This window comes from Anarhichas minor, unplaced genomic scaffold (genome assembly GCF_050575085.1).
Source record: "Anarhichas minor isolate MPS153535 unplaced genomic scaffold, ASM5057508v1 ptg000025l, whole genome shotgun sequence".
NCBI lineage: Eukaryota > Metazoa > Chordata > Actinopteri > Perciformes > Anarhichadidae > Anarhichas > Anarhichas minor.
In genome coordinates this window covers 8,669,677-9,165,903 of record NW_027466471.1, presented here as the reverse complement: position 1 = coordinate 9,165,903, position 496,227 = coordinate 8,669,677, and the positions used below count along the sequence as shown (strand labels likewise).

Sequence of the window (496,227 nt, the reverse complement as noted above, 5' to 3'; positions counted from 1 at the left end):
TCCCACCCATCGTGATTTGATTCAATGTCAAATTGGTACGTGTTTAAAAGCTGTGACGTCACACAGACGCGTCTGTCAGCACGGAACATGTCTAAATCAGATGTTTAGTCATAACATACAGACCAATTCAGACACAGATCATTCATCAATAACGTGATTGGTGTCTCCATTTCATTTGATCCCAGTGAGGCAGCATCCACAAGGCCAGAGACGTGGAACATAAACACCCACAGTGGGTTAATTACACCTGTGACGTGTGTCTTATGATACGGCATAATGTCTGCTGAGATTGGTTGAAACATGTGCAGATTTGTGGTGGTTGCTTGTTCTTTGCTCTTATTGTGCTGTATTATGAACGATGAGCTTTAATAGGTCACTTACTTATGACCTATGAGTCGACTAATTGACGAAGAGGGGGTAACCCTATAAAACAATACAAATGTCCTTGTGTGTGTGACAGGACTTTGAATTTTAAAATATTGATATATTTAAAATTTCCTGTCAGACCTGCCTTTCCCCCCCCCATGCTACACCACTGCTGTGGTTTGAAGAATATCAGGTGATTTAACTGAAGTCTCAAGTCCTCCATTAGCCTCATTTAGCATATACTCATACCTTGTCAGCTTACATTTCAATCCACATTATATTGTGAGGTAAAACATAACATGGTGGTGTGAGCGAGCCACAAATGTCTGGAAACTCAACAGTTTTTTGGAGCCGTATTATATACTCAAGTACTGAGGGAGGATAGTAGTAACATAAGCCTGGCCGTATGTAAAGTTAACCACCCAACTCTTGTACCTTTCTTGTTACAACTTGACTACTAGACAGATCAATAACAGTTTTTGAAGCGCTGCCAGACCAATCCGTCAGTCTGTCGCTTCTAGCAGTTGGCTTAGTGTGCTGTGAAAGCCATGCTTCCCTTATGTCTGCAAGCCTGCAGTGCAGGAGCTGGGGGGGTGTTTTTAATGTGTTGGTGTGTGTGTGTGTGTGTGTGTGTCTCAAACTGCTCTCAATTACTTGCCATCTGAATCTACTTCACTATTCTGGCTTAACTTTGGCTTTTAACCATTTTTGTCCCTGTGACACCTGATCATTGATGCCGTGTGTGTGTGTGTGTGTGTGTGTGTGTGTGTGTGTGTGTGTGTTTGTGTCACAGTCATCTCCCTCTGTCACTGCCATTTGTCAAAATCATTGTGGATGTGTTGGATCCATTTAGCTTTGTCCCCCATCTGTCTCTCACCTGCTCTGCTGCTTTTTCTCCCTCTATATCTGTTTCTCTGTCATAGCGCCGCCGCCGCCCCCCCCCCCCCCCCCCCCCGCCCCCCGCCCCCCGCCCCTCCCCTCCCCCCCGTGTATCTCTGAGAAAATCACTCTTATTGTCCCCTCTAACTGTCCAAAGCAGCAAACCATATTATTATACTGCATGGCCAGAAGTCTTTTACATTGCTCACTTTGCAGCAAAGTTGGACCCTCAGCACAGTGTGCTGCCAGTCACTTTTGAAACACAGTCACAACCTTCTCTCTTGCCCGGAGTTACTGAGTTTGCATGCACATAAACACTCCCTGCCAGCCCGAGCCTCCTTATAATCGGGCTCATTTCTTGTCTGTCCGGTTTGCTGCTCTAAAATAAGAGCGTGGCGAAAAGTCATTTAGACTATTTAAACCTTTCTAAAAACCTCCACTTAATAGGAACCTAGAACAGAGAAGCATTTGGCTGGTTGAATGTGTAACATGACAGTCAGTGAGACAATGTGGAGCAGACTTAGCATGTGGTGACACTGATGAGCAACAACAGTGAGGTAGTTAAGAATGCAGGTGAGCTACAGAGGAGGTGGCAAACTGCAGAGGATTTAGACTACTGATACCTCTTTTAGATCAAAGCAAGGATTTCCGAAAAATCTGTGTTTGCCCTCGGTGTGAATAGTTTAGCATGCTGTATCCAACCTGCCTTTTCAGGGTTTGTCCTGCATAGAGAATTATGAGGCGACCGCCTCCGTCAAATGACGTCCCGCTTCCAGCCTTAATGGAAATCAGTTTTTTTCAAACAAGCATTGCACTTGGTAGATTTCCTCGTATCAGCAATTGCGGCATCACGCCAATGTGGTGGTGCTGTATCGTAGTCGGCATGAGAGAAACCGGGAAAAGCACTGTCAAAACTGCCATTTGCCTGGGGAAAAAGTCTGTCACTGACTGACTGTCTGAGTGAAATGTATCAGATATTGTGCTTTCAGAATGAATAAGGGCCACAGTGTTCCCGCTGGTAATGTCTGTGAACCACAGAAATAAAATATATAGATATCAAAGAAAACAAAACATTCCACGTAATTGTGTCCTGCCCTGCCCGACACCCTCTGCTGCTATTATCATTATTATAAGTCACATTTCTATCACTATTACTGCTTGTATTATCATTCTATTCAATCCACTGTTGCTGTTATTATTAGAAATCATTTTTCGATTTTTATTCCTGCTATCATTAGTGCTAATACTGCTATTACTGCTCATTTTATGTATCATTTCTGTCATATGGATTAACTATGTTGTGATTTTATTGTGTTGTTCATTCTGTACACATGACATCTATTGCACTTCCTGGGAGAAGGATTCCTCCTCTGTTGCTCTCCGTGAGGTTTGTTCCTTTTTTTCTCTGTTAAAGGTTTTTTTTTGGGACATTTTCTTCAATCGTTGCAACGGCTCAAAAACAGAGGATGTCGTGTTGTACAGATTGGAAAGCCCCCTGAGGCAAGTTTGTGATATATGATATTTGGCTGTACAAATAAAGTTAATTAAATTGAATTGAATTATATGGAACATTGAAAGCCAATGAGGTCATTATTAGCCTCCTATTCCCTGCCGTTCGATGTTTTAATACAGTTTTGTATCATTAGCTGGTGATGAATACCGCTCTATGCGCCTCCACACGTTTGTCTGACTGCCATCTTGTACTGCAACTATACGTGTGTCTGTTCACACCAGTGAAATGTAAGGAAATAAAGTAATTTTCTTATATTGAATAAACTCTTTTTCCACTTAATCGAAAACAAAAGTTCAGATATCTGTAGGACAGGATATTAGTTGTTTACCATACATGTGAGAACATGACAAACAGGCCTACTGATAAGAGCAAATAGTTTACACGAGGAAGAAATCATCTAAATTTACAAATTTGAAAAAGGACAGGCTATCATTCTAAATCTACCTTTTGTGTCAATATTATTTTGCCAGAAGATTCAAATTGTTTTACAAGATATTTAGTATATTAGTATTTGCGGTCACATTCTCAGTCTCAAACATAGCCTAACCATGTCATGTGATCTACTACTATACACTTTAGGAACAAATATTACTGGAACACTACAGAAAACTGCAGATGAACATTTAATATGCAAGGATTCACATTATAGACGCTATCGCTGACTATCCCTTTTAACAATTTTGCCACAATTTAGCACAACACAGAGACGCCCATTTGCAAGCTCTTGGCCAGGTTTTCTTTCCTCTGTTGCAAGATGTGAATAAGAAGCGAGTGATAATTTTGCCCTGATCATGCCTGTTGTAGAATGAGTGATGACTGCAGTCCTCATGAGTAATGAATAATGTTGGCTGTTTTACACATCAAGACCATCAATCTTGCAAGACAGATAGAAGTGTGCTTCACTGAGCAGATCTCACTGATGGGCAAGAAAGAAGAACGAAAGCTATCGAAACATAAAGTAATTATTGGAACTGTGTACTGTGTTGGGAAGTCATTTTTCGGATTACTCGGATGACACTCTGATGTAGCATTTCAAAATTAAAGCCCTTCAAAATCTCATTAATGAGCTAACTTCAAATCACATTCATGAGACAATTTGTCTAATTTCAGGTGGTTATTACCCCCTCACCCTCTTCCCAAGGTCCTAGTCACTCGGGACTGATAACCTTCAAACCGCAATGACCGCTTTAGTGGGGGTAGAGCCCACTCCCAAGGCTCTAGGACCTTCCTATCACCCTAACCCTAAACCTAACCCTTATCCTGTGCTTGGCCACGCCCCCAGCCCAAAGCAATGGGAGTCTATGACAGCTATACCAAAGGAATAAGCTACAGCCACCACACTTTAAACAAAGGTGCTATGGAGTGCTAGGAATACACACACATAATTTCAGGAGTCTAGCACAAACTTTTTGAAAGTTTGTGCTAGACTCCTCATTCATGAGCTAACTTCAAATCACATTCATGAGACAATTTGTCTAATTTCAGATTAGATTTTAGAGGAAGTGGTGCATTGTTACAAAATAATTTCACAACAGGTTAATAGCAGACCACCTCAAGGTGTCACTCAGGTGTCACTCGGGACTGATACCCATCAAACCGCAATGACCGCTTTAGTGGGGGTAGAGCCCACTCCCAAGGCTCTAAGAATGCAAGCATATGGTATTTTACACTGTATTTTACACTCTGAAATTTAAATTTTTTCGATACTTTAGTTTTCGTCACAAAATCGGACTCCCCTGTTCTGGGTATGGATGCACATGGAGTCACCAGCCGCTTCTTTTCACCTGCCGGTGGGGAGCTTCACCAAAACTGGGTGCTGTATGCTGAGGTTCATGCTACATCCTCACATCCCCCATATGCACATGAGCTCAGACCATCCAGGAGGAGTTATTAGTTCACTGACAAGGACACGATCCCTCATTGGCTTCCCACCATTGAACACTGACAGCTTTTGTTCATTCACACAACCAAGCTGGAGGTACAGCTGCTGGAAACTGAACATGGTGTGTGAACGAGATATTTTTTTAGATTTTGGTAAGATATTAATGACCACTTACAGACTTTTGGTGTTACAACTACACAAAAAATAGTCATGTAAGGTTTGTAGGTACACAGACATTCACAAAAGGACAGTGCTGGAGGCTTCATGCCTTCCTCCAGCAGACTCACCAGCAGTGTAGCTTCCTTAGTAGTCCTCCACCACCCTCGCACTCAGTTCACGAGGGTTTGCATGGTGATTCACGTTTGTTGGACCCGTCAGCCCACACCGAGTATTCTTCCACTCGTGTGCGTGCGTGCGTGCGTGCGTTTTACCAGAGATTTTCCTGATATGGGTCGACGTCTTTACACAGAGTGGCCGTTTGGCTCTCCACTGCTCTGCTGTCTTCCCAAATACAGAGGAACACACAACCAATTTTGGATGACTTTTTAAATAAAGGTTTTGTTTTTTTGTATTTTGAAATCGGCAGTTGGCGTAAATAGTTGGCATAGTTTTTATGTGAACGTACTCTGCGGTGCTCATGTTGCCCACACAGTCTTTCTGCTCTTTGGTACTGGACTACCATGTGTACAACACAAGACACATTTAGCCGGGCTTTTACAGGAAGCAGATGGTAGGGTATTATGTTGACAATACTGTGATACCACTGATGACTCTTCCAGGCGGCCCACTCTGCATCTCTGCTCTTTTCCTCCTCTCATCGAGACTCAAAATATTAATCATAATGTGCCATTTTGGCTCGGAAGAAGAAATATGCACACTGAAACGTGTAATTTCGCCACCATTCTCTTTTCATTTCTTCCTCTCACCCTCTTTTCCCTTCATCCCCCTTGACTCATCTCTTGCTCCTGTAGTCGGTGTAATGTGAACCCAACAGACCTGACTTTTACTGCAGTTATTGTGCTATTTCCACCTGCAGGGGCTTTCTGTAAACAACGGGTTTAGACTGAAGATGAAATTGGTTCGTTGATTTGAGAAAATAACCCCAGTGCAACTCAAATCAACACCACTCTTCCTTTCTTTATTCTCCCCCACCCACCCCGGACAAAGTTTTGAAGAATTTTCAAAACTTCAGAGTAAAAGTCCACCTTTCAGTACATTTTCATATCAGACATACAGTAATCATTCACGACAGCAACCCTTCTGTCCTCTGTCTGTTATCTTTTGAAACAACAAGGTTCTTTATTATTTGAATCAAGAGTTGAGAGCCTGCATACATAGAAATAACATACAAATATGTGGATTTTATGGATTAGGGCATCAAGCAACTGTAAGCCTATAAATGGTCCTACCCACTCTATTGGAAAAATGAATGAAAGAGCAAATTTATAATTGAATTAATTAAATTGTAAATAATTCATTTTATTCTACTCAATAACCATTACATGTTCCCAAATGCAATACAGGGGAATCGTACAGCAGATCGCATGTGCTGTCAGGATTTTCAATATTTTTTATATTACCATTAATTATTATTGCTCAGTATGAGTCTGTTGAGATTGTTACACCATATGTGGAAGGCAGCGTCCACTCGGCACATCACATAACAAAGAAAACATTCTTTAGGACACTGTAGATACCTATGATATACAGTATACTACCATAATTACTGGTATTGATGTCCCTCCATGTTCATTAGATACATTTTTTTTGTGAGTTTAGATTTGCTGCTGAGTCACTGTGCAGTTGAGAACATCACTCTTCTTTACTTGTGTTACTTTTAGCTTTTGTTTAACAAGAAAAATAAACATGTGTGAGTGTTTGTTGCTGCCTGGCAATTACCATTACAGGTTTTAATTCTATGATGACCAAAAGATTTTCTGATCTTTTAAATCCAATATCCATGACCTGCAATTAATCTGTCTCTCCAAAATCTGGAACTGGAAGGGGCGCCCGAATTATACTGTTCACCGACCACATAAAACAGAAACAAAGGTAATTGAAGCAGATCAGAGTGAGTGAGTGTGTGTGTGTGTGTGGGGTGCCTGCAGTCTGTGTATGGTAGTCCGTGTGCTGGTTGTCTGTATGTGTGTGTGTGTGTGTGTGTGTGTGTGTCTGTACGGGCCTGCGGGGCACTCTCCGGCTGCAGCAGCTGTGTTAAGGGACCACAGCAGTGACAGCAGGCTCATTTGCTGCATGATTATCGACGGGGTTATTGCAACTGAGAGGAAAGGCCTCCTACGTGTACACACTCGCACTACACACACTGTTTCTTGTTTAAGCCAATTATGCAGGCCAGTAACCTGCCATATGGCTTCTGCTAGTTCAGAATCTGTATTTGTGTGTGTGTGTGTGTGTGTGTGTTTGAATTGTGTCATAACACAAAGTCAGATGAGCTTGAAGCCACAGAGCAGATGAGAAGGAAAGAGGAATCTTAATCAGTACCAATAGTCCAGTTGTTCAAGATGAATCAACGAAATGTTTTAGTAGGAAGTAGAAATATTAAGAATGAAAACATTAAGATATCAGAGTTCTTATCAGTTATTTCTTTGGTATACATTTACATCTTTGGTTCCTGCACTCTTTCACTTATTCTTCAGGTTTTGTAGATTCCACTTAAAAAATGTGTTTTTCCAAAAACAAGTAGTTTCTTACCTTCTTGAAATAAAATGGATAATAAGAACATCCCAGGAACTCATTTATATTTTTGGCGATTGAATGTTTATTTCCCATTGTAACCTTTACACGGTAGGGCTGGGAGGTATATCGACTTTAATGGTGTATTGATATATTTTCAAATGAGACATAGAAAGAGACAATACTGTTCGATATTGTTCTTCATCGCGTTACACAACTTGTTTCTTCCTTAATGCTGTGCCAGTGTCTGCAGCTCTCCTGCTCCATGTCTTTGGCAAAGCGGAGCCAGCCCTAAAAACTCAAAAGTGTGTCTGAGAGACTGTAACACCATTGGTCAAAGCGAGTGATAACGTTACATAATCGTCCGTTGCTCTTTCAAAATAAATAGCTGCGGCAGAGTTGCTGCTGGTAATGTCGCCTGCGCGATCAATCAGCTCATGTACTTCCTCAATACATACGCAGATTTGTTTTCTTCTTTTCAGTAGAACTAATTAAAAAAACAAACATATTTTCCTATAAAGGTCTTTCAAATGTGGTTGGATCTTGTAGTTGTAGTTTGATGCATATGTTATAAGAGTGATAAGAGTGTATGGGTGTGTCTGTGTGGTTAAATGTGACGGAGAGAGATGTGGATGCACTCAGAGCAGACCGGTGTTGGCTGATTGGAGCGGACTTGAAATTAGCAGTAAAGTGGTAGTAAATGTACAGTGTAAGTTTCAGATTGTATATAAATAAACACTGCAGCTCCTCAAGGGCAACATGTGAGGCTCTGGGCATGTTCGTAATTGTCAAAGGATGCAACCAAGGCTAGGTCTGTTCTCCAAAGTAAAATGAATCGCACAATAACACGTTAGATAAGTAATCTAGAACAGATTGTTGAAAATAGCATGATTATATTGTTGAATCTATTGAATTGAAGCATGAATTATCATCAATTATTTTGTCCCAAACGTAGCTTAACCATGTCTTATAAAATGATATCTGTTTTAATATAAGTGCATGTAGTATGTGGCTTTGACTTACCACTAACGGGTAAATACTATTCATGTTTGAATGTGATATGATTGCTATCACTGTTGTATGGCCCGTCTCATGTTAATCCCTTTGTAAAATATGAACAAATAAATACAGTGAATGAATGCCATAACACTTTCTTGCACTCTTTTCACAGGATGTACTGATCAGGTAGCGAGTGACGTGTGTTTTTGTTGTTCCCGAGTAGTATAAATGAGGTAAAACATGATAGAACATGTTATCAGATCGCTGCATAGACTTCCATGCTCCCTGACACATGATCCAGCATTGTAGGTTGTATTGGAGGCATTTCCTATACTGGTGTTGGTGTCGGAACAACTCGAGCACACTGAGCAAAACGGTAGAGAGGTATTTCTCCTGTGGATGGATGTGGAGTGAGGATTTTGTCAGACGGAGAAGCTGACAGACAGACAGCAACCCAGAATGGCTTGAGCAGAACAGCCTGCTTTCAATCTGTGATGATATCAGTGCTACCACCACAGCAATCCATTATGGGTTATTGGATTGGAAAGTTCACATGGGCCTGCTGCAAAGTCACAGAGATGCACTGTTGCACTGTTGCGTTGAGAGATAACTCAGAAGTTGAATTTGTTGCTAGACAGAGTTAAGATGCAGCTCTCATCTGTGCAAAAAACGATAATAGGAGATTTCAAATGTTAACAGAGGTCAGTACAATGTCTTGTTAAAGTATTGATCAGTTGATTAAAGGTACATGTTTCTAAATAACATGGACACAGTGTCTTTGTTCTCGATTGTGATGCTTCATCAAACACAATATCCAAATCAAATGTATTACACATCCATCCCTATTTCAGTAAAATGGAAATGTATGACTTGTTATTTTGGGCTAATAAATATGACCATATTCTCTGGTAACTAAGGAAAATCCATACCATTTTTGAAGATGATCGACTACCCACCTTTTTTAAAAATCTTTCTTTTTTGAAAAGAGGAACCAGCCTCGGGCTTGAGAGGACCACAGAGATGAGAAAATCCCTCACACCTGCTCAAACCTATTGCGCACACACACACATACACACACACACATGCACATCGATATGCACCAGACTTGCACCAAAGAGGAGGATTATGTTTATTAAAGCAAAGATGACAAGGTTGAACTGCTTTAAAGGATATTACAATTTTTGTTCATCATGTTGCCATTCTCAGTGAAAATTGCTTTTCTTGGCCTCACTGTCTTCTCCCTGTGCTGTAAAGTAGAACCTCTTGTTATCTGAATCGGCTTCTTTATTCCTCATAATGTGTCTTTCATCCAGTCTTATCGAGTTTACAAGAGGAGTCCATACAAACAAGCTACTGCTTTGAAATCGGAGTTTGTGAGTTGTGACGCATAGTGCCATGTTTAAAAAAATATATATTAGTTCTCATTTCCTGTCCTTCAAAATCCTTCACTGTGTGTGAAAAGACAACAAGTAAGGCTCTTTACATGTTGAAAACTCATCCACGCTTCACTCAAAGGCTGCGAAAGACTCGCTAAACTAACTGCAGACTGAATTTGATGGGCCTAAGCCTATTTTACTGCATATCAAATTAATGTCCAAGACGCATCTGATTGCCGAAACAAGACTACAGTCAAACTAATTGTATAATGGTTGATTGTAGATCAATATACTGTAGAATGGATTGATCACTATGATGGCACCGTGAATTTCTTCTTCTGGCAACTAGTTGCAAACTGGTAGTAAATTGGTGACTAGTCGGTAGCGAAATATTGATAAGCTCCTGGAAAAACATTGCTGGTGGTATTTATGTAATGTTAATTCATTCTAACATTGCTGATCTTTTCAAATTCCCCTAATGATGACAAAGCAATTTCTTCCTCCCTGATAATGCTTCATGTGCATATTTGTGTTAAAGACAAACATCTGGTGTATGAGATGTCTCTATCCTCTCTGTGCTGCATTTTTATAAGTTATGATAAACTCGTCTTTCTGGCGTCCAGACAGTCTCTCTTCCTCTCCTCGCAGTTCTCAAACTCATACTATCTGATGAAAAAAGAACAACAATCATTTGTTTATTCCTATAATTTCCGTTCAGGCTACATTTTCAACGTGATTAAAACCATTTAACATCAAACAAGAGTTTAACACGACAACTTTTATTGCGGACCCACTCTAATGACCACCTGTGGGTCCCGGGGACTCACTCCATTGGAAACCTGTCAACATCACTGCAGTAGTATCAATAAGCAGCATCAGTATTGATATCTGGATCAAAAGGATCCTAACAATACCCAATCCTACTGGCTACAATCACGGCTGCCATGATCAACGGCCCTTGATTTCAGTTACCACCAACTCTCTGAAGACGATAATGATTTCACTCCAACTGCGTGTGGCTATTAACGCTGAACCTTGTGAATTGGACTGTTTTTGCAATGAGGCTCATTTGCATAGAAGAGAGACAATTTTGTGCAACATGTATGCATATTATCTCATTAAAATCTTTGAATAGCAGGAGCCACGAGTCACAATTAGCTTGGTTGTGCAGTTAAGGGTGCATTTCGGCCTTTGCAGGTATATTGACAATTACACGGTTTCTTTTTGTATTATTTGTTGAGGTTTAGTGGTCGTAAAAGCTGCGCCATCCTTTGTTAATTCGCACCTGAGACTCCCGATTGCACAAGGGAAATCAAGCATGTGAATGCATGTAGATGAGGTACTTGCTCAGCTGCTAATTTATGACTTGACATACGCCGACATGGGTTCAGATGTCTGAGCCAAAACCTATCTCCAGTATGGCACAAAATAGCAGAGAAAAAATGTTAATGCTCCTTGAACACCTCCACTTCCTGCAGACGAGGCGGGGGATGTAAACGGGTGGAATAAACATGACGAGTATCCAGGACAGCAAATGATTCTCAACATGTTTTAATTAAGACTTCCAGAAATCTGTCGAAGAATTTTATAGTTAAACATCATAAAACATGGGCAGGAACATTTTATACGTATGTACCCAAGTTTGAAACCAGCTTTGATTCAGAAACACATTACCAAAAAATAAAGAATGAAATGTCATGATATCTATCAGAACTCGGATACAGGAGATGCTTTTGGGAGAGAATCTCGTCCGACCCTGCAGTACGCTGTCAGACTGGGAGCTGCTAAAAATTGGAGCAAGATTAAACCACGACGGACACAGTCACAAAAACAGCACTGCCCGTACCACCTCTCATGTCAGTGTACTATTGTTGGTGCTTTAGGCAAGATCATGCAAGCAGTCCCTCCCAATACATACGCACACACACTATTCCACTGCAGCACAAAACATCATGCACGCACAGACCACACTGTGAGCCGTTATAATCAAAGATAAGTTATAAAAATAACATTACAGCGTATTTTATGCAGGGCTGAAGTTCCTGAAGATAAATTTAAGGTGAGTCTCTAGAAGATTGACTATTGGCCGAAGACAGTGCAACAAATTCATGTGTGGCTTCCCACACATCTCCATTTTAGAAGCCAAAATGTTACATAACAGAGTAAAAATATTCAGGAGGACACATTCTGTCTAACTTTTCTCTCAATATTTTCCCTCAATTTTAAAGCTACAGGCGTGTTTTTTTGCGATCACTATAGGCTTTAATACTGTTAATATAACCTTGTCTTTATGTAAACTGGTCATGTTTTTGCAGAGTAAATCAATCACTAACTCTAATCCACACAAACTGCAGTTTGTGTGGATTAGCATTTGCATCAAGAAGCCTCTGGAATGTTTAGTGGCCAGAAGCTGGAGCGCAGCAGCTTCTGGTCCAGAACAACAGAACAAAGCTGTATTGTTTAGTGACGGTATGCCAAAGAGAGGAGCCAGTAGTAAACGGGCCCCCGGCTGAGATTGTTAAAGATCGTATTTAAGGTTGACCCGAATGCTTCGAAGCTGCTACTGTTGCCATGGTAATCAATGTCCAAATCTCCAAATCAGTATTCAAATGCATCGTTTTTATTAGTTTTTTTTATACATGCATCACCCCAAAAATCCTTAATAGCACATGAAATAAGGAATAGTAAAACCCCATTCTTCATTCTGCATCAACCATTAGGCCTGTGAGTTATTCTCAGACGGAGAGCACTCGTTGTATGTGAAGGTTTTTCGTGTCCGTGTGCTGTCCAAGGTGCTGAAATGCAGTGGAGGAGATCGACAGGCCCTCTAAACAAATCCAGGTGTTTTATTTTAGGACGATATGTCGGCATAGGCTATCTTTGTTTGTAGGCCTACATATTAAAACATGTTTTTAGGGGCTATCGTTTGCTAAAATATATATGAAGTGGTTATTGCACATTCTGTAACCGTTTTCCCTTCAATACAAAGGAAAAATCTTTTTGTCTTTGTCTCTCATTAGACAATAATAGCAAAGTAAACTGAAAGTTGGACAGCTTGTTTCATTGTCGTTCCTTTCACTGCTGTTTTAATGCAACTGCTTACCTGTGCGTGTAAAGACACCATGGCATCAGGTTTTTTTAACTTCAACACAAACTGCCACAAGCTCTTTTCCTCTGTATGTGTAAATATCCATATGGTGGCATTTTTTTGTGAGGGAGGCTGATACAATTGACCTATGGTCAAAGCTTCAAATATCGTTAAATAATACTTAGCGAAGCTTCAAAACTCAATTTATGGGATAGTAAATGACATATGTAATTTATTATCACACTTCAGCATCCCCTTTGCGTCAGGGCTAAGCTCCTCCAACTACGCACAGGACTGTACTAAGTGCAAGTAAAAAGCTAATACTTTATGCACCTGTTGTACACCTCTTCATTGGCATGAACATGTTAACATGTAGAAAAGCAATATTTCAATCTGCTCTGTCCGCAGTTTCTCATCCACTGCCGCTATGTTTTACCCAAGTCCAGCGCGCTAGCTTGGCTAATTGCGAAGTGTTATGAACAATCTAAAGCAAAAGTTGACTTTGTACAGTCTAAAGGTTTTGCTTAGTTTGCCACTGACCTCCCTCATCTTTGGCAAATTCTTGTGAACCTTTGTGCGTGCTGAGACAAAGCAGCCACTCCCCTCTCTACCAGCGGCACAATGAATGATTGATACTGACCGATGTCTGCATTCTTCATTCTTTCTAAACTTTTTATTGACAATTTAGATTTGTTCCCAGTGATGTATTACTGTCTTTCTATAATTACGTTACTATTGATGCTCTAGAATCAAGTTTTCTATAAAATTTTAATCCTGTTCTAAATGTATTCTTTTTTTAAAACAATGTATCAAAAAGGTATCAATCAGTATCAATAAACAACCAAACCAATAAGGAGTATCAATACCCATGCCTAAATGAACTTGGCCTGACTGAAACATTCACTCTGTTTTTGTGTATTTACCAGGGCTTTGTTTAAAGCCAGGCTGAACGGCCTCATAAGACGAGCTCTTAACTGTTCCCCATCACCCTCCATTTGCTGCATCTACCCCACCGGCACTGGCTGCAATCAGCGGTGTCGTTCTGGCTGGCCTGATGTACCTGCCGTTTTTCTAATAACCTAAAATTGTCCCCACCTGAAGGCTCACTTGGTACCAAATGATGAGTGAATGTCTCCGTGCCTCTGTTGCTAACACTTCAGTGCCTATACATCTATAACCATAATATCACTTTTTAATGACTAAACTTCTGGTCCCGTTGCTTTTTAATGGTGCAAAAATCTGATTTACTTCTGTGTCTAAATTACTGAACTGTTAACAAACCGTGCCATTTTTACTAATGGCCCTTCTTGTCCACATTCACTCAAATATATTAAATGTCACTTATTCACGGATCATTTTAGAGTCGTAAATAAACTAGTATTGCAGAATACAATAAATATTCATGATTGTCAGCTAATGAACAAACCATGATTTATTTAAATCTTCCCTGATAGGTGTAGGTTCCTTGGCTTTACACCAAGTCATTACTTGCAATCTAATGGTTAACAGCAGTGCCATTTTTGAATCTTGACATTTCTTTTTACTTTCGTCACTCTTTGTTTTCTGTGATTCATGCGTTTCTCTCCCTGAAGGGAATTTAGAAAGTTGGCACCATTATTTTAACTCCACAAAGGACGCCCACACTAAAATGTTTGTTTGATTGCTTATGGATTTTTATGGTTTATTTTGAACTGGCTAGTATTTACAATTGCTGTTTGGTGTAGAGCCCACCTGTTGATATACCCGGCTGGAACTTTGGTTGAGTCCATTAACCGTTCAAGATACATGTTCATGATTGTTGAAGCATGCAGGACCAAAGTAAATATTAGTTTTACTGATATGACGTATGACAATGACCATGTTCTCTAATCACAGTGTTTGTGAATCTGTGGTTGTGGTGCTGCAGTAGCATTCAGAACCAACAGTGTATTAGTATGCATGCAGTCACTTCATTCATTTATACTTATCGCAGCACACTTTTCTTCACTTTGTGACTTTTTGTTTTATGTGTTGGCTAAACTGTGTAAGAGGCAAAAATGGATTTGTGTTGATAAATTATTTGTGAAGGCAATTATTAACTAAAGAGGCCACAGATATTTGTTATGTTCAATAAGTTAATGCAGGCTTATTTGCAATGTTGCCTAGTGCTTGCAATTTAAGTCTTTATTGATTCATGTATGATAAATTGCCACAGCCAGTGGTTCCTTATGCATCGTGGTTGAGTAGGAGATTAATCAAATAATCTAATTCATATAAATGTCTCATTCCTCACTTTCTGACAGTCTGAATGATTCAAGTCGTTTAAAAAGCAGTGGGCGCCATCAAAACAAACCATTTAGAAGTTAGTGTGTTTGAATGAAGCAGAGTTTTGTTCTCACCCTCTTATTGGTCTAACTGGCTTTAGTTGTTTTTGCATTAGTCAAAGAAAGGTTGAGCTTGTATTGCTTCTGTTGATCCCATCTTCTGGTATCCAATCAGATATTATGATGGTGCAGGTTTTTAGTATATGTAAAGAACTTTGTCGAGCTGGCCAAAAGGAATTAGTAAATAATGTAGATCACCATCTTCAGGAAGCACAAATAACATTAGTAAACAAAATAAACACTAGAGACGCACTGGCCAGTTTTCAGCTGATCGGCCATGTAACCGGTTGTATATGAACCCAAATGCAACACACAAGATTCCAGGGATCGTTGGCTTTTATGACAAACTTGCAGGTACAGCAGGTAGAGTTAATCAGAGTCAGGAACAGAAGGCTGGTGGGTTTACCGGGAGTCAGGCGAGACGGGTAGAACAGGGGCAGGCAGGGTCGGTAACAGGAGATCAGTCCGTGATAAGAGTGCTGGAGAGCAAAGAACAATCTGGCAATGTGCGTGTGGGAGGCAGGAGTCTATAGAGGGGCTTGATTAGTGATCAGAGACAGGTGAGTGAACAGGTGAAGGGAGTTAGACTGATGAGGAGGGAGTGGAGCTGAGCTGTGACAGGCCATGACCAACGGCCGGTCGCTCAGGCTCATCTTTCCGATTTTGTTTTGGTGGTCACATTTACACACACGTGCACACGTGGTTTTACAACGGCACAGACACAAATAGGCTGTTGGTGTGGAAGTTCATCAGAGTAAGTGAAGATGACATAAAGCTCGCAATTTGTCACAACTGAAGTCCAAAATAAGCCTTGGAGGAACAACCTTCAAAACATTTGGAACAACTGACTTAATGAGACACTTATATTGTTGTAATTAATTTCCATGCATGCTGCTCAGAGTGTTGCAGTGACCGGCTCGTCTGCCGACAGCAGGGAGAGTCTCCGTAGCACAGTCCTGCTTATAACGAAGCTAACGTTAAGGGAGATTGCATTGACTGGCATTATGATGCTTTCAAGCTATTTAGTAAAAGTGAGTTTGATTGGGCTTGTAAAATTTAGTTTACGGCAATAAACTAGAATAACTTCCTAACACTGGCTCTAAGCAGCTTAAACTAAAGGCTTAGAATAACTTATGGCAATTTCTTTTTTTTTTTTATCAAAACATGTATTTCAATAAGAATACACAATCTTTCATTTTCTAATCATTCTAAGCATATTTTTATGCCAATAACCACTATAGATGACAATAACGAAGTAAAAGGATTACGTTAATAATTTCTGACGGTTTACAACGGCTTCGGGAAGGTTGAAATAACTTTTTTGAACGGTGGTCAAAAAGCAAAAGTGGAGCCTTGCTGTCAATTATAGATACGAATAATAAAATAAATGTTTACTTTTAAATAAACTTAAATATTGTCAAAAGACCATATTAACGTCTGATCAATAGTATATTACACTGTCAAGCTGTATGCCAAGGAAAAATAAAATGTCAAATGAATGATATCAAGATTTGAATCTTTGTTGCGAAAACTCCCAAACAATAATTAGACAAAATGAATCGTCAATATATATACGATAACGGAGTCACCACAATGTGAGGGCCGAGGATGACATGACAGCCCAGCAACAGCCAAGACACAAACGCGCTGCATGCGTACCTTGTATGCATGGTGCAAGGATTAGAATGACTCATGTCTTTGTCCACATGTCTACCTGCCCAACACACAACTTGATGACACAAATGGAGAAAGACTCTCTGGGGTAAAAATTGGAGTACCTACTTCCTTTATGAAAACACTCAATCTATCTCTCTATCGCTCTCTCCCTCTTACCACCCCCCCACTTCACCTTTTTCTCCCCTTAGTCCATCAGAGCCTATCCTATTCTGAGTATAAAGCTTGTGTACTTATTTTGACCTATTTTATGGTTCCCTCGGTACATTGCTGGCATGAGTCTCATTGATAATGGAAAGAAAGTGGAAACAATGGGAGAGAGAATAGATGGGCATAGAAAAAGAGAGGGATAGCGGGTGAGTCGTGCATCTATTTGATAACGATGACCCATTAGTTCAGAAGTGTGTGTAACAATCTCAGTGGCAAAGGGAGGCATTTGACATGCTCAGGACATTCTTTGGTTCCTGCCTGCTTCAATTAAGTTCCTGCTGTTTGTGGCTTTAGAGCCTGTGGCGCCACTAATCTGATGCGTGTCTGTGTGAGTGCATTAGTGTTTGTGTATCTCCCTGTGAGCATATGTGTGTGAGTGATTGGTTATGTCAGACATTGGGTGCGTGTTTTGTGTGTTGGCTAGGCCCTGCTGCTGATGTATTTGGAACTTGTGTGTTTGTTAACCCGTTCTTCTAAAGTTGTGGTCTGTCACTCGCCTCCAATACAAACTTGGTTCATTTTATTCTCCCTGGTCTGACCATTTAGTCCATCACCGAGGTATAAATTACACAGCCACACTAGCTCTGATGCTCATCAAACACCATGAAAAACAGTTTGATGTATGAAATGCATAGAACCAACTCTGCTGTTCTCCAGAGGAAAGTCTGTGTTGTTTATTTAACTTACTAGTTGTATTTACAACAGACGGACCACACCCACTCTGTTTTAGATGCTTGATAAATTATATTCTGGCAAGAGCTGGTGATATATCGATTTATCATAATACTTTTATTATGATAAGACACATTTTTGGTAAATGCTTAAACATAGTGTCGCAAGTAGAAAAGGGCCATTAAGTTAAAGACTCAATAATGTCCATTGTATAGACGGTTGTATTGCCACAACAATGTGCTTCACCCAGATTGCATTCGACAAAGATCATTTAATTATTGAGAGTGATTTTAACCTCTGAGCTGCTACCCTTACATGTAGCAGCTCTGTGTCATTGTATTTTATTAGCAATTGTTGGGAACTTTGCTTGTATTTATTCCTTCTACCTGTAACACTTTGTTCCAGTTTGTCTGTCTTTCATTGATTAACTTTCTCTTACTCCTCTGACATTGATGGCAGGAATCGTCATGTCGAGTCACGTAAGTACCATACGAATTGCATACTTAAATTTAGATAAGATTACAACAATGCGATTATTGATAACTTAATGTATGCATGCATCTCTAATGTATCTCCAAGTCCAACCTGGTTAGACAACTTTATTATCTGCCCATTTGTCCTCTTGGCTGTCATCACTGATGCCCCTATGGCATGACAAATCAATCCAACACTGTATTCAACTGTAAATATTATCATAAGGTACACTTCAGCATGCCTGACTTTGCCTAAGGAGCTCAAGAGCTTGTATTTGTTATCTTTCAGTTTCTTTCCTCACATCTTTATCTTGAGTATGGATTTGTTAAAACAATGCAAAAATATGATATTGTGACCTCGAGCAGTTTGCTGTTCCTATTTGTTCAGTAATCTTTAACAGATGTCTCAACACACTGTTGAAAATAATATTTTCATACAAGCAAGAGTATATGTAAGACTCAAAATGTGCAACATTGGTCAACATTTTGTATGGGTTTTTCACCAATATTTTAAGAGAGCAGAAGAGTTTAATTAACCCCACTTTTACCCTGATATCACCACACACATGCGTACATGTACAGTGCTGCTTAGCTTTTAGCTTTAGCCATTGTAGTTTCTGCCTTTGCTGGATTTTTGTAGCTGAACCTGCCCTCTGGCCTTCAGGTGGAGGTTGATGATTTTTGAAATCGATACTGCAACATGTGTTGAACCTAGTGCCATACCACCTCCATCTCTCATCTTCAGCCACGTCATCGCTCACAATCTCTACAGGAGATGTAGCCTTTATCAATGGAAGGGAATCTAGTCAGTGTGTGTGATTGAGTCCTCCATGACTTGTGCATATCCCATCTGTCCATCTGAACGGGCCCAATAGACCAGGCAGTTGACTTGATTTGTATCTCTCTCTGCTCACCTACTCCTCCTTCTGCCACTCCTTTCTCACTTTTTCTTTAGCTGTCAGGTTCAGCTGTCTAGACAGATAATTAGGCCACCACTCTATCAGCTGAGGAGCATTGGCCCTGTGTACGTATGTGTGTGTGGGTGGGTGTCATTGTCAGTGTGATCAATTGAGGCAGTACACAAGGACACAAGGGGATATTATTTCTAGCCTTCTATAGTCTGTAATAAAGCAGATCTGAACTATGTATAGCTTGCTATCTGTAAGCCTGTAAGCCTGTAAGCATGGGGCTTTTTTTAACGACCAGGGGAGAGGAGAGGGACATGGGCTGCATGAAAAGCCTGATGGCAAAGATATTAATATGGCTTTTGATTCTGTTGCATTGTGGTGGTTTATGTACACAGGCACGCAGACATTTAGGCAGCAACACATACTATTCCCCCTAATATCCAGTCTCTTGTTTCCTCTCAACTCCTCTCCTTAGCCATTAGCTCAGAAAAGAAAAGCTCATCTGATCTGTAAGTAAGGAGAAATAGCAGGGGCAGCCATGAGAATAGTAAATTTAGAGAATGGATCACCTTTCTCCTCCTCACTGGAAGTCATTCAGGAAAACAAACGAGCGATATAGAATACGAGCATAAATGTGAGCGGGAGGATTGATGGGGGGTATTGATAGAATTTACACTCCTGGTTGAATTGACAATTATCCGCTAGATGAAATTGGAATTGGGTTGTCGAAGTGGTGGGGACCTTTTTGCAGTGAAACCCAGATGCAAATATTGGGATAATTTACATGAGTGCTTGATATCCTACCTGCCTCATATATTCAAGGATTTAATAGCCTACTTTCCTCGCAGCTCTTCTCGAAAACAGTGGAAGAAAGGCAGAAAGGCGTCGGGGGAGGGGGGAATGGATAGGCGAAAAGAAAGGAAGGAACAGATGCAGAATAGAGCTAGGAGCAAATTCAGCCCTTAATTTGCAAAGCATAAGCAAATTATTGGTGCACAGTTTCTTACCTCCTGCCAGTAGCTGGTGTTGCAGTTTGTTTTGGCTGGGTTGCATTTCCTCCCTGCGATCCATAAGGTTGGCCAAATACCAAAACCACCTTTCTGACCAGGAGCAAAAAAAGACGAGGGTAAGAATGGAAACGGAGAAGATAAAAACAAGAATGTGAATGACGAGAAACCCGCCAATGAATACAGTATTCAGCAAACTCTGCAACCGTTGCAAACGAATGGCTGGAGATGAAGGAAGATTGACAGACATGATGACTTGAGATTGAAATCTCAATTGCCTATTAATAAATGGAAATGTGACATGTTGTTCTTCTTTCCATCTCAATATATTTCTGTCTTACTCTACTGTTTAACGCTGTAGAACATCACTGCTTGGAAGAGCATCACACTTGTATACGCAAATAGACACGCTCTCACTCCACAGCCACCGGAGTGATTGTGAGGTGGGGAAGCCTCATTAATCACGCCACGCCAATGAGGAGGCAGAAGGCATAGAAACAAGTTAAATAGGAAGTAGGCTCCTTCCCTTGGCTTTGTCACACAATTGCGTTTGTGACTGTAATGGAGTGTGTTTGCCTGCACGCATGTTGGTGGAAAGCGTACCCCCTTTGAGAGACAGCCCCTGATGTATCAGCAAAGTAAGAAGCTATCCTCAAGGTGTATGCCCTTGAAATAATAGCATGCCAAATATTAGCAGAGGGAACATTTCACCAGAGAAACCCAATTTAGGATGCAGCATGTGCGTTTGACAATGTTGCCAGAGGCTTAAGGGCAGCAAATGTTTTCTTCTTGAATAAAACATTTTGCTCTCATCGACATTGACGTTTTAAAAGAGCTGCATTTAACATTCTAAACAATAATATAGCAGCAAACAACTATTTCCTATGTGAAGATATAGTGGAGTAATGTCTACCTGAGCAGAGAATGAAGTCGCTCTCCCTCTTGTGCGTGTTGTCATGAGAACTTTATTTCCATGTAGCAGTTAAAATATTTAGCAGAAGACTATATGCATGTGTGTATGTATATATACATATACATATATATATATATATATATATATAAAGAAAAGAATAGCTCTAACCATCATAGCGTGAAATACACTTTTACTGCTGATCGTTGTCGGACGATATTCAGTTAAGAAATAATAATATATAATCCAACTCCCCTTTTGTCAAAACACTTTGTTCTAACAGTAGGACTAATTACATGGGTTGTGCAAAACCAGGGTGTGCATCTTTGATATTATTTCTTCAATGTGAGTGCGACTTCCTCTCCTTCCTCTGCTTTCGTGGCCAAGGTTTCTGGAGCCCATACAAAACCCTCCTGCTGTCAAATGAAAGTCGGGTACTGTCACATATTGCAGTGATTCTTTTTAGCAATCTTCTAGTTCACTGTGGCCTGAACAAAGGGGGAAATGGATGATGTACTAAGATTTTTTTGCACTTTTTTTTTATGGTCAGCATATTTGGGCTGACCATAAAAAACACGAGAACTTTTTTCTTTAATCAGTTTTATAGGAATCAAATGAAATACCACTGTACATTTACAATAATTGTGTTTTCATGAATTGACTTTAATAGACTTTCAATCAATGGACTTAATATATATTTAAATAGGTTTAATACAAAAAAACAAGCTTATCTTGAGTTATACCACCACCACAGAGGTATTTCTAAGCTGTTTACCAATACTGCTTTGACTATAACGCGTTCTGTTTGTATCATAGGTTTTATTTCTACCCATACAGCCTGGTCTTTACTCTTTACTCTTCATGTGTGATACTTATCTGTATGCAAGTCTTGTAAACTGAAAGTCAATCATTGCTGGCCTTTTTTTTTGTCTTTAGTCACACTTTATATTGGCTTTGAAAAGGCTTAACACTTTCTGCTCTCCTCAGGCGATGCCATTTGGCACACTTTTCTGTCCGCTATATTCTTCTAAAGGGCCAAAGGTTTAGATAATATCAAAAGCCCTCTATTTAAACTCTTGACATGAGAAAATTGAGTTTTTGGTGTCATTGGCTCAAACTGTTTCTATAAATCTTAGTTTGCAGTAGGTTATTTGTTCAGTTTTAACGAATGGAGTAGTACTCAGGCAACTAGTTTTCCTACAGATGCTTTTTTCGAGTTACATGTTGTCTTCGGGTGAAAGCAACAAGGATTGTTGTTGTCAGATTTTAGAGAGGAGTTCCCTGTTCATATCCATACGTCTACTCTAAAATGGTGTAATGACCAGAACCAAGGACATAAGTCAGACAAATAGCAGGGACAGAGTCCTCTGCTGTTGGCTGAAAGTACTGCAGGTTACTGCAGACCTTACCACACAGGTTGTAACAATGTAACAGACAACCACGTCACTGACGTCAGAGAAAAACTCCCCGGCTCCACAGCTACTTCTAATGAGCCAGGTGGGGAAAAGGAAATGTGAAAACTGTGTTCAATGCCAGACTATGATGGATCTTGCAACTGGATATGGTATGAAGACAAAATTGTAATTTCTAGTTGAATTATATGATCAGAACAGAAAGACACTGGTGGAGAAATGAGACCTACAATGACCCAAATACGCCGCCATCATAAGTTCCTCCTACTTGTCACCCATAAGACTTGGCATTTCAGCAGAGGCAGCGTTTTACAACATTTTTAAAAAATATTTTCCACCATACACTCTGGCTGGTCACGTTTGTCGAAATATAAAATGCTGGAAGGGCTAAGGTGATACGAGTTAATGGCTAGCTTTAATATAGATGAATGTAACTAATTGATTAACGAGCTAATGTCGGCAAGAGGTGATGCTATACAGTGTGCATAGGTGACTGTGCTTTGGATTTAACTGTAAATGTACATTTTGAAACTAAAGTAAGAGCACAAGGGGTGAAAAAAATAAAGATCTACCCTGTCATGTCAACTGCCAGTATGCCCACGAACTTGAAGACATTATGCAAAACCATTCAGATAGATAAAAATATATTCACCGCAGTTCAACCTAAACCACTCTTGACTTGAGGTAATATCATGACTTCAACAACTGCATTCTATGTACAATTTTCCATTCCTGACATTTTTTAAAATAGCTTCTCTGACAATATTTCAAGGGTGTTTTGTGTTAACTTGGATTCCCCTTAGCGTCTGAACATATTTCTTGTTCAGTTTTAAGTCGCCACACATTTCACGACAGTCATTATTTCCTTTTGTCCGATGGAATGGAGAGACAGACATGCCGGCCATATCTGCTCCGTCCGCTATTCTGCTGCCAGCGACCTCCTGGGTCTCAGTGCTTTTATACAGCCACCACATTGTGAAAGACAACAACAAGTGTTGTCTCATTGCATGGAGCTCTTGGGTCATATTAAGATATTGATCTATATTAATTGTGTTTATTACTTTTTCAATGTTTTGTGTCAATTTATGTTATTTTGGACATGGCTATATGGAAATAAAGTTGTTTTTTTAACGTAAAACTCCCAGTCAACTTGTAAACAGATAACATGGAAACCACCTGAGTATATCGTTATACATTGTATCATGAATGGTGTATGTTAGTGTATTTTTAATCAAACGTACAGCTCCCGTGGTAGTAAAGAGAAGTAGAAGACATTCAGTTGCAATAAATATGACATCAGCATTCTAGCTATTTGCAATACTGTAACCTCTTTTTTTTTTTTTTTTTTAGCTCTTGCTAACAACCTTGTCTCATAAACATGAAATCAACTAATGGTTCTCTGGTCAGTGGAGGAGAGGGAGAGTAGAGGATTTAGAGAGGGGGTAGATGAGGATAGAGGAATGAATGATGAGATATATATGAAACTGGCGGAGAGAGAGAGAGAGAGAGAGAGAGAGAGTCGGGGAGAGATGGAGGGGTTGCAGAACTGTGTGGCTGAGCAACATGAAAGCTAAAGTGGGCCGCAGCTGGGCTACAGCTGGGCTACAGCTGGGCTACAGCTGGGCTACAGCTGGGGCAGCCTGCTATTAACAGCGTGCAACAGTGTCGAGCAGGGACTGTAAAGTGTGCTTCAATCTATGAGTTCTCTTCCAACCTACGGCCATCATTCCTTACATATCCCACATGTGTTCTTTGCTTTAATGACACCTTTTCATCAGGTCTATGTAATACAAATTATTTTTATTATTTCAAAGACATGTAACTTTCATTATCATTTAACAACAGAGAATATTTGGACGTGCCTCTTCATTTCAAAATGTATTAGTATTTTAAAGTAAACACTTCATACATTGATTTAATTAAGAATTGCCACCTGTGCTTTTCACTTAACTACATCGAGTGGTTTGCTACATTCAAAAGCCTCCTGTCCTAGTAGCCTTGCATTTTAAGACATTTTTAATCAACAACTGGTAACTTACACCTGGCAATTGTCGTAGGCAAGTATAAAGGCAATCCTTAAGAGCAATTATGACCTGTGCGTCTTACTGGGTGAAGGGTGAGAGGCTGAGGTTCTCTCTCTCTCTCTTTCTCTCTCTCTTTCTCTCTTTTCCTCTGTGAGTGAGCCCATATACATGCATCATCTGTGAGAGTTTGCTATTGGCCGGTGTGTATTTTCTGGGGATGCAATGCCAGTTAAGTATAGCTGTCAAGGCTTCGACTATTGTTAAATATTTTTCACTTAAGCTTCAAAGCCCCAAAATGGTATTCAGGACAGCCCAAAAAACAAAACAAAAAACGGTAGCTGATAGCAGCCGGTTGGCAACACAGACCTGCTTGCCTGTGTAATGACATGTTATATGACATATTATAATGGAGCTAACAGCTCATTATGAGCTCTGTCCAGTAAAAAATAGCATTCAGTGAAGGTCAATTATAATGTTCATTGTCATTCAGTTCAAATGTATTCTTGTAAAATGAGTCATCAGGGACTGATAATGCATAACAAAAAAGAAATGATGCAAATGGTTATGAAGGATTGACTGTTCAAGTACATGGGATCACAATTTCTGGTGTGGTGACATCCGTAGTGAGGAGTGTGCTATTTGAAAAATACGTTTAACAAACCTGATTTGTTTTGGGCATGATGACAGGAAATGAGGGAGAGAGGGATGTGACAAAAGTTAGCATCCTTACCCCCAAGGAATGAGGGTGCAACATTTATAGAAAATGCATGGCAGCTATAACGGTACAGTACATCCTTCACACAAATTAAACCTTTGGAAATGTTAAATTTGTGGTTTTGTATGTTCTGCTTTGCCATATGATCCTCTCTATTGTTGTTGCGGTCTTGTGAGCCTAGGGTTGGGCAGGACAAACAATGGACATGCCGTTATTTTCAAAGATTTTCAAATGTATACCAACCAAGTTCCATCCCAGTCTTGTTAAAGGATTTTTGATGACACATTGTCAGAAGCTGGCTGTAGCCAAGTTGCCGCCTTAGGCAAGCTTGGAAACATTTTCAGGATTTGGTCGTGAGTGTGCTGATCTCAAGCTGGGTTCTTCATGAAATCCCTTACAGTAAGCATTAAGTGTTGGAGGGAGTGCAAATCTCGTAATACTTTCATATAAGCCAGTTGACATGGACAATAGAAAGCTCCCCGAGGTTTAAAAATAATTTGTCGGACAATGATTATTTGTACAGAGTGTGCAAGTGCCTCAGCATTAGAGACACCAAGACTTCCAAAGAACTGTTCCCTGCTGTGAAGGAGTTTTTCAGCACCACAGAGAGACTGAACACGTTTTACTGTTGTTTACCACTGGTTCTAAAACTGGATGATATTGTTTTCATCAACATCACAGCGGACAGTTTCCAGCTGTGATTACATTAAACAAAGAAAGAAATGGCATTTTAGTAGCAAAGAGTGAGTGCACAGACGTAAAGGTTAAATAGCGGTCTGTCCAAAATGAATCGATACACACGGTTCTATTCATTATGCGGTCTGAGTTCACTGAACTTGGGAGTTTGATTCCAACATAGAATTTAAATTGCAGTGTCCTGTAAACATTCAGCATGGTTATTTTGGTAACTACCATTATGTATAGAATGGACATAATAATTACAATTGAACAGAGTGAATGTATTTGTAAGGTAAACACACATTGCTTTGTAGTATTTTATATATATTTACGAAAACATTTTTAGGATTAAAATTGAATACAACTAAAGACCATCTTGCAATGGGATCACACCAACCGCCAAAGTGGGCTGGGGGTGTAAAGTGTGTGTGTGTGTGTGTGTGTGTGGGGGGGGGGGGCAACTTCTTACCCCCCTACTTCCTGCATCCTAGCTTTTGATCTCAACTACACACCTGTAAAGTTTCGGGGACTGTATCTTGCACGGTGGTGATACTATCACTTTGACAAAATCCGTCCGCAAATCCGCAGACAGACATATAAACACCTGGCACAGTACTCAAAACCACTTCTGTGGCAGTTCCCGCCACAGTAGGTGTCTCCTTGACTACATTTAGCTGTGATACCAAACACACACCCACACACACACACACACACACACACACACACACACAGACTCAGAAGGTTGAAACAATACCCGTCACATGCTGACCCGGCTGGTAATACGACAAAAACACAAGGATAGACGGCGCTGCGCTTCAGTTCATCCCATATAGTGAGCAGAAGTGAACAGGGCAGTCTGTTCTTCTGGATAGGGCCACTCATGATTCTTTCTATCATGTAAGACGGCTAAACATTGAGAGGTGCTTCTGTCCACATTACACAAGGACGAAACAATTGTTGAATTAAGGCCCACATCTTTTTACATTTTCATATCACACTACATCATCTCTTGGCTTTCTCAGTGTCCTAGTGTCATAGTGCCAGGATACTATGGTAAATTCCATATTCAATAGGGTAGGCATGGACAATACTTACTGCAGGAGGGTATAATAACAAATACCTCCAATAATGTGGTATGATAGGAATGGGTTAAAACAAGGTCGTGTTGGTATTTCTCTTCATATATGAAAGAAAATGGATTTCTGTGCATTTGTTGCTTCATAGTTAGTTACCTAGTAGTTATTACTACTGAGCATGCACTGAGATTTCCGATATAAAGTGTATCTTTATCTCTGTAGGTTCTGTCTGTGTAGTGAGCTGCTTTAATGTGATAATGGTTTTATATCGGATCGTGTTATACAACAGACTCAAGGACTGCAATAGAGCTATGACGGAGAGCAACAGGGGAGGATTTGTAATGCGTCTGTGTGTAGGAGTACTGATATGAAATGGCTTATCAGACAGCACGTCAGTTTCATTGTAGAACTGTTGTTTGGGGATGCATTAGTTTATGCATGCAGTACTAGAATCAGCTGCAGCAATAACCAAAGCCCCAAATGGGTTTTGGCTGAGAACATATTACTTTATTTTTCTTGTTTGTCATATTTGGTATTGTTTAATTATGTTGTTGTTGTTTTAGTTTTGTGTCAAATGTTTTGTCTGATTGTGCTTGTATTGTATAGTTGTCGTTGAGGACCATGGTACATCTAAGGGGTTATTCTTAGTAAATCATTTCCATTATACACTGCAGGTGCAGGCTTGAAGAAGACTAACAATTACCCAAGAAGCTATAAAAAAAATTACATTTGTATTAGCCCTTTTTGAATACATTTTACTTATGAATGCAGAATGTGTGACAGTTGTATCAGAATGTATCATGTAATTCAAAACCAGGTTAAGAAAGTAAACCTTATTCTTTGGTCTCATGAATCAAAGTACTAAAAGTATTTTACAAAACAAAGTTGTTAATAATTGCTTAGTATAGACAAAAAGTCATCACAGCCCAGAGTTACATCTTTACCATACTAAACCCTAAAGTTATATATTCATCATATGTAAATGATAAAACCTGGCTGCTGCCTACAAAATGAAAATGTTGACATTCGATAATAATTTACATAAAAGTAATTTTGATCTTGCTTTTCTATTTTAAACATCACAATATGGTTCTTGAGCCTCAAACGTCCTGGTATTTGAGTTGCTAGCCAACATCTTGCTAAACAGGAAGGGATTTTGAAAGTGAAACATTTTACCTTCACCTTCAGCCTCACCATGTTACTAAAGGTCCCCTCTCTCCTTCCTCTGCAGCCAGTTTGGTTTGCTCATCCAAATTCAAACTTATTGAATGGAATTTGCATGGCTGTTTATGAGAAGTGGTTACACCAACACCTGCCTCATATTGTAGGTGTCCAGTTACAGAAAGTAAACAAATAAACAAGCAAATGCTCATATATGACGCTAATATCTGTCCAGGCTTTATGTTCATTCAAATAGTTATTACTATTCGTTCCAGCACTGATGGATAAGAACAACTTTATTTCTTTATTCTGAGTTATCAGGACAAGACAGAAACATAGTATCTTACAGGATAGCATGTTATATTTAGGGGTTCAGCTCCCATTAGGGGGTCACTCATGCTATAAAAGATCCACACTCATGGAACTATATGCTGCTTAGCATAATAGCATCCACCAAATATCACGTTAATGGCCTATATTACCATATTTCAGCTCCACTGAGTGAGCAGCTCTCTATGCATTTTTTCTGAATGTGGTTTTAAATTTCCACCCTTGGTGGATGGCGACTGGGGTATTTTTTGCAAAAAGCTTCCTCTTGCCAAATTCTCCATTACACGCTATGATAGAAGCTCATCAGTTCACTGAATACACTGAAGCTGAATGTTCGCAGTCACATTTCTCTCTGACATTGTGTGCATATATTGAATGATCCCCGACAGTACCTGATGGACATTTGGTTTGATAGAGAGAATGCAGACAGCCTTCCTGTGGTAGTAACCCCCACAGTCACAGCAAGTCACTGATGCTGTTCAGTGTTGGTTTTCAGTCCCACTGGCCACCATTTGTAAGTCGTTGTGAGTCACTTTAAATGGATGACATGAAGCACTCCGGACTTACACAGCAGCCGCAGTGGAACGTTCCAATGCTGTGGGCTGTCGCAGTCTGATAGAAAGATCCACTTTTGACACTGCAGAGTGAACACCTCTCAGTTTTAACACTATGTTTGGTGTCTCATGCTGTTAACTGTTGGAGCCGAATAAAAGGCTTATGGCAGAGATGACGGCATACAGAGAGAGTATCTATATTGTGTATGTAAGTCCTATATCCAAAAGCCAATCCAGTTTTACCGTTTTCATGCCTTAACTTTTAGCTAACCTCGCAAACAGGATTTAAGATGGACTTTTTTTCTACCAGGCATTTTTAATATCCATACAATAAAACACAATCAACATCCAAATGCTGCACATTGTTTTGATTGATTTACATTCAGCTACACTAATGCTACCGTATTTGTAGAATTGCATTCCAGTGATGACTGTGTGAATTGTTTTTGATTTGTTTTAACCAAACATTTCCAGTACCTCCAGAGCGTTGCAAAGACACGATGGCTGTGGCTCAGAGAGATCGAACAGGCTGGAGAGGTTTCAAGATATTGTCACAGATGAGGTTGGAGTCGAAGATCAATTCATCAGAATTCTTTATTGGACATGAATCATGGGAAGAAACGCACAGTTTGCTGGACTGCCGCTGATGAGCCACACCTGAGACTGCTGGAAGTGCCAGCTATAAAGAGGCACCATCTGAACCAGGAACAGGACTGCCCTCCTCTCTGACTCTCCTGGGCTGACACGGCTGCTGCTTCATTTGATTGATTGTTTGTTTGTTTAGTTTGGTTATTTGTTCGTTAAATAAATGTCAATTTATTACTTTTATCCATCCAAAGCGCTGCCGCCAGATTACTCACCAGGACAAATCGACGGTCTCGCATCACCCCCGTACTCCGATCTCTCCACTGGCTCCCTGGAGCATTTAGGATACACTTTAAAATTCTCACCCTCACTTACAGAGCACTACACGGTCAGGCTCCCACATATGTAGCTGATCTACTTCACCCCTATTCACCCGCCCGCGCTCTCAGGTCAAACATTCTGTCTTCTCAGTCTTCTGTCTGTCCCACGCACACGCCTTAAGACCCGTGGTGACCGAGCCTTTGAGGCAGTAGCACCGAGGTTGTGGAATGCTCTGCCTGCACCTCTACGCCTCGCAGATTCTGTGAACACTTTCAGAAACCAGCTCAAAACGCATCTCTTTAGACTGGCGTTTGGGTAAAACCCATGTCCTAGACCTGCTTTTAAACTACGTTTTAATTTTGTATTTTTCTGTGTGTATGTAAATGATTGGCCCTATGGTCACATTGTGTTTTATATGCTTGTAATTTCTGCCCTGTTAAGCACTTTGTGACTTTTGTCTGTGAAAAGCGCTTTATAAATACATTTTACTTACTTACTTTTACACTCGTCTTGTCTCCCTGATGTTGGAGCCAGGTCGTAATAAGTTGTGTTGAGACTGCTCATAAGCTGCTATAATATTACGTACAATGTTATCAATCCTAACATGTATATACAGGAGATATAAATTATCTCCACAGTATTTAGCAAGTTCTTCAGCACTTTAACAAGAACTCGGAGGATCCAGGCGCTCAGGGCCTCGTGCTACGAAAAGGAGGGGGGGGGGTTACAGTAAAAGGGGGGAAACAGTCTGGAGGAAAGTTGGCCTGAGACGACGAGGGGATGAAGTAAAAAGGGCAGAAGAGCCAAAAGGAGGAAAACAAAGCGAGCAATTCTCCGTTATCGATTCAAATTCACAACAATGCGTCTCAATGTATCGCCTCCTTAGTTTTCTATATTTCTGCACATGGCTACTTTTTCAAGAATGAATACAAGCAGTCGGCTGTATCTGAACTCCCTTTTTATTTCGAAAGTCCTTTAAAAAATCAGATGTATGCTAGAAGTCAAGTATGAACAGCTGCATCTTTTCAATACCAGTATCCGTGTGACCCACCGCAGTACATAAACGTAGATCTTTCTGCAGTGCGTTAGAAGTGTGCGGTACTGTACATATTTAGGCAGGGTATGGTATTGAAGACACAGTTGTGGTATCGTGACAACACAAAGACATGTTGTGATTTTTTTTAATCAGTAAATTGTGTATTAGCAGTGTACACCATTATATTATATGCTATGCTGTATTATATAAGACACTATACTGGGAATGTTGCATATGAAGCGTTTTGTAAATGGTTGTTGATCTGCTTTAGTTTAATTCCAGCACCAGCTTTCTGGAGCCAAACTGAGCGTTTCAGCACCAAAACATGTGGACAGCTCCTCTGAAATGCCTGCTGAAGCTACACCAGTTAATATAATCTCAACCAAAGACAGGGTAGTAAGTGTTTCCCTTTAACCCTTTTACCCTTCTGAAGGCTGGCCTTAACCCTGTCATAATTGTGGTTTTTTGTTGTTTAATTTTACTTGACTGCTGAGTAAAACCACTTAGCTCAGTAACAAGTAAAGGGTAAAATAGGAACAGTCTTTGCCAGTTTTAAGTAGGTTTTTGAGCCAGACAAGATGTCACATAGCCAACTTGTACTGTAAATGTCCTCCATTACATTATAGCCATCAGGAAATATTCCTTTCCTCATTTGCACTCGACAGTCTTGACCATTAGATATACAAGGAAAAGGGGATTGAGTGATTAGAGGGACAGAAAGACGGGGGGTAAAACAAGTGTGTTTCTGTATAATTACCCCTGAGAACCACCTTGAATTAGCTCAATACCTCGGCCGCAGGCTAGGATCTTCCTCTTTCTCTCAGCCTTTCTCATGTATTCCTAATCTATCAATCTCTGCCTGCCAGTACCCATCTCACCCAACCCCCCCACTCTAACACTCCCTGTTCTCCCCACCCTAACCGGTTTCTTTTATCTCCTGGGTTAAGGGGAATATAGGGTATAAAGGGATTTCATTTTATGGCTCACTTCAACAGACTATTTACGTCCAGACATTTGATGGAGAGGTGAATACATTACTAATTAAAGAGTAGTTCAAGAAATGGTGGGGAATCAAGATTCTAGCCAGCTGTTCTGATATATGACTACTACAGACACAATGCACACACAGAAAACAATATGGTCAACGCCTTGATCACTTATCTTCACACAGCACACAAACCCCATCTATAATATTTAAAGAAAATACTCTTTTCACCTTACTGTTTGTTCTGTTTCATTGGTCGTCTCGACTCGTCTGCCCTCTCCTCCGGTCTCTCCACTCTCAGATCAGGGAAACTTTTTGAGTGTATCAATTATTCACTTAAAATGAGTTTAGATCTAGGTTGTGTGTGTGTGTGTGTGGTGAGGGAACATAATGGTGTGTTTGTGTGGAGTGTGTGTGTGTGTGTGATCTTAATGCCACAGTTAGTTTTTTTGAGATCATTTGAGGTAATCTACTGCTATTGGTATCACTTCAAAGGTACTGGTGGTGTTATTTCTTTAAACGATACCCAGTCCTAGTTTTACTGCCCTGTCACTTGATGGCTTCACTGGCAAGACAAAAAGTGTAGTTGTTTTATATAATGTGCAAAACATCTGACATCAACTCACATCCATATCCGTGCACATGAATGTACAGATACAGACCTCCATTTACTTTTAAGTGACAGTGTCCTTGAGAGCTATAGTGACAGCAGTAGGCTTGCATACTAACAAGCCACCCAGCTTCCACCTGAATTACCCTTTGTCTCTCTCAGGCCCATATGCATGCCTGTCTGCTCGTCCTCACCAGTGTGTATGTGTCGCCTCTTAGGTTTGTAAGCTCCTCAAAAGGCTTTTACGTGTATCCTCTATAAAATCTCACTGACACAGCCCTGAACACTAACAAGGTGACTTATCTACCAGCTTACACAAGTAGAGCTGCAGCCATTTAGGAACAAAATGTTAATCTTTATTTTATATATAAACTATATTTTTGTTTTTTTTGTGTCATTCATATTTTTTTCAGTAGATGATAAAAGTAATTGGTTACTACTAATACTATACTACCATACCACTACTCTTAATTTTTGAATTGGTACAATATTTGTCGATACATGTTTTTCTCAGAATTTAAAAACAGACGGACTTTTCTGTCATCTTACTATAAAGAAGAATCCTATGCAAAAATTGGACAATTACTTTTTGCAATGTTTGACAATAAATTCATTTTTTCGCAAAAGTGACAAGAACAAGACAAGACGATGCATGCAAGAAAATGGTGCCTTACCAACAATCAGTTCTGTTCCTTGGTGACCATTTGTCCACAGAACAAGTGAACGTTATGGTTTCCGACCATTGAACATACGTTCAGTGTCTTCTACAACTGCTTCATTCCTACACGGTGGAGATTAGGGTTGTAATGGTATACCTGTAACACTGTATACCGCAGTATTAAAATGTACGGTTATTAAGTGTAAATTTGCTTTTCTACATTATTTTAAAAAACTGAAATAAATGAGTATAGACATACAGAAGCAGGTCATGCACCTACAATACATGTTAATTTTGAATAATAATGGGAGATTATTTAGAAATCTCTCGGCTGTTATTTTTTATTTAGTAGTACATTTTACATGCTATAGTCCTGCTAACGTGTAAACTATTATGCTTTTGTGATGTGGCACTTTAGTTACATGCTATACATGTGTTTTCATTCCTTTAAGGGTCATTGTAATTGATAATAAAAATATTAATGATTATATTGACAAAAGTAATAATAATAATATAGTTATAGTAATAAGAATAGTTAAATAATAAATAATAAATAAATGCTGAAAAACGCCTCAGTGAGTTTAATTTTGGTTTTTGGCGAGATTGCGTGAAGTGTCTTCTACGACGACTTCGAGTCAATTGCTTACACACATCGCCGCTTGTTTCTGAATGAAGTGTGTTTTATGACGCCTTATACATATATAACCTTTAACTAGGAAGTCCCATTTAGACTCTGACTGCTGAGGGCTGAGTGATACAGGGGGTCAAGTTTGGACAAGGTGCCGCGGCAAACCTGTAGATGGTATCACCCTGATCGATCTGGGTCAGAAAAAGGCCAGCATCTCAGTGCTTTCTTGATGCCCTAGATATACAGGACTTCAGCCTGTACAGAAAACCAGTGATACAGTCAATATGGTGTTCATGAAAGTTCAGACTTTTGTTTGCATTTGTTATTGTCAACAGACTGATGGAGACACACCATCAGGAATATTAATGCAAAGGTTAGGAAACAGTGTTAGTCCGGGAGTGAAAAATCATAGTTTACAGCCCATTAGTGTGTCTAGACAGGGGATTAGCCAATTATAGGTTTTATTCATTCAAACACACAGTACAGCAGTAGTCCTTGCAGACACACCTGGCGGAGATCTGCAGTTTACAGAGAGCACCTCATCTCGTTTGCCTTATTCCACGTATACTCATCTTCACCTCTGCCGTTCTCATCCTCCTTTCTCTTCCTCAAGTTTCAGGAGCTTATATATTTGACTTTATTACACATCTCTTTCAATTAATAGTTTTAATGAACAAGGATGTCACATTAATGACACAAAGCCTAGTAGTTAATGTTGCATGATGGGCACAACTGGACCTGTGAGACACTTTATCCTTTGTGTGTGTGTGTGTGTGTGTGTGTGTGTGTGTGTGTGTGCATGTGCTGTATACACTCAATGTGCCTTTGTGTGACTGAAAGTTACCCCGTCTAATTTGGTGTCCATGGCCCTATACTTTTTACAAAGACAATGTTGCCTTTTTAATTTTGTTTACAGTTATCGATAATAAGTGCTGAGAAACACACTCAGTGCTGGTGGGAACAATGGATCCCCAGGGAAGAGAGCAGACTAGGCAGTGAAAAAAGTAAAGCAAAAGTAAAACAGCGCCGCAAGGCATTAACGGAGTGTAAAACTTGTGTTACCCAAATGTTCTTGGATATACTACGCAACATTTCTAAGGGTGAGTGCTCTGGTGAGATCTTATCCTCAAAAGAATAGCTAGTGACGGTAAAAGTCCAAAAGGAGGTAAACAGAGGGGTAAATAATCAAGGGTATTGGCATACAGCAGACAAAAACTGTTGCTGTAATGTGAAAATTGCTCAATTATTTTCAAGTTTGGAGGATTCATAGAGTCAATGATTTTTATAGCCTGAAATTACATTTTTGAGCTTGTAAACTGAAATCAATACCACCCACATATAGTACAGTAATAGCCTATTTACCAGTGCCAGATGCTAGATGTGTTTGTGTATTCATTGCGGGGTCACAACACACACACACACCTACTCATCAGTCCTCAGCTTCCAGCACAGCACTGATGGAGGGGTTACAGCAAAGCATATAGTCAACACACAGGATAGATATGGCGGTCCGTTAGCATTAAGTCCAAGATCTTACTTTACTGGAGGCTTCTCCATGAACAGCACAATCCTCTTTTTCACTGGTTATTTCATGACACTTTGATGAATAAAAGATTGAGCCCCCTCTATTGATTTTCAAGAATTGCTCATATCAAATCATGCAAACCTCCTAAATGGTTTGTGACAAGTTATATTCCTTCCAGAAAATGAATCAAAGTTTTTCATTGCACAATCATTTATATTCAAGAGTTTGGGTATGGATGTCTTGTAGTGGTATACTGTGGGTACGTGTGTTCACCATTTAAGGTATTTAACTCTGCTATATATCTGATTTATAGCTGTTGTGTACACACAAGACTTATGATGATGCCTCTCACACATTTTCATCTCACATCATATCACATATAGATCCACTTTATCATTGGCATTCAAACCGACACAGTTGTTTGTGATTGCGCTAATGAGCCACAGCAATTATATACGATACAAGCCAACTCAAATATCAAATGGAATAAATCAAGCGTTGAGGTTTCGTGATGAAGCTGTGAGCTTGAGATCAGACTGAGGACATGCACTTACAAGATGGGTGAGTATTACTTGCTGTCTTCTGACATTCTTTTAACCTATTTTAAAACAGAAAACATGTGTTTGATATTGTGATATTTACTGGATATTACAATATAGCTAACAACAAGCAGAAAGCTCCATGGCAATCTCCCTCCAGCCAGCTGTCAATTTAGGTTTTTGTTGTGAAATGAGGAGATAACTCCTTGTTTCACCGTCACCAATCAGCTGTTCCTCGTCCATTGCTGTGGTTTTAAGGCCTGTGACAGGAATTACACCCCCCCCCCCCCCCCATGTACTGAATCGAGAATTCGAATTTGAATCGGGAATAGTTTTGAATCGAGAGTCCATTTTAAATCGGTTATCGTTTTTGAATCGGGAATCCAACGAGTCGAACCGATGCCCCAAGAATGGAAAGCGAATCGTGAAACACTGAAAGATTCACAGTGCTCATGCGGATGCTTGATTTGTGCCACCGACGGAGGGTTTTCTAGTAGCTGACTTATTAATGGGTAAGAGTTCTAATTCTGCAATTATTGAAAAGTTCCTCCATATCCATGTGCCGACAATTTCAAGTTGATTTGGCATTGCACATTGGCGGGCATATGCAAGGTTTTATAACTCTTCAATATTGTTTGCCGTACACGTATACATTTCCTCATGTTTATGTACACAAACTTCAGCGTGGAGCCATACGCACTGTTTTGTAGTTTCGACTCCTGCTCTGAATGGGCTACACTGTGGACTCAAATGAGTGACCACAAAGTCATCACTTGTTAATAATGCTCTAAGTAGAGCAAGAACCAAAAACCTCTTTTATGAAAAGCGTCATCAATCCTTTCTTCAGTGATATGCAGACCACATTTTTTACATGTCATTTTGATGCAAGCCCAAACATTGGATATTGAAGTATTTTATCTTGTTTTTATCTTCCATTTTTTTGCGTGTGTTTACGTTCCCTTTGCTGCTTCTTATCTCTGTATTTTCAGCTACAGCTCACTCACTGAACAAGAGATGTTCCCCTTCAACGCGAGTGGTTATATAAACATTTAATAATAAATCAATAGCGTCAAATAGTGAGAGCAGCTTTCACAGCATCCATATCTCTGTCAGTTTAATCTCTCCTTCCTTGAATGCGTACAAAACAGTCAATCCAATGGTAGCCGGAGGCTTCTAACACTCCTAATCCCTAATCCAAAGTCTAGGGCAGATTAAGAGGAACCCAGGGGACTCCAGTCCTCCAGGGAGGCAGGGATGGATAAATGGATGAATGGGGCTGTGGATAGAATAGTTGGACAAAAGGATGGGAGGATAGTTTGAAAGAAGAAGGCTGAATGCATCCTTGCCATTGCTGTGAGTAATTTGAACAATATAATGTATTATCGGGAGAATGATACAGGACTCTCCTCACAAGTTGACATAAATTGATAAAGTAAAACAAACAAACATCTGTACTCAGTCAGTGACCCAGATATCCTTAAATGCTATGAGGGATAACCAACTGGTACCCCTCCACAAGCTCTTGTTGAAGTGAGAGTTATCGGATCGATGGCTGCCTTAGGTGCCCATGACAGGCATGATGGCAGATTACCCCCCTCTTCATCTGTCTGTCTCTCTGTGAGACCCCCCACCCCCCTCTGCATCCCCCGCCCGCCCGGGTAGGCACATCTCGTCTCTTTCTCCAAGGTAAATCCCAGACGGTAGATGCGCGTCCGAGCAGGCAACCGCTGCTGCTCATAGTTGCTGCCTCTTGCTCTCTCTCACTCTCTCTCTCTCTCTCTCTCTCTCCTGGATCTCCTCCCTGTCTCTCATTCCCTCACTTCCACTCTTTCTCTCTCTCCCACAGAGACGCGGCAAACCTCCTCTTCACCAGCCACCTTGCGTGCCGGCGCTGACGCGAGTATCCGCAGACGGAGTGCGGACCGCGGAGTGTCGTTGCGCACATCCTCGGTTCATTTTTCTCCTGATCGCCGAGCCTCATTTTTTTTTTTACCCTCCTGACGCAGAAAGGAAGTGTTGCTTTGGAGCTCTCTTTCATTGTATGCGTTTTAAAGAGCCCTCTCCATCCCAGTCTCTGTCATCTCTACAGGAAACTAGAGACAATTACGGAATATGGTACCTCTCCGTGGTAATGCCATGTGACAAGGCTTTTCGTCATTGGGCATCTCTTTACCCTCCAACAAAAGTCGGTGGCTTCGTCAGTGTCGCTGGCTAAGTGAAAGAAAGATAAAAAATAAATTAAAAAAAGCCTCTGGGCAAAATGGAAGTTTTGGCCGTTGGCTTGGTCCACTGAGGCTGCCGCTGCTGCTGCTGTGGGTTTGGTGATTGGTGCAGCGGGGAAACTGCGTCGCCAAGTCTGAAAGGCTGGGAATCACGGGTCATTACAGCAGGAGCCGCTGTTCAAGATAACGAGGTTTTCCCTCACGCTATCGAATGGTTCCAGATTGATCCACGTAAAATCCAGTTTGCTCTAACGCGACCGACGCTCGGATGCGGGTTGTTTCCTCTGCGGCTCAGCCCACACTATGATTTAATGTTGGGAGGAATTTCAACAGGGTGCCAGTCTGTGACTACCCGGGAATCTCTACTCGTTCTCCTCTTCAGACGAGCATTGTACTCTGACGACAAGATCCAAAATATATCGAGGAAGAGATTAAAGGGAATTTCCTACACCGCCCTACAGATGGACTAAAAGACAGAAGCTTCGGTTCCCGGGATTTTAACTCACTTCGCTCTCACTCAGAGAGCTTTGGTTCTCTCTTGTTTTTGGAGGAGGTAATTCTGGACAACATGAAAGTTATCTCGGCTCTGTTGCTCGTTGCCGTGTGTTGGAGCCAGGAGTGGAAGTCGGCGCTCTCAGATTCAATCATCCACATCGGTGAGTTACTGCGCTTTCTCTCCTCTGACTCGCGGCCACAATAAGGATCTCTGTGCGTCTCTCGGGAAACAGATTGGAGCTTTTACAGCCTCCGCGTGCGCTGCGCCGCTTAAATCACACTGATGGCGATGTCTCTGGCGCCCTGTGCTAGTTAGTTGGCATTTCCATGCATGCAGACCGATAATGCACATTGACTTATTTGCAGGCTACTAGTGAAATAACGATGTTTTGTACCATTACGGGCATCGTTTGAATGAACTTTGAATTTGGGGGGGGGGGCTTGAGCATCAATTGCGTAGACTATGTAAACTATATTATCTCAGGATTGCTTTAAAGTCGCTTATGTGAGGTGGTGAATATCACTAATGGCTGTTTGGGTTGATCAATGAAGGCGGGCGCGCAACGTTTCCCCAGAATTTCCGACAACAATTGCCGTGTGCGCACAGGATGCGCGAAAAACAGGTGGTTTAGGATGGCGTGATGTTGTCCTGCATGGCAGAGGGATTACCCACGATGACAGCGAATTTTCCACTTTGTTTTCTGAAGCACAATGGCATTACCACCTTCTATCGTGAGCTAGCCTACTACAGTGCCAGGGGAGAGGAAAAAAAAAAACGTTTACCGCTTTCCACCGCCACCAGCTTGGTGTGTGGCACTGTTGTGTCGAGTGTGATTTCGACGTCAGGGAGCGTATTCTCTGAGGCGATGTAGCAGCGCCGAGAGGGAGAGAGAGAGAGAGAGAGAGAGAGAGAGAGAGAGAGAGAGAGAGAGAGAGAGAGAGAGAGAGAGAGAGAGAGAGAGAGAGAGAGAGAGAGAGAGAGAGAGAGAGAGAGTCTTGCAGGATGTGATGAGGACGCGAGGTGGTGGTGGGCACACGTAATCGCTGCATAGCTTGGTGGCCTCCAATGGGCGATAGACCAGAAACGGACAGAGAGCGACAGAGAGAGAGAGAGAGAGAGAGAGCAGTGTGTAGGTGCGTGAGTGAGAGTGATGACCTAACACGTGCACACCAGCAGAAAGATAAGCACCTGTCCATGTTGAACTGTTTTTTGACCAGGTCATGCACATGGCCAAGATCCATATTTTAACACACACATCCACACTCAAACACACGTTTACACATTATAAGCCGCCAATTTCAACCACTGCATTATGCTGCCAGGGGGAGAGTACTGGCCTGTTGGATCCATTTAGGGCCTGGCCAGCTGATTTCCAGAGCAGACCCCAGGCCAGTTTACCACCTCAACAGGGTTTGCCAAGCTGGATCAGTTGGAGGTCTTCTCTGGCCTGTAGACCAAGCTGATGCTTCATATCCGACTTCCAACAGCAGCGTGGCCAAATGAGCGAGGTTTCACACAGATCAAGTACAGAGTGACTGTGTATTGTGTCATTTGCAGACCGTGGAAATGCAGGTGGTACCAGGTTGAAACCTCCCGAAACCAAACATTACAGATGATGCCTGTAAATAGTTTTGGCTTCCTGTCATGACGTTTTGTTTTAACATATCCATATTCAGTTATACAGACATTTCAGTGCAGTATAGTAGGAAGGCGGATGGAGTATTAGTAAAGTCATTCGTTTGCAGAAGCCTCCTCTTACATGCAGGATTGTAGGCTGTGGTGCCGGCCCTACAGGGGTGGCAGTATAATCCACTGGTGAGACAGATCACCCTGTGAATGGATGGTTTGATCTCAGCAGTGGCCACGTGTTCTACAAGTGTCTCACAGCAAGACACTTAAACTTAACCAGCTCACGGACTGTTAGTTTCTCTAGATAGGAGTGTTAGCGATTTGGCATTCTAGGCTTACGGAGACTAAGACGGGGATCTTCAGCTATGTAGGCAAACTGCACTGAGGTGCACTGAAGCCATGAGAGCTTCTACAAGAGTAGAAGCTCTCAAATCACGTCACGTTTGCAACATAATCCATACAAACCCCAGATATATGTTTGAGGAACAAATTTAGTGACATGGATAATGAGAAAACTCGACTATTCCTCCTTGACCCTGTAATGCAAACCAGGCCAGTGAGTGGTTTCCAATTAGTAGAAAAGACAGTGAAAGCAGTGTGTAGTTTATTGGTTGACTGAGTTTATTACTGTTTAGTTACAACTCCATGTGAGCAGCTTCTCCCCCTGCCTTAGCAAGCACATGTGCATGTACGTGTGGAGAGGACAAAGGATCGGTGTGGGCTGTTAGTTGGTGTGATTTCAGTCATTTCCTTTTCCCCCTCTCACTCTCTACCTTCCACCTTATTTCTAATCAATAGTTCATTTCCCAGCTAGACACAAGTACTTTGCATCACAACAAAGGGTTACCCCCCCCCCGCCCCGAAACAATACTTATTTTTTTCTCATTCAGCCTCTCTCTCACACTCCATCCCTCCTTATCCTCACTTCTTCAGCCGACCTTGGAAACAGCAGATAAACCTGGGTATGGAGGATGCAGTGGAAACAAGTAGAGGAAGGAGTATTATGATTTGCTCGCATTGTTTTCACACATAAGGTTGTATTGTTTCAAGGAGCAATAAGCCACACTAGTTCCTGCACGTCATCATTTTGCATTTTGCATGAAGAGAATAATGTGTATCCCACTCTTGCAATGCTGAATTGTCCGTCTCTCTCTTTCTTTCTGTGTGTGTGTGTGTGTGTGTGTGCGCACATCATATTGACTTAGGACTGCATGAGAAAGAAAGAAAAAAAATACTATACCCGGCAGGAACATCACATTGACATGTCAGAAGTAATCCTTCTTTAATCTCTTTGTTGTAGCTAAAGATGGAATGATGGGAAAAGGAGAGAAAGAGAGAGAGAGAGTGAGACAGGCGAAGGGAGATGTATATCAAAGGCAGAAAAGATGGAAGACAGAAAGTGAAGAAGAGAAACCAGGGGGAAGAAATGGAGAGAAGGTGGACTTTGTGTCGTCGTCATCTACTCTTTTTAGCTGTCTGTACTGAAAACCTGTGCCTTCCTCTCACTGAGCAGCCTTTATTTTTGCAATATTAAGAGCAGTGACCAGCAGATGTTTTAATCTCGCACTGTGCAGGCATCAGATGTGATTGAGCTGCTGGGTAGCTGGCACCCCCGCCTTGTCCATCTCTCTCTCTCTCGCTCTCTTTCTCCCTTTCTCTCTGTCTGTCTCTCTCATGATCAGCATGCAGAAGGAAGAGGGGAGTCCGCTTGTCTCTCGGCCCTTTCTGCATCGTGTGCTGCATGGCAATGGTCCCTCTGCTTTATGAGGGCCGCTCGTATGGATTCTGCACGTGTGTGTTAAAGAGAGTGTGTGGAAGTACGTGCGGTTGTGTGTGTTCGTGATTAGTTACGCTCAGACAGTTCGCAGTGATTTACGCAGCCAGATTAAGGCCTCACTTCGAGGTTGGTCTGCTTTTTAGCCATGCAGTGTCATAGTGCATCCACTGGCTAACCATGCAGCCTAGATGAGGGGAAGAAGCTAACGAATGAGCCTGGCTCAAATCATGGGTTGTACACTGGCACACTTCTCTCGCGCACTATTCCGACACTAATCACTGAGAAGCAGTATATTTGATTTGTCCTGGCTGTACAGATTAATGACATCGTACTTGTTTACACATTTAAAAATGTAAAGGTCATGAAATATTGAAAAGAATATTAGACGACTACATGTGACACAATGCCTTTAACCTGTACCTACACATATTATAGAAACCTATGTGCTTATGGTCTTTATCTCTTTTTGTTGCTCCTGGCTAGGTCAGTAGAAACACTTGGACGAAGAGGAAGTAGGAGTTCCCCTGATATCTACAGTGTTATACCTGAAGTTATAGGAGACCCAGTGGGCTTCGTTTACCTTGCGATGCATCATCAAATCTGAAAGAGGACACGGTGTGAATAGGCACATTAGACGCTTCATATGTGAATCAGTCATTGCTGGGTTTTTACCATTTTGTAAGTATTTTGAACAAAAGAACGCCGAGCCAAGGTTTTAGTTTGAGTCATTGATGAATTGGATTCTTTACTGTCAACTTGTTTATAAAAGCATCCGTGCAACACAAGTGCAGTACTTCTTGCTGTGGTAATGTAGGAATACCAAGAGCGAAGCAGAGTTTAGAAGAAACCACAGAACAACTCGATTCCCGAGGGATTTGGTCCAACAGACTGTTACCTTTGTGGTCATTAGTGAAATGAGACGCTTTATTCAAGATTATTCAAGCCTTAAAGCTCTGCAGAAAAATAGACAGCGGTGCATATATACTGTGTTTGTGTAGGTCAGAGGTCTTCAACAGGGGGTCCGCGACCCCTAGGGGGTCTGCGGAGGTACTGTTACAACATATTGTAGCGAATGGATAAATGGAGGCAGAAGATGTTATCTTTCAGTCAGAAATGCACACATTCAGCGACACACAGGAGCTCTCTCAAGCTGGGCACCGGTTCCCTCACAGCGCGAGACTAGCCTGGATCTGTCCCTCCAAGCCTCCTGCACACCCTATCGCTGCTGTGCCAATCACGAGGCCGCATGTTACATGCTGGCTCTGTCAGGTTCGCCGTGATTGACCGAGAGCCTATTCAGTCCCCAGCTGACTAAGATCCCAGACACAAGGATGCACGCTGCAATATTATTTGAAAAGAAGATACCGTTGTGAAAAAAAAAAAGAAAAAACAACGACATTTACTTCACCCACGAAACCTTGTGCAATCAATGGACATTGTTATGAGCAAAAAACATGAATCTGTCCATTATTTTAAGAGTTCAGTTTTGTATGCAAGATAACAGGTATCTTTATGCATGGCATTGGCACTAATAGGCCATCACTCATTTTTCGTTTCCACATTTATGTTTAAAATAAAAACATCAATTTGAATAGCTTGTGTGCATGATTATCATGCAATTGACAATGTTGATATTGGCATTGGTATCAGCTGACAAGGTATGTTTATGAATGGCAGTGGCACGGCCACCCTGCTCACTGTACCTTGCACATGTTTAAAATAAAAACATGAATATATGAACCTGTGTATTATATTAGTATTGAATGCACAATAAAGAGGTATGTTTATACATGGCACTAGGCCCAGTTTAATATAAAACACAATTTTATACAATATATATATATAGGGGTCCCTGTTCCATCTCTATCAGTTTGGGGGTCTTTGGCCTGAAAAACGTTGAAGACCCCTGATGTATGTTAACTCGTCAAGACTCATTTGTCTAAGTTTACCACCAAAAACTAGCATACATGGTCCCAAAAGTGGGCCGATTAGTGTAACATCAGATACATGACTGTCTGGTCCACTGAGATCCAATTCATTACAGCTCCAACTGACAACTGCTGTTGTCTAGCATGCACATTGTGACCCACAACTTGGACACTCAGATGATATCGAATTCATTTTGAATGACACAGATTCACATTCCAAACTGTAGATGTTCTTTAGAGTCGAAAGATGTCGTCAGTCTTCAGAGGCCCACGAAACAAGAATGCCCGAGAAAATGCGGTTATCTGCAAAATGTGTCTGTCGACGCACAATTGAATTCTAATATCAACTAATATCAGAGAATAAAAGTTGTTATCCTTTGGACAGCCAGTTCAGTTAAGGTGATGAGGAAGAGAGTGAGGGATGGACAGAGAGATTATTGGATCTATGCAGTGTGTGCACATGTGTGCGTGTGTGAGATCATTTAGATGGAAAGAGTTGAAAGACCGAATGAGAGGTTTCCATTGTTTGTGGGGTGAGGAAATAAGGGGGAGAATGAGAGGGAGATTTGTCCTGGCATGGCCTGGTTTTTCTTTCTCTTTGGTGCTATTCCGGTCTTTTCCATGGAGAAGGATTTCTAAACATCTGTGTGTGTGTGTGTGTGTGTGTGAATGGCTCCTCCTGCCTAGTTTTGTCTACGTGTTTCACAGCTGTCAACACCGCTTCCTCTTCTGAACTATCAACTTCTGTTTGTGTGTGTCTGCGTGCACATGTGTATTTTAATCTGCAGTTATGCACCAATCCAGAAGAGAGGGGGCTAAGCAGTGTGTATTAAATGCTTCACATCTTCTTATGGATATGTGTTGACAGATGTGCTGGTCCACGCTGTCTTTGACTGTGTAAATTTAGCACCTCATGTTTCTGTGTGCATGAACACTGGGGTTTTATGTATATTTTTGTGTGTTGATTCAAAGAGGTGCAAAAACTGTGTGCCTGGTTTGTGTGGTTTCTGGGACGTTAGTGCATTGTCTTGTGAAGGAAAGAGCCAGACAGCAGCTCTGACGTCTGTACCTGGTCACTGAGGCAGAACCCTTCACCAGGCCACAGAGAGAAAGGGGGAATATGTGTGAGTCTGTTTCTGAAGTTGAGGTGGACTGACAGGTAGCGGTGAGAAGAAGTATGATTGCTTGTCTGAGGTCGACTGCAGATGTAGGCCAGGAAAGACAGCCCTGCCCTGCCGAAGGTGCTTCGTCTCACCGCAGCAGTCAGTGATGCAGGTAGAACAGACCAGATGGCCCGGGAAGGACTAGTACAACAGAGCCCTTGTTCCCGGATGATTGTATTGTTTGTGTTTATCCCGTCGACACGCGCCAGAGTCACACATGCTTAATGTCAGCTGAGGACAAGAACCTTTGCTGTTCACCAGAAGACGGGTGTCAGCTTGCTTTTTGTGGAGATTGACTTTAACTGCTTTCTGCATGCATGCACGTGCAATCTACTGTATATGCACGCACACACACACACACATTCTGTAAGGGCACGCTTAAGCTCTGGCTCTGTACTCTGAACATTGTGGTTTAGGGAAGGGAGAACAGCTAGCTGGTTATATAGGTCGTGAAGTGGCTGCTTTCAGTACAACAGTAACCTCTGGAGGCCTGTTTTAGGACACAAGCTTTCTGTATAAATTAACGGATTAAACACAGCATGAATCCAGAAATCCCTTCCGTATGTTGAATATGAGACACGCACGCATGTTGATCTGTATTTAAGATTTTTTTTTCAAAACCAGAGTGGGGACATTTCACGCTACGCACAGCTCTCTAGCTTATCACACTGCCTCACACTGAGGAAGTAATCACACTATTTGGCAATTATTATTCACGAGACGACCAAAATCCAAATACGCCGAACAAACAATGAAACTCAGTAGAATGCTACCATTTGGATGCAGTGAGTGTCTTTCGGGAAGAATGCTCAGTGTGCATTAGGTCAATGTAATCAGGCTTATGTTTAGAGAAAGTTTGAAGGGAAATAGTATTTTCTTGTCAAGGACGAAGGACTAACTTGACTGTCAGCTTTATGCATGTCTTTGTGCATGTGAGCAGATTTCAATGGTGCAGTGGTGTGCATGTATAAGTGATGATGGTGTTTATCCATTCTGTATGTCCTACATTCTTGCAGTAGAGTGAATATTTACATCTACCCTCTTTGATTTTGGTCTTGTCCTCTGTCTCTCTAGTGACACAAATGCTGCTTTAGTCTTCCAGTAATCTTCGCTGTGTCTCACTTGGGCAGTGGGTGCCCTAAATGTGGATACAATGTTTTTTTAAATTTGCGTTAGCATCTCAGGCATGTGTGTGAGCATGTTCATGCATTAAGGAGTGTGCATACTGCCTGCGCTTGCATGCATCCCAGACCGCTGTCTTTAAGGGTGCATGCCAGCGTGGGTGTGTGTCTAAATTGATGTGTGTTTCATCATGCATATACGGTATGTATATGAATCCTTTCCTCTTCAACCAATCATGGGCCGGCTGCTATTCACAGCACTGTAAAACACATAAAGCATAGCATTGGCACAATGTTCTCCAAAGTGCACGCTGCACGTAAACTAAAGCCTGTGCGCTTATATACACACACACACACACACACACACAAAGGTGCACAAGAACTACCCGCACATAGGCTCAAAAAAGAAATCGGCGTACTACCACACACATACGACGGGGCGGCATGGCTCAGAATGTAGAGCGATCATCTAGTAATCAGAAGGTTTAGGTTCCCGGTTCGTTCCCAGAGTGAGTGTCCAAGTGTCTTTGAGCAAGACACTGAACCCCTAACCACCCTTGATGAGCAGGTTGGCACCTTGTATGGCAACCTCTGCCATCAGTGTATGAATGTGTATGTAAATGGCGGAATGTTGGCATGTTGTTAAGGGCTTTGAGTGGCTGGTAGATTATGTGATGTGCCAAATACAAATAGATAAAATATTACAATATAATTATATTTTTGTATTTAAGTATTAAATAATATTATTACATTTTTATATCCCCAAGAGTCCATTTAGTCTATTGTTTTGGTTGTATGGTTTTATTTCATTTATGTTTTAATTATTAAGGATCTTTTGAACACAGCTTCCCTCCTTCATTCCTTCAACCGCCTTCTTGAAAAGGCCGGCGTTGTGATATTTGCACACATCCCAAAACCTGTTGTTATCCAAGTCCTTCATGGTGATTAAAGGTCGGTGTTTCTCCTTCCGACCAGAAATGTGGGCTTTCTTTCGGTGATGCATCTCTACTCCAGCTTTGCAAACTGTAGGCCAGTTCGTTTGTGTTCGGTGCACAGAGGTGGTCGTAAACAGGAAAGAAGCCGTGTGTCGCAAAGAGCCGTAAAAACCCCCTGTTGAGACCCCTATATGTGCAAAGTATGCTCCTAAAATCCAAATACTATCGACATATCCCACATATCTTGATCGGAGAATGCTCCATTCGGAATAAGGCCGAATTCAGAAAACCCAAACAGAATATGATGTTTGCATGAGCCATTTTAAATTCCGAATATTATCATATTCGGAATAATAGTTGAATATGCGTTTGCATGTTAACATATTCAATATTGTTTATCGCAGTTATTTCTGGGACAATATGTTGTCCAATAAAAGTACTTATTGTGGAAGGCCTAACAGCAAGTATGCTATTTGGTTAAACAAAATGACCGACTGAAGATAGAAGATGGAAAATAATTGACCATTATGCCAAAGGCTACTGAGAACGTGTGCATGCATACATAATAACATAATAACACATTTATTTCTGTTATTTGTACAATATCTTCTCCTGTGTTGCATCAAATTGTGAAAGTTTCACTGCCTTCATTCATCACATTATTACATTACATCACAATGTTGCTTACTTAGCACCGCTGAAGTGATAAAGCGTTTTCCAGACTAATTATATCACACCTTTGCTTCTTATTTTCACAAAACTCCCACGGCCCTTCTCATGTAACCAGAAAGAAGAAGTTAATCTTCGAAGCGTGGAAAACATATTCGGTCTTAGATGCATCGCAAAACATTGATGCACAAAACTCTTTGTTTTGAAATGGTGCTTTATAAATCTGTTCTGGTTTTACTGATAAAAATTTACAGTTCAAAACAATTCGGTCTAAAAAAGAGGGACAAATAATTCGTTTTTCTTGAAGGGGTTCTTTGAGATTACCAATCGTAGACAAAACAATTGAAGTGCTAAATTATAAACTCTTTTGAAACCACTTTATCGAGGACCACAAAGGCACGCGGTCGGAGCAAAACAATAACACAAGTCGACATTCTCATAGCTCCAGCTGTATTGCACTGCTGTGGCTAATCTGTAGTTGCTTTGATTGAGCTTTACTTGTTCTGTGCTCACGTCTGTTATTGTAAATCCATGGTGTCTGTATGTGTGCGTATGAGCTTTTGCAACTGTTGAATCTTGGTCATTTCATTTCCTCCCATCACAGTACCAAGTGTATTTCCCAAATACTTCTCTGTGCCTGCTGCGGGTCAAATCTTCTTTTCTCCCGTGCTTTTATTGTTTGATTTTATTCTCTTTTTCACCGTTTCCCTGCCTCACTCCCACTGTATCATTCCTTCTTTCTCTTTTGCATCTGCCTCCAATCTTTTTCTCTCCTTTCTATTCTCTGAAGAGCACTGTTCTGTCTCTGTACCTGTCTCCACCTCCTCCTTGATGTCTGATATGCTGTCAGCGAGTACACAAACAGGCGTCGGGACTAACAGGTGTTAAACATTTTTGTAATCATTCTTTGAATTGTAATGTGCGGTTCGTTTGTTTGTCTGACACACTTGGCAACATGTCTCAAAGCTATCCCTGCATGTGCCCATCTGGATTGCAGCTTTTAATCTCGTGTCCCATTCGGGTCTGAAAAAGAAAATCGACAAATTGAGTGTGAGCGATCAGTAAGAGCAGACATTTGCATACGTTTTGAAAATTCTCTCCAAGGTGAGAGCAACTGACCACTTTTGCTCTTATTAACATTAATAATTACAGGCTGCTACTGCTTTTCATGCCTACAATATAAGATTACTGTGGCTAGTCACGTATGTTAACTTGCATACATTAATATTCAACCTCTTAAATCAGAGATGAAAATATGTGAGAGCTTATTAAATGGTGTATTATGCACAGCCTCTTTCTGTGCTGTTAATCTAATGTCATGAAAGGACCCACTAGTGGTGCAACAGATCACAAAACTCATAGTTCAGATCGTTTCACGTAAGTGTTAAAGACGCCCTGATCAAGTTTTTTGCCGCCGACCGGTAGCAACTCATAAACAATGCTCCAATTTATTTATTTCACCGACGTCCCAAAAATCATTTCAACCAGTCAGGTTGTCTGTGTGAAAAACTACATTTTACAAGATTGCATTTGAACATATCGCGACATTATAATTTACCTTCAGCACAACACTCATTCTTACTCAATCGAGCATGAACGCATCATTATGTAACCGAATGGAGCATCCGCACGTTAGCTCTGGTGCATCGTTACTATCTCTCCTCCCGCCAATTAAAACACAGATTTGTTGTTCCCAGTGTTGCATTATTTCACACTGTGATGGTTCAACTGTGCAATCCGCATCCCGTATGTGTGGCAAACCGTGAGGGGTGATCCGTACCGATCACGGATCACCCCTCGGCTGCTACACCACTATGACCCACTGCAGCATCTGAAACACATTCGCACTTGTTCTTTTTTTGCTGCCTTTATCCCTGTGATGTAAAAAACTAATCCGGAGGGTTCGTAATCGTATGAGCTCACATGCATTTCTCTTATCAGAATGATGTTAAACTGCGGGCATATTAAATGCACAGGGTTAAGTCTTGTGTAATAGACCAGACATCTTACAATCGCCACTAATTGGTAGCACCTGGTTGTCAGCTGTTCAGCTCCTAATTGCTTTATGGAAAGGACCAAAGAGGCGAGGAAGGCTGGCGTCACTGTCCACACATATGTATAGAGTAGATGAGAGATTTTTTTAACTTTGCCGTGTACCAGTATTGATCTGTTAGCTAAACAGATACGTTATAACCTGCAAACATTGTTTTAATGTTGACTACGCTAACGTCCCTCAAAGGTAACGTTTAGTAACGTCAACGTTATCACTAAGTTATTAATATTATCTTAACGTTTGATTGCTAAGCAGCTGATTCTAAGGTAAACAAGCTTGTCTTCATTTCTAAATCCCATTTCATAATATCCCAAGACACAGCAGGCCTTTGTTACATAAGACAAAAAGTGTATCACCTTAAGTAGATAACCGTCTAGCGGGGTAGCGCTACGAGAGCAAAGCAATATACTGCTGTGGACGAGGCAGCAGCCAATCGTTTTTTAGCCACCGAAAAGAAAGACCCGCCTAAAAAAATCAATATCCGTTTAAGTGTAACCTATATTTAGAATATTGCCACCACTTTATCTTGCCATCAGACAGCTCTTTCTGATTGGGAACTGAACTGAAAGTAAACGTTATCTATGTTCTCTTCAAAGTCACAGGACCTTCACTTCAGTTCCATGTCGGAATATATTCTAAATATAAACAGATTAAACAGATTTTAGTTTTTTAGGTGGGTCTTTCTTTTAGGAGTCTAAAATAGGTCTTTCTGCTGCCCATGTCCGCAGCAGTTCATCACTTTGCTCATGTTCTGGTGCTCCTGTCTGCTTCTCCAAACTGTGGGCTTGCTGACCATCTAAAATGGGTAATACACTGTGAGAGTGTGGATAAAAACCTCATACAATCCTACTTCAAAGCACATAAAACCATTACTACATCCTTGACAGCAGCACAAACCAACCACACAATCAGCCAACATTGTTAATCAAGGCAGAGGGGACTCGCTTAACGTTATGCAATCAGTCATCATATATTTACATTACTTCTTGTCAGCCTACCTCGTCCCTTTTACATGATTTTCCTTTCAGTAAAGAAAATGAATAATGATCCATGTCTTGTTCAGTTTAAGTAATCCAGTCAAAGAAAGGAGATTTGTACTGTAGCAGTTCAGGTCAAGCTTGAATTTTGCTAAATTACTGCAATTTTGCTAAATTACTGCAAATTTTGCTAAATTACTGCAATTTTGCTAAATTACTGCAATTTTGCTAAATTACTGCATTTTTTCTGCATCAACATCGTAAAGTTAATGTCCAAAATGTTACCTTTCAATGAGAATCATAACGAGTCCATCAGGAGTTCTGCTGGAGGCATTACAATTTCCAGACAACAAAAGCCTACAGTTTGGAAGGCTCGTCAACCCTCTAATCATCATCAAAACAAACACCAAACCATTTGAAATTACCCCCCCCCCCCCATCCCCCAGCAAAACAGGGAGTGACTCAATTCTTGACATTAATGTTAGTACATCAAAGTGTCTGATTGAAATTGCCTGCCAATAGACCATGAATCTATTTAGGATTTCAGAAGTTCAGGCAAAATTCAAAATCAGTCTTCATCAAAACAGAATCATTGTCTGCAATATAAATGCACAATTATGAAATTATTATAATATATATATATATATATACATTTTTATTGAAAGCATGATTTGTTGTCTTGGATCCATAATAATAAGAAATAAAAAATCTGAATATTTGTTTTATTGCTTCATTAGAATATTTCACATCTACTGTCACGCTGGCCAATGGCCCCTTCACCAGTTCCTGCCCTCCAGTGTTCGACATCCTTGCTCGGACCACACCCATCTTTGAAGTTGGCCTCCATTATGATCTCAACTACGCAACTGTAGAGTCTCATAACTGCATCTTGCATGGTTGTGACAAAATATAGAAATATAAACACCTGGGAGAGTACTCAAACTTCTTCTGTGGTATCTCCAGGACCACAATTTGCCATAATTACTCACAAGGTGAAAACAATACCAGAATTGTGGCTGGAAATAAATCTGTTCGACAGGCAGTGGCGGTAGAGTTGGCTGTGTTGGTAGATAAGAATGTGAATTGCTTTAGAGGCCCCATTGGAGGTTTAGTTCATGCTTGTTTTGCGCTGTCCAAAGTTTGTACAGTGGCATGTCTCAAAAGTGTCATTTACTGCCAAGTTTCTTTAAAAGACAAACATTGTAAAAGTAATGCCAACATTAGCATACAACAGTATTTTACACAAGTTAATTCCTAGTTTCCATACAGAACACGGTATTCTGAGTTGGTGTGTAGCTTTTAATAAATCTACAAGTGCTAGTCTCTCAGCTGCCCCCCATGTGACAGAATTCACAGCTTTATAATAGCTTACAAATTTGTACCCTCAAACAGGTCGAATAAAAACCTCATTGTTATTTACCGCAGTGAATTCCTTCAGGACTGGTTGCAAGGAGGCTGGCATATTGATTAGTCCAGCAATTGTATGCTGATTTCGCCGTTAGTGCAATAGTTACAGCATCCATAGGGGTTGGATGTTGGGTAGCCTGCTGTAGGTATGAACGTCCTGGGAAATGTGAACCTTTTTAATGCGTGATGTGCCTTAACCCTTATTAAACAGCCTTCTGTTCTAGATGTAGTTGTAATGCATTGCTGGGAGTCATCATCATTACTGTGTGCTTTCCAGCTCAGACTATACTGTGTCTTGTTCTTTACATTTCTATCAATGAAATAACATCAACAGGCATTTATGCTGCCATTGACATGACTAAGACATTGTTCTGTATCCAAAAAACTGTTTCCGTATCACACAGAAATGTTTCGTTCATGCTTCTAAACTACGAACCACAAAGAAATGTCTTACTTCAGAGTGCACTCATGCCCAGACATTAAGTCTTGCACGATGAAATCTGTTATTGAGACTCATTAAAACATCTCTGGCTGCGGACAGCCCTCAGTGCTGGTCTTTGCTCTTCACTTTTCCTTTTTCCTTCACTCCAGTGTCTCAGCCTTTCTTCTTTTGCAACCCTCTCCTGCCCGAACACGCACTTTTCTCACGCTAGGCTCTTTAACCGTTGCCGACCTGCAATCAAAGGAACATTCACATCTGCTTTTCTTCTCATCAAGCATATATTCTGCTCCTCTGTTGCTCAATCTTGCTGAAAATCTATAAACTATGAGTGGCTTCGGCTCCTGGATTCTTCTCTCCCCTGTTTCAATCTGCCAATTAAACTGCTTTAACTCGCTGTCGCAGTCCCCTTTCGCCTGTCTGCCTTCATTTGGGTAGAGCGTCAATATGGAGTAAATATAGATGGTTTTGTGTTTTGCCTGCATTGATGTTTCAATACTGACACACTACATTTTGTTCCTTTCCTAACTCATCTTATTTACCTCTTGTCTGTTTGTCAGAACAGATGTTTGTGGGGAAGCAACATCTTTGATGTCTCAGTGGTATTGTTTTGTAAGTTTATAATTTGTTTGGCTGATCAGTGAAGCAGATTATCCACCGCTCATAACTCTAGTGGCAGTACATTGAAATAGAAATGATTAGTAATATTCATAATTTTTCATCTTAAAATATACAGTTCAGGTCACTTGCTTGCATTCTTGAGCTTTACAGATCTCGATAGACATCTTGTCTCGTCATAGCAGGAAAAGCACAGGTGACACTCGTTACACTAACGAGGGCTCAGATTTATTGAAGTGTCCCAGCAGCCCTACCAGTGAGTTATCATGCACGATAACTGTGCTATCAGTGTTATTCATTTAATCTCTGTTCTGTGATCTCTTTTGTCTGCCATGGAACAAACGCAAAATACTGAGAAGTATGTATTTTTTAAGATTATAAGTCTTTGTTCATGCTGATAGGATACCGCTGCACAGTGGTGGCTTGCCTCTGTTTTATAGCTGGAGCACAAGGCGTGAACTTCAGGCAATGTGTCGTCTTCCTTTAAGAAGAGACGGGACCTTTTAAACGTTTACGCTATATGCGCCAAGTAAAATCATCGCCGATGCAGCTGCATCTACTGGAACTGTGATGTCAGTCATAAGACAATGTTTGGACGAGTATGATTGAATTGTCTTTATTTTCTTACTCTCTTCACCCTTCAGTGTGAGTGTCTGCTGACTTTACCTTTGTTATTTATAACCATTATTCACTTGACTGAAAATATCTCTTTGCGGTATTAAATAAAAAGAATTAAAACGGGGTACTGGTAATCCTTATGCAAATGTATTATTCAATTACACTGTGGTCCTGAGCATAAGTCTTGTAGCTAAATCTTAAAAAGTTAAGCTGCAAATCCTCTTTAGCCTGAAGGTCCCAGCTCTAATCGTCAGGATATTGTTGTTTTTGGTCCTATTAATTCCACTGTTTTCCGGTGACCTGTGTGTGTGTGTGTGTGTGTGTGTGTGTGCATAGATGCTTCAAAGGAAATGTCACTCTGATTTGTGTTCCATTCCCAAATCATCTATCTGTCATTATCCATAAACTATAATGCACGTTCTTGCACCAACACACACAGAGGGGAGTCAGCAGAGCTTAGAGCAGGACATACACAATAGGACAATGCTGTAATTTAGGAAAGGTTTAGTGGTAAGAGGGAGCATGGCTGGATTAGTATGATGTGGCTACAAGGCAGCACAAGTCCAAAGTCAACATACAGCATTAAAAGTGGAACTGACTTAAGTCAATAGAGAGCTGTGGAATTAATGCACCTTCACAGTCTTAACTCCTTTTTATCGACGGTCGTACTGTAGTGATAGTTTGAACCTGTTTGTGTACTTTGTCATGGATTTTGTGAATGTTTACTTGCATTTATGTGCATTTGAGAGGGTTGTATGAGGATTACATTCTGTCAACAAAGGTTCAGGTTCATTCAGTGTTACATGAAGGTTATACAATCTAGACTGGAACGATACATCCAGGCTGACTGAGGCATTATGGGAAAATTGGATCTTGATGTAACACAAAGGAAATGTAATGTGGAAATTCCATTATTTAAAATAAATGTGATAACATTTTTCCATCTCTCTATAGTTGCCGAGGGTCATGCACGCTGGACAGCCATCTCACCCCAGCGCATTACTGTGCAGTCGAACCACATTAGACATGCGTGTGTGCTCTCATACTGTACGTGTGATATAAGGATCACCTCACTGCACCGTACAGTATGTTTGACTGTGTGAGTGCTCGCATGTGTTAACATACCGTGAACGTATTATGTAAGTGTGCCCGGGTATGTGTGTGCATGTGTACGATGTCTCTGTGAATAGATGCAGTATGCAGGGTGAAAAGCTGTGTAATGTGTAATGGGCCTTAGTTTCCTAAGGGGAAGAAATTCCAGCGCTGCTGTAATGTAGCCTTACTAGAGAGAAACCGGAGAAGCAAGAGGTTAGACGAAATGGGAAAGGTGAGAAACATTATGCATTCCAGGGGGAAGTGTCTAAACAGCAGCTAATTATGTAGACCGCTCATTTGAAGTAATGTTTAAAAGGTCTGCTAATCCCATCAGGTTTATTTGATTTGCCCTCAGTCACATTTAATCCGAGTTGTCAGAGAGATGTTGATGCAGCGGTTTGACCTCAACAGTCAGTAGAGGGAATGACCTTCACTTTCAGGTTATGCCATAGGCAGGGAATGACTCCATTTTGCCAATGAGTTCAGGGGTTTGGTGTCACTTACATTTTTTTTTAGAGATGCACTGGTCGATCGGTGACCGGCCTGTCGGTAACATTTATTCTCATTTACCTCAAAACCAATGTCTTATTATCCTAACTGTGTTGTGTATAGTTTTTACTGACATTGTCAACTCGGGCCGTTCGTGTCCAGTCAAGCTGGCCATTGCATGCAACCTACAATAGAGGTTTTTAGAATAAAAGCCTGAGGTTATATGTCAACGTAAAGATGTATGTATATTTCTGATGATCCCGTCATCACAGTGCTGCTTCGCTGTGTTTTAGGGGTGTTTTTACCCTATGACAGCAAAAGGCAGGAAATAAATCCCTGAACGATGTTACCACACCTTGTAAAGTGGGGAAAAAAATGTCTAGAATTTAGACTCGGTGCCTTTCTTTGTGAAGTAGTCTACTTTTCTCTTACGATGTGTTGGCCTGTAATGCACACAGTAACAGCTGTCATCTTATAGCAGCAGATTTTGGAAGGCTTTTGTTGGTTTAGTAGTTAGTGCACAGCGGGACAAAGATGAGAAAGATGTCCTTGACGGCCCAAAATGAGTACATGTTATGCACTTTAATTTAAAGAGCAACAGCAGGTTTGTGCTGAGGCCTTAAGACATGTGGTTGGATGTTTCTGGTTTATGTGCATGTCTTTTTAGGTTGTTATGCAATGGATAGCGGCTGTAGTCTGAAGGGAATGCCTTTGGCAGAGTGAGACAGGAACGGTAGAGCAGCACCACTATCTCATGTCGGTTGAGCTGGGCTCCTGCCTCTGCCAGCTGCCTTGGTTGGATCTCCTTAGCGTAGTCACGATAAGCAGACCTTCTTTCACATTATGCCAACTTTTGAGAGGTCCGCACTGCACAAGCTGCTATGCTGAAATATTTTGACTGCTATTGAGGAAACCTACAGGTCATTTTATGGTTCAGCTACGATTTGGTATCTATGTTGGACGAGTAGTTTGATTTCAAAGTTGTTTTTTCCAGAGGGTGCCATGGCCTTTATGAAGGGGAAAAAAATGGTGAAGTACATCCCTCATGTAAAAAAAAAAAAAACATCCTTCTCTCCACCCTCTCAGATAACTCTCCAATTCCTCAAAATATCATGAACTGATGATACGACGAGGGCAACCTAGAACGCAACAGATCACTCCATACAAGATTACTGCATGGCCACAAAGCTTACTATTTCATTATTTCTTTTGTCTGTAGCGCCACATATATTGCAATTCTTCATTATGTATTTTTTCATGTGTACGCTGTCACATTATTTGAGTGAGTATGTTGCACAAAAAGAATAAACAGACCACAGAAAAATAAACGGGGAAGCAGCAGAACAAAGACACAGAAAAGCTCAACACCTTCCACGTTTTTTAACAAGTGTCGGCCGAATAGAGCAGCTTCTCTCCTCTAGGACTAGCAGGAAGGAGCAAAAGAAAGTTGTGAAATCAAATGTTTAGCCAAATGCAACACCTCATCCTCCAGGCTTTGAATGTGAATGCGCTTTGTTTTCTGCTTTTGTTTCTTTTGTTTCTTTTTTCTTTCAGCAACTACAGCTTTTAAATGCCATAGTTTCAGGCATTGATGTCCAGCAGGCACAGGTGCCGAGTTCTTTGGGCTGTCTTCCCAAACCAAACCAAAGCTTCATATTGTACTTTTCAGGACAACCAGATTATTACATTTGAAATTAAAATGTGTTGTTGGTTTATGGAGCTCTTATTAAAGGTAATATTTCCATGGAAGAATCCTCCCAACTGACCTGGAAAGCTGTTCGGTAAATGTCACCAGCAGTAGTATCACCAGTGCCAATGCGTTCTGTGAGGCTGGTGAGTCTCTCCCTTCACCTGTCTTGGCAGCACATTAATGGGACCCAATGAGGTGTTGTCAGCTACCTTTGCCAACATGCAGGCTAGGTGCTGCTGGCGCTTGTCATTGGCATCAAATGTGATGCCATGAAAAGAGCCAGCTTGATCTGCCTGACTTGACTTTTGATGACGAGCGGTACAAGCAGCCCGTGATCGTTTCATCATTTTCAGAAGCCAGAAACTGTCGCTGGCTCACACCGATCACAATCATCGAGCTATCATGTCATTTCAAAAGTATTATTGAGCAATTCAGCTCATTTCAGGACACGAGTCCCCCAGGAAGGAATTCACACGAATCAAATGGAGGAACACATTATACATTATACTTCATATTGAATTTATTTATTTATTTTGTGAAAGGTTAACATTATGTCCATTGATGACACACTAATAAAAGCAAATGCAGAGTCACTTTGTAATTCACTCACAAGCAGTGGTGGAAGAGGTACTCAGATTCTTCACTACAATACAACTACAGTATGTAAAAGTACTTGTTCTTAATTTGAAAGTCTTCTTAAGTAAAATACATACGTATTAACAGCTAAATTACTTTAAAGGGTCAAAAGTAAAAGTACTTGCCTTGCACCTTTGACTGATAATATTATTGTATTTGACATTATTTGATTGTAGAATTTAGCTATTGTAGCTGATCAAGGTGGAGCTACTTACAGTATATCTGAAACCTGTAAAATCTTAATCTGAAGTAAAGTAGTAACTACAGCTGTAAGATAGGTGGAGAAAAAGGTTGAATATTGTCCTCTGAAATGTAATGGAGTAGAAGTATAATGTAGCATAAGATGGACATAAAAAAAATGCAAACACAACACAATTTTCAGCAAATAAAAACAAACCCAAACATCTTTATTATAGCAGATGGTCATATAAATAAAATATAAACTACAACTACAGAATGTGGGAGTGATTTAGTTAGCAAAGGAGAGGGTTAAGGACGTTTTGCCTTCAGCTTTTGTAGAAACCGGCTGCCTTTACTTTTTGTATCTTACCTTATTTTTTATCTCCCTCTTTGTCTTGGGTCTCATAAAATATTAACTTAATACTAAAAGTCCAGCGTGGGGCTTTGCCTTTTATACCCTCTCTTTATTTCAGACCAAAGACATTATGTGAAGCAGAAGCAGCATTTTGAATTATTGAAACTACAGTAGCAATGTCCCCCCTTTCTCCATAAATTTGAAAAAGAAAATGACCCAACAGGGAGACTCATCAGAGGGGGAACAGAGGTTCAAAGAGGAGAGAGGAAATGGAGGAGGAAGAAGAGTTTTTCAGGTATCTCCTGTCCTCTTTGGTTTGTCTGTATATCTTGTAGCCTCTTTGATTGGGTCAATATGAGGTCACTGAAGAACATGAGTAGGAACTGAATCACCTGTCTGCCCGAGTCTTCTTCTCATCTCTCTCTAACAAACATCTCCTCTAGTTCTCTGTGTTTTTCCTGTCCTTTATTTTCCAACCAGACTTTGTGATGAAACACGGCTTTGTTGTAAGTTCTCACACACACACACACAGACAAAAACAAGATTGGCATACGATGCACAGTGCATTGTGTCACTGTTCAGACAGATAAATGCAGAACCTCGGCTCTTTGCATCAGCTTCATCAAAGGAACCGTGTCAGGAGGATAGCTTATTGACGTTGTCCTTCAAATGACGGGCCCGACTCTCTCAAGCATCACGTGCTCCAGTCTGTGAACAGGACACTACAGGGTCTATGAAGGGTCTATTTTGTCAAATTCTGACTCAATGATGAATTATTGCAGCCCATTGGTGGGGCTCAAGGGTTGGGGCGGGTTTAGAAGGAATATGTTAATTATGGCCATTCAAATAACTCCCCTCTGCACTGCATGGACGTTACTGGCACCCGCACCTTTTACTGTAGCACAGCGCCACATCTACTGCAATTCACCAAAGTAGAACATGGGCACAGGCACACACTGTTGTTATACGATTACAACCGGCTCCCACATGCTGTTCCAATGTGGATACTTCAATTGTTCAGGTCCGCATCAAGACAATTGTGTGTGTATGTGTGTTCTCTAACCAGCCCAGAGATATACGTTTTTGCATTTAATTTGACTTACTGCTTTACAATAACATTCTCATGTTCTTTCCTTTATTAAAACGTATGCATATTGCATTTAAAAAAAGACACTGTAGTTTGTCAATTTATAGCACATTTGGCTTTCCAAACCTTATTGCCATCATAATTCAACTAGCCGTGCTGAAGTGGAACAGCGTTGTGGTGTTCTTGACAATACACAGCCATGATTTGCTTCATACAGCCGCATGTGCTCTCTTTTCCTTATGAAGACCTCAGAAATAATTTACCAGCTCCTTCAGTTCTTATTCAGGCTGTGCTGAGATCAGGCAGACGCTCATAAGACATTTATGAGCTCTGTTCTTTATTAAATGAAAAATAAACACTGAGATTTGTACTTTTCATTATCTCTGAAAACTTCCTATTTCCTTTTTTGTTTTTTATTGAACACTTTTCTTTTCTACTTACCCACATCGCTACTTCCACAGACTGATTTCACGGTTACATTGATAATTAAAGCACTTAAACCCAGACTGGAGTATAAAAGAAGAACTTAAACCACAGCTAGGGAGAGGGAACGTTAAAGAGAATGGAGCTGTCATGTTAAATGGCAAAAGCAGCGTTAGACTGGAAACGTGTTCCACTGGCAGAGCTCATCGAGTGAAAACGGCTACAGGGCAGAAGGAGAGAGACGGGGTTTGATCCGTACAACGTTATCAACACTTTAGATTCAAAAGTGGATCTTACGGTTTGAGAAATGTTTTTAATGTCAGACTGAAAAACTGCTTTTCTGGATTTTCAACCAAAGGCGCATTCAAAACTCTCGGCATGTTTGAGGGCATCCATCTGGTGGAATTGAACAAAGGAAGACTTTTCAGCCCACACTTTGAATCAGTGTTTCTTGCTCTCAGGGCACATTGTTAGTGACTGTACAACAACGTAAAGAAACTATGATTATGTCATCATGTCACACACATTTCATCGAACAGTATCCATCACAGAAGCAGATGCTACAGATAATTTCTCAATCTGGTTCCCTCATAAGTAACTAAGCAACAAACAGAAGTGGTGCTTGAAATAACTCGATGAGATGGGAAGAGAAAGAGAGACGGTGAAAGGAAGTAAAAGGAAAGGAGGACAAGAGTTGTTTGCAGAAAAGGTGAAGGCGATAATTAAATAGATGGAGATGGGGAGCTCGGTAAATATGAGTGAGAAAGAAATGCGATCTCAAGTTATGCCAATTAAAAAAAGGAAGAATCCGGGTTGGAGCAAACAGACATTAGAGTCAACGTGAGGAAAGGTGTAAATGGCCCCAGTGGCCTCTCACATTTACTTAAACTTCATCTGTGTGCCATCCCATTTTTCATATAATAAAAGCTTTGATAAATCCACAGATTTTGTAAAATTGTATTTAAAAAAATGATGTTCATATGACAACAGCTAGGCCACTGAATGATGATGCATTTGAGCAGAAAATTGAGAAATTTGTATGGAGGGAAAAATGTAGTTTTGTTTATCACGCTGGCTTTGCTGATTACCCAATGCTTATTAAGCCTATTTGGAGTAAATGATGCTAGCCTCTGGAGTCACTTTGTCCTTTCCTTGTTTACTGCCCGGTGGGGGTAAACAGGTGGAGGTCTCAGAGGGCAAAGTAGTATAAATACCTGGTCATTTATTTAGTCACTTCAAGTCAATTGCAAACTTTTCACAACTCTTTTAGACAACAGTTTGGATTCGGCTCTTTGGCTCTACCCAGAGTTGCCACAGAGGACCAGTTCTGATCTACATTGATTGCAGTGGGAGGAAACAAGAAGGGAGATGAGACGAGTGGCAGCCTGAATATCACGCTATTGTTATGCTGTGTTACTCAACCTCTTGCTCTTTCATTGTTTGTGTTTGTGGGCTTGTTTGTGGCTCTGCATACATTTTGCTTTTGTGCATATGAGACAAGGAGGCCACTGGTGCAGTGCAGTAACTAAAACACAGATCATGTGTTGAACGAACTGACTTTCAGCAAGCTGTTGCAGTGGCTCTTAGATGGAGATGATGTTTGATGGGAATCTGTTTGGGGTTTCAGAGTACTGTACATATTGGCATGTGTGGAGATGGTGAGTGGTTTCAAGTCTATATGACATTTTAAAAGGTTTCATATATATATATATATAGATATATAGATATATAGAAGTAGAAATAAGAGCTGGTATCATAAATCAAGACTACACATATTTAGATTATTTATGAGAAAAGGATGAGACAACAGATCAAGAAGAGCTCAGTATATATACAGGATATTTAGCAGATTAAATACGACTAACAAGCTACATGTAATACATGGTGATGTGTGTATGTCACTAACACATTCAAATGATGCCAGCCTTGGTTCAGATATAGTGGTGGGTAGTGTTATATAACAGTAGTAGTGGAAAATGTGATTAGTGACCAATGACATGTAAACAGTCACCCGGTCATCACAGAGCACGCACATGCATTCTACCTGAACCGGATTTCTCCCCATTACCTGGTTACCTTGTGTGAGCTAGTAGAGCTAATCTCCCGCTTCATCTTCAATCTGAGTTTCTCCCTTTTTCTTCTTCTCTCCTTTCATTTCTCTCTCTTCCTGTCCCTGGCAATCCCCCAACCAGCTCTACACAGTCTTTACGGGATCTCGTTCCTCCTCCAGATTCACTTCTGGCTGCTCTGTTTATGCACGTGTGTGAGCAAACGCGTGTCTTGGTTTAGAATCGAGAGATTCATATTGATAACCGATAGATATTTTTAAATGTATGTACTTTTCTTCATCTAACTGGTGTCTGAGCTTGTCTTTGGTGGGTTTAAGCGGGAGGTTTATATATATATATATATATATATATTCCTTGTGGAACAGTCTTACCCAATTATACACTGTAAAGTGTATACTCAACATGTCAATGTGTTTTGTTTCCCGAAGCCAAATTCAGCACCTCTGTCATGCCCTGGCATCTGTTTTCTGTTCCTTCTCCCTGGTAGTCTGTCTTGTTTACTTTCCAACGATTTTCAACTGCATCATTTTCAAAGCCAAGGTCGCCAGCTTGGGGCAAGAAACAGTGGAAAGCAACATCAAAATCCCTTTTTCTTGCTCTGAATGTGAAAAAAAAGAAGAAATGCTTTACAGGAGGAACTACAAAGCATTAGAGAACACAGTTGATCACTGTGAGAGAATGCCAGAGGTTGATAAATGGAGAGACGGAAATGTAAGCACAACATCAGCTATTTGTTTTCTTTGTTGTGTTTTCCCCTCCTTCGTCCTCATTGTTCTCTTCCTCTCTGCTGTATTTGCCTGCCTTCTCTATTGTATCGCTCTTCTCGCCCTGCTCCTCAGTCTCCGCTGCGTTTCCCCTCGCATACTGTCAGTTCTTCTGTCTTTCTATCTCTCCGTCTTTCTCCCTCTCTCTAAGTGAAATTCTATTTGCGAGGTGTCAGAGGTCCAGGAAAGCTGGGTGTGAGCTGAGAGAAAGTGTCACAACAAACAACACAACACAGAAGAGATTGATTTAATGTTTATCGCAAAAGTGCAGTTGCAGTGGAGACGATTGGTGTAGGACTGCAGAGCTGCTGAATAAGAGAGACGTGTCTAAAGTTTATATCACCATGATCATGTGGTGCTAATACAATACAAGTCGTTTCCCTAAACAATTTTCATCTTCTGAATAGCTGCGGAGAGTCTCGAGTGTTTGTTTATTTTCCATTGCAATGACGTTTGTCAGTAACACAAGCAGTGGTCTCACAGGTCATTTACTTCATCACCAGAAAAAGTGAAGTTATTGACGTACGTGTTATTCTTTGCTGTGTGTGAACAAATGAAGCGGTGCGTCAGAACACCTCAACTGTGTGTGCATGTTTGTGTGTGTGTGTGTGTGTGTGTGTGGCGGAATGGGGGATGAAGTGTTTTATACGGTCTTCAGTGTCCATAGAGAATTGTAGCGACAGCAGATAATTCTTTTAGAGGAGTCCATTTAAAGCGAAGCACAGAGGAATCAGGCCTCGTCACAGCTTGGGGGGGGGCGACTAAATATAGTCCTCCAACAGACACCCTATCACGCTCGCAAAACACTAGCTGGTCTGTTTGAACCTACATATCCCATCAAAATTCACACTCTGTCACTTCTCCACTTCTTTCAATTCATCAATCTTGAAGTTCCACTTTGTGTCGCCTTAGGTGGCTGTAATGCTCTCAAAGAGCTTTAAAGATGATTACCGATCTTTTAACTTTTAAGTTTTTATAGACTAGGCATCCGTTTTATTGAACCATTTTTTTTCCTATTGAGGGTCACAGGAGTCTGGAGCTTATTCTGCTTTTCTCCTACAGTGCAGAGTCACTCGGGAGCAGCAGCTTTGGCAGCATCCACAGTATGATCTGAGCTTGTGCCCCAGACTACAGCTCATCATTCAGTGGGCAGTGTTGTAGCAGTTTGAGAATAGGTCGTGACATATTCAGGTTACAGTTGTTAGTGGAGAATAAGGTATGGAGGGCTGTTCCAGGTACTCGTCAGTTTGTCTGGAGGGAAATGTGATTTTGTACATAGTCACATGTAGGAAACTACTTTCCCACCCACCAGGGAAGATTACACCAATCAGAGACTGTGCTGTTATTAGGACGTTTTTGCGTCTCTATACTTATTACAAAGTGTTTTGTCTCTAGCCATCCACCCAAGACCGGTCCTTGAACAGCACATTGTCTGACAAGTTTGCATCCATCAAACGGTGTCATTCATTTTTGCTCACCCAGGACCACCAGGAGCAAAGTTTCACAGGAGACGGTGGTCACTGTTGTAGATGTGTTCTCCTCCTTTAACCCGCCTCACATACAGTATATTGCTCCCAGGACTTTATGTCACTCAAGTTTTCATATTTTTATTTTATTTTACTTAATCCCCCTCTTTTATTGCGGTCTTTCAATGACAGCTTGTCCATCCGTTGTGACACATTTGGAGTGCACTGCTTTGATTTTCAAGTTGGCAATCTAACTGTCACTGCATCTGTCTTCATCGTGCCACTAGAGTTCACGTTCCAAAAGTTTTGATTTTAACTTCGATGAATGTTGACAGTGAAAAGGCACACATTCTCCCAAACAAAGATGAGTTACAAGCGTGCACATACAGTATACAATATACAAACACAATATAGAGATGAGAGCTACGTAATCCAAGCCAGACAAAGACATTATTTGTGGCTTCATTAATTAGCAGTAAAAATGTAGCCATGTTTTGACAAAAATTGTCAACTCGGAGTGAGCTGTTGAAATGCCTGAATCTTATGTAAATGCCAGGTTACCCTGATGCCCCGACGCTCCCTCAGACTGTGCTGTGTGCAGCCCCAGAGATCCCCACAGGACCAGTATTCTCCTGAAACTGTCACATTAAGATCGTTCCTGCCTGAGATTAGAAGACGTGCTCTGTTCCCCAGCTGTGCTATTGAACTGCCGCTTTGTGTGGACGTGTTTCTCTCTGTAGATGTGTGAGCAAGAATGTGTGTCTTTTCTTTGATGCGTCTGACAAAGCTGGATTTTCAGCCATCTCAACATAAATTTAGTTTTCAACACTTAATTATATATAGTTGCAATGCTCAGTGTGTTTTATTGAAGTCATTATCATAATGTATTCATTTTAGTTTCTGACTTTAAACTACCCATCTCATAAATGAGAGAGACGATACTTGTTTTATCGCAATGATCATCGCACTGGCACAGAGGGAAACAGCTTCTGCTATATCGCATTGCAGAATGATCTCTGAATGGCAAAAATGTTGTGTAATTTAATGTATTGATGTTTTTTTTTTTTTTTCATCCAGCAAAAATACATTGTTGTGTCTGTTGTGCTCATTCACTGTGCGTCTTTGTGTCTGCGTGGTTTCCTGGGTGCATGCCTGCCTGTCTCCCTGCTCATCGGAGCCAGAGGGAGGACCGGAGTTGTTGGCAACATCTCCGTCTTATTACAGGGCTTTTGATTTCACTACAGAAGCCAAATGGGACACGAGATGCAAGAAAATTTGCAAGGCGAAAGAGAGAGTGCATGTAATGTGGCTAGCGGCTAAATGACAAAACGGTTTGACTAACCACTTAAGTCGGTTTCCGTCTCTTTGCCGGAGTCTGGCTCTTTAGCTTGTGTGTGTTTCTGTGACTTGAGAGGGTTTCGGGTTACATCTGCAACACAGATGCAGGTAACCCCGTCTTTTAGCCTCACACACTCCAGACAGCCACACCGAGGAGATATTTATTCAGGTTTCAACTCTCCAGAAAGAAAGACGGGCCTTTTGTTATTGAAATCGGTATGCTTATCAGTTGTCGCTGAATAGGAAGTGATTCTCATATTCTTGACAAAGAAGCACAGATGAAGCCTCGATTTCACCAACACGTCCTGAGACCTAAACGACAGAATACGTTGTTTGCCAATGACTCCTCAAATGGCATACATGACTATTCTAGTGAACGTTTAGAAATGGTTGTAAATGATTTAAATAGAGTGACGGAAAACTTAGATACAGTAAAACCGTTGTTGCACGCCATAGTGCATAGTCCTTTACTGTTTGAATGAAACAGACCACCGATAAGAGAACCTAAACACAACAAAGGCAACATGAGAAGGCAGAATTTAATGCGGCCAATCACAGGAGGATAAAGCAGGCAGAGAAGATGAAACGGTAGACTGAAACGGAGCACCCCAAAGAAAAAAAGAAGAAAGATCAGAAGAAAAGAAAAACCCTTAAACAACGAGAGATAAGACAGAGATGACTACTAAGAAAGAGAACCATACTCTCCAGTGAGGGTCACTGCATTGTGATGCAGATAAAACCAGGCAGGATAGACAGAGCGTAGATGAGCTAAAGATAAAACCAAGGATCAGAGAATGAGGGGGGATGATAAAGTGAAAGAAACAGATGGATAGAAAAAGGATAGACTGGGGGGGTTAAAGAGATAACGACATCAGTAAACAAAAGGAAATGGATACAATTGAACAGGGGGAGGATAGGGATAGAAGAGAAAGAGACAGTGGAAAGGAAACGAGGCGACTTAGCCATAATGATCCTGAGGGATAAAAAGAGAAATCTGTAGATATTGGCTGTAATGGTTGACGTACTTTCTTTAGTCAGCTATAGACGGTGCTATGCTGAGACTGTGTTGTGACTGTGTTGTTGCCTGTGTGTTTGTGTGTGGTCTCTTTATATTGACCGGCCCTTCTTGCAAACCGATAAAGGGTCGACTGTGAGCAATACAAAAGATACAAGTGAGTACTCTTTGAACAGTTTGTGTAAAACCATCTGAAGACCGATATGCTGCCATCGGTACTTCCCAAATGAGGGGTAACCGTTTCAGCTCGATCGTCACGCTACGATAATAACTGTGAGGTATTTATGAAGCAAACTTTTTTTGGTGTTCATTTGTACGTAAAGCAGTGTAAATGACACAAGTTGACAAAGAAGGAGGGATTAAAGTACACACAGTATAGATTAGAGTAGCACTAAACAGTTCAGAGAGGGAACGCCTTTGATTTTAATTAAATGAAATCCAAGCTGATCTCATAATGATTCAAATATTTGTTTTAAACTCTTTCACTGAGACAAAGTCGGGATGAACTCAGACTGGCTTTGTTTCCTGCTGGGTTGCCTGTTGTTTGCGTAAAGGATTTCTGATAGGTCGCTGTTCAGAACCACTTTTATTGCATGAACACCGGAGGTTTACTCAAAGCCTGTGTGGGTCTGTTTACTGGAGAAAACAAGAATTGATGCGGATGAATTGGGACGTTACAAACAAATGGATAGATAGATGTATTTTAATGTAGGCAAAGTACTGCTGGTTTTGGTTGAAGCCCCGTTTTCAATTCTAAATGACTCCTGTGAATATCTGTTGAAGTTCAACAGGCCTGCAGGAACTTGTATTGTTGCTGCAGCTCCCAGCTGTGACCCACAGGTCTTTTTTTTATAAGAGTTAACACGTTTTACAGGAAGTCCCGCTGTTGGGGTCATGGATAAGGCTGCCTTTTGGCACAGATCTAAAGTCAATGTGTCCTCTCTGAACACTGTGAACCCACACTGCAGCCTCTCCCACTTACCTTATGATGTAAGTAATCCTAGCTGTTGATGCTCACATATGACTCATGGTCAGATATTTATACCTCCACACATCCAATCGGCTTTCTATTGGTTGTCTCTAGTGGAAGAGAGGGACATGTTTTGTTTGTCTCCGCTTAGAATCACACTTCATTATCCTTTATCAAAAATACTTTGCTTCATAAGATAGAAAGACCGGCTGTAGCGTAGTCTACGTTTCGCTCGAGCTCTCGGTTGCAGCTGGCTTTGAACAAGTGGGGTTTTCTATTCACGATACAGAAATGTCTCTCATGTAATCAGAGAGAACAGAGTCTGAGCTAATGTGTCAACACTTCCATTTAACATCCATTTGCTCTCTCAAAGTAATATTGATTCACTATCAATGTTCGACGTTGTTTCAATCAGTGTTATTCGAATATGGATTCAAAATCTGACACAATATAAAATCAACACTGCTTTGTATTCAACATGATTCTGTGGTAACCTGCCAGCAAAACATAACGTCAATATCAGCTGTTTTTCAGTCTGATGCGAAGTTGGGCTGCAATTGACATCACTAACAATCACCAAGTCAAGAAAAGAAGTGCAAACCTCTCCAGCACGGGAATAAAATACATTCCTGATTTGCGTAATCAAAACTTAAACGTTAACAGAACGTAGTTTGCCACATGGTTTTGTGAGACTGTGGTGGGGGGTGGCAAAGAAAAGAAAAAATAATTGTACTTTACTACAGTCAGTATAGGTCCAAAGAATGGTCAGTTAGAAGACCGGATCAGAACCTATAGAGTTTGTATGGTATGGGCTCCAAGTACCAAGGTGCTGCCTCCCTCTGTACAGGAACGTGATGGGTATCCTCCTAGCCACTTTTGTCTGTAGAGGTACGGTAGCAGCTTAATCATACACGTCAACAGAGAGAAACATAAGTACTGCTGCCCAGCAACATACCCACTCCGAAGTGAAAGCCAAATAAGATGGAGTGCAGGGGCAAAAGCCCTTTCTCTGGCCATTACTTCCTGTTGTTCACAGCAGCAGAATGAAACCAAGACAGACTGGCCAGGACTGTTGTACGCTGCTAACAACAGCACTATGAGTCCTCCTTTACCCTTTAATCTGCCACAGCACATTATATCAGTACAATATTGTGGATTTGGACTTCATATCTTCAGTCCTGAAAACACTTCATGTGACTTTAATGGTTATTGCCACTCGAGAGAGAGAGAGACAGACCTGGGACCCACTTTGAATTTGTGGTAATATTTAACAAACATTTTGCGATAAATATAATATTATACTATAAATGCGACAGAATAACGTAGCCAGCACAAAATGCTGGGAGAAAATTGTGGCCACTGAGTCTGACCGACAATATATGGACTCTGAAATGAAAAACCAATAGACTTTTTCTATTACGATCCATTAAATGTTTGTCACAATCTTCTAAAAGAACTGCGCATGAATTGTGAGGCGTTACAGATTTTGAGAACCTATATCTTACTTTAAATAAAAGCAACCCTTGCTCTTATACCCCTTAATAGGTGAACACAACAGTGAAACAATACAACAACAAAGCAATGATGGTAAAGTCAGAATAATAATATTTTGGCAGGCTGATTAGTTTAAGTTTTCCACATGGGTATCTGTGGATACAATCACATTTGCAATGTTCATCTTTACCTATTGATAAAGGACAGGCTTTGTTAATTGTTGTCCTACATTTTAGAATGTTTTGTATAAAACAAGACACTTGTATTCTCTGTTTACTATAGTTTATTATGATCTCCTTTGTATAGACTTTACCATGTAGAAATATCAATAGAGTAAACAGAGTTGTGGTATTGTCCACTTAGCAGGAAAAACATTTCTGTGTGTTTGTGTTTGTTTGGGTATGTGTGTGTGTGTGTGTATGTGTGTTTGTTTGTGTGTTTGTTTGTGTGTTTGTTTGTGTGTGTGTTTGGGTGTGGGTCTGTTGGCGTGTGTGCCCTCAAGCTCTCTCTCAAGGGTCGGTGTGACAACGACGAAACAAAGCACAGTAAATCTGTATTGATTGTCAGTAAATTGGTTTGCACTTATGACACCGTATGATTGTGTATGCAGTAATCTCCAAGGAACACACACTCACACACACACACACACACACACACACACACACACATAAACACTCCCACATGCTCCAGAAATTAAGCTTAATGCAAAAAAAAAAACATGGTCAATAAACACGGTGCAGGTGTTTGCTGAAAATGGTTTTCTGTCGTCAGCGTATGCTCCAATAAAGCAAAGGTATCAAGTGAGTATTCAAGCAGACACAATGTAGAGAGTACTAGGCTACAGTGTGTCCCCTATGGAGGAGTCATGGCAAAGATTTCCCCAAGCTAATAACATATAATTGTATCTTCATTTGAAACAGTGGGATGCTTTAATACCTTTTTAAATCTTTCATTGCAAGTGTATGCTGACAGACACCTCGGTTATTATGTAATGAACCTGTTTATAAAGTGCCTCCCTGTAGGGACTTCATACCTCCAGTATGAAATGAGGCAAGACTATAATATTGCACATTAATAATTTGCATTTATTCTTTTGCACTGTGGCAGTAAGAGGTAAATTGCTGTATCAGCGGGAAATACGGGTCTGTATACGGGATTGTATACGTTTCAGACTTGGCTCAGAACCAAACCGAGCACACGTTGACGTTGGTTGATCCTACAACTCAGAAGTTACTCACTGAAGAGACTGGGACGTTTTATTGCTCAGTCAAAGGGAGAGTTGTCTTTCAATATGAAGGAAACTTTCGGTCCGGAACTAACCAATCAAAAGTATTCAGAGCCATCAAGTCAAGTGGAGTTCATATCTGTATAAAAAAAAAAAAGAAGTCATTTAAAAAAATTATGAGGCAATTCACCAAATCTCCTCTTCAAAGGGATGTGATGAATGCTTGAACAGTAGAGAATCTCCCATCTCTCTATGCCAGCCCCAGATTACACAGCTGGGGAGTCTAAACAGAAGTGAGTGGGATTCAGATACTAAGAAGACAGCGGTCCCCTTTTCTCTGTCGTTTGAAATGTATTTAGAGTAGTCACTGCCCAATTCGCTCTTAGTCCCCACGTCCTATTTGAATACAGAGCATGTTGTTCTTTTGTTGTTGTAGCTTCACCAAATCTAAATATGTCAAATCTTGTATTCGCTTTAAACTAATTCAATAAGACCCGGGGCTCTTTGAGAACGGCTTGCCATCCAGAGTGAAGTCGGGTCGGCAGTGTGCGTGTTTGCGTGCCTGTATATGCGTGGCCATGTGCGTGTGTATTGTAAGCCATGCATTGATGGAGCGGGAAGCAGGTTCAGGAATACAAACGTCCAAAAGGGATGTGATGAGTGAGGCCGTGCTGAATGGAACCCACTGACAAATTTCCTTATTTTCTTTTGTCTTTTTTCCCTATTTAATTATTGCTTTGCTCCTACTCACGGAACACTCCCTCCCTTACTCACTTGCTCCCTCCCTCACTCACTCAAAAGTGGATCCTGTATATACACAATAAGAATAATACTGGAGATCCTATTATGCAGTGTTTCCCAATACACATATTATTATAAAGAGGGGATTAGATTCTGAAGTCTATACAACAATGACAAAATTGTCCCCAAATACAAATGCCACTGAGCTGTACGTGTAGTAAAATGGTGTCCGTTCTTGACATTTTGTCTCTTCTAGAGTCAACACAAGGCTCTGCGACCTTTGATCACAGCCTCACTTGATGAGAGCTCTGCGACTTCAATGCTATTTCCATTTACACATACAGAAGCTGTGAGCGTTTTGCCCTCGGACTCACTGAGAATATGAACTGACTCATCGTGTGCTTGGGAATATGCTGCATCTCCAATGTTCGCTTAGCTCGGTTCCCTTTGTGATTATGGTTCGATTAGACTCTTTAATGCTTCAGTAAGCAGATTGCAGCTGATGATGCTTTTAGTGCACACCACCCACAAGTCTGCCTGCTTTGATTTCCACAGGTGGTTTTTCAGTTTGAACCCAGAGATGTTGTAAAAAGGGCAATCAGGTTTCCCTCTCGTTGTAAGTGCATAAATCTAATATTCATAAACCCAGGCCGAATGTGAAATAAATTTAATACAACACTGCCTGTCAACTTAACGATAGAAAAGTCTTCTTACTGGTTTGCAGTGCTGGCATTTTAATTTACCAGGCGTAAGCCCCTAATCACAGGCCAACATTTCATTGTAATTGCTGTGAACGAGTGGGACTGAGGCATAGAAAGTAATAGAGGATTGAGATTGTGTTACGCAATGTGGCATAAGTCTGATGATTTTCGAAACTAGCTGCAGTAAAACGTGACAACTCCTGACATCAAGTAAGTTTACAGTGTCTGTACTATGGTGTACATCTATAGAGCATGCAGTTGATAAGAAGTTGAATTATAGAGGCCAAGATCACAAGTTTGTCCCAGTATGCTTTGCAACGTCTAAATCTTGTGTGTGTTATCTGAAATCTGTATTTATCTGCACAATTGAGCAACTTTCCATTGAGCAGCTTGGCTCTATATGGTCTAATAGCGGTCCAAAATATTGGCCAGCGGCTGTGGATGAGAGCAGTCGTCTCTGGCGAGTCAACAGGGTGTTATGGCAGCATTTCAATCATAAGCCTTTAAAACAAATGGGATTTCTGTTCACACAACGGCACACGTCTCCAGTCTTTTGAACCAGTTAAATCAAATACTGCCATCTGTGATCTCACGACTTCCCGCTCCCCCCCCTTCCCCCTCATATCCATATGGGCAGACTCCATATATATCTCAGACATAGTTAAGCACCATAGGCAGTGCCCATAAAGTTTAATGTTATCTCTAACAAGATGTCAAGGTCACGCTGCTGTAATGTTATAGGAAGCCTGGCTCTCTCAAAATGGGAAGTAATGAAGTTCTATTGGTCATAGTTGAGGAGGCCCAATGTTGGGCTCAGAGAGGGAACATTAATGGAATGGATTATTCACGGCAGCCTGTTGAAAGGTTTATCACTCAGTCAAACTGGGATATATATTGTCCCCTGTTGTACTATCTCTGTATGGTCCAATACAAAAGTGCACACACACACACACACACACACACACACACACACACACACACACACACACCTACACACACTCAACCACACACAACGCATGTGTTCACAAAATGTTTTTTTCTTAGAGGGGGTTGACATTGTCAGTATTTCCTGGACCTTCCATAAAACTCACTTTTGTGTATTGGCCACACTGCATTTTAGAAAAATTGCATAAAATTCCCTGAAAAGGTCATGCATCGCTTTATTACATTTCCCCAAATATATTTGCGTCCACCTAGACATCGAGCCAGCATTAACAATGAACTAATAGCGAAAACAAAAATGGAGCAGCAACATTATCTTTGTTTCCCTTTAAAACGCATGTTATTACATATTTTCTGTACTCGATGGCTCTGCGTCACTCTGATATGTGTTAAATGCTCCTCTAATAAGTTCAGGACCTGTTCAACTCTGGCAAGCACTTAGTGGAGGAAGTTGTCCGAGCATCTCTCTGGGAGATTAGTAGGCTTCGGTAGCCAGCTTCGATTCTTTCTCTTTCTCTTTCTCTCTTCCCCCCTTTCTCTTGTTCTCTCTGCTGCTCTCTGATTGTCTAGGTCAGTAATCTGAATGGATTAATCATCTTTGGTGTGAGAGGGAAAAAACAGAGTAAGAGAGAAGATGAGTTGGAGAGTGAAGGAGATTGAAATGGAGAGAAAGTCTGAGTGTGAGAGCTGCAAAGAGCTTAAGAGCCTTGAACACGTGTTATTTGACACAAGGGGTTGTGGAGCAAGTCCCGAGGGTGTTTTTGGAGAGTATTGGTGCTTGTGCGCCGACTCCTCTCCTCCCTATCATTAAGTACATCTCCTCCCTTTGCCCTTCTATCTCTGCCTCTCTTTTTTTTTCTTCTTTCCCGCTCCTGGTCCCCTCTATCTGTTTCTCCATTCTTCACCATCAACCTCCTATCCTTCATTTACATACGTCGTTCCCCGACATTTCTCCTTATAGAGAGCACATAAAGAAGATGTACAGCTCGGTTGTAAATCACACAATCCCAATCTTCTCTGAAATTAAATTGAAATGAGGAGGAGACCCCAGGCTGCTTCAGCACTTACTCGTGTGCATACAAAACGGCTATACTGCTGTACAAAAGTAAAGTTTTTTGACATCTTGAGTTGTGTAAATGTTGTAGCACGGCTGAAGGCTTCATGTCTGAGCTGTACATTGGGAGGCAGCAGTTTGCTTTATCTGAAGGGATCGAGTGAAGTAGAGAAAAACAATCAAAAGGAAGTTGGAGATATTGTCCATAGGCTTACATGTAAGTTTTAAAAAAGCACAAGAGGATACCAGTCACAACGTTTGTTTTTTAGATTTTGGAAGTAGTGAAGATAAATGTAAATCTGCTGATCAGCAGATATAACCTTCATAGAATGCAGGCAGTTTGGTCTAATTTAATTGACATTACTTTGTATTTATATTCTTAAATGTGAATACATTGTTCCCTTCATGTCACTATGTTTCGACTTTTTTTTAATGTACAGATTCTTTAAGAAATAAATAGATGGTACAGTATACAATGCATTTAATGGCCTCTTTCATGGGGATGAGTAGAATATATAGAAAATAAGAGGAGACATTTATGAATAAATGATAATTAATTTCCTTTTTTTCTTTTCTTGATAGTGTTTGTTCGTGGCTGAACGTGGTTTCAGAGACCACTTTAAGGTCATTGTTTCAAGGTGTTTGGATTTGCTGTCAAATCAAAGGTTAAATGAGTATTTCATTGAAAAGGTCTTACAGTAAGAATGTGATTATTTATCATCAGCCCTTTATGACTATATTGGAGTACAGTGACAAATCATGTTTTTCTTTCCTACTGTTTTCTTGCCATTGTAATTATGTGAACTATGTGGTCAGCTTATTCATCACATAATGGTGATAAATTGCCTTTTGCTTACACTCATGACATTCCTGCCATTTTCTGGCTCGTCTCGAGCCATTTAAAAAGCCGAAGGCTATTTATCTTCCACACAGAAGCACGATATTCAATGCCTAGAAACTTGTCTAAACAAATGCTGTCCAATGTTTTCAATGTACAACTTCAATCTCGGAACAAAGCAATAGTTGTTTGCAAACCTGGTGTCGCTGGCATAACCAAACAATGATTTGTTTGCAGGAAAAAGCATAGAGAGAAATTCATTACTTCCCATTTGTTCTCCTTTTTCTCCCAGCTAGCCCAGATGAGCCACAGGTGTCACCTGTCATACAGAAAAGTGGTCCAAATAGCTACCTTTTTAATTTCAGCCAATCTCGCAAGTTTATTTTTTTTGGGTGGAACATGGATAGTTAGACAAACACAAAAACAAAACGCTTTTCACGAAATCAGAAAACTTACATTAACCACTTTTCCCTTCATCTTGTCAAGAAACAGTAAAAGTACTTTTATTCATTGTAAACACCTACACTATAAAACAAATTATGGAGCTAAGGAATCAAATTATAATTTTTTACTTTTTTGTTGTTGATGTATTCATTTCCAGGCCTAGTGGCTCAGATGTCAATTTCAAGCAATTTAGCCATTTTCCCGAGGTGTACAAGTAAACGGCCCAAAGGCTCGAGCAATATTGTCAGTTTGATACAGATCAGGCAATTACGAGTCGCAGCACATACAAGTTATTACCAGCTGACACCATCAATGCTTCTCCAGTGCAAATTAATTTGTCCTTTATTGCCCACAGGAAAGCCAAAGATAACCTCAGTCTCAACCTCATTTCAACCCAAAGATGATGAGCTCTATTTCAGTTGGCCTGATTAACAGTTTGCGTTTATCTGGGACTCCTATGACCCAATGTGATATCTAGGTCTGTGTGTGTGTGTGTGTGTGTGTGTGTGTGCATATGTGTGAGTTTAGGACTCCCCGGTGATACGTTTATATGTGTTCTGCACCAAGGACAAAGTGTGAGTGTTTATGTGGAAACAGGCATGTGTGCGCATATTTGTATGCATATGAATGGCACTTATTTGTATCACTTGTGTACTGTAAAGAGGACCCCAACAGTCAAGCATCAGATGGTGGGAAAACATCTAATGTGTCACATGCACCACCCCCCCCCCCCCCCCCCCCCCCCCCCTCTCTCTCTGGGTCAGGCGAGGCCAATGTAATGATTGCTGCAGTAAGATTTTTCATTAAAAGCTTTTATGATTGACGAGAGCAACAAATCCATTATCCTATAATTTTAATGAAAACTATCAATACTACTTTTGTATATACTGTATATATATATATATTAGTTAATGATATTAGTTAATGATCCTTTCGGCTTAGTGTTGTGTTGAGTTATGCCCTTACCTATAGCCATAGCTCACTGTTACATTAGATCATTAGTCCAAAATATTTGTCCCCTGCAGGTCGTTTTCTTGTGGTGAAATGATGTAATGTCAACTTCTTATCTTAAGCTATTAGTTATACATCCCAAGATGTCCAACCAAGCTAGACGTTTTCCACATACTTAGTATAGTGTTTTTGTTACTGTTCAGTACAAAGTGTATGTGTATGGATAAGGCTTTTGATTCAGATCTGCCTTACTATTAAATCATTTTTACCTTATAGGTGTTTGGTTAGGAGACTAAAGTACAATTATGACATTATTATTTATGTTCATCTGTTGAATGTTTTACATAATATCATTTAGAACTGGAAATCCACAGGAGTGGCTGCTGTGAAGGTTCTGGGTTCAGTTCTATGTTTCATAGAACAAAAATGTCCCTTCTATCGAGCTGAATGGCATCCTAAAGGCTGTAGGGGTCTTTTGTCCTTTATTTGACTCTCACATTGTGACCTGTGAGCAATAGTTTGAGCCGGTGTGGAGATAAGGATGAACAAAAATGAAGATGCTCAAATCACAGTGCGGAAATAATAAACAATATTTACTTGCATAGACAGATGGAAATGGTGAGAGAATGAAACATGAAGGTAATAAGACAGAGATTTAGAGACCAACAGAGTGAGCGAGAGGAAGAAAACAGAATTGCAGATTGAGCTCAGAGGGGGGTCTAGCTCCTAGCTGGAAGCCTTTCATGATGCAGCAGTATCAAGAGTCAAACTTTTCACCTCTAGCTCTAGGAAGAGAGGAAAGTAGGAAAGACATTAGAAAGGTAGGGATCACTGGAGGCAGAATTGTATGAAAAGGAGTAAAAAGACGAGAGCAGGTTTTCAATGAGGCTGTGAAGAGAGGGTAAGGGGCAAAGAAACTGAAGGGTTTTCAAGTCATGAGGTGTCGGGAAGAAAAGTGGAAGGAAGTGAGCAAAGAGCAGAAGGGAAGGGGATTGGAGCGCTACACCATAGCTGCACTGCATAATGCATGTGGTGTGATTTGGTGCATGTAAACGGTCTGTGAATTTTTTATAGGATCAGGTTGACCAAGTGGTATGTGGGAGAACAAAAAAAAATGGTCAAAGTGGACGGAGCAGAAGGCATGGCTGTGGAGGTAAAGGTGGACATGTTTTATTAAATATCCGTGCGTGCTTGTGTTGTGGTGGTGAGATAGATGGAGAGAAGAAACAGACAAACAGAGGTCTGGGATGTTGTGGTTTAGCTCTGTGTGAATGGAGGCCCTCACTATCTCTGGTAAAAACAGGCCTGTTCACAGTGCTGCAAGCAAGTGAGTTGTAGGATAATACAAAGCCATCTACGGGCCAAGTTTTGGCTTTGAATAAATGATGACTTTTAAACGTTTCATAAAGACAATCTACAGAGGCAAAAATCGGGTTGGTAGTTCAGGTATTGCAGTTCTAGCAGAGTGGGCTATGTGCTTCTTACCTTTTCTAAAATGATTCTATACTCCACCAAACCATTACAATAAGTCAACAGTTACATTTCATTTTCATCAAATATTTGGGTACTCAGGGTTTTGTTCTCTCTTGTGTCTCCCTCTACCTCTTTAAAGGTGCTATCTATTGCCATGGCAATGGCTGAACCAGCGGCTTGCAGCCAACAGTGCTTACAGTGCAAACAATGGCAACAGTGCTGCCAGATAACCTGAGAACCAACTGATGTGGTGAACTATAGACCCATCAGTTTCCTATCCATAGTGTCCAAAATCGCAGGAAAGTGGGAACTGAACAACTAACTGACTTTCTAAGCTCACGACAAGCCTCACACCATCCCATGCAATTCGGGTACAGAATAAACCATTCAACTGAAATGGCTAACTGCTACTTCATTAAAAAAAACCTCTAATTAAAACTAGAAGGTTGGAGTGCTGTAGGAGCTATATTTAGTTATATTTAGCTATATAGTTGTATCTAACTATGAAAAGACAATGCATCAGAGTTGGAGACATCCTATGTTGATTGCTCTTTTGGTGTCCCACAAGGCTCAATTCAAGGACCTCTTCTATTCATTTAATATGTCAAAGCCCTGCCACCTGTATGCCCTAATATTTGCGGATATGAAAAGAAGTTTGAAAGATCTGGATCACCTTTTCAGTTTGAGAGATAAAAAACAGCAGGCACAGTAAAGGGCTGAGCAAGAAGAACAATGGCTAGAGAAAACCACTCCATTGTTTTTTGCTTCATGAGAATTTAAACCACCTTTTAATATTGCTGCATTATAACCAGTGAGTTCAAAAGGTAGTTTAACTTTGAAATTGCAGCGTATCCTTTTAAAAGCTGCTATCAGGATGAAGACATTTAAAGTTTTGACGAGTAAATGCATCCGACTCGGTTGTCTTTCATAGCAAACCTTATTACCCATCAGGGCCTTTGCTGCAGAGAACTAGAGCTCAGCAGTATTTCCTAAAAACTGCAGAATTGTTTGGTTCAATGAATCTTCACAGAGTTCCCCACTGAAAGAGGAAAATAAAGGAGTTGACCTATAATATCTCTAATTATATCTTCAGTTTTGTTGATTATTAAGCACATAAATCATATCATTCATCTAATCGACCAGCACTGAAATATCAACTGATCTAGACCTTGCCAAAAAAGCCCCAGTTCTAGATACAGCAACAGTGTTTAGTACACATCTAATTTAACTGTGGGAGTACATTATACTGACACAAAGACCAGCAAAATAAGAGTTTCTGTCAAATGGAGACCGACGGTGTAATTATGCAGCTAATGTGTTCAACCCTCATAGGTGAGGAGCTTTTGACAGATGATATTCTCCTTAAGAATTGGTAAAATAAATTATCCGGCGGCATCAATGAGAGCTTCAGATGTTATTCACACTGTCTGTCTTATCCTGAGCTGTTGCGAAATCAATTTTACATCAAGCGCGCTTGTAATTTGAAGGCTTCCATATCAAAGCCTTGAACCTCTGAGGGAAAACTCTTGGGTGGGGAAATTGAATGAATGATGCCCTCCTCTGCAGCAGTGGTGCCCTTGAGTAAGTAAGGCACTTAACCCTCAGCAGCTCCGGTGGAGCTCAGTGTCCCACAGTACTGTTGTGTGATCCCAAGCTTAAACGTCTATAACTGACCCTGATGCAGGTGTTGCTGCAGAACGTCAGTTGGCTCATCGAAACATTCAGAGATAAAAAAAAATAAAAATTATTAGCTTCTGAAGCATTTCAGAACATTTCAAATAGCTTGTTTCTTGGTAAATGGGGGGGGGGGGGGGCTTCACGGTGCCACTCAGGTGTTAATTATGTCTTTATTCAGCCAACGCAAGTGAGACACTCAGAATCGACCATGGGCATTAAAACACACATCGGGGTTTGTGTTTGAATGCATTATTACTCAAAGGAATGAACACATGAAGCGGGTCTTTTTTGAGTTGAACACGCAGCCTTGTGGTGGTGGACAATGTTCTTATTAATCTAGAAAAACAACGACACAAGCAAATGTTCATACCGTTGGGGTCTATTCCCTGAAGTGCTTCATGGAAAAGGGAGGCAGAGCGAGAGCAGAGAATAAGAAAACACACAGCTAAACCAGGCGATCACGTGGCACTATTTTACCAGAAATAGGTCAGGTAGGAATACGATGGTAAAGAATGCATGATCTATCCACGAGGAAGCCAAATTCAAGTCGGCATTCATCTCCACGCGTATTCTCTGTGTAATCACCTCAGGTGAAGCAGCTGTAACGAGCTGTGGGGAGGGTTTCTCTGTGTTTTTCAACACTAAACTCCACCGACTGCAGACAGACTATTGGAGATCAAACCACTAATATGTCCCAGTAGTACTTTAACGTAATCAAGCAAACATTTTAATATTTTAGTTTTTAATCCTGTCACTGACACATTCATGACAATAGAACATAGTGAAGACATTGACAGGGAAAAAGGAAGTCTTTGTCTTGTTTTGTAATTGGCACGGTGAATGCATTTGCATATGTCTGTGTTTTTTCTGTGCACAAGCACTCCTCTACTTCTATCTTGTTTGTTTAAATTGACAGTAATATGGAGGAAGGAGGATGTTCAATGTTGAGTCAGAAAACGAGAGGATAAAACTAGGTCTAGAGTGAAGAGAGAGAGAGAGAGAGAGAGAGACAACAGAGAGAATAGGAGGCACAGAGGAATAACAGGGATTTCTGCCATACACCGAGACGAGACCGAGAAGATGGAAACAAAGTATAGGATTGTAAAGCAAGTATGTAGTAAAACAGAGCTAGGTTTGAGTCAGGGATTTGGAAGGAGAAATTGAAAGCAAGGAAGATTTGGAAGGAACAAACAAAGGGGGAAATGATTCTGTGCAGAGTGATGAAGTGCTGATGTATGGAGATGAAGTCTCAACAGTTGGTGGAGGAGGCAGGGAAGTGCGAGGTAGGGGGTGTAATAGATCTCCTGCAGAGGGCTATGTCTCAAAGACTCAAAGTCTTGAAAGAAGTATTGGTCTGAATCACCCACCTCACTCTTCCCTAATCATTTTTTTTTTTCTTAGTCTTTCCCGCTTCTATTTTCTCTCTTCCCTGCAGACCAGGCAAAGAAAAGAGAAGCCTTGCCTTTCTATTCAACAGAACCTTTTACCTCTGTCTGGAGATTGGACATAAAACACAAGTTTGTCTTGCAACCCTGCCATCTCTCCGATGTATTAAAATGATATAATTATATAGGCTGTTAAACAAAAGCTTTTATCGACAGAACCCAAGGTGATACACCAGACACTCTTTAGAGGAAAAAAGAGCGGGCGAGGCTCACGCACATACATACAAAGCATTCCGTTGTCTGTGTACCAGCCACTATATCCCCTCTGTATCATACCGACATCACACATCCCATGTGTAGCATGCTAATGCTGAAATATACACATTCAGTTTCCATTAGTCTGAACATGGCTGAGGTGAGGGATTTAAATAACTTTAAATGTGGTCTGAATTGTAATGCTAGTTTCAGTTACGTAAGAATACATTAGTCTTTCTACTTTTTGCCTGGCAGTTTTTTTATGTGATAAAGAAAGTGGGAAAAACAAAGATATACAGCAGGAGTCTTGTGGGTGATGAACAGCTTGTTGGTGAGAATCACAGACATCGGATGGCGAGGACTGTGCAGCCCAACAGACAGGCCGCAAAAAGGCCAAAATTGGCAGAATATCATAGTACAGAATGCAATTTGTTCTCGTTTCTTCTTGTCGTATGTGAGAAAAAGATTTTCATTACTAAGTGGAAGATATGCTCATCAAGGGCTACATTACGCTCTTGGGCCTCATGTTGGACATAACTAAACTTATTCATTTAGTCCATCTCTGTTCTTTCTTCATTTCTTTCTCTAATATCGGTTGCTTTAAACTATAACTGTCCATTTAAAGCTCTCTTTCTACTTTTCTTGGTCATACCTGTTTTTTATCCTCTTAACGACAGTGCCTTTCAAGCAATTTTCTGTCATCTGTTCTATCTCACAACCTTTTTCTCTCACTTACTCTAACCAGAGGTGCAATTTTATAGTACTTTGTCAGGATGGCCAGAGCCCATGAAGCCTCCATTACCATAACTATTACTCCCACAATAGCTTTATTACATTATTACAGCTACTAGCACTGAACATCATAAGCCGAGCTGCATGGAACATGCGTTCCTGGTAGATTGTATGTCATGAATATACTGGAATATACTATGCTTATGTGTGCTATTCGTGTACATATCAGATATATAATAAGTATACATAAACATACCATGTCTGTAAAGGTGACTCACTGACATCCTAAAACACACACACAGACACACACATACCATGACATGGGTTGGTAGTTTCAAGGACAAACAGTGATGGACACAATAACTAATATTGTAATACTTACAGTACAGCCTGTCAGCCCGCCCTCTGTCTCCTTTAACGTGGCATTACATGGCCAATGGTGTACATGTACATCGGAGAGTGTGGGTGAGTTAGAGTGCACGCCATTCTTTGTAAATGTTGTATGTACGTGTGGTCATGACACGAAATATGATCTTACGCCTCGCTGTAACTCACGTGCCCTAAATGCAAAATTCGCCTCCCATGAAGTGTGCCTCCTGCTCCCTAGTAAGTAATGACAACATAAACCAAATTTACGGCCATGCCACTCATTCGGACGGGAAGCACATTCGCACAGATATGCTGCGATGCTTGTCACCATGCCAGACATCGATCGTGTTGAGCCATTTTTTTTGGTCCGAGGAGGATAGATAGGGGCAGAAGAAATGGGATTGAAGGAGAGGGAAAGAGGACAAGAAAGGGTTCCAGATAAGAAGTTGAACTAAAAGTAGGACAGGGAGAGAAAGAGTGCCAGTGCCAAAGCAGAAAGTATAACGGAGAGAGAATAAAAAAAAAGGGCGAGACAGAGTGAGGCCTGCTGCCTATCTAGCCCTGCATGTAGTTCATAAACTGCCCAAGAGCAAAGCATCATGGTCATCAATCATTCCAAAATGGGAAGTAGGAGAGGTGGAGTGAGGAGGGAGGAGGGATAGGGGAGGGGGCGGGTGAACAGAGTGGAACAGAGGGGAATGGGCCAAGGTCTAGAGGAGGAAGGGAGGAGGAAGGGAGAGAAAATGGACAGTGGATGTTGAAGTGGGGGAAGTAAATGGCCCAGATATTTGCTGACCTCGTCCTCATTCCCCAACCTGCTGGATTGCCTCGTAGATGGCAGAAGAAGTGAGGGACTGGAGGAGACGGAAAGAAAGTAGCAGATGAGGAAGAAAGAAAGTGGATGAAGATATGTGTGAGATACTAATAATGTCTGTGAGGGGGGGGGGGGGGACAAGAGTGTGCTAGTTTAAAGCCAAGCATGTCAGTGTGTTCCGTCTCTATCTTTAACGGCTTCCAGAGAGAACCTAGAAAACGTTGATCCCCACATTCAGACATTGACTCACATTGGCCTCATTACCAACACAGCTCGCTCAATGTCTCACGTGCATGTGCATGTTCATGTGCGCTGTAACATACCCTCCCGTCTCCCTTATACCGTCTTTATGTTCACCTCCCTGACTCACACTAATTGGCTTCTATTAATCTAGGTGGAGTACCAGTTGTCTACGCAATGAGCGGAGTGGAGTGAATGGGTGGAAAATTAGCATTACATTGCACATCATGCTCTCGGTCTCAGTGTATGGCTGCTCACATGGTTTTCTGAATAAGAACAGCATGAGGCACAGATGTTTCATCTCGTTTTGGAAAATATTTCTAATTCCTTTCGTTTTTAATAACAAAGGGCTTCTAAGGACCTTGACTGAACTCCCTGTGGTGTGTATTAGCAACGAACACAATTTATTCATTGACATGCTACGTTTAGATTAGCTGCTGGTTTCTCCAGACATTCTGTCTTGGATTTCCTCATCCTGAGGACGAGGGATTTTATTTATTGCGTCATCATTTGCTTTTGTTTGTTAGAGGTACACGATATGATAGGATTGCATCACTTAAGCTACTATAAAGGCCTTGAACTCTACACCTCGCATGAGTTCATGATTGGAAACTTGAAGAATTTCTCAGTTAAAGACTTAGTTGTCTCGGCCCTTTGAAACAATGTTTTTCTGGTGTGCTCCCCAAAGGTTCTCATTCATTCCGTCAGTTTAATCTAAAAGGACACTAGTCTGTAACCCCAAAGGCTCTCTTTGATACCGAATACCAAATAGTGACGACTCATTGCTATATTTGTCAAATGACACAGGTACATTGCTAAAACGTCAGCCCCATCAGAATGGACATAAATTAAAGGTCACACCAGCAAAAGAACATGTGTAAGATTTTTAATACCATATTCACATATACCTTCATGTTGGTCAGGTTGACAGTTAACAATTCTTAAAGAAAAGCATCCGAAAACAATTCTGGACTGGTTGTTTCTTTTGCTTCTTTTCTTTTTTTTTTTTTTTATTAAAATATTTAGCAAAGATTTCCAGGGATGGGCAAATCTATTCTAACCTGATACGCCAGATGGTTTGTCGCACAGAACCATCTGAGAAGCCGTCATTGGAAACAGTTATGAACAGGACAGGCACCGTCAAGAAATACTTGGCAGGGAATTGGATGAATCATCTGTCAATCAAACTGTGCTAGAACCAGTCAGGAGAAGAGCAAAAACACCGCCAGTTTTGTTTCAAACGAACGGTTGCCTCTCCGTGTCGTGTCGCACACACACACACACACACACACACACACACACACACACACACACACACACACACACACACACACCTACAGTCCTACAGTGAGCCATGCTTGAAGCTGCCAGCAGCTCCTCACTGGACGCTGATTCATCCGTGCACTGGCTTGCCGGACACAGACGCATTACTAGAAGCCTGACAAAATGGATTTTCGTGTGACGTGTGATTCTGCGATTCTCCCGTGATCTTGTAACATTGCAAATACAGCTGTCATGGTAAAATATATTCCACATTGTTCTAAAATATACACCAATATATTATCTTGTAAAGTTTTTGGAAAGCAACTTTTTTGTTACTTTTAAATATCTGCTTCTCTTATTACTGCACAGTGTTGGACAAGTCTGCACTGACTGACCTGATCAATAAATCAATAATTAATACATACAATGGGAAGTTAAAAAGGCATAACATTAGATGTACACACACACACACACACACACACAGGGATGTAATGGCGTTGACAGACAGGTAGAAGCAGCGCTATCAGTTTACCGTGACAATGCAGCATGACAATGATAAGTTAGCTCATAAAACACAAGTGAGCGTATTCTCTCTCGTAGTGATAGACGTCGTTAATACCTTCGACGACTAGAAGGTAGCAACAACTCGCATTCCTACCTGTAAGCTGCACTAGCATGTAGATAAGGGTAGCATTGGTAGGTGCTAGACATTTTAACCTTGGACAAATGGGCCAGTATGAACTACCTTGAATTGCAGTATGCAGTGTCCTGGACGGAGTTAGGATTTGTGTATTGATATGAGGATGGACTCTTATTGCTCAGCAGGTAATGAAGGCCCCAAATCATGTTCCCAAGCTGTATCATGTCGAGAAGTGGACATGAGGGCATGCACATTTGTCTGTACAATGTTTAAAATGCACCTTTAGATAGTGGGTCAACAGGAGGAAATGTGTCAACAGGGTCATTGTCAGGTTCTTCAGGAAAGCATGGTAAAATAGTGCCCACATAGTGTCTGACTTCTAGATATTGAAAGACATGTCTTTTGGGTAAGGCATATTTCTCTGACAGTGGATTAAAAGAGATAAGACTTATCTTTGAATATGTTTTTAAACCTCATGATGCTTTGCTACTGTTAGGTTTAACTCTATCTGTTGGAGATACATAGAATAATTCAATCAGTAAACTACCACCTTAATCAAAATGTTTCCAAAACCGTAAATAAGTCTCTCCATTCTTTGCAAACAACCTTTTTCTTCTCGTCCAAGGATGGGACAAACTCAGGAACTTCTTCAGGTGGTGAATACAATATATCAAAAAGACGCCGAACATTAATAAAGAGTAGCGATTTTTATTAAGCCTGTTAATTGATATTATTTGAGGGAGGACTTCTTCCAATCTGCAGTAGCGGTTCAGTAGCAGTTCTGCAGGGTACCGCAGGGTACCGCCCCTCCTCAGCTGTGAGACTTATACCTGCCTCCTTTAGAGATGGACTGAGTGAACCCAACCGAAGGGATTCTGACAGAACGGTTGGTGATTGTGGAGAGAGGAGAGCAGAAAACCTCCTTAAAGAATCCATCTGACCCTGGAGATTTTTTAAGATTGCATTGATGATATGGCTAGGGCTACTCCGGCTTGGGTTAGAGGGGCTTCTAGAGTCTCCACCAAGTCTGGGGGAATAGCTGGGATGGGTAGGGGATCAAGAAAGGCTTTGATTACGGTTTCATCTGCATTAAAATGGGAGGAATATAGTTGGGAGTAGAAATCTTTAAATGTATTATTGATTTTAATGGGATCTAAAGTGACATCTCTCCGTTCTGTGTGGATACTTTTTCTGCTTAGCCCTCCATCCTTTCAGTTGATTAACTAACACTGCCCTCATATTTTCACCACGTCCATGTCCATAAAGAGTTTGAGCGGAAAAAAAAAGTCAAATGTTGTTATATAGTTCTGGGGATTGGGTTTCTGTTAACATCCAGGGTTTTAGATGACTTTTGAGAGTGTATTTTCTTATATGCAGTGAATGATACCATATTCCCTCTGAGATAGGCTTTGAGAGCATCCCAGACCATAAGAGCAGAGCATCTGAAGTATTAGAAAGTAGGGGTGAGTTGAAACGTTGGAGCCTTTTGGGCTTTGGAGTACCAGGGAGTAACAGTGACATCATAGCAGGGGCAGGATCAGATGCAATGGACTGGTTGGTGAAAATGCAGACATTTGTGCAAGTTGGGTGGGAAAACTTGGCTTAGGGGGAAACAAAACAATTTCATTAGTGTTCCTCTAGGCTTTTTCTCTGGAGCAATGCCTCGAGTTTACTTAGACTGCTCCTCATGGAGGCGTGCTATTTACAGCTCCTTTTACCAGCTTGTGGCCACCAGCCCGCATCATGGAGACAATAAATTAATCACATACCAACTCCTCTTCTCATCTTCAGTCAGAGAAAGAAAAAAAAAAAATCCCCTCATCATCTTCATGTCAGACTTGAGCCCGTCATTCTCCGAATCTCTCCAGATTTCCCTTTTTTTCATGACACAAGAGAAGAGAGAGGTTATTAATACATTTATGAATTGGTGCAGACGTGTCTCTCACTGTTTCGCTCCTCCTGTCTTTCCCTCGTATCCTGTCTCGTCCAACGCTCTGTCGGGGCACCAGTGTTTCTCTCATGGGGGCTAGTTTCTGCCTGCTGGCTCGTTACAGAGCAGGTTGAAGGAAACTAGGAAACCATTAACGCTCAAATGGCTAGAGATGGAAGCTTGGGGGATGGGCCATTGACTCGCTGGGAAATGATTGTAGAATGTGTCTCTCCTCTAGGGAATACTCTTAAGGCAGTTTGTGAGTGCGTGTACATGTGTTTTTGGAGAATTGCCGTGCGTACGTCTACAGTCATTTTTTGCTTCCCAGCTATTTGTGTATAAATCGATCAGTGCAAACACCGGGCATGAAAAGATCACCCATGTGTGTGTGAGCTTTAGTGCCTATGACGTGTGCACACACTGGTGTATGAAACACCATACATGTTTCTTCCCCCTGTCTGCAGATGCTGTATGAGATTGGACAAGCCCAGTCAAAGCCGTGCGGGATAAATTTAGCTCGTGCTAACACCCTTGGAGGCCTCTTAATAATTGAGAAGGCATCTGCTCCAATTAATGTGGCCCTCTAAATGGAATCCCTATTTAAATTTTCTCTAACTGGGTCACTCTCTTTCTCACTCTTCCTCACTCTCTCTCACCCTCTCTCTCTCTCTGCGGTGCAGTAAGGAAGAAAATGAGCTGCCTTCTACTTTTAAATGGTTTTTAGGGTTTCTGAAACATCATCTGGGATGTTTTGCCTGAGGTCTCCCAAGCACATACACACCCACACACATCCACACACTGTACGTACACACATGCTGATATAAAATTTTGACTGATTTTTCATGTAGCTCTCTTTTCAATGAGGAGGAGGAGGGATTTGGAACTTCTTTGAACTCTGATTTAGTTGATAGATTTAGCTTATTAAATCAAGAAGCGGAGGGCGATTTTACCACTTGGGCTTATTATGACTTAGTAAGCAGTGAGTCAGTGTGCCCTGATTGTAGTAACACAAACAGCCTGTTAGAGCTCAAAATTAAATAAAATGTATTGATGTTTCATGATACGTTTTTCAATCAAATTTACTGAATAATATTCAATGTGATGGGAAGGATGGACATGTAGCATGTGGGTGTTCTTCAGCTGATCAAAGAACAAAGTATACATATGTGACCAATCATAAAATGATTGTCATTATTATGGATGGCAAGTAATCACAAGCAGTTTAAACCACTTCATTTTTCATAGATTTAAAATTTTGTTCAATTGTATTGTAGAATAGAGATAAAAAAAAAAAGACCATAGCACAAATATGACAAGTAATAAGCTAGTCAATGGTGGCATTGTGCCAAAATGTTATTGTTTTGAATGCTAAAGGTCAAATATTATTTCCGTATGCTATTCATGGCTGCGGTCCACCATGGTTCACATATTCTCTGACTATCTTGACTATCTTGACCTTATATAAAGGTCTCTTTGAAATTTTCAAACTGAAGTTTATGATTTGTTCAAAGTTCGGCCTTTGGATTTTACTAATATCACAGTTACTGCAGTGGAGTGTCACACGTCTTGTCGTAATGCATTACACCAGCTAATTAGAGCTGTGTTTTATCTCAGTCTGTCACTAAATGAGCTGTTCTTGCCCTCTCCCTGACTCCCTTCCGTCTCTGCTTTCCAGTGTGGTTAAGCACACTGACTAATTATGGCACCCTGCTTCACTTTGCTCAGTCCTTTTACGTGAACAGCAGCCGGATAAAGTTACAACTGTCGTATAATCCCCGAAGGATTTCCTCAATTTGGGCTATCCCCTCCTGAGTCACACACTCACACACTCACACACACACTGTTTGGTCTGTGTCTGTCTCTACAGTAAAGCTTTCATCCCTGACTGTGTTTCCCTTTCTCACTATTTCTCTATCAACCCGCTTGTCCGTCTCAATTTCTGTCTTTGTCTGGCAATCTATGACCTGAATCAGTTTGTCAGAAGCAGGAATGTAGGGTGCCTGATTGCTTGTGTAGAACCGTGTGTGTTGATGCATCTACGTGTGTGTTGATGCATCTATGGGCGTGTGCACGCGCTTGCTGCTTGAGGGTGGATGTGCGATGCTAAAAATAGCTCCGTGGGCCATAGCGACAGGGAGATCCAGTGTGCAGCTGGAAGCTGACTCATATAGGGCTGGACACTTCACTAGACAGATATAACACACTGCTCCTTCAACCTGCCCCACTGTACTCCTTCTCTCCCCATTCACACAGACACACACACACACACACACACACACACACACACACACACACACACACACACACTCTCCATTCATTTCCAAATTTTCTACGTTCTTTCTTTACACCCTTTAAAAGAGCAATGACCTTTTCTTAAGAATTTCCAAGAATATTCAGATATTGGAAATGTCCAAACTAATTAAACCTAAATAAAATAAAACCACACCACCAAAAATAATAAATAGAATGGACTCATCATCATCCTGTTGGCTTGGTAGTTGGCGACATTCTTATGTAGATAAAGCCTCATGTTAACACAAGAACAATATTGAGGTCAACCAAAATGAACGAGGCCAAGTCCACATGTCTTACGATCAGTACATGCCATACAAATACATTCCACAGTAATACTGTTAATATCATCACAAACCATGCAGAGATTATTTGGGCATTTTGCCTTTATCAATTGGGTGACAGAGAGGATGTTTAGTTAAACAAAGATTTCCACGTTATGTGCCCTGTGGGCGACTGTGGCTAAGTGGATAGCAGGGCCGTCTTTCAATCAGAGGGTCGGCGGTTCAATCCCTGGCTCTGGCTCTGCTAGTCGCATGTCGATGTGTCCTTGAGCAAGACACTTAATCCCAAAATTGCTCCCGTAGCTGTGTCTACGGTGTAGAAATGTGATAGACTCTGAATTGTAAGTTGCTTTGGATGAAAGCGTCTGCTAAATGCCTTTACTACCCACGGTTGTGATGTTCACAAGGAGACTTTCTTTACAGCGCAGAGAAGCTGCAGGGTATGATTGGAACGGCAGCCATATTCACTGTGGAATGAAAATGGCTTTTTATATTGACACTGAGGATTATGTATAGATTACAAATGTATTTATTTTTTTTATCAAGTTTCTCTAGAGATATTTGGAATCCTATTTCGCATTACTGAATAGCTTACAGTACAAGTCAGGCATTAGATTCTGAATGGAGACATCTCGGCCTATGAGGCGACAAGCGAAAGGAGGGATTGGAAGAGCAGGTAAAGAGAAAAGCCAAGACAGGGAAGGAGGTGGAGTTAGCTGAAGAGAGAGTGAAGTGAATGAGAATCAGAGTGAGAGAGCATTGAAGGTTGGGGTGGGTGGTATGTGTCTGACATGAATGTGTCTGCTTGTGACTCGTGGGTCAGGTCTCTTTTCACCTCTCCTGTGCCTTGGTGATGCAAATCGAAAAAGAAGTCCTAATCTGAATTTAGCATGCACTCCGACCTGCATCTCGACACAGTTCTGTCTCATCGTCATGCCGAAAACGACACAGCGGAGGACGGTGAGGGAGGAGAGCAAACTAGACACAGAGGGGGAGAGATTGTGAGAGGGAAACTGGCAGAAAGTCAGACTCTATGACTCAGAAGGGGTAAAAAAATAAAAACACTGTCTAAGATAAAGTGGGGGAAGTAGGAAAAGAACGAAGTTCACATTATTGTGAGAAACCAAAGATCCTGATACACTTGTGCCCTGCAGTGAATTATTAATCCACGTCGACACATTTGGTGGCAACATATCAAATCCATTCTGCTGACGCCAGAAGTAATGTATTTTCTAAATGGGAGCAGCAGCTACTGTAGATCATGTAACAGCAGCCCACAGTCATTGGTTACACTGTTAAATGTGGAACCACGGGAGGTTTGAGGTCCAACAAAACGGATCACGGTGCAATAAAGACTTCTGTGTTCCAACACAACAGACCTTGTGTTTACTGTGCCAGTAAAGTGTCAGTGCGCCAAATACTGTACATGATATGGGGGCGCACATGCCTGTTCTCCAGACAATGCGTGGCTGCTTGTACTCCTGTTTAGCTTTAAAGAAGCCCCTGTGTAATGAGAACACTGTCTCCTTTGAACACACACACACACACACACACACACATAGGGGATCTACTAAGAAACTACTTAGCATACATATAGGGTTAACCTCATTCACACACTTTACCTCCCACACCCCTCCCTTGATCATACAAACATGCATGCACACTCACGACCGGGTGTGCGAGCTCAGCACAACACACACACACACACAGAGCTCTACTCAGATCATTACAGCGCTGACAGCACCCTTCCACATGGACACCTTCAGCCATTAAAACACAGGATGGCTGAGAATGAATGTATTGAGCTTGTTCCAGTGGAACACTTCACGCTCAAGTTTCTCACCTGATTCTGTTGAGAACAAAATGTGTGAAAGCACCTCAAAAAAACCTCGTAGTTCCAGAGTAACCTAGCTAGTAGTTGCGTCCCAGATTTTCAACAGAATCAATCTTCCACACCACTTATAATATATGAACTTTTTATATTTTATATTCGATTTTTTTATTCAATGCGCCTCTTTAATAATCAACTGACTCACATGTTCGCCGTGGAAATGAAGTCATCCTCATTCCATTTTAGAAGGGCATATTTTCGGATATTTTAAATGAGCTTCTAGCTGTACAGGACGATTTTCTGTCTCTGCTGAAGTGTCAATTAAGTGCCGGTGCTGCAGGCTAAAGTCAACAGCAGCATGAATAATATCTGTAGTCAGAGCCCTTACATCTTTCTTTAGGATTCTTCATTCTTCTTGGTCTTGCTTACGCCGTTTTTTGGGAATAATAAACCTTTTTGACATTTTTTGGACTCAATGTGGCTGTTGAGCAAAAATGCTGCCACCCAGGGAACTGAGTCGAGTCGGTCTGAGTATTTGCATCTATGTGAGTTTAGACTGACTGAATTCACCAGAGCCTTTCCCTTCCACGTCTCCCTAACTCTTTGTACTTTTCTATTGTCTTAACAAATGTGAACGGAATAGACAAAGACATCTGCAGATTGTCCGGTAAGTGATTAGACACCAGTTTCATCTCGCTTTGATGCTCCCTGATGTGGGACTCAACAGCAAGTCGGCTGCATTATAGGCTGCATTATGGCTTTGCTTCAATTATGTTACTGTTACACATGATTGACATTGACAAATAATGTCTCCCTTTTAAGGATCCAGATATATTTTTTGTTTATTTGATCTACGAGTGTACCATTCATTAAGCACAATGTCAGACTTTTGTCTTTGGTTACTTGATTACTTAAACTAGAGATTAGTGGTAAAGAGCTGGCAATGTGCATCGGTAAAAGATCGTTCAATTGAACAATATCTCAACGATATTTATTGTCAGTTTCCAAATTTAACTGAATGAATTTTAAATGACACATAATCTAATAATAAATAAATGTTCTTCTCTCATTTCAATTACAGTAATAAACTGGATTAAAAAAAGTTACATTACAGAAAGCTTTTGAAAAATGCTTATCTAAAAATAAAGTACTTAATTTTAGAAAAATTAATTTAACTGAATCGTCCTGCAGCTTTATATTCAGTTCATTCAGGTGTTAAGTGGTGTCTCCCCAAAAAAACCATATTATATTCTTCTCATCTTCTAAAAAGAGATATCTGTGTTAGGATTCTGATCATGTTGGGCTCTTAGCTTGTTTATTTTCTGTGCCTTCATTTCAGATGTGAGTGGGAACGTTTGCTCAAACGTGTGCTTCTGTCTCGTAGCGACGCTTCACATTGTCGCTTTTAATCATCGTCACGATCTCTGAATATGTGAGACATACTGGTTTTAAACTGCCCGTGGGATGAATGAAGATATAAGAGTCCGTTCATTCTAAAGACTCTGGTCTCTCTGGTCTCTGGTCTCTCTGGTCTCTCTGGTCTCTCTGTCCGCGTTTCTCTTTTTGGAGAACGCCATGTGAAATAACTTCTCTGACTCACGTACTATTCCGTCTGTTTGGCCTCTCGTCCAGTCTCTCCCGTCTGAGTGTATCCCACTCGAGCCGCGATGCTTATCGGAATACACATATTTGATTGGCTGAGCAGCATCACGTAACATCATTTACAACGCATGTAATTGGTCAGTGTGTTTCCTGGACCGCTGAACGAGTTCCGTAAAGGCTGCAAAAGCTGCACCAGTTAAAATAGAAGAGCTCTGGTAAAACTTTATAATTCTCTAATATCTATCGGTTAGGTCCAGGGTCCGGGTACATCGGCGTCTGGGTCCGGACCCCCCTATTAGTGACCCCTGGGGTAGATCATTGAGCATAGAGGTTGTGAACCTTTCTCAGGAGCATTCGAGAGCCTGGCTACTAATTTCTGCATGGTGACATTTTCTCTGGAGTTGAATCATTTAGGGGTTACAACCAGCCCTGAAGAGGAAATACACAGATCCATTTCCCACTCATGTTCCCTCCAGCAAATGTTCCCTCAAGTGAGTGCTGAAGACATTTCCCCTGTTAACTCTCACTCTCCATGCTCTGCCTTCTTCCTCTTCCTCTCTGCATTTATCCTCCTCCACCTTTTCTCTTTCATATTACAGTATGTCTTTCCTTCTCTTGCCTGTCCCCCCAAGTGCTTCTTGACTTCTCTTGTGTACTTTTGATAAAATCTGATCCTCCTCTTTACCTCCCATTCTCCTTCTCCACCTCGGTGCTTTACCCCCATCACTTGGTCCTTGACAGTTTGTGGAAAAGAGGAAGAACATCAACTTTGCACTATGAGTTGCTTGCATGTGTCATGTGTTTGCTGGATTATGTGTTGTAGTTTGTTGTGTAGTTGTCATCCTTCAGGAGATCAACAGACAAATACATCTCTCCCAGGCTATTGCCCCGTCCTCCCCTCTCTCACATTCATCTCTCACTTCTTCTTTTTATTTTCGTCCTCTCGTTTGATCTCCTCTCTGTTTTCCCTTCTCCATCTTTCTTTCCCTATCTGTTCTCTCCATGTCAGCCAATGCTTTCTCGCCATCATGCATTCTGGAGCCAGTTCAAAGTTGCTGCGCTGGAGCTTTAGCCCGTAAGGAACAAAACTAATCTGTTGTTGGCAAGGAAGAGTGTGTGGGGAGGAATAAGGGAGATGCAGATAAATGGAGACGATGAATTAAGGGACAGTGGGTTTGGACTTCCAGAACTTGTTCCACATTGAACAGAAAATGGTGACTCATTGAGAAGCATTCTGCTTAATAATTCCTGAAACCAAGGTTTGGTCCTACAGTGTGCTACCTTCTACCCAGTTGGTTAAGCATGTGTCGGTGCACTTGTATAGTGTGAATACCATGGCCCAGAAGGTTTACCCAAATCTTCTCTGCACAAGGGGTTTTCCATGCAACAGAAATGGTCAAAGGTGTCACTTAAGCTTGGACCCAAACTTCAGGAAGCGCTCTTAAGTGCACTTCTTTTAATCAATCTCTGGTGATGCTTCTTTTACTGTTAAGGCCTTTAAACCAAGTTTTTTTTTTTTTTTTGTGGGATTAATTTGAACGTTAATGCATTTTTCTGAACTGCTGTTTTTGTCATGAGCACTTTCACACAGAATGTAAATATAATGCACCAAAAAGCAAGTTTTTTCAGAACAAGGTTGATTTTTCTGAGCTTTCACGCCGCAAATAAATGTACAAATAATCTCGTTATGTGGTCTTATTCAATAAGTACTCATATATTGTACAGTACTACAACACAGTCTCCTTGGTCCGAACCAGGATGACAAACATTACTCCTTTCAACCTTGACAAATGCAGCGCCAGCACATACAAGATCCCCTTCTTCCGTTGTAACCTTTCACAATAAAAGCCCCAGAAATATATGCTGCAGAAGTTCTTACCAGAGAGAATCACCCAGAGAATTCCGCTATAAGAAAACTCTACAATAGTTCACGTTTGTTTAAGTTATTCAACAGTTTACCTCAGACAGACTGAGAGTTGTTGGTAATCTGCCTGCGTTGTTTTTGCGGCACTTGTTGTGCAGTCCTGTTAGGAAAATAAATTCCCAAAGCCGAACTCTGCAGTCATTGTCAACATTCAGACTGCAGCCAAATCTGAACTGTTTCTTAAATCAGATGTTGGCAGCATTGTTATTTGCAAGTCCTCAGATAGGATTTGTTTGTCCAGACATCACCATAAAACCATAAGATCTATAAAACATCATCTAAAGTTTGTTCACATTGCATTGGAATTAAAATAATGGATGGATTGGAGAGATAAGGGAGGGATGTGCATCAGGTCATCTTGGTAGACCTTATTAAGAAATGCCTTTCAACTGGTAAATCTAACTTATGATGTGAATTATGTTTTGATCTTTAATTGCTGGCTATAACATAATTTGCAGCTCTGGAGTAATAATATGACACCGAGTCACTGTACTAAAAGAAGGAAGAAGTGAATGCTACAGAGAGAGTGGATGGAACATAAGGCAGAGCAGGTTAATTTCTCGGCTATCCAATCAAATTAAGGGAAACAACAAACGCAAGAAATTGATTTCACAGGAGAGTGTTGTCTGGTATAGATATGAATAAAATTGGATGCTATATACGGGTTCAAACCACTTAAAAGCTTCACATTTAGAGAGCCTAATAGCATCCCAGGCTAATTTGTAAGCAATTAAAATAAAAAGATAATGCACATTGATGGCATTGTTTGATTAGAAAGTCTTTCACAGGTCTGCAATTATCTCACAATTTTCCATATTAAGTTCCCTAACATGACTGCTCCATTCTGAAGTTTTAATGTACAGCAATAGATGTGCGACAGAATTCCAACTCCTACGTTTACTTCCTAGCTTTTTTCCTCCACAGTGTAATTGATTATGAAACACATTAAGAAATGCATAAATTGAATAGACAGTGGACATCCTTATTAGACGGACTAATTCGGAAAACACTGGCAGCAGCAACTTGACTACTTTGCAGTAAGCATTAACACAATCCAATGAAAGTGCTGCGTTCTCCTTTTCTGCCACACAAACATTTATGGCCTTATTGAATATACAAATGAATGAAAAGACATTGTATTAAAAACACGTTCCTCATTAGCATATTCTTGTTTTGTGTTGAACAATGTGCATTTATGTTTCTAGTAAAACAATACATGAACCATAACTGTATAATATCTTGATGAACCTTACAGTATGTCAATAAATAAATACAAAATCAAACACTAATTACACTCTGCATCGGGTCGGCAATATTTAATAAAATGCCAGAGGGCACCAAATTTGGACTTTTACGGCCAAAATTGCCCCCCAGACCGCCTACCCGGCTGCTCCATATTGTTGGGCAAAGCCCTGTGTGAATGTCCTTTGATTCTTCTCTGACTGGCGGATGGTGTTCCCACCTCTGTTGCATGTGACTCCACAGCGCAGAAAGGTCAGAGATTTGAAGGTGTTGAATGGTTTGGTCCTGGCTGTGACTTGAACACTCTGACTAGATATTCTTACAGCCCAGTCATGTAAGAGCCCCACTGGGATGCTGCTGGAAATCGCTATTATTATGTAGTACTGTCTGTACAGGTCTAATCTCAGGTCAGTATTCGGATCAGCTGCTCTGATCAAATGGCTCCAGGCTCCTAAGCTCACACTCGATAAAGAAAGGAATATGGTGTCGTATGAGCAAGATGATTGGTCACTGTAGAACTCCCTGGATTAAAAAAGGCAAGAAATGGGGTATCTTTTCCCGAAAGGTTCAGTTGGACATCACAAGACCAGACAGTTTATGTTTAATGTTTAATTATCGTATTGCAGTTTAAGTTCTAAAAGTGTCCGGCAATACACAACTGTGGTTGTACTGGGCAGCTCCAAGCTATTTATGTGTGTCACTTTATACATTCTAACTAGGGCGCCAGCAGGCAATATTTACCTTTCAGTATATTGCGAACATATTCTTCCCTTTTTTAAATTCTGTACATATTCCACGAAGTCTTAGATTACTGATGCCAAAATATCCCGAAGGACGACCCATCAAAAGTTACCCAATGAATAATGGCAAAAGCATGAAGGCATATGAAATCAGACTAAAAGTGTGGACCTGCAGGTTGTTGGCTCAGAGTCCCATGACCCCAGTGCATTCTGGGTTTAATGGACACAAGGTAAAGAGATTCCACAGCTTCACATTAGCATTTCCAACTCCTCTGACCATCTTTGCCAAGCTCAGATCTCTTTACAAGACAAGTTCAAGAGGGTATCATTTGCACTAAATTTGAATTTCCTTCGGGTAATATGTCAAGGAATTTATCAAAGCCCCCTAAAAAAGACTAAGTCTGAATGTGATAGAAGACTAGGACTCGAAACAGATTGGTAAAGCAGATTGGAATTTCAAATGCAAACCTCCTGGACTAATTTGCATGTGGTGCATAGCAGATTGCTGTGGAAATACACTAATCTCAACATGAATATGCTCCCAACATAATTCTGTCTGTCAATTGTTGCAGAAACAGGGTGCTTATTTTTTCTCTCTGTACCACTTTCAGCAACTATTTATATTCATGGGGCCTAGTTTCAGAAAGACCAATGTGTATCACATGATGATCTCCTAAATTATGAAATGGAGCATTTTAGGATTAGGCTACATTACTCCTCTGTAGCCCCTCCGCGCTCCTCCCTTTCTCTTTCTTTTCCTCTCCCCTTTTCCCATTTTTTCCATCTTGCTCAGGCTTTCAACTTTCTAGTGTGTTTGCATATGTGTGTCCCAATGAGGTAAGAGGAGACTGCATTATTTCCATTTTTATTTTCCAAGGTAGTTGCAACACAACTGGCCTGAATTTGACCTTTTCTCTGAGTGCTCCACTTCATGGCTAATTTGCCTAACTGGATAATGGGGAATCACTTGCCAGGGGATCTTAGAATGAAATCGTATGCTTTCCTTCTGTTGTGTAAGTGTAGAAAATCTCTCCACTGATGCACACACATGAAGCTTATAGAGGAGGTTCAGGCATGAACATGAAGTCATTTGCACCAGCGTATCTCCCACCACTACACAGTTATACATTCGCACAGCAAATCGGTCCATTAAAACCTGCTCAACAATTATCTACTGTTTCTGATGTAGCATTTACCTGAAAGCCTTTACCTGGAAGCTCTTCAATCGGCTTTTGATGCTGTTAACTGGTTTTTTGAAGATGATTCCTGAACAGTTAATTAAATGTATCACTGATTCCATGATGCACTAGGCATTTGAGCATATGTGCACTCAGAAAGCAATGAACAACACTTTAGCTCTGATTTGGTGGCCCTCTGACTCGGCGGGAAAGCTCTTTTGAAAGCAGCCAGTACATCAAGGTCAGTTGTGTTTACCTGAATAATGATGATGCTTCCAATGTTACTGACAGTAGTATGACGCTAGGTGTCAGCTCAGCTATTTTGAATCACTAAACTTAACTTTGGTCTAAATGCCGGTCATCCTGCTGTTTTTGATTAGCCGGGAGTTAGGCTGTGTTGTCACTGCCAAGATGGCGTCACCTACTTTTTTACCCTCTTCAGAAACGTACGGGTGACATCACGTAGACTACGACCATGTTTTCTACAGTCTGTTTTTTTCCCCCTACTCGCCACTAGTTCTGAAAAACGCTGCTGTTAAGATTTACAGCGTGTAGTTAATGCACTATATTCAGTTTGTTCTTGTGACAATTTCAAACAACGTAATATGTGCTTTTCTGCATCTCGTTCCTGAATAAGGCTTGTAAAGGTTTCTAGAAGTCCTTTTTGTTTGCTATACAAGGTTGGTGGGTACTAACAGTCTACAAAGCTGGGGTGAAGCCTGTGGGTTTTTGGAGTATACCTACCGTACTGTTTATTTGCGATGGCTGACTACTTACCAACCTCCCACTGGCTGATCTAGGAGAGAAAAATTACAAAAGAAAGCTTCCATTGTGAGGGATAATGAAGATCAAGAACCTCTCCATGTGAATTTAGACTCAAGGGAAAGCCACAGGTAGCCATAAATTGCAGGGCCATAAAAATAGACAGTTTTCTTAAGCAGGGAAGTGATTGCCGATTGTGTGGAGTGACTCACTCATACACACAGCAAATATATTGCGAAACACACCAAAATAAATTCATGCACTCCGCCACCTATACCTCATGTACGCCGCTCTGTGGGTGTTGGATCCTGAGGGCCACCTGCCTTACTGCAGTGATGAATAAAACAACAGCCACTTGGAGCTGCGTGTGTGTGTGTGTGTGTGGGGAGAGGTTCTGCTGACGTGCTGGCTTTTAAATTAACTCCTCTGTTTGGCTGGCAGTATGGCTGCTTCTGGCCCTGGCTGATGTGAGTGCCTCTGCTTGCAATCCTGTCTGCATGCATACATGATAATCTGCCCCTCCCCCCTGGCATGGTGTCATTAATCTTTCACATACCTTAGCAGAAGGGGTCGGCAACACATTCAGAACACCGTTATTTACCTAATTTAGCGGTAGATTATTGCCTCAAAGGTAGGCAGGTTTTTTTTTGGATTATTTAGCACCATGGTTGTTCCATCCCAGCCTCGATGTATAAACACACAACCTTTGACACGGTTAAAAACAAAAGCTATTGCTTGATTGCCTGGGTTTATGGACTCAGCTCTGAAATGGATTAAATCTCACTCTCCGAACAAAACGTTGTGACGGAAAGCTGCACTTTTTCATCGGCCCTTCTATATGTATTCCACACGAATCAATCCTTGCCACACATTTTCTGTTTAATGCTCCTACTTCACCTTTGTTCTTCTCTTTTTTCTGACTTTGTTCACACGAAGGCCACCTGCAAATGTCACTTCTCATTGTAAAATTGAAAAGGAATCAACCCAATCTTTTTCTCTCCCAATACACAATCCGATACCTTACTGTAACTCAGGGTATCCTCTGAAAGAGCGTGGAATCGTTTTCATATAACACACATTCATCTCGAGGTTTCTCACATCTACATCAGCTGCTTGTTGTTTTTAGAAAGTGTCGGGTGTGTGTCTACACGTCCTTTGTGTGAGTCTTAATGGGAGCAGTCCCTTTCTCCTCTCTGCTACACACAGTTCATCATATATCCGCATCAGTCCATTATAAACTCATCCCCAAGATTTCTCTCACACTGCAGAACATTTCTGTGATCCCAAATGAAAGACCCAAAGCAGGTAATTTGCACTACATTTCTATCTCCTGTGATTTTAATCACTGCTTGAATTTGCACAGCTCAAATCGGAAGGAATTTTGGATTATGATAAATGATTAATCAAATCCTGATGCGGCAAGCTCACAACACTCATCACCTCTCTGCCATCCATCCATTATATACTTATCGAGATGGCTGTCTTGTCTATTTAATGAATATCTACTAATGCGACACTAGCATTAATTAGAAGCCCATTATTACCACCTGACCCCACGTATAAACACGACGTCTGTGTCGCGTTTTGCTCTCTCCTCTTTTGTTCGAGTGTGTGAACAGTGTGTGTACGTGCATGGTTGCATGTGTGAACATGACGGTGTGTTTGTGCTTGCTTGTGTGACCCGTAGGATTGCCCATTGCTAATAGGTTTGCAGATGGAGGAGCTTTATTATGCTCTTTATGACTTTTTAACTGACTTACTGCTCACTGCTGGTAATGAATATGGTGTGTGTGTGCGTGTGGGTGTGTGTGGGTGTGTGTGTTAGTGATGAACAGGAGCGAGGCAGGTTCAGAACAGAAGGTAGTCCATGGGGGTGGTCGTGTACTGAGGAGAGGCCTTTAGTTAGAGGGATCCAGAGGGTGAGAGCGTAGGATAGAGGGGTAGTGAGGGCTGGAGAGAGAGGGAGTGTGTGAGGCTGAAGGAGAGAGAGAGAGAGAGAGAGAGAGATAAATGGAGATAAAGACAAGAGAGAAAAAGTGGAGAAGGGAGAGTGGTACTATCTCTGCTTTACCGTGTGTGGGCGGATGGATTGATTATTAAAAAGACAAAAAACAAATTAGTCAGAGTTAATGAAAGAGAAAGAGGTAGATAAGACACTCACTCGGTGCATTACTGATGATGCATTGGTATTGCTGTATTGATTATAGGTCATCTGTTTAGGGGTTATTTAGAGGCTTTGTATCTCTGCTGGCGTCCAAGTTCAGGGAGGATTATTTATGAGGGATATAAACTGCACCCTTGTGCCCCTGTGTTGGAGCACAGTATGTGTGAGCCAGCGCACAATCCTGGTTGTGTTTCTTCACTTGTAATTGTAAGTTTGCTTGTGTGTATCTGTGTGTGCTCAATAGTTTGTGCACAATAAAACCTGTGGGAAATGCGCTTTTCTTTTTATATCCCTGCTCCAGCAGAGGAGTGAGGCCGCAGTAGCATCACCAAGGACAGGAAACATGACAATTTAGTTGCTTTGACTGCTTGAGTAATGATGAACAGCACACCCACCAGAATCTGTGACGGTTTGTAGGGGGCAAGGAGGATAGGAGGGAAGAGCAAACCGGGGTGGAAATGAGCCAGCGGGCGAGGAGAAGAAAGGGATGAGATAAGATGAAGGAAGCAACAGAAGAGGTTGGTGGGTGGGAGCGAAAGGAGGAAGGGAAAGATACGGGATGAGAGGAGAAGAGTGCCACGGGATAGCAGGTGAGGATGGAGAAAGAAAAAAAAAAGAGGGTTTGTGAGGACAAGTCTGTGATGGAAGGATAAAGATGAGAAGAGGAGGAGATGGAATTAGAGAAAAGTAAGAAGAAGAGCAGTGTGATGGAGGAGACAACGGGGAGGAGAGTTCAGAAGTTTTTGGAGTTATAAACGTAGGAAAGAGGATGGGATTTGATAGCACGGGCTTGAGGAGGGCAACTGAAGGAATACAAACGTCTGAAGATGCCGAAGACATGCAGTTTCCGAGGGGGAAGGAGGGCGAGAGAGCGAGGAAATCCATTCATCCACGCAACATAATATGACATTTATGATGTGTACAAATCTGAAGCCTCTTTCCGGCGCTTCAGGCAAAATCCTCCCAAATGTTCGGCATTAATCAGGAGAGTAGGCTTAAAGACTCAAGGTGCTTAAAAAGACTGGATTCTTGCTTTAAAAGCAGATTTGAGGGTTCATCTCCCTTATGGTATGCATGTTCACACTTTTAAGAAAATGAAAGAGTAATGCTTTTTTGTTGTTGTTGCACTCTTCATCCTCTTTCTCTCTTCCCTTTCCATCCTTCTATCTTTTTCTTTTCTCTCACTTCCTCTCTCAGTTACTATCTCTGTCGTAATTTGCATTTTTCTTCTCTACCCTCTGTGCTTTACATTTTGCCTTACACGATGCTGTATGAGGCACACACATAACTGGTGCTTTTTGCATGTTGAAGCTCGCTTTACATAGCTGCCCAATTTTAGCCCAAGTTTAACATTTCAGTTCGCCTCCCCCACCCAAAGCAAACAAAGCAGTGATCAACCACAGTATAACATACCTTTCCTTGGTTATTTATTGTTGTAATGCAGCTGACAGCACAAGTTTGGATCAGTGTGTTCAAGCACAAGTCAGTATTTGCCTGTTTTACACACCTTGCGGTTTTATTTTCTGACAATATGGCATAAATACAATGCTGTTAAACACCTGACCTTCAGATGTTGGAACTCCACACCACCACTTAAATGTACCCGCACCAAACTGCCTTCAACATAACCTTTCTTTTTTTTAGCTTTTAACTGGATTGCTGCACAATGACAAAGTATTTTTTGCAACAGAAAGTAAAGATGAAAACAAACATGATTGTTGTGATGGATTACATATTTCTGCATGTCAATTTCCATAGCGTTCTGATTTATCTGAAAACTATTGTTGCTCGACAGGTAGAGAAAATGCATTTCTCTGACAAATTGTAAACAACAAAAAAAAAGCTTTGCTTTGAAAAGTGGTCGGCAATATGCGCATGATTTGCATTTAATGCTACAGAAATTGAAATACCTGTATGGTTCGTAAAGCAAATGTCAGCTCATTCTTATTGAGGTACGTCTCTCTCCCTGTCCCTGCACACACACACATGTGTATACACACACAGCGCTCCTCGGAGATATCAAGGCCTTCTAAGCCAAGGCTAGTTTACTTGGATTAAATGTCACACAGGGCGTCACATTGAACAAGGAAGGAGTGAGTTGGAGAGGATGAGGCCAGAGAGCCCATAGAGGGAGCAGAGTGAGGCTTAGGGAGATGGAAGGATGTACAAAAGAGGGGAGGAGAGAAGTGAGGAGCAAAAAGAGAGAATAGAGAGAGATAGCGTGGGTAGAAAAAGAGGTTTAACAGAACTATAAAGCAGAGCAAAGGGAATGAGGTGAGGGTACAGCAGTTCTATTAAAGGGAAGAAGAGAAGAGTGGGATGGAGGAGGAAATCAAAAAGAAAGGTTAAAAGTGAGAGACTGGTTGAAACGTAGAGGATATAATGAGAATGTGAGCCAAAGGCTGACAAAGACAAAGGGATTGCTTAAACAATCAGAGCCGTTTTCATGCAATGTGGTGATATGTAGACGGATTTAGAAGAAGACGCCAACTGCAGCAATCATTGTGCCTGTGCTGTAAAGGGTATACACAGGTACTCTGAATATATAACATCATCATCCTAATGATCATTTACTTATACCTTGGCTCGGACTTGGACGTACTGGAACACCTGGCTCACTGCCACCACTTTTACGGTTTCAAGATCCCATCCTGGCCGGACTGGAGCTGAGTCAGCCGGGGTTTACAAACTAGCCGGACCTGGCCAAAACCGTCCCAAGAGCTGACATGGAGAGAAACACTAGAAGAAAAACGGCATTGTCAATTGTCCGCTCTTTACTTTGCTGGATGCGCGCTCAGGGACTGAATCTTAATGTGCCTTGGATGAATTGGCTATTTCCAAACTGTGTTCAGCTTGCCGGCTAATGAACAGAGACACAAAACAAATCCTCCACCTACTCAAAGTATGTTCACTTGTATGGGAGGAAGCAAAGCACTGGATATCTACAGTAGGTCTCTACAAAGGAGGGGAACAGTCGGGCCGTATTCTGTCTACATAAGGCGAGGCAGGGACAGGGACATGGCAGCGATAGCTACGACCTTGGTACAGCTTTGTGCGACAACGTGGCAAAGCTCTGCAGCGCCGCTGAACTATGACTAGAGATTCTCCTGGCTGCTCGCCTTCTTAACGATGGAACAAATGAATTTACACGCCTATAATGAAAGAAGAGAGGAGAGGGAGGAGGGAGAGAGATGGGGGGGGTTGAAAAATATGGGAGAACGAGAGAAAGATTTCATGTATAAATCAGGTTGCCTGGGAGATTTCTCCATTATACAAAGAACTTTAAACCGAAATCTTAAAGCATCACAACATACAAACATACAGTTTGCTGGTATATCTCGAAGTATGCTCTCAATCACAAAAACCTACAGTATACACAGTAAGTACAAGGTAACAAGGCTATTGGTCTTTGGAGAACAGGTTTCCTGTGGATTGTAACTTTAAGCCCCACATCCAACAAACCATAAGCATTATATCCAAAATATACCAAATGTGTATACTTGAACAGATACAAAATACATAGTCTATGCGTTCATATCTACATCACGCTAAGGTGCTGTATATGAACAGAGATTGTCAGGGTTGACTCAGTATCTTGGGTATATCTACTGTTGCATCAACATTCCCGCTACAGAAAATACACAAGATCCTTCTGCTGAACTGCTGTATTTATTCATAAACACTCACAAAATGAAGTGCTTCCCCCCCACACCAGGAAAACTTGCATGAACAATGTGTGCACGTGTGTCTTGGAAGAGCCTATATGATAAATATTAGAGCCGTTTTCATATCTGTCCCTATGACACGCCACACGCTTGCTCTGCCCTCCTGTGACCATTAATCCTTTGTCCTCCCTCTCTCACACACACACACACACACACACACACACGCACACAAAAACATGCACATTATTTCTCTATCGTCCTCTTAAGTGTAGAAACGCACCCCCCTTTCAGGTCTCACATCACTGCTGTAAATAACAGCCTGTTTGTGTGTTCTTGGATGTGTGTGTGTGTGTGCGCGTTCGTGGGCATGCAGGACGATAACCTCCCCCGTTCATCACCATCATCACTCAGCGCCACCGCCACCTTGCTTTTATCATCACATTGAGACGGTGATTCTTCGGTCCAGCCTTGTCACAAATCAGCAATCCATCACCTGTGTGCGTGTGTGTGTGTGTGTGTTCCTCCATAGTCATTATCACAGTCAGTCTGTCAGTGTTCCTGTCGCATTACTGTCAACAGCTGCAACTTCAACAACAGGTGTGTGTGTGTGAGTGCATTTGAGAGACCCCCGTAGTGTTTCAGAAATCTTCAGAGCCCTCTTCAGAGTCGTCTCTGTGACCGAGAGAGAGGCTGGTTTTGTCACAGCTCTGCCACTACTATCCAGTTTTTTCCACCTCTCACTCACCCAATCAGTTCATTCAGTGCACCTGCTAGTCACTCTCACCTGCTCACTCTGCCTCCTCCACTATTTAAACCCCTGCCTCACACACACACACACACACACTCACTGCCAGATCGTTCTCCGCTTCCATGCAAGACTTTCCTGCGTACCCCCTTGGGCTGAGTCCCCGTTACCGACCCTGCCTGTTTTGGACTACCCCGTCCTTGCCTCTGCCCTGGTAACTCACTCAGCTTTCTGTCCCCGACCACGAGAACCTGCCGCTGTTTTCCTGTAAATATTCCTTCCTGTTGTGTGTGTGCCGAAGAAAATAAAGTTTCGAGTCAAACTATCCCTGGTCTTTGTCGTACTGCTCCTGGGTCCTTACTACACCCGGTACAGGTTTATGTGCAGAGCAGAGGCCAGGAGGCAGGTGTGCACACACCGTCAGATGGAGAGGGATTGGGCGGAGATTATTCGTGTTTCACCTCCAAAAAAAAAAAAAGGCAAACATAACAACATCAAAGCTGTCAGTCGGAATGTATGATTAGAAACTAATTGTGTGTAACATCTATCATTTTTCTTGACCTCTGCACGTGTTGCCCTCCTGCTTTGGTATGAAATCATTCTTAACAATCATTTCGTCACTCATGCTGAATGATTATCTTGAGAGGGAGCTGGCTTAATTACGAGTCTTTATAGAGTGTGGGAACATAATAACTCTGCATTGGATGATGTGCCATCCTAATTTGTTCATTTAATAAGGAAATTAAGCTGTGTTTTGTACTTTCGACAATGCGCCTTTGTCTGCCTGATTGCCATTATCTGATTACGTGTTACTTGGAAGGCTGAGCTATATGAATTGTTTCGTTTTTTGGAAATGTATCCATGCATTACGAAAACAATTCAATGTCTTCAAATTCAAAAGCGGTGTTGATGTTTTGAAGGAGACGGGCTAAACTATTGACGGGGCTCTGTGGATGGCAATGCTAGTTTATCAGTTGGTGCAGACATTGGAATAGATCTTTGGCGATCCCCTGTCTGCATTACTTTGGTCATCTTCTGACTTTTCCTGCAGCTCCACCATATTGTTCACATCTGTGTGTTGTTTTTTGTGGGAAAAATCTCAAGAAATATTGGATGGATTTACTTAAAGATATGTTTTACTTCAATATCAAAAGAGGCTATCATGGTGATGGCACAAGGTAATGTTATGCGTTTCAGCACTTTGGTCAACTGCCTTGTTATTAACTATGCTATAGAAATACAGTTTGATTTGATGTGTTTAGCAACTTTGAAATCAAAAGGAGAAAAAATGTTTTTCTGCATAATTTCTTCATCGGTGCTTTAAGAGTTCAAACGTGTAAGTTGGCAGCTAATGAATGAAGGATTATTGATATTCAAAGCTGATATGGCTACGAGTACGATGACAGATTGTAGAAGAGCATTCTCTTGGCAGGTTTATCTTTTTTCCGTGCTTTCTAGTGACGGCACACTTTACCTCCAGCATCCCTCATCCAACCCTAGAGGTTATTTGGCAGTACAGTAAGTCGACAAACAAGCAATCTATTGCCTCTTTATCAATGTAAACTATGAAGTTAATACCAAAACACTTGACCATTGGAAGACATTTGATTAATACCTCTCAACGAAACAATTGGGATTCTCTACTTGTGGATGCTACATCCATTCAAATGTACCGCTGTTGTTGATGGGGCTGTTTTAATGGAGGGGATGGTTTGGAAATCGGTTGGTGATTTAGTGCTGCTGCCCACACAATCTGTGTGTGTGTGTGGCGTGTTGAGTTTGTGCATGTGCGTGTGTGTGTGTGTGTGCCCGCCCTTGGGGCATCTGTGTAATGCAATATTCAATGCTTTTATTTCCTGGTTGATTTATGTGGTGACGTTTGCCTTTGCGCTCACAATCGCATTACTGGAAAGGAGGAAGAGCCAGGATTCTGTGTGATGTGTGTGTTTTACGTGCGTGTCTGTGTGTGTGTGTGTGTGTGTCGGCGTTTGTAAATCAACATGCAGTGTTCAAAAATAATAAGGCAGAGAACAAAAGACATCCACCCACCCTCCTTCTCGTCTCTCTTCTTTACTTTTCCTCACTCACATTCTATATATATATATATATATATATATATATATATATATATATATATATATATATATATAAATGAGAGTCAGCAAACGCACATTGACAATAAGGATGCCCCGATGCCACTCTTTCAGTCCGATGCCTGGACTTTGACTATCAGCCGTTACAGAGTATCGATCCAATACCAGTGTTTAATCAATGAGGTGTAAGCTCACTGTGTTGCAGGGACTAGGATCATTCTTTTATGTGTAAGGCAACATCAGGCTTGACTTAAACAGTGCTTACCTAACTTTATAAAAAAAAAAGAAAGTTGTTTAGATTCCTGTCTAATTGACACTTTGAAAGCGAAACACATTTAATGATGCGTTTGAATCCGTTTCATCATCAACTTGTCTCTGTGCCTGGATTAAAGAGTGGCAGCGAACAGGTCGCTGATGAACCACGGCCCGGTTTGATATCCTGTTGTGACTGTTGTGCCACTGGACCCGAGCAACACATTGCTGGCGGGATATTTCAAAGAGGAAGAGAGAAAAGGAAAACGCATTTACAAAGAGAGTGGTGTACGGCACAGGGCAGCTTTTAACTTATGTCTGGTAGCATGAGCGAGGTTACTATGGCAACTCCATTGTGGAGGCCCAGATTAAGGCAGCCATTAAAGTGTGTTTTTTTCTCTGCAACTCTTGTTTTCTTTTTTTTTTCAAATTTGAATGTCATCCTGTGGATACTGTGAAGTGCAAAATACACTGATCTCAAGTGTTCATGCACAATAAGTACACGTAACGTCCCCCTTTTGTCTCACTTCTCCCCCGGAGCCTTGGTGTGATGCCATATGGACTGTCCTGTCCTCTCTCAATGCATTTGTCCTCTAGACGTATACGCAACAGAGCTACTTTGAAATGTGTAAAAAATCCTTCCCCAGCATCTTCAAGCTGATTGGAACCCCGTTCATAATTTATCTCTAATGGAATAATGAATGAATCTTTGTTTCACTCTTTATCTCTTTGTCCAGGCCTGTTTGTCTCACCTCATCTATACTGCATGCTTATTGAAGCAGGCGAGCCTCAATCAGTGGGAGGGTATTTACAGTTGTTAAATGCTGATGGATGAAATTATTGCAGGATACATACTTAATGAGGCCTTTCGATTAAGAGGCAGGTAGCGGCCTTCAAACAGCAGTTGCTTCTGCATGTGATGAATGTGTGAAGTGAAACGAAATGTCCTTCGGAAGCTAAATATGATCCACAGGTTATTTGAAATAGGGGGCGAGGAAGTAAGATTCAGGTTTTTAAGATCAATGCTCCCCTCACGTTGTTGCTTTAGTCTTTTTAATTACATTATAGTCACCTACAAAAGGTCATACACTACACCATTTTTAAGCTAATTAAGCATACAATTGGGTTTCTCCGACACATCCCTGGAATGAGAAGACACATCTTCACAGAGGCATATTTTCTTCAGTGAGGATTCAGACCATAGCCTTTGCTGTTTGGCATCGTACTTTACTCATTGAACTGTACAAGACCAAAATAACAGCAACAGTCTCCTAAAAGTGGTACAAAACAGCCCTCAAGCCAATGTAGCCTGCCTCTTTGTTAATTGAATTTGCAACCTGTGTGTGTCTCTCTCTCTCTCGCTCTCTGTCTCACACGCGCGCACACACACACACACACACACACATACACATACACACTATACAGTATGAGGCTTATTTTCTGGTAAGCGAAAAACAGTTTAGCAGAGCTTCACTGCACTAGCACCGGCAAGTAGTGGCCCAATGGGTTCATGGGATACACAGGGTTGAAATGAGAGGCTAAAAGAGACGAAAAAGAGAAATAGATATCACATGGTTAATTGTGTGGAACAGACCAAAGCAATAACCAAATTCGCTCCCAGCCAGCCATCGCCCCATGTTGCTTCATTCTTTAGTCTGAGCAACACTGCAGGTTGACATTTATTTTGATGACTAATTTAGTATTGACTAGTGGGAACTTAATCCGCTTCTGCAGATACTGGGACTCTCCAGTCTTTCTTTGTCACTTTTGTGCACCAACCATTTTGGCTGAGTCAGTTGTTCCTCTGGCAGCATTTGACCCCAGCATGAACCGTGGTGTCGACACATTTCTTCCTCACGCCCCGTCTTTCTGAAGCTGGGTCTCAACTACACACAGTAGCTCCTACTAGTACGAGACTGAGCACAACGTAACAGGAGTTCCTCCAAATGTGGCAGAAAATGCGAAATTTGGAGAACACAACTGGAACACAACTTAGCCTCTGAAGCCCCCAGAATCGCACAGCCTATTGAAAGTAGGTCAGTTTTTAAAAGGAGGTTTTTGACAGTTGTTCTTACGTCCAGAATGTGACCATCTCCTGTTACTATGGTGTTTGTGTTCAGGTGGTCATAAGTCACTTATTTATGATCTCGTTATCAGCTGGAATATGTTGTAATTAGATCAATATTTAATGTTCAGTCAATGTTCATATTGTAAACTTTGGTGTCATGGCACTGACCCCAGTTCTTCACACTTTGTTGGCTGTTTAGCAATGTCTTGGTGATACAATTAGAAGAAGTCGAGGAGCTCTGTAAGGCTTAATTAGACTCAGGATGTTGTGAAGCTAAACCACGCGGGACGGAGTTGGAAAGTTGGTTTTCTGAAGAACTTCCCTTCTGTGGGCTGTATTCTTATGGCTCTACCCTCTTTATCACCATATGTATGTCACTTTCCCTTTTTGTCCATTCCAGAAGTCCTGTAAACACAGAGTAATAACTTCCTCTTTCCCTTTCTGCTTCTTTCCTTGTGAATAGGCGCCATCTTTGACGAGTCAGCACGGAAAGATGACGAGGCGTTTCGCCTCGCCGTGGCAGATCTCAATTTGAACAACGAGATCTTGGAGACCGAGAAGATCACCTTCTCGGTGGAGTTCGTTGACGGGAACAACCCCTTCCAGGCTGTGCAAGAAGGTAGGATGATAACACTACTTGTTGTTGTCTTTGAGTTTAACTTTTGTGGCTGGGAGTAACGAAGCCCAGCAGATGCAGCAGCTTCAAAGTCAAATTGCATAAGGCTCTCACGCAGCCCTGTCTCTATTTTTTTTTTGTTGACCTCTACAATAAATTGGGGCCAGTGAGGCACAGGAAATTCATTCATGTAAAAACACAGCATCAAAGAGTTGGCACAAAGATTCAGTCTCTGTCTTTAATGCTCGCTAGGTTTTCATGCATGGCTTGCGTGCCCTCTGAGTTGACCTACATCACGCAGTGTGCTGATGATGGGGCAACATTTTATTTATTTCCTCGTCCCTTTTTGTTTCGCTTTGTGTTGATGTTGACAGCCATTTTATTTCATGCAAATGTAGTTTGGACAAGGAATCGACTGTGGAATTCTGATTTGTGGTCGTCAAATAGCGGATAGACTTGTCTACTCATTTCCATCCGTGTGAATATAGATTTGTATATGCATATGTATGCCTGTCAAAGATTAGCTGCTGATTTAAAAAAGCAAAACCAAAAAGCTTGAATCTCAGTTGAGCAATTATTTTATGAAAGAATGCGGTGGAACAAAACATCATGATGTCAATAACCTTTTAGTAATGCTCCAAGTGTTCGAATAACATTTTTAATTTGATATCTTTCCCTGACTAATCCAGATAAAGATAATGTCGTAGGAGTGCAACATTAAACAGTTCACATGAGACGCGGTTTTGGTTGCACGCATTTTGATGAATGAGGACTGCAACCTTGTGCTACTTTTCAGTTTGACATTTAACAGAAACATGTGTGAATTTTCACCAGATTTACAGTAAATACCCAGCATCCCTCTGCATTTACACCAGCTACTGCAATACTAGATGTTACAGCAATTTGTGCTGTTTTGCTTTGATGCTAGATGAGGTTTACATCGACAGATTGGGAAAAAGCATTCATATTATATGACTCATGACACTTCACAGCGTCACAAATCAAAGGAGGTGTAAAAGTATTGTTTGTAATACCGTCAACCTTCCATGTCATGAGAACATGTTAGTTTGTAATGCTCTCTACACAACTATGGCACAGCTAGCAGCAGGCTAACTTGCTACCAGCACTTTTATCTGTGTGCATGCTAAATGTGACATTACAGGAATTATGATAAAAAAAACTAGATGGAAAGAAAGAGGATGAGTTTGGGTGGTACTGGGTGGCCCCATGGCATTACAGTGTGTGAAAACATCAACATATAAAGCACCAGTTACACTATACAAAGTCCCCTGCTGGAAGATAACAAGCGTCACAGCAGGCCATTCCTATTCCGCTTCAGATGCTCTGTGCGTCCAGTTACAGACTTCATCGTGTGAATAGTGAATTCCCCTCCCTCGGCTGGACCGAGTCTTTGTTACAACAGTGTGCGTCTGTGACAATGTACGTTAGCATAAATAATACCTGACATTATGTTGTAATGGGCCTTTTCTAATTGACACTTATTTAATGTAGTGTTTGGAAGCTATGATAATTAGCAGGCTCTTAGCTTGACTCACAATGTGCTCAATTTAGTCAATGAGAACCAAGTGTATGTGCGACAACCTGTTACCTTTAATTTGATGCCACTGTGAAGTAATTGTTTCTATTCTGTATTACAGATATTATAAACAACGCTTATATAAAATATACCTACCAGAACATCTGAGATTGCCAACCCCCTCATGTTTAGAGACGCATGCCTGTTTCAAACAAATGCTTCATCTGAAGGAGAGAAGTTGCTGCATTTTCTTTACGTGGAAAATGTGGCCAGTTTTGTCACCCAAGCCGTTGTTTACATCCACTTCTCCAGTCTTATAATATTTGTTGTTCATCATGGAAATATGTGTGGAAGTTGAACATATTTCAAATTGAATGGTGCATCATTTATTATTGGGTCAATCAAAAAACAAACACTTGAAGGCTGTATGAGTCATTGTGAAGTGTTTTGAATTCAAAGATGATAAGAAGCCGATTGGTCAGTCTTGAACAGTGTGAGTACTCCTCACGTATTCCCACATAATCAAACACAGCACACGACAAATATATCTGTCAACTGAGCAACTTTCAATGCCGCCTTTATTTCTAACTATTTTAAATCTGAAACACTAAAAATTGCAAAATGCTGCAATAAATGGGAACAACCCTCGCATTGGCATTGCCTGCATGGCTAATGACTCATCTGAAAACATGGAGGATGTGTCAGTTTTTCCAACTACCGTGTGTCAGTGTGTCACCGTAGAGCATTTGTTTTTGTGTTTGACAGTTCTCCAAAAGCCTTGAAGCAGGTAAAACTCCAAAAACATATTTGCTTCTAGATGCTTTGTGAGAAATATGAATGGTTTTCGTCAGTGTTGACTCATACTTGTCTCCGGTGTAGGAATAAATCCGTTCTGTAGAACATTGATATTCACAAAGTAGCTTGAAATTAACCAATTAATTGATGCACTAATGCAAGGAAAATTATTGAAAGTAGGAATGAGCTCACTGGTCCAACAATCAGGCTGTTTGAGTTACAACTGCTGCCCATATGGACCAGTGTCTATGATCAGATAAACATATTGCAATGAGCGCAAGTTTCTCATGGAGCGGCTAATATGCTGGCACAAAGAATATAGGATGATACACTGATCATATACGGGTTTGTGTGTGAGCCTGACTGGCTGTTTGCCTTTTGGAATCATTGAGCTAATTAATTCAGCAAAAAAGGGAATTAACCAAAATACAGACGCAATGGGCTGAGGCATACACAACGCTTACTTATTGCTGTGATACAGCTGTGTTCATCTTTTGCTTCCTTTAAACTGATGCCACTTTAGAGGGAAACAACACCAAAATCAAAAGTACATTTCATGCATCTAATCTCTAGCATTTCCTGTTCGCTATAAACAAAACCTGTCATGAGTACAACAGTGAAACATGATTTGGCACCATATTTAATCAACCAGTCAAGCAAATTATTATACGCACACTCTCGTAAGCGGCTAGCCTTTGATTTGATTAAGGTTCCAAGAAATCTTGATGAAGCCTACTTCCAAGACACACAATTGCAACCTGCATGATATTTGTGTCATCGCAGGATGAGCAGTGCTTCTTTCAGTACAGGATATCTGAAGTCGATCATTAAGATGAACAGGCAAGGAAATGTCTAATTTTAGAAATGTGACCGAAACGGTTATCTTTCAAAACCGCATTACACTTAATGCAGGAATCAGGTGAAACTAATCATATATTGATCTCACCTCTTCGCAGAATTATCGCATTGATTTCAGATCAACTCCATTATCAACATCCATGTAAACACTGAAATAAGCATGCACACACACACACACACACACACACACACACACACACACACACACACACACACACACACACACACACACACACACACACACACACACACACAAATAAACATTATATAAGCCTTGGCTGAGAACAGAGGTTATTTGCTTTCCAGGTCTCAGACTGCTTTCCTGTAACAAACAACGGTGGCCAATATTTAAGTGTATGTGTGCTTGTGTACCTCTCAGAGCCTTTGATATATGAGCCCTGCAATGTTGTTCGGTACTCAGGCTACATCTCTTTGAAGTCCCATACTGATTCTACTTCAATTGCCTGGACTCTGAAGGATACATGTCTGTGTGTTGTGTCTTCCTTCTTTATGTTGAGGTCAGTGAGCAGCTTGCGTTTCTGGTGCCGTTTATAGGATACCAGCATTATGTGAAACACCGTGAGCAAAGAGTGATGTGACAACACAGCAGGAGGCAGCATTTGAACGCTTGCTCCTTGACAGAGCGGTGTGAGCCAGCAGCAGGTTCCTGAATCCTTTCCTGTCCTCGCATTTCTAGCTTTTCTTTCTTCTTGCCGACAGGATTATTCTCTGACTTCTTGTTTTCACATTTTCCAGTTAAGGGAATTATTTTCTGCTAATTGTGCAAATTCTTTTTCTGCCATCTCAAACATCATATTCATAAATATAGACACAGTTACAACATGGAGCTGCCAGGCACACCACTGTCGGGTGCTGTTGGCTGCCATAGAAAGCTCATGAGGATGATCTGATGTTAGTTTCTCAGGAGCATACACTATCTGTTGGCACTACGGGATTTATTGGGGACAGATGAGTTGCCAAGTGGTCCTTTTTATTGATTGGGACTTCAACCAGCTAGTTTTTATTGACAAACTGGCCTCGCTTCTCATTTTCGCTTCTCTCATCCCTGACTGATTAAACTCCTGCAGGCCTCCAAGCCCCTCAGTCTGTTGACTGGTCTGTCTGAATTTTGTGGGAGGTACAATGAATACTTCCCTGTCTTCCTGTCCGCCTGGTCCTGAACAGGCTGCCTGACTCATTTCCCTGCCACTCTGCCTGCCAGTCTTTCTGTTTGCCCGTCTGGTTGTGTAGTTAGCTGGCTGATAAATGGCTTGCCTGTCTCCCTATCTGCCTGTCTATCTGTGTATTTCTCTCGCTAACTGGTAACCTGGCTGGCAAATCAATTGTCTTTGTCTCTGTCTGTCTCTCGTTTGTTATGGTATCAGATGCTTCGCTTGGTGCCCTTATAAGCAGAAACAAAACACAGTGACTGCTACTTTAACACATTTACTCTCAATATTTGCGCGATACAAAGGATCACGTGGCACAGAGGCAGACACTGATACATGATTATCAGAGGTTAATTTCCAGGTTTCAATTCAGAGGACACTGTTTCAAAGAGGAAGGCCGGTTTGAGAGTCCCATCATCTTTGTCTGAGCCTGCTTCTCTGCTGTACTGAAGTGAGCAATACAAATACGGCACATCACAATAACCATATCTCTAACAATACAGGCCATTTTACAATAAAGTCATCCAACTACATTTTAAAAAGAAATCTCTTTTTAAATGCATTATCAAAATGAGTTATCTGCCCTGTGGGCCGTGTGTGTGTGTGTGTGTGTGTGTACAGAACTGTCTCAGGAGTGTGAGAAGGGGCTTGGATTAAATCACACTCCCTCCCTTTCTTCCTCCTGCGTGGTACTTAATTGTGGATCTGCTCCTGTCACTTATATTCACATTTCACTCCCTACACCCTGTCCCCCCCCATCTCTCCATAGTAACCGGTCCGGACATTACTGAGGGAACAGGGTGTGTGTGTGTGTGTGTGTGTGTGTGTGTGTGTGTGTGTGTGTATGCATGTCAATGTGTGCCCGTTGGTGTCCCCATTGATTAAAGCAATGAGAATCACCTAATTGGATAACAGTCTGTGGAAAGGGGGGGGGCGAGGAGAAGCAGAACAGGAGGAGACCCACAGGAGGGAGAGAACTCAATAGTTGTCTCAGCTTATTTTTCATCTCAGCTTAGTCTTGACACACGGGGCACACCGCCGCATTTATGCACACACTCACAGGTAAGAAAAAGAAGAAGAAAAAAAAAAACCCTCTCACCTTCACTGGAAGGTGTGCAAATAGAACTTAAACGCTTTACAGACTCTGTCGGCATCTATGACTACCTGTTAGTTAGGTGTTTCTATGTTTCGTTTTAGTATTATTTAAAGGATAAAATGCACATGGATGACTCGTCTAAGAATATGATTAATTCCCTCGATGATTACAGCTGAGAAAACAATCTCCGCAATTCATGGGGGTTTTTCCTCACACATTTCTGTGGTGCGTCTCAGATTCTACCCTGCCAATTTATTTAAAAAATAGTAGCAATTTGTTGAAGTTGTTTATCAAACAAAAAATGCCAACCATGTGCTGGTTCCAGCTTTGTTCAGATGTGAGGGTTTGCAGCTTTGCAAATTGAATGTCTTTGTGTTTTGGACTGTTGGTCAACCAAATCAAGCAATTTTACAGACTAAACGATGAATTGATTAATCAAAAGAAAATGATCAACAGATGAAATGGTGATTGAAATAATTGCCCTTCATCAAAACCTTGAGCATTTGTTTACATGTTATGTTGATTATTAGCATAATCATATATTGACTTGCACTATGGCTGCTGAGAAGATTCAGCACCATGGACAGCTCATAACATCACACCGAGTCACAGGACATTGAAAAAATGTGTTTCTAAGCAGATGGTGAGAGACAGTCCCAAAACCTTCCTTTTCATTCTCTATTCTATACATGTATATCTTTTTTTTTATATTTAATTTTTTTAAAATATTTTTTAAATTACTTTTCCCCCTCAAAATTGCTTGTAGTAAAAGCGGTAGGGCTGCTAATGCTAAATGGGATGTGTATGTTGTCAAATTCTTAATTAAAGTTTCAATGGATTAGAGCGACTGAAATTCTGTTCAGAAGACGTGTCGTCTTGTCGATTGATCCATTGTGACACAGTGGAACTCGTTGGGATTCACAGTAGCGATGCGGTATAGTGCTAAAGTCAGCATTGAGCAAAGGCCTTACGGGTGTGAGAAACACTTGACTGCATGAGCGTGATGAGAATAACTTAATCAGACTTTGTCATATTGATGAGTTCACACGTTAAAGAAAATAAGAATGTCATACTAAAAGGGCAGCACTTTTTCAAACTACATTGAACACGCACTCCTCATTCTGAATATCTTCATCGAAAGAATGTTTCTCTCTTTATCACTCTCTATCTTCATCCATCTTTCATGCAGGACTTTCATTCAGAGTGCAAAGAAAGGAACGACTTGAATTTTGTAATCGGGGCATTTTTAATTTTTCCTCAGAATATCGCAAAGTTAGATGATCTTCCCTGATCATCAAACATTAATTAATGTGCCATTTAAAAGATTTAGAAGACCCCCTCCTCTGTGGGATTCTCAGTCTGGAACCCAAATATAAACAAAAGTGTCCGTACCAGTGGAGATGTCAGCGCACTGGATGGAGACACAAATAGCACTGAACATTACTGACAAATAATTTGATTCAGGCAACTTGAAAAAGCAACAGCAGTGTCCTCCAATGAAGTTAACTCAGAGGAAATGGAAAAGTCAACAATTTGAAAGACAAAGTGTCAAAAACAGAGAATCTCTGTTTTCAGCACTTGAGTTTTTCACTTCTGAAAAGCTTGAGGTTTCATTAACATATAAGAGATGTATTATGGGATGAATTAGGTGTTGTTTTATGCTACTTTTTGGTTCATTTGTGGAAACTGTGTCTGCAAGTGTTCCTGTGTTTACACTCACATTTTCACTGCAGTTCAGAATATAGGGTTCAAACACAGTGGACAAAACATAAAACACAATTTGCAGCTACATTGTAGTGTCCTCAGGCTGTCCCAAGAGAATCTGATTGGATTGGGTAAGCCTTCAGAGATTTGGTGCAAAGTATACTTAAGCACACAGATTTACAGTCAGGCAACAACCTTTACCAAGAACTAGCGTCTAGACGCCAGGTGGGTCTTCATCAGAGTCAAAACAGTGCATAGATTCCCTGAAATAACCTCTGCTAATTAGGAACTAATTCAGCACAGGCTGGAAAAATAGAGAGAGAGGGAAAAAAAAGCTACATGTAGGATTAGTATTCTTGGGATCATACAAGACACTCTGAGAACACAGGACAGGCCTTCAAATCTGTGTGAAGCGGTTGAAGCATGTTCTACCTATTCCTACAGTCTGATTAGGCGTGCTTCAGTATTCTCTATATTGTGTAGTCCGTGTTCTGCCTGACTGAAAGCTGGTGAGTCACTTGTGTGCAACGCGAGGCCTTTTGCCCAAACTAAAACACTCGAGAGGCATTGGGAAATGGCAGATCTAAGTCTTCATCTATGGTTGCATTTTAAAACTAGGGTTCATTTTCTGTTCAAACATCTCCAGCCGTGTAGATCTCTCATGACTGTAAACCAACTTGTTCACTCCTTTTCATGCCTCTGTGCCGTGTCTTCGGTTTGTCCGTCGGTTCAGTCCAATATCCATGAATCTAGACTTGTTGTACATCAGCCTTCATCTGCCAATCGACATTGTGCAGTCAGCTGCAACCAGCGTCATCTGTATACTGATCTCATGTTATCTGAAAAAAGCAACACAGCCATCTTTTGAGTCATTCGGCTCTCCTTCCTCTCTGTCCCTCGACCCTCCTCACTTTCTGTTTCCCACAATGCACACACGCACTGAACACGCACTGAAATCTGATGCCATGGAAACCGGGGGCCAAAATCGTGTAGCCTTACGCCCCATTCTCTTCCCTTTGCCTCCCTCTTCAATGTTTCTGTCCATCCTCCGCATCTTTGTGTGTCTTCTCACTGATGTGAATGCACAGAACAGTCTCGTTAGCTGCCATAGAGACCAAAGACGTCTCATTTTCTAAGGTCGTTCCCTCCCTCTGCTGCCATCTTCCCTTCAGTTGCCGATTGATCTCACTGCCTAACAAACAACTGTATACACAGTCAAACACACACACACACACACACACACATGACTAATACTAAGCACACGGTGGCTTCCTTGATGCATTGACCTTCCTCTGCTCATCTCTCTCTCCTGGATGTATCCGTCCTCCTCCCTGCAGTAGTCATGGCTAAATTGTAAAGATGATAAACTCTGTTCTTTTACATTGCCCTCCATTTTTTCCTCATCTGTCTTCTGCGCTTCATCATTTTCTCTTTGTCTCTTTATTCATTCAGTGATAGATTACAATTCAATTAACCTCCCTACTAAATGTGAGAGGGGCGTATCCATGGCAACACTGACATTTTACAAGAGGCAATATGATGCTTTATTTTGTTTGTGCCTGTGTGTTTGTGTGACGGGGTCCAGCAGCTGACAGCTGGGGACAAACAAGATCCAACCAGACTTTTGGAGCTTTGAACAGTGTGTGTGTGTGTGTGTGTGTGTGTGTGTGTGTGTGTGTGTGTGTGTGTGTGTGTGTGTGTGTGTGTGTGTGTGTGTGTGCTCAGTTGGTGGTAGGCCTGTTGATTTGCTAGAAGATAGAAAGTGACATTTGAATAGAAATCCGAAGTGCATCTCTATTGAAAGGTTTTCTTCCTGCCCCTACTGAGCATTGACCAGTGTGCGCTCTCTCTCTCTCTCGCTCTCTCGCTCCCTCGCTCTCTCGCTCTCTCTCTCCCTCTCTCTGTCTTTGTATTCGTCTGTATGGCTGCTTGACAGCCAACTTCCTCTCTCTCAACACACAGAGACAGTTATTCACTGCAGATGGAAAAAGATCACCGTGAAATTATTTTTGTTGTGGCTTTTCTTCTAAACCAGTACTGTCCTTCACTGAAAACCACATTTCTTTTTTCTTTTGCCCTCAAGACTCAATACAAGAAAAGCCTTTAATTCACATTCAGAACTGGTTGGAGCAGGTGAGAGAGCACACAGACCTCCTGGAGTAACCACATTATTTCCCTCCTCCCCTCAATCTGCAGCACGGACAATGAAGAAGACTTTGGTGCCTGCACTGTGCCATGGATATCAATATACCCACATTAGAAGACTGATATCGATTTTACATGCCCAAGTAAAACCGCACCTGTCCCTGCATTGCTGTTTGCTTTCACTGTTTCCCCTCCTTGCTGCGTTGGAAACAATCTACTTAAATACAATAAGCAAGTATTGCTTTTACTTGTACTAGTGTACTAGTTGTACATGTGTACTAGTGTACTAGTTGTACATGTTTGCATTATGCAAATCATATTGACACATGTCTTCATATTACTGCAACGCTGAGCAATACAACAAAGATTTGCCCAGCCTCATGTTGATCTGCACTGCGGTCTGCCTCACCCTGCTGGTTGACTGTGATGGCATGATGACAGCTTTACATGTATAGTTACTGGATAAGCAAAACACAATGTCTTTAATCGTTTCCATTTGGCTCCATACACAGCGTAGTTACAACTGAATTCCAATGGCTCAGAGGTGTATTGCACACCGTGTATTACATGATCTCAAGTGATGTTTGATTTAGCTTGACTGGCTTGTTCATTTTTTGTTGTTGCAACTATTGCCTCCATGCGATCAACTGCCAAGCCACAACACAGAGACGTGAGAACATACACACACACACACACACACACACACACACACACACCCGCACACACACACACACACACACACACACACACACACACTCAACCTAATGGCAAAGTAGAATCAAACAACTTTATTCACTGGAGGATAAAAATTGAAAGTAACTCCCTCTTAAGTGCATTTGGCTTGGTGAAGAGCTATTTGACCAGTGGACAAAACACTCAATAAATTATTAAACAGCACGTATATACTGTTGACCGTGCGAGTGCACACACATACACACAGTGCGGTAGAAGGCTACCCCTCTCTAGTGCTTGTGTTTTATTAGAGTCATAAACTACATAGACAGAGAGCAGCCAAAAAACTTGATTTGATGCGTTTGGGATGTAAAGTGCTCTCTTGTGGTCTCACTGCTTTTATTCAGCACAATTGAATCCAACGTTCTATTGGCAAAATATAAATTGTGTCTATATTATCTACACACGACAGTTACTTCCTGTTCCACAATTGAAGAGACATGCATTGTTTTGTCAACTGCAATACTAGCCCAACCTCAGTCTCTCTCCATTTCTCCTCTTCTCTCTTCACTCACAATTTTAAGCTCCATTGTTGTGAGTTTGGCTTTTCTTTTTTGTTTTTAAAGCCACTTCCCACCTAAATGCAGAGTAACAGAGAGGGTGGGGGTGGGTGATGGAGGAAGGAGGTGAAACAGCAGGTAGGGAGGAGGAACATGATGTCTGGTGGATTTCGTTAAATTTATTATGATGGCGGTAACCCATTTATATTGAAATTCAAACGTAGTCATCTTTGAGTATATCTGCTGCACCATTACAAAAGTCTAGCATAGCAGAAACATTTCTTAGCAACTTCTTCCATTTGTAGGCGTTGCATAAATTAATATATACTGTATGCCACTGACTTCAATCTCACACATCTTTCTCTCTGTATCTCTCCTACGAGTACAACACTGCGCCATCCCATCCATCTCTAGGGAAATGATTACAGGCTTCTCTTTGGCCCGATGGTCGACACCCAAATGACAGGCTGTCAGTCAGGCTACTGAGTTACCATAGCGATAGCTCAAACCACCCGCTCTCCTTGACAAATGGGTAACGTGTGTAAATCACCTGTTGGGGAGGGGGAGAGGGAGAGAGAGAGAGAGAGAGAGAATGCTTCAGGGTCAGGTGAACATGGAGAGGACTGAGCCATGAGAAGCACTTTAATAAATGCTCAGAAGAGCCAATGCGGCGGCACCAGCCTTTGAAGCACATACAGAGATAGATAGGCAGAGTGAGATAGAGATGCACAGAGATTAAGTGGGAGAGAGAGTGAGATACAGAGAGAAAAAGAGGAGAAGAAAATAAGATACGACTTGCCCTCTGTGGTTTGGGGAAGATAATTGGTAGAGGGAAAGGTGAAGAGGGACTGTGGCTGGGGGGAAATGAGCAGTTTGACTGATACATTGTCTCTTCCTGCTGCACTTGGTGCCCTTCTGGGTGAAGATAATGATGAAACGTCTGCAGCACATTCAACACTGTGTACTCACAAAACCCACAATTATTATAATTTAACTTTTATGCTATACAGCTATAATATTACAACACATTTATTTTTCATTTAGTGAAGTCACATTGCTGCATTTATTATGAGCATCCAAGTCTCAAAATCATGGCGTTGTGTTTTATATCCAGCTCCGGCCTTCTTGGCTCCAAAGACCCACAAACAGTTGTTACGATGTCACTCTTTTGTTTATTATTCTTGACTATTTTTTACAGAAATCCTTCAGTTCAAGGTCCAAGCCTTCAGTATGCCTGAAGCAGATCCCAGGAGATCCCCTTAATGTGAAAAAATAGACCATGATATCTTTATACTGTATTTACCGTTGCTGACTATATTTCTTAGTCCTACCCTCCAGCGTCAATCTAGAGCCCAGACATCCTCCGGAAATTGTTACATTTCCGCTGAGAGGTACAAATAACCTTTCAGACTAGTAATATTGTTATAACCGGATTACTTATACAGTGTTGATCCACCCATTTGATTTGTTTGCATAAGAGCAAATCTTTTTGAATGCATGCATGTCTTTTCCAGGCTTAGGATTTCTCAGGTCATCAGTTAAAAAAGATGACACGTTCATTAATTATAACTATGTTTACCGCTTTCGCTTGACTTCACAAGGCCCGGCCAGTCAATATATCTCTGATTAAACTATGTGCTGAAGTGCTTGGTGCTGTCTCTTCATCCGCTGTCAACTATATTCTGTTAGGATTTCTCGTCTCACTGCTCCCTCTTTATTGTTCTCTTCTCAGGTACGCTGCTGGCTATCCTTTCGCTTCACAGGTGGGAAAGAGCGCAAGCAAATCTGAGACAAAGAGATTGAGCAAGAGATAAATCTCTGCAGACGTTTCCCTTCTTTCCCTCCCACAGTCGGGCAGGCCCAGAGCCATGCAGGCATAAAGGACGTTGTTTATAGACAGGAGAAAGCACTTAGTTCCTCCTTCACACCTTTTAGCTGGAAGGTCTTCTGAGAGTCAGAAGAGAATAACAGAGGGTTCAGAGGATATAGGTGAAAGGAAGAGGAAGAGGAGGGTTCTTCTTTCCCCGAGACAAGAAAAGCGGAGACAAAGCGAAAGAAGATGGGCAGATGGGGAGAATAGAGGAAGAGAAAATCAAAGGAAGGAGGCAGGAGGGGAGTATTGATGGGTGCAGAAGAGAGAGGAGGAGAGATGCCAGAAAAGACACAACAAGGAATGAGGAGGGGAAGACAACAAGTGGGGGGAGGTGAGGTCAGGGGGGGTTTAGCTTGACATGTATTGCCAGCTTGTTTTGAAATATGAACTCACGAGTGTTGCCTCATGAATAATGGGACAGGGTATGCTATCATCTCTGTGGCTGGAGCAGTGACAAAAGAGGGCTAAACGGGTCAGGAGAGAGGAGGAGAGGAGGGAAAGAAGGCTGGAGGAAATGTTTACAGTTGACATGAAGTACAATCACATCCTGAAAGCTAAGCGTAGAGGAGAAGATGTGAGCAAGTGGGAGATGAAAAGTTAGTGGAAGTTAAAGTCATAGAAAGAGATGTGAGAGGGCAGTTTGCTTTGAAGGATTGGTTACAGGTAGAGATGCACTGAGTGAAATTCAGGCTGACTGCCGATTCCAATTTTCTTCCTTTCTAAAAAACTATAATTGACAACAAACATAATCATTGTTGTAATTTTCCTTTCATTGGAAATTTAAATTCAATTGTATATTAATAATAAAAATATTTACAGTTACAGGAACTGCTCTCCCTCTAAGGGTTCTCAAAACAGAAGCACCCCAGGTTACTGGACAAATCAAATCCAGCTGAAAATGATTGGCAGTAAGCTCAATCCCACTTTATCGAACATGTTTTCTGTGCCACTGTTTTCAGCATGTAAAACCATCATATGTGTGTAAATTTGACCAGAAATAAAATCAGATTCAGGATGAATATGAGACCGATCAGCCGGTCACTGCTCATCAGCTGACAACCGGCAGGTTTTGGGCGGCGGCCGAACGATCAGCGTCACAGGTGCAAGGAGGGAGAAACAAAGAAGATGGTAAAGAAGGGTGCACAAAAGGTTGGACAGTGATCCCTACTTGTTTTCTTGGTAAGAGGCTCGGGAACTTGAATTAGGAGCGTCGAGGTTGAAAGAAGGCATAATAGCCAAGAGAAGAGGGCTGCTCGCTCTGTAAGAAGTACTCGAAGAAACGACTGGGTGGACAAAGGGACAGACAACTGAAGGGGCACAGATGAGTGGATGATGGAGGAGGAAAGATTGGTGGAGAGGATGAGAGTGACTCTGGAGAAGTGAAGAAAGGAGAAGAGGATGCACAGAGTGTCTGCCGTGAATTATCATGGGACCACAGTGGTTAGAGCATTCTGATGTGTTGAGTCTGTTGAACACTAATGGTTTCTAGTTTCTCAGTGTGTATGCGCATGTTCTTGGCATCCATCAAGCTACGATTTTATCACAATTTTCCTTCGGGAGCATTGTGGCCAGTGTAAACCTTCTTAAAAGGCCACCTGCGACCAATTTGTGTGAAATTCATCATATTTTATCAATGTCCTGCAGAGACCACAAGCACTTAATAGGGGCGGGATTCTTTGCACCCACAGAATGCTTGAGTGTCGCCTGTCCTTAAGGGATGCTAGTCACCTTTACCAGCTGTCCAAATGCAGTTTTCATTTGAGCACCTCCAGATCTTACATCTAGCGGACGTCCTAGACTGTTTATGCTCACAAATTCGCCAAGGCAGACAGAGAAAGAGCGTCACAGTGTGAAACAAGGGAAGCCATGATGAAAACCGTGGCATTTAATAATCGCTAGCTAACAAAAAAGTCCACCCAAACTATTTCTAAGTCTGCCACTTTGATTTCGTTGTTTGATTTGCAAAGAGGTGCAATCCACTGATAACTTTCAATTTACAAAAGTGAACTGCCACTTCAAGGCCAAACATGATGAGTGAGCAAGTGAGCCAGAGTTCTTTCAAGGCTAGAGGAGAGTGCGTTTTTTTTTTTTAAATGGAGGCCTTTTACCCACTTATTTTGATTATTGCAAAGCAAAACATTAGGTTTGCCGGCACTCAAGGGAATTTGTATAATGATGTTGGGAGAGACAATTTAGGGGCCTCCAGCAGTGTTTGTGACCCACTGTATGAACCTAGAACGCCAGAGGAGCTCTGTGATGCCATCAAGAAATATATCTGATCTCGATGCGGATAAAACATTTCTGTTGCATGAACAGTGCAAACACTAGTCTGCTGTCTCGCTGCAGAATCCTGTCCCAGCGTTAAGACAAATGGGAGGGAGTCTTTTAAAATGTGTCCGAACGCATAAGAACATTAAAAACTGTTTTGTTTCAAATATATGAATGTCTGCTTTTGAGGAGAAGCAGGGTCTGTGCTGAACAGAGGAACATGGAGATGTTTCCTACTCTGGCAGCAGGCAGTGTTGTAACTGGTTAGCATGCAACCGAATGGGCTGTGAGAAGTTATTTCACTAAAGGAGGTAAAGACCAGAGGGTTCAACATCTAATCTACTCGGATTAATTGATTTGTTCCTTTTGGTGCTCCCAGGAGATCTGCTGATAGTAAAAAAAGATAAAATAATACCAGCTTTATATTGTATGCCACCATCAATTTTCGCAAGCATGAAGTACGGAAATCTGCGAGCATGAAGCGTGGTAAAACTAGTTAGTTAGTAATTAGTGACTTCAGTTAGTATTTACATCAAGCATGATAATTCATTAGGCATGTTAATAGACTGTTGTTGGGCTGGACTGCAAATGAACTTAGATGCATACACTCGTTATACGTCATTGTATTATTGACATCGGCATTAGATGAAGCTGAAAATGTGCCGATATTGTGATCGTAGCATTGCTTAGAAGAGGGAGGGTACAGTTGTCTGGCCTTTGTCTGAAGAAAAAGAAGCCCCCTGACCCTACATGAGTGACTGAAATGATCGGTCATAAAAGCCACCAGCCCGCTCTCACACTCTGCATAGTTTAATTGAATTACTCCCTGTACACGGCTTTGTGCACTGAGTAAGTCAAAGGAAGATCGACACAGTGAGGGAGAGCTTGTGATTGTGTGCGTGTATCCCTGAGGCAGCAATATGCACAGCATCTGTATACAGAGAGTGTATTAAAATGTTGAAAGTTTCATTAAGATTTGAGCGCAGTGTTTTTGCAATGGGGGGAGTTAACCCGTGTAGCGGCAGTGCAAGTGTGTGCTTGTGAGAGATTAAGGTGTGTGTGTGCAACTATTTTTATTTTGTCTCTTTTTTTTCTCATCCCTTTTCGTTATATTTGGTGCAATGAAAAGCCTCAAGGTTTTCTTTCCCATACGTTCATTGTGATATCATTTTTAACATTTTGACACGATTTGGAGTCTGAACTCCCAGTCTAGGGAACCACTGCAAGACATCTCTTTAATTCCTCCTGAATAGAAAAAATTATCAGCATTTTAATGAATAGCCAAGCTCCTGATGGCTTTTCAGTATGCTAATTTTTGCCTGGCAAACACCACAGTTCCTTAGAGAGATAACTTCATCCCCAGGGTGGGTTTCCTCCTACAGAACATTCACCTTAAAACTAAGTGTGCAACATTTCTCTGACCGTCATCACTTCAACATACAAAATCAACAAGAGCTTTTTGATCATTTTAGGAAAGAAGGGAACGAAATCAACGAAATTGTTGATTTTCAAATAATTACATTTAAAGGACTAGGTATGACCAACTGCAATACAATATCTGCATTTTTCACGTTACTGCTGACAGTTTTCTACAGGATGTCATTGATTTTAGGTGTCTGCGTTGTTCCTTTCTTGCTCTTGGGTGCTGTTATCTAAAGAACCTGTCCTACGTGACGACCAGTGAATCGGCCCACCATTTAGGCGTCAATAGTCTGCCCAATAGATCTTCCCTGGACACTTAACAAATCCCTCTGAAGAGAAATGGTCGTGCAAGTGACACATAGAAGCCGCCTAGAAATGTATTGCTCTCATCATTGTAAGAGTTCATGCAAGTTGTCCTGTTTGCAATTATCAAAACATTGACATTATTCAGAGAGTTAAGACCTCACCCTGCAACATAAGTCTGCCACACTCTGTAGAGAGGGCTGATTAATCGTCCAATAATGTTCTGCCATGGAGAAACTACAATGACTCCGTGGTGAAGTGCTGGAGTCGAACACAAGTCAACGTTTGTCCAGACTGAGGCTCGCCACTGAAGGGTGTCACCTTTGACCTGTTTGATTCTCAACAATCTCTGCGTAGAAATGGATGGAGGGGGTTTGGTTCATGACAACCACAGCTTTTCCCACCTCATTTCTGGACCTGTCTACCACTTGCAATCAAAGTAAACCCAGAGCTGGGGTGTCTCCAGTTTCTACCCAGAGAGTGCTGATTGGACTGATTGGACTGATTGGATCAATTTCACCCTGACCCTGCTGGCATGATGGTGAGTCATGTACAGGGCCAGAGAGACGGTGCTCATGAGAACCATCACCAAATGCAACACCATGAGAGGAGAGCACAGGAAGATATCCCAGCAGTGTTTGCTCTTCAGTGGCTAGAATACCTGTCCAGGCTTGCAGGTGGGTGTTCTGTGCCGACAGCAGCACGCTCAGTGCCGAGACAGATGAAACATGTCCGCTGGTGATTACACAGGAACAGGGGGGCAGCGGCAAGTGGAGTGTGACGAAGCCAATCCTGGCTTTCCTCGTTGTCATTCTGGTAACTAAAGACAAATGGATGAGTCGTGGTCTGCATTTAGCCATTACTAAGGACCAGTTTTCGAATAGATATGAGTGCAAATATTCCATGCCCAGACATGCAAAGATCAGTTTCCCAATTAGAATGCAAAGCCTATGCACAACTTAGTGCTACGTCATTCTTCAGAAAATTGATCATCAAGAAAGCTTTCATAACTTGCAGAACGTGGGATAAAACATGCAAAAACCCCAGGATGGTCCTTCAAACACAGACATGAAGAGCCTTGGCTGAGTAATAAAGGCCAAACGAGAGACCGAAGAGAAAAAGAGCGAAGCCCACGATATATGTCAAGGTTGGGAGAAAGAAACGGATGCCCCTCTCTTGCCCTTGCTGTCTTTCTCTCAATTCCATGCCTCAGCTCTGAAAGATGGTGTGTCCAGCATAGTAATGAATTGGTCACACTCCCCCAAAGCGCCTGGAGAATGGGCCCCATTAAACTGCATTAAAACACAAAAAGGCCTCTGTATGTGTGTGTGTGTGTGTGAGAGAGAGAGCGTGTGTGTGTGTGTGTGCTTGTGCAAGCGCCTCTTGCCCTTTATTTCATTCTCACTCTTGATTTCTCACTCATTGTCCATTTGGCCCCATGGCTCTCTCTCTCTCTCTGTCCCCTCTCTGTCCCCTCACTCCCCCCCCCTTTACCTCCTACCGCCAACCGTCCTTCCTCCCTCTCTCTTCCTTCCACTTCTCCATTCTGTGTCACCAGTTTAGCCCAGCTCTTACATCCTCCCTCTGCCCCCCGCCCGCCCTTTTCTTTACATGTCAGATTAATATTCAGTGAATGTGTTTTTATTTGAATCATTTTGTTGTTGGCCGCATGCAAATCCTAGTGGCTTCTCTGTAATCTGATTGTCTGTAGTATGTGTGCGCTTGTTGTTATGTTAATATATTTCTTTGAATTGCTCTTCTCTGGATATGTCTTTGCGGGTCCATGTGTTAGTCTTTAAATTGGGTATTTGTGAGTGCCTGTCTTTGGTGTGTCTGTGTTAGTTGTCTGCGTGTGTGTGTGTGTGTGTGTGTGTGTGTGCGTGTTTTACTCCACACCCTCTCCATGTATTCAAATGCTTGGGGATTAGGAAGCATGACTTACAATTTCCAGACACTGCCTCTGTGCTGAACAAAAAAAGACCTAACATGGCTCAGCCCAGCACACAGCACAACACAACAAGCCAGACTGTAAAGTGGAATTCACATCACCACAGGAAAGAAACAAACACAAATGCATGAATATAAAAAGCTGATTTCCTCAGATCGCTTCCATCCTCCTCCTGGACAAATCTTTGTTTCCATTTACCATTTTGCCAGTATCATGCATGATGAATACGAACGCTCACAGCAGAATCACATTTAATCCATTCAATCTTTTCATTATGGCTGCATGTCCCATTTAAAGGGCATTCAGTAAATGATGACATTTAATGACCTGGAGCAGCAACCAGTCGCAATTTGAATTAACCAATAAGCCCAATTTTTTCATAAAATACTACCAACAGAAATGTGTGAAGAGGTGGAGGCTCTTTTGGCTTGAGACTTAAATTCAAACATAAATGGGTCATAAGTCTGCTTGAGGTCTGCCGTACAGTATCAAAGAGGCCTCTGCTCTATAGTGCTTCTTTGGGAATCAATGAAACTCACTTATACAGACAAAAACTTTCTTTTTTTCCAGTAGGAGGGAAAGAATGTCTGCAGTGTGGCAATTCTTTGATCTCAGGAAGGCAATGTGCCAACTTGCAGTGCCGAGAGGGAAGTTAGTTTTTTATTTATCATTGAGACCGACTCAAAGGGCATTTCAGTAGGGTAGCCTGCATCTCTCAAAAACAATCATTCTCAATATTTAGTGTAGTGCAGATTAAATACTGTAGACAATGTTTCTTTCATGCAGGAAACAGGAGAGAATTTAGAATGGGCAAATTACAGTCTGCACAAATGAGTGGATCAATGTGAAACATCCCGTGATTATTGATGGATGGCACTGTTCTGGTATGAGTATTGGTCCATGATGTCTCCTCACTGATGTTCAGGTTTAACCGGCAGCTACAGGTTCTTTGATGTCTGTCAGAAGCTTCAGGACAGCTCAAAACGGGGTTTGCTTTAGTCTGGGTTGCAAACATTCTCACACTAAAACTATTGATATTAAATCTCTCTGAAATTCATCAAAAACAATGTTTGATCCACGTGTGAATGCCTTGCCACCTTATATACGACAGCTGAGTCAATAAGTCCTTATTGGAGGCAGCGTTTGCGTGTGTGTACTATTCTGAAGAGAACACGTTCAGGAGCGAATCTTCAGTCTCACCATTCAGCACATCTTCAGTTGGCAATTTCACTTTTATCTTTTTCCATCCACTCGCTCTTTTTCATTTGATTTACACTATTTAGCTATCAGGTATTGCTTATTGTGATGAATCAATAAAAGCCGATGACTGAATATCCAGATTTAATTTTACAAAGGCATTTGTCTTTTTTTTTTGTTGCTCTCTGATTTTATTTTTAACCTGATTATATAGATGACGAGCTAGACCAAATGAAAGAGAACAGAGGGAGAATGGAGGCACATGCAGAACATGTCCTTCTAGACGGCCTAGCTCCAGAGACCTGTGTAATACAGAGTGGAAAGCTATGTTCACAGTCTAACCAGTGCACTAGAGGATTTATGTCAAAGTTGTACCATGACGGGTTTAGGCTCATGTTGCGTACCCTAATGGACGTAGCTGTTAAGCCCCGTGTCTTTTTCAAAATCTCTTCTCTCCAAAGTCTCTGCTTTGGAGTTGATGAATGATCATAACCAACAAAAAATATGACCCGGGTGTTTAATACAAATACATTATTAAAGTACATTAGCATTTTATTTTATGCATTTCGCTATGTTCATATGGTGAGAGTTTGATCAGGAATTATGAACAATATTTAGAAAATGCAGGGAAACAATACTTTAATTTAATTTAACTCACCTTAACAAATGCCACAGCTCATTGTGTTCCAGTAAAACCCAGCGTATTGCCAAATGTCAGATCAACTTTATGGACAATCAGCTGAAGCTATATCCAACACAAAACATATCGGATCAGGTTTAAACAGAAGGCTAATGATTTCTTGTAAATGTGACAAGATGTGATAAATCAATACCTCCCTAGTGTTTGTTTTGGCCACAGTGTAATATTTGATAATCAGGAGACTGAACATTGTCGAGAGTCAACACTTATTTTTTAACAGAATCTGTCGTGCCTCTCTTTCTGTCACCATCTGTCTCCACACGAGGTATGACAATCTCTATCCAATCATAAGTTGCGTTCCTCTATCTTACTCTGTATTCTCCCTCCCTTTTTGTCTTAAAACTGAGAATTGTGCGAAGACGGTAGCCCATTTGTAGTTAACTGTGTGTGGTATTTGCAATTGATGTGTAATGGCCAGTGAAGGCCAGTTTTGGTAGCCTTTAGCTTTCCAATACAGGCAATCATCCTCTCTGTTACTCTCATTTTCTTTTTTGTCTTGGGAGCCAGAAGAAATCAGAGTGAATTCTGATGAGGACACCCCAATCAATCCACCTGTCATACACACACACACACACACACGCCTCACTCTCTTAAGGGGAGCTATCCCAGTCGAACAATGTAACAGTATGGGTGGCGCTTCATTTCTCTCGAGTATTCCCATGAATCAACGGGGGCGTAGACACAGGTGACTCTCATTCTTACCTTGCCTCCATGCATATACATCACACTTCTTCGTTTTTGGCCCCCTTTAACTCACCTACTATTTTCCCCTTTCCTCCTCCTCCCTGCCTTTTTAATCCTTTCTCCCCCTTCTTCCTCTTCCTCATCATCATGCAATGTGCCCTCAGTTTCTCCCCTGTTCCTTTTTGAAGACATGATTCATTTTTACTGTACTTGTTTTCTTTCATCATCTCTTGTCCCATCGCTTCCGCTCACTCTCTCTCTCTCTCCTGCCTGTTCCTCTCCGAGAAGAGGAACTGGTTTTGAGAATTGTTAGAAGCCTTGATGGTGGCCCTGGAGAGCCCCTGAGTACTATACATCTAGTTTAATTATTTATCTAATTTTAAAATCTATATACATCCTTCTGTTTCCTCTTTCGATCGCTCAGTCATTACTGTCCGCTGTCAGCCTGGGTTAAATGGTCCCACAGAGCCCATCAATGTTAACATGGCAAGATTGTCTCTGTGTGTGCGCACGTGTGTAAAAAAGAAAAATGCATGGCCACTCCGTTCCCATAATAGTTTATTGGAATGAGTTACATGAGGGAGCAACCACTGGAGAGCTGCTGTTTGAAGATCCAACACTGAAACACACTTACACAGGAGTGAAGAAAGCCTAGAGGTGCTGAAACATACAGTGTGTGCTAAAGGGTACTCTATGGCCGCTAATATTGAACCATACAGTGTGTTATGCTTTTGCCCAGACAAAATCTTGCATGTTCTTGGTAAAAAAAATATAAAGAAAGCAAGAAACCACAGACCGCATTGACAGTACACTTACAAGGCTGATAAAGGGTGGGTTTCCTTGGTAACAGCAGGTGTATTATGTAGTCATAGACACATGTTATCCCTATTCAAACTGATCTCGTGTCCAGTCCATTATGTTCATATCTAGTTGTAATAGTAACTTGCCTAATATGCCTTAAATTATAGCACTGCCATTATAGAAGAGTTATTGGACCCCCTGCAGCATTTTTCATCTACAGACCGTTGATCAACTGTATGACTGCTATACACCAAGTTTTAGAAAAAAAAAGAAAAATATCTTTCTCAACAATTCTTCATATGAAGAGAGAATAAACAATCTGGCAGAGTTGGGCTCAGAGAACATCCTACTGCTCAAAGTCAGTGAAACCAAGGAGCTGATTGTAGATCTTAGAAATAAGGAGGCAAAGACACACACCCGAGGTGGAGCAAGTGAAACATTTCAAGTTCCCCATCATAAACAACCTGACATGGTCATCACACATCTCCATGCTGGTGAAGAAAAGCATCCTCCTTTCAGTCTCCTGAGTAATAGAGGAGCAATATAATGCCTCCTGAAAGGAAACACTACAAACTGGCATCAGATGTAACAGGAGGGCTCTACAAATAGGGCTATCTGAGTTCTACTCATTAGCCCAGTTTCCACCACGAAACATTAGCCTGCTGTCTGCTACATTTCTGAACAGAGCTTAGCACAAACTCATTGTGTGGCCTAAATAGGGGAAATGCCTCACTGCTTCCATCCCTCTATTGAAAAAAAGTGAACCAAGAGAATGTCAGGTAGAGACCCAAACAAAGATGAAGAGATGAGGAGGCAGCTGGGAGAGCTTGTTTTCTGTTGTTTGTATCCACAATTTCATTCTTTCATTCACTACCCAAAGCTCATGACCAAATAACTGGTAAATGGAGAGATTTGCCTTCAGGCTCAGCTCCCTCCTCACCACAATGGTCCCCCCGTACAATACCTGCCTCACTGCTGACGGCACACTGAACTGAATGTCCATCTCCCACTCCATTTTACCCTCCCTCATGAACAAGACCCCGAGGTATTTGAACTCCCTTCCCCGGGGCACTGGAACACTTCCGATCTGTCCGTGAAAATCAAAAACAGAATTGGTGACAACGCTGGCTACAGGCCAACACCCACTGGCCTCCTTCCTGGTGTCCACCAGCGGGTTCTTAGGTTGTCTCCAGGACAGGCAGCGACAATTTCCGAGCGGCCACTTCCACAATGTAAGTTTTGAAACTGGCCCACTCAGATTCCATGTCTCCAGCCTCCACCAGGATGCGCAAAACATTCTTACAGAGGTGGGAGTTGACATTCCCAGTTCACCCTGACTACATGTTTGGGTTTACTAGGTATGTTCGGCAGTCTTCCAAGCCACCCGATCCAACTCACCACCAGGTGACTGGTCTGTTCCTCTCTTCACCCTAGTGTCCAAGAGTTGATCATTGATCTTTTGGTAGGGTATTCTGATACCAAGTACACTAATGAACTGTCCAATGCTCAAACACGGTGTTTGTTATGGCCAATCCATCATTGCACATCTGAGCTTGAAGTCCCCCAGCATAACTATAGAGTCCCCTGTCGGTGCCTCCTTCCAGGATGCCACCCAGAGACACCAAGAAGGCCAGGTCCTCCAAGCTGCTGTTTGGTGCAGAAGCACAAACAACATGCAGGGACTTCCTCTCAGAAACGCATGTCTCAGACATATTCTAAGTCCTTCTTTGAGTGAGTTATGATGCCATGGCTCAGTAGGGAAAACAACAGTGGTATTGTTTCCAGGGTTAGGAGTTCCATTCCCACTGGGGCATTTGCTAAAGATGTTTATAGTTTTTACACACCCTGATGCTTATAGATATTTGACATAATGGCAAAGTGTGTCTTTGCTTTGTGATCAAAATGGAAATCTTGATATTAAAGTCCCTGTGGCTGTATGGATCTCAGCACAATAACCTGAATAGTTTTGTTTGTAAATGGACCTTTAAAAATGTCCTCCTGATTAGACTCCTGTTTAAACAGCCATAGAGACAGCTGGACAGTGGGATAGATACATGGCCAGTGATAAAGGTGCATCACTTGGCAGGCCACAACACACATTTGCAATCAGACAAACACATTGATGCGTACCAGGATACACACATATATACTGACACTTGTTTGTCTCTGAACTTCCCAGAGATAGAAAATACCAACACACACAACACAAAATCACATATAATGACACAAGCACCTGGTGACACCCGATACACACCGATTTACACTCGCCAGGTTTCCCCCGAGTGGGTCTGATGGATGTGTGACAGCTGGTCACGCTTTGTGCCTCCCCTAATAAATCCTCCATTCCTCATTCAACTCATTAACTAATTCACAAATCAATATCAATGAAACTACCTTTCAGTTACACAATGCCTCCTTTTCTGTTTGTGTGCGTGTGTGTGTGTGTGTGTGTGTGTGTGTGTGTGTGTTGTGTGTGTTAGTCGCCCTGTTCACTTTCCTCCTGACTCCCTCTTGATGCGTATTCCCCACAGCAATAAATCAATATTAGTAAGACCACCTTTGACTTTCACACTGTGGTTTTTGTATGTCCTGCCTTCCTGGACATGTTCCTAGCTTTAAGTTTCTTCTTTACTTATTTTTACTTCCTAAAGACATTGTCCATATTTGTTTCTCTTGTGCTTAAATTGTATGATGATAGGAAGTGTGTTTGTCTCCGTCATGGACATCAGCCATGGTCAATCTCAAGCCTCATTCCATACGATAATTACTGGGCAGTTCATACTGTTTAATCTAGTGACGGTTATACACACACACACACATACGGAAATATCTCTGAGTCTTTCTTTGTCTTTCCCTGACATTCTCCTACAAAGCACATGGCAGTGCATGCTTGTCAGGAAATGTTAAGTGACAGATAGTGTTGGGGGCAGACGGATGTCAGACACCCATGGTGATCAGAGGTCCATATGTGTCTCATTAGCAGGATCTCAGCTTTGTGTGTGTCAGTGTGTGTGTGTGTGTGTGTGTGTGTGAAAGGCTAACGAAGGAAGCCTCTATGAGTCATGGCACTAAGAAAAGTAAGTAAAGTAATTGTAGTGACTTTAACATATATCCATTTTATATCTTAAAGCCACTGGGGGGCGAACGGGGGAACTTGTTCGGACGCGTGTTCCACAAACATTTCACTGTCCAATGCGCTGTCTGGCTTTCGATCCGTTGATCCATTTATTCATATGCATATTGCCACCTTAACAGAGTACCACAGGTTACTTTACAGGATACTATAAGACGTGGAAACTACAAGCTCATATGCCGGCTGACACGCTACATTGACACGATTCCTTGACACGAACGATAACACGGTCAAAAACTGTTAGCTTCTCGTCCACACACACCTGATTCTCATTACCAGGCCCTTACCTATATGCACTTTAGGTTAATGTGCCACCCACTGTTCAATGTCAGAACTGCATGTGTAAACCCACCCCATGTTTCCCTCAAAGACAAAATAAAACAAAACCACATTATGGCTCCAACACACCGGCCCCTAATTGTTAATGGCAGGAGGGCATAAACAATTCAATATATATTTATATAATGGAGCCAATAAATCCATAATAAACTGAATAAACAAAACAAACAAAAACCCAAAATTCCCATAAGGGTAAGAGGTCGCTAATAACTTTGTTATATTTCAGGCTTGAGTTCGTAGAGCTGGACTGCACACAGCTCCACAAGCACTACGGTTGTAGCAGTGTGGACCTTATAGTTGATAAGGGCACCACAGACGCCTTGTTGAGGTCTAAGGAAGGGAAATGGAAGGCCAATCAGGTGCTGAAGCAGTGTTTGAAGGTGTTGCGGAGCTCAGGGTCTCTGCTCCAGTTCTCTGATGAAGACCCTGATGCCAGGCTGCTGTGGCTGGAGACCGAGGCACAGGAGCCGGGGATGATGGCAGCAGATGTTGGGGTGCAGGAGGTTGGGGAGCTAAGAGGAATGACTTACTACTGCTACCAAGTGACTCCTCGCTCTATTGTATAGCAACTTTCTTCATCTGGATGGTGATAATATTAAATGAGTAAACTACTGAACTGATTGTAAAAAGTAATTGATCAGGTACACAGACAGAGTGTGACTTATCCACCAAACTGGACCTCCACAGTCCGACAGCAGAGACAACAAGAGATCTACTACTTATAAAATAACCTGAAGGTAAAGAATGACCTCTTTATGAAATGATAAAAGTTGACAAACCACTTAAACTGTCTGAGAAGTTTGAGGGAGGTCAGAGACTTTCTAGTGGGTTGGTGGTTTTGCCCGTCCTGGCTCTCTGTCCTTCTCTCCAGCCCCTGGTCACTCCCCAGACCTGCCAGTCCTTGTCACATGACATCCCCTCCCACCTACACACCTGTTCCCACTTTCCTCATCAGACCTGTAGTTTCTAGAAAACACACCTAAAAGATTTTACTCTACTATATTTTTGGAGTTTTACAATAAGTAATTGTTCTTTGTATATAAGAAACATTTCACCAACAAAGACCACACTTCTTATGATTGCAAATTAGTTTGAAATAACATAACATACATCACAAAAAACATAATAAATAGGAGAACTGAAGCCACCGGGAGATAATTGACACACTTATACCGGTTGTTAAATCAGGAGAAACTTAATTTACAGTGAACAAATACATTTATTAAATTGTGCAAAGTAAAGTAAAAATTTTGGAGAGTCGACACTGGTGGCAGGCTGAAGATCTAGATGATGGCATGTGGAGTGGGACTGCCCTCAGTGGAAGAAACCTTGAGCACCGGATGTGATGATGAATGGGGAGGAGGGTCACATCGGTTTGTACTGAAATGACAGCTGACTGCACAGAAGAGAACAGGTCTTTAAAGTTTGACGGGAAATATATGATTTACTGAGGGAGGCCGTGGCGAAATCGCCCACTGTCAGCTGATAGAGTAGGAGCCAGAGAGCGAGAGTCAGAGAGATGTGTGAGTGAATGAGAGCATAACAACACTGTCCTAATGTAGGAAGTTAGAGTAAATCCTCAAACTTTACATAGTTAATTATTTTACAACTGTATGATTATAAATACTATATTTCAAAATATCACTCCTCTACGCAAAGCTCTAAGTTGTACTGTACTTTACTCTCAGTAAATAATCAATGCTAACAATTTGATATTCAAGGAGGGATTTGGTAATCCTAAAATCATCATGGTGGCACCAAACATCCTGAGCCAAATTATGAAAAGTGGTAGCAGTCAAAGTCTATTCTGAATCCAAAGTTACAGGTCAGATATGCTGCTGGTTTACACGACAGGAGTTTGGTGCCAGTATCTTACCCCATCATCGTACATCGGACACCGGAAGTACCCTAACGCATGTTGGCACATGATTTGAAGACTGGCCATCCCCTTTTGATACTACTGAAACAGCAGCCCAACACAGCGACATGTCACCGTGCAGGACTCTCGAGCCGACCTTCTCTCTCACGAGAGACAGTCGGGGAGATACAGTCGACTGAGGAGGTACGCGACTGTACATCCCCGAGAGAGAGTGTATTTCCTCGAGAGAGAGAGAGAGTGTCGGCGAGATACGTGACTGTCTCTCCCCGACAGATCACGCTCACTGTCACGATCAAGACAACCAGGGAGATTACTCTTGCATATGTCACAACTACGTTAGAGGTAAGACCAGTGTCCAGATATAACGATGATCCAAAGACACTCTCAGTCAATAATCAATGCTAACAATTTGATATTCAAGGAGGGATTTGGTAATCCTAAAACCATCATGGTGGCACCAAACATCCTGAGCCAAATTATGAAAAGTGGTAGCAGTCAAAGTCTATTCTGAATCCAATGTTACAGGTCAGATATGCTGCTGGTTTACACGACAGGAGTTTGGTGCCAGTATCTTACCACAGCAGCCTACATCGGACACACCGGAAGCCTGAAGTGAGGTTGGAAAGCTTGCAAGTTCATCTGCCAATTTGCCAGATGATAGACCTTCACGTCAACAGGGAGCTCCCCAGGAAGCCTGACCAATAAAATAAAATACTTTACTAGAAATTTTGACGAGTGGTTTTGCCGTGGCTTACCTCAGAGCTGTCCAGCTGTCCTCTGTGGAGCACCCAGCTTCATCCACAAGATCACACCTCAACATTCTAATTTATTCAGAACTCTGCTGTGTTCCAGTTCCAGCCAGCATTCTATTCTATTCTGTTCTATTCTCAAGGGCAGATAATGTCTCCTTTTATGAATTCACTATTTTCTAGTCCAGCGTTCATCATGTTTTCCATGGCACAGTTTTCACAAAACTCCACACATTATGACCCATTAGCAGTAATGATACAACACTGTATATTAAAAAAAATAATTTTGTCTATTGCTTCGCAGATATTTTAAATCATACGTGCAACAAGTCACAACAAAAGTTTAAGCTGTTGCAAGTAACTCCACAAATGATCCTTTTAACATTGTTAAGCTGTCTATGTTTGCAAATTCATATTCAAACGCTAATATGTTCCCGTGTACTGTGGTAATTATAGCCACACCCAAATCTCACCTGCACCTGAGTTTGGGAATTAGGCAATTGATGGATTTAAGACCTTAAAACTGTTCTGAACTGAATTATTTGGTGGATAATAGTTAAGACAAATAATAATAAGTCTTTCTATAAATTATTTTTTTGTTTGGGTGGCACATTTCACTGCTCTGATTGGAAGAAAAGATTACACAATTTACATTTCACTGCTATGACTTTTTTCAACATGTCAGCTATATATTTTGGCTGTGCTGTTGTCCCTCCCCAGACAATCTGCACTGCCAATCGAGGTGCACCTGATACTCTAACCCAGAGGTCCCCAACCTTTTTTGCACCACGGACCGGTTTCATGTAAGACAATATTTTCACGGACCGGCCTTCAAGGTGTGGCGGAAAAACACGACGAAATAAGATGATATGATCGGCATGAAAACAAATATAAAATGCATAAATAAATACAACTCACAATAACGCTGAATCAGTGGGAGCCCTGAGCTTGTTTCTCTGCAACGAGACGGTCCCATCTGGGGGTAATTGGGAGACAATGACACCCGAAGTGTGTTCCTGATGTCCAGTCTACTCCGTTTGGTTTTGATTGCCGTCACTGCAGAACATCCCACTTCACAAAGAGGATGTTGTTAATGGAAGCAGGGCTTTCAGTGCTTTAGTGGCGATCTCAGGATATTCAGCCTTGATTTTAATCCAAAACACCAGCAGAGTTGTTGTCTCAAACATACTTTAATAATAATAATAATAATCAATAAAACGGAAATAATATATGTATTCTTCCTGTGCTGCCCGGTACCAGTCCGCGGCCCGGTGGTTGGGGACCACTGCTCTAAACTAAAGCTAACCTCAGTTACTATAACCAACGATATAATTATCAGTGAGGTTATGTAGGCCATACGATTAACATGCAGTAGATTTAGACTAAATCATCATGATGGGCCTTAATGTTGCCACCTGTCCTGTAAAATGCATTTATCAGAGACTGTTGTATTCATTTTGCTTTTAAGTTAACAAAAAAAGAGAAAACACTCAGTACTTTTCATTTATTGAAGTCACAGGAGTATACAAAAATATACTTGACCATGTGGTTATTTCATAATAAGGTTATTTATGTCTCAAAATGACTTGATTTATTTAATCAGTTATATCAGATGGTAGTCCACCCAGTCCTTTTTACCTGTTGAAATCATTTTAAAATGGGCAATACAAACCGAAAAATGAGAAATCATAAATACAGTCTGGTTTCCAAATATAAACAAGATTATTAGACATGCCAAGCACATATTATCAGAAACTAACATTATTCTTTTGCCTAGAATATGTAAATCCCATACTAATGGACACAGTTGTGATCAGCATAGACGCATACAAGCACACACTGTACATAAGAGGTTACAAGTAACACTTCTCAAAGCCATGTCTTTGACTTTACCACGCGCTCCTACAGTTGTAGTTTTCCAACCAGGACTCCAGGTGCCAGGTGCGTGTCCCTCTCAGAAGCTCTATAACCCAGCCTGGAACAACGGGGGCTTCTGTAGTGAGTTCATAATATTAATAAAGCAATGTCTTAAGTGATTGATTAGTTATCCGCTTTTCCGTATTCAAAGGAGTAGTTGTTGTCGTTAGCCGAAGCATCGAGCTCAGGATGTATAATTGATGCGTTGATTAGTCTTCTTCTTCAGCTGTGTCTTTATTGCATCACAAACCAACCACAACTGCATACCGCCACCTACTGTATGGGAGGGTGTATGTGGTGATATGCTTTATAGCACTGTGTCATCACACTTCTTGGTGTTAATTTGACTGCCATGGAAGGAATCGAGACACACAGAGGATGGACACGACAGCATGATCTTTAGTGCAATTCATTGCTTTTCAAAACTAGAAATATGCTCTCAGGAGAGTGAAGATCTCCACAGGGTGTGTTTGTAACGATCGCTGCTATTGTGTGATTGAAGGAAGCAACCAGTACTTTGATGCAACGTTATACACATAGAGGCAGTATTAAACAGGTAATAAAAGGTGTTTTGAGGAAAAGTCAGTCACACAGCATCTTTTTGTTTAAGTGCTCAATAGCATCTCAAAATTCCCAAAGCTCTTCACAGGTCACAAATGTGCTCCTTTAAATTAAATAACAGCAGCTTGTAGAGCATGACATAGGCCCCTCCTTCTCTGACGACTTATGGGATAACATTCACAAGTAGGCCCACTCGTCTTTTATATGTGCCCGTCACTCTTGAATTCAATTTATAATAGTTTATAGAGGCCATGTTTTTAAAGAGATGTATCTGAAATGTATTGGCTGTGTCCCAGCTGAGAAAAAAATCTGCCGAGATGTATTTCAAACACTCTCTCGCTCTGGCTTTTGCCACCCTTAGCTAGTCGTGCAGTTTAGCTGAGATGTAAATAAACTGTCGCAACATGTTCCTGCACTTTTGCACCTGCTCTTTTGAAGCAGATGTGGGTTTTTTTTTTCCATGATAAGCTGGCTCTCAAAGATCCAGACTGGTCCACCGGTTTCATGCGTTTATACAAGCTGAATGCTTATGAACCACATTGCAAAAGGTTTTGTAGATCTGACCTTGAGTGATTTTAGTTGAAGTCGGATTAAAAGAGAGAGAGACTGAGTAATCTTAGTGCCAAAGTGGAGCTCTCTGACCTTCCCTTCCCACCCGGTCTCTCCTAGCTGCAGTGTTTCGTAGCAGGCTGATAGTGGTTCAGGACCTATTCACGCTCTCTGCCCCAGTTTCAACTCCCTCCATCTTTTACAGATTGGTCAATACATTTTCCCTGTTGTGCCGTGCCCCTACTCATGCCAGGTTGTAGTCACAAGTCGGCTTGTTTTGTCATTTTTCGTCACAGGGCTGGTATCTTCCTAGTTTATTGGCATCTCAGTTGTCCTGTGTCTTGTGTTGAAAAATGCAGTTTCTCTTTTTCTGTTTTTAATCTGGTTTTTCACTGTGGTTAGCATTTCATTATGACACTATTAGGTAATGCATGTAAACACAATGCCTATATGTGCACATTTTGTGTATCTGACTTACTGTTGTGTCGCACAGATTAAATCTTCATCTCAATTATTAAATGGAGTTGTAACATATGTCATTTCTATTTCTTTTTCTCAATTTTTCTTCATACTGCGGCTTTTGTATTGACAGACTCCCAGGGAGAGCTGCACATCATGCTATTGTAATGCCGAATGTCCCTTCGTCCATGCGGTTGGCTGTTCCTCGCAGGAGAAAGGCCAAATCTCAGTGGGAACCCCCTTTATGTTCAGTTCATTGTTCCTTTTGTGATACCATAGTGTTGTGACACTGTAGACACTGTGATGGGCAAATAGCGTGTAAATATGTTGCATTTAATCTGATATTTCACCTCACATTTTGACTCTTACCACTTGACCAGGTTGTAAATATATGAGAATTGTATATTTTAAAATATAATCTCCCAATTTGGACCATGAACACTAGTAAGTAAGGTGTAATCTCAGCCTAAGAGCTTCACAGACCACCAGCTCCCGGGTATGGAAACATATCACAGAAGACCTGGGCCTTTCTCTGGGGCCTGGTCGAGTGGCCAGGGCACAGTGACAGCGGTCAAGCTCCTGGCTGATGTGAGAGTTTGTTCGCCCAAGTCCACAATCAGGAGCTGTGAGAAGAATGTAGCGGGGCGAGGATGCCTCAATGTACTCTGGAAGGCTTTTGATGCGTTAATTGTTTCTGCAACTCTTCCCTTCCAGGTCAGTGATTTTTAGCCCTTAGCTTAGCCTTGTCTTCGGTCAGCATAGCTAATGCTTTTTCAAGGGTTTGCGCGCTCTGACGGGTCGTGTCGGCGTGCGATTCCAGAGATGAGATTCATTGTTGATGGTCCATTATGGTGGTCTGAGTTCTGTCGCCTCAAGCTTTGAGATGTAAATGCTGCCTGCTGTTTCGTCCTTCTTTTGCTCTGCTTTCCTTAACTTGGAAGTCATTTTTCTGTGTTTTTTTTCAGTTATAACAAGTTGTGCCCTCAGAGATGAACGTGGCAATTTAAATAAGATACACAACAAGATTGTGGGAGATTGGAAATATGCAACTTCTCCATGTTGGCATCAACCGGAAGTCCTGCTTTAGAATACGTTTCAATACAAAGCATTGTGACATATCGCAGAAAGTAGTCCCAGATTATCATCTCTGCTTCCGTCCTGCAGCCTCATCTCCCCTGACAGCGCTGTGTTATACCTACAGGGAAACATTGTGAGTATCTCTCTGACAGAGCTTGAGCTGTCTGCCTCATGTCACCTTTACTGTAGCTACAGACAAATGCAGAGAGGTTTTCACCTCCCTGGCATGCATGTCTCCATGCCCTTATCCTGTGTGAGCTTGGCGCACACAGCGGCATCTCCCTGGCAGAGGTTAAGCTGTTTGTACCACATGGAGATACAGCTTCCCTCTTCCTCTGCAATACTGAACCTGCCCTACGCTAGGCTGGCACATGTTGGCCTCGTCTTGGCAGACCTTGTATGATAACTCCTGTCCACTGGGCTTGCTCTGCAAAAAGGTTGGAACGGGCTACACCAGCACATGTCTGTGTTGCTACCTCTCTGGCAGCCACGAGGTAGTTCAACCCCAAAATACGCTGTCAGGGGAAAATCTCCCTTTTACTCTGCAGTTGACCAGAACAATGATGATCAGCTTTGGAATGACTGTGGCGCATATTTTGAGGTTGGATCTTTAACAGCTAGGTGTAAAACAATGTTTTTGGAGCATGTTTTGTAAAATGATTTCACATCTCAAACTACTTATATGCATTTTTATTTCTTTTGTCTAACATACTTTTGGGTGTGTCTGATTATTCTGTTGAGCAGAACTGTAATCATCATATATTGGTATTATTATTTAGCTCACGCTTGTTCACACTGGGGGCAGATAATAATATATTCATTCAGTTTTATGGCTCACGAGCCAAGAAACCTGCTTGGCTGAGTTGGTCTGAGACTCGGTGACCCGGCTGGTGGGGGCTTTGGCCCTACAGCTCAGTGTAGTACAAATGGCATATTCTTGGCTGGGTATCAACAGCCTGTTCTGTCTTATGCTTGGTGGTGCCTCCATGGTTTGCCCTCTGTGTGCCAGGGCGCCCTCTGTTCCAAACAATGCCCTGCAGGTCGGCGGGTCTCTGCCAGTGATTCAGTGGTTTAGCACTGCTTTCGGATGTGTTTGGTTGCCCATCAGGGCCAGTGAGCAGAGAGCTTTTACCTTCAGCTCTTTTGTTTGCTTATTTTCTTTCCGTCTCAGTCTTCACGCTCAATGTGCTTTCCTCCTGTGCTTCTGGCCTCCTTTCTGCATCTTTGCTTTTCTTCTTTTCCTTTTCCTCTGTCCCTTCCCCTCTGTCTTCATCTCCGTTGATTTCTCTCTCCTTCTCATCCGTTGTTCATCTGCTGCCCTGTTTATTCCCTCCCACTCTCTTCCCTGCTGTCATTTCTGTCTTTTGTGCTTTCTGATCTTCTTTTATCTGAGCTGTCTACATGGTGGGCTGACAGACACACATGGGGGCACACACACATACTGCATGTAGAAACACAGTTATTCATACACAAACACACAATCAAACTTTAGAAACTGGGCTCAGAGGAGATTCACAACTATAGTCACCCACACGCACATAAACACATACACAAACGCTGTCATCCTGTGTGGCTTCACCAGGAAGAGGGAGGTTTTCGGGATGAGTCACTTTGTACAGTGTTTATTTCCCTCCCTCCGTTAAGAAACAACAGCCTTCAGAAGCTAAAACCATGGCAACAGCCTCTGCAGCCATTACTATGGGATCTCGGCCACGACATCACTTAAGGAGCCACACATAGGCAGACAGACACTTACAATGACAGGAATGAGACCATCGACACTAACGCATTATGGCAACTGTCTTTCTGTCCATAAAAATGGAATCATCTCTCAAACTCTCAGGAACCTCATGTAGAGGGACTATGTCAGTTCTTGTCAGAGGGCTTGTGTGACATAGATTGTGTGTATTCACTATTGATGAAGCTCTGGATAAATCTAACAAGGGACTGGGCTTCAACAAAGAGGATGTGGTCCCCTCAGAGAAAACTTTAGGCAAAGAGATAAGATGATTTTGAGGGTGTTTTAGCCAGAACTGTTCCAGTGATTGATTTAATTTTGTCCCATGTGTCTCCTTGTCTCTGTCTTTCTCACTCACACATATTCAAAAGTAGACTGTACACGTATGCACAGTTCAGTTTGGCCCGTTTCCTTGGGTGCACGATGATTTGAAGACGTTGTATACATAATCTCTTTCTATTTTTTGCTATTGATTATCGTTTTCTTTTCTTTTGACAGGACATACCTTCATTTATCTTCATTTTGATTGTGCAGATGCTTTTTATCGAAAGCGAGGGACGACATACAACGGCGCTGAATATTTCTAGAGCTGAATTGATTTGTCGATTAACTAATAAGTCAATCCGCATAGAAGAGAGAAAAAAAACCCATCTTCAATGTTGCGCATGCCCTGCGAGATAAGAAAGACATATGCGTTATCAAACAGCAGCGAATCTAGAGAAAGAATACATGAAACAAATACAACAGTACCTCCTTCTTGTGGATTACAAAAACAAGGATTAATCGGTTTTCTTATTTAATAGTTTTATAGACGTTGGGAGGAGAGAAAGCTTGAAGCGGTTGCTTTTACATTTATTGGCTCTGTAACGCCTGCCTGAAGGTAATAGTTTGTATTCAGAGTAGAGAATGTGTGACGGGTCCTTCAGGATTCCTTGTGCATGTCTGACAACTCCCAAATAGAGTGTCGGGACGGATCGTCCTTAGTTCCTGTCACTTTCATTGCTGCTTTCACGACGCTGTTGATTTTGTGGTTTCAACCACACAGTGAGGGTGCTATACCTAGAAGCTGTACCATATCTAATGATGCTTTAGGGCACAGTACTATAGAATGTTAAGATGACCTCTGTATCACAGAGATGACTCTGGGATCTTTTGATGGGCATCTTATGCTATTTGCTGAAGTTCTATTGACCAAATGATTAAATGAGAAAAAAAACAGTTAATTAATCAATAATTGCAGTCCTAATAAATTAAGTTTCTTTGTCCGTCTGAAGTTCAATCAGAGATATAATCAAGGGATTAAAACCAGATGGCTAACCAGCCCACACTACCGCCTGAGCTAAGGCCACTCCATTATTTGAATACTGAAAACATGGCTGACACCATTTTAGTTTTTAGCACCTGTTCACTAACACTGGTTAGTGTTGAAATTATTTTTCCTGGCTATAAAGCTCAAACGCTTCCCACTCAGACAAGCCCCAGTCTATATAACTCACTGACATTGCAGAAGAGTGACTTGATTATCTGCCTACATATGCACATATCAGTTGCAGATTTCAAGGGTCTTTTTCGCGTACTGTAATGTCTGTTTCCTTGTTGGAGAGTCATGGGATCTAAGTTGCAAATGAAGGAAGGTCTTCCACCTGATAATCATAATCTTTAAACAGTTCCACAGTGATTGTATGAGTGCTAGATAATGACATTTAAATACTTAGTCACTTGACATGATGTTCAATATATTATTATTATTATATTGACATTTTTAGATTCACACAGTATAAAATATAACTGAAGTGGAACAAGAGTTGAAACTTGTAGATTGTTGCTGTTTATGCACAGTGTGTCAGTGTTTTAACAAGGTTATCCCTATACTGTGTATATATTATATACATTATGTATAACATAATGTCCATATTTGACAATAAATAAATTACATTTGTCTATATATATTGTCAAATGAGACCTGTCATTAAAACTCAATTTGACTTGAAATCTCTTTTCAAGTTTGACTCATTACCCAAAAGTCGTCTTGTTTTTGTATGAGCCCATTTTGTCAATTTTCCACGGGTTTGAACGATAAGATGTGCGTGCTTTGCGATAGAAGTGAGAGAGAAAAGGGAGGGAGAGAAAGCCGAGCGAGCGGGCGGGCGGGCAATAGAGATGTGATGGCGGTTCTCTAAAGTAAGGGGCCCGATGATTGCTCTCACTGGGTTCTGACCTCATGCATTGGTAAACAGGCGTAGCGTTGGTTCTCCTTAACACACAGACAAAGTAGCACAAGTGCACTCACCCATACACACTATTCCATTTTCACAAGGCACACACACACACACACACACACACACACACACACTGTGAGTCATTTGAATACACCTGCCTAATGTGTTTGCATCTCATTTCATGGAGGAACCATTTAGAAATTAGAGTCCTCTCACTGGTGGGTGAACCGGTCAACAAGGGGATGTGTTGACTTACACGTCTGACAGATGCATTCGCTGAGGTGCACCTTGACATTAGGTACAGGAACACCAATGCAGACACACACCTGAAAGTGTACGTGCAGGGATGGAGACAACACATACATATACACACACACACACACACACACACACACACACACACACACACACACACACACACACACACACTTTTGAGAGTCTTCTAAATTATGTGGCATCTTTACACATTCCTATTTCGGGGCAAAGTAATTTTCGAGCCTATTCCAGCCAGAACAACTCCACTCATAAAACTAATGACACCCCAGAGGTTTTTGGTGGACCAAAGGGTGATTACAAAGCATTACTCTATTAAACAACAGCTTAGTTTTTTTTTGTTTACTATTCAGGGTCTTGAGGCAACTCACAATACACTGCATTGGCCTGAATATAAACCCTTTTTTTGGATATTACACTTGGAAAAAGTGGGGTCATGTTACAAATGACTTGCCATAGGTGTCATTACACATTCAACACTCTCTCTGCTTGACTCTGTTTCTATCTGTGTGACATCCACTTCAAGTATTTCTCTTACCTGGTAAAGTGAAGTGGCAGTTTTGATGGGAAACAATAGTTGGATGTTACCCCACAGTTAATGGTGTTAAACATTTCCTCATGTTTACTTTGTTATTTAAAAGACCTACTTGTTATCTTTAAAGGCATTGCACACTCATGGTAAACCCCACATCCACAGATGATTATAACTCTTCTAAAAAGTCTTCCTTATAACTTTGTTGCACCTGCCAGGGTGGGACAAACTACGCCAATATCGTTATATTTGACCAACCCAGAGGTCCAGCAAGGAAAGGGAGGGAGAGAGGGAGAGAGCTTCATTTTCAGAGTCTCTGGTACTACATTTATATTGAATATAATCATTACTTGTTATAACAAGGAAACTCTCTCACTGTGTACACTGAAGTTGACATAACACCCAACTAAACAAATTAATTTGGTGTAATGATTATGCTGGGGGACGTGTGCAGGATAGTGACAGAGAGTATGTGTCGACGAGATAATGAAAAAGACCTAGCTAATGGGCTGACAGATATGAGTTCCCATGCTCTGTCAGGTGTTGAGATAATTACAAGCTGGCAGGTGGAACTAAACACTGTCACATTCGCCCCACTGGAGTGTCCTTGAGCAAGACATTTAATTTCTACCAGCACCAGAGTCCCTGCTCTTTAGTTGGCCGTGTTCTCTGGCCTCCCTGTCATGAGCATAAAGCACAAACCATTTAAATATGTTGTTATTATTACAAAGGGCACATTTGAAGTTCAACCCAGGTGAGTAACTTTAAGTGCAGCATCTCTCCAACTGTGAGTCGAGACCCAAAATGGATCCCGGGGATGGTTCATGTGACTACCGGTGTGTTTTAATGAGACTTGGTCCTATGTTGAGGCGAGAGTAAACAATTTGCTTACCACACTGAGAACATAGCAGAAAGCCTTTTTTAGAGAACTACCCAGCTCAAAGGCTGTTGAGTTCTGGAACATTTTATACAAGCAATATTCCTTTTTGCTCCATAGTGTTCATTAGAAAAGGACCTTAACCAGCAGTAGGCATGTTTTTTTTAGCAGCTACTATGCTGGCAATGACTGAGGTAATGAGGGGGCCGTGCTGTGCAATTAAGTGCTGCTTTGTGTCTTGCTCGTGCTCGACTGAAACATAATGAACTGTTCTCTAATTTTCAGAAAGTGTCCAATTATTTTAGCTTTTAACATAACACCATAACATGTGCCACAGTTAGGTAGTGATTGGTGTTTTTATACGTCATGATGACATGCAGGGAACATTTTACAGCTGCATACTTAGTCTACTAAGCTGCATACTCATTTCTCTCTTCAGGAAATATGCTAGAATTATGTATTTCTGATATCAAAGTTCGCCCTAAACTCAAAGCTCTCCTTATGAGCTCCCCTTCCTGCTCCCACATATTCCTTTGCCACTTGAGTCATGCCCAGTACCTAGCCTGTGCAGTCGGATCTTTTAAAATGCTAAAAGATGTCAGGGCAGCAAAAACTGACTCTTCGTAGCCTAGAGAAACTTTTTAACATTGCATAGATTGATACCACAGGGTCAGCCTTGAGCACGCTGGCTCCCTTGTCACCTCCTCCCACCAAGCAGCAGCATTTATCTCTTGGACAGCCGCTAAGCGCTGAGTCGTTTTTAATGATTTTTCCACTATCTGATACGCCATAAGAGGATGGGGCTACTTTTGAACCAAAGTCATAAAGCTCAAAGAAAGAGTCAATTAAAAAAGCGTTATCTTTATAATGACAAAGAACCCTGATAGGTAATATGCACACTTTTTGGATTAGCAAATATTTTTTCTTGATTATCCACAATTTGTCTAACGTGACTTTGTTAATTTACAGCCCACTAAGTCTTTAATCTATACCTGATTATATACAACAATTAGAGTTATGATTCATCTTTAAAAACCCTTGGACTCGTATAGTAATTAATAGTTCCCTTTAGCGATCTGGCCATTATTATGTGCATATAACCCATTACTGTATATACTGCCCAACCCCAACCCTACACGTACTTTACATTTAGTATGACATGGCAACTTAGCAGACTTGTACAAATAACTGCTGTCATCTAGTATTCAGGAAAAATTAAGTTTGATATGTGCACTTTTAGCATCTAGAAACCTTTACCATATTAATAGAACACAGAGTTGCAGGGGAACCGTAAGCAATGATTATCCACATGGTGATTTTATTTGCGGAAATTCAATCTGTGATTTTCTGGGGTGTATGTGTGTGTGTGTTTGGGTAACTTCCCAACAAAGGACAATGGGGGAACCAAAAAATAAAAAAAAACGAATTAAATTGTGCGTAAAAGTTCTGCTTTCAAAGGTTTACTTCTGTAAAATTACAGAAGTATTATGAGTGAAATTTCGCTAATTATCAAAAGTAAAAATACAGTACACGCTGGCAGTCGGACGTTATTATATATCAACTACTTGATTAAACTTAGGAGTTTACAATACCATACGTTAACATTTGTGTTGGAGGTGTTCAACCATATATCATATTAATCATTAGATTAAAATAACCACCAGATTTTAAAAACGGTAAGTGAACAAATTGATGACCTTGTGAGTACTACCACTTGCTTATACAGACAGCTTAGAGATTTGATTCAGTTTATATTTTTGTTTATTTTACAAGGATTAAATAACATGAAAAATGGAAGGCCCAGAATAACATGAGACCTGAGGACGGGAGACAAGCATCTATTATTAGAATAACCATGGTGGCACTAGGTCAGAAAGCCAGACAAATAACTCAGACCTGTATGCAACAGGCTGCATGATAACACTTCGCTTGACTTCAGTGGCTGCAATGGCTGAACCAAAGTCAATGATTTTGACTCTGAGGTGCTTTTGACTCGTCAACATGATGTTTTGCGGTTTGATATTAGTGTGAATGACACCGGCAGTCTTCAGAGATTCGAGCGCGGCGAGCAACTGCAGAGGCAGAAGAAGAAATAGAGAAACGGCAGTTGAAAATCTACAGTTCTGGACGTGTTGGTGTTTTTCTCCTGCTTTCATTGATGAGCGTTAGATATGCCAGTCAACGCGTTAGCATTGCTCGTTGCTAGAAGGATCAGATACCTGTTGCGCGATGGGTGTGATTTCCTGAAGAGGGAGCCGGTTGCAGCGTCTCTCCCTGCACTCTCCCTCTCGAAGTCCTCAAAGAACTGAACAATATTTTCTGGTTCGAGACCACGGATCCTTCTCAGCATGGCCAGCTGGAGAGAAAACACAAGATATCAGGCAAGTTGCTACAGCTGAGTGGCAGTTAAGGCTATTAGTAAATGGCATTTTTATGAAACTTGCTACCCAAGGACCCAGATGTTGTACCTCTCTGTTGGGCTCAAGTGACCCGGTGGCCTTCTTCTTGAAGATCTTAATGGCCACGACGTCTTTGGTGTCGACGTATTTGCATTCAGGGACTTTGCTGAAGCAGCCGGTGAACCTGAAGTGCTGTAGCTCGTACTTACTGAGCTTGCTGTGCAGCACGTCCCGGAGTTGTACCTCTGAGTCGCCAGGGCCTGGCATTGGACAGAAAAATAGAGTAAGAACGTGTCAAGCGCCGGGATTCAGTCCACACAGCATGCACGGACATACAATTAAACTACCCAGGCCGTTCTCATTCACCGTTCGTACTTAAAACTACGAAAAGTAAACACTTTAATTTGCATAAAATAATCAAATGGTATAATCCGGCTCACTGATCTCTCGTGTTGCTGGACATTCGTAGAAGTGCACACAAAATGAAAACTAACTTTTTGTATGATACGTTGTACTATCATATACAGTGTTACTGTTTACTAGAGTAACAATCCAGATCATTTAAATGAGGATTATTCAAAAGCATTAAATGGATGACAAAACTCTCCGACCATGTCGTTTGTTGCACTTATTGTATTCGTATTAGTTTGTTGCACTTATTGTATTTGTTTGTTTCTGCACTGTACTTTGGCTCTGGTTTACGCTCGCTTGTTTAAAAAAGGAGATGTACTTACGACTTCTGGTGACTAGTAGTTCTCTTGAATACCTATGAATAACCTTATTGTAAGTCGCTTTGGATAAAAGCGTCTGCTAAATGACTGTAATGTAATGTAAAGTACTTACACACTTCACCACTGCCCATCTAGAAGCAAAATCAATGTAATTAGGCTATAAAGAAAAGTCACTCCCCACTCCCTTCTTTTAAAATACATTAACCAGCAAGAAATAGGCCTTTAATCCTAATTTTTTAGTTGTTATGTTTATTAATAATGAATCACTCATCTAACTATACAGAAAATAATCTCTGTATTAGTGTGGGTATATTGATTATTAAACGTTTGTCTTCAAAATAAATATCTAAATATTTTTATATTTTCATCTTCTCTTAAAAACAAACAAATGTAAAGAGATAAAAGCTCCTATTTGTCTGATACCTGATTAGAAAATTGCTGGACCTCAAATTCAAAAGGATTGATGTGACACATTAACCCATTACTGTAAATATTAAGGTTAAAGTCAGAATTAAGGTGAGGCAGATGTTTTTTTCATATAGTACTGCTTGTAAAGTCAAATGTGTAATAGCTTAAAAAGACTACCTTTAACCTGTGACCTTGATGGGCATTATTGTGGGGAGAGGCTTTAAGGTCAAAATTGTGTGACTCTCCAATTACCAGCCCCCTTCATCCACCATCACATCTGGCCTATCAGTGCAGGGGCAGACTATTGACAGTTCTGATTCAGAGAGAAGCATTTCTCACCCTCATACATCTGATGGGCCAGTGGGACCTCAGACCATGTCTTTGACCTATTTGATAGCCAGCACAGACAAAGTGTGACTGTTTTTAAAATGAAGCTGAGAAAGACAACAAGGTGGAAGACATCCCTAAAGGCCTTCACACATATGTGCCGTGAAGACTAAACAACACAAAAATACAAAATACTCTATTTATACCGGGCAGTGATGTGAATTTGCGAACTTTGCAACACTTTTTTTGTCAAAAGGTTTGATTGTATTTGGAGGACCAGCTACCAGGATGCTATTGACCAAGAGCAGCGTCTGGCAGTCGGTCTGAGGTACATTGTTATACAGCCCAAGCTACTCTAAGCTGTTTTATTGAGTTTCCTTTTAACCAGCTGCTCTGAGTGAATTTGAGTTCCCTCTTGTAAACACGATGTGTATATGTCTAGGGCTTTTATTGTGAAAGGTAAGAATAGAAGGATTGGATTTGGTATGCACTGCTTTGTCAAAGTTGATAGGAGTGGGCCAACAAAGTTCGCCCTCAATAGCGTACCTTTTGAATATCCCTTCCTCACAAAGTGATTGGTTGATGCCTATATTAGCGGAGCAAAAGCTCAGAAAAATCTTCCCCCAATTTTTTTTTTTAGAAATGCACAAAAAAAAGAACCTTGTGTAAAGGCTTGAAGACATAGTGACACGTTTGTTTAAACGAAACAGAATGGTTGAAATGAAGCAAAGCGAGGCGAAAAAATAAAACGAGGGAATTACAGGCAGTGACCTTTCAGAGAATTTCATATACAACATGTCCTCAGCCTCTGTCCCTTCCTCCTCCCACTGCTGAGTTTTCCTCTTGCTTTTTTGAATGCTAAAATAAAACCAGAGGCAGAGTTGAAGACAGACCTTGGCTTATTGTCTCCATCTTTTTCTCTCTCACTGTCTTTCTATTGCTTTCTCTCTCCGTCTCTGCGTTTCCTTTCTCACTCGGGTTTATGACAGGTTCCCACAGTGTCCTTCAGTCATGACTTACGGTTAAAAGGCAATTACCCAGTTAGACTGGAGGAGTCTGAATCAATACATGTGCACACACACACGCATGGACTGACTTTATAGATCTCCTGGGAACACAAGAGTATTATTAAATAGTTACTTTTTGCTGGGCTTTTTGGATTATTGGATTATTAAGAAATAATCACTGTGAGTGTATGTGCATATGTTTGTGTGGGGAGAACATTTTCAATGGCTTCAATGGAGTTGTCGCGTCTGAATTGCGATTGGCGGTTCTTTCCGTCATTTGTTTTCTTTCCTGCAGAGAGAGAGACAGACAGTGGGGCAGAGAGGCAGAGGGAAAAGTTTGAACAGCATTTCCCCTCTAAACAAAAACGCCAGGATGCTTCCTGTGGTTCTCTTCCACTTTGGATACGCTGTTTGTGTGTGTGTGTGTGTGTGTGTGTGTGTATGTGTGTGTGTGTGTGTGTGTGTGTGTGTGTGTGTGTGTGTGTGTGTGTGTGTGCGCGCGTTGTCACGTTTGCTGCCTGTGGTTTTCCTTTTTTGTTTAATATCTGTGGGACATCCTTAGCGAATATGCCACTGCGAAATTACAGAATTTCCACACAGTTCGAAGTCTCAGTCTCAGAAAAACGTGTCAACTGCTCTGGAAATAGCACCCAAATCAGTTTTTCTATTTATACTGGTTTTAATTGTATATGAGATTTTGGTTTATATAATCAACTGTGACTGTAGTAGCAGTAGTAGTAGTAGTTGTCGTAGTCGTACTCAGATTACTCAGTGGACAATGATTGGCCATATAACTGTAAACTATATTAAATGCATAGCTTTTGTTGGTGTGATCTTGGTTTTCATGATTTGGATAGATTGAAAGAATGCAGTGATAGGACCAATCCTAGCAGCATCAGAGGATACTTAATATTGCAGTTCCAGTGGTTATTAAGTTGCTGTTGATTTGGCTGGCTGGCTTCAGCGCTCTCTAATGTGGAAGCTCGGAGACAGAACTGCCACTACAGCCCAGTGCACATGCAGCCGTTTTACTGTAAAATATGGTTAGTAAATTTGATTAAAGAAATAGCCGTGTAATTTCTACAAAGCAGTAAAAATCAATGAGGCGGTCATTTCTCGCTTATATACTGTTAGGGACTAAATTTATCTGCTTGATTTGAGGTAGGGCCTGTCATTGTTTAAAGGCCCCCTTTACGTTCAACGAATGAGTGTCTTCCATTCCCATTATCCTCTGTGTGAATGATGGTACTGGTTTTTACATGGTGTTCCCAGTAACTTAAAACAGTCAACGGCGCAAAACAGAATGGATTCAGAATCGTTCCTGCCCATTAACCCATTTGACACATTCCGGTAATATTTAAACACTTCCAGAGCTGGGATTGCCGGCTCGTCAGCTCCTTCACACCCAGTCGTGAAAATTCAGTATTACATTTTGAACCTACACATACATCATTTAATCAGTCTTTGTGTTTATGAAGATGTACAGAAAAGGTTATCGAAATGGACTAGCGCAGCCCCAAGTGCAATGCTCAGCCAATTTACAGCAAATTTCCTCTTTGCAGTCCAGGTTTCATCTCTTCCTTTTTTATACTGAAATTGATTTGACATATAGTTTACTTTCCTTTATTCTAACATATTATTCAGAATTGAGTTGCCAGTTGCTGATAAAAACTGATCTTGATAAAAAATGTAATTTTCTGTCCATAACACCCCCACCCCACACACACACACAAAAATATGTATATATATATATATATATATATAGCAATACACATGCTTGCGCACAGACAAAAGCTACATCCCCTCCCCCCTTCATTCCAGATTAAATAGGGATTATTATGATGTGCAGTAACCATAGCAATCCAGATTGGGGCCGTTCAGGTCAATCTGTAGAAACACTAGATTTGCTTCACTGCTAAAAACTCCATCTACAAGTCCTACTGGCATGTTTGTGTAGCACTCTGATTTGTTCCCTTTCAGCACGGTTCCCTGTCTGCACACGGCTAACACGCCATTTGTGTGTAGTTCTACAATACCTCTAGATCCAAATATTTTGCATAATATCTTTATCATGACAGTAACTGTATTTGTATGCGCTGGTCAAGGGGTTTATTTGCAATCTCATTCACAAATTACAATAATTCGAAGCTTTTCAGACAATGGATTATATAAAACATGGCATAGGTTTGTTTTGTGCCTGAGAACATAAAAAGCAAAAGAATGAAGCCAAGTTGTGTAGTTGCCATAAGGCTTTCCATTCTAGAGTAATACATTTGGAGAAGGCTTGTGTAGCTAATGTTTGGCATGACAAGCTCACATGGCTCGTAATGAAAGTGGTTAGACAAAAGACAGACACACAGATCAGTTACTGATCAGTTGACGGGTGCTGCACTCACCATGGCACCCTAAAATATACAACATACACATCCCCTAACAAACTGTCCATCTTACCCATGAAATGTTAAACAATGGTACGTGGAGATTGGCAAATGATGAAGACAAAGACAAAGAGCTACCACAGTCAGCACACACTGCACGCCTCCTTAACAGTAATATGAGGCAGATGTGATCATATTTGGATGTCAGGCTCTCCAGCTTTCTGTTTACGACTGTCTGGTGTCATCATCTGCCCACACAGTCTGAAAACTGGTCATTATGATGGTGTGAAAGTCATATGTATTCTATTTAAACTTTATTTATACACACTACAGCACGGCTGAGCATGTCTGTTTACAGTTTCACTGAAATGTATGACATTAAATAAGCACACATAATCACAAACAGACTAACAAATCAACAAAAACAGAGTAGAGTTCAGAGCTAAAGGCTGTTTTGGAAGTTATTAGTTTTAAATAACCGAGAGGTGTAAATGTTTTGGTTTTTGGGTGACGCTGTACATTTATTATAGACCTCTCTCAACACAGACGTTCCTAGAATTAGTTCTGGGACGGGGTACCAGAGGCATCAGTCCGGCATTGGAGCAACATGAACATGTACCATCATATTCTAAAGCAGTCAACGATTAAATGTGTTATGGCCAGTGTGTGAGTTGTCTTTAGATCTGAACAGCATGACTTTTTAATTTTCTGTTTATAAATTAGATTCATCAAAGCATCTTACAGGATGCATCAACATAGGGTTATTTGTCAAGAATGAATGTACATCACCTGTGTAAAGGTTTATTTGCCACTTATGTAGAGAAGGGTCCATATAGTCAACATAACTGTTGAACAGAAGGCCCAGAATGGAGCCTTGTGGCACACCCTCAGTACCCAGCAGACATCCAGATATTTACAAGTGTCCCTTTCAAAGCTGACTGATATACATTTTAATTGAAGTAAACAATACGTATGAAATTATATGTACATAATTACTCAGTGCCTAAAGAAGGGTAACAGCAAAGGCACCATGCCTGTATACACTCTTCTCCTCTGATTTGTTCATGCCATGTATTTGTGGTATTGCCTCTTCAGCTCCACTGGGTATAAGGCTTAGCTCTTGGTAACAACATGATTACTGGAGTGTAACTATACCTCTAAAGCCACAGACGTGGTTTCCATATCCACAATCTGAAATAAGAAGTGAAGTGAAATGGAGGAATAGTTGACATGATGAGTGAAAACTGAAAAACAAACAACGGTAAGAAGAACGCAGAGCTGCCACTAGCCTAGCACCAAACACAGCTGTTGTGGCACGCATGTATGTAAGTATGTTTGGAGAGATTCACTAGCAAATGTTTGAATATTTTCATTGTGTCAGATCTAGTTCTTGCCATGAATGAGACTTGCTAAATTAGGCGGGGCTAAACGGTATAATGTGTTCATCTGTGATAAGGCTTGTCTATTTTTTAAAAAGGAATTTGACATAAACATAACAATGGAATAGGCAGCCAAGTCGTGGATTTGAAATGCTTTTCATCTGGGACTACGCATTGGTAGAAAGTGAATACAAGACTTCAATTGACACTGATAAAGCAGAATTCTGGATTACATGCACTATCATTTACACTGAGGGATATATAAGGATTAGTCTAATTCTATGTTGTAGAGATCTACCCAACTGGGGATTTGTCCATCAAGCCTTAGAAACCCAAATGCATTGCAGACTAAAGTGCTGTTTGTGAATGAGGTGTTAATATCATGTGGCATTGACACAGATGTAGGCGTCTTAAGTTCTGTACATACAGTTTGATTTCTGAATTATGTGGCTTAATGGCTTCAAAAACATTGTGGCTTTTGTTGTATTTAATTTTCAATTTTGCAGTTCTGTCACGGCATTAAAAGGAAAACATGAGCATTAATAACATCATTAAGAAGATAATAAAGACCTTTTTTTATCAATTCCAAAAGACTAGGAGTAGCTTTTGTGACGATGACTATACTGCATTCAACAACAGAGGCAGGAAGGGTTACAGATAACTGAAAATCAGACGTACATGTGGCTAGCATTGTTTTCCTCTATATATATATATATATATATATATATATATATATATATATGCAGTTAGACATACACTGACATTTTTTAAAACCTGTTTCTTGACTTTTATTACTGAGAGTAAGCATATGTTCCCAGTGCCCTCTATTATTTTTATAGTAGACCAACTTTTCCAACTCTCCATTTTTTCAGGAAAGAAAATTAGGGGACATAAAAAAGCATGTCAGTGTGTTTGGACATATTAAACATAATTCAATCAGCCAATTTGAGTTGTGATTAATTACTTTCTGATGGTATACTAGCAACCTCTACTGTAGGAATCTAGGTGAAGTGTGCCACAGTGGCCTGAACAAAGTGTGTTATGAATCTGACATTTAGTACGTTATTTAATTATATTAAATCCAATGTTACAAGATAAATCTATATCTATCTGACAGCTGGAATTACTGTAGTTTGCAAATGCTAAAGGTCAACTGGAACTTTTAATTACCAGGGAGCACAAAATATTCCATATTGACGTTTTACTATCTGGAAGAACGTGCGTTGAATATTGGCGACCACACTCAGCAGCTAACCCAGGTTTACATGTGAAGTATACAGATGCGCCCTATGGTTGTTCGGACCACACCACTGACAGACAGACAGTCCGTCAGTCAGTGAGTCAAACACTTGAACTTTTGGTCTGTAAGTCAAACAGTTCGGTTGTTTGCCAGCCAAACAGCCACTCATTCATTCATGCATGCAGTCAGACTGTCTGTCAGAAAGCCTTCTGCCTAACAGCCAGTGAATGGAGAACATCAAAAGGCTGGAGCCTCACACTGGCCGCCCAGTGTGAATGCTCTACGAACAGAGTAATGGGATTAGAGGAGACTGTGAGATATTTCAATCGGTTAGCGCCCTGCAGCCAGATGGGAAACATGTTATGAATATGAAACGCTGCTTAAGAGGGCTGCTGGATTGACTGGCTTTACATGGGAATGTAACATCTTTTGACCATTTGTGCCCCACCACCCAATTTAACCCAACAATTAGCCCAGAACCTACTGCTTCTACAGGTGTCTGTTTTATCAACTGCAGAAAAAACTACAACAATTGTTAGTATTAGAGAAATATGACTTTTGAATTTAAATGGGATAAAATCCAAACACATTTAAAGGTGATATTTTTTGAAATTGTTAACATTTTTGTCTTGAGGGCCACTGATTTATGTGAACTATTATTTTTTTCGTTTGAACATTAAATCTGTCAACACACGGTGATCATTTCTGTGTAGGCCCTCAGTTTGTGTCAGTGTCAATCAGACCTACAGCAGTACTCCCCAGAGAGCAGGAGACAAAGAGAGAGAGCAAAACGAGGACGTTTTCAGAAGAGAGAGACCAAAGAGAGAAGAAGAGACAGTACATTTCCTATTCATGTCTTGCTTTCCTTGGTGGGTGTCTTGTCTTCTCAGAGGTCTGCCCCAGGGAGCAAAAGTCACGCTCTGGTGTCAAAGGTTCAAACAGGCATCAAGATTATTGAAAGCGAAGTTATTTGTGACCAGAAGGGAAGGTGGCTGTGGCAGCAGCTGACTTTGTCTCCATTGCAATTTTGTGTAGGCTGTATGTCAGGATCGCAGGAAGTCACGCCACCCGAGCGAGAGAAAGAAGAGAGAAGCAGACAACAAAGTAAAAAGTTATTTGGCATCATCTTAGTCTCCATATAGTGGAAAGTAACCACACTTCATTCACAATTCAGAGCTACTTTGCTCTTATATTATTATGCAAATGGTCAATTTGTTACAACCTTAATAGGATTCTTTATTTGATTTATTTCCATGCCAAAAATTAGCCAATGTTGGGCTTCAACACGCACCATGACCTTTGAAAATAAATTTATTTAGGTCAAGATGGTCTATTTTTCTCCATATTGCAATACTTTATAACTGAATAATGTCATTTATATTTATTATTACAATCGGGACATAATCACACAACATTTTTCAGAAAATGTAGATGTTGGTAATAACTCCATAACGGGGTGTTAGGATATGTCGTCATGGGTGCTTCAGTCACCACACAAACCTGAGATGAACTCCTATATTAGCAGATTACCTTGAAAAATGTAACATTATGGTTGAATTATGGTCAAATGGACGGACCCGTTTTATTGTTTTCATGCTGATGAATTTACAGAGGACTTAACACGAGCTCTGTGACCTGCTCTGTAGTTTTAACATAAAAGCTGTTTCACTCTTCTGGTCCAGTCCTTGACCTAAAACTAGCACAGAGCCAAAACACAGATTATATAGAGTTTACTGAACTGGTGAGTGTAATTAGAAAGATTGATGAGTAAACGGCTCTATTAAATGGCTTTTGCTTACTGCGATTACATTTAATATGAGCCAGAAAACAAACCCTGTATCACACCCAGGAACATAAACATTGTTCTTTTGAATTATTGCCTCAGCCATTCAGCTCGAGAGTTCACTAACTTTTAAAAAGAAAATGGTATTATGTGTGTGTATCATGCGTATGTATTCTCCTTTCACATTAGTTTGTGAATGCGGAAATTGTTCATTTAAATAATTTGAATACAGTATTATTATCAGACCCTTATGAATATTCAATGTGGCACAGCTCTCCTGCACACAAATCAACAGCAGCAATTACCACTGTGAATGATAAATGATTGCTGGTGATAATAGAAGAATATTACTTCGGCTGAATGTTAACTAGTGCGACACGAGCTTATCCACATTGTGTAAAACATTTTGTCCTGGGAATTAACAGGCCCAACCATAAGATTGCTGGTTTGGATCCCAAAAAGAGATTTTGTAGCGTGATCATTTTTAAGAATGTTATAATTAACAAAGATTGACAGTAATTATGAATGTTCATTTTGAATACTCATTTTCTCCATTGGATAGTTTTTCCACCAAATAACAGTGAGAAGTTTATTGATCAAGTGGAAAATACATCACTTATCGTATCATCATCACAATTCTTTGAAAACAAAAATAAGGTATCCAAATGTTCTTCTTGTCATGTGTTAATGTTTAATAAAATTAGATGTATGTATCGTATCAAACTCTAAAATATCAATATCAGAATTGGCCTAAAATCAAGTATCTTCATTTTCTGAAGACCACCTCAACCACACTTAACCAATGAAAACAACGATCACCTGAACGGACAGCTTGACGTAAAAAGCACGTACACTAGTAGCCATGCTCATACGGATGACACCTTTATCTCTCTCCTTGCTACCTTCCTACTTCCTCGTCTTGTCCTATTCATTTCTACTCATTCCTCTCTCTACCCTTCTCCCTCTCCCTCTCCTCTGTCCCCTCTTGTGTGACTGACATAAGAGATCAGGTCCCTTAAGTTGTTTGGGTCAGACGAGCCCTTTTATGACCCCCCCCCGTAAATGTTTCTGGGCTGGGGAAGGCAGTTGGTTCTTGAAAGATTAAAACAAGTATGAAATGTGGAAATGCTGTGTTGCAGTGATTTAATGGAAAGGCAATCAGGCAAGGGACTGGGAGAGGAGAGAGGCTGGAGAGGGTGAGTGGTTTTGAGGGACAATGATGAAGAGCCAGAGACACAAAGAGGTTGTACAGTTTAGAAGGAGTGTGTGTGTGTGTGTGTGTGTGTGTGTGTGTGTGTGTGTGTGTGTGAGAGTGAAAGAGAGCGAGGGAGAGAAAGAGGATGGAGAGATGGAGAGGTCATTTCTCCTGCTGAGCACATCCATTTCACAGTGTTTTCCTCGACTCTCCCTCTGGACATCACCTCTCCTCCTCTTCAAGCGATTATCCTTCCATTTGCCATCATATATGTGCCAAAAAGCCTTCAGTTGCACACATACTCACTATATCTGTGCACTGGCACCACGAAAAGAGACTTCAAGCAAGCTTCCCACGATGGCCATTAGAGGAAGCCAGAGATTTTCAAGAGTATCTGCCCCTGTCTATTGACATTTTATTAATACCGTTGTCAATACCTATTTTAAATTAAGAGTCTGAAGCCACACAGGGCAAGATAGCCTCCAATTTATTTTTTCACGTAGATGGCTGAACCACCTCTGCAGAGCATGATGGATTTGCTGGCCGTGTTGGGTAGTCATAAGGTGGGAAAATCCCATGAATTTAACCTATCATCCTTAAAAATGACGTCACGATTTTCAGGTCCGTTTCCTTTGAAACAATGACATGAGAGAGAGATGGGGTGGGGCACCTACTGGTGCGATTTACGTTTGGTTTGCGTTTGATGAGCACTGCACCAGGTTAAGACAATAGATTAAATAGGGTTCAACAAGAAGAACAAAAAAAACATGCTGCCCAATCCTGTTTGGTTGTTGACCATCAAAGAGTTAATCATACTCTCATCTCAGCCGTCGAAAAACATTTTTTTTAACCCTAACATGGTAAACATATCCACTCCAATTAAAACTAGTCTTAAAGAGTCTGCTACTACTTTTATGTAATGATTTTGTTGTTTTGTGTGTGACTCATTGGGTTGAGAAAATTTCCCTGAAAATATTGCACATGGATCATGTCTAACATTGTAGGTCTATGGAGGCGTTTTAGTTTTGTGGAGTAATACCATGCCAACACTGACGACATGAGTCGCTGACGACTTACAAAGCAGTAGCAGTAGTAATGATGATTGGCATATGCTGGGCCAATCACAAATGACCCTAATTTCAAGTGCGTATATGGGAGGTCAATTACAATGCATGAGACAGCGATTTAACCACCCTTCAGTATGATAAAGGTTCTGGATAATCACTTAAGATCATTGTTTTAGTCATGATTAGGATTGACCTTATTCTCTTCAGGAGATGACTGGACCAGAACAATGCAATAAAGGCACTCCGAATCAACGTGGAGCCTCTTTAACTTAGAGAGGTTTTGAAGCCAGTGGTGCTTTTCTTCTGTCCATACTACACCTGTATTCCCTTCAAAAAGTCAAACCCTGAAAAATACATGGAGGTAAGAAGCGCCATAGCATTGGGGAGACAAACATTTCCCCTGATGATGTGTGATCTGGACAGACCGATCTGTTTTCCTCTCCTTTTTCTCTTTTCTCACTCTCCAAATCAAGCTACGCTAGCAATGTTTTTATTTTCTCTCTCTCATTTATATATATATAAATAACATTCTTAGAACGGTGTGTCTGTTGTCCTTTCAGCTGTGAGAAAAGGAGTATTGAGTTAAAGAACAGGTGACAGGAGCTGGGTCTATCCCATCAACTCACTGTCCTGTTACAAGCTCAATGATTCCACTCCATTAATTACAAGAAAACGACCAAAAGGAGCAGCAGCTACCGGCCCTTTCTTATTTTTGCAGAATATCTGCAGTTTGCAGAATATGTTGCTCCTGTAATATCTAACCTATATCATAGTGCATTACCACAGATACAAAATTACTCTACATTACATTATAATTGATTGTATTTGTTCATGTCCTTGGAACTTATTAATAAACAGTATTTGCAAAAATGAAGGTGCACATATGCCCAGTTATACTTTGATTTACAGTATTTAGAGAGGTGCCAGTATGATATACTGTTATACTACAGGACACACGGGGAGAATGATGATAATGATTATAATGTCAAATGAGACAGAATCATTTGTATTCCTGCACATTCAGTCATCAGTCATACAGAATCATTAACATTTATTATACCAAATGGACATTATTAATGCAATTCATGTCCAATTATATCATTCTAATCACTGACAAGTTCAATGTGATCTGTGAACGACGTGCTCATAGTATACATGTAAGGATATGGGCTGATAGGAAGGCTAAGTCAGATTAAATGTAGGACTATGGAAACGATACTGCTACGACGTGTTTTGTTTTTCTCAGGATAAAAGAGACAGAGAGATGTACCGGACTATAACGTCCACTCCCTCAAGCCTGTGATATGCTTGTTTATTGGAGTTTAGAGGCTACTTAAACCTTCTGCATACATTACTGCTGACTGTTAAATGAAGATGCAGTCATGTGAAGACGATGGTTCCTACACTTAATAAATTAAATGTAAACTATTTGCTTGCTTGCGTATGTGTTTTTAGTAACTGCCAAAACACTTACATCTCCTTGTCTCAGTAGTTTTATGAGTTAAATGCCAGCTGCATGCTTGAGATGAGATATTTTGGGATGCACTTCCAAAAAGAGAAGTTACACTAACCAAATGACAGATACATATTCTTCTTATCTAAAGCAATTTATTTATGTTAATCTGCATCATGATGGGGCTTTAAATCACGCCATGCATGTTATGACATTAGCATGGGTCGATACAGACCTGATAGATGAGAGGGTCTCTGCTTAATTAGGAACAGGGCTCAGACCATGATGTGCTCTCCTGGGTCTTGGTGGTTGAAAGAATAATAATGCGCTCAGATTATCTTATTGCTGGCAGGGATCGGCCTCCCTGTGTGGTCAATGTTTAATGATCATCGCAGGGATATAAAACAATGAAACCATTTAACTGTCAAATACACTGGGTGCAGTAAGCTCATGTGTTTCCTCCTCCTGTATGGAAAGGAGGAAAAAACGATTTAATTTAGAGTTACAGTGGTTTGCATTCACTGACGTTTTTTGTTATTTCCTTCTTTGGCATTTTGGATGTCCAAATATCTTATTTGATCCTTGCAGTTAATGTGAAGTATATCTGTATATAACGTTACCAACCGTGACGCACAAAAGGTAGACATTTAAATGGCAGTAAAAATGAAGGTTGTCTAATACCGCCACCTTACAGCTTCACTGATTTACCCAGTTTATCTCGCTGACTCCGGGTAGAATAAATGGTAATGAATCCCTTTACATCAGCTGCTGCTGCCTGCTAGTTAATCTAGTAGTTAGCGGATTATGTCGTTCTCTTGGACGGATTAAAAAAAGAAAAAACAAGGAAAAGGCTGGCCAAATATACTTGGGCGTGTGTTAATATAAGTGGGCGGCTCGCCCAAGTAAAGTCTATGTGTGGGAAACCCTGCTGCTAACTATGTGAGAGGCTGCAGTGAGAAATATCTTAGTCAGAGAACCAAAACCACCAAACAGAGTTGTTTGGTGGTTTTGTGTTCGTGTTCACGGAGAAAAATTGTCCGTTGTTTTTGTGTCGCTCAGAACGACTTATTTTTTGGGCCAAATTTAGGATTTGCCAACATAATCGCCTGGTTACGGCTACGAAAACTGTCACGAACGTTATGTTTAAACAACAAATACACTTGGTCTGGTATTTAAAACGTTGTCACTAATTCTGACCATTGCATAGTCTAATGGATGTTTAATTTGTGTGTCCACCACAAAAAACAGATCCTAATTGACTTTGCATTAGCATTGTTTTCATCCTGAGCACTTGAAAAACCTGACAATTTGTGTCCGTGTACACAAAGCCAATAGATTGCATTTCTTGACTATTTTACGACCTGCAATTATACTTGGCTGGATATCAGCTGCTGTGGAAATATAGAGTAGCCTAGTTGTCAGAGCAAACACAAGGGATCATTATTTCTTTTTTGCATCTCTCACAATGTACTTTCACAGAAATAGGAATAACAGCCAGGGCCACGGACAACAAAGCTGGACAAATTAAGGTAGAGAATAAAAGGGACTGCTGTAGGTGTATATCTATGAATATTATATAAATATATATAATAATAAAACTTAAAGTGCCAATATACAGGTCAAGTGCTCTGTATGTTGTGAACTATAAAACATATATGCTGAATGGATGTACATGGACTGGATGAGTATGTACAGTATGTACATGTAAAGATGACTATATACTGTATATACTGTGTGTAGGCATTTATACTGCCAATGACAGATATGTACATATTAAAAGCAAATTGTAAAATTGGTAAAATTCTAATCTATAACTGCAACAGTGGGTATTATGGTGTTAGAGGGTTACTGACATTGTTTGACTGATTTAAGTGTGCATCAGAGTGACGGCCTGCAGGAAGAAACTGTTCTTCTTCACGATGTAGGTCGGGTGCTGTGTTCTCTCCATAGAAGGAAAGAGAGACGGGGCTAGAATAACAGCAGGAGGAATAAGAGATAAAAGGAGTAGCTGTCTTAAGATGGACAGCCAGGTGGAAAAAGGCGCCTTAAACTGCTCGACTATCAATTTCACAGTAAGAGAAAAATGGATTTAACCGGAGAGGGGGAAGAGTAGAAACAAAAGGAAGAGGGTGAGATGGATTGATGTAGCTGAATCTATGCAGCTAGTGTACAGGTTCCCAGGAAGTTATTGATTTGAGGCTAACATTGATCTTGACGCCGTGATTAAACACCTCCACATTTATGCTAGCAGAGTCAGCTAATAAGCAAAGGGCAAAGAGAAACGCCCTTGGAGGTATATTACAAACTCTGGAGTTGGAAATCCCACATATCTTGTATCTTATGTGTGGCTAAGGATGCAGCAACCAACATGAGAAGTGATCAAGCTCTGTCAACCATGACAACATTTCTTGCAGACCTAACTCTGAGTTCCTTCCAACAAACCAGTCATTCTGGAAATAGTCTTGCTGTGAGATTTTTTTTAGTAGGCACATAACCTACTGGTATAATCATTTGCCAATTTGTTTCCCCTTCTTTGTGGCTTTGCTCCTGTTTTATCGACGGCACACGTTAAACCCGTTGTTGGCAACACGTTCCATGGAATTTCAATAGTAGTTCTACACATTACAGGCTTCCCTAAATCCTCGAGCGCCTCCACTGTGAATACGTTTTCTCAGTGAGGCTTTAAAGTGGGTCGAACTGGCAGTCAATGCGTATGTGATTCCATTGAAGGAGGCGCTACTGATAGTGTAAGGGATGGTAGGACGGAATAGCTTTGGGAAATACTTTGTGTGATGTCTTTGTGAATGTGTGTCTGCGCATACTTTAAATGTGTGTGCAAAGAGAAAAAAAGTGTCAAAGATCCCGTCAGTAGACAATAAATGATGTGCTCTTTCCCTAAAGTTGGTAAAGTGCTCATAAATCTTGTTTCAAAGTGCGCACCAAGACCGTATGGACCCATCGGTTCTGAAGAGGAACTCTGTAGAATCATTAGTTCCAAAAAAGAGCTATTTCATGCAGTTTCATCATCCCAAGGCAATCCCAGTGTGTGTGTGTGTGTCTCTGCACACATGCAGCAGTTTTTAAGTGCACCCTTATCACTACTACAGTTTGGAGATCAGAGAAAGCAGCACTGCGTGGTGTGTGTGTGTGTGTGTGTGTGTGTGTGTGTGTTTGTGTGTGTGTGTGAGAGCATGCAAGTGTTTATGTCAGCAAGTGGATAACAAAGGGAATGCGTAACATGGAGTGTTCACCTTGACCAGGGAGCTGTCCTTGTTGAACCCCTTTCATCCTTGAGAACTGGGGTATTAAATGCATATCGAGTCTATCGCTGCAGTCGCATGTGGTCCTGTATATGAAGATTTATAGGAGCAGCACGAGAAGTCACGTCAGCACTTTACAACCTTGGTTTGATGTCGACACACAGCCACAACTGCTGGAAAAACAAAACTGAATACACACACACACCCCTCACATGTGCACATACTGTATACTTTACACAACACACACACACGCACACAGCAGTTCAAAACAGTAAAATATCACACAGTGAAAGATGCAGGCTCAGCTTTATTAGCTAATGCTATTTGTTAAACTTCAGACTGCCTTCCCAACTGTATATTTCCCCAGAGGGACGGCTGAGAACAAATGACCTCCCAACTGCAATACAGTGACGTACATATGGGTTTCTCCTCTCTTCTCTCTCTCTTTCTTCTGTACCTCGCTTAAAAAAGCTCCTCTCTTGAAATATGTTCTCTTTTTATTCCTTCAAAGCTCCTCAGTGATACAAAAAACATGTCATTCTCTACTTCTGTGTTTTTGAAATATGATGAAAACATTTTCCTCCGACCCTTCAAATGGTCTAATTAAATGAAAAGCTATTTCCCTTCTCAGCAACTGGCATGTTTCCATTATTATAATGATTCATAGAATGAAGAGGTAGTTATTTTCCTGACTGGTAAATGCCTCCTCTTTCATCTAACCATTTATAAATCTGTTAGATTTTTTAAAGTGTTATCCAGTACAGTACAAATACAGATAGCCACACAACATATACACTCGGAGTGACATAATCACTACACTGTCTCACTTTCACTCTTGGACCTTATCATTTTTCTGCTTCAGACGGCAGTCACTCAAACACATTTGTTGGGGACTATCGCCCGTATGTTGTTCAGCAAGCCAGCATCCCTGCCCATGCCCTCTGTCGTAGTCTTAGCAAACACACTCCCTCAAACAAGCATCCAATAGTCCTCTCTGCATTTAGTATTTGGCAGAGACACTGACAAGTTGTAGCAATTCGATATATAGCTACAACCAGGAAGTGGGACTTGGAACAGAAGTCTCTCTTATCCACACGCCTAATGGCCACTCCGCGACGTTACAGAGAGACACGGAGAAGGAGACACTGCGGCTGCCTCGGTTCCACCAAACAAACCACGAAACTCACTGCGCTCATGAAACCTTGATGTGTGCATGCAGGCAAAACTGAGTCTGTTGCATTGAGAGGGAGTAGTGGGGAAAGAAAGGCACACATATTGAAAGACCTTCATCGTGAGACAGTCAAGCTCCCTCATATATATATATATATATATATATATATATATATATATATATATAATATATATATATATATATATATATATATATATATACATAGAGTGTGAGAGTGTGAGATAAGGATTTAGTATTGCAGTATGTAAAGCACAAGAATGAGGTTTTAGAAGTCAGGAAGAATGAATTGAATTGCTTTTTTCCTCACAAGGCGTAGTAATTACACACATTTATCATTACCAGAATCCCATCTCTATCTTCTAAGAAGGTCAGCCAGTGTAAGAAAGGAGCTGGAGACTCAGCAAGATTGGTGCAAGATGGAGAGAAATAGTGAAAGTAAAAACTACTCCTCCTCTGTAACATTATGTGGGATGGAAATTACAGCAGATTTAAGTATACGTGTTTTATTGTTAGGTTACGATGGCCATAATCTACCTTGTCAAACAGGCTCTGAAGGCTTGACTACTCGCCTACAGCACATTGCCCAGCACAGTAAAAGTACAAAAGGAAAGGAAGGATACAACAGGACAACCAACAGTGGGCATTAGGTTTCACCCAAATTTTATTCCAAGTCCCTGTAGAAGAGAGAGGTCAAGCCTCTAGAGCCTTTACACGGCTTCACTTGTACTCACAGAACTAGGTTTGCAATGCATGACTTTAGTTCCTGCAATATTCCAGGAATAGAGCGCGGTGAATTGGTCGGCTGAGTTAGTTTATGGCAGATATATCGCTATCGGCATGTATTATCTTATTGAATTTTGAGTTGAGATGAGCAAAACAAATGAAGAACCACTTTACCACAATGTTTATCAACCTGTCACGACCACGGCAGGAAATTAACAATTATGGTTCTAATTTCCCTGTTTGTTTGCCAGCGTGTGTCTGTGTCCTCCGGTCTGCCGGTGTATGTCTGTTTCCCCGTCCGTCTGCAGCATTTCCTCTCTATTACTGAACTTCATCTCAATAATTGTTCATCTCCTGCAGAGCAGGAGATGAACAATTATTCGGCTAATTCCCACCCTTGGATCAACTGTCGAGACTCTAGAAGTTGCAAGGCAAAAAAAAAGAAAAATCAATGGCTGTCTCTAAAATGCCCTAATGTTTGTGTCGGTGTGGTCACACATATGTATACGTGTTAGGCTGGTGGTGGAGAGTATGTCTGTTGACTGGGCAGACGACAGCATTTTGTGTGATAAGGTTTGCTCTTGATGAACGGTTTTTCTTTAGAGATGGGAACAATCATCCTGGTGTTGACCTAACAAACACAAATTGCTCCAAGCTGTGTTTGTTTCTTGTAAAAACAAATGCTGTGTTGTTGTTAAATAGAGGAACACTTTGTATTACACACACACTCGCTAACAACATGAGGCTAGTTGACTAATAAGCCTAACATCTCTTATTGTTTATGAAAAGTGGAACTGGATAATTGAAATTCTTGTTGCTTACCCTCTGTTTGTTTTTCTCTTTCTTTCTTTCATGCCTTCTTTCTATGTTGATGTCACTCCTCTCAAACAAAGGTAAGGCAATCACAAGTGTGCTTTAGTGTGTTTATAAGTGCGTTACATGTGTATGTATGTCAATAGCACAGCGCTTAGCAGCGCTGCCCAAGCAGTTGACCCAGGTTCAAATTCCAGCATGTGTGTATATGTAAAACGTTCCAGCTGCTACTCTGAACGGGAAAGATCCTTTAAAAGGACGGCATCTGCAGCAGAAACGCTGTTACTGTTAAATCTTGTATTTGATTATATGCTTACATAACTGCTTCTAAAATATGTATTCATTAATATAGTAACATTTTACAATATCAACTGCAAGCTCTCACAATATTTTCACAATTTCTACTGTAAAAATGTTTGCAATATGCACTATTTCCTGCTATTTTTACAGTTTTCATATTCTAGTGTTAGACTATGTATCTTCTAACTTTCGCTGCTGCAAAGAAGAGGTTTCTTCATGAGTTATCGACAGTTATCACTTTTATCATATTTAAAACACTACGCTTATGAATAAACTGATGTGAAATTTTAACCTTGGACTTAACATAATTTTTTGGAAACCATTTATCAGAATCAGAAACTGTTTATTGCTAATGTATGTTGCACATACAAGGAATTTGTCATGGCGGGTGGTGCATAACATTAAACAATCAACACAGTGCAAGAAATAGAAACATATTAAAATTTACAATAGAATATAAAAGAATATAAAATAAAGTGCACAACAAACATATAACAGTACTATAAACAAGTATGATGAAGTGTACTGTAAAGTGTCAAGTGTGTTTAAATGAAGAAACAGGGAAGGGATGTGCAGGGGAGTGATGTGAGGAATTAAGGTAGTGACCGGTAGGAAATTGTCCTTGGGATGTCAGAGTCAGTAGGGGTCCCGGGCTTTGTTGATGAGCCCGACTGCCGATGGGGAGAAACTGTTCATGTGGCGTGAGGTCTTGGTCCTGATGGACCGCAGCCTCCTGCCAGATGGAAGGGGCACGAACAGTTTTTGTCCAGGGTGAGAGGGGTCGGCTACAATCTTTCTTGCTCGCTTCAGGGTCCTTGAAGCGAACAAGTCCTGGAGGGACGGCAGATTGCAGCCAATCACCCTCTCAGCAGAGCGAATGATGTGCTGCAGGCTGCCCTTGTCCTTGGCAGTGGCTGCAGCGTACCAGACTCTGATGGAGGAGCAGAGGATGGACTCAATGATGGCTGTGTAGAAGTGCACCATCATTGTCTTTGGCAGGTTGAATTTCTTCAGCTGCCTCAGGAAGTACATCCTCTGCTGAGCCTTCTTGGTGATGGGCAGGTGGGGCTACGTTCTTCCTGAAATCCACAACCATCTCCACTGTCTTTAGAGCATTGAGCTCCATGTTGTTCAGACTGCACCAGGTCACCAGATGGTCAGTCTCCCACCTGTAGGCGGACTCATCTCCACCAGAGTTGAGTCCAATGAGGGGGGTGTCATCTGCGAACTTCAGGAGCTCGACAGACTGGTGACTGGAGGTGCAGCTGTTGGTGTACAGGGAAAAGACCAGAGGGGAAAGAACGCAGCCTTGGGGGGAACCGGTGCTGATGGTCCGGGTGGCTGAGACGTGCTTTGCAGCTTCACGTGCTGCTTCCTATCAGAAAGAAAGTCTGTGATCCACTTGCAGGTGGAGTCTGGCACTTGCAGCTGAGAGAGCTTATCATGCAGCAGAGACAGGATGATGGTGTTGAAGGCAGAGCTGAAGTTCACAAGCAGGATCCTGGTGTAGGTTCCTGGGGAGTCCAGATGCTGGATGATGAACTGAAGGGCCATGTTGACTGCGTCTTCTAGACCTGTTGGCTCTGTAGGTGAACTGCAGGGGGTCCACCGTTATCGAGGTGGCTTGTATTACGTTTAGCAGCAGGGTTTCTCACACATAGACTTTACTTGGGCGAGCCGCCCACGTATATTACCACACGGCCAAGTATATTTGGCCAACCTTTTCTTTTTTTTTTTCTTTTTTTTTAAACATAGTTAACCTTCACACTGGGACTGCAGTTATTGACAGTGTGGGCTCCATGGTAGCTTTGACAGTTTGACCGAGTAGCAGCAAGGGGCAAAACTTAACAAAGTGTCAATTAATTGACCAACAACAGTATATGGATATAGATGATTGATATAGCAGATAGGAATGAAGTAGTGGTATCATCCCCAGTCAGTTAGCCCTTATGCTAACCTTAGCTTTCAATATCAGCATGACTCTTCAGACAATTACCCTTAGGGCAGGGTTGCCAGTCAAGGTTAAGACTTCATAGGGCGCAAGTCATGCAATACCACAAGTAAATATACCATTGATGCCAGGATATCTGATTCCAACTTTTGATGTAAAGGTTGCACTCTTTTCCTTTATGCCTGCATTGGTCACTAATCGGTTGACCTCGTCTATATTATAGTGTTATCACATTTGCCATCAACATTCAGTCAGTAGCTTCAAGACCAACATGATGAACAAACTGCACAGACCTTACAAATGAATGCATCACATGGATACATCGTCTGTAGCGTATTTGTAGCTTGCTGAATGTAATACAAACTGAAGGAGTGTGTGCCTTTGCTATAGAATCAAATACCATTTATTCCATCCTCTTGTACAATTTTCCTCTGAAAACAGATTGGCAGTATGATAAGATTAACTTGACGAATTAAGCATTGGTAGACATCATCTATCACGGATTCATGATTTATCTATCCATTGTTAATATACACTGCCTTGGTAATTTGATGTCAGCTCCACATAATTAAATTTGCGAATTATGGAAGGAAGAGATAAGATTGTCTAAGGCATTTTGTGTACCGTTAAGTGAGGTCTATTTTTCACAGCCTTGCTGCATATTGCTGCAGTACAAATATGCATTTGGCTTACACCATACCATGAACACCTGTAGAATCTAATTTAATTCAATACAACAGCTCTGTAATGAAAACAGCCTTTGTGAAGCTCTATGGTATTTCTTGAGGCTGCAGTGTCAAAGCAGTATTCCTTGCAGCGTCCTCCTGTTGTGTTGTACTGTATTTTGCATGTTTTTAAGGTATTGTGTCCCCTTTTACTACATGCTGTAAATGTCACAGTATAGATGGACTTTCTCTAGCTGTAGAATCCAAATTAAATGTTTAAACTCTTGTCCTTGGACCTCAAATTATGAAAGCATAACTCCTCTTTATGGCAATCACTTACAACAATTTAAGAACATAAGGTCACATCCCATGATTGTTTCATTTCCCTCTTTAAAAATAGTTTTATCTGTTGCCTGCGTGGTAGAGATAAAATAAACTGCATTGATCCCTACTGAGAAATGAGTTCACTGCCGTACCAAATAAAAGGGCACACAGTCGATAAAAAGACAACAATAAAAACATCAGCTTTAAGATGATGTCCTAATCATGCTAATGCAGAACTATCATTGGCAAGAGGGGGTTGTTATTGCATTAGCTATTGGCAGATTTACACAGTGTAAAACATAATGAGACAATGTACACAGCTGCTTGTTAGGCTGAAAATATAACAGCACAGATGAAGTTTAGAGCGTGAGTCATACACCACGACAGAAACAACCTTGTGTGAAACATGGCGCTGCCAATATCAAACGTGACTCAGTTCAAATGGAAACATTAACGTACCAAAATGTTGCATGTCAGCTCTGCTCTATACTGTATGTTTGGAGTGCTGTGTGACACTGCCATCCCATGAAAGGGCAGTTGCCCTGAAGGAATCAGTATTGCCGTGACATTTTATTTCTTTATATAAGATGTTCCGGGTGGTTTGCCGCTCAGCTGCACTGTTTTTGACTGCCGTCCAAACAGGGCATTTATAAATGGCACATTATTTATTTTTGTTTGCATACTCTGTCAAGCCAGATTTACTCCAGCAACTCTTCGAAAGTCTTGATTATTTTAAGCCCCCAATCCATGTTACGCCATCCAGAAACTCAACAACCCAAAAGTGCAGAAATATAATCTGCAGCATTCGATTCCCTCAGAAAAGCTCACAGTTGGCTCTTCATCTTGGTCTTGGGACAAAAAATACTCGTGGTATCTTTCTTCTTCCATGAAATACACTTATACGTTTGAGCTTTTAAATGGATGGCTAACAAATCCAAGTCTTGAGTCTTAGTCCATTATCTAGCTGTGAAGCACGCTATTTTGAGTGTGTGTTTGTGTGTGTGTGTATCTGGAAAGATGGTGTTGCTGGAGCTAAATGGAAGTATAGTATTTATCCCCAGAGCTAGAGTCAGAAATAGCTGTGGAATGGTTGAGAAAATAGCTAGAGGAACTGTTAAATCTACACTTTGACATCTCTCTCTCTCTCTCTCCCCACTACCCATTTGGATTCATGGATGCCAACACAAAGCACACATCACACACACACACACACACACACACACACACACACACACACACACACACGCACACACACACACACACACACCTCATTACATCTAATCACAGTCCCATCATCATACAGACCTTTACTCTCAAGTGCCAGGACAGTTAAGACAGATATTGTCATGTTTCTGTTTGTTTGTCAGCGTGGGCATCTTCTCTCCACCACTCTTTCCACACCTTTTACACTTATGGATACATTTTGGATTCTGCCTGCCTCGGTTACCTAGTTATTTATCCAGTTAGTCATTTATGTAACCTGGCAGGCAATAAAGCCCACAGAAGTCAGTGACACTTTGACTTTTAGTGATATTTGTATCCCCATTAAGCAAATAAGCAGCCATCCTTTCAGTCAACCAACCGCAAAGTGTGTGTGAATTCTGTTAATTAAGTATCGGTTGTCTCGGGATGGGTTAGTATCATAAGTGTTACGAACATGGTCGTCTACGGCTAAAGGGGAGAGGCAGAGAGGTGTGTGGTCTTTTGTGAGGTACTGTCATATTACAGCGGTGGAAGCGATGGAGGAAACAATGAGTGGGTGAAGGGAGAGGAAGAGAAGGAGTGACTAATGAGGTCAGGGGGATGAGTGACAGAAATCAGGTAGAGACAGGGAGATGAGGAGCAGCAGGGAGGAAGATGTCTGGAGGGTCAGCGAGTGTGTCATCTGAGCGTTATTGTATGAATCGGAAAACACACGTTTAAGCACACACAAACACACACTCACACAGAGTAGCAGAATGCCAGTGCAATAATCTCCTCATCCCTCAACTGTATAACCGATCCATCACGGTCCCCACACATCTGTTACTGCCTACGCCGCTGCCGCCGCCACACGCATGCATGCGTATTTGAAGCATGGGAGAAGATCAGATATTGCGTACAGCTGATAAGTGCTTACCTATAACCAGATATCTATCACTATTTCTTTTTCTTTTTTAATCTAACATCGAGAGACATATTGCTTCAGAGAAATGAGATATGAGAAATGCCAGGCAGGAAAACAAAATCATTTTTAGATAGGAGATTATCATTTCTTGGCAACAGCCCATATCCTCTCACAAACCAAGGGGAAATTGTTGCTCTGCTATATTGTTTTTATCTTTTGAGTAAGATTTCCACGATGAACTACTACTGGCCTCTGATACCCGTCACGGGTTATTTGTGAAGATAGATTTCCGACTGAAGTTTGCCTTAATGATATATTACTCAACCGCTTTAGATGCAGTGTGTAGCCACTTAATTATTCACGCATCCCATTAAAAAAATCCCAACATTTCCTCACGTAATTGTGGCAAACTATACGTACGTAAATTTAAAAAAAATGTTTTCTGTATCTGGCAACACCATGCAGTGTTTTCCAAATGTACCATGTATTTAATTCATTTAGTTTGAATTCATAAACAGCTGCTGTATCTTGTTTCTGCTTGTTTGCTGTGTACATAAAGAAACTCTGGTACATGGTTATTCAAACAGCTTTCTTTAAGATGGCCTAAGAATCATCCTTGGTTGTGTACTGGCGCATAAACACAGTACAAGCACACTATTGGAATGCTTCAGTTGATGACATATTTTAGTTTCAGTAGCCCATGAGTTGTCATGGATTTGTAAATTGAACACATTTTCATTCCTGTGGGCACTTCTCATCCATGTTGGTTTTACAGTCAAGAGTTAAAGTGCATTTTTTTACCTTTTGAAACAGCGTCTCACCGCAAGGTCCATTTAAAAAATACCGTTTGCTTATGTTGTTTGTGTACACATATTTAGTGAATGATCTAAACAGCAAGCCTGCAAGTTGTTTATCCATGCTTGTATGCTTTTATGTTGGCTGAACTTTAAAAGCAGGCTTTATATCAGATAGTCCCCATCAAAGCTGAGCTAAAAGTCACTTTTGATTTCTTCGGCGCCATATAGTGTTACTCCCTGTCTCGAATGATAAAGTGAGACACATTTACTTAGTCAAGTGACTCATTATGAAGTCTGATTGCAGTCGTAATGAAGCATCTGCCAAAAGGCTCAATGCTTATCATCATGGGAGAAGGGGTTGAAAGTTGTGTGTGAGTGCATGCATGTGCATGTTTGTGTTCTCTGTTGATTCAGACAGGAGGAGACATACTCAGCTGAGTGCTTTTATCATCAGACAGAACAGCCCTGAAAGTTCTCCGCTGTATTCCCTCCGGGTGGACCACGCACTGCATTTTGGACTAATTAAAGTGATATTTCATTTCGGTGCAACATTCACAGTTCTCGCTAGTTAATATCTTCATACAAGTTCCTGAGAGGTGAATCAGCAACATTGGCTGCCCCGGTAATTAACAGTGACTTTCAAGGTTCAAGAAATTCACACATTAAACACTTTCGTTATATAAAGTGACATTGTCATGCAATTTTTTTGTGTTTCAGTGCGGATAACTTTGCCACAAGGTAATTTAGTCCCATTATTAATGATTCAACTAACTCAAAGTTTGGGGAATAAAACAAAATGGTTCAACTGCGGTAAGTCAGAAGGTTCCTCCATCAGTACTGAGGTAGAGATCACATATAGAGCAGGGCCAAAGTGATATTAGGCCTATATCAAGTGTCATGACAATATAATAATGATAATAATACTACTAATGATAGTAATAGTAAACTTTATTCATATAGCACTTTTAAAAAATAGTTTCACGGTCATTTACAAAAGAAAGTAAAACAGATAAAAGGAGAATGATCCCAAAGGATATGAGCACAGAGGAAGTAAAGACAATACAGTTAATAAGATGAGATGAATGGGAATAAAGACGGTATGAATCAAAAGTTAAATCAGACATTTTGAAAAGCTTTGCCAAATAGAAAAGTCTTAAGAAGCCACATGCGGGCTGTAGAGTTGTTCTCTCTAGTGGTACAATGGCTATGGATGACATTTGTTTTGTAGGTCTTGAAACAACAATCTTGTTCTAATTAGCACATGTTCTCATGAGGTCATGCTTTCAAAATAACTCTAATGCTGTTGGACTGAGACTGCAGCAGTTACAGGTTGATATCCTATCTCCAGAAACATTTAATTAAATGATAGGGATGGTCTGATACATGGTTTCATGAAAACAATACGTCCCGCAACATATGCTGTGTTTCGATCACTGCTGACCATGGTATCTTAGCAGACCTTCTGTTTGTTACCACTAGAGAGCAAAAATGTGATTTTTGCAATTAAGCCTCTTTTTTTGCAAAGAAGACATAAAGTGAGAGAGGAGCACGGACTGTAAAACAGAGTAAAATATCTGCATACACTCACACGTCTAACTTTCCATATCCATCTCTCTGTGGACACAAAACGACACAAAAAATGCCAGTGATACAGATACAGACGCACACATACACACACACACATACACACACACACACACATCCAATAAGTTCTTATCTGGGTGTGAGTGGCTACACACTGTAAAACCTCTGTTGTGCTGAAACACCAGGTTTCATATCACACGTATGTTATAGCCAGATCTGTCATCATCTCTGGAGCCTGTGTGTGTGTGTGTATACGTGTGTGTGTGAATATGTGCTTTTGTGTGTGCGAGTAAAGACTTGAGCCATGAGCAGTCATCCAAAATGCTTATCTAGTAAATCCAACAGCTTGACCGCTTTTTGCTGTGGCAGCAACACACACATTCTGCGACACAGACACACGCATGCCTGACATGCCAGCATATCGGCAGTGCCATCATCTGAGCTAAGATCTGGCCATTCTCATCGCTTCGAAGTCCCAGTTGCAATACTGTGTGTGTGTGTGTGTGTGTGTGTGTGTGTGTGTGTGTGTGTGAGAGATAGTGCATGCGTTTTTTTTCCAATTTGGGGTTTAAAACATATTCTCATTATTCATTTATTATTTATTCATTCATTATTTATTTTCCTTTCTTTTTTCCTTCTTCCTTTTCTTTTCTCTTTCCTCTCTGCCTTTTCCTGATGTCCCCCATCTCTCTGTCTGTCAAACCTCTCTCTTCTGTCCATTCAGATGAGATTAGCACGGTGTTGCAAGCTTCTGTACCACTGCTGCCTCTGTCCTGTTTTAACCAGTTTGAGCCCGTCTTCATCTCACGGTTAATACTCAATTTAATAGTTATGCAAGTGCAAATTCTTTCTGGATACTTTACTACTTGATGAGGCCACTCAGAGCAGGTGTGTCTACATGCCTTTGAGTATGCGGGTCATTTTCAGAAAAGCAAGGCCGAGCTTTGCATCATAGTCTTTAGTAAAGTAACTTCACGGACAATTTTGGTAAGATGAACTTATTGTTTAATAAGATTAGATATCTAATTATTTAAACTTGTTTTATTATTAGCAGGCTGATGCTGTTTATGGTGGCTCCTGCATGTTGGAGAGGAACAGATTTAATTCCCCGCTAATCCACCATTTAACCCAGATGCAGGCAGACACATGCACACAGACTACTAATTAGCATGATGATTACAAATGCCTGCAAATGACATCTGTCAAACAAACCTCATGTTCATGTGTTTGTGTATTTGAGGAATGAGAATGAGTTTGTAAGTGTATTCTGTGCATGTTGCCTGCGATCATGTTTATACAGTAGGTCTATTTTTGCTGACGAATGTTCTGATTCTTTGAGTAAATAGTTACGTTTTTTTATTTACTCATGGGATGGACATATTCTGTTTGAGTATTTTCTCCATTGACCATAAAATGTATGATGTTTCTTAAATTTCACCATCAGTGAATTCTTACTTTTGAACTGCTAGGTTTCATGGATTCTTATGTCATAGGGAAAAATAATTATTAAGGATATTATTTGAAAAAATAATGGGAGTAAAGTAGACTGTGCATTAATCAAAAGAGTAAGGCCTGCACACTGTGCCCAAGCAACAAGTACATTTAAGTAGACGATGTTTCGATCCCTGTTGGACTACATACTCATTGATGTGTGTATGCCCATGCTCGTTCTATACCAACAATGTGGCACAACCCAAATAGGTTAACATACAGAAGGCTATGTTCCTTGTGAGAAAGATTGTGATCTTACTTTTTAAAGGCACAGTCGTACATATATCTTATCTATTACTGGCATAAATGATTTGTGAGTGAAATCATTTGGTAGGTTTTGTTATTCAAGGTCTACCATTCAACACCCAGCAACGTTCATGCTTTACAATGATGATTAAGAAGGAATCTCAAAAGATGCATCTTTTACATCTGTACAATCTTGTTTTTATAGATGATAATATTTGGGAATATGTCTGTGTCAACCCAAGCACCACGACAACAGAAAAGTCAACATTAGCATGCAGTGTGATGTGCATTCTCACTCCCCCCCGACTCGTTCTCTCTCCGTCCTTCCCTTCCTCCCACTGCATTCTCCTGACTTTTGAAGTGCACAGAGAGGCAGAGCCGCAGAGAGTGAGACATTTTCCAACCCGTTTTTGGAGCACTACAGCAATTTATATATCTCCAAGGCCCTTTATGAACAACCAAATTGAGAATATCAAGAAAAATTGGACTCAACATATTCACACTCCCCCTTTCCTCCTGGGAAGAAAAGCAAAGTGAAGGGGAAGGTGGAGGGCGATGCTCTGACAGAAAATGCAAGCAGTTCCAATAACACTTGGGTATTAAGAAATATTTTAGACGGGTTTCTCAAACTATCAGCTGCCGAAATTACCTTTAACGGGGCCAAAGATGTCAAAGCCACACGGCTTGACGCGCAAAGGAATGTATTGGTAGAGATAGTGACAGTGTACGAAGAGGGGCATGCGGGAGCATCAGCACTTTAGGAACGGTACTTAAAGTGTGTGTGTGTGTGTGCGCGTGTGTGTGAGCTAGAGAGAGAGAGAGAGAGAGAGAGAGAGAGAGAGAGAAAATGCCCTCAGGCAGTGAACAGCACACTTACTTTTCCTATGCGCTGATATACTACATCTTTATTCCCCAATGAATTGCATCACGCACACACACACACACCTCTCTCTCGTCCCCTCTCAATGTCAGTTTCCATACACAGTTTCCATAACTGTGGCGATCTTCAAAAGAGTTTGCAAGGAGAAAGGACAGACCGAATGTGTCTGCTGTCATGTAGAGCCGTACTGCCCAAGCCGTACGGGCGCTTGCACAGTTTGGTACGAGAGTTTATGTTGCAGTGACGCTGGATAGAGGGCGGAGTGAGGCGTGTGCTTCTTATCCAATAAGTCGGACTTAGGTGAGATCGGCACTTTTTGCCAACAGATGAGCTGGGAAAGGCTCTAGAGAATCCTGTCACTCCAGGGACCATTTCAGTGCGAGTATAGTTTGAGAACTGTGCTTTTCTGTGCGTGTCATGGCCTTTTCTTTTTTTTTAAAGGCCTGCTGCAGACCATAGGGATGCACCGATACCATGTTTTTTTCAGACCAAGTACAAGTACTTACATTTGGGTACTTGCCGATATCAAGATATGCCATTACAGCTCTAACAAGGACTGAGAAAACAAGCGGTTGAACTGTTTTGGGCGTACACTGCAGCTGGCGGTATGATGTCTTTAACATGTTTTGCCTTATAGTTAGATTGTACTTTAATCTAATTTAATTGTCTACCCAAAATATATTACATAAAATCCCTCAATTCCTTTATTTCAATTACACTTCATCATTTGATATGGTTTGCCTTACGCAATTTTTGTTTCACTAGAAGTGGTGGGCACTAGCAAGAGGCCTGAACAAGATGGAATAGATTATGCTTTATTGAATAAACGTCTTCTTGGTGGATGAGATTAAACTTTGTTCATGGAAGATCAAATGTTGTATGCTCTAGGATATCAGTAAACTGTACATGTGTTGTGTTTTACATTTGAATGTGTTAAAAATGTATGTTAGCCAAGTCCAGATTGAACTTGGTGCACTGCATTTGTCTTATAACACGTGAAAGGCGCCATTTCATGGTTTGTTAAATCACAACATTTTGATTATTAAATAGTATGTTCAGAATGATTGCAACAGGACAAACTGAAAAGGCAAAAATATGACTCTGGGGTGTCTACCAAGAGAATTAAAAATCATATTCTGTGATATTTTCAAGTAAGTATAAGTTTGTTTAGTTTAGATTCTGCTCTAAGGAGTAGAAAAATGCTTTGACTTGATGAAGGTTGACATCAGTGAGCGAGACACACACACACACACACACACACACACACACCACAAGCATTTTGACATCCTGCTTGTTCGTCTTGAGCAAAGTTACTGTCAGTGTTTGTACCCCAGAGCCAGCTACTTTAAGAGCATCAGCAGTTTGGGAGGAGTAGCTTGTGTGTGTGTGTGTGTGTGTGTGTGTGTGTGTGTGTGTGTGTGTGTGTGTGTGTGTGTGTGTGTGTGTGTGTGTGTGTGTGTGTGTGTGTGTGTGTGTGTGTGTGTGTGTGTGAGAACATGAGCATTTTAAATGTGCATCTATATCGTGTATGGGACAGCCAGCCAAATGAATCAGCAAAGCAAAGCCAGTCTCCTGGCCTTTACTGCGAGACCTCTTTTAAAAACGTACTGAAACCTGAACATCCATCATTTAACACACACACACGCAGGTACTTTACTTTTAATATATATTCAACACAGATACAAAGTAATGTTTGAAATATTCTTTCAAAAGGTAAGGTGAGATGAGCAAGAGACACAGGGCATGTGGGTGTAAGGATGGAAAGTAGTGAGTGAGAGGAAGAGGAACCTGGCCTGCCAATATTAACGGACAACAGGAATGAACCGGTGGTCACCGACTGCATTTCATTTATTTTTTTTTACACATCAGACAGAACATTCATATTAATGACATGCTTTAAAACAATCTTTGCTGTTCAAAATATTGTGGTAAATAAAAATGTCATTGGCCATGAGATGGGACAGTTATAGACTTCCAGACTCTTGCAGGCCTTCTCCACAGTCTTACATACCACATTACTCCTGCATTTGGCCTTAAAATCTCCAATTAATGTAATGGGGGTTTCATTACTTTCTCAGCTTAATTCCCTACAAATATACATTTGTGACCAGACAGACTTAAAGGGACATTTTCATCATCACAAACATCCACACTAAATCAAATAGACACCTTGCATTTTACAGATTATATAATCATTCAATACGTTCATACAGACTGCATTCATCTGCATTCATAGAATAGGGTGCACTGGTAAGGGAGGGGGGATTAGTTTCATATATTTAGTAGGTGTGTGGAGTCTGCTTAGGTCAAAGTGTTTTGCCTTTGAAAGTCACTAGAATAGGATGCAAATACCCCGTCATCCTGATTGGTGAAGATCGCGGAAGCTTTTTCAAACTCTGATGACTGTGACACATTCTAATCTAATCTAATGTTGTTCGTCACATTTAACTGCCTTGATGAGGCTTTCAGACAAGTGGGGTTTTATCCAGCACTGGTTTGAGGAATTTAAACAAATTAATGAGAAGTAATCCTTGAGGTGAAAGAGTGCGTTCTTTTTTGTCACATTTGTAGAGCGACTAAAGAGCAACAACACCAGGTGAAAATCGTGTGCTTTGTGACTTTGTGTGGTTTAACTTGGAACCTTGCTGCCATGAAGTCGAAGTTTACAGGATGTGTCTGAACCCTTTAACATCACTTTTAGGTGTAGTTATAAGAGCAACAGAAAAAAATAACTGACATTTCATACTTTTAGTTATAAGAAAAAACTAAAACTAATATTGATCTTTACGCACAGCCATCTTGAACTGGGGCAATGAAAGAACGTGCAAAAAATTAAATATTGAATTTTGGCTCGTTTAAGATGAGCCTGGTGTCCTATTTGTTTTACTTGCTTTCAGGTCACTGATGCCTCATGGCAGTGGTTCTCAAATGCTTTCTGTCATCATGATCCTCCTCAAAAGTGAAAAAAAAATGTATACCAACATTAAACATAGATTTAGCATAAAATCAATGTTAGCCAAACTGAGGACTTTTTCAGCATATTGTGTTTAATTTAATTTAGTATCGTTTGGGACAGATGAAAAATGGGACATGGGTCTGGCCCCTCATAATGAATATTTCTCTGTCATCTTTTACTATATGACTATAAAATAAATCCTGTTCTATGTGTCATATGAGAGAGTAAAGTAGACATGGATATGGAGCACATGAGGCCGAAGGCACTCTCCACCCACTCCACACATGCATATATCCACACACAGTCTATCCATGACTGACAACATATTCCGGGCACCAGATTTGCCACTTATAAATGTTTGCCCACACACTTCATCTGTTCGCGGCTCATCTCACAGATGACCTTCCTCTTAAGAGCTATGCTGAGCCAGTGGCGGGCGCTGTTGTTGTGAGGGACGCCACATTAGCCACCAACCAGCTGGGAGGCGCAATGTGACCTGCTCATTACGCTCTGCTTTCCTGTATACCATTAGCAGTCCCATTTTATCCATGGTTACTGTGCATAAAGGCTTTAAAAAAGCTGTATTGAACATCACCAAAGCTCATTCATTCATTACCTGCACCTCGCCTCCATTCAGGCCAACAAGAGCCATTTCAGCCTTTACTTGTTAAATGAAGACCAGATTAATTTGAATCCAAAAGATGATGGACAAACGGCTTACCTTCACATCGTTATAAAATAATTAAGTATTTTTGGAAATTTCAGGGAATTTACTTTTCAGAAATGATACAAGCTTCATGGCGACACCTTTAATCCCACAGTAATTGTATCATATTGAGTCTTGCTACATCCACTTTTGTGATGTAAAAGTCACAAAACTGTTTTTACGACACTGCCAGTGTAGCAGACAGCGATGTCTTTTAATAGAACAACTGTGTTACATTTTCTGGATTTAAGAAGTAAAAACTAAGCATCATGGACACGAGCATAGAGCTAAATTGGTTTGTGCTTTATTAACAATGGAAGTCCCTAATATGGACATGCTTTAGTATCCGATAGTATTTTTACGTTGCATTATTTCATAAGCTGTAACTTCAAAATGCAACAAATATAACACATTGGTCCCTGGAAATTGTACTTCTGTGGCATCAAATAGGCAAATAGAACTGCAGGGGATTGCAAATGCATTGGATCCTATATATTACAAAGTCTTGTGTATTTCTTGATTTCTTGTGTGGCTAACATAATTACAAACATTTAGTGGTCCACCCAAAGCTTTGTGAAAAACCGGCCACTTTTGCACAGGATGACTATTCTGATTGAGTGTGCTGTGTAACAAGGATGAATTGAATGCAATAACAAAAACAAAACTACAGCCGCCACAACATAAAACAATAGGAAATAGCATTACGATGAATGGTTTACTTAAAACGGCATACATTTAAAGAAGAGTCAAGGAAAACGGTCACCTTGTACGTTACTCCTTTGGAGAAATCTCTTTGCCAGTTTCCTAATGCTGAGTAGGAGTCGGTACAATTTCATCCTCAGCTCTGCTTAAACTAAGAGGAGAAACCTTGAATAACTGAGAACACTGCCATCCCCATGAAAACAACACATCTTTTCTCAATAGAACAACAATCTCCACAAGTTTAACGATGAGTGTCAAAGAGACGTACGGCAATTGTCTCTCTTTTTCACTGGGCTTCTTTCCCCTTGTCAATCTCTCTCTTGTCTGATGTAAGGTACAGAGCGGGCTATTATCTGTCAGGAGCTCATTTTCTGGTTCCCACACTCTGCCACTGTGGCCGATCAGCATCTGACGGGATAGACCGTGTCAGAGCCCTAATCCTAATGATCTGTCTGGTGAGAGAGAGTGAGTGACGAGAGGAATTAGGAAAAGATAAACAAGCATAATAGTCGGGCGGTTCTGGGAGAAAAGAGAAGAGCACATAAGACTGACTGAGAGGATAGGGCTGCAAAAAGAGAGCGGGTGAGTGAGCAGCGGAGTCGTCGTGGTAAGCTGTTGAACCGGCCCGTCACCGTCACTCACCCTGCCCTCATCTGCCCTGCGAAGCTTTGCCGTCTCCCTCACTGATGCTTGCTCTGTCTCTATGCCTTTCTATTCAGTGCTGCTTTGAACACGGCTGCCAAGGTCTTCAAGTAGTCAAGGGTGTATAATGATGCATGCATTCACAGGATCCTTAAGGGGCTGAGAGGCCTCAACGGCTTGATTCCAGTCAGAGTTAGCCATGTCGCACATGTGACACAAAGAGAATCGGGAGAGAATGTTTTTTTTGGATGAAGTGCAGAACTGCTGCAAGGCTGCACAATCAAATGGCCATTCATGCACACATACAAAGATGGACTCACATTATTGCTCGTCTATGTAAATAATGGTCTTTAATAAGTGCTTTCAATGTGTTAGTCATATTTAGACTGTTGTAGGACTGCAGTTTGCTTCAAATCCTAGCCATGGGATCATCTTCTAAACATCCAAAGCTTGAATCTGCATCTCTCTCTCTTGTCCCTGCCCATCTCACTCTCTCTCTGTTTGTCAAGCTCTCTTTCAGACAGTCTTTCCTGTCTCCCGTCGCCTCTCGCTTTGCAACATTATTCTCTCCGTCTCCGCCTTTGTTACTTCTTCTCTCGCATCCTCTCTCTGGCTCTCAATCCCCGTCCTGTGTTTTCATCACCCTGTCCATTCTAGCAGTTACTTTGTCAAGACCTCATTGATGGAGTGTTGGAGAGAAGTGACTTAGACCTCAGGTCAAGGATTGTTTACTGTCAGCCTTGTTGTGAATACAAAAAAAAAAAAAGAGGCCTGCGAATCAAACATGAATCAAAACTGTAAAAGAGAGTACTTCTGACCCCATATGAGTTCAAAATCAGCAATCCACAGTAAATGCAAACACCACTTAGAAAAGGGTATCAGTTCAGATTCATTTCTGCTGGCTGAATCTCATGAAATAGGTTCAAACTGACCAGGGCATGGAATACGAAATGTGTACAACCCACAGACATAGAACAGAGGGTCAGACAAATCCTGTTAATGCTCATATGTGAATCCAGAGGTTAAAAGAAAAACGTTGACTTGTGCAATCTTTTGTTTCCTGCCCTGCTGTTAATTCATATCTGTTTGCATTTGCATCTGTCAATCAACCAAAACAGAGCATATCCGTGTTAATAAACTGTAAATGAAAGTGTGGGAGTTGCTTTAGCTGATAATTGTTCCGTGGTTAAAGATATCGGCAACCGATATCTTTAACGGTGAAAATAAGAGATGAAAAAAAAAAAAAGGGAATGTGCTGTGTATTTCTGTGCTGGTGCCTTTTAATAGAGAGACAACAGCCTCTAAAGTGGCATCATCTGGCACCTGTCAGAAACACTGCTTGTTAAAAACAAAAAAGCTAAACTCAGTTTTGACCAGATTTATTTATCTATTTATTGTCATTTTCAGCTCCGGTGGTATTGTAATCATCAATACAACACCACACGATAGGGCAGGGAACAGATGTTCTTGGTTTGTTCTGCATAACCCTATTTGTTGTTATCCACTTAGATGTTGTGAGACTTTGTAATTCTACTCCTGGCTGATGGCAAAATTGCTCATCTGTGATGCCTCAAAATATTATCAGAGTATTATGAGAAAATCCATCACGTCTATCCTGGCTGATTGATTGTATCCTTTGATCATGTAAATGTCATAGTCATTAAAAAGAACTGCTGAATGAAACTGATAACTGATCAAAACACGGAGCGACAGAAAATGCAGGAGAGTGAGCAATAGATTGGGAAAACGACTTAAAGTATATTGACCAGTTACTGCAGGTCGACATTGAAAAAGAAGTGATTTGAGAAAGATGTGTGTAAAAGGCAAATTGAGACAGAAAAAGACCTATTGATTCCTGTTCTCTTGTGTTAAAATGTTGGATTCATTTGGAGTCATTGATTTGGCACGTACCAAGTCAATGATGGTTGAAACTTACTGCTACTACACATGAATATCTGACCCAGCAAGTGTGCTGTTAGCCAGCATAGCATGCTGGGCATGTACTGCAGGAGACAGATGAATACTTAGCTGATAGTAATGTGTTTCTGTATGTCTAAAGTACCAAAAGCATAGCTTCATAGTAGCCTTGATTTTGTCCCCCAACTCCTGAGAAATATGTTCTCAAGTGTCTATTTGTCTTTCTGGCTATTCAGTTATACTGCTCCTCCTGTAGGATCCTATGGGGTTCCAGGGTAGGTGGGGTATGTAATCCCTCCTGTATATTCTGGGTCTGCTCCAAGTTCTCCTCCCAGTTAGACGTGCCCGGAATACCTCCACAGGGAAGTCCAGGAGACATCCTAATCAGATGCCTGAAACCACCTCAAAAGGCTCCTTTCAAAGTGAAGGAGCAGTGCTTTTATTCTGAGCTTCTCCCAGATGTCTCAGGGCCTCATCCGCTCCCCAAGGATGAGCCCAGACACCGTAAGAAGGAAACTCCTTTTATCTGCAATTTTTTGTTGGGACCACAATCTGAGGTGGAACACTGAATCCACCATCTGAAAACATAAAAGAAACGTCTCTACTAAACCTTCAAAGTGGCTAATTATGGGTATTTGCTTTCTAAAAGGGTTTATCTCACCAATTCCATTTCCTCTTTCACAAGAAGTAATAATTATGCATGAAATCCATTACAGATTGTAATACTTCTCTGCAATGAAGGCTGCAGGAGATCTGCAATGTTTTCAGTAATAATTAACTGCAAATGAATTTGAGATGACTCATGACATTTTCCTTTTCTTTTGAATTAGATTGTGCTTGGTGTTACAATACAATATGTCATTTGAATTATATTAAATCTGTCTGCAGATCTGTCTGCTATTTCACACAAACTCATGTGGATTCAGATTAAAGAAAATGTAAATCTTTCTCTCTTAATATCACTGTAAAACGTTGCATGTTAAAGCTTGTACGATCGTAATATGAGAGTTTTAATTAACTCGTCAGGACCCTTGGCTTCACTTCTTAACGCAATGGGTAGCCCAGCGTGTCAAACTATAATGCTCCACTACAGAAGTTTGGGAAAAACATGGTTGGGCTGTAAATAAGTATGAAAACTAAGTAGAACGTAAACAACGATAGGTATAATAAACATGTGGTAGAAAGTCCTACTAACAATCCAATTGTTCTCCTGTTTTTACTCGTTAAGTAATTCTGCAGGTCAGGAACATGGTTAGATGAAGAAAGAATCACTGAAGGTTCATAATTATTTTCAGGATGATTGAATCTATTCTAGATGTGGTACACACACATAAGCACACATTATCTTTACAGCGCTTCCACCCCCATACACATTTAGAAGACAGAATCTAATTAATCAAGTTCATTGTTCCGTCTCTTTTTTTGTGCTGCTTTTCTCTATGCCTCCTCCTCATTTCTTCTAGCAGTTAAACTATGAAAGAATACTTAAAGATAAATGGTAATAGTCAAAGTTTGGTTTAAGGTGTCAGGTTTTCTGGAACTGAAGGAGATTTCTGACATTACCACCTTGGAGGGCAGCTGTTACACCGGCTTTGCTGAAGCCATGCCTCCTGTGACTAATCCAATCTTTACAGGATGGGGAGCTGCCTGGCTCGCTGATTGCTTGGCTTGTCTGTGGTTTATTGGCTGGCTGGTTTGCTGGCTGATTTGCAGACGGAAGCTAGCTGTGTGAGAGGCTTTCATTTGCAGTCTGCCGTCTGGTTTTGCCTTGGCTTCTGTAACTAATCTAATCTTTATTGGGTGGTGGTTGGACGGTTGGCATATTGTTTTTGCACTTGTTGGCGGTAAGTTGGGGGGATGAGCATATTCTATCAACTGTTTTTTTTCCTTCTTTCTATTACACTACGAGGCAGCAGCCAATGTGAAGCAAGGGGTGTACTTATAGAGGATCTTCAACTAATACCCCATGACAATGCAGAGTACATTCCAGGATAAGACACAGAATTTGTCATTTGGTTCCTGCCTTAGAAAAGTAGAAGGAACCGTTAATGCGATGGTGCTTAGCTGGTTCTCAGGGCTGAAAGCTGCTAAAGTGACCAATTGTGTAATAAGCTTGCTGGCTGTAGGACAGCTCTTCCCATGATGTATATATTGCATTTAACTGTGCAATAAAAGCATGTGACTCATAAAAGGTATATTGTTCACAGCATGAAAATATAATCACACGTAACAACAGTCTGGACCACAGGAAAAGACAAGAAGACCACACAGATGAGAGTGAGGGATAAAAAACAAACCATGGAGAGTACCACAGCATATTAGTACAAAGTGTCAAGAAGAAGTCATCCCCCTCGTGGGTTTGATAGAGACATACAAAGGTATGTCTCTATCAAACCCACGCTGTGAAGCCCTTGACCAAGTTCCAAGCTTTCCAGCTGCTTATAACCCCCCGAAAGTTACCGAAATCCTTGAGACATTTAGAGAATACAACCAGACACAACCCTTTGATGGTGAACTGTCCATGATGAAACCTAGCACCTGACTAAAAAAAAAAGAATCAACTGCATTCGTATATAGCAGTTTTCGTATGTATGTATTCTAAACGTATACAGCACTGTGTTTTATGTGTTTTAGCTGTATTGCCATAGCAAATAATTGGATTTCACATTGCAGCAGAACCAGCTCTTACCCGTCAACCTACAGTCCAATTTATCACAGAGTGAGTGTGAGAAGGAGACCTGTGTGAAATAGAAGGGGATTATCTTTTCTTAATGAGAGAGAGAGAGGCTGGGAAGGACTCTTAATTTGACTGGCTGACTACATCTTCAATGCATTTATCCAGCATGACTTTTGCATCAAGTGTTTTAGTAAAAAAAAGTATTCTAGATTCGTCCTCAATAGCCTGCTATTTTATTAATAACCTTTATGGATTCCTGTGTACAGAAGAAGAGAGAGAAAAAGCTGGGGTGAGCACGGAAGCAGAAAACTTGAAAGTACCTTCAAGGGGGAGGAAAGACTATGCAGTAAAATGTGGAGAGAATGGGTGTTTGACTAACTGAATGGAGCTTAAAGTAAGCATGATTTAAACTGCAAACAAGGTGAGACACTTCTTTTTAGAGTGTGAGGCCTCTACAACGTCAGCTGTAGTTACTTCCACATTCTGCCACACAATTCTTCATGAAAGCACTCTTGCATCGGTTATCGAGTGTGCATATATCTGCAACGTGAAGCACTTGAATATTACCAAAATAAAGGCAATTTCTTGATCAACAGTATTGCCATTACCATGCAGGGAAGGGTATTCATTAGACCAGCTAAAAATGCATTGCTTTTCCCCCCCAAAGACTACAAATAACACCCAGGCTTATAACAGAGTCAGTCTCACATTGGCTTGTGTTCTCATTTTCCATGTTTGCCCATCATGACTCTCCCACCAGATGACCATTACCAAGTGAAAAACAGTTGGTAAACAACATATATTTCATGCTGAATGAACACACTTCAGATGGCAGAAATGATGCATTGTTTCACCACTGGTGAATTATTTGCCCATTTAAGATCCAATTTAGTTTGTTTTTTGTATTATTATAAAATAGTCGGTAATAGATTTCATCTTCTTCGCAACTTTATTTATGATGCCAGCATTGAATTCACTGTGACCCTTGGCATTTCAAAAGTAGAGTGAACTTAGTTAGGCACTTTAATGGGTGGTCCATCATCTGGATTTGTCTTTTTTAGTGTTTGTATGAATATGTATGGTTTGAGTGAGGAGTTATGTACTCAGAGAAAGACCGTGAGTCAGTCTGAAGAGTATCCATCTTAACAAAGAGGATGGAATGGGCGGAGGAGCCGCTATTGTACAAGACAGCACTTTATAAATGATGGGTCGGTGTTGAAAATTGTTCACAGGTTGTTTGACTGTGTGCAAAAGGTCATTTTCTGAATAGCTTTTGTTGCTTGCCAAGCTAACCAGTGTGTCCCAATATACTTATAATTATAATTATAGCAAATCAGCTTTTCTCTTGTTCTCTGTTGTTGAATTGCAGGGCTATATTAGGTAACCCTGAGATGAGTGATTCAGTGGGCTTTCAGCTCCAGATAGAGAGGTAGCTTAAACTTTGGGTCGGTTGCAGTGGACTGTGAACCTAACATGCAGCTTTTTGTCAACCTTGAGTTTCTCTTTGTCTCCCCTCTTACAGAAACAGATGCCGTTTTGTTTCCTCATTCATTCAGTCCGTATCAAAGTGCATTAATTATCCGAGGTTAACTGTATGTCAGAATCTAAATCCTGGTTGAAATGTATTTTGTTATTCAGGAAAATCTAAAGGTACCACTTGTATGCTGTCGTTTTTGCCCTCACATTCAAATATTACACAGCATCCAGTCTCCCTCAGCTCAGAATACTGTAAAACCTCTATGTTCTTTTTGTGAGTGGAAGTCCGTTTTTATATGAATGTACAACACTCTGACTGCAAACAGTCTGTCAGCTGTCACTGATGGAACACAATTCATATGTATAATATTAGAGATTAAAGGTAATAATATTAGGATTGCAGTGTAGCTGCAGAATGGAGTTTGAAAGTGTTTTTTTTTTTACTCAGAGTTAACTGAACAAACTTTAATCAGCTCTTCTGGAGCCCAGACTCTCTTATCAACTAAGACGTATGAATGGACCCCTGGCATTCCTTCGACATTGAAAATGTTTTCCAAAATACAGAGAAGATGCTTTCAATCGCATTTTCTTTATTCAGTAAATTCCAAACCAGTTCCCAAAAGTCCCAGTCCCATTGCACACTATTGTCAGCGTACTGTTTTGTGTCTTTATGATACAGAGTTAAAATACTGCCATCGAGGGTCTCCAGGGTTCACTCAGTCTTCAATGGTTCCGGTAGAAACTTTCAAACGATACTCTTTCATTAGGATGTGCTATTAAAACCCACAAGGGAGCCGGTGAGTTGAACGCTAACGTAGTAAAAACATGCCCAGGTTTTTAGAATTGTGGTAGCCAGAGCAGGTGACCATTTAGCTAAAAATGGACTGGATACTTTCAGAGGATCAATGAAATATATATTCAAAAATATATCGTGGAATGAAAGCCATTTAAACAAGGGCTAATCTTGATTATGGGCATCCATCCACCCAACTGATGCTGAATCTGGCTCTTCACTGAAATTATTCTCAACAACAGAAGTTAAACATAAACATTGTAAATGAGTTTTCTGGATGGCATACATGTGAATTGACATCAAGGCGCTTAACATATTTGCATCTCAGCTTCTCCACTGATAAGATCCCATACATACTATAATCTCCACAGAATGCTATACAGTGCTCACGCTTGTCTGTTGTGTGCTTCAAACAAAGCTGCATGTATGCTTATCTCCAAAGTCCTATGCAGGCGCAAGTCTTGACATATGAAAATGTACTTTTCAAGTCCAATTCAACCCACACAAAGTGATTTGTAATCATTCCTTATAAATCAGACAATGAACAGTGAGAGAATGATTATGTGGTCCCGATGCGACTGTACCCTGGCCTCCTACAACAGATGCACTTCAAATCAGCACACAGTCCGCCCACGCACACATGATATAACCTCTGTGTAAGAGCACACGCATGTGTGTTCGTAGGGAAGTGGAGAAGGCTGCAGCCCTGCAGAGCAATGTTTATACGGACTAATTGGTGCTGCATTAATGTTGTTGATTTGGTGGTGTGAGAACCGTAGTAATCACTGAATTATGTGAGCCATTTTTTGCGGCAACATCCCTGCCAACATTGTAGGATCTGTCATGACAACATTTCCGATATTAGCAGGAGAGGTGTTGGATGGGAGAACCTTCATTCGGGCCTGTGTCTGTGTGTATTGAACGTCTACCCGTGTAATAGCAGGCCCCCGCTAGCTATTTGTCTTCATATTAATTAACCTTTATGTCTTTCCTCTCTGCTAGCTCTTCACTTCATTGTCTGTCTTCTGACACACACACACACACACACACGGGCACCCGCACACTGCTGGTTCTCCACTCCTCCCTCTATATGTGACATTTACCACTCGGAGGTGTCAAGGGACCTGAATCAGAGTTTGCTGTACTCATTAAGACTAGTTAACTGTTAACTAGTTAACTCATTAAGTTAACTGCCCTGATATGATTACGTTATCGATAAAGGATCATTGATGAATGCAGCATGGTTGGTTTCTGCCGAGACAGATGACAGGTTTGTGTGTGTGCATGTGTGTATGTTCGAGGAAGCATTCGAGTGTGTGAGTTGCATAAAGTAATCAATTGCCTCCCGCAGACCTTTATGCGGCAGCATAGGCTGATGTATGTGAGAAGATAAACATCACCCACGCATGCAGAGAGGACATTGTCCACGGCTACATGGACTTATATAAATAAGGTTGCAAAGAGGGCCAGGAGGGATGGCATGAATATGTGATATAGAGTGAAAAGGGATTGAAGGAAAGGTGAAAGAGGCTGCAGAGTGGGAGGGCAGCAGCAAGATGTGAGAGAATAAGCACACAGAGGGAGAGCGAGAGAGCGACAACGAGTCAGAGATGGGTGGTTGAGAATAAAGAAATGAGTGCAGGGAGGAGAACGTAAAGATGGGAAACTAAAACATTGAATTAGATAAGTGAGACAGTAGATAAGAGAGTTCACAGGGAAACAAACAATGCCATTTTCATAGAGTATCTATTTTAGACTGAGCAGCGATACCTACATTTATTCCTGCAAATCTAAAATAAAACGTCTTTGAATGTGTGAATTTGATACACAGTGGGTTATTGTAATTGGCAGTGTGGACTTTGAATTATGTACCATAAATTCTTAAAGGAGCAATGTGTGTAGCACATATTTAGCTCTGACGAACTGTTTTATTTTCACTATTACGCATCATACGACCTTGTTCATGCATTTTAGAGCTGACGCAACAGGCTCCTGAAACCAGCAGTTAGCATGGCAGAGCTAGGCATCCTCCTCTCCTCTGCATTCTGCTGTTCAGCACACAATCTGAGAAAGACAGCAGATTGTAGATGGAGGACTCTCCTCCGTGTGTCTTGGTAGACAATTGTCAGCTGGCAGACACTCAACATCCGATGCCCACACTTCTTGTCTCTTGCTTCCAGATGCAGCATACACTTGGCATCATCCCCCCACACTGCTGTCCGCTCCTCTCGGGGATGGGAAGCCGTCTCCCCCACCTTTTTTCCGAACATCCTTACAGACTATTAATACGCCCTTTCAGTACCCTCACTACTCAAATCATTGGTTTACAAGGCAAAGCAGGTGTAACCGATTCCTGCCAACTGAAGACAGCTGTGTACACTTGCCCTGACTACTCCACTGCACATTTGAATCACATTTTGATTTGGGCTGAATTCCAGTCTTAGTGCAAGAAGAAGGTTAGGCGAAAAAGGAAACGGTGTCTGCAGTATCCTGTATCCATTACAAGTGGGGATAACGCTACAGGACTAGACAAAAATAAAATGCCTCTGCCTCTGTTGGGGGTAATTTTGGGTTGAGTCCAACAACAAACCTATTCTATAGCCACACAGTTTTTTCCACTGCTAGGCTGCCACCACCACCCACACCTCATCAGAGTTCAGCCCGCTGATATGTCTTTACCGTAGGTACCTACTTTGACTGTTGAACAAGTGTGTCTGTGTGTACTTTCAAATAGCAGACAAATACCTTAAAACTCCATAATGTTCTGAAACTGCAAATGGTAGTATCTGTGTGCAAACTGATCCCTTGGCAGCTTTCCAACACAGCAGTACCTTTTTAGGTTGTGGGACTAGTATTGACCTCCAGAGACTGCTAAGAAACCATGAATTACAACTGACCTCAACACAAGCCCTCTCATTTTCAGTGTTGACCAACTTCCCTTTTTATCTTCAGCCCTATAACCATGGCATCAACATTGGCATAATCTTTCATAATCACTGTCATCTTCTCTTCTTTTCAACCGGAGGGAGTACAGGAGAGAAGGAGGGGGAGTGGTAGAGGGAGACAGAACAAGATAGAGGGAGAAACCCAGCCAAACAATCATGCCCCGGCGTTAATTGGCGAATAATAAGCCTGTTTCTACCAGCCAGTCATAATCTGGCCCCTTTGGCTGGCCTGCACTTGATTGGCTAGATGTGCTCACACGGTGCCCTGAGTGCTTCACGGTTTGATGATCCCCTTAATTTATTTCTATCTGCCCTGCATCATTTTTCTCCGATAAGTTCAATCTCTTTCTATCTCTTTTAAGCAATTTAATGTTCTTTCTGCTCCCTGTCTCTCCCTTCCACTCTTTCTTTCTTTCTGCGAATTAGGCAGCCAATAAGGCATGGCATGAGGCCAGAGGGATTTGTGGGTATTGCAGTTTATAGGAGTTCACAGTCAGAGAGAGAGAGAGCAAATCATGTTGCCAGACGGATTTTATACCAGTGCCTTATTGCACAGGGAGTATTTGTGTTTGATTGTCAGCTCCTTGACTTGAGTAGTCAGTGTGTGTTGTGTGTGTGTGTGTGTGTGTGTGTGTGTGTGTGTGTGTGTGTGTGTGAGTGTGAGTGTGAGAGAGAGAGAGAGAGAGAGAGATAATTGTCTTCTTTATCAAATCATGTCTGCTTTGAAGTGACATCATTTGGCCAAAGAGCAAACAATGTGTATATACCTACCACTTACATATTTTATTGTATGCTTACTTATGCGTGTATAATTGCTATAATTAATGACAATGGAATCAATTATTTTACAGTGAAAGCAAGAAAAATGACTGTTTAGGATATTAACCTTTTTTTTAATTAGAGATGCTTGCAGCTCAGTTCAATGCAATGTTTGAAATCCATGTATTTGAAATTCAAGTCAGCGTTTTTAGACGGGGGGGTTTTGATGATGAAACGGGCCCTAAGTACTACATTATATAAATGTAATAGCACAAAACACAAATACATTAATGGGAGACAGAAAGAGGAGAGGGCAGTTTTCCCCCTTCTGATAAGTAATTGGAGGCATCAGAATAAATCAGCCAAGAAAGGCCGATTGATAGAGAGAGAAGAAGAGAGGGTGGCCAACAAGGATTGCTTAGTTCCTCCCTAGTGTCCTCTATACCTTCCTCATTTACTTCCTGTTTGCTCCATCAGTAGTGGTCTACATACATATATACACGCATGCACACACACACACACACACACACACCGCAGATTGTCTAAGTGCATTTACACCCTGTTCATAATTATTCTCGACAGTGCTCTCACCCTTCCTCTCCCCCTCTTCAATCTTCTCCCGCCTTCTCCCCTTCACTTGTCTTTGCTCCTGTCATCTTCTGCTCAGTAGTTTCATTATTGTGTTTGACAGACATTTAAACCTTAACAACCTGTAACTGCTTTTCCCTCTGCATCTGACTGACCTTTCCTCCAATTTAAATACACTCTCCTTCATCTTTTTTCCCTCTTTACATTACTTCTCAGTTTAACTTCATAGTTCTTATCATACTCTACTTATACTAATTGTCTTAACACTTCATTTTTATTCAATCTACATGTGCTTTAGATGACTGCGGACCCCTTTTTGCTAGTATGCGGAATTCTTTTTTTACATTTTTTTTATTACAGAAACATAAATGTAATGCGCTGCAAATGTGCGTTTGTTAGTGGTCAGGGTCAGAAAGTGCTATGAGGGAAATAGAGGGGAGAGAGGTGAGGTGAGAAAGGGGGTGTGAAAGGCATACATTATAAGTCCACACTTTTCACACCGTAATTTACACATCAGATTATATATTCACATTGTTCATGTAAAAAAACAAAAAAACAAACATATTACCATCTTTAGCCTCTTTGTTAGTCTCCATCATCTCATGTATATGTCCAGGTTTGCAGATCACGTGTGCCATAACTTTAAATATACAATCTTAATAATATTTGTATTATTTTATTATTTTACATGAAGCATGCAACAGAAGAGCAGTAACACTGGACTTGTACAGTGCTAGCCGCTCTTTCTCTCAGCAGGGAGCAATAATACAGAGCAACAGGAGAAATAAAAAACAATCTTTATTTCAGTTCCTGGGTCCTGGGCTGGCTTGACTTGTTGAAGTAATTGCTCTCCAAGGTCCTGGAAAGAGGGATAAATCTCTTTCTCCTACACACAACACACACTCACTGATTTCCGGTACACAAAATACACATACCTACAGACTCAAACAAATGTGCTGTTATGCACGTGTGTGTGTGTGTGTGTGTGTGTGTGTGTGTGCAGAGAATAATACTCTCAACTCAATCAGCTAAAAGGAAAAGCATTTATGTATTAGGTCAGATGAGTAATGCAGATTTCCCATGTTCGGCTGTGCCTTCTGCAAATGCAACTAGTAGAAATGTTCATTTTCCCTCTGTTTCCTTTGTTCTTAATGGTAGGAATTCTGAATATTTAATATATATATAACAGAGAGCAAGAAAGAGCAAGAAAGGAGGTGAACAGGAAGAGTTAGAAAAGGTACAAACTCTGATACATAATAAACAGAGGTGTGTTAAGACATCACTCATCTCTGCAAACAGATATCTGCATATGAATGAAGGATCTGAAGGCAACGTGACCTCACGATTGAGTGGGCTTTGGTTGCATGCTGGTAAACAGTTCGTGTTGAGTGCAATCTCAGGAACCCATCGGCTATCGTCCGGCGTCGTTATCTAGATATCCGCTGGCTGCAACTGAACCCCCCCCCCCCCCCCCGCCCCCGCAACATTGGCTAAACTGTGATCAGACTGATAGCCGATGGATGGGTTCCGAGATTCAAATATCACTGGAAAAAAACTTTTTAAAATGGAACATTTAGAATTTAGAAGAGAGCTTGTTTGGTGGAAGCCAAACAAGCTGTCAAGAAAGCAGACAGGATGGCAGACAAATATCACTGTGGCTCGTGTAACGGGGATCGTGTTGCCATGCTCATATGCACTGTGCTACGGGGAAGGCATTGGAATGCACAAACAACAAAGAGGAAGGCATTCAAACGTTGAGGCACAGACTGAATAAATACTATATTTGCAGTCATAATTTTGTATTTTGTATTGCTGAACAGAATACTAATCAGAAAGGGTCCTCCAAGGGTGACATGTGTGATTACGGACCAATAAATACAGATGCTGTTGACATGTTCTGCTTTACTTGATGGTTAGTAACATCTGCATTTGTCTTCATTGACGAAGATAAGTTATCTTGGTGATTTTTTGGAATGGAAGAAAACCAAGCCCTGCTGGAAGGTTCTTAAGTGGTGCTAGCAAGTTGTGCATACAATATTGACAGAGCATCCTACTTTGAATTGACCTTGATTATGAGACACTCCGTTCTTTTCAAGCAAAACCTACTGGTAGGCGCATTTGTAACATAATTTAACCAACTAAGAGAATCATAGGTTCTATTTTACTTCCACTCTTCCTGTCTCATTCATGGTTTTAGTTTTTAAGAAGCAGTGGTATCACATGGATCTTGATAACACGATGAATCCACTGATTTCAAACATGTTATGCAAGTATACTGGGAAACGGGCTGAATATGGCTCCAAAGTTGAACCGCCATTCCCACGAGGTCCACGACACCTCAGTGTCAAATGATTGCTTCTGTAATAACTTTTAGTATTTTGAAAAAATGTCTGATTTCCCTTTCTTTGGGCAAGACATGACGGCTCCGTTAGAGAAAAGCAGAGAGGCGCACTCAAGCATTTTGTGTATACGGATCATCATATGATAATCATCGTTCTTCTATACTGTACGCGTAAGGCATCTGAGCGTACCCTACATGAATGAATGGCCTTGAATGCACCCTTAACTCTTTGAACATGAAAGATCCAAAAGGAAACCATTAAACACGTTTTGCTTACTGACAAGCTGCCTAATTAGGGAAATATTTCCCAAATCCGGTGCCTTTGCATTCTACTTTAAAATGCCCCCAGAATGCCCCCATATGTGACCGAGAAAAGCGAGACAAAGGAAAGGAGTAATTTCATTATAGTGATCACTAAAAATGATATGTTTATTAATTGTACTGTATATAATGCAAGATAATGTGTTCTATTGAGAGGAATAGACCGCCTGTTGTAGGGTAGCTGCCAGTAACAGCTGGTGACATGGACATAATTGTTCATTTAAAACTGATTAAGAGAAATCAATACAGAACCTGCAGCTCTAAACAATCAATGCAAGGCTCGGAGTGGAGAGTGGGGCAGATCGTTTGTTTATGTGTGGATGAGAGACAGAGTCAGCTTTGCGTGCCTGTCTGTGTGTTTTTTACATCAATGGCTCTGCTGATGTGCCCGTATGTTAGACTGTGGTTGTTGTGTCCCTCAAGACTTGTGTGTATTTCAGTACAGTGTGTTATTGTACTGTAGCTTACCTGTTAGTTCCTCTCTCTGTCTCGCCGCCTTCCTTACCTTGATTCCTATCTGAGCTCTTGTTCTTCTCTGTGATGTCCTGTTCTTCTTCCTGTTATGGAGATATCAAATCCGCTTTATAATTCGGCTGCTACAATTTTTAGTCAATTTGCCTTTCGTATCGACTTCTCTGTCCCCCATCATAGCTATACTTTCATTATCCCTGCCAGGAGATTACGTATTGAGTCGTGTGCGCGCATGTGTGTGCGGGATTGCAGTGCCGCTATTCAACCGTGCGCAGATTGAATTGAAAAACTAATTTGTGTTGAAATCGGCAGGAGTAAAGCTAGTTAAGGTCAGCTGTTAGTTGATGGGCAGCACAACCCTGGTTGGATAAATAGAAGAGCTAACAGCTAATGTTAACAGAGGTTACATTAAGCTACGTTATGATGCGTTTAAGCTCTATTCAGTAAAAATGACTATTGGCCGAAGGTAAATTACAACATTATTATGATGCGATTGTGGCTCGTATTTATTCAATCCAACATTACAGCGGTGGTTGTTGCAGAGAACAGCAAAGAGCTGCACTCTACTGAGTTCATTCCCAGCCTTTAGTGTTTTTAGTAATCATATTACTTTCCCCAACACACTGTTGGATGTTATCCTGGCTTTTGTGCTCATTTCCTCAGGAGCCCACGAGCCAACACATCATGCTAACCATCAGCACAACTCGCACAATGCATTCAGATTGACACACACACACACACACGCGCAAGCCGTACTGCTTCTGTAATTCACAGCACTCACTGTATTACACATCCTCCATTGTTATCCCGCATCTCTCCCTGAGCCTGGAGAGGTATTAACAGATCCCTGCAGTACACTTTCACATGCAGACACGTACACAAACACACACAGAGGAGACCGTCTTTTATATTTACGTCCCTTGCCATCATTACAAGAGGTATTGACTGTGGAGTGTATCTGTTCTGTCTCACAGTTAATTGCATGAAGCTCATGTTCAAAGTTATTATTCGCTTCTGTCCTCCCTGGGATTATTTACACAGGCATCGACATACGCGTGCAAACACACACCCACACACGCACGTTTGAAGAAATTAGAACGTCCACACATTAAACAAAGAGTATGTTCTGTATGTGTGAGGTATGGAGACAATATTGAACACCTGCTGCTTGAGCGTGCATTACTTACACTTTACAGTGTGTCTGTGTGTTCCTGTCGACTCTCTTTTAATGTTTTCCATTGTACAGTGACCGTTAATCATTCAAACCTCGTCCCCCCTCTCAAGCACACACTCGTAAAGACACACACATGTACCGACAGTACACAAGCACACACTAAATCGGATTTATTTATCGGGGTAATGCATTATACAGATATGAATTTGCTTTCATAATGATGGGGAAAACATTGGCACACTTTGGCCATTGTCTCCATTGTTTCACTAAGACCCATAATCAAAATCTGATTACCATGTATTCACCTTTGTGTGTGCGTGTGTGTGTGTGTGTGTTCTGTGATGCTTCATGTATATTTAAATGAGCTAGAGGGCTTCTGGTTGAGCCACAGAGTTGGAGTGGTTGCAGGTGCTCTTGTGTGTGATTGTTGTTACTGTTACCTCCATGCAATGAGATTCAATACATTTGTATTCATACACAGCATGTGTGTGTGTCTGTTATTATGTAGATTAATGGATGAGAAATAAGCAGCCATGCAGACAGACGCACTAAAAATGGTGAAGGACAGATCGGAGAGTGATACGTGGTGAGAGAGGCTCACTTACAGTAGTGACTCTGCGACTTGTTATGGCTGACTCAAAGAGGAAGGGTGTGGTTCAGATTGGTGTTAGTACTAGGAAAGCTGCTTAAGTTTTTTCCAATCAATAATAATATGAATGTATTTTGAGACATAAATGTATAATTGTATATTTTGTTTCCCTTGTAATATCCTAGATTTGCTTCGCTGGACAGAGTGAGATTGATTTGTGTTGGTAAACAGTGGAGGAACTCCACCGGCACCATTTTGTTCAATGGCAGGTGGTGAATTGAATGAAATGCTGATGGAAAAAAAATCACTTTAAAAAAAACAAAGAACTGAAGTGGTGAGATTGCTTCTGTGACAGGTAGGCTGACTAAGAAATTTGTAATCTTGAGATTTGTTTGGGCATACAGAAGCATCACACAGAGTTTATTTATGAGCAGCAATATACAGTCTTTGTGGTTCAATTTGATTTGTTTTTGTTTCTCTCACAGTGTAAACTTTCAAAGCCACACCAGCCCCATTTTGACTGACTTCCACTCTGATCAGTGTCTTCATTAAATTGGCAGCATGGGCTAAATTGATATCAGCATGATATCAGTGTAAATAATTGATGACCCACAGCAATTATCCTTGTTCAAATCACAGTCCGGCTTCAGAGGACTGTATGCTGCCCGATGTATAAAGAAGAACAAATAGGATCACTGGAGAAATTCAGTAAAATTTATAGTTATCACGTTTTTTGAAGACACACTTTGACTAATGATAATTTCTGTGGCACCCCAGTCTCTTCTGGGGGTCCCTACTGGCTCCCCCTCTAATTCCAAGAGTGTAATTGAATGCCTGACTCAGCACAAAAAATGACATTTAATCACATATGCCCCCTGGGGCTAAAGCAATCACTTTTCTTCTGAGCATAAATTTGTGTGTTTGACTATGTGTGTGGACATGGATGCTTGAGTGTGTGTGTGTGTGTGTGTGTGTGGGTGTGTGTGTGTATACATGATGCATATGTGTACATATAAGCAAAACGCCCACAGTCACTTGTGTTCACTGGTATTACTTTTTATTTGTCGTTGCTGTAACTCAGTATGGAACCTGTAAGAGTAAATGTCAGTGTGTAATTAAGATAGCAGAAAGAGAGGGGAGTTAGGCGGGGTGGGAATCCAAGCTCTGTCCCCATATTACACGGAGGACTGAAGCTGTGATCACATGTGGGAACATGATGAGAGGGTGCTTAAATGTCAGCTAGAGCAGGTGTTTACGCGGACTTTGCAGAAGGCATGAGGAGAGGGGTGTGGTTGAAGAGAGAGAGAGTACGGTACAGAGATAATTTTCATTATTTCAAAATGTATGGTGAGGTGACAGGAACAGTCTGAACAAAGCTGCACACGTGTAGAATGGTAATTTGATGACACGATACTTTACAGTCCCATAATGCAGGGGTTCTTAACCTTTTTGACCTCGGGGCCCAACTTTTCAAGTACAAAGTGTCCCGGGGCCCATTCAAATATTAACACTATTAGTTTAACTAATTGATCTCACTCTTGGTTTGATTTGTATTCAATAACTATATTGTTACCTGTTCAACTCCACCCCTATTTTGGAGCAAAACCGCCTAAAATGACATACCCAAATTAAAATGGCTGTAGCTTCTGAACCACTGTGACTATATGCATCACAAGTGTCAGAACACCTGTAGGTCATATAGAAACAGAGCAGTGGGCCTTTGGAGTCAGTAAAAATTGAAGATTTTTGTCCGCATAAAATAAAAAAAGTATCTTTCAGTATAAATAACTGCCTGTGGCTGTATCTGTACAGGTAAAGGACAGTATAGGGCTGTAACTACACTATCAGTGAACAACTGCCTCAAATTTGAAGAAGATTGGACAAAGTATGACGATTCTACAGTGTTTCTTCCATGAAGAGATCCAGGGAGCTCTAAAAGGATATTTGGAGACCCAAATGGACACATGGTAACCAAATGATATTCTGACACACTAAAGGTGTTTCTCCCTATATATTTTGATATTATATTATTTTCCTTTTATTTTTTGCCTTTGCAAATTACAAAAACTATGTATATATGGTCAAAGACGTGATGTGTGAGTAGCGGACTTGCTGTGCGTAATGGCTGCGACCGAGCGCACGATCGAGTATGAGGGTAGCTCTGTTACGCAAGGTTATACGCTGGTTGACGGCTTATAGAAGAGGAAGATAAGGTTTGTACTATAAGTATTAGCGTTTTCTGAAGCCACTAGCTCCATGGTAACATCCGCTAGCACATTGTCGGGTCTGTAATGTGTCTTTTTCAGTCGAGATGCTGCAAGATCCGACTTGCAGCAGTTATGGCGACTTTGGACAGTGTGTGTTTGGGCTCCTTTTGTGACAAATCCATAAGAAATGAAAGAAAATCGATGATTTCTTTGCAAGGATGAGGATTTTGGGCATGCTGGGATACCAAACACGGCCATGTTTTGTGACGTAGTTTGCGCAAGCAAGCCGTAGGAACGGAAGGGGAGGGGATCGAGGACGCCGGCGTCCTCGCGGAGTTGAACAGGCAAAACCCTTGTCAAATAAATGAGATGATACAATGTGATGATCACAAAGACATGTATTACCGCCACCAGGTGGTGGGAAGTTATATTGTAACGTCTCATGGATAACAGTAATATCTCTGGTGTCTTCAATTGATAACCTATGCGGTCCCGCGGCCCTCGCGGCCCACAGGTGCAAAACTGAAAGTTTTTTGCGGCCCTCTAGGTGGCGCTCATGGTCCCATGGCCCCATGGTTAAGAATCACTGCCATAATGTATACCCAATGGTTTTTTCTTCTATCTACACCATTCTTTAAACGGTTTATCTCCATTTTTCTAAACGTCAACATTTCTGTAGGTGCATCCATCATCATTTATGATCCTTAACGTTATCCCCTTTTTCTCTCCTTGTTCTCTTTTGTACTCCGTGCCTTATAAAAGGTGTGACATGTACCTGTAATTGGTTTTTAACTGACATGATTCGCTATCCTCTGCTATCGCTGTATCGCAACACTTTAATCGCCACTTATCAGTCGGCGAGCCTCGTGGTTCTATCAAGCGTCAGCACTTTAAATCGGTGGAGATGGGAAGGAAGCCAGGTGGAGAGAAAGCAGAAATATTTATAGAGGTTGGATGAATTAGAGAAATAAGTGACGAGATAGACAGCCAGTGATTGAAAAGAGGAGGAAAAGCTTGATAAGGGGTAAAAGCGTGGTGAGATTACAGTTAAAATGGAGCGAGAGCAGGAGAGAGAAACGATCTCAGTATGAGAAAGTGATAGAGACAGCGAGATAAATAAAATGTGTGGAGAAAAGAGTAATTTGAGCCTTTGTGAAGAGACACAAGTTAAATCTGTTTACCTGAGAACAGAAGCTTTAAACCAGCGCCTCCCCGCTCCCCGCATGTATCAAACCTGCACTGAGCATAGAAAAGCACTGACATGAAATGGAGCCACATCTATTCTCTAAGAATGAAGGGCAGAATGATTAAAGAGGAGAATAAAAGAGAACAAAGATGGAGAGCGAAGCTGCATTTTGCTAGAAGGCTGCATACGAGTTAAGTGCATATGGTTTTTATATATTGACGGTCAGTTTCTCTCTCTATTGTCCATTGCTTCAGCCCTCCAGTGGCCATTTTAACAAAACATGGCAGTTGATTACGCAGCAAGATACATTATACACTCTCGCAGTCTCTCAGCCAATATTCCTTAGCACTCATTTGCCATAAGAGAGACACTTAAGTGGCTTCTACAGTGGTTGGAGGTAATTGCTGTGCCGCCAATGACAACATAGATGGGTTCAAGTCGAGCTCACAAGCAACGATGTGTGTCATTCCCTCTCATTTAGTTTGTGTTATCTGTGTCCTTTGACCAAAGACAGTAAAGCAAGATAGGACGATGTACAGAATAGCATGAAATAGAGCAGATAATAGATTGTTTTGCACTCTGCAGTCCCTTCCCTGTCACTACTCTGTATGTCCCGTGTTGCATTTGTACACATCTTGACATCAGAATATGACAGTCTTCTGATATAAGTCAAATTGCTTGGTCTAAAAGCCTAAATGCTTTCACTGCGAGATTAAGAGTCTCAAGATCAGATGCATTTAAATATAAAAGGTACAGTCTGCATGTTTCCTGGTTGATAATCATGACTTCAGCAAGCATGTTTTCCCTGGAAATCAGTGATGTATGGGTTTGGTTGTATGAAATTGAACACACGGCGAGATTAACCTTAGTTTTGCGTTGGAGGCATTTTCCTGCAGCCCAGATGTTGGTAGAGGTGCATAAGTGTCTTTACCATTTCTCTCACACCTAATGAGCAAACCTAATGAACACGCATTGATGCTTTCTAGTCGCTGGTCTGATAATGATACATGCAAACAACAAATTACTGTTGAAATCGACAAGAGGAGAGCTAGTAACGACAGGAACACACACACACAAAACTGTATGTTTGTGAGGACACTCATTAACATAATCCATTCCCTTACCCTCTCCTTAACCATCACATCTAAATGCCTGAGCCCAACCCTTAATCTAACCCTGACCTATACCTAATTATATCCTGCACCAGAATGTCCTCACTCTGAAGGTCTGAAACTCAGGCCCAGGCTGTCTGAGGGGCAGAGGCAAAAAATATAAAAAGTGCACCAGCTGCATGTGGTGGTGGCATCTTAGAGAGCCCGCTATCGCGTTTTCTCCACTGGGAGGGCATTCCAGAGGAGACTTCATCATGTTTTATCTACCATAGAGGCATCCAAGAGGGCACTTTTGCTGCAGATATATATATATATATATATATATATATAGATATAGAAGTCCCGCCTTGTACTAAAATATATGGCTGCTGCACAATTGCTTCTTTTGGCCACATTGCCAGGAGAGGTGCCTGGAAAAATCCTGTTATGCTCTCTTTACTGCAGTCAGTAATAAAATGTGAAATTGTGTGGTAATTACTTGGTTGGAAGGCACAAGGCACTTGAATTTTCTCCTAAGATGGAAATGAGAATAGGTATTTAAGTATAAAACCGTACAACAGTGGCTTTCTCCGCTTTGGACATTTGCCAATTGTGTTACAATGTACATCGATAGTCCAGTACTGCTTATAATACAGGCCTATTTGAAAGAAATGGTTCCTCTATGACACAAAGTATGAGCTGCAGTGAGCTGTATGCTTCATGTGAAAGGGTCTGAATGAGAGGGATATTTTTAAGCTTCTTTATCTTACTGATATAAGACATCACATTATTTGCTGTGGTGACATATGTACATTCAAAGTAGCACAAGTAGTTGGAGAAAAGCTAACACATGTTTGTCAGTCTTCACTGGTTGTGTTTCTGTCTCGGCACGGACACAGTATGTTCCTCAAGGCTAAAGTTCTAGATCAAGCAAAACTCAAGCGCTTATACTGTGTAGCCTAATACTAATACAACCACATGTACACACAAACATTACTGTATTAGCAAGAGATAGATAATACAAATGATACCTTCCATCATGTACTGTCAACATGTACCATCCTTTTATGATGTGCCTCAGTCAGATGGTCTGCGACAGGCCTTCCAGTAAATGTTGCAGCTTTATTGTAACAACAGGTGAGGTCGCTCCCTTTAGTGTGTGATAAATGGTGGTGGTGTTGCAGGTTTTTTTTCACGACATGTTGTTGGATTAGCTCAGGAAATGTATCCGTTTATCTCTTCACACATTCAGAACAAATATCACTTTGTGTTGACGCCATCTATACAAAACCAACTACATTAATTCTCATTAGTAGAAAAGGTTCTCAAATACCATCAGTATGAGTAAAGAATAAAAAAAAAAAACAATTTTCTTTAATGGTTACAAACATTCAAATTGACAGCTTATCTCGCCTCTCTAACTCTGAATGGGAATTTCGAGACACTAAGTGCATTCAGTCACTCATGATCTCTGTGCTTCTGTTTGTTTAAATAGTCAAAGCAACAACTGCTCTAATGACTTTGGCAGAATCAGTAAAAACAGTTGAAAGCAGACGGTGCGTGTTAAGAGGGATAGGCTCTGTGAAAATAATGAAGTTCAGAAACAAGGAGCACCTCATGTATATTGCACGAGATCATCTCACTGATAATACCGCTGAAGTGCTTTGCAGTTTAGATCAAGAGCACCTCGTTTCAATCCACCTTGAGTTGTTTGGCCCCGAATCACTCCGCACGTGCAATCAGAAAAAATAATCTCTCACCGTTGGCAACTGGGTCAACAGGGATGTGGTTGCTAATGAAGAGCAGCCCCAATAGCTATTAGCTCTGATCACAGAGGCGGGTTTTCAGCCTTGGCAGGGCCAATGAGGGCACCAGCCTGGCCCTGACCTCATGAATATGAATGAGCCATGCAATGGTAAGACCTCTTTGATAGGCTATATGCAAATTGTTCTGACTCGGTTGTCTGAAGTGATTTCCTCTGCACGATGTTGGGATCAGAAAACAGATGAGAGGTGTGAGGGAAAGAGGGGAGTGTAGAAATGCACCGAGAAAGGGAAAGTGAGAATGCAGAGCACACCATTGGAATATTGATGTTCCCCTGCTCTAAGTTCATGAGGTTGTTAATGAACAAAAAAACAATGTATGAACAAATGAATATAGTAATACAGACACTGATAATTACACGGACAGATTCCTATGTCATTTGTGCAACATCCAATAACCCATTATTGTGTTTAAATATTGGGCTCCATATGCTCATCTACATACATGCACAAACCTGCACTCACAGGGCCACAGACACTGGAGACCTTCCTCTGAACTAGCAGCTTGATTAGTTGCCTCTAGTACACATGCCTCTTCAGCCTTGACATAGTTGTTTTTCCAAGCAAGTATGCAGTCTAAACTCTCTCAATGTGCTAAAAATAGGCTACTATTGACCGATATGTTTATCCCGGGAAACGCTTTTTACTGAACTAGGAGCAGAAGCAAATATATATTTAGTAGAGAAGTGTTTGTCTTCGTCTGCCCCATGTATTAACTTCCTCCCTTCAGTGCTCCTGAGCTCTCAAAAGGTTTCTCTGCCAACTTGAATAACCATGTTCAAGCATGACACTGCTGTTTTTACAGATTTGATCCCACTTGGTGTAACAACAAAGTGGACTGTGTGTAGCTGACACTCACTTTGCTGTGGCGGGCCCGTGTGCTGTGAGAACCTCAAACTTACGAGAACAAATTGACTTGTCTTCCATGTTTCGTTACGGTTTGATATGTTTTCCCGGTTTACTTGTCGGACAACATAGCAGGTGAATGCAATGCTGTAAGGTAGTGCAGTCAAATTTGAGATTTCCACAATTCTGTGTGCGTGTGTAAGACCAGGACACTCTGTATCCTCTTCTCTACTTATCTTACCAACGAGCGTTATTATCCGTGCTCTCCTGCCACCTTCGTCAGATAAACACCGACTCTGAACAGACAGCGATGAACAGAGGTTGTTTTGGAAAATCATGTACATCAGGAGGCATTTACAATAAGAGTGGGGGAACAAATCAATATAGCATCGTATCGCGATATTGTATCTATACACGGACACCAAGTATTGATTTTATTATACAAACTATTAACATTGAAATTGTAACTGTAAACATCTCAGAGGGAACCAACTCTCCGGCCTTATATCCACCATCTTAAATCGGCAGTGTGGGCGCATTTTGTATTTAGAAAATGACCAGGGAGTCATGTGAACCGCTAATTAATTTCACAGTTTAACCATCATAGTGTAATTTTTTTACTTACTTTTTTGAAATCGACAGGAGGAGAGCTAGTAACTACAGGAACAGCTGATATTATAGAGGGGAAGAGCCGTACAGAAGCACATCGCAATAATATTGTACCCTGACTTAGTATCGTGATAATATTGTATTGTGGGGCATCTGGCGATTCCAAACCCCTAATTTACAATATAGTACATAAGATACAACGTGGTTTCTTCGGATGTTGACATGTCAACGTGTGTCATAAGAAGTGTGCATCTGCACAAAGTAGCGTTTATGTCATGCAAAAGTTTGATTTGTTCTTCTGAAGAGAGACATGCAAATGCCCCAAATGCCCCAAATGCCCCAGGATCTTTGTTGGTGTGAAAATACCCAAAACATTTGTTTTGTGTAAAACAAACAAACTACTATGACCCCGATCTTACTGCATTTTCAACCATGCTGCTTGAACCCTAATCCACTGTGAGCAGTTACATTTTTTACAACTATATTGTGTTCGGACTAAATGACATGAACTAATATGTCAACTTGACCCCTACGCTTCCTTCAACAGTTAAGTGTCCTTGATCTAAAGTAAGCACTGCCTCTGGACTTTTTATAATGACAGATGAGCCATTTAGGAGCTGAAAGTACAAGTAAAAGCATAAGCTGTAAACTGCTAAAAACAAGCGGATCATTTGCTTTTAGGATCAATACCCGAGTCCTTACTGGAGCGGCTCGGGTTGGAATCCCACCTTTCCTCACTATCGCAATCCAATTAAGGCAAAAATCTCCTCTAGAGAAAGGATTAATGAACCCTCACATCTACCTCAGCTTTAAATTGGGAAGACAAAGAACTTGAGCGATCTGTCAACAGTGAAAATTAACATCAGTGTCCACTTTGCCCTTCCTGCCACTTATCCCCCCCACCAATAGTCAGTTTCATGCAGAAACACATCAAAGCATGACAGAGAATAACAATCTCAAAGCCATTTCATGAGACCTTTATCTACAAAGTGAATGCTAGTGATCCTTGTAATGGCACAGAGCACATGGCACGGCTTTGTATCTGTCATGGTGCACAAGCTTTATTTTTTTTCTTCTAACCAGTGCCCATTTGCTATTTTGTTGACATGCTGTGAACTTGATTGCCTGCAGAGGAGCTGTACAGGGGGGGGGGGGGGGGGTGTCAACAGTGGTCAAGCAGTGCAGTGCAACTTAGTGAGTGACTGATACCAGCTGCTACCACATCTGCTGTTTATGTATTCCCACTTTAGCGTCACCCTGAAGTCTCATTTAGACATGCACGCATTCTGAATGTAAATGTAGCAAAGCTGCTGCACACATACATTAATATTCTGACGCCATGCCTTGTGTGTCTGTGACGTATGCCGATAATTCATAAATATAGATCCTTGAGATGCAAACTGGGTTATTTCATATACATAAAAGAACAGACGCGGTCTGCAGGAAGTCTGGTGTAGTGACTCATAAAGTATACAGGAAATGAGATGTAATGTATTAGACATTACCATATATTTCTAACAATGCATGTGTTCTATTTCCGTTGAACAAATGATCATTTCCATCTTCAGAAACAAAGCTCTTCGTCTGGCGCATACTGTAAGGATTCATCGCCTTAATTCTGATTTCCACTCTTTCACAGTTACTTAATGCGCCTCAGGCCAACCCATCCCTTCATGTTGGAGTACTTGAGTTTTTGTGATCTCTTCTAAAGGGCAGCTAATTGCTACTTTGAGCCATAGAGGTAAAGCAAACAGAATTTGTTTAATACCATTAATGGCAAAGAAGCGTTTAACAAGGGCTACATAATGGACGACACAGTTAAACAACTCTCTCTCCCTATCCAACACACACACACATGCACACTCACACACAAAACCAATTACTCATAACGTATTACAATAACAAAGCATACTCTCTCTGAAACTCAACCCCCCTTCTTATGTTTCCATACGAATATGCAAAAAGTGCTGTCATGTGCCTTTACAGATATGTGTATTTATTGAGCGCACAAAAGGATCTTCGTGTACTCAAGACCACACTGATTTCTAAACCCATGAAACCTTGAATGTTTGCATCTATATACTGTGTGTGTGTGTGTGTGTGTGTGTATACTTCTGAATGTTTGTATGGGAGGACAAACCGCTGCACTGCAGACGTTCAAGTAGCTAAAAGCAACCCCTTGAGAGCCACAAGGTGCCATCATTACTTAGAGCGTGGCCGGGTTCAGCCGCTAACACTAAACATGGGGTGGTAGACACTGTGCCTTATGGGGTCTTTTAACTTTACAATTGGTTGTCCCAGTTCTGTCAACCCACCACGCATAAATAGAGAGAAATACAGAGTGCGCACAAATGCACACGTGGCTGCGTGTATACGTACGTAGGGCTGTGCATCTCTTTGAATGTGTGAGTGTTAGTTTTCTCTGCCTTGCTTTAATGTTGTTTTGTTGAGAGATTCTGAGCTAAGCTCAGGCACTTGGTGGGTAAACCATTAAACTCTCACACAGTTCATACTGAAAGTAGGCCTAGAGGAAAACACAAAAAACATTTCTAAAGAGTAGAAGTAGTGGCTGATCATGCCTATTGCATTCTGGTTTACACCAGAATTTATTTTATCTTATCCTATCTCAAATATTGTTGGTTATACAGACACTGTCATATTCAAATAGATTTAAGATCAAAACTGTTTTCATCCAAGGCCATTTTGAAGAAGATTTAACCAACATTCATAGTATTAAAAGCATTCCTCGGTTCTGAAAGTTTTCATTGATTCACCGTTTCACAAATATTGCAGCATGTGTTTCATCAATCCGGATATTAGGGTCAAAACTCTATTTCGTGGATACTCCAGCAACGCATTGTACATTTATAAAAGGAGACACTAAAATGTTGATAAAACACACAAAGATTGCTCAGATGCACATCACGGGCTGAAAATGTGTTCCTATAGAGAAGCGTTCCACCCCGACCTTATAGCTCATCCCCGACAATTTTGGCAGTATGTCCAGGCTCAAAACATGCACGCACTAAGGACACACACTGAGCCCCTAATTGAGTTGCTACAGTAGCGACCTGCGCTACTATTTGCTCACTTCTTTTTGAAATTTTGAATAGGAGGAATCACAGGGGAGCATTTTCACTTTCTCTTGTCGCATTCTTCTTCAGGCTTAATGAGCACTTAACACGAGCCTGACAGTGGGGGTTGAGAGTAATGGGCACAAGGCCAGTTGGGTTGATGGGCTCATTTGACTTAGCACAGATAGTGACTGGGATGGTAACACAGCTGGTTAATAAAAGCTGGACAGTGGCTGATGGTCGTGTGCCTGCCTACTTGCCTCCCTGTTGCTTTGATATAGTTCATTTGCAGGGCCTTTTAAGGAGAGAAAATAATATTTTAAAGCACAGATTTCCCCTGCCCTCTCTAGCTGCTTCACCCTACATTCATGAAATGCTCTTAATCACTGGTCAGCGAAGATCCTTTTCTTATTTTTACATTAGAAGTTTATGTTGACCTAAATGGCTGGTTCAATTTGGACAGGAGCTTCTCATTTTCACAGTCCAGCAGCAACACTAGTTTTTACCATTCAAAATGGTGCATGTCTTAGTTGGTCTCCAGAGAATTCATACACAACGCCTGTGTTCATCTCTGCGACAACCTTACAAACATGCAGCGTGAGCAACGGCTGCTCCGCTGTCAATTTGGCTTCTTCGAATCCCAACTGTTGCAGCTGCTTTGAATCTCCATGCCAGCCTCTCTTCCTATATGATGCAGTTGGCACCTCACAGACAATGGATGTGATGATATAACAAGTTGTCGTTGCATGATTTGGCCGGTGAAAAGCTTTTTTTTTTGGGCTAGAGATGCAGTTCTGGAGCCAAACAACCATTGGATGTTGGAAGGGTCTGTCTTTCAGCCGTCTGTGCTATTAACCCCCACTCAAAAGAGATTAACACACAGAATCAGAGCTGGCCTCAGCTGCCAAGTACACCACTTCAATAGGCACGGACATGCACACCCATACGCAAGCACAGGCACACTTGCATACAAGCCTTTACAAAATTCTAGACACAAGTTTATCTTCATTTTAGGATGCACACACTTTAAGCATGTTTCTGTTACTCCCTCTTTCAAATTGACCTCCTCTCACCAAATATTAACAGTTGTTAACTGTTCCATTATTGGATACCAATCAATGCGAGCCATTGTTGTGTAGAGCCATTTATTGCTCTAAAGTTGTTTACTTCGTCTCGTCGTGATTGTGATATGAGATAAAAGAAATGGCTGCTGTCACAGGAAGACAATAAATAACCCCTTCCCCTTGTATTTATCTACTGCCTGTTTGAGAAAGCAAATAAATCATGCCTCAGTAATATTTTCAAGTGGTTGATTCACAATTATACTGTGGACGAAGGGTTGGGTGATAAATGAGTTAGATGAAAAATAAACATTTTTGTGTCACACATTGTCACATTTGAAAATATTATTTTATTCCTGAAATTGCAAACATTAATAATGTAAACTAAACTACCAGAAACTACCAAAAACCAGAAGTTGTGTGCAGGGATATAAACTGCTCTGTGTTACACAGCGATTACAAGTCGCCCACGGCCATGTGGTTTTCATTACCAGACTATGACTCCTATTGCTCCATTCATTTTAAAGTGTGCAGTCGTGGCTTGAAAACCTTTAGTCCACTGCAATTAGGACTCTGACTCTGATAACCAGTGGCTCCTCTGCTGATAATCGAACCAAACCCACTTTGATCGACCCTGACAGAGTGTCCACCACTAAGTCATTCAATAACTGCTTTACTGGATTTGGAGGCTTAGTGCAATTGAAGTGGTGGGTCATAAAATAAAAAAAAATAAAAACAGTTACAAGAGTGTGTGGAAAGTGCAATGCTTTGGTTTGTTGCTTAAAGGCACCCGAGGTTCCTGCGATAAAAACTAGATTAGGTTAACCAAATGGCTGAATGCAATCGATTGTGTCGTACATTACATTTTACATTTTATATTTTATGATTGGAACCATTCATATACCAGAGGTTTCTCCTATTTTAAATATTGATACGGTCGACTCTTTCTCAGAATAGGCCTTGCAAGATTAGGAATGATTTAATAGTTGGATGGCATTGTGAGCCATTTTCAACAATGAAAAGCCAATGTCTTACAAATTTGGTAATACATGTCAATATTAACACCAGCAAGGATGTGTTACAACACAGTACAGTCATATAATTTACTCTACAGAATCAAAATCATGTTTAAGTGGGCAGTTACTCTTTAAAGAACACAATGATCGAGTTAGATGTAATTGTCATACTTGGCTCAGAAGTAAAAACATTGACTGATGCGAAAGGGAATAACACGGGGGTACTTCCCTTACCTGCTCCTCGAGTATTCAACTCAGTATGTGAGGGAGAGAGAGAGAAAGTGTGTGTGTTGGATAAATGGTTGCATCCCTGGTCATTTTTGATAGATCCTGTTCATCTTAACTGTACGCCTGAGGCACAGCCAGTCTAAAACTGATCAATAACTGAATCCTTCTGACATGATACTCTGCTCTCTCCTTTTTGTTCACCCACTCTGCACAAACGCACACTGTATGTGTGGTGGCCAGTCCGGTATAGGCTCTCAGTGCAGATGCCTGCTGCAGATTCCACTGGCCACTGCTCTGAATCCAAATCCAATTTTGTAGCACAGGCACACTGCACAATGCATGCTATTCATATCACAGTGGAACTGGCATCAAGCGCTGTATTTCAGTCTCTTCGAAGTGGCACAAGAGGCAAACATATTTCAGTTGTTTTCATGGTTCTTTTGGGGGTAGCTCCCAGTCAAAAAAAAAAAAGTTTATTTGCTTACTCAGCTCAAACAAACGCTCGCATGTATATCTTTGGGCTTTTTTTTTTCTTTCTGTCTTTTGGCTCTGAGCTGGAATGGACTGGGTTTGTTTCTGTCTGGACTGATAAGAGGAAGCCGCTTACATCCCTCTCTTATCACTGTGCTCAGGGCTAATATCCCTTTTATTTTTTTCTCTTTTTCACTCATTGTCACCCTTTGTTGTTAGTGGACTGGGAAGAGGCTCAGCAACTTATCAACTGTCTCTCTCTTTCTTGTACTTCATCTTCTTGTGTTTCTTCCTTCTTGTCCTTTCCCCCCTCTGCCCTCCGCCGCTCTCTCAATACCAAAGTGCTTCATGTCCCCAGCACATCGCTTTGAGTGGCAACAGACAGCAAACTCATCAAGGGATCATATTTATTCAGAAGCCAGAGCAATTTATACTTAAAACGTTTAAAGTCCATCAACTCTCAGCATTTTGTGTTTTTGTCTCCACAGGCAGTTTAAAAAAATAGATAGCGCTGCCAAAGAATGTTTGAAAGTACCCCAACACACACACACACACACGCAGTGATTTTAGCCTTTGATGGGGGCAGAAGGTGGGATGGGATCAACACGCCAGATTTAAGTTCTCTCTTTTTTCCCCTTCTTATTTCCTGCTTCACTTCTGCTCTTGATGACTTTTTCTTGGCTTGGATTGCCTTTCCTGATGTATTTGCTGGAGAGATAAATTGATTTCTGTTGCAAAGTGTGATGTGCTGTGGCTGTCTGCCTGTCATATAAGAGATGCAAATTCAAGGCTGCATTCCCACATAAACAGGAAGAAAAGAAATACACGGCACACAAGTGTGGACACGTATCAATCCACACACCATCAGGGAGAACACACAGAGTACATCACAAGGATGACGTAAACGGATATGGTTATGCATGCATATAATAGGCATTGCCTGTCACTTTCATATATGTGAACTTCTAATTCTCTAGATTAAGCAATAACTAATGTGAATGTTACCATGTACACAGCAGCTCTCTCACTCACTCACTCACTAAAAGTAGAGTTGAAACTATCATAACATGATCATGAGACATCTCAATGCCACCATTTTAATAATGAACAATAAATGGGAGTTTTGACTGTGTGTGTTTTATTGTGTTTTTACTCTTCAGGTGTTTGTTTATGTGCTCCTCATCCCGGCTCGTGCATCATTGTCTTTCAGTTTCCATAGCAATCCCTACCTGTATGTAATTGGGCCTATATTTATCACATTCAACCACAAATTAATTTCATGGACGCTTCTTTTGGAGATTGACAATTATGAAAAGAAAAAAAGAGGTTGTGAGTTTGCAAATGAGGAAACCAGTGGACTGGAATATTTATTATATTTATTGCTAGATAAATAAATACAAAATAAAAGTACTGATGACTTCAATGGGCGTGAAAAAATGTTACAAAATATAGGAGACTAAAAACAGGGCGAGTAAATAAGGAGAAAGACCGGTTTTATCCTCGATGTCATTCTGAACTTATGTCTTTCTGCAGCTTTGTACCATCACTTGTGATCTGTGCCGTACGTGAATCACATGGACACCATTGATCCACGCCTTTCATCCTCAACATATATACTGCATAGGAAAGCCACAGTCGATGATGAGACATGGTGTTAAAGTAATGTTTAATCAGACTGACTACTTGAAAGGATGCTGTGATTTAGTGGATACGTAGGCTCTCCTGGACGCACCCACACTCACACCAAGGATCCTGCTTGATTCCTTCTTTTTCACCTTATTTTTCATCAAAGCGACGTCTCTCTCAAAGAATATTATCCCTCTGGATAAACATAGGTTAACCGTGGATATGTGTCATGCAAGTGAATGATTGAATTATGGTAGTCTCTCGTACTCTTGTTATTGATAGAGACATAGCCGATTTGACCTCGATCTCGTGCTCTTTGTGTACTGGGATATTAGAAGAGGAACGACAATGAATTTACTCACCGCATCATGTTTTTGCCTGAAGGTGCACTCAATAGACAGAGGAATCATTTCTCGGTTTTGTGCCTCCTTGCTCCTCCGGCTTGTGTAAAATGCTTCTCGAAGAGCAAGGAGGCATGACGGAGGAGCTATGAGCGAGGAAACACCGGTGTATCCTTTGCGGAAGTCTTTTCCGCACCGGTGACAAATAAACACACAGCTACCTCAAACCTCTTATCTGGGGCTCTACAAATGTCACTGTTCCTTTTGTACTCATAAGTTGTAGTTATTTAACATGATCCGATGCGCGATCAAACGTACACATATTATCATAGGATGTAATATTTCATAAATACCTGTTGCCTGGACTCCTCTCTCCTCATGTCTCTTGCTCGCTTCCTCGGCTCGCATCTCCTGTAGGTGGGACTAAAAAGGAAGCTGGAAAGAAATCGAGGTTGTACAAACTGGGAAATAACAAAGGCCTAATGCTGCGTTCACACCAAACGCGTCGCGAATTATTCGCGCGAGTAGATTACATACAAAGTCTATGCACAGACGCGATGAGACTGTCGCGGCGCGAATCTGCGATGGCGCGTCGCGATGGACGTGAATTTGCGGCGCGATGGACGCGAATCCGCGTCAAATCCCCCCGACGCGCGAGTTGAAATTTTTCAACTTCTGCAAAATATTCGCGTTACGCCCCGGCGCGATAGCCTATCAGCGTTGAGTTGCTCCCCCTGTCATCAGCGACGTCCTGCCGTTGCTGAATCAGAAACAATGAAGGAGAAATTAATAGTGGCGCGTCCAGCGCGATTGGCGCGATTGACGCAAATGAACACTCAGTCCCGGCGTTTTGACCGGTGGCGCGATGGACGTGAATATGCGGCGCGATGAATTCGCGATGCGTTTGGTGTGAACGCAGCATAAGGAGAAAGTAACAGCAGGGAAAGGGAAGCATATTCCATAAACGGGATATGAAGTAAAAGCAGGCACATATTTCAGTGATCTGACAATAGGGACAGAAGAATGGTAATGAATCAGAGGAGAAGGTTCTGTAGTTATCGTGCACTCTTTTTTTTCTTTGTGAGTGCTCACCTTTGTGTCGACTGAAGCTCTATACATTTGGTGACATACAAGGGATGAGGCTCAGAGGGGTCAAAGAGGCCGACCTGTGGATGAAAGGCAACCAGCATCCCTCTATTAAAAAGATATCTCTGCCGGGAAAGTGAACGAGCAGTGCTTGCTTGTATCGCATCTGCTACTGTCGATGTGCCCTTAAGCATGGCACTTTAGCGCCAGTCCCCAAGTGCACCAGCTGTTTAGTAAGAAACAGCGGGATAATTGTACTGGCTGTGTTCAGCACTGTAAAGGAATGCAAAACGGTAAACTGTTGAAAATAAGCACACATGACGAATGATTTTTACAACCTTGAAAAAGGACAAATGGTGTCGTGTGCTGTACAGGTTTTAACACCCCGAGGCAGATTTTCTGATGTGTAGTATTGGGCGATATAAATGAAATTGACATGACTATTTTTAACTGGAAATGGATCACTCTCCGTTCATTGGACACTAGCCACGACAACATCAGCCTGATTCACTTCTGTTAATTACATGTTTAGTCTGAACTCAGTCGACACAATACCTAGAGAATATCTTGACGTGCAGCAAGAAGTGACTGGTCAATAATGAGTAGAATAACATGAACATGTTGAGGCCATTTGGGCTAAAGATGCCATCTGGCTCTATTTGCATTCAAATTATGAAGCAATGTTCTCTCTGTGGGATTGTAGTCTTTCTCAACCTAAACACAGAAGTTACACTTTTCTGCTTTAAATGTTCCTACTGCATTGTTTTGTAAACTCTATTTTTGACCATTTCCTGAAATGTTGCTGTATTTCGTGGTATTGTATTTTTAAGTATTTTTACTTACTTGTAATACTATGTATTTCACATAGCCTGACAAATCCCATGATATAATGAAATGCATGTAGGTTTTCTGCAATGACTTCCAGATCCATCACAAGCATGTTGATCTGTATTGCATTCACTTGTGTACGTGTTTGTTCATTTTTGTTCAGTGTATAAGTGCATCAATTATTCGATTTGTTGATTCTGTGAGTATAATACTGGATGAGACTAATCTAACATCATTCCTTTTTCTGTCCCTTCCCTCCTCTGTTTCCCTCCCAAATCCTGTTTGTCACATCGCTTCCTGTTTTCTCTCCAACAAGGTAAGAGCCAAGTGTCCAATTGTCTCCTACACCAGTTAGCACAGTGTCAACACATTGTCAACACATTGTCAGCACCTTGTCGGAATTCTAATATGACCTTAGTATTTCCTTGGCCTCCCCACACAAAAGCTAAGTTACCTTTAACAGTAGGATTCTTTCACTGACTGCACAAACAGACAAGAAATCAAAGCACTCTTGTCCTCGGTATATGGGGCTTTGCAAACATTTTCATAGCCTCTATTTTAGGTAATCACTGGGTCATTACTGCTTTTGCTGGGATTTGAGCCTTTTCATTTCTTTATTCACTTGGAGGGAAGACATTTTGGGTTGTGTGGCAACCATTTTAAACATGCTGATGCAATGTCTGGACAGGTTTTAGCTGTGCTGTATACACAATAAAACCCTGATCTTTTCATTTTGTATTCAGTCAAGGGACCGACTCAAAGTGAAAATGCCCCCCCAGTGAGGTGAAATCTCTCTGTTTGAGCAGATAGAGGTGATATTCATCTGTGAAATATGTATCAGCTTCTCAGGAAAATCATCTTGAATAACTCACTCTCGCTGTGGAGGATTGCGGATTGAGCAACTCACTTAACAGTTTACACTATGTTGCGTTTCTTTCCTCCTTAAAAAAAATTAAAAAAAGTCCTAATAAACAGAAGCAAGACTTTTTTGTAAGCCGCAGATATTTTATTATGAACATAGAATCCAACTTCAGAGGCACTAAAGTGTCTCTTTGACTGCTGCCTGTGACCAAGACATGAACAAACATGCGGTGTTCTCACCCTTCTTCAACTTGTCCTGTATCGTGTCGCAGTAGTTTAACAAAGCCCGTTCTTTTGACTCCATAACCTACACTCATTATGTCAGAGCAACAAGCTACAGGACGTTAGTAGACTGAAGTGTGAGGCCATCCTTATTGTTCTCTCTAGTCAGAGGGTGTTTGCATTTAACCACTGAGCCAGTGAGCATCTCTAAACTCTATTAAAAAAGCATTTACACACATATTACTCACACGCCTGCAGAAAATGTGAACAGTCTCATGTGGATGCTGTGAGGAACCAACTTCTGTTCTGGGTATCTGGGGGTGGGGGGGGGCATTTCTGCATCGGCCTGTATGAGTTGTAATGTAAGTATGTTAAACATAGGTGTGGTTAGTTGTTGTAGTTGTGAGCTCACCCAGCTACACGGAGGGGCTGTGGAGAAAAAGCATATGACAACTAGTTGGCAGCGCATGCCAGATTATTTGTCTGGGTGCACTTCCTCTTTCATGTAGTCCATAATTAAATTAGCCTTAAGGTTGTAAAAGCTTGTAAGCAGTGTACCGGGTAGTATCCCCATAATCAGCTCTTTTGGCTGAATCTTAAATCCATGCTTTGATTTTCTTTTTTCTTAATCTAAGATAAGGACAAAAGAAAATGAATAGCCTTCTTTTTCCTTTACTTAATTGCCCTGTCAAATGATTGTATCAAAACCAGATACACACACAGACTCAGACACACGCGCATAAACAAACAAACACACATCTTTCCATACTAATAGGTCATCCACCTGCTGTGCTGCATCTGATATTCTGGCCCTTTCTCTTTTCCTCTGATTAGCTTGGACGGAAGTGGCCGAAAGCCAGCGCCAATATAGTGTGTGTGTGTGTGTGTGTGTGTGTGTGTGTGTTTGCATATGCTACTAAGAACTATCCCCTCTGCTGTGCGCTTTTGCTTCCTGCTGTGAGGGATTTTGGGTTGTACACATGAAAGGGATTTGCAAAGGCTCCAAGAGACAACACTCACAACACACACCCATTTCCTGATTCAAGACATGCTCTGATTACCTAAGATAATCAGCTGCCATAATTATCTCTATATACAAACTGAATGAAGCACTGCACAGTATAATACTGTGCTTTTCAAAATTCAGAAACTAACTGCAGACTCTATATGAATACATTACTTCTTACTTTCTCATTGGCTTTTTTTGTGTGGTTATTTCACTGACTCTAGCATTATTTTGGCACTGCCACATCATAAACAAGAACAAAGTCATTTGAGAACCTGTGACTTTAACCGTGCCTTTGCTTGATGAGACGAGTCCAGACAGCGACCTTTAGTCAATTAACTCACAAACATTCTCATTTCAAACTCTCTTCAGTTAATCTTCCCTGGCAGCTTGTGGCTTTTAGCTTGGGAGCAGTCAACAGCATTAGAGACACAATGTGCACATATCTAAACCTGAATAAAACACTCTACAAACAACAGATACAAGGATAGTATGATGTGAAGTGACTAGAGTGATCACAGCTACGACTTGTTGAACTCACAAAGTTCAGATTTTATGAGGTACACTCATTTAATAATTGTCACTCATGGGGTACATTCTATAAATATCTGATAGGCCTATGAATTGAGTCAAGTATTAAACATGTCTGATTTATTCTAAACTGAAGAACTTAAAGCCAACATCTATTGTCTACAATTTATTGACAAACACATTTTGTGGCAATGTTAGACAGGCTGCAGTAAATGAATAACCTAAAACACAAGCAGGAGTTTAACAAGTGACTGCTCCACTCAAGCAGAGTGAAGCTATCAATGTTCTGCCTCATTTGAACCTGAGGCCAATATTTTCACGTGTATAAGTCGTAATTTTTAAAGCAAGACATTTACAATTTTACATTCTACATCTCCATTATATCCATGTTTGCGTCTGTTACGTCTTCCATATTTAGTACTTTTGACATCCCAGCTCATGACTGCCATGTTGGCCTCGGATCTCACACTATGTAGCTGCTTGCATTACCACCTGGTAATAATATGGAAACATCTTTACAAAATTAAGACAACTAAATCTTTTTTTAGCTTTTTTTTTTCTTATGGATAAACTTTCCAGACTTCACAAACTGAGGTGAAGTGAAAGCAATTGTAGCCCACAATGTAGGAAATATCTATAAAAACGTTTGGTGTCCTTTGGAGCAACAACAATTATGAATACAATACAAACACGTTGTTTATTGTCTGAACAACACAAAATGCTGTTTTAGATACTTTTTTTGTAGGCGAAAGAGATATTTTTGTTGACATAGCTGTTTGTCTGCTCTACAACACACAACACACACACACACACAGCTGTCTGTCTCATCACTCCAGTGACTCTCTCTGACATCACTGGCTATGCCAAGCCAGCAGTTTCTATTCCTCCGTGACTCCACTCTCTTCCTTTCTCTGTACCAGTGGCATTTATTTGTGCTCAACTCGCGCTCCTCTTTACCTTTTCATTTCCCTCTTCTTTCTGCCCCTCTCATTGTCTTTATCTGTTGCTTAAATCTTTAATCTCTAGTCTTCGTTGCTCACACTTTTTCTCTTTGTTCCTGGGGTCATGGGTGAGTGTGCGTGTGTGTGTGTGTGTTGTTTGAAGCTGAGGATAGAGGAACAATGCGGCTGAAAGGATAAGTTCAATGGGGATTAAGGGATTCCCTGTCCGTTACTGCTTTTCTTTATTATAACTAAATATATATATATATATATAAAAGTTATATTATCAGTTTTTACATGACTGACCGGCAACACGGGGTCACACACTACAAGATCCTTCACTTGAAAGGATCCCCGATGCGGTCTCCAAACTACATTTTGTCACAAAAACACAGACTAGAAGTGACGTGGACGTAGTCATGCTTGTTGACATTGTCACTGGCACACATGTTCACATAATAGCCTGTTTCCTCACGTCATTATTTACCTGTTTTCCTCAACTTGGTGCCAATGCAACACGTTGCGTCCCCTACCCCAGGTTTCCCCTCAACCTGTGTTTCACACTCTCATTGGCTGTAGCTCCCCAACAGATTCACATTTGCATGATAACTATATCTGGGATGTGTCTGTGATGCAGGGATGAGCCTCTCGGCCTGTGTCTTTAAACAGTTCACACATAGCGCTCAAGCGCTTTCAGAGGCGTTGATTTGCCTCTGATCTGGGGCTTTTGTCTGCAAGTGGAAAATCAGGGCTAAAGTCATGTAGTGTGAATGATGCATTAAGTAAGTCTGCTTCTGTGTGATTTGCAATACTCCATTCTAATCAATGTGCGTAGACATTAGACACCTGCTATGTAAATCAGTGACATCTACTGAATCCATCCAGCAATTAAAGCTGCTGAGTCTGTGAAGCTGTTCCCCCTGACTGTTCTTGATTTCTAGGCCTTTATTATCTATATGCTATTTCTCAGCTGCTGTCCCAATTGTTATGGTTATGTTTGGGCAACTGAAACGTTATCTAAGGTTAGAAAAGCATCGCCGCCACGTTTAAAGTCTAAGTCGTTAAAGACAATAAGCTTATTTGCCCCGCATTCCCGGAACTTCTTCTTTCTTCTTCTTCTTCTTCTTCTTCTTCATGCATTAACACCTCACCAGCATTAGGCAAGCTCTACTCCTCTCATTTGACAACTTGTAAATGTTGTTAATTTAGAAGCTGTTAGTTCAACTAACACACTTGGGTGGGTGGTCTTGATTCTTGAAAAAAATGGTGAAGCCATTGCTTGAAGCGGCTAATCACTGTTAGAAGTCGAACTGTTTAACACTTCATATGCCAAGGACCCCCTGCTACTAGAGTGGGCTGAAGTCTGACTCACACACACAGCCCCACACATGCAAACATGGTGTGAGAGAGATGTGTCAGTGTGCAGACTTTCCTGGAGACTGTCCCCACGATAAGAATGGCAGCATTTGTTTAAACGGTATTAAAACTGTTCAACATGCATTTACCTCACAGCAACCTAACAAACTATTCTGTCCTTTAGGTGTGAGGCTTTGTTGTCCCTCCCTTTGGTGAACATTAAACGCATTACAATAACTTTGGCGCGAGACAAAGACAGTTCATCATTAAAGTGGCGAGTGTTGGATAATATCTATGGGAGAGAGTTCCAGAGGGAGGAGGCAGCAAAGGAGAAGGCCCTGTCCCCCCAGGTCCAATGCGTGGACAGAGTAGGGGGGTTGGAGCTCTGAAAGGTATGAAGGGGTGAGGTTGTGAAGGGCTTTGTATGTAGTTTATGGGGAACTATGTGTAAAAGAGTCCCCCTCTAGCCCCAAAGGGGGCTAGAGGGGGAATCTCTTTAACAAAGAGATTCTGGGCGAAACAACCATGGGAGCCATTTTACACACTGCAAAACACAATTATACACAAACTAATATCATATCTACAAGATATCTAGAAGATTTACCACAATATCACGTATTTTTCGCCAAAAATCGGCGTACTATGCTCTCCGTTTGCATCTCCCATCACAAAGCTGGCAGCGATCATGGTGGATTTATACATGCGGAAGGATCGTGATTCGACCCCGCGTTGAATCGCGCTCTTCAAATTCCTCTCCTTCAAACCGTTCAAAAGTTACATAAACAACGCCAACTAACAACCCACTGCTCCCCAGAAAAACAATTGAACTGCCGCTTACCTTTTGCTGATTTTCGTGCAGAAAAACGCAGCTAATCCATTGAAATCCGCGTCAGCGCTATAGTCCGTCTCCTGCACTGTGTGTGAAGTGAAATGACGGTCCTAGGAGCTTCTATGTGCAAATGGTCAGCATTCTCCTCCTGGACCAATGGTTTTACTCGTGGGGGTTGTGCCAAGCAGATATATATTTTGAGTGGCTAAAAACTCTGTCAATCTTCTAAATAACCCGCGTATTGCTTTCGTGAGTCTCTTCCGCACTGAACAAGGTGTCACATGATGAAATAATCACAGGCTAAGGCCTGTGATTGGCCTGTGATTGGCCTGTGATGTGACACCTTGTTCAGTGCGGAAGAGATTCACGAAAGCAATACGCGGGTTATCTAGCCAAAGGCTTAAAGAGACACAGAGGAATATATTTCATGGAGGAGAGATATGACAGCTGAAAATTGCTCAAAATGGCTCAAAATGATGCCAAACTGCTTTATTAGGATTATTGAACACTCTTAGTGATAAGACAAGTGAATATATAGTTAATATATAGTTATATAGTATATACAATTTGAATAGAGCAGCGCAACAGCTGGTTCCAAAAATGAGAATTTGGCTTGACTCAGACCTCATTTATGCTGGCCTGCTTCACTCAATCATATACACAATATTTTCACATCTCAACACATCTCACAAGTGTTACCTGTATTCTAGCATCAACATTATTAAAATAGGCCTTGTAGTTACATATTTGGAGTCTTTTAGGTATGGTAACGCAATTTCTGAGCAGAGGCCTAAAAATAGGGCTAGGGTTTAAGAGGTTTTAATTCACTCTACATTTTTCAAGCCTTCTTGTAACATGGTGTCACATTAAACAATGACATTTTCAGGTTACACATGATGTTTCTGATGATTGTTGTCCCAAGTCACCTGTGTAAATGGTCTAAAACTGGTAATGTTGAGGATTGGATTTTCTGGGTGCTTACTTGTCATCAGACAGATAGCCAGCAGGAATGGATGAATCATAAGCCCTTTTATTATGAGGCTATCATGAAGGCAAAGCACTAAACAGGGCTAATTTAAACTTCATATAATGATACGGCAGTAGATGGAAGCATTTTAAAATGAATTTGGTTTGCCTTTGATCCTCTTTTATCCATACATACTACTGACATCCGAGCACTTTGTGCATGATGCAGTGAATATAAGGAAATGCTTGAGACGGAGAGAGACAGCTGGAAAACAAAGAAACACAAAACACTGTCACTTACAGGATGAACATATTTATTTTCTTAATTTTTTACGTGTCAGTTTGTATTCGTAAATGAATACAGATTAATGAATATTCAAAAAGACATCCAACTCGTTTTCAACCAAACTGTCTCAACTCGAGCCTTTCACATCAAGAGACTGACATTTACAATATGCCTGAGAAAAAATATTACTATATTTAAATTGTCTATTGTATGTAAATGTAAGGCACTCATTATTGATGCATCCTTACTTTGACAAATTACACATTACTTTTTCTGAAATCAAAGTAATGGAGTCATATTGGAGAAACTCTCAAACCTATTTTTGCTCCAATTTAAACTGGCAGTAAACACACCAGTTTATGCGAAGCCTGCCTTTTTGTGTAAACAGCTTGATGATGGGATGTAAAGGAGCTCTGTGCAGGTCAGCCTGTGGTGGAAGAAAATACATTAGAACAAGACCATGCACAATCTAATATTTCATAGCATCTTGGCACCAGAATAAAATAATTGAGAGCCAGGCAAGTTTGATAGTGTGTGCATGGTAATGACAACATTCATTTGACAAACTTTGGCCAGGGGATGTGCAAGAAATAACTTCTAAAGCTTTTGGTAAGCAGAACAGTTTTCTGGAGGAAACCCAGGCCACATAAGAAAGTTGTTTTTGGGTTGAGTTTTAAGCAGAAAAGCGCTGAATGAGCATGTAGGCGCAAAGGCGACAGTGTGGTGTGACACTTACAGTACACATGGGCACATGAACACACACACACTTTTAGCTGACCGCTTTACTGTGTACTGTTGAGCCAGGCGAACCAGGGTGAAGAAACGAGAGGCATAAACCCCCAACAGCAGGTGCTGAATATTGTAGAAGGGGAAGGCAAACACGCACACACACACACACACATACCTGTCTACACCTGTTTTTTGGGGTCTAGGGGGCATGAAGCTGGCATAAGGCCTGCCGCGCATGTCAGAACCAATCAGAGCATTCAGCTGACGGCTGGCATTTACAGCTGATTTGTCAGGATCGGCGGGCCCATGGGGTTCGGCCAATAATAAACCTCCACCTGTGGTGATGGATCACCTGTGACACAGCTGGCCACACGAGGAGCGACATGGCCACTGGCATGCTTTGAGACAAGACAGGACCAGACACAGTAAGGAGGGAGGGAGGGAGAGAGAAAGGAAAGGAGTTTTCCCTCCTGTTTTGTACCGCACACAGTTCTAAAACAATAGCTGGAAACCCTAGCTACCCATGAAATATTTGGATTTACAGTAAACAGAGCAATTCACATTTTGGAATAAAGTGCAAAGACCTGTCCTGTTCAATTTTGACCGTTACTATAACCATATGAATGTGTTCAGAGGAAGCTTATAGCTGCATGTAAATGAAGGATTTTGACAGCGTTGATGATGTGGGATACTTTTGTTGTTGCCATTTAAGCATCATTTTTGGTATTATGAGCTAAAGTGAGTAATCACACAGCAAGTATTTACCCACCTGTCGTTAAATACAAAAACAACATTAGAGGTGTACGTAAGGGAGAAACACACAGCTTTTCACTGTGGATGTGCTTTTGAAAGTGCGTGAACACATTAATGATTTGCTAATTTTCTGGCTTTTGACAGGTAAAGGAAGTTGACTGTAGGCAAGCTCAGAGACAAGATTTAAGCAGACAGGGAGAGATACAGAGGTGTGTGGGATGTTTGCATGGTTGGAGAACAAGTGAGGAGGGGAGAAGATGAGAGAGAGGGAACTGTGCAGCATTATGTGACGGATACAGAAACGTTGTAGGTGTATCTAGAGAGATCGACTCCAGAAAGGTGGAGTATAGCAGATGTAGGACAGCTGTAAATAATATTAGTCATATGTGTGGTGTTTGCCAAACTGTTAGAAGAGTATCAGCTGTTGACTACTGTCCTGAACCCCCAGGGAGACTGCTGATGGGAGATTTACTGTAAATAAATAAGTCTCTGCTCCGATTGTTTTAGCAGCTCACATGGATGTCTATATATAATGGGTTATTTATTGCCACCTGCCATACATTTTTCATTCTTTCTCTTAGTGTAGCTTCTGATCTTTTTATAGCCTCATTACTTACCAGAGGGAAGACAAAATGTAAATGCCTTAAGGCTTAATGGCAATGGAGGAGACATAATTTTATTTGATTTACGAAGAATGTTCGGGGACAATTTGTCAAAAGAAGAAATTAAAATCTCCTGTGTTCTGAGAGCATAGTCACATAAAAGTGATGATTGAAGTTAAGTCCTTTCTCCAGAATTAGCACAATGAAACTCTCCTCTGAATGTCAGAATGTTGAGTGTGTTAAAGCATGGCGGAATTAGCTAGTTAGCTAACTAGCCAATGCTTTAATGCTACACTTTTTACAGAAAATGAGCCGGACAAAGCTGTCACTCATCTGGCGATAGCGATGTGCTTTCCTTTGAAGCATAAAGTTGTTAAATTGTTCTCATTTACTCTGGTGCTCTGTGCTTCGTAACATTACTACTCCACTGCTCGTTTTAGTCGTTGCAGCAAAATATAGGGAAGCTAGCCCTCTACAGTGGCTGCAATGGCAACGGTGCAAATAAAAATGGCAAAAAGTCCTTTCTGCTCTTATTTTATTTCTATGGTCTCCCCCCATTCCAGTAAATCCCCTTGTGAAACTTAACTTACCTGTTTGTCACTCACACACACGGTAAGCAAGAGATAGACTGGATGCCCAGGCATACACACAGATATACACAAATGTATCCATGAACAGACACCAACTCATACACAAGCAACCTCTCAAACCCAGAGCCGTCACTTAGCTCAGTGCCTTGTCAGTCCTTCAGTCTCTTATTTTAAGTAGCAGTCATCAAAAATGAATGTGTTGAGAGGAATAATTGATGGGACACGCAGCTTCCTCTAATGCTGCTTAGTTTGACGGATTAAGGTACAGCAGGAACTCTTTGGTGGAATCGTCCTCCACCCGCCCACACGCACTCATATACAACCACACTTAGTTTGATGGATGGATGAACAGCAGGAACTCTGTGGTTGGATCTTTTCAGCACTTTTACAGCAGTTATTATCCATATCATTTAGGACAATATTAATAAACTATTGGTCAGAAACCCAATAATGGGCTGCAGCTCTCATTCAGTGTATGTCACGAGTGAAAGTGTGTTTGGAGCCTGGAGCGACTGAATTTCCTCGTTATGAATTTTGGAGTTGACGGGGCTAAATAGACTGAGCCCAGGCCTGTGATGTAGATCGCAGCTGAGCACCTGGGTAGACTGCATAATTGCCATAGTTGGACAATCATTTGCATATTAGACCATGGCCTCTGGGAAAAATAAACAAGAAAGTTGGCTACTGACTGACATACGTATCTTAAAGTTGCCTATTGGGACACCTCAATCATAGTTCTTGATAAAACTTTAACCGTTGTTATACATTTTGACGCATTGGTATATTGAACTGCAGGTAACTATAGCAACAGCACATTTCTACAAGGAACAAATTACCAGTTAATTGTCATTGTTGAAACCATTTTATGTGCAGCGACATCTACTAGCTACTGCAAGGCTATTTCAAAACTGTGAAGAGGGCACAGGAGGGTGTAAGGGGATGTAAGGCCAGAGCATATTTGTGTGCTGAAGTGTGTGAGCGTGCACCTGCCCATGCCTGCATGTGTGTTTGCCTATGCACATCTCTTACGGTATTGTTCCCCCTCTCCTGTTTCAAAATCCAGCAGTCCCTAAAGCTAAAAACAGAACATTAGCATGTCACACAGCAAAGAGATATCATCTGACTCTTTTCCAAAAAGAGGAACCCATTCTTCCTTTCCTTAAGCAGTAATTTGATACAGAAGCAATGTTTTAATAAAATCTACATTCTTTTATTTTATCTTTTATGTTAAATCATCAATTATGGGCTTTATATACTTTTAACCGACTATTGCTATCAGACTATTGCCTGACGTGAAGTTGTCGCTAACTACGGGGCTTATCCACTTCACTTTAATCAGCAGGTACTATAGCAAGCAAGACACATGGAATTGGCTTCAGTCTTGATGAGTAGTAGCATTTAATTCACAGACAGAATACCTAAACTGTACGCACACTGCACTGTTACCTTCACAGCTATCACTGCTTAATTATTATCTTATTATATTATATTATCTTGCACAAGTGTGAATATTGAACCTGACTGGTGCGTACAATCACACAAACCCCATCATTGGCAAATTAAATGGATACATTTTTAGCATATTTTCCAAAAGGACAGACGCCTCATCCCAAGTGTCCCAAATATTGACCATTCTCTATGTACAAATGAGTTAGTTTAACAAATGAAGACCTGTCATTGTCAAGCTCTCTTGAGATTTGAGCCTTCTGAGTATATAGTAAAGGAGAGTGAAAGAGTGTATTCCTAATGGACATTAAAACATTCTTTAATGTCACACACAGACTTGTGGACGTACACTGAACTCTGGCAATAGAGCTGTTATAAGCTGGAGGGCCAAATGTTACACAAACTAAATGTTTTACATAATGTCGAATATAAATTAGTTAGCTCCCTTATTGTGTGTGTGTGTGTGTGTGTGTGTGTGTGTGTGTGTGTGTGTGTGTGTGTGTGTGTGTGTGTGTGTGTGCTTGTTCACACAGTGAGTTCTGTATGGTCAAAGCTGTGGTAGATTTGGCTGCTCAGCAGTAAGGCTGTCATGTTGGAAAAACAGTGATGCCATCTGGCAAGTTGCATACGCACCATTTCAACTGTGTAGCATTGGTGGTGCATGACTTGTAAATGGATTTCTCCATGTTCGCATATGTACAAACATAGATACTGTATATACGAACATAAGGGGTATAGCAAAGGCTCATCTCTTTATATACTTACAACTCCTTCTTTCTTCAACCTATTGACTGCACTTAAGTAGCCACTGTATCCATTGTTATCCTGCAACCTTTCCACTTTGCTTCTTTAAAATAGTATTTTCCCTAGTTGTTCTTTTGAATAACCAGTCAGAGATGCTATGTTCCTGAAACTCTTGGATTTTCCTTTGAATAACACATCTGTTGGATTTATTCATTTAAGGATTACAACTGTTCTGAATTATTCTCCCATGCTGCAATGTCTGCCTTTAAAAACGGAGAGGGTTTTTTGTTATGCAAGGATTAGTTTGCATGAGGCCATTGGGCTGCTGCTTCAAGACAGGAGCAGGATAGGACCATCTGGACTCCCACACACACACGCACACACACATTATCTTGCATAGGCAAACAAGCACAGGCATGGATATTGAACCTGACTGGTGTGTACACTCACACAAACCCCATCATTGGAAATGGAATGAATACATTTTCAGCATAGTTTCCAAAATGACAGATGCCTCATCCCAAGTGGCCCTCGAGATGTATAGTTCAAACACCCATTGATCAGTTTTTCAGCAGGTATAAGCTGACATGGAAATGCTAGCCAAAAATCACATTTGATATAAATGGAGCACATTGGTGCCAAATGGCTGCAATAAAGCCACGATGTCTACTTTGCATTTTAAATGTTGTTCATGACATATTTTGATCATTCTCTATTTATAAATGAGATGGTTTTACAAATTAGGCCTGTTGTCATTGTAAAGCATATATTATAAAGTGTGTATTCTCAATGGACCTTGAGTTATTATTATAATGTCAAACACTTACATATACGTACGCTTTGATATCTGGCAATAGACCTGTTTTAAGGTGTGTGGCCAGATATTACTCGACTGAGATATTTTACGTAGTATAACATTACGAATATAAATTAGTGACCATCATTATTGTATGGTGTGTGTGTGTGTGTGTGTGTGTGTGTGTGTGTGTGTGTGTGTGTGTGTGTGGCCATATGGACTGTAATTAGTGAAGTAAACCCAGGTCAGAAGAAAAAAAGAAATGGATCAGTCTTTTTTTGTGTGAGTCTGCAAATTCCATGCAGCCGTCGACCATATGAGTTGTGCTAATAGACAAATATGTTGTTTGTTCTGCTTTCTGTGGCTGCTCCCGTTTGGGGTCGCCACAGAAGATGATCTGTTTCCATCAAGTTGGTAACCCGGGCCTGAACCGATTCAGTATGGAAATCAGATTTTATGATCCGCATATTTGATTTGCCATACGTTCTTCGCCAGAAGAATGAACCCACACTACCTTTGCAAACACAGGAATAACCTGCAAACTCCCCACAGAGAGAGGCCTTTCCTGGAATGGGGATCGAACCTGGGATCTTATTGCTGTGAGGTGGTAGTGCTCTCCACTGCACTACCATCAGCAAATATACGCTGCTGTCAGTGAGCCATAGTCATACTCATCTGCCCTCAAGCCCCACCCCGACTGCTGCACGGAGCTGCTTTTTCTTGTTTGTTCAAAGTTAATTAACATTGAAAGTGTGTCCAAATTGCAACATATCTGTCACAACACTCCCTCGGGTCCTTAGCAATACACCCACCTAGTGTGAAATACATTGGATGAACGGTTGTTGAGGTATGCGGAGGACGCACGCACGCACAGACAGAGATTCCTTGCTTCATAGTTAAATTACTACATAGAAGGAGCCAGCGTAAAGATATCATTAGACGGCAGTACCTTTGATACATATGTACATATCTGACCACATTAAAGCAATACTCATTACATTTACTGTATTACCCCCATCCAGACTGTGCTGAGGTTTGAGATACAACATATGGATTATCCTGCCAGACGGCAATTAAAACTGAAGTAGTATGAAAATCATCTTTATCAGCACATCCCGTCTCAGTGATACCATGTCTCAACATTCTTTGTAATATGAGCATGCAGTGTTGTGGAATGATCACACTGTCACACAAGTGCAGGACAATGTTCAACCACAAATGTACACACTGTTCTGAACTGTATGTGGAAAGTACACTTAAGTGGTTAAGTATATTTACAACAGCCTGGATGTGCAGAACCATGTGTAATGTGGGAGAGGATAGAACAAATACAATTGTTGTCAGAGCATATTTGAGTTGATGTGCTCTCTGAACGACCTCCAAAGTCATTTAGGATTATGTATTACATCAACGTGCTCCGAAACACTGTTAGGGGTAAGTGGTAGTAGTCAGATTACTTTTTTGTTGTAACCACTAACTGAACAGGTCAGACTTTACATAAATGTAATGAGGGGCTATTTCCAATGTCCCAAAAATGGAGAAAGGAAAGCTCTTATGAATGTGAAGACGATTATAATTACAATATGAAAAATACAATTAGGAACATATTTGCACCACATACCTAGATGTTGTTCATATACCTAATTTTCTTGTCCATAGCCCTTAAATTCATTTTGCAATCAGACGCTTTGATGTTTTCTTTCATGTATTCATTAATTTGTTCTCAAATGCAGACGCTACCATCACTCATAAAGATGTGTTTATGCACTATAAGTGTTCATCATACTGACCAGGCTGCTATCTACAGGAGCTTCGGACATAGCGTGACCAACACACTAATAGACGGGCTAATTAGAAAACTGCCATGAGCCCTATATTTGTTTGTTTGTGTTCGTCCAGTAAACTCTTGGGGCAAGGGACATGCATGAGCACAAACACACACATACACACACACACACACACACGACCACATGCAGGATTAAACGTTCTGTGTATGTGACAAGCAGGGTAGGACTACATTTTCTACATTTTTTTCTTTATTCAAACTACTTTAATTTATCTCCCAGGTCCAGATTACATGCTTCTACAGTGTAATGGCAACCGTTACGAAGCAAGCACTACAAACACCCAACTTCAAAGACAACAAAGTTGAAAAGAGGAGCTAAGCCTATAAAGAATTGGTTAGAATAGAAATGTTGTTTAGCCTTCCCAGAAGTGGCTCTTGTGTATCAAACCACTTCAGAGAGTTGAGCATACAGATGCACGCGTGGTAGAAATGCCACTCTTAACCATATGTTTGCTGAACCCCTGCTACACTTTTCATCACCCCCAAGTGGATTTTCTTGGGAATATGTTGTTCTCTCTGCAGCAAATAGACTTTATAGACTGCAAATGACTTGGTGCAGAGATTTATTGTTATTGGTTTGTTTGCATACTTTTTTTTATTTATTTATATGCCTATTTGGTAGTGTGTAACATCAAAAGAGAAGCAAAGGCAGCAGAGTTTATGAAGGGTGGCGGTATTACAAGTAACAGATTATTACAATTCATTAGTATGCATTTCCTCCAAAGCTTAATTTATGTGTTAAATCTGCAATTTGTAACAATCTGTATAATTAAACTTCACATTTAAGCGGTTTGTTTCACTTGGAAGTTGCTGATATTTAGTTGATGCAATTAACATACATGTATTTAGACTACATTGATATTGTTACTGGAGAGGTTCGCTCTTATCTCTCACAGTTTTTTTTTTCCCACATGCTTGTTCTACGCAGAAATACAATTTATTATTTTTTGATCAAGCACAGAAAATATTCAAACACAATTAGAGGCCAAATTCTCTTCTTTGAACATTCTCTTACTCACATGTCTGTCAGGGTTAGAATCAAGGCTGCAGTAGTTGGCAGTATTTAGGACATTACATGGACAAATAAATGTCATCTACTTCATAGCTCCTGTGTACCCTCTTTAAGGAGAGAGCTATCAAAAACAATGAAGGCTCACTTCGATATACGTATAGAAGCTAAAAACTGTATTGTAATGGTTACATACATACATCAGCAATCAACCCATCCAAAGCATTTTAGCTGTGGGCCGCTGTGAAGAACCCAGGATGCATCTTGGTATTCTGTGTCTTGCTTGAAGACACTTAGACAGGAGGAGCCGAGGATTCAACCGCCAACCTTGTGATTAAAGGACGCCCCGCTCTACCTCCTGAGCCATAGCCCCCCACATTAACACCAGTCCATAAAGACACAGTAGCTACAACACACAGATCCAATAGTTACTCTACCTATGTGACACTCCATTAAGTGCTCACTAATTAGTTTATACATGAGGGCATTTATTGTGTTTCACTGTTTCATACAGTAATAGCAGCGTGCACGAGAAATCCCAAACATGACACTGACGAGATGGAGAAACCGTTCCATTTATTAATCTTCGTTACAACAAGCAGCCTGTATTCCCTGTTGTATGTTGGGAGGAAAATGTATGAAGCCCCAATTAAAGGATCTGAGACTTTTCCAAGATTGTGTTCCCCAAGGCACTATTCAACTAAACTTGTTCCAAATGACCCACTGCAGTTTCCCAGAGAGTTCCAAGAAGAGACGTTGAGGGACAGAGAGAGAGAGAGAGAGAGAGAATAGAGAGACATAGATTAGTCTATAATTATAATTTCTGAAGGGATGATGGTGAGGGTTTTATGTCTTTTTCTCTTGGTTCTGGAGCCAACTCATTAATTTAATTGAGCAATTTAGCTTGAAGGTAGCATGTTAACTCTGTTAACTGGCACTACCTCAAACATTGCTGGTAGTGCGTTGCTTTGATATGTGTTTTGCAAGCATGCATGTTTGTTCATTTTGTGAGTGTCAATTATGGCACATTATATGTTTATTTTATTCTCTTTTTAAGCAAAGCCTTGTATCTGTGTCTGACTGGTTGATTGGTTGTCATCAAAATGTTGCATCTCTCTCAATGTTTAACGTTCCAATAAAGGCAAAATTCCAAAGAAGTAATTGAGCTGAAAAAGTGGAGAGGGGTTTAATAAAACTCTATGGAATTAGTGCAATAAAATAGGCAAAGACTGGGGACAATTAAGGAACCAACTGCGTGAAATCCTGACATCTTATTTTCTGAAAAACTGAAAATAACTTTTTTTGCCACAATTGTCATTTCCTTTCACCACATTCACATTTTACTTGCCTATGATAACATTGTTTGTCATTAGTGTCTTAAAGCCTGAAACTGCTATACATGACTTTTCTTCTTGTATGTCAAGCATACACAGTTTTTATTGTCCAATTGAATATGCACTTGATCTTTAATCTGATTCTTCCTTCCTTTGTTTTTAATTTCTACTTGATTTTAGACTTGAGGTGGTGCTCTGTCATTAGGGGGATGTGACACTCAGTCAAAAACAACAAATTATGTGATTTCCATATCCGTGACCAAATGTAATTTTCAGCTCATTAGTTTGTCCTCATTTGACCAGTCAGGAGACCTTTTGAAATGACAATGAGTTGGCAGAGTTTTTTAAGGTGACATTCAACCCAGTATCAATCTCAGAGCCCATCAGCTATCTGTCTGAATAAAGATAAGCCTTTGGGGGCAAGGGGCTATATTTCTGGGTTTCTGGTGTAGCCAGCGGATATCCGGGCCAAGACTTCTTTTCCGGGTTGTTACTTATTATCTAAATTGTGATTAGCGAGATAAGACACTACCGCCTGAGCTGAGAGACGATGCGCAGGACTGGATTGTTTCACAAGTCACATTTTAGAGTAACTTCAAACCATTACGAAGCTAAATCATCGTCAGAGGATAGCCGATGGGTTCCCAGATTGCATTTCGACCAGTGTATTTTGCCTCTTTTGCTTTCCAGACGGACTGTTTACCTGCTTTCAACCAAAGCCTGCTTGTACGAGATTGGTCACTACTACCCAGATTACAAACTCAGACTTTTGCATATGAATACAGAATATGTTAATAGAGATAAATCCGATGCAAACCACAGACTACCTAGAGAACACACTGACAGTCTGTGGTTGGTACTGGAGAGACAAACTTCAGATTAATATTGCATGATGCCTTAAATAATAGATAGGGAAGCAGGAGAAACACACGACCCTGCAGCGACGTACAGACATACACACACAACTTTGGGCATACACACTTGAATATGATTTAGTGAATATAATTGGCAAATGCAGGTGAGGAAATGTGACGTTCCATGTCAGTCTGTTGATTTATAGGCAAGCTAAAGGACACAGGGAAATGAATTAATGATCAGGGACTCACTCTTTACCCAGAAACTCCTAAGAGGATTAAAGTTTATACTTTTACACTGAGTAAGATAGAGACTGACCTGCAACAAGGAAGACCTGACGCCGTTGTTTCATTCTTTTCCCTTACCATTGCTAGCCGTACTTTCATACTTCTTCCTATCTGGAGCTGAACAGAGGAGGTTTTTTGTGTCCAAGCGAAACTGTTTAGCATAGGTTCAGTGTTTCTCAGGGGAGAGCTGAGTAGACCACATCATTACTGTGCAGCAGCTGTCCTGCCATGAATGTCGGTACGATGTACACTGGTAGTTGCTGCAGCAACTTAAAACCGCATTGTACATAAGGATCTAGAGATACAGGCAGCTGAGGGAATATAAAAAGTGTAGTAAAAATGATTTATATATATATATATGCGTGTGTGTGTGTGTGTGTGTGTGTGTGTGCGCCCTTTCAGTTTCTTATCACTGCAAGAACACTTGCTCACTTAGTTGAAATTGAGCTTTACCTGATAAGGCTGACATGTACATAAAGGAATGGAAAACTCCCCTGATTGTTCAATACATCTAAGAACTTCCCCGTTACATAGAGGCAGCGACTTGTGCAGTACAATGGCACCATCGTAAACTTGACTGGTGGAGCGCTGGTTGCATCCATTTCAGCATTGCTAGTGTAGTAAGTCAAAACGTCCCAAAGGTACTCCCTTTACATACATGATTAAGTAGAATGTCGGAAAGACAGAGAAAGATGGACCAAGACAACTGAACGATTTTAATAACAGCCGACTGTCTTCTCTCGGCATGATTTTTCTTTTCTCAATTGAGTTTTTGAGATGTCTTGACCTATTTCAGAGAGCTGTCATTCATGTTTAATAATAATAAAAAAAAGCATTCAAAGTGGTATAGCCACAGCCATAGTCTACCACTTTATACACCAAATAGTACTTGTATTTCACTAGCTAATGGATCCTGTCATCAGTAATACACTTACTACAGTCTAACAATCAATTCTCTTTTCAGTAGAACAATGTGTACATTTGTCTTCCTACATTGCACATCCTGGATAGCCACTCCATGGAGTCCAAGAGCCAGAGTAACTTATCATCCGCACTATCAGTCATTCAATCATTCTGGCAGACAATCCAGTCAAAGTCACTAAGGTATAAAATACTATGCATTCTAGTTCTCCATTTTGGACAGTCTGATTGACAATAAAGTCCTTAAACAGACCTCTTTCGACACTCAAGATATTGCTCCATTTTTGCTTTATTGAAAACTAGGTTGCAGGACCTTCTTCCATGCAACATTATGAAACACTCAGTGGCCAGGTGCACACTGATTTAAAAAAACATAAGGACTGAATTGTAAGGATGTGACGCCCAGCTCTAATAGTCTACAGCTACTCATTTATTTAAATTGAAATAGCAAATCAGATTTAACTGGACTTATGTTCATAGCGTGTGTTCACATTGTCAGCAGAACAAGTGAACCTTGCCAAAATTGGTGATTGGTGCATGATCAGTATTTTTTTCGAGAACTTGAACCTCATTATAGGTATATTTCTTTTCTTGACCCTGTTTTCTTATGTCAGCGAGCTTTAAATTGAGTTGTAGCTTCTGATATTAGATGGGTTGTCTCAAACTGTGTGGCCAGTGTTTTAACAATTCCCAAAACACATGCGTTTGTGATTGTCCAGCCAGCTGTTCTGGATCTAAGTATCTCTACTTTTTGACACCAGCACAACAATAGGGCAATGAAATTGCAGTTAAAGTTCCCTTTTTTGCAAATTGAACCCATCAGGTGTTAACCTGATGCACCTGTACAACACTTGTTGGGAAATCCTGGCATGGTTGACTAGGCTGTGCAGCCAAACAAACATTAGTCTGGGTTAAGGTGGCACAGGAGGTGTTTGGTCGTTTGTGTGAAACCTACGTGGTCTGTTGTATGTGTGTCTGTGTATGCATGTGCATGAGTGTACCTGTCTGGGCTCATTCATCTTCGTTTCCTTCTACCTCAGTGTCTGTGTGCATGTAAAAGTGTGTGCATACGACTGCATTAAAGCTGCTGTGCTCAAGCTGATGACTCAACGGCTGGCAGTGTGCAAAGTGCCTTGCAGAGGCAACAAACAGGAAACATTGGGAGAGACAGGTAGTGCAGTGGGTAGATACAGGTTGTGAACTGTGCTTGCAGACGATCTAGTAGTAGGCTGAGTCAACCTGCCTCAGCTTTAAGAAGGGCTCTGGCTGTGCCTTTGTTCAATCTAATGTAGGATTATAAACTGCTGTGTGCTTGCTAGTTGCATTTAGCCTCAGATCTGCATTCCTCCAACCTGATAATAACCTGGTAAGTGCAATCAAGGGTGTGCTCATTAGGATCGCAGAACCTGGAAGTGCTAAATATAATCTTTGAGACTTGAAAGGTAGAAATTAAGCTTCATATAACCACTTTCATTGAAGAGCAGATGAATATGAAATGAATATTTATCATTCATACAACAATATCTTAAATGTGCTGTTGGTTTTCTGACCGGTAACTCAATGGACCATTCAAAGGATGTATTGTTGACCTAAATAATAAGAAACTGGAAAAGCAGCATACAGAATATCACGGGTGTCTGTGGCACTAGTTGTCTCATGCTCAGAATCTTCAACACATTGCCAGGGGATACAAGTTTTTAAATATTTACCAAACTAATATTTGCTTTCTTTCGAAGCTTTGGTTTTTTTTTGACACAAAGTTTTATGACACGTAAAAAGTGTTTTACTTATTACTTTTCCCCCTGTGAGTCAGCTCGCCTACACTCTCAGCAGGTCTCTGCCTTTTTGAGGGGAGTGGTTTCATGTTGCCAAAGACTTGAGAAACACAGAAAAAAACCTTTTGAACGGGCTTCCTTTAAAACTTGAAGTGTTGATGTTTTTTTTCCCCAACAGTGGTGAGCATTTAAAACTGTCATAAACTTGAAGCATTTCACTGCTGCTTAGGTGTCGGGAGTCACAGCACCCTGCTCTTCAAGGCTCTGACTAAGGTTTGGCAGCTGGAACTAGGACATTTAACTCTTGTATATTTTATGTATGTATATTGTAATGGAATCAAAACCAAGTCTGAGGGTAACCATATATATTTTTAACAGATGTAGTCGGATCCTAATAAAGCTGTAAAAACAAATTCAAATGTGCCTAAAACAATTCATGTGCATTCTAGCAACATGAATGTATGCAGGGATTTTTTGTTGTAATCGGGCTTTAAAGCTATGTTCAGGCAGTTTTCACCGATATTACAAGGTTACTTGTATTGTCATTTTACAACAGGGTTGTGCAACAAAATGCAGTTTGTAGTCCCATTTTGCAACAAGAAAAACACAAAACAAAGCCATAGCCTGAGGTAGGAAGCTGCTCTGAAGTCTGGTGGTATGGCACCTGCTACTTCTATATCTCTTGCCAGACAGCAGCAGGTTGGACAGGCTGCGGCTGGGGAAGTTATTGTCTTTTAATATAATTTGGGCTCTTTGCAGGCACCTCTTGTCATCAATATCAGTGATGATTGGTAGATGGGTACCAATGATGTGCTGGGCTGTTTTAATCACTCGCTGTATAGCTCTCCTGTCCCGGGCAATGCATATCCCATGCTAGTTTGTAATGTTTTCAAGTCAGGATGCTTTCTATTGCTCTTCTTTAAAAGCTGCTTAACTTTCCTTAAGAAATGCAGCCATTTATGAGCTTACTTCACTAGGATGGATATGTGTAATGAACATGTCAGGGTGTTTGTGATGCTGATTCCCAGGAACTTGGAACTTTTCACTTGTTCCACCTCAGCTCCATTGATGTAGGCAGATCAGACGATCAGTGACAATCAACCCCTTGGTTTAACTGACATTTAGTAGTAGGTTGAGTACCACTCTGCAAAATTGTTAATTTGCTTTCTATATGAAGCCTTATCAATGTTTGTAATCCGGCCGATGACGGTAGCGCCATCTGCAAACTTCACAACAGAGTTCTCTTCATGTTTGGGGTAGTAGTTGTGGGTGTACATCATGAACAGGAGTGGGCTGCGCACACAGCCCTGGGGCCTCCGGTGTTCAGCTCTAGAGTGGAGGTGTGGCTGCCAATCCTTGCTGTCTGGGGTCTGTTTGTGAGGATGTCTAATAACCAGTTGCAGAGTGAGGTACTCAAGCCATGAGTGCTAAATGTGCCAGTCCGTTTCAATGGGGGATATGGTGTTGAATGCTGAGCTGAAGTCAACAAACAACATTCTGATGAAGGTGTTGTTATTTTCAAGGTGTGCGGGGGTTGAATGGAGGACAGTGGATACAGCATCCTCAATGGATCCTTTGGCTCCGTCTGCAATCTGGTGACGGTCGAGGCTGGCTGGAATGTTGTTTTTGATATGCTGGAGAACCAGTTTCTCAAAGCAGTTCATCAGAATGGGGCTGAGTGCTACAGGGTGGTTGCTTTTAGAATGAACACTGCAGACCTATTAGGTAAAGGAATGGTGCACCTTAAAAGTCATATCCAGTAGCTATTGGCACATGTTTTATTGCCTTTATTGCCACACTCTCTTTTTAATTAGTTCATCTTCCTTTTTTGAGTTCCTTTGCAGTGTAGCAGTTGTTGCCAATGCGGAGGTGGCAACTTTTTCTGCAGGCGTTCACCGAATGGACTTGCATCTGCATTTGTAGAACAGCCAATAGTAACGAGCTCTTCCTGTAATGACCTGTGATTGCCAAAGTCTCCCATCAGGGGTTAGATTTTCTAAAACTTGAAAACAGAGCCAAGATGTTGTGTAGTTGTGTCTAGTTTTCTCTCAGACCACTTTAATTATTATGCTGAAATTGTATCAAGATTTTTTTCACAATGGCCCCAAAGTAACTGCCGACCCTAGCTTTACCTTCCATCCATCCATCCATTTTCCACCGCTTATCCGGGGTCGGGTCGCGGTGGCAGTAGGTCAAGCAGGCCGACCCAGACCTCCCTCTCACCGGCAACATGTTCCAGCTCATTCTGGGGGATCCCGAGGCGTTCCCAGGCCAGCTGGGAGATGTAATCTCTCCAGCGTGTTCTGGGTCTTCCCCGGGGTCTCTTCCCAGTTGGACGTGCCTGGAAAACCTCCAGTGGGAGGCGTCCAGGAGGCATCCTAATTAGATGCCCGAACCACCTCAGCTGACTCCTTTCGACGCGAAGGAGTAGCGGCTCGACTCCAAGCTCCCTCCTGATGACCGAGCTCCTTACCCTATCTCTAAGGCTGAGCCCGGCCACCCTACGGAGGAAGCTCATTTCGGCCGCTTGTAGCCGCGACCTTGTCCTTTCGGTCACGACCCAGAGTTCGTGACCATAGGTGAGGGTAGGAACGTAGACCGAGTGGTAAATTGAGAGCTTTGCCTTCCGGCTCAGCTCCCTCTTCACCAAGACGGTCCGGTGCAGCGCCTGCTTTACTGCTGCAGCTGCACCGATCCGTCTGTCGATCTCCCGCTCCATCTTACCCTCACTCGTGAACAAGACCCCGAGATACTTAAACTCCTTCGCTTGAGGTAGGCACTCCGTCCCCACCTGGAGGGAGCAATCCACCGGTTTCCGGCAGAGCACCATGGCCTCAGATTTGGAGGTGCTAACTCTCATCCCCGCCGCTTCACACTCGGCTGCAAACCGTCCCAGTGAATGCTGGAGGTCACGATCCGAGGAGGCTAACAGGACCACATCATCTGCAAATAGCAGAGAGGCGATCCCGAGACCCCCGAAACTGACGTTCTCCGCCCCCAGGCTGCGCCTAGATATCCTGTCCATGAAAATCACGAACTAGCTTTACCTTAGTGGCACCAATCATCCAATTATATTTGGAAAACGCTTTTTTTTTACTTCTGTTGTCAACATCGACAAGACCGTACATTCATTTACATAAAGTGCTTTAAATTGACAGCAGTCAAATAATTCAGAAGCAGTAGAGAGTTGGTTTATATGGCTATGATTTTCTTTGACATCTTAATGTGGTGTTATGAAGCAAAACAAAAACAGTAAATGAGAGCGGTTTTGCTCGTTTACTCATATTGCATAAGGGTTCATTTAATTTGATCACATATTATTCAGCTTTTCATGTTCAGTCACATGTTTTAATCACCGACTGTGTTCGTGCATTTAGAAAGCAATTGCCATCAGGTTGGTGTCTACTAAGTCCCAAAGCTTTTGTTAAGCATATAATTGGTACATATGTCATTTTTATTAATCAAATGGAACATTGTAATTGGGTGTTTGGTGTTGATTCATGTGAAAGTGAAAAGCTCTATTCAACAGAACTAAGACACGTTGATTTCCCCCCTGGAAGTTTGAGTAAAAGGATGTAGAAGTGTTTACTTATCAATCAATCCGACTGGCAGTGAGGAGCTAGCTTTGCCGAAGGGTGGGACTGTGCGGCTGTACAAATAAATTAAGCATTGATTTTTGTTATAGAAACACCCCACATTTTAGAACTTTGGGAAAAAAGTAAACCACATTAATTTGCTTTATAGTCAAGCAAAGATACTAACGTGTACAGGTACCTTGTGCACTGAAGGGTCAGTGTTCTGGACTGTACCTAGTTTGGTAAGGAAACACACCCAATGATAGTTTGGTTATAGCGGCCTTCTCAATTTACTATCAAGATTGTCCAAACTGGAAAAGCACAGGTGTAACTAATGGTACCAACAGTGGCCCCATTCCATTTAAGTGTCCCCGTAAGCCATGGCAGCAAGCTTACATGCACTGTGCCAGTGTCCTCGAAATAAAGCACCTAAATGCATGAAGCCAGTCTTATCATATCGCTTAGACCTGTGCTTTTCTTGCTATAATGAGCTAAATTGTCTGCTGTGGAAAAGGTGTGTAGTGTGGACACAATGTGACCGCTCTGAGTTTGTCCTTTGCCATCATTTTTGCTCAGTTGTTGGTGTGCATTATTATGATAACATCAAAAGGGTGAAAATTATGAATGTACCTTAATACACCCTAATTATGTACCTTTGGCTCCATTCTAGCTGCAGACCGCCTCAACAATTTCACATTTCTATTAAAGACCAGTGACTGATCAAATTGTTATGGACATCTTTGAATATCCTCTGCCAAAGCTGCGTTTTCATATTCCAATTCCATGCCTGATGTATGCTTACCTGAAATAACCAAACTACCGTATCCTGCTTTGATGAAGATAGCCACGGCTGGTTTGGAGTAAATATTCTGTACTGTGCCACATAAGAAAGCACCGTTTCTCTTTGTGTATTCTACACGTTTCACACAAATGGGTCGCTGATCTCTATTAGTGCCTTTTGGGACAGATAGCATGCACACCACATAGAACTAGAGTTCTAGAACTAGAACAAGACCCTTGTCATATTTGGTAAGGTGAAATATAAATGAAGCGGATACACTTAAATGAAATACCTCAAATACACTGCTGTAAATACACGGTTTTTTTTTTCCTCATGCAGTGTTTTCATGTGAAGGATGCTCTACTATCAGTTCGGTTTGGAGAATTTGTCTTTTTACTTGCTCCACGATATAACTGAGTAGACTGTCACAACCCGGCTCAAAGACTGAGGTCACTCCCAGAAACAGACAGGAGGTAGTCTGGAACAGTCACAGAGGATACCTCCTCCTCTGCGCAATCTCTCTGAGGTGTGGACTCAGGCTCCAACTCTGCCTCGTACTCAGCCTGTGTCTCCACATAAGGAGCATCAGGGAAACACTGCACACTCTCAGGTATCACTGCAACAGAGGGAGAAAATGTTACCACCGGAGGTGGTGGACTATCAGCCCACATGCGACTACCAGCCAGGTCGTTCCCTAGAATGATGTGCAGGCCTCTAATTGGTAATGCAGGACGCACGCCCATAGCGACCTCACCCTGAACCAAACTACATTTAAGCTCCAATGTATGCACTGGAATAGGCAACACATTTAAAGCCATCCCCTGCATCAGAATGCAATCCCCCGTATCAGTACCCTTTGAGAAAGGCAACACAGAACTCACAATGAACGAATCCAAGGCCCCCGTATCGCTCAGTATTTTCACTGGTACCCTGACAGTGCTCCCCGCCAGGGACACATGGCCGTCAGACACAAAAGCTGAAATATCTGACTGCTTCAGACTGCAGTCCACTCCAGGTTCCACCTGGTCACTGGGAGAAAAATCACAGGGAGAAATAACAGGAGTGATTTTTCGAACAGTAACAGTCAGTGCGACAGGTTTGACATGCTCACTTCTGAACCTTGTTAGGTTCAAGGAACCTCTAGACTGTGGGGAAACCTCATGTAATCCTGCCGCTTACACAAAGAGAACCGGTTTCAATTATAAACAAAGCATTTAATACATCTCATGCTTTACAGTTACACCGAATATGACCTGCTCACCCCAGAACAACGTTACCACCCACCCAGTGGTACAGGAGCAAGAGGCCGGAATTTCTTTATCCCCCGCCTTACATAGTTCAAAAAACCTCCCATAATGTCCGTAGTTCCTATTGGCTAAATCCAGTTGGCTCCTCCTCCTCGCAGGACCCTCGCACGGGTATGACCTGTAATTGCCTGTCTAGAAATCTATCTGTCCCTTACTCCCAACATACTATTCTTTACAGTTTAAAACATTCAATGACTGTCTTTTATGGCTTAACACTTCTATGGTAAACATTCTATATAAAGATAAAGATTTGCAACTTTTGTCAAAAACCTTCACAAGTTTCACAAGCATAGAGCTAAAGGTGCTACAAATTCTACTAAGATACACTTCTAACTACAAATCACTTGTAACTACAAATTCTAAAACACTTCTACAATTATGAATCTTCTAATTATGTATTCCAAGACACTTCTAATTATGATTTCTTATTTATGAATCATTAAACACTTCTATTATAATTTCCTAAAACAGTTCTAAACCCAAATTTCCTACAACCTACTCACTGGCATTCAGCCTTCCAATGACCCCTGCCCTTACAGTAATGGCATAGGTCACTCGCCTCAATCGGCTGCTGACTCCATGCAGCCCATTCCGGTTTATCACGGCGAGGACTGTGTCCTGCAGCCCATTCCGGTTTATCGCGGCGAGGAATGTGTCCTGCAGCCCATTCCGGTTCATCGCGGCGAGGAATGTGTCCTGCAGCCCATTCCGGTTCATCGCGGCGAGGAATGTGTCCTGCAGCCCATTCCGGTTCATCACGGCGAGGACTGTGTCCTGGAGCCCATTCCGGTTCATCGCGGCGAGGACTGTGTCCTGCAGCCCATTCCGGTTCATCGCGGCGAGGAATGTGTCCTGCAGCCCATTCCGGTTCATCGCGGCGAGGACTGTGTCCTGCAGCCCATTCCGGTTCATCGCGGCGAGGACTGTGTCCTGCAGCCCATTCCGGTTCATCGCGGCGAGGACTGTGTCCTGCAGCCCATTCCGGTTCATCGCGGCGAGGACTGTGTCCTGCAGCTCAATGTTCCAATGTTCCAACAATGTTCCAATAACTCCTCTGATGGAGCTCTCAAAAAATCCTCAACAGAAGCCATAGCTTTTTTTTTTTTTTTTCCTCTGTCCGAATCACAAAACGAAAAGTGCAGAAGGAAAAATCCTTTAGGCTACTCCGCAGGCAGAAATCAAACGGCCCATACACAGCCAAACATCACCATAATCCCGTCCCTCTAAATGCCTAACCAGAACTAACTAAGCTCCCCCCCTAGTCTTCAGGTTCTACTTACGCACTAAAACCCGCAGGCTCGGTAAAGCAACCATGAACTGGCCACCCACCTGCAGCCTCAGACGTGCCCCCGAGACAACTGCTCTAACCACTTTTATCACCACACTACAGAAACCCCCCAACGACCTCTAAAGGGAGTCCGCTCTTCAGCCTAACAGGGACAGAACAACAGCAATTTACTCACCGTGTAAAAAGGACCACCAAGACTCGGACACAAAATCACCAGCCTAACAGGTCGGCGACACCAACACAAAACAAAATCAGCCTACTTACCAGACTCAAATGTCTCCCAATCAAGCAGATTGTGCAACCGATCAACACATGGCACACAGCCTACCATGCTACCGCTGCTACTGATACTAAATCAATGCAGACACCGGGTCAATCAGAAATGGACGAGCCCCATTATGTCACAGCCCGGCTCAGAGACTGGAACAAAACAGGGAGACAATGAGCTGGCGGCCAAAAGTAGTAGTTTATTTATCTCGCCAAAAACACGTAACCCAACGTTAACAGCACTTTCACAACGACAGCAACAACTGTGGTGAGCCCGTCAACAAAGGTCTTCCTTCCAGAGAGAGCCAGGCTGCCAACTGAGGAGGATCTTTAAGGCAGAGCCACACCGGCTCAGGTGTGGCTCATTCAGCTGACGACCGTCCAATTAGCACCTGCAACACATCAGCAACCACACAGGGACACTCTGTATATGGGAGGAGGAGGGTCGTCACAACTGTGGTATATTATGTATGGCATTGAAAAGAGAGTGTAAATGTTACTTACTTACCACCATGTCTGCAGGTGCTCTCTCTCTGCATCTGTCTCTCTCCCTCTCTCTCTCTCTGTCTTTCTCTCTCTCACACTCAAATACTCACACACACACACATACACACACACACACACACACACAAGCCTCCTGCAACCCAGTCAGTATACTCCACACCTGTGAAAGCAGCTTGTGTCTCATCCATTTTACAATATAGAACAGTAAATGTGGATCACTTCCAATGAATTTGCTGAGCTTAGCAATGCCCCTCCTTCGCTTCAGAGTCAAGTGGTGTGTGTTTGTGTGTGTCTAAGGATGTGAGAGGTCTCAATAGTGTATCAACAGCTATTTTCCACAACTGAGCCACGAGAAGCCCCTGAAAGCCTGGCCCAGGTCATTGTTTATTACCAGGCGTTCCCCATGGGTTTTCTAAAGCGTAGATACTAACATAAGACCGTGCAGGGTCATTTAGATACTCAAATAGCGCGTCAGTGTCCTTTGGGAGCAGACATAAGACTCTAAAAGGCGATTTAGAATCCCTATGCAAGGGATAACAAAGTTAATAAGTAGCAGAGCACAAAGGGATTTGGATATTGTCCTTGTGGAGGACAATGTGTGTCCATGTGAGTTGTCCTTGAAGTGGTCAGATAAAAAGTTATGCAGCTTTACGAGCAATATAAAAGAGACAGCCCAACTTAGAAGTTATTATTGATGAATCAAGCAAAATCAGCAAACTGTCAAAGTATTTTAATGTTGCTATAAAGGTTACATGAATTGTGATTTGGAGAGGAAAGTGCTGTTTTATTTCACAATTGGTTGATTAACAGATATGTAAGCGAGAGGGGAACATACTTTGAAGAATCATTCTCTTTTGTCTTACATCTTTTCAAAAACACATTTGTGATTAAACTTAATTCATTTTCTCAATATTTGCTGCTTCCCTCGTTCACTACCTCAAGCCAGATTCTGCAGGCTCCGGCAGAAACGGATACATAAATCATGTCAGGAGACTCGTTGCCCAGATAAACAGACTGGGATCATAGGAAGGATTATATACAACTCTTTGGTTTAGCCCCGGGCCCTCTGATAGGCTGGTGCCATAGAAACCACAAGTTGGTGTTAGAAAGTTGTCTTGGTGTGAGCAGTCTAAGTAACTCTGTCTTGTCGTGTGTGCTTTGATTGGCTGGGTGGACTTGCGTCAGCATTGGGCTGGGATGAGATGACGTCGGAGTCCTTGCCATGTTTATCAGTTTAACAGCTCTTAAACTGATTGCAAGCAAATAAGCTGCAGAGAAGGAACACTTGGCGGACACAGCAGTACCTGGGGGAATGTGCTATGGTGTGAATGCAATTTATGAATAATTAGATAAAAAGCAGCTCACAAATTATTGAATTTCTGTAGGAAAGTAATCTCTGGAAACCCCAGGGAAGGGACACCAGTGAAATGTAATTAATAATGTATATACCACACCCATTTATCACACGTTTAATTCAAAATAACTTCATAAAGAAATAAAAGTCTCTCTAAAGTTAACCAATCGACAATCAGTCACAGGACAAATTGATTATATACTTGAAACCAAAGCATACGTCAAACGGTTGCCTTTGCATGCTGCTGTTCAAGATTGCAAGAAAGAATACCTCAGAAAGAGACTAAAAACGTTGAACGAAACAAAGGTCTAACTATAGTATAGTGGAATAAAGTAGAGTACTGTAGAATTCAATCCATGTCTCTATATTTACAGTAAATGCATTCATAAGAAAATAGAACCCTTTCAGGAACTGAGTAAAAGCTGGGACGTTACTGCAAACAACCGTTCATTTACGCTTGTGGAAGATACATTTAGGAATGATGACACCAAATAAAACGCATTTTGTCGTAACCTAAAGGGCTGCTGGTATTGGATGGCCCGTGTCGTGGCCGGCACTTTTCTACCACTCACTCTCCCTGACATGCTGAAGATTACGGAGTAGTCAAGCATTAAATTGAGCTAACATAACTCGTTTTCTATACAGTAGATACCAACAACAACACTGCCATACACAGCCATTAGGCTGAAGAATGTCGTGTGGTGCTATGATACAATGGTGTGACACCCGTCTGAAACATCTGAACACAGCAAACCAAAACATTAGGCTGGTTAACATGAGACAAGGATACGTAGCGAGCAAGGCAAGTTTATTGATGGACAATTTAATTACAAGCAAATTCAGTGAAGTGCTTACAGCAACAACTAACATATACAGAGAAAAGACATGAAAACGCACCAATAACAAAGGAAAAGAAGAGAATAGTTAAAACAGCGCACCCAACAAAGTACATAACAAACGTACAAAGAAATCCTGTTTTTTGACCATTAGAGGAGTTTATTGGTCACACCGTAACTCCACAGCTGCTATCTATAACTAAACTCCCCCTTTACACCTTCCCAGATCCACCTTCCTCTCTTACCCATCCTCTTTTTATCCTCAGTACCCTTTTTTGGGGTCTTTAGTCAAATTCCATGTACAGCATGTAATACTTCCTGCTCACACCATAACACCTGCTTTCTTCCAATCTTTTCATCAGCTCATCCTTTTGCTCATCCTCCTCTCAAAGATGTCCTCTCTGCTGCTTTTTCTACAAACATAATCACACTTGCATGCACATGGATAGGAAAATGAAGGATTGAAGAGGTTGCAGCGACACGGCTGAAGGAGGCTTAGAGCAGGGAACAGACAGATGGAGAGATGAGCGGGTCAGTGGCGTTAAAGGGAAATCATAAACGTAGGTGACCATCAATCCTTCAAGTCCGACGGCTCTTCAGCTCATTCAGGGAAAGAGAAGTAAATGAAAAAGTGGCAAGTAGATGGATGAATGGGGAGATTAATGTGTAAATGGATGAATAGATAGGCAGAGGGGTAGATGAATAGATAAGTGAAGAGATGAATGGATGGATGGTTTGGATATTTAGGATTCACAAGTCATTACCTGATGACAATAATTTATTAGTTGATTATATTTAGTATTAATAATCTAACCCTGCAAAGTAGCTAGCAACTAAAGCTGTCAAAATAAGTGTAATAGAGAGAAAAGTACAATATTTGTCTTCCAAATGTAGTGAGGTAGAAGTGTAGAGTGGTACAGGGATGACACATTGTTGTTGGCGAACTCCGGATGTTAGCATCACACTGGTTCCCTCGACAAAAGGCAATGAGATCTTTCCATTCGATTTTGGATTATTGCATAAAATAATTTTTGTGGCAAACACAAGTTCATGATACTTACACATTTTGGTCAAATGAAGACCTCTACACCACTGTCGCTCGAGTTTACACGAGGCTGTGAAGGCCACCTAGTCGGCATGAGGCATTTAGAAATCCGATTCTGCCACTTGTTAAGCCACCGCCCCTTTTACTACATGTAAAAGCTACAAAATTCAGGTACTTACTGATGCATTTTATATCGTAGATCAAAACGTTAAAATCACAGAACAAGTGCAGTGCTCAGGTAGACGACTTGGAGATACATTAAGATAAATAAATGAAAGAATGAATGCATGCATGTATAAATCTTATAAGACCATCAACATTTGTAGTTGTTTCTTATATAGTCTAAGAACCCTTGTCAGCTGTTTCTAAGGACGAGGCCTGTCAGTTAATGCCTTTTTCTTGACCATTTTGGACCCTTTATGTTGCTTCTCTGGAAAGAAGATCTACAGAACGATATGAAACTTGAGTTTCCTTTGCTTTTCATCTGTTGTTTCCGTAATGTTTCTCATCCTCTTTGTTGGCAGTTACAGAGTGACTGACCCACAGTTTTCGTCCTCCTCATTTCATGACTCGAGTACAGAGAACAGCTGACCCATAAAAACCTACAAACATTCTTCCCTCCGTTCTGCTCCATTTGACCCAATCATCATTAGCCTTTCTTTACTTAGCTCGCACGATTATATAAATTGAGTGCCTTTCTTCCACATATTTACCCATCACACGGGGAGTGACTGAGTCGTGAAATTACTAAGAGAGCCAAGACACAATAGATCATTTATCATAAATGTAAAGTAACATCAGCTTACCCTCTCTTTGAAAGGGTCATAAGGATTGCACTTGTTTCCTTCTATAAAACCTTTCAGACAAATGTGTCTTTCAATTGATGAGCTATGCTTGCTAGTTACCAGTTTCCCTTCAGTTCCATCATACATGTGGAACAATAATGCATGACGTTATTGGATGCAGTGAAGTTAGTGAAAGTTAAACATCGAATGCAAACAGAGTGTTATGAGGGTAAATCCTAAAGAGACAGATACAGTTGGTACAAACCATATAAGTAGCATTTAGAACACATTGTGTCAGAGGGCCTTTGGTCTCAACCTGAGCCTGTATCACCTGTTACCATGGCAATCTGCAGGGAGAGAGAAAGCAGACACACACAAAGATATATACAGTGTGTATATATATATATGTATATATATATATATATATATATATATATATATATATAGAGGAAGAGAACAATGTAAATGGGATTGATAGATGAAAAAGGAGGGATATAAAAACAGAGACTATCTGTCTGTGAGGGACGCAGCATTGAGACAGTGATGGACGGAGACGGAATGAGAGAGACGGAGCAAATGAGTTTTTAGTGAGTGCCTCACATAGTGATAAGGTTTAGATCGCAAAATGAGATCCTTCACATACACTCCGTGCCATAATCCCCATGCCCCTTCGCATTATATGCACACTGGTTCCTATTTCAGATTGGAATATGGGCTGAATTGTCTGTGTGTGTCTGAAACACAATGGAGCGACTCTGTCGATATTCCATTATGCTGTATAATGTTAGGGCTCCAGAGGACTGAGGGAGAGGGCGGGAGAGGTGGAGAGCGGAATAAGAGGAAGAACAAGAAGAACCCATGTAATCCTTATGGTATTCTACTCACAGAACACTACATCAGCAAATGAGATTTGATCGGCATATTATGGATGATTTGTCCTGCTAATATTCACTCAAGGATAGACCGATCCGTGATTGTTTCACATCTTATGTCTGCGTAACTGTATTTGGAAATATCAATCTCGTGCTTTCCTCAGTTCAGAACTCTTTCTCTGGCATCATCCTTTGTTTCTGTCTTCTCTTCCAGCTCTCTGCTTTCTGAAAATGTCCATGGCATTCTGTGTAATGATTCGAGGAAAGCTTCGCCGTTTCATATTATGCCCCCCCCCCCCACCCCCTCTTACCTCTTTGATTCGATGGCTGGATTTTTCTTCTCCAGTACTTTGAAGATCCTTCCTTTTCTCCCCTGCAACGATAAAGGAAAGCCAAAGTAATGTGTTCTTGTGTGCGTGTAGTCTCCCGAGAGCTTCATCTGAGGAATCGGAGAATTGCTTTGGTGAATTTTTATGGAAGAGAGCAACTGAAAGAGAGAATGACAGAAGAAGGTTAACAATCACAAAAGGGAAGTTGCAGTGTGCATATACAGTACAACATACACGATCGTCACATTTCGAGTAGAAATTAAAAGAAAAAGATGTTGTTTGGGGAAGTGTTCATTTATTGTTAATAATCATGACAACCATCATTGTCCAGATGCCAAACATTTATTTAGCAAAAACAAAATTGAGAGGTTTCTGCCTTTCTTTTTCTTCTGCGTCTACTTTCCTCCACTCCCTTCGCACCCTCCTCCTCGCGGCCCTCCTCCCACACCAGAAGGTTGTTTATAATTTTCTAGCATGGTAAGCAGTGGTCACATTAGCATGAAATTGACTTGTTTAAATGGCCATAAAACATTCATGGTTGCAGTCATGGCACTGTTGCCTCTCGCATGCTTTCCCCTTCATTAAAAGATATATCATCATTTATGTTGCGTGTGCGCGGCCACATACAGTTCGCCAGTGTGAACATACAGTACTGTACATCGTCTTCTCTGCAGTCATGTTGCATGTGTGTGTGCGTGAGCTCCAACACACAAGAAGTAGCAGTGAGTGAAGGTAAGTGATTGTAGTAGTTTAGACAACATCTCCCCACAAATCATTGTCTCCTTTTTTTTTCTGCTCCCACAATTCCTTACTCAGTCTACGAACATATACAGCAGTCTTTACTTTTTAATTAGCTTCGTCAAACTATTTTATTCTCATCGCTGCTTCTGGGAGAAGGGTTTATTTTCTGTGTGAGCTCCCAGTGGAGTGAAACTGAGAGAAGGATGGAAAGGAGAAGGAGGAATAGATTCACAATAATAATCTGCAAGAGTAGACCCCAGAAAGAGAGAGAGCAGGGATTGACAGAGATGATCCATCAGGGATGGAGGCAGAGAGACACTGTGCAGGCTGTTTCCTCTCACTTGTTATTTAGTGAAGAAAATTGACTTCTGTCTCATTCATCCATTAATTTTGTTACAGTGATGTAACAAGTGGATGCCTGATTTTATATAGAATAGATTGCTTTATCACAATTAATCATGAAATATAGCCTATTCTGGTATAAATATCAGCCTGTTAATAATACTATTTATAAAAATATGCTTTCAATCAATCTTCCTAATGTCCGTGAATGACTCGCCATGTAGACTAAGTTGCGCTATCCAAATTTGCAGGATCCTCAGGGCAGCATCTTAGCGATGTCCTCAGAAAGGCTAAATAACAACAACATAAGGCTTCTGTTTCAAAATCAAAGAATACATTTTTAAATCGCATCATTAACATAAGAATGTAGCACTATGTGCTAAATATATTTCGTAACATCAGCAGAGGGAGGCACATAGAAACAGATGTTTGCGGCTTTTGTCTCCTTCTCACTTTTGGAGACTGTCCCTTTAATTCGTCGTTTCCTTTCTTTCTGTGGTTTGCTATGTTGGAAAATGGAATTATCACTGGAATCTTTATTTACAACCACGAAAGGCAAGCAGGTTAAGAAACCCTGTCTCTCTGTCAATTGATATCTGTTTCTGTACTTTGGACACCTACACACACACACACACACTCAACCTTGTACTTCTGTCTTTGTGAGGACACTAATTGACATAATGCATTCCCAGGCCCCCTTACTCTAACCTTAGCCACCACAACTAAATGCCTGACCCCAAACCTTAACCTAACCATAACTGAAACCTAACCTTTCCAAAACTGTCCTCAAAAAATGTATAAATCTCAATTGATCCTCACAAAGAAAGCTGTACAGGTACACACAAACAGCATTGCCCATTATTCTGAAAAAAACAGCTAAGCGGTTTTCACACATATTTCGTCCAATACTTTTGTTGTTCTACTTTCTCTATAGATAAATAAAGCTTTAGATCAGTGAGTGCACAATGGGCAAGACTTGACCATTCAGAATAAACTATCTAAATGCTTAGTCAGGGACAGCCCTGCCTTACTACACACCTCTGTAAGACCACCGCACTTGCAGAGAAGCAGCCATGCCTACTTGCTTTCATGTCTACACACACACACACAGTTGGGGTGGTGGGGTAATGTTCTGTTCTCGATGTTGCTGTTGAATTTAAGATTTTTAAGAAGGTATAGTATGCTAGTTTTTCACTGTAACTTTGAGCTTTTGTAGGTCTGCTACCAGCTCTCAAGGCTAAATCCAGCCCATTGATACCATTGGCCTACCTCAACAACAGTCAAACCGAAACACTGAAGTACCTGAGGTCAGTTATCATTAGGTCAGCTGTTTACAGTAAAGTCTGTATCCAAGACACGTGTGTCAACATGTGGAACCTTCTGTTGTCACAGCGCACAAACACAGCAGACACTCCTTTCTTTGTAAACTTGGAGACGGATTCCAGAGAATCCTGATCCCATTAACACTGACCATTAACATTACAGATGTGCTGTCATAGCAGTTATGCAACAGACATTAGTCATATTCACACTGGACTACAATTACCTGTAGTGGTTCACGTGAATTAGGAATTTGCGACTCACCTCATCTGGGCTTAATGTAACTTTCTGTGTTTAGTTACAATTTACTGCGTTACTGATTTCATTTTCTGAATGAGAGATGTTCCTGAATTTGAACCATGTGCCATCAAGGCTTTCATTCAAATTCCCACTGCAGTTTCCCAACCCAAAGCAGAAATAAACAAGAAGTATCCCGATATTATAGAGTCAAGCTCTGTAACTATTACAAATAACTGGACATATCAGGCCTAGCACACAGGCAGACACACATGCACATACCCTCACCTGGAGGCGACCCAGTATAACCATTAGCAGCTCAATCGGAGCAATTTGTGGCAAATGGCTTTGCTCAAGGGCATATTGGCAGTCGTTTGTGAGAAGATGGTGAGCACAGCTTGCTTCTAAAAAATGAAACAAAAAGTTGAGTAACGACATAAAAGCAGCAAGGGAGGAAAGAGAGGGATGGAGGGGCTGTTGTAATGATTGCAATGGGACAGACGATTCAAGCGAGCTGCGCTATTCAGATGGGGATGAGAGATTGAGAGACAGATGGAGACAATGAGAGAAGACAAAGGACTGCAAAGTCTACTGTTACTGCGTGTGCCTGTGTGTGAGGCTAAAGAGAGGTGTAGCGTCTGAAATGGAGGGATGGAGTCAAAGTGTTTGTGAGTGAGCTGATGCATTTTTCAAAAAGAACACTGGTCCATTTGGCTAAATCTCTGACCCCGTATCATGCACTGCTTGAACTGTAACTCTTCTTGCTTAACGTGGGAGTGAGGGATGGATGGAAGGAAGGAAGAAATGAAGGATGCAACGTTTAAAAGGGGGCCAAAAAACTGCTCAGTGCAAAGTGTTGGGCTCACTGGTGAAGAAAGGAGGGAGATGAGAGAAGGAAGTGTGAAGGCAGAGGGGAAAGTAACGGGGGGTTACGACGGTGAAGGAGGAGTGATAACCAGGAAGCGGCAGAGGAGGACACAGCCACTGGGAACTAGTGGAAAATACATGAAACATGAACAAAGGACCGGAGAGAGAGAGAGGGTTCAAGAGGGGGAGGTAGAGAGAAAGCGGTGACTCATGCTAAGCAGAAACAGAAAGTCAGTTGAACTCACAGCCGGTGTGAATGAGCCTCAAAGCAGGAGGGGATATAGGAAATTGCTGGAGAGGAGAGACAAGATGAGTGTGGAGACAAGTGAAGGACGGCGGAAGGAGGCAGAGGTGATGGACAGGGCGGGAATGCATGTGGAGCAGGGAAAGAGACAACCCGCCTCATCACAGTGTTTGAGAGGGAGGTGGGAGGCTATGGAGCGTGAAAAGCTGAGTGTGTGTGTGTGTGTGCACGCGCACACAAGACATGCGATGCCATTCCATTCATGCTGAGATGTGAATGACTTGACTTGCATCCACATGGTGCTTAAAGACAAAAGTGATGGAGACTGTTCGATGTGAGAAAGACAAATTAATGAATAGTAAAGACAGACGTGGTGAATAGGTGAAAGCAATGAAAGGGGTTGGATGCAAGAGAAGAGTAAGCCAAAGACGAAGGGCTCTTCTATCCATTCCTCTCTCCATCCATCTTCTCTGCTTATGGGCTTGTAATGGCAGCACAATAGGCATGAAAGGTACGAGACGAAGAGCACGACTAAGCTCCGTATATGAAAGTCTGAAGTCCGATCGCTTGGTGCTCATCTGTGAGCCCGTCAGATCAAGGTGGAAGCCCTGGTCTTCCTCCTCCAGGCCAGGTAGCTCACCTCGTGTTAGGCTGCTATAGGCGTCAAATAATGCGTCCTTGTCTGGCAATTCTCCTGGGACCAATTGTTCTGTAGGCGATCCCACTAGGTTGTCCCATACAACACAGATCCCAGGGTCATTGGGGCACCGAAAAACTATCAACTTTAATAAAGTGGCAATTCCAGGAGGGGCGGCATCTCTGTCAGAAGCAGATAACTCCCTCTCTTGTGGAGGAAGAGAATCGGAGGAGGAACATATTGGCGACACAGACGAGACCTGGAGGAAAAGAGGAATAAAAGAGGTAGAAAAAAGAAAAGGAAAGCGGGGAAGGGAAGAAGTGTAGTTGCGGAGCTGGAGAGAGGGAAAGGCCTGGAGCAAAATAATGTGCGAGGAGGAATAGTAGCAGGACAGGAGTGCTCCCCTGTGAGATCACAGTGAGAGAGAAGGAGAAAGAGCTGGCAGTGTGTGTATGCCTGGAGGGAGTTAGGAGAAGCCGATGGGAGGTAAAGACAAGCGTGAGGAAGGGATGCGGAACAAGTGGAGGAAGGAGCCGTGCTCGGTGAGCTTGCGGAGGGAACAGGGCACCATGCAGTATGAGCGAGAGGAAAACACAACAGGGCAGTCAGTGTGGTGCAAGTGGGAGGAGGAGTCAAACCGTTTGTTTGCACCTCTGTTCTCCCCCTAGAAATGTGTTCTTGGCAGTGATGTCAGGCATCTCAAACAGCATTTAGACCATATGGCACCAAGACTCTCTAGGGCAAGCGCTACAAATGAAGTCTTTTTTTTCTAGGTTTGCGAGGCATAATAAGGGATAGAAAAATCAATTGGTCTCGACATGAAATACTTTACATGCATCTGCTTGCATGCCAGTTGTGCCTTTGCGTGTTTGTGTGTCGACACTATAGTCTCCAGTGAAACCTTGTCAGTCCTTGAGATGTTTACACTGTTAATGTGTTGACGTTTCCCCATGTCTATGTAGCCTCAGAGGGGTGCTAGACAACACATAAACATACAATAAAATGAGGCTACTCAGTCACCGGTGCTAAAAGGAAGCTCCACCCGTTTCAAAAATTCATAAGTTGCATCTGTTCTCATCTGTATTGTTAACATGGAAAAACTCCCTCCCAAAGCTAATATACCGATGTGTACTCGTTAATAACATGGGATTTGTGTCTGGATTATTAATCATAGTAATCATAGTAGTTATTATAGCAGTGTTTACCAGACCCAAACTACAGAATGATTCCTAATCACAGGGACATTATGCAGGAGAACTTTGCTAATATGAATCCCTCGTGAATGGGGACCGATTGAGCCAGCAAAATGTTCTGACGATTACTGAAAACTTGGGAAAGCATTACTTAAAATGCCAAGCATGCATGCGAACGTTGTTCAATATGTACAAAAATAGTAATGCGCATACATGTGTTTTAAGGCACAATCATTGTAAGTACATTTTTTTTTTAAAACTACCGTAAATGTGGCATGATAGAGAAATATGACTTACAGTTCAGCACACAAACACATGCACATTTTCCTCCATCTGTGCTCTGGTGTGGACCCGCAATGCTGAGAGGAGCTCCCTTCATGCTTTGGTGAGTCTGTGTGTAGTAAAGGTCTGTTTGTGCTCAGCAATCTGTGGTATTGTCAGCTTTAAGTGCATATCTTTCAAGGCTGCTCCTTTGCTTGCCAGCTTCTTATGCGAGCTTCACTGTGGAGACTGCGTAAACATGATTGAATACCAAGATCTGTTTTTTTACAATTGACAACACCAAACATTGCTTTACCGTCAGGGTGCTTTGGTAATACGAGTGCTTTAAAAATATAAAAGGAAAAACATACCTAAATCCATTTGAACATGGACTGTAAACAAGAGCCGTCTCTCACCGAAGACAAATATTTTACACGAAAGGAAAAGAAAAGGATTACTGACCATCTGCATGGACAGAAAACACAGGCTTTAGGGTCAAGGAAGTCCACATGAACTTGTTCACTGATGCTCTGCTTTCACATCATTTCTTTCTTTCTTTGTGTAGTGTGTAAATATAATGTGAGAGATTCATAAGTAAAAATCAATAGAATTAAACAAATATGCCCTTTATACTGTTTGAAGCATGTCTGTAGACAGGGTGGCCTGAAGGCCGGTCGTCCTTTAACCACAAGGTTGGCGGTTCAAGTCCTGGCTCCTCGTCAAAGTATCCTTGAGCAAAAACACCGAGTTGCTCCCCAGGCGCTTTACAGCAGCCCACTGCTCCTAATGTTTAGCTGTAAATGCAGAGGTCACATTGCCTGTAAAGATATGACAATTGTTATAAAGTTGAAGTTTAACACGGCGGCATGAATATGTTTGATATGACGCAGGGACATATCACGGGTATAAGAGAATGAAAGGCACTGGGAAGAATAAGATGTCGACAGTGTCTTTGTTTTTTCAGATGACTATGAGGAGGCAAGCTAAATTTATTAAGAAGGAGACAACTCTATTGGGTCCTTTCTCTGCTCCTCAATGCAGCCTTAATGGCCTTGTCGTTGTCTCATTCTTCTCAGTTTTTCTTCCAAATTACCCTCCGTCTCTTCTCTCCTCTGGTCTGGTCTGGATCTTAAGAAATGAAAGCCAGTATACATCAAGAAAACATGAATTTCTCTTGATCCTATTTATCATACCTTGAAAATACTACCATGGAGAGTTTTAAGAGAAGGTTGGGGCAATATCATTGCATCATTGCATTATTGCCAAGCCTCTATATGATCACAATGGTTTTTAACACATCACCAACACATCGCGTCCTTGGATGCTGTGATGAGAGGAATGTATGCATGACAACGTATAGAATCATAATGATGCTTAATGCGATATCAAAGTAATTATAATTTTATGTTGTAATTAAAATGATGCTGATGAAAGTGACGCATGGATACATTCAAACACAAGTAAATAACACACCCACACACAAGTAACTGCATTCCTAATTGCATAGATACATTGAAAAATATGCACACGCACGCAAACTCACACGCAGACGGTTACAACCAATCTCACTGCCCATCTCTGCTCAGCAATGTGTGACAAAGTTTTTGTTTTTTAATTAAAGCGCTTGTGTTTTAACTGATAAGACACCCAATCAAGTGAAGAGTTTCCACATTTTTGAGATTCAGCTCATGTACTCGGCACACATAGTGAAGAAAGTGGATGTAGCAACATATGGAGCGGGATGGAAGGGGAAGAATAGATGGATGGGAGAGAAAAGGATAAGAAGAAAGCCGAGGGAAGGAAATGAAAAGGGCGAAAAAGGATGCAACAAGATCTCACTCATGCTGTGAAATGAACACGGCACTCATTGCTGGAGACTGTGACGGAGCCACATAATGGAGTACATGATGTACTCCATCAAAAAGTATATATAATATGTTCGTCTACTTAGAAAAGATAAATCAGATACTCCATTTAGTGTGGTTCATTGGGTCAAATATTTGTTAGAGACATGTTTATAGAGCTTAGAATGTGGGAACAAAATGCAATTTGGTGAAGTCTGGAAGAGGTGATCATGGATTAATGAATAGAAATGCTCATATGAATCAAATGAATGTCCATTCTAACCAAGGTACTTTTGCACTGTGTTGCAACAGCATCGTCATGCCGTACTCACCAGGCTGTTCTCTTAACAGGAATATTGTTCTCACCCTCTAATTTCAACTGGATTGTTGTTTTTGTACTCTGTGCTAAGCTGTTGTCAGTGAAACTCAACACTTCCTGCGTAGATGTTTCACATGAAAAGCCTTCCATTGATTTGAAGGGCATATTTCCCACCCCTTCCCCGGTAGGCTTGTAATGTTAAGTTTCATCGACAGTAGCTTCATAAATAAAGTGCAAAGTTAAACTGATTGGCCTTATGGTGAGTGAAAACAGATTTAGACTGAGGGTCTATATTTGATTTATATAAATCCATGATTTGAATGCAAGCTTTTTTTAAAATAATTTTCAGTATATCTTTTGTCTGTCTGATGTAAACATTTGCAATTTTTACACAACCAGACATGTTTTTTTTCCTTTCTTCTTCCACCAGAGCTCTTTCTCTTCCATCCATCCTGCTTGAATGTGTCTTTTTGTACCTGATCTCATCTAATCAAGCAAATGGCAATTGCAGTGTGTCCTGGAAGTTAAATGTTGACCATTAGCCATCTCTCGGATATAACAAAATAAATGAGAAAAATTGCAATGGCCTTCAAAAGCCCATTTACCCATTACTGAATGGGATTCAAATCATCCTTTCGACAGCTGAGAAATAAACCACTCTGGATGTTTGCTTTCCGGTACATCCTCCTATGCTCTGGGTGGTGAGAAGTTGTTTCCATCATGTGCATGTGTGAGGCATGCACGTGTACCAACTAGCTCAGACTGTTGAAAGGTCTCATTGACCTATCACACACCCACCTGAAAAGGTCAGAGGAGCACACGCGTGAAAAATCACACACACATGCACAAAGGATCTCATGCACCTGTTAAGTGGTCAACTGACATGTCTAGAGAGGAGAAATGAAAGGTTGCACCTTTCTCTTTCAGTTGTTCTCCTCTCTTTTAGGTGTTCAATTGTTCCCTTTACGCTAGACAAAGAAAAAAGGTCTGAATTATACTGTATGTGGCTTATTTTACCAGAGGAGGCAAAAAAAAAGCACAGAGTGTGGTTTCCCAAACGTCTGTTTCTGAGGAAGCATAAATCACACGACAGCATTGCTTTCTGAAAAGAGACACAAGTGGAAATATCTTTGAGACAGGAGGTAGAGCAGAAGAAAATAAATTACATTTAAAGAAATGAAAGAATACGGACAAAAATAACTGAAAGAGGGGACGCACAAACCTCCCTATAGTCCAACAGCAGAAGGAAGGGGCAAAACAGAACATCTGTTCCAGTCTTCGTCTGTCTGTTTTGATGTGCATAGGTGAATTCCTACCGTATGTGCTGCTGTGTTTTTTGAGAGAAACACTGCATGTTCAGTAGTCCTTATTGTATGCCAATGAAAGTTGTTGCATGAGACACTCAAACATCAATACTACACACACTCATATGTTGGACGAACACACTAGAACTGTGCTTTCAGCTGAAGGGGCTGGAATGACAGCAGCTACAGAAGGAAGCTTTGGTGTGCATAGGGAGGAATTTCTCTTCCTGATGTCTGACAATCAACAGCTAAGTATCAATTTAGCTTGTGACAAAACATTGTCATAACAACAAAAGAACGTATTTGTAGACTCAACCCAGATGCAAAAAAAATATCCTAACGTTCAGGTGTCACCCGTACACACACACAGCACGCCTCTGTAAATGCATCACCATGGACACCATCGCACAACAACGGAGCCACGGGCCAATACACGCAATGAACTTGGACGCATTGATTGACACAAGCTAATTGATCATTTGGAAAAATGAATTCAATTACACACCGTTCTAAATTAGAGCAAATGGGAAAATGTGTTTAGCAAAGAGCAATTACTACACGGCTGTAATGACAGTTCAGACATGTGTTCAGTTACTCGGGGGAATACAACTCATCAACCTGGATGATGAGTTGAAATATCCCGAGAGAGTAGGTGAAAAACTCAGGTGAGAGAAAGATGTACAGATATTGGCACTACAATGTGGCTAGGTTTGCAGTCCTAACATTGAAAACCTAAATAGTTTTTGTCAGCCACTTTTTGGTGGAAACCGTTTCCCGTGTTTGAACTTAATTAAGTTGCAGAGCGTGTCAGGGTTTTTCGGTCTGAAGGTAGGTGTCCCTTTTGAACCTAACATCTTTCATGCCTTTCTCTCTATTAATATTCAAGCAGGGTGGCTGCACAGGCCTTTGGCAGCTCCACTCTAAGACTATCTCATTGTTTTTTCTGAAGCCTTTCCAATATACAGTTGGCTGTGTGCTTTGGATCATTTTTCTGCTCAGAACATTAATCACCTCCGCAGTCGCAGGTCTTCAGAACTGAACATTCGTCATAAGAATTAACGTGGGCTCGGCTTTGATGCGATCGCTCCGCTGAACAGCTCGGTGGCCCAAACCGACCGACTGTTTTCTGTTTTGGCAGTGTGTTCTGTCACAGCTTGGACCTTTTGTGTCTTTTAAAGGGGTCTTGATCCTCACCACTTGGTCCCTCTTCTTAAGAAGGCTCTGGGTAATCTTTTTAAACATGATGGGTAATCTGGTAAAGTTTTTGCAAGTCTTTCCCAAAAATCTGTATCTGAAGACGAGACATCTTTGGTATGTCATGTTAACATATTGACACACATCTATCATGAGAGATTATATCAGTTCAAGAGACAAACATTTTAAGGAGTTACAGAGGCTGCCCGGTGTTCTAGTTTTGCGAGAAAGAGGTTGAATGCTTCCGAACTCTGGTACAGTAAATACGAATACAACTTTGTGAATACAAATTTCCTTTTTGGCTGAATTTAGTTTTCAACAGCACCATGTAGAAGATCATCAATAAATACATGAATAAACTAGGACTGTGCCAAATGTTGATTTTTTTAAAAATTCCAAGCTTTGTTTGTGGTAACGTAAAAACGTGAAAGGCCCTCTCTAATCCCAGTGTTTGGTTTGTCTGTTCTGGGTTACTCCTACAAACTGTTCCTTTAAATAGATCATTTTGTAAGAACACATCAGTTTCGTCAACATAAGAACATCTAGTCTGAGCTCTGGGGGGCTCGCTGTGTGTGTGTATGTGTGTTTGAGAGAGTTACAGAGAGGTGGAAGGTGGACTATTGCAGGCACAGTTTTTAATAACTTCTTCTGAGCGCCACTTTGTCACCCGCCCATCTGAACCCATGATGTTTTCTCCTAAAAAGGTTTAGTAGTGGTAAAGTCTAAAAATACAAAGAGTAAGAATAGTCCACAAATAGTATAATAGACTATTAATAATATATCTTTATTTGTAACTGGGCATATATATATATATATAACAACAGGAAGATAGCTGGGACATTTTGAATGTTTACATTTACAACTGTGAAATGGTCTACAGACCATTAAAGAAAATGCAAGTGGTATGAACGAAGCTTCGAACTACTTGGTTACAGCCTTAAAATAAACCCAAATCTAACGATGCTTGAATGCTGACTTTTTCTGTTTTTATTTATTTGACCTTTTCCTTCTTTAGTTCACTTCAACACTCTTTCTTTGCAGCCTCACAATCGAAATGCCATTGTTATGGAAACACAAATACCTTTTTTTACCACCACCCTCTGACTCTCATACTGTATACTTATACTACAGCAAGGTCATGTTTTATCATGTGACGTTATGGCATTACCACACACGTGAGTCATACAGCAGAGGTATAAGCAAAGCCATAAAGGCAAGTTCTGTATCTATTTTCATATGTGGTGTCAACATTACTGACCATTCAAATAGGAAATTATTCTTGTACTTTTATTTATGTATTCCTTCATTTAGTTGTCTTCTCTAGTTTCTGCCTCTTTAATTAGGGCGGGATGTTCCTGTGCTTTTGGTGACTTAAACATAGGTTGTTTCTTTTGTCTCAGTTAATGCTATGCAACATAAAGCAGTATTTGTATGTAAGCCCTTAAAAGTTCAACTATTCATTCTGCAATTACAGAAAAAAAAAACAAAGAAAAGAAACAAGTAAAATCCATTACTCTTTGACATGTCTAAAAAGCTTTGTATGTCTGAACAAGACATCTGGGGATAAAAGATAAAAGCATAAGTGAAAAAGAAATGGTGCATGTGGAAAAATCTCTTTCATTTTATAACCATACAGAAGAAAAATTTGCGCAAATATACGCGTACACACATTGGCCACGTGCCTCCAGTGTGTGGGCGGATCTTTTGTCATTAGTGCAGGGGTCCTTGAGTTTGTGAATATGTAATACTCTGTTTATATATGTGTTATATGTTTCTGTAGAAATGTGTCCCTTCCACTGTGTTCAGATATACTTAATTTCCTACAGTTGGTGTGGGATGGTGGTATGAATTTACTTGTTGCCATGACATTTGTCAGTGAAGCCCGCTGTTTAGAGAAGATATTTTGGATTATGAGGCTTTAATTCTGCAAGACACGGGACCAGTTTACTAAGCAATGCAATCAATGCACAATTAACAGATAGTTTTCAGTGTTTTCCAAACACAAACTTCAGAAACATAATATCCTAAGAATGTGAGAGAAACCGTTTTGAACATGAATGTTACGCATGACTACACAGGGTTTTAGAAAACATGCATTTTAAGATGTTTGGAGACTTAAAATGTGATAACAACAGTTTTACAACAGTGTCAGTGGAATGAATGATGATGAATGATCCGTCAAGCAGTGATGCACAAGAATCAGGTTAAATGTTGCGATCAATGATGATGGAAACAAAGAATGGTCACAAAACATCTGTACATGAATGTTGACAATGCTAGGTGTTTGTGTCGTTAAATCGAGCCAATAGGTTCCACTGTATAAACCAAAGAATATATTAAGTGTATTTATGTGATAATTACATAGTTTGATCCTGTGAGTTTTTCTTTGTGCTGAATAGCACAGGGACATCAACCTAATGCTAATGGTGACCATGAGCTAGTTGGTAATCTTGGCATTGTACAACCTTTGAAGCACCAAAGTCAAGTTAGTTTTAGTCAGAAGGTACCAGTGTGGGAACGGCCAGGGTGCTAAGGTATGAAGGGCAAAGACTGTTGGCAGATAATGGACATGCTGACTGTCACATCTGTTTTGTGAGGAAAATGCTAGCCTTTTTTTTTCTTTGAAAGTGATTGAACCAAGTTTTCTTTCCTGACTGCATATGCCCTGTTCCTCCAAGAACTCAATTGTTATGAGCTGGGTGTTGAGCTGTGCCTGCTGTTTGGTTTGTCTGTGTCTGACATTTAGACTTGGCATGATTTCACCTTCGTCGTTACAAAAATTGAGACACATTGTTTCACTCGCAACCACACACCTGCCCCCAGGCGGCTGTCGAACCGCCCAAATTGCATTTCCCAGTCTTTCAGGGGGTAATGACTTAGTTGGTGCCACATACTCCAACTAAGCTTACTCGTATGTTATTGTGCTGGGAGCGTTTCTTCTGCTTGTGATGTTTTGGACAAGGACTGTCCTATTAACATGAGCTCTCCGCCTTGATGTCTACAACTAAAAGAGAAAAGTTGTTTTTCTGCTGTCACATTCGGAAAAAAAACAACAGGATCTTTATTCAAGCGGCGGAGCAAAACATTTTTAAAAAATGAATCATAAGGTAAAAAGTTCCTTTTGTGGTCATAACAAGTTGTGGCAGTTTAGAAAGTGGCTTTAGTGGGAAGAACACACGTAGGCACGAGAAAAGCTTAGATGAAGTAAAATGGATTGGAACATAAAATCGTTTCAGTGACGCTTGAAGAGGAGGACATAAATACATAAACAGAGACACTCTTTCTCAGCACTGTTGTCTTCCCAGTTCTATCAGCACAAGGAAAAGTGTTTGTTCGGATCACAATAGATAGTTTGGCCCAGAGGGAAAGTGAAAGACATGCCCTTTTTTTAAAATGAATTGTTATTTATTAAGGTAACTTTTAAAATGACCTGCAAGACGTGCTTTTATTTTTTGCCTGTACCTGTTTGTTGGTTTGTTAACACAGATGCTGTGTGTGCAGCATTGGAATGAAACCAAGCCTGCACTTCCTGGCCAGTGCAAACACAGGTGCACTGAGTTATTGCCATTACTGGCAGAGGAGCACATACTGATTCAACATTCATAAGCCCTTTTATTTGATTTAAGTTTGCTACATTATTAAGAAATCCTTCTCCGTGTTCTAAATTCTAAAATCTAAATTCATTTTCAAGATGAGTGAGACAGAATATGTGCTCATTTAGGTTAATGGGTGATTCTATTCAATACCATCATTCACAGCTGCTTGTAATTTATCAATTCATTCATCCATTCATACATACCCATTGTGGCTACTTTGATTACATCGAGTAACCAAGCATGTGCTCTTTCAAAATAAGTACACAATGGTCTGCCCACCAACCCATTACTCTACTGGAACAGATGACAAGTTTACCAGGAAACCTTAGGAAGTGTATTAAAAGCATGGAGACATCCTGAAGACAGTCTTATGTTAAGTGAAAAAACTAAACACAACAAAAAAAACCTGGAAGGCCAACTCACCTGCAGTATGGTTAGACTTTGTTTCCATAATTTCTCTACATGATAAAAACAATTAAATAATGTAAAGTACCAAACACATTTTGTTTTGCAAAGTGGCTGCATGGATAACATTTTATTTAAAAATCACTTGTGTGCATTATTTATCACTAGAAACACAGCTGTCTCTTAAAATGACATTTATCTTTATAACGGTCATTATCTGCCCCTAACAGAATATCTAGCCTGCTTTGCATTCATATCCATGGTGCTATATTTATAAATATTGATATATTTGCATCTTGGAAATGTGCACTTCTTGGACAAGAACATTAACTTCCTCTTAGAATCTGGCCTGGACTCTCCTCGTGGTCGATTAGAAAACTGTCACTGTGCCATACTGGGGAGTCTTAAAGGCGATTTGAGGAGTGGTTTTGATTGATTGGCCACTGCTGGAGTTCCTCCCAGCTCCACCTAAAGCATTCCTCCTATTAACAATATACTGTAGTATATTCATTTTGTTCCAACCCCTTCTCTAGATTAGTCTGTGCTGGTCTGCTCCAGTGTTGTTCTCGCTTCTCTGGTAAACATTTCTAGCATTGCGCTCCTTAAACTGGCAGCTTTAATTGCATGTGTATTTCGTAGTTTGTGTATTTGTAGGTGCTGCTTGCGTTCCTGTGCACTAGACATTTTGTCCTGCCAAATGACAAATCTATCTCTTTTAGTCGTTGTGTCCCTGCCCTCCCTCCAACACAACTACACACATGCATGCAGTGAAATAAATAACATGCACCCGACAAACATGCCAAGACACTCCAACACCACAGAGGTAGGACCGTGTCGCCTCACAAACTCCTGTCTGTCTGAGCGAACGCCACCTTGCCCAAATTGGATCACAGTGTCTTCGATGGGACTAGGTGTACAAGTATCAAAGAGATTGAAGGGCTGACAGCCAGCAGAATTAAAACATTAAACCTTAGCATCTGCCCGGTTTCGGCACAGAGCGGAGCAGAAGAGAGGAGCGAGTGGGAGGGAGATTATAGAGGAGAGATTTTAGGCAGGGGGACAGACAGGTGGCAGAGAGGAAACAGACAACAGTTACAGCGTTAGATAGAGAAAAGGGATGAAAACAGTGTGGAAAGAAGGAAGGAGGCTTAGAGGAGAAGAACAGAGGAAGTGAGAGAGAAGAACGTGAACAATGGTCAGATGGGTCAGGACGTTGGGTAGGTAAGTACTCTAAGTGTGGGTCTAAGTGTGTACTCTGGGATACCTGGAATATCCTTCACTAGATCACACACACACACACACACACACTGAAAAAGATAAAACTAAAAAAGGTGGACTATAAACTTTAATTTGTATCTTTCCATGAAAATATCTAGTTTGAAGTCAATCTGCATTGTTCAAAACACAAGAAATTGTTACAAAATGTATTTACGTAATCCCAGCCAATCTTCTTAGCTACACCCAGACAACAATCAATGATCTTCTTCCAATATAATGACGAAGTGAGAGGAGCCATGGGATGTATGCCATGAGTAACACTATGAGTTTTGTGGATTGTGTTGGACCACATCAGCCATGGCAACAAAGGCCTAGGTCAGTGGATAAAATGTACATGGGCCCAGGTCAAACCTGAATCAGAAACACTATTCGGGGGAGGGGGGGGGGGGGGGGGGACACACATAATATTATGATTATATATGATAAAGCATATCAAGCAGGATGTTTTTGATCAGTACCCACACACAAACAGCATGGACTTCCACACACCCCACATTTGCTATGTTGAATATCACAAACTTGATAATCTCAAGTGAATGGTGCTGGAGGCAAGAACAAAAGGATAAACCATCCTTTCAATGTCATTTATAAATGCTTTATAAGGCATAGATAGTCCTCACTTTAGATGAGGTCACACAAAATACTTAATAAATGCTTTATAAGGCATGAATAGTTCTCACTTTAGATGAGGTCACATAAAACACTTTACTAAGGAGTAGTAACTACCTTAATAAATCATGAATTAATCATGAATTGCAGTATTAATATGCGTTTATAAAACATATATTAACATAGTCCCTAACCATTATATATATAAATGCATGAATAATGTACATCTAAATAAGTTATTAATCATTTACTAACACTTTATAAATGATCTTATTAATCATCTACAACTCCTTAATAATTGGTTTGTAAAATATATAATAATAGACGAGCTTATTAATCAAGAATAAAACATTTATAACTGTTGTTATGAACTGCATACTAATTAATTATTAATGTAGGAACAATGCTTTATAAATGATGAATTAAGTGTTTACTCATACTTAACTAATGCTTCATAGTGTGTAGTTATTATAAAGTGCTACCGAATTACTATGCACTCTGAACAATGGTGGCCACAATTATCCCAAGGGAGGCGATCCCTGTTACATTAGAGACCTACTGTGACCCTTTTAGCTGGGAATGAATGGAGCTGAGTGAATGTAAACCAGCGTGTTGAAAAATGTGAGGTCATTCCATTCCCAGAGGCAATAAGCAGGACAAACTAATTGCTATTTAACTGTCAGCCCCAGTGAAGCACCTGTTCATTCGCCAATATTCTCCGGCATGACATTCGCATTGTATATTGGGATTCAAACGCTGTTGTTCTTTGCCACATGGTCCATTTGGGTCTTCGTTTTGACTGATTATGTAGATTTGGTCCTCCGCCAATGTTTGATGTTTAAAATTCAAGATATGTTTGTGCCCTTAGGGCACAGCGATGCTGACGGAAATGTGTTGCTACACAGCAACAGATAGTAGTGGAGGGGCATGCAAGCGTTGATCATTCCGTTATCGACTAAGTAAACTCCGTCTATCCACTGATGGGGTTTTTTCTGTGCGTGTGCATGGACAGTATGATTATTTTCTAATCATGTTATATGTGTCCATGTCTCTCTGGGTATGCATACTTGTAAAAGAGCAGTATATATCTCTCTGATCTTTATTTAATGTATGCATCGTAGTGACTTAAGCGGAGTGTACAATCTGCTTGCACAAGATATTGCCGTGACAAATTAGGATGTCTCCTTAAAAGCACAGTCGGTACAGTGTTCCCCCGCTAACACTCCACCCCACATATGACACAAGCTCACAGACATTACAGATTTGCAGACACGGACTCAATGACATGCATGCATACATGTGTGAGAAGCAAGATACATTTGCATCAGTTAAACTAACAGGCCATCGTAGGTGAAACAACAATAGACAAACAGAAGCTCAGCTGAATGAACTACTCTGTTTGTAATTTGTCCTTGCATGTTTTATTTGTAATCCCTTCTCAGCCACAACCTCTGTAGGAACAGTCATGAGAATGTTCTCGGGCTCTAGTTTTGTACATTACCACAGGATGATTGTGTTTTCTTCATCTTGGCGCTGTTCATTTTGATAGCTTAGACTGTGGCACGTTTCCTTTATGCTTCTGATTGCCGTGTTGTGGTTCATCGTGAGAGAATGCCTTGGACACCTGTCATATATGATGTGCAGTGTGCCTTCGATGAGCTTACTGAGCATATATCAAACACAACAATATTTTGTATTTTTGATCTTTGATAGTGAAAGGTGGACGGAGAGGACATTCAAATGGAAATGGTCATTTTTACAGACTCTAGTTATGCCAATAATTAAGAACCAAGAAATGAAGATAAAAATCATCATTAATTAATTGAAATGTGCTTCAATTTTCCAGAATTTTGCTTTTAATTGCTCTGTCAAATTTTTTATTGTCCTTTATTTTTAATAAAGTTGTATATAATGGAAATGGCGATAACCACCCAATAGTGACCTATTTGTTTAGAAATCCAAAGAGGATGAAAATGATTTATATACAACTATTAATAACCACAATATTAGGCAATGGCTATGTGATTGGTTTTGTTAATTGTGTTGTGATTAATTAATTAAGATCAAATATTTAATTGTCTTCCCATATTGTCCGAGGCAATTGTTTGTTTGTTTCTTTTCCGAACAGCAATTCCCTCAGCACTTCTTTAAAAAAGCCACTAGAAAAAGTTTTAGAGTACATAGACAATATATAAACTTTCACCAAAATCTGACTTAATTCCAAAATCAGTTCTGCTAGAGGGATGTTCCAGCAAGACAACATTTCCAATCAAAGTTTGAGCCTCAAAGTCAATTAATTTCCGGCGGGGGGGTCACATAAACAACCACTCAACAATGTGCCGCTCATTAAAGCAATCAGTGTTTTGGTAAACACGTCAAATTGAAATTATTGTTTTTAGAAATAAAGCGCCAATAAACGAAAATTAGTTTTTCTCTGTCGAGATACAGGATGGTGGATGTGGACTCTTTTTTTCATTATATTTTTAATGAGTCTTTGCTGTCCTTGCAATTACAATATTTGTCACTAATTGGCATGTGACTGTGTTTGCTTATCTGTGTGTGAGCGACCATTTGTGTTTGTAGCAGTCTGTCTCTCTGTGGTAGTCCGTCTGTTGTCCCGCCTCCCCCCGGCTGTTCGCGCCACTCAGCTGCACAGCGCTAAAAGCTGTTATTGTTGCCATTGTGTTGAAGCATCTCCTATTGTTGTTCCTAGTTACTGTTATCTATGGAACAAGTATAAGTCAGATATAACCTGAACCTGTGAAAACACTGTATTGAAAGGGCTAGTATTTACGGTTCAACAGCAGTTAGTTACTTAAACTATACACATTTGCCCACTGCTTGCTGACAATTCGTCTCCACTGTTAGTGGTCACTAAATGTGTGTAAGTGCTATCAACATCGCTGCTGGTTCTGGATGTCGGAAAGTCTCCAAGGTAACACAAAACAGATAACGAACAACAGTCTTCTATTGAATTGGGTATTATATTTGGCACACTCAACTTCTTCTTTTTCTCAGTTTATGTCCCCGTCTCTCTGTGTCTCTCCCACACAAGCACACTCGCTCAACGCAATTAACATTTCCCCCAAACTATATACAGCCACTAACAAGCACATAGATATATACACAGGTACATTTGGGAACACTAATGCATAATCCACTAATTGTTTGGCATGCTTTAGACACCCACCCACATACAGTTCCCCTTTTGTTACAGCAGGCTGAAATAAATATGCACTATGCCTTTTAGATACACGCTTTTTGCTCTGTAACATAAACACATTAGCAGACCATGTTTATTTAAAGACATCTCCATCAAAATTAACTTAATCTCAAACCATTCAAATTGACATCTATTGGACACGGCACTGATGTAGTCGTGTTCCTGCCGTTTTCCCGCAGCAACAATGCACCTTGTGCTGGCACACAAGCACACACACAATAGTGAAACACCCTTACACCACTCATTATACTCTGAAGCACAGGGTCAGTTTTTTTTTTATTGTAAAAATTAATGACATGTGCCGTTGAACAATTCAGTACTATTTCAGCAGACAGACAGAGGAGAATAATACAGACTACTGTAGGCTAAAGCCCTTTACAGGCTCCAAGCCGTTCAACAAGCCGAAAGCTATCGCACTGATCATAACAGATTTACATTACCATCATTAACGCCAAAGCTGACAGCTACTTAATTGAAAGTGGATATTTATCAAAAGCAACCCCAAAAAAACCACAAAGCGTGTCTGTTTGTTAATGTTTTCGTGCTGCGTGGTTGGCTATAAACACTTGCTCATTCAATTATGGATTAACAGACTGACAGCAGAGGGGCTTCACTGAGTACTTTGTACAGATTCGGCTGTCGCTTTTCAACTTGAAACACATCAGTCCCCTGCTCCTCTCCTCTCTGGGTCTTCACAGGGGGCTTGCCATCTGTCATATGGCGCGCACAGCGCCGTATACGAACGGCGAGACACACAAACACGGCCAAATAAAAGAAAGATCTGGAAGCAAGCATAAACATTCACGCGACAGAACTGCGCAATCACACACTCACATGCACTTGTTTTTTTTGTTCTTTTTCTCCCTCTGAGCTCATTCATTCTTGTTACAGCAACATAAAAGTTATCAAGGCCACTGTCTGGGGAGAGAGAGAGAGAAATAGAGAGGGAGAGAGATACAGAGAAAGTGGTAGGCTGTGGTGCAACTCTTGTATATTTTTCTCAATTTAGTTTTCTGGGACAGTGGTTGTGTGTACAGTATACTGTATCTGTGTAGTGTGTGTGTGTGTGTGTGTGTGTGTGTATGCATGCTGTGTACCAGTCTCTCTGTGTTTATAGTTTGTATTCAGTTCAACTGTAGTTTAGAAAGACATTGTGGTGCACTGAAGAAGACCTGTGAACAGTCTTCCTTCTCTTAAGGACGTCACAGTGAAAAAGTCACACGGTAACACACGCCTTTCATCGTTTATTGAAACACAGCTATATGGACACACAAATTCGTAGCAGTCGTCCATTTCTGCTCATGATTTTAGCGGCCGGGCGAGTCGCAGTGCTGCCTGTCTGCCAGAGTGGGGACGATTCAGTTCAATTCAATATGCTTTTTTTGGCATGAACGCCGCATCGACAGTCTTGCAAGAGCATCCAAATAGAATTGGAATGCATGAGAGAAAACATGAATCTCTTTATCTCTCTCTTCTGTATCTGTCATTACTGAGATACTGTCGCTCTTTAATCTCTTTTTTTTTCCTCCCCGCTGTCTTCTTCACTGTCTCTGCTCTGCTCTTTTTCTCTGTCTCTTTGTATCTCGATGTGTGTGCATCTCTCCCTCTGTCTAACCTTATATGTGTCAAGCTGCATTAATCTCTCTCTTTCTTTTTTTCCCCTCACACCACACCTCCACTGTCAGTTTTCTTTCCTTGTCCTCCCCTCTCTCCCTCCATCTGGCACTTCTGTAAAATAAAAGGTGTTCGTAGCCTTTGGCTAAGCACAAGCACTTCAAAGCCCTTTCTTCTTCCCTCTTTTCAGCATGGGCAGGTTGAGTAATGTTATGACCTGAAATAACCTTTCCACCGCTTGGTCCTCTCCTCTGTCTGATCTCTCATAGATGCCAATTGGGGATGCTTGTATCTCAAGTGCCAATGAGAACATTTTGTACGTACAGTTTGAGTATCCAATATGTGGCTCCATGCGGACTCAAACTGTGCCTTTGGTACCAAGAAGGTTTGAGAGGGAAGCCCAAAGATTATACCACTAATATCATAAACTAAAGGTCATCATTAATTAACATTGGGAAAACAGACTAAATGTTACTTAGACAAGGCTGATTGAGCTGATTGTATTCACTCCTTCATCATCAGATCATTAAATCTGGTTTTAGTAGGTAAAAGACAGCATGTTGTTGTACTTTACCACACAGTTAAAGTTGGCAGTAATCAATATATGTTTTGTAGGTAGCCGGGTCAACACTGTTGACTGTCCTGCTGACATAATGGATTTTAGATTAGCAACTATTAATTAGCAATTGATCTGTTATCACAATGTATTGATTGTGCATAATATGGCAGTTTACATACTCTCTGTGAATCCATCAAATTGTACCCCGATCCTCCTGTGCTTTCTCCCACACACACGCACATGTGCACACTAACGCACACTTGTACACAGTTTAAACTGTCAGGTGGAATATCCACAGTCACACACTTCTTTAAAGTTGCATGAGCTCTGAGTTTGTTGCACGTTGAAGGCTACCATGTTCCCCAAGCTGATGGTATGTTACCTTCCCACTCCACTATTGGGTCATGATTTGCTACACAATAGTGTTCGAAATGATCCCATTTAAAAGAAAAAAGAGCCACTTCAAAATCCAAGCCCAAAACTGTGCATCGATATTTAATGGCAAAGAAAAAACCTTGCTCTTGCTGGAGGTGTAAACAACAACAACACCTTATCAGGTGTATTCTATGATGGAACTAAGGCTAGGAGACTAGGAGGTTAATGCAGCTGATATGTTGAAAGGCCACATTTACATAAGCATTTATGCATGTAGCCGATGTGGTCAGGTACAGTCTCTCAGTTAAAGCAATATTATATTAAGATTACATTTGTAGGACAGGAAAGGTCAGGGTTATTCTGCCCTTTTTATATACCCAAAAAGCAATCATGTAATAGTGTAATCCTGCGAAATGACAGAATAGGAGAAAGACTTTTGTATAAGACTGAGTAGAGGACAGCGTTCATTTATTAATTGGACAAGGGTGTTGCAAGATACTCCTGAAAACAGTTTTCACCTTGTTGGGGAAGATGGAGACTAGTATTTGAATGAGTTTAGAAGGTCATTGCACCAATAGAATGCTATGAGATCAAATAGTTGCTACTGCGCTGAGTGCTAACCAGCCCAGCATCAGGAAAAGAGAGCAAATTAGTTTGTAGTTACAGAACACAAGACACTGGCTGGCATGTGTTGCTGGAGAGTTGCCTGGAGGAAAGGGGCAACAGATTCATTCACAGTCTTGTGAACCAGCTCCAGGATTTGGAATTTGATACAAGCAGCCATTGGCAGCTGGATGCATCAGCACTGTGAGTGTGTGTGTGTGTGTGTGTGTGTGTGTGTGTGTGTGTGTGTGCATCATATCCCAACTAACTCACCTCATTGCTTATGAGTTCAGGTTCCTTCTTTTTTAATTAAAAACAACAGCATATAAGAACCTACTGCTGCAACATGTGCCGAGGGTAGTAATACCCGATGAGCGTGTTTGTTTGTCTTTACATATGCAAGTACATGAGTTCAAGCATTTCTCATTCCAGTAATATATGTATGATTTTGAGGAGTAAGGGAAAAAAAAAAACGTTTCCCAAATAAGCTTGGAGCGAAAGATATTTGGGACTATGCGTCCGAAGCAATCATGAGAACTTATCGGTGAATTCTGTGTAGAGCAAACAAAATATCCAATAGCTGGTGTCTCAGTTTCCTATATGGGCATGAATCCTATCGTGTGAGCTCCTCCTCACGCTTCTCAATGCAAAGAATGTTTCTGCTGAAATCATTCAATTAATTCATTTTGGTTTAATCACTCTAACCTTCCATTACAAGCATATCAACTGCTCCCTATTGTTTCTCCCTCTGTTCCCACCTCTGTCAGTGAGCGAGCAGCCACTTTCTTTCTCATCGAAGTTACTCTGATAGAGTCGTGTATAATTACGGAGTTCCCCGTAGTCTCTCCATAATTCATCCATCTCTCATTCCTTCCCTCCTTTCATTACCTTCACCCTCTCCCCGTCCTGCCCGCTGATTTGCATATGTCTGCGTCCGTCTCCACAGGCTCTTACCCTTCCTTCATTTTCTTGGTCTTTACTGCGATATGTCGATTAACGAATCTCTCTGTTCCTCTCTCCAGTCTCTAATTCTCCGTTCTTCTGAAATGCACATCCCTAACTTACTCTCTATAGACCAACAAAAAGTCCCTTTTCTTTTTGTATTCCTCTTATTCCTCACCATTTCTAATGCGATCCATCCATTTCCTCCCCGTCTCCTCCAAATCTCGGTATACAGCTGTAACTAATGAAGTTGTTCCATCACTCAACATGGTGCTGTCTCCCCGCTATAGCACTGGGGAATGTCTTTTACTGGTAAATGGTGTAAACACTTCTGAATGTTATGTTTAGTATGGGTTATATTAAACTCACCAGTCCTGGGTGTTGGTACAACTTGCGTGTGGAATACCACACACACACACACACACACACACACACACAGCCACGCTCTCAGACATCAGCACATGTTGGTTCCCATTATTAATACAGTTCTTCATCGGGTCAATCAGTTAGAAGTAAACACACATGCCACAGTCCATCACATCAGGCCAATTACTGCACTGTTTACACAGTGACATATTGTGGTGATTGAGGTGCGACACCCCCAAACGTTTTGTCAAAATCTGATCAAATATTATGTGTGATGGTGAGATGAATAGCTCACTGATTATCCGCAGTCCCATCCCAAATTTTGTGACGGAGGGCAATCAGCCAGCCAGTCTGTGTAGGAAGTGCCAACAGCTGAGGAACAGTTACATTTTACTCATCACATTCAATTATATACAAAAATAATCATCAGCCTACAACCACAGTATCGCTCTCAAATAATAGTCTGACGATGATGTTCGCGCACAGGCATGAAAACTCATGGGCAAACAGAAATACATGCACCCCACATGCACACACACACACACACACACACACACACACACACACACCTGAGTGCAATCGACTATTGAGACACCAAGTGGGAAAATATGACATCTGTTGTGTACACAGGCAGTGAAAACAGAGACACACTAAGCCATTAGCAGCGAACAACAACCAACCCATTTCCTTGATATGATTAAAGCATTGACAAATGGGTCATTACCCTGGCTGACAAAGAGAATATGAAAAAGATAGCGAGAGAAAAAGAGAGAGAAACCGGGGGTAGGCAACAGTCAATCTGTATAAACACGCAGAATAACATGCTGCGCGTGAGTGTTTGCATCTCCTTTTGGAAAACGGCTTACAGTGGTCCACATTAGAATCTGTTCCAAGGCCAGAAATGCCACTAAAGCTTGAGAAGGGAAAATTAAAAAGAAGTGCAGGTGTAGTGTGTTGAGAGGAGAGAAGAAGAATGAGGTAAAGCTGTCCGGGTGAAGAAATAGCAGCAAAGGCACGAGGGCTGTGAAGAAAAGAGCTATGAATTTTCCGAGGGGACACGTTCATCTCTACTTTACGGCGGATAGACCTCGGACACAAAGATTTATGCAGCATCGGGTCTTTTCGAGGGTTGAGGAGTTGAGGGTGAATGGAGTGGGGGGCAGAATAACTGAAGGACACGGGAAAAGAAGAAATGAGAAAGAGGATAAACTGTTGCACCGTGAGCCGGAGAGATGCAAAGCCTTTCACACTGATCCTTTAGTTTGCTTCACCACCTTCTTTGTGTGCGATACATATCTGTGTCCCATCATTGCACAGCTGCTGCTAACATGAGCCACTGGTAATTTAGAATGTCAAGGAGGATAGCATGAAAAGCGAGAGAAAACTGCTGACAACCTGGAGAATGTGGACGGTGTGTGCGTGTACGATGTGCATCAACATTAGGAGAAAAAGAGGCCTATTTGATACTAAAGATGGGCAGGGAGCAGGAGAGAAAAAACACATACAATTCCATGAAAGCTATAGCTTCTCTTCCAGTCCATGGAGAACAGGAGGAGGTAGTCTATGCGCAGATGTTTTTTCTTATTTCCTCTGCAGATCACTTCTGTGAAGGAGAAAACTGTAAACGAAAGTAAAGAAAGAAAAAATACGGCTTTCTTTTTGACTGAAATGATTTAAGATTTGGTGTGAAAAAGGCCTTACATGTGGAACAGATACTTTAGGTATGGAGGGAACCAAAGAGAAGCGAAAGAGATAAGACAAATTGATGCAAAGGAAGAGAGGTTGTTGCCATTCAAACATTGTCCCGAGCTTTTTGCTCAAAATAATTGTGCATTACAGGTTTTCTTCACAGTTCATCAAAGACATTTATGTTGATATTTGAGTGTCAGCAGCTGATGCTCTACTTACGTCTTGGCTCTTTATGTATCTGCTGTGAAATGCACATGATGTGTAGGTAACTGTTGTGGATTGCTGCTTCTGGATGAAATGGTTTTAAAGCATAAGGGAAGGAGGGTGTGGGTGGGTGGATGATGAAAGGAGATGTGCAGAATATTAAGAGAGAGTGAAGTAGACACTAGAGGTAAAAGTTCACATGGTGGAGTTTAATTGGATTTGACAAACAATCGAGCTGATGACGAGATGGATGGAGGCCACAATGATCTAATGTACATGCACCAATCTCAGATAATGGAGTTAAGGATTTAGTTGAGTCTGGATTGGTGGCAAAAGGTGAAGGAGGGAGTGATCAGCTCGTGGCGGTGTCAAGTGCAGGCATTTATCTGCCGTGCTCAACAACACTGGGAGCTAAACTCCAGGGATTGAATTATACTGTTGACTCGTGTTGAATACAGGGAGGGAATGGAGGAGTGGAGGAATACAAAAGATGGATGAGAAAGAATGATGATGGGTAAATAGAAAGGGTTATTTAAGGAAAAGGGGGAAGAGAGAAAGGCAAGTAGAGTGTGGGGCATAGTGAACATTTACAAGAAAGAGGGAAAAAAGAGAGAGATGGGGATTAACAAAAGGGAGAAAGGGGCATTCATCTGGCGAGTGTGATAACAGGGGTGCAATAAGTAGATAAATAGAGTGGTTAGGGGTACTGAATTGAGGGGCAGTTGACGGGAATGAGCAGAGGAGGTACAGACAGTTATAGAGAAGACCAAAAAATCTCCAGGGCACAAAGACTGGTGCTAGCTAGGAATAGATGATGTTAAATGTGACAAGATGAAGGGACCAAAGGGGGTCCATTAAAATGTAATGGGAACAGGGTGGAGGGTGGGGAGGCGCACTGGGGGCAGGAATAAGAACAGATTGTGTTTGCGAGAAATCATCGGTCTGGTATTTTTGGCAACAGGAAGTGCCAGGAGTCAGAGAACTTAGAGTGATAAATTTCAAGAGAAACAAAGTCGAAAAGGGCATGTTATCTTTTGCACATTCTACCTCCCTGACCACATTAATTCAAGTGCTAATTCCCTCAAGGAGTGTATATCAGCGAAGCAACGGTCCACACAGACACACACACGGAGGCGTGTACAAAGCAGAGCATATTTTCAGCCCGCCAGCGGTGTGAGTAAGCATCCCTCTCTGCCACTCAGTGCTTAGCCGTGTATGGCACAATGCATGGCAGCAGTTTGGAGCTGTGGATCTGGAACAATACATGAAACAATACACAGACACAAGTAGGTCACCCACACACACACTCACACAGTTCTAGACATGGAGATACACTCTTGGCTATGACAGTGCTGTGGGCGCTGGCTAGCACTTCCTCTCTGTCTCTGTTAGTGGATTTCTGATGAAACCAAACACTTGATTATGATCTTGATTATCAATCTTACAGCCAGCAGACACTCAATGTCATTTCATTCAGCTTATTGCTTTACATAATGGGTTACTTCTCTCATAAATTGAGCTGTCCTTGTTCCTGTCGGCTAAGCTTGCAAAAAAAAAACAGCTTATACAAATAGCCTTTTGTTAGCATTGCTATTGGATGACAATATAAACCATAAGAACCGTAAATGTGGGCAATGTTGGAAAACAACAAACAGACAATATTGGACTAACAGGATTGATGGATCAATGTCTTCTGGCAGGTATTTAATTGATGACACAAGCAGCATACATTTCTAATCTGCTTTTTCCATCTTCAAGTCTCTCAATGTCATTTTGATAACATTGAATGTATAACAAATTAAATCCATATTCTTTTTATCAAAATGGTGTATGCCATATTGACGATACCACCCACCCTTAGCTTAAACTGCAGTCATTTCCTAATTGTGGATTGTTGGATAGGTTGGATTTCCATTCAGAGTTTTGGAGATTTTAGAGACTCACCAAAGCCCGCTTGTCATTTAACTTATCTGTTTTAAAGTTTCGGTGTTAGAAACTTACAGTTCACAGTTATGATGCTTTTAATGTTCAGTTCATCCCAAAATCCCATACAGATGTTTGCTCTTAACTGTAGAGCTATTTATCAATCTAGATTTGTTTTGGTGTGAGCTGCCATTTTGGAGATATTGGCCATAGAGATGTCCGCCTTCTAAATAATGGGACTATATGGCACTCAGCTTGTGGTGCTCAAAGTGTTAAAATAATTTGGTTGAAAAACCCAAGTAAAAATAAGATTTTTTGATTTTAGGGGGGAATTAATAATCCATTCAAATATAACTTGTTTTTTCCTGCATTGTCTTATAAAATCATATGAATTTTACTAAATTGAACTTGCAATTTACAGTATTCAATGCCCTTTATAGCAGATAGTGCTTTTGGTGGTTATGCTTTTTACCCCTCATTTAGCATAAAATCCACCCACACAGGTGACATAATGAGGCAGGCAGCTGCCATAGCTACTGTTGTCATGTGATTGGTACTTCTGGCACATTGCACAAAGGGTAGCTATGTTGCTCTACCAGTGTTAATATATGTTTTTTGCATGTCTATGTCATTTGCACCTGATTCTATTGTCATTTTTGCTTCGGATAACCAATTCACCCCAGTGATTGTAAAGGGATATTAAATTAGGGCTTTTATATAATTCAGTCCACTCCAATCCATATTTATTCATAAAAGACAATTAAAAACAACATCAGTTGCTATACAATCAAAACTCCACAGTAAAAGAACAAATACCGAAAAAGTTAAACCTTAATAACAACACTGCAAAAACACAAAGACCGATTCAATAGACATGAGGACAATAATGTCGAAAGGCAACTTTCACAGTGAGTTGTTTCCCTCTATTTAAAACGGTTGCCAAAGTCTCTTGTTGTGTCTAACTTACTCAAGAAACGTTTTACAGCTACAGGCATACGGACACTCTTGTATTGGTTTTCTTCAGGTATTGATTTCCCTGCATCCTACAGTACCTCTTTCTCTTTCCTCCCCTTTCCGTCCTCAGTCACTGGGCCACAGAAACTGGAGGATTGGTATCAGTGTGATGAAGTGTGTGTGTGTGAGTGTGCGGTTGGAGGAGAGCTGCTTGGAGAGTCACAGATAGAGAGAAGAATCGGTCACACCTGGGTGCTGGTGAAGTGCTTGCAGTCTATTTCTTCTGACAGACCGACAAGCTGGAGAGAGGGCTCAATAACATGCTCTGTTGCAGACAACACATGTACAATGCGCGCTGAGCATGCATCACAAGTGTCGGTAAACATAGACAAGACCAGGACGAGGTAGCGGTTATATACTTAGACGTCGTTGAGTTCCCCATACGGGTTTCCGACCAATCAAGCATTTCATTAACAAAAAAACAACAACACAGAAATCATCTACAAAGATGAAGAGGCAAGAGAGGTAAATATGTAAATAATAGACGACACCTATAGTGATCCCTGTGGCTGACCGTCTGAGCTCTGGGATGTGTAGGGCTATATGTGTGTTTGTATGACTGACATGTACATCCCTCAAATAAACACCTCTGCATGGCTGCTTGACAGGTCTTACCTGTTTTAGCCCGATTGACCCCCGAATGATTTATCATGAGTCAGGATACGGCTCATGTACAGCAGGGGTTCACATGTGTGAGTGGGCTTGTGTGTGGGCTGGAGATGACGACGATGGTGGTGGTGGTGGTGTGTGAGTGTTGTTTAGTAGGCGGTTACGGTTTAGGTGAAAAACTCCAAATGTTTGCACTCCTACACACCAAATGTGTTTTTGCGCTCCAACTGCAGTCACTGTAAACGGTGGTTGTTCTTAAAAGTGTTTAAAAAAAAGGTTTAAGGAACTTTGGACTCATACTCACTCGGGCAGGACTTACTTTCAAAATATATTATACAGACCTTTCATACCGATAGCAAAGTGTGTTCCTCTTAGGTCAAACTCTCCTTTAACTCTTGCACACTTCAGAGTGATGTAACATTGGGCTGGGTTAACGGGCCCTTTAAGTCGTTAGCAAAGAGCATTAATGAGCCTAGTGCTTAGAAGCCCCCTGCAGACTTAAGAATGTCTGATGTTGAGGGGATGAGGGCACTAATTCTCCAAAGTGCCCAAATAAGTAGAGGATTAGCAAAGCCTTCCATTAGCCAAAAGCCTTGATGATGCTAAGCTAATGCGCTACAGCTAGACTAGAGCAAGGCGGATGAAACGTTAGTTAGCACGACTGCTATAATAGGGATGTGGAATAAAGTAGATCAAGTAGCTTATGATACATGACTGGCTTATTCGGCTCAAGTATTCAGAGAAATGCAGACGTGCATGTGCAGACTCAAAATGCATTCATACTTTAATGTACGCACATAAGTAGGTGCACCTCCCCACACACCCACAGACGTACCTTTGCTCAAACATGAAGGTAGATCTGTAGATAGAAGATGAATCCTGGGCTCATTGGTTTGAAGAAGAATGACCATGACTAAGCAGTATGCTGAGACTTGGGGAAGTTTAATCATATATTGTTACACTTTAATTAATTCCTCAAAATGTGGACTTGCACAATGGGCAGAGAGATTGAAACTGCTTTAGCTTCCACTCATTAATCATCGACATCAATGGTTGCCTGAAATAACCCTTTAGCTATTCCTAAAGAGGGGAATTGTTCCAAACAATGTATTGCCAATTAATTACAGAATTGACTTGATTGACAACTGTAACCAACTAACCTTATAAACTGTACCTTTTTGAGTGGACCAGCTCCGGCATGACTTTAATCTTGTGCGTTAGGCTTTTTTTGTCCACATGTGCTCGGTGTTCAAGACAATGAATGTATCTTGAACAGATGAATGAATATAGTTTAAGGGTGACTTGTACATCCTAAAAGTCACCAATCATAATTGAATCAGTAATGCTTGAACTATGTGATTGAACAACATGCAATTACAGGAAGCAGACACCACATAGTGCCTCATTAATACGCAGACAAACACACACATGTCACGATTTGACTATTCATCCTCACAAACCACTTTGAAATCCAACTCATTAGGTTGTTTTCGTACAAACCAGTTGACACAGTAGACGTTGTCATATTGTATAGCTCTTATGTTCTCTCTCTCTCTCACACACACATGCACACATACGATGTTTTATTCTGCTTTTCTCAGCATTATGAATCTGTCTCCTCAAGCTTTTCTTTGTTGTTAACTTTCTTTCTTTTCTCTAGCTTAGTTTGTGCAGTGTCGACAGAGTGGTCTGTGTGGCATTATACTGTTCAAGCTGACTGTGTGTGGTTTAGATTGTGCTTTCTTGCCATTTTACCATTTGAGTGTGTGTGTGTATATCTGTGTCTTTGTCTTCACTGTACTGGCCACAGAGCTCCAAACAAATAGGGGGCAGCATTTCACCTCTACTACTGAGTCTATACGATCTCAATTTACTCTCATCAGTTACATAAAAAAGCCAACTATTAGTTAACAGCAGGGCAAGAATTTGCAAAATTAGACTTGTGCCGCAGCTCCGGCTGTGTAGCAACTTGAATTCAGGCAGTGCAAACCCCATCACCAGAGTGGTTTTCTCGTTTCTACCACTATGGATTTAATCCAATAAACAAACTATCAACTATCCTTGGGGCACATCTACTTCTTTATCCTCTCATTGTGGACTGAGGGGATGACAGGACAGTACAGATCTAGCTGGGTAGAATGTTAATTTCAGTACATGTCTCTGCAACACAATGTAGACATCTTGTCATAATGCCATTGTCAACACTGTAACATTCTGTTGATCGTGTTTGTTCATCTTTTGGAATGTTTTAAACTTAAATTCTGGCCAGATGTCACACATTGCCCTCTTAAACTTTTTTACCCACTTGTTTTTGTTTTACCCACTGACTCTGTGTCAAGTTTTAAGTCAGCTAGAAGTGAAATAAACACCTAATATTTGTGCTTAGCATTCAGTGAATGGCGCAGTGAGTAGCAGCATGGGAGCAGAAGTGACGGATGAAACAAGATGGACGAGGGACAGAGAAAATGGACAAGAACTAAGAGCAACATGTGATTGTCCATGTGGGTGAAAGTAATGGAAGAGCAGATTGTGGGAGGCAAAGAAGTGTGCAAAAAAAATAGAGTGATGAAGAGGCCATGAATGGAAAGATAGCTGGAGTGGGGGCAGGAAAGAGGATAGGTGGTTGTTTGTGTTGCCTTGAGGGATAACAAAAGATGTGGGAGAGAACGGCTGGTGAGTAAAGATGCTGGAATGGAAAAGGTGCTGGAGAGGGATGTTAGGCAGGAGGTGGAAGAGGAAGGCAGATGACTCCAAATTGAGGACAGTGTACAACATTCAGTTGCGCTCTGAGGCAACTAAAATACAAATCACTGCAAGACTGCAGCTTTGAAATGATTGGGGCTGAAAGGTAAGCACTCAGAGGGGCTGTTTTGGACAAGAGGGGAGATAACGGGAGAGGGTAGGAGGTAGAGGTGTTTTTGACAGCACAAGAGGTGTAGGGAGGATGAAAAGTGGAAGTGAGGAAAAAGGAGGTGAATTAAGCATAGAAAGTGTATACAGAGCAGAGGAGCATTTAGACAGTGGAGCACAAACAACTGGGGGGGGATTGTGGAAAGTCTCTCTGCCAAGAAGGGCATCTTTAACAACATGGTTTTATAATACAACTATGAATACACTTGTTATAAAAGCATACTTTAATAGTGTTCTGTAATGTACTGCTTCATACCGTGTTATTGCTCATGAAGCAGCCTGGAGGTCAATCAATAATGTGGACACATGCTTCACTCCAGGCCAAAGACTTTGATTCAATAGCTAGAATAGTGCTTGGCAAAAAAAGCAAAGCATGCTCTGCACCAAGTGTTTTGGTGATGCAGTCATGCTACAGTATAGCAATTCACATCATATCAAGACTCGGCTTGAAACGAGAGTGCTTTCAGGCTCGTGAAAGCTTGCCTGTATTTATAGACAATAGAGTAGTGCAGAAAAAACTCTCTTTTTGTGCTATAGGTAGTTGTATTACATGTAGCCTACTGTGCTGCCATGTACCTTTACCGTATGTATATTTCGTAATTTTTCCTGTCTGTCTGTTTCTTTAGTCTTCAAAATGACAATGTACACGTAAAAACAAGCAGGAAAAACTCACTGACAACTGCCCCATCTCTTTAGTTGGTGCTGCAGTGTGGTGACCTGTAGAATAATAATTATTTGCCTTAGTGCACCCTTACCATGAATAATTGCTGTGATCAAAACTGTGACTTGGTACTGCCCACAGCCGTAACAGATATTCTTTTACCACTGCTGTGTCTTCATCGAAGCATAATTCCCTGTTTATGCTTTGCAAAATAACATGTTCCTCTTTTGTTTTCCCCCCTCCTCTCTCTGCTGCCTCCCTCCCCTCCATCCAGCCTGTGAGCTGATGAACCGTGGTATCCTGGCTCTGGTCAGTTCAATTGGCTGCATGTCTGCGGGCAGCCTCCAGACTCTGGCCAATGCCATGCACATCCCCCACCTCCTCATCCAGCGCTCCCCGGCGGGAACACCTCGCTCCACCTGCCCACCAACCAGTCGCATCCCTGGAGCAGATGACTACACCCTATCGGTCCGCCCACCCGTCTATCTCAATGAGGTCATCATGCAAGTGGTGTCTGAGTACAGCTGGCAGAAGTTCATCCTCTTCTATGATTCTGATTTTGGTAAGGAAATCTGTCTGTCTGCCTGTGTGTGTGTGTGTGTGGATGTGTGTGTGTGATTAGGATTGTAATTTGGAACACTTATATTGGAAGCAATACAATACATTAGTTTATAAATGAATACATTCAACTATGTAAGGTATCTTAACCACACCAAATCACATGACTAGTGTCAAAAAATGAGATGGCCTATTATGATTATGTGGAATAACATACTGAATGAAATCAATGTTAAAAATTGATATACAGATAACAAGAGTCGACTAGCTGCCTTTCTATGACGTAGAGTGCGGTGAAGAGTCCTAGAGCACACAGACTATCAAGCCAGAGTGCACTAACTGTAGCCTGGGCAGCAATATACAGTCAGAATGATGGAACTGCACAGCCAAAGTGTGTTTTGGCTTGGTTATTAGGTCAGTTTTGTTAGTGAAGATTTAAAGAGCTGAAAATTTGCAAAAATTACACATTTCTGTGGCATATTTTTTTTTTCATATAATAGAACAGATGTCAGAAAGTCAGATAGAGGTTATAACTCAATTTTGATCAAATGTGAAATGACTGTGCTTTGCATTTGTAGGGCAATAGTAGGTCTATGAAACTGCTCGAATTTATCTAACGTAACAGTATCAATGGTTTCTCATTATGGTAGGACATTAGAGAGCTAATCGATGTATGGTTAAGTCAGAAACACTGCTTTCTCTCTTTTTTTCTCTCCTTTCTCTCCTTTCTCTCTCTCTCTCTCTCTCTCTGTCTTTCTGTCAAAACAAACAGACACGGACATGCGTATGCATATGACATATGTATATTTATGCATCTTTATGCTGGTGACACATCCGTCTGCCTGTGTGTGTGTATGCTGTCTCATTTCACCCTGCTTCTCCATCTCTTTCCATCTGTCCGCCCTCTCTCTTTCCAGTCCATTAGCTCTAACATTAGACTAGAAGCATCATATGTCCCTTTTATAAAGTACAACTTTGTTTGTGCAGTGTCTGAGCTTCTTTTAACAGAAATATCACGTTGCTGTTTTCTGTGGACATAGGTGAATTCATAATGTGTAGGTGTGCATGCGGTCTGTTACGTATTGTGTCCTTTATATGGTCCAACCTTCTTGATTGCTTGGCGAGGAGCCTCTCTTGTGAGCTAGGATCCTGAACTTAATCAGACTCACACAAAGCACGTACCCTGTCAGTTTACGCCATCACACTGCCTCATTCTGTGTAAAGTTAATTCAACTCTGAGTCATAAAGGGATGCACACTGCCGGTGCACCGCTCCCAAGGGGTTGAAACTTAAAAGCATCTTGCATTTTGGATCACACCCCGATGAGTGATGTCTGAGCAGGTATTTTGCAAGCTGATGGAAAACACTAGCTGTGACATCACTCATCTGTGGGTGGACAGAAATCTAACAGGCCTAAGCCTATAGACAGCAGTGTAATAATTTCTTGCCCGAGGTGATTCAGTGTTGATTTAATCCATATAGCGGGGCTTCATCTCACTCATTGTAGTCAATTAACACCATTAATGTGTTGTTTGCATTGATCTCCAATGGGATATCTCTGCAGCGGAATTGTTTTTGCAATACGCTCTGCAGGCTCCAGCTCAATCTTCCGAGGCTTTAAAGCATTGTATTGGTGTATTTAATATGCACTCTAGCTGGTGAGCTCTACCAAGCAGTTTATATTGGATGAATATTGAATAGTGGCTGATGTGGCCCTTCTGGAAGTGCTAGTAGCACACTGCAGATGTCAGTGTAGTAAACGAGATGGTTACATAAACCCTAATATACTCTTGGCATTCAATCAGTAAATTAATAGTAGGTCGAAGAATACAATAACACAGTTACTAAGTACTATAGTGCTGCTCTGTGTGTATGTTACACTGTTGGCATAGAGCCTGGTAACTTTTGCATATTAAGTACTTTGACAGAACAATTGTCAATCTGACCCATGATGAATGGTGTGGTGAGAGCCCAAGTGCTGCACGGGCAACAATGTAGTGTCATACGTCCAAAAAATGTATGAAGAAATCGTAGAGAGACAATAAGAACATATTTGCATGAGAATTTTAAGCAGTATCTTGTCCATCACTGCCTTTCCTCATATATTGAAATCTGAATCAACTGATTTGGTTTCTGGCTTTTTTTCTTCTGCACCAAAGGTCTCCATGAATTCAACTTCTTTAGAGTTAACAACAGATATATGCATGCCTGTTGGGAAAAGGCTTTAGCTGTGACATTAACGTAACCCTGATCAAGACTGAAGGAACAGCATTTTTTCACCAAGCTAGACAACCTTTAATCGACTCTAAAATGTGTCCCCAAATGGGGTATAGTTAAAAAAAATATCTACACAACAGACCCCATACACACACACACACACACATGTTTGCACCCCACTTAAATCCCTCCTTCCCCTCTGTGCTCTGTGACCACTGATTCAGCACATGGATCCTTTGGGTTTTGGCAGTGATGTTCTCTCAGCCACAGAAGGCCCTTTAAAGATATCACCATTGTTCCCTAATGGCCTCACCCCCTGTTGAAGGAGAGAGGGGAGAGAGAAAGAGCGCAAAAGAGAAGAGAGAGAGAGAGAGACAGAGATGGCCTTTTAAGATGATAGCAATGTTCCCAAAAGGCCTCGTCTCTGTACAAGGAGAGTTCTTTAGAGAACAGACAGCCGAGTGTGTCCTCTCAAATGAAGCTTCGGTGCAACTATTGTCAACTCTAGTGGTGCGTTCCGGACACTGAGAACACAAGTTTTCTCTTTATCTTTCTTTCTCTCCTGCCGCAGTTTATCTCTCTCCCTCCATATTCCTTTCTGTCATTCTTCTTTTCTGATTTCTGCTCCGTTTTCTCTTTCACTTCTTTTCAGTCTGTCCTCGGGTGTCTTGTATTCACACTGACATTTTTAAAATGAGAGTGACAAGTTACTGTTACCTGCTGAGTGACCTTGCCCATAATGTCTTGGCCAGGTCTCCCTTGAAAAAGAGATGTTTAATCTCAATGGGACTCACCTGGTTAAATAAAGGTTTAAATAAAAAAATTAAAAAATACAGTCAAAACCAAAGCAACACAGGCCTTGTTGAGCAAATGTGGGAAGTGCCACTTAGTGTTAACAACACTGTTGACATTAAGGTGATTTGTTTGGTTTTGCTTTTAGCCAATGACAAGAGGGGCCTGAGGCACAATAGTAAAAGGTTATACCGAACGGAAGTGCCGTTTTAAAATTGGGAGGCTTGTTAGGTTGCCAGCTTTTTTTAATGAGAGAACAATAAAAGTGCTGATATTTTGGACAAGTATACTTTGTTTGATAAAAAGTAATGTGAGTGAAATGATGAAAGACCTCAAAGGTTCTCTATATGAATATGAATATAGCAGCAACACACTATTGTAAAAATATATCAGAGTGATGGCGTCCTGATTAGATAATGAAGTCACTCTTCCTCTTTGTGTGTTATAATGCGAGCTTATCTGTGCTTTGTTTACATAGCCGGCTCAGTTGTGCCCCACTGGCTGGCTGATAGCCGCTGCTCTGCACTGTGCCCATTCGGCGGTTAAAGCTGATAATGCTGTTCAGACGGTTGCAGTTTTGCGGAAGCGTAGTGTCCCCCCCCCCACAGGATAACACCTGTCAGCACCGTTGCCGTTATTTGCGGCTGTTCGTATTGTTAGAACTGTTAGCAGCTCGCAGCTAACTGTGTGGAGGCAATCCCTCATTCATAGATTTGCTCTGAATTTGTGTAGAGAATCTTTAACTAGTATTAGTTGTAAACGTTTCACTATAAGCGAAAGTACTGCATATAATGATGTGAGAAGCGTAGCAGTTCTGTGTCTTTAGATTGGAACAAACAACCAATCTAAACATTAAATGCATTCACATGGGATACAGCTAATCTCCTCTAAAAGACGATATGGGTCAAATATTGGCTAACTTGGTCAATGTAGCAACAGCCACTCATGCCTGCTGTGCATCACCTGCATGTCTACTCTAGTTATACATATTTTACCAGAAGTGTATACATTAAATATGAAATCAACATGATAAAGTGGTGCCCACCTCAGGAGGATACCATTCATACCAGGCCCTGTTTGTCATAATGCAGTTCATATAGTATGATGCAGTGTCCTGGGTCTGTGCCATGTGCTGAAAGTGTGGATTAGAGTTCCTGCTGTAACCCATTTTCATGGTTATTAAACTTGTCTCTGTCACCTTGCATAGTGCTGCCTAATGAAGCATGTTAATAGTTTTAAAACAAAAATCCATACCTTGAAATATACTTCCCTCCTATCTTTAAACTCCCTCCTAACAATTTGCTCATTAGTGAGTAATGGCCCAGATGAGAACAATGAAAGACTCCTCTTGTTCCCCTTCTTTCTTTCTCCCCATCACACAGGGAAAAGTGTGAAAAGGCCAACACCTGATCTTATAGGTTCATACAAAGAGTAAGAGTGTACCGTATTGTGCTCGCTGATGTTACAGTGAAGAGTGTCACCTCACCTTGTTGTGTCTGCTCCTTTATAGAGGTGGAAAGAAATTACTTGACAGGGCAGATATAGGTGAAAAATGTAATGGGGAAAAGGGTAATAACAAAAAGAAGAATACAATGAAAAAGAAAAAGAAAGAAATGCCATTGAATACAGAAATGTTTCATGCATATAGGGCAAAAAAGTCTAATATGTTGTTGCTAAATAAGAGAATGGAATGGAAAATGAGATTTTTTCATCTTAAATTGATCACACACTTTTTAAGACTTGATGAAAAAAATGTAATGAAATTGGAAATGCCAAGTTTTCACCTTACAAAGACTCATTGTAGGTAAACTCCCAGCGTGCGTTTGATCTCGTTAAAGGCTACATAGAGAAAAGACATTCAGCAGAGAACAGGAGAGTGTTTGGGGCAGGATACGTCTGGGATTTTTTTCATTTTCTTTCAAATGCCTTGACTTTTACTGAATGCCGAGATTTTAAATGTGACATGAAGATATTGATCACTTTCCCTTACTTCTTAAAAATGTATTAAAAATCACCTGTTTAACACACAGGAAATGTGAGACATACAGTAGTCAAATGCACAGTCCCCATTCTCATGGTTCAAATTTAACATAAACTTATAATATTTAGGAGCAAACACAAAAGCTGAGCAATTTTATTGATTTATTTCTTTAAAAAAAATAGGAAACAGTTTTGTCCAGCTTGATTTTCTGAAGCAATATTTAGTCTTAAGTTGAAAGGTACAAACCTATTACGTCACACCACCAATCTTTTGCGCCGAAAAAGAAAGAAGGGTTAATGAGCCCAACCTCTGCAAATCTATTGGCCTCATGGATGTTGGTTTGGACCTTACAGTGACATGCCATGTTTGAACCATATCTGCACTGCAGGAGACAAAATGGAGTAACGGAGGGAAAATAGGAGAGACGACAATATGAAGTCGCTTCTAGAGACAAGGGAAAGAGAACAAGGAATGATGAGAGATAGATGCATAGATGTATATCTGTTTTTTAACGATAGTGAAGCCCAGAGATGCCGCAGGGGGGAAAGCTGGTGGGAGGTGAAAGAGAAGGTGAAAAATACATAAAAGCTGCGGCAAGAGAGACGTGGGAAAGTTGATAATAAAGGCAGATTCAGAAGAATGGAGGCAAACAGGAACACTCAGGAGCCAAACACCAAAGGTCTACAAGCTTTATAAAGGGAGGACATGTCTTACTTTGTCTCCTCCAGAGTAAAATCGTTCAGAGAGCAAGACAGAAAAAGAGATAAAAATGATGTGAATATATAAGGGAAAACAGAAACAGCAAAGCAGAGAGGGGTAAGGGACATGGATCTAAAGGCATAGCAGATTTGGTAGGGCAGAGAAAAAGGCAGCCAGGAAAGCAGATAAACAGAAAAACAACTGAAAAGGGTGTAAAACCTTTTACAAACGTGACCCTGGATTAGCAGTTTACATCCTTGGAGGGCACTGGAGGGGAAATGCCCTTTGTAATGAGAGAGAGAGAGAGAGAGAGAGAGAGAGAGAGAACAGGATTAAATAGAGGTACGGCAGGTGCCGTGGTATACCTCAGAATTTGCTGTCAGAGCAGACACAATTCCAGTATTGTTTGAAGCTGTTTTTTCAAACAGACATTGGAACCAGAATACAACGCGTCCAGTGGTCGCGTGGGTGTTATAATCCCAGAGCACTTGTTTTGGATGGAAATGTGCTTGCGACTAAAATCCTTTAGTACAAGTGAACGATAAGGGTTCTAGTGTTGCATGCAGTTCAGCAATGTCAAAGCAGCCCAGGGCAGAGGCAGGTCCAGATCAAAATAAGGTCATAGGAATAAAAGAAGAAAGAAGGGAGCTGAGGAAAGTTGAGATGAAGTTAGACACATAAGGTATGTGAATGTCAGAGAAGAGGGTGTGTGTGGGGGGTACTACATGCTGGAGAAGATGGGGGAGGTATTGAAGGTGATGCACACCTAAAAGGTGCCAAGCCTTTTATAGAGTGTTGGTTTTTATCAAGTGTTGGTTAAACTCTCTGCAGGGACTCTGGGAATGCAGAGCCTGGAGCGTTGAAAGAAAAAAAAAAAAAGGTATAAGGGAGGAAGAGAAGGAAGGGAAATAAAGCAAGAGTGGTGGATGGCGATAGGCACTTAGATCTAAAGGAATAGGCAATTTAGAGAGCAATAGATAGTTGGGAAGACTAGCGATGCTTCAGGGCCTGAAGCATTTTATTTGCTATTTGAAGGTAAACGTCCTAAGTTTCAGTTCAGATCCCAAGAGCTAGGTCCTTGAACATTTTCAGCCACAACTTCAGCTGATGATTTAATTTTCCAGGCAGGCTTATGAGAAACTGACGGGCATTCCATTCGAGGCTCAGTCCATATTTCAAGAGCCACTGCCTTCGAGCCATACAACAGTGAAATGCCTGAGGCGGGGATAAGGATAGCCAGAGGTAAAGGCTGAGGGGAAAGACAAAGCAAAGGCATACGGGTGTTGGTCTAACAGCAGAACAGGGTGGAGATAGTTAGAGAAACAGATTTCCATAATGCCTCTCTGAAAATGAGGTTTAGTTGCAAATATGGTTCCTTCAATTTTTTTCTCAATTGATATTGCTATTTAATATTGTAAAATAATCATGCTGAACGAGAGTCTGGAGCAGTGGTTATCTGAAGTTAACCTGGCTCATTCCTCTCTAAGAGGCTTTCAAAAAGAACGATTCATTGGCAAATCTTTGAGCACTAATACCTGTCGCTGAAAAAACTAAAAAGGGAGGTAGACAGCAAAAATAATGCTGGAATGTATTACTCCATACCAATTTTTGAACATTGCTCTTAACAATACCTTACACAAGTATAAAAAGAATACAGGTATAAACTCTTCAATGTACTAGCATCTGTTGAAATTACATTTGTACTCTGCTCCCCCCTTTGGCCTCGACCCAAGTTGTTACCCCACTCCTCCCTCAGCTTGACTTGCAACTTGTGAAACTAATACATGTCAGCATGGATTCCATGGAAGCCAAAAAACTAACTTTATGATATGGACAATATGCGATCAAGCTTTATTCCCTGCTCTAGAGCAAGCGTCAGTCATTGGGAAAACTTAGGGTAGCTCTGGTAGTCAAGTTGTTGCGATGGATGGACACTGCCTCTTTCTAAAGTCACTACCAGCTATGCGTGGCTATTCCCCATTAGCTGTCAAACAAACGCTGTAAATGCCTCAGGCAGGGAGAGGAAGGTTGAAACAGAGCAGGAGGTCGGGAAGGAAAAAGGCCTTAAACTGAAAAGTTAGATGTAGAGTTAAAGTGTACAAACCCAAAGTTTGGCATTTCCTTTGTTATTTGATGGTTTGGGAAGACTCACAAGTCAAGCAGAGAGAGGGTCAACTGGGGAGAGGCTCTGACAGACAACCAGGGAGTAACATTGGCTGAAGCTCATTTGCAGATATTTGATTTTTAACTCAGGGGAATCTCCTCTAATACCAGATGTGTTAACACCTCCTTTTGGACTATCCGTTTCATTTCTTCGCTGAGCAAAGTTCATATAGATGTTTCTCCTTTGATATCCTCCCTCTAAACGGGTGTTCTCAGTGCACACTCCAACAAATGATATATTTAGATTCCCTCTCTTTTATTTCCCATGTAAAGGTACATAATGGCCTAAAATCATGTACACTATCTTGACCAGTGATTATATCAAAAGATAATATTTTCTCTTATAGCTTATTTTGGTAATATTTTATGCAGTGGATAACCAAATCATTTAACTGACATTGTGAAAAAATAAAACAAACAAGTTGTAAAGGACAAAATAGGTCATTAAGACTAAGACCACTTAGATAAACTAAGGGAAGGTTCACGGGAATTGCTCATTTTATGAGGTGAGGGTTTGGTTATAAAAACAACAACACTGACTGTCGGTGGGATGCGAACTCAGGTCCCCAGTGTGGAATTGACGGACATCACACATGACACAGAGCCCGCCTTCCAGAGAGGAAAAGCTTGGACTTTACACACTCTCAAAATGAGATTCAGCCCAAGAGAACACAAAGCAAACAAGGGAAACAGAGGGAGGTTTCAGATGAAGAGTCAAGGGAAGAGAGAGGATTGAGGGGAAAGCAAGCAAGGGAGAGTGGATTCGGGGTTTCTGAACACAGACTGAACACAGACGGAGTACCACTGAGCTAGTCGGTACATGCAGGTGAAATCCCCGCATACCGTTGGCTGCTACACTACATTAACTCCAGCTTTTCCTTTGAGCCAGGAAACTGGAGGATAGATGGGATAGAGGGGGAAAGAAGAGAAGCCTGACGAATGGAGGAAAGGGACAAAATGCCTTTTTTAGTTTCACTATAACACTTGAAAAGGTGGGACAAGGTGCATTAAGAAGGTAATCAATGGACATGGATGGGGCTCCATTATTCATTTTGGAAAATGAAGGTAACAAATAGGGATTTTGCAAAAATATACTTTACAACCAACATTGTATACAGAGAATGGATACATTTGAAGAAAACATGACATCTTGTGTTTTTGCACAATTGGGTTTCTAAATTGAAAAAAGAAAACTAGTATGAGAAGTGGTATAGTGTACAGAAGCTGAAGTGAATCAGGGCCATATAGACACTCTAAAAGTTGTTTTTATAAATGTTGCTAAAAACACTTTGGCCGCAGGGAATAGCATGGCAGCAGTCATCTCTATTAGATGAGGATAAAGAGGTGTGGGACTGTGGGGGATGCACAGTATGTCTATCCACGGGAGACTTGGGAGGAGTGGTAGAGTGGTAGAGTAAGGTGACCACTTGGGGGGGAAAAAAGCTGTTGAGGTCATGGTTGATCATGGTGTTAATGGAGCGGTACCGTCTCCCAGAGGAATGCTTCTCGGACAGATGGTTGCCTTGGTGGGCAAGGTCGGTGGAAATTGTACCCGTCTTTTTATCCGCTACGGCGCTCTGAAGTTCCTTGATGGAAAGCAGCTGACAGCCAATGATCCGCTCAGCAGTGGGGAGTGCGTGCTTAAGCCTTGTCGTTTGAACAGCAGGAGGCAGGAAGTCAGCCGAACTCTGAGGGAGGAAATGAGGATGCTTTTGACTGGTAATGTGTAAAATTGGACCAGAATATGTCCACGTTTGAAAGTCAATTACTTTTTCTTTTTTTTCCCTAGTGGTTGTTATAAAACATTCCAATACTGAATATCTCACCTGTAGCTGAACTTTTCTACATTGCTATGGGCAACATTGCCTATCTATTGTAATTAATTACCCTTTTTGCTTTACACTTTTAATATATGTGTGATTGGTGGCAGGGTGTTACGTTATTCATCAACGACGGTTTACAGCCTAAATACATCTGAGCATGTTCCACATTATCTTTAACCAAGTCAAAGATCACGGCTTGCACAAGTTTACAAATACATTTTTAACTGTTTAATCTAGTGAGCGTGATGAGCTGTATTTGGGGAGACAGGTGGGTTTGTGTTTTAAGCTCCTCACAGATTGGAGCAAGGCAAATGTATTAGACATGCTGTACAACCTGGACTATAAGCCAGTATGGAGAAATAATTGATGAGTGCAAATAAAGCCAGAGCGACCCTCTAGTCAATCAGCAGCTAAGCAGACAGGGAGAATGGCTGACAGGTGGACAAACAGGTATAAGGTGACAAAGAGGCCTGTAATACAGTCACTAGAATAGGCAGACATGACATAAAGCAAGGACAAAGTTTACAGACACACAGGCCAATTTATAAAAAACATATTGAGGGAAAACTGGAGTGGCACAAATTATTTTGTAATGTTAAATGCAAATAGGAACAAGCACAATATGCATAAGAATAAGCAACCGAGTTTTCTGCTCTTTGGGGTCTCCACATTATTTAATTTATTCTTGCTCTGTTGAAGAAAGCTTTTTAAATCCGTTGATTTATAAAGCTTTCTACGCATAGCGAACATAAATCAGACACACTGTCTTCGTCAGAGACGGTGTAAAATGTTTACGTAGCTTGGCACCATTGACTATGAATGGCAGTGACGATGCTTTGATAGATATGGAGATTTATGAACTAGGCTTGAATCTGTTTTGACTGGTAAAAGTCTATGTGTACTGTGTTTAAGCAACCATACATATTTGCTTTGGTGTTTATTGATGAGTATAGGAAAGTGAATGTGATTTAGCTTTTATTGGGATGAAAGACAGAGTCATGGTATACTGAAGCACAGACATTGTATTGTTTTTGTGGGTTATAAAAAACCACAGCCTCATTAAACCTCAGTTTAATATCTACTGTATGATCAGTGATGTTTGCTCCTACAGCTGTAAGTAAATGAGGATGTCTGCATCTGCATTTTCAACTGCTTTTTCAACCCCTTCTTACCTTCAACTCGTCAAATAGGCAAAATACGACGCCGTAGCAATAGAGGGAGTTAAGGACAAAGTCAGGTTATGTAGCATAAAGAGCGACAAATTCCGCTTGGGGTGGCGGTCTGGGGTGATGGATGGGTCAAACAAACAGGATTTTCCTCTAGGAGAGCGGTGTTTGTGTCCCATGTCAAACCAAAAATCAATGTTGACTTATTTCAAGTTACGTATCGTTGCTACGTACCTTTACGGAGGTTATTTAGTTTACCACAACGCATTTCTAACGCTGCCTACTTAACATACTGTCACATGTTTTAATTACTTAACATACTTTTCTTAACCCATACCACCATTATGTTATGAAACGTGGAAAACTGGCGCTAGAGGGGGATACCCAAAGCATCATAGTTTGGCACGTCGGGGCCACTGATTAAACTGTGAGCCGCTCAGCCTTTTTTATTACTTTTTTTACAACTGATTCATGTTATGTAGCTCATTAGGAGTCACAGCCCTAGTGATGATGATGGCATTGCCAATGATAATATAGTTAAACAGTAATTATTTCTGCTAATTAATAATAGTAATTAGATCTGAATGGCTTGATAACTCTGTGCTCCTGCACCGATTAGAGCTGTGTTGTTTGGCCATTAAAGATGCCATCTCGTAGTCTCTGTTTGCTCATCTACCTCTCTTATCAGACAAACAAACCAAATACAACAACAATGTCGCGATTATTAGACAAACCGTGAGCGATATGGATACACTGAAAAATGAATGATCATTTTTTTATCAAGTTAAAATGATGCACTCACTCATATGTTGTGCCTCTGAATGCACACGTATGCACAGACAGACACTCGAGTCTGTATCAATTTACAACCCCATCTTAAACAGATTGGGTGCCCAGCTGCTGTCCTCTGGATTGCTGCATGTGTGTATTGTATGTATGTGTCGCTGTGTATATGTTTGGGAGAGGAAAGTGTGAAAGAAAAGAAGTTGCAAGACACTAATCACTTTGCTGTCACGGTCTTCATCGCCGCGTCATGTTGCTGCTGAAAGACTGACAACATTCCCTCTTAATCCTCTCAGTGTGGGAAAAGGTGTCGACGTGACATCTGACACACACAAACTTTTCGGAATGTCTCCCACACTGTCCTCGCTTAACCTTCTGAGCTCTGTGTGCACAGGATTTTTTTTTGTCTTCTTTCTAAATGAATCTCCGTCTGAATCAATGCTGTTGCATGCTGTCTCTCTCCTTAATACGTTGTTAAACCTCCAAAATCCGGCATTGATGCAATCACACCATCGCCTCAGCCCTGTGGCCCCTTAACAAGTCTAATCAATCCTGTTAATTGCTCAGTCAAGACACTGGCAATGACGACAGTGTCATCCGTTTTCCATATCAAATACATCATTAGGTAGTTGCTTTACATAACCACTTTACATAACCACACTCGCACACACTCACACACACACACACATCATCCGATCATTAGCAGTGGTCTCAACCAAAGTGCCTTAATTAGGATTACCTTGACCTGCAATGTAGCTCATTAAGAATAAAGGAGTCCAGGCAGTAACATTACTGACACAAGCATTGTGGTTTTTTATCATACAGAAATAACTCTTAAAATAGATAATTACAGTGGCTTGGTGCTTTTATCTAAAACTCTTGACGAGTTATTTGTTCTCTTAGTGTCCCGGTAGGAATATGCATGTACTGTATAGTGGCTTCAGCAAATATGGGACACTTTTGGCCCTGTTCTACTGTAACAGCACAGATACTAGATAGATATTCAACACAACAACAAATCCCTGTTCCTGTCTAATTGAAGTTCAATTGATAAAGGAAAGTTCTTGCTTTTTTTCTGTCACATAACTACAGTATTAAAGAATCCATACAAGACTGAAAACAATCTGGATTGGGAGAAATGTTAAAAGTTAAAATGCGTCACATCTGGTTGACCAATATGAGATCTAGATTTAAGAACATTCCGTACACACTCCTTTCTTGCATTTCTGAATTTTACAATACAGATGCTTACATGTATTCAGTGAACTGGTCAAGGTTGTTTAGCCATTAGGGAACATAAACATCAATATTACTTTTTCATCTTCAATTATCATTTTGATTTAGCAGTAATGAAGCTGGGTGTCATCAGCATAGCAGAAATAGCAATCTTATGTTTTTGAAGGATTTAAGCAAAAGGAAGAACTTTTTTAAAAGAAAAGACGATGACAGGTCACAGACCAGAGCCCTCACGAGATACCAGCTTCACCAATGACAAGTGGGAATTAAAGGACCTAAATGGATTTAAATGGGTTTATTGGCAGAAATGGAATAAAGAATGTATAGCTATGTTGTTATTTATGCACAAAGACCTAAAACTAAGAATCGTTGTATTTTTGTTAGCTTAGAATGAGACCTTCATATCTACATAGAGAGCGCCACTTCAAGAAGTCTGCCGTGTTGCACTGCCATGTTTCTACAGTAGCTCAGAACGGACAAACCAAACACTGGCTCTAGAGGGCCTTTTGCATTTTTATGTCACTTGAAGGCCACCATAGTTCTTCGACATTAAGGGGTGAGCAGAGGGGTATTCAGTTTGTTGCAATCTGCAGCCTTACAGCTATTTGCCACTTGATCATACACAAAGATGTTGTGTTCAATTGCATTCAAAAAAGTTCGGTGCCACTAGAAAAAGTTAAAATGTGTTCACTTGTGCTTGTTGTTCTTATGTATGTCCCTGTTAACACCAACCAGAAAACAACACGCATACATGGAAATACTCATACTGCGTACTCAATACAATTGTACACACATGTGTACATGAATTGGGACAGACATGGTCAAAGATTTACAGTCATATGTTTGGCTTAGGTTAGAAATCTATACATGCACGCCAGTGGCGGCTGCTGATTCAAAAAATCAGATTTTACACTAGTTTGCTACACTACTTATTTATCTTACAGTGGGAGCATCCTCCATGCTGTGCAGCCATTGCAGCAATCGTTGCCCATACCAGGGTGAGCGGAATACAGCCGCACGTCGGACCACAGCACGCCGCCTTAGTCCAAGTACCTCGGTACTGCTCAATAACAAAGGGAAACGAAAATTTGGGTTCAATGAATAGTTTTGCAGTTTGCACGTTAAAAGGTATTTTTTAATATGCCATCTATCACTTTACTGCCAGTTAATCACACTCAAGGTAAATACAGTGGTAGTGAATTTGTCCTTTGTTATTGATAGTGTTGTCTATCAATATCAATAGACCTCAGTATCTACATCAATCGACCTAAAGGTCAAAAAACATGCCTCTTATTTTGGATGAGTCACCAACATATGCTTTTGTTTTCATGTCTATGTGTTTGTAAGAGATGGCAAGTCTACAGAATGCTTTGTATATTTAAGTTTCTAGAAGACAAAAGCATTCAGCACTGACGGGGGGCGTAGTGCTGACAACAAAAGCCTTAGCTCAGATTAATACAAAGGATAGCATTTGAGTAATACAAATGCACTGATAGCCAAGAATCACTGCCAGTAGGAGCTCATGAATTGAGATATTTACTGAACCTCTTCATCACCTACAGCAGTGAATATGGTGTCAAGTGATCAGTGATGTTCTCAATGTTTGTGTGGGAGCAGGTGTATGTCTGTATGTCTCTCTACCTTTACTTGTTTTTTTTTCGAAATACTTTCATATAGAGACACATGTTTAACTCTACCTCCCTTTTTCATAGATATCCGTGGGATTGAGGATTTCCTGGACCGGACCTCTCAGCATGGAATGGACGTTTCCCTTCAGAAGGTGGAATCCAATATCAACATGATGATCACAAGTCTGTTCAGAACATTGCGCGTGGAAGAGCTGCATCGCTACAGGGATACACTACGCAGAGCCGTGCTGTTCATGAGCCCGGCCACTGCCAAGGCTTTTATCACTGAGGTAAGGAGGGTGTTTTTTGTTCCCAAGTTTTCTGTGTAATGGGGAAAGTAACAGTAACCGTAGTTCAAGCTTTTCTCACCCGATATTTTTCATTTAAAGATACGGTAAGGAGCTGGTTAAACAGTCTCAGTTTAGTGCTGATGCCTCTATACGACCTGCATAAGGAAACAAGACCATCAGCAAAATTACTGTTTGTATATAGTTATTCTTATTGCTCATCATCGGTGCCACTGGGTTAGACTTGCAAAATCACAAGAAATCATGTAGGTTCACCGGAAATCCTTCAGCTCAGACTCCACCGGGTCCTCCGGCAGCGACCAGCCCTCAGCAGACAGACACAGATCTTGCTTCACTGCCGCCTTCGATCTGCGGTCCGAGCTCTGGCGGGCGGTGGAGAGTTCCACGCCCGGCAAAAGCCGCTTCACATCCTGCCAGGAGTAGAGCTTCGCCTCTCTGCTTCACTGAAAGCCAACCCAGACACCACGCTGCTGCAGGCCAAGGCCGTATTGTTCGGCATGCTGAAGGCACGGGAGAACCAGAACCAGGACTGAGTGTCGGACCCTTCTGCAGTAAAATGAGAATTTATCTAAAGGTCTATCCGCTTTTGTCCACAGGGACCGCCAAAATCAACACAAGATTAAAGTTCATCTTAGTAGCTTTAAAAAACTCTCGCAGCCCTATTTATTGAGAGGTTAGCATGTCTGATCTAAATCCTGCGAGAGAGCAAGCTAGAGTCAATCAGTGTCAAGTCAGTATTGATGGTATACAGCACAACTTACATTGAAACATTATATTTATGTTAGAATATGTGTGTTTAACTACTCCCTTCCCACACACACACACACACACACTTCCCCACCCCCTCCTGTCATGCTCCTTATCTCTGCAGAAGAAGACAATTAGTGGAGTTCCTTTTGCTCTTATACATAAATGATATGGAGGTCATGGTTGAAAGCAATAGGCTCTAGCATTAGTTATGAATTTATAATTTGAAGTGATAGGATGGGGCTTAATCCCATGTGTCATGTTCTCATCTCAGTTTAATTAAAAGTGACCTCAGAAAGAGCAATCACAATCTAATTTGGCTGGAGGCGTGACAGGGAGGGGGGTGCAAGATGGGGTGTTATTATGTGTCTTTGAATGTGTATGCGTCAGTATTTGTGTATGAGCAGGTTCCTGTGTGTTTGTAGTCTTAGCGATGTAAGTGTTGCATGGAAAAACACTGAAGTCGGTACACTGTGCCGGCCAGAGGACGACGATAATGTGCCTCAAGGTTTCACTCTCTTGGAATGCTTTAAGGAAATGTTTAAGCCAACGTTAAGTGATTTTTCACCACTAGAGAGCAGACAGACTTCAACACAAACTCACAACAATGAACCTTTTGTTAATGAAGGTTAGGTCAACTGCCTCTTCACACATTCAGCAGCAGCACAGCAACATGGTTATATCCCTTGGAAATTGATGAACAAATGCGTCTCTATTATCACTTGGCCATTCGTTCAATGAGATCTGATCTGCAGTAGGTGTGGGAAATTGCTTAAGCTTTAACATTATACAATATGGAAGTGTCAGCCTCCATTTTAGTGTGTGAGTGGAACCCAAATTAGTTTTCCAGAGCCGCTCTCTCTCTCTCCTCTCCGGGAAGGTTGACAAAGCAGTCGTTTAATCTAATTTAGTCAGACATCAAGTGGTGAGAGGTTTCTGAGATGAAGTGTCAGGAGATGGTAAAGATTGCTGGTTGAGATTTATGATCACATCTCTCTCTTTCTCTCTCTCTCTCTCTCTGGCAATATGGTGAGTAGGGGTAAGGGAGAGAGACAAGGACTGAAAGACAGACACAGACAGGCAGGGAGACATGTGGAGACAGAGAGAGATGACTGGGACCTTGTCTTTTCTCTATCAGAGTTATTTGTGATGTCATTTGTCACCGAAAGCACCTCCCATCCAGATGCATTAGGCCCTGATGTTATATGTAAACTGGAAGCTGTTCCAAAATGTAGAGACTTGGCGGAAGGAGAAAAAAGGGAGATTGGAGATATGGCAGGCCTCGAGAGTGATTAGAAGATGGAAGGCAATTAAGAGAGTGCAAGAAAGTGCCTAAATGTAACATCTCTTAACCTTGAGCAAGAAGGTTTTGTGCCTAAACTGAAACAGTTTCCAGTCTCTGTAATTGTCCTCACTCTCCAAACAAAGTACTTAAACAAACAGGAACTAATACAGGAGGGATGTTAATTAATTCAGTGCATTAAGGAAGATCTAAAGGAAGTAAATGTGGTGCTCAAGCATGTACTGTAATTTGTTCAACTGCCCCCATATTGATGCAGGCCATGAGATGTTGGTATTATAGGTTAACGACAGAGAGTCTTATGTCAGTTGATGGTTGAACATATAGACCACACATGCAAAGCTGTAAATGTGAGAAAGACTGGTTTTGAGCCAAACCTTGAGGAGAGATGCGAGTTATCATGAGCTTCTTGGCTCATCTCTTCATTATTGTGACTTTGATATGAGTCTCTGTCCTTGCTCTTCTGTAATTTGTGGCTTTCATGTTCCTGTTGTGATGTGAGCTCAGCAGGAAATATAGTTCAACATCTGCTGGATTCTCAGTAGAATGTCTTCCACCATGCACATCCATGCATTTTACCACAAAAGAACACGGATATACACTCACAGCCAACATGCTCAGTCACTGTTCTGCATTATTTAACATTTACTTGCTCTGCTGCCTTTTTTCAGTTTAGTACATGTGGGTGTACCATCCACTGCCAACAAGGCTCATTGCTGGCACATGCATCTCCCTATTCCACCCACTGTAGTCAGAGGAGCAAAGTGGCTTTCTTGCCCTAAGACCATTGTCTTATTACAAATATTGCTTCTCATGAATTATGAATGGCTTTCCTGGACTTACTCAGCTCATAAAGGACCAATAACTCGATTAGTTTAAGAAAATGAAAATTGCATTGTTGCTGGGAGGTTTTGTCATGGGTGAAATATGCCTGTTAGTTACTGAGAGACGAAGCGTATAAACAGGGACTACAGTACATAATCCTATAACATCAGTATACAGTCATACATATTCATATTCTAACAACAAATTATTACAAGGCTGTAACCAGGTTATCAGTAGTAGTTTTTGAATTCTGCATTGTCAGTGTTTATTCTTGCCTTTTCATATTCTTTCATTTGTAAGAAAACATTAAATGGTATTTATAGGACGTTGTGTTATAAAAACAACATTGTCTTGTCCATCTGTGTTTCTTGCCACTGATCATACATGTTGTAGGCAGACGTAGCATGAAATAATGAGTGAATTAATATAATATTAATAAAAGTATTAGTATTTGGAAATTGGACCATAACCATGAGTCAAAATTTGCTCAGGCGGAGTTAGTCTTCTGTCTCTCTCTCTCTTACAAACACACACACACACATAGACTTCATATTAAAGATGCAAAGAAGCGGAAAAATATAAATTTTGCCATTTGATCTCAAAGCGTTAAAATTTCAAAACGTTGCCATTTTGGGACTATTTTCTCTTTAACTGACATTTCTTACTTGAAGGGCCTTCAAACGGGTCGGAGATTATTCCAGAGATGACAGATGTTGCAAATCAAACATGAAGAAAAATATTCTGTATAAGACATGTTGAATAATGCATTCACTGATATAGCTTGTATCCAAAAAGTTTTTATTTTTTGCCCAAGTAAAAGCTGCTCTTATCACTGTCCACTTGCCTAATAGAACCGGAAAATACTCAATTATGTTGATGTTTGACCGGAGACAGACAAAGATACTATAATGTTGGAGAGTTTATTACATTGTACATTATATAGTATTTTATGTCAGCAGAACATTGGGAACATTGACAGCTCCATATGACCCAAAGAAAATGCAACGAGACATTCTGCATTGTTCACAAAATATAAAAAAAAAACATCATATACAAGTCAATACTCCTCAGATTGCTGACTGTTTTCGTGTCGAGGCTCACGCACTTGATGAATTGTAAAACCAACTTGACACAGCTTTCTACTTTTTTAGTTTCTAGTATTTTTGATCATACTATCAGGTCTGTTTCATTTTTCTTTTGCTGACAGTTCCCCAAACTCAGACAGAAATGTTATATTAAGGCCCTGTGATCTACGCTCCTCTCCTGAAGAATAGCCTGAAGAAAAGGCATTTGGACCATGACGAACTTAGAAGTTATTTTACTCAGTGGGTGGAATTTTGTTGTTACAGTCTGGGTGGGTGGCTCTGCTGAGAGCTGTGTGCTGAACAAGTTGTGGAGTTGTTGTCATAGCTTCAGGATTGTACTTTTTCTACTGTCGCCCTCTCTCTCTTTCCATTAATGTGTGGGCTTCTGCTCTTACATTATTTTTTGTTGATTGCGCTCATCTTAAACTGTAGCAGCACAACACCCCATCTAAGATGTACCGATTATAGTGCAATGAACGTGAAGTTAAACTCATCAAAAAATCTACGGAGGTCTTTAGAAAAATCCTGTCTGCCTAGACCTTAAAGAGTAACCATTTCAATTTTAAAGTAAGCCAAGGAGAGCTGCAAATGCCAGTGTTTGGTCATATAAGACCAGCTAGCAGACTGTGTCGGCTTTAAACGAGGTCTGACATTCAAAGATTTAATTGATGAGTCTAAAAGAAGCTGTGCCAAAGAAGATTCATATGTGATGCCACAATAGCAGGTGCATTGGTAACAAGGATGTAAGTAGTAATGACAGCAGTACAGATAATTATCGCCATACGCATTGGAAAAGAGTCCAACTCACGCATTCCTTGCACTGAGAGAGACAAAGAAACACAGTCACCAAAAACTATTTATCTTGAAAGGAATAAGTAAGAAAGCACTTTTATCCAATGCACAGGCAGAGGTAAGAGCTGAAATCAGCCTTAACTCATTTTCTTATATCCAGAGAGGGTATGGAAAGCCTAAAGTATCCCTCTATTTTACAGCTTAGCGGTAAGGGACCAGCACTGGTAGCCTATAAAAAAAATGATATGTTTGATGGTGGGTTTAGACCCCTCAGTGTTCAAAGAAAGATATAATTATCGCCCACAATATTGCAGTGTTCACTGATACAGTAATGTGAACAACATGACTATGCAGGAAACGAAACAGCTTATTTTCCTGCTAGTTCTTTTCTGCATTCAAAATATGTGCTTAGATGTTCTGTTGTTGGCTGTCCCCTTTCTTTGATGTACACACAGGCATACTCTATATAATTACTGTTAAATGTAGGGCTTGAGCAAACACAAAGCCTCACTGTTGGTGGGAGAAAGTCAAATCCTTAGTGCAGTTATCACAGAGAGGCGGTGAAATAACAGGCAGAGACGGCGGTGGCCGGACTGAGCCACAATAGAACTTGTGGGATTTTTTTTACGAGACATTTCAGATGTGGCAACGCATTTATTTTCAATTCTGTTGATTTCTGCCTCGGCAAAATCAACTGTTTCCCGCATTTTCATCTATTTTTGGTGTCAATGAAAGCAACACGGATGAGACAGGGAAACAAAGAACTGGTCAATTTATATACATTATCACCACCATGCATATTGTCAAAAACAATTTTAAAAGAGGTTTATTTCTAAGTCTTGTGTCATCTCGTGACCTTTACCCACAATACAGCACAGACTATGAACATAGGTTTGTCTGAAGACCCCTTGAGATTGTCTTTGCTAGACTTTCGTAAAATATTCAATCTAAAGTAGCATCCCTGCCCACAGGTGTAACAAAGAAGCACCAGTCAGAAATATGCTCTCTTATGTGTGACCTGTCTTTTTGGAGAGCAATTTTCTTTGTTGTGGGCAATTTTTGTACTGATCCGATCTGATCACCTTTTAAAATACATTTTAAATGAATTCTCTACAATCACCCCTGAGGGGTCGGGATTAGCAGGCTTCTACTGCTAATGGAGCCTTAAATCAGATGTTGTGATCCTGCTTTGCTCCACTGCCATTGATGAATATGTATTTTCTCATCAACATCCTGTGCATGAATTTTCCACAATTTATAATGAATTGTCTCTGATTCATTTGGGCCCCAAAGGCCATGAAATATATGCTTGTGAAAGACAACGTGGGCTGTCAATTACAGTCAAAAAAGGATAATTTCTCCACAGGATGAATATTATATTGTATTATATCATATTGCATTACATTGTCTTGTATTAAGTTATATTAATAATTAAAACTAGATGTTTGAAGCTTGGGATATATAAGACAAATTGATCCAACGGCTAACTGATCTTCTTGTCTTATCATTCGGTATATCCGTGTGTTTCTCTTGTCTTTTCCCATATATTTGAGTGCCTTATACGTATATTTCTGTGCTCCTGTTTGCTCAGTACTCTTACATAGGAAATTACTGTATCGCTGGACTTTTCCACTAAATGTCAACATCTTTTAAAATGAGGGGGAAATTGGATAAAATTCCAAAACGGAAATATATAACACTGTGACTCAGTATACGGCCTTCCATATGTTCTCATCCTTTGCGTCTTCCTCTCCGCCTCCTCTTTTGCTTTTGCTTACTGACACATGAAGGTCGTCATTTCTGCCAGCCTCTCTCTGGAGTTAACTTTTAGTGAACTTTTCGCACATTAACGCTCGGCTACAGAGGGCAGTGGGTTGGCAGGGCATTGTCAGAATCAATTGATGGGTAGAAAATGACAATGATTAAAATGAAGATTGGTGGGTAGTATGATTGAATCGTTTGACTTATTGAGATATTTTTCATCATTCATCAGTTTGTGCGTCACAACCTGTGTCAATGGAGCATGACGAGCAAGTGTCGACATTTGTAATTATAAGGCATGTCGGAGAGGGTGTATGTGATGGAATGACAGACAGTAAGAATGTGGACAGCAGGCTATACAGACGGGTGACACAGGACAGTAGGCAGAGAAAGAAATAAGTGGAGGGATCAACTGAGGTCGGTGAAATAACAGGGTGAGGTGGGATAGGGATTAACAAAGATTAAGGTGTCTTCAAATGCATTTAAATTGATTAATGTACTGACTTTACTTATTTTACAAAACTTCGAAAACGAATGGACCTCCTATCACCTACAATACAATATGCTCAGCGTTTTTGAGTTAATCTCCATTTAATACTCACATGCATGGCCCAGACCTTTAGGACTTTGACATTTTGTACTTCTTCCTTGGTAGGGGTCAGTGGAAAAGTGATTTTGAAGGGCAAGGCAGAATTCAGCGAGAGATAAACAGAGCTAACTGGTTGATGTAGAGGATGTGAAGGATGAACAGAAACGGCTCAAGAGAGATGGTGATGGGGACGAAGAAGAAGGACACTCTTTAGTTGAGAACAAAGAAGAATCAATGACAGAATGTGAACACACACAGAAGCAAATATCCACCAAAGTAAAAAGTAGCTTGTATCTTTCTGTTGAGACATGGTGAGACATCCCAGATGCTGCTTCCACAATGCCACTTGCCTCTCATTCGCCAAATCACACACACACACACACACACACACACACACATATTCACACACTGATGGCAGCAAGCTACCATGCAAGGCACAGGCCTAACTATCGGGAGTAACTGGGTTCAGTGTCTTGCTTAAGGACACCTTGACATGTTGCTTTGAGGAGCTGGTACTGCTAATTCTTCGTCAAGTGCCTCTGCCAGCTCAGCCACGAGTAGCCCCACTTCTCTTTGGTTTGGCCATTATCAGGCTTATACCACTTTTTCTGAACTCACCATAACCTGATCGTGACCAAACAAAAAAGGATATGAAAACATGCATTCAGACAAAACAGATGCACACACGTCTAGAGAAAAAGAGAGGGAGAGAGAGATAGAGATAGCATCCTCTGCCGTCCACTTTCCAGTGCAGTTAAAAGGGCACTTCAAGGGCTTGGCTCTAGCTCTTTCCTTGAACTTTATCACCAGACAGAGATGGCATTATGTTCTTATCTCAACAAACAGAGTGTGTGTGTGTGTGTGTGTGGGATGTGAGATGTGCGTTGACATTAAGGTTTTATCTGGGCACATGGAGCTGGAAGCACAATGATTATAGAGCATTACTGCTAAAGGACTGAAAGGTTGGCTGTTTGCGTCTGTGTGTGTGCATGTGCTTATCGCTCTGTGTATATGTGTGCGTGTCTGTGTGTAGGTGTGTGTGTGTGTGCGTAAGGAGCACTAAAGGTGAGCGCTATTGACTGCCGCTAGTACAGCCACTAATGGGGACGCCAGTAAGTACTTTAGAGATGATACAGATTGTGTGTGTGTGTGTGTGAGCTTGCCACCACACTTTTTATTCTTTTGCAATGTGCTTATCTGTTGTGTCTTTCTCTCTCCACTCCTCTGTTTTACCTGCTACATACTCGAACGCTCGCATGCGCGCAAACACACACTCACTCACACACTTCACCTCACCTACACACTCTCCATGCATGCTTTGCCCTACAAGCATCATTTAGATTCCCGCTCTTCCACCATCATGTTTCCACATCTATCCATCTATCGTCCCTTCGTCGGTGTATTTCCCTCCACCCTCACCGGCATAAACACACACTGTTTTGTTTTTTATGTCACATGTGTGGGTCATTATATCAAATATCAAATAGCTGTATATAGGTCATAGTGTGGTGTTTAGTGACAGACAGCAAATTGAAGGCCATCCCTCCTTATCTCCTTATACTTCCGCTGCTTTGACTTCTGGAACATGTTTTGGGCTGTTGCATCCCCTGGTTATTCCTGTGCTCAGTTCCTAATGGGATTAATGTTGTCAATTGAGAAGAGACATAGAGAGATGAAGCATAATGAAATTAGAAATGAAAAGGGGACGGTGTATGTGAGAGGAAAAGGCAGGCAAAGAGTGTGTGTGTGTGTGTGTGTGTGCAGTGACGAAGGACAAATTGGGGGATGGTCATGGATGGGAGACTCATGGGAAAAAAAGGCACATAAACAGATAAGAGCATGGCATGTTCCAATAGAAGACACCGAGTTGCTTTAAGTACAGCACCTTGCTTACAGCTGGCAATAAAGCAGAAGGATTTCTTTTCCTAAAGCCTCTTACTGTGTATGGCTGAATGGCCACAAACAACATAGTAGCTTTTAAGAAGAGAGACATCTATGGCGGAATGCACTCTGCATGTGTTTTTTGTTTTGTTCTTGCAGATAGTGTAAATATTGTCCTTATAACAAAAAAGAATACTCTGAACAGTGAAAAATACAAAGGAATAAGTTGAGCTCTGGATGCCGCCCGTGTATTTTAGAGTTGGCGTCTTGTAAATACAATAATATATCTTATTTTGAATAAACAGGTGTTTCTCAGTTCTGTATAATCAAATCTTTGGACATGAGTCATGCACCGCCATGGATCCTTGACAGAAATGTGACTGTAACTACTGTGATTTACCTAAAAGTGAAAAGCTTTTAACTTAAAAGCAACCCACATGCAACATAGTCCTCCCACCAAAACAAGGAGGTAGGACGAGATGCTTGGTTTGTTGTCTCAGTGCCAACTATCAATCTTGTAACCAAGAAAGGCGATCTTTCCCTATTTTTGGACATGGTGTTATTGATGGTCCTCTTCAAGTATCTTCAGTATGCTGTATAATCCCTTTAAGACTTGCCGACAGCAGCTGGAACTGAAGACTGTATCACGAATGAAAATTGACAACTCTGCCAAGCCGAGTCAAGGAAAATACTCACACATGCACAGGCCAATTTCCAAACACTGCGATCCATGGAGACCCTCTGCTGTGTGTGGAAGTGTGCATGTTTGGATAGGTTTGTGTATTTACTGTGTGAGGAATCCAAGGCGCGAGTGAAGTTGTTTGAGGCCTGTGTGTCTGGATTGATTTTTTTTGTTGCTCAAAGTAAGAGTTACCCATTCATTTTGTTCTTTATCGATTAGTCTGTTTATCATGTGTGATATCTGAGACAGATTGGACTGCATTTCCCCCTAACTTGCAGAGCAGCTGCATTCCAGCGCACTGTTCCAGCATTTCCAAAGGTACCCAATGAGCCAGAAGGAAGGGCATAATTCTTAGGCAGACAGCCTATTTACTGCTTCCTTGTGGTTTACATTTTCATCTCACCTCTTCCTTTTGCTGTCTCCTTTTCCTTGTTCCCCCTTCCCTTAGCTCTCATTTTCTCCCTCCTCCTGTTCCCATCATGCACTGTTTTTATTTTTCTCTTCAGACTGTGTGTCGGTGTGTTGTTAACACCGTGGGTTTCTCTTTTCTTTATGTACTCGAGGGTGTAGCTGTCTCTCTTCCTCTCTCAGAGACACAAACATGTAAATGATACCCTTGAAAACATGTTTCCCACTTGTAGGCTCAGGGTCAAACTGTCTCCCTCCCACAAAAGACCAGCAGGAAATGCAGGAATAACATGATTTGATAATTGAGAGGTGAAGGTGAAATTTCTCTTTAGGGTCACTTGATCTTTTGTCTCAGCTTTGCTTTGGTTTTAGAGCACAGTGCCCCATGGCTTTGATTTTGCGTCAATGACATATTCATGAAGCATCCTACATGCTCTCAGCAAAGACTAGAAGTTTTCCTTTGTGAATGAGTTTTTAGTTTTTGTCAGTAGGTGTGCTGTAGCTTCAACTTAGCATTATTAGGTGTACAACAAGGTAGTTTATTGTTCAATACCTCCTGGAACCGGGATCTGATGATAGATTACAGCTCTGCAGCTCTGCAGCTCTCCTAAATAGGGGAGATAGAATGACTGTCTCCAGTTAAAGAAAGACGATTGAAGGCTGTTAGTCCTTTGAGAATGTGTGGCCACAAAGGATTAGGAGTATTCTCCAAGATGCTTGAAAAACACAGTCACAAGAGCAAACTATTGAGTTAAGAGAGTTGTCTGTTTTGGTGTCTATCAGTTATTTAAAGTTACTCTATGATGCAGTACATCACGTCTTCTTTCATAAATGATACACAGTATGCATGTATTTAAAGTAAGACAGTAATGTACATGTGGTTATGATTTTTGTTTTCTTCTGAAAAGTTAAATTTGCTGTAAAATGGCTACTTAATATCTCAGTAAAGCAAAAGTGATGTTGTATAGGCTATTAACTGATTAAAGCAAGAAAGACACATTTATCTCAGAAATATCAAAACTATCTTAACAATAGAGCAATATATAGAGGTCAATTATTTTGAACTGAATTAATTAAATATGCAATTAGTAACTCAATTTCACAGCTGACAGCCTTCCTTTACAGGGTTTAATGCCGGTTGAAATGATCTTATAATGTTAAGTCTTTTTATCATTTAAAGCTTAGGAAAAAAAAAAAAAAAACTTGATTAAAAGGATTTAAAATGAGCTGAATTATGTGGAGCCCCCATCAGCCCCCAGAGTTACCTGTAAAACATGAGTTCACACTGGGGTCAGCTCCTCTGGCTGGCAACATTAGCATATGCTTCAGCCCCTGGAGGCCTGATCAGATGTGTAATTGAGGGCCATAACATCTGCTACTCTCCACCATATCCAGCTGGTTATTCCCTTCAATTGTTCACTCACTCAAACACCAACCCTTCATCCTGTGACACTAATACGACCCGCTTCTCTCCCCCCAGTGGTAACTGCTCAATCTCATGTTGGAAGGTTGTTAAGCTGTGACTTATGGTGACCCCGAATGCAAAAACAGGATCTTGGATTGTGATGCGCTTTGCTCGTTCTTTTAGCATTTTCAAGAAATTGCTCTGCTCTTCTATTGGTATTTTTTGACTTGTGTATGTATGCAGCCTTGCTGTTGAATTTAAAAACATAATTCATGCCTTGTGTTTACTGGTTTTGTGGTTGAAAGATCATCTGGTTTGTGTGTGTCTTTCTGTTTTTTGTAAATTGCTTTGGACGAGTCTATTTCAGACGTTATACGTTATCAGTTGCTCTGAGCCTGTAATCAGGACAAGGGTGTGTTTGCACACGCTAAAGGATACACATACATGTGTCTGTGTCAGACGTCGAAGAGCACTGTCCAACGCTTTGGGAGTGAGAACAAGTTGGCAGTACAATGTGTACGTTTAGACAGTGTGTACTGTGCAGTATGTGTGTGCTTTTGTGTATGATTGACACTTGAAGATATCGCCCATATCTTGTGTCAGGAACAGTTGACCCGAGCTGTGCTTTTCACATATTGCAGTCAGGGAGAGGGAGTGATGGATGGACAGTCGGACTGACTGCAGACAGATAAAAAGAAGTAGAGGAATCATTATACAGTGTATTGGGTCAAAGATTAGTCAACCTGGAGAGGCAGAGCGGGCTCATAAACACACTTCAGCAGCTCGGTCTGCACACACACACACACACACACACATGTTCATTCGCCCTCTCTATCACAGACACGCAAGTATGCTCACACAAAGGTATCCATGCTTTCTTTCTCTCCGTCTGCCGATCCATCCATCTCCATCTGTCTTGCTTTCATAGTTTCACACACACAAACACGTACACAGACAACCTTCCAGTCCTCTCATCTGACCTTACCACAGGCAATTTCAGTTGGTATGTTTTTTGACATTGTAGGGCATGGGTCAATCTTTTAATTTACCTGTGTTCTGATCTCTTCTGCCCTGTTTTTCTCCGAACTGACATGACATATCACCAACTGGGCCACTGAGCCGATGCTGGGTATTTTCTTCTTGTTGCCGCTTTTCTCGTAAATATGGTTTTACAAAGGCCAATAAAAGCCTGTAATCTAAAGATGATTGTCTATTATTTTGGCTTATATTCTACTTTTAAAGTTATATTGATGTAGATGTAGATGAGTAAACAGCATTACTTGGAACTTACTGGCCTGTGCTTGGGTGCCAAGATATTTTAAGTGTACAGAGTCTCATTAGGCAAGGCAAGTTTATTTGTGTAGCACATTTCAAATAAAGTATTCATTGGTTTGGTTACATTAAGTTATTAGAGGCTTGCCAGCCAAAACGTTTTATTGTAGACAGAAAGTTAGCTTTCCAAATTCAGTCAAGGATTGGCTCAAGGTTCAACGTTGAAGCTCTTTGAATATTTATTTATGCGACCCAGCCTGATGTTTACAGCAAGGGTATTTTTAGACACCGAAAATAGACAATTAAACATTGAAATGTTATTTTTTCCTGGCAATGTGGTATGCCTTAATTTAATGGTCAGTCAAATCCCATTATTGCAATGAATTTTAAATGAATTACAGAAACAATGGTATGGAATGAGCAGAATGCAAGCTTGTGAGCTGAATCTAAGTTTGTATGTCGTGGGTAGATGGACATTTAATATGGGTTATGGACATGCATACTAAATGTATGAAATAAAAACAAGTCCCCCTTTTATTGCTGGAACAAAACAGTTAGTAAATCAATTAAAGAACACACAGACAGACACACACAAACAGTTTAGACCTCTGAAGACAGCTTATTCTATTTGTTCCAGCCATTGATCAGTTAATATCTAAATGTCAGCTTGCATATCGTCATATTTGCTCGGGCTGCTTGTGGTGCATGTGTGCAATTGTATGGCAATGCTTGTGTGTGTGTCTGTGTGGATCTGTGGTCTGATCAATACACTGAAAGGCTGACATTCACACACATACCCGCAAAGTCTTGTGTGCTTCAGCGTACACACACACACACACACACATAGGGCGAACACAGAAACCAACACACCCAAACACAGTTCACGGATGATGGATGTCTTGCATGTTGGCCTTGTTACCCTTTGCCATCACAACACATACTATCAAAGACTTTCGCTGTCCTAGCATTATATTATATGTCATCCAGAAAAAGAGAGTGGAGACAGTGAGGGCAATAGAGATACAGAGAGAGAGCGGAATGTATGGCTGCTGAAACATGTCTGCTGAAAGGACAAAAAGGACTTTTTTCCTTCTCTCCATGCTTTTTTTATTATCAGAAAGTGATTGATCAATAATGCCATTGGTGAGCAGGGCGAGGCCTTGTCAACATGAGGTTTGCTGGCTTTTGTTGAGTGTGACGGCTCTCTGTTGTGTGTGTGTGCTTGTGTGGGTTAGAGAGAGATGGAGCAAGACCTTTTCAGATTGGGTTTGCAAAAGAGACAATGTTCTTGAGCGATCACAAAAAAAATCACACACATAAATTAACACACTCGCACATGGACACAATCTGGTTTCTTTAATATCTCTCGCTCTCTTTCTCTCTCTCTATCTCTCTCTGTCTCTCTCCTTTGCCCCCACTTCTCTCTGTCTCACTAGCATACAAGCACAACCTTTATAGACTGTGTAGATTGTTGGTGTGTGACCACGGCTGGATCAGACTAATTAAACAGACAATGATGGTGGTAATTTAGAGTCATTAGTTGTTGGGAGTTGTTGGGAGGAATCACACATTTCATAGTACGGTCCAGTGCATCCAGGACCAGTACTTTATTATTACATTGCTCTCTGTTTCCGGGAGAAATATCCCTTTTTGCACTGCGATGCAATAGATAAAAGTCAGGGTTTTTCAACTCTGTCTAGATTCTACATGGAATGCTTTCACTGTAAACCGTTTTGTTTACATGCAGCGTTTCGTACTATGATACGCAAACACGATATATTCAATAATGTGGTTATTGCTACGTGTACGAAAAGTAAGTTTTAGTACATGTCCACTTAGGGGGAGCCTCCCACTTTTCACACTTCTTCTTTTGCTTCATCTCTGTTGTAAGCTGCAGTGCAGAATGAGATCAATCAAACACCTCATACCGAAAACATGGAAAACATTCAGCGACTGCTTCCTCTGTTGCGAGTGCATCTCAGCAGATGCCATCATGCACGATGACTAGAGGCTGGAGAAGTGATCTGCAGTACATTGCTATTTCATCGGTGAACTTCTTGTGCTGAGGCATTAGGTTTTCAGCGTAATCATTCTCGTCAACGCAATATCTCAGGTACGCCTTTGTCAAACTTCACACAAACGTCAACCTCGAGTCAAGGGTGAGCTGATCAGAATTTGGTGGTTAAAAGTTACTCTGACCTGTAAAATCGTTTTTGGGCAGAATGACAATTTCGCACAAATGTCTAAAAAGGATAAAATGATGAATTGATGACGTTTTTGTTACATGGATGTAAAATGCAACTTGCCTAGTTGGCGGAGACATACGACTGCAAGGCGGTAATTCTAGTTCATTTTATTTTGGAGTGTGACAATCTCTGAAAGTTCAGTTTCAGGCCGTGAGATACAACAAAACATTGCAGAATGTGACTCTCAAAGGTACAAATCAAGACTTTACAATTATAGCCCTCTGCAGATGGCAGAAATGTACCATAAGTGTGGCGTGTACTATTTATTATGGATTTAAACATTTGTGTGCACATTTTGTCGATGTTTTAATGGTTTTATTACTCATATGCCATTTGTCCAACTCAGTCGCTGAACACTTTCATTTAATGTTATGCCATTACTCTAGACTACCATGACTGCTTACCTTTTATGTCTCAGTGGCCCAACTGTATTATATTACGTTAATCCCTTACTTAAGGATCCCTGAACCTTTCAATTTTCTTACATTTTTAGTGTTTTTGAAGACAAGAGGTTTAGTTCCACTTTTACAACCAAAAGTATTCTGAATTATTGTGAACATAAACCATAGACAAGACACAGATGCCTTGAAAATGAAACACAATATTTACCGTTTGTTGTTGGCTGTGTGTATTTGCTCTGTGTCCGCCGGCGGGGAAAATGTTTTGGGCTTGTCGCTCCACTTGGCTTTCAATGTCTGCACTTTATGTACTCAAGCCATGTCCTGCAGTAACAAGTCATACTACACAATGTTATTGTCCAAAGACAGTGTCTAACATGACAAGTCCCTGCCTCAGACACAGCTGTCACATCCCAGACGTGTACATACATGCGTGTTGGGTGACTTATGTCTACATGACATGCAGGTAGCATCTCATATATTGCCATGATTATTTATGGGGATGTGTGTAGAGTGCAGGGTGTGTTTGATTATTCTTACAGCATGGCAGCAGAAGAACAAACACAATGCTTGAGTTTAGCAGCTAATGTGCTAACAGAATGCATGCCAGTGGATTGCTTGCTTGTGTGTGTGTGTATTTGTATTTGCCTGTTTGCACGCCATCAATCAACGCTCAGTGCTCCTCTGCCAAGTATGGAAATCAAAAGAGCAGAACAGTGTCATAATGCGCCGCCCTCTGCTTGACATCACCTCTCTACACACACACACACACACACACTTGACATGAAGTCACCCATTCAAACATGCATAAGGCACGCTGTGGGAGTAGCAGCTGTTTTGATGTATGGGGGAGAAGATGCATCAGTTAGCATGCACTTACAGCTCAATTCCCTTTGCGAAAATTCCATCTCCTCTCCTTATTTTTAGTCGTGGTAATGTTTTAAAGTGTTCTGAGACATGCAAGTTAGACACAGGGAAAGAGTCTGTGATTAGGTAGGAGAGACTGGAATGAAAGAGGAAGGTGCAAAGAGGTGTCATAGTTCATTGATTGATAAAATTGAGTTTTTAAGTGGGAACATAGAAAACTGAACAGTATGAAGTTGCCTATAGCCTTTAAATAGGCAAAGAAGTGGTTCCTCGTTCCTTTGTAGCCCGACAGTTCATGTACCTTATTTTAAAGTGTTGCAGCAATAGGAAACCTAATAAAGAAAGACATCAGAACATGGGTTACTTTTCTGGGAGTTACAGTATCACAAGAAACTTCTAGTCCCTCTTCTTTTTTTTTCAGCATCTCCTCTCTCTCCGTCTCTCCATTGGTCGCTCATCTATGCCCGCTTTCTTTCCCTTTTTTCTGATGTTTTAGGTTCTCTGTATATTTCTCTTCCATCTTACAGCATTTCGGTGGAATGGAAGGTTTGAGATGATTTCAGTAATCATACTCCCGAACCCATAGACCCAGACTCAGACACCTTATCCCCCCCCCCCCCCCCCCCACGCACATATGTAGTCAGAGAAACACTATTTAACTATAGTAATCCAAAAGCATAATTTTTGTTTCACCGTATAGCACAGCAAATAAAATGACTTTTCTGTGGGCGAATACTGCGTTAGTGGACAGTGAGGGAATGGAGTGGTAGAAATGGATCTGTGCTTTTAGATGTTTGTCTTCGTGTAACTTTTGTGTGTGCCTGTCTGTGCTTTCACAACTTGGGCTCGCATGTTTAAGGGTGAAGCTTGGATATTCCTAGTTCAGAGCCTGGGCTGTAGGCTGTTTGCTTGATTTGATCACAAATAGTGCATGAAATTAAATTACACAACTAATTTTCAATTTAGAGCACTTTATTCAATAGCAACGCCCACTCTCCCTCTTCAAGCTTCCCCCACAATGTACTTACGCAATAATCTGCTTTTGCATTAATATTTATTACCATCTCTCACACACAGAAACACAAGCATGGATACACTGTATACTACCCAGTGTATATACCTGTATGACATTAAGCATTTGATTGTCTAAAGAGTGTTGTGGTTTGTATACTTATGTATGTGTGTGAGAATGCAATGTGTGTGCACAATATTGTTGAATGGACCCTGCTCCTGTCAAGTCAGGCCTCGGCATGAGCAGCAAACCTTGACTCTGTATGTCAGCCAACAGCAGCCGTTTGCCAGAATCAATGATTTTCTCTTTGTTGGACTCCTTCAGGAGTGACATGCAGACGGAGGTCATTACAAGATCAAAATGGTGTTTGGCGGTACCGCTGCTACTCCATAAAACCCATACGAGACGTGGGGGTGCACGGTGGTACAATGTTGCAGAAAAGTCTTATTCCTCTCATATCTGCTTTCAGACTTTGAGAAAAGGCTTCATTACATTGACACTGAGTGATTTGATTCGTCCCGGACCACAGAGCTGGTGTTTGTTTGATCTTCTGACTTCAGAAAGTGAGAACTGAGCAGAAACGAAGCTTTTGTCGAGCTGGTCATAGAGGTCAGAAGGATCTCTGTGGCAGCATTAAGGGAACGACACCCAAGTGAGTGACTGCTACCTGCCATGTTGGCATTGAGTTGTTAAAAGGGCTGTGGCAGTTTGTTAAGCTTGTGTGGACAAATACGCATGCACACGCACACAAACAAGGCAGTTTAAGATGTTAGATTTGTGCTTGTGTGCCTGAGAGAGAGACAGAGAGAGAGGGAGTGAGTGAGTGTATTGAACGGTTCCAACCCCTAAGGAGTCACGTCTAGTGTTAGGAGTCTGCCCTTTCGCTAATTAGCTTGAAACATCTGCCCAGACGTCTGCCAGAGGGAGGTTATAACGGGAGAAGTGGAAACACTCACCGACAGTTGCATGCATGAGAAAAACCTCATAATACACATATTTACATTGCTTTACATAGACAAACGCTGTCACAAATGAAGGCGCAGGCAGACATTTTGTGCATTTTCCATGTTTAGGAAGTTCGTTTTCTTCATAATCTTGTGTAAATATCATCTAGCACCTTAATGAGCCCCAAGGGAAGGGAACAGGGCAAACAGGCAGAGAAGTGGAGAACAGAAAAAACAGCTTGCCAAACCTCTGTCCTTTCTTCTCTCTATTTCCTATCTCCCTCCTTCACTGCTTGTTGTTTGTGTTTGTGCAATGCTCCAGTAGATAGAGACAGAAACAACATGAGAGGACAAAAAAAGATGAATAAGCGCCAGTATTCTAGTGCTTCTAGTTGTTTTGTTTTCAGCTATGTTCCCCAATAAAGTCTTAGGGAGTAGGTAAGAGTAGAGACGAACAAAGATGCTGTCAGAAAAGACTAATTAGGGCCAAAATCTAGTTTTGTATCCCTCTCCATCATTCCCCTCCTTGCCTTACTCCTTGTCTGTGTGTCGCAGCCATGTTTCTTGTTGACAAAGTGTTTCACGGCAGCCGCTGAGGATGCAATGATGAAGCTTTATGAAGACTCTGTGGGAGATTAAACCACTATTAGCCACGCTCCGTCAGCTCTCTCCAGCTGTTGCCGTTTGTTTACGGCTAAAAAGTGTTTTATGACACACGGCGCTATAGTCACCTAAACAATTACAGCAAATGATATACGAGTGGCACTGTATTTTTTACACCAAGAGGAAAGGAGCGGTGGCAGTCAGAGAGAGAAGTGAGCAATTAAAGGGGGAGAGCACAGATGAAGGGTTGAGTGGGATTGGCAGCAAGCAAATATCAGTGTTTCTGTGGAAAGCAAGGTTGAACCCTCATGTTCAAAAGTAAATGATACAGATGGAGTGATACGCCTTGAAATACACGTGTAAAGAGATAGGTGGGTAAAAGATGAGCGGCAAGATAGAGACGATAGACGAGAACAGAAAGAGTGGATAATAAATGACTAATCAATAAATGTACTATTTGGTTTGAGTTAGCCGAGAAAGAGAACCGGTGAGCGCCACTAAAACTGCTTCCCTACTTTTTTAGGTTCTTAAACCATTTATGTGTTTTACCAATGTTACCTTTAGCTATCCATCAGCCATGTTCTACTTTCTAAATGTTGTGTAGCTTGTGTTCAGTTTTGATGCTCCTGCCCATTTGGGCAGAGAGAGCAAAACTAAATGCAAAAGCACTGATTAAGGAAACGTGATCACCTCCGGGCTGCGCTAGAGAGGGACCTTCCCGTTGTAGTAGTTCAAGAAGCAGCTGTTCTCATGATGTGTATATTTGTTGGTTATAGGAAAAGGCCTCGCCCTCTTGCTTGTCAGAGAGAATGATTGAGTAGAGGTCTACTGCCAGAGTTCACTGCTAACAGGAGGAAAATAGTCACTTTTTCAGAGAGTGAGCTGAAAGAAGCTGTACTGCTAAAGGGAAAGTGATGATACTATACCAGAAATGTATGCGTAAATGTACTGTAGGTGTGTCTGGGGCTCCAAATGTTTTGGTCTTTCCTCTCTCTGTCATCTCGGCAGCACCATTTCTAAGTGTCCTTGCTGCAGTGTTTAACAATTGTGTAGTTACTGGTTAAGAGTTGACACATATAAATAATTTCAGTTATGTTATTAACAATTAATGGAAAAGCTTCTCTTTTTCCCCAGTGCAGAAACATACTATTTGTGGCTATGCGTGTGCATGTGTATGTGTGTGTAGGTGTGTGTGTGTGTGTGTGTGTGTGTGTGTATCTGGGGCGAGGACAGAGACACACGATCAAGGGTCGCCATATTTGCATGTGTTTGAAAAGATTTTTGACTGATACCTTGAGCACCTTTTGATACAAGTTTTCTCAAATCACTTATGCTCAAGCTTCACACTGGGGTTCAGCCTTGTACATTTCCATAATATTCACACTTCAGTTTCCATGAATTACATTATCCGAGCAAGAAAATATCTTTAAAGGCAACACTAAGGAAGTTCTCCTTCTTTATAACATAAAAAACGAACTGTTGTCTCCTAACTCTTTTCCCTTATTTCTATCAAATCAATGACATCTCTTTTTTCTCTGAATTCTAAATGTGATTGTGTGTTTTGTTGTGTTGTAGGTGGTGGAGACCAACCTGGTGGCCTTCGATTGTCACTGGATCCTGATTAATGAGGTGAGTGTCGAGGTAATGATTTATGGATCCTGTACCTGGTGTGCCTTCAGTTCTCCTTATTGTTTCAATTATCCCAGGAATATTTATGGTTTTAGATCCAGAGCCACTCTAATCTCTGCATTGTTTTAGGTGTTTAAAGGAGAGAGTAGAGTTTATAAAGTTGCTGACTTCTTTTGGTTCAGTAACACACACAACACACAAAACTTGATGACCGAGGACAGTTTGGTTTATTATAGTGAGCTTCTGCTGCTGTGTCCCCTGGCAAAAATAATACAGTAAAGATTTTATACTTTTTTTAATGCTCACCAGATAGAGCCTCTGTATACAAGCACTAAATTGTCAGAGATGACAAAAGTGACCTTGGAAGAACTCCTTCGGATGAGCATATATCCCGGTTCAAAATCAGTATTGCTACTTAAATATTAAGGCCTTTCTGGATTAACGAGAGCAGACAAGATCTGACAGTCCACAAAGTGCCTCGAAGACTTTTATTTTGCCCATGTTGTCAATCACCGATCACGGTGACTATTGGTCATAAGAGAAAAAAATAATTAAACTTTTATATTGGCACCACTTTCATATTCGTTTTGAATAGGAACTCATCTTTGATCTTGTGTTATGTGAAGTGCCTTTTACAAAACCAGCAGGATCAGCTATATTTGTGTAGCTGATCCTGCTACAGTAGCTAATGCACTGTGTCTTGGTAGCCTTGGGCATTACAGTGAACTGGCAGGACACAGCAGAGGCTCCATGCTGCCTCACATTCATACACACACAAGAGCAAGTGTGCAAACACAACCATGTACACATGCAAAAAAAAACATTTACTGGAGGGGCAATGGCAAACCTTGCTTGGTACAACACAAGAAAAGATCCTCAGATCCTCTAGTGTACTGTAGTTTCTCTCGCTCCCTGTTCCATTTTCAAGTCATAGCCTGTAATGCTGCCACGTGCTGCAAGGCTCAGCAGTCCTACTACTTGCTCAGTTATGCAAAGAAAGTATTTCTGTTTCAAACCAATGTTAGTATGCATGACATCCATTAAAGCTGCAGGGAGAGCCAATCATTATTTTCTGATGTTCACTTTTCGAATGTTAGTCTTGTGACATGAAGGTTTTTATTTTGTGCTATTTGATATGGATGAGAGGCTGCAGCAACATTGTCACAATCCCCGCAAGTAACTCAGACAACCTCCCGGTATTGTGTTTTTTTTTGCATTTCGTTAAATGCTAATGCATCCAGAGAGTGAGGGGAGAGAACGAGACCCGCCTCTGCACTTTAATGTAGATGGCAGGCTCCTCAGAGGTAAAAAATGTGGATAAATCTGTTCAAAACAACCACTCTGTATTACTTACTGGCTTCATACAAGGACTATTATGCCATTTAAATGTGTCTCCTCCGCTAATTTAGATAAATGGCTTACTGTAATAAGCAGAGATTTCCTGCTCACTTAAAAAAAAAAAGAAAAACGATTGTGGTCTTACACTCTCCTGGCAGAGTTGTCTATCATTACTCAACTGCCTGGTAGGATAAAGTCACATTTAGCTGTCTAATAGACTGCTTCGCATCCTGTCAAGCATCTGGTATTGTCTAACACTCTTCAGGCCTCCTGGCAGCAACCGGCTCTTTGCTTAGCTTTCTGGGAGGTCTAACATGTCATTCCGCAGCCTGAGTGTATAGTCTAGCAGCAGGCCGCCTGTAACACTTTGTACCTGCTGCCTTTGAGAAGTCGACGGTGAAATGCAGTCTGGCAGGCCGATGCTCCATCAGTTTGTATGTTTAAGCAATGGCAGAATATCACTGAAATATGTTTCCTTACTGTTATTACAGTTATAGATAATAAACAAAAATACAGTATATATAAGTATAAAATGCCAGCAGTTGTGATTAGCACCAAGTCTGCTTCTTTCTTTAATAAGTCAAATGAGACCCTTTCCAAGTCTGTTGGAGAACTAAGGTGATCTTCAGGTAAAGATGTGAAGGGCCCTCATTAGAGCCAGTGTTTGGTTTGTCCGCTGTGGGCTACTGTAGAAACATAGCGGTCCAACATTGCAGTCTCCGAGGAAGAGGACTCTCTCAATCTCCCTCTCTGTAAAGATATAAGCTGACAAAAACAGAACTCTTAGTACCCCTAACTCCTTTAAAACAGTATGTATGGCTTGTGGCTACCATGTGATACAGTCTGGTTATCACTTGTAGTCGTCTCATTGCAAAAAGAGAGTTGTTCGCAACTCACCACTTCTAATTAGGGAACAAAAATATCTGTGGGAACAGTAGAAGCTGGTAGTGTTAATGTTATTATGTGAAATCAATTAGTATAACACTTACAGTTAAAAATGTCCCACCATTCTGACACATACAATACTTCAGTCCCTTTACATCAAAGTGTTGACAACTCTCATGCTTTTGGCATGATGCTGTCAGGCTCTGTCTCATGCTCTCCTGCTTCTCAACCGAATGTCACGCCACAGTTTAAGATGTCATTTCAAATACAGCGAGAACCGAGTCAGTAAAGTGAGTACGATGAGAGGAGACCAGATTGGGTCATAGGCGGGACAGAAGGCTCATTTCTCTTACATCTCTCTGCTCATGCTGTCTGCATACATGCTATGGCACTTTCTGAAAATGTGGACATTGCGGTTGGTGTTCAGATATCTCCACCCACATTTCATTACCCAACATATATATATATGCATCAAATGCTGTCTAAGTTGCTAAGTAGAGATATAGGATATGTGTGATAGCTGGTTGAGCTGTTCATGCAAACATGCAAAAAAAAAAACAATACCAATTTAGCCAGACAAAATTAGATAGCTAGTCACTGATATTCAGCCCAACTGCTTTTACCATAATGTTTTTGAACAGTCTTTTGCCAAAATAGGAAAAATGAGATGGAGGCGGAAGACACAACAGATGTGCAAATGTGAAGGAAGGACAAGAGAGAGATGGTGGAACAGAGAGATCCCCTTCACTCAAAAATGTGTTTTCCTTAAAATGTCTGACCTTGAATATACTGACTTGTATCCATGCAAAGTTTGTCACTGAAGAAGTGTTTTCACATTCCTCCACTGAAGGGTGAGATGTCTGTGCACTTATCTTAATCTTATTCAAAAGTATATCGGGCAAGCTTGATTTGGTACGTCACAAATTTGAAAGCCAATCGCTGCCTAATACGCATAATCAGACACACACTGACAGAGGAAACAGTCTTCGACACAACACCGGCAAAGAAACCTGAATCCCTCCAGGGTAGAACGGATTGTCAGTACAGAGAGTGAGAGTTTACATTAGCATAGTGAAAGTGTTGACAGAAAACACAGTTGAGTGTGCAGCTGTAGCATGTAAACCAGACCGTGACGCTTCCTTTCACTATATACCAAAAAAAAAAAACTTTTAATGGGGCTCCATCTTATCCTTTGCCTGTATCTCTCCCATTTGCATCTTTCCATCTAAAATCAAAAATTGCCCTCAAATAATCTAAAGAAAAGCTTTATTCCCCTATTTTGGACTTTACAATGTCGTAATTCTGCTTATCAAGATTAAACTTTAGTCACAGACTGTTCTGATGTAGACACAATATTCCCACCATGGGCTATGTGAAGTCTCGCAGTAGAGTGTTTAAAATGGATGAGCGGCTACAATATTTTGCTTTACGTAAAGTCCTCTAATACTGGTTCTTTGGAGAATGAATATTCTTATGTGTAAAAGTGCTCTCCCTCCCTGTGGTTTATTATGGATGAGGGGGTACTGTATGGTTGTCATAACTCTGCTTTATCTACAGCCAGCAGTCGGACAGCCCCACTGAGGGGGAGTTCACAGTTCATAATTGATCATCCTTCCTCCCCCTATCTCCTCCGTTCTGCTCAGGCCGAGGGGATGAGGATGAGGAGGAGCAGAAATAATAAGGGACGCTCATGGCTTCTCGTTTCTCTGTCTTTCTCTTAAGTTTTGGCGGATACCTCCACTATTGACCTCACCCCTTCTGAAGCTCTTCATGGTCTTGCCATTTTCTCTCATAATATAATTCTTGATCATTTCTGTTGCCGTTCACACTCTTTATTTTCTTCATTATTCTCATTCTCTACAGTCATTTCTGCCTTTTTTTGTCTCTCAAAGGACCAAGCGCATGGTAATGAGATGAGACAAGATTAGGCTTTTCTGTCATTTTGGCTCTTAACATATCAGTGCATGATATGCAAAGCCATGTAACTGAAATTTCGGGGATTTTCATGCCTTGAATATGATTGAAGGATTATACGGTCTTAGAACAATCTTCAAACCTTTTGGTTAATGAAACCCGACCAAAACCCACTGTACCAACTCCACAAATGTACGCTGGTCATTCATTGCTCTTGGAAACATGCTGAAGATACAAAATAAACGTAGTTATAGGCTGCATTTAGCTGCTAAGTTAAAGAACATTCTTATTTACAGCTACAATGCTTGCAGGGGGAGAACGAGTTAACAGTCGTGCACACTCTGTGCACAGCTGGAAGTTGCCCAGTATGACTGCAGCCATCTAAGACTGTCGTTGCTAAGCGGCTCTCCAGCAGCTGTTGGATATTGTGTGTGTCTTGTTAAAGGCAAGTGTGACACTACTCCTATCCAGATGTCCCTGCATGGTCTAGGGATCTGAATCAAAAACTTTTTGATCACAGCTTTGTCAGAGATTTGACATGCCGAAGATTTATTTAGTGTTTTCTACATAGTCATCCATCTCCACTATAATGTACTGTCTCACTGCATGCAGTCATGTTAAGGATTGCCCCTCATTAAAGGTCTTATGGAATAAAACTATTCTGTTTGAGCCAATGGTATAACGGTGTTGGGATCACGTGGTACCTCTGTGTCGTCAGGGATCAAGAGTCTTAGAAGTTGAGAAAACGGTGATAATGGTGAGCAGCCAGCTTCAGTCCGGTACCAACCCCAAGTACTCAGCGACACAAGGAGGCTTCCTCTGCCTCGTCTCACTGGCACTGGTGTCTCCAACAGGCTGCAGAATACGTGAATATTTATCATGGCAACAAGTGAAAGCTGACATTAGCACATAATCGTCCGAACAACAATAACCCATGAAATTACAAATCCCCATTTTAATTAAAACCAAAATTGCTTCAATCCCCGAGGAGATACATCAGCGTTCGTGACGTTATAGTACCCTCAAACAATGTATAAGGAAGATGAGCATCAGAGGGGATTAAGAAGTGGGTGGCCGACTGCAAAATAAGTCGGTGTATACCTGCATATACTCTGCACTGAATCACTGCTTAGGTGCCAAGCTAAGCGTAACCTAAAACTAGCTAGCCATATCCTAAGATAACCATAGTTCATGTTATATTAATCTAGAAACACCATCGCACAAAGTAACCTATAGCTAAAGGTAGTTTATAGTCTGTCTGAGTCTCCCTCCACCTTAACTGTTGAACTGTCAACCATTCGTTGTGAAGTGAATGCAACAGAACGGGGGAAGGAGAGTGCCATGTCTATTGGCTGAATGTGGGGAAGAAATGGTGACAAAGAAGACATTTAGGGGCTGTTGTGGAAAATTGCCAGAAGTTGAGGAGAGAGAAGAGGCCAAATGAAACAAAATGATTTTTCCAGATTTGTTTGTTTTTCACAACTTTGAACTTTTGATATGCGCAAAACAAAGGGATTTGGTGTTCTCAGAGCAAAGGGGAGAACAGGTAGGAGCTGCAAGGGTGAAATGAGGAGTAGGAGGAGCAGAAAGGGTTGAAGAATAAAGAAAACCATCTTTTTTTTGCAGATACAGTAAAAAGAGATAGGGAAGGATTTGGTGTCTCCAGGGGAGACGTATAGAGAGGGAGGGATTGAGGGGAGAAAGGGCAGAGAACAAAGTACAGGGGTCAGAGAAGAAGTGCCGAGAACAATTGAGGATGAGGGATGTGTTTTTGCTTTTGACTCTCATCTTCAAGTAAAACACTAAAGACGAGGATTTGGTGCCCTCAGGGGACTAGAGAAGGAGAGAGAGGGGTGATGGGTTGAGGTTGATGGGGGTGCCTGCAGACCAAAACTCCAAGTTTATGGAGTAAACAACTCATGAGTCACTCTATATATGAGCCGCGGGGCGTTTTGGGGGTTACAACTTACCCACAGTTTCTGGTTACATGTAGTTGGACTTGGTGCACAGATCAGGGGGCCACTAAAGCATCCTCAGGACTCAATGATGTTGCAACCGATTGTTCAGCTGGAAGGGGCTTTTGATTGATGAGAGTGGATAATAATAATAATGCTACCTTTGCTCAACTGAATATGAAAACTAGGCAGATATGATGATTTGTGTTCGTGATGGATTTTCTCAACCAGTAAATAAGTCAATCAGCCGTAATTATTCCATGCTTGGTAAAATAAAATGATTTGGTTTAGGTTTACTTGCACCACACCAAACTAAACCAGAGAGTTCACATGTTACATATTTTTGATCTCATTTTAATATTGTGATTGAGGAAGCCCATGAACGGTTGACAGTAAGTGGCTAAAGGGAGTTATGGGAGAAATGAAACATGAAAATGGAGCAGTCTTATAATAGGAGATGAGTGTCAGCTCTGCGTCAATCTGTGTGTGTGTGTGTTGATGTAGCTGTGGCACATGTGATTCGATTTGTGTGGTCATGTCAGTACGCGTGTGTACGTATGCATGTCACATTTATTTACGCTCAGCCGTTAAAAGGCTAACAGCTTTGAGAGCACGCCACCACTGGAAGTCACACTGGGTGAAGTCTGTTAAGTTCGTCCCCAGAGAGACAGAGACGAAGAGGCAAATAGAACGTGACAAAGGAAGAAAGATGCACAAACGCCCGTTGAGAGGACAAATCTCATAATGATCTTTTCCTTTAAGGTTTCAGCGTGTGTGTGTGTGTGTGTGTGTGTGTGTGTGTGTGTATTTTCCTGTGCATCTATGTTTGTTTGAGTTTGGTCCTTTGAATGGGGCACTCTGGATAATTCTTGCCGGCTGATGTTTCTTTGCATGCCCTTGACTGCCCGCTATGAATCTTAATTCTCTTTTGGCCCACAGATCTGCCTTTTTAGCAATTTTCAGCATTTTCTCTCTGTCCTGCATCTTTTTTTGTTGGCTTTGTAGTTCCCTTCAGGGTTTTATGTAAGCAATTGTTTGGGATTTTTGCCACGTCTTACCCCCAAAAGCTAGCAAATACAGCCCTTACTTGAACTGTTGAGAAAGTGCATACTTCAGAGCTCAAGGCTACACGGTTAACCTGTTACATTATTTCTGTTCTTCTTCAAGGCATAAATACCCCTTTCTTCTGCTTTTATCTTTTTTTTTAATAATTAAAATCCATTCAGAACCTTCGGTTTACTCGCTGTATTTCAAGAACATGTCATTAAATTTGACAGCAGAGGGAAAAAAGTGTCAGCGGGCTCCTTTGAGTCTCAAATCTCACCTAATTCCAAATATTTGAAACGGCATCAATATGATTTCAGTAATAAATGCATGTTTGCCTACAGAGCGAGAGCCATATTTCAACATAATTAATGCAAATGAGTGGAGCTATACCAATGAAGCCTGTATAATACCACCTCTAATCACCATTGATCACATCCCATGAGGACTCACTAGCCTTAATGAACGTTAATTACATTCAAATGAAATCCATTGAGATTAGTCAATGAACCGGTGGTACCTATAACATTACCTCTCACTACTATAAAGTGTGTGTGTGTGTGTGTGTGTGATGGCTTATTTTTGTCAAGCAGGCTGCCATGCGCAAATGAAAGGGAATCAAAAGGATTCGGCGTAATCAGAGGGATCCCCTGAAAACATATGCACACATACACACAGATTTTACACATAAACTGGCTCGTGCACGCAAGACGCGCTCGAGCACACACAAACACAGATAACCCACCGCACACATACACAAAGACTGCACAGGCTGTCTCGGTTGGTGGCAGCGTTACCTCCACCAGGGACGATAAACATCAGCTCTCATCGCGTCACCACATGACCCCGTGCACTCGCTGAGGATGAATGGAGATCCGTGGATGGAGGGGAGGGAGATTGTGTCCTAGGGCTAAAATTAGCAATGATTCCTCCCCCAAGGTTTCGCAAGGACATGCAGAGTACGTGCAAACACACATGCATGCACACAACACGCACACACAAACACATGCTTTTACTCCCCTCTTTCACATCTTTTTTCGCAGACGACGTTGACGATGGTTTTTCTCAGCTCAGTGTGGTGATAATGGGAAAAGTAGAGCATATAAAACAACACCTAAACCACTTGAAATATGTGTTATGAGGACGGGTTAGAAGCATCTCATTTTACAGGGACTTTTATGGAGTGGTGTCTAAGCAAGTTTTTTTTGTTGTTGTTACTGTTTTTTGTATATTTCTTGTGAAAAATGTTGGCTGTAGGTCTCCTGCAACAACTTGTGACGTGATGGAGTTGTTGATATTGATTTTTCTCTTCCCCCTCTCGCTCCTTTTCTGAACCCTCATCATTCCCCCTCCGATCCCCACCTCCACCCTCCTCCTCCTCTTTCCACCCTCTCAGGAGATCTCAGACTACGACTTGCAGGAGTTAGTCATGAAGTCGATCGGTCGGTTGACGGTGGTGCGCCAGACGTTCCCCATGCCCCAGAACACAACTCAGCGCTGTGTCAAACACAACCACAGGATTAACACTTCCCTGTGTGACCCTAAAAACCCCAAGTCTCATCAGTTGGAGGTGAGTTGGTTTGGTTTGTTGCTTTGTCTGTAAGGCAGGTCAGTGATTTTCAACAAATCAAATAAGCATACTGGTTTCATGCTTTGTGTCTATTATGTGTGTATTTAGCAGCTAATAAGATGTTATTTTTGAAAAGTAGGCTATGCTAGAAGTATGGTTGAAGAAAGCTGAGTTGAAATATTTGCATGATGCTCTGGAAAAAAACAACAAATGTCTTTCACTCTCTGTATCTCAGATCCACGTATGGTCCAGTTCACATTGTTTGTCTCTGCAGATGACCTTGTTCCAAAAATGTTTACTTAACTATTCTAGTGTGTCAGCATTCTAATTCACTTTAAATATGTCACTAAAAGGTTGGCTGTGAATGTGTATATACAGTGAGCTGGAACGCTGCTCACATGTTACAATAAAAGCTTCAGTCATTAAAATCAATGATCGCCAAATAGCCACAGCTGCAGTAGGGAGTCTTTTCTTTTCCTCAAAGTGGAGAGGGCTGTCCAGCGGGGATACAGTCAATTGATCGCCAACTGCATTATTGGGCAACTTTGCCCCCAATAAAAAGCAGTGCTGTAGTCAGCATAGCACAGTGTAATAGACTTAAGGAGAAAAAAATAGAGCTTGATTTTTTTGGTGGTATCACTTACACAAACAAGCACAAATCCATCATATAGTTAGGAAAATATCCAAACAATTTATTATCATTTTCATGGCTTCAGAACTGACTGTCAGCCATTTTGGAGGCTCATTTGGATGCAGTGACTCTAAACAATCTTTATATGAGCCCGAGCCGATTGCTCCATCCTATCCTGTAACATGCGTAAGCCGAATTGGTGTTGAATCATGCGACACAAAACCTTGACATTCAGTGACAAAAAAGACTCAGTGTGTGTGTGTGTAATACATATGTCTCTGAGTTACATGCTGTACAGTACATGCACACATCTCCTGAAATACTCTCAAATGTTTGTTTACACACTGCTCACTGGGTTCTGCTAAATATTTCAAAAGTCAAACAAGTAATGTATTTAAACGCCGCTCTGGAACTCCATGTTGTCTTTCTAAAACTGCTCCCAGTGTTGTTGTTTGACATGTCTCCTGTTCCAAAAAGCTTCCCAGTACTCGGGGCTTGCTGATTTGACATTGTTATTGTGTTTTTTTTACCTGGAACAATAATCATTTTTGAAAAATCTGGCTCACACCCATATATGTGTTTCACTCAGACCACACTATCTGACAAACACGATGACAGATTTTTTTTTTCCCCTCTGGTTTCACATTTTCTTTACTTCACTAACATGTCCCCCAGGGTGGCAATATGTATGTAATTATTACCCCTTTTTTTGTGTGTATGTGAGTCATCAAGCTGCCATCAAAGAGAGCGGAGAAAAGGGAACACAATCTTATTTATGTGTCAAGACAAAAAAAAAAAATATGAAATTGAATTAATGTGCTGTTGATTTATGTGGATGCATAAGGCCCTGGGGGAAGCATTTGATGAAAGTTGGAAATACATTGAAAACGTTGAATACAATTGAGAAACGTAGCCTTAATGTTGTTGTGGCTATCTCCCTTTCAAACCAAAGACAGCGCCGTTCTAGGCTTTCTCCCACTGTAATCAATGAATTGATGTGTTTTTTTTTATCAAATAAAACACATTTAAGTAATAAAATAAACAAAGAAAATGCCCGAAAGGTGAAAAAACAGCTTAATACATAAAGTGAAAGTTGATTAAAGGCTAGACTTGGTTTGAGGCTCGCCATACATGATAAGACATTGTTAACTCCTGGAGGCCCTGAAGCATTGAATAATGCATGTAAATATTGCTTGCCTTGTGTGTCCTAATATGAATAGAGTGCTTCTCAAGTGTGTTTTGGGTAGAGTCCTGTATTTGTTCATCCTACTGTGGAGGACCAAAAGTGTGCATGCATCCACCTATGTGTGTGCACGTGAGTGTAACACATTTCCATCAAGGATGATGTTTTGTTGAGAGCGAGAGTAAAAACATTGTCCATGCACAGTGAAAACACCCTGTACACATGTTCAGTTTGACATCCTGTGTGTGTGTGTGTGTGTGTGTGTGTGTGGGTGAGCGAGTGGGTGGGGTGGGTGGGCGTTTAAATTTGAGAGGGAGAGGAAACGAGGGATGGGAGAGAAAGAGAGACAGAGGAAGCGGATCAGCTCAGCGATCAGAGAGTGGCCCAGAAGCCCAATTTCATACTGCACTGAAGCACATCAACTCAGGCTGACCACACACACACACACACACACTTGGAGTGCAGAACCCACTGATCATTGAAGTTCCCCATAGAGCAGTAGATTTTCACTTTAATTTTGAGAGAAAGCGCAATATGCACACAGAGAGAGTGGGACAGAATGATAGATGGACAAAGATAGTAAGCAAAAGACTACGACAAAACTGTGAGAGCAGGAATACTTCAATAAAAAAGTGAGAGAAAAGTTAGATGTAAGATCAAATCGACACTATATGGGTTTTCTGTCTGTCAGTTAACTATTCGACAAGTAACAAGGAGCATATATTTTGTCATCTTATCATCTCTCATATAAATTCTTCAAACAATGGAAAACTTTGCCATGACCACGTTCCCACTTGGTTCCCTCACTTTTAAGAATAGCATGCTGGAAGCAGAGTGATAGACTTGAACAAGCAAAACACTGCTCAGACAGAGTTGAGTGTGCTGTACGTGCACTGAATTAATCTTTTAGCCTGGAATTTAATTCAACCATTTGAGTCTACATCTCTCTATTAAAAATGTCCAAAAAAGTTTTAAATTCTTAAAGTTACTACAAGAAACCTTGATCTGGTTATGAAACAGTCTGTATTTAATACTGATGCCTCTTTATGACCTACATAAGTCAGCGAGACCATCAGCAAGATGACTGGCTATTTCTATGTAAGTATTCTTAATGCTTGTCATTGTTGCCGGCGGATCAGAACCACTACCGCTTTTGTCCAAAGAGAACACCAACACAACCTGAAGGAGAAAGATATTCTCAAACCCTGGGAACTGATAGTCTCCTCTGATTTATGATGTATTGCATTTTGGTTCCATGGTTGCTGGGAGTTATTTGCAAAAGGCAATGTCTTGATTACAATGGTGGGTAAGTGGATAGCAGGGCCGACCTTCAATCAGAGGATCAACGGTATGATCCCCGGCTCCGGCTCTGCTAGTCGCATGTCGATGTGTCCTTGAGCAAGACACTTAACCCCAAATTTGCTCCCGTAGCTGTGCCTACGGTGTGATAGAATCTGAATTGTAAGTTGCTTTGGATAAAAGCGTCTGCTAAATGACTGTAATGTAATGTAACACTGAAATGTGTTTTTAGCCTTTTATACACTGTGTCACATCTGCATGCTAGATTACGGTTTCCTGTAACCTGCACTGGATGAAAAGATATAAAGATGAAAAGAAAAGTTGACTGACCAAGGGCTAAAGTGACTTTTAGGGTTCATAACAGGGTGTTTCATACTTTGATCTTGACCTTACTCCAATTGAGAGATATTACATTCAACAGAATTTGTCCTGAAGGGACAGGCTGTCAGTGTTGGCAGCTTTGCGATTTTCTCGCTAGATTTAGCAACTATTGGAGCGAGTGCTGCTAGCTATTTTCATTGGAAAAGGGTTGGCAACACTGGGCTGGGTTTGATCATTTTTTTTCAAATCTGGCGTGCTCTTGCTAGTTTCTCAACATTATTAACCCTAGCTTTAATGTGAGTTGATGCGCATCACCTCCATGTCTAATTGTGTGTGTGTGCGTGCGTGCATAGAATCATGCGTTTGTTATTTTCTCATCAACACAGAGACAGGAGGCTCTGTAAATCACATAACGATAGATCACACACTGAATAAGCTCCACTCCGTATCCTCCCCCACCCCTCTCCATCTTATTCCGTGGTGCCAAGAATCTGTCAATACATTTTAATTAATGTCATCCTTAAAGCTTTTCTTCTATGTGAGTGTGTGTTTGTAGGTGTGAGCACAAATGGGCAGATTTGCACTAAAAGAGAGCTGTGTTTTTTAGGTGAAATGATGCACTACAGGTACAGGAAACATACCGACAGGCAGATAGAGAACATGCAACATTTTGTGATCAAAGGGATGAAGGATATGAATGCAAGTAAATCATTTAACTTTCAATGGTGTTAGGACGATTTCAAACTACTAATATCTGCAGAAGTCCATCTTTCCCAGCTGCATAACCAAAGGAGAAACACAAACTAAACTGAAGCACATGCTAGCATGACATTGGTCATTTCGACCTCATAGTAGAGTCCCCCATAAAGCATCTTCAGCAAAAGTAAAATGTCTGCATTTATTGTATTGTCTTACTTTCTTTCTTTTGTGTGCCTTCTGTCATTTATTCCTCTGTAGATCAGCAACCGCTATATTTATGACACTGTGTTGCTGCTGGCCAACACCTTCCACAGAAAGCTGGAGGATAGGAAGTGGCACAGCATGGCCAGTCTGAACTGCATCAGGAAGAACTCCAAACCGTGGCAGGGAGGCAAGAGCATGCTGGATACTGTCAAAAAGGTATGGCGATGCAGAAGGAAGTACACACACTTTTCCCCTCAAGTCATGTAGGAAGGCATTCAACTTCAGTATGCAAGAATGCATGCTTAGTGTCTCTGGTACACACACCTGAAGGCACAACCCACACACACACTTCTTTAACTGGAGATTGTTGTGGACAGTATTACAACCCAGTAACTGCCCCAATTTTACCATGAACAGAGATTCACAGGCATGGAGTGAACATGTATGAATGACTGGAGCACTGGGAAATCTCTCTCTCGATCATGTTCCATAATAACCTTAGATTGACGAAAATCAACTTAGATAGCTCAGGTTGCGAAACATTATATATCATTTTAAACAAAAACGTAATCAGACCAAGACATTGCTTAACCAGCATACACTGTGTACAGAAATATGCGACAATGAGTGTTTTTAAAAAGTTAAAGACACAGTATAAGCGATCAGTGCAATCTGATTTACACTATACAACCGACAGTTGTATAAACCATTTCCTGATTTGTATCGGTCGTTGATATCTCAATGACCCAAAGTAATCAGACTCTAACCTCAGTTTGTGGACCGTCTGTCTGTTTCATCAGCCTCCTGCGGTCCTCTACCGCTGTGTGATGCTTGTAGGTGAGTGAGTGCCAGTTTGAAAATGGCCTAAAAAGTCTTTACCCACAGAGAACATTGCAGCTGAGTCCTGATTACTACAGTTGAAAGAGCAAAAGCTTATGCTCATCCCCTAATAAAAAAATTAAATCATTTAGGGTGCATGTATTTGCATTTCAAGACATTGTGCTCATTACATGGTATTTTGGAGACACTCTAGTTGAAGCATCAAGCTGCAGTCACTTTTAAATTCATTGTCATTGGTATAGCTAAAATCCCCTCCAGGGATGGACAATGAGTCTTTCAATAAGATGAGCATTTTTGCATTGGTATCACAATAAACTGAAAGTTTCCAAGTTCCTGTCTAAGCTCCAGAGACTTCATGACCCAGGTGCTCATGAATTCAAACGATCGCATACCTTATAGGAAGCACATGCATCAATAATCAAGTTTTGCTCAGTTCCTGAATAGTTGACTTTTGGAAGATAAAGGATTTCATCCCGGAGCTGTGATTTTATGAATCTCTGTATTTCACCTTGAGTTCAGGCTTTGGCAACACTTTCATCACTGTTAAATCCAATTGGATCAATGCCCTCTGTTTTGATATCAATAAAAAACTACTCCAGGGATGGCAGTTTGACTGAATGATGAAGCCAAGTGAAATGCTAATTTAGGATTAGTGTCAGACAATAATAATTGCGACACAATGGCTTTCATATCTATCTCTGCATTTCACCTTGAGATCAGGCTGGGGTTTGGCAACACTTTCATCAGCAACCCCGGCTGTTAAACCAACCCCGATGGCTGTCTCAACAGAGCTGTGTTAAAGAGCCCTGAGCAGTAATAGAGTTAAGTTCAGCAGCCTGGCATCAGTTCCATTTTACATTGTATCAGCAGTGTGCTTTACTCACTCTTGTGCGTGCCTGTGTGTTTAATCAGCGTTTTGGTATTTGGGGCCATTATGGTAATGATCAATACTAATTTGCAGCTGTTGATGAGGAGCTCTATTGATGTTGTTATTGGGGGGTTCATTGACAAATACAGCAGGTGAAACTGCATTTACACTGATCCCCAAGGTCTGAAGTGTCTGCTGTGTTTGAGCTGTTTGTAGACTACGTACATACGTATACATCAGTGGCGGCTCGTGTATTTTATACCTGGGCCTTCGGTGCTGTCCTACTACAGTTGAACCACCTCCTAATAACCTCATTATGACGCCACAGCTAGGGGTGTAACAATACACGTATTCGTATTAAACCGTTCGGTACGAGGCTTACGGTTCGGTACGCATTACGAATCAAACAATACGTTTGAATAATACTATTGCATTTGGAAAATGCAGAAGCTTAAATTGTGGGAAATATGATGTTCTCTCGGTGGAGCCACTGCGCTCAACATGGCAACCCACCCGACGTAACAGACAACGTGCTGTCTGACATGCCCACCACGGAAGAACAACAACAACTAAACTAGCTTAGCAGGAAAACCAACAGCAGCGCACATGCTACAAACTCTCCCCGTTTAGATTTAGGTAGCTGTTCCCTACTGATTCAAACAGGGCTAAAGCAATCACCACGGCCCATTTTTCCAGACCATAATTCCTGCTTTGTTAAATAAAACAAAAGCCCAAACAGAGAATCAAATGTCCGAAGCACCCGCTGCTGCTCTGACAACTGACGTTCACTGTATTGTATTGAACCGAACGGAGAACTTTGTGAACAGTTACACCCCTATTTGTTTCGTGTAAAAATGAAGCTTAACTCCCACAAATACACTAACTGCAGAGTGCAGATACATGAATACGCGCATGATGGGTGCTGCATCATTAACGGACAATGCATATAGTCAAAATCAAATCAGCAAAACTGCACGCTAAAACACGCATTCCACCACACACTGAAGAGCACGGGCCATTCAAATATTATTCACATCTGAGGGATGTGAATAATATTTAGTTTGACATAGTGCCCAACACGTCAAACTAAAAATCTGATTGGTTGAAGACTATGACAATCAACAATATCGTCCCCATTTACTTAAACTGCAAAGGGTTTCCAGCAGGCCTCGGGCCTCTCTTCTTACCTAGAGACAGCATAGGGGCGAAATCTGATCGGATAAAAGCTCTCCTTAAAACAAGCTGTGCTGGAAGTAGAGCAACAGAGGAAGACAGTAGCTATGCAATGAGAAAATAAGCTAATGGGAAAAATAATTAGAATACATGTGGTGTATTTATGACAAATTATTAAATTATAAAATAGCTATAACTTTGTGATTATGTCTAGGCCAGCAGAGAAGGCTTTTTTTGCCCTGACGGCCCACCACTGGTATACATACATACCCGTTATTGATCACTTTTAAACAAGCCAAGATCTCCAGCCAGAGCCCATGAGGCTGATTCAAAGTCCCAGCTCAGGATGAGATTATATATACTTTATTGTCCCTACGGGGAACTCTTTCATATTCATTATTGCTTGTTGTTATCAAACAGACTTGTCCACTTTAGTCTTATTTTTAAGAAACTGTGAAACATCAAAAAACACCTTCTTCCTTATTTATTTCTCTAATTTGTATTCAGCCTCATGAGCCCAGTGGCATGTTCTTTGAATCAGGTGCAATTAAATGAAAGACAATTTGTGAATGTAATTTCAATACTGAGCTGCCAACATTAACATTAACATGAACAGTACCCGAGCCCCCTGCCCAGTTTAAAGGAGGCATATAAACATGCTTTATTGGGGGGGTTCTGTGTATGTGATAGACCCAGGGAAAGAAAATAATGAAACATAGTGCTATGTCAATGTAGACTAATATACCAAATGGCACATTAACATCATTTATGTATTATATAATCGATACTCATCAAGAAGATACTAATGCACCCCCCCCCCCCCCACCCCCCCCCCCCCCTTCATGTATACTCACATAATGTACACATGCAAAAATACATCCACATGCGTGTTTAGGGACGTAACACAGAGATGCACTCACACAAATATTCCTGAATAAATATAATGATTTTGGAAGTGTTACACATACAAGGTTATGGTGCAAGTTTAAAAGTAAAAAATGAAAAGGTGTAATTACATGAGATATGTGGTGTTGGCTATCTATGCAAGTGTCCATGTGATTAGACATGAACACACTATGCAAGTGTATATTTTTGCCTGTATTTTTACGCACACACACACACACACACACACACACACACACACACACAGAGCATGAATCATATGAAGGAGTATAACACCTCACCTTCCCTGAGGCACAGTTTCACTTTCCGTGACAGGTCACAATAGCGGGGAGGCAGAGCAAAGGTTGGGGACTGACACTGTGTGTGTGTGTGTGTCTGTGTGTGTGTGTGTGTGTGTGTTAGCTTGTGAGTATTTTCTACCTCTCCACATAAGACAAGATTGCACACCTACAGTGCAAAGTCCAACCACACTTTTATTCCATCAGCCTGGTGCTTATTACACACACCTCTGCGTGATGTCGACTGCTCAATTTGGCAACGTATCTTAAGTGGGATTTTCCACAAGCAAATAGCATGCACCCATGTACACACATACAACATCTCACACATTTTAGTTTATTACAGCAACCAGAACATTTACCTATTCTATACATTTACCTACTCATGAGATGTAATCATTTGATTACAGACAGGCAGAAGATTCATGTCTCTGCTTCACTCCGAACAGTTATCATATCTGAACTTTAGCAAGGATAAAAAAACATAATTTAAGGTCAAATTTCCCAGGCAGAATTATTGATGAGGTCTATTATAGCCAAAAGAATATTGCGCCATTGATGAGAACTGACATGATTATAGTGATAAAGATCATGATGAAAGTAACGACTCTGATGAACACAATGCAATGATCAATTTTACCAACCTACAGTAATAGTGAAAATAAATACACAGTCAAATAAAAACATTCTGTCTTGTCTCCACAGTTCGGAGTGAGCGGCCTCACCAGTTTTCTGGAGTTCAATAACAACGGCTCTAACCCCAACATCTTCTTTGAAATCCTGGGAACGAATTATGGGGAGGACAGGGGCCGAGGAGTCAGTAGGGTAAGTAGTTCAAACAGAACCCCTGTGTGTGGCGTACTACTGAGGGTGAAGGCGGAGTCATTTCTGCTCTAACGTGTGGAGTGGATTTGCATAATTCCTAGATTTGCCAGGGAGTTTCCCTGCACCTGCTCGCTACGTTATTTTCATCTCGTATATATATATACAGCCATTTCTTTGCTTGTAGCTGTCACCCCTGTGTAGCAGAGTACAGCTACCTTTCTGTATTTACTTATGGATGTTTCTAAACTTATTTATAATTGTGGCAGGGCTCCACACTAACTTTTAAAAGTGGATGGCATCGGTTTATGGTTGCCAAAACTGAAATTTTAGTCACATCATGTTTTGAGTGATAAAGGAAGTCGTTAAGCTGCCCACTAGTTGTCCAGTGCTTGTCTAGCCTCGTGGTTTCTGTAGGACAGTGTTTTTCGACCTATTCTGAGCCGCGGCACATTTTTTACATTAAAAAGAAAATGTAATGACAAGTCTCTCAATTTGTTGATCCTTACTAGGCTTTTCATCTGGGTTAGAATGTTGTCCAGGGCCCAGTTCAGAGTCTGCATTGTCTGCAGTCTCGTCACCGCAACCTCTCCCGCGCGTCATTTCATTCTACTGTTTTAAATTAACAAGGTCATTATTACGCTACCTACTGCCACCCGCTTGCACGGAGGAGTATTTATTACTTAGCCAGCCACTATATTACAGGCTCAGATGCTCAACAGTGGCAAATTATTTGCATCAATTATTTATATCTTGTACATGCTTTGCAGGATAGGTTTTCGTCTAGCTTAAGGATGACAACCATTAACAGTTGCTTTGCCCATTAAGACTTCACAAATGTCCTTTTTCCTTTTATTTTCAGGTGCATCTGGTTCTTTGTCAGTTGAATCAATTTGCACTTTCATCTGAGATCGTGACGGGTTAATTGAACTCTTCATCACGAAGCTTAATTTGCTCCGTAGGGATGAAAATATTTAACCATTAACTGACGATAAGAATTTTGACCGATGAATGCTTTCAGTTCAAGGGTTGAAATAAATGTTAAAATGAATAATTGCACCTACACTGCAGCTGGCAGTAAACGATGGATTCAACCTGTTTGTGCATCAGGTTAATGTTGGGCAGCATTTCAGGCACTTCAGCCACAGCACCCCTGCATGGAAGGCACTAATCTCGTCAATTAACTGTTAATGATTAGTATACGCACCAACGCACGTGCAGCAATGTCACGTGCAGTATTGTCTGGATATGGCAATGTTAAAATATCACTAATGCAACAAATATTAAACATTTATTTATTTTGGGATGCACGTTTTGCTGTTTTTCTCAAAATGGTTGCCAATTGCCACCTGGCAACCCTTACTGTCGAGGCCTGTGCGGTGTAACTAATGCAAAGAAGCATTTAAAGCGACTTTACATGTGTATACCTTTGAATTCACAGTGTTCCTGTTATTGTTATGGATGCAGCATAAGCCCAGCAGCTCACCTCCCCCTCATTAAAGCCCGGTGTTAATTTGATTAATTAGAAGCATTTTCAAGTGGTATGTGGTAATGACACATGCATTATGAATTTTAACAGGCCTCCTGAGAGACACCCCTTCCTCGAGTCACAGGCACACACACACACACACACACACACACACACACACACGTGTGTGCAGAACCCACTGGTTTTGAAGCTCCTCAGAGCAGTAGATATTCACCTTCATTTTCAGAGAAAAAGCAATAGGCACAGAGAGAGTGGGACAGAATGATAGATGGACAAAGATAGCAAGCGGAAGACTACGAAAAAATTGTGACAGCAGAGATACTTCGATAAAAAAGTGAGAGAAAAGTTAGATGTAAGATCAACTTGACACTATATGGGGTCTTTTGTTCTGTTGGTCTGTCTGTAAGTTAATTATTCGACAACTAATAAGGAGCATATCTTTTTTCATCTTATCATCATATACATTTTTCCAACAATGGCATAACATACGACACAGATTATGACACACTCCTACTAACCGTATGTTTGGACAAGCATACTTCTGAAATATGTCAGTATATTTTTTATAAAGGAAAGTATAAACAGTTTTAGTTTTTTTCACATTCCTGATGCACTAAAACAGTAAGGTAAACATATGAGACCAAGACTTGCAAGGTACTCCTTAATCCCTCATACAATTCCATTGGACCAAGAGACATTACATACACACACAAAACCACACACACAGGGTCTGTCATCCATACCGGAGGGATCTCTTTACAGATAACAGTTGAGATAGTGAGCTGTGATATTGGATAATGTGGTGAGACACCAACATAGCGCAGCATGCCATCACAGACAAAATGAATCTTTAAAGCACAGCATAATTACATTTAGGCACAATTCCCTAATCAGAGAGCATAATTACTTCTGAGAGAATTAAGGCCCTTGTTATACAGTATTCCTGCCACAGTCTCCCTTAATACTCTTAACATTTGTTGGTCCGCCATTGTGTTTCAATTAAATTCATACATGGAATCAAATGACTAAGGAGAGGCGAATATTCCTCTCAGAGTGCCTGCATATTAACTTTATCTTGTAGCTGAACCGTGCCTTTCTAGATGATATAGCCTTCTAAAATGGTGTTCATACAGAGCATCTGACCTGCAATAAAAGCATGGCAGATATACATCAGGCTGGAGAAAAGGTTAGTGGAAATGGCTCATACATACAACTCCACCTCCATGAAGAAAAGCCAACACAAAATCCTGCTTCCCCCAGTGTGTTTATGTGGAAGGAAAAGATAAAAGGAAATTAAGACCCCGGGATGGCAGCAGAAAAACAAATCTCATGCTGTTCAAGCATTCCATTATCTGTGTTCACTTAAACTGCTATGTATAAGAATTATTTCTTCTATTCCCGTCTGAAGAGACAGAGAGAGGCTGAAAGTGAATAAAGGCCTCAATGTCAATTGATTACTATGTAAAGCAACCCGGTCTCTCTCACCCCAGGTTAACAGCTTCCCCTTGTGTAACGATGGCATCAGTGACAACACTTTCCCGGGTTAATTATACTGTAGGAATCACCACTGTCAAGGTGATTGGCTTGCATTATAATGTCTTCAAATATTATCGTCCAATATGCTTCCACTCTTCATACCATGCCAATCATTTGACATGATGAAAAAAACTAAAGTGACTATTATTTTTGAAAAAAGAATTGACCTTGGTGTGTTCGTTTGGCTGATAGCAGATTTTGTCTCAGTCAGAACGAATAAAAGCAAAAATTGCAGTTGGACCAGTGTAAACTAAGCCAGTGAATAATATTCTCACTCAGCGGTTACCTGTACACATCTGTCAACATCCTGAATAGATGATAACATATTAGTTAAGCCTGGTGTATCACAGAAAAGTTGATTCAAACTCTTTTGATGCAGCTTGAAGTCACGGCAACATTAAACGATGAGCAGCAGCAATAACTTTAATTTAATAAAATGGTTGGAATCTGAAGATGGTGGTGACGTATTTAACCACCGGACAGGGAAGCTGTCAGAAAGAGACAATTACATTTCTCAATTCAGTTTGACATTTTAGAAAGGTATTGATGGCGGAGTAACATCAGCCATCACAAGAAAGGACACGCACCAGTGTTTTTTTCACCATTTGTACAGGCAAAGTTTCACAGAGAAGGCGTAATCGTTTAGCAGCTACCGTATTAACTTTGTCATTTATTTCCTTGAAGGAATTCTCTTGGATGTATCCAATAATTGAAGTGCTCTGTTCGGTGTTACAACACTTTAACGTTATCATGTATTTAACGTTCCCTATGGTCACATGTTAGAAGGCTAATTTGCTAAATATTTCATCCTTAGCATTTGCAAACCTTCCACAGTGCAACCTTCATTCTATTATTTAACCTTTACCCTGTAGTAATGTTGCTTCTTAATAGTTGGGGACATGAACTTCCCTAGAAGAAGCATGTCCAACGCTTGAACCAAATTAAATAAACATTGGTTGTTTTTTCTGAATAAATTATAGCGCTCTTTCTCCCTCTCTCTCTCTCTCTCTGCCCACACCATGTGCATTAACTTCCATACCATATGAAGTCAAATGTATTTCTCTTGTACCCGACTGCTTTCAGGACACTGTGTCTTATAAAGAAATATGGATAATGGGTGCGAGCCCATGTATTTTACATAGGAGAGGCGTTGGGTGCTTGCAAGAAAGATTCTGAATTATGAACAGGCCCCGATGAGCCCAACTGCAGTGCAACTGCTGGTGTGTTGAGATATAAAGTGAGTGTGTGTCTGCCTTATCACACCATTAACGGTATATGAAGACTCCCTTAATTATAGTATTAACTCTACATCCTGTTGAGAATACCACTTAACCTGATCTTTCTTTCCAATCCTCCCTCACTGTTCTGTCCCCTCTTTCAGTCTTCTTTCTCATCCCTGCTCAGAGTCTCACTAATGACAGACACACAGTCTTATTCTTTTTTCTTTTCCTGTCTTACCTTTATTAAGTAATCCTTCTGAAGACCTCTCATTTTCTCCCCAAACCAAATTTGTCTTTTTCAAACCACAATCCTTTGTCATGATATTTTTCCCCAACACACTTCTCACATATGCATATAGTTGTCTAGGGATAATGATAATAGCAGACACCTCAGATCGTCATAATTATTAATGTGACACTGTGGTAAAATTGGCTCTCTGCTCCATTACCTTCAGGGGCTGTACTACATGGAAGCCTATATATATATCTCTCTCTCTCTATACATCTACGGGCATGCCAGGCTCCACTGCTCCCTTATACAGAGGCGACAAGTCTGCCATGTGTAATTGCTTCGTTAGCTATCTGCGACATCTTAAATGCCTTCAGAGAAGAAAAATGGCTGATCCGATTTATACTTTAGAACCAACAACAATAAAAAAGGGTTGTGGCTAAGCGGGGAGAGAAAAGGAAGATAGGGAGGGCGAGGTGATGAGTGAATGGGGAAAGGCTGATACGTTGCTAGATTAGGGAAAGGGTGGAGAGGAGAAAGGTAAAATGAAACAGAGAAGAGCTAGAGAGACAGCTAGAAGGGGGATAGATGACCTAATCTTCATAGATCCCGCATAATAGAAACGGCAGCACAGGTCATAATAGAGTCACAATCATTACACTCTTACACTCTCACACATGCTCACGCTCTTGTTTTCCCCTCGGCACATATTCTCCATCTTTTTGGAAGACAGAGCGAAATATTCTCCCTCTTCATAAGAATCAATGGCCTGCAAACTGCAGTGTTCTTAAATTGAGGTCACCTTCAATTATCATCTCTCAGTCTCATCTGATGTATGTGGTTGAATTACGCTAAGTGAATTCAGAGAGTCATGGGACCTTGGAACCCCCCCTCACAGTCCCGCCATCATGCAAGAAACATTTCTTCCATTACATGTTTTGAACGATTGAAGGACATTTTTCTCAACGTAATGGCTTAATGTGCCCACCAACTCAAACACACGCACTCATGGCAGCTCACCCGGGGACGCACGCAAGCCATGAATGTGCGCACACACACACACACGCACACACACACGCACACATTTGCATAAATATCCTGACATGCTTGAAAATGCTAAGCTAACCCTTTTGGCTTTGCATGACAATTACCATTAGCGTGACCGTTATTGTGTAACATAGAGAAACACTGGGTTTCCTCTACTTCCAACAAAACTAATTCACATGCATGCAGAGAGATTATTACCCATTTCAACGGAGTTCCACTGAGTTAATTATTGTTGACAGAGTTTCTCTTATAAGGCTAAGCCACAGTGACACACAAAGCTGTTAGTTACCTTTTTCATCAAATCTAACAGAAATGATCATGTATTAACCTGTGACTCAGGGTGCAAAATCTGAATCAAGCTCTGCTTTTCTCCTCGTGGCAAGAATAGTAGTGGCTTTTTGTGAGCTCTCGTCACAGAACTAGGAGGGAAGTCTTTTATTTAACCTGTTCCAACTCTATTGAATTTACAGTATACAGCTGCTTTTTTAATCTTCGTTAGAGAGTCTTTTAAGAGCTGTTCTTTGACATTGTAGTCTATGCGGACAATCTGAACAAGCTATGAAAAGATATATTTAATGGATGGCATTTGCATGTTTTTGGCTTATTGGATTAGTCTGGCACAACACAGTACCCTAAGACATGTGGATAGTAACGTCCTGTTGTTTGTTGTTCCTTCTCAAACACTCACTTGTATTGGCTCACAGACTAATATCCTGTTGCTGCTCTCTATCAGATGCATCTGCCTCACAGTGCAGGAGTACACCAGGACTCATCCACATATTAGCTGTTGAAATCTAACACGCCTGCTATATGTGCAATGGCTGTTACTGGATTGGGATCTCAGTTTAGCGTGTTAGCATGCTAACATTTGCTATTTAGAATTTACAGCTGAGGCTCATGGAACAGTTATTAGTATTTCAGGTATTTGATGATAAACCAAACTATTGGATGAATGAAACTGTTTATTTAATGATAGTGTTTAATAAAAAGTTATTACAATTCCTGAGGGGGAACATGAAAAATCTCGATCAAATGTCATGGCTTCATTCTGTATACATTTAACTCAGAACCTCAAATGTCAACCTCATTGTGGTCCAGAGGAAAAGCCAGGCTACCGCCTGGGGACCGCCAGAGTCGTTAGAATAAATCATGTGAATGTGAATTACACATCAATCCATGTAAGAGTTATTTAGATATTTCATTCTGGACCAAAGTGATGGATTGACCGAATAACCAACATTCCCAGAGCCATGAAGCTAGAGTGGCTAAAACTCTGTTGTGACAAGTTTCGAATTTAAACACATTAGAGACTATGTAAAAGGGACTCTGTTAAAGTGCGTTCGAAGCAGTTTCAGCATATAGTTAAGAGAAAAAAAGTCTATAAACAGTTGGTGCAATTAAAAATGAAACTGTAGATGTACCAGTGTTTCAAAGCAAGCACACAGTTTTACTCAGAGGTAAAAAATACTAAATAGGGTTTTAAGGCAGGATCAAGCCTACTGATAATATCAAATAAGCCACGGTTGCTAACAAGGCAATAGGCATAGTAATGTGTTTAATGAATTGAGATTTTATACGCACATTATGTAGATAGTGTACAGAGGCCTCTCGCGCGTCCTCTGATCATGGAACAAAGTAGAGAGGATGCAGCTCTAAAGGGCAAGTTAGCCAGCGCTATTTTAGGGAGATTATGAGGGGCAACACCACTGGAAGTGATTATTACAATTATGTAAAAAACTCCTGCAGGGGTGAGATGGAGAGGGTGATGAGAAAAGGAGAAAGGGAGGTTGGGGAGGAGGTAGGAGTATAGGAGTAGGAGTCAAATATTATTATCATGATGTGAGTCAGAAAAATGAGACGCAGTTAGCAAGTTGAAATAAATAAATCAGAGGGAAAGTGAACTCAAATCTGGGTGAAAACAAGCAAAGAGTGAAGGGCAGAAAGATAGTGACAGAAAAAAAAATATCTCCAAGGGGAAAGATCCCTATTTCTCTCAAATGTTCCGTGCTATTAGGTAGATTTCATGTATCTTTATGCAGCATGTCTCCCCCTCCTCCAGGCCAGGTGGGAGATTGCGGAAAGAATGGCGGGGGCAGGAAGTGGAAGGAGGAGGATGAAGTAAAAGATGCATGGGTGAAAGGAAGATGGGAGAGTGAAAAGTGTGTGTGTGTTCTTGTACTTGCTACATAGTAAGGACTGAAACAAGTTTTAAAAGTGGATGACATTTTTTTAAAGTGAGGACATTTTGGCATGTTGACCTGTTGGGAACCTGTCAACAATAATGATAACAATAATGATAATAATTCATAATTGTGTCTTTTAAATACACTTGTTTGTCTCTGTGCAGTTAGATGAAAATATAAATTTAATCTCTCATTGTTCACAACAAAAATTACATGTTAAGACATGTGCAGCTTAGCTTAGCACAAACTACAGAAGTACAGAGGAACCCCTTTTCTAGCTCCATCAAAGGTGCTTTCAATTCAATTTCAATTCTGGATTAATACACGTAGAAAAGAAAAAATACAATACTTTGTTTCAACAAGAAGTTATCTTACAAATGCTATAGCACAAGGAAAAAAGGCACCTTCCCATTAGTCTTGTTCATTTGCTGACTTTTCCTGGAGTAAAAACTCAAAACCCAGGTGATGGCTGGATGTATTAGCGCCGACATGTATTGCTTCGACTAAGATGAGCTCTATTGCCCTGCTTTGTCATGGAGCAATCTCCCTACTAAACTTACAAAGATAAAATTGAAACTGATCTTCTCATTTGACTCCCAGGTAGACAGTAAACAAGCACATATCCCAACATATTGAAGTGTTCCTTTCAGGCTTCAGTTTTGACTCCTATCTTTTATGCTGTCCTCTGAAGTGTGGCTCAGGGCTGGACTACTTTTTTGTGATGAGAGCTTTTACCCCTCCGAACGTATACTTGAGTATTTGCAGGCTTCCTCTCTGCCTTGATTGATGTCAAAGATTTTGTTTTAGCTGGAAGGTTGTGTCAATCATGAGTGAACACACATGCACTGACCAGCAAGTTATATTCTGGGTGACCACAGCAGCAGTGGACACCGGACACTAATTGAAGCTGACAAACTGCCTCCGGTGTCCTTGGATCAGCTTAAGTGTGGCAGCGCATAGTGAATTTTTTGCTGTGTCTCTCTGTATATGAGAGAGAGAAGAGAGATATCAAAAAGCACAGAGAGACAGAAAGAAGAGGGGAGGGAGCTAGAGAGAGGTAAGGGGAGCAAATAAGTGAAGCAGACAAATATGAAAAGGCAGAGGAGTGGAAGACAGCATTTTTTAACTATTACCTGCTGTCACACAAACCCCATTGGGAAAATCATTGTGGTGCCAAACAAAAACACCCGTTGTGTAAACAGTATGGGTAACACCAAACACTAGCCCGGCAGCCACTCGTCTGCTTCTCTGTTTGTTGAGACAAGCCAGGAGAAGTTTTATTCCCCAGATGCTCCGCTGTCAATCCTGTCTCATGTCTCAAACCAAGACGGATTCTTTGCGGTGACATAAGGAAACCGAGCATAAACACGCTGATTTATTTTGAAGAAAATGCAGCTACTGTACAGCTGGATGCATATAATAAGGTTCTGCTGTATATAATCATTCCAAGAATTCAGGAGTCAATGTGCTGTAACAGCTTCCCGGAGAGCGTGGAGAGAAAGAAAGCAAGGATGAAAGAACTGCAGTGCTACTCTGTGTGCGCATACATAAGTTTCCATTCTGCTCTCTACCTATTTCTGGGATACTGTAGGCAGAATTCTCTGTACAAACCCTGTGCCTGAAAAGAAAAGAAAAAAAACGTACAGAAGAGTGCTGAGGAAGTCAGCGTTATAAATCTCTGATTCCAGCTCTCTTCACCAACCCCTTCCCTGCTGATTTGCTCTGCCGCTGTGCTGCGGTGAAGTACAAGATGCCTCTGTATGTATTTTAACAGTCCCCATATTAGTGTTACACTAAAGGTTGGTTCTTGTTGGAGCCATACAGTTCCAATTTAGTATTGGTTTATTATTTTGACAGCATTTACTGTATTAACGCTTTCGTTATTTTTTTTTAAAATATATATGCCTGAGGCCAGAGGCATTATGTTTTTGGGTTGTCCTCCGGTACGTACCATACACTGTATACAATCTGAACGTACAGTCTCCCTGACATTACCCATAGGTTTCTGAAGAGCTGTCGTGAAGCTCAAAGTGTGCGGCTTCGGCTGATGCTATCTTAGCAGTGACGACAAAGCCTCCAACAATTGGCAAAGAGGTGGCTCGTTGGTGGAGCTAAGGCGAGCCCGGGTGACCTGAGACGGCACCCACCTGTCACTCAAAGCGGCCATGGCATTAATGATGACTAACTTTAAGCCTTAATATAATTCAAACGGAGAAGTTCTATAAAGATTCTCCCCCGTGCAGAACGTCATCTATAGAGACCAAACCGTTTTTTGTACCAGGCTATTACCATGTTTATTTCTGCTGTAAAGCTGAGTAGTTTAACTATGGGGACCATAAATGACCATTTGAGGAACTGCAGTTTTTGGCACTTAGGCGTTGGCTTCATTTCACAGCACCAGAAGTTGCTGCTCGGTACCTACGACCATCTTGTTATCTCAGGAACGTCTGGAGGGAATATCTTCAAGTTTGTCACAAGCATTCCCCTGGGCTCAAGGATGAACTGATTATATTATTGGTCGTTAAAGGTCACTGTGACCTCCCCAGAAAAGTTGTTGGCTATAACTCAAGAATTCATATTTTTTAACAATGACAATTTTACACAAATGTCTAATAGGATAAAATAATGAAGTGATGACATTTTGCTTTCATTTTCCAAGGTACTACTCCTACCTCATGGCTTTTGGAGAAAGACAGACTAATGCAGACTGAAAACATTCATGCAGGGAGAGGAAATCTGCCCAGGCTGTCTGTCTGTGGGATGACATGTTAATAATACAACATTACTTTGGGTTATAGTAGAAAGTGAGAAAAAAGGGCACGTCTGGGTGGATGGAAGAATAAAAGTTCAGAGAGATAAAATGAAAGTGCTGAGTGCTGTCTGAAACGGTGGGTGGATAGGAGGAGGGATGCAAGGACGGAGGAGAGGAAATGAAGAAGCAGCCATGTCTGAGCCCTCAAGCTAATGTTTTTATTTAAGTCAAGTCATGGAGATGAATAGATGAATGAGCACATGGGGTGAGTGATGGATGGACAGAGGGGGGGAAAGAGGAATAGGGAAATGAGGTGCGTTGTCGGTCCTTGGGTTAATCTTTGCTTCGGAGTGGGTGGATGGATGGATGGATTGATTGATGGATGAACAGACTGGATGGAGCAGGGATGTGAAGCAGAGTTAAGGGGGAGGCCTAATTGCCTGTGACCTGGTTGTAAACACAGCACTACTAAGGTGGCGGTGGAGAATGAGGGAGGGATCAGTGGAAAATAAATGAGAGTGAGAGAGCAGTGGTATCTGACACCAAGGTTGTGTCCTTGTGTTAAACATACCATGGCTTTGTGAATACGAGCAGACAACTGGCCTGCAGAGGAGAGGCCCAGGGGACCTCAGCTGGAACTTTGAGGGAGGAGAGGGCAGAGAGATTGACCAAGGATTACAGAACAATAAAGAGATTAAATGAGGTGAATAATAAAATTGGTAGAGGACAGAATGGTGAGTGTCTGCAGGGACCAATATGTCACAGAAGCCAGAAGATATGGCCAGAAGATTACCTGTTAATACTAGGGAAAACAAGATCTGGCGAATCATAAAAAAGTGTTTTTCAGAGATAAGGTGGTGCTTCTCGACAGGAAAGGACACTGCAAGCCCACAGCTCATTCTGGTGCAATGCCGCCCAGCTAGGAACATTTAAACTGCACTCCAACTAAGGAATACAAAGGAGATGGACAGGCACACCAACTGGTAGACAAGAAGGCATGTCGACATAAACAATTTACAGGTAGAGAGACAGTTAGGTAGAAAGACAAAAACTGATAGGGATTAACACAGAATTTTTTAAGGTTGACAAGCCAACCCCATTTTTACACTTAGCCAACCCCGACCTAAAATTGGAGAAATTCGATCAATAATGCTGTAACGCATTCTCACTCACAACTCGTTAGTACCAATTTACGACATGACAGGGACAGCATGTCAGTTTGCGCTCGTTATATGCATAGAGTATTTTCTAAATAAACTTCTGTCTTCACTTGTTACCTGAATACTGCCTCTTTTCAAAATATACTTCCAATGTAGGTTTACTTACTTTTAAGGTTTAGTCATGCAACAAAACTAGTTAGGTTTAAGCAACAAAAGTACTTGGTTAGGCTTAGGAAAGATTGCAGTTTATGTTAAAATAAATTTGTTTCTTACGTAAAATAACTGTTTGTTCCATAACTGGCATTAATATGGTACAGAAGTTAATTACCAAAACTAAGGTAAAATAAGTAAATGTTGACTTTGTTTCACACGAGACATGAACAGCGTTCCACCGAGTGAAAGTCCTATGTTTGTTTGACCCATCCAACCTCCACTCCCGCCCACAAATTTCAAGTAAAGCAATACTAAAGAAGGATTCCAATGTGTGGCTGGAATTTGACGAGTTGCTGCCGTATCATTTTTTAATCTGCCTATTGTCCTACGGACCAGCAAAAGGCAAGGAGACGGTATCAAATGCTCGATGAGAAATTGAGCTGTGCAAGGAGAAACTGTGTCAAACTGGACAGGTGTCTGGGTTACCTTTCTTACCTTTCGTCACCATTAAATTGGCAAAGTCCCCATAACTTTTCACATTTTCTTCGAGGTGAATCTGTGCTAACTCTTTGACAAATATTCCCAATGGCGCCGGCAGAGGCAGAGGCTGCTGCAATGATGGAACTGATGAAGGAGCGGTGTGAATTGATGGGACCCATCACAGACTCACACAGTCCTGGTTTCAAAATCCTGTCCTCTACTCCATTATATTACCAGACACATAATCCTCCCGTCTCAAATGAGCAGCCCCGTCTGACTGTGCTTTTTGTCACACATTCCCCAGTGAAACCCTGTCTCAGCTGCTTTTGTTAGCACCATTTCCTCTATGGAGAAGTCTTGACTTCATGTTTCGACTGCAGAAAATGTGTTCTTCGCAATAGTTCTGTCCCTGTGTTTTTTTTACGTACTGTTTATAAGTACTGTGTAGAAATATAAACACAATCTTAAAAAAAAAATGTATTTATTTTGTATATTTCATCATCATTGTATAATTGCATGATGAAGTATGAATTTAGTAAGAAATTCAAATGATTCTTTGCCCACTAAGGTGGAGACATGAAGTAAGAGACACTCGAGTGCACTTAAGAGAAGAGAAACAAAGAGTAGCTGCCTGACCTGCAGTCCTTGGGTGTAATCCTGCCTCTAGAGCCCAATCTTGGCCTCTCCACTCTTCCACCGAATAATCAGTAAATATTGGCCCAAAGCTATTAAGAACACCAGCCAATTATTCCCCTTGTAATTACTAAGACCTCAATTTTAGTATGAAGTTTTTTCATCAAACATACGCTTACCATAATAAGAGTTCCCCAGGCAGCAGTTAACCCTCTAAGAGCCACTTTACTGAGGAAATCTCAGAAAAGAACCAACACTTTCTTCAACCCATAGGGTCCAATGTATAGGACAGGGGCACCATCAACCCACACCAAGCAATCCGCTCCTCATTAAAGGTGCAAACTGCCCTTCACACATGTAGAACTGGATATGTGTACATTGCGACTCAAAGCACTGGCTGCATATAGCTGGGTACCTGTCCTTGGTAGTTTTCCTTACCTTCTGCCCAGTGTATATCCCAATGGGATAACATGTGGTCCATATGACCCTTAAAAGGATAAATAAATTAAAGTGAGCCGAATACGGGCTATCTACTAAACAAATTGTGTTGTTGTTCCAGTTGCTGCAAAACCTTGTCCTTGAAAAAAATAAAAATAAAAAAACTTGCACCTAAGAATGTTTACTGTTCTACTGAAGGGTATTACTCATTATTAAAAATATCTCTCGAAAATGAGGAAATAGATATCTCAATATCTTTTATCGCTATTTAAAAATGTGCTGCCCCTGGTTTCCATTCTTCATTCCCTGATTTACGCATGCATACACCCACACCACACTGTATCTCAGTCTATCGGGGCACTGAATACCAAACAATCATATCACGGAATAATCGGAGAGTGAATCACCGCATGCCTACAGTAGATATTCTCATAGGCTTAATAAGCATATAGGCAAGAAGGATTTGTGCTGTGTTTGTGTATGTGTGTGTGTGTGTGTGTGTGTGTGTGTGTGTGTGTGTGTGTGTGTTACACACACTAAAGTGATTACAGTAGAGGGAAGAGATTTGCATTGGTTTGATACTGCATCCATCTTCCCCTCCCCTTCTCCTTCCACCTCGTGTCAGCCCTTCCTCTCATTTCATTTCCTCTCATCTCATCTCCTTTGCTGCCATCTCGTTCGTACTCCCTCTCATTCTGCCTCCTTTGGCTTCACAATAGGTCCCTTTCAGGACCAGAACACACTGAATTATATTCAGGTGTGACTTTCTCTGCTATGCCCCTCCCTGTCTGTCTGTGTCTCAATTCTCCAGCCTCAGACCACATCAACACCATTGCTGGTGTGATAACACTTTCCTTTTTTCTGTTTAGCCTTTTTTCTATTTACCTTTTCATTTACAAAACGCTAACAATGCTTTTAATTAATATTGATAAAGTCATGCTCCTGTTGTATGTGTATGGGGATGTTACTTTGGACAAAAGTGTAAATGTAATGATATTGTCTGATGTACATTAAAGTAAAAAATCATATGTAGTCAGGTTCCGACACAACAGAGGTTTCTAGCTAAAATAAATTAAGAAAATAAAGAAAGAAAAAAAAGTCCTTTAGTTCAGACACTTTGCCAGATGGAGTGTGGGCAGAAAAGTTTGGGCAGGTAAACTCACTAAGTAGCTCTTGCAACCTAACCTCTCTTGAAACGCAGAAAAAGAAGGAAAAACAAAGGAAAAGAAACGGTCACATTAAATCTCAACTATTCCTTATCTGGCTGGGCACACACACACACACACACACCAGATGAATGCACTGACATTAAAAACTGTTGATCTCACACTGTTTCTGTAAGTGATCATTTTAAACGGAACAGCAAAGAAGAAAGCACAGTAATGCCGTCACAACAACAGTCAGTCTTGAAGTGAATAACAGTTAGTTAAGAACTTGACCAAGAAAACTTATTTTGACATTGGGCATTGTGTGGGAAATATATGGATTGCTATTTCTCTTTTTTTCCCCCCTCTTTGTCATGTTTGTAACCATTCAAAAACGAGGGTTATGAACAGTATTGATATGAATAGTATTCGTCCGAAACCTCCAAACTTACTCTCTTATTGTCAAACACCTTCTTGCAGCATGTATCCATCTCTTTATATTTGTTCTATGTCCCTCTCTTTCTCCATATAGACTTCCCCCCCTTCATTTATCAGCCTAATCTTTGCCTCTAATGACAGCCCTACCCATAGCTACTCTTTCCCGTCTTCTCTACAATGTCCCTCCTTGTCTGTCTCCTTTGCTCTCTTCCTCTCTGCCAGCTAGGCCTGCAGACTTTCAGCAGCATTACAGCGTGTAAACCTCGGATTACAGCAGCCGGAGTCTGCCTAGCACTGCATGCATCTGAGGATCACAAATACACAAGTGTGTGAACACACACCCACCCACACGCCACTTACACACACACGCATCAAGTTATTTACATAGCCACGGACACACATGAACCTTTAAGACAGAAAATACACTTATGTGCATGGCGCAGTAGATATACATATACTGTGTGATACACACAGTATACACAGTATGAATACACATTCAGCTCACACACACACTAGCTGACTGTGCACAAACACTGACACCACCCTGCTCTATCTCCCTCTTTACGCAGCATGTTGCCACCACAGCTAACTCGCTTGAGGATTAGCTACTCTCTCCTTGTGTGTGTGTGTGTACCAAACTTCTCTCCTGATTATTGCTGCCCTGTACCTCAGCTGGCCTCCCTGTACTTCACTCTGTCGCTTGCTGGCCCCCCTCCACTCAATGCAGGTGGTGAAGGACACATGTAAAGATAACGCCCTCTTCTGCTGGGAGGCCCTTGGGCAATGTATCCAAACCGAACATCCTCGAAAATATGAGTGATTACAGGTTTTTAATGAACACATCAGCAGAGTCTGAATGTACAGTATCCGTAAAACATTTTCTGACGATAACTTTTAATTTGTTTTCACCACAATGTCCTCTCTTAAAATACAATAAAACGTTGTCTTTCACAGCACTCAAGGCAAAGAAAAGATAGTGGTCTTGGTTAAAAGGTAACGTTGGTATTTTTCAACCTGTACCCTTTTCCCCATGTCTTGTGTCCAACACACTAATGGGGACCACAATTTTGTATTGAAGGTGTATGCTGCAGATGGCAGCCGCGAAACAAGCTGATCGGGCAATTACACAGAGCCAATTTAACGTTACATCGTTCTGAAATCTGAATATCGGGCGACAACATGTCCCATTATTTACAGCATTCTTCCACTGTGGGCATCCGGTCACAGCACACTACAGGAACACCACCAGTATCCCGCGCTTCGTGGCCTTGCAGTAGCTGGTTCACTCTCTCTCTCTCTCTCTCTCTCTCTCTCTCTCTCTGTGTCCACTTTTCAATTTGTAGGAGTTCGTCATCCGTGTGCTCCTGCTCAAATTAATACGGACGGGCATCGAATTCAAAGACCAATGTGGATGAACACATTGTCATAATCATCCAAATATTTATCAATGACGAAGTCCTTGAGATAACACCTAGCTAAGCTTTCTGTAATTAATAATAATTTGTGAAACTGTGTGAACATCTTTCTGTCGTCAATTAAAGGACAGGAAGTGGTCAAGCACTTTTTAAGTTGCTCGAAAAATGAAGTGGGAATTGGGTATGTAAAGGAGGATACAACTTCAAAAAGAGGGCACTAGAGGGCTTTTTTATTATTTTTTTATTGCCTTATGTCATTGTGATCTCATATGTGTCATCATCACAATATCACTTTCATTCTTGTGTACACTCTTAACACTGATTAGATATTATAAATGGGCCTAAATAGCTCTGTTGGTTTGGTTTTCACTGTGGTGCCATTCGCTTCTAAATGTGCTGCTTGAGGGTTTTTCATTTAAAAACAACCACCCCACCTTTAAAACTTTCATCAGTGTCACAGAAAGTGTTCTTCAAACGGTTACTGCTTCAACATTTGATATTCTGAATGGGTAAAAGGTACCCTTTCCCAGGGCAGTGCACCTAAAAATGTATATTAGTTTTTTCTGGGCAGGAAAGCCGTAGGCAGTTAATAGGCGAGAACAAAGAGAAGGGCATTATGTGCCCTGAATTTAATTCAGTTTTGATGTGAAAAGGTGGATCTTGTATCGTTATACCACATTAGTTCAACTTTATCTTACCTTAGATGCTTTATGACGTTAAAGCCGCTATGTGGCTTTGAGCTCTCTGCTTTGTGTGCTTTTCCGTGCCTGTCGTTTTTTTCCAGCTCGACAAGTGTCGAGGTCAAGACATGTTGATGCGCCAAAATGGCTGCTTTTAGACATACAAGGCTCAGACACAGGCCCTCTGTGACCGGCAGGAATCAGAGTGATGGATGACAGGTGTGTGTGTGTGTGTGTGTGTGTGTGTGCGAGTGAGTGAGTGAGTGATTGAGTGAGTGAGTGTGAGAGAGAGAGAGAAAGAGAGTCGGACAGCTGAGAAGTGAAGAGTGCCAAGTGTATCCCCCTGCCAGAATGGCTGCAAAACAGCACCTAACTGTGCACACGAGCGACATACATACACACACGCACACACACACACACACTTACAGACCGACGATGCCAGTATCCATTTCGTCAGAGGTACAGTACATGGCGTCCAGCAGTCAGCTGTCTACCAGACCTATCAAGGTTTTAACAACTGAGTCACACTTACTGACTGGCTGAGTGACCAGCTTACTGGCTGGCTGAGTGACCAGCTTACTGGCTGGCTGAGTGACCAGCTTACTGGCTGGCTGACTTAGTGTCCAGTGCACTGAATGAACTGACTAGCTGTCAGACTGACTGACACGCTGACTAACAACCTGCACTGTAGCTGACGTTGCCTAAATTGACCTGCTAGGTGTCATTGTCTACTCCCTCAGCAAGACTACAGGACTCAATTGAGAAACCAAACGATAAACGAGTATTAAGGGTAGAGTTAAATGCAGGACTCGATAGGTGTTGGTATTGAGATTGCAAGCAACAAATCCACAGCAATTTGAAGTTTAAAGACAAGTACTGTGTGTGTCCTGGAGGCATCGTCACACAATATCGGCTTACGTCCAATATGGGCTGTTTATTTCAGAAATTCAATTTAACCGAAACCGCAATGAAGGTTTTATACCTTCTAATTATTATTTTTTATTTATTCTCCCTGTTGTGGTATGCTTTTTGGATCACCTTTCCAATACACAATCCCCTGGTGTATTGGCAGTGTAAAAGAAGACATTTAAATAGTGAAAGTGCCCTGGTGCAGTTGGACTTATAAAACAGAAATCCATCTACCTCAAGGTTTGTAAGCAGGCTTTATGTTGAACCTGCAAAAGGGTTTCGGCAGGATTATGGCCCTCTGCTTCCCTAAGATAGTGATTCACTAAGTTTAAGTGGTGTGCCAGATGGATGCTCATACTTTTCTGAAGATGCTATATAAATCACCTGTGGTAGGCTGAATGAAAGCCTGTCCACGTTAGTAGATTAGTCGTCTGAATATCAGTTTTCCCAGATATCCCCTGACACGTTTGATTAAAAAAACGGTCTGCTGACAGAAGTAAAATCATGTTACGTGTGGCTTCTATGAGGGTGTAAAACCACAATTCCAAGGCACATTTTACATTTCACGCCATTATGATATTTCACTTCATATATGTGCATGCATGTATAATTTATAACCCAGTGGAATTTAATGACTTAGATTAATCCTGCTGCGCTTAAATTCACTTAATAGTCCCTATGGCTTTTCTTCTTCATCTGCACATGCATCTTTATGTCAGCCTGTGTGTGTGTGTGTGTGTGTGTGTGTGTGTGTGTGTGTGTGTGTGTGTGTGTGTGTGTGTGTGTGTGTGTGTGTGTGTGTGGATGTGCATACATTTTCAGCTACGTGCAATCTCTGCCTGCATGCTTCCCCAGCTATATGTGCGTGAAGTCTTGTTAAACAGATGTAACCGGAGAGAAACAGCACTTACCCAGCCACAGGTTTTGAAATTGTACACACACCACCACACCGGAGTAAGGTAGCGATACATGCACCCCTGAGCATGAGGGCAAAGAGAGGAGAGAGACTTAAAGACCTAAATAGAGACATACGCCTTCCCTGCCTGCATTTGTACCAAACACCAGGCTGACAGGCAGAGGTGGGGAAATGATGGAAGACGAGAGTAACAGGAAGTGAAAGAGACAACAAGGCAAATAAAGTTGAGAACTTTTCTTCCCGTTAACATTATGGAAGAACTTTGCAGGTAACCCCTGTCAGGTCGAACTTGTATTCCCCACTGGAGCCGCAACCTTTCAGCAGTCATCAGTCTGTCTCCTCATCATTACACTGCGCTGTCTGACATGTCTTCCCTCATTTTCCTATGGGGAGAGTGAAAGCAGTGACTGAGAACTCTTTTTTTTTTTTTCTTAAATGACTTCACCCCAAGTCTTTGCTTCTCCAAGTACTTTTTCAACTCATTTGGTTCCTGCCTGCCTCTTTCTCCCAATCTTTTTCTCACCTCCCACTGAAGAGAACATGAGAGGCAAAAATTATCAATGCGTCCAGACATAAACAAACAAATTATGTTAACACCTTGTGATTAATTTCTAATGCATTTCTTTTACAGAGCTTAGTTTTGCACAAACATAATATCTCAAACACAGAGGTTAATTGAATTGAAAGAGATGTTCTTTGAACGCCATTTGGGTTAATGATTTATATTTTGTATTAAGGCAATACTTGATTAAACACAACCAATTAAAAGCAGACAGACAATGCATTAAATGATAATGCTGTTTAATTATTTAGTTATTTACTCATTTGAATTTTGGTGTTTAAAAGCGCATTAAGGCAGATATTGGAATTGTGTATACATGTACCAAAAACACCATCTAACCCTCACTAACATGCACATACGCAGACACATCTCAACAATTCAAGCAAGCAATAAAACAGCTTGCAGCTCATCTGGGAAATCAGAACACAGCTTGTTGTTGTCGCTATCGTAATGATCGGTTTGTATAGACTGCTGTGTGTGCGTGTGTGACAGGGAGGGAGAATGATAGTATATGAGTGATTGGGCAGAATGTACAGTTTATTACTTTAGGTCCTGAACACAACATCTACCATCAATACACTCCAGCTCTCACTCTGTTCCTTTCCGCCTGGCTTTTTTTTTTCCTAACTCCCACTGCTCCCATATGCTCACAACCGCCGTGCATAAGAGAAATACCATATATTCGCAAAGGGCTCCATTTAAAGCTTTATTAACTTAGCATTACACAGCAGCGCCAACTCCAGACACTGGCTGACAGTCATGTGGATGTCCCGTCCCTTTCACAACCAACAGTCTGCAATGTGGATATTTCTTTTCCATGCTCCACTCCGGTGACAAACGTAGCCGCAGGCATTGTATTTTGGGGTTGTCCGTCCGTCCGCTCCATGCTCGTAAAGGCGATATCTCTGGAATGCCTTGAGCAAATTTCCTCAAATTTGGCACAAACGTCCACTTGCACACAAGGATGAACTGATTAGAATTGGGTGGTCAAAGGTCACTTTGATCTCATAAAACCAATTTTTAGCCATTACTCAAGAATTCATATGCTAATTCTTACAATTTCACACAAATGTCTAAAGGGATAACATTATGAAGTGATGACATTTTGGACAGACATCGATGTGAACTACAACATGACTGGTTGGCATACAACCGCAAAGTAGTAAATCTAATTATGAAATAGGAAATCTGCATTCTTACAATCCCAATGGATATCAAAAAAGTGTACAAGGAAGGTGCCAGAAATCCTTTGGTGAGCTATTGTGAGCGGGCTTTTCTTGCAAGTCCACAATTTATAAAGAACTATCCTGGCGACAGGTGCCGCGTCAACTAGATGTGCTGCGGCACAAGGAGAATATCTCAAGTCACTTTATCCTGCTCCTAATGGTAATAAGCACACATAGCAAACAATATACCCCATGTACTGGCTGGCTGAATGGTAATCACACTACTACTTCAGAACGTTGAGATTTCCAATATAATCTAAAGCTGTCAGAACTGAATTAAAGGTAAATGCTGGTTAGTCAAAAGAAAAGGGTTTCCAAAGGTTTTAATTGCAATGTGCTAATGTAATCTCCAAACATTCTTGGAACACTCAGAACAATTCAAGTGAGGCTTTTGAGAGTTCAAACATGTCAAGCCACAAAAAACCTTCATAATATACAAAGAACAAATCAGGCACTTAATCAATTTCATGCAAGCCCGTCCAATCACAAGTGAAGAATATGAGCATTACTCTTCAGTAAGGCCCTGTGAGAGAAAAGAGTCGTCCATGATTCCATTTGAAGTTCACTCCTTGTGGAGCTCCTCCAAAAGCATTTGAATGATTGGATGACAGTAACGTTTCCCAAAGTGATTTTCTGATGAAAAACCTCACAGACAGAATTCCAATAAAACAGCTATAGTTACACATGTATTATACTAGTAATAGTGGAGTTTATCTGTGTGTGTTTGTGTAAGACAGAGAGACAGACCAAAGGCCTGGGCATCCACCGACAGCTTTTCTGTGGAGTTATGAAAGGATTTTTAAGATTGCAAAGTCAATTATTTGACCGTGCATTGAAGAGATATTGCAAACATGCTGGAAAATGTGTTTTTTTTGTTAATGGACCCTGTTTCCTTTTACATTATTAGCATGAATATTACACAGTTTATCAGTAATTTGTCTTGCTCTTGTAATTGTTTTCCTGGAATCCAATTCCATAAGGCAGCTGGGCAGAACTTTCCTGAAGTGGCTTTTTCAAATATAATTGCTTTCCAGGTAGTAGTCTCATTATCAAAGACATAATGATTGTAATAGGGCATACCTTTCGATATTTTTCTAATTTCATCATACCAACTATTTAGAAGAAAAAGTATCACATAAAACAAGTGAGTCAAAAGGGCAGGAATTAAGAGAATAGAGTTCGTGCAATTATTTGAGACGGGGGTATAGATAAGATAGAGGGAGACCTGCATGGACACACGTTCAGACAGCATAATAGAATAGAAAGCCTATATGCTTGGAAGGGATCTACTTTTCACGGAGGGAACAGGGTGGATGGGCACACAAACTATATGATGGAGATTAGGCAGCCGGTGGTGCAGAGCACTGATACTAGTGCAGCGCGGACTGCTTACTGCAACAAGCTGTCCCCTCTCTGTTAGATGATGGAGACAGAGAGAGAGAGAGAGAATGAGAGAGAGGGAGAGATGAAGCAATGGTTTGTGGGCTGAAAAGAATTGGAAGAGGGATTGAAGGAAAGGAAGAGAAGGGAGAGGACAGAAGGAAGGCTTGGTGTGCAAGCTGTTTGGAGACTGCACTGACACACATGTTGCTCATCAGCAGGGGAGAAAGAGGGGGGAGGGGGGGCGCAGTGGAGGAGAGAGTAGGACTAGTGAAACTGCTCAGCAGCTTGTCTATGTTCGTGCCTGGCGACTGTCTCTTTAATGCAATGGCAGACATATGAGTGTTTTGCCGAGACGACAGAAGGAGTGTTACAGTGCTACAGAGGCTGGAAGCGACACACCAGTGTCTGGCAGATGAACCAAGGTTAGCTCAAAGAAAACCCCTCAATGAATGGAGGGATAACAAAAAAAAAAGAATCATATTGTATTTGTCTCGCTGTTGGTGAAGAGTAAGCAGATAAACTACCAGGAGATAAGAGTCTAAGTCTGCACTAACTATTCAATATTGCACTGCATTAGAAAGCCCATAATCAAATATCTCCCTCCACTGGTGGAGCTGATGATGTAGGGTGAGAGGAAGTACGGCGGCTAATACAGCAATTGCCAGCATCCAATTTCATGGGTTGCTTCTTTTGTGTACCAGCAGTAATTTGAGGCATTGTAGGACAGAATGTTTGACATTTATTCATACTTTACTGAGTTGTTTCACTTTTTACAACTTCCTGTGCATACAGATTTTGTCACAGCTGCTAATCTCGCAGTGCTCTATACACCGTTCCCCGCTACACTGCTTCAAAATGTCACCTCTTATTGATTGCGTTTTGAATAGCTGCGAGTCATGTATGTCACAATCAGACCAAAAGCCACAGTTTGTCGCACAGTGTGCTCTGGTGTGTTTGCCACAGGGAGAGAAAGTGAGAGACGGATGGAGCCTCAAAACAATCTTGAGTGATTTTGGGATGCCATTTAGGCTAGAGGAGATACTTTTCTTTGACTGTGTGGCCATTCATGTGTGGTTTGTGTTCATCTAAGTGTGTATATGTGTGCGGGATGGGTGGCTGAGTTGTGTCGAGTGAAAGGCTTTGTTGTAACAGTAAATGACCCGTCTGGGCCCCCACACAGCACCGATCGATGTTCCAATTACTTTTAAATGTGTGTGGTTACACATCCCTTGAAGTGCCCGAGGTCTGTGGGTGTAGGTTTGTATGTGTAGGTGTGTTTGTGTGTGTGTGTGTGTGTGTGTGTGTGTGTGTACAGTATACTGTATATAAGTGTTAGGTGGTCATAACAGTGGAGGTCGGAAGGTGACGAAAGTATGTCCCCCTTTTTCAGTGTTACAGTAATGTAGGCTGCTTGTCAATTTGCCACGGCCTGGCAATGCTGAGTTACACACACTTTAGTCAGTGTGTGTGTACGTGTGTTTCAACTTTACTGACCTTGAGTTTCCAATCTCAACATAATTTTTTTTTTACATCTATCCACCAAAACATGTCGCGTTATTGACTATTTTGCTGAATTATGAACAGTAATTAAAAGCTGTGTTATATCCATAAAACACAGGTTGGTAAATTATCCCACTTGTTCGAACCATCGTTCCCTGAAGGAGAGGGAAAAGAAAGAAAGTATAATCGGCTGAAAAGTTTGCTTAACAAAGTTAATGAAAACAAATGACTAGAGGAGACAATGAACAATGTGAACTAACATTAAGCCGTGATGAACAAACATGATGCCTTGATGTGAGGTATTCAAAATCACTTCTGCAAGATGACAACATATGAGAGATAGTGGTATGAATAAATCAACGCTTGAATATCGGTTCTCACAGACCCCCCCTGAGAACCACATAGAGCCCTCTGAATCCCAAAAAGCTACATGTTCTGTTGTTTTTCACTTTATTGCCATCACATTAGTTCTGTTGATTCTAATGAAAAAGGACTGCAAAAATGAAGCACAAATGATTATAGCAAAAACATTTTAATACCCAAGAATAGCCCTTGATGGCATCAATGTTCATCGGATACTAGCTTTGTGAGAGCTGCTTTGTTTCACTGAACTTTATTAATCACCTCAACTGCCTGTAAGTGAGTTGTATTTTCTTTTTAATGTGGCGCTGCTAGACCTCAATAGAAATGATGAAGTCCTTTCAGTGTGTGATAGCACTATCAGTATTTATTTAGAAGCTAGCAGCCGAAGCTCAGCGTTTAGGTATCTGAGTTTGCTTGGAATGCCGAAACATTGCAGGAGATAATGTGTAACTCACTGGTTGTTAGCCATGAGTTGTAAATGTATGTAAGTTGTATTGGTTTTGAGGTATGGTGAGAAAGCTGATTGGTCAGTGGTCAGTTCTTTGGTTAACTTAGTAACAACTTAAAAGAAAATACTAGAAAATGCAACAGGTGAAGTCTGATGTGATCTTATGGCTTTGTGTTTGGAAAACTAGTGTTTTACTACATACATTCTATACAGTATACTATAACCCACCCTGTTGTATCTCAGTTTGGACTGAAATAAGCCCATGACTGTAATCAAATATGTTCATAAGGATTGTCATTGCTCATTATTATTGATCTGATTATAAGACCGAGGTATGGGAATAGAGGTTTGCTTATCACTGTGGGTCTGATTCATGTGATAAAAGCAAATGTTGTAGCAGAGAAAATAGTGTTAAGATGAGAGACATGATGAGAGTCACAGAAACATGGAGTAAAATGTGAATCGTGTCCAAAGCAAAAGGAACGACTGACCAGAGAGCAGTAAATGAGCAACAGAGGGAAGCCAAGCAAGGAGAATAGAGATAGTGCATGATAAATAGGAGGAAAAGCATTGTGGGACGCTAATGGCGGTGTGTTGAAGCCTCAGTCTTCATGGTAAGGGTCTAGGCCCAGTGGGTCATTCACTTAACATGTGCACACACAAATGCACATTTATTTCATCCTGTCGGGGGGAAATGAGCCCTTATCTGGAGCTGTGGAGATAAGCAGAGGCAGTGTGCCACTCTGCTAGCCAGGCTGCCATTTTAGGTCCTGACTCACGTGTGCTCGCACACACACACACACACACACACACAAAAAAAAACTCACATGCAACGCTGCTTTCACACTCTCCTGTTATATGAAAGTCAAAACAATATGAATATAGAGTGAAAATCTTGGTATTCAGATAATGTAGCATAGTATAATGATATAATATTAAATGTAATAGCATAGTCTTCTTACTTATCTAGAAATGGAACTATAAAAGATAAATATGTTCGAGGGCATTAAAGGATTTATAGCTTTTAATAACATCTAGTGGTTGCTGTGATGTTGCAGGAATGTCGACGGGCTCAACTTACAGTATGCTTAAATGGGCAGAATTATAAAAGTAAAATGTTCTAAGAAGATTCAAAGAAGTGGTTGATTAAAGCAGAGATCCAAGAACAACATTCATCAGAGGTGATATCTTTTAATACTTCAGAAATTACTGAAAATAAAGGAGGATGTACCCAGATTGGCCTTTAGAAGGACGTGTGTGCATCTGCAACAGTGGAATAGTGGAACCAAGAAGACACTCTTCATACAGTACCGTAGATGTTTACAAAGAGCAATTTGGATAATAACACTCATCGCACTCACCTCCAGAAATTGGGCCTTTTAAAAAACACAAATCTCAGTGGCTGTCACTGACTCATTCAGTCATCATTTAAGCACACCATTCAAAATCCGCAATGTATCACGATCAATCCATAGTGAGAGTGGGAGAGTAAAATTAGATTTTCCTTTAATGCATAATGTGTGTGCATTTGTGTGTGTTTTGCGTCTGTCTGTGAATGACTGAGTCTGCTATACGGCTGCAAACAAAGCCAGCCTGCCCCTGATTGATAGCCTCTGTGATAACTGTAGTGCTTGACAATTTTGATTGATGTGTTTCCCCTCATCTTATTGACTTGCGTTTAAACACCGTGGGAAATGCAGCACAGACTACTTTTCATTGCAGGCCGTTGCAGAATGTTCATTGCCTGAATCTCCTTTATTATTCTTTATATTCTTTTTTTCACAGTGGAAAAGTGCAGTGCTAACTTTCAACATCGCGGCCAAGGGACCTCAATGAAAGCTCAAACTAATGCCTTTAATAGGAACTCTTGTTTTATTCACATAGTCCAAAGGAATCAATATTAAGTGCCTTGCTTAAGGGTAAAATGACAGCAGAAGGCCATTATTGTCTTCCAGAGGCAGTGCAGGAAACGCTGATAAATGCAACAAACCCACACTGTTTTGATTTTGTAACTGCCATTATCTCTAAATCGTATTTGTTTACATTCACACTGACTTTATATACAAAGGTTTGTGTGGCTCAGTGCTGAACAGCTGAACAGCTTATTAAAAGGGTGGAATACAGTGGGCTGTGATTGGCTACGGTTCACTTACTTACTGTACATTTCACTGTTCATTACTTTTTCCACAGGGCTTTGCCACAAATAAGGGTCAAGATTTCAGGAAGTAAACAACTGAGTAGGCTGATAGGAGAGCACACACTGCACTACAACACCATTTTCAATTTGCATTCGTCCTGCTTTATTTACCGACCCCCGTTTTCACGTTTCACCGAAAACACTTTCCCTGGTCCCACTCAAGATGTCTGGTCTCACTACTGCTTCTCTGTCACCAAACTAAACTGAGCTGTAACAGATACTTGCCACAGACCCTTTTTTTCCCTTTGTTCTTTGTTTTTTTTTACTTATTCTATGTGTACGGTATCTTTGTATGTGTGTGATGTTTGCATCTTGTTTGTCTTCACCTGCTATCTTTTGTATTTTGCACACAGCACAGCACATATGTACACTTCAAAAAAACCGAGAAGGGTTGCAGGCATATGTGAGTCGCGAGCAGGGTGCACACACACATTCACACACTGTATTAACAATGGGTTTGTAGTGAGCAGAGTACAACAGTAGTTTTTTTTTCTGTGTTATAGAATAAAGCTAAGTTGGCTCATCTTCAGAGAAACTAAATATTACAAATGACTCTGTTTTCTGCATGTTATAAAATAGAGAATAAAACAAAAAATACCGGATGCAGATTTAGAATGTGTGGGAGAGGAGCCAGATTCAGATTCTAGCTCCACATCTCCCCTCCCAGGCTGAAACGAGGATAACATGTAACATGATCTACCTGGCTGAGTCTGTGTGAGTTACATAAATGCAGACAGACGAGAAGAGTGACAGTGAATTTGAAATGGCAGCAATGTTCTAATGATAATTAGAATAAGACATGATAAGGATACGTTGGAGTTAAATTCCCTGATTAGACCTCTGCTCACATTAAAGCAGGATGTAGCTTTATGGGGAATTGTGTGTGGTCACCGGACTTGTTGTAATAAAAACAATGACAAATTTGTCATTTTTCCGCCCCAACTGGTGCAATAAAGCTAAAAGAAGTCACAGAGTGTCAATCAAACAGTCTGTGTAAACTTACTCAGTCCTGAGAAGAGGTTTAATCTAGTGGGTGAACACTGGCTGTGCAGGGCCTTTAGAGGGACGTAATACCCAGACTTTGCACAGGCACTGTACATCTACACTGGTGTGTTCAGTTATGGTTGAGTAGATTTAAAGTCAAAGTAAATTCAATCTATAAGAATGTCTTAAAGTTGTTGGTTAATGGTAAACTGAATATATCCGACAATGACAGTCGTGAATATGAGCGTTGTTAACTCTCGGGACAGTTTGCAACGCTCGCAGACAGACAGACAGACATCAGCCACTGTGTACTCTGTCCCTGCCTCCAAAGTCTCAAAAGTCAACTTGACGAATGAGCGAGCACGTAGTTGCGAGTGCGTAAGGAGGGTCAAGTTCGCACTTGTTATTGCCCTGTGCTACCAGGACTCCATTTGTGCACGGGGAGCAGAACTGCTACCATGTGATGACGCTTTTCCCGCTCGCTGATGCTTTTTTGTGTGCTCACGTACATGAAAATAGGTCTGAAAGACAAATTTAACGCCATAGAATCCAACCAAGTAAAGAGTAAAAAGAATAGAATAAATGAACGTGAACTGGCTCATTAGAATCTGTGTAAACTGAAGCTCTTGTGAAGTGGGACCTTGAGCAACACTGATAGCCCTACCTTAACTGGTGCAACGGGACAGTAAGGGAAATCCCACCCGTGGTGGTCTACTCTGGGTGTGTCCAATGACTAGGTTAAGCAAAGTGATTCTACCAGAGGAGCGGGTTAAATTGTTACTTCAAACAGGATATGAAATGTTCGCTAAATGCCACGGCGTTAAACAGAAACCAGTTTTTCTCACAGTAAGTATTAGTCCCAAAAGGGAATTGATCAGAAATGGCAGAGAATAACACATTCAACAGTAACTTCAGGCTTTAGAGAAATGGATCATCCCATATTTCCCTCTGCAGCATGCCCTCTGCTTCTCTGGTGTGTTTGTGTTTTCTTCTAGCACAAATCAAGCCATACAATTTTGTGTGTATCACAGTACGCGTGTGTGGTGGTGCATGTTTGTCTTTGCAGACAGCAAATCAACTCTTTTTTTTTCTCTCTCTGCTACCTCTACAGGGAGAGCAGCTTGATCTTGAAACAATATCTTATTGAAAGCAGAAGGCAGCACATGAAGGAAATATGATTTGGGACTTAAATAATTTGGTCCGGGGGAAAAGACTGGAAGTTCATTTGATACACAAAGAAGTCTGGGTCAGATTCATAAAGCGGCTTTGAATAAAATTACCATAATTTCCACAGGTACAGTGCATAGTGCACCTGGGGTACACCTGGGTGTGTTCAGGAAATTGATTTTCAAAAGTGGGGCTTTATAGAAAGTAGGACATTAAAATATATGGTATGAAGTAGATAGAAAAGTATGTGTTTACAATTACAAGGCTACTGTACTTTGTTACTGTGAGTTAACATCTCATTTCAGCTCTGATTTTGTTCAATAAGTATTCCCTCTGGATCACAAGGACGTCCTTTTAATGTTTTAATGTTTTGTGTGCTTGAGGTGCATTTGCCTCTTTTCTTCTCTTACCGTTTATCGCTCTGTAAACCCAATTCATCCACTGTCCACGATGTCTGAGAATCTAACTTGTATGTTTGTGTGTCTGTTCACATTGCAGCTGGCAACGTGGGACCCAGTTCACGGATTGAACGGCACGCTGACAGACAGGAAATTGGAAAATAACATGAGAGGAGTGGTGCTACGAGTCGTGACTGTTCTGGTGAGTGTCTGACCTGTGTTTTCATTTCTTTGCGCAAGTCTTTTTTTTTTTTTTTTTTGTCATTCTGTGATTTGAAATTGGCCATACATAAGAAAAAGAAAGACCTGTTTCAGTGTTCCTTGTTTGAAATTTGTCCAGCTGCTCACTCAAAAAAAAATCAAAGACAGACTGTTGTGACTAGAGCTGGAATGTCAGACTTTTATAGTATTTCCGTCCTTTTGTCTAGTTTTCTGCCCATCATTCAACTGTGTCTTTACGGAGACGTAGAGAGGGACAGGATGTGTTCGGGAAGGAAAATGGCAGACAAACATTCATGAGACAAAGTGTTGAGAGTCAGAGAAGGCGAAACACAAACAAAATGTAAGAAGATGAGCTTAGTAATGGCCCGAACTATAATCGTTTCATTAGCTTCCATTTTGGCATTTGACAGCTAGATGATGGAGAACATTGGAGACTTGATGAAAGTGAGACTCCAGCTCTTTCTGTCTGGCCTGCAGCATCGATTTGACTACATCCCATAAGTGGTTTAAAGATTCACGTCTGTAAATTCTTCATATCCCGTCTTTGAAGTCAGAAGCAGAGAAGAAAGAGATAATGCTAGACATCTTTGTTGCGACCCTTTTTTCTTTCTAAATAGTTTTCTTTGATTTTCATCATCTTTAAAAGGAAAAAGAATATGGATTGTGTATTTTGATGTCGCCCTTTCTCTCATTGACCGGGTGGCTCCTATAGATGTACCGTATTTGAACATTTATTACTGTATGTGCACATCTATCGTCCTCTCTACCCTTCATATTCTGTACATACCTGGTTGTGTAAATGTGTGTTACCCATGATGACTGCTCATGAGCGCCTAAAGACAAGAATAGATAGAAATATCGTGAAATGTCCAGGGTGCAGCCCGGATGTGCTGTGTTCTTTTTTTACGTGAGAATGGTTAGAGGGCAAATCCTGATTGTGTGTGTGTGTAAGTGTGAGTGCATGATGTGAAAGGTTTCTAAAGGGACCTTTGGAACAGATTGTTTCCGTGTTGCTCTGGGCTTTTTTTCTGCTGTGATACAACTGTTTTCTGTGTGTGATGTGCAGTTGTCTCACACAGCACCATGCAGAGCGGCTCCTGCGCCGTAACGAGCAGAAACAAACAAGCATGTGTGAACACGCACATGTACACGAAAACAAAGATTAACCTGTAAAAGGATCTGTTATTTCTAGTCTATCTTCCACACTGTTGAATAGTTATCGATTAGTTAATTGGTGATTAGATCATACCACTATTAGGGCTAATGACTTTAAATCAATGCTATTGATTGGCTGGGAATGTATTGATTGTTAAATAGATGTTACCAAGGAATGGCTAAATCCCTGCAATTATATGTCCATGGTTGTCTACAGGGCTTAGTAGTGTGAACAAAATTGATATTTTGAAAGAGTAGCAAGCTGTGAATATATACTGCAGCCCAAATATGCAGCCAAAGGCAGAGGATGTCCCTTTTTAACTTGAGTTTACTTTTTTTTCATAATGAAAGCATGCTCAGTTTTTTCCCCCCGAATTAACCACAAGTTTTACTTTGAAAGAGGATGAGGCACACATTAAGCACAGCTGTTGCGATGATTGAGAATGATTGACTATAACGATCCATTATGATTGATCAGCTTACATTCAATTGTTTTAGACACTGAGTTTGATTAAATGATGTTATTGGGTATGCCATTAGATAGAGACGGTAGAAAATTGAAAGAAAACAAGGAAGAGGGAAATGCAACAAAGGACCCCCGGCCGCAGACATTGCCGTGTTCATGGTTGTTTGTACTAGTTGATAAAAAGGTTGGACCTGTTGAACTGTTGGAAGAGGAATGAAGTATATGATACAGTATATATATATATACAGTTTGTCTGTTGTTGTTTTTTGATACATTTCCACCATCGTTATCAAACTGAGACTGAGGGATAATTATCTTCTGCAGAGACTGGCAGAGCTTTTCAAAATACATTTTACACCAATTCCACGGACAAATCCACAGAGTGTTTTGAACATGCTCACCGCTACAAATCACCACATGACAATGTCATGCCCAGCATTTCCTCAGAGGACACTTCAAATGCCATTACTTAGTCTTTGTGGTACAATTGGTGTTTCCTGCTCCAATCACGTCTTCAAAAACAGCAAATCATCCATCCGACCACATGTGGTACTTCCAGTCAAGAGGACACCGGGGATGAACTTGCATCAAAGGAATTAGAGTAGAGGAAAGGAAGCAGGAGGAGGGATGAGTTAAATGAGAAATAGGAGCAATATTGGGAAGACAAAGAGGAGATGGAAGAGAAGGATCGCCGGTTATGGAGGGTTGTGAGGTAGTATTGCAAGAATGACAAGTGGGAAGGATTGTAGCCTCGATGGATGGAGAGAGAAGAGGTGTGCAGACATATGTTTAGGGAAAGCTGGGGACGTTGGAAAGATACCAAACGGTGTGTATCACAGCTGGTGAGTGGCAGGGGAAAGGAGGAGAATGCAAAATAACGACAAAGAGAGGGAGATGAGACGGTAGAGAGACAGATTGCCGTCACAAAGCCAGACTACATCTCAGGAGGTGATTTTTCGCGACACGATTTCAGTCTGAAAACCATTGACTGAGTATTGAGCCTGGCAGCTCAAAGCGAGACCAACCAGTAAGCTAAATCAGAAGTGTTTAGATGATAACATGACTTGTTGCCTCTCAAAATTCAAAACTTAAACAACTCATTCAAACCAGATATTATATGTAAGGCATTTTTCTGTAACTGCATGGCTTGTTTTTTTTACTTCAGATTTATTCCAAAAAACATACTTGGCTTTATAGTTTCATAGAGAATTGAGACTGTTTCTCCAAAAGCCGCCATGTTTTGCAAGATTAAAGACAGAAGGAAAGACCAGTGACAGTCCAGCAAGTGTAGGAAGAGTTCAAGGTGATGTCTAAGTGAAGGAGAGAGCTGTCATGCACTGTACAGCCAACTTGAAATGACATCTGTGTCAAAACCTTTGCCCTTGCCAGAGAACAGTGAGCTAAGCTAAAATCGTGGGTTGGCTTAGAGACACTAGAGGGACATGCATTCTGTTCTCCTCGTCCTTTTCAGTGCACCGTAATGAGACTTTCAAACACCCCCCCCACCCCCACATACACACATCTACACAAAGTTGCACTGTTTGTTGTCTTGTATTGATCTGCCGCTGCCATTGGCTTTGTGTTCTATTGTTAGCTAGCACACTTGTGTTGGTGGGCCTGTGCTTACGCAGTCACATACATGTGTGGAGCATGAATATGTGGGCTTTCACTGCAAATCACGGAGCCTGTTTACTTGGAAAGCAATTACTGCACAACAGGTAAATAGTTATTGGGAAAACATAGAGAGAGAAAATGGAATGGAATGAGAATCTTTTTCAGGCACAGCTCAATTTTGACTTAGAAAGTATAATTTTAATTTCCAATCATCAAGTGAAAGCAAATAGGATACATAAGTCCTTCTTTTTTGTACTTTGTAAAACCATTTACTTATTGAGTGTTTGTTGCTACATTGTTGTCATTTATCTATTCTTTAACTGCTTGGTACTACACACGTACCATGCCCCTGGACCAAGCCCCCAGGAAGAGTGCCGGGATTTGAAGCAAATTTTACATATTGGCCAAACTGTGGAACTTCTGGGTCCGTCACATGATACCATTTGGGCCAGAAAAAACAAGTGCTAACACTTGAATAGCCCTTAATTAAATCATTAGGTACTCAAAGTTGTGAAATGCAATAATAGCCAATCCAGGGTTGTTTTCCTTCCTCCGTTCATGAGAACGAGGCTGGACGGAGGGCTGGTCGAAGGGGTTAAGGGGAAACGCTAGTGCGCTTCAATGAGCCCATGGATGCGGAAGATTTTGGTAATTTAGTGTGGATTTCATAATCATAAATCAAACCTTTTTTTTCCTTCATGCGCAGTTGAACAACTGTCATAGGAATGAACAGGGCGACACCTCCAATGCTGTGTCCAGTTCTCTTTAAACATCCCTAGACTGATTGACAACCTAGCTTGTTAGAATCCTGTTGTCCTGCACTTCAGAAATAGAATACGCAATAAAGAAGAGGCGAATGCACTCGTAAAACTCTAAGCTGGAGAAGTAGTGGAACATTCTTCCACCCTCATGTGTCTGCACAGTTGATTTGGAAACATTGATACCTATATTCTAAATTGTAAATATGTCATCATGGCTGTGTAATGTATGTCATACGTTACCTTTAGAAATGAGCTTCCAATGTAAACATTCGCCTGAGAAGTGTATCTGGACAAGTGGTCAATTGTGTTATTGTTCCCCTGTACAAAAGGATCATCCATGTTGGTCTATAAAGGTTGAAAGTACCCGCATAGGGAAGCAGTCTGTTGTGCTCGGGGCGTTATTCAGTATGTATGGGTGTGTATGCCCGTGGGTGTTACTGCCTTGATGGATAGCTGCTTCTGTTGAGAGAGGGACTTGGCATGCGTGTCCACTCACTGCCTAATGGGTTATTGAACAGCAGCAGGTAGCAAGGATTAGAAAGAGCCATGGTAATACGTAGCATAGCCTGCATGCATGTCTGTCTGTGCTTAATGTGCAGCCAGTATCCAGTCAATAACACACAGGCCCCTCATAAATCTGCGAGACATATTGGCCTGAAACATTTCACTCATCAATAGGGAAGTATTACAGAAGAGAGAAAAAGAGGGGTGAGGGAGAAAGGGAGAGAGAAGAGAGAAAACTCCTGTGTGAAACACTCAATCAAAGTATAGTAAGTAAAAGTTGCTCTCCATGTTGAAAAATACCTTGTTTCTCCTTGCGCCGTGTCCCTTTAATTGCCTAAAATGTCAGCGTCGTTGGATGCCATTTTACCCCATCAGGAAGCTGCCCTTTAGATGCCATGGAGATATTGACAAACAATGTTCAGCCGTCCCAAGCACATTTCAAAATGACCCAATAAAAAAACAAATCTGCTGAATTGCACGGCGCGATTATTGATTTCCAACATTTTAATTCACTTATAAATGTTAAATAGGCTATGTTTAAATACATTATTAATCATGGTTCCCTCTGTGAATAAAAATAAAGCTGAGTAGGGAACTTTGGGAGCTCAGCCAAAACAAGATTGAGGGGTACTTGTTGTTTCTCTCCTCTAATCTAAAAATGTTAACACTTAAACAGATATTAAGTACAGCATGTCGTTGCATCTTTGTTTGTACATTAGTCAGTATCCAGATAGCCGTCACAAGAACAGAAGGCAGAATTATTCCTGGTCAGAACTTTTTTTTTTTACCATATTGCTAAAAATGGTATGTAGCATTCTTTCTAAATCTTGTTGTCTAGTAACTGACATAAAGCAATGTTTCAATGAGTCCCCATGCTGTTAGTATCTCAAATTGCACGAGGAATCAAGGATACACATGCATGTATAAGAGAGCTGGATGTGATGCATGTTTCACCCCTGTTATGACGTTTCACATGTCAGAGGGGAGACAGATCCCATGTTCACCCCACATTGACTGTGACCTCTTTGTAATGTTGGCTCTCACAGACATTCCCCCAACCTTTTAAGATGAACATTTGTGGTGGTATAATGGCCACTTGAGTAATTGGGTGATTTAATGCTTGAATGATGGTGTATTGATTGGCTGCTTGACTGACTTGCTGACACACTGATTGATCTTTTGCCTTGCAGGAGGAGCCGTTCGTAATGGTGTCAGAGAATGTTCTGGGAAAGCCGAAAAAGTACCAGGGCTTCTCCATCGACGTGCTGGACGCTCTGTCCAACTACCTGGGCTTTAAGTACGAGATCTACGTCACTCCAGACCACAAATACGGCAGCTTGCAGCCTGACGGTCAGTGGAACGGACTGATGGGTGAATTGGTCTTTAAGGTGAGGAGAAAATAATTCACATGCATGCACCACACACACACACACACAATAAGATTGAACATTGGAGAACAATAACATGGGTTGGATAAATGAGATGAATTAGCCTGCAGAGAGAATATGGAAATGGGAGTTTGTTGCTTATTTATGCATAGTCATTACAAGAATACACAAGGAGGAGAAGCAGGCATGCAAGCAGACACATGCCATCGGCATCACTTATGCTAAATAGGACTATAGCTTCCTTCAGGTTGAGTCTGCACAGTCTGGAGTCCCCATCATAACATTCCCACTAGAAATCCTGTCACTTCAAAAGCAAATATTGCAATAGGCTACCGTAGGGCTGACTTTAACTTCTTTAAATTGGAGCGAGAAATTTAGACACTCAGAGATGTCATATTGCATATTGGTGAAAAAAACACTGCAGCTTTCTAATGATTTGACTAGCTTCAGGTGTCTTCAAGTGTTTGATGCATAACTTCTGGCAGACACTTGAACCGCTTTCAGTAAGAAGACGAAAAGTGGCAATGAAGCTATGAATGTGGATGTCACGACGATGGAGAGGTCTACAGTTTGATCGGCACAGTTGGATGATAATTACTTTAACCTCATCATAGCCACCATAGCAAATGGGTTACTCGAGGTAGCCCCACCATTGCTGTTCATTAGCACAAAGTTAGCCATTAGCAAACAGCAGGCTCCTGAATAGTTGACATTATTTTGCCAAAGTACTGAATATGTTTATAGTAATCCATCAGTTCATCTTTGACTGTTTACCCCAGAAAGAAAGTGAGCAACAGAGAAGAGGAATGAAAAAGAAAAGGACCTTTACAAATGTGTCTATTCGGAGTGGTGACACTAATTCAGATTTTCATCTTTAATTACACAATCAATCAAATATATTGGTGATCAATATCTCTCTGAGAAGTTAAAGAGCTCTTATCAGATGCCAGATTTGTTGCACTCATGCTCATTCCTCATCTTTTACTGCAGAAAAGACAGAGCTCGTTTTATTTTGCTACAGAAACACACTCTAAGCAAACACATGGAAATGCATGTACCTTCACTTTTCCTCTGGGGCCTTGGTTCCTTAAAACATTCAGTGAGTGTTGTCATATGGGGCCCACCAACAATAAGACTTGAGCTCACCTCAATTTCTTACAGTCACGCCATTCTTTTTCCCCCAAAATTATTTATGGACTGCTGACATGGGATGCAAGAAGGACGGCACAGTAATGACAACAATGGGGTCTCGTTTCCTTTCATAACCTGAACTAAGTAGAGGCGAGATTAAAGAAACATGTTAGCTGGGTACAGAGTTAATACTGATAGAGGTCAATGCAGCAAGGTTTGCCATGAGAAATTGTTAAACCAAAATTCCGTTGTGTTGCGAGAAATCCCTTTAACAGAAAAGAACACAGGTTACTCTTACTTTAAAACAGCAATTCAACAATAGAAAAAAGAGGAGCAGGAGTGGATTCTCATCCAACAACCTTCTTACATTTTCATACAATAAAGACCCAGCTGGTCTTTAATTACCATTCCCCACCTCGTGTGTGTGTGTGTGTGTGTGTGTGTGTGTGTGTGTGTGTGTGTGTGTGTGTGTGTGTGTGTGTGTGTGTGTGTACACAATCTCCTTTGATGTTCTCTTGGAATTGCGCTAATCTCCGACACATTGTGTTCATACTCCATAGGTCAGGGATGTTTCCTTTGTTATTATCAGCAATGTTTTCTCAGAAGTTGTCCTTCATTAGTTTCTTTCTGTTGTGCGTCAGGCTTGAATATTTTCCCAACACTGGGTTCTCCTTCCCTTGACCTTGTATACTACAATGCAACAGCTCACAATGTGATGGAGAAATGCTTCAAGCACATGCATGTTTGAATATGTATGTGAGCACAGACAAGCACAGGCTGTAAATAAACTGAACATTTTGTTTCCCCCCATCTGCCAGCAACACGGTTTATCTCTCCAAAACCCCAATTATACCAGATAATTATTACCCAGAGTGCATTTTGGAAGTTTGAATTGCCATGTTGACTGACCAAAGCAGTCGCCATGGCAATTCATCTCTATTCACACACACATACTTACATATTTGCATGCATATCGTTGTGTTGTCTCAACCAACAGGCATCCTGCAGGCCTTCTCCTAATATTCTTCTTATGCAGTTTAAATGACAATTTCTGCACATTTAAGCTTTTTGTTTCCTCATTCAACTGTGAAATTAGCAGATTTGTTTTGTTGCCTACAGTCGGTTAAAATGTGTGCTTGTCTTGTGTGTGCGTGCATGTGGGGATATGGATGTTTGTAAGAATGCAAGTCTGTGTGTCTGTAAGTGTGTTTTGCCTTGGCTGCAGGGCTTAGTGTTCGCCGACAAAATCCCCAAACTAGTTGGAGTCAGTTGTTTCGAGTAAATAAAATGTAATTGTCTAACAAGTTCGTAATATATATGTGCAATATTTGCCACTCATTTTCAAACACACACGTGCACACTCACAACAGCATCTTAAATCCTTGTTATGTCACAAGCAGATGTCTACAGCTGGTAGCCAAGCACTAGGGACTGAAAACATTTTAATTAGACATTGTTGTTTCTGCATTTAAGCTGAGCTCAGCCTATTTTCCTTGGCAGACATACTCACTGACGGCTTTTTTTTTTTTCAACTTAGTCTTTACACGTAAATAATTAAAAGCAGTCATTTGTTGTCTCGTAAAATTCCAAGCATTCCAAATGATGAGAAAGGCTTTGAATCAATGCACGGTTTAACAAGCACATCTAAAGATGCCCAGTCCGTGCTGGGTATTACATGGGGCTTACAAGACAGTACGTGCATACTTGTACACAGTACAGAGACAAAACAGAGAAATATAAAAAGAATTGTGTTTACTTGCCAACAGCTCAGCTGTTTGGTAGGCGACAGTGAAATGTCTTTGCACTTAGTGAATGCATGCATCTCTTTAGATAATGGGATTTTTCAGAGGTGTTCCTCACCTACACATTTTCACAGTGTTGACACTTAAAACTCCTCTGTTTCCCCTCCGCCTCTTGCAGCGAGCCGATGTGGGATTTTCTGCCCTGACCATCACGTCTGAGCGAGAGAGCGTCGTGGACTTCACCACCCGCTACATGGATTATTCTGTGGGCGTTCTGCTGCGCAAGGCCGAACGCACCGTCGACATGTTCGCCTGCCTGGCGCCCTTCGACCTGTCCCTGTGGGCGTGCATCGCGGGCACCGTGCTCCTCGTTGGCATCCTGGTGTACTTGCTTAACTGGCTCAACCCACCCCGGCTCCCCATGGGCTCCGTGTCCTCGACAACACTGTACAATTCCATGTGGTTCGTGTACGGCTCCTTTGTACAACAAGGTAAGGAAGACATGTGACCTGAAATGTTGACAATGCTGCAAATACATTTTCTCAACAACTGTTTTTCAAAACAAGATTGTAGTTCTAAGTCTTTTTGCTTACGTCACATCATGATGACTTACGATAAGATTAACTACGTGAGGAGATCTGTAAAGGCAGAATGAGTAGAAAACATGTGGTTGGCTTTCACCCGCTGGCAGACACCCTGTTCAAGCTGTTCATTCTTTTGTAGCCTTTTAATGGAGTAAGTCAAGACCTAGGGTTCCCAGAATTATTTGTATATTGTTTTAGTTTATGAGCACAGTAGGGTTGTTGTTTCATATTTTGCCGTGGGGATATGAATTTCAGCAACAAACCATATTTGCAGGGTCCATCTCAAAGGTAAAAGATAGAGGAATAATGGGAGGGAGGGGAAGCATAGAAGAAAAAGGTGTTATTGCTAAAGCAATTTAATGTCAAAACTCTGATTATAGCTGTCCTTTGGGTGTCATGAGTGTGGATTGACCTTTTCTTGTTTGAGCTCAATAGTCAAATGAGAGCAAAAGGGAGGATAGGTTTTGTTCCACATGGATTGATTGGGGGATAATGACCTCATCCTGGTTTTCTACCCCAAAGATTTTCCAGAATCCGCCAGGCCCGTTCTCAGGTGTGAGATCAGACAATTGACACCCAGGGAAGGATTTAAATTCCATCAGTGCAGGAACAGAGCCATGACGGGGAGAAGAGAGGGCAATGGGAGCAGGACTAAAAAATAAGCTCACATAAATGTGCATTCTGTCTGTTTCCCAACCGGTTTGTGTGTTTCGTTGAGTATCTCTATTGACTATAGAATGATAGAGAGACACTAAATATTTTCTTATTCATTGGCTCATTTTGTGTCTATGCGTATGGTTTTGCAACGTAATAAAATAATAACTGCTATTTTACAACGAGCACAGTGTGCTCTCGCTATCATGCTCCAGGAACCGCAACAGTTCATTTTTTAAGATGAATTCGTTGTGCAAAATTTAGGAGGATATTTTATTAAAAGCTCCATGTGAAACATTTCAGGACCTGAATAAGCAAATGATGATTTTTCCACTGTTTTGGTAAATAATCCTCCATCTTGTGCTGCAGCTAATGGTGGTAATAACGATGATGATGATGATGATGATGCAATTGCTGTTTGATATTCACAATCATTTCTCTTTTTAGCCGTAATTAACATTTTAGTCGTGGCATCATAAGAGAGTAGAAAGAGAGAGAGAGAGAACATTGATTTCTTTAAGAATGTGTTTGTCCATTGTGCGTGTATATATTCAATATATTGGTGTGTGTGGTTCTGTGGAGGGTAAATGCTGTACAGTGTGTGCGATTGTGCGTGGCACCAGGTGCTTCCCGTTCATGTGAGAAGAGCTTTGTGCTTTGGCTACAGGTAAATCATTTCTGATTTGGCCAGCCAGAAATATCTCTCAGGAATGTAACTGAGCATGAACACACTACTGCCGCAGGGCTAAGTGGGCTGACCTTCACTGGTTTAAAAGTCACAAGGAATGTGGTTTGCTTACGTCCCAGCAACCTGCATATAAAGCAGAGTTCTCCTCTTCACGTTAACTAATTATAGTTATTTTATGATTAAACTATATCTTGACTGACAAAGTAGGCGTTATTTTAAAAAGTCAGTTTATTAAATCAGTGGCATAAAAACACAGACGTGCATATGAATATTCATGCAGCAACTCCCTGATGTCCCAGACCATTGTGCTTCACCCTGAATTATTACCCTTACGGGAAATTGATTGAGATGACACACACACACACACCCACAGCAGGAGATGACTGTTGAGTGTGAATAGTTAAACATGAGGCCAGAATTCTGCTTTTGGCTGTTTCACTTTGACTGTGAGAGGAAGATAGAGAGGAGGTGTGCAGGAATTAAGCTGATTTTGCTTAACCCTTCTTTTTTCAATTATTTCTCCTTACTCCTTTTACTATTTCTTGCACTTCCCTTTCTTATATTTTAAATCCCTTTCATCCCTTCTCTTTTTCATCCTCCAGTCATCGCTCTGTCTTTTTCTTTCCCCATCCCGCCCCCCCCATCCTTTTCTTTATGCCTCTGCGACGGCAACTGCTATGGAGGGATATTTTCAGGTTGTCTGTCCGTCCTTCAGTCCCAATCTCATAAATGCGATATCTCAGAAACCCCTTCGAGGGAATTTCACACAAACGTCCACTTGGACTGGACCTGGATTTTGGAGGTCAAAGTTCAAGATCACTGTGACCTCACGTGCGTCCCATTCTCGTGATATCTCGGGAGAGACTTGAGCAAATTGCTTCAAATTTGACGCAAAAGTCTACCTGGACGTAAGGATGAACTGATTAGAAATAAGTGGTCAAAGGTCCCCATGACCTCACGAAACACGCTAATTATGAAAATTTCACATATATGTCTATTAAGATAAGGTTTTGACATTTTGGACAGACATGGATTTGAACTGCAGCATGACTGGTTGTTGAGACATACAACCGTGAGGCGGTAATTCTTGCTCATCAGGGCCACCAAGGTACCAGCCACTGGTCTGTAGGTTTCTCAGTCTGCGGTGCACGTACAAGAGCCAATAGAGGGAGAGACACAAAGAGGAAGCACAAGAGGGAATGGGAACAGTGGGGAAAATATCTGTACGCCATAAACTATGTCTAATTGGTCTCAAGGAGAGTGAGAGAGACAAGAGAGGGACAGGGACAGAGGTAAGGGAGACACAATGAGAGTGCATCTGACAAGATTTGCTTTGTTAACTGCTACATCAAAGGCCTTGTAGAAGTCCTGTGATTTGGTTTTGTTATTCAACATTAATGTTGTATCTCCTCAAACAAAAGAAGACCTCAAAGAGCAACTTTGACAGTAAGAAATGAATCAGTAGTTCTAAATATTAGCTATAAGATGTGCAGCAGGAATATAGAAAAATAGATAAAAAGTCACTAGTCCCACATGCACATATAATAACCTTAGCTTAGTGATGGTGAGGCAATATTAATATTGGCAAAAGGCTGTGACTGTTTACCTCCAATCTTTGAAAAAAGAGTCAGAAACGGAGACTGAACATAAATTTATACAATGGAGACTTTACAAGCAGGTCAAGGGTATCATATAATATATAAGGTGGATATACAGTACACTTTATCAGAACAAGGTTGTACGTACTTTTAAGAGCAATAAACAACACTGTGGGAGAACACTGCACTCAAAAGGGTCTTTGGTCCAAAAATAATAAACAAGCTGTTGACAATCCAGTTTTGCATTTTCAGGTAGCACACAGGTATAGTTGCTGTTCCTGCTGTGTTGAAAACAACAACCCCAACTTTAACTGAAACAACGTGCAGTGGAGGTGAGGTGTCCAATGGGAGGAACCCTCTATCAGCACACATCTGCCCGTCATTCTTGATTTGGTGGCACTCCGCCGGTCTTCTTTTGAAAGCAGACCACGTTGCGGTTGCTGCCAACACAAATGTGATTTGGGTATTTCACCGGTGAAAACAGACAAGAGATGCAGGGATCTGGGGGAGATAATTTGCAGGTGAAGTTAAATAAGAGCTGAAGACAGAATGAAGTAGAGGAAGCTGTGAGGATATGATTTAAAGAGGATGTGAAATGTTTCCTAGAGGAGATTAATTTTCAGCTTGAGTCGGGCTACTCTTTGGCCCTGGCTGAGGTGGGAAGGTCATTCCAATATTTTTCAGAGCCAGGAGGGAGAAGAGTCAAGGGCTGGGGTGAGTGATTACCAGGTCACATTATTAGGAGAGCCAAGCAGACAACATTAGCAGAGTGCATGGCATTGACTGGCTGGTATGCAGAGCCTGGACAGACCATGGCCTGGAGGGATGCGGATGTGCACTCATTTGCAGTCTCGGACACCAGGTGTTGGGTCTGAAATGAGCCACCACAGGCAGTCAGCACATGGGAGAGCAGGATTAGGGTGACATGCAAGAATTCAGGAGGACAGAAAACAAGTTTGCCTGCAGCAGTTTTGGATGAGGTGCAGAAAGTGTGGTCAGAAGACAGTTGCAGTACCTCAGACAGAAGTTTCAATAAGCTGAGCGGAAGTGCTGAAAAGGACGTGCCCACTTAATTTTGTGTTGTAGTTTATTGTAAACCAGCAGGACAAGAAGGATGTGCTTGAAAGCAACAACAAAAAAAGAAGCCATTTGGACACATTCATACATGGCGTAGAATGAAAGTGTTATTCATCATCAAAGATGATAATGCTCCTCAAATTACAGCCTGTGAAGTGGATTAAACATCATTTTTTGACGGATATTGGAGACAGAATAGAACCAAAGGCGAATCAAATTGACCATTTGTTACTGTGTTTGAGTCATCCAGAGAATTCTATGGAACAGTCAAACTAAATCCAGTAATGAAGCAATTCGATTTTGATCCATTTAATTAAAAGCAAACCTCAAAATGCTACAAAGAAACATAATTCTAAGAAGAAAGAAAGAAAGAATTATTAACACCAGGAAGACAAGAAAAAGCAGTAAAAGCAGGGGAAAGATAATCCAGCAGTTGAAAGAATACGTCTTGCTGTAGAGAGAGGTTTCTGGACCAGTTTTACACAGAAACCAGTGTCTGAGGCGCCCCCGGGTGCTGTTCGGGCAGTGTGTTCCACAGCCAGAGAGCATCTACAACAGATGAAAAAACTGAGAACTGCAACAACCATGATACTCTTTTCCTGTGTCTTTTTTTTTGGTGCAAAGCTGCACTCTGAAGAAAAGCTAAAGTGGCCACAGTTATCAAATGGATTGTGAACTCTGCTGTAATTGAAATGTGCAGGCAGGCGACAGGAGCTGGCAGTCATAGGAGGCATTTCTGCTGACGGGTAACCTGTGTAGGAGGGAGAGAGGGACGGTGATGCAAGTCAGACTTCTTGAAGAGTGAGGAAAAACTGTAAGAGTGTGAGAGTGAACACTTTACCCAGTCCCATTTCCTGTTCCGATACCTCCCTGTCTCCCCCTATCTGTCTCGCCGTCTCTTCACTTCCTCTTGGCCCTGTCCTGACTCCAAAGTTTTGTCAGCAGCATTTGAGCCAAAGTAGAACAGTCAAAAGCAAAACTCTGGTGTCACACTGAATATTTGTCTTTCGCAAATCTTTCCCGGACGCTCTCTCCGTCTCGCTTTCTGGTGTTCTCCTCTAATTACTGTCCCAACCAGTAGGGGAGAAGAAAGACGCTGTGGAGAAGCAGACTGTGTTTTTGTGGGTGTGTGCGCGCATATACGCATGTTATCTTAGCACGCAGCCCCACTGTCAGCGTGAGTGCTGCTGTCTCTCAATTAGAGCTAACTTTGTGGGAAATGCATGTACGCAGTCACACACAGACGCACACTGTGAATTACTTGTTTTCACTGGATGAAAATAATTCCACGGATACACAAACACATCAGAATCAGGGCCACAGGCCATAATCAACACTTGCATCTTTCCATCTGCTGCTCTAAAAGTCTCTCTCTTTCTTTGATTCCTCTCACACATTACACCTCCTTTTTTTCCAACTCACCCCCGCTGTGCATATATCTGTCTGTATGAGTGAGTTTGACTGTGTGTGTGTGTGTGTGTAAAAGAGCGAAATAGTGTCTTTTCTTCTCACAGCCTTGTTGTGGCGCCATATAGAAGTAAAAACAGTTGTTTCTCTGTTTCCTTCCTCCCTCCTTTTGTCTTTCATCCCTTCATCCCAGTTCTCTCTGTTCTGCAATTCTTTTGACTTACTGCTGAGTTTTCTCAATGTGAGTTGCGTTCGCATTCAGCACTCCCCATTCCCTCTCTCCCTCTCTCTCTCTCCTCCTCTACGTGTCTCTCCCTCCATCATTATCTCCGCTTCTGCTGTGCCGTGCTGCTGGGAACCCAACGTTATCATCATTTTCCTGCTCTCTTCTTTTCTTTTTCTCCCTCTGTTCCTCTCCTTATGTCTCCCTCTAATCCATTAACCCTCTCTAACGACTGTGTTGTGCTGCTGTGAAGTGGACCCAACTTTAGGACGCCCATCCCTCCTGACTGCACCCCGCCATCTCTCCTCCCTATTTTCTTCTTTCTGCTCCTCTCACAGTCTCTTTCTGGCTACAGAGATGTGCCACTGTGAAAAGAGACCGTCTCTCAGCAGTTCCATTAAATGCATGTCTCTCTCTTGCTCTATCCTCCACTGTGTGCTCTCTTGTTTCTGTCACATTTGTTTCCTTTCCTTCCTCCTTTTTCTCTCCATTCCCAGTGATCTCACTTTCCCTCTCTGTCCACTACTTTCTTACTACTCACATGTGATGAAGTCCAGCTGTTACTAATTCAGCCACATCTCTGCTTTCACCCTTTTCCATTCAATTCAATTCAATTTAATTTATTTTGTATAGCTCAAAATCAAGTTTTGCCTCAGAGGGCTTTACAATCTGTACACATATGACATCCTCTGTCCTGGGACCCTCACATCGGTACAGGAAAAAGTCCCCCAAAAAACCCTTTAACAGGGAGAAAAACAAAGAAAGAAACCTTAGGGAGAGCAACAGAGGAGGGATCCCTCTCCTAGGATGGACGTGCAATAGATGTCATGTGTACAGAATGAACAACATAACAGAGTTACAACACATTCAATGCATATGACATAAATATTTAATAATATGAGGGTAGTAAGCAGAATAATGATGGAAAAATGACGACTACTTAAGTTAATTAAGATTAGCAGCGTACCCCCCCCGAAATCTATTCGTTTTGACCAGTCCTTACAAGGGTGCCAAGTTGCACAACTTTTCTAGCATTTTGAGCCCCGCAACAGGGCAGGTCATTTGCATAAATAATAATTCCTTCAGTTAAAATAGGGCCTTCGCTGGTCAGTGCTCAGGCTTTATTAAAAGGACACTATAAAGCCCCATAGAGCTGCGGAGAACTGCAGAGTTAGGTGATGATTCTTGATGCATATCGAGCAACCCCTTTCACATGCATGGAGTGAAGTGATCCATTGTTACTATAGTAATATTGATTGTAGCTACTTTAAGTAAACACCACATTTTACAGATTTAAAATGCATAACAAAGTCAAATTCAAGTCCTTGTAGTAAGAGGCACGTTTAGCATTTGGAAAATGGAAATGTGCCTCGTCTGTATTTTGATTCATGTCATAATAAGAGAACAGTTTTGGCCTTCAAATTTAATTATCTCCCTTCCTTTAGCTGCAGCCACCAGCTAAATGATGCGCTTCATATTGCTGAGCACGCTTGCCTTTTTACATGTGAGGGCGTAATGTATGTGTTGACTCTCACATGCTGTTAACTCTCTCACTCACTTTTGTTCTCTCTCTCTCTCTCTACAGGGCATTACATGTTTAATCATGCCAGGACAAAATGTCTCCTTCTGTTCTGCTACAGTAAATGTCACATTCAGCTTGGAGCCGCAAAGAAAGAGACAGGGATATATAGAAACAGAGCTACGCCGCAAACACATGCAGAGTGAAAGAATCTTTAGATTATAATGCATCAACACTCAGACTGTTGTGATGTTGGCAGAAGCTCCCGTAAAATATATATCTGACACAGCAGCACTGAAATTGGCGGGTCTTGTTCTACCCAGATTCTCTCACCAGGGAGTCTGAGAAGCTGTAGCAAGCAGGGACAGTAATGAAGAGGGTGGTTTGATTGTAATACAAGCATATTTATTTTGGGCTCTCTGTTGTTAACTGCCTCAGATAAACGGACCCAGTGAATTCCGTTTATTTCCCAGTGAATGTGATGTAAAGGTCAGGCTTTGAGCAGATTGCAGTTGGAATAAACAATAGATTTAATTGCTTCTTGGTAGATGTTGTTGCACAGTAACTTTTCCCAGAATTTTTATTTAATTTAATTAATGTTAAATTGTTTGGGGTATCTAATGGGTACATGTAGGGAGGGGGGAAGCTCTCAATGTATATTAAAACTCAACATAATGAATGGGACACACACTGACTCAGGATTAATAAGACATGGAGAATGATGCAACCTTCGACTAGCAATAGACAATTGATATAAAGAATAGCTCGGCCTTTTGTTCATCAACAAAAGGCATATCAATACACAAAGTCTTGATTTCCCTCAGTTACCCTAAGTGAATCCAGATAATTGCAGGATGAATGTGATCATTTATGTCATTTACACACACACACACACACACACACACACACACACACACACACCACAGTTCCAAAACACACAGCCAGATCGAATGAGAAAGAGAAAAGGAGAAATGGAAGACAGGTCAGTCAAAAGAGCTCAAACAGCGGGAGAGCGAAGTGCTGCGCACCTTGTTAGTGTTCAGTCAGTCATTAAAGTGTCTGCTGAAGCAGGATTGTATAATAATGGAGAAGGTTGGACAGAAAGACAGAATAGTTTAAGCTTTCACAGTGTCCAAACCAACATAAAAGCTGTTGTTATGACTGGAAATACACACACTGCAAGGTAGAGAGAGGACAAGTGATTCAGAGAAGGTGTATACAGAGGGCAAGAAACAATGTTGGCAAGAAAGAAGCCAGAACGCATGATAACACACCGCTGTACCTCATTTTAACAGTGTTGGTGGGCGTAGATGGGTCACATTATCAGTTGAATGGCACAACATGTGATTCAAATGCAAATAAGGATTAACATCCCTTGCCTCCCGATTAACAAGTCTAAATGTGATATAATAGTTTGAATTATTAATGTCCAGTGTCTGTTAGATTTTCTTTTATAGTCGTCAAATGCTTTCCCTCCTCGTGTGACATTAAGTTAGCATCTATAAATGTCAGTGCAATTGCCTCCATTCAACCACGTCGGAACATGTATTCATCGCATACATCTGTCAGTCTAAACTGGTTTATTGTTGTCACGTTGCGCAGTGAAGATGAGCATCTGGCTCCTTTATTTGCCACATCAGTGCTGCCATTCTTTATTTTTCAAGGGTTTGAGAAAAACACTTAAGAGATTTCTCTCCCTATCTCTGCCAGGAGAGTCATACAATCGGTCGAGTGAGTGAGTGTGAGTGAGTGCGTGAGTGAGTACGCACCTTTGTGTCTGTCCACGGCTAATGTCGCATTCTGCTGCAGCAAACTGCATTATATTTTGGGTGCCCAGTTATGGCTGCATGCTCAAGGACCTCTCTTGGTTGCGCTGACTCACACTTTCTCACAACACTTTTTATTGGCTGTTTTTTACAGCCACTGACTGCCTGCTGACTCCTCACTTGCTACTCTTAACCGTCCCCCGGCTGGTAGGGGCTTTCAACTGATAGCATAGCTGAGTGCATGTCTGACCCCTCATCTGCTTCTCTGCCTTTTGTTGTTTTGAACGGCCTGTTTGGCTAACAACTAACAGACAATTGAACAACCAGTACACACTGCTGTACCTCTCCGCCAGCCGCTGCTTAGCCGGCAGACAGCTTGGCGAGTTTAATTTTGTTCTGAGCAAGATTGTATCGTCAGTGTATACGCCGACTTCAAGCCGATCGCCTGCACACATCGCCGCCTATTTTTGAGTTTAAGTAAACATTACAGTAACATTTATAAGTATTGTACCAAGCAGCACCAGCGAGTTCTTCTTTTCGCTGTTTAAGAATCTTCATTTTTTCATCATTTTCTTTGTTTTTATTAGTAAGCAACACTTTTCAAGGCAATTTCATGGAATGGAACATATTTTTAAATTGACTTCAGTTGACTTAAAGGGCCAGTAACGATTGTCTTACGTCCATAGAACAGTAGAAGGCCGCACCATATACTGTATGTGACTGAGTGTGTGTGCACTTACGGCAATAAGTTGTCTGTATGGGGAAAGGTGAGAGCATGGGAAATTGCATTTAATTGTTCTCCACTAAAAAAAAATGAAGATGAAAAGAAACAACAGAAATTGATTGGAAAGTATTGTTTAGAAGTGTAGAATGTTTTTTACTACGAGAAGAGAGGGCAACAGAGAGAGCACTTGTTAAAACTATTCTCTTGAGGTCTTGCCCAGCTACATTCTTTTTCCCATTAACTCTCTGTTCTCTCAAGATGAGGAATACTTCACTGCCTAATCAAACGTAAAATGCAAAATGCAATTACTCAAACTTTTAAAAACAGAAACAAGGCTCACTTTTAGCCAATTAAAACATTATTTGCTGTCCGTACCATTTAACAGAGTTTCCAAAACAAAAATGTTTTTTAAACTCTGTGCTTATAAATTAAATCTGCTCTCATAAAGTTATTCAGTGTAATAATGTGAAACAGAGAGAAAAGAGTGACAGGCAGGCGGAGTAAGGACAAAGAGACGAAAAACAATGGATGCAAAAAAGAAAGCGTGACAGAAAGAAACCATGTTCAAACTCAACTTACGGCGTTTTTTTCTCACGAGAAAAACAAACAAGACAGTCACCTGCTCATCAAAGCTTTGCTACACTTTCCACAGGCGACCTTTAATAGATCCTAAAACTTAGGATCTTACCTATAGATACCCTGTTGAAAAAAAACTAGGAAAAAAACCCAACTAAACTTTCTGATGAAGATTTTCCTCATCTGCCGGTGTTTGTAAAGACCTCTGGTGGAAATAAAAAAGACACTAACACACTTCATCTAGCAGGCGACCAGGCAGATTCACAAAATCTGGCGTATGCAATATGTTAATTAATGGTTGAATTAAGGAGGGAACACAGAAAGTGCGAATCTGTGTAAATTGGCACAGTGAGTGTGGACATGCTGCCCTTGAGAAAAGGGGGAGGAAGAAGAGCGAGGCGAGATGTTTGAGAGGAGTGACAGAGAGAGAAGGGGGGGGGGGGGGGGGGCATGTGGGTTGCGAGATGTGAAATATTGAGAATGACAGTGTTAAAATTGAATATGAGCGACTCAAAGACAATCACTATCAAGGGAAAGGGCTTAGAAATACACCCGTACTCACAGATGTGAGTTTGTGTGCATAGCAAGACACAAAGTGAAAATTGCTGAGAGAGGCATCTGTCAGAAGTTGCACTCAGAGAGGCGGCCGCGGTCTTATTGGTTTGATAGAACAAGACACGGTCTGCATGCAGTCACCTATAATGAGACGACAGGGCTGTAGCAGCTGGCTGAATTCACCGTGCCTGTGTGGTGGACTAACACGCGATTGTGTGTGTTTTTTGGCGAGAAAGAGGAAAAGAGTTTAGAGAGCCCAGGATCTAATCTGTCATTGTATTGTGTTTTTTTTATCAGGAAGCTTCATAGTTACTGTAGGTTTCAGACACCCACAACCCTGTTTTGTCTGACTTTTGTTTGTACATTTGTCTGTGAAGAGGAGCTTTGAGATTCAACCCTCAGTTTGAGGGGGAATAACTATATTTGTGAACTTCAATTTCAATTCAATTCAATTTATTTTTGTATTGCCCAAAATCTGAAATTACAAATTTGCCTCACAGGGCTTTACAATTTGTACACATGTGACATCCTCTCTCCCGGAGCCCTCACATCGGAACAGGAAAAACTCCCCCAAAAAAAACCTTTAACGGGGAGAAAAGAGGGAGAGACCTGTGGGAGAGCAACAGAGGAGGGATCCCTCTCCCATGATGGACAGAAGTGCAATAGATGTCATGTGTACAGAATGAACAGCATAACAGAATTACAACACATTCAATGTATATGACAGAACCACGGCAGGAGGCAAGACCAGGTCCAGGTATAACCCGGATCCACAGGAACCTGTGAGGCGAGAAAGCACAGAGACTCTGGTGAAGAAGCAAGGTCAATAATGTGCATTAATGGTATCGGTAATATAAAATAGTAAAGTGCCTTATATATAAGATAGTAACTTGTGCCTTACAGAATGGGCAGTACCATAAAAGTTTCCTGTTCCTAATGTGTTGTATTCTCCCATGAATACTGCTAGGGTGAGATTTGAATACATACTTTCATTCATCATCACTTTTTAAACAACCTTCAGACATTATGGCTGCACACCGGTGTGTGAAATGTTCTCTCTTTCCGCAGGGAGAGTCCTTGCTTTTACCTTAAAGAAATAAGCATATACATAAACAGCAATGCCACGAGAACGCAAACACATTCACACACAGACAGCCTTGACGTCCCCCTGTTGTAGCCCTTAAACTATACACAGATTGTATTGATCCATATATAGGAGGCGAGCAGGGAAACACAGCCTGTAAATAAGCTCAAAGAAAATTCTGCTGACTCCCATCATTTTTGTGTTCCTTTCAACTGTGAAAAGGAAGCAAAAGTGCTGATGAGGCTTAAAGAAAGGAGGATAAACGAGTGTTTCTGTAATAAGTACAATGTCAAGCAGTTTCTGCATATGGCACACACACACACACACACACACACACACACACACACACACAGAGTCAGAGCAGTACTCTTACCCCAGCCGTTCTGGGAGGGCATTAGGAAGTCACCACACTAAGCCATACACACATGCAGATGCAGACACACACTCGCAGAGAAAAAGGCCAGGGGTTTATCGGCAGTCTCCACACTTGGCCCAGTGCAGTCTGGAACTTCACTGGCTGCTCCACCTTCATTCATTCCAGGGAATAAGAAAAAAGCTCTGCAGAGCCAAAAAGCAGCCAGTTTTAATGAATGTTTACAAGCGATGATGCAGCAAGTTGGTCAGAGTGTCTCTGAAGGGCAGACACATAAACACACATTTGTGAGTGTGTGTGAGTTGAAAATAGTGTGTATAATAATTTTGTCAAATGATATATTTAGTCAGTTTGACCTAAAATTGAGTAAACTTGTAAGGACTTCTTTGTACACAAGGGATTTTGTAAGCCAGTGTAATGTCGTGCAACTTGAGCTCACACAAATCAAAATGTACGAAGAGACTTATTCATTTCAAGCCATAGAGGCTAGTGTTGCAACTGTTTGATATTCCTTCTTTTAAATCTCTCTTTTAAGACCCAAGTCTTAAAGAATAACCTGGCCCAAACCTGATGTATATTTTAGGGTGCTTTCACACCTGTAGTTAGTTTCATTTGGTCCGAACCAAAGGAGAAAATGATGCATTGTCTCATTTTAGGACTAGTTCTGTTTCTGTTCACACTGATTTTTAGTTATACAGACTGACGGGTAACTCGTTGATTGGACGGTTTTGGCGATGGTCATTGTGCATCATCAGGACCCACGTGGGGAATTTACATTCCAGGGACTGACAGAAGTTTATGCAGCACTTTAATACTTCTGATGTGTGTTCTTTGGTGTCACAAAGAGCACTTGAGCGCTTGAGCGGTCTCGGTCTGGTTGTTTGGTCAGCACTGGGGCTTGATTAACAGCTTTCACACCAGCCCAAACAAACCGTACTATCCAGCCAAAGGTGAACTTTTTGTTTTCATCAAACCAAACAGGTTTGGTGTGAAAGCACCTTTAGTTATTCCGTCATTAAGGAGCATAATATGTGGGTTTTGGTGAGAAACTTAAAGGGTACTCGCTAATAAGAAATAATCTGTGAACCTGGCCAACCAGCGAAAAACACAATTCACTTATAAATGCCAATATTCAATATGTCTTGGGCTACATGTTTAGCCATAGCACCACACGGCCTACAACCATCATAAGACACTGTAGCATCTCACAATAATAAACCATCTACCTAACCTGTTCGTCTAGCCTTTTAGCTCAACATTGCATTTTTCCAGTGTTGGCCAGACAAATGGCTAGTGAGTCAAATCAAAAACGGATCATACTTTTCCCACGATGAAGAATTTCCCAGAATACTGTGATATTTTCCAACGTTCCCTCCAAAGTTTACAAATGCAATTCATAGGATCTCGGTCTCCTTTCTACTGACGCGGTGCGTGCTTCTTGTACCATTTACACACATTTATTCAGACCATTGTTGCTGCTAGGGTTTGAGCAGAAAGAGAGAATATCATTTTTTAATAAATTACATTTGAATACAGCACAAACCCAACGCAACAGCCAAACATCTGTGATAGGAGACACTTCATTCTGAAGTTCGAGATCATGTTGTCTTATGGCTCCAAATACTGGAACAGTGTGTGTGCCTGTTATGGTGAGAGGTTGAGTAAATGTGGTTGTTTGGCTACAGTGTGCTGCTGTCTGTGCACTACTGACTTTCCCTCTACTGACTTTCACAGATGTAGTCATCTGCAAAAGGCCATCAACACACTCCCCCCTCTTCTTTTTGTCCAGATGAACTATACAACATGAACTCCCATAGGGACAAGGAAGGTGAAATGAAATATAGTGTTATCTGTTTCCGCAGAATTCACAGACACACACACAGATATATACAATATGTAGGCATAAGCACAAAGAGCCTTTCTCTGTTTTGCACACACTGTGACCCTCTCACACTCATGCAGACATAGCTGATATGTGCATGGTGAGCACACTCCAAAGCGTAGCTACGTGGGGGAATAATTTGCATTTCAATCTTTTAATTTGCTCCCTTTTTGTGAAATTGAGCCGACTTCCACGAGCTAAGCGCAGTGAGTACAGAACCCCGTTTCAGCGTTGCCCTTAAGGGTGATTCTGTACAATTTAAATATCATTTAATATTTTTTTTTTCAAGTTGAACTCATCGTAGCTCATATTCTTATTACGCACATTGAACTCTTATGGGGTTTCAACTAAAGCATGATCTGAACATGTCGACTCTGCAAAGATACAGTTAAAGACATATTACGCTCAAAATTCAGAATGTTCTTTGTTCTTTTAAGTACGGATTGACAGGGAGTTGAAATTCCGAGAAGAGACAAACATTTCTCAGAAGAGAATGCAGGTGCAAGGTGACACTTATCAGAAAAAAACAGGCACCAAAAATAATAACACATACAGTTTTTTTATCTTTTTGTGATGAGACGTTTTTAATCAAATGCATTAAATATTAATAAAATGAAAAAGAGAAGATGTTGGCATATTTAAGAGTTCTGCAGTGAAGCAATCAGCATTTCATTTAGATTTTATTTTCTAAATTGAATTGCCAAAAAGTCACAACTTTTACAATTACTGTTATCTTTCTTCTCATATAGTTAGAGTCTGTATAACCGAACTGTTTTGTTTTCTATAGTCAGTAAGAGTTTTGATTTCATGTCGAACTTAGTGTTTCTTTCGTTTTTTTGTTTTTGTTTTTTGTTTTTTTTATTACTTTCAGATATAGATAAATATTTTCCTAAATCCAGAGAAAGTGGATCTAACCAGTGACAATGCCGCACACATCCACTTGTTTATACAACAACAAAAGTCACACTTCAAGGTTATCGGACGATTTACTCATTTGTAAAGATGTAATTTCCTAATTGTGCACGGACAAGCAAACAGAGATCCTCAGTTTGTATTTAGTTCGGGGATTTTTTTCTGTACATCAGGTACGAGTTAGCAGGTGACAAAAAATATATATAACATCTTCGTCGTGAAGTAATGATGTGGGATGTTTGCCCAGCATACAACTAGATCAAACACTTGTGTAACACACACACACACACACACACACACACACACACACACACACATGCACATGCACGCAGGCCTCATTGAATCCATTTAGATGATCTCTGGTTTGGTCTTCTGGCCAGTTTGGCGGTCTCTCTCTGACCCTCTTCCTTCCCCACACTCAAATTGTCTCTCTCTTCCCTTTGATCTCCTGTGTTCAATTCCCAAGAAACTTCATATGCAAATATATTGAAAATTAAAATAGTTAGTTGTAATCTTCAGTGTTAGATTCCTGCTTTGTTTAGTATTGTGCTGAAATCAGTGTTCAACCTTTTTGCTCAACTGACTTTCATTGTGTATGCACGTGTTTGTCTGCGTAATGTGTGTGTGTACATGCCTCTCGTGTATGCATAAACATATACACATGTGTATTCAGTATGTTACTGTTAGTAGAGATGAGTGTGTGCATGTAGAGCACGTCACCACCAACAGAGTCCAGAGCAATTTGTCAACATCAGAGGTGAATCATTGCCAATATGAAATATTAATATGTCAACCATGAATATTTATAACTTTATTGAAGCAATTACCATAATACCAACACTTATTCAGCACATGTTACACTTAGAACTAAAGGGAAATGATTTATACACTAAATCATATGGATTTATTCTCTTTATGTGAGATTTGCACACACAGAGAAATTAACCGGCTCGCCTCTGAGCGGTGCGTCGAGCTCCGCGCCGCTCTGGGATCACGCGTGAGAATGAGCTTTTAGCTACAGTATATCTGGTGCAGTATATACAGTATATTGCACCAGATACACTGCGAATTAAATGAAAATGTAAATAATATTGATTTATTGTATTTTAATGAGCTTTTTGTGCAAACAGAATAAATGTGCTGCATACTTTATCAGCTGAAATGTTGATTCAAAAAGTTTAAAAAAATAAATAAACAATTCTGGGAAAAGTTGATGACCACATTTGGTTGCCAAATTGCTGATTGTATTTTGTATTTGTTATGCTGAGTCTAATCAAGACCTCTCCTGTCACAATCAACATTTCCGATGACTTGAGTCATATATCAGTTTAAATCTCCTTTTATTAAAAGTGTTCTTGCTGTTGGAGAGAGACATGTAAAGAGTCAGAAGTTATAAGAGCTGAAGACTTAACATAATCGTCCCTTATCAACTTTCTAAGTTGGTAGAATACAGTAGAATATACAATCGATTGTCTAATGAATATTAGATGTTGACAAATGTCAGCAAACAAAAAAAGGAATGGGGTGATGTGAATACTGCCATTTTATTTGCCTCTCCCCTTTTAAACATTTCCTTTCTTTCTTCACACCTCTCATCTTAATCCAAGCAAAGCCCCTAAAACTATTTTAATAGCAAACACTCAGAAACACACACATAACTTGTGACTATGTAATTTGTTTATCATTCTACACTAATATATTTATATGCCATCATGTTTTGATGACGGTCGGAGGTTCTCACAGGAAATCAGAGAGCATGCTGGGAAAAGAGATAGCATTATGTTCATCTCCGAATTGTATACTTCATGCATCTTCGCTCAAATCCACAACATTACTGGCCTGCTGGATCCTTATAAATGGCGGCGCTTGATGGCTTGAAAAAAATTGCCAACCACATGGAAAATCCCTCTTCGCTCTGGCTGATAGCCAGGGGTATTAGAGGGAAGCACATGTACAATGGAGAGCTTGGAGAGCAGGAGAGGTGCTGGAAGAGCGATGCACCTCCTCCCTCCTTCTATTCTCTCACTCTTTCCCTCGTCACCCTGGCCCCACCGCCGTAACATGTCTTTCCCAAGTTGTTCATAATCACGGGACACCGTCAGTCGAGAGTGATTCGGGTGCTAGAGGGAGAAATGGACGGTAAAAAATAAATAATGATTCCTGCGATTCATCAGACGGGCCGGAGGTAGAGGAGGTGCTTGCTTAGTGGTGAGATTTGAAGCTGTGCAAGAAAACCTCATACATATAAATTCCTACTGGATGTGCCCGCTGCACTGCTGGTTCCAAAGCTGCTCTCATCTGGGCTACATTTAACTGCAGCGTGTCAACAAGGATGGGGGGCAGTAGAGGAGAGGGGGAGTGAAGTGAGAGAGGGAGGCAGGCGGAGACACACAGTGTATGTATTTGATGCAGATGAGTTTGAGTCATAGAATCATTTTGTGCTCCAATCCTGCAGGAAACAACAGCTCCTGTAACGGCCTCATTTTTTTACTTGTGTTTCCGGCTGTCCCTGTTTATTTCACCAAAGACATATGTTCATGTTTATGTGCTTTTTGTGTTTAGCTTTGATTCCGTTTACCTCGTGAAGCTTCTGAGTTTGTCGACTCAAACGAAAAGAAATCAATAGCAACCAAAGTGCAGACTACATTTTGATTAACACAAGTTCTATCATTGTCAGATCATTCAGACTGTCCCAAAATGTTTTCTGAACAGGGCTCTTCTAGATTCTGTGGCATCCTGTCCTACAATTTAAAATCATTCATGTGGTAATACTGTCGATAAAGAGGATTATTGCTATTTATTTTGGCTGGAACCTGAGCCTGAATGCGCTCAGAAACCTGGTTATCACTAACAGTTTGATATAATCAGTGTCATGCATGTACACCTTTGTATTATTATGTTGCCTGGAGAAAGCGTTAATTACATAACTCATAATTGCAGATATTAGAGATTAGGGTAAAGCACAGATAATAGGTTCAGTTTTGATCCAGATTTGAAAGAAAAATGTGTTTTTCTCGACTTCAAGTGACTCTAACAGGGTTATAACTTAAAACAGTTGTTCTTGTGCACGTGTAAAACATCTTATTTCTCCAGTTTCTATGTTCTTTCTGCCCCTTTCACTCAAATTAGACAAGTTATACAACGTGATCATAGCATATGAGTAAGCATATTTAACTTTCGACTTTTGATGGAATATTTTCGGTCTTTGATAATAAGTTGTTTCTTTGATGAGATGCTGTTGCTTTGAACAGCCTCCTGTCTTTGTAGAGTTTGAAAGACTGTCGGCATCATTAGTTTTGCTTTAAGACGAAAGGCTCTGAGAAACCGTCTTCACAGAACTCTGAGTGAAAAGCTGTCTTGAATGTTTTACCAACAAAATATATAAAGACCTGCTGTTTTATGAATTGCGTTATTGGCAAAGGATATTGTGTGAGGTTCTTTAGACAGCAGAAGACATTTTGGAACATGTCATAACTGTTTAGCAAAGGGCTTGTGTTTTGTGTTTTAAATAACACAGAGGACTCTCTGACAGCAGCGCTACCACGTGTTGGTTCCTGACCATGAACTGCTGTTTGCCTGGTATGCATGTTTATACCTAAAGAGCTAAAGAAGAATGATGACTGAACATTCTTGGATTTAATTAGTTCGATTGGCATTAGAATACTTAGTAAAGTTCAATGGTAGTTAAATGTGACCATAGCAAGATTGCAGTGAAAAGTAAAGGAAAGCAGCCTGTGTAAAGCTAAAGAATAATGAATGAACAATAGATAGCAGAACTGTATTCGTCATCCGCCACTGCTTTAGTAGCCTGTATGAAACCCCCTTTTTGAATTGTTCCAATTTCATTGTAGCTAGACAGCAGCTGTCAGTAACTGCTTCTGTATGGATCATTGAGTTACAAATATAAATGTGCAATGGAAAAAACGCTATGACATGACCAGGAATTCAATATCTCAAGAAATGTAAATTCAGCCTAAAAGTCCTCCGCACATTCTTTGATACTTTGTTCTCGAGAAGCCAGCATGTTCAGCCACCGCTGGGATTGGTTTAAACATATAAGATGACTAATGTCCCTGACTGAGAGGCTTGCGATTTACATTTCACTTCACCCAGCTCTTATGCGTCCTGGATCTATAGAATTGGTTTTGTGATTCAGCTTTCAAGATAGAACCTGCGATTTCAAATCTTTTTTGACATGTCTGCTTCTGATTTATACTTAATGTGAACACATTATGCCAACACTATGGTCTTGCCTGATGCTCACAAAGACCAACCTGTAAGTGGTTTATCACCTGTTTGTTGTGAATCTATCACTGTACAACTCTGCCAAAATGTCCTTTAGCAAGACACTTTTCAGGGCTGTCAAAGAATAAAATTGTCCGAATTGTAGTAAAAAAAAACAGTTACATCACTTTGTGGCAAGTTTGCAGTTATTCCAACTGGGAGCTGACATCAGCTGAACATATTCCAACTCTCCTTTCCTCATTTGAAAAAGCTCTAATGAACTGCTCTAGTCTTCTTTCATCCAAGAATAACTGGAGTGTGATACTGTAACTTTGAAGAGGAGCCTCGGAACAGTTGGCAGCGGGAATGTAGATTTTTTTAAATGATGGTAGATTTGATAGAAGTGGATTCGTGGACAGACACCAGGAACCCTCCTCACTGTCTAAAGTTGTAGAAAGTTGTAGAAAGGAGAGCAGAGAGAGCCTGAGGGAGTTATTATTAAAACACGTTGCGGCTGATGCAGTTGTAGAATCAGATTACAAAGCGACAAGTCTGCCCAAGTGGACGCCTCAAGCACCTCTCACCACACTTCAGCACAATAAACTAGTGACTCAAGGTGCTTGTTGACATTGACAGCACGCAGTGAAGAGGGTAGCGGCCATTGCCTATAGGCCATGCAGAATAACAGAGCTAGCTAGTCCTTATCACCAATTTGTCCAGCCACTTCTTCCAGCAGTTGACCCCCTTTGTCTCATTTACACTCAAATGTGGATGTTTTCCTGACAGAGAAGATACACCTCTCCATTAGTGTACGATTATATACTGGAAAGCTGTAGCAGGTGATCCATTTATAAAAAGTTGATAAATGCTAATCTAAATATTTCTATATGATACATTATTCAGTCATTTTATGCATGCAAGAAATACCAAACCAACAAACTGATAAATACATAATGATAGATTGTTGCCACTGTAAGACTTTTTTTTGGCCTTAACTTAACCAAGAAATGCCAGTAATCAAAAACCAGAAGGCTAACCCTGATCAAGTGCAGACTCAACTTAAAGAGTCAAAAGTAACAAAGACATCATGATATATTGAAGAAGACTGAAGCTAGAGATTGAAAACATAAACTCATGTTTACAATGCTTACTGAGGTAATAATGCAAGTGAGAAGTAGGGTCATTTTCTCATAGACTTCTATACAATCACACTTCTTTTTGCGAGAGGAGTCAGCCCCTGCTGGTCATTAGAAAGAATGCAGGTTTAAGGCACTTCTACATTGGCTTCACTTTTCAGACCCGGATTTCACGACATGGTTTTAACACTGTGGGATTACCATCAAGAAAAATGAAATGCTCTCAGTAATACGCTTCATCCTATAAACTGCATTACTCTGATACCTGTATCATGGTAATTTGGTTGAAACAAGTTAATTCAGATTAAATCTCAAAACCATTATCATTTTTGAACACCACAAGATTTTACTTTCTTTTTTTCCCTCCAATTTGTCAATTGTATTCTCTAACTTGTTCTTTTTTGTCTTTGTGACTCAGTAACACACTCATCTGTGTTTGTGTGTTCATTTAGCTACATGAGCCAAAAGGCAGGGAGATAGGAGATGAAAATGAAACAGGAGATAGAGGGAATGTCTGAGAGAATCTTTTAATAAAAAACGAGAGGATTAGAAAGAGGTTGAAGGACTAATTACTTGCCAAACTGGTTAGCAGGCCAAGAGTTGGAGACTGGTGCAATTTGTGTAGTGGTGTAGTGGCACTGGACGGACAGCTGTTACATTTTTGTATGTAACCATATTTATTTTGAACACAGCATCACTAATAAAAGATATTAGATGACTTAAAAAAAAGACGATAATCTCATGACTGCTGTTAAAAGAAACATGTACAGCTCACAGTCGAAAGAAATAAACAGGAGTGAAAGAAAGCAGGTCTGTCACACAGCCAGGCTGCCTGTCACATCTAATAAACCAATCTGTTATGTAGACATCTAGCAATCCAGTCACTCAGTCAAAAAAGGAGGCAGACAGGAAGAAAGTCTGCTAATAGTAGCGACGCAAATGAAGACTAATGGAGATCTGAAGGTCAAGAAAAATACATTCGAAAGTTTAGACACAGCAACACTTTTTTTGATTCCTCCTTTCGAGTGCAGAGTAGAGAAAGAGAGGGGAAGCATGGAGAGACATTATGGCAAGAATGGACAGTGGAGGGGACACAATGGGGTGCCTTTGAAGCCGGCATCCACAAAAGCTGCTCATGCTAGCAATGCCTCCGCTTGAATCCACAAACATACACACATGCTAACTTTTTTTTTCAGGAATGCAACCATAGCAACACTTATTCTAAGTCCTATGGAGAAGAGTCACCATTGCCTTCTTTTAGCTTCACTGAAGCTACAATACATGCTGACTGTTGTCAAAACAATCACCTTTTATCTGTTGAGTGATCTGATGGTTCAGGTTTTAGAGGTCATCACAAGATTTCTGGGCCTATTCTGAAAGCATGTTATTTTAAAGATGGCAATGTCACCGGGTCACTGTGAATGCTGCAGTGAGTTCAGACAATGCTCAGGTTGTGTGTAAGTAGCAGCGTGGCCTTGAGGGCTGCTCAGTCACAGACTTCTAATACACGGCATGCTCTCATGGTGCTGTTGTAGTCACTTCTGGGAAATTATGTTTTTTGAAAAGATACAAAAGGTACACATGCATGCATGCATACTAATGACTCAATTGCTCACCAACTTGAAGGGTCGCTGACTGCCGCTTTTCTCCCTCAATGGTGACATTCATCTGAGTATATTCCTCTGAATGAAAGAGTTTTAAAAGAGCACAGTATGTTGGACAATACAAGAGATGGGTTGATAGCACAATGCCCTGTTTGACAGTACAATGGTTTTAGGAGATCAGTGATGCGTGACTGTAAGTGGATATTTCATATATTGGATATTTGTCATTTATTTGACAAAAGGAAGATGTCACTATACTGCACCACTATGGATATTTGGTTTTAACTTCCAAGGTAGGGGCCCTTTGGCTCAGCTTTCTCCATGAAGATTTAGTCTTTTTGTGATGCTGACTATGGCTCACCTAAATGGCAAACAGTAGTTATTGAAAGGTAAAGAATTGCACCACGAAAAGATCTATCTTTTGTGTTGACTAACTTGAGCATAGAGTGAGACAGACACTGACAGCATGACAGGAACATTAACTATTGTCCACACTATTTTATCAACAATCCTAAAGCCGATATCTGAGTCCATAGTAAACTGGACGTTTCTGACATTTTGGCACTTTAAAAATCAATGCCAGACCAGTCTTCAAGTAAACCATTTCAAGGGCCTTTTCAACCCAACTGTCAATGTTCTCTTAGGTTAGTTTTATTGAGCGTCATAAATCCACGTTTTTATATAATATCTGTTAACTCTCTCTGTCTCTCTCTCTCTCTCACAAACACACACACATGCACACACAAAATGACCTTTTCAAAAAGTCTGTTGTAGTTGCTCTTGATTTGATTTAAACATTGTCCAGGGACAGAGCGCATCTATAAAACATTGAAAAGAACCAAAGTCTTACCAACTACACATTTTGAGACATTCAGATGTAATTTTTCCAGCTGTGTTAAATATTTTTTATAAAAGTCACTTCTGCAGCCAGAAATCAACATGAAAATACTTTTTTTCCCTTTTTTTTCTTTCTGGTAACTTAATTGGTCTTCCATGGATATTACTGGTATGAAGCCCCAAATCCTCAAATATGACCCTTCTGCAGGTGGAATAATTCACAAAGGTCATGAAGCTATTGAAGTCCAAGATTTTGAAGTCATGGTTTGGCACATATTTGGACACTTTTGGAAACAAAGTTGGAATATCTGCTGTAATTTCTCATCAATAGTTAACTACATGAACATTATCAAATACGTTATTAACATATTTATTATGTTTACATTTTTTGCCTGTATTTCTATTATCTTTCTCTGAAAACTATTTAAAATAATGTTGCTGCGTGTTGTATCCAACCAATCACAGCCGGCAGATCTCTTCTTTCTTCTGTAAATTTGAATCTGTAAATATTTAGAGAAGAAGTTAATTGTAGTGCAGGGTTAGCTAGATCTCTACCATCTGTCCCACGGACTATTTTACTTGCTAATTACTACGTCACAAGATCCGGTTGAAAGGTCAGCCATATTGCCTCAGACAAATCAAGCAGTGAAGCTACTGTGAGGGATTTACGGTGCTGGAAATCCATTTAACTTTGTTTTGACTTTGTTTAGTTTAGTCAGTGAGACTTACTGCTAAATAACCGCAACTTCATCATCGTCATTGCAGCGCACAAGTTTTGGTTGCTTAGTAACAGCATGCGCGACAGGAGCACAACCCTCTAAGCATCTTGGATAAAAGGATGAAAGCAGCATGGCTGGTGTTTTTTACGCAACTTGTCAATGGAGGCAAAGATGCAAAGGGATTATTTGAACTGAATATATAGAGTACAGCACTACACATTACTCTGCCTTCGGGCTCATGGTAAAACTTGATGTCAACCGCAAATGTATTGCTGGAGAAGGATACTGTTAAACCAGAGAGAAGGAGCGAGCAAGATAACACATTTAAATGAAATCAAATGCTGTAAGCAATGCAGGAAGGGCCTGAAAGGAAGATGGGGAAAAGCAGGAAATACAATGGAGAATGAGAAGGGGCATGAGATAAAGGGAACGTGGGATTAGGTGGGTATCAAATATATTATTAAGTCTGGACAAGAGGAAGTGGGAGAAAGGAGAGTGTCTTCTGTTGGTCTAAGTCGATGTAACAGTGAACCCCTGCTACAAGGATGAATGGGGCTCATTTCTAAGACGCTTCAATGAAGGCAGTGAGGAAGATCTCACTGGCTGTAAATCAATCAGTACTCTGTATATGTTTGTGTGTGAATGTGTACATTTGGTATGCACACCTATATGTGTGTATGCATGATTGTCAATAAGCTTGCAATAATATGTGTGTGTATGAATAGAAAGGCTAGTCCACAATCTACCTGAGCACAATAAAAAAAAAGCAAGAGATGCACGTGGGCTTTGTTCTTTGTTGGGTAATACACAAATAGATGGATTATTTCTTAGCGAGGGTTAGAGTGACAGCCATGTTTGAAAGCTCAAAGAAAGCCGAGGCAGTTAGCTTTTTACTGTAACACAACAAGATTTCAGAGGACAAGGCCAAAAACAATGTTTTAACACAAGACAGGGATAAAGAGGTTTTATGTTTTATGACGGACAATCCACTTATTATTGTAATGTGCTCCAGGCAGCATTAAATCCTAATGGGAGGGCCTGCCAAGCATTTACACATTCTGTTCAGATTGATCAAGACGTTTCTCTAGAGAGTTTATTGCAACGGCAGGTTGCGTTTTTTAACTTCTCTCCAAACAGTTATGCCTGCTGGCGTTTTTGAGACTGATTGTATATTAACACATCTCCAGAGAGTTAAATGCAGCCTGCACCTTTACCGCAATATATAAATAATATCATACCTCAAAGATTTGTTGTTTTGATGTCTTTCTAGAAGAGCAAAGATTGAATTCTCTGCAGTGCCTCCCACTTAATGCAGCCGTGTGAAGATCAGATCTGTGCCAAAGCATCAGATCAGATCAGATCAGATCAGATCAGTTAATCCAAACATAATCTTTCAGGATGCACTTTGCTGTTTTAACAGCTTTTTTCTCCTGCAGCTAAGATCTGCTTGTATGCATTGATGTGGCACCTATTTTTCCGGTGCATTAGTTTACCTTTCTTTCTGTCTTTCTTTCTGTCTAGGTGGAGAGGTACCCTACACCACTCTAGCTACAAGGATGATGATGGGCGTTTGGTGGATGTTCGCTCTCATTGTCATCTCTTCGTATACCGCTAACCTAGCAGCCTTCCTCACCATCTCGCGCATAGAGAACTCCATACAGTAAGTATCCAACAGATTTTGTCCTCGACTGTCAGTGGTATCAGCCACGCTGGCTTCAGAATGTGGTCTCGTGGCTTTGATTTCTGAAAAACTCAGATCTTTTGACATTAGTATCGTGATACGAGAACTGAAACCCCTGAACTAAATGTACAAGCACAAAAGTATGCATGCGTACATCTATGCGCACACACTTATGTTCACTCGCACCTATTCACCATAGAGTTTGTGTTTAGCTGTGCGTGCATGACTAATTGTTTCTAACACACAGAGACACACTGCGGTCTTCCCCAGTGTGCTTGATTCTTGCTCAGTGCGAAAATCCATTCTACCAGGCAGGTGTAATGCATGAGAGGCAACACATACACACAATTACTTCCCTATCCTTTCTATCCTTCCTCCCCTCCTCCTTCACCCCATTGCAGGGTAGTAATTTCCTGTCTGCCTCAAGTTTGGATCTATCATTGTGTGTTGTGTGTGTGTGTGTGTGTGTGTTTCCAGTGATCAAGGTAAGGAAGATCAGGAGAAAGAGAGAGAGAGAGAGAACGAGTGTGAAAGAAAGTAAGAAGAGAGTGTTATTTGCATGTTCTTCACATTATTGCCCTCTGTTAATCTATCCTTGTGATAATGTGTGTGCCTGCTTCTCTCCTGGTGGCACAAGGAAACCCTCATCTCTCATTGGACTAATCAGCATGCCGAAGCATCCGCTATGCCCGGCAGTGCCACAGTTAATTGTGCTTGGCTTTGGAATAAACAACATTTATTTCTCTAAATCTCATCACTATTTGTCTCTTCATTTGTTCCTGTCACTTTGTCTCTACGTTGTTCTCCTTTTCCATCTCTTTTCTGTCTTTGGCAGACCTCCTTTTTGTTTTTGTCTCCACCCTCTCTTCTTCTGTTTTTCTCCCCTTTGTTCCAATTACTTCTGTGTCTCTTGGAAATTATGTGGAAATAATCTATTTACTTATTTTCCTTTTCCTTTATTTTTTTTTAGCTTTTTTCACTCAAATTTGCTGTCATTAATGTAGTGCCTCACAGTTTACCGCCTCATTCGGTATCCATTGAGCTAATTAAGGATTTCCATAAATTTTAATGCATTATCTTTAATGTGTTGACTCTTCTGGTGTCATTAGTGGCATAATTACCATCTAAACAGCAGCAGCCACATGGCCCTGGGTCTCCAAAGATGAGTGGTGGGGTGAGTGGTGAGAGGGAAGATACCCAAAACAGACTTAGAGTCCTCGCAAAGCACAACAAAACTTCAACGCAGAGATGAAGAGAGTTAGCCGAGAGAGGGAAAAAAGGAGGATCGTGATGTTGTGATTAGCGTGCAGTTTTATCTGATGGATACTTCATTAACATATTACGCAGATTGGATCGAGAGCAAATGGTTTTGTGAGTAAGAGTTTGAGAGAGTGAATTAATTAAGTATGGAAAAGAGCAAGCAAGCAAATGCACGGAGAGGAAGAGAAGGCCAGGAAGGATGAAGGCATCGCTCATCTTCGTGTCCCAGTGAGCAGTCAGGACAGGCAGGGTTTTTAAGTATTAATGCCCTTGTTTCATCCTGGAAATGAAATAACAAGTGAGCATTCAGAACCCTCACTGGACTATTTCACGCTTGGATGTTTTCCCTCAATTTCAGTGTGAATCCTTCAGGAAAACAGTCAGGGATGGCGGTGAAGAGTGGCAAAGAGAGGGAGCAAGTAAGACACATACAAAGGGAAAGAGGGAGAGACAAAACTTCATAACGTGGAAATGAAGAGAGGAGCTAGGTGGAAGAAAAGATGAGACGGATTAAGACATGAAGAGAGGAGGGAGGCAGAGAGGTTAGGAGGGAACAAAGAGAAGGCTAGAAAAAAAAAACGAGAGTGGGGGGAAGCGTGAAAACGGAGAGAGAGGAAGGGGTTTTGGCCGTGGTGATGAGTTAAGATGAGAAATGGATTTTGGAGGGGTAAAAATGTGAGAAAAGCAGGTGGCACCCGTTGAGAGAGGAGTGAGATGGAGCGGAAGAATTGGTCAGGATGGGAAAATTGAAAGACGGATGGAGTGTTTGAGGATAAAAAGCCTCCTTTCCTGGCTCAATCCCACACAGCAGGTGTCATATGTCATGGTTGCTAATGATGCCAATAAAGTCAATTAGGTCTTATGTGTGCTGTGTGTGTCTGTGCGTGTGTGTGAGTGTGTGTGTGTGTGTCTGTCTGGACATCAAAATGGCTAGTTACTGCTCTGTATGTATGCATGCATTGTCTGTTACATCCCAATGGTCAGCTGAAACAGCATAGTGCTTTGGTCAGCAGCTCATTTGGTTATTTGAAGTCTGCATGTTTTCTAAAGGGCTTCATCACTTCATCGCCCTCTGTTGGCGAGAAGGGGAATATAACAGCACTGTTCCAATGGTACAGAATAATAGAATAAGAATAATATAATAATGACATTTACTGTCTTAACAGTAGGGTAGTATACATACGTATCTACTGAAGAGATAGCAACACATAATGACATTGCTTCAGCCTGACCAAAAATAACATATAGAAAATAATAATCAATAATAAAATCGCCTCTAAAATACTTTAATATTATGCTAAGGAAATTGGCATATATATGGCTATGTAGCTCCCAAACCCCTCCAATGTTTACAAATAACACCTATACAAACATAACGTCAGCAGCCTTTAAATGTAACTCGCTTATTCTGAAGACCATGTTTAGCTATTTTCATTGTTTGGGGAAAAAGAAAAACTCTTTGAGTTTTGGCTTCTGTCCGCGCAGATTGCTTGTTGTTCAAGGTAGCTCAGATGTCTGCAGTGTGTCGACAGCCATTTGTAAAAAGTTAATGAACTGATCAAGGCTCTAGTGCCTTTACCAAAATGAATTTCCCCACAGACTAACTGAGCCAAGATACTCTTTGTCTTTTGGCCTCTGATAAAACTAAAGCCCATCCTTTCACTCTCCGCAAATGGAATGATTTGCCTCTTAACCTATTTCTAACACATGAAGTGACATAGCAACCCAAGTCTTTCCAGCTAAATATAAAGATTTATTAAAAACTGCTTTAAAAAATACAATAACATATTATATATATATATACAGAGTTTATTAGCATTGCTTAGAGCATTGTAAAATCAATAGCTTTCAACGAAGACGGCCAGATAACCAAATATGCATACTACACTAATTAACATGAAATTAATACCTTACCCTTCTCTCTCTCTCTCTCTCTCTCTCTCACACACACACACACACACACACACACACACACACACACACACACACACAGTATTTGTCACAGGATACATTCAGCTGCCATTCACTCCATTTACTTGCTCATTGGGCTGCTTAGGGGTAATATAATTGGTTGCAAAATGAGCTAGCATACACACAGGACAGAAAAGCAACACATGCACACATTCCATTCACACAAAACATTACCCAAAAGATAATTAAGCACATAATTCATATATGCATACTTCCATTAGAAAACACAGAGTAATACATTTGGAGGCAACCAATGGCTGTGTTTTGTTTTTAATTAAAATCCAGACATTTCATAGTGTTTTATTAAAGATGAATTATGGCAAACACCCCCTTATGCTGTCATTGTTTTTGTCCACTTCTCCAAATTTCCCCTCTTTAAATGAGACCATGTCCCTTCATATTTTAAATGAAGTAAACATCATACAAGTGCATTTTAGCAGGGGCTGTTTTTTATAACAATATTCAATCAACAAAATTATAACTAGTGTACAGGATGTTCTGATTTTTAGAGATATCAAAGTATGAACGTTGGGTACTGTTTTTCTTTTTGGAAAGGCGCTGATTTGTTCTGTGACCTGCAGCACATATGTCTCCTCTAATATTAACACCTATAAGTTTGAGATTGTGTTTTCGTTTTCCAATTTGGCAGCATTTACAGCGGTTGAGTCACCATTAACACGTTTTCATCTGGACGTTTTTTTTGTCTCTATAAAATCTAAACTCATCTGACATGACATTTTTCACCCGCTCTCTCTCCCTCCCACACATGCTCACACCATTAAATAACAAGCCCAGAGTTACTACCCAGTGAAACCAATTCACAAAGGGAGAATCCTGGTCAAAGAGTGTGCTGACAGGCGTGCATATTCACAGGGGAGTGGTGGGGAGGGGAGATTATTAAGGCCAAAGATTAATTGACGGCAATAAAAGATTCATGTTCCCGGCAAAGTTCATTAAAATCTTCAAAGGTTTTTTTCAGAGCGGGTCAGAGAGATAGTTGAGGAGGGCATCAGAGAGAGAGAGAGAGAAACCGCAAGAGCTGTGACTTTCCATAAAACGTCTGAATGTGTTATTTCATATGCGTGTGTCTGGGTGGGCAACCTTATAATAATGCGCCAGTAGCTACCTATATTTGTGCTAATTGTCAAATCTGCTTTTTTGAGTGTATTACAGCTGAACTAATGAAGTAAGATACTGTACACTTGCTGTTCATCATGAAGCAGGACATGTTGAGCGTTTCTGTGTAAATATTTTGTTTCACAAATCTCTCAAGTCTCTCAAATCCATGGGTGGTATGTAGCAGCCATTTAACAAACAAACAGTAATTAGTTCCTGTAATGGTTCTCCATTACATTTCTCAGCGGCCAAAATATTTCAAAAGCAACCCCAGCACTGTTGCATTGCAATTAGCTTGTGTATTCCCCCAGAGGTGTCGATTCATGGGTGAGGGATAGAGTGAGAGAGAAAGGACAAGGGGGAAATAATAAGAACAAAATAACAAGACAGACTGACTTGTGTTTTTTTGTTTTTTTCATTTCTGCTTCTGTATTTTTGCCTGCCTATTTCTTGATATAGAGACAAAGCACAGTTAAGTCCCGCCCACATCAGAGGGGAAAACAATTCTTCGCTCTCCGTTGACTTTATCTTGCGTGAAGGTGCCTCCTTGTCACTTCCGTCTGCGAACAAACAGCAGTAAAATGCCTAAAAGCTGCTATGTGGTGGGATTCACTACCAACAGGGTAAAGAACCCAGAACTAAGTTTTTATAAGCTGCCGAACCGAAAAACTGAGGATACGGGCAATAAACTGTGAGGCATCAGCAGGAAGAATGTGGAATGGAATCCTGACACTATGCCTTCGTGTGTAGCAAGTATTTTGTCCAAATGTCAGTTTAGGCTAACTATATTTCTTTAAGTTAAGCATTTTGACAGTGTGCATGCTGGGTTACAGTGGGATTTAGATAAAATCAGAAAGCTATGCAGTGTTATGTTTGCAAGTGCCTTAGCTAACTACAGTAGTTTGTAAACGCATAGCCACAACTAGCTTGCTAACAGCTACCTTCTACCGTCACTCTTTTGTATGTATAATTTTACTTTTGTTAGTGTTTCAGCCCTTGGTTGCACATTGTGGCTCCGATTGTTTCCCCCTCTTGTGGGTGTGCTGAGAACTGAGTGAGTGATGCTGTCATAACAGCTTTCCACCCTCATTTTTTCTCACATTTGTTGGTCATTGCCAATTCCCATTTTTCTGTTTTTATTCCATGTCAATTACATGTTGCTGCCAAGTCCCACAGTTGGCCCGTGGACAGTTTAGATTCACTTATAGGCAAGAGATAGTGTGGACCACAGTGCAGCTGGCCACTTCATGAATACTCTGATGCCCGCTTCTCTCTAGGTTATAGTCAGTTATCCCTGGGAAGTTACCAAGAACGTAACAAAGGCTTGATCATTCACCATGTCCCCTCATGCAAACATACGCGTGCCAAGCCAGAAGCGCCACAGTAAGAGATTTAATCCAGGTCAATTACCCTTGGAGCTCTGTGAATAACAACTCTTTTCACCACTTGAAAAGAAAAGTGAGGTCATGTGTGTGCATGCAGTCATATTGGATTTGGCTCATTATCATGGGCCGACAAAGTACAGACGGATCAACTTCTCATTTGTCGGACAGGCTGTTCAGTCCAAAGCCGTGTCATCCTTGCAGCAGATGAGATAGCAGTGTAGTGCATTGTGGGAATTTGTTGCACAGTGGGCATGCTGTTAAAAATGAGGCATTGCGACATCCATTACTACAGCCACCAAAGAACAGCTAAAAGGTGGCTCTAGTATCAACACAACAGTAACACCCAGTGGATGAACTGAGCCCCATGTGTGCTGTGGTGCTGATCATTCAGGCAGAGTCTGCATGGAGCTTTCAGTGATGGAAACAATGTGAGTTCTAACCTTTGTCACAACTTGTCTCTCTCTCTCTAGGTCCCTCCAGGACTTATCCAAGCAGACAGATTTGCCTTATGGTACAGTGTTGGACTCTGCCGTATACGACCAGGTGCGCGCCAAATCTATGAACCCCTTTGAGAGAGATCCCATGTACTCCCAGATGTGGCGGATGATTAACCGCACCGGAGGAGGAGATAATAATGTCGAGGAGTCCAAAGAAGGCATCCGCAAGGTAGGTCTTTACCGTTTTAATTAGTTGTCACTTCCAAACAAAGCGCCGTTGACGGGTGTAAAATCACGGTGGTTAGTAAAACAATCATCGGAGTCGAATGACTACAGTGATGTGTTTTGCATACGGGGGACTAGGTGCAGTATGACAGCAATATCAAAGCAATTATTCATTACTCTGAGCAAAGAATTTTCATTCAAGCCATCATTTGTCAACATTTGACCTTGTCAACACACTTCATTTGGTTGTATTGTTAAAATCAACCTGAGTGGCAAAACGAGTCTCCGAGGTTGTCACATCGATGACTCATATTATTTTGAATCCAACTTGTATTTAGCGTTTTTAAATATCTACAGTATTACATATCTTTCAGATACTGTTGTAATTCAAGTTACGGTTAAACAATCATACTCAGCCTCTTTTCTGCAATGAATACAGCAGGGGTTAGGGGATCAAATTTGAATTCTAACTTATCAACATTTGCTGTTTTCTTCGCTTGAACATATTTGATGGTATAAAAGGTGACATTTGCCCTGAAAACCAGGTGAATCTCGTGGTTTGATAACATCACAAGAACTGCCATGCTCCCAGAGAGCAATTCCACTTGAAAGCATTGCTGCCCAGCTTTATGCTAAATGTCCAAACCAATCATAAAAGCAAGTCGTGGGACAAAGGGGCAGCACGCTGGGTGCAGGTGCAGTTGTCACTGAATAACATAGGCAGCTTGTAAATGATGTCTCATTGCTTTTCACATGTAATGATACCAGTAATTCAATTCAATTCAATATATTTTGTATAGCCCAAAATCACAAACCACAAATTTGCCTCAGATGGCTTTACAATCTGTCCAGGGACAGACACCAGTAAGGTGTCTTCCAATAGAAGCACCCAGCACAATTAGTTGTTCAGCTCTTAGTATGATACACAAGGCTTTACCAATGCAGCAAAAGCTGTCATGCTCCTTTGCCTTGGTTTCTTCTTTCTCCTTCTTTTGCAAAACTCACACAACATTTATACACAATTGTGATCAAATGTGTATATTTTAAATCAGGGGTTCATGTTTTCATAGGAGATCGTTGAAAATTGTCTGATGTTATGTCAGTACCAGAAAGAATTTTGCTTGTAAACCATCACCCCTAACTCGTACTGTGTTTGATACATACGGCAAATTATGGTACTGTAATTAATAAAAAATAGTAGCCTAAAATGAGAGGGTACAGAGGCCGTAGTGGGGTAGACAACCACAGACTGACTGACACCTCAAGGTGTTTATTTGAGTTTTTGTGTACTCTTGTGTGCCGATATGTGTTGACAGGTCCAGCTTTGTAGAATCCAAGTCAAATTTCCCCATGGAGAAAATAAACTATATATATATATATATATATATATATATATATATATATATATATGGAAATTGGATATTCTTCTGGTATACATTATATCTCATCGTACGCAGCTCAGCCTCATTCCTGTTTTGATATACAGCTCATACAGCTCAGCCGGGTCGTCTGTCTTGATAAGGGATAAATCTATCTAAACGATGTTAACGATACACGGACAACGCGCACATGGTAAAATACTTAATTCCCTCTGTGATTACCCAACCTCATAAATATCTGACTGTTGCATCTCATTTGCACGCAACCCGCTTTCTGTTTGCATCGCCCTTCTCTACTCTAGTGAGGGTCTCACTTTATCCCTCCTCCTTCTAGAATATATTAGACTTGAACTGAAGCCAGCATCGGAGGCGTTGGAAGTGTTGGGAGGACTGATTAAAGTGGCTGGTGGTATTTTTTAAATGATGTGATAAATGCAGCACATAACAGCATATAAGCACACAGCTATTAACACTCACTCACATATGTTGCTCATTGGCAGAGGTGTTTATTGAGCACATATAACTAATTAGTAGTGTGTCCAGGATCGTGCACAAGTCAGACTTGTATTGCTAAGCAGAGCCATGTGTGTGTAAATTCAGAAGACATTCATTCTCATAACTCACACACACACGTTTGGCATACCAATTCAGGCATCTTTTTTTCATTATTTTATAGAATGCAACTAATAAAAAGTCATAATATTACAGAAATTGTCATTTTAATGCAGGGCTCACGAAATTTTTCGTGACCAACACAGAGTGAAATTTTGAACTTGCATCTAAAAGAGAATCCATGAGTTTTAAATACTGGCAATTTCTCAATCAATTTGAACTGTCACATTGCTTTAAGTATGTAAAAATCCTAAAATATTGCAACTTTGACACGTCAATATTGAAGAATACAAAAGTGAGGTGAGCATGGAGCTCGGTCACTATCACAGAGCAGCGTAGTACAGAAGGATAATGTCCTCACAGTGTCATTTGTTGACATTGCTGGACAGGCTGGCGAGTTCAAACAAAAAATGTCATCATTGCAATATATGAGAGAACAGTGTGTTTATTTTTATAATGATATCTACCACCACTGTTGATACAGTATGCCAGGCCAACGAAATCAATGTACTTTTCCACTGATTGGCTACAGGGAGTGGTGCCAAAAATCAGTTCCACCCTGTGTACACATCCGTGCCACATCACAGCATCCACAGAGCAGCTAAAAGGTGGACTGTGGTATCACTACAGCAACAGCAATTTCCAGGTGATCAGCTGAGCCTCCAGCGTGAGGTGGAGCTGAGAGAGCTGACAGAGTCGGTGTGATGCTCACAATAAGTGCACGGCCAGAGACACTGACAGACATCATGCTTGGAAATTTATAGCAGCTGTTTGCTTGTTGACTAGCGTGGCCATTGCAGCGTCAGACCAAATAGGGGATGATCTGGAGATTGCATCACCTCATCCACGGCTTTAAAGGAGGATTTGGTGCAAATGATGTCCCTTGGTTTATCAACCTATTACACACAAGTAAGCCTGGCACAATTGTATGATTAATATGTAATTCACTTGAGCAAATTTGAGAAGAAATATGTTTAGTAATGTTGTCAAGTGCAGCTTTAAGGGTGGATGGTTCTTATAGCCACTGACACCGAATGTTCTGTGATGGGTAATTCATATAAATAAGGTTGCTTTGCTATGGCAGCAGAGTGTGAGCAGGGAGGGGTGACAGGAGACAGGAGCTGGATGAAGGGCTGGTCGTAAGCACGATGAAGAGAGGGTTTGGTTTTCGTGGATAAATTCTACATGACAGAAGTGACACCTCCAGAGTTGCAGCAAGCACTGCACAGCAGCAATGACGGAGACCGCAAGAAGGAGGCAGACCCTTTCTTCTAAAATTCTCTCTCTGGATTTGATGTCTCTCACTGCACCACGGAAAATTTGAAAACCTCTGCGCAACTATCCTTCTATGTTCTGACACTCTTCTTGTTTTCCCCTCGAATTTTACCACCCTCTCTATATTTCTTCTCTTTCCTTTTCCACCTCTCTTTCTATTCTTCCTCTCTGCACCCTCTGTCTCTGTCTGTTTTTTATTCCTCTACATTGTGTTAAAGGCTACAGGCTGCACTCTAGTGGTACACCGATGTCCGTCCCCTTCTCAGAGCTGCATTAACACCAGTGGATCTTTTCTTCCTGCTGCAGTGGCACCATCAGTGACACTGTTGGCATGGTTGATCGCATGTTTAAACCTCCATTGAAACTCAAATTGTACTATTTAATGATGCCTGAACACAGTACGATGAATGAAAACTTGACTTCAATTTACTCAGTGAAAAAACGCTTTTATCTTCCTCTACGTTAAGTATGTCCTTTCAGAGAAAATTGCTGAGATGTAATTTTACATTGGAGCTTGTCACATAAAGAAAAAAAGACATGTCAAAGGCTACAGTAAATGATCTCAACAAGGTCTGCTAAAAGGAGATTCATAAACTAAGCCTGTAAAACACTTAACAGCTAGGAGACAATTACCTTAAAAATCCTTCGGTGAAGACTTTCAACTTGTTCTGATTTCTTTTCATATTGACAAATATATTTGGAAGCCAGTGAACACAATACCTGGAATAGTAATTTCAAGCTGGAGGCTATTTGGAACGCCGTGATGTGATTACAGACCCCATGAGTCGGTCAGACTCGGACATCTTTTGTGCTCTGTCTCCGTTTGATTTATTTGGATGTGTTTGTCTTCTTCCACCTCGTCCCTTTGCTATATTTGATTCCGATGAGGTTAAGAACTTGATACATTTTTTGTTTCCCTTCAGTGGCATTTTCTCTCTCTCCTTTTCCTCATGCCGCTCTCTCTCGCTCTTTCTCTTGGGGCCTTTTGTCTTCCACAACAAACCTCTTACTCCTTTCTGTCACTGGTGTTTCCTGTGCACTGTGGATTTTCTTGCTTTTCAGTTTGGATCTCCAGCACCAGAACAATATTAAATGTCAGAACGGGTCAGTGTCTGAGCTATCTCTGGTATCACTCACACACAAATATAATATGCACGTGCACACACACGCGGATGCACTCACGTGTGGAAGCAGGCACACACAAACACAGCGCACGTCCATAAGCAGCATGCTTTATACACCAACACATTTACTCACGTGCACTCCTTCCAATCAGTGATACGCACATGCACACGCAAAGCCAGCTGCAGGGTGAAGCTTGTCACATGTGTATGCGTCTCTCCCATTTCAGTCAATGATCAAGACGTTTAATGAACTGAGGTGTTGCACCTCAGACTTGATATCTCATTAACTCAGTGTCGCATATATATCAAAGATGCTGGGCACGCTGTGGGTCACTGTTTGATATAATGACGTCTTCATTTAAGGCATTGCGTTACTCAGCTGTGATTGTCTAGATTTATTCTTGCATGGTCTCTAGAGGGGGGGGGGGGGGGGGGGGGGTGTGTGTGTGTGTGTGACATTAGGCAAGCCCTTTAGCTAAGGAGCTCCTGACAGCTCAGCATTTGACCGTTGTGCTAACTTGTAAAAGTAATAACTAAAATGTAGTATCAATTACTTACCCTCTTAATTACTACCTCTGCACCCCCCTGGACTGCAGCCTGTAAATTACTGATAAAATGAAGCGTCATATCTTCTGTCATAAAAAGGGAAAGTAATAGTAAGAGTAGAACATGGTGACTCCCTCAGCTAAAAAATACATTTGAATATAAATTGTTAAACAACCAGCCAGGTCTGCAACATCCAGTGCTGGCACACTGTTTGCTGTGCAGTATGTATGTGCTGTTCATGTTTTTGTTACATGTCCATAGCTGTGTTTCATAATATTAAATCGGTGATCACATGATGATTTTTTTTTTTCTGGCTTTAATTCCAGCCGTTAACACAGAAGACTATATGGAAGATTTCTCTGAGTGGCTCTTAAGTCTTCTCACTATAGCGCAGGCATGCATATATACAAGCGTGGCATGCACACACACACGCTTAATCTGAAACAACCGCTAAAACCTTTACATTTGCATGCTCAGGCATATACATGTTTGTGCAGAAACACACACCTGACTCAGCCGATGTAAGTGTCCCTGTATGAAACTATGACAGCTACTCTCTGTCAGGCCTCAAGACTCTCTAATGACTGCTGAGTGATTTTAGAGTTGAGTGGATTGCCAGTTTGAGTGATTTTCTGTCTGTACGACTTTCTGCTGCACTATGGGAAGGATCCACTTTAGAAAATGTGTTTTCTCCCACATGTCCTTGCACTATATTTTATCATCACCCCCCAAGTCTCATATTGATGGCAGCGTCTTAAAAATACAAATACTGTATTGAAACGTTTAGTGCAATGTTTACTCAAATCAAGGGCAGAAGTAACAAAAAAAATTGGTGAAGGTCCAGTTCATTAACAAAGTCTAATAATACTTTGACAGGTAGATATGTTAGTGAATGTACTATCCTTCCAACCTTACCCTGAACTGATCAGTTTTGAACATTTCTTGAAATTCAGAATTTCCCAAGTGCATGTAACAGCCAATCAAGGCTGAGAAACAGGACGAGGAAGAGAGGGCAGGCTGGCATGTGGTGAACAGTGAGTGTGATCTTAAATGCCTCATACATATGTACATATACGGATTATACTGTATGGAGGACATTCGCCTCAGCTGAAGCACTTTTGCATTTCTGCTGTCATTTGCAGAATTCCTTTTTCCGAACAAAAGTATTTGAATTTCAAATTTGTTTTGGTTCAGCTGATAAGGCCGCACCAATCAACAGAAGCACACAGTGTTTATGCATGTTGTATTATCCCAGAAATTCAATTTATATATCCTTTAGGCATGTGCTTGTGCTACTTTTTTAACTTATAACCCTTCTGTCAAATGGATTTAACTTTTCTGGCCGCTGGAGTTTTACTGAAAACATTATCGATGATGGAAAATGAATTCACTTCTCACACATATGCTTAACTCCTTTCTGGAACAAGCCCATCACTCAACATCTGCCCAATTAGCATAATGTCTCCAGAAATTATGATAAAATATACCATCATTTCTTCACATCTGCTACATATATCTCACTACTGAAAGTAAGGCGCTGTATAATGCAAGCCTATAAGCTTTCACCAATTTACCATAATGACTTCAGTGATGACGATGAAGGGTGCTAGGGGAGCGGGGAGGAATTGGGAGATTTAGGAAAGTGGAAAGTGAGAGATGAGGGAGGAGCGAGGGACTAAAAAAGGACTGGAGACGGAGGTAGATGATAAAGGAAAAGAAAGAATAGCAAGGAGAGAGAACGATGGAGGGATATATGGAGACACAGGGACCGAGGGACCGAGACAAAATGTAGGAAAAGAGGGTTGAGGGAAGGGATTGAAGAAATAGAGGAGATTAACGAGAACAAGCGCAGAGACAGAGGAGGTGGGTGGATTTTAACACCATGTTTTATTAATACATAAATTCTTTATTTTCCTATTGCTTTAATGGAGTGTTGGGCGCATTAATCAGTTGGGCTAAAAGCCATCATAGAGAAAAAAAACACTCAATCAAACATGAGAGAGAGGATTTGGAGAGACGGAGAGAGGGGCAGGATTTGTTTGACTACAAATGAGACCCTCTCCTTCACTGACAATGATGCGTTAAGTGGCCCGGGTCATATTTCCACTCACAGTAAAACTTAATTACTTGAAGCTTAAATTATTATTTTGACATAAGAGGCAGGATGAGAGAGAAAAATAGAAGAAACGTGGATGGATGGACGGGCAGAAGGAATGAGAAGAATGACTAATACAGGAAGTAGTGATGGTGATAAAGGGAGGCAGATAGAGGAACAAGGAAAAGTAGGAAGAGTAATAGGAAAGGCTGGTGAGAATGATGACATAAGTGCTGGGAGGGAGAGATGAATTGTAGGAGCGATGGTTAGAATGTAAACATAACGGAGAGAGAGAGAGAGTAAGCTTTGGGAAGACAGCACTGGAGAGTGACGGTGAGCAACCACAGGCCTCTTCATCGTCTGTCTTACTCCTCTCCCTCCCTCTCTCTGTCCACTCCTCCATCTCACTTTTCCCTCCAGCTGTCATCTCCCCATTCTCCCTTTTCCTTAATGGAAAAAAAAACCAACATGTAAATTCATGTAGATGGGTCTAAAGATTTCGACTCTCTGTCCATTAGCAAGCAATGGCGAACGGGGAGAGGTGGTGCTTGTTGTGTGTGTGTGTGTGTGTGCGCATGTGTCGGTGTGTGCTCTCAACTTAGAGAGGCCTCTCCAACACCTGCTTACCCTCTCACAGCACAGTCAGCAAGAGATCTGTAGGCAGCGGCGCGTGTGTTTGTGTCAGTGTCACGGTCCTTTAAGGACCTCCTGCCAACCAGCCATTGGTCAGGGAGTTGCCAAGGTTACCGAGCAGGGTGGCCCAGCTGTGTTCGGGTGACAGATCTCAGTGTTTGTGATTTCTCTCCCTCTCTGTTTGAGAGAAAGCGAGGTTGACTTTTCATGAACAAAGCTTTTAGGTCTCCGGGTGGCCTGAAGTTATGTAGCAAGCCCGCTAACATACAATATCCTTCCTGTGCTTCCTCTCGTCTTTCCTTTAACTCCCCGCCATCATTTCCTCCTTCCTCCTCTTGTGTGTTTTTGGTTTTGTTCTTTTAAAGTCAGCACTGGTGCTTGTGGTATTATTTGTGTAATGGCATGGTGCAGTTACCGAACAGCTGAGGCAAGACGCATTTCATTAGATTTAAAAATAATCATAATAATGTCATATTTTATGTGTTTGTCATGTATTGTATTAGATTTGAATGAAATCCCTGCAGAGGCATAAGCTGACTTGATATATATCTGTCACTGTGCCTGGGTATGACTGCTGCAATATCCTCTGTAATAACCCAGCTTCTGCTAAGACCAGAAAATGCCTTTTTTTTCTCATTTTCCTTTTTCTAGTAGTGCAAATCACCCTGACAGGGAAAAGAGAAAGCTCTTCTCCTGCAGAGTCTGATAGCTCATTAGAATTCAACACAACAAGCCCAAACAGCAAACATATTTTCCTGCTGTTACAATTCTTTGCCTGCGTGATGACAGTGTTTCTGTGACTCAGACTCAGATTCAAGGAGAGCAGATGAAAAGAGGAATAGAGGAGAAGGAAATTGGGGGGAAATGTACTCTACATATTAAAGAAAGGAGATGGTAACGATTGAAAGCGACTTTGGTAATAAGGGAATGATATAAGCTAGATGTAAAGAATGGAAATGCACATTGATAGAAACCACCCTTGCCAATTGTGGTGATTAAAAATCTGGCATGTTTGCAAGAGAGGTGAGGAATCGGGCTGGTGTCAAGAGACAAGAGGGAGAGAAAGGAGGGAAGTCAGAAGAGGGGATAATAACAGTTTTCTTTAATAACAGCAGAAAGACATGAATCTATTTCGGTCTATCTATACTTTCTGATCGTTCCATATGTAATAATGAAGCTTAATTGCCTATTTATCTTCTCGTCTTGCCTCTGCCTGCCACGACTCAAGAATCCATCTGACACCCACACAATCATCCTACTCTCAATTTAGTTGTTTTTCACTCCCTTTTCCTTTTTCTCTCTTCTTCTCTTGCCCTCTCTCTGCCTCTCAATATCGTTTTTTCTCTATTGCTTTTTTCCTTGCGTCTATAATAATTACGGCACCTAACAAGGAAATCGATGAAAGTCAGCGGATGAGGACTGCAATTAATGTGCAGCTCTATTGCGTCTGTGAAGGCATTTGTTTGTTTGCATTTGTGTGCGTGTGTTAGCACTTTTACATTTACAATTGACTGTGTGTGTGTGTGTGAGTGAGCCTGCATATCCTACTGTATAAGAAGGCATGACTGTGTTTGTTAATCATTGTTTCTTAATGCTATCATTCTCTGCAGAGAACTTGCTTATCATCATCATCAAGATTTGAGGATGAGATATTCCTTCAGGGACATGCTGCTATTGTCATCAAGATTGATTTCATGAAAGCAAGGAAAGATTTAAAAAGGCATATACAAAAGCTATTCTAATTGTTGTTTTTTTCATTAAGTTAAGACAGCCCAGGACTAAGATAGGGTGTCCACCTTGTTTTCATACAGACGCCTGGTCACGTCTCTTGGGTCTGAGACCACCACACAAGGCACCCAGGTTAAAGTGACCACTGCTGTTGTTGGAGTGGACTGTCTTAGTAACAAGGATTCAGACCAAATCAACCAAACACTTTTGTAAATTCAGCTAATGTATTTTCAGGACAATATGAAAGGATTAAAATCCATAGTAAAGAATAAAACAATTCAGAAAATAAAGGATGGTGTCTCCATTGCACCTGCAAACCTTTGCCTTCACCTGATGCCCCAACATTTTCTGCAGCTGTTTTGCATCATGCAGGCGTAACACCTAATAGGAGATTATGTGGTTGTGTGCAAGTGTGTGTGCGTGTGTCTCTCTGTCGATGGCTAATCTTGCATACTACTGGACCCATCAGCCATTTGTTTTTTGTCCTCATTTATATTGAAGGGTCTCTAATGGTTGAGGTGATTCACACTTTTTAAACAGCTAACTTAATTGACTTTTATTGTTTTATACTATCATTGAATGCTGACTCCTTACTCCTCTTAACCGGCTGGTAGAAAGGAGCCGCAAGTAATCGACTGCTTCAGTTTGAAATGTTGTGTTCGCTATAGGGATTACATATTGTTCCTGTCCAGATTTGCATACCAGGTAAGCCGCAAACGCTGATCCAGTCGTATTCCTGATACATTTTTTTCCACCAGCACTGATGCCTGTTCGTGGCTCAAAGGGGTAGTAGTGCGTAGTGTGCATTAGCAGCGAGTTTGTGTGGTTCAGCGCTCTGCGTAAAAGGACTTCAGGTTGCGATTACGCATGTGAGACACCGCTGAGACGCAAGCCTGCACAGAGCCAGTGCACACATCTGCATAGCTTAAAGTGACAGCTTATATGTTGTCTGAGAGTGAAAAACTCGTCTGATTTGCTTGCTGTCTAGAAGGGGGTTACACAATTGTGGTTTGTCTTCATTTAATCAGACATTACATTAGTCGATGCAGACACACCTAGCAAAGCATTCTACCGAGTACATTTTTGGAGTGAAGTGGAGATCTAAAATTTCCTTAACAAAAGCAATCCTTGTTTTCCAGTGCCTCTTGATACAACAACTAATTTGTTTAAGTTTGCTTGAACCCTTACAGTATATACACAGTACAGTATGGTTGCAACATCTCAGTGCACATAAATGTGCTGCCCTTGTAGCAAACAATCTTACGGTTTAATTCTCCTTGTGCTTAGTAGGGACAAGCTTTAAACTTTACAGGGCAAAATAAAGTCCTCAGCTTTCCAACCTGTTTCACATGCATTACTTGATCTGGTGCTGAACAAAATAGGGGAACTGAAAATGCCTTATTTCAATTTCTTCTTGTCCTGCTTGAATTATTATTCATTGCTGTGTAACTCAAACAAACTCTAAAGAAACAGAGCTAGTTTTTTTCATACACAAAGGCTTATTTTAGAGATTGTAAATGACCTCTGACTTCAAAATGTTGAAATCAACTACATTTGTGTCGGGGGGGGATGCTGCTATTTGACCCCGTCTTGGCGAGGTCTCACTTCTAAAAGAGGTTTTAATGTCAATGTGACTTCCTAGTTAAATACAGGTTATATATATTTGGCCGCTCGGACTACCGTTTACAGTCTGAGGATTTTAAAAAGTCAGCAAACTCGTTCCTAAATGCTTTGGAAACAGGAGGTCTTAAAAAAATCAGCTTAGCAGTGCATTGAGCAGAAACGCCTTTGTGATGGTCTTGGAGGCCCGAGCCACGGTGCATCGCACGAGTATAAGCAAAGCTTAGATAGACAATCCTGCAAGCTCAACAGGTTGCCACTGCAGCAGTTTTGCGGGCTGGATGGAAAGCTTTGGCGGGCGGTATGTGGGCCGCGGATCACCAGTTGACAACCACTGCAACCAAATACAACTTTGAAAACAAAGACACAACTCAGTACATTAATATGACTTGGGTTTGTGGTGTCAGTGTGTGAGTTTAATTTAGTTTACTTTTTATTTTTGCTGAGGTTGAGTCGGGTTAAATAATGCCGCTCACTGCGCATTCTGTATGATTTAAAAGCATTCATTTGACTCTGATTACTCCGACTTCTTTTTCCTAATAATAGACCTCCAATAAAGAGCTTCGTGGTTATAATGATATCACTCACACCCTTAACGAGACAACTCACCTTAACGAGCCAGAGAAGAATGGTCATTTATTGCAACAAAATAATTGCACCAACAGGTGGCTCATACTTAGCTGAGAGGAAATAAGCAGACGGAAACCTAAAAGCAATCACATTACCTGTGAAACAAAGAGATATTGATTTTACAATATTTACAGTCATAAATTTGGTGGGAGACCTCGTTTCCAAACCAGCTGTTGTCCATATAATTAAAATGTTTTAAGGGAATGGAATCATTAATTATTATTAATTATTATTATTGTTTTTTTTTTATTATTGTTTATTTTATATCTTAAGTCCAAGATACAGAGATGCATTATTGGAACACTTCTAGGCCTGCTGGAGATTAAAGTGCTCTCAAAGATTGGCTGAGAGAAACATGGGGGAGGTTGAGCACAAAAGCAATTAGGCCAATAGAAACCCAAAGAGCAAAGTTGCTAAACTCAGACAATGTATTAATCAAAGGGCCAAATGCCCCTGCTGAAAGAAAAATAACTTTTTCAGCACATTTTTCATCTGCCTGGTCTGTGTCATGTCTAGCCAGCTCCGCGACCTAAAGCCAACCATTAGATAACATTTTCAATTCCAAGATAAAAGAGGATGAAAAAGAACAGCGGAAGATGAATCACTGTTACTCCCTTGTGTTTTGTTTTTAGGAGGGAGTTCAATTACTGGATTGTAGATAAATTAGGGGGACAAAGGAGGAGGTGGAGGGTTCTAAAAAAAGAAACAGAAAACATGATATAAATGGTTTTGGTGGCAGGATATCTGGTTACAATTGACCACACTTTGTTATCCTCATCACCCTCAGCCCATTCCATTTCTCATTCTTTCCTCCCTCCTCCTTCCTTTGTCTCCCGTTCAGAATGGAAAGCTTCTGTCTTTCCTCAGCCTTCTCTATCTCTCACATCTGCTGCCTTCTTTCTCTCATCATTTCCCTTCTTTTCTACCCCCTCTTCTTTCTGTTCCTGTTGCATGTATGGTTATTTTGTCTCTTTTCATTATTTCTCTCTACTCTATTTAGTTTGTCCTTCATTGTTTTCATCATGATCCCGATTTCCTACTCCTTCCCTTCCTTCATTCCCTTCTCTGCCCCTTTTACTCTTCTGCGTCTGGCCAATATCGAGGGGTTTTCAAATCCACCCTCCCCTCTCCCTCCATCTCTCCCCACTGTCCTCTCATTTTCATGCGGCTTGCTGGGCAGCCATGCTCTGCGTCTTTATCTCTGTCTGTGGGAGAGGAGGCAGCCTAGTGCCAGCAACTAATGGACTTTTAAAAAACACAGACAGCCATGCATCACAGTCCGGAGAACTAGGGAGAGAGGATTTGGAGTGAAGCCGAAGGGAGAGTGGTTTTCAGAGAGAGATGGGGGCAGATGTACAAGGGAAAGAGTGGTAGTGGAGAAAAAAGTTAAACTCAGATGTTCCTCTAAAGTAACAAAAAAGTCCCAATGCCCGTGGGAGCAGTAATCAGTAATGAGATCTGCAATCCATTCTCACTCGTCTTAAGATGTAACACTGCTCAATACTTCCCATTATTTACCCATGCAGCCTCATCAGCCAGCCTCAGCATGGTCATGCAAAAAAGAAGAAGTTTATGACCATTGTAATATGTTGTGTTGCTGCATGTCGTTGAAAAGCCATGTAATGAATCGAGAATTATAGCATCTCAAGGAAATAAAAAGAAAGAAAGAAGTTTTTGAGTGAAAAAGAATACATTTCACACTTCAAAGATTTTACAGATATTAGATGTTGGATTTAGAATATAGAAGTTAAACATATTTGATGGAATGTGGAAAAATAACACCTTGTGTTGTCCTATGTGCAGAGGCAGCAGTTAATCTATACAGCTATTTTATATTTTATATTATGGGGGGGGGGGGGGGGGGGGCTTTGTTTGGGTGTAGAGAGAGTGTGAGATGGAGCTTGAGAAAGGCTGTAAAACTAAAGTAGACTACTTCTTACAAAATGGAGAAAAGGCTGATTGTCGATGTTACCGACTTCCCCAACATAATAACAATTTACCGGGACCGGGATAGGAAAAGCGAAGTGTGAAAACTACATTAAAGGTGCACAATACGAGATTGGGAGCTTTTTGATTGCCTCTCAATGGCTCTCAATGTGGCGACGCATGAGCTGGCGGCTCGTAGCTAACGGGGTTAACTTTGCTAACAGTTAAAAAATTACGGCAAATGTACTGACAAACGCTAACAGAGTTTACCTGAGGGGGACGAGGCTGTCAATCAGGAGGGCGTTATTAGCTATAACCACCATCAGAGAGCACGATCACACACTAACAGCATGCGTGGCCAACCGGCTTTGTCAGCAAAGCAAGGAGTAGCTTTGATTACAACAAACAGAGGGAGAGCGACTTCACTTTCTAATTAGGTAGACATTACTCCACTATAAGTATACATTGCAAATGTTGCTTGCTGCTATATCAATGTTTAGAATGTTCTTTAACTACTTTGTCGTGTACCAGAAAATAACAGCCCAATCAGAACTGAGTATATAAATTAAGTGCTTAACCTTAAAGGCTCATCAGAAGCAAGAGTGAGCTATGCTCCTCTGAGTCTGTATGTGTGAACAAAGGGTTAGAGCTAAAAATATGATATGAATCTGAAACTGTGTAGCACCAATTCCACCTACCCGAAACATGGAAGTATAGCTCATGAAAAGATGTGAGGGATCCATTGGGGTATAACCAAATTGGTGAATATTAATAGAAACTCAGTAAGAAATGAAAGATGTGCACTTTGTGCGCCCCGAGAAAAAGAGCCTAAATAGAACAGCTTCTTCAGTTGAAGCCCTGCACACACACTCCACGACATCTGCAAAACAGAAAAACGTTTTTATGTTAAAGTTTTGTAGCTTTAATGGTCAGTGCGTCTGCACTTTAAATACACACAGGTTTTTCATGTTTTCGCTAACTAATCACACACCATAATGATCTCCACTCCATGTCAAGTTGTAAGGATGTGGTCCACATCGAATACCAGCAGGGTTCCTTCATTTGAAAGGCACCTGCGGACAAAGAAAAAGAGAGAGAGGACTGTTGTTCCTTAAGGCTCAGCAGGGGTAATAATCTCTGGTGTCTGGGTCACATCGCAAGAATCCAAAGCATGCATCCACACAGTCGCACACACACACACACACACACTGTTTATAAGTCTACACCACAGTCATGACCTCTACCTGCAAAGAAAGATGGAGTTCGAGAGACTCTCTCTCACTAACACAGATACACGTACACACACACACACACACACACACACACGCACACACACTCAGGGACTTGCAGAGTAGTTGCAGCAGAAATCATTTCCTCACTGCACTCGCCCCCTTCATTGGGCTGCATGTGGTCAGGTAGACATTGGAATGTGTCTGTAATGGCCAAGTGCAGACCTTCAATAGCAAACTCATTCCCAGTCTCCCCAGCAAACCCCATCAAACTGCAAGGCATGAGTCTCCAAGTCTACCTGCAGCCTGTGAGTGAAGAAACTGTGTTCAGAAACATTCAGCTCAGCCCTGTGAACCATGCTCACAAGAAAATTCATTCTGGGTAATCAGGTGTCTGATCTTTCCTTTCCGTCTGACAGGTGGTTATGTTGACTGAATGAGTAAAGACACACCAAAGCTTTCCACTCTGTCTCACTGTTTACACATGTTTACCAATGCAAGAGTGACTGGAGGCTTTTGAGGGGGTCAATGTTAACATCACCGTTGGACCATAAATGGTGAATAAAGAACGGTCAAGCCGTGTTACAATAGCAGATGCTTTAAGATGTAGACGGATTCATGAGACCAATGGGACTGGATGATCTGGAAGATTCACTTGAGCAAACACCAGCTGTTCATTCATTTTGGGTGAGTGCAACTGTGGAGGTTCCCAAATTAACAGAGCTACTGAAATATTTTCGCACAGTATGTCAGTCAGCCTGCTAACTGATAGTGAGATTTCCCTTGGTGATGGCAGATCTCATTGACATTAATTTGCTTCAACCCAGCATTTTCAGGTCCTTCAGGTGAAATTTCTCCTGAAATCCAAATTATTTTAGGATAAATAACAACTATTGAGAAAAAAAAAGGCACTCTGTTTAATTACCCCCGGGAGTAGATGGAGCTTCAGTGACTGATAGTGTGAGAGTGCTCGTGCACCTAAATCTGTTGCTGTGAAAGCATCTGAGTGTATCAGTCATCATTTTCTCTCCTTGCCTTCATAAGCATTTCTTTCCCATGGTTCCAATTAAAATTCCCCCAAATCAGACTGTATTGCTTCCATATTAACATATGCAAGGCATACACATAGACACACAAGCGATGTGATAACCTGATGCTTCAATAGAAATCAGTCTCAAAAGGTGCCTTGTGGTGCACACACAGAATCCATCTGCAGTGCCAATGTTTTCCCTAGCAATTATTCCTTGGTGGTGTGGTGGGCCTTTGACAACGTACAGTTGGGCACTAAAACTCACCACTGAAACCACTGCTAATGAACTTAATTAAGTAGGGCTGGCAGCTTCTCAGTAGTGGTCAAACTCTGCCACCTGCATTCAATCAGGCCTATACATTCTCAAAACTGGCAGCGAAGATGTTAAATTGGCAGAAGACATTCAGGACCCTGTCTTGAATCTAAGGCTGCAGGGGATTAACCACGGTGATGTCGAAGTGGTACGCTGTGTTTTGAGTTTTTTCTGGACTATGATCTCTGAGGTGCTCTGCAGTGGTTCGTTGCTGTCTGTAATACATTTGTGATCAACGTCAACTCTTACCAGTCATAAGACCACGGTTCATCTTTGTGAAACATGCCCCATGCCCTTCAAATCACGATCAAGCATTTTCTTTCAGTGGATGATTTCATTTATCTAAGCTGATCTTTCTCGCAAGGGTATAGTTGTGAAATGTAACACCCCGCAAGTGAAGTGGCGACAAATGTAGATGACCTGTGTTCCACAAGGAGAGAAAGGGTTTAAGTCAAGTGCAGTGACTGTTGAGATGTGGTTGACTGCGGCAGTTAAGACAGCCACAAAGCAGATTTCCTCCACAGGTTGTCTGGTCTCGTTCGCCTTGACATGCCGCGGAGCTCAGTAATCTGGGACGACCTTGATGTCAGTCACTGATCCTCCACATTGAGAGGAGCAAGGTGGTACACGGTTCACTCATTTAGTGTGTCCACTGAGCTTGACTGAGTGGACGGGGACAAAGGGGGCAGACACACTGAAGGAGGACCTGCTCATTGAGAAGTGAATGAAGGACGGACGGATGGATGGATGGATGGCTGGACGCTCTGTCCTAGCTATTCTGTCTGGGTGACTTAAAGGATCATGCCATGTGTTTACTATAGCATTATAACTACACAAAACCATAGAAAAATAATCATTTGCACATATAGTTTTCACATACAGTAGTCGGGGGAAAAAAAACGCAAACTGGCACAAGAGTGAGAGGGAGCAAAGGAAAGCTCTCTGGACTACTGTCATTTCTGTATTTCAACTTTAAAGCATTCACATGTGCAGGTTGCATGCAAATAGAGGTGCTGTGGAGAGATTGTGAACGCTCTCGTGGCTTTGTGTTTTATGTCTTGAAGGTCACTTTTTATATTAATAATGCAGGTTGGTCCAGGTATAAGTAATGAGCCTATTGATATGCTTATGGTTCTGAGATAAAGCCTGGTAGAGACATGCACATTCAGCATTCTAGTCTCTTTCTCTGTCTCTTCTGCAACTCTCATCGTACTTTGTTTTTTTGCGTTTGCCTTGCTCTCACGTCCGTCTCGCTCTGTCACCGTCTGTGTTTGTCATAGACAGATGTCATGTCTCTTTCTTCTCTCTCTTTCAATCTGTTTATTTTTCTCCCCCTTCTTGGCCGCCCTTTTTTTTTTTTTTAAGATGTGATCAAAGAAACAAAAAAATATTTTAATAAATGCAATTAAGGTGTTCATTTTGCAGTGTTTGCTAAACTTTTTATTTCAAAACTTTTACTCTGCTGGTTTGTTTGTATGTTTGTTTTACTTGGTTGAGAACAAATGTTAGGCGATAGACCACCTGCTTTCCCGAAGACATATCTCCTAGTCTTTCTCATTTACCTTCTCTGTATGCTTGTTTGTTTGGCTGTCAGTCTCAGAAAAAAACAAAAACAAACAAGAAGACTAAACATGGACCTGAGCCATAATTGAAGTCATGCAATTAGACATATCTTCTTTACTTATTCAAGAAAAGCACAAACTTTGTCTTTGTGTGTCAGATTTAAATCAACCTTCAAAGGGAGTTGAGGACAACGTCAGTGCATTATAGTAATGGAGCCATGTGAAGCCTCCCCTCGTCCTCCATGTGCCAACAGTATGCCATTAAATGATGCATTACTGTAAAGAGAATTTTATCTGTGTAAAATACACAGTTTAACAAAGGGGATAGCTGCAACAGAATGTTGTTTGCAAATAAGAGAAGGTACTTAAAATTATACTTTTTTTATTTCTTGGTTTAAATTTAGTTTCTACTGTCTTGCATATCTCAATTAAATCTGTGACCTCTTGTGACCTTCTGCGGTTGCATTCATAAAGTATGTTAAAGTAGAGTAGAGAGCTCTGAGTGAAGCGGCATATTGAGGCATCATTAAGTACCCAGCTGACAGCTACTTTTTCTATATAGTCAATTCCAGGGGCGTTTCTAGGATTCAAAGAAAGGGGGGGCTTAGCCCCAAGGGGAGTGGCATGTTTGCGCGCATACATGCCACATACAGGCAATTTTTTTTGGGGCCCATTTGGGGCCGCTGATATCCATTGTTTCAGACAGTTCATAGATTGGTTCAATCAGAAAGAGTGTGATTTTGCTCTGTAGTTTTGCTTGCATTCAGTATGTGATAACACAAGAGACAACATACAAACCAGAACGCACGCACATATGTAGCATGTTAGAGTTATAAATAACTTGTCCATGTGAGAAACAATAGTTTAATTTAATGACATCACCAAAATAAAAATACATTTTTTTTTCTTTTCTTTTTTTAAAAGCCAATAATGCCAAATTATTTTAGGGGGGCTTCAGCCTAACGACGCCCCTGGTCAATTCACTTTGTTGCTTGTATAATTAATTGCATTTTGGATTTAAACAGTACTTCAGGACATGTAAATGAGAATACAGTAAACACAATTCATGTAATTGGTAGCTTGACATGTTTCGTTTGTCTTCATTGTGGACTGTGTGGGCCCCTCTGTTGCTGGCGGGGCAGACACCCGGGAAGTGGATGAGCCCCTCCGTTGGTGTCATGCACACAGAAGCATCATCTGAGAACTGATTAAGAAAACAAGTACATGCGACCACATACAAAAACGGAATGATTCATACTTTTCAGAGGCAAGCAAATGTAACAGAAGACTTCATTATCAAAAATACAGTTGAACAAAGGGAAGATGAAAAGGAAACAGAGAAAAATAATAATTTTTCTGCCAGATCCTATTAAGGGTGGCATCTTAGTTTTGGCTCAGTGATCCGTCTCAGATGATCCGTCTCTCCAACATCTGTCTCCAATTACTCCTCTCTTCCACTATCACATCTCTCATCGGCTTAACGGGGTCTGAGCAAAGATTTGCATACAGCGTGGCAATAGCCGATTAATTTCTCCTTTTTTTCTTTTTTGCTCCTTCTTCCTGAAGAAACAAAGACGGCTAATGACAGCTGAGGGTAATTAAACAACAGAGAAAACAAAGAGGGAGTGAAGAAGTTGTCATATTGCTTCTCAGGGGATGCAGGCGACTGTTGCCACTAGAGCAAACAGTCGGACAGAACGCCTCATGAGGGATTGATGCCACCTGCGTGCCAGGCTTTCATCATCTGAGATTTAGCCTTGAGCGTCTTCATGTGTTCTGCGTCTTGGAAGAGGGATATGATTGATCATTGATCATGAGAGAATGACAAGCAAAGCACGGTTGACTTGGTATGTGAGAGGATAATACTGCACTTGTGTACTAAACTACAAACTGCAAAATAGATATGTAAGGAGAGGAAATACTGGTTACTGTGCCTTTAGTATTTCCCAATTCAAAAACATGTAATTTGTTGTGCAAAAGCATGAAACAGAGTATACAGTAGCAATTTATTGCAAATAGTAACTCAATGCTCTTGATATTTTAGTGATATTTTATGTGATATTTCCATTTATTTCATTTTATATCATGCTCGTTATTAAACCGGGGTATCACAACAATACATTTCAAGAGGAACTGTCCTGAAACAACCTTCTTCACGCATTTTCCTTCAGTGTGATGCATGGACGGGGAGGTGCCGTCTCCGTCTTCTGTGCCTTGATTGATTCGCCTGCACCTAATCATATCTTTATTCAGATATCCACATATCTGCAGGAAGCCAGCCAGTGCAGACTGGGGGAATATTTGGTTAAGGAGCAGCCTCTCATTGTAATGCTCTCTGATTTGTCAAATGAGGCCCAGACTAAGGCAGCAACGGGCATGTGGGATGCAAGTTTAAAAAAAAGAGACTGAACGAGCTGAGAGACAGAGCTAGACAAAACCGTGTGCGTGTGCGTGTGTGTGCAAGAGAGAGAGGGAAAGCTCGTGGTTGAGATGTAAAGATATTAAAGGTAGAGTTGAGCTTGTCTGGGCTGTTGCTTTTGTCTCACATCAACCTCTCTCTCATTTCTCTAAATCAAACAAATCAAAGTCGAAGGACAGTGATGCAAGAAACCATGTGTGCAGAAGACTGCAGTAAGTATAGGCCGTGTGGGAACAGTTTACACTTGGTTCATTATACTCCACAGACTTGCCTGCCTGTCAGTACACAAACAGCACAACTGGAATCGATTTGCTATCATGCCACATTTATGTTTTGCAAATTCTTCACATTAGGCAATCTCCAGCCCTGATCAAAGCAGATGTATTTCTGTTTAAAGCTGATCACTTCACTGGCAGATTAAAAAAGTAATGAAGATGGACTTTGTTGTCTGTCGTGGGAAAAATGATGTGCTGCCACTACAAATCCATGTGGATAGCATAAAGCTCAATAACTAAATAATGCATGCAAAATTGCCTTTTTTATTACAGCCATGAGTCTTCATCTGAAGTGTTCGACTCTTCTGCAGCCTCTTCATCAGTGTATTCCCGACAGAACAACGCACTGAACCTCCCACGTGTAAAACATTTCACATCCATTGCTTAAAGGCTAAATACTGAACATTTAAGAAACTGACTTCGCACTCGGGGATGATTTGTTATGAGCCACTTTGTTGCTTGTAATCTAAAATGTAATTTATGGATGAGATATTGGAGTTTAAACTGAGAGCAAGCTGAAGAATATACTACTCCTTGTGCATGTTGGGTGCCCTTGAAGGGATCTCTTGGAGGGAGGGGAGGAGAGAGAAAAAAGACAGAGTTAGACTGGACCCTGGAGTAGTTTTGATGTTTCAGCATGGCTAGACTCTGAAGCCAAACTGTTTGAACTGTGGATGAGATAGAAGGACCTCTTGCAGCCGGCCTAGACACTCATTGAGCCGGTTCTGTCAAATAATTGGAAAATAACGCCCAGAGAGAGTTGTATGAGTCCAAATGTGTATGAGCTCTCTGCAGGAGCACAGACATATACAGTTGTGTGAAAAAGTGTTTGCCCCCTTCCTGATTTCTTATTTTTTTGCATGTTTGTCACACTTAAATGTTTCAGATCATCAAACAAATTTAAATATTAGACAAAGATAACACAGGTAAACACAAAATGCAGTTTTTAAATGAAGGTTTTTATTATTAAGGGGGGAAAAAAATCCAAACCTACATGGCCCTGTGTGAAAAAGTGATTGCCCCCTCCTGTTAAAACATAAATTAACTGTGGTTTATCACATCTTTGGAAAGCTGAGTTCAATTTCTCTAGCCACACCCAGGCCTGATTACTGCCACACCTGTTCTCAATCAAGAAATCACTTAAATAGGACCTGCCTGACAAAGTGAGGTAGACATCATGCTGCGATCCAAAGAAATTCAGGAACAAATGAGAAACAAAGTAATTGAGATCTATCAGTCTGGAAAAGGTTACAAAGCCATTTCTAAAGCTTTGGGACTCCAGCGAACCACAGTGAGAGCCATTATCCACAAATGGCGAAAACATGGAACAGTGGTGAACCTTCCCAGGAGTGGCCGGCCGACCAAAATTACCCCAAGAGCGCAGCGACGACTCATCCAAGAGGTCACAAAAGACCCCAGAACAACATCCAAAGAACTGCAGGCCTCACTTGCCTCAATTAAGGTCAGTGTTCATGACTCCACCATAAGAAAGAGACTGGGCAAAAATGGCCTGCATGGCAGAGTTCCAAGACGAAAACCACTGCTGAGCAAAAAGAACATAAAGGCTCGTCTCAGTTTTGCCAGAAAACATCTTGATGATCCCCAAGACTTTTGGGAAAATACTCTGTGGACTGACGAGACAAAAGTTGAACTTTTTGGAAGGTGTATGTCCCATTACATCTGGCGTAAAAGTAACACGGCATTTCAGAAAAGGAACATCATACCAACAGTAAAATATGGTGGTGGTAGTGTGATGGTCTGGGGCTGTTTTGCTGCTTCAGGACCTGGAAGACTTGCTGTGGTAAATGGAACCATGAATTCTGCTGTCTACCAAAAAATCCTGACGGAGAATGTCCGGCCATCTGTTCGTGACCTCAAGCTGAAGCGCACTTGGGTTCTGCAGCAGGACAATGATCCAAAACACACCAGCAAGTCCACCTCTGAATGGCTTAAGAAAAACAAAATGAAGACTTTGGAGTGGCCTAGTCAAAGTCCCGACCTGAATCCGATTAAGATGCTGTGGCATGACCTTAAAAAGGCGGTTCATGCTCGAAAACCCTCCAATAAGAAATCAGGAAGGGGGCAAACACTTTCACACAACTGTATATGTAGTTTTCTTTCACTTGAGCAGTCCTCAAAGTTCACCCTCCACCTTTTATTTATGCATGCAGTCATCTGGCTGATGAAGAAGGTGAGGACCGACCTCATTTTGAAAAAGTTCTTCTCTTGGTAAATTCAGACTTTGTGAACAGCGCTGTTGATCTGAAGCTTTTATTCGTATTTTTTTCATTTTTGTGTTTTTTGACAACGCAAAGTATCTTCAGTTTAGGAAAGCGTGGCTTTCATGGCAAGTAGAGTATGGTTGAGTTATATTTAAGGTTGGGGGAAGGATAGTAGACTTGGTTGGATATTGAAAAAAAATCAGTTTCAATGTGAAGCATAAGACAATAATATTATTTATAGGAGACAGGGTGGCTTGGTGTGGTTCTGACCTTTTTGTTGATCTCTCTAGCAGCTTATTTACTCGGCTAAGACCCGTTTAGTTGTTCCAATGTCCAAACTGAAGAACGTCAAGCTTCTATTTTCTTCTTCAATCACATTTTAGATCTGCTTTGCCTGCATGCCCTACATTATAATATTAAAATAATTGTATGTATCATATTTCCTCTGTCTCTTCTTTCTGTTGTATAGTTGCAGTGGAAAACTCATTTCCCAACGTTAATATTTATTCACTTCAGTACTCTTTTTGTTGGGGGGGGGGGGGGGGTGTTTCGGATACATTTCTACACTGACATTCTTCTTAGTTGAACAAAATGTTAACATTCCAGTCACAACCCATTCTGTGTTTTACAAGAACATTCATAACTACTAATTATAAATAATAGCAGAAAATTATGAATAATTAGATTCTTTGCAACTATTCCCTATTTACAGTTGTTTTGCCCCTTTGCCTTGCAAAACAAAACAGAGCTGTAGCAAAAATAGCTCGGGCTCATGGTTCAGTGCTGTGATGTGTTCATTAAATGAGCTCCGCCATTACAAAAACACTCTGAAACTGATCAACAACAACATAAACAATGATAGAGCAACAGAATTAGGTTAATTTTCTCTCCTCCCATGTATAGAGGGATGCACATTAAAAAGTGACGTGAGTGATAGAAAAAAAGGAGGAGGTGATGCAGGGAAAGCTTTAATTTAGTGATTGTGTCACAATCAGGCTTTGCCTTGAGTGTTTTTCCATAGCTCCTCACTCTTCAACTCAGCCACTCCCTCAGCACCAGTCTAACTCCCTTCACCTGTCCCTTATCAGTAATCAAGCACTCCCTCATCAGCACAACTCTCCTCACCTGTTCTAGTCACTATTTAAACCCCTGTCTCTCACTCACAGCCAGGTCATTGTTTGTTTTCTACCTAACGGCCTGGTTTGCTCATCCTGTTCCCGGTTTCCCAGTCTGCCTGTTCTGCCTTGTCCAGCCGGATTTTCCCCCTCGTCTCTTGTCTTCCTTGGATTCCCTGTGTGTTTTGGTTTGTTCATTAAACCTTTTTCACTTCACCTGACTGTCTGCATCTGAGTCCTCATTATGTCCCGTGACAGATTGTGGATCTTACTGGGTCGTCTGTGTCACATTCACGAGAGAGAAAAACAAGGCCCAATGATTTGTGTGTGTGTGTGTGTGTGTGTGTGTGTGTGTGTGTGTGTGTGTGTGTGTGTGTGTGTGTGTGTGTGTGTGTGTGTGTGTGTGTGTGTGTGTGTGTGTGTGTGTGTGTGTGTGTGTGTGTGTGTGTGTGTGTGGAAAATAGTTTCTGATAATTACGCTGGCACAACAAGAGTCACAACTTATTGTTATTATTTGCCGGACTATAAGATTTGAGAGCTATTCTCCAATGCAGTCTGCAAATGAAAGTGCTAAAAAGTTATCTGGATGCCAATCTAATGGTAGTGGGTGAATGCATTACCTCATCTCCTGCCATGATGGGAGGTTTTATGAAACTCTAAAATATGCTATTTAAAATACCGTATGAATGTAGGTGGGCTGTGTCCACAAAGAGTATTTGGGGATCTGTTGATTGAGGCTTTTGTTTTAGTTGAGTACACTGTTGCAGTGAGAGACAAGCTGTTCTCTTCTATTGTTGGACAACCCCCCCCCCCCCCCCCCCCCCCCCCCCCTCTGACAAATCTCCCGTTTTTAGAATTGATCACAGGACCAGATGCAATAGCCGGCTACTGAGCAAGAAGAAAGAGACATTTGTTTGAAATTCGTCAGTTGTGCTGAGACAAAAGTTTTAAGTATGTTGTTTTGTGGCTTGACCTTAATGAAACTCGTAGCCGTAACTATTGGTGTTTTGTGTTTATAGTTTCTATAGCACAGACAAAAATCAGAGCGTAAAAATAACATATGAAGTGGAATGTATGAATGACGTGCATAAACGAAAGTGTAAACAACATAAGGAAATACAAATTCAAAGAATGTGTTATTAGTTCTAACTATAAAAATTTTGGATGACGTAATACATAATATGTGCTGCAAATAATATATATTATATGCAATGTTATGTGGCGTAATATGTACAGAAATGTTGTTATTTACATAGAACAGTGCAAATATTGCTGTTGATCAAACCAGAGTATAATCCAGGGAAAGATAACGGGGGTTTGGTGTTGATCTGTTATGATCTTATGTCAGCTTGTTCCCCTCCGTATTCTGAAATCCAGCCCTTCTTCTCTGACCACAAACCTCCTTCTGCACAAAAATAATGACACCTTAAATCACCTAAATGCAGGCTTCTAAGCCCAAAATCACTGATTCAGTATTTGCACTATGCTAATGTGTGAACTGGTAATGTCAAGTGAAATAGCAAAAATATGCCATCCTCCCCCTCTTCTCGTACAGATATGTTTACCTCTATTTATACATACAGTACCAGCACAAAACTCCAGTCACTATTTTTACAGCTAGAAACAAGTTCAGAAGTAACCTGCTTCTGTATTTACGCATATTGATGCAGGAACATTTCGACTCACTTTAATGGCACATACTGTACAAGATTCATACTATACGTCAGTATTTTAATAGCTATTGCGACCCATAAACATCTTGCACCTTTTTTGTTTTCATCATCATGTCTGGCGAGGTCTTAAAGCTACTCTGATCTGGAAAGCTCAACAATTTGATTTGAACTCTTATGGTCATTTCTTCTCCATGACCCCAATGTGAAACAAAGTCAAAATACGTATTCCAGCGGCGACAAAAGCATGCCAGAAAGGAGCGTTTGTTATAATTATTAGGATCATGAATTCTTCCCTTGTATTTTAAGAGGCCTCAAATTGTAGTTCTTTTGACTTGTTTACTGGTATGTTTTCTTCTCATGAACAGTGTAAGTGGAAACATGGAGACTCCACCACAGGGTGTCAAAGGTGCATGTATATAGTTTAACTTGGATAACACCTTAATTGGAGCCCATTGCCAGGTTACGCTATGCATGCAAATGCAGCTTGTGCAAAATAGAAAGCTGCCTTGCCTAGATAATCCTTATAAGTCCTTGACAAACTGGAAAGCTCATCCATCTTAAACACCTGTAGTAACATGTAATACTCTGAGACGGGGGCAGAAAATAGAATAGTAAAGGCTTTCCCAGACTGTTCTGACCCATTGTTTTTCGACTCCAAAGTTCTCAGCCGTAAGAAAGTTGTACATTTTGTCATGTGAGCTGCTTAGATAATCACAATCACAATCAGAGGTAACACAACAACATGGGCGAGCTGACCCTCAGCACATGCCTTTTATGGAAATTGATCATGACGTTGTTTCTGGTAGCCCCTACAAACTTGAGCTGATAATATACTGATGCTTTGCATGTAGAGCAAATCAAGCGCTCCCTACTCACAGATACTTTGTCTCTGTTTATGAAACACAGCTGCAGGCAAGAGCATTTCCTTTCACAGGCTCCAGCATCATTTTCATTCTAGGGATAAGTCTTTTTTATGTGATTGTCTGCTTTGTTGGCATTGCTATAATCATTTATTTATCGAGTGTAGTTTAATTGGATTAAAGCTTCGAGCTGAGTCTTATTGTGATGTAAAGACTGGTACATTTAAACTAATCTCCATATCAAGTGACCCCATGTGAGGTCCCAAACCCTGGAAAGACTATAGGGAAATAGCTTTTCTCCGGAAAAAGGTAGTATACATGTAATGGACACTTTTTGTTCCGTTGTGGGAATCTATATACACTCAGCATGTGAAGTGTCTGAATTCTAAAGAATAATGTGAATGAGATCAGCACGACTTTCTTGTGTTTTCAGTGTGGCTGACATCAGAGGTCACCGCATACACACAGCACTGTGCATGATAATGCACACACACACACCGCCCCTTTTCACCCAAATAGTGAGTCCTTAATACACAATGGTAAGCTGTTGGAACTGATTTTTTACTCATTTCCCTTCCACAAAGCCCATAATCTTTCCAATTCAAAAGCAATGGTAAAAAGCCATAAAATTATTTGAGGTAATAAATTACACTCTGTACACTTTTTAAGGTTGTAAAGAGCAGAAGGAGTCAATCTGATGCCCTGCAGTGAATTATTGCACATACACACACACACACACACACTTCAGAGGACTGCAGACTGTGAAATTATCCAATCAGAGGGTCTTGTCGGTTCTCAGACATTATTCATCACACGTAGGCCAACTGAGGTGATACACACACATACACACACAGTGAAGACAGAGGGGTTTAACAATTTCATAAAGCTCCATTAAAGTTAATGACACACCAAATCCAAAATAATATGTTCGAAGAAATGTCTGTGTGCGCGTGTGTGTGCGTGCGTGTGTGTACGTGTGTGTGTGTGTGTGTGAGAGCGTCTATTGAATTTTCAGAAAGGGTGTCAGGATGTGAATATCACAGCCACATTGTTTATTCTCCCCTTTTCATTGTGGTGTGAAAATGATGATTTATTGAATGTTAATGAGAAGCCATGTCAACACCCGGCACCTTCACATCAAACAAATTGTAATTCTCACTTTGGGTCACTTTGACCCTCTAATTCCTTTCAAGCACAAGCTGCAAGCACACACTTCACACTGCTTATGTATGTACTGCTTATCAGCTGTACAACCTGAGGTACAGATGCACCGATCTGAATTTTGGTAACTGTGTCTAAATGTCTTTTTTCCTTTCTTTCAGGTGAAGTACGGCCGCTTTGGCTTTGTGTGGGATGCAGCAGTGCTGGAGTACGTAGCTAACAACGATGAGGACTGCTCATTCTACACTGTCAGCAGCAACGCACCAGACCGTGGATATGGTATCGCCATGCAGCACGGCAGCCCCTACAGGGACATTTTCTCCCAGAGGTAAGAGTCGTAACAGTAAACAACTGTCAGCAGCATCCTTGACTGCATTTTATTTGTTATTTAAAGGACATGTTTCACATGCACATTGAAGGAGCCGCCATTTTTTGTTCCATACTATTCATCTCAGTCATATTGTCTTCTGTTTTAAGTTGAGAAATGTCCCTTACTTTTGAGAAGAGTTATGTAAAATGAAAAAAATGCATTCACATATTCTCCTACTTCAGGAGAGTTCATTTCCACAAAGTTTTCCCTTCTTCCTGCTTGAAGTTTTTTGCTCCACAGGTCAGAGCCCAAGTAAAGAGCAGATTAATATGTACATTTATCTTCAAGAGGAAACCAGTGAATGATACTTTCACAAATTGTATTCAGCTGCCTTGCTTAACCTCAGCATGAACCATTGGTTCACATTGAAGTCGAGCAAGTGTGACAGCACGACCTCACAAATAAGTCAACAGTAGACAGTGCAGATGTATCCAAACTAATCCCAGTTGTCTACCTTGTTGCTGGAGCACACAGCGGGGGATTTTTCCTTTGTCAAATTATGTCATGGACCAGGAGAGTAACAGAATTAATTTGTTTATTAATTTATTCCCTACTTATTCAGTCTCTTATGGCTGTAAAGAAGGTTGGTAATGTCTGCAGACACCACACAAAGGTCATTCATTCATCTCCTGTCAGCTGCTGAGCTGCTGTCTGTGCTGTGTTTCGACAATGCCGAGTGTCCTTGTTTGTTTTCATTTACCTTTGAATGCAATGCCGTGATACACATCACATCAAGTGTTTCTGTGAAGGCCGCATAAGGATTGCTTGCATCCCAGGAAAGAATTCTGTTGGCTTTATTAATGATCATGCGTCACATCATTTCAAGATTAGGGAAAAATATAAATCTCTGCTGCCTTAATCATGTGTGGTAAAGGATTTTATTAATTTTATGTACATGGGCCAACATGTGTGAGCTTTACAGAGTGTTCGAGTGACTAGGCCTGTCTGTTTATGGCTCCATATCCGGTGGAGCATTGCTCTTCAGAATATTTCCTATCATGGCTGTTATTAAAATAAACAAGCAATTAATTGACAGGCCATGTTTCCAATTCCCTCCTATTATTTCCGGGGCAATGTCACACTCTCTGGAAGACAGTTTCAAGCAGTTTACTCACACTGCTCCCCATGGCTCAAACAAAAACAGACAGAAATCATCAGGAGAAATAAATAATCACAGAGGTGTAATTGTTTTGTTTTTCCTCCTCGCTGTGATTTTCTTTTTTGTTTTTTTCATCCTGACATTCTGTATTATGCAGATTGATTAAGTACCAAGAGGAGGTTTGACAGGAATTGTTGTATCCGTCCGTGCCCTGGCAACCCAGAGAGAAATGTTTCACTCAGCTTGATTATCTGTAGTAGCCTGGACATGACATGTCAAAATTGATGATTACAACTGGATTTTTGTTGACTGGTAAACATCAATTTGTTCAAAATATAACAATAATTTACTAAGTTAAATGATAATTTTCCTTACAACAACTAGAGTCAAATACAGTCATTCCATGTTAGATTACATCTATGTTTCTGCAAAGGTTTGCTTGATCATCACAGTCACTGTTGAACACTAACACTCTATTAGTCTTTCTTACACAGACCTGTGAAAGAGAGGATTTATTTTACTTTGATAGCAGCAAAAAATTTGGGGTTGTTCGATTTTCAAGCGTTCAATCGCAATCTCTGTCTGCAGCAACGAGCCAGAACGCTGTGTCAGCACCTTTCCAAAATACTGAGGGGAAATGTTGTGGAACTAGTGTACAAGCATGAGCGTTGTTAAGTTTGCCAAATGACACAGGCTGCAGTATCTATTTTTTAGTGGATTGCTGTATGGATCTCGTCCACTAAGGGATTTCGAAAGCAGTAACACACATTGCAGGGTGGATGGGGCAAAAGCCTGCCAAAAAACACTAGACTAATGGGAGGTATTATATAACAGCCAACATCTGCTTAGCCTGCCCAACCCTTCTCAGATGCCAGTACAGGCACCTGTGTCGCACACTACATGAGGATACTGTAGCTCCTGTATCAGTCTGTCCGGCATTTCTTTTGACTATTTACAACTCATGTCTTGGCATGACATGGCAGAGGAAAAACATTGACGACAGCCTCAGGCTTTTCTGTCTTTGTTTTAGAAGAACATATTCCATATCAAGGTCTGTGTAAGGCTTTTGATTCCGTCGATGCTTTCCCTGGGTTTGGATTCTTCTGAAAGCGGTTTATCTTTACTTTCTGGCAGACTTCAGAATGTTGATGCCATTTTTGTTCAAATCAAGCCCAATGAAGTTGTTAGAAATTTGGCAAGGATCAATATTGGGTCCCCATGTATTTACTCTCTACATTCATTATATACATTTTTACAACTCTCAATAATGCTGATAATGCCATGTTGTATTCCATAACTCCATCACTCCAATACAACAACACAGATGCATTTTACAAGAACTTCCATGCCCTCAACGGTGATCTAGTTGATATAGTACAGCGTTGTAAACACATAGCAATTGGTTTGATATCAGTGTGTGGAACTCATTGCTCAGAAACTAGAAATTCTAATTACATTCTTATACTGAGGGAGAACTTTCTCTCTCTCTTTAATTAATGTGTGGGTGTGTGTGCGTGATGATTGTTCCTGTATCAATAATTTGCCTTTATGTCTTTACCTTTATCTCAATGAAACTTCCTCTGTAAATATATCTTGATAGGAAAATGAACACACAAGAAAATTAAATATTATAAAGAGAACACAAAATGGGAGGTGATAATAATAGACCAGTAATAAATACAGATCCCAAAAGTCTGTGAATATGTGGTGTCATTTGAGAGTAAATCTGCAACTTCAGAGAAGTACTTACTTTATATGTGTGAGTTACCAGTGAGTGTTGCACACTTGAGCAGTGTTTACTATCTGCAGGTCCCTGGAGGTAATGAGAGACATGAAAAACAATGTATTTGCTTTGACACTTCAGAGAGAAAGAGAGAAGGGAAATCTCTGTAGAAATAGACAGACTGCTACAACCTCATCGTTTTCAACCGCTTTGTTAGTTTGGAAGAAGCCATTGCCTGTGTGTGTGTGTGTGTGTGTGTGTGTGTGTGTGTGTGTGTGTGTGTGTGTGTGTGTGTGTGTGTGTGTGTGTGTGTGTGTGTGTGTGTGTGTGTGTGTGTGTGTGTGTGTGTGTGTGTGTGTGTGTGTGTGTGTGTGTGTGTGTGTGTGTGTGTGTGTGTGTGTTAGAACAAATAATGTGCAACCTTGTATGCATGTTTGTGCGTGTGGGAGCTGCTCTGTGATTGATGGAGACAGCCTGCAGATTTACCAGAGTCAGAAAACAGTGGCGTAAAGGGCTAGTCCGCTAATTTAAACTGACAGCCACTGACAAGCTGTTTTGAAGTGCTGCTGAAGGGGCAAGCTTGTAGGAAAAAAATAAGCCCGCTCTCCCAGGCATATATTATTTCTGTCTGTGAGGGTCTGCAGGCATTGATGTGAGCAGTTAAAATAGAAGATTTAATCCACAGCAGATGGACATCTTGAGGGTGCGGCAGTCTAAGAAGATAAGCTGCGGGCCAGACATTTTATTGCACATATTGAACACGATTGCTTTTTACATTTGGATTGCAAGATAGATGAGGTGCCTCTTTGTGTGTGATTATGGTCAGGACTGCATAATTTCAATCTTGACACCATCTTCTGTGTAGTGAGTGCAAGAAATTCAATGAAAGTAGATGATTAATGTCAGTAGGAATAAACAGCTCAGAGAAAATAAATTATATGCTAATTAGTATCAGGGTCATGCTATCAGAGTGTTGTTTTCATTTATTAACTTGTTTTTTTTCAATTTAGGAATACATGGGGTGAGCAAAGAGTGCCTCATCGACAATATGAATTTGATTTGTTACATAACTTTCAACAACACAGATTGATTCATATTGTTGTTTTATGGCCTGGCTACAGGCAAGTGTTCATCAGTGGCCTGAGTGCTGGTATTTGAGGGCTTTTAAAATAAAGCAATGGTGTGACTCGTAAATATCCTGACCTGGGTTGTATGAAAGTAACCTCAGCTAAAAGCAACGCCCGTCGACTCTGATTGCCTCACCAAATGAGCTGGGATTTTGGACATCTGTGAGAGACTGGAACTTTCTGACGGCTCAAGTTTATTTCTTATCTTGGAAGGAAACACATGTTCTTCCACATAAAGAGGAAAGAAACATTTAGTTCCAAATGCTGGATGAAAGAGGTCTTAATAAAGTTCATTATTGCATCGTTGAGCATGGGTTTCATGTGAGTAATGTGACAGTGTAAGAAGGGGTCATTTGCTCCTGAACCCAGCTAATGTGTCTTCCTTACTGCCACTAAAGATATAGCAAGGGCAATGGCTATGCATATGTGTGTAAGTGATAACCATTATCTATGTTTCCCTCATTCTGTCCTAATATCTTTGGTGCAGTCTTAAATACAGTAATCCATCCGTTCTTTATTATTCCTTCTGTAGCTTTAGCTCTTTCGTGCTTTTATTTCATATCCTATTCAGATGATGAATTGACGTCCAGCGATGTGTCTCTAATATGAAAGTAGTCCTCTAGTAATATTAAAGGGCTATGGGTCCCAGTGAATACAAAGTAAACTGTATACTACTCGTAAAAACTGTTTGTTTGTGATGCTTTTCAGTATTCGGGCAAGCTTTTATCTCAGCAGCACTCATGACAATAAAATTGTCAGCAATAGTTTAAAAAACTGTTGATGAACTGACTTGTGAAAGTCTGGGTATTGCAAACCTTGAAGTGAAATTTTATGAATCGTGTAGTGAAGTTTTTCTTCTGAAATGTATATGATGGAGATAAACCAAATGGCACAATTGAAGGACACATATAAATGGCTTTTAAAAGCTGCCTTTGCCCCCCATGTAAATCTTTTATTTTAGTCCCAGCAGAAGGGTTGTAAACAGAGACAGCAGAGGAGGGGTGTAACCCCTGCTCCAATATTGTTCGCTCCGTCACAGTTGTCTCAGGCATTTTTGAAGAGCCACTTTGATACTTTACCAGTCAAAAGCTGGCAATACAGACAACAACTGATGACATAATTCGCAACCAAAGTCGGGTCAGCAAGTTAACTAGACCTTCAATTTAATTTTTGTGTCATAAATGAAAATATTTTTTCTGATAACTATACTGAGCAGAGCTTTGTATTTCTCCTAAAGTTTCTTAATTCATCCCATTTGCCCAGTGATAACGGAGCATCACTCACTGAGGGGAACTAGTTTGTATAAATTTAGCTGGCTTACATTTCGTAGTTTATTGTACTATGTTAGAAGAATAACTAAAATAGGGACATTTTATTGGGAAAAGTTTCATTTAGTTTAAAATCCTCTGTGAGAAAAGTGAGTTTTAGCTTCACTGGCTGTTCTGCTCTTGGGGGCTCGATGGAGTAAGGACCATATTGACTTGAGTTTTGTCATTATTTCAGGGTTGTTTTGGTGTATCTTCTTCACTCTCTTTTTATCTGTCTCTCTCTGTCTTATTGATAGATTTCTTGTATTGACCAGTTCTATTTCATATTATAAATACAAATCCAGATTTCCATGATGATCCCATGGGAATGGAAAAAAGACCACAATAAAAGCAGAGTCGAAAAAGAGACACTTGCAGACCACACCAGCAACTATTCCTTTGCTTTTCCATCACCAAAGAACCTCAAAATAGTTTAAAATCACTTCTTCTATTTCAGATTTAAAACAACTGACATTCATTCAGGTTGAAAAGTCTCTGCCTTATTTGTGAGGCTCTTTGTAGGACCATAATAACGTGAGCTACATGAATAACCTAAATAAGGCTTGATCAAAGTACCAGCTAAAGAAGCCAAAAGCTGAAAAGCAAGATATATTATTCACCGTCTCTCTGTCTCCCTCCATCACACACACACACACACACACACACACACACACACACACACACACACACACACACACACACAGTGAGTTCAAGTTTAGCTGGGTGCTCTGAAGCCAACAATTTCCAATCCATGGAAATCACTATCTGTGGGGGGAAATAATGCATTTTTGTCCAAGGGTGGTGAGCAAAGAAAGAAGGATCGCGTGTGCATGTGTGTGTGTCTGAGTGTTAATACAACACTGACATTGTTCCACATTTCATGTCAAGTGTCAATCTAATCCCTCACTCTCCGTCGAAGCTCTCTCCCTCAAAAGCTGTCACTCTTCTGCCGATCCATCACAGTAAAGCTCAGCCCACACACTTAGTACATTCATTAAATCTTTATTAATCACAATTAATAGTGGGGATGTGGCTCTCTCTCCGTTTCTCTCTCCCTGTCTCTCCCTCACTCTCTCGATGCGTTGATGATGGCTAATGACTGTTTGACTTCTGCGCGTTGTTTATCATAGTTCATCTTGATAATCTGTTCCAGTTCACCCACACACTGCGGCTTAATGGTGCTTAATTGAAAACTTTGTTGACAAAGTGTATGACATTGAACCCTGAGTGCGCCAATTAGAATAATTAATCTTGGCAAACTTTACTTGAGGGACCAAAGATTCATGGGTATGTGACCTCTGGTACTCCATTGCTTGAGCTTCAATATAGCGACACATTGTTAATTGAAAGGGCCGCATGGTGGCTCGTTGATTAGCGCTGATGCCTCGCGGTGGCACGGTCTTGTGTTGCCGTCATTAACCCGATTTCTTTCCATGTGGAGTTTCCATGTTATGGCCGTGTTTGTTTCCCGTGGTGTCCTGTGCTCCGTGTTTCCATGTCTTTAAATAGCTGGTCCACATGTGGCATTTATTTTTTTGTTGGTGCGTACAATAAACCCTTAGGCCCAGACGAGAGCATTGCATTACAGAACACAGGTTTTATCGCTATTCATCATCATGGTGATGAGCCCATCACAGCTCTCAGCACCATCCGCCAGTCTATGACGAGGAAGGTCACTGGAGAGACCTCTGTGGTTAACTCTTTATATTTGGCACCAAAATAAACTCGCTCAAAAGCAAAAACTCAAATATGCACCGCCAGTGCCGGAATTATATTTCCTCTGACTGAGACGACTCCAGCGTTGAATAAACACTCTTTCCAGGGTATTGATGTGTGACTGTTGGTCAGTGTGCTTCAGCCTCAACTTCTCTCACCATTTCTTTTTTATTTCTGTATTTATAAAACACAGGGAGAGAATAATGAGGAGCAGGTGCTGTTCGCTGACTGGGTTGATGCTGCTGACTCTCTCTGCTCCTTACTAACACTCAGTCACGTTCCTGCTCGCACAAGTGCTAAAGTGATTTGGACAAATGCGCTCAGTGACTCACTTTGTAGCTGATCGTGTGCCTCTTTGGGAGATATTTTATGACGGGTTTGCCTTGTTGCTTGAGGCAGGTCACATAGCTAAAAAAAAAGCAACATGATGTCATGATAATAATCTCATGCTTTATTGATTTCCCCCCTCGTCTCTACAGGCAGGTCAAAATTATTTTACATTGTGGTGACTCAGCATTGCAGGATACTTCAGTGGGTTGTTGGCTGACATGGGTGCTCGAGCTCACCTCTGTAGTTGAAGGCTGACCTCTCTAATCACTCTGTCACTCTCGCCCACCCAGAGTAATTGATATACCTGCAGCCACACTAGCTTCCACCTTGAAAAGCCTGCTACACGTCCGCCTCACTGTTCTTGTTTCTGTGCACATATTTTCACAAATATATCCCGTATTTTCAAAGGCGTGCTTGAACCCTGACAGCCAGACGTTGAACTATTCTCACCCTGCAGCTACAGTGAAACCACTTAACTACCTTTTGACTTTATAATGTGAATATTATTTTCCTTCATGTTTTCCAGTGAGGCAGCCGGCGCTCTTCTCATTTAAGTAGCTGACTGCCAACTTCCATCAGAACAAACTCATTTTAGCACAATACCTCTTTTCTCCTCTTCTCCTCCCCAGCTCTCTTCTCCTTTCCCGTCTCCCCTACTTTCTCACCTGCGCTCACCTTTCCTCCACTGTATAAATTAGTTGTCAACCATCCATCCAGATTATTTCTGCTCCCCTCACATTTTCTCACTCAATTTTCCATCTTTCCTTATTCGCTAACTCACTCACATCCTCTTCTCCCTCTGTCTCCACCTCTCGCCTAACTGCTACTTTTGCTGCAGAGGTGACAGGAGAAGAATATTCGTATGAAAGAGCCTGTTGTAGTTAAGTTGCTGCAGCACTGATCCTCAGACAATAGTATTCTCCGTGGTGACGCTCTACATCTCACAGAAACAGTTAAAATGTCTATCTAGCCAGTTCTGAAATTGACTGAACTGTTTCGCACTATGCTTGATCATCTAACCCACTCTGCGTTTTCACTGGCCACAGCAGCAGTAAAATCCTACTACAGGGGAAAGAGCAGCATGGGCCCTAACCTGTATTTATAGGGGGCCGTATGGATGGGCCTGGGGAAGACTGCAGAATCAACACAATATATGGAGTTATAGTGCATTTAAAGGGGCAATAAGTAAGATTTCTACTGTACCATAGCAGAAAATAGCCATAATATATCTTGAGGGGGTTGATAGCCGAGTTGATCAATACTAGTGACTCAACGATCAGTTTGCCAGGTGCTGAGATAACAGCCTTTCAAAACTCACTTTGTAGCCTGCACGTTGGCCTCACCATCCATTTGAGTTAGAAATGCACTCCCCATAGCCCAGCAGTGGTGCAGCAACACAGTGTGAAATCTCTTAACAGTCCATCTTCACTCCAGTAGGGGTATCATTTATAACATTAGAGGATGCTCATTAAAACTGTTACAAATAGATGTTCCTGTCAAATGCAGTCAGGTAAGACAGGGAACACCTGTCCCCTGTTTATTTCTTACATATTTAAACATGAAGCATTTTTGTTTGGAAGAAAATACATACAAACATTTTTTTATTGCCTTATTATCACCACAAAAGGCTGATTCTAGTCTAAACACTTTCACTTTGACGCCAGCGAGTTGTTTTTTTTTACATGTGAAAAGTGTGAATTTGTTGAGAGTTTGTGCACCTGCTCACACGTTTGCACTCCAATGTCTGTGAGGAACCACCTAAACCATCATAACCACCGCCTCTCATTAAACTTAACCTAAACTAAAGTTTTAATCCATTAGCAGGCCTTTGAAAAAGTGAAATTTCCTAATTTTGCAAAAATAATACTGAAATTGGTCTTACTTGTACACAAGCACAATTGCATGTTTCTCCAAAAGGGGAGAGAGAGAGATTTATTTGTTCATGTTCATGTCTTGGCTTTCCAGTATGTGAACATTTTCTAGCTTAAATATGTCAACACTGCAAATGTGTACCTTTTCCTTTGATACTCGGTGAGTCACTTTCTCTGCCTCCCTGTGTGTGATCTCAGTATAATTTACCATCATGTGTTTTGTCACCTGAACAAATTTGCAGCAATCTTTCACATTTCCCTTTGTTTTCGCCCTTTCTTCCGTTCTTCAAGTCTTCTGTCCCTCGCTCCTTTATCCAAAAATCACTCTGGTGTTCTTTCCTCAGCTTGAGTATACTAATAATGCGGATCATCCCACCATCAAGGCTGCTGCCAAAGAGTTGCCATGGCAACATCTAGTCCACGCAGTAACGGCCAATGCGGAGTGAGCGGGGAGGCAGAGACAGAGCGCACTCATGCAAACAAACACACACACACACAGGCTTCACAACAGTTACACCCCCCCCCCCCCCACCACACGAGCAACCGTTGCTCATTTGCTTGTGGGAGTGTTAAAATCATTATGGATCTCCCCAGTCAAAGTCAACAATCTTAAAGCAAGGTGATAACTCATTACAAACACACAGTGTTAATGCAGTGTTAAACACTTCTGTAATTACCATTCACCTGTCAAACGCACTTCACTCCTCTCACGCATTGAAACCCTCACATATACTGAGACAATTATGCATTCAATTAGATGTTAATGTGACACCCACCAATGCATGCAGTTGCAACCCCCTGTATTTTATAGTCGAGGACATGACACTAATACATGTGATTTATAGTTGGTGCTATTTTTAGTGATTAAATGGATCTCTTTCCTTATACCTCAGGTGACGGTGTGCTGACTGATGACGCCTTGAGCAAAAAAACATCTGAGTGTACACTCCCTTGGTTCTATATTCTACAAATTTAGAATGAAAAAATGTTTGCAACGAAGAGCACACTGTTGTGAGGATTTAAATGACTTGTCGGATTTTCCTCTCCTGTGCTTCACTCCATCAAACTAGATGTAGATCGTTCATGAGGACATAAAGACCGTGACACACACACACACTTTAATTAGCTACTCCTAGCTCTCATTATGTCAGTTTGTTATTGTTACAAACAAACCGTGTGTTGCAGAATTGTAGTGTATTTTGAATGTGTGACTAAGCTGTTTTTGCTTGCGCTTGCTTCTCACTTCTATCTGTGTTGCTGTGTGTTTGCCAGCGCGCAGAGGCAAATCTGTGGTTTTTCGAGGGAGGATGTGTTTCTTTTGGTGAGACAGCGACAGACAAATTAGAGATCTAGACAGATGGTGTACTGCAGGAAACCTTTGACTCAACCCATGTTTTTGTCAGGCAGCTCACAGTAGCCTTTCATCCTGCCTGTCAGCCAAGGGATGGAGACAAATAGAGAGCAGTTGTAACCCCTTTTGTGTTTAAAATGATCATCACCATGCTCGCTTTTTCTTACAAAGTTGAAGTATTCCTTGGGTAGTAGCTGTCACGAGTAAACAGAGATCTCCTCTAGGCTTCTTGATTACTAATTTTACATGCAGTCATTCTGGACACACTCACGTAATCTGAAAGTGACCAAGTACTCAACGGATGCATTTAAGCATTAGAACTGGAATTACTCCGGCAAGCTCATATTCCATTTATGAGTTATTATGTCTGGATTGTCGTCAAATATAGTAAAAGGGCCCTGCATGTCTTCCACTTCACTTTTGCCTTGCACCATCTGTCCAAACTCGGGCACCGTCTAGTACTTTGGTGTGAGCAAAAACATGGCGGCAGGCATCACAGGATATCATATCGTCATTTGTATCCTCTTTCCTGCGAGTATTTTACTATTGCAAGAGTTAAATCTGTGTATTTTTTGTGGGCGGGATAAAGGCAGCTGAAGCTCAATGAGATGTAATGTAAGGTGAATATGACTATTACGAGTGTGTGTGCGTCTGTTCTTGTGGGTGCAGGTCAGCGTTAGGGTTTGATTCAAGGGCCTAGCAGGGAAGCAGCTTTTGCATAACTTTGATAGGCCAATTAGGGCAGGATGACAGATGATGAGCTCCACAGGCAGACAGGGTCGTAATAGAGGGGAGAGAGAAGGCACTCTGTCCTGAATCTCAAATCTGTTCTGCTCTGTCCTCCCTCAAAGTTGCATACAGCGTAGTCACATCCTAATGATTCCTCTGATGAAAGCCTCCTTTTTGTTTTTATGTTTTGATCTGTTTGATCTTTGATCCAGATGGGGAGCAGGCCTTTTAGTTATTCTTCTTTGTTGTTGTCTTTGGCATCCTTTTGATTGTCTTGAGAAGAGCAGGAGTCTTGATATTAACATTTGAAAATCAAAGCATATCTTTTGAAGGTGCTCAATGCGTAATTCAGAGCATATCTATGATTGAAGGATCACCCTCACACGGTTTTCAACATGGAGACTGCTGAGCCAGCGACTAGCAGCTAGTGGGGCTAACAGCATGAACAGTGCAAGAACCATTGCTGACAGAGCCAACTGTTAACGTGGGGGGGGGGGGGGGGTGGCCTGGAGGGTGGGCACAATGCTCCCACGACGACGCTGTGGGTCAGATTAGGACGGCGTTATCAGCGTTAACCGCCATATGAGCGCAGTGCAAACCGGCTGCCATTAGCTTGCCACTGGAACACAACAGAGAGACTAACATGCGCAAAATGATATTTTAAAAGAAACTCCTATTCAACAATTACAGTTAGGTGGCATTGATATTTCTCTCTGCTAGGAAATACATGGTAATTACCTATCCACTGTTTATTTGTTTCCCTTAAAGGTCAACAGCAAACTCATTTTGTAGAAATATGTTACAAACTTTTTTACTGTCTATTATGTTCACAGAGAAGTGAACAAGTGTAAAAGCCACCGCTTATTCCCACTCCTAAAGTGCCCCACAACAACCTGTGTGACATGACATTCATGACACGTAAGAGCAGTCTACTCATGAGCAGAGATAACAGACGGCAACTCCAAACATAAAGCATGTCTCTTTCTTTCAACAGAAATGAAAAGACATCGAGTAAGACAAGAAAACTTTAGAAGTTGGCGGAAATCCAAGCAAGAAATGATGAAATATTTTGACAAAACATTGCCAGGCTTTTTTTGAAAGGTGGGATCGCTCTCATTCCATCTCATTAGCCTGTTTGCGCTCCGTCTTTCTCCGAAGCCGTCTGTCAGAGTACAGGCTTGTTTGTGTTTGTGAAGTATCTTTTGTCAAAGTGACAGATATTAAGGTCAGTACTGTATGAAAGGCACAACACTTCTCCCTTAAAAAGCTTGTTTTAACTTTCATGAACAGTGATTTGTCTGTGATACTGTCATCAGCTAAGAACAATCTTGTACGGAGGCTGTTTCAATTTTGATTAAACACAGGAGCTGTTCAAAAAACCTAACCACGGCCATTTCAACTTGCATATCAACAGTGCACCCTGCATGCAACAGTACATTCATTTTTATGTGCATTTTAAAGTATTATTTCGGAGAAAGAGTCGGCGCTAAAGTGGATATGGAAACGCCTTTGCAAAATAAATTCTGATGTAGCAAACATTTAATTAAAATGACCGATTCGCTGTTTCTGCTGTTGCCGTCTAAAATGCTGTTGCGATATTCCCATAACATGTGAATGCTGTCTTCGTCTCTGGGCACCACAAAACATGACCAATACTAGCTGACATGGAAGAAGAAATCGCCCAATTGAAACTAGTTCCTGAACACTTATTGTTTTGTTTTCAGTTTGCAACCTCTACTTATTCTACTCTGTTTGCTGGTGGCTTACAGCCAGGCCTAGCTTATACCGCCAACTTCTGGCAAATCTATGCTGTAGCAGAGTTTATTTGCTCCAAACCAGTCGATGGTTTGGAGTTTAATTCACTTTTTTATATATTTTTTGCGACATTTCAGAGATTTGCTTAAAATTCACTTGGCAATTGAATAGTTTTTTTGCGCCACTGCTCCTCAGCAATCTGGCACTCAGAGGGTGCAAGGAGTGATCAAGCATGAAGTTATTTCAGAGTCCTGCATTATACAGTACAATATTACCGTCCAAAAGTAACTAAGTAACGTGTTCAAAAGAAAAATGGAGCAAGGGCCCCATGCTCTGCTGAAGAAGAACAGATGCAGCATTGGTATGCAATGAGGGATTTCTACACTGACTGCATCTTCATCATGCCAGTGGGTGATAACCAGGGCATACAACTAGGCCAGTGCTGCCACTATACTACTACTGCTGAACACTATTGCAGACATTTTGATTTGTTTTGAATCAATGTTGCATATCATCTAACAAAGCCTTTTCTAATCCAAGTTTATCTGAGCCAAACAATCCCACATTCAAGCCGGCAGGTGGTGAACATGATCTCGTATTAGAATGACTGTTGGTGGATTTGCTGTTTGAATTAGTTCTTCTCTTCTCTTCTCTTCCTCTACTCTCCTCTCCTCTTCTCCCTTTTTAATCTGTCCCATCAATTGCATACACAACTGGCATTTTAACCATGCAGTTCCACAGTCTCACCAGCTCAGTAGAGCCCAGGGAGTGATAAGAGAGTGTCCCTAAATGAGAGTGACGTTGTTGTGAAGCGACGTGCTGAGCCTGTTTGGCTGATTTACATTGAAGTGAGCCACGTTTTTATGGCTATTGTGGATGAAATTAATTATGTAAGCTGTCTGCAGGGCTCATTTGCATTTCTTGATTGATTTCAGTCCGTTCTGTGTATTCCGCATGAGGAAAAATGAAGATGAGAGATGGGCACTGTCATTCACGTCAGCATGTTATCACTGAAATTACAGGTGTTTGCCCCCAGGAAGTTGTGCAGATAATTGCAAACATCTGTCTCTATGTACACCATGTATGAATCCTGTTTAAGTTTGCTTTGTCATGCATGCAGTTGTGCTTGTGACTTTGTTCATCTCTGAGTGTGTATCTACCCTGTTGGTGTCAAGCAGTGTGGTGGCTTCGTCTATCTATGAGCGATTATTTGCATCTGTTTGTTTTCTGTGTTAGTATGTGCGTGCCTGGGAGGGAGGTATACACACACACACACATTCCCACATTGCCTTTTTCCTCTTTGTCTCTCCCTTTTCCCATGGCTCTCCCCCCTCCACGCCAGATAGCTTCTTAAATATCCAGCCGAATGCTAACAGAGCCTCTGTAAGCCTGTCTGTCTGCGTGTGTCTGCAGCTCTCCTCCAAACCAAAACGAACGACCCAGTTAAATAATAAGCTGAAGGCTAACAGAGGGACCCCATCAACCTCTGAGCTGTATCCTCTCTGAAGCCATCAATCGTGCGACTAAAGCTAGGCTGCATAATGACATTGTGGCAGTGTACTCGCGCTGTGCTGCAAAACATATTAATGTTAGCCATAATGAGTTTGACAGCCCAATATGGTTGTCAGGGATCAGAGAGGATTTCAGCTGGCAAACACTGCCCTCCAATGGAAGAGGGGAGCTATGGCAACTGCAGTAAAAGCTGCAGTGTGCTCTGGTTTTATGCAGTTGTGCAAATATTTTTCATTCTCCAGGATTGTTTTGAAGCGTTTTTGACTAATCATTAAAATGGCGCTCAGACACCATCCATTAACATACCTATTAGATATGCTCACACTTCTTAATGTTTCTCATTCATTCAGGTATGCTCGCTTCTGTAAGTATTTTACAAGGATTTGCAAATGTGTAGCTTTTGCGTCAGTGTGTGTACAGTGTGCTCTGTTACTGTATATGGCTCTATGCTGACATGCCTGTGTCTCCTGCCTTCATCCTAGAATCCTGGAGCTCCAGCAGAGCGGTGACATGGACATACTGAAAGTCAAGTGGTGGCCCAAGGACAGCCCCTGCGACCTCTACAGCTCAGTCCAGACACGGCAGCACGGCAACGCCCTGGACATCCACAGCTTCGCTGGCGTTTTCTGCGTGCTGGCAGCCGGCGTGGTGCTCTCCTGCCTCATTGCTATGGTGGAGAGTTGGTGGTCACGGAGGAAGGGATCCAGGGTCCCCTCCAAGGAGGTAGGGGGATGGATGGGTGACTGAGTAATGGTACAGAGAGAGGTATAGGGCCTATGATATATCCCATTTATTCTCCTATGTTGTCAGAGGGGAAAGAAGCAGTGTGACAGGTATATAAATAGGAAAAAAAGAGTGGACAGATTGGATGGATAATGGGTTCAGTTTCAGGTCTAGCCGAGCCAAGGAGAGAAGAGTGTGGAATCACTAAATAAGAAGTCTAGACTTTGTGACCAAGTAATGCTAAAGTTGAAAAAAAAAAAAGTCCAATTCCTCAGTCAGGATGCATGAGGAAGAGAGAAATGAGCAGAGCCTTCCTTGTGACGGAGTTGTGACAATGACGGCGTTAGGGACCTTTGAAAACCTCCCATGTTCACAATGTCACTTTCCCTTAACTAAATTTGCACATAAGAAACAGTAGCAACACTACGCTGAAAGCACAGGCTGGAGCTGTATTCTTTGCCAGGCTTTTGCACATTCTGTCAAAAAGAAGCCTGGAGGTGCTATATTACATCTCCAGCGATTTAACCAGCATTGATCTTTTGCGTAGTCTCGTATATATAAATCCCTGCTTATGTGGGAAGGAAAGGAAAGGTCAAACAGGACTTGAATGTTTTCAGAAGCCCTGAGAACATCGTGTTAATTTTCCCTTCTCACCCACAATCATGGTCTTAATAGACTGTCAGCTTGTAAAGCGTCCTGTTATTAAATCTTTATTGTTTGCGTGGTAAAGTTTTACCATCAAATTATGAAAATGATTAGCCAAGGAGACATTATCTGCCAAGAGCTAATTTAACTTAACTTACAGTATTTGTAAAGGGTCTTAATTTTTCACCCACTTCTTAGTGCTCATTAGTCAATGTAAGTACCTCCATTCATACTGATGCCAAATAAGATATCTAACTTAATCTATGATGCAATATTAAATGGCCTGGTTAACATATCCGAGATACACTCACATCATACTCTCAGAGTTTAGGTACTATGAATGAGTTCATGTACATTGCGAGTACATTGCGACTTTACACCTTGATAGAGCACAGTCACAATCCAGATCCCCAATACGGATTGAAACTATTTACTCTATTGGCTCTATAATGTATTCATTATTCTGCTACTGCATACTCTCACCTCTTTTTTAATGTTTTATTAATGTTATTTTGATGTTGTCGATTCATTTAAAATGAGGCAAATGTGTCGGTGTCAACAGGGTAATCAACCTTATTTTTCTGAAAAGTGAATGTTTTGGAGAAAAGATGATATTGGTTAAAAGCCGAATATAAAAACAGCCCGAGGGCCTGTTTGAGTGCTTCGTCGTGCCTTGGCCAAGGCAGATTCAGAAACACTCACTCACAGTATTAAACATGGATGTGTATACCAGTGTTCTCTTCAAAACAGTGGCAACACTCCACCTTGTAAATTAGCAGCAGTGCTCTGTGAAATTTCCAATCAGCCTATATGCAGTTGATCACCTCAGCAGGGATATAATTTAAGGCAATCAAAGGGACGCTGGCAACATCTTCCCCTCGTAGAAACCTTGCAGTCTGTTGTCATTTGGTAGCTTAGTTTGCTCCACCATAGACAAGACCGGTAACATCTTCAAAGAAAAACACAAATGGCTGCTCATTTAGGAGCATTTCTATTAATGCATCGTGATTACACAAGCTCAGGCCATTTTCACCAGAATATTACAGTGTCTTAGCCATTGTTGCAACCTCTCTATTTCAGTAGCTGTTTTATCCACAAAGGGATTTGACAAGGATTCGTACCAGCTTCCAATTTAACTTTGAACACCAGCCCCACATTGTCACCTCTCCAGCCTACTGCTGTTTGCCAAAACACAGAGGGAGAAAGAGTTCAGCTAAATAACTTCAATCAAGACTCTGAAATTGCAGCAAAGTGAAGCAAATTTGGTATGCAAAACATGCCACTGATGGACTGAAAGAAATGTAATTATGAAGTAATATTTTCACTTTTGGTTTCAAGTTAATTGTTTGTGTCTTGGTTACCAATTAGACTGAGGCATGAAGCAGTACAGATTCATTTTAGCGGAAAATGTTTTTGTCGCCAGGTAAATTACTTCAATTGTCTTTTCCCCCTCTGAGGAAGCTATTTGATGAAAGCAGGTTACGGTTAACTTGTGGATAATGACTTTAGAGTATTAACGTAGAACGCTTCTCTAACCTATCATTCAACTTCCGTTCCTTAAAACCAATTTACCGTCAATCAGACGGTTACCAAAAAGGGCTTTGACGGGGTAACAAATACGACATTATATCGCTATTAGATCGCTGAAGTGAACATCTCTGTGTGATTCTGACCACCAGAAACGAGTTAGAGAAGCCTGACTAATCTCCGTAATCTGTGGTGTCAAGCTGATTTAAAATTCCACCAAGAATAAATTAGAAAAGATGATAAAAAGATGGTAATAAAAATTGTGGCTCTACCCAGGATGATTTAGTGTCAGATCAGGTTAGTTTTTATGATAAAAGGCCGATAACACCATTCATCTGGAAAGTAATTTAGAGGGAAAGTTTCAATATGAAAACTCTGTGAAGCAGCAGTTCCAAATGATTAAATGAGCAGCCCTTGGTCAAACATCATATCATCACACATTATTGCATCACTACAGTTTCTAGCTTTTGGAGATGATTTCTGCTACTCGTAAGACGTCATTGATGTGACTTGAGTGGTGGTGACCTCCTTTGACATGAAAGTCAGAAATATCCTTCAAGCAAAATTAATATTGTGTGTGTTGTTGCAGGAAAACAGGTGGTTTGTGACTTGACTGATGTGCCTCATCAGCTGTGATCACTGTAGTGTGCACAAGCTTGTTTGACAAACTGATTGGAAGTTTCACACAGCTTTGTTTACCGCAAACCTCCTGCAATGGCTTGCATTTGATCAACAGTGACAAAAGATTTGTTGTTCATTGATTTTTTTTATTTGCTCAATTTTGGATACATTGTGAGAAATGAGTGGTCAGATTTAACATGGAGTCTAATGGAGCAGTTGGTTGGAGTTCATGTCGCTCTACGGCTCCTTGAGCCAAATGTGTAAGTCTGTTGGATTCCATAGACACATGACTGCGACCAGCACAGAATTTCCTATCATTTTGACCAAAATGGTGTATAAATGGTAAAAATTGTGGGACTGGAAGCAACTTGTTTGGAAAAATCAGAGAATACTTTTCATGCTCTGCTCCACTCTGACCGTGATGTCATCACTCTAGCGCTGAACATTCCGTGCAATACACACCCATTATAAAATCTGAATCCGAAAATGAGTCAATATGACTAGCCATACTATCATGTTAAGGCTAAGACTTGCACATGGTGTGAGAGGATTTGTACACTTCTGTGAATACAAAAGAAGGAGCTATAAAGCTGCAGGCAGAGTCCTCCCATCTCAGTCAATTTGCCATGTGCAAGTTCCCCATGCATCTGGCATGATGCGCCATTAAAGTGGCAACAAACATGCCGTGAGAATCGAGCAACATGCTCAACAGCAGGTTGACTGCTGTTGGATCTGCTTAAGCGTAATTTAGTTTCTTTTATACTGCTGCCATGATTTATTTCTCCACCGTCTAATTGCTTCGTGAAATCAAGTTACACATATTAAATATTTACTGTGCATGCTACCGCCAGTCATGTGGTACGTGACTAAAACAGACATTCTATGTCGCTCAGTTGCTCCAGTGTCTAAGCGTTGTGCCTACAGAAGAAACACACTCGTGAATTTTGACGCCCAGTCAGGTGAAACCACATTGCTGCTCTCAACACAACCAGAAATACTTTAAGTTGGGTCACACTGCATGTTTGTAATCATTTTTTAATTCTATGTTGCAACATTGGTACCCAACTGACTGCCAATGTAATTTTGTTTGAGGCAACCAGGCAACAATATATTTTTTTCTTCAGCACACACACAGACAGCCGCACCACGTCTACCCCTTACCTCCAGCCCCCTGCTCAGTTACAAGCTTTAATCTGTCATTCAGATCACTAGCCATGTCCGCCAAACCAGCAGCCACAAAGACACCAAACCGCTGGTCGGGCACAAAGTCACGTCAAGCACAGTGTGATTCAGCTGCAACATACGGAAACACGCTCGCCCCCCTGCCATCTTCATTAGCCACTAAGAGCAGCCATTGGAATCAGCCCTGACTGAGCACAGGAGTGGAGGCGCAGCAGTGAATAGAAGGGACAGCAGGGATTTAAACGGTGATAGTCTTTAATTCTCTTTGTAGTTGTTGAGGTTTTGCATATCAAGGCATCATGGAGTAACTGACATGTGTAAATCACTATTATTATTATTATTATTATTATTATTAATGTAGAAGTCACATACAGGTGAACGGGTGAACTTCATAGGTATGTACATTATAATACAATTAGTGTTACTATTATTCGTCCACTGCCTCATTAAACGACAATAAAAGATACATACAGTATAGCTTAAGGTATTGTACTTTTTATGCTTAGAGGAGAGAGTAAGATATGATTTGAGTGCAAATCAAAACAAAGCATTGAGATAATAGAAGGAGCAAAGCAATAGGATATCCAAATTAAGAACAAAGTTATAAGCATCATTGGAATAGCCCCTTTCATGCTTCCATGGTGAAAATGAAGTTGGCTCAGTCAGCCATGATTGTTTTTGATAGTTGACCCTTGACATTTATCCTTCACCCTATCAAAGCATTGACCTATTGATTGCCTTTGGTTTAGCTCAAGGTTTTGCTCAGAGTAACCACTGAACCTCAAGGGGGTCAGTGTGCTTCAAACAAAGCGCTACTGGGATCATCAAACAGCGTCTGAAAGCCCCTGCACCCACTCCTTTGCGACTGGCAACACATTTTGTCTGTACAAATGAGTTCAGCAACATGAATGCCTTTAATCATTGCATCGCGTCAATCTCTATGACAGCAAGCTTTTCACCCCGCCTTTGAGTGTGGCTGTTTGGGACAAACATACACACTTTTGCCTTCACGTCGTACGAACTGGTTCGTTTACCATACACTGGGCTTAAGACTGACAAATTGTCTGCAAAGGCCACTGCACTTAAAAATTGAACACACCGCATTGATCAAAGTTTTTCATTTGGCTGAGATGTTATTTCCTACTTCTTCCTCAAATGATCCTGTCATAATATATATATATAGAAACTGTGGGAATACCATCCTCGGATCTCAAATCACCATCTGTGCAGAAAGTTTCCAAATGGACAACCAGCTGCAAAGATGGTTGCTGAGAACAGAAGAGGAGAGATTCAAGCTGGGACCACTGCAGCATGTCCTGACTCAGTGGAGGAAGGAAGACACATTTAAGTCAACTTCAAAGCAGCTAATTAGATAAATTGCATGTGTTGCACTTTATCGACTGGGGAAAACTCTGCCTCTGCATGCAATTTGGCCTTAGTCATGGCCAATGGAGTAAGTCTGGTGTGCTTAATGTCATCCAACTTCATGAAGTTAAATTATTAATAAAGTGACGCAAACCATGAAGCTTGTAATTAACTTCATTAGGCGCCTCACTCTCTGTCAGTTCAAATCAGGAACTCTGTCTTGCTGTCACAGTGAATGCTAACACCACTTGAGACCATCACACCGAGCCAACGGCATGCAGCTCCCCATGCAGCTTCCCTCTTCATGCGTGGAAAACTTGGCTTAGTAGAATTCATTGGCACCAGGGGTATGAGTTCAGACTTGGCATGAGGACTCTACTTTCAATGCCCTACTCTAATATAGTTTGTTAAACCAGTTTCACGCTTCTAGTGGTCAGCCCGGTCGTGAGGTGCAACGTGAACAGGGTCGCACGGGCCGTGTTGCAATGATTGGCTAGCTACAGGTCCCGGAAGTGCTTATACACTGATTTAAATTGCATGTTGCTTTAAAAATGGAGTGCTTTGATGAAATGTTGGCTGAGCAAGTCTGAAAATGTAAAAAGAAGAAGAGAAGAGGTTCGTTCTCGGAGCCGCTTTGACCGCGGTCAGTGTGAACGACCAGACGTTTGCAGGGACCTTGCACGCTGTCCCCACCACACCACCATGAAACGGGTTTTACTGTGTCCAAAAACACATATTACAGACTTACCTTTTGGAGAATTAAGGCTAATATCAACCACATCGCACTCTCCCATGCATGCACGTCATCATTACCTAACGTTCAGCTCAACCTTTTGCGTCATGTCCGGATTATTTCAATACAGGGAATGTTCAAGCTTTGAGTCCGATACGTCATATCATGAAGCCCATTATTGTAAGATATACGTTTGTTCTGTTTGTTTTAAACGTGCTTCATAATTCCTGGTGGTGTCTAGCTCATGTTCTCAGTGACATACACTCGACTTAAGATGGACGCCATTCCCTTGAAAAACACTGGCACAAATCATGACTAGGTTCATCCATCAGATTGTATGGCCAAAAACACCATCCCCACCTGCCACTCACCTGCACACAATGCTTCCTGCATACATGGAAACCCACAATCCACCGTTCAAACTCTAAAACAGTGTTTGTGTCTCTGTGTATCTTATACATACTAAAACATACCTAATCCCACACTGTGCATGTCTGTACATGCCTTTACATTCATTGCTGTAATGTTGTGGTAACTGCATTTGACTGTGATCTATATGTCAGTGTTTGTGCCTGTGCTATGGGTCTGTGTTAAGTGTTGTGGAATGACTGACATTGCTATATATATGAGGCTGCTTCTCACTGTAAACAGTTCGCTTGTGAGTGTTTTTACCGAACTTATTCACTCACAAACATAAAAACACTCATTTCCACAGAGTTGACTAATGTGTTTCACCCATGGTGTGTGTTAGTTGCTTATAATATGCACACAAAATAAGTGTCCAAGTCATCCCTGCTAACCTGGATCTTTGATAGTTCACACGTTAGTTAAAAGGAATTGTGACTACAGAGAACTACAGTTCTTACATGCTGAATATATCCCAACATGCATTTATCCTACAATTTTGGAAATGAGTAATCTTCCGCTGTATTGCTACTCTTTTACTGTGCTCTAAAGCATCTGAACTCATCTTGGGATGGTGTCTGGGTGGGTGACGTCTGGGCATGCTTGTAATGATAGTACTGTACATTTAAGGACAAATGGATCAAGGTGCTCTTAAAACTGGAAGCCAGACTAAAATTTTGTCATCTTGATCCTTTTGACAAGCTATTTCCAGATGAGTGTCTGAGGCCCATTTCATTCATAAAAGGGCAGCTGTATTGCTTTACCCTTTTTGGCCGATATACAAATATATATATATATATGTTCTACAAGAAGTTTGTATGAAAGAGTTCTGTCATTGGAATCAATCACATCTCCACAAGTTCAAAACTGAGAGTAATTATAATGTTGCATATTGACAAAAATAGAAACAATGTTCATTGTCAGAACTCTTCCATAATGGTGATGTCTGTGGTTTTGACCCTGTCTGATATTTCATATAATCCATGTAGATTTAGCATGAGAAGAGCGGGCACTTCCTTGTGTATCACCTTCTTTGGTACACCTAAAACAGCTGACCTCTTCTTCGCTTGTGGTTTGGATGGGAATTGCCGGCCTACTCGTTCTAACTCTATATAATGATCTGTGGCTCTGTAGCTCAAAGCTCTCATATTTCCCTTTTGTTGTGTTTTTGTAGATAAGTACTCTGTGTTGAGGGGTGTAGCGGGCGATGGGGAGAGAGAGGGAGAGAGCAATACAAAATGCCATTTAAACATCTCCCCTTTCCAGGTATATAACGACTGTGTGAATGTCTCTCTGAGGACACAAACACGGAACGACCTACTTAACTGTGTGTGCTGACTGACTGCCGTGTCTTTCTTCTCGCTCACCCCCCACCCGTCTGTCTCTCCAATTGACTTCTCTCTCTCCCCCACCTTACGATCCTTCCATCTGCCTGACCTTGTCTGTCTCTCATCCCTTCTCTGTCTCTGCCCGTCTGCCGATTGTCTGCCTGTGTGTCTATTTGGCTTGTTTTTTTATTTTGGCTGGTTTTAATCTTCCCACTCAACTTGCATGCACACACACACACACACACACACACACACACACACACACACACACACACACACATATACCAACACATTGATATGAATTACTTCACATCTCTCTCCCATCAAACTCTCTCTCTCTCTCTTTTATCTCTCTCCTTCTGTCCCTCTTGCCCACACACACACACGCACGTCACACACACACACATGCACGTCACACGCTCACACCAGACGCAGGCAGATCGCCCATCTGCCAGGCAAGCTGCTGATCCTTGCCCTCACAACCCCAACGAGCACCCTCTCTCCTTGGGCGGTCAGACCCAGAACCCCAACACCGCTAACACCACTGCCCCCACTGCCACCCATTACCAGCACCCAGCATGCTGCGACCTCCCCTGTGCCCTGATTGTGCAGCACTCCTATGAACCCACCAACCCCTCCAAGCTCACCCCAAAAATGAGAATGACCACCTTCACCACCTCACCTCCCACTCCAAGGTTATACATACAATAGAGGATATAAATAATATATTGGTTAGTAATGCTTGAAGACAGATGCTGTTAGAAATGTGATGATTTATGAATGGTAATTTGTTAAGAGGAAGGATGGACATTAAGGAGCAGGGTTCAAACTGTGGTTCTCACAGTATAGCAAAGCTCTCTGCTGGATGCAAATGTACCTCTTTCGAAAACGTTTTTTATACACCTGGCATGTTGCCAGTTGACTATGTGTGCAATGATGCCTTGCTGCCGTTAGAGGGTGCTGTCTCTCTATCGAGAAGCAAATAATAGAGCATCATCTTTGACCAGACAGTTGAAGTTGCATGTTCTTTAAAGGTATATATGCAAGTAAAGGCCTTCAAAGAAGTATTTATTTTATGTAACATAGAGATTTTTGCAAAACCTCTTCTTACAAAATGAAGCCAAAAATATTTTGCTGTGTGAACTTAGCTTTGAAGTCCAAAGTAAGGCCTTTGCATTCACAGTAAATTACAGATCCATATTTAAATACATTTCATATATTATACGTCAGAATAGGTTCTGATCATTTGGGTGATTCAGTGTCACTTTTATTCTGTAATGTTTCAGTGTGCTTACTGGAGAACGCCTCCCTTCACAGTAACAATAATGCAGTCAGGTCCTACAATCTTTCTCCATAAAAACCTTCCACTCTTCCTCGCCTCGGCCCCTTTCGATCACTCCTCGTAGTTACCCATTAGTGTCCTCTCACTGACAGCACACTGACCATTTGTGATTCACTCTTCTCTTTCACTCCCCTTCATTTTTTTGGTACCAACTCTAACCTTCGGATATTCCCTCACTCAAACGTTCAGTGTGTGTATGATAGTGTCACGACAAGCACTAGCGCCCCCTCGTCCTCTCCTTCCTCCCACTGTCCCTTCCTTAGATGGCAACCAGGGGGCACCACTGTTGGTCCCCTCTATCCATGAACTACATACAGTAGGTCCAGAGCCCCCTCGAGACCCGAAGGACACTCAGGTAACTCTGTCTTTACCCCCAGTAATGTGACTCCCCTCCTCACAAAACCCTGTTGGACGTTTCCCAAACAGTGTTTCCATGAAGTGTGAGATAAGACACCGAAAATGAAATGACACCCCACACTCTCCACCCTCTACCTCTGAGACCCTTACCCTCCATAAAGACCAGAGAAGCACACGTATGCAAACGTTTTAGTAGTTTTGGAAACTCTCTCCAGCACCTAATTCCTTTCAGCTAAGCCTTCTCCTCTCTATATCCTCACATCATTCATTGCTCCCTCACACCACTGTCCCCTATCCAGTAAAAGCATGAAACACCTCTCACTGAGTGTTACCATCCGTTAGACTGTGTGGATAAGTTATTTATAGGTGAATAGAGTGATTATAAGTTTCATTTAACGTCTGCTCTAAGTTAAGTTGAATCTTAAGTTAACGTTTGCGCTTTGTCTTGAAATTGTTAAGATTGTTAAGACTATTAAACATTGTTTGATTGAAGTTGGATAATCTACATTCTATGATGCAGTTGATTAACAAGCTATATGTGGCCCAGAAAAAAAACGTCACTTGAAAATGAGATGTCAATCTCAATGTGAATCTTTTTGGCATGATGGCCTGAATGCAATGGTGACAAAAAGCCGGAAAAATACAAAAAACATTATTGTTGAGCATTTGGACTGCCTTCCGTTATATAAGTTGTATTTGTAGTGTACTGTTATGATATTGACAATAGACCAAGCACTCTGGAATCGCAGAGCACAAAAGCATGATGGCGGTGTGTTTTCTGTGTGTATTCCAGATTATCTGCACTCCCTTAAAGACTTTGTAGAAGTGTGTGTATGTTTCTCTCTTTCAATATCCTGACCACAGCTCAGAGTGTGCTTCTCTTCCCTCCATCTCTCCCCTCCTCTCTTTTTGCTCTCCCTGCTTCCTGTCACATCAATGTTTCCCTGTGACCACCAAACATGTTTTTATTACTTTTACATTGTGTCACCCCCACTCTTCCCCTCACTATTGCAATTAACCTTAACTTGAACCTCATTTTTAATTGTGCCAAAACCTTCGTTTGGCCACATGCATGCCATCTTGTCTTCATCATTTCATCATTTCGTCACCTGCATTGTCCAACGCCCTTCTCCTGCTTTCACTATTATTCTTACTATCCATTTATACTGGATGGATGGTTGACATCCCTATTGCTGATTCTCAATACAAATACACCCCATCCTTGTCCATTTCCCCTTTTTCAAAAATATATCCTCTCTACACGTACTCTGTTCTGTTTCCTTCACTGTTCTCTCTATTTCCTTACTCCTCTATTTGCACTGCCTTCACTCCTATTCCTTTACCTCCTCTCTCTCCTTTTATTCCTTTATCCACCATCGCCCACTCTTTCATCCTGTCCTTCTCTTCTCTTCTCCCTCACCTCCATCGCCAACCCTTCAACACTGACCCCGGGATATTTCTCCTTTCTCACCCCTTCTCATCCTTCCTTTCCAACATCTTCTTTCCCACCGAATATTCTTTCCAAATGGCCTCCCTTCGCATTAACCCCTCTTACCTTCTACCATTTCCCATCACCGCTTTCTCCTCTCCGTCCTACTCCTGCCCCTCCCCACCTGCAGGACGATAAGGAGATCGACCTGGAACACCTACACCGCCGGGTTAACAGCTTGTGCACCGAGGATGAAAGCCCCCACAAGCAGTTCTCCACCTCTTCCGTCGATTTAACACCCCTTGACATGGATGCGCTGCCTGCTGCGCGCCAGGCACTCGAGCAGATCAGCGATTTCCGCAACACCCACATAACCACCACCACCTTCATCCCCGAGCAGATCCAGACCCTCAGCCGCAGCCTATCTGCCAAAGCCGCTGCTGGATTTTCCGCTGGTTTCGGTAGCGGAGGCGTCCTCCAGGACCACCGGACTGGCGGGGTGGGCCCTTTCAGGCAGAGGGCCCCCAACGGTGGCTTCTTCCGCAGCCCCATCAAAACAATGTCCTCCATCCCCTATCAGCCCACAGGTCCAGGACCCAACTTTGGATATGGCAATGATCCAGACAGGGGCACCTCTATATGAGGGGTTGCTTAGAATATGGTTGGTTCAGGAGGAAGAAAAGGAGGAGGAGGAGGAGGAGGAGCAGAAGGAGGCAAGGTGGCTAGGGTCGGTCATGGGATGGTACAAATACATTGTGGCTAAGCTAAAAGTCAGAGGATAGAGATGTGTACATAGGAATCTTTATGTTTTCAGTTTCTGCTTGGGTGTTTCCAGGGGCGTCCATTTTGTATGTAGAGAAGATGAAGGAGGTGGAGGTCTATGGGGGGCGTTCCTTATCCTCCTGCAAACCATGCTGGTGAGGTGCAAAAAGCAAAGGAGTGGTTTGAATCTTTGCTTTATTGTTGTTGTTCTTGTGATCGTTTGGGGGATTCTTTTTGGGGAAATGTGTGAAAGGGGATCTTTTTTTATTGCTTCTGTTTTATGAAATGAGGACCGCCTCATGTAACGGAGATCTGCTGAAATTACCTGACTATTATTATCTTAACCCCACCTCGGAGGGTTTACTTTATGCTCGTCTGACCACAGGAAACACGTCTATATTCCTGTGAGCTCCAGGGCTGCCATTGGTGGATGACTGGTGGTGTCGTTAGCCATTAAACAACTCCAAGGGGCTCACACAACTAAGCAATTATTGAATCGTTTTTTTTTTTTTTTTTATGAAGGCGTATATAGCAGTAGTTTTGTCCATAGCCCTGGGAATACAGACAACAGCCCCTTGTAGTTTTGAAAAGGCCCCATCTCAGTGAATATCGGAAGATTCCACTTCTACTCTGCCTTTTCACTATGCGGGAGTCCATACCGAGTTTTCTCTTCTCTGGTGTTGTTTCACCAATACCTGGGGATCTAAATGTGTTATGGGGTCCACACAGTGGCCTGACTTGACCTAAGACTGAACACACGCTGACCCCAACACGGAGCATCGGTCTGAAAACTGAGGACTAAAAAACTGCTGAAATGCCATGACAGTGCAACAATATGACACTGAATCACCAGTGTGGTGCGTCGATCTTAAACTATTTCTGCCATTTTGGTGCATCACCTTGAAACGGTTTTCACCACTTTGATGCACATTACAGACCCTTTGTCAACCCCACCCCACTGCACTGTACCAGTGCCCACAGACCTGTAAGTGATTGTATGTAGATCTGACCTTTTCTTTTCTCACCTGTACTGTGCTATCTGCTTTTCAAGTCAAGGTGAGATCCTCTCGTCAGACTCTCAGAGGGATAGCAAAAGGGATGATACAAAAAAACGTTTAAAAAAAAAAAAAACATAAAAGAAAAGCCGAAAGACTTCAAAAAGCGTATGCTTATTATATGTCTTTTATTGAATTCTGTTTTTTGAAAGAAAAAAAAAAGATTTTAATGCGTGGAATGTGTTGGTCAGGAAGTACAAAAAAATAATAGTTCTGAGCTGTCTACTTGTTTCTTTCTCTCAGCCAACTTAGAAAAACTGCTAAATGAGTACTGTAGTCTCTGGTTTTGCATCATTACGTCAAACTTTTACTTTTTGATTTTTTTTCTTTTGTTTTGCTTCATTATAGCGCTGCCATAGCTCGGTTGTTTAAAAGAAAAAAACTCATTCTGTACGGTCATGTCCTGTTCGAGTTCATTATTCACTTGTCAGGTTCAAGTGGGGAAATGGTTGATTTTGTGTTGAGGAGAAGCCATTGCAACAGCATCTTCAGTACAAGCCTTATATGTCAACTAGCTATAGCTGCACCCTCCCAACTTCAGCAAATACAGCTTTCGGGTCACGGGAATGTCACGAAGAGTCAACGGCCATTGGAACCCAATGGCTGCCTTTCACTGAGACAAGTCCGAAATTCTATTTCATATCTGTAATGTTAAGGGTACTGTTTATATAACTTGTTTTTTTTAAAGTGCCAATTAATTCAAATGAGACCATTGAGGTGCATTTTGGGGTGGGGAAAGGGAATGGTACATTAAGAGTATGAAAGGAATACTTTGTGGATTAGGGGCTGGGGTCGTAAAATGGAACCAAATCTTTTTCACTAACACTGTATTAATAATTGATAATGTTAGCTGTTTAGAACAAGTTTTCAGTTTATCTTTAAGAACTAAAACCGCAAAATGTTGTGCGTAGAGAACTCAGTCAAGCCAGTGTTTTGAAGCAAGCATTCTTAGGCATTCTTTTCTTATATTAGGCTACAGTATGGCTATTGAATGACAAATAGGACACAGACATTTAAAAGGTTTTATTTAGTATAAATGAAAGAGACATTATAAAAATGTATATTTTACATGTTGATGCTATTTTTGTTTAACAAAAAGAGAAGAATATATCATGATGAGCTTTAGCGTTGAGTTTAGCAGTCACATTACTGCGTTTGGTTTTCCCTCGTTCTGCCCACGGTCAACATGAACACATCAACACGAACTCTTTGCTTTTCTCATGTCATCCTGAGTTCATTTTATTATTTGCTGGCTAAATAACAAAAAGTGGCAAGTTGATTAAAAAGAAAGCATGCACAAACTTGCTCTTGCGCTATCTGTTAACATTTTTAATTTCATACATAGAACTACAGGATTTACTTGATCATTTTCAAAACTTTATGATGTACAGTATTTAATATAGGCCTATTTTGTTGTATGTGTTGCATATTATTCAAAAACTGAACAAACTGGGGCCTCTGTTACAAGTGGCAAAGCTTTCTGTGTATAATTTGTCTAATAAACAGGTTTTCTACAGTGGGATGGTATTTGTTGTTTTTGTAATCTAGACATACATGAAAAGTGGTGCATTTCAGAAACACAGCAATGACTCCAAGTGTTGTTCTACTTCATGCTAAAATGATTTAGTTGTTTCTTTGTTAGCTCCAAATATCTGTACATTTCTTTCCACAGCGTTCTGTTTTCAGGTTTGTCTTCTACTTTTCCAATACAAATGGTTACAAATGAAGTCCCAGATACTGGTAAGTATATGCTTTCATCAAGAGTTTTAGATTATCTCCTTCACTCTCTTTTATTTTATTATTCACATGTATCATTAGGAAACGAATTACATCTGATTTGTTTATGTGGAGGCTGAGAAGAATCCAGTGTTAAAGGTCCATAATATGAAATTGAGAGCATTTTGATTGCACTCAGCGGCTCTCAACATGGCCACGCCGGCGGCTCATAGCTAATGGTGGCAACAGAGCTAACAGTAAGAATATGGCAAATGTGCTGACAGTGCTAACAGCGTCTACCTGAGGGGGAACTTTGTTAACTTGCATTTCACGGGGTAATTTTAACCTTTTCATTTTCAAAGAGCCAATTGATCCAGAACACATACACCAGTAACATGGATTGATGCTGGCAAGGTGTCATTTAATAATGGATGAAAAAGGATTCCATCCCTTGTAGTACTTGTAGCTTCAAATTATTAAATAGATTTAAGGAGGGAACATTTTGTGGGAGTGAAGAGAAAAATACAATTGCCAACATTTTAAAATGGGTTTTAGTGATCTGAGATAATTTAATGTGTGAAAAGGATTTTGAGTATGAGCTAAGCTTTTGTCTCTTTCACTTCAAATAGACTATCACTTCAAAGGCCTGTGTACTGCTGTTAACAGCTGGATAGACACACTGCTGAGGACGACTGCTGTCAAGTTCAGTGGAGCACTACATTGTAATGCTCAATTTTAACCGGTGGGTGACACTATTTAGCCCTCAGAGCTCCTGTATTTCAGACTTTATATGCTTTATAACCAAATTAATGTCAGATATTTCCCGAATTTGTGGAAGAAATTGATTGAAACAGATGGTTCATTTAATTCCACTGGACACAGCTGCGCGGCAACCAACTTGACCCCAAGTTAGACATCATCTTACAAGTCAGAGGAGAGATCAAAGTCAGCATCTTCATAGCCTCCAGTCATTATCATAATAATCAACTGTACTTTCTCCCTATAGGGAGTAAACATGGACCTGAAGTCCTTATGCTCTCCGTTTTGTTTGGTGAAAGTGTATTTGCACTTTAATTGTTTTGACAGTTTCAGGGGATGAGCAAAATATACTTAGTTGTTGAGGACACAAAACAATAAACTGTTTTTTTTTTTTAGCAAGACCTATCTATAGATTGTCTACTTTAGCAAAATACAACACTTACAACTATTTTCAGTAAATGTCCTGCATTCATAATTTTACTTAAGTATAAGTATTACTAGTAGAAGCAAAATATAGGCCTATGTATCTAAAAATGTGTTCTGTTATATCTTACATCAGTAAAAATTAGAACATTATATATTGCGTATTCTTACAATATCTAGTTACTTTCCAATTATACTCGACTTTTGGTGTTATGTCAAACTAAAGTGACAATAAGTTCCCTTGGTATGGCTTTTAGAGCTTCACAATATATTCATATTTTAGCACCTCGTTGGATTTAGTGAGTTTAGGAAAGGCTACAGTGAAGTTTAGAAATCCCTGTGCAGCTCCCCTCACTTCGGTCTCGTGCCCGTCGCGCCCCTGTCTCCCGGGAGATGGGAATGAGAAGCGGCAGCACGCAGACTCCTCTCGCGCATTGGAATGGGAGCCTCCCTCCCCTCTCCCCCGAGGAGCCCCACAGGCATGACCAATGGAACATAGAGTCTCCATTGTGGCAGCGACACTTTAATAATCGCCAGCTACAATATCCAACCTGTCGGTAGCTTCAGGAGCCCGGCCCGGCCCGTTGGATGGGGGGCTTGTAGGTGGGAAGAGGGGGCAAACGCTCGGCGCCAGACCTCTAGCCCGCAAGACGTCCCCATGATGAATACATGAATAAAAAATAGAAAAGATTGATGTCCGGTTATCTCTGAAATAATGGGAGTTTCTCCCCACAAATTGTGTTTCTCCCATGCACAATTTCCAGCTCCCTCTATTTTAGAAGTCTCCTCTGTTTAGAACAAAACCCATATTTCTAACCATTCTTATAGAAAAATGACATGTCAAAGTTGGGATGTGTAATTGATAAGATAATGGCCTGCTGCTTATGATGCTGTTTGGCCTGGAAGTTGTGCTAAAGTTGCAGGGGTAGTAACAGGTCATTGTGCGTCAAACATTGGGCAGATGAGGCTGCATCCTTATCCTAAATCGACCGTGGCAATTAGGTTAAATAGTCTATTTCTACCCAGCAATTAGCTCATTGTTCATTTGCCAGGGAAGGCCTACAATTTGCATCTCAGTGGTCGCTTTGATCAGTATACTGCAGGTGAAAAAATAAACTTTGGACAAATTAAAGATAGGCTATTTGTTCAAAGTCTATTTTGCTACCTGCCTACAATGTTACTTTTTAACTTGTGTTCGCAACTCTTATTGAAATAATTTGATATCAGAAATATTGTATATTCAATACATCATGTTTTGTCTGTGAGTATTTGCATATTTCTCTCTCTCTTTCTCTCTCTCTCTCTTTGTGTGTGTGTGTGTGTGTGTGTGTGTGTGTGTGTGTGTGTGTGTGTGTGTGTGTGTGTGTGTGTGTGTGTGTGTGTGTGTGTGTGTGTGTGTGTGTGTGTGTGTGTGTGTGTGTGTGTGTGTGTGTGTGTGTGTGTGTGTGTGTGTGTGCGCGCGAGTCCTTTCTATCCTCGCCTCTTGCAATCGCGGGTACTGCTCGTGTCAGTGGAAACAGTGTTGAGCGCAAGACCCCTGCTCATGTTTCCGTTCCCTGTGAAGCCCTTTTTACCGACAGGGCGTTCCTAGAGCTGGATCAAAAGATTTTAGACTCGCTACAATAGAAAAATGGAAACTGGAGATGATCTTAGAATGAATGAATTGACAATGAGCGCTCGAGCTCCAGGAGCCGCAACTATTTTTGGGGCATTTCTTTTTTTATCAAGCTGACTTTTGGTCAAGCGTTAAGGATGCTATTGCCAAAAGCTTCTTTTTATTCATAAGTCAGGCTTCACTCCCTCAGTTCTCTTAGTGTCTACTTATTCCTTGCATTTGTGTGGCGATGAAATGCAGTTATTTTCTAAATTCAAAAATAATCTATATGGGCCTGTATTGAGATGAAGCCCCATGTTTTCAGTTAATTTTGGGAACATATTTTGCTGGTTTTCTTTCTTTCATTTGTCTCATAAAAGTTGTGTTTGACAAAGTTACGGGATGCACCATATGACTTGGACTGAGGATTGAGGGTTCTAGTGGAAAACTGATGAGATTTAACTGATGCAGCCTTCACACAACAAGGTGCAGGGGAAACAGTTGGGGATGCCCCCCACCTGAGATGTAAGACACAGGAACAGCATTCTGTCCCAGCTGCGGACGTCTCGCGCTGTCCACGCTCCTTCATAAAACCACCACCTCCATGCACGTGCGTCCTGTGGGAGGTTCCCCTTACCTCCCTTGCGTTAAACACTCCTTGCGTTATCATAAACAGTCCGGCTTCGGGGGGCCATAATCACCTCTCTCGGGCCTTTACCGAGACTTCTCATTGGACGTCAACACGCGACCAGCGCGAGGAGGGGGGCTCCCAGACGCGTGCCGCCTTTTAAACCGAGGTAGCGCCTTGAGACACCAGAGAAGGAGTCCCGCACGCGACAGTCATATTCACACAGCGCGACAGCATAACCGTGCTGCGTGCCTCCTAGAAAAAAAAATCTAATATTGTAAGCCGGTTTAACTTTGCCTACATTTGATTTTTTTTTTTTTTAAACATGGATGTCCGAAGTGTGGAAGACTGGAGCAGAGGCGAGGTGGCAGTCCTCAACTCGCGGCTGCAGAGCCCGAGATTGGTGGAGAGGGGAGGGGAGCAGCAGCTCGAGGAGTCCCGCTATGAACCTGGAATGACGCTCGTGGACAGCTGCAGTGACCCACGCGCCTGGCTGGCTCCAGCGCAGCCTTCGGGCACCTGCGTGGCACACGCCAGTTCACCCGACTACCTGCGGCACTCGCCCTGCCCGAGCACCGGCTCCTACCACGGTGAGAAACACCGCATGTCATTTCCATTTTGGACAACATTTCCAATCGCCTGCGATGCAATGCCACATGCAACAGGCAACAGGGATTTGCAGTGGCGTTAAATGCTTTGGTTTGCACTGAAGGTCTCACATAGGCAGAAGAAGCATTACTTTCCTTTACTGAGAGCTTATGCGTAAAGTTTATTTTGTAATGACTACATTGTAATGCGCTTGATAACAAAACATCTAATAAACAGCATTTATCATAGGTGTGTGGTCAAACCAGACCAGTTCATCACATTTGTTTTCATTTTTCAGAGAGTGGTTCCCCGGAGTCCTCGGGCCACCCCAGCCCTCCCAGCTACAGAAAAACTGCCAAGAGCCCCTCCTCCTCTTCGCTCAAAGTCAGGGACTTGTGCCGTCTTCAAGGCACCGTCACCGGGTCTGACGAAGAGACATCCCCGAGACAGAGAGCCCAGTCCAGCAGACCAGTCCACGGAGTGCAGAAGCAGAGGCGCGTAGCCGCAAACGCGCGCGAAAGGAGGCGGATGCACGGGCTTAACTACGCGTTCGACGAGCTGCGCAGCGTCATCCCTGCGTTGGACAACGACAAACAGCTCTCCAAATATGAAACTTTACAGATGGCGCAGATTTACATCAACGCTCTGGCTGATCTGCTCCAAGGTCCCGTCTCCTCCAGCAGCAGCAGCAATTCCGAAGTCTCAAACAATAAAAACAACTCGCCAAAGTGTGACACTGCGCTTCCACCCGCCGTTGGTTTTGACGGGGCGAAGGACAGGGCTCCCCCGTCCCCCGCAACCTGTAGGACAGCGGCGGCTGTGCCCGTCTCCGGTGGCGGCTTACCTGTTCACATCAGCGGGATGCCCTTCCACCCCTCATTTGACGACGGTTCGTTTTCCGCCATGGTTGAAGAAGCGATGCGTTCGCCCTCTCCTCCTCCCTCCGCTCGGGCGGGCAGCTCGCTCGCACCGGTCGGAGGCGGGAGGAAAGAGTCCCCCCGGAGCGACGGAGAGTTTTCCCCGCACTCCCACTTCAGTGACTCGGATGAAATAGCGATGGAGCTCCACTCAAGTGAAGAGGATGACTTCTCAGATCTCAAGCTACGCAGCCACCATCATCACACGGTTGCTTTCTGAATGATTAAAAAATAACCGACTTTATTAAAAAGTTCAGGACAACAAAGTGTAATGGCCGTTCACCGTGTCAATCATGCCGTCTATCTGTTGCTAACAAAACACCGTTCAATGATGATGATGGAAATGTCATGTTCAATTTTTAACAATAATTCTATTTTATCAACTTGTTAGTGTAAAGGTTATTTTTCGTGTGAGATAGACCTAATTCGGTTCTGCCAATAGATAGCCTATAATTTCCAGTTTCCATGGAGACGTGGCTGGAAGACCCCTCTGCCATGTCGCGCGTATTGCATTGCCATGGGTATTTCCCACGTCACTCCGACCAAAAAAGCTGTCTTCCACAAAATAATAACTTTATGGATAATTGCTTGTATTTGATAATGTAAAAAAAACTTTTTTTTTGTAGCTATAATATGATTTTTGTTTTGATTTATGTTTTAATTTGTTAATTTGTTTGTATAATGTAGCTATTTAGTTTTGCAACTTCAAAAGTTCATAATGTGCACTTTAAAAATATACGAGCCAGAGGCTTGAGGAATACGACCTTTGTTTTCACACCATAAACAATATTGTGTTGCTTTGTTTGCTAGTGTAGTACTGCCAATTCCAAACAAATAGCCTATTTAATGTAACCATCAATGCTGCCTTCTTTTGTATTTTATTTTGTACCTTCAGATGAACTTGTGTGTCTTTTGCTTTCACTGGATGAGATTAATTGACATGTAGGCCTATTTATTGCTGATATGTTTCATTTGATTTGCTTTTTATAACTCCATACATACATTTATTAAATAAATAAAAATGCTATAACTTTACCATTCATTGTTATGTTAATTTGATTTTGGGAATAAAAAGGCAAACGAAAATGTATGTCTCTTTGTCTCTGTTGTTTCCTCGCACCTTTTTTTACTGCAATGAACTCAGCTGTTTTTAAACAGTGAGCAGTAACCCCAACCGTTTTGTTTTCACTTATTTTTCCAGTATTAATATAATATAATAATAATAACAATAATGATAACAGGTTGTTTGTGGTGGTTGGAAATTAAGTCTGACTTTTAGAGCTTGTTAACAACTGAACAGGCCAATAACACAATCATATATAATAATTATAATAATATAACAAGGATAACAATGATACTACTACTAATAATAATAACAATATTAATAATGTAAATTGGATACATTTGAATAAATAATACAGGCTTTAAGCAATTACCTAATTTTATGAATTGCATATTCTGCCTAACGAAATTTACATCCACAGTATCGTACTGTAACCTTCATGAATGTGCATTAAAAATAGCCTGAGTCACATATTTGAACAGGGCCTAACGGGGTTCAGGAGATAATGAACACAAATAAAAAGGTTGCTTTTTGAACGTCCAACGTTAATAATTTAAAACCAGACAAGTGGGCCTTTCCATCTAATTAAAAACAAAGTTCAACACTTGATCACCTCTTATGTATCGTAACAGCGACGTGAAACGTGTCTAACACGCGTTCGCTCGCTCGCCATGCTGCAGGTGCTCGCGCCCCCTGACCCACACTCGATTGCGTTTTCTAAACTGACTTTGACGCAGATCAACATTGAGTTCTAGCGCAATGTGTTTTGTTTTTCTTGCAACAATCTTCTATGCACTGGACAAAAACTTTTTTTTGAACTTTTGCCATGTCGTCCATTTGGTGAATACCAGTTGGTAATGGGGAGTGTGCATTAATTTCAGCCTATTGTTGGCTGGCTCGTGGGCCGAGGTGTTGGATGGCCTCAGTGAAGCACGCGCTGTCAGCTGGTGAGCGCTCGCGGGTCCCCACCGTGTCCCCGAGGACCTGACTCGAGAGAGAACACACTTTCTCAACTAAAGAAAGACCTGCACACACACACCTCCTCCTTTCCACTTTTGTCTTTCTCCTTTCTTCCCCTCTCCCCATCAACTCAAACAAACACGCGCATGGACGGGGACACACACACCACGCACACACTGGCAACCTGTCCTGCTGCGTGACTCAGGCTGAGTTTCTTTTCCTCCTTTCTTTTTCTCCAACTTATTTGCGACTCCTCTACAACATGTCAACAGCCTGTCGGACACAGGGCGTGGTACAAAACAGCCAAATACTTCGAAATTATTTATGAAACTGCCTGAAATAGCCTACCTGTTTGCTACCTGTCACTGCCCTGTCTCCCACCCACTGTTTTCAGCCAATCACACGCCGTGCCCCTTTGCTCGCCTCCCGAAGGTAGGGAAATAAGGGAAATATAATGAGGATACTGTGTTCAATTATTAACAGAATTTATGCAGGTAGAGCTACATCTGAGTATGACCAGACAGCCATCTGCAGCGAGTTCGTGTTGCGGTGAAAGGAGATCACGTTCCAGTAAACACTTTAATGGGATGCTGTAGGAATATAACTGTTCACTCTATGAAAATACACGTGGAACCGTCGTGATTCCGTTGCAGAAAAATTATATTTCAAAAAATTGGTCAGGTCCAAACACTGAATCACTGGAGCGTATATTTTCCTTGATATTTTGCAAATTAATAAAGAGCTGTTTATTGAAATAACTTCAGTTATCTCACTTTACATGTTTAGAGGGCTATAATTGGGGGTCTCCAAATAAGATACATGAACAATTGCAGGATTTTTTGTTTGGTCAATAGTGGTATGATAACGACCACTAACGGGCTTTATTTCTTTAACCAGTGGTGTTTTTTATAGAAAGTGGGAGATGGAAACAGCCATCTTCAACAGGTGGGATGCTGATCAGGTTGATGTTTCACGAACATTAATTATTTACGCAGCGCAGACGTTATGAAAAATAACAGTTGGGGGAACCTGAGACGCACTGACGCGTGTGGACGCTGTTTGTTAGAAAAATAAGACAACGAAAAGGAAAAATCCACAATTTGCACGGTCTTCACTCTTACAAGTTTTTGCTTGATATTTTTTCTTTCTTTTGCTTTTAAGGGAAGTTGTTTCAACAACGCCATACATCGACCTATATGTCTGTTTGTTTCCAGCTCTTTACGTTTGGACTCTTCTTAGACTCAGAGGCTCCTGAATATTAGAACGAATTTATCTTTAACTCTTTGTTGTGTCAAATAAAACGATGTGCTATGCAAAACAAACTGTTCAAAACCAGCACAAGAATGAAAGCAACGAACATTATGCATAAAAGAAGACTCAGAAAGTTTCAGTGAAGTCAGGGCGTGATAAACAATCTTTAGTCAAGAGGAGCGCTCAATATGTTTTAAGCCTCTGTGGTCATGCTCATTTCAATAAATATATTCAGAATATGTGCATTCCACCGCTTCCTTTTTTTAATGAAAAGAGAGGCGCTTGCATTTTGTATGAGATATGGGGAGCCGAGCTGTGTGCTGTCCAAAAAGCCACGGGTCTCTCTGGGGACCCAGAACAAAAGGCAGAACTGGGCCATAGTCTCCATCTGCTGTCCTAGAGAGAGAGAGCGGGAGAGCGGGAGAGGTTGGCGAGTGAGGACACCATGGGTACATAGAGACAGAATAATAAGTGAGAGGGAGGGAAAAAGAGAGAGTAGAGACAGGGGCAACAGGGGACATATAGATAGACAGACAGACAGACAGACAGACAGACAGACAGATAGACAGATAGACAGATAGACAGATAGACAGATGAATAGATAATGGTTCAGTTGAGTTCCATTCAGCCAACTGTAAATTGGCCTAAGGGCTAACAACCATAACTACCAATTTGTTTAATCTTACCCTTAAATTACCCTGAAGCCTTCACCACAGCCTTGTATTATCATGTACTGTAGCGTAAACTATAGTGACTGATCACACAAACACACACAATGCAGCTGTGCCACGATGAGCACCTGTTGCACTGCATGCTCCAACTCAGTGAGGCTATTAATTGTTAATGCTTTCCTTGGTAGTACTGTGACTCACAGTCACACACAATGTAGCATTTATACCTGCAAAGTTATCTTTTTTTGGTAATGTTGTTGTGTGTACAACTCCATATGTAGCCTGTGAAATCATTATGCCTGATAAATGTCAGCTTTATTTTGAAAGGGTCCCAAAGCTGAGGGCCTTACATCTTCTAAAGCGGTACTGTTAAACTATTTTGACAAAATACATCCTGTGGTTTGACGACAAGCAGCCCTCAAAGCATGTCCACCTGCACATACACACGCTGACACAGTCCCACACGCAGTACGTACACACTGTCACAAAAAAAGAAGATCATTTATCTCTGGTTCTCTCCATGAAAGACGTCTATGGGTGAAGCAGGGTCTCCCAGGGCTTTGTTCTGGGCAGGGTTTAGCTTTTTGTGTCCGCCACCTTCAAAGCAAATGTACATGAACACGAACATGAGGCTTCTTGGGTAACCAGCCCATTGAAGAGCAGCACAATGGTGCCACCAATTATCCACAGTGCTCAATGCTCCTGCGGAATCAGTTACATGGCTTTGTTTGTATGTGTGTGTGTGTGAGTGTTTGTTGGATTTGCATGTTTGAGGATGTAAAGGTTTGAGTGTATAAGCGTATCTTTCTGTTTATGTTATTCAATGTAAATCTGTGTGTCCATATTATTGTTTGTGTGTGTGTCATCAATTATTATTTTTTTTATCTGAAACACTATTTCATTTTGAATTACTTTGTGCCATTTTCTCAATTTTCTCATAAAAATGCAATGCAATCACTTTGGCTACAGTGTGTGTGTGTGTGTGTGTGTGTGTGTGTGTGTGTGTGTGTGTGCGCGCGTGTGTGTGTGTGCGTGTTTGTGCAAGTGTTGTGTGTCTGTGTAAGTGTGTGTGGTTTACTTATACTTCCCAATAGGAAACACCTAAACTGCAAGGCTATTTACTCCCTTTGACTCAGTGTGACTTCCAGCAGGGTCGGGTTACCGAGAGCGTGCAGCCGGCCCACCTCAGCTGGGGAAGAGACCTCCATTCTGACTGACTCCACAGACATGAAAACAAACCTCTGGAAGCTTCGAAAATGATTTGGCTAGAGGTGCTTTTCCATCTTTTTCACACCTTGGAACATGAGAGGTGTGCGGGAGGGTGAGAGTGCAGAGGTGAGTTGTTCTTAAATGTGTGTATGCGTATGTCCTTACATAATAATAATAATAATAATAATACATTTTATTTATATAGCGCTTTAAAAGGCACTCAAAGACACTTTACATGTTAAAAACAGAAACAATAGAAGCATTTATAATAAGAACAAAATATACGACATAACAGTAAGAAAAAAACATGTAAGCATTCGTGTGTGTGTGTCTTACCATCAACACACCCACCCACTCACTTGACACCGGTCATTTTCACCACACGTAACATGCGCTGGCAAGCAGCCAGATTCCCGTGTAGTGTGTGAACATGTGTACATAGGAGAACATGCGCCATGTGCCACTGATTGTCACTTTGATGAGTAACCAGTGTCAGTGTTTCTCATGTACCAAGAGGCAGATTTTATTACTCACAATAATTGTATAGAATTGTTAAATAATAATGATAAAAAACAGGATACGAGGAAGAATTTCAATAATTTGTAAGTTTTTTGAACATTTATAATGTATTACTCATCTGCATAGGTCTGACCCTCAAGATGTTAAAGATCATAACCAACCAACCAAAAAAAAAAAAAAAAAGCAAACGTACTGACGAACACTGTTTACATGGGGGCGAACCGCAGTGTGGGTGCTACACTTCAGCTACAATGCTGTTGATCAGGAAGGCATTATCAGCTGTAACCACGGTATGAGAGCACTGAAAAGCGGCGGCCATGAGTTAACCAGTGGGGCACGCTCACATGCACGAACATGAACTAAAAGCATGCACGGACAACAACACACACAGAGGGAGAGTGACTTCATCCATGGTTGCTGCTATATTAATTTTCAGAATGTCGTATATTGGTCCCCCTTTAAGTGTGGATGAACTTAATATTAATAAACCCACTGTGCTGGAGAATTGGGATAGTGCTGCACAGCCCATTGTTTTCAAAAGTGCATGAACACACCAGTGGCCTGCGGGTGAGGACAAATAAGAAGAGGAGTCAACAAAGGAAGAGAAGAAGAAGAAGAAGAAGAAGAAGAAGAAGAAGAAGAAGAAGAAGAAGAAGAAGAAGAAGAAGAAGAAGAGGAACAAGGACAAGCACAAAGTGAAGATATATAAATGGGGTGTAGACGAAGAGTAATGCCTCGTTCACACTACACCACTTAAGCCCTGATTTTCTACTCGCCTGATTTTCTACTCGGAGCCCCTTAACAAAAGCCCCAGATCAGCGTTTGCTCTGCGCTTAGTCATTGGCGCTCGAATGCTATGTGTAAACTGTTTACAGACACGAGATGACAGGTTCATCGCTGCATTGCAGACACATTCCAGATATCTTGCATGCCAAATATCTGGATCTGTCGGGGAGCTTCAGCCATCAGGAAAACTGATGTGGGGGTCTGCTCGCCTGTATCCTACCTGCGTTTGCAACGTATTCTCATACAAGGTTTGTCTTTGGAAAGCCAGTAACACGTGTCAATTTCCGCTTGTTACATGCATATGGTCAACAACTCAGTTGGGTTTAGGCAACAAACCTACTTAGTAAGGTTTAGATACGGTCGTCGTTTGAGTTAAAATAGCCCAGAACTGCAGTTACTGAATTATGCAAGTTATGTGACAAAAACATCAACATTGACTTCTCGTTTTACATGGAGATCGAACAGCGGCCTCTTGGCTGAACGAACGCTGTTTGTTGGAAACATCCACCACCCCTTCTGGAAACCAGTGTGTGTGCCATAGCGGTCTTTATATGTTCTCGTTCATCATTACGTGGATAACATACGAAATCATTTCGTGGGGTATCTACAGATTACGACGCATTCTTTTTCGGAGCTTTTGCTACGAATGCTTGATGAGACCAGCCTGTCCTGTGCTATGTGTTGCATTTGCAACATGAGACAAAGGAAAAGAGCTAAAATGACAATAACAACATTTACAAGCAGTGAAGGATCTTGTGGCGTGTGACGCTGTGTTGCCGGCCGGTCATGTAGTGTGAAAAACACGACTTGAAGACTCGTGTCTTAAGAGGGTGATTGATGTTCAACCTCCAAAACAATACAAATATGTAACTGTCTGATTGCCTCTTTTTCTCTTTTTCACTACACCTTGCTATTCTTGCCCCCCACTCACCTGTTGAATTAACTACATCTTTCCTCTCCCCTCCTCTCCCCTCCTCTCCTCTCCTCTCCTCTCCTCTCCTCTCTTGTCCTCCCTGGACCCATTGTACAGTTGCCCTCGCGGATCTCCTTTCAGCTAGCTGCTCTACTCAGATGAGGGATACAGTATATTGAAGGAGATTTTGCTTGTATTTGATTCCGCTCCTTTTCATAGTGGCTGAAAGCCTGGCCTCCATGCTGCCCCCACCTCTCCCTCCCTGTCCTGTCCAGTTCCCAGGGGACCCCCACTCTCTCCCGGGCTGGCCTGGGTGGAGCGGCCTCAGAGTGGGGCAAGTAGGGAACAGACAAGGGTATCGTTTACAGCCTCCCTCCCGCACTCACACAGCACACAGACGGCGCACCCCCTCACCTTGCCTGTCTCTCTCTCTCTAAGCTGCACATAGACACACAGTGCTGTCTCTGCACGCTCACACGTACCTGCACACGCACATCTTTTCCTCCATCTTACCAATTAGAGATACATGTCCTATCGTTTTCACCCCCCCCCCCTCTTTTCGATCTGTCCATTCAGCCACCGATCCAGGAAGGAGGCAGACCACAATGGAGTTGTGGAAAGCCATTTCTCTGCACTGAAAAGCAAGCAATTGAGATTTGGTGACTAAGAGTGACACGGGAGTTTAGATGGAGAATGGCACAAGTGCATTTGCGGGGACAATAACTAGATGTAGAGGCACTCGTGCACACACACATACACACACTCATGCACACACACATGCACACAATCACATGGAGAATGAGCTCCGTCTGGGCTCCCTTCTTGTCAACACGCCATGTACTCACACACCTTTTGCCTACTGCATAAACCAGCCAGGTATATCAGATAACACCCTTTTCAATGCTACAGCATTAAGCTTTAACCAACACCAATGTGTTTAACTGTCCTGCTTCAAATCCAGAATCAAAGTTCAACTGGTTAACTGTTAGATATTATTCCACAAGATTTAGGACTTTCACTTACTTCTAAAGTTAAGACATGAACTGTTTGTGCATTACTTTCAGTGAAAATGCATTGTAAACAATACTTATTTCTGAATGAATAGGCCGCATCATGTTATGTAACATTTTGATACAATCATGCTTACATTCAAATTTTAGTTCAGTTGGACTTTTTTTTTTTGCATTATTAAGTGCCTAATCTGTTAAACAGGTGTTTATAATATTCCCTGAATGATGTAGTTAAACTCTATAGCCACTACCATCCCACTGTCACAACTATAATACAGCCACTTGAAATAATGACACCGTGTATTTAGGGTTACTTAAGAAATAATGCTTGGTTAAGTGTTGCTCGTGAACCGGTGCCCTCAGTAACCAGAGAAAAAGCCCACCAACTGCACACATCACACAGCTAACAGAGGAGCAGTGCTATCATGTATTCCTTGAGTGGTCTCTACGCACAACAAAAGCTGCAGGGCACATTCAGAAACAACAGGCCCCCTGCTAGATTAACACAACAGCACAGCAGTTCCCACAGTGAAGGAATTGGATTAACACGGATCTTTTTAACTAGACAGGAAATGTATCAGTGGGTCGATGAACCTCAACCCTCACGAAATATAGCTTAAATACCTCCACTCAAGAGCTGCTTTAAAAATGTATATTAAATCTCTATAATATTAAAATATAAACATCGCCAAATCATCACATCACTATACATTACAGGGCTGTTTTTTTTATTAAAATGTAAGCCATACACTTCCTTTAGAAGATCTTAACTCAGTATATTTGTTGTCTGTTGTCTGTTGGTAATGCCTGTAAGGCATCTTTTAGAGCAAAGTACCCTACTGGGATCAACATCCCAGAAGGATAACACGGCTAATACAGACATTTCCTACTTCTGTACGGATTAGCAAGCCTCTCTGCAGGGGAACACAAACACATAAGATAAAATAAGATAAGATAATCCTTTATTAGTCCCACAGCGGGACATTTGCAAGGTTAAAGCAGCAGCTAGTGCAAACAAACAAGATCACAGAATTCCCGGATTCTTCAAGTCGACATTCGTTGTTTTCTCCGCCGCCAGAAGAGAATCAGGAGAGGTTAAGAGGTCCCCGGTTCTAGGCTAAGAGAAAGTCCGCCTACAAATCCAAAATGAACGCGCTAACCATTAAGAGGCTTTTGTCTGGGCGGAGATAGGTCATAGTGTGTTTGTAACCTTGTTTGATTTGTCTAAGTTAATTGTACCATTTACCGCGTTAGTTACCGTGGCTTTTCGAACCGCTGAATCCCGTTCAGTGCTGTGTGACATAACTGTTGTGCTTTTTGTTGCTGTGAAAGTGTTGTTCCACGCTGCTGAGCTTTGTTGTGTTTAAATCCGCTACCATGAGTAAAGTTGGTCATCTGTACTTTATTAGCTCCAGTGTTGCGGCTGCCGAGCCTGAGTTCGCCAGTTGGGCTTGTGTGTGAGAAAGTTACAGTTACTGTACTTTGCTGTTTCAGTGAGGATTTGCCTTGAGTGCCTCCTACTTTTTCTTCTTCTTTTTCTTCTTCTTTTCAACTAACCCACACAGACGTACACACACTCACACACATACACGCCGTTGCGCTTATTTCATACACACGTGGCGTGTAAGCGCCGCCTCCATTGTGTGTCTTATAGCCCTGTTAAATAATCACAGCCTCACCGCCATTGTGGAGTATTGCGTGACGTAATGAGATTACGCCCGCCATCTTTCTTCTCTTCTTGCTCACCCCTCTCTTTTTCCTCTCTCTTCCGCCTCCTACACGTATACACACACACACACCCACACCCACACACACACACATACACACACACACACACACACACGTTCCCCTTACCACATGATTGTTTGTTGCTTTTAGGTTTTGTAGTCTTGTAATTGTATAATACATGTTTGATTTATAATATTATGGACTTTGATCAGTATTGTTAGAGATAAATAAACTCTGTTATGGTTTAAAGCAGTGGTTCTCAACTGGTCTGGCTGCAGGACCCACCATCACCCCTTAATGACAAATGACAAATGACCCAAATCGAGGAACATTTTCAACTTCTCAAATGTATTTAATGAAAAGATGGTGCAGTTTGAACCTGAGCTGAAAATGTCCTCTGTAGTCGTAGGGAGTTCTCTTGTGCAGAGAAATTGTTCCTGTCAGTCCCCGTCCCACACAATTTTGTTTTTGTTTGCCAGGCAATGGCCCCCGACCCACTGAAAACGGGTCCCCGACCCACTTTTGGGTCACGACCCACCAATTGAGAATCACTGGTTTAAAGAGCAGTTTTCTGTGAATGTTTTGTGCATATGTGTTGTGATAATATCTGGATGTAATAGTCAGTGTGCAAGTTCAACCCTTCACTGTTCACTCTGAATGTGGAATAGTACTTTGACTCTTGACATTGTGAGTAAACACCAATTTTAAAACACAGTTTGGTTATTGATCCCTTATCCCAGGGTGGTGCCCCGTTATTGTTGATATATGTTAATAGCCATGTTGATAATTATAATAGTATTAACATCAATAATTACATTTTCGTACTTGCAAATAACCAAAGACGCTCCTGCCAGATCCCAACACTCTTGTTTGTTGTTGGCTGATTTGGCCGTCCTTATCTTCCTCCTACTCCCAGATTAGTGCTGCAGTCTGCCTGTTTCACACCATTAGGGCCAATCCACATCCATTTCTTTTTTTGTGGGGGGGGCGGGCTCCCCTGGAGATCAGTGACGCCTCACTGACCACATCAATCAATCATTCTCACTCTGACTACCTCTCTCCCGCTTCCTTTTGTCTCTCTCTGTATGTCTCTGTCTCCATATCTCTGTCTCGCCTACACCGCTTTAATATCTGTCTCATCCCTCTTTCCCACACATGACATGGGAACTATTTATCATAAAAAAACACAGATGAATGTTGCTGTCAAGAAGAATTCATCCGACAGGACCTATCGTCGAAGGTGTTTTGGTTAGTGAATTATAACCATTACTAAGTAGCTGTTTTGGTTTTGATAGATAATCATCAATAGATAATTCATATTTTTCAAAATTCATTGCCTGCAGAAACTGCTGTATTCATCTTCTCTGTTCATTAGCTAATGTTCTAAAATGTTTAGTGAATCCCCCCCACCCCCCAGAAGAAAGTGTCATGACGTGCCTCGTGTCCACAGTCTTCCAGAAAAAACTCTCGACTCTTCATCATGGGGTCAACTACGCAAGATCTGTAAGAGGAGTGAGGCCACAATAGAGATCGGTTCAACTTGTGCTCCTTGAATAGCAAGTAGTTTTTGTTCCTACATTGTCCTCATGGGAAGTCATGTACTGTGACACAAAGTTCAGGCCACATATGTGTCCCATTTATTGTGATAATAATATGGGCCTTTTCAGTGCTTCTGTGCAATTCTAGTCTAGGTTCAGGCGAAAATCACCATGGACGCTCACGCCAAGGCTCAGGTTTTAGTTGTTGTTTAAAGTTATTGAGGTTGGCATTGGGATGAGGATTAACTAAACCTCTGCCTTTCTGTCCACTTTCCTATGTGCCTGTCTGCCTCTCTGTATTAAATGGTAAGTATTGTATTAGTCTGTATTTTCTTTCTGTCAACAAGTCCAATAAAAAGACTGAACAATGTAGAATCGTGCCGGCATGCCTGCTAGTTCGAATATGCTAACCCACCTATCTATCTGCACACCCATTTTTCCGCAGTTTTGCATACTGTTGTTGTTCTGCTGACCTAGTTATCTGCAGCCCTACAAAAACCTGTCATACTGTCTCGCACATGTCTGTCTGCATACCAACCTATTTGCTACCCAGTGTGCCATTTTACCTCTCAGTCTGTATGTCTGCCAGCTATGAAAGGTCAGTACTAAATGGGCTGAGTGTAAACAATGCCTTCGGTACCTAGGGACAGCCAGTGTCCCACAGCGGACATGTTGCATGTGATGTGTGGCCAGCCCTCCCCATTCATCTCTACTCCTCTCCCTCTTCCTCCTCTCTGCACTTACTACATCTGCTTCTGTTTTTGCCGCCCACTTCTACTCTTCTCCTCTGCTTTTGGCCACTTTTCACTTTTTTTTTTACTCTCCTCCGCCTTCCACGTCGGAGACCGTCCTTCTCTGCCTTCCTCTCCTCCCCTCCTCTCCCCATCGGTCCCCATCAGGAGGAACCTAATAGGAAATCAAAGTTTCCAGGGGAAGAATGGAGTGGGGCTTACGATACCATCCCCTGGGTCCTCCCTGCTGAAAGAGGAGTGCAGAAAAGACTCTATACTGGCACTGTGGAGGGGAAGGTTAATGTAGCAGATAGTCTTTCCCTTACTCTCTTTCCGTGTCTCTTTATCCATTATTTTTCTCTCAGACACACACACACACACACACACACACACACACACACACACACACACACACACACACACACTCTCTCTCTATCTTTTAGTTCTTTTCCCTTTTCATTCTCTCTCACCCACACACATAGAAACACTCACACACATACTCAACGCACACTTTTTCCTCTCAATGAGTGAATAGCAAAGCAGGTGAACTCATGCCCCTTGCCGGATGGTGTTTGGCGAGGTCCGATTTGCAGCCCGCCGCTACATGATGCGTCCTTTGGGATGTGGTGTGTATGGTTGTGGATTGGATTGTGTGTGTGTGTGTGTGTGTGCGTGCGTGTGTGTGTGTTTGTGTGCCACCCCCAGCACAGCACAGCACGCACCCCTGCCCTTCAAAGCACTGCCTATGTGTAGCAATTGACTCCATGGCCCCTGTGAGCTCAGGTACTGCTGCCCTGTCAAGCATGTCAAGGAGCATTTACAAAGGCTACCCCTGTGCATTGCTACATATGGAATGATGTTTCCCATTAAAGTAATGAACTGATTATTGAATATAAATCATTAGAACCCTTACATTTCTAGTTAGTTGTTTTTTTTCACAAATTGAAACTGTTTCAAAAACCTTAATCCTAGATTTTTCTTTTAAAGAAAAGCTAAAAGTTAATGTTTATTTCAAATTCAGAGAAGAGTTAGAGTAGATTAGAACAGAATGCAAAGCTATATTTTGAAACTACGTTATCTTTGAGCATTTCTTTCAGCCTTTATAAATCAATCGAGGACTTTTATATATTTAAATAACTTGACTGATTGCATTTAGTTGTTCGAATAACATTATCCTCCTGCAGTAGCCCTAACAATCAAGCGGTGTCCCCATGGCCTAGAGGCTGGGTTTGCACTAAATATCTCTCCCCTTATTATCTAATAGCATAAGATGCAAAAAAAAACATTAAAACATGGAAAAACCTCCTCCCAATAGATACCCTTTGAAAGCAACTCAACAAAGCAATTCATCAATTTGATAAAGGTGAAAAGACCTTTTTTCCCGGAGTTGAAGGGGTTTAGAATTAATTGCCGCACACACGTGTACTGGACTGTGTATTTGTATCATTCATGCACATGCTCATGCATGTGGGGCATCTCACACATCAATAGACTGGCAGAAAGTGCCATGTAAAATGAAGGGCTAAGCCTAGCATTAGTCCTGTATTAGCTGTCAAGCATCAGCCTATACTCTGGGCTGAGCAGTCCAGATCCTGCTGTGTTAAGCCACTTAAAGACTCAGAGGTGGAAAAGATTAAACAGCGTGAATGCCTTGGGGCGCGAGGGAGCGCTGGAGGAGAGGGTAGGGGAGAGAAACCTATGGAACAGGGTGGGGTGAAGGAGCCAGAACTGGAGGTGGTGTGCAAAGGGAAAAAAAACACAGTAAGGAGTCAGGACAGAAAACCATCCAGAGAGAGGAAGACAGAGAGAGATGATGATGCTGTAGCTGAATCCAGTTTCCCATAAAAATTCCAACCCCCTAGCATTTCCTCCTCTCCGGTCCCTTCATACCTCCCCTCTGCTACCTCTTCAACCCTCCTCACCCCTCACGCCTGCACACCACCCACCTGCCCTCTGTACTCCCCCACAGAAGAGTTCGGATTCTTGGAAGGTGTTGGGTGTCTACAGTGTCACAACTAAACAAAACCATTTGAAAACAAAGTGGGCCGGTGAATGTGCCGTCGCAATCCGACCCCTCTCCCTTTGTGGCCGTAGAGAAAAACGGCCTCTCAGAATCAAGGGGATGGAGGGCGGGCAAGGGGGAGGCACACCATTTCAATCCGCAGGTTACCCCCCTGTCCACCCACCCAGACCCGCTTTTACCGCCGCCTCTCCACCCCACACACACCCATACTTTTAAGTGCACCCTTCAAAGGTGAACATGCTATCTGAAACAGAGCTGTTACAGTACTTTCAAGAGAAGAAACTCCCTCTCTTTTCCTCTCCCCTATTTCTTTCTTTTCAAGCTACTTTTATTCGCTCTTTTTTTAAACGTCATTTTCTTGCAATAATCTGAATGCAATTTGTTTGATTAAATGTTGAATAAGAATTAGATGATATCAGAATATGCAATCAGAGTTTGGTCAACTTGTAATTCACCTTTTCAGAAGTGGATAATACAAAATGTAGCCATAATTTATATCAAATGTGACAGTTTGACAAGAAACTATCACAAGAACGAGTAGGATGAAAATATATACCTATGAGTAAGTGACTAGGCCAAATGGAACATTTGTACAACAGGGTGATGATGAGGTAGTGAGTCATTCCATTATATGTTATATGAGAATGTTGAGATAAACACACAAATGCCAAAACAGAAGTGATTACTCATAGTCATATGCCTACACAATGCATGTATTGTTTAATTATGTGAATATCATTCTGTTATGTCAGGAGAGCATGGGAAGAAGGAAATATTGTTTGCACCTTTATATTTGTGGTTTCGATATTCATCTTACTACGACAACGTTGACATGCATCATTATATGTATTATTTTACAGTCATTTATTTTACTCTTTGAAATGCTTTTCTTCATTTTAAACAAAGCAAACACAAAGAAGTACACAGGTCATCGGTCTCGTCTACGCTGCTGATTATGGGAAAGTAATGCCCCCTGTTTGTGTGTGTGTGTCAGTGTGATGAACTGTCTGTCAATCATAGTCAGAGTTAATTATTTTGTCGCCCCGTTGGGTGTGGAGTGTGTGTCAGGAACTCTGACCTGGAGACCTGGGGTTGGGTCACAAACAAACACACACATTCTTCCCCCAGAGAGTGGAGAGGTCCACACATGTCCTTCCAAAGATGGTCCATTGGCCACCTGCCTAACCGCTTATCTGACCAGGTAGTAAGTGAAGTAAGTATGTGTGTTTGTGTGTGCACATACACTTTGCAGGCTAAAACAGGAAACCCTGCTGTGTTACCCTCAGTGGAGAATCTTTTTTAACCCTTTCTCAACATGTTTTGCATATTATTTGTGTCACTGCACACTTCAAGAGCAAGACTTTTTAGCAACTATAAAGATAACATATTTATATGTGTGTCAGTGTGTATGTGTGTGTGGGTGTGTGTGTGTGTGTGTGTGTGTGTGTGAGTGGGTGTGTGGGACAGTGACGAGTGGAGACGGAGAGGGGCAAGACGTCTGGGAGATCAAGTAACCCTGCAGGCAGCGCAATGGACACCCATGGCTATGGGTCCTTTCTGTCAGACCAGGGCGCAGACAATCACACAGTGTAACAAACTGCATGTTTCAGTGGCTGGTTAAGTCAGCCTGTGTGTTTGTCTGTTTTTAGTCTCTGTCGTTCTGACTTACAGGATTGATTGCCAGAAGCAGCTTGGATGAATTTAGCAAATGAGATTGAGGGCTTTGGCGAGAGAAGAGACAATTCTGAATGTAACTTAAAGTAAAGAAGATCACCTGTTAAAAAGTCCCTTCACCTACAGTGACCAGATGTTTGCTCTGTGCCTGGTTAGCACTGTATTAAGATATTTTCTTATTTCAAAAGGAAATGATCAGTTTCATGCTTTGATTTGGTTTGTGAAGGTGAAGGTGAAGGTGAAGGTTTTCTGAAAAGCATTTATTGTACACTGACCCCACTGACCGACATCAATGATCAGCACCAATCCGCCAGGCTTGAACAAAACTCACCAGTATGATCCAATAGACACTGCCTCTGTGAATAAACAATAACAGAAAGCTCCTATTTTAATCACATCTAAACCAAAAACGCTGCTCTTCATTCTCCCACAGGAGAGAAATACCAGCTTGTACAACAACCTGCACCTACACGTGTCTCGCTCCATAAACTCCACCACGCGCTGCGAGCTAAATTGATGGCGAGTAACCCGAGAATGAAAATTAAAATGCTGTCACCTTGTTTTTGAAGATGAAAGATGCCGAGTAAAAGAGAAGTGAGCAGGGTCTTATTGGATTAACAGCCGACACAATCGCATCTGTGCAGATTTGCCTCTGTGCTGTAAATGTGATTGTGGGCAATAACATGTCGATTAAGGGGCCGCGGCTGGACTATTGGAGGCTTTGTGTGAGTCTGCAGAGGAGATGATTAGATTAGAGAGGGCCGGAGTGGGAAGCCTGAGGGAGTGAATACTGATGAGAAGGTCCAGAAGTAACCACTCGGAAAGTAACACTTTTTTTGCACATTGGCTTCACTTCGCCTCAAGAGCATTAGAAAGCACAGGGAGAAACGATTTGTGTTGTTTTGATGCCAGATATGCCTTTTCACCTCTAAGCTCCAATCAAGGATAAACACTTAGTTCAGGAAGATTACAAGGACAGACATCATAGTTTCTAATGTTTTTTTTCCTCTTGTCATCTAGCAGCAAACACCATTCTGCAGAGAGGCCAGAAGAGATCCTGATCAGAGTGAAACGTTGCTCCTGTCCCGCAGAAAGTTCACATATTCAACTCTTTGGTACGTAATGGCACATTGAGTTTCACGTGGGGCAATAATCCCCCATTGAAACTGTAAACTGCTAGATCCAACTATGCAATTGAATTACAACAAGATGTGTAAAATGGTTGCTGCAACCTTCACAGTAAAGACTAAAAACGTTGGACAGCCAAGACAAACTGACATTGAGCAAAACAAGTAGCTTGACGTGACTGCTCAGCTGCTTTAAATCATTTTGCTGTTTACACTACAAGCTGGTATTTTCAAATATTTCCTCTAACATTAACCTCAACTTTGATTTTGCTTTTCTAGTAGCCTCTGGGGCCGGTTACACCACCTCCAAAAGTGTATCAGTCAGTCATAAAAGTGGCTTATTCTAACTTAACTTGCCATTGTATGAATGTTATAAAATGCGAAGTTGTTTAATGATATAAGTACTGTGAATAACAGACTTACACTTAAGACATCAATATTCCCTTTTGGCAGTGATAAAAACATCTACCTTTCTCTCTACGTGCTACCTTGTGTTACTTCTTCCCCGTCTCCACCTCCCGATCTCATTCCTCCATCTGTCTCCCCCAGACGACCAAGAAAGGGCCTCTCTGATTTCCGCCTGACAAATTGTCTTATCGGTCAGCGAGTCGTTTGGCCCGAATGAAAACAAGACCTTCCCAGGCGGGGTCCCTAACAGAGAACTCCGGGTACACTGATCGGGACTGATAAAAGCTCAAGGAAGAGGATACTGCACACTCACACAGAGACTTATCTCCAGGTACACTGATCAACGGAGATAAAGCCATGGGAGGATAAGGGAGAGCAGTGGAGTGGCAAACAAGCACCATTAGGGTTATTCTATTCATACTTGGAGAGAGAGTAGGGTAGGCAGTTAAGTGGCTAACAAGACCCATTAGTACTACTCAGACTTTCAGAGTGATGGTCGGTAGACTGACTGACTGACTAACTTGCTGATTGACAGCAGTGGATGGGGGCTGAAAGGGAGGGGGAGAAAACAAGGAAAGGCTTGAAAGTGGAGCGAGTGAGAGAGAGAGAGAGAGAGAGAGAGAGAGAGAGAATGTCATTCACCTATTCTTTCCCCACATTTCCTGTCCCTCTTCACTATCAAAAAAGTACACACATAACTCGACTTCACCTGGTTAAGATGTTAATGTGACTAAAAGAGAAAATGAAGCTTTTAGAAATAAAGGATCCAGGAGTTGGGTGGAGAAGAAAGGCAGGTGTAGGTGGCATTGGAGAGAAGGAGAAGGATCGGTGGAGGGAGGAGAATGCATGGATGCAGCGCAAAGATCCGTCCCATTGTCCCACAAGCAGTGCAGCGTCCATTGTGAGAGCATGTTGGCATGGTCTAGTTAGACAAAGAAGAGAGAGGACAGAAACAGCGAACGACAGAAAGTTGAGCAGAAAATCGAGTGGAAACAAAAAGTATGATGGGGAGAAAGAGAGAGGGGGGGGATGAAGGTAAAACAAGTTTGGGGTGTGTGCATAAGATAAACGTCCCCTCCTCTGTACCTCATGCTTGGCTGCTCCAGGATGGAGAGAAGGAGAGAGGGAAAGAGGGGATGGAGGGAAGAATAGAGGGTCACACTAGACAGTGGGGGCTTTGTGGGCACTTATCAGAGACTCATGGCGAAGCGATGGACACGGAGTGGAGCCACAGTGAATAGAAAGGGACGCAGGTGTGTGTGTGTGTATGTGTGTTTCTGTGCGTGCGTGTTCGACTGGGTATGGGGAAGATAAATGAGGAAAGAAAGAATAGAAGGATGACGCAAAGAGAGATGAGACAAGGAACTCGTGAAGAGCAAAAAAAATGGTTAAAGAGAGGAAAAGTGGCGAGCGCAACAAGCAGCAGCAGAGCACCCTGTAGATCACTTTACCGACCTGAATGCACCTTTAGGAGAGACTGAGGCAGAGAGGGAAGGAGGGAGCACAAGGACAGCAACAAAGAGTGAGAAGGTCAAGAAGAGGTATATGATATGGAGGGAGAGAAAATGGAAAGCGGAGGAGGTAAAGGGCCGGAGAAGATTGGGTTGCACAGCAGAATTCCAGTTTCACGTCCATCAAGGTGGTGTTTCACAGAGAGTCACTCTGCTGTGAGTGTCTGAAGAATCGGAATTGTTTTTTTTAAATGTGAAAGAGAAGTTCGTTTTTACACTCTCACGATTCCTCTTTACTTTTCTTGTTGCTTACTTTCCAACTCCATCGCTCACTTTCACTTTCCCACCTACACACACACACACACACGCAGACACACACACACACACTCAGTCAGCGGCAGCTCCCAGCTCCCCGTGGTGCGCCCGCTGAGAGGGGTCATGTCAGACATCAACTCCCGTCGCGTCAGCTCTTTTTCTCCCACAATTCAACACAGCTGAGGCTGTCACCGCAATAACCTCCCTTCCCCCCCGAAAAAGGCCCAGACACTGGCCCCTAACATTCACGGAGACACGCACATATTTACGATATATATACACATAAGTCAAAATGCAGATACACATGCTCATTCACACGCCTTATCAAACACACATACACACACACATTTCATGTGTTTAGGCTTCCCAGAGGAGACAGACCCCCAACTGGTGTCCACCAGCAGGGTTGCTGGTCCTGTGCTGACATTCCCATCTCAGTCGTCTCAACCTCCCTGCCAGCTTACAGAATAGAGACACCGGAACACACACGCACACAAACACAGCTAGTCTGACAGCTAAAAGAAAAGCTTTTCCAGTTTTTCATTCTCTTGCTGTCCACCCCTTCTCTTCTCTTCTCTTCTCTTCTCTACTCTTCTCTTCTCTTCTCTTCTCTTCAGACATTAACTTTGTAAATGAGTAGATGCACATTTTGTGTTATCTCCATATGCAATTATTAAACTGGAATTGACCCCCCCCCAATAAATGTGTATGTACCTTAATTGCAAACTCTCACAAACTGCTGTCAAATATGATGACATGTCGGTATATTCACTGTGATATCCAGATAGCTTTGCTATTAGCAAAAATGAGACTATTTCCGACAAATAGTAATACTTTCCAATTGGTGAACAACTAACTGTGAAAAGAGTTTGTCTGCAGTGATCAAAGCCAAATATTGCAATATGTTTGCCTGTGTTTCAAATTTGCTTTTGAAACTCTGAAAATTCAATTTCGGTCAAATTCAAAGCAGCCATTAACTTCATGTTTGTCGTGCATTTCTACGTCTCAAGGCCAGTCTAAACTGGAATGAAGATGATTAGAAATGAATCAAAGTGAGAGTGAACATGGGTGTCATTTTGTAGTTGTAGATATCTTGACTCTCCATATTTTGAGCATGATTACACCAAGCAATCCAATGCTTGGCACTTTTCATTATATAAATATATTTTACAAACCTTCCTGACGAAGTAGAATAATGAATCATACAGCTCATAATATTATATGTCTAAATGACAGAGACATAATTGGCATCATTTGGCTCAAACACTTGTAGACAGGAAGACAATGCAAAGGCACGCAGAGCCAACAAAGCTCTGTCTGAATAACGTTCTGTTAGGCAGCCTGGGGATCGGTCATTGTCCTCCTGTCTTTCTGCACGTCTCCTTCTGTTTAATTAAAACACTGTGATAATGTGACAGACTCAACAAAGTTGACTGCGGCCACTGATCTCTGCTGCCATAGAAAAGACTGGATAACAAAGGGCAACCTCTTAGTTATACCAAACTTTTTTTTTTCTTTTCTGCCACGATTGTAATAATAATAATCCACAATCATAGCTAAGAACGCTATATCATGATAAATGAAATGAGCAGTGTACAGCATCAAAATATGAATGCATGACAGAAATGTATGACATAGATGAAATTAACATTGTTTGATGAAGAGTGCAAACAGGAGGACAATATACGGAGGAATGCTGCGCTAACAAAGCTCAGTTTGACTGATGTTCTGTAAGGCAGCCAGGAGGATCAGTCATTGTCTGTCTGTGATTGGTGGGTTGTCTCGACTTCTCCGCAGCATCACCTCCAGCAACATGGGAATTCTCCCCCGCTGCTGTTTCTCTTTGCCTGCAGAGAGAGAGAAAGGGGTTACATGAGTGACGACTAAACAAAAGCAGTACAATAGAAGTCAAATGAGTGTTTGATAAGTTATCTGACTGCAGATATCGAAGAGGATTTGAGTGTTTTGATGGTATCAACATGGAACTGTACAAATTATGAAGCTATCCAAAGGAAATAGTGCTGCTTCTATCGACTGCTGTGTATGTGCGGTACATTGCTACATGCCCCAAACTCTCTATTGAACAGCCAACAATCACTTCGGCCAACTTTACGCACCAAAGGTAAAATCATGTTGTTCTTGCAATAGTTTTGCCTACTCAGCTAGTGTGCAGCAATGTCAACAACATGTATCTAAAGTATACGTAGTTAACTCTGAATTAATGAACATAAACTGATGTTCATGTTAGTATACTATTTTTTCCATTAATTCATCATGAGTCATGCATTGGCTATGCATAAGCTGGGCTTAAGTTATGTTCTGTTATGATATTGTATGCCAAAAGGGAAAGTGGCGAGGTAAGACATGTGATTAAAGTGATACTACACTAAAAATCTCTATTATTTCTATCATTATCAAACATTCACTTCTTTACGCTTGAAAGTTGGTTGGTGAAAGTTAGTCGTTCCCTCCTTCAGTTCAGAGAACAGCAGTTGGGCTCAGCTTGACTTTGTCAAATACAACAGATTGCAATGGTGTAAAAATAAAAATAAAACATACACAGCTCCTGCAGCTCTTCTCCACTTTTCACCTGCATGCTTTGTGTTCCCAATGCTTACATTTATATTTATATGCACACTATTTCTACCCTTTATCTATCTATCTATCTATCTATCTATCTATCTATTGAAGAGACATTTTTCCGTTGTCTCTGCTCTCTGTCTGTCTCTCACCTCCTCTCACCATATCAGTTACTTTTTAAGATGAAATGTCCTCTGACCTTAGAAAGAGCCTTCATATGGGGTTGTGTGTGTTTGTCTCTCTGTGTATTTCTTGGTGGCTGGGGGTGGTTACATCCCAGACATGTTACCACGGTGACAAGGTGCTCCCTGCCGCCGTCGGGTCTCGGCCAAGTTGGGCGCCATGGTGACTGGATGGTGACAGACTTTGTGACGAGTCCGCTGGGACACCATGGTTGGGTCAACCTTAAAAACACACACATAAGCAGACACTCATGCAAGGCATGCACGTACACATGTACTTGACACGGGCATGTCATATAGAAATGTTAGGCAGAATGAACACACATATTTGCATATTACATGCATATACAGTATAGTATGAGAAGTACTCACACATACAGTATGCACGCTCAACGCCAACCCACTGGATCTGTCTGTGCAAGTGTGTGTCTGTGTCTGTGTGTGCATACTGATGTGGTTGCATGCATTTCATGTGACTGTTGACATTAAATTGAACATTTGTTTTCAAAAGCAGCAGTGTGTCACGCCACCTGCTTCCCTTTTGCAGTGTAAATTATTTCAGGCTTTTATCTCAGTTATCGCCTCTAGCCAAAACATCCATTAAAACATCCACAGTGTTCATCACTGCTGGTGTGTGTGTGTGTGTGTGTGTGTGTGTGTGTGTGTGTGTGTGTGTGTGTGTGTGTGTGTGTGTGTGTGTGTACATGCTAATGACTTGCCTCTATATTGGGACTGCCTGGTCATTTATATTTCTTTGCATGTGCGCCTGCTTCTCTGTGTGTGTGTGTGTGTGTGTGTGTGTGTGTGTGTGTGTGTGTGTGTGTGTGTGTGTGTTTCACATAGACATCCATGTCAGCATACACACATGCAACAACCCTGACAAAACAAAACAAAGGCAAAAAAAAAAAAGACAAAAAAAAAAACGTGCATCCTAATGCAGATGTAAGACGTGCACATACATACGCACACACAAAAACCTTGACCAGGAGGACAGGAGAAGGCAAGGAGCCACAGTTTGAGCATCCTGCTGTGAGGGGTCATGACCCCTATCAGACTCTGTGTCAGTCTGCCTATTGTGCCCGGGGTAGAGCACGAACACACACACATACACACACGCATTAACTTACATGGTCTCCATGACGATGGTAGGGGGCGACAGTAAGGCGGCACGATGGCGCTTTGGTGTTCTGATGAGAGGACCCAACCTCATCATCATAATGCATTCACTGTATCTGAGCAAAGTCTACAGGTGTAAGAGGGGTTTAGGACAGCATAGGGGGCTCATGCAAGCAGTGTGATATGTACTGTACATTGTGTACAAATGTATATTATAGTTTGATATTTCCTTTTGATCAGCGACCAAACCCTAAATGTAAAGACTGTTGTTGTTTTTTATTTATTTTGTGAATTTTCAATAAAAATGAGGAGTAAATTGTACAAGACAGTGAGGCTGAAGATATGTTAGTGAGTGAGTGAGTGTGTGTGTGTGTGTGTGAGTGTGTGAGTGTGTGTGTGTGTGTGTGTGTGTGTGTGTGTGTGTGTGTGTGTGTGTGTGTGTGTGTGTGTGAGTGAGTGGCAGGGAAGGGGGGTAGCTGCCATTGACTTTGACCGTCAAGAGATACAATGGCCATTGTGGCTCCTGAGGGAATTAATGCGTTATTGTGAGTCTGTTTAAAATAAAAATGTACATGTTATCTCTAATGCGATCCTGTTTAAAAATGCCATTCATTTGAACATGTTGTAATTTTTATCAACTTTGACAGACTAATCTGTGTCAGTGGACATGCGCAACTCTTTCTGAAAGCCAGACAACAAGAGAGCCAAGACCACGTGGCGGAGTGAGGATGCTGTTTTGTTTTGTTTTCAAGAAGACATGAAATTTGAGTCTTTCACTTAAACTTTAAAATAGCCGTTGAACAGCTCTCATTAGACCTTTTCCAGATTAAGTGGGAGTGACTTCAATTTCATGTCTAGTTATTGTCTTAATCATAATAATCATAATCATGTTCTATTCTTTTCTGCCCTGCTATATTCTAAACTTGCAATGAGACGCAGAGACCCAGCACAAGAGCTTGTTATTAGAAGAATAGAAGGACCTCAGACACAGCATTAAAGTATAGTTGTATAGTCGGTAAAAGCTGTATTTGTCCTTCAACGAGAGCCAAAACACACCCACACACAGATGAAGAACTTACAAAGGGGCAGTATTCAATACTTGCAGATGGAACTCTTCACATAGCCTTATCCCAATTTAGAGAATATGTATTTGCTGCCCCCTGTTGATCAATAAATGTATGACAGTCTCTCACGAGTGTTGCTTCTAGTGGACAACACACAGAAACAGCGCTGATTTTGAGTAAAATAACAAGGAAGAAGAAGTCCGTAGCTTTGTTGAAGAACGTTCTACTTTACTTCCCATAAAACTGACCTGTCAAACAGGTGGAACTACATAACATTGAAAATGTCTGAATTCCATTCAGGTGTGCTATCACTATTATAGTTTCGGGCACACCGTTATTATGTTATTAGGTTAAAGCCTTTGTTTTCCCTGGTTTGACAGGTCAAGACAGGCCACTTTACTCTCAGAAAACAG

The 496,227-nt window shown here is 41.2% G+C and overlaps 2 protein-coding genes across 2 annotated transcripts; both read left to right on the top strand.

The window, feature by feature from the left end:
- Positions 1-38,641: 38,641 nt before the first annotated feature.
- grid2 (glutamate receptor, ionotropic, delta 2) lies at positions 38,642-463,696 on the top strand. The gene is made up of 16 exons (XM_076099476.1): positions 38,642-38,729; positions 109,954-110,109; positions 285,376-285,663; positions 300,232-300,437; positions 320,848-320,901; positions 329,434-329,607; positions 333,999-334,160; positions 338,712-338,831; positions 367,980-368,081; positions 373,792-373,989; positions 377,041-377,353; positions 402,526-402,664; positions 408,888-409,083; positions 436,668-436,834; positions 451,879-452,119; positions 463,244-463,696. The coding sequence occupies exons 1-16, from the start codon at positions 38,642-38,644 to the stop codon at positions 463,694-463,696; spliced, it is 3,057 nt and encodes a 1,018-aa protein (XP_075955591.1).
- Positions 463,697-470,315: 6,619 nt separating this feature from the next.
- On the top strand, positions 470,316-471,715 carry atoh1a (atonal bHLH transcription factor 1a). The gene is made up of 2 exons (XM_076098765.1): positions 470,316-470,580; positions 470,877-471,715. Exons 1-2 carry the CDS (start codon positions 470,316-470,318, stop codon positions 471,713-471,715), a joined length of 1,104 nt encoding a protein of 367 aa, XP_075954880.1.
- The last annotated feature ends 24,512 nt before the right edge of the window (positions 471,716-496,227 follow it).

What these genes read in the sequence shown, in the direction of transcription:
- grid2 (XM_076099476.1), top strand. Translation starts at nt 38,642, where the DNA reads ATGAAAGTTATCTCGGCTCTGTTGCTCGTTGCCGTGTGTTGGAGCCAG. An exon ending in AGATTCAATCATCCACATCG is followed by an intron (nt 38,730 to 109,953) that starts GTGAGTTACTGC and finishes CCTTGTGAATAG; the next exon opens with GCGCCATCTTTGACGAGTCA. An exon ending in TACGAGTCGTGACTGTTCTG is followed by an intron (nt 368,082 to 373,791) that starts GTGAGTGTCTGA and finishes TTTGCCTTGCAG; the next exon opens with GAGGAGCCGTTCGTAATGGT.
- atoh1a (XM_076098765.1), top strand. Translation starts at nt 470,316, where the DNA reads ATGGATGTCCGAAGTGTGGAAGACTGGAGCAGAGGCGAGGTGGCAGTC. An exon ending in GAGCACCGGCTCCTACCACG is followed by an intron (nt 470,581 to 470,876) that starts GTGAGAAACACC and finishes TTCATTTTTCAG; the next exon opens with AGAGTGGTTCCCCGGAGTCC.